The sequence below is a fragment of the Drosophila ficusphila genome, unplaced genomic scaffold (assembly GCF_018152265.1).
Source record: "Drosophila ficusphila isolate 14025-0441.05 unplaced genomic scaffold, ASM1815226v1 contig_198, whole genome shotgun sequence".
In the NCBI taxonomy this organism is placed as follows: Eukaryota; Metazoa; Arthropoda; class Insecta; order Diptera; family Drosophilidae; genus Drosophila; species Drosophila ficusphila.
In genome coordinates, this window is record NW_025064092.1 from 2,428,685 (window position 1) to 2,875,440 (window position 446,756).

The window sequence follows — 446,756 nt, forward strand, 5'->3', positions numbered from 1 at the left end:
ACTGAAAACCAATAAATTTTCTAATCCAGTTTTATTGGAGCTTGAACCAAATTAAAATATGGTTTTATTACCTTTTTGAGCTTTTATATATATAAATCAAGCAGGGGAATGAAATTTACATAAATTCTAAATACCAAAATTAAAAATAATATATGAAATCATTCTAATTATTTGTATACCGATCTACCCATTCAGGAAAACTAGATTTCCAGGGCACGCGTAAATAACCATTCTCTTTCGTCGGCTTGAAAAAGGAAGAATGTGGCAATTGACTCAGCGACTGCAGCAATGTTGCTACACAGTAACAAATAAGTCATAACTTTGGTTATGTATTTTAACAACTCTTTTAAAATGTGAAAAAAAAATGTCACAAATTAATACAAATTAAGTTACTGAACAAATATATTTAATATGTCATTGCAAACTAACAAGAGTTGTAAGTTTACTTTACAAAGTGTTATCAAACCTATAACTGTAAAATATAAAATAAATTTTTTCATAAATTTTTCACTTTAAACAACTTTTTTAAAATGTGAAAAAAATGTCACAATAATAAATATATTTAATAAGTCTTGACAAACTAACAAGAGTTGTATGTTTACTTTACAAAGTGTTATTAAACCTATAACTATAAAATATAAAATAAATTTTTTCATAACTTTGCTAACTAAGCTATGTTTTAGACACTTATTAGATTTAAGTAGCAATATTAGTTAGTTAAATTGCCAATCGAATGGCTAATACTTTTCTATTAGTGTGCCTGTGGCTATAACCATATGGCTTTAGTTTTGGCCATGTCTGTTTGGGGGCCTGTGGCAATCTGAGCGAGTTTGGTTCCGCGGAACCAACAACCAACGTCGACGGCGTCTCATTAACAGGCCAAGTTGCACGTTGCCCGTTGTCAGTTGCCTGTTGCGATTTTTCAAGAGGCAACAACCAACGTCCAAACGGCAACGTGCAACACTTGACTTGCGGCTCTAAAAAGTGACTGACTGGCTGACTGACTGACTGTCTTTCTGGCCAACTGACTGATTGGCTTACTAACGGACTAACAAACTGTCTGACTGACTGGAGTTTGGCAATTCGGCAAGTTTCTGAAGTTTGCGTGGCCGCTTTGCCAATTGAAATGTTGCCGTCTTGGCTTTTTGGCATTTCGTGCGAATTTTTGTCCCGGCTGGCTCCATTAGCCATCTAGAATTCTTGTTTGCCTGGGCAAATAGCTGCTCATCTCTTCCCTTGAAATGCATTACAGAGCTGCACACGAACCGGTTTTCTTCGTTTTTTTTTTTTCCAAGCCAAGAGCTATTTCCAAATAATTTCCAAACAGTTTCCAACATCCCAGCGACAGCGAAAGATCAGCGATCAATGGCGAAAGATCAAATCCATCAACGCGGCGATGGCAACACTCGTGGATCGGCTAAAACCAACTAGGCGTATTGATAACACGATGTCTCTGTTTGTTTGTTGGCATGTACAAATGTTTGCGGGGCAAACACGAACTCACACGAAACAATAAAACGTGGAAGTGCACACGAAACACAGAGTTGCAAATCAAACATCAAACCGTGTGAGGAAAATGCCAAGTCAGCGAAAATCCAGTGGCAACAATTTCTTGAAAATAAAGTGACTCGCATATTTAGAACGCGTAAAAAAAAGTGGTCAGGTAAACAGTTTATTAACAAAAAATTACCATACTTAAAGAGGCAACAAAGTGAGTTAATGGCTTAAAAGAAGCAAGAAACGAAAATAAAATATGCTGTTTGAATCAAATAATTGCACAACCCAGAAAATGAGTAACGAAAAATTAATTACAAAAGAAGAAGAACTAAAAACATTAAATTGCTTGGGCAACAATGTCAAAAACCATTTCGAAAGTCAATCCATAATTTGTAAATGCCAAGTTGGGCCATTACAATAAACTAAAAAAATATTAATCAGTGATAAATGTGTACGCATTTTGGCCGAAGCCATTACGATTTAGACACACGCATCTTTTTCCACTTTCGGGTTTTCCAGTCCAATCAAAAAGCCACTTCTGGCCAGGTCAACGTGGGAAGTCAATGGGTTAAATGTGCCCCTGCATTCGGCTGTGCAGTTCGATGAATAATCTGAAGATGGTGGTCATAAATGAAAATGATAATGACGACGCCGATGCCGATCAAGTTTGTGCCTTGTACAAGTCTTTTGTTTTGCTACAGTTGGGAGAGGGTATTGCGTTAGATGTTTTACACTGGAAGAATAAGAACTACGGGGTTTTTTTCATATATTTCAGTTTATTAAGTATTTAACTATGTTTCTGTTACATATATCCCCAAGAATATTAAATTTATTCTGATAAATATTAAAGAAAATCATAAAGTTATTATAATATACCTCTTAACAAATTAAAAGTAAATAACTTAATAATTATTTTAAAAGATTCTAGATCTAAATAATTCTTATCTTCTGATCCATGATTGTTTTTAGAATGTTTCGAATAATTTACATCTGAAACTTATTATTTCCTGTGTATCTGCATTTGAGGCCTCTTCAACCTGCCCCGCCCCCTTTTCGGTTGGCTTTCGCTTCGGCTTTCAACTTCTGCAGCGACCTTGGCAGCTGTAACCCATTTTCATTTTCAATTTCGATTTGGGCTTCAATTTCGCTTTCAACGGCTGCCACTGCAACGATTTGTATGTGGAATTTTAAACAGTTTCTTTGTCGCATTTCGTATTTTGTTTGTTGGCCACGACGATATGCATATGATGATGTCGATGGCTCTTGCCCGATAGCCCAGCTCCAAGTGTCTTGTTTGCTCGAAGGGCAATTGAGCTTGGCTAATTCCAATTCGGGCTCGGATTCAGATTCGGATTCGGTGTGAGCCAGGCCCAAAAAGCCACCACGTCACCGGACATCCATCCAACCAACCAACCATCCACTTGCATGTTTAATTCATGTTTACTTTTGGGTATTTTATTATTTTTATTTTGAAGTTTTCAACTTAATGGCTCTTTGTCCAATTAACGAGTTGAACTAATGCTAAAGTTCAAATTCAAATCGCGCTGCGTAATTAAATATAATTAAATTTTAGAATCTGGCCGGCGTTCTCCAGTTCAACATTATTTTAGTCACCATCAGAGTGACGGTTGTGAATTTTGATTTAAATTTGTTTTGTTTAATGCATGATTTTAATGAGCAATTAACTCGCATAATGCCCGCAATCATCAAGTTTGCAGCACCTGAGGGCAAACATACGGGTTTATGCTCCGATAATAAAAACAACTTTCAAGAGATCAGCGAACTTTGTTCTCCAGGTGGTCAGAAGATCGTATAATCAATGATTAATAGGCTTTAAATCATTCTTCCTTTTTTCATAAAATTGACACGCGACGTCGAAGTTATTAAGTAAGTTATTTCCAAACAGAAATGTGGTATTAAGAATTGAGTAAATTTTTAAGACAAAATTCCAAAACCAGCATACATTTTAGTATGTAAAAAATAGTAATAGTTTCTTAAATAGCTATAAATACCCGCAGGGGAGTAAAAAATTATTTAATGTTTACAGAAAAGATTGTGACAAAAATTTGTATTCCTTCGAAACTCTTCGTATCCACCACAAACATAAATTAATTCTCCCTTCGAGCCGCAAACATGAGGAAAATAAATAAGCAAATTGTAAATAAAGACGTAATTCAACGAGGAAAAGACCTCAAATTCAACCCTGAAGTAAAGCCATTGGAAACTCCCCTTTACGTAACGCCAGTTCGCCAATTCTGAGTCTTAATAGTTACTCTAATTGAAGTGGTGGCTCTACGATTTTAAGGAAATTAAAACAGTGTTCCACTATAATAGCTCCATTTACACTTCAAACCTGTCGGATGCATCATAAAAGTGGCCAAAGAACAAGGAAGTCCAAGCTACCAGAAATACTCGCACTCGTACTTGTATGTCCATAACTAAATAACTAAATCCACGTTGGACATTCAACAGCAAACAGCTAAAAACGAACAACTAACAGCAGCTAAACGAAAGATGAAGAGCGGGCAGCAATTTAAATGCCGTAAAAACAATTTATGTTCGCGTATTTTACGCCTCAAACAAATCCAAGCGAACCGCAGATTGTGCGTACAGTGCGTTTTAAAATGATACAACATTAAACTATTACAAAATTAAGATAAAAAATAAAAAGAGTATTTTTTATTTTCACATTAAGTAAAAGTTAACGTAAGTGTTTCTGGTAGAATGTTTTGTAACTTTTTGATTTAACATTTGAACATTTAAAATTACTTTTAAAACACAGAAGACTTTTATAATTTTAATTACTTTAAAAAGGTAATAAAGTTTAATAATTTTTCTGCTTAAAAAATCCTACACAAAAAGGTAAGAACATTTTTTTTTTGTGACTCCAAAATCATTGGGTAGCTTATATTTTCGTCGCGTGCTGTCTTCCCGTCGTCGTGCGTACATAGCCACGCTCATGTGGACACGATTGCCTGTTTGCTTTTGGCCAATTCATAAAGACTACTTGAGATCAGCCTCCCCCTTTCGGAAGTTCAAGGTCCGTTCATAAAATCTGTGAGACAACGCAGTGTATTTACATTGGCAGAATGGACCAAAGAATTTCTGAACAAGAATTGATATTCAATGTTTGAATCTGGCGTTTGACATTCCAAGCAAATCCCGTCGAAGCTCCGAAAGTTGTTTGCCAAATCGAAGTTTTTTTCGGTTTCGGACGCAGATTGATGGGGGGAACTGAATGGCAAACTAGTCTCTGAATTTGCATAAACTTAATTGTACACTTATGGCTAAGGCTGCGCCCACATCTTAAGATCCCATCTCCATGGGAAAGTAAAGCAAAACTGGGATTATCTGCGATTCGGAACCCGGAAATGGACGAAGCACCGAGGCGTGGTAAAAAAAAAACAAAATAGACGAGTCATCGATCAATAAATCAGTTCCTCGAATATAGTTCAAATAGCGATCGGTGGAGTGAAACGCCAGACTCGCCCATTAGTTCTTCCTATTCACCTGACATTATACTATATAGTGCCGAGTCATTCTAAGTGGGTAATAAGGGGGTCTGTGTGTCTACGAGGCTGGCCAACATTTACCCAAGTCATTGACACGTCTATTTTGGGGCCAATGAATTCAGACTGAATTGATTTCGAAGCGTTTTCAGTTTTCAGTTTGATCCAATCTGCATAAAGAGAGTAGTTTTAATGCGGCTGTTTTGATTCTTTTGAATATTACCATATACTATATAGAAATTTGTTCTTATACAGACTAGAATTTTAAATTAGGATTAGAATAGATAACAATCCTCATTCATGAATGCATTCTTCTTAACTACCGAAAATTACTGCTTTTAGTTAGTTTTTCAAACGCAACAATATAGAACTTGGTTCTTAAAAGGTCTCGAAATTGTAATTACATAGAATTTGCTTAATTACTTATAGAAATTTATGAATGAACTACACAAATTTAAGCATAAGGTAGTAAAAATTTCCTAAAATGTAACTTTTTTATTTCAAACAATTTTCATTCATGTATTCATTTTTTACTGCCGGAAATTACTGGTTTTAGTTACAAATTAACTTTATTTAAACAAGCCTTAGCAATTGTTAGTTCGCGGAAAGCAATAAATAATTAGTTAAACAATCACTTAATCAATTAAAATCGTTGACAGGGAAGTACCGATTCCCATTGAGAGAACTATGTTCCTCTATCCACTTTCTGTTTCTACTTGTTCAATTATCATCGCGCGTTAGCGGATTCTTATTTAAATAAGACATTGAACAGTCCTAAAATTCAAGTATGGGTAGTCAAATCGACAAATATGTGAAATTTATGCATAAATAATGATTCAGCAGATAGCTTATAGATATGCTAATCACACCGGTACGTATTTCTATTTCTGGACTCCATCGCCGATTAAGGGTCGGTCGGTCCAGAATATTCTTAACTCAAAACCGGCTAAGATTTATTCTCAACGATCTATTTTTCTGCTGACCCATCTGAGGTATGGGATGATGGTTTCAATTTTTGTAATTGTTGTTTTTTCTGTTTTGATTATCTTGGATTGTGCAGTCTTCAGCAAGTTCGGTGGCATGCCAAGGCTATATATACACACTTGGCTATATATCGTATCGGGGCTTGGCTCTTGCTGACAATCGGTTTATTTGGCAATCGGTTTTTGCTGAATTCTGTTAACTGCTTTTAATTGTGGCGAAGACAGCTATAACAACAACAATACCGAATTGGCAACCGGTTCAGGGTGATCTAATCTAAGGGTTTTGCTGCTGGGTTTTTGGATGTCTGCCCGTGTTTTTTTTCTATTTCATTTTCGATTCCCATTTGGCCAACACCTGTCGGCACGTGCGAGTGCGAAATCCACATCGATGGCTCACCTGGATTTTCGCCTTGGCTACTTTGCTTACTTACTTGCTTACTTACTTGCTTACTTATTGGCCAACTGGGCGCCCGACTCGTAGTCCAGTGCGACCTTGACCCACCCGATAAGACCATGTTGTGGCTGGGTTTTCGCTTGTTTCTGCCAAGTAAACACATTCGACAGGGGCATTGGGAATGTGCCCATGCCACAAAAACATACACTTGTTGGGCCTGCCTACAGATTCGCATTTTAAATTAGGCTTAAACGTTCGTAGTTCTTTATTTTCAAAAGCTTATTTTTGTAAAATTTGGCCAAATATAGATTTTTAGTTCATTTAAAGATTTATAAAAAGTTTTTTTTATCATAAATAAATAATATATAATAATTTTCTTGTTAATCAACTATCAGTATTTTATTATTTATTGAATAAGTAAACAATTATTGTTTTGCATTAACTTAAACTTAAGATATCTTACTAATCTCACAGCCTAAAAGTATTCTTATGAATTCAAAAAATATGAGCTTTTTTTAATGCGTCAATATAGAAAAAAGCTTGTGTTGTGTAGAAATTGATTGTACTATAACAAACATAAATAATATTAAGTTTTGGTCATTAATTTTAGGTCAAGATGCCATATAAAAAATACACTTGGAATAAACCTAGAAAATAATAGAGTTGTAAACAAAGTAACGTAATCAGTAGATTAAACTATCTCCCTGTAATCAGTCAACCTCAAATGTGAACTTTAAAATTGATTTTATTGCAATTATCAATGGTGATTAGCCAGGTGTGGTCTTTGATAACTTCAGTAACTGAGGCGGAATGTAATTTGCTGAACTTTGAGTTATATACAGGCAGGCTCCGGTTTTCACTTTTTTTTTTCGTTTTCGTTTTTGGGCGAAAACGTACGTTTTCGTTTTAGGTGCTCCGGTTTTCACAAACTTTTTGTCATCGTTTCGTTATCGGAATGGTTCAAACAGCTGACTTTTTTTTGGTCAAAAGTAAACAAAGCGAAAAAATGACTTTTATATTTTCAATTGCCTGTTTTGAAGCCAAAAGAAGGCAGAAATTGATTGATTTAAGAAAATCGAGACATCTTAGATGCAACACATGTGTTTTTAATATGTCTGACGATCGGTAAATTAAGTTGTCTTACTTACATTTTTAAAAGTTCAAATAAGCCCCCATCAGAAATCAGCTGTTTCCCACAATAAGGGGCTGCCACCTTTTTTGCAGCTTTCATTCCACTATTCTCAACCACTTTTTTACTGCACTTTTGCCATTTAAGAAACTAAATTAATCATATTTATTTATAAAAAGCTTATTTAACTTTTCTTTACAAATATTTTTTTCTTCGTTTTCATTTTAAAAGTATTTTTAAGTGGTTGTTTTGTTCCATTACAAGTACGGCAGCATTGACGATAACTTTTGGCAATAGATTTATCGGCCCCTTAGCAAAACGAAATTTGTTGTTGCCGACGGCAAATATTTTATGTATGAAATCAAGGTGGGGTCAGAAAATAATTATTTAAAAAATAAATACGAATTAGATTGATCTACTGATGATGTGAAATGAACACCAATAGACCAAGGAGTCAACTATTTTTTTCCTTTTGCAATTAAGAACCGATTTAATGTAGAAAAAGGCATTTACTTTTCATTTCGACAAAAAAAACTTGCCCGTTTTTGAAAACGAAAAAGTCTTGTGAAAGTGAAAACGGGAGCACCAATTTTCGTTTTTGAAAACGAAAACGAGAGAATCTTGTGAAAGTGAAAACCGGAGCCTGCCTGATAGACTTAAAAAACCCATTTTTTATTTCCCTGCAAGATAAGATAGATTTCAAACAACGATTAAATGGAGAAATTAAATAACATGCAAAATAAAGATAGTTGTTGTTTACCTAGGCGATAAGAATAAATCACCACCCCTTTTTTATATGCTGTCATCTATTCCATAAAACGATATAATATGAAAAGAACCAGTTCTAGCAGTAGTTATATTTTAATGTAGGTACTTATACTTCTAAGTGGGTCAACGTCAAGCTCGCCGTTGATGTTCGTACATGATGTCGTTGTAATAGAACCCGTTTTTGGGCCTGCCACTGCAATGACTTAATGACAGCCCCCAACACGTTTCGTCGGCCACCTCCATGGGATCCTCAATTTGGCGAGCGTTTCGCTACACCTGTTCGACCGTATCAGTTATCAATAAATAGCAACATGTAGTTCAAATACTTTATGGGAATTTAAAAGGTATAAACTCACACGAACTGAAATTTTAATATTGTCATAATTAAGGACTTAACTTGTTTACTTACTTTTTATATATTTTTTTTATACAACCACTTTCTTTAATTTGTAGATAGCACATAATTAAGGGCTGTCAGCTTATGTTTCTAGTTTCTTTTCGACCTAATCTACTTTCCAAGACTTGTTTTTTTTTGTTTATGACCCAAGTGGCTTTTTTTCGGTCCGCCTATGGACTTTCAACAATTAATCAGATTTCCTACGCAATAACTTTTCTGTTTGTAGGTCAAAAAGTGGTGTGATCCAAAATAAAAAGTTGCGAAATTTTATTTGAAAAATTGTGTTTAATGTAATAAACATAATATTTCAATTTATATTCTTAAAATAATTTTTTTGTGAATAAATGTATGTTTCAGATGGTTATTCTATCTTTATAATATCTATCAATTTAATTTTGTTTGGAAAAATAAAAAATTGTAATAATTAAATGGCAAAGGACCCCATTTTGCTGCCGTTAACTTGCTTATCAAACGGTGGAGGGCATCCAGAGTGTCCCATCTTGGCGATCAGCTATCTGGCGAGACCCAGAGCTCTCGGACCATATTGCATAGAGCAGAGACCCCAGAACAAAACCCAATTCAGACCGCAGCGATCCGAGTGCGAATTAGTTGCAAACGAGCAGCGACGTCGAGCGGTTCGCCAACTTAAAGTTCGCCAACTAGACTTTTAGTATCGCAAGATCACTCGACGCCGATCGGTGTCAGTTCAGCTGCCTTTGCTCTTGATTTATATAGCCACCGTTTTGGGGGTCGTTCAGTCAGTAGAACTCTGGAATCGGTGGTGAAATGAGCACCCTAGCCCTGATCGCATTCGTCCTTTGGGCATTTTTCCTGCGCCACATTCCGCAGATCCTGAGTTTCCTGCGACTTCAGAGATTCGCTAAAACGCTGCCGGGTCCAACAATTGGCGAGCTGATTGCCAATGTCAAGAAAGGGGGTGAGTTAAAGTGGAAATCTTGTACAAGACGACCTTGGAAATGTGCATAGAATACTCATGAAATAGGTTCCACATTTTATCACGCATACGCAGCGTTGCCCTTGTGGTTTGTGTGTTCGATTTGCAAGCTGCTGGCCTAATTTATCGTGCAGCTGTTTATGCTAAAAGAAAACTATTGCAATGCCTAAGAATAAAATAAATAGTATATAAAAAATAATGTTACATAAAAAACAAAACTTCCTTAAGAAATTTCTTGCTTATATTAATATTTTATTTTACATTATAATGCAGAAATCCTCAACTGGCTAAAGGAACTTCGGGAAAAGCATGGTTCGGTCTTCCGAATTTGGTTCGGTAAGGATCTGATGGTGATGTTCACGGATCCCGAGGACATAAAGCAAGTCCTGGGAAATAACCAACTGCTCACCAAATCGCGGAACTACGAATTACTGGAACCCTGGCTGGGAAAAGGTCTTCTTACAAATGGAGGCGAATCCTGGCACAGCAGGCGAAAGCTCTTGACTCCGGGTTTTCACTTCCGCATCCTTGGAGAGTTCAAGGAGCCCATGGAGGAGAACTGCCGCATCCTGGTGCGCAGACTGCAGACCAGGGCCAATGGCGAATCCTTCGATATCTATCCGTATATTACTTTATTCGCATTGGATGCGATTTGCGAAACGGCAATGGGAATTAAAAAGCACGCCCAACTGCAAAGCGATTCGGATTATGTGCAGGCTGTTCAATCGTAAGTAAAGCACAGTAAAAAAAAATTTAACATTTTAAATTAGGAAAACATTTTAGCCATCTAACAAGATCAAAAAACAGGTTTCTTAACCAAAAATAAACAACAAATTACAAGTATTATATTAGGGCTTTTAAAAACTCATCAAAAGCAATTTTGGTACACATTTTATATGACATTAAAAATTTGTGTTTTTGTTTGCTTAAATATTGATTATTAATGATTATTTCAAAATATTTATTTCCTTGTTTTTATTTAAATCTCAAATGTATTTCTTTAATATTTGTTCGTATAAGTTGCTTGAAAATGTTTTAATCTTTAATCTAAGCACATAAATCTATTTAATCTTATGTACTAATCCATATATGCTTTATTTTTGACTTAAGTATCTGCCGGGTGATGCACAAGCAGAGCTTCTCCTTTTGGCAGCGCCTCAATGTGTTCTTCAAGCACACGAAACTGGGAAAGGAGCGCGATGCTGCTCTGAAGGTGCTGCACGACGAGACCAACCGGGTGATCCGACTGCGGCGGGAACAGCTGATCCAGGAGCGAAGTGAATCCCGTCCGGAGGCGGAACAGGATGACATTGGCAGCAAGAGGCGACTGGCCTTTCTGGACATGCTGCTCCTCACCCAAATGGAGGGGGGAGCGGAGCTCAGTGACACGGACATTCGCGAGGAGGTGGACACCTTCATGTTCGAGGGACACGACACCACCAGCTCGGCAATCGCCTTCGCTCTCAGCCTGATTTCCAAGCATCCGGAGGTGCAACAGCGTGCCTTTGAGGAGGTCAGCGAACTGGAGGGCAGGGAGAAGGAATCGATGCCCTATTTGGAGGCCGTGATCAAGGAGACACTGCGCATTTATCCCTCGGTGCCGTTCTTTTCGAGAAAGGTCTTGGAGGATCTGCAGGTGGGCAAGTTGACGGTGCCCAAAGGCGCCTCCGTCAGCTGCCTCATCTACATGCTGCACCGCGATCCAAAGAACTTTCCCGATCCCGAGCGATTCGATCCCGATCGCTTCCTGCTCAACGAGAAGCAAATGCATCCGTTTGCCTTCGCCGCATTTAGCGCCGGTCCCAGGAATTGCATAGGTAAGTTCTATCCTAAAAACTTTAGAAATCCTTTAAAAACTGTCCCAGAAAGTTTGAAATTAAAAAAAAGGTCTTTATACAAAAAAGATAATTTATAGGCTAAAAGTTATAACAGAAATCAAAGAGAGGTTTTGATTTGTTTTGAATTTTGTCTAAATAAGTACCATTCAAATTTAGCCATATTATTATATAATAATCTACTACAGATTAGGGAAATGAAAGTTTTTTGCGTACATTTCTAATTGTCATAATTATGCAGATAAGGCATTTTTATAGTCAAAAACAAGACTGTAGATAATCTTTTTATGCTATTTATACATAATTTCGCATCAAAACATTTCTAAATTTAAACTTTTGATAAGAACGGGAAGCTGGATGTCTGGAATCTCAATGAGCAGATGATCAGCTTGAACTGCAATTAATATTTGAATACTGATAAGTGTCTGGTGATAAGCCTTAAAACCCTGTTATTTGAATTTCATCAATGGTCATTAAACGCATTCATTCAAAAGTACATTTTCCCCGAAAAAGGAATGATTATATTGACTTGAAAAGGTTAAGCTATTTTTGATTTATACTGTATAAACAATTCAACTGACCATTGAATCGTTACAAAGTAAAGTTCAATTAAACGGAATTTCAGTTTTAAAATAACACTTTTCAGTTTAAGATCCTTAAGAACCTTACCTAATAATTGTTTTTGTATTGTTCTTACGACTTAGGCCAAAAGTTTGCCATGCTGGAGTTGAAGACCTCCTTATCGATGTTGCTGAGGAGCTATCGCTTTTTACCCGATGAAGATCATCGGCCAAAGCCATTGGCAGAATTGGTGACTAAGAGTGGCAACGGAATTAGACTTCGGATCCTGCCGCGTGACCAGAACGGAACCTCAACATAACACCATTATACCCACATTGTTTCATAGCTTCAAGACCCCATTATAAGTTAATTAGGTTAGGCTAACAAAAACATACATATTTTGTGTAAAATGAGAATCATTGTGACGCACTTGAGAGGCGCAGCTGGTGGTCTTTTTTTTTCGTTATCATCGCTGACAACCTTGCCATATAGATTAGAAAAAAACTTGGATTATCATTTGTTTTTTTTTTTTTTTTTTACGCTTTGTTTATTTTTCGCTTTGAACTTTGAAAAATACAATCGATCATATACATATATACACGGTTAGAGAGGTATATATATAATATATGTGCATGTATATGGGGGCTGGGCTTTATTTTGTGGTTTACATCCAGAACCAGCGAACAAAAAAATAGTTTTATGTATATGTATGTATATATATTTTTTTTTTTGTGTACGCCAATAACTCTGCCTATAAACTACATACACAGACAAACTTATTGCTCTCCAGAGTCCTCGAAAAAAACCCAAAACTCTCTATATTCCATGCTCCGTGTTCCCTGACAATTCCTTAATCTTAATCGATCCCATCCGATTTTGGATTACGACCTCCTTCCTCGTCCCTTTCTTGATTTCGTGTACAACTAGTTAAATTCCTTTACCATAAATATATATTTATTTACTTTTGTTAGATGTATGATCGTAGTTTTCTGATAGATATTCACATATATGTTTGTTTTTTCTTGTTATTTAATTTATTCTTGTTTTTTTGTTGTTTTGGTTTAGTTGGTATAGTATACTATATCCCTAACTAGATTGCCTTCAATTTCTGTTTGTGTTTCGTTTGTTGTGCCCTTTCAGTGGGCCCACATGAAGTCAAGTCCCGATCTGTGTATATATATATAGTATATATAATATTTGTTTTTAACTATAGGTTTGTGTAAGCGAGTTTTTTGTTTTTGTTTGGCGCTGTCTGCCTTAAAGCTTAGCAGGAAACAATTTGTCTATGGGCTTAGTTAGAGGCGGCTAATGATATGATTTGGCTAGAATAAGGTTAAGTACATACAGCTCATACATATGTATATATCAACAATATATATATATATAGCATAACTGGTTGGATACGGGGCTTTCGGGGTCCTTGCAGATGATTAGGAAGAATGGGAAATACTGCATATTTGGCTATAATGGCTTATTAACAACGTTTATACGCAGGCTTAACTATTTGGTCTGCTTATTTAACTGATTATTATTTACAAACAGGCAGCAAAACTTCAATATTCTTTGCTCACAATTTTTGAACCTAACAGGCTATATATATATTTCGATATTTATTTGTTACTAGATACAGACGAATTTCTTTTTGTGATTTTTTTAAATATTTATGTTTTGATATCTGATAATGAAGTTTAATTTTTATTGTCTATAACAAAGAAGTGTAGATAGTAACACAATTTATAAAAGCTTTAAATTTCCAAAGTCTAAATGAGTTATAGGCTTATACTTTCCTTTCAAGACTTTTTAAGGTGATTTTATTTAAAGATTTCCATTGTTTGTTTAATAAATTTAATAAAAAATTTAAAAATGAATTAACCGCTTTATTTAAAAGATACCCTTTTTGAGGTTTATATTGTATTAAAAACAAGGTTTCAAATGTTTGTGCGCATAAACGAAATAACATAATCTATATTTTATCTAGTTCTTAAATTTTCTTTTTTCGTAACCACAAGGATCCAGAAAACCCCGATCTAAAGGTAAACCGCTTTATTTGGGCGATCGACGGGATCACAGCCACGGGATGCAGATGGTGCGGCAGACGTCCCGTCGATGTGGATGTGGGTGTGGCTCCTCGCCCATTTGTCCACCGCCGCCGCCGCCGCCGCCGACTCCTGGATTTGCCCCGCCCCCAGATCCACCGCCTCCGCCGCCGCCACCACCGCCTCCTCCTCCTCCTCCGAACTTGAAGAAGGAACTCCTTCGTCAGTGTTTGCGATGGGCCTGCGGCGAAGCGCTGGCAATGGAGCCCGATGCCGAACCGGAACCGGAACTGGAACCGGATATCGAACCGGAACCGGAACCGGAACCGTATCCGGGCTCCGACTCCGGCATTGATTGCAGCACAGCGGCGGCAACACAGCTGCCATGGCTGGCCCGCTGCTGCGACTGCGAATGCCCGGGATGATTCGATACCGATGACGATCCCATCGATAATCCGGCCGATGATCCCGATGACGATGACGATGATGACATGGTGGACGCCCTGGCCAGCCCGCTGTGCCGCTTGGGTATCACAAACGGCGGCGGCGGTTGCGGTGTATACTGCGGCGGTGTCGAGTTCGCCGATGCCTGGCGCACAAACGATCGGGCGGCGGGCACCGAACCGCTCCGGGCAATCGCCCCCGTACGCGGCGGTATCGCCGGCGGCGGTCCCGGCGGAGCGGTCATCGGCGTCCGGATTTTCGGCGGCGGCGATGAGATCGAGGCCAGACTTTCCGTTGATGGTTGCGAGGGAACGCGCGGCGGCAACTGCGGCAGCTTGCCGGGATTGGGAAGGGAAGTGGTGGAAGCAGGTGCAGCGGATGCGGATGCGGATGCGGGTGCCGGAGTAACGGTTGTGGTGGTGGTGGTTGCAACCTGAGCGGGCAAACGCGCCTGCGGTTGCACCGTGGACATGGTGATAGTGGGTTTCTGCATGGGCACCGTGTGTCGAATGGTTATGCTTCCCGGCTGGGATTTGCCACCTGACGACAACCGATTGGGATTCACCTGGGCTGGTGGAGCTTCCTTGGATGACGAAGAAGGGGCTGTTGCGGCTGCCACAGAAGAATGTTGCTGCTGGTTTGCTTGGTGTTGCTGCTGCTGCTGCTGCGGCGGATGTTGCTGCTGCTGCTGGTGCTTCTGCTTTTGCTGGGCATGAATGTCCTGGATTTGCGGTGTAATAACCACTGGGTTCTTCTTCTGATCCTGACCGGCGGCCACGTAGGAGAAAACGCACAGCACCGAGTAGCAAATCTGATCGGACTACGGAGCGTATACGTAATTTTAAAGAGCTGCTACTTTCGGGCACTTTCTTGTTGTTTGTTTGTTTGTTTCGTTATTTTTTTTGTTTTGTTTTTTTTTTTTCAAAATGGACAAGTGTTCTTTTTGGAGTGAAGTGGGTGGACTGTTGGGTGTTTGGTGCTCGCACAACACAACAAGGCAAAAGGGCAGTAAAAGAAAAGCATGCAACTTGCAACATTAGAACCGGAAGACAACAACCAAAACTCAAGTTAAAATCGAAGAAAAAAGAGAAAAGGAAAAAATTGTGTTTAAAAAATATCACAAAAAGCCAGAACGAAAAACTATTTTTGTTGTTTATGTTCTGATTGTGGTTGTGGTGTTTCTTCTTTTTTTCTGTTTTAAAATGTTGCAGGAAGTACATACAGACATAGGATTTACATAAAAAGGATTCTTGGATTTTATTTACATAGACTTCATTTTAGGCACATTATTTATTCGCTCGCCAGCGGTGGTTCCATCGTTTCCAACGTTTCCTTTGGATTGGGCACCACTGCCGATTCCATCGTTCCAGCTGCTCTTTTGTCGGTGACTGTACCTCGGACGCTATTCAGATGGCAGATGTAGGCAAACTGCACGGATGTCACGCGATGAAAGCTCAGGACAATTTCCGACGCCTTAGGTTTCAATTACACATTTTGGTGTTTCAATTTCGTTTTCAAGTTCAATTTTTATGGTAATTATTTGGTGTATGATTGTTTATTATTTTTATTATTTGTTTTTTTTTTTTAATGATGTATGAGTGGTGTTTGGTTGTGTTTTGTGTGTTGTTGTTGGCAGGCATTGTTTGTTGTTGAGTAGTTGAGTTGTCGTTGACATAGAAATATATTCACAAAGAAACGAATGCAAAGAACCAAATGGAAAACAAAAACGGAAAGAAAAGAACAAAATTCGAAAATCAAAGATTATCTCAATATAGTATATACAAACTGTCGGTGCAATTGAATGTGCCATATCATACAGTGGTAAAAACGTTCTGTAATCTCCATGTATAAATATAGAGATGGTTTTTTGGGGGTCACAATTGATTTGTACAAAAATTTGCGTAAATCGGCAGGCTTAAGCAAGTTTATGTACAGGTAATCGATAAACGATAGCTCCGTCAACGGAACGGGATGCAACTCGGAACAAGTAGTGAAAAGTGCTTGATGTCTGTGGTGGCGAAGAGTAGTGTACATCTTGTGTAACCGCAGTACTCACCATGCTCGACTGATACTTCCGCTGGATGAGATTGCGTGTCTTGGGATCTGTGAAAAGTACGAAAGCGTTAATTAAGTTTAAGAATTATTCGGTTGTTGCTAGTTATACAGTACTTACTGTACTCCTCCAGGACAAATATGCCGCCCTTCTGGGTGAAGCACTTCCGAATGTGATCCAATCGCACGAAGAACTGAAATTACGGGCGGAGAAAAGAGTCAGTTAAGCTTCAATGCCAGTCGACTCGCATTTCTTCTTTGGCTTCAAGGTTCCGTCACGGAACGGAACCCAAGAATGAAACATAACGGAAAGGGGGAAACGGAACGAAACGAAATCAAGCGAAACCGAACACAACTAAAAGGAACGATAACGGAATGCAACTCATAAAGCGGTCCAAACCAAAAAGCTTTCACACAAAACGTTGTTCAACAGAGAAAAAGACTGGTTGATAGGCAGAGCAGGAGTTAGAGAGAGATAGTTGAAGAGCGTTGGAAAGAGATAGCGTACACGCGTGGGCAGCAAAATGTAAAAAATTATATCAGTGGGGGTTTTTTTCGGACTCTTTAAATAGTTTGGTTTGTTTTTTTTTAGGTGTGTGGTCAAAAGTACAGTTACCAACCCAACAGAAACAAAACGAAAAGTTACGGAACTGGAACAGAAGCAGGCAGGCGGCAGGCAAACAAAAGCTAAATGCTACGCAGGCGCTTGGTTAAAATTTGTTCATCTATTTTTGGTCGGGCAGCAAGACAAGGACACCAAGTACAGTTAACGACATTCATTTATGTACAGGACACGCATATAGTGCTTTCGGCAGTAAACAGTGCTCAGGACTAGTAACGGAACCAAACCCAAATAGGAACACAATATGAAATGAAACGAAATGGCAAGTAAAACTTAATTTAAACGAAGTGAACAGATCGATATAGTTAGGGAGAAAAGAATGCAGCAAAATCAAATGAAAGTTTGGTAATTGGTTTAGTTTACTTGATCTTATTTTTGGAAAATTCATTTCTTTTCCACAATTCATTTTGAATATAGGAAATTATTTAGTTTTTTTGGGGGAAAGAAGGATTCTAATTAGCACTTGTGAGATGGTCGTATACTATGTAGCTTGGATTTTAGATACGAATGTGTTTGGTAAATATTTAGGAGAGTTGTTCACCTGAGCAACCCAAATTCGCACTAAACAAACGCAAAATAGTTTAATCAAGCTACAGTGTTCGGTGTCTGAGTGTGTTAACTTCTCTAAAGAAGTTGTAAGTATACAAAAAAAATTAAAACACTTAAGAAAATTATATAAACTAAATAATTTGTTCGTTTCTAATGGGACTCTAGAAAAGGATGCCTTGATAGGGAACAAGTTGAAAACACTTGGCAATGGAACTGCATTAAGGTCACCCCCTCGTTCCTTAAAAAGCAGTTCGTTAGGTCACAAGTCATTGTTTTTAAAGATATTTTATGTTTTCAAAGAGATAAATTGGGCGGTTGGGGAAATGGGTTTTACGGGAACAATGGATTAACACATGTAACAGCATGCAACATGTGGCACTATCACTAAAAACCAGTGGGAACGATCGGAATTCGATCGATATTTGAGGATCCCAATCGATAATTGGTCTTTTACTAAGTCGCTTTTTTCTAAACGAAACAATAGGCGAAAAGAAGTAAAGGCTAAAATTACCTAAATAGAAACAGAAAGAGAGTGACAGGTTGGAAAAGAAAGGCAGGAAAGCCAGACTGATAGCGATAGCTTATAGATATTGAAAAGAAAACGCCAGCATTTATGGTTTTTAGCTTACGACTAAATTTATCGGTCTTCTAAGTAGTTATTTTTTTCTCTAAGAGTTCAGATTTATTTACTATGTTTTGTTTGTCAATTTATTTAATACTTGCTTTTATTGTCCTTATTAGTAAACTACAACTACGATTGGGACTTAAGTCATTTGCTAAACAAGTAACGCTACACAAGCAAACTCAAAATGAACACTAAGGAAATTTAAATAGTCTATTGTTGGTAACTCGGTGAATAGTCTGACACACTCTAAAAGAGGGAAATAACAAAACAAAAAACCAGAGCTTGGAAACAGGGTTCGTCAGTTTATTATATTTAAGTTACAGTATATAAATTACGGTTTATTAAAAGATACGGCAAAAACGAACCCTGCACCATACTGCGGTTATCTAAGTGATTAGGGGGCTGCTTTCCCTCCAAGTGAAAGGTCATCTAAGTTTGGCCGGAACCAACGAAACATAACGTTACGGAACTTAGCGGAATAGAACGTAAAGTGATAAAAACCAAAAAGAAATGAAACAGTACAGCCATGTGTATATGCAAATTTCTGAGCTGGTGGTATATCTATTCTGCGTGTTGGAAATCAGTGGTATTAATATTTTTATTTTAAGCTTGCTTATCAACTGAAAACATAAAAGTGTCTTAATGTTTCAATAATTTTTCGAGAGGGTGTCGGACAGACTAGGACAAATGCAAGTGTGGTGAATCATGTAAGCTGTATTGAATTGTGGTGCAGTCCGGGCAAGGACTTAAAAGTGGATGCACTTGAGTTGTGGAGAGTGCTTGGCATGCTAAGGTTCGAAGATTGGAGTTCTTCAAAGCACAGTGTGACCATCTATGGGCAAACAGTGTGCTCTTCTATGACTTGGACGAGCAGTGTGACCATGTGTGCGTGCTGGCTAACACCAAAAAAAATAATGAAGAGTCGCTGGTGTCTTGAAATGAGAATGAAACGATAAAGTGTTAACTATTTGAGGCGCAAATGATAAACTGGTTAATCTAACGTTAATCAATAACAGTAATCAACAATCGGTAATCGGCATTAAGGTATACAAAGTGTACGGCTCAGTTTTAATTCATTTCAGTTCAAGTTCAATTCAACAAACAAACCAACTAACCAACCAACCAATCAATCAATCAACCAACAGTTCAAAAACGAAAATCTCAGTTGGGTTAGAGAGACAGATATAGAAAGAGAGATCATAACACAAAAGATATGGGTAAATAATATACATTATGGTATATATATTATTTGCGATTTAAGGTTTAAATTCAATATCAACTACAAATTTTTGGTTTTTGTTTTGTTTTTTTTTTTTAACTGTTAAATGCCATATCAAATTATTTTGTATACTTTTTTGGTTTTTACCATTTTTTTTGGGTGGGTGAAAGTGAAGGATTAAATCAAGTGTTATGAACGCAAAAGAGTCCAAGTTAAAACTCAAGAGCAACGCAAACTAAAACATATTTTCTATTTTTCTTTTATTATTTGTGAGGGGAAGTGGGTGGTTGAGGTACAGGAAGAAAGGATGGGGCTTGTGGTTGGGTGATGGGAAGCATTGGGCATTTAAAGAACAATAGTTGCTTATAAATTTAAGTTCAAATATAACAAGAAATTTGTTCATTGCAATACCTCGAAATCCTTTATCGTTTTTTCAGACATTTTCAGATCGTTTTATCATAGATTTTTGGTTATATTTCGATTTTGATTTTGGTTTTTTTTTTTTTTTTTTTTTTTTTTTTTTTTTTTTGTTATCGTTTGAGAAGTAGACCAATCATTGGAATAATACAATTCAATTCGGTTCGGTTCGGTTTCGGATCGTATCGGTTCGGTTCGTTCCGGATACGGAACGTGATTTTTGGTTGGTCCACAAAGGAGGGAGAGCGAGCAACGGTGCAGCGTTCCGCGTTCGACAGAGAACATCAAACAAACAACAAAGAAAATTATAAAAAGGAAAGTTGAGAAAACTGTTTTTTAAACTGTTCATTCAAATATTTTAGTTGCATTTTATTTTCTGTTCAATTTCTAATTTGCTGGCGAATTTATGTTTTTTTTTTTTTGTATATTTTTTTTTTTTTTTTTTTTTTTTTGGGTAAATACTAATTAGAAACGATATGAAATGTGGTTGTTGTTGCTGTTGTTGTTATGTTAGAGTCGGTTGCTTATAGACGGTGGGACGTTTTTGGGGTTTTCAATTTTGGTTTTGGTATCGGTTTCGGTATTTTCTTTAGGCTTTACAACGGTAACTGTGGAGATATCATGGGTAGGACATGGCTACTATAGCTTAAATTACTTTTGTTGTTTGTAATTGTTGTTGTTTGGTTATAATACTTAAGGAACAATTTGGCATGAAATCACTATCGAAAAGAAAAACGAAAATTAAGAACGCAATCGAATCGAAATGGAACGGAATGGAATAATGAAACTGAAAATGACGTAAGGCAGAAGATTCTGAGCTCACGAAAAAACTTCTTATATATCGCATATATAACACGAAAAAGAGATAGAGAGTTAGATTTTGAAAATAGACAGACAGAGACAGATACTTATAAAGAGAGGAAAGTTTTTATATATGTATTTACGCATATATGTTTGTAGAGATAGCAAATAGATAAAAAAAATAGGAAATAAATCGAAAGAAATACAACAAATCAAACTTAACACGAAACAAACAAAGCGCTTTAGAGGATTTTGCACAAGGACCATCTCAAAAGTTACCAGCTTAGAATACTTCTTTGTCTTTTTTTTATAATTTTTCTAAACATACGTTTTTTTTAGGCACGGCTTTTTTTTGGTAAATTTTTAACAGCTATATAGATTCTCAAATTTTGTTTTCAAGTATGAGCTTAGAAGGCAAATGAGCAAACCAAAAAATAAAAAATAAATAATAATATCTCAACCCACAGCCCATTTGATCCCTGAGTCGCAATTAAGATTTGCCATATATTTACAGGAAAACAAATAACTTTATTTAATGGACACCAACAATTATCGAGGGGCCTATAGAAGACGGACGAGAGACTGGATTAGGTGTTATTTGTTACCTATTTAATTATCACCTAAAAGTGACTTGTAGTTATTGTTGTTCTTGATTTTTATGTGGTGTTTCTGGGGTACATACAAAAGTACGATTTTATTTTCTAAGGAGTACTCTTACGAACGATTCTAATCGGTAATCGATAATCGTAAATCAGTTATTGGTAGTCAGAATAATCATTAATCAAGACAATAAAATGAGATTAAAATGACAATATCAACATATCAAACGGTGAGTATAAGTAACCAAAACGGAAGAATCGTAAGAATGTCAATCGTTATCGAAAAGAATGAAGAGGAGAATTGGGGATTTCTTATTTTTCTTTTGCTATTGGTTTTGATGGCGTTATCATTGAATCGGTTAGGTAATAAATAAAATAGAGAGTATAATGAATACAGCATTCAGTACATTCACTAGCACAATATATGGGTATGATATAGATGGATTTTTCTGCATATATATATTTATTGTTCATATATACTTTCAGTTGATCGATTAGAAATTGAATAAGATAAAAGATTCGATTGATTTTTCAATTTTTTTTTGTGGATTATATAATGACTTAGGAATAATATAAGTAGATATATAAGGCGAGTCAAAATAAAATGCCAAAACCAAATCCAAAGAACAAAATATAAGTAGTTAGAGCGAGACAGACAGATAAATAGAGAGAGAGAGAGAGAGATCGATAAAGTATAATACGTAGTTGGGTTTAGCTTGGGTAGTTGGATAGGTGGAGTCGGGTTCCGGTTGGGGCTAACAAATGATAAGACCCGAAAGGATGAAACACGATATCCAGACTTCTTCGTCCTGGAATACACATATTTATATATTCTGATACTCAAGGTTATAGACACTGTCGCATGTTTTTTTTTGGGGCGGACCTACGTCTCCTGAAAATCTGTATTTGTGGTTCATTCACATTACGATTACATAGGTTAGACATATCGGAAAAGCACGAACTGAAAACTAAACATAATGTTTATATATATATATATATATATTTATACATATAGATGTATATTGAGAGGGCCCTTGATCTTGATGCAGTCGATACACACACACAACAAGGAAATCATCGGAAATCGATTAAACTGAAATATCGTAAGGAAAGGAAACCAAAGAAAGCCAGACTGAAAACAGGAACTGAAACAAACGGAAACGAAACGTAAGGACTGAAAACGAAACACTGAAACAAAAGGCAGTGGGAGTATGTATCGATATCTGGACAGATAGACGCGCATATGTATGTACGAGTATAGTCCTCATGGATTAAATTCTTTCTTAAATGGGTCACCCCGATTAACCTCTTTCCTTCTAGTTGCTCTATATTTTACATCCTATAATTTTTGGGGTCTTGTGATTCATTAATTGGGTGACCCAGATTATTCATTTATCTACTCGCTGATTGGTGACCCACGCAACGAGATAGGAACATCGCGGGATTAGGAAGATTATAAAGAGCTTACAGTGTACTCTGTACTCTATTATGGATCTGGTAAGGGAATCGTTTCGGGAAATTGATGCTTTGCTTGATGAGGAGTGGTGTATCGAAAAAAAACGACGAATACTAGTAGTTTGAGGCATTCGAAGATGAAGCTGGTTGTGTTTGAGTCTTGGGTGTAACCATGTTGAGTGTCTTGTTGTGTGTTTTATATCCAAGTGTTGGTGGGGGATTGACTAAAAGTGGCGGCACTCACCTTGCTGTTGGAGAACAACAAACCGACACCTTCGAGGCACACCTGCAGCAGGCCGCCCTCGCCCGTGTTCATGTCCTGAACAGGGAACTCGCCACCCAGTTCGGGTACATTGGTGGGTGTACCGCCGCGTTCCATGGCCTCCTTGATGCAATTGTACAGCTCCTTGCACTGCACATAAAACACAGACTGGTTTACAGCAAAAAGACCTCATTCCCCTCCTCTGGTAAACCTACCTTCCGTGTGTAGTATTTGTGCAATTGCGTCTGACCTCCATTGCGGCGCCACAGACAAAGGAGCTTGGTCTTTGGGGAGTAAGTCATGTTGACCAACCGTTCGTACCACCAGCGCTCCACAATGGTGCCATCCACGGATCGAAGTACTAGCCCATCATCCCGGACTTCCATAAACCTCAGAGGTCCATTTACATCCGTACCCTGATGGACAGTAAAGCTCTGACGGTGTAGCAGTCGCGATCCCAGGGGTTTTAAATCAATGTCATTGCCGTTCTGCAGGAAAGAAGTATTACATTATTTACTTAATTCATTAACCCTTTTTAACCAGATAACCTACCAAATTGTTAATCTGATCAACTACATTGTGCACCTCCTGTGAGTAAACCAAGCCAATGTGACTCTTGCCCAGAAGTCGACGAATCTTGCGCCGGATCTCGTCCTTCGGGACATTTAACATCACCAGAATGGCCGTCAGGTTGTAGAGCATTGTGGATAGCAGGCGATCCTCGTCGTGTTCAAGGCGCTTGCGCTCCGATTCGCTCAGCGATTTGTAGCGCTCCATCATCTCAATGGGACCCTGTTAAAAAAAAAAAAAATAATTAAAATATTATTAAAACCCCTATGATTTCTCGTATCAGCCAATCTCACCTGATCCATGCCGATCATATCCCTTTCCTGGCTAACAGCATCTAGGAAGGCATCTTCCCAGAATTGCATTTGGTTCCAAAGGTTCAGGCGATCCTTGCCCAAAAGTCCCTCGAAGAGGTAAACCCTTGGACTGTCCGGCGAAGGTGAGGATGAGGTGTTGATCAGGTGACCGCCAGTATAACGAAATCCGGCACTTAGCGTTGATTTTCCGGACCACAGATTGCCAGTGCTCTTCTTCGAATCCTTTGAAGTGGTTGTCTGGAAAGTTTTTATTGGTATTAGATGGTTTTTGCTTGTTAGCTTTAAGCCTGACATAAGAAAAATTATTACAACTGAGGTTAGGCAGTATCAAAAAGGTCGAATTTCAAAAAACTAATTGGAGGATATAGGATAACATTACAAAGCTTTTACTTGGAAAGAATATTCCTAGTTAAGATTGAAGGAGTTTGAGGTTAAAGAATTCTTATTTAAGTGAAGGGAGGGATAGTCCTAGTTAGGGCTACGTCTGTTTAAGATAATTCCCTGGAGGTTTAAAAATCCGAATTAGGGTTAATTTCATTTTTTAGAAGTTTCTTCAGAAATTTTTGAGTTGCTTATTCAAAAAGCTCGCTTGGTTTTTGAAGTGATACCTATTTGTGCCAATTTATCTGAACCCCTGGGGTACTTACATTTTCGTACTCGGTGTCTGAGACCGTGGACCGGCAGCTGGAGGGCAACCGGACACCCAAACTGACCACGGAGAGCGCCCCCGTGGAGCCGGCAGCCTACGGATTACACACACGAACACACACACAGTGTTAGAGAGCTCTAAAATCGGGTATTTCAGTTGGACAGGATGTTTTGGCGGGACGGATTACGAATACGAGTATATACGATACGATTGGATATAACGGTGGGTGGATCGGCAGACTACATCGATTGACACTCGCAATGCGACAATAATAAATATGCAACATACTGATAGATACTGATATACGTATATATGCTAATTATTACTGGTTGGGCTATTTACTGAGATGCTGATATAAGCGATTCTACATACGATATACGATATATACACAAAGGATTGGTTTTTGTTTTTGGTTTTTTTGTTTTCGGCAAGCTAAGCACAACTGGCGTGATGGAATGGACGGATCTAAGTGGTTGGATGCTCCATCTAAGCTACTTACATCCGAGTCGAAGGAGGTGAGCATGTTCTTCAAGGCACTTCTCTTCTGCGACAGCATGTCCTTGAACATCTCCGTCGTGGACTGGCCATCCTGGCTGTCAGCAGAGGACAACCTCCGATTGACCGGAGCTCCAGGACTCGGACCACTGTGCGGCAATTGGGTGGAGCTCTTGCGGGACTCCTGCGGCGATGCCCACTCGCTGCCCAACGCCGAATGGGAACCGTTTGGGGAGCTCGGCGATCGCAGATTCTCCCGACTGCCCATCGGACTGGCCGCGTGGCTGGAGAGCAGGCTGGAGGACATGTCGCTGCCCTCGTTGATCTCCTTGCTCCAGTAGTGCGTGTGGGCCACCTCCATCAGCTGGAACACGGAGGCCATTCCGCCCAGGCCAAAGTTCGCGAAGGTAACGTCCAGTCCGCCGGCGATCGCCTGCACGCACTTCAGCATACCCTTCCACACGGGTTTCGTCACGCACTGAAATTGGAAATGAAAAGGTTAACTAGGTTCCAAATATTTTACATATATATAGTACATTATAAACATAACAGATATTGAGGGGATAATCTTGGAGTTGTGACTTCTTTAAACTTTGAAGGGTTCAGCCTTTCTTGAACTGTAACCACATTTTAAGATCTACCATAAATCCATATCCTTAAATCTTTCCAAAACCTAATAAACCTTTCAATTATTTACTTCATAAATTATGAAATGTAAACGTAACCTTTAGACAGATGTAATGAACTGCCAATAAATCCACATTATAATTATAAAATAGAACCTACCACATCATCAATATGATCGTCCGGGGCGATCTTCTTGTCCAGCGTCTTGTTCAGCTTGCTGAGGACCAGTGTGCGATAGGACTCGTCCTCCATGAGCTTCTTGAACCGATTGAGCTTCAGCCAGCCGACTCCTTCGCCGGCAAGAACTTGATTGGTGACGTCCTTCAGGAAGGTTTGGTTCTCCGCATTGCTGTGCGAACGCTCCTGATTTTGCTGACGAGTCAGTTCCTCCTGAGTTTGCCGCGGACCCGAATGTTTGATCAATGGTGTTCTCTCCACGAGTCCTTTTCGTCCGGGAAAGGGATCGAAATTAATGCCGGTTTTGCCCTTTGCAGAAGAGACACTCGCTGGTTTGTGTTGCACAGGAACCTGCTTTTGTTGATTTTCTGCAATACAAGTTTCGAGTAAATAATAATCTATTCACTTTAGAGGCAATGTTGAACTTACTTTTACCGAACATGCCCGAAAACATGGTGGATGTGGAGGAGGCTAGGCCATTGAAATCCGTTCCAATGGAGGAGAAGAAGTTGTTGCCACCGCCGGAGCCTCCGGTTTGTTGCACCTGTTTGTGGGTCGCCAGTTGGGAACCGGGTGACTTTGGTGGCGGAACAGCCACCGCTGTTGAATGCTCCTCGATCTTGATGATGCCCTTCTTGGTGGCCGCCTCCTTGGCCGTTTTGGTGAGATCCCCCAGCGTTGATTTGCCGACGTAGGTGAGATCCTCGAGGGTATTTTTGCTAACACCAGCTGCCTGTTTCGAAACCTCCAGCGCCTGTTTCGAAGCCTCTCCAGCCGCCTTCTTTGCGTGCAGTGTAAACTATGGAGCCAAAATCCATTTATTATTAGTAATCAGGTAATCAGGTATAGGACATCCAAAGTCTATTCAATTGAGTGACGAATTGCCTAGGTGGTGCTAACAATCAAAGTTGGAGGTCTGCAATCCATCTGGTGCCGGATTGAATTCTAATTTTAGGAATCTATTATGACACTACCAATCCCGTGACAAGATCAGCGGAAAATGCGACAAGGATGTGGATGGCAGGATGCTTTGAGGGAAAGGATTTGTAATGGAAAGTCCGTGAATGATATAAACTTTAAGTGGGAAATGTGAAAGATATCTTATGTGTAAAAAAGTTTTCAATTAAAAAACTTAAAGAAATGTGTGATTAAATTAACTTTTTTGAAGAATATCTAATAATTGGAAAAAAATGTATATTGTTTTCAAAACTAGATTCTCTTAATTTAGGTAACAATTTCCGTTACAAAACAAAATACTTTGTGTTTTTATAAATAAATAAATAAAGGGTTCTATTTTAAGGACAGTGGTTTCAAGAGTCTCCAAAGGTTTTTAAAGTTGAGATGAGGTGTGTGCTAAATATACTTAAGCTTTAATAGACTCACGATGTTCGGTGAATGAAGTGTGGTGAAACGTGTACGTATAATGCAGTGTAATGAGCAGAGAAATGTTAAATGATTTAGGCGACATAAGACAGCGAGGGTGTTTTGGTTTTGGATGGGATGGGAAAGTGCGGCGGGAGTACCAACCTTTTCGAAGGTATGACGCATTTTGTCGTCAAGATCTTCGTCCAGCGCATGCTACAGTACGGTACATTCATGTCAGGTTCAATTAACCAACGCAACACCGCCAACGCAAAAAAAGAAACGGAAAATATAAAAATAAAGAAGGAAATAAATAAGTAAATAAATAAATCACGTAGTCGACGGAAAGAAAGAAAAGGAAAGAAACACAGATCAACGATCAGAGCACAACAGCACATCGAGTTAGAGAACCTTGCCCCGCGGGAAACCTCAGATGGCACTCACCTTGTCCACGTGGGCCAACAGACCCTCCTGGCTGCTCTGCCTCGTGGTTTCCCTCACCAGCTCCTTGGCGTGCGAGGCGAAGTTCTCGAAGAGCGAACTCTGCGAACTCTGGCGACCAGGACTACTCGAACTGGAGCCAGAACTGCCGGTTCGGGCCAAGATGTTACTAACTCCGGGTTGTTTAACGGGTGGCGTTAATGGAGGCTGGAAATAAAGATATTTCTTAAATTAATAAATGCTTAATGAGTGATCAAATAATAACAAATGCCTTCAATCTATTTGTGATTACTCAAACATAATAAACTTTATCAACGTCTGTTCTCTATTAAAACTAACAACATTTTTGAGAATAATACAGGAATGATAATGAAACTTACTGTGAACTGATTTTAAAAACTATGGTGAAATTATTAATAATATATTATCGCGATAACAATAATCATGTGTAGAAAAAATCTTTTTATATATGTACATATACACAAATCCAAATAGCAATCCAAATGCTTACCGGAATCTTTCTCTCGGGCCTCTCGGAATCGCTGGGATGTCTTTGTAGTTTGGAGAGCGGTGCTATGCTCTTGGCCGCGACTGTGGGGCCCGCATCCGATTCCTGTTCAATGCTGGCCATCTTGATGGTGGCCTCCAACCGCATGGCCAGCGGTGTGGCCAACTCGAAGCTGGGTGCAGTCGCTCCACCGCCAGCAGTCGCGGATCCACCCTTCGGTTGGAAATCGAACTCCGAGTCGCGATTGAAGCTCGGTGAACTGAGATCCGAGCGACTGGAGGAGGAGGACACCGGACTATCGGCTCGCTCCTCGTCCTCCTCCTCCTTGTTTGCCGCGGCATCGGCAATCCCCTCGGGATACTGCAGCTTGCTGGGTGGATGGTAAACCAGGGCGGGATCCAAATTCGAGGAGAGCGTCTGCGGCACAACATGCGGTCGATTGTAGGAACCAAAGACATCGTGCAGACTGGGCGATAGATCCGATGAGGCCATTTCCGAGACGAAGTCACTGAGGGAACTGTACGAGGAGCTGCTGCTGTCCGCTCCCTCCGAATCCGAGCCACTCTCATCGGTCGGCTGGCACTCCAGTTGCTTCAGCGATCGCAGGGCTCCGTTCAGTGAACTTCCATCGTCCCAGACCGAAAATCGAATCGGTGTGAGGGCGTGGGCGAACCACTTGGGCTTATCGCCCACCTGCATGGGATCCATCACACCCGTTTGCACCCGCAGGAATGCCACATTCGTGGGCGTCAATGACCACTCGGCCAGGAACTCCACCGCCTGCGTCCTGGCGAATTGATTCAGGAACTGCGAAGCTCGCGGTCGCGATCTCAAAAAACTATTTATCTGGAATGCGACCACGGGACGTGGATATAATCGCAAGGTGCGCGTGTGCTCCGCGAAATTGGCCAACGTATTTTGGGCATTGAAGAACCGCACCATTGCCACTCGGGTGGCCACATCCACGGAATCCACATCCGTGCCGTAGACAAATGGATTCAGCGCCGGCGAGTTCATCGGACTGGGCTGCCGGGAACTAATCGTTCCCTGGGCGGACATCGAGTTCCTCTGACTGGCCTGCGCCGAGTGTGGCGGTGTCTGCAGTGGCAGTCGCACCTGGGACACCCTGGGGTATAAAAAAAAAACATTATTTAAAACATTACCTTAACTTTGGCAGAAAAGATACCAAATCCGTACAGCCCATAACTTTGCTTATTCTTATCTGATTTATGAGTGTTAAACCTTTCTGAATTTGTCAATAAAATATTTAAGAAGCTGCATCATTAGTTTATTTTTTATTTGTTGGTCGATGTTTTGTCAATTTTTATTTCAAAATTTGCAAAAAATGGATTTGCTAAGAAGTGATTAGATTCCACCATTTCCAAACCCATCACTTTTCTAATTTTGATCTGATTTATGAGTGGTATACCTTGCTGAATTTGTCAATAAAATATCTAACAAGCTGCATCATTAGTTTATTTTTCATTTTTTGGTCAATGTTTTGTCACTTTTTGTGATGTGAAAAATACGATAAAAATATATTTGAGTGAGCCTGCCCTTCAAACATCATAACTTTTTCTAAAGAAAGCGTTTAATTCGTTAAAACACTACTATAAAAAACTAGCCCCGAATCATTTTCTCAACAGAAAGAAATCAGACAGATAGATGACTCACCCAAGCAATGGAGGCTCCTGAAGACTGTCCCGCACCGAAGGCAAAAGCTGTTGCGAGGAGACCGCCGTGTTGGTGGCCGTCATCGAGGTAAGTGCCTGTGGAAGTCCATTTAACATTATTAGTGGGGTTAACCTCAAGATAAACCATCTAACTGAGGACTTCAACTGGGCTAACTATAAGATGGGGAGGGAATCAGAAAGCTTTTTGGGGGGAGGCTTAAGGCCACTTTACTTAGATTGTTAGTTAGTTAGTTAGTTACTCAGATAGTTAGTTATAGAAGTTGGAAAACGGGGGAAGAAGGAGAGAGAAGACTGACAGGACATGCACACAAAACACGTAATTCTAAGGACAGCGACACTTAGGTAGAGAAAGTGATTGAAATATCGGATGGAAACTGTGATATTTCCTACCGTTTGGAAAAAGTTAACCTATCTAATTGGAAAACCCTTCTCAGACTAAAATTCAACATCAAGAGTGGGTTGATACGTCTATGTAGAATGACTGTGCATGCGGTTAGTTCTTCGTTTACGGATATTCACATATAGTTAGTTTAGTATATTATTTATGGGTTATGTTTAGTATGTACAAACGCTTTTAAATCAAATATAACGATAAACGATAAACCAAACGTAGTTAACAGTTTTGCGAACGATATTTACACCAAGTCCAGCTTCATCCATCAATAGCATTGCCTGCCGATGTTGTTGTTGTTGTTATTCGATTTGTTGTTGTTGTTGTAGTAGTAGTAGTTGTTGTTGTTGTAGTTAAAGTTGTGATCGAGTTTAACAAATTTCATATAACAGACAATGCATGAGTGTTAAAAGTATAGCATTAGAGTAGAGAGACAGAGATGGACACACATCGATAGGCAGAAAGAGAGGCAGTGAGTACACATTGAATAAAAAACACAAAGAAAGAAAGAGAGAGACAGAGAGTTGTACAAGTGTTCGAGGAGTATTTCCATGGGGTTCAAAAATTAAAAATTAAACTAAACTTAAAATATCGCCGTAGTGCTCGCTGATATTTGCTCTGTGATAGATTTCCATAAGTTGGATATATTATTCGAATTAAAACAATCACACCAAAGTTGAATGGAGCAATGATAACGATTATATGACAGCGATAACGATAGCTACGATGAGTAACCGCCGTTTTTTCAGATGCATTGGCTCTGGGTCATTCCCTTGGGATGGAATTCTCCCTGAGAGCCAACACATTTTCAAGAGACATCGGTTAAATAGACATGGATAAGCGATTTTGGTCTTAAGCCAGTTGTGTGCCGCGATTATTTATAGCGTTCGAACAGAAAATTTGGGAAACCGTTTAACAGTGCCTGGGTATAAAGACTTAATCAGATGAAAACACGTTTCAAAAACTTTGGAAATTCACCAAGATGTTATATGTTATATTTTATCTAATGATATGCTATATTTTAAATGTTTTTCTTCACACGATTAATTTGATCCCCTGATCCCGTTCTTCTAAATAAATTGTAGTTTTATGCCTATTTTTTTGAATTTATCAGAGGGCGTTGTGCCTTCACTCAAATCACAACATGGTTTCATGTTTCACATAAATCATTATCGCTCCTTAGCTAAGGTCGTCGTGTGTATACTTTCTCAAGTTGTGTTCGGTGAGCAGGAGCCATGTACAGTCCCCACATCGCTCTTTTATCGGCCGTGCAGGCAAACGACACACGTCATCGAGCCAAACTTCGCTTCCAACGCTTACCCACGGATAACACCTATACGGATCCGCGTCTGGAGCAATTGATTGTGTATAGGGCTCTGCTGGAGCACCTGTTGCAGCAGAAGGACCACTACGACCACGAGAGGGAGTTGGAACTGCAACGCTTAGAGCGATTCCGCTGCGAAGGAGCCAACGAGCGGCGTCTGCAGGTTCAGGAGCAGGTGGTCAAGAAGGCGCAGGCCATGCTGCCCGGCATCGTGTTCAAAATGCGCAACGAGGTGGACAAGCTGAAGCACTTCTTCGAAGTGGACAAGGAACAGGAGCTCCGTCAACTGGACACCGACCTTTACGACCAATGTAGCGATCTCCTCAAGAATTGCCAGCTCACCCTAGAGAATGTACAATAAGCGGGCACTTCAACTATTATCATCCTCATTAACATTTGCCATCAGTCAAATTTAGTTGTGTAAATAAAAAAAAGTTATAACCTTTATAATAAGGTTCCTAAGTAATCAGGTGAATTTCCAAAATCCATAAATCGTATTTTCAGGACATCCATTAGATTTTAGGCATCAGGATATATACAAAGTTTTAGGGATGAACATCTATGGCTTACCTGCTTGAGGTGGTTCTTCAGAATGGTGCCCTCGGGCTCAGGTAGCGGTGGTATTTCCTCGTAGCCACCAGTGGGTGGCGTCAGTTTGGTGGAGTCCAAGTCAACCACCCAAATGTCATCCGGTAAGCTGTAAATAAAAAGCGAAAGACGTTAGACTTAAACCTTTCTGATCTTCCTTGTTATATACATTTTCAAAAATAATTTTTTTGGTACAAGTTGATCTTACCGGAAGTTCTTTTTGTAGACCAGAAACGAGGCGGGCACTCCGATGACGAAGGGCGTGGGAGCCAGAAGCAACTGCTCCGCACAGCTGAGGCAGGTGGGCAGAAGTGGAATCACGGGGAACATGTACTCCAGTGGATACAGCATGGTAACGAAGGCCATCACCGACATGGAGAGCGCGTTGTAGTCACGCGACTGGAACAGCACCTTGTTCTCCTGCATGATCAGGGTCCACACCTTGAGGCACGTCTCCACGCCGAGCAGCTCCAGCGGAAGATGGAGCGGGAAGTCCACCAGCGAGAAGCGAGTGTGGTCGGGCAACGCGAACAGCAGTGGCTCGTGCACCGTGGGCGAAAGCACCTCCACCTAAAGGAAAAATATATTTTCATTAAAATGCGTATAAGTAACAGGGTAACAATTTAAGTTGAGTTCATAAAGTAACAGAATACGAAAATTTCATTGAAATTCAATAGTAAAGGTAATTTTTTACCATGTACAACATTGCGTATGCTTAATTTTCTATTTGTGAATAACACTCATGCGCCCAGTATGACCATTTCCTGTGCAACGTTGCGTATGATTTATTTATTTGATAAATCACTCATACGACATGTTGTATTTTGTTAGTAAGTAACAGGGTAACAATTTAAATTGAGTTTATAAAGTAACAGAATACGAACATTTTATTAAAATTCAATAGTAAAGGTAATTTTTTACCATGTACAACATTGCGTATGATTAATTTTATTTTCGTGAATAACACTCATACGCCTAGTATGACCATTTCCTGTGCAACATTGCGTATGATTAATTTTATTTTCGTGAATAACACTCATACGCCCAGTATGACCATTTCCTGAGCAACGTTGCGTATGATTTATTGATTTGAAAAAATCACTCATACGCCATGTTGTATGTTGTTTTTTTTGGAAGTACAGGTATACGTTAATTGGTAAAATAAAGGTAAAGTATTTTTAATAAATTAAAGGTTACAAAAATTACTGTTTGTAATAAAGAATTCTTTAAAACTACCAGCCTTTCTACCCCAACTCTACTACATATTTATCTATACATATATCTTACCTCGACTCGCGTGGATCCCGGCACAGGAACTGGCGTGGAGAGCAGTCGCAGAATCCAGGTCTCGATCTCGCGCACATCATGCAGGACGATCGAGGGCGTGGCCTCGCTGACATGACCCGTCAGCACGGTCCACACATTGTCCCGGTTGATCTTCTGCGAGGCACCGACCCTCTTCGGCGACGACGACTCGTTGCAGGCGTCGATGAGCTTCTTCAGGATGAAGAGGCACTCCCGGAACGTGGTGAAGAACGGATGATGCGAGATGATGCACAGCGAGGTGAGCGACTGGTTGCGCAGCTTCGTCCTCTTTCGCGATGCCCGCGGCGATGGCGAATGACTGCCGCCGGATTCGGAGTCCGCCGAGGGAGCCATCAGACCCAATTTGGGCACCGCTGGACCCGCTGACGGGTGGTGCGACGACTGCTGCTGTGGCTGCTGGTGGTGCGGTTGCGGTTGGTGGTGGTGCGAGTGCGAATGCGAGTGCAACCGCTGCTGGTCGGAATCGCGACGCGATGTCAGTTCACGGTCCGAATCGCTAGGCGCTACGTTACTTCTGTAGTCGCTAGAAGAAGTTAAGAGGCCGTAACTATTATGGAAATGGTTTGAGATGCGTTAGACAGGCTTTTTGGCATAAACAAAATTCAAATCTCTATAATTTATCATTTATCACCAAAACATCCTTCTGGCAAACAACACTTGCCTGCTAAATGCCGAATCCGAGCTGCGTTCCATGCTCTTTCGCCACGACTCCCTCCGAAAGGCCGACGATCTTCTTCCGCCCCGCCCACCGCCTCCGGATCCTCCTGCCCCGCCGCCGCCGCCATGGCCGCCGGGTCCTCCGTTTCCCGGACGATCGCTGCCCGCTCCCGCCGCACCCGCCACCGAACTGGGACGCTCGATGGGCCGGTAGAAGTTCACGCATATCCCGTAGCGCGTCTTGCCCGAGTCCTTGTCGGTCAGGGCGAACACGAAGGAGGTCATGTCCCGGATGGCGGAGCCAGTGCGTCGCGGTCCCACGCTGGTGCAGCCCTCCGGCTGGCAGAAGTACACCATGTCCAAAGGCAGGGGGAAGTCCGCGTGATCCGACGGCGGATAGCGACGCAGCAGATCGGGAACCTGTCGAGGGAACAATCAAAAAATATTCTAACATTTCACTTACTGAAGGAAAGTAAAAACAGAAAATAATCCAAAATGTATCTATCGTTCTTAATATCAATTTTTATGTTAACTTTTTGAAGAATTCAATAAGAAACTCTTAAGACTTTTCTATTTTAAAGAATTTTTCAAATGATAAAGTTAAATGTTTTAAACCAACAGGTTCTAGATTTTAAATATCACTACATTTTAGAAAATATTTAATGTAAAACAACTTTAAAACTACCATATATTTCTTGCATTTACTTTGAAGCTTTCTCAAATCCGCCATCACTATCAACACAATTTTTTCATTTCCCCTGCGCAAGTAATGAATCAAATAACCAATAAATTCAATCCATTGACCGACTTACCTGCACCGGCGGGGCCTTGAGTCCTTGCAGTCCTTTTGGCATCGGAGGCGTCGTGTGTGCACCCACAATGGCCATGTAGTCCACCAAACGGGGACAGAGGGAGGCCTTCTGCTGGTCCGACATCCTGGATTGTGTTTGCTGCCGACGAGCAAGTCGGGGGAGAAATGCGGGAAAAAAAAGCAGCATGAGTTCCCATGGCAAACGGATGACGAGAGAAGGATTATAAATCCAAGGACTGTTGCATGCAAGAGTTTCAGGGCTGAACACATTAAAACTAAGCCAAAGGCTTATTACAAAAGTGAAATCCCCTCTCAGGGACACCTAAGTAAATGGTTGAGCTTAACTTGATTATAACGAGGATTTAATTGCTGGATTGCTTTGTTTACGAGGGTATTGTCTGCAAGTTTACTTTACTGCTTAGTAATTGTTACATTGTTCTTCACAGATTCGTTTTGAATACATTTAAGGCTTAGGTTCCCCACTAAATGCATCGTAAGCAGTTTATTCCCCAGCTCACACATCCCTCATCAAATCAGTTTAATCGAGACATGGCGACTCCCATCGGACCGACCGTCCACGGATTTCGGGTGAAAGTCAGTCAGTCAACCCGGTGGCCTTCTCTTTGTTGGCTGATGACCTTGCCGCTGGCTAAGAAATCGGGATTGGGATTGAGATTGAGAATGGGATTGGGATTGGGAAGGCGGGATGCCAAATGGCAAACAAAGCCAGGTCGGGTAAATTGAATGTCAAAGCACAAATACTTTAAAGTGCCCAATCACAAATTGCAAATCCCCATTGACGTCAGCGGGAGTGGGCCATCGTCGGGTTCTGGGGGTAACGAAATATACTGTGCTGGGGTGGCACAAAATATACTGTGGGTGGTCCAAAGAATGCCAATTTAGCGCACTTGGCATGCGAATCCCTGGGTAAGGCGCCACGTGGAAGTTGCCCCAAGGCCAACGGCAAGCTGGGTAGGTGGAAAAACGCGAGGCAAAGTCAATATCAACATCCAATTTAACCATCATTAGCGCATCCTTCACAAATGAAGCTCCCCTTATTGACGGTCTTCATTAAATCGGAATAATTCAAGTACTATTTCTTAATCAAATGCGAACAAGGTTGAGCTATCATCTCTTAACCTTCTGCTTAATTATGGAATAAATGAGAAGTCTGTGCAAAAAAATTACTTTAAAAAATCATTAAACTATTAATACATTTTCACATTCCTCAAAACATAATTACTTGAGAATTTCAGCGCAAATATTTTACATTCATTTAACATGCAATGTGTGGCAATCATCTTACAAACTTTCAACGTACAATGTGGGGCACTAAGTACAAGTGGACCCCTTTTTTCATGTGTAAGGGCAAGAAAAAGTTTTCCAGCACAGCACTCACGCATCCTCGTGGTCAACTAAATAGTCCTGCAGCTAACCTCCCACTACATGTCAGGACGAATCATGTCAAGGCTGCGGATGCAATCCCCCAACTTGCCACGCGAAAAACTTATTGAAGGGATGCCACTTTGAGGATACCCCATACCATTCTGCAACCGCAGACTCCGCGAAATGACATCAGCCTGGACGTGACAGGCGTTCCAATACCAATATTAGTCCCCATTCCCATTCCTATTTCCGTTCCGACTGAGGTTAAAAATAGTCCAGAGAATTGGGGATAAGAGCGAAACTGTCATTAACCGAAAAATTGTCAACGTCGTTGGCCGCGTGCGTATTATGAAATCATCCACCATCGGAATCGGAGATGTGACGCGTGGGTTCAAGTGCCCCAAGAACTTGGAGCAGTCACTTGAGACTCGGGGCTCTAATGGCAGTAGACCATTTCCTAAACAGCCCGTTAATTGGCGCCCAACTAACTTGCCGACCAGTCACTTGAGACTATCTAACCACTCTATGTTCTGATGGCCTTATCACAGAAACAAAGAGTTTGTAAATGATTTCAAAAATGGTATATAAGATATATATAATGTTTATAATTCGAACACAAACCTATAATAGTTCTATACAATCGCAATTTATAAGGCCTTAAAATCCAATAAAATGCTTTCATTATCTTAGGCTTGCGAACTACCAGGAATTTCCTTCGCGGCAATAAAAGACGCAAATTCATAAAAAGAGAATGCAAAACTTAGACAGGAAATGTACATATTGTATATCTGTTTTGCGATACTCACAATAAGAGCTCATAACAATCGGACTTGTCTCCAAGCCAGTGTAAAGCAAATAAAGCGTTTCTTGACGTGCGGTTGGGGCCCAATTCCGTCTTATCGTCGTGCAAAGCGCCTTAGGATGCGACACCACGGAATGCAATGGAATTTCTCCGCTGAATTAAGCGTGACGAAGAAAAGGGAAAGGCATAAGGGAAGCCGAGGGGCGCTCCAAAGAAGAAGGATTCTGGTGCGTTCCCTTATTTTGTTGTTGTTGTAAAAAGCTCTCCTGTCACCACTCAAGCCACTTAGAGTGGGCGTTCTGTCTGTCAGTCAGTCGAGTTCCCCTTTGCAATTTCCATTCAACACCCACAATCTCCTGCTCCTTCATTTATTTTTTATTTCTCTTCTTTTTTTTTTTTTTTTTGTTGCGTTGCCTTGTTTCCATCTGCATCTCCCACTCCGTTGGTGTGAATGACTTGTTGTTGGCGCGCTTGATTTGTTGTTCTGCACGTGCCACTGCAGGGGGCGGGTGGTGGGTCCTTCTTCTGGCCGTGGTATCATAAAATCAATAAAGGGCTCGGCAATTGCATTCCCTGACAACAAGCTGAACAAGCCACATCATCATCACACACCGCATACACACATAGATACAGTCGTACATCAAGGCCAGGCCGCAAATGCTGATGCCCAATGGTCTTATCATTCGGGTATTAGCATTCCCCTGGCACAAAAAATACTACAGCGCTCAAACAGATAAGACGCTAACTGGAATTCTAAGCTTAGGATAATGCTTTTAAATTGCATTTCTTTAGGATTTTTTGTTCTACACAAAACAACTACACAAAGAACTACTTTTTGCATTTAAGATTTTAATAAGAAGAAGGAAACATTAGTCAGAAACTGTCTTTATAAATTATATTTTCCATGTACAAGTGGCAGCAAAACTAAGTTCAAATTATTCTGGTTGTAAGCAATCAGGAAAGCGTTAAGATAAAACTCCCGAAGAGTATAATACCATACCTATTTAATAATATTTATCAATTATCAATGAATTAATATAAGATCATATCTAAGTATAGAACAATAGTCAATTAGTCACCTCTATAATAGGTTTTAATTGGAAGTGTCGTGGAACAACCCCTGCTAAATGTTCGACCCTTGTAGATAAACTAAAGTCAATTATGGGTACATGCTTTTGGGGCTATTACACTGACCGCAGTTGTGGCCTGTATATACAATCCGTGGAATGCAAAAACCCGGGAACAGGCAATATGCTAAGTGAAATGCCTTGGATGTCGGTTTTTCGGCCCCGAAAACTCCCGCATAAATTCCAAGTGTTCTGTGCTCAAAAGTATGCTGCCGAAATGTTGTCCCAAAAATATGTGCGCAGAACACACACACGCACACGCACACAACACACACAAAAGTGCGAGTGTGTATATGTGCGGAATGTGGATAAAAGGGGGAGGACAAGGCTAAGCAGCAATGACAAACACACAAGCACACATACATAATTTGTACGTTCTGGCGTACGCAACAAGGTCACTGGAAAAATCGTTAAGAACGGAAAAAAATACACACTCGACAGCGAAATGGAAACAACAATGATACAGTATATTATGCCGTTATACATACTCATGCTCATTTTTACTTAGTGTTTATCTGTAATTTTCGGTCAAACACTTACCTTAGTTCACTAGTTATTGTGAGTTGTTTTAGTTAATTAAATGTGGTTTCCCATCAGAGAGTTGCATTCTGTTGTCATCGCTGTGGCGCTCGCAAATATTCACTGGACAATCACTAAATTTAAGTCTTTTCAATTGTACAAACAGCAAAAAAAAATATAGATAGAGGCTCTTCTTGCTCAGCTCTCGTGGTCAGTTGCAGACGAAGGACCTCTCTGTATCGCAGCTCGCTTGCTCCTGGCTTTTCTGTACTTGATTGCGCGCTGGCCGTGGTGTGACTGAATTTCCTAGCCACGAAGTCGAGCAGCTAAACCAAAGGACGCCAACCATCCAACCATCCAACCCCGTTCCGCGTTCCCCGTTTCCCATTCCCCACAGTCCCTGTTCAGGCGCCGCTGCAATGTGGTGGTGTTGAAATTCCTCCGCTGCTTTCGGGGGCTGGAAATGTGCCGTTGCGAGTGAAACGAAGCGACACGAGGCGAAACGACGGCACACGAACGACATTTCCATGCCGCACTTGTTGGATTCTCGTGAAAAAACCAACACTGCGCATGTTTCCAAGTCGCTGCTACTTTGGAGATGGCATATGGGCTTTTTCGACGATATATCTAGGGTTTTACAAAAGGGTATACCCAAACAAAGGCAGCAAATATAAACCTCTAAAAATCTGAAAATTAGTTGGTTTTACCATTGGTAGTACCATTTGTTTCAATTAGTTTTACTTACAGATCTAGATTTTTTTGTATACTGAAGCCTATACAACTGTAAAGTCTCGATTATCAGGTAGGCCAGTAAAACTGTTGAACTTATTTGGTTTTAAAACGGAGTTGGTTTTAAAATTTTTAAAACAGTATCTCATGAATTCTCGATATATTATTTTAAGTGCTATGCTCTGAATCCACTTAAATCCAAATATATATTATAACATATAATTTAAGAGTTATAAACGCCTAAAATTGCAAATGTTTTTAGCTATAATTTAGCCTTTATAAAAACCTGGCTACTCTGACATTCCGTTGCCACGCGGAAAGTAATGGGCTCGGTGCGTGTGGACGAGTGTTTCTGGTGGCCCTGAAGTGGCTGGGCAGAGGCATCGGACCAAATGGATGCTTAAATTGAATTAAGCTTGCTGCAAAACAAAGTTGAAAAGCGTGTATATGTACACACCCGCATAGCGAGTAATGCGAGTTTAACGGAAAATGGTTCTTAAAAAACACGCATGAGTTATGGCTTCATTTTTTTTAGCATACAAAAAAGGGCATTAAGGGTAGACAGGAACATTTGAGAGGGCTTTAAATCAAAAGCTAATCTTGGCAAGTTTTAATGGACGTTAAACTAAATTAATCTGTTCTGTGATCAATAATTTTTATATAAGAACTGACAAATTCGGGATATGCTTTAAGTGAGTATAGTATTTTGTTTAAGATTTAAGGAGCACCATGTTTCAATTAAAACAACAAAGTGCTCCCTTAATCCCAGAAGCCAAAATTCAAAATGTAAGCTCAAAGGACATCAAAAAAACGAGCAACATTAAATTAAACTCACCTGATTCCAGCTTTTAAGCATGCCAAAGGAAGGCTGTTAAAATAGGGGCCACAAAGACAAACTTGTAAACCAATTACAAATGTTTTACAACTCACTTAAGTGCCGCAAAAAATATGCAAAACGAAGGAGGCTTCACAAAAACCGTTTTGGATATTTATTGGACAGCCATTAAAACAATGCTTTAAAATAAATGCACTCACTACAGTTGAACTGTACGCTAAAGCTGCTGCTTAACAAACTACAAGAAACTGATATATAAATGCAGGTAAACAAAAAAAATATGGTTAAGCGGGAAGCCAGCCATGTGCGCCAGGAGCTTAAAGTAATCGAGGAGCCGCTCAGAGCAGCCTGCCTCCTATAAATGCACATTTCGGGGTTTGGAAGGCGGCACATGGCATTGGCTCCAGGACAAAACGGATTGTCGAACAATTAGAAAAGAACTAGATAAGTCTAGATAAATGCATGGGATACAGCCTTATCCGTGGGAGTTAGCGTTTTTGAGTTCCAGGTGGTCTAGTGCAGCAGGAAAAGAGCCGGCTGCTCCAGATACTGCTTCCAAACGTTCGAGAAGCTGGCCATGGTCACCCCGTCGATGACGCGGTGGTCCGCGGACCAGCTAACACACATAATATACGCCTTGACCACCTCATCCTTGTCGTTGAAGCGAGGCACCTTCTTAGTCCTTCCCATCGCACCAATCGCCACCTGTGGCGCCATGATGCAAGGATGTGTGTAGGTGCCACCAATCTGAAAGGTTAACAAGGTCACGATTGCGTTGCGAACAAATAAATAAACTATACTCACAACTCCGATGTTGGAGAGCGAGAAAGTGCCGTCAGCAAAGTCCGTTGGGGTCAGGGAACCCGTGCGTCCTCGTTCCACCAGTGCATTCAGGTCCTTTGCTATCTCAATGATGTTCTTGGCCTGGCAATTCTTAATATTTGGCACTACAAGACCCTGTGGTGTATCAATGGCCACGCTGATGTTGTGGGCTCCCTTGTAAATCAGCGACTCGTTGGTCAAGTCCAGTGAACTATTCAGAACGGGATACTTGGAAAGCGCAATGCTAGCCGCCTTGATACAAAATGGCATGAATGTGAGCTTGGGTACGCCATTTTTGTTGGCCTCCGCCTGCAGCTGGTTGCGGAATTCAACCAATTGGGTCATGTCGATCTCGTCGCTGTAGGCAAAGTGCGGGATTTTCTGGCAAAGAATACAACTGGTTATTTTATATGAACTTTTGATTTTGAGGAGCACTTACCAGGGATTCGGTCATTGATTTCAGCATAGCCTTTCGCACTCCCTTCAGCACTTCCACGCGATCAGCGGGAACAGAAACAGAAGCAGCTGCAGCGGGACTGGCAGCAGGAGCAGAAGCTGTCGGCTTTTTAGCCGCCAGAGTGGGATGTGGTACATTTGTACCCGGGGGCACCTGTCCCAGGTACTCCAGAATATCACCCTTGAGTACACGACCATTCTTCCCCGTTGCCGGCACCTTGGAAAGATCCAACTGGTTCTCCTTGGCCAAACGACGGACAGAGGGCGTGGCAGGAATGATCACACGACCGCCAGTGGGCGTTAGTTCTGGTTCATCTGATTTTGCCTTCTCCGTTTCGCTGGAAGAACTGTCCGAGGATGTGGACGAGGAAGAGGAGTCATCCGCATCGTCTTCTTCATCAACAACATCGAAATCCACGAGAGGCTTGCCAACCAGCGCAATCTCATCAATTTTGTGATGGATCTTAGTGATCTTGCCATCGTAGCGACTGGTTATGGTCACCGATGCCTTGTCTGATTGCACCTCGCAGAGATTGTCGAACTGCTCCACAGTGTCGCCCACTTTCACGAACCACTCCTTGACGGTCACCTCGCGGATTCCCTCGCCGATGTCGCTCAGATGGAAGGAGACATTCTTATCCAGAGTGGAGGTCACATGCAGGCAGCGATTTATCTATAAATTAAAAACGGATTCAAATAAAGGCTGGAATGCAGTTTAATTTTCGGAATTCAAAGTTAGTTTAATGGGTTAATACCCAGAAAACTTATGTGGCAATGTAAGAACCCTGAAGATAAAAATAATAATAATTATATGAAAAGGAAAACAAAAAGTAAGAAACTTATTTTCGAAATATTACCAATGATCTTCTAGCCTGTTGATCTTTGATCATATTTTTTTCTGTGTAATGAAAACAATTCTCTCCGATTAGAAAGAGAGAGATAAAATATGTATCTCTTTCTTGCTCACACTCGCGCGGGGTGTTTGTGCGATTACATAACGGTGTTGTTTTTATTTTTGCAATAGCATAGCGGGTGTTGTTCTGAGATATTTACCGTTGCCTGGCGTGAAATACAATTTCTGAGCAGCCAAAAGGTAGCGCCATTTCGAAGCAGGTGTGTTGCCATTTAGCGGGACTTTGGGGCCTAGGAATACACGGGATATAGACGAGGATCGCTTCGGATCGTGGGATTTAGCCTCATACGATCGGGTAGGCGTATGTGTGTATGTGTTTGTGCTTGCAAAAACATATGGTTCTAGCTGATGATGGAAGTGTACCCTACCTATCGATATCACCCAAATGATCATTTAGCAGTATTTTGAAATATTTTTAAATAATGATTAACTATTAATGCATAACCTGGTCCGTATTTTGATAATAAAATAAAAATAAAACTTTATAAATTGGAAGGAATATAGCTAAAAAAAAATTTTTGGAATATCAATTAAATCAGTTTATAAACAAAAAAAATCGCCAAAACTATCGTCTAAAGTCCCCCCACCTTGGGTCCGGCTGATCATGCAGCATGTGCCCGCTAGCGTTCACCAACACTAAAATCAAAACAACGTGAAATCAGCCCAAAAATGGTGAGCAGTAAATAATGCGCAATATAGGTAATAAATTAATGTTAAAATTTTTACAAACACTAGACAAATTTACGCAAGGAACTGGAAAAATGCAAACACCCCAATAGCAGAAAAACAAAGGCACTGGGCAAAAAAGCACGCCGACAGAACAACAAACACAAAGTGCGTTTGGGACATGCTATTAAAAGCAATATAACCGGCGAGAAACTGAGTTGGTTTCTTGCGCAAATTGATGAAAACCGTACCGAAGCGCTGAGCCCACAGGAACTAGAGGATCTGATCGAGCTATATTTCACCCGTTTCGACGAGGAACTGGAGCAGATAAACCTGAAGCAATCAATTGGCAAACATCGGGCAAATCAGCATGCTGCTCGCAAGGATGTGATCACAATTACTCTGGAAAAGGAACGCAATGAGTTTCGCAGTGGCGGTCTGGAGCTGGTTAACCTTTGCGATCCTGTGAAGCTAAAAATGCTACGTGATTGGGACGGCAGTGCGCTGAGCGTGCAGCACCTTAAACTCGACCTAGTGTCCTACAATATGCTGCAAAGGCTCAAAAAAGAAGCGGAAAAGAAGGAACCAGCCAGCGAGCAAATGGAAACGTAAAATAAATATTTAGCAAAATTAAATTATTTGTTGACAATTGCATTGGGAAGTTTTCTAACACTCCAAGCTATCGATTGTTCACAGACATGCTGTGTTGTAAAATTACGATTATTAGGGTTGTCGAGTAGTCTTGGAGTGCTGGAAACATTTTATCAACTTTTTTTAAGTTAATGCAAAATCAAAATTAAGAATATTTTATAATTTGTCGGATCTGTCTTCTATGCCATTATAGAACACGATCCAAGATTTTTTTGGTTCTTGTAATTACTTAAAGCATAATCGCAAACGATATAAATTTAAATTACAAATATGGTTGATTTCTTATCACTGCACTGAATTCCAGTTTTGTGTTGTCAATTATTTCAGTCTTAAATCACAAGCTTTTACACAGGCACGTTTGGCAATAATTTCTTCAGAATTTTTGTTGTAAGCCTGATGAAACACAAATACGCAAAAACAAATTAACGTCATTTCAAATATCTTCCCATAGAAATCAATGCTTCTTTTATTATTTTTAAAATAGAAATTGGCATAAATAGAAACAATCGAAAACTTTTAGCAGTATCTATACCCTAGCAACCATATGGATATATGTCAGCCACTTGGCAACCCTGTTCAGTGAACTTGAATTTAGTTATTTTCGTGTGCGCCGATAAACTCAATTGTGGTGAAATATCCGTCTCGAAACGTGAGTTTAATTATATAAACAAACGTGATTCGATCTGAAAGGATCCATTTATTAACCCCACAGCTAATCCGCGAGGAAATTCTATTGAATAATGGGCAACAGCGTGTCTCAGGGAGCTGCTCCCAGTGTTTCGGCCGCCCAACCGGTGGCCATTGCATCCTCCACTGCATCCGGCGAGAAGCCCAAGTGCAAGGCCTGTTGCGCCTGTCCGGAGACCAAGAGGGCACGTGATGCTTGGTGAGTGTGCCGCCACAAAACAAATGACGGAACCACATGGCTAAACAATTGTCTATTTTGTCTCTAACTGAAATCTCCTTCAGCATTGTGGAAAATGGCGAGGAAAACTGCTCGGCGTTGATTGAGGCGCACAAGAAGTGCATGCGCGATGCCGGCTTCAACATCTAAATATCCCGCACAACTTGGATGAGGGAGTTGGGACACAGATACTAGTCCTGCAGACCCCCAGTTCCAAATCCCAGCATCCAAAGACCTTTCCACTGTTTGTTTTTGTTGCATCTCAAGCTAATTATAGAACTAAATTAATTGAAAGCCAATTTTACTTTTTTTTTAACTCGAGGGTGTTGCTAATTTGTTCAAAGGGTTCTCAATAATCTATGAAAAAGTTCCAAAAAATTATAAGCTTGTCAGTTTCAGTTAAATAGTTGCTTATTTTTTGCATCTAGATCTAATTATAGAAGAAATTTGTTAATTAATAACAGTAGAAACTCTCACATTATATTAGAATGACAATGCGAAATACTTTAAGGTCGTCCATAGTTAGGAAGAGATTGTTTATTTAAACAAGAGAGAACTTGGCAGTAAATGTCTATATTCTATGTAATATTATTCTATGCAATATTACTTGCAGATTAGAAAATATTAGCATATAAGCACTTGTTGAGAAAGCCCATATATAATCTTTCACATTTATATAACTACCTGAATCACTTTCTTATCCAAAATAACGAAAGCACCCTTATCTTGTTGTGTTTATCCAAACTAGAATAAAAAAGAAAGGGAAATAAATACCTTGCAGTGCAAGGGTATAAAAAGTCAGCAATATTTAAGGGTTAAGCCAATAGGGATAGTGATTTATTCAGATAAAGCTAAGCGTACGCAGGGCAACTATCGCGGCCATGTAAAAAGTGATCAGCAACATGGTTGCGAATGCCAGGATTCTCGACGGCTGCGGTACAGGATAAACAGCGTAGACCAGAGTGTGAATGATCCTGGCCACGGAGGCCACTCGGAATAGATTGCAGGCTATGACGGCACTCGGATTGGTACTGATGTAGATCAAGGACATTATAAAGTACGGCAGAATGTTCTCCATGTCATTGCGATGGGCTCTGGAGGGTGGAGAAAATGTTATAGGAGGTGATTGCGATGGGAAATACTTTATTTGTATACAGTCGAACTTCTCTAATGAGCCTTAAGTGGGAAATTAAAATAACGATGCTATTGAAATGCTAACACGAAAGTTATTTCCGGAAGCGTATATACAGATAATAGAGTATTATTTTTATTATTATGAGTTGTAAACTTTAGTTAAATGCCTATAAAGGGTTGAAAGGCATGTAATTTCCAAAGTCTTTATCCCAATACTTTTGTATAGAACTTGTTTTAAACTTGTACAAAAAGGCACATTTAATTTACAGAATTTCGACTGTATTTATACAACAACTCACCTTCTAACACGCTCCACATGCGGATCATCGAATTGCACTTCGAGATTCTTAAAGAACAGATCCTCCTCATTGGGAAAGATCTATAAAAGCAAGAAACAACTATTTTAGAACCCGGCCAAACAGGTTAAGCGAATTAATCTAATGGTATTGCGATGATTTGTGGTTTTTTACCTTGCGTCGCAATGCCAGCGGTACGAATGCCAGCAACTGTGAATGGAATGATGGTGACCTTTGAGCAAATGCAACTACATACTGACTGATAAATCTCACCTTATACCGGAAACGCTGAATCGCCGTAAGCAGTGACATGAGGAGCATCTTCACCACCAGGACCGTGGCCCAGAAAAGGTAGCAGCAAAAGACGGGATTCTCCAGGGTGAACATATCGCCGGGCGATGTCACATTCTGACTGGCATTTTTGATTGGGGCCGACATGGCGGATGAGGTATGTGCGTTCGCTTTGAGCCAACTTCGGTAAATGATAAAGCCGCACTCTCAGCTCATTGTGGAGATCAGAAGCTGGCGGCCAAACTGGTTACGAATTGCGTCGAACCGAATCTATGGTGCTGTGCAGCCGTGGGACGGTAATGTTTCTTTTTAATCTAATCTTATAAGTAATCGTACTCCTAGGCGAGGTACTCTAATATTTAAAGATAATATTCGTTATTTTTTGGGCTTAAAGCTATATTTCTTAGAACATAATTTAAATATTATTCTAATAGGTCTTTAGAAAAAAGATCAACTTAATCTAAACCTTATAAAGCTAGTATCAAACTTAGTTTTTGTTGAGACAAACTTTCTTTATGATAATTAAAAAAATTGTTTCTTAAAATTTATGTTTCACTTACATAGGTACAAATACTTCTTTGGTGTTTATATAATGATCGTTTGAGATTAAAAAAGTTCTACAATGATTTTCTACTTGTTTGCGTGCAATACTTAAAAGTTATTTGAGCTCAAAAGAAAATGCAACTTAAAAGAATTTGTTTTAATCTTATAAGAAAAACATTTTTAAATTCTGATTAACTTATTAAATTTAAGAGGTTTTATGAAAAGGTAGCTAATCAAAATCTTATAGTACCTATATTGAATTTCTTAGGTTCAAAATCCGTACCTTAAACTAAAAATAAGTACCTAATTAAATATGTACCTAGACACACGACATCACTGGTGCTGTTAAAGCTTGCTGAGATTGCCAAGTGGGGGTCACTAGTGATCTAAAATTAGGGCTCTAAATGTACTTAATACAGCAGATGAGCACGTAGCCCGCCTCGAAGCAGGTGATGGCGAAGGTGGTGAAGAAGGCCAGGGCTCTGGCCGGCTGCGGCACCGGGATCACTGCGTAGACCAGCGTGTGGAGCAGCCGGGCGCTGGCTCCGATCCGGATGAGCAGACGGGCGGTCAGCGGATTCGGTCCGCTGGCCACATAAGCCAGCGACATGAAAAGGAAGGGCAGAATGTTCTCCAAATCATTGCGATGGGCTCTGCAAAGATTAAATAAAAAATAAGCCTTGAAAACCATTTTTCAAATTAATAAATTTGTTAAATGAAAAGTGTTGTTTTATAAATATAATGATGAGAATAGAACAACATAAGTACAAAATAATAATATTATATTTATCAACATCTGTAACTTCAAATTCAGGTAGTATTTTTGCGTTAAAAAAAAATTTATATAATATATAAAGTGTCTTATTTTGTAGCTCAGTACGGATACATATGGTGCTTCAAAAAACCTTAATACATAATTCCCTGAGCCGAATAAAATTGATGTGTGGATTGCATTTATCATATATTCACTTACCGTCGCACCCTCTCCACGTTTTGATCCCCGAACCGAACCTCCGTGCTCCGACTGAGTCGCAAATCCTCCGGATTGGCAAAGGTCTTGGTCTTCATCCGCTGGCGAGCCGTGAGCAGCGACATTACCAGCATCTTGAGCACCAACAGACTGGTCCAGAACATGTAGCAGCCCATCACCGGATTCGATTTGCTCAGCAGCACCAGCCGGAAGGCGGCGGCGGTGGGCGTGGCATCGGTTAGTCCGTTGTCCATGGCGAAAGCTCCGTTCCCGTCGACCGTTCGCAGGTGATTGCGTGGCCCAGGTGGCCGACTGCCGGAGGAGGGACAGCAGGTGACGCGGTTCCCTCAACTGACCTAATTACTACATTATAATTACTCAATAATTTACAGGAAGCCACTCCGCTTCGGCCGCTTTCTGATGGTTATTTCTAGCGGGGGCTTAAGTGCATTTCGCTTATAATTATTTATGAGTACGTAAACTAAGTAGGCCTGCCAAAAATCGATTCATAAAACGGATGTATGCAGTTTAAAAACTGATAAAGTGTAGCAGTTTTTGCTTAAAAATAGCTTGGGCATAAATTAAGTGTCGTTCTTAAACTGTTTATTTTGTTAACAAATAATAATAATCATCTCTTAACTTACTCAGTAAAAAAAATCTAAAAAAAATCTTTTATCTTTTTAGATAAAAGTAAAAAAAAACTAATCTGAAATATAAATACATATACACAAATTAAGTTTTTTTAGCAATTAAATTTATACAACTTATTAAGCAATCTACATCCTTTCAGTTCCTCTCACTTTATTTTTAATTTTATTAAATTCGTCAAATTTGTAAACTTAATTTTTAAAAACTTCAATTTTTTCTTGTCTTTTATCTACACAGAAATTGCATACGAAGACAAGCGACATCTATCTGTGGATTTTGTTGTACATTATGCATGAAAACGCCATCTAGATTTCAGTATGGTTTTTAAAGTTACTAATCTAATTGGAGAAGCACATTTTTGCTGTGTTGCATATTTTAAGAGCATTCAAAAGCTACCATATAATATAATTTGTTTTTAATTCAGGTAAATATTTGTTTAGCTCATTTGGAATTAAATACCAATTCAATATTTTAAAGGAAATTACCACAAATGCGAAGACAAAGTTGAAGGAAGGGAGGTAGACAGTAGATAGGAAAAAAAGAGAGCGAACATTTCACGCCTTCAATGCGTGGGGGCAACTATATTATCACTATCAGCTTGTGTACAAAAACCACGGAAATCATTAAAATATATATACAGAAACTCGTGTGCGTGTGTGTTTGTACAGTCTTTAGTTTGTCAGCGTCTTTCAGCCAGACGAAAATGAATTGAAACGAGGCAATTCTTCGTCTGATTAGATGTCTGCTCCTCAATGAAGTCCCACTCAAAGTCGGAACATGCTGATGTGATCTCCGATCTAGAGCATAGAAGAATTAACAGGGGGCTTGAAATAATATTAAACAAAATTCCATGGGTATAGGTACATACATACATGTATATAAAATAACTTAAGATTGACCTAAAGTAACTTGGGTTTTCAGCCAGGTAACATTCCCAAAAAGTGTTCTTTAAACATAGCATCTTATATCCCTGTTGCATACTTAATTTCATGAGAGTATCTTATCCATTAAACAGATTGCATCAGATTTACCATGCATTTTTACCCTTAACTTGAAACGTATGTACATATCATAAAAAACTTCTATAGTTGCACTTGTTGAATAGCCATAAAACGCTTTTTATCTCGTTTGGGGCCGTCCAAACAAGTTTAAACTTATTTTGCACCCCACTGTACATAAACACACGTACGAACGTATTTATCTACAAGCGATGACGTATTCGCAAGATTTGGTCTTTGGTACCGTCTAAATTTAGCCAAGAAGTTCTTTTTGATTCTGGTTTGTCTTCTTTATTTATTTATTTTTGTTTTTTTTTTTTTTTTGTCTTTTTCGATTTTAATGGAACACACGCTTCCAACACCGGCATCGAATTTTCTCAGTCTCATTCGAAGTCGGCGTCATCGGACGACGACGACACCACGTAAATCGACCAAAGTCCAAACCGCCAGACGACTTTTTGTGGTGCGCCATCGTTCTTGTTCCTTCTAGTCTTCTGTGGGTTTTGCTCCATGACGAATTGGGTTTAAGACACGTACTCGAACATAGCCGATATATGCCCCACTACCCCCGATTTGTTCCTCTTCCATAACGCTTGAATATATTTTCATCAGCCATGGGAACCAAACGCAATGAAATGCATAATGTTGCAATACAAGCTATTTTTACGTGGATTTTTAAATCTTATTAAATTTATTACCTTAGGCTGTTATAGAAATTAATTGGAATGCACCACCAACTAGTAAATTAGTTTTAAAACCAATCCGTTAATATCTTAAAATCCTTGTAAGATTAAATGATCTTTCACCAATAGATTGGATCGTTCCTCAGCTATTCCCATGGTTTCTAAAAAATTTAATCGCCTCTGCAATTGGACTCTCGGGTAATTTGAACCCGTGTGTCACTAGATTGCGATAAGCATGGCGAACTTTGTTTAATAAGTGGCTTAAAGGCTTGTACCTCATAACGATAACCGGCGACAATTATAAAACAAAGGCATTAAATGAATGAAGCAGGGTATAAAAAAAGTATTCAAAACCCCCTTATCAGTAAAGTACAATCCATCTAGAAAGCAGCGAAAAAAAGAGAGAATAAAAAACTTAATAAAATCAGCCAGCGACTCATTCGCCTTTCACATGTATAATATGGAAGCAACTCACTCGCGCCGCTGATTCAAAGTCCGTCTATATGTCATCGTTACCTGAATGTTTCCTCCATCTATATATAGATTGTGCCTAGGCCTCCCAAATTGGTCGCTGGATGCCCGAGCGTATAATCTGTCCAAAAATCCAATGGAATTCTAGGCTCAACCGTTCGGGAAAATACCCGCAGACGGACACTCTTTGGATTCCGATAACGGGGAGCTATATGCCTATATATACTTACACTATATGTATTTACTGATTCCACAATCGGGGTCTCTGCCGAGCCTTAGTATACGGTCTGAGTCGGCTTAATATGGAGATCTCGAGTGGATTATTCCATTTCTATTTGATGTACGTCGGCGCAAAATGTATAAAAAGATGTTGAAAAGCTAAATACAACTCAAAAACCCGCAATGATCTTACAATTCCTGAAATTTTAGTCATTCCATTCAAAGTAGTTAAATTATACTCCACTTACAATCTTGATTTTTTAAAATACCTTAGCTTAAGCTAGAATATAAGTATAAAGTGTTTCTGGTTTTTACGCTCATCGAGTCATATATTTACGTCGAATGATTAATAACAAATTGCTTTATAATAATTTCGTAATGAACCTGACAATATCTGTTGGCGAAATCAGTTTACCAAACTTGGTTGGTTTACTGCAATGTAACCACGATTACAAAGTCCACAATATAAGTTTATGGGTGGAATCGGTTACATTGGTTTATTTACAACCGATATCGGCGATTGGGACCCCGACCAGACCCAGTGGCGATAAGCCCCGGCACCTGATCTTGGTTACAACATAAACACAAACTTGTGACGACAGTGGTAACAGCAGACTTTGGACTCTGGCCTGAACACAAGTAGCCTTTCAATCTCGAGGGCCTGGTTAATATGCGCATTTATGGTCGGTGCGATCGTCTAGCTGGTTAAGCCTTATCAGACAGACATAATTACCTCATAAAGCGCATAATTCGACGGGGGCATTAACCCATTTTGGTAGAACTTTCCGGACAATTTTAGAATGGGGTAAAAATTGCTTTGAAAATCGAATTCTATTGGATAAAGATCAGTTTTAAAACTAATTATAGGTAAAAATCTGTCCAGAATCTATGGGTTTAGTGGGTTATTTTGTAAAAATATAGTTCTTAAAAAATTAGTTTTAGTATTAGCACATAGTTTTACACATTATATCAAATGCAATATAATAAAATATTTATAATATAATAACATTATATTTTATTCAAATCAACAGAGCATTTTTTAACCGAAAACTAAAATTTAATCCCAAAGGGATTTGAAATTCCTAAACAGACAGGTTAAGACAGGTAGTGGAGCTTAGGGGTCAAAAAGGGGGACGAGCACGTTTCGCTTGTAGTAGTTCTAGTAATTTGTTTTCGTTTTGTCACACTGCGGACTTTGGAATGCCAATCGAATTACACAGCATTCGGGGAATATTACGTCGAATATCGGATGTGTGGATGTGCAGTGGCGTATTATCGATGCGGTGGCAATGGGTTCAAAGGTCGCACGAAGCATTTGCGTGATGGTGCCCATTGCCGATTGATAATGAAAGTGCCCCCACACACAAAAACACAAACCTATATTGGAATGTACTTCAATCTAAACTTTGTTTGCGCCCGACACTGCGTATTAATTAATCTAGTTGTCAAGCATGGCGAGCAAACATAGGCGCTGTCTCTCTTTTTCCCCAAATTTCTTTCTTCACGTCATCTTTCTTTCAGTTTCTTGGCAGAAGAATTGCACCCCACGAAGGATAATAAAGAATGGAATGTGTCTTTCGTTTTTCACTGAAAACTTATAAATACTATATACATGCATATAGTTTTATGAATTTTATTTTTTATTTGTATTTATTTTAATACACTATTGTGCTATTAAAGCCAAAACTAAAAATGGAGAATTGATTTAATTAACACTTTTAAATTTACATTGGTAGAATTTTTAGGAAAATTCCGTAAAATTATGTTAGTAAGGAGTTCTCGACTTTTCACTAAGATACATACATATGTACCTATTGATACATATGTATGTACATAAGTATAATAAGTATATATATATGTATATTCAAATATATGTATGTTTCTAACATTTCGGGTTTTGTGTACTGGTCAAATTGGCTAAATTCTAACAGTTATTCATATCTTCTATTTTATGGGGTCTCCAAAGAGAGCTGTAATCTTAAAACTCTCGCTGCTCTCTGCAGCAACGACTATCTGCGCGGTGTTGGCAATCTAGCTATTTTCATGTTTGAGGGATTTATTTTAAGAGGTGACGATTATTATATGGATCGTTCAATCACTAACAGATAAGTTTGAAAAAAAATTCGCGAGCTATACTTTTGTATTTATTTATTTATGCTCGGGTTATGGAGAAATTACAAATTACCTTTAACCCATACTTAAGCTATAGCAACTAGGCCTTAAGCTATACATGTTAAGTATTTACATTTTATCAATCTATCTTGAATTAGCATTAAATTACATTGTGCAGTTTTATCCTTTTAAAAAATTCCAGGGTGGCGAGGATATTTTTTGTCTTGGGTACTGGGGATCTGCTAGATTTGGGGATGGAGTTTTGGTCGTGTAGGATGTGACATTTTGTTTTAATTGAGTTACAGCAAGCAATATATGTATTTCTCATTATTGTATTTATTATTAAAATATCTCTCTTAATTTTAAGAAATTTAAAGCGAAAAAGTTTTCTTATTATCCTCAGTCTTTTTCTAGCCATTTTCAGCGCATCTGTCGCTCTTCGCTTTTTCGCTGCATGGCGCTGGCAACACTGGCGGCGGCACTCGCTCATATAATAAACCAGCTGCGCAGCCCCCAAATCAGTCAGAGCGCCCTAACTAACAGACGTGTGCAGACGTGCTAAGAAAGCTAAAGCTTAAGAAAAGTGTTCCAAAGTTATCCAGACATAACCCCAGTCTCATACTCAACCAAACACGCAGACACTCACGTTAAGCTGTTTTTTTATTCGTGAAAGAAAAGAAAGAAGAAGGAGAAAAGTGCGGTGTCAAGCGTAAGAGCTTGTATAGCGAGAGATCGAGAAATCAGAAAGAAAAAGTGAAAAAGTCCGAACAAAAAGGAAAAAAAGATAATGGCTAGTGCAGAGCAGAAACACGCCACCGCCACCGGGAATGGAACAACAGGCAATGGATCGATTAGCGATGTGGAGCAGCCCAAGGATGCCAAGGACCTGTTGCCGCACCTCGAGTCCCTCGAGCGGATCATCAAATTGCCGGTAGTCAACGCGGCGTGGGACAAATCGCAAGATGTCTATGGCAAAGTAAAAGGTAAGTGCATAAAAAAAAATAGAAAAGTGCATTGAACTCGGAGTTCCGTTACTCTCCGCCCGCTTTACTGCACTCACAAAGTAGAGAAGCACATAAAGATTGAACAAAAAGAGAGGGCAGCAAAACACCAACAACAAATGCAGCGCATGCAATCGAAACCGAAACCGTTGCTTCGACTTTAACTCGCCATTTTTTTTTTTTTTTTATTAAATTTGGGTTGCAATTCGAGTCGCACAGAGAGGGCAACTCTTTTTAATTGGCTAGGAATTAAGCTCAATTGATATTAATTGATCGCCGGGGCGTTCAATAATCAAAATCACAGCGACAGAGAACAACAACAACCATGACCTAGCAACAAAATGCGGCACTTTGCCCTCGTGACGAGTAGCGTTCAAAGTTCGTTTGAAATTTACATAATAAAAAAACTCTTGGCCAGAAAAAAAAAAGAGCGAAAGAGAGGGGGGCCAGAAAAGGCCACCGCACGTAGGCTGCGGCCGCAGAGCCGCCGACTGCGACTGGGGGCTCGTTTCTTAGAAAAGAAACCAAAGTAGACCCACTGGCCACGCCACTGGCGTTCTCGCACGTCAGTGTTGCCAGCTGGTGCGAAACATAGCTCCAAAGTTGAAATAAAATGTAGCTAAAAAAAACTACATATGTATATAAATATAGCGGTGTGGCTTGATAAACATGTTATTCTGTTCTTAAAGTTTTTATAAGTTGCCAAGAACACTGGGAGCCACAGCGCGATCGATTTCTATTGACATAACATTTTAAGGTTTTACTGGTATAAATGGTTAAATGTAAAGTATAGTTGACTTGAATTACAATCTAGATCTGGCTAGAAACTAATTTAAGCGGGCAGCACTGGCGCTCTGGGGCACCAGCAACAACACTAGTTGGACTTTCGACTTGTTTGTAATATTTCGCAGTTGTTGTTGCAGTTGTTCGGCCAGGGATTGGAATTGGAATTGGATGATGTGTTTGCCGAGTGACGAACTATCAAAGTCTAAACTCGCGGGCCCAGACAGATAGAAAAGAGGGGTCCAAGGGGCGTTGCGGATCGTGAACTGCGCAGTTGCTTATCAGTCATTATATTAATATTATTATTATTACGGTTGCAATTGATAAGGTGTGGGGCTTCCCGTGCTTTTATCACATGTGTGTGGGGGAGAACTCTACACAGTTCCAGAAATTCCAGAACAAACTGATTAGCAGATCGCAAAGACAAACCAAAAACATGGATTATGATATTAAATCGAAAAGGGTAGATAATTTATAGTTATCACACCGTTTTTACTTTCAAAAGAATTAATATTGTTGTACATTTTAATAGAAAATTATTTTATTTAATGTTCTTACAGGGAAGAATCGTGTTTTTGAATGGGCTTTAACGGCAGCCGAGGATTGCGTGACCCGAGCGGTGACAACGGCAGCTCCTTTCGTCACCAAACTGGACCGACCCATCGCCTATGTGGACCAAACCCTGGTGAAGGGCATTGATAAGCTGGAGGTGTCGGCCCCGATCATCAAGGACACGCCCCAGGAGATCTACAACCAGGCCAAGAGCAAGGTGATCGATGTGGTGCAGCCACATCTGGAGCGTGTGGTCAAGTTCAAGGCCGCCGGCCAGCAGAAGGCCGCCTCACTGAAGGACCTCGCCTGGCAGAAGGCCAACGAGGTTCTGGCCACCCAGTACGGCAGTCTGGCGGTCAATGGAGTCGACACCACTACAGCTCTTGCCGAGCGCCTCCTGGAATACTACTTCCCCAAGTGCGAGTCCGATGTGGAGGAGGATAATGGTGAGTGTTGCGAATAGTAGACCGAAATGGTCCTATCCACTTGTATATTCCTTCATATAGATGAAAGTCTTTGAGGTCACTATTTTGGATTTTAATTGTTATAATGTGTTTTGTGTACAACTTTTGATTTTAAAGAAAATTTAATTCAAAATTCATAAATCCATACGTTCACCACAACTAATCTCGAAATCTAACCGAAATCAACTCTTAAACCAAATTTATTTTTTCCCTTATAAATTCTCTTAAAAATATTTTTTCCCCTTATAAATTCTTGCTTTAAAGTTGTACCCAAAGAATATTTTCGACTTTTTTTTTTATATAACTAAAGACTTTAGTTTTGTGAGATTTCCCAAGTTTCTCCCATAAACCATTAGTATATGCTACCTCTGTTTTATTTAAAAAACCTTGGATGGGGAAGATCATTATTTATTGGCTTCCTTCCATTTCCATCTGTTGGACCAAAAGTTTGAATTTTTGCTTATTTGCCTTCTTCTGCCCCCACTTTTTTTGCACGGTGTGTAAACAAGATGCTAAATATAAATCGTAAATATTTTTAATTCTCAGATGATAAACAAAATGCCGTCGTGCAGAATGGCAAGAGTTCTGAAAATGACAGTAAGTTCCCGATCCCCGATCCGATCTTTTGTTCGTTCGATCGTTTGTTTGTTTGTCCACCACTAACACACCGTCTAATAAGCATAAAAATAGCAAGTAAATAAAAAAGCATGAACACTAATCACAAGCATGACGATAATTTCACACACAAAAAAACAGAACAAAACAACGGGTGCTATAATTCACAGAAATATTTACGATTTCTAGTTGATATAGGGATATATGTGTTGATTAGCCTGCGAACCCAAGAAAATAAGATCCTGATCCTGGTCCCCTCCCCTTCCAATAACATTAATTAATTAACCACTCCACCCTAGCCACCCAAAAGTACCACTAATTTTCTAAATTAATTTCTCTCTCTCTCTTTCTCTCTATGCCTTTTCTACTTGTTAGTAATTGTTGTTGGGGAGAGCTACGACCAGGATCACGATCAAGAGATTGATGATAGATTCTTAGTGGCCGCCTCGACGGTATTTCTGTCCATGTCCCTGAAAATCATAACCGAAATTGTTGAGTACGTTAGAAGAAATCCAGAGATCATAGGCATTATCGATAGGGAACTCAACAAGTTTATGGTAAGCACACACAAACACCAAAGCCGCAACACAACACAGTCACTCGTACTAACTAACGCAAAGAACTTGTTTTTAACCCCCTAACTACAAACTACAAAAAAAAAAAAAAATAATAGATGACCAGTCTAATAATAAATGGCGTTTGTTTTTGTTGCTTGCAGTGCCAGTTCCCGCCAGCGAGGATCCAGTCCTACACACAGTCCAGACCGTTGGACGGCTATCCAACAAGATCTCGCGTCGCGTCTATCGAAATGTCTCCCGACAGATCAAACAGGTCCAGAAGGGCAACATCAACGACTATCTGAGCTCCCTGATAGCGGCCCTCAAGTTGCATCAGTACATCAACTTTATAAACTCGTCGATGGGCACGAATGTGGAGCAGTCGAGCAGTGATACCTGTTCGCCGTTTGGAACCACCACCACTAGTAACACCACCACAACCAGCAACAGCACCACCAGCTCCAACAGCAACAATGCGTCGGTTGTGGCCAAGCCTCAAGTGGCTAAAAGCAAATCGGCAGCGGCGGCGGTTTCAACTCAGTAGTTGTGGAACATAAAACACCAGCCCATCTATAACTATATCTTTAGCTAGATATTATCCTTTTTCACACAAAACCACGCCTCCCGCCCCTCCCCGAACACCCACGCCGCCCATTTTATAATGTATTTTATAATTTCTTTTTTTTTCCGTACTTTTTTTTCATTTCGAATACTACTGGCATATTAAAGAGTAGTACTTCGATAGAGGATCATCATCAAAAGTGGAGAAGGTTTTTCAAATGCCCACGCCCTCTTTGAACCCCGGCCCCCTGCGCACCCTGCTTTGTAAATATTTATTTGAAGTATAACCCCCTCGCCCCCTCACCAATCTAGTTGTAAGATATAGTAGTCGCAGAGATCGGGAGTTTAGAAGAGCGCGTTTTTTTTTTCGTAAATTTTAGCTGTGCTAAAGTGCCACGCATGCATTGAATAATACATAATATATACGCCTATATATGCCTAATATATACACAGATATATAATATATATATATATAAAGAAACGTACGCACACGTTGGCATAGTGTGGTTTAGCTATACGTATACGTAATCTAATACCTAATGCTATTTCTATCGCTATTTAATTTCCATTGTACGCTCGCTGGGAGCCCAACCAGATGATGTCTAATTGCTAATGAAAATGAATTATGCCTTATATATATATATTTATATATATACACACACACAACACACTACACACACACACACCCTCACACACACTTGTATGGAGAACCTAGCCATAATTTTTGCTCTAAACAACTAGATTGATAATATTAAATATTAATAAAAAGAACCATCGCAAAACTGGAACGAAGAACAAGAAGATTTGCCAACGATATTTTTTTATAATTATTTGGTGCCATTATTCGAAGCACATGAACGATAAGCGAAGGAAAGCTATAGGTTCTACCGCCTATCTGATTAGTCGCCTTATCGAGACGACGGCACTCAACGGTCCGCTGATTTATATAGAGTTCAGCGTAGGGTTCAGTCATCGTAATTGCCGGAGCGCTGCAGCGGTTGAATTTATAGAGCACTCGCTGTCAAGATAAGACTTCTATATACGAGTATATATACTATATGTTTGCGAACATGTGATATTAAAGTGCGTTCTGTGGCTATCAAAACTGCTCCAGAATTTGCGGGCTTACGAGCTGAATATTATATGTAGGTATTTATGTATCATTTCTTTGATTGAAAGCTAACTACATGTGTTGTAACTAGGTTAATAGGTATTTTTTACGAACAGAAGGTCGGCAGTAATATGAGTATTGCCTTCCTATTCATTTTAGACTTGTAATTTAGGTTTAGGATTTTATGATTCTTTAAATTTTTATATAATATTATAAAATAAAATTTTACGAATCAGAACCTTTAGTTCACAGTCATCAGTAAATCTGTAGTAGAATCAGATATTAGAGCCTACTAGAATTATTCTTATTATTTTTAATTATATTATTTGAAGGGTCAGGCTCCCAATATCTTGAACCGGACTGTTCTGGCAATTCCGCAGTGGACTTTTAACTCTGTCTCTGTCGATAATGACGGCGTTAATGGCCCTGCAATTATCCGTTTTCAGATTGGGCAAATCGCCGACGTCGGTCTCTCTGAGTTTCCTTTTCATTTCAGCTGTCTGCTGAGGCTCCCCACTTCCTCCTCTCGGAATCTCCGCCGAATCTCCAGCTCATTTGTATGCTCCTCGTCTGGAAGATCGCTTTAATTGGCGCTCCCGACAAGAGGAACATGCCAAAGTTCCAGTTTGTCCCCCTGGGGAATCAATCTCGAACAGACTGCGCTCAGCCAAAGGTCCAGCATACTTGGCATAATTTTGAGTTTTGCGAAATGCATTTGGGTCCAAAATATTCATGAGTTTGGCTTTGCCAGAAAAGGGCTACGCTGAGGTCTTGGTATTTCTTGTGGAACCCATGGAACACATGACTTGTTGGGCGGGTTTCGAAAACCGCAGACGGTGAATATATTAGGCACAGGAAAAAACAATTGCAATCAGCATTAAAAGTTAAAATCTTGCTGAGCTAAAAAGCGCTATAGTTGCAACTCATAAGAAAATAATTGGATTATGTTAAACTTGTATATTATGAACACATTAAAAAAATGCTAACCTTTAACTTGAACTCCCAGTATTTATTCGGAACCACTATCTGAACAAATTTAGTTCCGTGGAAATAATTTAAACTCGTATCACACTATATTTATAAAGTTCAGGTGCTTAATTAATGACAAATTCTGCCCATAACTAAGTTCCCCAAAAAGTTCCACTTGGAGATAAGAATGATTAGAAGAATTGATTATTTGTGGGCTTTCTATTGTTCATAAAGTTTGTCCGACTTATGAAGGCTTTCCGATTGAAGAGCAGGTTTCCTGATAGTTTCATGATAGGTAAATCTACCCTCTATCATCTATAAAACTAGTCCAACTCATTGGGGTTTTCCAATCGAAGAATAGCATTGGTGTAGTGACAAAGGAATTTTTGGAGTGCTCTCCCGATAAGTAAATCCGATTCTTCCTCTTTTTTTATCCGCTGTGTAAGTGCATTGCACTGATCGTTTCGACGATCATGAAGTTAATGATCGTCATTGGGTAGCTTAATGTAATGGGGAATGCCAACCGCAAGGTGTTCCGGGGGGCTTGAGTGTAAAGATGTTGATGGACCCGGACTTTGGACCTTGCCTCCCGATTCTGCCCCTCGAATTCGGATTCTTCCCGAAGCGACGACGACGAGCTCTTCGCTTGGCAACGACAATTCTTATCGCGACGAAAGAGAACGAGAGTCGGGAACCCATAAAGGCGTTCCAACTATATACGTAATCAAGAGTATTATAAAAAAAATTGAATGACTTTATAAAACACAAAAAAAAAAAGAAAAAAAGTGGGGGCTACGAAGAGAGAGTCCGGAGAATGAGAGGGCGATAAAGAATCAGGATGAGCCTCCGGGCGGAAGAGGCGTGGCATCCTTCAAGTGACTCGAGTGCGAGCGAGACGGACTGAAGTGCAAAGTGCAGAAAGTGGCGTGATTCTTATTATTTATTCTCTCGCTTTTGATTATTGAGTATGATATTGTTCGTTATATGGGCATTATGTGTGCAAATTCTACCGCCTTGTGCATCATTCTCTCTTGCGTTGCACTTTGGCGATTGGAGAACCTGCGTCAGAGCATCGGATCCGGAGGTTATATCAGTTTATTCGGATAGAAGAATCGGGTGCAACACGGCGGACTGTTAGGAGTTGCCTGGATAATACTAATAATAAAAATCCTGTTAATCTACAGGCCAGTAATTAGAATTGTAATAAAGATTTTTTTGTTTGTTCATCAGATTAGGGATTTTTGTGAGTTTTTTTTTAAGTTCGCAGTTCGTAAATCAAAATAACCTTTAACAATGGATTATAGAGGTCACATAGTACTTGAATGTAAAATAACACAAACTTAATTTTTTTTTTTAATATTAACTTCCAAATCAAATAAAAAACTAAGTTCGCTATTGATAAAATCTTTATTCTTTAGCGTTGTATTTAATTTCTTAAACAAGTTTTTTAAAATACGACATCCCTAGGAGTAATATATATTTTTAGAAAATATTTAAAAAGGCATTCTCCTTTAATCGTGGCCAACATACAAATGTTCTATTTAAAATAACATTTCTTTGGTTAACATATTTTTGTACAAAATCTTAGGATAGTTGATCATTATTTATGTCACAATTAACACAAGGTTAAAGCACTTAAAACATTATATTTAAAAACGAAATGCGTATTAGATGCATCATGAAATTGAATTAATTGCGAGAACAGACATAAAAATCAATTGGGAACTGATCGATTGACGATCGCTGATAAAGCTAATGGCGCCAAATGAACGCCGGTCTGATATTCCTGCTCCTCTCCGCCGGCCACCTGATCTCCCGTTTCCACTTGAATGGCCCCGCCGAATCGTTTGGCCTTGACTTTGCCGTTATCGCTATCGCCCAGTGGCGTCGATGGGGGGCAGTAGGTAATCAACGTGAAGAGGAGTACGGTGATGAGGAGGAGGAGGAGGTGGAGGAGGAGGAGCTGGGTGCCTGCATCAGAGCGAGATCAAAGTGCGGCTGTTCGCAGAGCGTAAGACTGCGACTCAAACGACGCGCTATCATTTGGATCATGTGCCTGGCCAGCGGCGGAGCGATCATCACGCGGCGGAGGAGGGACCAAGTGGAGCTCATTAATGAGCTGGCAGAGTGATCCTGGCAAGGCTGAGACTCCTGCTTTGTCACCAAACTTTTTGTTTTCACCAAGCTATTCTTCTGCGACGAGTTGAGATTCTTTTCTTTCGGATTAGGATCCTTCTCTTTAGGATCTTCCTGCTTTAGTTTATTCTTCTCCTCACTTTTCTTAGACTTGTGCGGCTTTTGCTTTCGATTCCTTTGATGCTTATCCACCTGTTCGATCTTTTCTATCTTATCTTCTTTATCCTTGTCCCGTACCACTTTAAGTCTCTTGTTTTCCAGCTCTAGCTTTTCCTTTAGATTCCTTAAAGTCTCTGCCCGTTCCATTTCCCTTTCCTCCTGCTGGTGAATCCAGGTGATCATGCCCCTTTCCTGCAGCTTGATCCCGTTCTTGAGCAGACTATTCCTGCGCAGGAAGTGCATAGCGTCATCGTAACCCTGCTGGCAAAAATCGGCCATAAAATCCGCTCTGCCCGGCAGCAAAATCCGCACCATGCGACGCAAGTTCCTCCTGGACAACCGGATGCAGGTGTTCGCCCAATTGATGTTCAGTTGGAGAAGATGGGGATTCTGATCCCGCGGGCAAATATCACTCTCCCCGCAAAAGGGACTCACGGTCACCGTGTGCTCGTCCAGCAAGGGGAGATTGTTCGAAAAGGCACCATCCATGTAGCGAACTCCTCTGATCTGTTCAAATATAAACAATTTTAAAGTTTTGATTAAAAATAAAAGAAGTAGGTTAAAATAATAAATACATATATAAAAATTTGTATATTTATTGGTATAAAAAAAGTTATTTGAAATCAAATAAATCAGGTCCACTAAGAAAATTACCAAAAATCCTCAGTTTAATAGCAAATAACATGAAAAGAGTTTTGAAACTAGAAATACGCTTCAGGCAAATTTTAAATAAACAAAAAATAACCTATACTTTCTAATAGTTAAGCACATTCTCAAATAAATAATTCTTATCAATTGGAAACTATAAATCTTTGAAAAACGTTAAATTTTAAAGTGAATTACATTCCTTCGTGTAGTTTAAATGGATCTTTTGGAAAAGTAAAACCCACCTGTGGAGGTAATAATCCCGAGAGTCCGGGGATGAAGCAGGAGCACATGAGAGCGTCGAGGAGTTCCTGGCGGGAACTGAATTCCGACATGACCACATTCCGTCGATCGCTGAGGCGGGTGAGCGAGATGTGGAGTCGCCCGCTGACCCTTTGATGGGCGTCCGCCGGTAGGCGTCGGTGCATCCCCTCTAGAAGGCATTCCGGCAGATTGAACCACGGACTGAAGGCCCCGAGCGAATGACGCCGTATCTCCTGGACCACCCGCAAGAAATCTCCGGCCATGTATTCCAGCGGAAGATCGCAGATCAGGCAACAGGCGGCCAAGGCTCCCGCGGATGCGCCGGCAATCCTTTCCAGCAAAAGTTGGGGCGCATGTTGGCGCAGGCAGACGGCCACGCCCACGTGGTAGATTCCCAGGAATCCGCAGCCCGCAAACGAAAGACTCCTTCTCGTTCGGATCTTCATCTTTTTTGGGGATAACCTCTTCGTGGCAAGCGATTCTTCACGTGATCGGCTTAAAAAATATGCATGCAATCCCGGCTAGCTGTCTCTTTTACTCTGATTTTTTCCTTATTTTTTGTTGACGTTTTTGAATTTTTTTTCAAGTTTTCTTTTGAGCTTTTTCTTGGCCTTGACAGTGTGACCTTGCAGCGGTACGGAAATAGAGTTCAATCCAATAAAATACTAATTAAAAAGGGTCATCTTTTGGTTAGTCTGGTTTTTCAAAAATGTTTTTTAATTTCATGCTATTGTTTTTTTATTATCTCAAGTATTTTGACATCCTGAATCATTTTTTTGGGCTGCTGGTTTAGGAATTTTTTTATATGTTAATTAGTTTTAGTTACATTAAAATAGTGATGTTTTATATATTCTGGGACAAACGATGGTGAATGGATTTTATACTTGATTAATTTCAATAAAGTCTTCACAAAACATTAAACTTGAAATAATTAACTGCCAAATTTAAAAGTCCGTTAGATTCAACTTCCCAGTGAGACCAGGCTCACTGTAAGAAAGAAGCTCAACCAGCTAACTAGCTGTACTTTTTATATTTAAAAATAGTCAAATAAATTATAGGCTTGAATTGTGTTTATTTCTACTATAATATTCTTAATATTCTGGAATCGAGACCACCAATTTTATGACTTTTTCAATTCAAAAACCTTAAGAAGGCTTTTGAAAACATCTAAATTTGACTAAAAACAGCTAAACCGGCATCACAGAAAACCTGCAAGCCCGCCAAAAGCAGTGAGACCGGATCATCATCACCTCGCTATCAGTATTGCTTTTCCGTTGAACGGGCACACTGCCTTGAGTTAGCATTTTGTATTTTTTAATTTAAGTCCAAACAGCTCACAATGCAAGCGGTAAGATAAACGCCGGCTAAATTTAGCCCAAAATTACTCATTACCTTTTGCGTCACCCAACGCAGAACTGGCGGGGAATGCCGGGACTGCTCCTCCTGGCGGCAGGACTGCTCCTGGGAATCCAGGACTCTTTGGCCTACGACAAGGAGATGACCGTCTATGTGGACGCGTTAAAATCGGAATGCTTGTACCACACGGTTCGCCAAGGTGAAACCATTGACTTCGAGTACCAGGTAATCGATGGCGGACACGGCGACCTGGACATCAGCTTCACCCTGATGGATCCCATTGGCTTGGTGATCGTGAGCGACTTCAAGAAGCCGGAGAACGTGCATCGCCACGATGTCACCAAGGAGGGCGACTATCGCTTCTGTTTTGACAACACCTTTAGCATGTTCAATCGGAAGACGGTGTTCTTTGAACTAATTGTGGAGCGCGAGGGCGAGGAGCTACAGAGCGACACGCAGTGGAACGAGGTGGATGAGCTGACGGGTCTGTCGCGCGACGAGTACTACGACATGAAGGTGCAGGACATCATGGACTTCATCGGACGCATCCGTCTGCAGCTGAATAAGGCGCGCCAGCTGCAGGATGTCCTGCGATCGCACGAAGCAAGGGATCGCAACCTGGCCGAGTCGAATTTCCAGAAGGTCAACCACTGGTCCATGCTACAAATCAGCGCCATGATTGGCGTGGGTCTCATCCAGGTGTTCGTGCTGCGCAGTATCTTCGCCACCGGCGGCCGGATGCACGATCTGTGGCGCAAGCTGGGCATTTGATGGGTTAGACGGGAGAAGCCTCTACCAAAGATGTGTGTGCCGGAACCACAAGGATGCATTTATTGAGCGGTTAGATGTACCCCAAAGCAAAGCCATCCGGCAGCTGGATCCCCCTAGTTAGAATGTAATTTAAAAAAAAAACTTGCCATCATCTGTAGTTCGTTAGATTCTATATATACCGTCGTGTATTATTATTTAGGCGAGAGTTAGTCTTTCGTATATTTATATATATATGCGGGTGTGTGCTTGTGATATACCGGGTGTGTGTTGTGTGTGCGTGTGTAGGCATTGTTAAATGAAAGCAATTGTACAATTAAGTCAGGAGATCAGTTTGATATTAAATTAAAAGTTGCAGGAACCAGTGTAAAAAATGTGTTTTACTTTATAGCTTTGGTCTATTTAAAGTTCTACAATATTACTCAAAACATTTAGCCAAAACAGAACATCTAGTCAACTTTCTCCCATTTAAACCATCTGCAAGATTTTTAAGGTTTGTAGCTTCAGCGCATTTTAATTAGAGAAACTGGATATTACTTTCTTTCCAAACTTAATATTGCCTTTGAGAAACAGAACTTTTCTTATTGGATATGTTTAAAATATTAATGGAAATAAAACCTCAATAAGTAGGGAAATTATCTTGTTGGCATTTTTCGTGGAAATGTCATGAGCTACAAAAATGTTTTATTTAAAACATGAATCTAATTTACTTCACGACAACAAAAGATGTAACCTTTTCGCTAGGATTGTTAAGTGGTTAGATAAAGAGTACTTACGGTAAGTTGCTATCGTTTTCCAATTATCTTTTCAGGTAAACACAAGAACTGCATTAAGAAAATACACTGAACATTATTTATGTGTTCTAATTAGTAGATTCCTCTTTTGTAAACTAACTCTAGTAAAGAGCGTTTCAATCATTTAATGGCCTAATACCAAATACTATCCAATTTGTTTATGAACAACGTTGCGCATGCCCTTTTAATCAGTTTAGACGGCATAAATAGCCATTCCTCGGACACATGGTTGTAAAATACACCACTATTTTTGACTCCTCCTTCACCTTAATCCGTTTATAATCGAACTCTTTTTCCAAGATCCACTTGACACTTGCTGGTTTTTCGAACAGTTTTTCAATTGTTTAATTGCTAATAAAAAAAAATGTTAATCAGATCCGCATTATTACTAGCATAGAGTTGTTTATTGACATTTCCGCAGGAAACTAGCTTGCAACAGGGGGCGTGGCAGTGGATCCGCGGCCAGAATCGTCTACTGCACGTCGCGCACAGCAGGCGGTGTTTGTGTTTCTTTAGGGGATTGTAGTGTGTGGGAGGATCGGAAGAAGATCTAGCTAAGCCTCTAGGCGGCCTTGTTCAGGCGCTTCTGACGCTCCAGCAGCCGACGCTCCCGCTCGAACTCCTTCATGCGCAGAACGTAGTCCTCGTACTCGCAGGTGAGGTACTCGTGCTTCTGGTGGGCGCACTTGTACACAAACGGGAAGGTGTCCGTGCGGCAGGCCTGGTAGGCGATGGCCAAGTGGGCACAGTAGTCGCGGGCATCCAGCGGCAGCTTGGCGGACTCCATCTCCTCCTGGGTGGCGATCATCACACGCTCCTTGCGCGACTCGAAGCCCAACATTGGGTCAAAGGTAGTCACCACATCCGGTCCGGGCATAACGTCCGGTTTCATGTAGTGCGTCAGCGCGTTGCCCATCCTGCTGGCATAGAAAATACACTTTAGTCGCCTCGCAAATCATCAAAATCCTCACTCTTAAATTACGTAAAATGGTTTTCTTCGATTTCGGTTGCGGCGCAGCTGTCAAAGTTCTTCTTCTTCCTGTCCCTGTTGTTTTTGTTGCAAGTGACAGCTGCTGACCAGAGCTGCCAGCTAGCGGCAGGCCACGGACGTTTTACAGCACTTAAAAAACAGCTGATAGGTGTAAGCTGGCTTTTGGCAGGTGTTGATTTGAAAATAAACTTTATAAACGGGAATTTTAAACAACTGAAGTGATGTTATTTGCATGAAGCATGTTTTTAATCCTTTTTAAAGTTTTTTTTATTTTAATAAATTGCATAATGGTTGTTGGCAAGAATAAGAGAAAAAGATTAACAAACTTATTTCTTAAATCTTACTCATTTTAATAAAGTATTAAATTATTGAAAAATCCTAATGTTTAAGTGGATCTATCCAAAGATTGTGGTATTAATAGTGATCAACTTAAACGAATGCCCAGTAAACATTTACAATTTGAATCTAATAACAGGACCTTTACTACCACTTGTTTTGCAACACTGCATTTTGTCGCCAGCTGAGTGTCCTCTCTCGCAGGAAGCGGCAAGAAGCAGAGTGCCGAGCAAGAACAACAAACGGGGGAGGTGGAGAGAGCGGAGAGTGAGGATGGCCGAAAGTTTCATTTCTCTCGTTTCCATTGTACCGTTGCGTTGTCGTTCGGTGTGTTTTTTTGCGTGAAAGTGACAAAAGGCAAAAAATGGCAAATGGCAAAAACAAAACGCGCTGAAAACGCCAGACGATGCTGGTGAAAATAGTTAATTCCTAGTTGTTAGTTCATATATTTTGTTCTGTTCGCAATAACCGCTGTGCAATATACATAAATCATTAGCCAAAAGGAAGGAGAAAGAGAGAGGGAGAGAGCGCGGACAAAACGTTGTAACGGTAGACGGAAACGGAATATTAGAATATATAGAAAATATCGATTGGAGCACTGGATCTAACGGAAAATCGGGCCAAAATGGTGGGCCTACTTAATCCGCTGAAGTACGGCGACCATTTCTACGAGCTGTACACAAACAGCACGCGCAGGTAATCCCCGCCAGCATCTGGATAACTATATGTCCCCGGTCCTGTCTAACCCCCTCTGCCCCGCCGTCCACCCCGTTTGCCCAGGCATCACGGGGTGGAAAAATCGATCGCTGTACTCGGCTTCCAATCTGGGTCTTCAACCCCTAGACATTCGCTCTCTGGCGTTCGGTGTTCGCAGCACCCCCCGATTGTTGGGGGTTGAAACGGGCGGAAGTGGACAGTCCTGCGCCGAACAGCTGAGCGGTGCTCGCAATCAGCTGTTTTCAGAGAGCACCGCGACCTGCATTAACCCACTAAAGACCCACGAGGGTTGCGGTGAGGGGTTAAAAGAATGTCGCCCCCTGTTGTACCACGTACCGCCAAAAAGGACCTTCCAGGGGAAACCTTATTAAATGGGTCTTTTCGTTTACAAATTAATACAAGTATCACAAATCACTCTAAGTTTCCTCTTATATACATTTGTTCAAAAATGTTATGATATCATAGTCAATTTCATAAGTGTAATTGTAATTAAAATGTTTGCCGATTAAAAGGCATTTATTAGCATTGAATGTTAAAATATCTACTTCACGTATTGGATAATATAATTTTGATTTACTTTAAAAGCTACAAGTTCCTGTAAATACCGTATCAATATTCATAAAAGCTAAAAGTATTTATAACCGATATCTTACTTCAATGTAGTTTGATGATTACCATATTTATACAAATTATACAAAAATAAATAAATCAATTTACTAAAATCAAAAGCAAAACAATCTTAACATTTAATAATGTAAATTGTTGTTAATTGTCACAAATTTTGTCATACAGAAAACAAGCTACATATAACGCGACAAAACTTTGCAAGTTTAATACTATTTTAAAAACGTTAATCGGCTTAGCTTATCCTCGTATAAAATGTCCTTAAAAAGACGTTTTTATAAAATCAATATCAAAAAATTCCCAGTAGGCGAAACCCTTTTACCCACCTGAAACCTTGGGCGAAAAACTTTTAATCAAACACTACTTAGTTGGCAAAATACCAAACGAGCTCAAAATATCGATTTTGTAAAAGCGTGTTAAAAGTTCTTAATTGTCTTGAACCTTGTAGTAAATATTTTATTGTTTCCGCCTACCGCGAAATGGCTATAAACATTTACACTTTTACACAAAAAGCAGTAGGAATTATTAGAACTTAAAAACTTGCCAACTATTGCATATATATTTGTGCTAAAAATGTTATAATATTGTATGTGATATAAGTTTTGTAGTATCATGATGTTAAACCGACTACAAATAATTTTTATAAAGCAAAAAGACCTAATACCTTCGATCAAGATCAACCAAAATAACAGTATTTTAAAGATTTAAAGTTTAATGTATAATATAATATATATAACATAATTCTTTTTTTATATTCTTTTTGAACGTTACCACTTTTCCACAAACGATCCTTTTTATTGCATGGCAAGCGATTTCTGAATAATTAATTTTTCCACTTGCACCCTTAACAAGTTTTACTAACTTCAGCGCCACTAATTTCCGCTTTGCGGCAAACGCACAAGTTGGAAAGCCGCTTATGAAAAGTGGCCAACAGTGTACAAAACCACCTGTCAGCTGCAGGAGGCAAAGTTCCGGATGCACTGGGTTATAAACATATATATCAAAGCTTGCACCTTTCTGACCGGTACACATTCATATTTATACTTACATATACATATATTGTGCAGCTGGTGTCCAAAATAGCATAATAGCATACTACATAAAAGCTTCCAATTTGATAACAGCCACTAAAGAGCAAAAAGCTTCAGTGGCAACCAAAAGGACACGCAAAGTCTTCAGCAGGTCCTCGACAAATTAAGCTTGTTTGGTTTTTCAGTTAGTTGAATTGCGTTTTTGATTTCTGACCTATTGTTCAGATTGTGATAATTTAAATTGTTTTGTTTCAAAAGTTGTTATTCTTGTAAAATAAGCAGTGATCAGTGATCGGTCCTGAATAGCTCAATTTATATAGTTCTGAAATATATAAAACATTCAACAAAAAGTTTAAAATGTTATTTAGTTTTGGGTAAAATATTTATAAATAACCTAGATAATGATAACGTAGTTGCTCAAAAAGTCAAATAAACAATCAAATATATGTTTCACACAAAGTTAAAACACCTGTTGCAAAGTTGGCTTAAAAATAAATATGGAGATATACCCTACAAAGGCCAAAAGTTTTTTTTAAGTGTTAGGAGATACACATTTGTTTTTAATGATATCAAAAAAACCTGTTTCAACGTTGGTAAAAATAAAATTTAATAACACATTGTGATCAACTGTATTCTTTTTAAAATTTCTGAATGTTCTTTCTTTTGAAAGCGCTTTATCTTTTTAGAAATCAAGTGTGGCAAATAAGTTTTTTTAATACTTACTAAAAAATACACTTAAACAAAAACCAGTTAACAATTTAAATTACATCTATATTGGTTCTCAAATCTTTGTGCCTAAAGTTTTAGTAACCATATAAAATTTGCAGCTTAAAAAACTTTATTCAAAAGTTTAGAATGAGTTAAAAATATAAAATTTTTAATCATAAACCTTTAATTTTTTTCGAGTATAAAGGTTTAATCTCAATTTTTTTTCCTGTTTCCAAATAAAATTTAAATTAACCCAAAACTTTTCCGCATCCGTTTCAGAAAAATGCAAAACGATCGCAAGGTTTTAACGAAGCGCAAAAGTCGGAAGGACAAATCGGCAGCTGCGATGGCCGCAGCAGCTGCGGCGGCAGTTCTGGAGGGGAACGGGGGAGCAGGAGGACTGGTGAACCCACTGGATCCGCCGCTGGTCAAGGAACAACTGATGATCCTGCCCTCGTTTCCGGTGGCGCACATCGAACTCGATCCGAATGCGTCCAAGTTTGCGGTCTTCTCGGCAATCAGATCCACGGTCCTCGAGGCGGAGACGCGGTACGCCCTGTTCCAGGAGAACGGAGCAGCCGGTGGCCAGTCGGGTTCGGTGCAGAAGAAGTACGCCGGCAACGTGAACCCATCCTGCTGCATGATGTGCGCCCACAGCTGCATGGTTAGCAACATCCTCGATTGCCCCTGCCACGCCCAGTTGGCCATGCACGGTGCCGTCGGTCCGGGCCATGGAGCTCCAGGTGGCCCGGTCGGGGTGATGATCGATGCCAGGATACCGGCACCAGTGCCCGTTGTAGTCGGTGGTCCCGGCCTGCCGGCGGAGAAGCGACCGCGAAGGGATAGCGCCAACAGCGATGCGGATTCGGACACGGAGGAGCCCACCGAACGGGAGCCCGTCTATGCGACGGTTCCACTGATTGTGGGAGCGGGACTGAGGAGCCTCTTCGAGCTGATTGCCGATGCCAGGCATGTCCATCCGCTGCTGTGCACCAAGGCACTGAAGGCCCTGCTCGACGTCATCCAGGGCCAGCAGCCGGAGAGCTTCAAGTTGGAGCCCGAGGAGCTGATCAATCCGCTGTACGATCTCCTGCTCGACTTGGCCACCATGCCGGCGGCTCTCAGTTCGGCCACCGGTGCGGAGGCCAACTGGTCGGCCATGGCCTGTGCCGCTCTCCTGGGACTCTGCATCGCTCGTGGCGACACTGGGAAGATGCTCAAGGCCATCGCCGCCATGCTGATGACGCCGCGCCAGCTCTCCGCCCAGATTGTCCAGCTGCCGGTCGTCCTGGCCACGCTCCAGCACACGGTGGTCAGTGCGGCGCTGAACAAGCCCACCCGCCCGGACTTTCACAGCCACGGCGTGCCGCTGAACTCCCTCATCGATGAGGTAAGTGGTTCCTTAAAAGAAGGATACAAAAAATATAATATATATTAGGACAAAAAAAGGTTTAACAGATATCTTACGAATTTAAAACCCATTAAAAACGTGATCATTATAATTATATTTTTGTTCAAAGTCATTAAAAGTAATTTCTTTCGTATTAAACCACAGATTTTGTAGCTTTCAAGAGTCAGTCGAGATTTACGAAATCCTATTTCCTGTTCTTTAAGGGAAATTTAAAGGTGATACAGAAACCTAAGGTCTTTTAATTTTGGCGCGTTTTTTCTTAATAATAAAGAACTATTCTAAATAATTTCGAAAGCTTTTGGATCAAAGAATAACTAAATATTATTTGTTTCAATCTTACATGTGTTTGTGGAATAATTTTCAAACTTTAAATGTTATGAATATATGGATAACTTAAAAAGTGTGTGAACTTAATAAATATTTTCATGACAAGACACACACTTCTTTTATAATTTTAGATGAAAGAGAAATACAAAAGTTTTAAATTAAACCTTACTACAATCTATTCCATTTCAGTTCCCCCTGAAGTTGCCGCCTTTGAGCACGGGTGCGCCCATCACCTCGCCGGCGATGGCTTGCGATGGAGTGTTCGTGTACCTCCTGTACGGGGGAACGCTGCTGAAGATCGGCACTGGCTTCGGGGGATCCTACAAGGGACACATCTACGCCCAGAACGAGGACTTCAGCCACGAGCGGAGTGCCTGGCTGGGTTACTCCGGCGGGCAGCTCTACTTCCGGCGCACCTGTCGGCGGAGTGCCGGCGATCAGCTGCAGATGGTGGGACTCGACACGCTGGCCATCAAGGCGATGAGTCCTTTGAGCATGCTGCACATGCGCGAAGGACTCAACTATGTGCTCTTCACGGACGATGACTCACTGCATGCCATCTGCAGCAATCGTGATGTGAGTATTTTATTGTTAAATATATTATATGAAAATTAAGTAAGGAACTCAGTACGCTAAATGGTTCTTGGGATAGTTAAACATTTGCTAAGGAATTCAAATGATTAAAAAGCCGAAAAGAAAACTGCTGCATAAATCGTAGCATACTTTTCAGCGCTTTTAAAAGAGAAATGAAACCTTCAATAAACAACCAATGTTTCAATTAACACGTAATTATAACTATTGATCTATTTCCCCCTTTTGCAATAGGACACTCTGGTGGTGAAGAAGCTGAATCTGTACCACAACAGCTACAACATTGACCCGCCACCGTTCGAGCTGCCGCTTCAATTGGCCCGCAAGAAGTTCCGAACACTGGGATACGCGGCTTTCGAGGACGAGCTGCTCAACCAGTACCAAATCCAGCGCATCCAGTCGGCGCACAACAGCTTCGAACCGAAGTTACCGGCTCCGTGTCGCGACGCGGACGTGGATGTGCTGGGGATGGCGTGTGGCAAGGAGTTTGGCCTGGTGCGTGCCAGCAACGGAAGGGTCTACTACTACGGAAAGTCAGCGGCCTTGGGTCTCAAGTGCGTGGGTCGAACGCCCACCTTGAAGCTCACCGAATTGGTCATCTCCAAGGCGGCGAACATCGTCCACGTGGCGGTGGGCCACGATGGCATTCATGCGCTGCTCGTTAACGACGATGGCACCGTCTTCTTTGCGGGAACAGCTCGTCGTGGCGAGGACGGGGATAGCAGCAAGAATCGCCGGCAACCGAAGGCCGTTAAGCCGAAGAAGATGACCAAGATCGATGGCCATGTGGTGGTGCATGCCGCCTGCAACAATGGCACCTCGGCATTCGTGACCAAAACCGGCAAGCTAATCATGTACGGCAAGGATACGGCTCACTGCGATGCCATGGGCTTTGTCAGCGAGCTGCTGGATCAGCATGTGACCAAGGTGGCGCTGGGCAAGGCCCACTGTGTGGCCCTCAATGCCAAGGGACAGCTCTTCTCGTTTGGGTTGAACAACAAGGGCCAGTGCGGCAGGATATTCAACAAGCTGCAGCCGGTGAAGGATGTGCCGCCGTTCGCCTCATCCTCCACGGCGGCCGCCTGTTTTGCATCGCTGCTGCCACTGGACAAGCGTCTCAAGCTGGACTTCTCCACGCTGTGCGACTACGACGACCACAATCTGGTGCAGGGTCAGTGCCGGGTGTGTGTGATCTGCAGGGAGTGCACTGGCTACAACGTGAGCTGTGTGTCCGCCCTGAATGTTCCGCTGGAGCAACGTTTGGCGGGGAGCATATGCCCGTGTGGCCATGGAGATGCCGGGTGCGCCAAGTGCGGACTGTGCTCCGCTTGCATTGCCCTGCAGGATAGCGATGGTGAGTTATTCTAGTGACCTAACTTACCTTCTGTACAAGTAATAGACCATTTTATCTTTTAGAAGCCAAGACGGAGCTGAAACCTCCACCGACGGACGTGCAGCAGCGACAGCAGCGCTCGAAAACTCTGATAATGCGTCGCAAGGAGCGCAAGGGTGAACTGGAAACGGGAGCAGCGGGTGGCGGAGCTGCCACGCCCACGGATCTGGACAAGGATCCGCCGCGTGTGGCGCCACTGGCACCGCAACTGCTCCAGCTGACCAGCTCGTCGCCGGTGGTGCAAGTGGCCTGCGGTCTGCACCACACGGTGGTCTTGACGCTGGCCGGCGAAGTCTACACCTTTGGCAGCAATCAGTACGGCCAGTTGGGCAGTGGCGACCTGCAGCCAGTTAGCGGACCAGTTCGCGTCCAGGTCTCGGGAGCCATAAGCCAGGTGGCTGCGGGCAGTAACCACACCGTGCTGCTGACCTCCAAGGGCATGGTCTACACATTCGGCAACTATCAGAAGGGACAACTCGGGCGATTGCCCAGTGATTATGGACAGAAGCCGCCGCCGCAGGAGGATGATTCTCCGGGTGGCTTGGGTTCGGATGGCGGACAAGGTGGATCGCCCACAGTGGCGCCCGTGGGAATGCCTGGACCGGAGCGATCCCAATCGCCAGCCAATGTGCAACCGAGTGGATCCAAGGAAATGCCTCCCTTGATGCCGGTGCTCACGCAGCGTCAGAAATTCCTGTGGAACTGCTCGCCAGGAGCTGTTTTGTAAGCGGAAATTGCACTTGCATACTTGGATAATATCTACTAATTACTATCTGTTTTTTTTTTTTTTAGTGGACTGGGTCCGTGCTATGGCAAAAAGGTGACCTGGATTGGAGCCAATGGCGATCAGACCTTTATCAAGATCGACGAATCCCTGATCACAGCGCAAATGCTGCCCAAAATGCATGTGGTGGCCAACAAGAAGACGATATGTAGGTCACCCCATTCAAATACCTTATAAAGCAATAGTAATCCTTTGTTAATCCTTTCCCAAAACAGTGTTGATTCCCAGCATTCCGCTGTCCTTCCACACGCTCTCCATAAATCGACGCGACGGAAGTTGCACCGCGCATTATCGCGGCCAAACGAACTTTGTGCAGCTGATGCAGGCCCAGCCGGAGCAACAGCAGCCGGAGATCAACTCGAATGTGGACGTGGCAGTGACTCCGGTGGCGGATTCACCGGCGCACGCCTCCACCTCCTCGCTTCTGACTGCGCTGACGGGAACGGCGACGGCGGGAGTGCCCATCAATGAGCAGATGTCGCGCAGCATGCACGAGGCACGCAACCAGATCTTCGAGGAGCAGCCACCGGATCTGGCATCCTCGGCGGCGACGGGATCGGCAGCCGTGACAGCGGGATTGGTGGCTCCTCCTCCCGGAACTCCAGGCTCGGCTGCAGGAGGATCTGTGCCAAGGACACGTCGTGGGGGAAAACAGGCAGCCAGTTCCCCGGACGGCATTCCATCGCCACCGCAGCTCGCCTTCACCATGGATCCCACCTACAATGTCCTCTGGGTGTTCGATGGAGCAGCCAGGAAGCTGCGGTGCCACAATGTGGTGGCCAGCGATATCAACGAAGCGGATGCGGTAAGTTTTTGCGAATTAAATATACAAAGAAATTCGAAAATAAATGAAGGAAATATGTTTAATCAAAGATAGATTTCAGATAAACAAAGAATCTTGCATATTATTTGTATCTTAATTATGAGATGACTTAGTTAAAGGAATAAATATATATAGAAATGATAAATGATAAAGAAAATATGTATAATCAAAGAAGAATACATATATCAGGAAAACAAAGTCTACATATTTTCTATTTATGCATATTCTTGCATATTACTTTGTATCTATTGCCTTAGTTATAGATTAAATAATTAATATAAAGCAAACAAATTAGGGAAATATGTTTGATCAGTTGAATGGAGTATCTTTCTATTTTAGTATTATTAACTCATTTCAAAATTAATAAAAAACTCAACCCATTTAATCCTGTTTTACAGAATGCTGCCACCTACCGATCGCTGCTCTCGCCGGAACTATCGCTGCCGGATCGCGTGGACTCGCGTGTGGCGCGATCGCAGGCCTCGCTGAACCTGCTGGCCTGCCTGGACATCCTGACCTCCGCCCAGGACAACATTCCCGGCTGCTTCGAGCAGCCGCTGCTGAAGCAAACGGCACAGACGGCGGAGACGCAGGCCGGGGAATTCCAGGTGGTCAATCGGTTCGATAACTTCGGCGGCGGATGGGGCTACTCCGGTCACAGCGTGGAGGCGATACGCTTCTCGGCGGACACGGACATCGTGATCTGCGGCTTCGGGATGTTCGGAGGTCGCGGCGAGTACAGCTGCAAGCTGAAGCTGTTCGATTTGGGTGGCGATGGCGGCGGCTACGAGAAGGAGGGCATCCTGATCAGCGAAACCAAGGAGGTGCCCTTCGAGTGCGGAGCGAGGAGCAAGCATCACATCCTGCTGCCCAAGCCAGTTAGTGCGGTGGCCGGAAGATGGTATTTGGTGTGGGCACGCATTGCTGGACCCTCCTCCGATTGCGGATCATGTGGTCAAGCCTCTGTAACCACCGAGGATCAGGTGGTGTTCTCCTTCAAGTCCAGCAAGAAGGCCAACAATGGCACGGATGTGAACTCTGGACAAATTCCAGCCATCCTCTATCGATTGGTTACCCAGGATTGCAAGCAAACGCCGGCGCAAATGGACGCCGATCCTGTCCAGCGGATCTCGAGGGCATTCGCCAATAGTGTGAGTCGCGAGTGCTTCGAGAGTCTGGTGGTGCTGCTCAGTTGGTCCTGGGATTGCTTCAAGCTGCAGTTGCGCGAGGAACGGGATCGATCGAGGCCACTGCAACTGCAGCAATCGCTGCAGTACCTCGGCTATGTGATCAAGTCCTGTCTGCGACTCCTGCGCAAGTACACCAATGAGATCTACCCGCAGCGCAGCTCCTCCTCATCGCAGACGTCCCACGGTGGTGGCAGTTCAAGCCAGAGCAATGGACTGGCCGCCTCTTCCCTCAACAAAATCCAATCCAAGGCAAACAAAGGTAATCTGTTATTTATTTCTATAAGTACATTTAAATAACCAATTTGAATTACCAATTTGTAGACAAGAATACCCCGCGGGTAATGGGCAATGCAGCGGTGATGGCCAAGTATTTTGGCGACCAATCGCCATCGGTGGCACCTTCCATGATCGGCAGCGGAGGCGCTCCATCCACTTCGGCCTCGGCAGCTGTGGCTGCGGGCAGTGGAACTCCGATGACCCGAAAAACGAACATGGAGAACATCCAGTTGGCGGAGTGCATCGGCAATGTTAGAGCCCTGCTCATTGGAATCTTCTGCGATGATATATTCAAGGACATAGCCACGGATGAAGGTGAGTCTTGGACTTGAGAGGATTTTAAAAAAAAAGGTTTCATTCTGATAGCTTGAATTGTTAATTAATTATCTTATCTTGAATAATTAATTATCCATTATCTTTCAAATTAACAGATCATTGGTTAATTTGAAAGATAGATGGTGAAACTTTTGTGTGCATCACTCATTGGTTTACTGTTCTCCATCGAATAGATTTTGGAACTTGAGCTTACGATTCCTTCTTCTGTTTTAGGCTACGAACTCTCGCTGGAGATCCTGGACGAGTGCCACCTGAGCTTCGTGGCCTGCTTCGATGCCTTCTACCCGACCTCCTCGCTGAAGTGGAACTGCCTGTGCGATCTGCTGGCCCAGATGGACCGAGGAGCCCTGCACTCCCGTTTGCTCAGTGCGATTCTCGCGGGACTCTGTTCACCTTCGGTGAAATTGAGGGCCACCTTTTCGCTGCTCAGTGCGGCGGGCAACGAACGCCAGTCGATCATCAGTCCCAGCGACAATTCCGGACTGCCCATGCTCTCCTCGACGGACGCGCATCCGTATCCCGTGCTGGTGGAGCAGATGATCTACCGAACGCAGCAGGAGAAGAGCGACTTCCTCAGCAACTCCTGGACATTCAAGGATGTACTTGTACGTCTGCTGGACATAATTGCCAGTCCAATACGTTCGCGCATCGAGGCGATTTATAGCAGGAGCTTGGGAAGTCTCGGTGGCAGCTATCCGGGTGCCAAGGAGTGCGTCAATCAGGGATTAATAGACAACTGTTGCCATCTGTTGGCCCGCGTTCTGGCGGAGATTGTCTACCAAACGGCGATGGGCGAGTACGACAAGTTGTTCATGCCACCGAGAACGCTCCATTCCACGGGAGCTCGTTTCGCCCGCTGCGATGTGAGTCGCACTTGGAACACTGGCAACTTTGGACCCGATGCCATCGCCTTCGCTGTGGATCGACCGGGAGTGGCCATCGCTGGCGCCATGGTTTACTCCGGATCCGGGAGCTATGACTATCAGTTGGAGTTGCTGTACGATAATACCGCCGATCTGCAGCCGCAGCACAAGTGGGAGACCCTTGAATCGGTTTCGGGAACCTACGATCAGGATGCGGTGCACAACGATCTGGCGGAGATCAAGTTCGATCATCCAGTGCACATCAAGGAGAATGCTCGCTATGCTTTAAGATTGTGTTCCCAGGGAGCGCGCACTTGCTCGGGGGATGCGGGAATGCCGGCGGTTCGAGGACCTTGTGGCGCCCAGTTTCACTTCTACGCCTGCGATCTGAGCTTCAATGGAACCACTCCGGCGCGAGGACAACTGCCCTGCATCCTCTACTACAGCACACCGATGAAGCAGGATGGAAATTCCGCGAGCGGAAGAGATGGAACTGGTGGTGCGACGCACCTGGAGGATCGAATGATGCTCCTCGGACCGCATGAGGTGTCCACCAGGGATACAGCTCTCCAAATCGCCGCTGATATCACCAAGAAGTGTACAGAGCTCTTGATTCTGGCACGAAATGCCATGGCCGCCTCGTGTTCGCCATCGGATAACAGTTCCAATCACACGCAGACCATCGATTCGGAGCACAATATCACGCCCATCGAGGAGCACATGGACATCAATTGGGCGAACAATTCCCGGACAGCTGCTCTGCCAACCGCAGTGGATCCGCAGTTGTCCACCGCTCGCGATTTGGGGAAGCGCATCGAGTCCTTCTCGAAGGGTCTGATGGAAACCCTCAAGTTCGACAAGCGATCCACGAATCCCTTCGAGATGGAAATCGAGATTGGAGCCACCGAAGTGGAGGAGTCGGCGGATCTGCGCAATGGCCAAAGTCAAAGCCAGAGTCAGAGTCAGAGTCAGAGTCAAAGTCAGAGTGTTCCGATCAATGGGAATGAGAGAACCACGGACTTCGAGGTGGCGGAACAGCCGGCACAGCAATCGCAGTTAACCCAACAGCAGGTGCACTCCGATTCGGAGGAGGCTCCTCTCGAGGTGGCCGGAATGGCTGCCGGTGGAGAGAGCGTGGCTGGTGGATCCGCCGCCGGAGGAGTTGGCAGTCAAGTGGCTGCAGTGCAGCTGCTGGAGGTCTTCAATCTGGCCGCCTCGAATATGTTCCACACTCTGTTGCCACTGGTCTACGCACACATTGCGAATCTCGCCTGCAGCGATCCCAAGAGCTCCGTCCAGATACTTGGCCTGATCAAGGAGATCCTGCCGCACATCGCTGCCCTCAACCAGTTGCACGTCGCCAAGGATCAACGGCAACCGGAACCGGCGGTCTTTGCCACCCAGAGCTCCAATTCGGGTGGTTCCGGTTCGAGCAGCACCACCAGCAACCACTACTGCGTGGTGGAGAGCGATCATCCGTACAAGAGCGCCAGCATCAGTAGCTATCGCGTGGAGTTCCCGCCGTGCGTCCAGTGGCTCACCATCGAGTTCGATGCGCAGTGTGGCACCGCTCAGCTGGAGGATTACCTGCTCCTCTCCATCCCAATGCGTCCGGCATCGCAGGCTGCTCCCGTTCCACATGCAGATGATTATCTCGAGCAGGCGGACAACCATGTCGGTGGATTGGCGGACAGGAGACGAGCGGCGGGAGGTGGAATCGGTGGCATCGGAGGGGGAGCGTGTGGCGGTGGAGCAGCGGCGGGGAACTCGCACCAGCGATCCGCCAGCGTCCAGTTGACCATGGCCAGTTGCTGCCGCAGTCCGGGCGGCGGGAATGCTCCGGGATCCGCGCAAACGGCCAGCAGCACTCCCTTCCGCAGCCATGATCCCAACGACAGGGAGTGGATTGTGGTCAAGAAGTTCAACACGTAAGTGGGAGTATAAGCGAGTGGATATAAGAAAAATAGTTTCTATTAATATGATATAATGATATGATAAATGTAGTTCCTTTATCATGTTTTTAAAATCATTTCAAACCCTTTTAATTGCTTCCTATTTTGCTTTCCTGTAATAATATTATGTTATAAATAGGATAATCTCTGTACTTATCTTATATATCTCTTCTATCTTTTAGAGCCTCCACTTGGTTGCACAATGTCCTAATCCTGCCCGGCAATTGCGTGGAGTTCTCCTTGGAAACGGCCTCACTTTATGCCCAGGATCCGCACAACAATCGATATGGCTTCAGGTGTTTGGTGGTGGGCTATGACAATCCCACATCGGTGAGTTATAGTCATTTGTAGCGCCATCTCTTTCCTAACCACGTGTGATGTTCTCCCTCTCGCTCAGATCAATGCCAGCAACTCGTGTCTGATTCGATTGGAACAGGAGTTGGCTTACTTGGGAGGCATGTGCAGTGCCAATCTGATGAAAAAGGAACTCAACTTGCCAGGTAACTAATAGTTTTATATAATATTTATATTATTCAATTATGTATTATATTTATTTTTTTATCTATTATATGTATTATTTTTAATTTATTTATCAGATGACAAGGACGTGGAGGACATGAGTGGCATCGAGGAGACCATCAACGCCCATCACACCCTGCTCTCTAAAGGATTTGCGCTATCGGAACCCCAGTTGACCGTGCACCAGGCCTTGGAGTCCTATTTACCCATCGGGTGAGTCTCTATAAAGAACTATTTATTGAAATATATATTAAACTGATCTGGAAATAAATAATCAAAGATATGCATGAACTTCCAAGTTCAATAAGACGCCATTGAATCCAGTGTTGACTGTAAATTATATTGTAAACATATGTCAAGCATAAAACTTTTCTAAAAATATTTCCGGAAACCATTTGAACGATAAAATTTGGCGTTTATGTGCCATCTACTATTTGTAAACAACAATTTACCAGCTAAATTTGCCCTTTGAAATCTGGAATGTGGGAATTTTGTTTGGAAGGAAAACAAAATTATACCAAAGCTTTTCAATGAGTGAAAATCATAGCAAGTTTATGAACTATTTTCCTTACCAGACATCATAAACAGAACACTATGATTTGGCTTAAGATTGATTTATTTATTATACGTATTTGATGGGCTTTGGCGAACCCTGGATAGTTGTGGGCAAGATCCCAGCCTAATTGCGACTATTTACATTGGTCCACTTACGACTGACGAATATTACGGGTTATGCGTAACTAGAATAAGATATTTAACGACTAACTATGTTGGCTATGGTTTTGGTACAGCGAAAGGTCACGCATTGGTGGTTTCGTACGATGGGTGGTGGGTGGTGACCCCACCGCCCGCTCCTCTAGCTTCATTCAGCTCTGTGTCTCTGTGGGTGTGTTCTGTTTTCCAGAGGTTCTGTTAGGGGAACTACATTTCTTAGTGGTAATAAACCCCCTCGAAATGGAAACCCCAACAAACTCCCCAAGTGTCTTTCCTTGGCGTCTACAAATCAGTCTTTAGCAGGCCAGCGTTCTCGATTTGGTATACGATCTGGGTCTCCTTGTACGTTCGCGGTTCCGGCTGCACAACGTCCAGTTTGCGGCGTCGTCGTCTTTGCACCACTCGCCACCAGAGCAACAGGATCAGCAGGAGCAGCAGTAGTCCCAGCAGAACACTTCCCGAGATGATGTAGGCCATATAGCTGTGCTCCCGACACTGATCCGTGATCAGGGATCGCAGTGGCACATATGGCTGGATTGCTCCGCCGGAATTGCCCACGAAATCCGGTGGATGGAACATCAACTGATCGCTGTGCAGTCGAAAGAATTCCGAACGTGGCAACGGAGGCTCCACATTTCTGTCCAACTGATCGCAGTTCCAGGAGTTATCGTACCGCAGATCACGGATGCTCAAAGCGAAACTATCGTCGAATCGCAGCGGTTGAGGTGCCACGGGTGTCACTCCGGGGCCTTCTGTTCGCGGATCCGATCCTGGACGAGAACTCCGCAGACTGTTGTTGTGGAATCGCAGCTCCAGGTGATCGCTCAACTGGTACGACCGGTGAACAGTGAGGCTGCGGAAGGCGATCTCGCTGGTGGACCCGAAATCGTTCCCCCGAATGGACACTGCATCCCGGATTTGGGCCTCCAACCACTCGCCATCCACTGATAAAAAGTGGTTGTCGCTTAAACTCAGCTTGGATACAACTGGAAAAAAAAGATAGGGGGAATCTTATTAAAGGGTGTTCGTTCAACGAAAGGTGACCCCAAACTGCTATCCATTTTTAAACTGTCATATCTCAAAACATTTTTAGTTGAATTCCCAAAGACCTAGACTTAATGGTAAATTAATCTGTACTTACGCTTGAAGGAGAAGGCATGGGAGTGAACCTCCTGGAAGTGATTGCTCCTCAGACTCAGCTCGTTGGTGACCTCCACTTCGTAGAAGGCTCGCGTGGGCACATTGCCCAGGAATTGGCAGTTGGCTATAATCATTTGCTCTACGGCAAACTTCTTAAAGGCCTGCAGATGTTAAAAGAAAATAAATATAGCTAACGTATGATAAGGATTCCGTTTTGAACTCACCTGACTTTCAATGCGCTGGATGGTGACCCCGTCCAACTTGAACAATATGGCACTGTCCTTGGTGGTGGTGAACCCGAATGGCTTCATTAGATCGATGCGCCCGCCCACGAATGAGATCTCCTCGATGTTGGCGTTGATGGCATGTGACTCGATCAGCTGGAGGTTCGTCTGCTCGAACTCCACGATCAGCGCCTTGTTGCTGGCATATCGCGGCACACTCAGGGCGTGCTCCTTGAGCACCAGCTGGCCCACCTGGTGGAAGGTCACCTTGCGCAGGCCCATCGTGTCCGCCAGTCGATTGGCCTCCACCACAAGGTCGCGGCAGTTGCGGATCTCCACCAGGTAGACGCTTCCCTGCAGCAATGGCAACACCATGGGCTGCAAATTAGAAGGGGTTTAATAAGTGGAAATATTGTTAGGCCAATGAAATGAGGAGGCAAGTTTAATAATTCATAAATGGTTTAAATGTCTTTATATTTTTTTAAAAAGAAATGAGTTTATGAATTATGAGCAATAAGCGTTTGGTTACTTATCGTACAAATATTTCTACTGATAAAAAATAAAACTCTGATTCCTAAAATTGTTACTCATACATAAACAATTAAGAAAATCATACCAAAAGCAGTCTTTGTCATATGGTTCATTCATAATTTAAATAATAGCTTTAATGCTGACAATTTCTATAATTTTTAGTGAGTCACGAAGTATGTAATTCAAAATATGATTATGATTTCATGTCGTTTAGTTTCAACTAGAAAAACCGTATGTAAACACTAACGACTGACTGACTCACCTGGTCGGAGTTATTGCAGTCGCAGGTGATGGTGGTTCCGTACTCCCGACAAACCACCTTCGCCGGATCCGCCTGGACGGAAATGGAGAGCAGGATGGGCAGCAGGAGGAGGAGGAGGAAGCATGTCGGCGGTGCCGTGGGATCCTTGAGATTTCTGATATTCCGCATGGTTTCTCAACTGAACCGCCGTTGGCCAATTATTCACTCATATTAACTTCTGCCGTTCGCTCTTCTTCTGTATTTCGCCTATTTTGTGGCCCACTCTTTGTTCATTTTCCAGTTGTGTTTACCATCCGTTCTCCGTTTTGCACTGCTCTCCGCCGTAAGCGTTCCGTGAAAATGCCGATGGAGCCCCCGATTCGTTCCAGTCTTATCTACGAAGGTGTTTCTTATCTGTAGAATACCAATACATACATACATATGTAAGTGTGTGAGTTACGATCGTGTCTGTCAAGTTGCTGTTTTGTGTGTGAGTGTTTTGGAGCCATCACACCGTCGTAATTGAGTTCTATTTTTCTCTTTTTAAAGCAGATAATACGGATAGTGGTGCCCCAAACCTTTCTAATACAAAATGCACTGAACTATTTTCTTGGAACTTCAGAAGTTAATGAAAAATGATTTACCTTCTACCAACAACAACTTTTCAATTTGATAAGATAAAAAACGTATATTAAAGAGAAAATGCAGTAAGACACCAGGTCAGTTTAAAAAGTGGTTTTGCAACCCCACAATGTTCCCATATTCAGGATCAGTTAAAAAAACTCCCTTTTCTGTTTCTCATGTAAGTTGTTTAGCTAAGGTGATTTTAAAATTGAAATGTTATATAAAGATTTTTGATAAACACTGTCGGTTAATTTAGGGTCATCATTAGCTTAAACCTAAAAGTTTAAGATTCCTTTTTTTGTTAATACAGTGTTGTAAAGCTAAAAGAACTGCGTTTAAATGTGTTAAGAAGGTACAAAAAATAAGTTACGCAGTGTAGCTAAAGTGTAGTTAAAGCTTCGCTCATAGTTTCAGTTCTGTGAGAAAGAATGTTGCAAGACTTTGACTGACTGTCCCCAAAAACTGAGTGATCGATTACCGATCTCGAGGCGAATTTTCGACCAACTGCCTCGGACACTTGAAAGTGTCGATCATAATCAGCTAACGTTGCTTATTGCCCAACGATCGCAAACACACTCGTTTTTCGAGACTTTCGAGCCGGAGACGAGGCTCTAATTGAATCACAACACCCTCTGCAATTGCTGATCACTTGGCCAGTTTGCCAGTTTTCTCCTGCCCTCCAATCACCGCTGCAGTCGTCCGCTAATTGAATTCGGAGGTCGTAAAGCAAACAGAGGGCCTCCCTTTTTGGCCCTGGAAATGGAGACTGCGTCTGGGTCTGCGTTTGCGTCTGGATCTGGTAGCCCGAACATGAGCAATTATGCTTTGTTATTTGTTTACGGCCATTTCCATTTTCAATTCCATTTGTTTGTAGAACTCAATTTGCGCGAGAGGAAATTTAGTCAGCGCCAGAGTCGAGTCTCCATCGCCATCGCCTTCTCAAGTGGCGACTGTTAAAATATTTGCGCACGAGTCGAGGAATTCGAGATTCGAATAAGCGGCACGAATGCGCGTTTCACAGAATTCAAGTTTGCCATCATTTAAAGAAGCTGTATTCATCTACTAACATGCATCTTCTTTGGTGGATTTTACAATAATATTTCAAATAACATAAATTCAACAACGAACTTATCTTGTTTAGTCTTTTAAATACCACTTTAAAAAAAAATAACCTTTATTGGGAATTCTTTGTTCTTTTTACTGATAATTAAAAAATGTCAACAATTTTATAGAAGATTACTTTGTTTGCTCTATAGACTGTATATTTACACTTTAAACTTAAACTAAAGACATAATTTTGAACAGCTGATTAGAACCTTGTATTACAGCGGAAATGATAACTATCTAATCTTTTTACTAAGTTGTACCAATAAAAAAAATTAATTTATGAAGATTGCGTACCCTGTTCCTCCAGCGAAAAGTATTTTCCACGCCTTAGAACTCCGGATGTTTCGCAGACGTGGTCAACCCTTTGTAATTCCCATTAAATCAAGTGGTGTTTATTGAGTGGACTTGCGCTTAGGAAATTGAATTAAAGCGCAATTGCATTTCCTGTCCAGTAAAAATGCACACACACACGCACTTTTAAATTCGTGGAATCAAAACTCAAGCCACAATCCCCTTGAAAACCCCTTGGACTCCGTCCCTGAATTGTACCAATTACGGACTGCACAATTAGGAGGCAATTATGATATAAATACTTGCACAGAATAAAATTGTTATCAAAATTTTTTCCCAGAACTTTAAAGAATATTTTAAAAATATAAAGTTCGAAAACTTTAAAAAACTTAAGCTAAAACTTTATCTTAGCTTTATGTTTTTGTTTTTACCTCAAAGTATTTTTAACATTTAAGTCACTTGAGATTTCTGCAATAATTTTCCAGCTTAACTTTGAAAATGCTTATAAATATGTATGTTTTTTTTTGGATTTTTCGTTAAACCCACTGCTGTTATTTCGGCCACATTTGTGTGTGCCAAGAATAATTAGCACAATTCATGGACTTTTTACCATTGACTCGAATTAAATCATAGCACAACTGAGCGAATCGAAAGTCTGCATTGCAATGCACCAGTTTCACAAAAAGAAACTGATATAGACACTCGATTCGAATCGGTTTAGATCGACTATCTTATCCACATTTTCACCGACTGCGATAAGATTACAAATGAGTCAGGAAACGAGCGGTTGCCACATTTTTTGACTCAATTTTCAAAGGATGACACATTTGTTTGGTTAAAAAAAAGGGGTGGCGTATTACTCCATGCAGTTTACACGGCAGAATGACATTAACGGGAAATATAATGAATAACTTGAGGTTTTCTTACTTATGAACAGCTGAAAAAGTGTTATGTTGGAGTTTTCAGGGTTAAAGCTGTTATCAAATATGTTTACATATCCTTGAAAAAAGTAGATGGTAATCGTAACTTTGAAATCAAGTTCTCAAATGTAATCATAACAAAGATCGATTAATTAAAAACAAATCAGTTTGCCATCTGGAAAAAAGAACAGCAAACAAAGTATTTTGGTATTTGTCTCTTTTGTCATTAAATGTGGATTTTCTGTTGAAAGGCGGCAATTAAAATTTAACTGCAAGCTTTCCAGCAATTTAGCAAATCTTATCTGTTGCAATATTGTCACCGACTTTCTTCCGAAGCTCGTTCATTGTTAAAAGCGAATATACCGCAAAAGCCCATTTGGCCAAAGGTCCAAACCACCTTTCTTGAATGGGAAAAGTTGTAGTAGAATGCTGAGGGCACTTGACGGGGTTAATGTTTTTAGCCTGTTGTGCTGCTGCTCTTTGCTTTCTACTACTTGAAATTCGTGCGGTTGTTTTGTTTTCTGTTGTTTTCCGCTTGTTTCCCTACACTTGGCACAAAATTCGTTGACCCTTTTATAACATTGACTTTGGCCCTGTTTAAATAGGACTTCTTCATATAATAGAATTCTGCAATGTATAGTTTAAAAAGAAAAAAAAAAATAAGAAGGGTTAACAGAGAATCAAAAGAATCTTAGGAAACAAACTGGAAATTAAGAAACCTAAAAAATGTGGGTTATTGAACTTAAAGTTCTGTAAAAATATTAACATTTTAAATAATTATTAGACAATGTTGTCAAATGTTTTAAAATTAATTTTCGGCAGACCTAACTGTACTTTGGAACACCTTTCGTTTACCTCTTTGTAACATTGACTTTTGGGTTGAACTTTTTGCCGTACCGAAATTGTTTTTATGGCAAAAGCAAACTAAAAACAGATTTTTATTTCACGTTTGCTTTTTTCCGTCGTCATTTAACCTTGAAATATCGAAATACGATGATGACGAGCAGTGGACATAATGGATATGGATATATGGCAAGGTGTCTGCCAATTTGTATAATATATATTTTTTTTATTTAACAAGGGGGCGTTTGTTCACAAACATATACTGCTAATTTATATTCTCCTGGGAGAATTGCAAAAAAAAAAAAAACAAGAATAGAGAAATTTTAAATTCTTGTTTTGAGATTTGATTTGTTTTCGTTTTGTTTGTTTTGTTTTGATGCGTGGGCTGATGATCATGAACACCAAGTAAAAAAGTAGAAAAGAATCAAGAGGGGAAAGAATTCTTCTTCTTTGTTTGTTTGAGATCTTTTTCAGCTTTTCGCAGCATTTTTGCAACGCAAACGCAAACAATTTTTCCTCCTCTCCCCAAATAGGTTTTTTTTTATTACTTTGAACTTTATGGCGGTTCCAGACACACACACACACACTTAGATTTTGACACATAGGGAAATATGGCAGCACACTAAAAAACAAAATAAGCAGCGTGTATTTAAGCGAACCTTAGTCGTAAATTGCGCCAAGTAAATATTCGCATTTATTTATATTAGCAGTGAAATCAGCGCACTAAATCGAGACACGCGAGCGGTCAGTTGGTTTCTGTAGCCTTGTTTTTGTTGGTCGGCCAACCGGCGTAAGCGCGTGCAAATGACAAACTGAGCGCCAAACCGCCGAACGCTAAACGCAAACCGCCAACCGCCGGACGCCAATCTCCAATCTCCACAAATGTGCTGCGGTGGTCAATGATGAGCATTAGGCTTTATTTTGCCCCAGAATTCTTAATATTATTCGACAGCAGGAAATTTAAATAAAGAACTGTTATAAATTAAATTTAAAATTAATTAATATTAATTAAAACAAAACACAAAATATCGCACAAGAGTAAATTCCGTTATATAAATACTAGTCGTATGCGCAATTTGGGTACAAATAGTCGTATACGCAACGTACAAAATTCCTTATAACCTAGCTATTTTTGATCTAGCTTTTTTTGGTCGCGACTGACATTACTGCCGCGTTCTCTCACTTGATTTGGTGTTCTCTGCTCTCTTCTTGAGCACATTTTGAGTTAAACGAGCGCCAGTTTGGCTGCGGCGATTTAGCGGCAGCTTCTCTCAAACGATCCTCAGCTCACAAGCACAAAACCAAAAAAAGCATATTACAAAGAGGGTGAAGAATTTTTCGCGTTTATTACCTGCACGCGGAAAAAATTATCATTGAGGTGACATTTATCATTGATGATCAAAATTAAAATTTAAAGAAATGTAACAGCTATTTGTTTATAGGTTCAAAGAACCAAGTTGAATTTGATATTTTAATAAATTAAAGAAATTAACATATTTAATAAATATTTTTAAATTACATTTTGTTATATGTATTATACGTTTTTTTTTGTTTTGTATGCTTAAGGGTATACAAAGATTTGCCCTTTGATTATGCTCAGTGTATGTCAAGTTGAAGTTGAGTGTGGTTAGTGGTGTGAATCTGAATCAGAATTCTTGCGCTGCGCTTAATTGAATGATGCCAAGCATCGCTTGACACTTGCCGCCTTAAGAAAGCCCCCGCAAAAATGGTGAAAGAGAAGGGCCACAAAAGGGAGGATAAAGGCGAGAAGAAAGAGGAGAGGAAAGTGAGGAGGAGGTGTAACAGTAAGTCAACAGAAATCAAATCAAATTTACCGCGCTCCAAACACAAACATGGAGCACTTAGCGGTGGGCCTCTTAAGAGCCAAGTTATGTAAATATTATAAGTATAAACCGCAGAGGCTCTTCAGATCATTCGGCTTTATCACGCCCCGCTCAAAACCTCTGGGAACCTCTTCAGTTTCCAAAAACAGTACAGTTTAAAGAAGAATTATTTCCTAATAAGATAATATAATATTCTACTTATATTTTTTAAACTGTTACTTTTTCGTGAACCTTCTAAATGGTGAACTCATTCTTATCGCTGGCATAATTGAGTGGCAAATTGAGCTTTTTGTATTTATGGCTTTTTGAGTGATTCTATTTAAAAGTGGCGATAAGCACGCCATTTACCTTGGAGACTCGAGTCGTACTTAGGTAATAAATATCCCCATTACATTTTACTGATTTGTGCTGCTCGTTGGAAACGTAAATCTTCTTGGGTGCACTGAAAAATACAAATTTTAAGCTGCCTGAAAATAAATTTTAAAAATTCAGTAAAATTATTCAAAATCTTAAGGCTTGCATTTTAGCTTGTGCATAGTATTTATGATTTTTTAAACTATTAGTTTTAGTAAAGCAATTCTGAAGTTTTTTGTCAGTGCTCCAATTGTTTTACCCCTGCAGAGAGATGTGAGCCAACTGATCAAACTGACTGAGCGCCTGCCTGACTTACTGACCATATATGCACATTAATAACTCGAAAAGGCTTTTAGAACGCATTTGCATGGCAGCCGCGGCAGCAAGAGCAACATTTAATTTGCAACAAAAACAGCTCGCTGATCGCGCTTGCAAATCAAGTTATACAACATTTCAAAATGCAATTTCAGCACACCCGCCTGGCATTTTGCTTTGGCTTTTATTTTTTGTTTTTTATTCGTTATTTTGTTTATGCCAGCTAAACAAAACAGCTGTGCAAGCCAATAGCGATTAATATTTATGTGTCATGCGCCAGCAGTAACTGAGAAATTGGCCATTTGATATGCCACCCTCTCGATAAAAATCGGAGAAATGGGATCTGTGCCTTGTTTATTTTATTAATCAAGCTTCGGTTACTACGCGGTATTCCTGGGGCGACTTTAAAAAATATATTTTCAGTGCATAAAATTATGTTATATAATAAATATGATCTACATTTTAACGAAGGTTTATACTCCGTTAAAAAAACTATTTATTGTTTGGAAAGGAAACATTGGGAAAACAAATATTCCAATTGATCCTAAATTAATAATTATTTTTATTACCTCGGTGGAAAAGATTTGTATTCATTTTGACAAACAGCTTATAAGGATTCTGATTCTGAATCCATTACCATAGAACCCAAAATAAATAAGATCTTTACACAATGGTTCAGTCGCGCGTTTTCTGCAATAAGTTTTATTTAGTTTAAATTCACTTAACCTAGCTTATTTTATGTTGGCCATTGAGCCCGTTCTTCTCGATCGGTTCTCTCTAGATATATCTCTTCTCCATTCTTCGCAGATCCAGGGAAACTGTATGAATATCACAAAGTGTTTTCTTTTTTTTATATTAGTTTTTTTGGCGCTGCTGCTGGCCGGTGTTTTCCTCTTTTTTTTCTTCTCCTTCTTCATTTGTTGTGGGTGGCAGGTGTGACAATTGTGGCAGATATATATATATGCGGATATATACATATATAGGACTATATAATGGGAGTTCTGCATACTTTTAGGCGTCCGCATAGTCGATCACATCGGCAATTTGGACGGTCACATCGCTGCCGCCGGAGTGATCCGATCCGGAGTCCATGTGCTCCATGGCCGCCAAACTGGCGGCCCCGTCGAGGCACTCGAAGCTCCGCCTCCGCTGACCTTTGACCTGTGCGCTCCTATTGTGACCCTGGGTGGCATACGGCGGCGGCTGAACCTGCAGCACCTGTCTTTGGTTGCGCGCCGAGGTCAGCTGATCGGGATGGAATTGCGGCGAGTTCTGCAGCGCCTGTCGCAGATCCTTCACCGCTCGCGGCGCCGTCGTTGACCCCTGTGACCCCGACGGCGGTCGGCTGGTGGGCGTGGCACTCGGTGTCGATCGCCAAACGGGCGTGGCATAATTCGCCACACTCGCCTGTTGCGTCTGTTGCCTTTGCTGTTGTTGTTGTTGCTGCGTGGGCGAGAGGATCCGCATGGGCGTGGCATATTGATAAGCTGGCGGCATATCGTTCGCATCTGTAAGATAAAATCACAAATGGGGTATAAAAAAATGGGTTAAAGAAATGGTTTTTAGGGGTTTACTGGGACTGTTCATATATTAAGCGTATATATTAAGTTCACAGGCAAAAATAAGTGCACTTCGTTTCTTTGATATTTAATCCCTATAACAGGGTTTATCAAGTTAAATTTTAAAGTTAATCCTTTGAATATCTAATTGATCTTTTGGTCTGTTTAACTCGAAGAAGTCAAACAAAGATAAAGTTCAGTGTTAAGGGTTAAAAACATATATTTTTCAAAGATTTTTTGAAGGGCATTTCTTTTGTAATTTGTAAGTTTATAAAATAGCTACAAGTACCAACACCCCTTAAAATCGTAATACATAAACAGCCCCAATATTCTCCAGTTAAATGGTTAGTTAATACAACAAATACACAGACAACATATATAAGACATACAACTAATATAATCCAAGTTACATACACACAGTTACAAATTAAACATACATCACCAAATACTTTTATAGAGAAAGAGAGAGTAGATTCCATCACCAAGTTATTCGAAATTGTGGGAAGTATTTAACTACGTTTTGTTTTTAGTACCTTTGTGTTTTAATGCGTTCCGCATTTGTGGTTTGCCTTTTTGCCATTGTGTTTGTGGATCGACTCCTGCCAGCGAACTCGTGTTTGTGTTTGTGCTTAATAATATTATTTTTTTTTTGGGTGTATAATAACATTTGGGTGCTACACAAGTCTACGTGCAAATGTAACGCCTTCTTATGTAAATTACAAAAAAAATGGTGAATGTAAGGTGTTTTGGAATTGGTTAATTAAAAGATTATTTTTTCTTCGTTAAGGAGTGTGTATACGTTGATTATTTCAATAAATTTTCGCCACAAAACCATTTAATCTTATTTTTGGGGCAGATCTTATAGGTATTTTTTTAAAGCATTCGACATAGGAATATCTCTTTAGGTTTCAATTTCGATTTGAAGTAGATGTCATGTGCGGTGTGTTTTATACACAATTTCGTTCATTGCAATTAAGTCCCGTAGTTGTCTCGATTAAATTCGAATATATGAAGAATTGTTTCGATATTTCGATTACATTTCGATTACATTTCGATTTTTGGTGTGGCTCCAAAAACTTTTCAGACTTCAACGTTGATCTGGTCCAATAAAACGGATCGTGGGATTCCAGTTGCTTAATAAATACGTTGATAAATACGATAACTAATATCCGCTCTACACACACACATAGGTCTACATCTTTGGAGGTTATATATATGCGAGTATATAGGTTATGTACAAGTTAGATACAAAACGGGTGAGTGATCAACCCACTTAGCACCTTCGACTGGGATGCGGTGGCAGGAGGGGTCGATTCTGGCCAGGATCCCCGTTGCGAGGATACTTACTCATGGCATTTATCGGCTCCGAGTACGTGTACTCCTCCGTGTGCGCCGGCGACGAGTACTCGCCGCAGATGAGCAGCTGCTGATCGGGCTCCTGGTAGATGGGCTCCTCCTCGTTTCCGCCATGCGAACTGGGACTCGGACTTGGGGCACTGGGCAGCGGTACGGGATTCGGACCACCGCCGTACATCTCGCCAACGGGACGGGTGCTCCCGTTGCACTGGGAAATGTGCTGGAGCAGCAGAGCCTCGATCCTCGATGACTTGTGCTGCATGTTGCCCAGAACGCATAAGGTCTTATTGTAGCACTCCCGCTGACTCGGTGATCCATTGATCAGCTTGAGGACACCCTTTCGGGTGGCATCTCCTTCGGCGAGTTCCATGGCCAGCGAACGCAACTGATCGCGCATCTCATCCGACATTTGGCATTTGTCGGTTTGGCTTTTGGCGCCGGCGGTGCCGCCACTTCGCAGGCACTTGACCAACAAGCCAAAGATGATGACCAGCCCGACGGTGCCCACCGCAATCATCAAAGCTATCTCGGTGATGGGATATTTGCCCGTACCGCTCAGCTGATCGCTGGCCAGCCGGGTTACCCACTGACCGGCGATGCAATGGCGTGTGGCATTCGTGCCACATGCCTCGTTCACAAACCGTCGCACATCCGTGCTGGTGGCATTTAAGCAGCCTCGGTGATCCTCCGCCACCCGGCACATCACCTCCGATTCGAGATCGTGATCGGTGAGTGAAGTTAGCCAGGATTTCTGGCACGAACATTCGCGACCAACGCGCACTTGGTGAACGCGACACGTGAAGTTTAGGCTACCCGCCAGCGGATTGTGCAGGTAATTGTTACGGAAACTGCAATTGGCGGAACCAATATTCAGTTCACACTGGCCGTAGTCCTCGAAGCTGTTGTTCTCGATCTCGACATGGTCCGCCTGGCTAACACTCAGCCAATTTGGTTCCACGCGGCCAATTGAGTTGTTGCGAATGCACAAATCCACGGCGGCGATCTGAATGCCATTCGAACGGATGGTGGCGATTCTAAGGGAGATAGAGTGTCAGATTAGATGAACAGGATTTAAAAGAGAGTACAAAATATAAACCCACTTGTTGCCATCCAGAGTCATGGTGGTTATGCCGCTCTGGCTGATCGCCTGACCCTCAATCGTTCCAATCACTGTGTCTCGAATGGCAACCGAATCGCTGTGGAGTTTGTTGGTCAGCGCCTGGGACTCGATCACCAGGATCTTGCAGTCCTCGATCACCAGCTCTCGGATGCTGGTCACGTCGAAGGTGTGGCTCGTTATGTACTGGATGCTGCAGCGCAGGAACATCACCTTGCCCATGGAAACCCCAAAGCTGTTTAGTTCCTTGAACGTCGAGTCCTCCACGCGGAGCTGCAAAGTCGAATAAAAAATAATTAATATCACAATATCATTTGTAAACACAATAGTATTCACTAGTGGAACAAAATTCAAAGTTAAAATTTCATGAGGGGTTAATCAACACGTTTGAAATTAACTAGACAAAGTTTTTTACATTTGTGTCAAAAATAAATAGTAGTTAACATATGTAAAAAAGATGTTCAATGTAAAAAACAGAAAGTTTCTTTTGTAACCAACATTTTTTACATATGCGCCTTACTGTTTCTAACACACATGACCAATTTCTTGATTTACTTACAATTAAAACATTAAATATTAATAAATATTTCGAAATCACTTACGTTTATGCGATATGTGGCACCCTCGGGATTAAAGGCGTTCTTCATCAGATCCAAGTTCTTTATCCTCTTGAGAGAGCAAACCAGTTTGTTCATTTGAAAGGCGTTGGGGAACACCGTCAGTTGATCCACGTCCTCCACCAGCAATTTGTAATCCGCACCTGTTAGTGGAATAAAATTGTTTGAACTTCCTCTCGAAATTTGGTTGAATATTTGAACTTACCTGTCAGGAATTTCTCGCGAAGGAAAACCGTGGACATGTTTCTAATGTCGATGCTGGGGAGGCCACCTTTGTTGTGTAGAAATGCATTGCTTGTGATCTCCACCTGATCGTTGCTATTCACTCCGATAACGCCAAAGTTGTTCACTTGATTTCCCTTGGAAAAGAAGTTCTCCTGCATCACAAATTTGGTGCCAGCCATCAATCGCACCTCAATATTCTTGATGTTCAGCGGCACCGTGTATTTATCGTTGAATACTGTCGACAGCTGCTTGGGAAAACAAAAAAATAGGGAAGTCAGATAAGAAATCGTTCGTAAAAACCTTTTTAAAAGAATTACCGGATTTCTTAAGATAGGAAAATCACTCTGGTAAATAATCGTACATTGAAAAAAAAAACCTTTTTGATATAACTACTGGATTTGCGAGATAAGAAAAACATTCTGGTAACTAATCGTAATTGCAGTAGACAATACTGTATAACAAAATAAAGGAGATGGTATATAAAGTAGGAAAAATTTAATAAATCCTGACAAATTGTATACCCATATTTGTGGTTTTTTCCACAAAAAAATGTAGTTTTTAGTTATAGAAAATAGATTGATAGATGATTTTGCTGCTTATTAAATACAAGTGTTCTGGATTTTTTTTTGAATTTCCATGCGACGTACAAGCTAATTTCAAATAAGAAAATAAGAGCAATTTGCATTGATGTGTGGATTTGAAGAAATGTACATAAATCAAGTATTTAGCACTTCTTTGGGCACAAATGACTCAGAAATTCATAGGCTGTTAAGCATTTGTTATTTTTTTTTCCGTTTGTGAGAGGGAAACTGGGAGTTGCAAGTGTCTGGCCCGCAGTTGCAATCCCTTTTTATTTTATTATTATTTTCTTTGCTTCGATGTTGCTGCTGCTGAAGTGAAGTTGCTGTTGCCGGGGGGCTGTGACGCTTGACTTACATTTCTTGCGGTCTGTATCCCTCACTCTTGTGTTATTTTTAAACGCAGTGTCTGCGACAACAACAATGGGACCTGCAACAGCAGCAGCAGCAACAGCAACAACAACAACAACAGCAGCAACAACAGCAACAGCAGCAATACAAACAGCAGAAGCAGCAGCAACATCAGGCGACAACAACGGCAACTTGACCGCAACGTTCATTGCTCCATTGAAGAACCCCAACTGGAACTCGAACTCAAACTCGAACCATCACCCGAGGGTGCAATTTTCTCATTAAATTAAGTGAAAATAGTTGCGAGCCCAAAGTGCTGGCGGTGACGAGATGTCGCTAATGACGCTGATGATCTTGTTGTTGATCACGTTCAAGTGCCCAAGATCTTCCTCATTGCGTTAATGAATCCCGATTACCGTGGCCCTTACTGAATCAAAACTAAAGCTCATTTAGGGATACCAACATTAACCAGGGATTTCTGATAAAAAAGGAACACAGAAATATATATAGAAAAATAAACTACAACGCATTTGGGAATACCAACAAACAGCATGGATTTCTGATAAAAAGCCCGATTTTTTAGGGTTCAAGAAACCCAGAAATATTTTATATAAGCAACAATTCTACTGATATTACATGTGAGTTTTCTTTAAGAAAGTTGCGAAAGTATTGTCGACTTAACCTTGCCACAATTTATTTACCATACTATCATCCGCAATATTGATGAATCGGCTTTTTGTTAGTCGCTTTAAAGCAGATTGTTTGCTTTTCGACGGCGTGTTATGTCTGGCTGTTAGATTTCAATTCTGTTTGATTTGTAACTGAATCACACTCCTGATTCACGCTGCCCAGTTTCGATATTCCAATAATTATCTCCAAGAAATTGCAATAATATTACTGATAACTGCTGCAGAAAATTCCGTTTATGCTGCAATTGCAAAAACTGGTGAAATACTTGAAACAAAGAAAGCGACCAAAAGGTCACTTAAAAAAATACATATAAAATTAAAAACTGTAAAGCACAGCAAAAAAAAAAAATAATAATAATAAAAATAAAAATCTATAACGAAGTTTTATCAATGAAATCTAGTCAATGAATTGATTTTGTTGTGTGTATTTATGAATAGAAAAATTAAACTGACATTCTCTGGAGTTTTGTTTAATTGCTTATCAATACGTTCCATCTTCAAGGGCATTTAAGTATATTTTTCAGTGCCAAGTGTGTCTTTTCTTTAGTTTAAGTTTGCTTTATTATAATATATACCTCCATTTTTTCTTTTGGTTAATCGCCAGTGTCGCCCTTTGTGGGTGCGAGTACCATCATAATTTGTACGTGCCGTTCGGTCATATTTTTTACAAAATTAGAGTTAATTTTTTAATCCAACATTTGGGAACAATTTACATACTTCTTCATAAAATTTTTTTTAGACAAAGATATATGTGCTGTAACTGACATTTCTATAGTTTCCAAAAAACGTATTATTCAACAAAATTGTTAGCTATTTTGTTTAATAGTTCCATTAAACCTCTATAAATTGTTTCTTTATTGTTCTTATTAAAAAGAGCTATAAACACACAAATAAAACTTGAAAACTGTCTTGTTTATAATGTTTCAAAGATTTTTATCCGAGCTTTTATAACAAAAGAGGTCTCAAATTGATTAACCACTGTCAAAAAGAGTGTTGGACCTTCGGCTTTTCCGTTTTGCAGTCGGCTTTAATGAAATTTGTCATTTGTGTCGTCTTCGCAGTTGCCATAATGGTGGTAAGAAGAAGAAGAGGAGGAGTAAAGTGGCAAACTGGGGAGGGTGGCATTGTAATTGTAATTATAATGCACGGCCCGATCCGAAAGTCTGGCCACCTGCTCTTTCGTCTGGCCTCGTTGGCGGGTTCAATGTCTCTGGATCCGAACCTGAATCATGAATCTGGATCTTGGAGCCACAGCTGCATTAGCCTTATCCCTCTTTCCCGTTGGCTTCTTGATTTTGTTTTGCTTGCCGAGATTTCTGGTCTTCCAAGATTTTGCTCTCTTGATTTGTTTTTCTTTTTTTCGTTATTATTTTTTGCCCTCTTCCGGCCTCCCTTTTTATTTTCTCGGTTTTCTCGGTCTTCTCGGTCTGTTTGTTACACGCCTTTGGGCGCAATTTCTTTCAATTGCTCCAGTTTCTCGCTCTTTTCTCCTCCTAAAGAGGAAGTCTCAATTACGTGTGAGTTTTAATTTGCTTGTTTGTCTGACAGACAGTTTTTCCGCCCCCTTTCCACCCACATTTCCCCTCCTGTTTTCCCCACCCATTTCCCCGGGCTTTCCCTCCCATTCCTCCTTCATTTGGTTTCAAGTTTATGGGAACCATCAGTCGACAAGAAAAAACAAACAAAGTTGTGGCCTAAACGTCTGAAAAGTTTATGAAGTTCCATCTCGTCAGCCGGCGTCAATATATCTTCACAGATATATATATATATATATATATATATATATATATTTATATTATATATGCATACATAAGTGGCTTTTATAAAATGAAAAATATTATCAAACATGAGTCATGCATTTCATATAAATATACAAAAAACTGCTAACAAAATTGTGTTTATTGCATTTTTTTTTAATTTGGGTACGGTTAGATTAAGTGATAAATATTAAATAAATATAATGAAACAGAAATGATGAAGATTAACATAACTGAGATCATTTTAACTTATGACTTATAAATTAAGTCTTTTGAGTTTTGCATTTCTGGAATCAGAATTGGGAACTCAAATTGGTTACAACTATTTTTTCCATGTGTAGATATGGGTTATATATTGAGATCCAGGCTCTATATATAGAAAGTCTCACTCACTTCGGATCACCAAAGTGATCTCTGTGCGCTTTTCTCCAAAAGATTCCGCTCACGGTTTTCACATTTTCCGGGCATTTCTTCAACGGCGACAACTTTAAGCGATATATTTTTGGAACGAAATCATATAGTATGGAGTATGGCGGAAGGATGGATGGTCGGGGGGCGGGAAGGCGTAGGGGGGCGTGGCAGACAAGCGGAAATAGCTGCAGTCGCCTGGCTGGAAGTGCCAAAACCAACAACAGAACATAAATAACCAAACAAAGCCAATTAAAAATAAATTATGATCCACCTCTCGCTTTCTTCGGTTTTTGGTATCTATAACTTTATTTTTTGTTGTTGTTCTTTTTTTGCTCTTGGGAAAATCTGGGAAGTGAAAGCCGAAATTTAAACGGCATGGTGATCACATGGCCGGAAAATGGGAAAAGGACTTTCCCAATCTATTTCTCACACACACATACAAAAAACGCACTGCGGCGAATGCATCTGGAATCGGCGCATAATCTGTATCTGCGAGATACAGATACAGAACCTCGACACGTTCGACTGGAAAATGAGTACGTGACTTGCTGGCTGAAAATTCCTCGTGGGTTCTGTTCAATCGTGATTATTAATACCCCGCAGATAAGCCATTCTGGATATATAATATATTCGAAGGCGTTTCAATGAGTCCAAATCACATTTCATTAACTTGCAGCACAAAACAGTTGTCGATAGATAAGAGCTATCTTTACGCTTGAGCAACAATCAACCGCCAAACCACTTTTCCTTTCTTTCTTGTAAGTTGGCCAATATTATCTCATTGTTTACAATGTGAATATTGTTATGACAAGGAGGGCTAGGAAAACCAGAAGTTTGCAATAAACCAACAGACTTCTGCACTGCGAAAATGTTTATGTGATCGATATTCGCACTAAAATATCAATTTGTATATAAACTGCATGGTTTTATGGAGATGAAAAGGGAAATTATACCACCAAACCGACAGCAAAATATTATGCCTTTAAGCAGAAATATGTTTTCATCTGTAAATAAAAATACAACAAAATCCGTTTCCTTTCGATTTGCAGAGTAAACTAACTTTGTTTATGGATGAATTCTTAGTTATTGCGGAAAGTACATGGAAGTTCATGTTGAAGATGTTCTATATATGTATGTTTATCGAATTGAATTTAGTGTGATATTAGTTCAATAAGTGAACCGATGTCTTGTGTTTATATGGTTTGCCTTTTATGGTTTACAAAATCCATATTTATGTACACACATCGCATGCAGATGTCTTGTAAATCTTTCCATTTCCATATCAGAGTGGAAAGCGGCGGATTACTTGGCTGACTGTGTGTTATATATACAATCGAAAGTTGTTTACCGATTAGCGGAATTATTGGCAAAATTAAAACGGAATGCGCATTTTCCAATCCCCTTGGAAACTCGATTTTTTTTTCAGACACCTCCTGGGGCGCTGTCTTCAGATATTTTCTACATTTTGTGGCATGCACACACTCACTCCTCTTCACTTTCCACCTCTTAGTCGCACTTTGTTGTTTTTACTGCTGCTTTTGTGGAACGAGCATTCAATTTGTGGCAATTGATGGATTTTTAGCAGCTCGCAGCCATAACATTTGGTCCCAAGTAGTTTAAGTAGCCATTTGAAATGGGAATTTAAGTAGGCGCATTCCACTAAAACAGAAACACTCGAAACACGCAAGTCCCCGCCTCCAGTTCCTTTTTTCCTTGCAGTGGGAAAAATGTTTACAATTTAACAAAAATAGTGATATATAATATATGTATATATTATATTTGAAGAATATTTAACTAAGTCAAATAACTTGAAATTGATTTGGAGTAAATTTACAAGAACACAAAGATAGTTATTATGATAATCATTAAAGCTTTACATAGCTTAGGTAGAAAATTTAATTCAAGGAAAACATATTTACAATACAACAAAAGTTAAATAACTTTAAATTAAGAATGTCCCATTAAAAAGTTAATACTATTTGCTTTAAATAATTCAGATTTTTTTCCAGTGAATCTCTTTTTCATTTGAGTGCTATATGATTGAATTGCTTTTGTTTTAAGCCCTCTCGTATTTTTTTCCGGTGTTCTCCAGCTGCCGACACTATATAAGAGGTCTTTTTGGCTTATTACTGTCAATCTATAGATTGCTGGGGGAACGGGTCGGAAAAGTGGGTGGAATGCATTTCCACTCGATTTTGTTCTCCATCCGTTTTCGGTTTTCATTTCGCTTTCTGTTTCGGTTTTCAGTTTTCAGTTTTCGGCATTTGGTTTTCTGTTTTCGATAGTCAAAAGTCTGTCCACTTTGCACATAGAAGAAAAACGAGCTGCTGGCCCACGCAGCAAATAAATAAAATTCTGTATCTACAAGATGACGACACATGCGTCGCACACACACACACACGCACACACACTCTCAATCACAAAGAAAAGATAAGCGGAGGGTGAAAGGGAAAGGAGGAGAAAGGCGGAGAAAGGAGGGGGAGGGGTTTGGGGGAAAAATTGTCACCCGCTTGGTCGACATCCGCTGGAAAAAGCATCTAAGTTCACTCAATTACTGAGGAAGTGCAGAATTCACAAGATACGAGTATGTGGTGCGTCTAATATCAAGGCGGAAAGATATTTTCGGTCAAAGCCAACAAACAGAGGTCTTATATCTTATAGATACTATATATACACATAAAAATATATATTCACGTATCTTCAAGAACACACAAGTTGAGTGTTCGGATTATTGATTGCTGATTTATGAAAATCTGTTCTCGGAACTGCAGTCTGATTTGTTTTATTTACATGTCATGTGATGATAAAAAGATGGAAGACCTTTTTAGATTCCATTTAAAGTAGATGTTTTAGTTTTACAGAAGCATTCATTTATTCCCAGTAATATAAATGACCTTGAATTTTTTCTTATCTGAACGGCTTTAAAGATTCTTTTTTCAATTTAAAATGTCAATTATAAAACTATGTGCATGCGACGGTATAGGCTATGTTTTCAAAAAACATAAAGTTATTGTCCAGAAATTTAATTCTTATCTTTGCAGCTGCTTTTTTTTTTTAGGCATAGTCACAAAATATTTTATAGAAGGAAATGTTCAATTTTATAATATTTTTGACAATGTTAATTCTGATTATAAAAATAATTAATATAAAATGGGACTAGATTTGCTGGAAGATCATAAAAATAATTTTATAATCTTAATCCGGATTAGTCATTTTCTATATGGGACGTTTACCATTTTAGGGATTCAAATCTGTTGCGTTGCCTGATTATATCAAAATATATGCATATTCGATTCAGGAGAAATCAGATTCTCTGATCATAAATTCAGTTTGTAAGTCACTTGCACTTGCCGCTCTTTTTGTTTCAGAGAGAAAAGGCTGAGAGCAGCAACAAACACACACACACACATACGCACACACGCACACCTGACTCATTAGCATAACCTGTCGAACGGGTTGGTGGCCAAAAGAGAGGGAAGGGGGGTTACTACCTTATAGAGGGGGTGGGACGTGGAAAGAGGAAGAGGGAGCGGCGACGGCGCCGCCTTCTTTCGTTTTATTCTTTCATTCATTTTATTTTGCACGCAGCTCTGGGTTTTGTTTACATTCCGATTCGGCGTGCTATTAATCAAAAGTGCCCAGAACGCATTTCAAAACACCGAATTTTCCCCAATCCGGGGAAACGAAGGAAAACTATAATTTTCCAACAAACTCCAGGGTCAAAAAGTGAAGAACATTGAAACCATTAAAAGATTTAAATTCTTTTTGGTCAAGAACATTTATAGACTAATTTTTATTTTTTATATGCTTAATAACGTTCGATTGATAATTTTAAAACACCTTTAAAACACCTTAACACCTTTTTACGATATCAAACAATTTTCTGTTATTCTAAACTAGTTTGTCAATATATTAATAAAATCTATGCCTTGACTCACACAAATTCGGCGAATTAGATCAACTTTGGTTTATACGGATATGACTTATGACTGTCGAAACCTGATTCACGGATCTATTTATCATTCATTTTGGTAAATTGCGTTACATAAATTTAAAGTACTTGCAGCTAATTTCACAACCCATATGTATTTTTCATTTTCCATCGCTGGTCTGCACTAAATAAACAACTAAGCCAACAATTATCAGGGAAAAACAAAGTGACTCTTGATTTGTGTGCGTTTACTTATCGCCGCGACTGTCCGTCTGTCTCTTCTTCTTTATCAGCTCCTCCTCCTTCTCATCCAGCTTCTGTTTCTGCGCTTTTCTTTGTTCTATCCGCCTCTTTTGGTGCGTTTTATTTTGGTTTACTTTGGCAGTTAGCTGCCAAAAGCCTCCACACATGCGGAAAATGTGTGTGTGTACCCTGTACAGTAGTCACTCTAAGTCGCGATTTAGTCGGGATTTCAGAAACAATAACTCCCCTATAACTACAATAACTTTTATTGGATGTATAAACTATTAAACAAAACGTGACTGTGACTGCAAGTAGGTTCTCAATCCCTAACAAACACAAACTTTTGACTTTATCAATGATTACTCACTTTACTTACTCAATAAAAAACGTCATTTTGATTGTTAAAATGGAACCTTGGAAGAATAATTTACTATCACTAATTGATAAGTGAAAGGTTTTCTATAAAGTATTTGTTTAGAACTTATATTGGTGGAACACGAGTTAATCATGTTCTTATCATACATTTACAAATAAGAATCATATTGCTAGATTTTAACTAACCTGTTAGTTGCAAGTTATATCTTTGTTATATTATAAATAGTTCGTTATTATTAACCAATGCCCCTAAATGCAAAAAATAAAAGCCATTAAAGACTGCAATTATCGCTTGCAATGGTGTAAGTGTTCCAAATGCGAACATTTGCCCAACATTTGTTTTCCCAATCGCCATGTAATAAGGCCATTACGAAGCAATACTTTTCATATATGTATACTCGTACTAACTGCTGTGTATTGATGCTAATTCCATTAAATAATGTCACACACAAGGCAAATAAAAAGCCGTCAAACATTCGAAGTTTTCGCTAATTAGAAAAGCAAGGTTGAAGAATTTAGGAGTGCCCACACGACAAATTGTACATGTTTCAATGGGATCTTTGTTATTTTTCGTTCAATGCAAGTGTTTTCATTTTTAAGTTTTCAGTTTTCAGTTGCAAAAGCAACTGTCTTCGTTTGGAAAGATAAGACCGACCGACTACTTTTTATATGTATGTTTGATTGCTTAAAACATCGAAAGATGGACTTTGCACTAAGCTCCTTCCCTAGAAAATTCGGAACGCATTACAGACATTTAGAGCTTTTTTTTTGGATGTCTTAGCCGTGAGTTCGAAAATTCTAGTAACCTAGTACAAGCTTTCTTCTTGGCCAGTTTAGTTGCAGGTGCAGTTTAGTTGTTGTGGATCTCATGTTTAAATAATACGTGCTATCATAATGATAATGTATCTATATATATAAACATATTTTAGTCAAATGTAAATATTATATATTACTAGTTTGGTTAACATAATATACAAATTATTATTAGAAAGAAGAAGAAAATGTTGAACCCCAACAGGCTTTTACTACCATTTTGTATTACTATGATCTGGAATTGTTACTATTGAATTTAAAACATTCTTAATCCCAAGTTAAAATTCCTCTAATGATTTCTAATGTGAGCGAATAAATAAAAAAGTTATATCACATCATAGCAATCCTTTCCTAAATTGTCACGTATAAAACATAGAGTGTTGAAACGTCGTGCTGCCATGATAATACATATAGCGGCGAATCGATGACCAATTAAGTAATATTAAAAACCGCTTTTGTCTGGCTGCGGTTATATGAGTGGATACCCCCAAATCGAAACTCACCGTTTTGTTTTGCTTGAAGTCGCAGGTGGCCTTCGATTGCGAGCAGAAGCAGTGGCTGCATAGGTCCTCCCGATCTTCGCGGGGGGCGTGGTCCTGGCCCCCACTAATTTGCGAATGACCCCGGATAGGCAGGCGATCGTAGCGCTGCGGTGATGCGACTACAGCTTGATCCGATATCAAACTGCCGACAATGAGAAGGGTCAAAGTTATCCATTCCGAATTCATTGTGCTTGTGCGCTTGGATCTCGGATCTCGTTCACTTTTCTTCACTCTCTTTTGTTTTTTTGCTTTTTTTTTTTTTTTGGTTTTGCTTGTTTTATTGTATTACAATTTCGTTTTCGTTTTGGCAATGTATGGTGCTCAATTATAAGTGCAATTAAAATACGGTTTAGGGCACTCCGCACTATATATCCATTTACTGCCCCGTTTTTTTCTCGGCTGCGATCTTAGGGGCCGCACTTAAACACATATTAATGCGGCTCTTCGTCATCCGCAGAAATATTTTAGAATAAAACAATAAGAAAAAAAAGAACAACAAAAAAATACAACAAAAAAAAAAATCCGCTGCGAGTCTCGACTGAAGAGAAAATTAATTATAAACAATTTCGGCACGCCCAACTTGTTGCTCACTCGCTGACGGTTTGTTCGCAACTGAAACTTGGTCCGATCGCAGCGCTCCGGGTTCTCTCGGGTCTATATACCACATAGAGTGGGTTCGTCAGCGCATGCACACTACACCGCGACGATCGTTCATGTGATTGTGGGACTCTCTTAATAAAATACACCCGGCAGTACTATTCATTATTATTTTACTGAACATGGGTTTAAAAAATTTGTATTATGATTACAAAAATAATAAACACTCGTGATTAAACTAACTCATAACTGTTAGCAATCGTATTAAAATAAGAATTGATAGGTTTTTTTCCTATTTACAAAGAGCTAAATTAAATATTTTTATGCTTTCCGAAATTAAAATAGATTTTAAAAATTTTAAATATCTAAATCTTTAAAGATAACAATTTTTCGATGATAAATCTAAGGGCATAAGTATCTTTGAATGGAGTTTACCAAACATATAACGTTATATCGGAATGATGAAAGTGGAATAGTTTCGCTCAGTGTATTCCGCTCCCTCGTTCTCTTTTTTTCTTTGTATCTCGTAGACCTCCTCACAGCTGATCTCCGTTGCTCTTCGGCGGGGCTTTTCGATAAATTAAATCAGCTGAACCGCTTTTTATTTCCTTTCGTGATGGGTCTATACATATGAAAGAAGAAGAGAACCGGAGAAAATAAACCAGACAAGGAGGAAGAACAAGAGCATATGATGAGATCCACTTTAAGTCCCCCTTTATTGGGATCTTTTGTCATATTAGTGTAACCTCTCTGCGAGGGAATTCAACTTTTAAGAATGTAACTAGTTTCACTTCGTGTAGAAGATAATAACCCCAAGTTTATGATAATTACCAACTCAGGCGAAAACCCTATTTGTTGTTAGTTAATTCTAAGCCGAAGAATTGTTTTTGCTACTGCCAATTATATGTATTTCAAAGAACTAGTTGACAAACTTTATAGTCAGACTTTATTCGGATTAATGTTGTCTAAAAAATGTATTTTATTTTATTTATTTTCAAGAAAATATATTATATAAATTGCAAATTGTTTTTGGGCTTAACATTAGGATTTATAACATAATTACATACGATTAAATGTTAAAACTAAAAGTCTTTCAAAACATTGCTTTAGAAATATTGAAACAATTTGTAAAGATATGCCTAAAGATCTATTTTAGCCAGAAATATTGTGCCTAAGATCGTGAGAAGGTAATTGGAGGATAGCTCGATATATTTAATTGTAGCCATTAGAAAGAGAAGGAGTATACGTCTCTCTTACTCGCACGTTGCCACAAATCAATTTGCGTTCAATTTGGGAGGCAAACGGAAAGCGGAAGTTGCACCGCTCCAACCAGCAGGCGAAAAAGAGATGGAAACCTGCTGCGGGAAAGAGACAGAGGATCATTCCGGGTGGGACGCCGAGATATACGGGTTCCCCACCCCAAACTACTCAATTATTACGTCGTTGGATCGGTGATTTCTGTCGGCGTTTCGGATCACGTCATGATATTTTCGTTTACTAAACCTCCCCGATTTCCCGAATGATACGAAAATGGGTGTCAATGGAATACGGCCTTACAACGGGGGTGTGCCACAAGCATCCCTAAAGATTTTTAAGTGAAACCACTTACCAATTCACTTTGAGCCCAACATTTCGCTTCAATTATTTTGGATCAATAAAATACCCATATCGTTTGACCATAAATCGTCATTAGGCTTATAAAATATTAATAATGCTTGAAATTCAAACAAATAGTGTAATATATTATTAGTTATGATGCCTTTTACTTGATGGCATCCTGAAACTGATTTAAATTTCTATTAAACGAAGCCTCTGTTACTTATTATTATTACTAGTACAAAAAATATTATTACATAGTATTATTCATTTTTTTGGGGTTTCTGCCTTTTCCTAGAGTTGAGTGAGCGATAAAGAAATTGACGAATGTCATCCACATGGGCTGTCATTGTTTTTCTCTTGCTCTATCTATATATCTGTCTGTCTCTTTCGCCGTCTGCTTCTATCCCCTTTTCTTTGTTGCTGTTGCTTTGCCCCTTTGGCCAAGTCAACTCTTCCGCATTTTGTGGCACGATAAAAACTGAATTGAATGAATGAATGAACGATTACATTGCCGCAATAGGGAGCACACACGTCTTCCCGTTGTCCCCCTCTCACTCACTCCCCCGCCTTCCCCCGTATAGGTCTGTCCCCCTCTAACAGTGCAACTCCAGTTGGGAGCCCGCAACATGTTTCTCTGCGCTCCATTTCCATTTGCTCGAGGGAGTACACTCAACCAAATTTATTTACAGTACTTATTTGTAAAATATTACGAGGAAAAGTCCTTTACATATGGCACTCACAAAAAAGCAATTGGGAATTATAAGCTCGGCTTAAAAGTTTAACAGTATTTCAATATATATTCAATTATTATTCTTAGTGTATTATGAAGTTGGAAAGGGGGAATAGAGCGTTTTTTGGGGGGTAACGGGGTTTAATTGCAGTGGAAACGTGTTTCCCACAGGTAGCTCACGCACACACACGCACGCTAACTGACACACACACACGCACACACATGTGGCCACAGTTGGTTGCTGCCCTTTGTTGTTATTGTGAATGCCCCCTCTCCCCAATCGCCGGTTTTGTTTTGTTTTTGCTTTCGCCGTGAAGTGCAGGGTCGCCTCTATAAGGTGGAGTACTGGGGGCCCCCGCGACTGACATTATCATTTTCGTCGGAAAACTCCCCATAATTCCCATTCCCATTCCCCTTTTCCATTTCCATTTTCCATTTCGTTTGCATTTATTTGTTTGGTATTGTTTTATTTGCTTTTTATGTAAATAAAGTATGTGTGTGCACAGCTTTGTGTTTGTTTCGGTTTAATCCCCTCCTCCCATTAAATTTTCCCCCTAATGCGACCGTTACACATCCATTTCCCAAATCGAGTGGTTTGTCACGAGACAAGTCACCTGTTGATTATATTTATATATTTATGTACATCATATACATACATCGCTAATATTAAATATAGTACATAGCTAATATATAATCAAATTAAAATTAGTCAAATACGTATAAATACCATAACCAAAACCCTTTCTTATCTTTTAGCACGTTTGCATTTCTTTATCAACCAATGGAAACCATACGTCATTTTACAAAAACACTATCTCGAGAGTCTCGCGATGATAATGGTCATGGTTTTCATTCAGTACCCGGGCTCTATAAGACCTTTTATTTTCTCACACGTCACTGCATGTGCGTGCCTGTCCGTTTGTCCGTTGTCCTTATGTCCGTGAGTCCGTGGGTATGTGGGCTCAACCATTCACTCACACACGTGCACCGCCCGCTGCGCCAATACGTGCCCTTCGACCTCTTCGACGGTCTACCTCCACTTCCAGTCCTTCTCCCTACGTGCCACTCACCTCCTTCCGCCTTCCACGCAGGTCAATCCGGCGGTCCATCTTTGATGCTGTGCCTCTGATTGGATTGGATTGGAGTGCTTTGTATTGGGTGGGATCGGATCGGATCGGATTGGACTGGAATGGAAGGGAATGGATTTAAGTGCTCTGCGATTCTACCTGATCGCCCCGTGACCTTAACCATTAACCTTTTACCCGTGGAGAATATTTCAAAGTGAAGTTCTGACTGGGTTCTAATGTACAACGTACCTAAAAACCAATACAACATTATTAGCTCGAAAATATGTAGTTGTTCCATACAAATCATCACTATCCCAATCTTACCTGATCTGCAATTAAATATTTACAGCAGAATTAGCCATTCAGGGTGTAGGTCAATAATATAGTTATTAAAGGCCATGCTTCAAAATGATTTTATAAAGTCAAGAAAATTAAACAGAATTTAGTTGTATGGGACAAATTGAAATGAAAAAGTTTTTTATACCATTAACATATGAAAAGGCAATGCAATTTCGTGAAATTAAATATAAAACATAACTTTACAATATGTTATACTGCTGTTTAATTGGTTTTACTAATTCCAAACCTTTTTCATTGGCTTCTTCTATTGCAGATCCCAGTCGAATGAGCGTCAATTCCTGAAGGACTTCATCAGCGGGGCGCCAGGATCATCGGGCGCCCGTTTGGCTGCCTGGCTGCAACCAGAATCGCGTCTGGATCCCAATAAGTGAGTATATACTTAAACGAACAAATAATATTCAAACCAATTGAAGTTACTCGAATTTTTCATTCAAAATTTTAACGATTAAATAACTTAAAATTTGTATTGTTGGTTATCCGTTATATTGTTGTAATTTCATCTCAATTGGTACTGATTTTAATTTCAATTTAAATAATTTCTTATTAAATTCGTTATGTGTAACAGTTTAATTATAATATTGACATAATTCAGAATTTAACTTATTATTCAATTCTATTCCGCATAGATGTGAGCTGAACACGATCACGGAGCCGCTGCGGTACGGTTGGCCCTCCCAGGTGACGGTCACCATTCGGGACCAGTACGGCGATGCGGTTCTGGTGCCGGAGCTCAAGGTGGAGATCAAGGCGATACCCACGGGATCGGGTCCGAATGGCGGACCAGGAACGGGAACGGGAGTGGGAACGGGAACTGGAGCATCTGGAGCTGCGACAACTGCCGGAGTATCGGCACCCGGCCCGAATTTATGGATGCGCCGTGCCTCTGGAGATACCTGGGGATGGGGTGGAATGGCGCCACCACCGCGCCTCAATTACGAGCCCACCTCCAAGGAGAAGATGGTCTTCAAGGCCATCACGTTCATGAAGCCCTTCACCAACTACTCGTTCGAGGAGCTGCGCTACGCGAGTCCCGTGCAAACGCGCGTCACCGAACTCCTGAACGCCAAGGACATGGAGGATGGCACCTTCAGTGTCCAGTGGACGCCCAGTTCGGTGGGCGCCTACTGCCTGGCGGTGACCATCGATGGGATCCCGCTGGAGGAGGTCTACCGCGTCGACGTCAAGGAGGGCATCCTGCCGCCTCCAACCCAAAGGAGCAACGCCCAGCGGAGGCCGCAGGCGCCCAGCAAACTGCGACGCTTTCAGGTAGGCATCCAAATAATACACTGAAAACAATTAGCAGGCACTTAACTTTAACGTTCAAAAACATTTCAAGTATAGTAATGATTAAGTTATTATAGTACAATTTTTTTTTTTTCTAAACAAAATCGCAGGATATTTGCATTACTAGTTTTATTAGACTCTTAATTATTATGAAATAATAAATTATAAAAAAATTCCGTTTATCAAAATGACCTTTGCACCCTGGGCCATTCATCACTTTAGTACGATCATTGTGTTTTGCATTGGTTGGAAAATTGATAAAGAACATGAGGCAGCTAGAGAAAATCCTTATTACCTAATGACATTCATACATAAAAATATTAACTTTACACTGATATATTGCCCTATTATCTCCGCTTTTGATGGCGCTGCGAACCTTAACGTTTAAATGTATAACACATTATATCTAAGAGTACATACATAATATATTGAAGATAAGCTGTACTTCTCAGCTTCAAAAGTTCTTCGTTAATTAATGGTAAAATAAAACGCACTCTTTAAGTGAGTCAGGCGATATATAGTCGTTGTGGAAGATAATGTTGCACAAGTTGCTAAAAAAAACACCCAATGCCAGTCACGTAGGCAACACTAAACAAAAAACAGCACCAATAGGAGTTCACAGAGATAGGAGTTCTTGTTTTGAAAGCTGCTCAAAAAAATAAAGATATGAATCAAAATAAATTGGATCATCGGGAGGAGTCATTTCCGCGATTATCAATAACCAATAACCAACTTTACAGAACAGAGAATAAATTACAAAAGAAAGAGCACTTCCCTAATCAGTATTCCGTATTTCATTTTCCAGGCTCGTCACAGTGCAGGTCTGAGGATTCGATCGCATCCAACGCTGCAGTCGGAACAGGTGGGCGTGGTCCGAGTGGGCGGCGTTATCTCATTTATCGACGAAATCGAAAATGACGACGGCGTCTGGCTGAGATTATCGACGGAATCGATAAGGCAGCACTGCACGATGGGTTGGTATCCCACGGAGGCGTGGTGTCTGCAGTTCAACCAGCACCTGGCCAGGATGCTCCTCCAACCGGTGACCGACAAGGAGGTGAATCCCTCCTCCCGAAAAGGGGAAGTTCCCACGGAAGAGGAGGAGGAACCGCCGCCAATTAGTCCGCTGGCCAGTGGCGAAGCCAGTCCCGATCCGGAACCGGAACCCAGCCCGGTTCTCAGTCCGGCGAAGAGCAAGCATGGTCGCTTCCTGGCCGGCCATCAGTCCACCAATCCGTTTCTCTATCCCACCAAACATGTGGATCTCGCAGAGCGCGAAGCTCACGCGCAAGAGGAGCGGGAGAAGGCGGCGGCGCAGGAGGAGGAGGAGGAGGAGGAGGATGGGGAGGAGGAGCCAGCTGGCGGGGATGCCGATCAGCGGGAGCAGCCGGAACAGGAGGCTCTGCCCGCCGTGGAGCTCCTGCCCGCCCACATAGGTTCCGCCATTGCGGGCGTTGTGGGTGGTGGAGCCATCAAGTTGCAGGCGCTGCAAAAGTGGTTCAAAGGGGATGCCGTCGAGGGATCCCAACCACTTACTCCCTCCCATTCGCCTCCACTGGCTGGAGTTTCGGTTAGGGAACTAGTGAGAGCCATGGGCTGCCAGGATTCGCCACGCGGCAATGGCAATCGCAGCCAGGATCGAGCGGAGGAACCCGAGTTCAGTTTGGCCAGCATGAGGAGACCCAATTACTCCGCCAGTCAAACGGCGGCTCTTCTCTCGACCCCCAAGCACACGCCCAAAAGAAGTGCTGTCCTGCCAGCGGAAACGAGTGGCTTGGAGGATGACCTGAGTCTGCTGCAGATCACCACCACGACGACGAACCAGGGAGAGCAGCAGAGCGAGCTCCAGCTGGCCACCACTTCATCATCTTCCGCTTCGAAACGCAACACCATGGGTCCGATCAAGCGGGCAATGCCACCTTCCTTCGCGGAAAGCATTCGAGCTGTATTTGCGGCACTCCTCTGGCACGAAGGAGTCGTCCATGATGCGATGGCCTGTGCCAGTTTCCTCAAGTTCCATCCCGGATTGCCGAAGGAGGGGGCCACTGTGGTGACGAGGAGAGGGGAATCTGGAGATCCAAGGGTTCAACTGTCGCGGGAGCAGAAGGCACAGCAACGACATTCCGTGGAGGTGGCCAATGCTGGGAATTACCTGAACATCCGGCCATCCACGCTGGAAACGCTCACCAAGAGCGGCAATTGCTCGCTCCACAATCGCAGCAAGTATCGCAAGAATCTGCTGAGTGGCGGAGGAGGAGTGCTCAATTCTGGCGAGGATCCGAATCAAAAGCTGCAGGCTCTGCCGGAAATGGTGAGCGTGCTGCCGCCGGCTCTGCGGTGTCTCGTCTACTTGTGGGAGCAAATCTGCTCCGGTTGCGTGCAGATTGTCCAATCGAATGCGCTGGAGCAGAGGGAACCGCGATTGCTGTCCCCAGGGAGTCGGGATCTCAACGGAGATGCCGATGCCGAGGGCAAGGATGCCAAGTGCTCCGATCAGGGATCGGGATCCGGGGAGAAGGACCTTGGGAGGAAGTGCAAGCGCAAGAAGAAGGACGACGGCAGCTGGTGTGAGATCTGTGAGCTGTTCCTCCCGATGCCCGTCACCTACCACATGAGGATCGCCCATCCGGGATGCGGGAAATCCGCCAAGGGCAAGGGCTACAACTCGGTGGGCATCTTCTGCGAGGGATGGGCGGGCAACTGCGGTGAGGGAGGGAAGGGCGCCTCCTCCTGGTTCCTCATGTGCGATCCCTGCCGTGATCGGTATCTCGCCTCCTGCCGCAGCGCCAACAACATCAACAGCACCGCCCGCCAACTGGAATCCAGTGCCGCCGAAGGTGAGTTCTCAGTACTACTTATCATTACTCTATGCATTGGAAACAATTAAACCTTGATCTGAGCAACAGATTTTGAAAGTGCATAGCGTAAATTAACTAAAACCTTTATTAGTTTTTAAGCATTGGTTTCCTTTTAGGTGGTATGATATTTTCATGACCCCCTTTTCAAATTTCCATAAAAAATGGTTTTGCGGAAACTGATCAAATCCCAGTGCTTCTGAAACCACAACTTTCCAATTTCAATCCGATTTCAAAGTGCAATGCCTCTAAAAGTTTTTTATCACGCAAATTAAATGTTTTTTAGTTAAACAGATGTTATGAGATGTGTTTATTGTGTTTTAACTGGTGAAATGCATTAAATTAACAAACAAACAATCCTCCTGAATTGCAGGCAACGAACTGAACCTTTTTGGGGTGAAGTCCACCACGCTGATAGCCAATGCGGAGGTGTACACCACGATGCGCGAGAACGCCACCTTCCTGCTGGAGCTCTGTTCCAGTTCGAGCTCCGCATCCGGAGCAGCGGGCGGACTATCGGCGGCGGTCGGCAGCTCGAATCCGAAGAGGTCGCCGCAGCAGATGTCCGTGGTGGCCATGCCCGTGGTGATCGAGCACCAGCTGGGCAACTCCGATCTCAAGCCGAGCACCAGTCGCTGCAGCCGAATGGCCCGCCTGAGTGGCTCCAAGTTCTGTCCGGGAGTGGGAAGTGGAGCGTTCCGCAAGAGCTTCGTGGGCGGACCCCCAACGGCGCCGGAGAACGTTTGGCTGGCGCCGGAGAGCTTCGCTTGCTTGGAGTGCTTGGGAACCGCCGGTCACGAGGATCTGCCCTACGAAATGCTGGGACTGGGTCCCAATTCGAATGACAATGGATACGACAGGGTAAGTTCAAGATTGTATCAGGATTAGATCAAGATTAGATCAAGATTAGATCAAGATTAGATCAAGATCTGGGAGTATGCAAATGAAGAAATGCAGCTACAATGTTTTTTTTTGGTTTTGTTATTTCGGATTTGTTGTTTGTTCTTTTTAAAGGTTGATGATATTGCAAACTTAATGCTTACGACTTTTTTTTAGTTAGAAAAACTAAATGCTGATAATATTATTTGTTCATAAAAAAATAACAAACACTTTAAACGTATATTCAACTGCTATCATTTGTTTTTCGTTGCTATAGTTAAACCAATCTACAGGATGTTACCTTTATTTCATGTTATTCCTCTTTTTAATTGTATTTTGTATCGCCTTCGTTAACAGCCCCTTTCGGAGATCTCCTACGAGTCCTGCGAGCCGAACAACTACGAGCTGCTCTCCGGTTCGATGGCCCCAGGATCCACAGCCGCTGGCGGAGGACCGGGATCGGTGGGCGGCGGCAACCTCTCGAAGTTCCATCGCAGCTACTCGATGGGCCAGGGCTGGGCATCGCTGGCGCAGCACAACCACCCGCTGCAGCAGCAGCACCACCCGCTGCAGCAGCAGCAGCAGCAGCACAACCACCCGCAGCAGCAGCAGATGCACCTGCAACTGCAGCACCACCAGCAGCAGCCGCTGGATGCGGGTCAACCGAAGGTGGTCTACCGACGAAGGAACAACTCGACGAGCGAGGGCGACGGCTCCCTGCTCATCTGCTATCCATCGGAGCACCTGCGTCGCCTGGTGCCGCACAAGCTGTTGGCCAGCGTCTCTGTGATGCAATCGGGCGGCGGTGAGGGAACCAGCAAGGATCACTCATCGGGAGCGTTGCGAATGGATCAGTCGGCGGGTCAGAGTGGAGGAGGTAGTCTCCTGCTCGCTCGTCCTGCCATGGCCTTCATCACCCAGAAACACGAACTGGATCGATTGAGAGCGGCGATGAGGAGGAGCTTGAGGATCGCCGCCTGCAGGATTTATGCCTTGCAGGCGCTCAATTGGCTGCTGAGGAGCGTCACCCAGGGCGTTTGTCTGCACGACCTGATGTGGTGGTTCGTCAGCTCACTGACCGCCAGTGGAGCAGGGCATCCGCATGAGGGACGGACCACCGAGGAGGTAATGGAACCGGCACTGGAGCACCCGGTGGCCTACACCCAAATCAGTGGCCGGTTCGCCCACCTCATCACGCAATCCCTGCACGTTCTCCTGCAATCGGTGGCCGATCTCACGCTCCATCTGCCACTGGGATCCCCGTTGCAGCGGGTGGCGATCCAGTGCTTCGGTATAAGGTTCCGCCAGGCGGACCACCAGTTCCTCCACAGTTCGCACGTCTTTGGGAACATCTCGAAGATCCTGTCCAAGTCGGACGAGCAGAACGATGCGATGGCCGTGTCGACGATGCTGAAGCCGGACTGCGATGCCGAGCACAACCAGGTGCAGCCAGTTGCCACGGGAGGATCGGGAGCGGGAGCGGGAGCGGGAGCTCGGCTCCTCTGCTACGCCGATCTGGCCGGGATGTTCGAGGTCACCGTTTCATCGCGTCCAGCGATGGCCGAATCCCTCACGGACAACTCAACGGAAACGTTTTGGGAGAGCGACGAGGAGGATCGCAACAAGTGCAAGATCATCGAGTTGTCGCTCACCAAGTTGAACTACGCCTGCCGCTATCTTCTGGTTCACATCGACAACAGTCGAGACATTCAGGTGAGTAACTAACTCACAAATGGTTTGGAATACATCATCAATTAAGAGTGATTAAGATTTAGAAGTGTGTTCAATGTGGGTACAAAACTGCATTCCAAGTTAGTCTTAAAAGACAGTTACTAACTTCTAAATTTAATCATTTTTATTTGATTCCATTGTGGCATACCTCATTTTAAATGGAAGGTGGATTTCTTGAAGTGAGATTTTTCCAAGTTTCCGATGATAACAGAAAGGTGACCCAAAACTGCAGCTTTTCCGAGTTTCCCATGACATTACTTAACCAATTTGAATTCCAAGTTCAGAACAACATCTTACAATATTTTATTATTTATTTAACCATATTTACTTTCGATATACTTTCAGAACAAGGTGCTCAACGTGGTGTTCTATGCCGGTCAGTCGCTGGGCGACACGAACGTGATCAAGTCGGCGGACGTGGACCCGAAGGCCTGCTCCTGGATCTCGGCGAAGATCGGCGACGACAGCTGCACGCACTTCCGCCTGGAGCTGCATGGTCCGGAGAATACGCTCCGCGTGCGCCAGATCAAGTTATTGGGACTGCCAATCGGAGGAGGGTCGGTGGGTCAGGAGGATCCCTTGGACCACAGGCATCCGCCGCACTTGCGATTGAGTCACGCGTCGCGGATCCAACAGCAGATTTGCGAAGCGGAAACACTGAGGGTTTTCCGCCTGATCACGGGTCAGGTGTTTGGCAAGCTGATCAGCAATGTGAACGGGGATTTGGTGCCACCGGATTCGGCGGGCATTGGACCGCCGAGCGGTGGAGCGGCGAGTACCTCCCTCCTTGCCGATTCCCTCGATCTCAGGGAGCACATGGTGGGCATTCTGTTCTCGAGGAGCAAACTATCGCATCTGCAGAAACAGGTGATTGTGCACATTGTCCATGCGATTCGCAAGGAGGCGCAGCGAGCGAAGGAGGATTGGGAGTTGGCCAATCTGGCGCATGTGCTCAAACAGCCGCTGGAGCAGCAGCAATCTCAGCCAACTCCGGCCTCCGCCAGCAGTGAAGGTTCCCCGGAAAGGAGTCGAGCTCCGGATACCTACTGCTTCGAAATGCTCAGCATGGTTTTGGCTTTATCCGGAAGTGTCGTCGGTCGTTCGTATCTGTCGCAGCAACATGGCTTGCTACGCGATCTCCTGGGACTCCTGCACACCGGAAGCGATCGAGTGCAGCGACAGGTGACCGCCCTGCTGCGCAGGATTCTACCGGAAATATCACCCGAAAGCTTTGCCGAACTGTTGGGAGTACAGAGATTACCACCGGCGGATTATAGCATTGCTCATCAATCGGCCAGTGACTTCGATATGAGTCGCTTGGGTCTGCTGGATATTTTCCTGGCCGTGATTGCCAAGTCCCTGCAGTTGCAGATCAAGGTGAAGACCACGGCTGCCGCGGCGGGAGGATCATCTGGTTCGGGGGCTTCATCGGCGGCGGGAAGTGGAGCTGCCTTGAAGGCGGGCCAGCTGGAGAAGACGCCCGCCTTCGTGAGACTCTGCAGCTCGTTGGATCTGTCGGTGCAGCTGCTGAAGTCACGACCACCCACTGGGGAATCGGGATCCGCCGATCCCTTCCAGTTCGAGGCGGTGCCGCCGAGGAAGGAGTCGAAGAGGAATCTCAACCAGCGGTGGTTCCTCAACGGGGTGATCTCCACCAAGCAGGCGGAGAGCATTATTGGCTTAATCAGGGATCTAGCAAGTGTAAGTTGGAAATAAACAGAAAAATAAACCAAAGTTTATGGTTGAAAAACGGTTTTGAAATTTAACAAGTTAGGAGAAAATATTCGAATTACAAAAACTGGTTTATGATACTTTCTAAAACATTCTTAAGCCGTTTTGAATCTAAAACATTGAATTTGCTATTTATTTATTAGACTTTTAATTTACTTATTATTATATTATATTATATTATACAATTAATTATTCTGCAGGGCAAACTTAGTGAGAAGTGGTCGCAGATCACCAAGGCAGCGATTGCCGAGTCCGTTTTGAATCTAACTCGGTTGGAGGAGATCTACCGCTCGCCGGAGCACTGCACCAAAACCTCCACTTTGTGGCTGGCCTTGGCCAGCTTGTGTGTCCTGGACCGCGACCATGTGGAGAAGCTCTCCTCCGGCCAGTGGTCCAAGTTGTGCGACACGCGTCCACTGTGCAGCAATCACGATGACGGCGAAACGGCGGCCATCATTCAGTGCGAAACCTGCGGTTCCCTTTGCGGCGATTGCGATAGGTTCTTGCATCTGAATCGGAAAACCAGATCCCACAAGCGAACGGTGGGTTAACCTATAGATAAATAAATTAATACAATAAATAAATAATATAATAATCTGTTTTGTTCATCAGGTTTGCAAGGAGGAGGAGGAGGCCATTCGCGTGGAGCTTCACGAATCCTGTGGCCGCACGAAACTCTTTTGGTTGCTTGCCCTCGCGGATTCCAAGACCCTGAAGGCGATGGTGGAGTTCCGCGATGGCAGCCACACGATCATCTCGGGTCCGCAGGAGGCGGTGGGCAGATGCCGCTTCTGCGGCCTCACCGGCAACTCTGGACTGCTGGAGATTGGGAATGTGTGTGCAGATGCCCAGTGCCAGGAGTATGCGGCCAATTCGTGTCTAAAGACCAAGCCATGTGGCCATGCCTGTGGCGGCGTCACTGGCGAGAGGAAGTGCCTGCCCTGCCTGCAACACGTGTGCCACACAAGGGAGAACGAACTGGCAGAGGAGCTGAGGGATCCCAAGCTCACCCAGGATGCGGACGACATGTGCATGATCTGCTTCGTGGAGGCACTGTCCTGTGCTCCCTCCATACATGTAGGAATAATATTTACTCCCTTAGGAACTCTTTATAATGTTGGTGATCTTTTTAGCTGGAGTGCGGGCATGTGTTCCACTACCACTGCTGCAAGGCGGTGCTGGAGAAGCGCTGGAGCGGACCGCGCATCACCTTCGGCTTCTCCCTGTGTCCCATCTGCAAGGCGGACATCCAGCATCCCCTGCTGGCGGACATCCTAGAGCCGATCAACGGACTCAAGCAGGACGTCAAGCGCAAGGCGCTCATGCGGTGAGTTGGGAACTTCAAAATGAGCTAACGATAATAATAGGAAATAAGAGAAACCTATAAGGTCTATGAAATTTGATAAATTAACTAAATCGAAAAAGGGATGTACCCTATTATTTAATTGGTAATTCATTTATGAACTATTAAAAATATATTTTTAATTGAGAACTATTTACCTAAAAATGTAATATATAATATAATATTATATATAATATGCTTAACTTGCCCAAAATTCAAACATATTTAAAAAAGGTTTTAAAAACGATTAACTATAAAGTTTGTGTTAGGTTTTTATGACATTATTTATATCCATTATATTATGTTCGTAATAGTTTTCTATATATAATTAATGCTAATCCAATGTTCTTAAATCATTTCTAAAATTTGTTCTACGTTTATTTAATATAATAATATAATATTTCCAACCTATCTCTCAAACATTTAGTAATCCAACCAATCCCTTTTTGTTTTCCAGAATCAAGTACGAGGGCGTGGTGAAGGACACCGATAGCAAGGACGTGAACATGACCCAGCTGGCGATGGATCGGTACGCGTACTACGTGTGCTTCAAGTGCCAGAAGGCCTACTACGGCGGCGAGGCGCGCTGCGATGCGGAGATCGGCGAGAAGTTCGATCCGGAGGAGCTGGTCTGCGGCGGATGTTCGGATGTGGCGCGGGCACAGATGTGTCCGAAGCACGGCACCGATTTCCTGGAGTACAAGTGCCGCTACTGCTGCTCGGTGGCGGTGTTCTTCTGCTTCGGAACGACGCACTTCTGCGATACCTGCCACGATGACTTCCAGCGGTTGACCAACATACCCAAGGTCAAGTTGCCACAGTGTCCAGCGGGACCGAAGGCCAAACAGCTGTTGGGCGACGAGTGTCCGCTGCACGTGATGCATCCGCCCACCGGCGAGGAATTCGCCTTGGGATGCGGAGTCTGCCGCAATGCCCAGACATTTTAGCCACGCAAGGATCACGGATCAAGGTCCAATTACAAAAGGGACGCCCCTTCCGAATCAGAATCGGATGAAGATGACAATGATGATGATGATGATGATGAGGATCCGAAAGAGTGGTTGGGAACGTGGTCCCAATCGAGTGACTGGCGGACATATTTGTAGAGATTAAAAACAACCGAAAAAAAAAAACTAGACCCAGTACCCAAAACCAAAACCAAAAACCAAAAAACCCATGGAAGGATCAAACTTTCATTCCTCTAGACACTAATTCACACATCGGAATGGTTAAATGGAAAACGGATAGATATTTTCTAGGATAGCTGATATTTGAACGATGGATATTGGATTACAGATTAGCAAATAGCAAATAGCGTAAAGCATATATTTCACACACCCAGGCAATATTATTTTGTAACACTCGAAAATGAATCTCCCATTTCAAAGATCAAGAAAAAAAAAACACTCACTATTTATTTAATGTACAATTCGGAGTCGAGCGAGCGAGTGCGAGCGAGAGAGAAAAAGAGGGAGAGGGAGGGAGAGAGAGAAGATTCGAGTGCGGGAGAGAGAGCGCGAGAAGTGTGTACATAATCCTCCTGCTCCCTGACCTCTAGCCTCCGACCACCATGACCTCCTCCTGCCATTCTCCTGCACCTCCTCCTCTTCCTCCTTCTCCTCCACCTCCTCCTCCACCTCCTCACCCTCACTCCAACAAAGGCACATTATGCTACATTTATATATACTGCAAATAACTAAATTATATATATTTATTATGAATGCGACGAGCGGAAGGATGCAATAAAAATCAACTCTGAATGTACATTTTCTGTTTCGAATTTTGTATAAAGTAAGTAAGTACAATTATCCGAATTAAAAGATACTGCAAGCTGTTATCATCGTTTCAGAAAAGTCTAGGGTAACCCCCACAAAATTTTCGAAAAAATTCATTTTGCAAATTCATTTCCCATTGAGATAAAATGATTTTTGGCCATTTCATGCAGGTTTCCCTCAAAAATAAATGTGCAAAACAACAGCATACTTAAAAGGGCATCAAGTCTTTCAAGTATTATTTACATCATACTCACCATCTGTTCATATTTTTCCGAACAAAAAACAAAAGATTGGATGGAATTTTTTAAAAACATTTATGTATGTATTTCTCTTTTCTTTGTTTCTTTCATTTATTGTGTCTTAGCTTCTGTTCTGCGCTTTTTTAGCGGTTCTGAAAATTGCTTTCTTTGCTTCGCCGCTTTCTTAGTTTTTGGGTTCCCCATTTTCGATCGGTCCGGTTTTTAAGCCCAAAGATATGGGTGTATTTCCGGTCGGATGTTTCATTTTGGTTTTGTGTGTGTGTGTGTGTGTGAGTGAGTGTGGGTCGAATGCGGCAATAATCAAGTAACTATACACATTAACTGTAGGCATTAATCCAGCGATTCTCAAATAAATGTTACAACTATTTCTGTTATCGATTTCGCGGCTTGTCTCCTGGCATTTAATCAGTGGCCCAAGGACGAGTCCTAGCAAGCTTCAAATGGTATAAACTACCTATATATACATATATCGGTATATATGCACGTGTATATATATATATATATATTATGTGGGTGTATGTATATAACTGTAAATCTGCTCAGCAAAGCCGTGGCTTGATGTCTCTAAGTTTTTTTTTTTTTGGCGCCGTGGAACCAAAACTCAATTGATTTCAAACTGTTTTATACATGCTCGTATTAATTATGGTATTTTTTACTTGGAATGTTGCAATTGCAATATGTAGTATTTTTGCGTTTTTCTTTTTTAAATTTGTAGTTAATTGGTAATTTTGTTTCCTTTCTTTTTGCTTTGTTTCTTTTTGTTTGTTTGTTTGTTTGTAAATATATAAATAGGCAGCTTTTCGACTTTTAAAAACAAAGGGCGCGTGTACGAAAGAAGTTTCAGTTTTTGTTATTTTTTTTAAGGTATTTCATGTTTTCGGTATTTAAGCAACTATGCTTCTCAAATTGGTGGAAAATGTTTAACATTGCTTTATCGCGTTTGTTCTTGTTTCATCTTGTTGTTTGTAAAATTTTGGTTCTTTTTCGTCTAGAGTCTAGAGCATAATGCTAAATATTTTGGTTTAGTATTTTCAGTATCTTTAGTATGTTTGGTTTAGCCGTAATATTTTTTGGTTTTATTCTTTTATTTTATTTTTTAGCATTGCTGTGGGACTTACGTAATAAATGGAAAAACGAAAATGAGGCGCGTGTTTTTCTTGATTAAGGCTTTTTCTATCATTGTATAATGTATAGTTAAATTAATTTTGTTTTCACTTTGGGGCTGTGTAAACGGTATTCGTTAATTGAGTGTTGTGAGTTAATTTTGCTCTCATCTCTGGCTTGCATTAATTGTGTATATTCTTGAGTGTTTGTTTTAGTTTACTTTCATTTTGTTTTAAGTTGTTTAGAAAAAAATTCTGGCGTATAAAAGCTTAATTTTGATAGGTTGTTCTTGTTATCGTTCTAGGTGTAACTAGAGGTACACATATATATGTACATGTACATATCTATAATAATAATATGGTTTAATCAGTTTCTTTGGCGCCTCTCAGCGAATCTCCCATCAGACGGACCCAAATCGAATCGAACCGACCTTCAGTTGCCTACCTTCTGGCGATCTATATAAATATCAGACTGATCTGGCCCTTTTCTAGGCGAAATCGAAGGCCAGAACAGCATGAGTTCTGAGTTTCTCTATCTGGGATTCGAGACAAGGGTTTTTATTCGATTTATTATGTTTTGTTTTGTTTTGCCCGGTTGTATATACATGAGATATCCACATATATCCACACCCTCCCGTAAATTGTTCAATATAAATTTCGACTAAATTGCTCGCCCAGCTTGATCTAAAAATTGTAATTGCACCACTTTAGTTTCACGTTTTCGTTCGCTTTTAATGCTAACGCTAGATTTAGTTTTAGGTCTGAGTTGCTAGTTTTGCTGAATGCTGCTTGAGTTGGTTTAGTTACTTTAGGTTATATTTATAAGGCTCTGTGTAGTTGGGTCTAAAACACCCGAAAATAACACTAACGATGGGGGCTAAAGCGAGAGAGTGAGAGAGAGAGACAGAGAGAGAGAGAGATAGTGGGGATAGTGGGAGAGAGGGGTCAAACAATACGAGTACTAAGCTGCTATCGTATCAGTGCTATCGTATCTTTACCATATACATATGAGGACTATCGGTATCCCTTCCTTTTTTTCTCCAGCCTAGTGCGTCTTAGCTTTCCTTACTCAGTTGGTTTGCTGCCTAATCGCTATTAATTATATTATTTAGTTTATATATATGTTTAGGTATATTTGATTTATTGTTATAAAAAAAATTCCTATGTACAGTGAGCCCACTACATTCGTTAAACTTTCTACTAGAACTTAAGACCTAAACGTATGCAACAAATTGGTTTCTTCGCTATTCATTAACTTTTTGATTCTTGGTTGAGTATTGTGGAAATACGTATATGTATTAGGGTGAGTGTGACTGACTGACTGACTGACTGAGTGAGTGAGTGTTGGGTTTACTCAATTTTAATACCACTTGAATTGCTTTTGGTTTGACGGGGAGGAGCTGTCGCTCGATTTTGGGAATGGGAATCGAAAAAATCTACAACTAGAACTAAGTAACTTTCGCGGCGAGACCCGATTCCCCGATTAGTCCCACCCATCAATATCATTATCGATACCCCAAACTAAATAGGGAAGACAGTTCGTATGTACTTGTAGTCGTAGTCGTATTTACGGGGAACGGGTAACTCTGCCGACACTCTACTCTAGATATCCATAAGTATCAAATATCAAATAGCAATTATCAAATACCAACTAGGGAATCGAAAAAACGGTAACCGAACGAGATTCAAGTGGACTCCAACTGATGCGATGTCTCTGTCTTAAACGTAATGAAACCTTGCCTCAAAACTGTCCATCCATTATACTCGTACTCCCCAAATGTCCTTCTACCTAAACGTACTATATAACGCGATCCCGGTTTCCTAACTTTATCCTTCATTACTCCTTCGCTATAAACTATATGCCAAGTGCAAGCCTATCAAATGCCAGCATAAACAAATATCTAGTTTAATTCTTTTTTTTTTGTCGAAACTTTCAAATTGATTTAGCTAAATTTTATCACAAAATATGTGTATGTATGTGTGTGTGGGTGTGTGTGAGTGTGTTGGTGAGCGTGTAGTAACATATTTTGCTAAATTTTAATTCAAATATTTACAATGCCCAAAGAAATCATTTTGGATCCTTGCTTTTAACTACAGATTTGCTATTTGTTTTCTTTTTTTGGTTTTCAGTGTTTTTTTTTGGTTTTGAATCTAGTTTTTCGTTTTTGGTTTCTTAGGTCTGTCGATTGTCGTTTCGTTTAGCGGCCACATTTCTGCTGTTTCCATATCTTTTTGGTTTTCCTTACTTAAGCTTTACTGTTGCTGAGTTAACTATTTGGTTGAGTTGAGTTTTTTCGAGACTATAAGCCTACAATTAGGGAGCCAAGCGAGTGCGAGTGCCAGAGTGCTCAAGCCGAGTTTTCGTTAAGTTATTTAGATAGGACGGGTTATATCCATATATCTCTGAATCTGTATGTGTGTGTGTGTGACTCTATGTATTTACATTCTCCCAAAAGCTAGATTTTGTCGTTATCTGTGTGTGTGTGTGAGTGTATGTGGCATCCCTGTGGATCCTTTTCTAAAGTTAGGTTTTAGGCTATGTACAATTCACGGGCATTGTTTTTTTGTTTTTTGGTTTGTAAGCTTGTTTCTTCTGGGTTTTTGCCTCCTTTAGCAGTTATCACAAAATTATCCATATATACATACAGCTATATCTGTGTCTGTCAGTGTGTGTGTGAGTGTGTCCTGTGACCTTTACAACGTTTCTTTATGTATATACGTATGTATAGTTTATATAAAGGTAAATAATTGCAGTAAATGTAGCAAATTCGTAAGCAATATGCTTGCCTTAATCGTTATCATTTATCGGTATGGCTAAACGCTATCGTAATCATAATCATAATCATGTAACGGTTAAAGAGTATCGAATATCGAGTATCGAGCACTTCCATTCAGTGTGTGTGTTTGTGTGTGTGTATGTGTGTGTGTGAGAGAGAGAGGGATAGCATTAGGTTGAGATTTGTGTAGCGAAAAAGAAAGGTTTTCATCCAAAACTCCACTACAACGTATTTTCCCATACATTCTGAAAGAACTATAATTCTGAAAGATTTAAAAATTCGTATGGAATTCTACATTACATATTAAATAACAAATTGATTAATTCATTTTAAATTAGGAGTATACAGAATACCCATTTCCAGGAGCTTTAGAACATATCACTTTAGAAATAATTTTCGAGATCATATTTTAAATAATAATAAATTATAATATGGTGGCGATGCAGAAGAAAGTTAATTTTATATTCTACATTTTAAACAATTGGATCGCTTCAGCTACCATATATTTGCTAATTTTTTGCGGGAAAGCCTTTTATAATTTTGAGGATAAATACGTTGTAGAGGTTTTTCGAGAATCATGTGTTTTGAGTTGAGGTTACAGCTGTATCTTAAGTATATAGACTAACTAAGCGTAGGCGTAGGCTTGCGAGTGGGCGTGGCTGGGCCCCTACTCCCCCGTTATGTTTCTTTGTATCCTTTATGTTGCTCCTGTTACTCCTCCTTCTCCTGGCTGGAGTCCTTCTCCTCCTCGTCTCGCTCCCGAATCGTGGGCTACAGGAACTCTTGCAGTTTGCCTCGTCCGCTGCCCGTTGGCGTTGTTGTTGTTGTTGCTGTTGTGGCGGTGGTGCTGGTTGGCGTGCCACTACCACTGCCCGGAGGCGGTGTGGTGGGCGTGGCACCTGCTCCCGAACCCGATCCCGAACCGGAACCACCTCCTCCGCCGCCGCCCGTTGAAGTTGAAGGGAGTTGCGCCGCTTGGAAATCCTCCTCGAGCAATCGCAAATGGAGCAGCTCCGCCGCCGGCGTTGTGGGCGATTGATCAACGGCAGTTGGCGACTGCTGTTGCTGTTGCTGATCCGCTGACGCTGGCGCCGATGACGTCATGCCAGATCCGGTTACGCCCGCGGGAGCTGCGGTCGCGGTGCCGGCCGTCGAGGCGAGTGTCTGCTTAGGAGGCGCCGGTGCTTTCCTGCTCTTCGAGCGTCGCTTCTTGAGCATCAGCGGCCCCAGGCCGTTGCCTCCCGCGCTCGACACAACTGGTGCGCCCGGATTTAGCAGGCCAGCGCCACCAGCGACAGCTGTAGATCCCGCTACCATTCCAGATCCCATTCCCGATCCCCCTGGCGATGAAATGGTTATCACAGTGTCCACCGGACTCGTTGCCACCGATGTGCCAGCGGCAGCCTGTGTTGCTGTGGTTGCACCACCACCACCACCACTCGCACCGCATCCCGCACAGATCTCATCGCCGGGTGTCGTCTGGCCACTGCTGTTGTCCGGAGCGGTGCCACCTGCTCCCGCTGCCGCTCCACCCAGCCGCTTGACCAGTTCGCCCAGCAGATCCTCAATGCGTCCGATCCGCTGCTGCATTCGCTGCAGCTCCAGCCGCACATCCACCTTCATGTCCAGCACGGTGGCGATGAGATCACGCTGCGCCAACGTGGGCGGCGTCTCCCGGAGTCCCGTGTCGTAGGTATCCGAGGTGGTGGCCCTCGAGCTGGCCATCTCGATCTGGCGTTCCCGCTCCAAGGCGAGATTGCGATCCCCCTTGGCAACGACGGCCACAACAGCTCCACCGCCAGCCGTCGCCGATGATGATGAAGTGGTGGCCACTGGCTGTGGTCCGGTGGATCCACCACCTCCTCCTCCTCCAGCTCCTCCTGCCGCTGCTGATCCAGCTGCTCCTCCGCCGGCGGCACCTTCGATGACCACGCGACTATCCCGACTCGGTGGCGAGGAGTCCACCTCGCCGCCCTCGTCGATTGTGTCCTGGCGGGCCAGAGTCGCCTGACTCGCCTGCAGCTTGGGCGCCTTGGGAAAAACCTGGAGGTGACGTTTAATGGAACAATGGACGATGCGGATGCAAATGCGGGATTTTCAGGCGGGTTGTTGCATGGTTTTTTTTTTTTTTGGTTTTCGGTTTTTGGTTTTTGTTTTTAGTTGGCAGGGGAGAAAAGTGAGAAAAAGTGTTTGTTTGAGTTGGTTGTTTTTTGGTTCGGATTATCAGTTTGGTGGATTGATCGGTTGTTTGTTTGATTGATTGATTGGCGAGGCATTCATTTCGTTTGTTGTTGCAGTTGCAGGTTGGTAGTTTTTTTTTTGGTTTTTTGTTGCAGTTTGGCAGAGTGCATAGTGCATTGAATTTATTCCAATATTTTTTTCAAGTTGCATTTGTTGTGGTTTTTGTTTTTCCAATGAGGAACCAATTTTAAGTTGTTGTAGCAAGGCAGGCAATATTATTATTTCAATTTTTTGATTTTTGTGGCGAGATAAAGAGAGAAGTCAAAGGTAAACGGAAAAAGTAAAAGAAGAAGATCATATCAATTTGGTTGGGGATCATTGCAATATAAACAATCTAAAGGCGGTTTTGCGAGGTGTTTTTTCTTCTTTTTTTTTTGCTTTTTTTTTTAAGGACAGTGGACGTCGTGCGGGGCTCAAAGTTTCGGCATTGGGCGGGCACGATTACGGCTTATCGATAGGCATTACTCAATGATCGTAAGGATTTTCAAGCGCTTATTTACTAAAACTGCACACAGTAAAGCACAAATTTATAGTTAACATCTTTGATGAGTGATCGATTAGTAGCTTGGTGTGTTATAATTTGTAACGATTACCAATATACCTGCCCGCCCATTTGCCTATCGATCGTAAAACCGATAACAGTGAATCGTGTGCCAGAGTGGGACAGCCAACTAAAATAGCGGTTAAACAAACTAATTGTTCGTACACTTACTTTGCTTAATTGTAAATGCTATTCAATTCGATTGCACAATTGACAAAATGGTAAATACGAAATGATAATTGAGATAATAAACGCAAATTGATTGAGTAACCGCATTCGAAATCGATAGCAATATCGAGATCACGTAATCGGAAGTGAGAAGAGCAAACGAAAGGCAAAAAAAGGAGAGACAGTTATCATTAGATGGGAACCCAACAAACATGCATTTTAGCATTTTCTTTCGGGACATGTCTGTTTCGGTTTACTTTTGTAGTGAATGTTACCATGGTTATATGGCTGCTTGTTTTTTTTATCTAATAAGGTTACCTGATTTCTATTACTAAATTAACGAAATTTAAAAAAAAAATTTAGATGTTTTTTTTAACAAGCAGGCGTACAAACATGGTATCTGTAGCTAAGCTTGGTTTCTCTGACATACACCTATCTTTTTCAAAATTATTAAACAGATTCTTTAGCCTTCACATAATTTTGTGTGTTTTAAATGTTTTTTTGCGACTCATTTATTTTTAAGAGATATTGAAAGCAAGCTTTTTATGTCACATTTTTGGGACATTTTTAGCAGATCAGAACTGCATGTCAGAGGAAACAAGCTCTGAAGGAGATAAATATCAAATCAAAACGAATCAAATTGAGTTGAAATTTAGTAGCACAGATTCGGATGATCCTCATCCTTTCCTCCAAAATGTTTTTGGTGTGACCTCGTGTGTTTCTTTGATTGTGTGTGTTTTTGGCCCAGATCGCAGATCTTGGATCCCAGATGGTGGGTGGATCACCGATCACAGATCTCAGATCCGTTGGGGCTATTTGCGTATAATTACTTTGTTGCCTTGTCCACCATTGCTACTCGAAGTACTACTCTGCCGCGCTTGGGCGGTGCTCTCACGGAGGCTTTCGCGGGCGCTCAAACTTCTCGAGACGGCTACCTTGGCGCTGGTGTCGCTAGCTGAATCGACGCTTGAACTGCCCAGGAGGCGTCCCCACTTGCTTGCCCGTGTACTGCGCGCAGATGGTGGACCCGATGAGGGCGATGGGGATGGCGATGGCGAGGGCGCCGCGGCGGTGCTGAGGATGCGAGCGTCCTCGGTCAGTGTCAGTTTGGCTGGTAGCTTCTTGTATATGTTGTTGCATTTTTGGATTGTCGATTATATGGTTGGTTTTTTTTTTTTTTTTTCATTTTTAGCATGGGGCATTAATCGAGCATTTATCGAGCAAGCATTATATATATATATATATATATTATATATCAGGCGTTTTGCGATCAAAAATGGGGGAGAGAGAGAGAGAGAGAGAGAGAAGAAGAGAGAGAAAGTGTGGGGGGTTTTGGGGAAAAGCAAGGGGAAATTTTGATTCGGGTGTGGGGGGAAATAATACAGAATTTTCCGTTAGTAATTTTGTTTAAACGATTTCAATTGTAGTTTAGCCAAATTCACAACATAAACGAAAGGAATCAAAGATCAAGACAAAGCATTTACAAAGCGAAAGGTACAGTTGTGTCGTGGTGGATTTTGTGATATTGTTTTTTGGTGAGAATGGTTTGTTAGTCGTGAACAGTTATATGCATTATGCGTAAGCATGTTAAAGAAAGACAAAGACAAAGAAAGACATACAACGAGCATAAGTCACTTTTGTTTACAAGTTCATCGGTTCGATAAAAAAGAACATTAGTTAAGCAATACAACGGTTATTAACTACTGTAAACGGTTAACGGTAAGTTGGTGGGGGTGGCAATCGGTTGCCCCACCGGTCGTGTTTCAGTGCCCGGGTGTTTCGGTTCGCCTGGGGGCTTGGACTCTGGCTGGAGCTGTGATTGGTGGTTTGTGAGGCTGAGGCTTCGAAAGAAACGTTAGTTCGGTTAACGGTGAACAATGCGGCGGAAACGAATGGCAACGGAACGGGTTCGAACCGTGGTGATTTTGAGCCAACGGAAAAGGAACACAGATTTTTAACAGCAACGAAAAAGGATATAAAATACCTTCTGCGATTGTGCGATAAGATAGGTGGATACTTGGACATTTTTTCTATAATACAAACTGTTTTATTTTGCATTCTTGTACACTTTATTTATGATAACATTTTAGAATTTTGCATTTAAGCGTTTTTTATATTTTAGTTGGTTGATAAATCTTACAAGTAGTCTTAAATTCGAATGTTTTTTTTTTTTAATTTAAATGTTATTTTATCCAGATGGTTAGTTAAAGCTTATCGCACAATGACATAGAACAAACGCACATCGAACTACCCAATAAACACATTAAAGAAACGTGAAAATGGAACGATAAATAACAACAACGAAACACTGGAAACGGAACACGGAAAGCGGAATGCACAGCAACAGAGAGACAGAGACAGAGACACAGAGAGAGAGAGAGAGACCATACAGGGACATCCCAATCCCAAGGACTCACCTTAGTTCGCTCGACTTCGCCGTCGCCCTTCTCAACATCACTTTGCCCGGATCCGCCGACGAGCTCCTTACTGCCCGCCTGAACCTGCGGAGTCCGACGGAACTTGGAGAAGATCTTACGGACGAGATGATCCTGATTCTGGGGCAATTGCGGCTCGTTCTTACGCCGTTCGGCCAATTCTTTTTCGCGCTTCACATCGGCCACCTTGCGAAAAATCAGTCGATGTCTGAGATTGTAGGTGAGCACCAGATTGCGTGCAAAGCTATTCGCAAATGCCGAATAGAAATCGAGGACTTCGAGCAATTTATCACGTTTGATGGCATGCAAATCACAATAGGTCAGAGCACGCACATTAGCAGCGCTCTGGCCAACGGCCGAGTCCTTCCAGAATTGATCGCCGAAGACGTCTCCCTTGCCTGGAATAGCCAATTGTTCTCAGTGTGGAGTGTGGCTCGATAAGGAGCCGCAAAACTATATTCTTCACTTATTTGAATAACAAGTTTTGGTCAAAAATTGACTGCTATCGAAAAAATCGATGTCATACTATAAAAATATTTTGTTTACCTTAAAGAAAAGTTAAGGTAACGATGCAATTAAAAAAATATTATTTAACGGTTAATCAAATCACAATCATTATTATATACCACCGATTCTGCATGCATACAGAATCGAAATAATCGAAACGAATAGTTCTGCGGCTTTCGCTGGAGCAAATAGTGAAATAAGTTGGTAATCCGGTTAACTCACCCAATATTGCCACAACCTCGTCGTCTTGTATAACCTCCAGACTGCCGGTGACGATGAAACAGAGACTATCGATGCTCTCGCCGGTGTGATAGAGCAGATCCCCCGGCGCCGAGTGCGACATCATGAAGTGCATCGCCAGTGCCCGGAGACAACCATCCGAGGCCAGACGAAATGCCGGATGCTCGTTAAATACTTTGCGATTTAGATGAACACATATGTCAGCCTTCATATCTTTCGGACAATAGTTTAGTACCTGCGAATTGTGAACGAGTTGCGAGTGGCGGTTCGATAGGCTTCGATTCGATTCGCATCGAATCGAAGCGATTGCGATCGAGATTTTTGTTGATCGTTGATTTATCGGTATATCGGTAAATCTCATTTTAATGGCTTAATTGAAAATTGCGGACCACCACGGAGGTTTTCCACCCAGATTATCGAATCCTCTGAGCGGAATTCTTCAGCTCTAGTGGCTAACGGGACACGCACACACACGCACACATACACTAATACACATACAACATTGATCGAGTGTCAGTGTGTGTGTGTTGTCTGTTTTCCATTGTGTGTGTGGCTGTGACTATCTGTGTGTGTGAGTGTTGGTGGGGTTTTAGAGTGTTGAGTGCTATTTCCGATTTTACAGGGAAGTAACACCCCATTGGTTTTTGAGTTTCAAGGACAGGGATTTGGGGACTCTAATTGCGGCACAAACTACAGTCAACGAAATAGTTATAAAGGTCAGTTTCCTCGGCTTGGAACCGGTTGTAAACTCTGTTTCTGTCTTTGAACCAAACGAGGGTTTATACATGTATCATTTAAATTTTTGGCGCAAACGACCCCTGACTTTTGGGTTAATTAGGGTGGTGGTTATTTTTTTTTTGAATGCGGTTTCAAGGGGACGATGCGCCGTTTGGTTCAGGTTCATCTAAAGGCATGAATTTGACGGACGCTTTTCGTTTTGGCACGGATCTCGCTCGCGGGCAGACACATGGAGAGAATGGAGAGATAGATCATCGATTAGCTGGGTTCTGTCAAAGATGATTTCGTTAGATGTATAGAGCTTTTAAGGTGATTCCGCATTTTTTCATTTTTTCACTTTTTCGGTTTTCATTTCTTCTCGGCCACCCACAGCTTACCTCGGACCCTTTGCTTCTGATCCTTGATCTGTGGGTGGGTACTTGGACTCTATTTCTAGGGTTTTGATCTTAGGCCTAGGAATGCGAGTAGTTGCTTCAAAATAAAAGGAAAACAAAGCGCGAGAGCAGCGACCAAAGTATTTTGTCGGAGAGTTGAGGATAGAGAGATAGTACAGGTGTTGTGTGAGGTGTTTGTAGCTCGAAGCATGTACGAGTAGGTATGTGAGTGTGGCAAATGTGTTATATCTGTGTGTATCAAGCTGTACAATCAGCGAGCGTGAGTTGAGAAATATTCTATATTATGAAAAAGGACTGATAAATGAAGAACAAAATTTGAAATTGAATTTAATATAATTAAAAGTTTATTTTGCTTATTTATTAAATCAAAATATGTGGCTTGTTACAATGAATAAAATTTATAAAATATCATTAAAATAGTATCAAAGATTGTAAAGCGAGGGAAGCCTAATTAAAATATTTATTTGTAAAAACAATAACCAGTGATTAATAAACAGTTGAAGGTTAAGTAGCGAGTAACGAGTAGATGTAAAGAGTGGTGAGTAGCAATTGGCTGTTGATTGTATGTCATGTACGTGTGCGTATGCCGAGTGCATTAGAGATAGTGATAGGCTGAAGTGCGCCAAGCTCTATAGAAAAGCCAGCAATGTATGTACAAATGGAACACAGTTCCAGCGCATTGACGTAATACACAAAAGCATTGATAGATGAGACACATAAATGGGTAAATGTATCCTTATGCCGGCTGAATGAATGTACATATCTTTCACCTTAATTGATTCTGGAAGCTGATTGGCAAAGAAAACAGACTCAAAGGCGATAACGCCTCCCAGGAATTTCGTGGTCATGGCAGTCAGGAACTTACCTTCTCGGTGTCCAGACCCTTGGTCATGGCCCAAGTGGAGACGACATAGTCCATCACTCGCTCGCTGAGAGCCTTCGGTACCTCGTGCAGTTTCATGAACTCTCGCACGTTGTTCAGCATGTCGTGGTACTTGGCCGTGGCCGAGGTCATCTGCTGGATAATGGTGGTCACGTGGCCAAAGATCGTGGCATACAGCAGAGCTATATCATTCGAGGTTTGTATAGGATAGATAGAGAGAGAGAAAGAGAGAGACAGGTGATGAAACGAACATATTTAAGCGACGGTGGTGCACACAAAGTTGGAGTTCGTAGTTTTGGGGGTTCCACTCAAAGCAAACTTTACACGATCAGCTAGATAACACCTGAGATGTGTGAGAGTGCACAGAGAAAAAGTAGCCATATCTAAGAATTTTACTTGAAGCTCCTTTTTAATTAAATCAAATAAAAAATTATTTTACAACAAAATGAGAACTCCAAAGTATACAGATCCACAAATAAAATTACTTAGAACTTATGGTGATATTTTTTCTCTGCAAGTTTGTGAAGTGTGCTTGTGATGTGATGTGTGTGTGTGTGAAAGAGACAGTTATTGGGTGTGTGTTATCGGTATTCGCTGATACTACGCGCTGTGGAAGAAAAGACGCACAGGTGCGCGGCTAGAACAGTAATAAATGCCACAGAATGGACGAGCACACAGTAAGACAGAGACAAAGATGGATTTCTGTGGAAGCGAGATGGCGAGTGACATGAGCGAGATCCTGCACAGGACCAGCTAATCCGTAATATTATTATTATTTATTTTTTTGTGGAATGCTGATCGTGTGCAGTATGCTAAAGGCACTCTTGTTTGATATTGTATAGTACAGCAGAAAAAGTTACGCGTTACAAATGACGAGATACAGAAAAAGAGTCACCAAAATAGAATTGGCTGTCAACGAGTTATGAACAACGAGTTACTTTTGATGAGTAACGAGTTTCGTACAAAGAGTTACGATTACGGATCATGCGTTACGTTTACCGGTTTACGAATAACGAGTTACAAGTTACGAGTAACGAGTTACGGACAACGAGTAGAGAGAGGAATACGCAATGCAACTCACACATGGCGACGAATTGTGCAACTAGATGACGACGGAGCAGTAGAAGGGTGGAGAAAAAGACTTGAGACTTGGCTCTTGGCTGCGATCAATCAATGATTGACGATGTGTGGATGCGAGTGAGTTGCTTGGCTACTTGGACATGGACAAATGGACATGGGCTACGTATCGTAATGAGGCTCTACACCCAAGAAAAACTGGAGCGATTTATTAGTTCTAGCGGCGCAAGCGGATGGCCTAGCTTTCAAATGGAATCGGAATCGGTATCGGTATCGAAATCGAGATCGATCGGAACCGGAATTCAAAAGCGTGACGCGTGTGCGGGAATATCAAGAAACTTGGACGCGGCAACGGAACGTGTTAAGGACACAGCACCTGCAATGATCATCATGCAGATGGTGAACACCTTCTCGTTGTCTGTCTCCGCGGCGACATTGCCGAAGCCCACCTGTACCAAAGGAAAGCAATCAAACGGGGGGCGAAAACAAAGAGAGAACAATTCGGTAATTATTTATTTTCGCTGGAAAAGAAGACACACAAATCCATACCGAGGTCATGCAGGTCATGGTGAAGTACAGGGCCGTCACGTACATGCTTTTCCGTGACGGCCCATTAACCAATTCCGGCCCGGTGTCATTACTCCATATATACGAGTACGGCGACTGGGTGACATTCGCCAGCTTCCACAGCCAGCTGTATTGGATCTGGAAAAGGGATCGAAAAGAATTAACATCGCATAAAACTGTTGAGGATTTCAAAAGATTGGAATTGGTAAGTAAGGTTAAATAGGAGGTGTATTTCAACAAAAGTAATACTAAAACAATTAGATTACAATTACTAGATTTTGCCAACACCCAAAAGGGAAAAGCTTTTAAATAAATAAATAAATTATTTCATTAACAAATAATTAAAATTGATTTTTGTAACACCTTGAACTTGGCAATAAATATTATGAGTTAAATTCCTTATTGGTATGGAATTGGCTATTAAAGAATTACAGATTTTTATCGCTTTTTGCTTGTAGTTTGTGTTGGGTATTCCTTTTTGGATTTGATACTTTTTTTGATGATAGAATGCTGCCTCACCCCATTGTCCGCATCGCTGCGACCGATCGAATACCAGATGCAGGCCAGCCAGTGGGCCACCAGCATGTAGAAGCAGAGCAGCAGGATGAGCATGGCGGCTCCGTACTCGAGGTAGCGGTCCAGCTTTCGCACCACTCGCCCCAACCGCAGCAGGCGGACGACCTTGAGGGCACTGAACAGGGAACCGATGCCGTCCTCGTCCCGGTCGAACGCATTGAAGACGTCGTAGGGCAGGCAGCTGAGCAGGTCGATGATGAACCACGATTTCAGGTAGTTCATCCGGATGACCTTCGGATCGCTGACCACCTCGCCGCCAGGACCCACGAACGTTGTATGGAAGTTTAAAACTAGCCAAAAGATTTATTAATATACTATATTAAATTAATATATGGATTTTGGTTTAGCTTACCAATATCTATAAAGAATATAACATCGACTATTGAATCGACCACGAGCAGGGAAACATCCTCTGAGGTTTTATTTTTAAACGCTACATTGTATGGCACCTGTGCAAAAGAAAGTAATCGATAAATATTTTATTTTAATTAATTTAATTTCACATTTTAAGTGCAATAATTAAATATTTTTTTATAATATATTAATAAATCCTAATTATATTTTTTATCTTTAAATGAAATGGAAAGTAATGACAACGGTGCGTATGTTTAATAAACTGCCTTTTAAATTACTCATACGACCAGTAGTCCAGTAATGACAACGGTGCGTATGATTAATAAACTGTCTTTTAAATTACTCATACGACCAGTAGTCCAGACTTGTTTTGAAACCTAGTTTATTTTATGAGTCAAAACCACACAAGCCTGCATAAATATGCCAAATTTTATGTTCTTCTCTATGGCAACAGTTGGTTTTCAAGAAAATGCGAGTATCCATGTTTTTTTGTTTATTTTTAACTAAGAGAAGGAGAACCTCGGGGAAAGTAAAATGTGCCCGCCGTGACTTGTGCGAAACGAATGATCTGTCAGTCTATGAGCTCCAGGTGGAGCTCCTCCGGCTCTCCATTGCCGCGGCAACAGTTGGGGATTGCCGCCCCATTTGCTGCTGTCTTAACTGTTGCCCCAAGTGGCAGTTACAAGCCTCTTAACGTGGCTCGTCTTGTCCTGGTCGGAGGTTGGATTACAAGCCACGAATGCCGCTGCTTATGTCCTGTCAAGCCCTGTCTCCTCCCCAACCTCCCGCCCCCCGCCGACTGAGCATATTAATTTAAGCACATAAAACATAAGCCGCCCTTTTTCGAAGGGGAAGGAGGAGAGAAGGGGGGAATAAATGAAAGGAGGAAGGAAGGAGGGAAGGAGGAGGAGAAGAACTCGCCGTCTGAGGAGCCACTTGGTCATGTAAATGTGTGCACTTGTCTGTCTGCCAGCATCCCATGCTTTGTCTCGCTGGAGACCGACATTAATGTCTGGCGAAGGGTCGTTATCTGAACTCTTCACTTGAGCTCGAGCCCCTTCCGATCCGATTTGAGGGCTTTGCCTAATTAGGGGCCCTAGCGAGTGCCCACTGTACACAAACACAAACACCTTTGATTGAGTGAAAGTGATAAGTCAGGGGGAAGAGTACCTATAAATAAATAATGGAGGTGTCTAAAGTACAACTTTAGGTAGCTTAAATTTGTAATTTGAAAGTATACAAAGTTAAATTACATCCCTAAATTTTCCAATTTAATAAATTTTTATAAATTAGTTACTATTAATTAACCTTTATATATAATATGTAGAAAGGTAAATTGGATACTGTATTTCTAATTATAAAAGAACTTCACTTATTTCAAGTTATCAATTTTTCGTTAAAGTTCTTGTCAACTTGCAGTAACAAAAAAAATACTTTACTTTGTCCTTAACTTCAACTTGCACAGCTCAAAAATCCCTTGTTACCTGGCTAAAATATCACTTAACTTTTGTGCCATTTTATTTGCAATTTGTAGCGTAGAAAAGTCAAAGACAAAGTTTTGATTTGTCGCTAGCTATACATTTATCTCAAAGTTGCGACAGCCACAATCTCCTTGAAGAACAACAAAACAGGGAAACAAAATAGAGAAACACACGGCGACAAACAACTAATGCCACAAAATGTCATTAAACAATAAGAAAACGAGTAGTGTGTGTGTATATATATATATATATGTGTGTGTGTGTGTGTGTGCAACATGGCAGCCGAAACAAGGACCTAACAAGGAATTGCAACTTTTTATTTTCAAATACACAGAACTTTGGATGGGCGAGAATCCAAAGCTCCCTCGATTCGGAACCCCAAAATCCAAACGTGTGCGGATGCCAAACTTTAAACTACTGCCGAACGCAATTTAAGCGAAAATGTTAACATCTTGTTGGAGGAAATAGACACATTTGCAGCAGACAGACGGCATCGGCTTATGAATGGGCATGGCAAGCGGCTTTGTGGCAATTTTATTGTGGATGTGAATGTGGATTTGGATGCGGCAGGTGGTATAATCGCTCATTCCTGGAAAAATCCACATCACCTGTCCCCCTGAAAGCCCGGTTTAAGTCATAAAATATTTGACAATCGTTGTCAGACATCATGTTTGGTGGTAAAGTACAAAATGAAAGCAGTTTGAATAGTTTAGGAACTTTAAATGAAAATTTGAGAGTATGTAACAGGAATATTTGAATTAAAATTGGCATTTGAATACCATTGGGTACTAAAAAGAAAGAGCAGAATTGTGAATGTGAATGAGAGCACTGGAGCAACAGGATTCAATTAAAACATGGCAACATGACAAAAAAATAAGAAACAGATTCAAATAAAATAAATTTCCCATTGAATTCAAACAAGATTTTCTGACTTAAATGTATTTAAGACTGGAGATTTATACCTGCATACTTAGATAAACATGTAATATTTTATTTTATTTTTATTTACAATAAATAACAGCTAAAAATACATTTTTTTGCATAGTTAGTTCTATGGACTTAAGTGAGACAGTTTTATAAAGATCTTAAATTTTCACTTAACCAGTTGACGAGTATTATACAAATCTTCAGTGGTAATTAATAGCACTCACCATGATGGCTGTATAAAATGTTAAACACAATATCACCCAGTCCCAAATTGCTTTAAATGCACAATAATGCAGGAGTATGTGTGGCGGCGTTTTGGGGGCTTCCTGTCGGTACTGTGGCATGATATCCGCGCTCAGCGACATCATCTAGTATACGAATATCGTGGGGATATATATTGGGAATACAGTATGGATATAACTGATGGCTAGGGACTCACATGCGCCAGGTTGGACTGCTTCGTGGGATCCTTTAGCGTGGGCAGATGGGCGCTGAATTGGCGACTTCGCGTCACCGATCTGGCCAACTTGGCGAACTTCGAGAGACCTAAAACTGGCAAAAATAGATTAACCGCTACGAGGTGGGCACACGCACACAAACACCGAGAAAACAGTGCATTCGAAGGATACATTTATAAACACAATGGAGTCACAGGATATGAGTAGTATTTTTTAAAAGTGTAGGCACATCGAATTGCGTTTCGTTTTGTTTTATTTTGTTTGGTTTCGGGTTTCGTTTTGTTGGTTTTTAATTTGTTCAAGCATATTTACAGGTGTGCGTGTGTGTGTGTTTGTGTGATTGTGGGTGCATGCGGGTGTGTGTGTTTAGACATGGAAAGAGAGAGTAGATAAGTAGAGTAGTAAGGTGGAAAGAGACAAAGAAGTGGGTGCAAAAACGATATGGAACACGGTTGCTTGCACTGATTTTAAAGTTAAACAAATCTGTTTTGTTCCCCCGGAGAGATTCTCTACTAATTAAATTAGTTTCACTATAGTTCAAAACGATGAGTTGAATGGTTGCATTGTTTACTTATAAAAGCACCATAGTACGAAAGTACAGTAACTAAAAGTGTTTACTTTTAAATGGTTAATATATATTTTTATTTTCAAAATAATTAAATATAGTTACGTGCCCTTAGGAAATATGCATTTATGTTAAAAACCTATGTTTCAGTTTACATTATGATTATATATTTATTTCTTTTAATCTAGTATTCATAACTTGAAACCTTTGATACAATTTTTTGAATCAAAGTAAGCCATAAGAAAACTGTCAATTAAAAAACTAATGACTGAGCTAGAGCACTGGGATTTTTTCAGTTCGGATCACTCCGCCGGTGAGAGCAGTTCGTAAAATCCGTGTGCTAAATTTTTTCAAAATTTTTTCTTCCAATTTTTTTTTTTTTCAAATTTTTGTTAACTATATTTTTTCACATCAAAGTGTTTTTTTTTTCGTAAAATTCGTGTGCTACATTTTTCCATATTTTTTTTTCCTTTTTTTTTAACATTTTTGTTAACTATATTTTTTTACATCAAAGTGTTTTTTTTCCTTAAATAACGTTGTGATTCTATTTTCATTATCAGTTAGAGAAGTGCTACCATTATTTCGTTCAGTGAAGTGTAAAAATTCTTCAGTTCACAAAATATAAAATGTTCGGCAAATTGTAAATTTGTGAAATCGTGTTCGCAATAACCGTGTTCCGATCGCGAGTGTGGTGTTAAAATATCGGAGCGCATTCTTACCTCCTTTGGTGTCCTCGCTGTCGATGGGCTGCTTGAGGGCGGTGATGTCCCGGAAGGTCAGCAGGAAGAGCACCACCAGGTCCCGTTCGTTGCGGATGGGGGCCACCTGGAGCAGCAGCCATAGCGGCGTTTCTGCGGAATTAATAACAATTATGGGTAAGTGCTGTCAGATATATCTATTCTACCAGTAAAAAAGGGTAAAAGGGGTTACACAGGGGCCACACTGAGAGTGCGCTGCACAAACCCGGGGATATAGTATAGATAATTCGCAGTCGCATTCGCATTCGGGTCACGACCATCCGACAGACTGAAGGGGAGAAGAGCAGACATTCCATTGGATTGCAATTATTGATATGGAACGCTGGATAATGGAGGCTGGGCTCTGAATGCTCGATGGATGTTGCAGCCAGACAATGGTCGGCATGGAAATCACCAGAATGCTGTGTACAGTGCACTCCATATGTGTGCAACAGCCGAAACTGTTTGCTCTTTGTCCGTCCGGATGAATAATTCAGCAATTGTCGCAGCAATCGATGGGTTTTGCAACCGAAAACGAAGCATTTAATTCGCACATTGAATTTGGAATGGTGAGAGTTTTTTATGTTTTTTACATACTCCATTTGCGCTTTTTTTTATTACAGTTTTCCTAAAAACTTATTTGGTTTTATTACCAGAATATTGATTATATTAGTTCTGAATCAAAGTAATTAATTTTAAATAGCTTAAATAGGCAATTCTCCTCGATTTATCTTTGCTGTCATCAACCGTGCTTTCCCGTAATAACCATTAAATTTTCGAGGGACAAGGACTCACTTCATTTTCCGATTATGTGCTTGTGTTTCGATGGCATAATTATTCACTAATTGCAGGCAAAATTTGCTACTTCCGTTTCCGGTGAATACTTATGCAATCGTATTTCTCCACCGGAATCGAAGCAAATCGATTGTATTAATTGGCTTTATCCATATGTGAGGTGACTGGTACCTGATGCCTTATTGTACAATCTTCTCGATTGCCAGGGGACACCTGTCAGTTGCTCGATTTGCCGCAAATTTAAGCTATTGTTCGGCAAGCCGCCCTTTCTCCTTGGCCCGAATCTAGTGGAAAGCCAAATATTTTGCCGACCAGTCGTAATTTCAATCTCGATTGGTCAGCCCAGATGTTGCACCTAGCCAATATTGCAATTGATTTATGTCCATTTAATGCCCCCAACCTCCGCCGCCGCCAACGAATCTCTGCAGGAATCCCTCTGACCGCACACACATGCAACAGGAAGTGGCAGCATGCCAAGACATCATTCGAGATTCGAACCGCGGGATTTGAGATGCGAGATTCGAGATGGAATCGGTATTGCCACTCGGAAAATTGCCTTGGCTTTCCCGCGCGCGATAATCCCCATTCATTCCACCCACCCGCTTTTGCTAACAAAGCACCCCGTACTTGAATTTTCCCCGCCACCACCACCACCTTCACCAAAAAATACCTTGGGTTTGTGCCTTGCCAAAGGCGAGGCCTTGCGAGAGGGCGCAGCCACATTGCAAATCTGAAAATTGATACTCGGAGGCGTTAATTCATGAGCTCGACACCCGGCGATCTGGCAATACTCGCTGGGGAGCTGTGGAACGACTCCATTCCACTTGATTTGTCCAGGATGAGCAGGGGTTTGGGGTTGTTGGGTAGTTGGTTGGTTGGTTGGGTTGGATGGTTGGAATTACAGGTGTCTGGTCGTTCTGGCAGCTTGATTGATGGGCCTCACTCAAAATTGCCGGCGAGCTGCCATCGCAGCCCCAATTTGTTGGCATTACGGGGTGGCAGGTGGTTAACGGAAAGGGGTTGCACACACACACACATACACACACACTAGCGAATATTTGGGGGCCTGGAGGGTTCTGTTTGGGAATGAATTATGAAAGGTTCGGAGTCAGGAATCCACGAAATGAACAGCTTACAATGGGCACAGCTCGAGCAGAAAGCCAAATACGATGGCGGTTGAAATATTCATTTGGGTACGTAAACAATTTTTAACATTCAAAGAAATTTTCAGCTAAAATCGATTATTAATATTTAATCACTAAACATTTGAATGCTTTTAATTTAGTTATTAGCTAGCAAACCTGAAAATATCTTCTAGCATAGCTATTTTTTCCACCCAAGCTGTAGCTTTATAAAAGGCAAATCGTAGGGTTGGGATTAAAGAACATTAAGCTTGGGGCTTTGATTTGGGTCCATCATCAGGCTGCGACTACTTGGCCATTAGGACGAGCTCTGTACAGGCAATTTAGCACACGCAGAAGTCAAACTTGGGACTACATGGGCTTTTCTTTTATCGGGATGCTGGGGGCGGGGATAAGGGGATAAGGGGTAGAAAAAAGGCATACTCACTGTTCTTCTTGTAGAGCAAAATCTCGAACTGATCCTGCTGCTGGTTCTCCAGCGTGTACTCCAGTCGTCCCACCGTCTCCTTGTCTGTCAGCTCGCCATACATGAAGCCGCATCTGCAGGATTCCCAAGGATTTCGATGGGGGATGGGGATGCGGATCCAGAAATAGAAAGAGATGCGGAGAGCACACGAGGTATTATTCTTGGTTAGCTTCAGGTTGGTTGCATGCCATACACACACATCCACATACACATACAAACAACAAACACACACACACACACAGACAAAAAGGGCACAACGGCAAACACATGCAGCGGAAAATGGGAAAACAGAAAGCGTTCCAATTCGAGGAAAACATGCCGAACAAAACAAGATTGATGCACCTGGGGCCCACCGGGTACAAAAAAAAAGAAAGTACGGCGGGGCTTCACTGCACCCAGCAAAAAGTATTAAACAAATATCAATTTAATGCACCGCTGCTCAACCGAACGGGTTACAAATTTCCCTTGGAAACGCCAGGTCAATACGTTTTACTTTCTAAAAGGTCAAGGAGTTTCGCGACTAGCTCAATACAAACCAAAAGTACTACATAAATTCGAGAAATATAAGCCAAATAAATATTTTGGAGCAGTGTTCTTTCTAAATTCCTAAAGTAAAGTGCCCTATTCAGCTATTTGAAATTCCCAACAAACTGGTAAAAGTTATGTGTGAAAACCCGTATCCGTTCCTTAGCATTTTCCTGGGGAAAAGTTAAATTTATGTTTCGTTCGTTTACCATTACAATTTTAATAATTAATAATTGAATTTGTGGGCCGAAACTTTTGGTGTTGGTTTAAATTGCGGTGGCGAGAGTCTGTGAAATCGGGACAGAGGAGCACTTGCAGTCCGAAACAAAAGTGTTGCATACTTTCAGGCCAGGCTCGATGACGTCAGCAGCGAGCGAAAAGAAACGAGAACGCAAACGAAGGAAAAGTGGGGGAAGGAGGTGGAAAAGGATGAGAGGGTGAGGGGAGGGGGGGAGGGTGGAAAACGGGAAAGGGGCAGTAGTTAATTTCTGTTGTTTTGCTTTATTCGTGCCCCGAACAAAAGTTCAACAAACTATGCTCGAGAGAATCGGCGACGTCACGGGTTCGGCTTTCCAAGTGTGAGTGAGTGTTTGTGTGTGTGTGAATGTGTGTTTTGTATACACTAAACGCACACATGGACAAAAACGAAATTGGGTTACAAAGCAAACAAAAAACAGGTCCTGGGTATGCTTACGCTCCCGGTTTGGGGGATATGGCCATAGATATATAGTAGATACGGATGCACAAAGTGTTTCTGCTCAAGGGTGGAGCACAGGAAAAGCACTCGAAATTCCTTTATTTTCTTGGGGGGAACCCAGAAACAGCAGCTAAGTCCCCAATTCAATCTACCATGTGCTGAAAAGCTGAAAGGAAATGCCTTTTCTAGTGATTTCAAAACACTTCGTGGAAGTGCAAAAAAGTATGCTACAGAATTTGTTCATTCGATTTTTTGTAAGGATATCTAAAGTAAAAGCACTCTAATGCAGAAAATCAACCAGCTTTTAAGTAATAACAATCATTCTTACTATTCTCTATTACAATCATTATTTGGCTGTACCCCTAGTCGTATACGTTATTTTATTTACTACAATTGTAATTCAATCGCAAACGTTTATTTCAAAGTTGTTCCTGGTGTTAAAAAAGATGCGTAAAGCAATTTGCATTGCACTAAACAAAATTGAATCGAAGCGAATGCCGAGTGAAAATCAAGCGATTCCACGACTGTTGTTGCAGCTTTCTTCCTCTGCCTTTACCTTTTTTTCTCTTGTTGCCTTTGGCCGTCATTCCTTATGTTTCTTTCTTTTTCTAGGTTCACACGCGACCAGAAAAAATGGAAACAAACAAAAACGACGACGGCGACAACAACAAAGTGGGTCACACCAACACGGATGATTGAGCGCCCGAAAGAGAGCGATAGATGCCCCCAGAGAGAGAGAGAGAGAGAGAGAGAGAGACAGAGAGAGACGGCATTCATGGAGGAGGAAGGAGTGAAGCGTATCGCTAGCTAAACGGTAGATTGGTATTAAAAACTGGTATTTTTTTCCCACTCGGGAATTCAACCGGTGATGCTGCAGGTGAGCTGAAAAGGGTTCCGTACCCCTATTCTTTTTTAGACCGCTTTTTTTTTTTTGGCCTGCAAATTACGAGCAATTCTCGGGAGAATCATTGGATACGCTGGCCTCTGGGTCCTCGCTTGTTGATTTATGAGCTTGGTTCGGTGGAGGAAGAGAGAAGGGGAAGGGAGGGGAAGGGGCTGATACAGAGGGGGATAGAAAGTTCATGACCATCGAAAGTCCTGGCCGAATTAAGGCAAACAAATGCAGTTAACACCCATCACTTTCCTCCTCCGCCAGCCATCTCCCTTCCTCTCTTTTTCTCTTTCTCTCCCTTTCTCTTTCTCGTTCTCCCCCCACATCAATTCACCAATGGTTTGCATAGAAAATTTGTTTGGTCAGGACCAGCGGCAGGCAATTTGCAACAGTGTTACGGGAAATGAAAACGAAAATGGTGGGCACAAAAGAAAAAAACTCGGAAAAGGGGGGCGAAAATAGGCCAATTTCCCGCGTAAAAATTAAACCAACTTTCCCGGGGGCATTCATTTTTGGGCAATTATCCTTGCAGGATATGAATATTCATTATGTATACATCAGTGATCAGTGAGCTGTTGCTTAATTTATTGATGGGCATGCTAATTGGAAACACTCTTTGATGTTAGTTTAATTTGATTTCTAAAAAATTAGCCCTGTTCGCTTTAGAATTTTATCTTTCTCCCGATTTGTTTGCATCTCTTTCATATTTTTCTCTTATGTCCCGTTTACTTTGCGGCAGTTCCCTTTCATTACACAAGATGAATAAACGGGAAAAAACCCTTTTCTTCATTTGCATTAAATTCGCTGAGCAGCAAAGTGCATTAAGTTCGACAATGGTTTTTTAATGGCCGGCGAAAAAAATACGCAAATTAATTGAAAAAGTACAAGCGGAAGGTTGTTGGGTTGAGGGAAGAAAAAGCTGGAACAATAAATGAACTTCACATTCAATGGCCGGTGTAAGCAGCTGCGGATAAGCCGTTAAGCAGATAAACACGGCAAAATGGTGGGTGGTGCCGGGAAAACCTGTGGAAAAGCAGGGGAAAACCTGGGGAAAGTTGAGGTAGGCCAGGTGCGTGAACAAGCTGTTAATGGTCGGAGCTTCGGGACGAGACAGGCAAGAAATCTCTTGCAATCTCGGGCAATCCTCTTAGCTGTCAAGGCTCCCAAAGGGAAGTGTCCAGAGTCTCCGGCCAGTCTGCCACGTCCCTCTGGCTGCCATTCCACCTTATTACCAGCAGTCTCACCTGTGCGATTATGCAGCTTACAGTTTGAGCAGCACTGCTCTAAAGCTAATATTTGCCTAAGAAATGAGCATGCAACTTTAACGTGTTCCAAAGTCTAACTCAAGGAAGTGTATGTGATGAAGAAAACACAAAGTGCATAGCTTAATATGGTGGGTAGTTAATAAGGGTTTAATTACAAAATAAATACAATCAAAGTAAAATATTGACAACCACATTGATAATAGAAAATTCCTTGTGTTCGTCGACATGAACATATTTATTTATAATCCACAAGGATTAGCGATTGAAGCACCAAATGTATAACGCAGAAAACACCAACACAGCGAGAAGAGAGCGAAGTAGTTGAAGTGAGAATAAATCGGCAATACGTACACATACCTGCACGACTTCTGCATGACCTCGGCCCGATTGTAGCCGCTGATCTTGCAGAAGGACTCATTGCAGTAGACGATCGGGAAATCGACGATTTGTGCGTTGGCCAGAAGGAACGAGCTGTCCGCTAAAAATAGAAATAAAAAAATTTTATTAATAATCAATCAAATACCTTCACACTATAAAAAAAGCCGAAATTGTCGCATTATAATCCTCAATATATAATAGAATAGAATGGTTACTGAATGGTTATGAGGTAACTCATCCATTTTCAATTTTTATACCCTTGCAGAGCAAAAGGGGTATTATAATTTCAGTCAGAAGTTTGCAACGCAGTGAAGGATACACCTCAGACCCCATAAAGTATATATATTCTTGATCAGCATCACGATCAGAATCCAAATACGTATGTACGTCTGTCCGTTTCTACGCAAACTAGTCTCTCAGTTTTAAAGCTATCTTGCTGAAACTTCACCAAAAGTTGTGTAGTTATCGTTGTTTTTCATCAGGCAAGCATGATGATGATGACTGCAAGGGTATATAAGCTTCAACTTGCCCAGGCTAACTTCCTTTCTTGTTTTTTAAAACTTTTGCTGTCAGTTAGTCCGTCAGTTTATCACAATATTTGAGCGTAATTGGAACATTTCAAATGTTGTCATTCATAATCAAAATCATTTTATTGACTGCAAACAACCCACTCAATTTGAGCAAATTTTTCTAATCGTCTGTCAGAGTTGTGACTGGTACAATTTATTCAGTGAACTCCCAATGCTCTTGGTACATAATTATTTGACTAAAAGTATTCCTTTATTTTTTATTTCCAAAATTGGAAAAGCTGGTATGCATCTTTATTATAGAGGTAGAAACATAACATATAATATAATATATAATATAATATATAATATAATATAATATATAATATAATATATAATATAATATATAATATAATATAACATATAATTTAATATAGCCATACATGTAAATCAATTTTCACAGTTTTATTACATACATTTTCGGTAAAACTTTTATCGAAATTTTTATTGATTTTGATTTTTTTGCAAGCTCGACTTTTCCAAGTTTTCGCATGGTCAAAAATCATCGATGTCGGGTATTTTCATTTGTTTCTAGATCTATAAAAAAGTTGCATACCGGCTTTTTCAAACAGGATCGCCTAGCAAATGCATAACAATTTTAGCTAACATGAAATGCTAAGTTTGAAACTCGGATATGATTATTTGGATTTTGTAGCCACCTTCTGACATTTCTGTGCACCTGGTATTTCGTTTCCGGAAAATGCCAATTTGGCTTTCCAAATGGACGAAATTACTCTTCTGTCCACCCAATTTTTGGTGACTACTCCTACGAACTTGCTTGTTTTCGGCCGAACCCTAAGAATTTGCGACGTTTCTGTTGGTCTTATGTCTAAAAAATTCCCCACACGCCTCTCACATTAAAACAATCAATAATTTTATTACTTAGTTTTTATTATCTTCAATATAGTTATATATTATGTATTATTATTTTATATAAATATATATTATTTTATATTATATTATTAATTATGAAAATGAAATGTTGCATTTTTTAAGAGGCTGCCGATTTTGGATTTCGGATTTTGTAGCCACTTTCTTGGCATTTCTGTTCGTCTGTTGCCTGAAGGGGTAAAACTTCCCTATTAAATTCTCGGGATTTGGTTGTATATGATCGAACTTTATGATTTGGGACATCAGGCAAACATATTCCATAGCAGGTTTGCAACTGGTAAATCAAAGTAAGCTGAAATTAATATGCATCTGCTAGGCGGTCCTGTTTGAAAAAGCCGATATGCAACTTTTTTATAGACCTAGATGGAATGAAAATACCCAACATCGATGATTTTTGACCATGCGAAAACTTGGAAAAGTCGAGCTTGCAAAAAAATCAAAATCCATAAAAATTTTGGAAAAAGTTTTTCCAAAAATGTATGTAATAAAACTGCGAAAATCGATATATACATGTATGGCTGTTTGAGAAAGTACCTAGTTATGTGCCCGGATAAACGGCATCACTTCTGGACGACTAATGGCGGTTGCTATTGCTGAGTTTGCAGCAGGCCGTGCGAATTCGAGTCCTCGGGAAGGCAGTTACATGTGTAAACCACGCGCTGGCATCGCATGGCAGGGACACGGACACGGATACGGACACGGACACGGATACGGACACGGACACGGACACGGACACGCAGACTTACGGACAAAAGGACGAAGGTACGGACATGGCATCGTACGGGTAACTGGCATCGACCTGCAGTGGCATTCCCGTCCCATCCACATTGTTGTTTTACTATTTATTTGCTGTTTGCCATTTGGCTTGTTTCGTGTTGTTTTTGGCCATACATTCGAATTACTTTCAGGTGATTTTATTAGTGGCAACGGAAATGCGCCCGACTGGCAGTTTAAATGAATGTATTGTTTGGCCAGTAACCTTTTTGTTATTCATAAGCTGTAAAAGATATTTGAACAATTCATTTTTGATTTTCCCGCTTGGATCAATATTTTCACTTCGATCAACAGGTTTGTTTCGTCTCCGATTTTTAAGAAGTTTTCGTTCATAACTAAAATACTTTAAAGCTCAGTAGATTCGCTGATTTACCCATCTGCCGAGTGGAAATCAGTTACCGTTACGTTTTATTGACATTATGTCGAGGGTTGTTGGCAGGGAAGCTCCTCGTAGCAGTATTTCTTGTATTTCTCTATGCAAATGTGGCATGCACGCCAGTCCCGTCCAGAGTTGCATGTCGCAGGTGCCAGACAGGATCGGGAAAATGGGGGGTGAATCAGCGGGAAAAGCAGGGGAGAAAATCAGGCGGGGAAAAGCGGGAGAAGAGCACACTAACCCACATTGACATGAACATGGCCAAGCCAATGAATATGTATAAAAATATTCGCATGCAATGCCTCAATGCTTGTCTTTGCTGTTGTTGGAAAATGGCAAATGCATATTTATGTGATACATTCTTACACACTCACACACATACTGGCACGCAAGTCCACACACACGCACACAAGCGAAGCACTTTTTTACGACTGCAGCAAGGACATCATCAACAAGAACAACAGCTAAAACAAAAACAACAACAGCGCTTGCTACTTTGTAGTGTCAACAGTTGCCGTGACTGAAACTGCAAGAAAAAAACTATAGAATGTGGGTGGCAACTATATGGGAGGGGGCGTGGCCCAAGCGGCTATCTCGTTACGCTCTGCATTTGACTATTGGTAGGTAGGAAAATAGTAGCACAGGACCAACCTCAACGTTTGTACGTTGCTTTTTGGATGGACCGCTTTGCAAACTGGGATTAACTAGAGAGAAAAAAACACAGAAATTTGCTAATGTTATAAAATAATATATTACAATTTTTAAGCGAAAGAAAAATATTATTGTCCATACGACACGTTATCCCCGTCTGTAAATTACATATATAGTGCTGTCTATTTTGGGAATTTTCAACAGTTAAAAATACATACATTATAATTATGTATATGTTATATATTTATATTAAATTTTGAATCATGTAATGCAATACGTATTAATTTGAATCTTAATTGGAATTTTAAAAGAACTAAAAAGAACAAAAGGCAGGTCCACTTATTGTTATATGGCTGAATCTCTGCAGTGGCATAAACCACGCGTGATTTTTTCATTATGTCAGCGTCGAAACATTTTTCTCCTGGCGTTGGTGGGTTGCGGGTGGCTTAGGGTGCTACAGGGTGGTGCTTTAGGGTGGCTTAGTGTGTCTTTTGGTGTGGCAAGGTATGGGTGCATGTGTGGGTGCGTGGCTGCATGGCTGCATGGCTGTTGCTCTGCGGCTGCGACACTTAATGGCATTCAAAGCTGGCGGACAAAGTTTTGCAATTTGCCTTGGCCATTTCTGTCCGGCAGCGATTTCCTTTTAAGCCGCGGATGGCTGCCATCTCGTCCCGGTTTTCACGGCTCTTGGCCAAGCGCATCCCCTCCCCCAGTAACCCGATTGCGGTGTTAAGAGAAAGAGAAGGAGGAGGAGTGGAAGAGGAAGAGAGAGCGGGATAGCGGGCAGAAAAGCCGATTGGGAGCAAGGTTTTCCCGGAACAATTTTCCCACAATGAGATCACAATGATTCTGTAAGCTATGTTCTTCTACGATGATGCGATGTCAGCGCAACAGATGTCCCTGAACATTTACCTATCTTTGATTTTCAATCAGGTATTCAGAAGATATTTGTGTGCTTTAAGAATGCAATTGATTCTGCTATGGGAAATTGTTGTATTTGGTAAAAATCGAATCTCTCTAAAAGTCTAATCAAAATAGAAAATCACTGGCTAGCGCAAACTAATAATGCACTCAACGTCACATTAAATAATAATATCGTAGGAAATGAATATTTCATTGCTGATTGACAGCAACATCTCATGGCCCAGCGTTATTCCTGATTGCCCAATTATTTATGAGCTCGATCAAGGATGATGTATTATAAATGTCAACATCAACCGCCGACGGTTGTCCCCCCAAAAAAAAAAGACAAGACAAGGAGAGAAGCAGGATGAACAGAGGGTAGAGGGTGACTTACGATTTAATTAATGATTTTTTGATTTTTATTTGAAAGCCAAACAATGAGAGGGAAAGGCAAAGAGGCACAAACAAAGGCCGGCAAAAAGTATCGAAAATTGGGCGAGGGAGATATCCGTGTATTGAGAATTCCCGGGTGTTTCGGGTGTTTTTGGGTGTTTTTGGGTGTTTGAAATTGGGATTAGCTTTCCGGGGCTGACAACTCAACCTGAAATGTCAACAAGCCGGGGTCCAGAAACAAAGGAATTTGGATTGGGATTCCGGCTACGGATTTTTGGGCCTCACTTTTCCCGCCAGGCGGTCCATGTTACCCGATGATTGATGAGGCGGCCACCCACTTCAGCCCCCTCCCCCTTCTCTTGGCCAATTAGCCGTGCAGCATTTACAGTTGTAAGCTGCAAACAAAAAAAAAAAGATCGAGGGGAGCCTTGTCGTTGATTGATTTGGATTTGTGCGGTCGACCGCAGTCCGAAAAAGAGTCCTCCTAAGTGGATTTGCTAGAGTCCTTGGCAGCGGAGGGGAGGAAAAGGGGGTGGGAAAGGAGGTGGAAGGGGGAAGAGGACCACTGAGGGATATAACAAAACTAGTCCATTAACTAAATACACCCGAACAAACACACTTACCCGCACACACATGCAGATGTGGTTGCAATTTTGCAAAACTTTCATTTCCGCTTGGCCACCGCACAGTGGGATCGAATGATTTACTCAAATGCTATATGATATATCCTATATATATGGTATATATGCCATATATGCTATTTATGCTATATATGCTATATACTATTTATGCTATATACGCTATATATAAAAATGCTTTATATTAAAATGCTATAAATGCTATAAAATGCGATATATGTATATTATATGCTACCTATATAATACGCTTTGATATTTAGTGATATAAATTTAAGATTTAAGATAATATAAGTTAAGATAAGATTTAAGATAAGATAAGATAAGATAAGATAAGATTTAAGATGTATAATTTTAATTAAGATTTTTTTGTGCTGCTTTATTAATACTTATACTTATACTTATTTTTCAATATCGATCGATCTCCAAGTTTATCTTTAATATAAACACGGCTGCGCCCCTCGGTCGGTTGGGCGGGTGGTGGGCCGTGGGATTCGCGCGCGCAAAAAATAGATTTCCTCACACATAATGTCAAGTGTAAAGAAATATATTTTCTGAATCAAATGATGCAACTTCTTATTTTTCTGTACAAAAAACATTCTTTGTTTTGAGCACAGTTTTCCCACTGTACGGGGGCCACTTTCTCCTCGCTTGCTGTTGCTTTCCCCACCACTGTCACTCCCCCTCTATCTAAATTACCCCAAAAGTTACCCCTTAATTTCCATACCCCCTCCCCCATTTCCATCTCCATTTCTCTGGCCAGTTTTGTCATTATTTTTTGTGGTTTTTGCATTTGCCATCTTCCTTGTGGTTGTCGGTGTTTGTTGTTATTGTTGTTTTTTCTGTTTCTATTGTTTGGAACTTGTCACCGTCATACACACACACACACATACCAATACGGAGACACTTTCACACACACTTTCGCACACTAACGAAAGCGTTTGTTCGGTTGGTTTTTATGACATTAGTGTGAATGGTGAACGTTATACGGTTCAGGCGGCACAACAGTCCTTGCAATTATCCTTTATGCACACCTCGTCTGCTTCCCAGGCATTTCCATCCCCCCCCCCCCACCCCGCTCCTTCCCTTCTACTCACCCCACTTGTTTTTCACCCCTTTTGGGGTTTGCTTTTGGAGTCCTCTTTTGGTTCTTGCGCCACCCACCTTGCCACCCCCTTTAGAGCTGCGATTAGGCCGCAGATTGCCAGCTGGCCATGCCATTTTGTCCTCCATTTCTCAGATCCTTTAACTCCAACCATCTCCTGTTCTTCTCTCCCCCTTTCTCCACCACTTCCCCCACCTTCTCCCCACCAGTCGAGTGCATAAATTTTATTGTCCGAAAAGTAAAAAAGGCTCGGCCTCCGTCGGCATTGCGATTTAATTACATTAGCGACAGCTGGAGAATGCACAAAAGTGGGTTGGTGGGTTAAAGTTAAAGGCCGTGCCAGCCAGGGGGTTAAGCGAGAGTGGTTTCAGGGGGGTGGTGAAAGTGGAGGCGGTGGTGAAAGTGGAGGCGGTGGGGGAAAACACGACAAAACCACGTTGATTAGGCCAGCCTGTTACCGCTACGACTCCTTGGGGCATGCTTGAAAAGAATTGCAACCAAGCTCCCCGTCTCTCCATCCTTTATTTTATTTTTTTTTTTTTTTGTCGCATAATGGCATTTATAATAAACCTCACGCCCGCTCTCTCTCTTTCCCTCTGTCTCTTTTGCACTTTCTCCCCCTTTCTCTCTCTGTCTTTATGCACGCCATTTGGCGTTTGTTATTAAATTTGCATAATTAAGTGAGAAGCTGCGATCCAGCAAGAAGGCAAAACGGCGGGCAACCGACGGGAATAGAGATAGTCGCAGCGAAAAACAAGAAGGCAAAAGTGAGCTTCTGGTGAGTCCAAAATTAATTGAATTTGTTAAGAAACTAACAAAAAATTGCCAGAAATAAAAATTAAACAAGAAAGGAAGCTAGCTTCGGCAAGCCGAAGCCTATATACCCTTGCAGTCATCAAATATTTCGAACAAAATACATAAAGGCTAAACAACATCCAAGCTATGACGATTTTTCTATTATTTTCCATATTTTCGACTATTGTTCATATGGCAGCTATATGATATAGTCGTCTGATTTTCCTTCCCTTACAATTTTTGCAAAATCGATTTTTCCATTTTTCGCATCTTTTTTTCGGTAAAACCTGCATAAAATCGCCAAAAATGATTTTATCTTGACGGGGAAGGTGTTTTCTTTCATGTTTTTAGGGGGTCAAATATTCAATGGGAAAGTAAATTCATTTCCTAACTTAAACTTTGCATAAGTTTTCAGTTAAGCTTTATATATAAAATTGGGTATAAAAATTACGGGAAATAAAGAAAAAATATGCTTATAATAAATTGACAGAAAAGGGAAAAGGAATATCAATAAAATGAAAACATTTGTTAGATGACCAGAAAATCTTTTAAAACAAATAGAAATTAATTGTTAATAGGACAATTTTTTTCTCTCTAGATCTTTACCATATGTTCGACTCGAATTTCATTTTCCATTTTTTCGTTTCCATTTTTCAATCTTCACACTTCCCCCATCCCGCAACTTTGTTTGATTACTTTTCATGTTCTGTGACTGCTTGGTGGACATTTGACTTCAAGGTCAACGGAGTGTTCGTGCATACCACCCAACCACCCAAGTACACCCTTCCTCCTCCCCCCCCTTCCCCTTCCCCTCCCCTTCGGAATGTCAGCAAAGTGACTGTTCATTTAATTTTGCCCGCGGGGCCTGTGGTTCTGCGATTCTCCGCAGTCCTTCCAATATTTTCTAGTTTAAATGCTCCCCAGCATTTCGGAGACTTCCCACCAACAAACAAAATGTACGTGCCAGCACTGAAAACAAAAGTTCTAGGCACTCTTCGGTGTTTAAATGTTGACATTTAAATGCATTTACAAAAGTCTTAATATTTAATATTACTTCAAATTTGATAAAAGGCCTATTGTAGCGCATTAAAAGATAATAAAAGTGAGTTGATAAATGGATAGAAATAAGTGCTTTAATCTGAAAACTAAAACCTTTTTGTTAAATTGATTGCTGATTTTTTATATGGGCACTAGGATTATTATAATCTTGTACTTCACTGAGCTAACAAATTTGAACGCTTGCCAGCTTTGCTGGAAATGTAGTTTATTTTAATATTGAATTAACTACCGATTGCTTGCCAATTCTCGAGACTTTCTTTTTGTGTGGAAGTGTGAGAGTAAGTGTTAGTGGGTTGACCAACTCTCGCACATACACACTCTTACGCACACACATACACTGTGAAAGCCGCACACAGACAGCCGCAGAGCTGTTGGCGCCATCGGTTTGCCACGCTTCGCTTCGCCTCGCGTTTGCTGATGCCACATTAAAGTTTTGGCCCCGTCAACGTCGTCGCCATCGTCATTTCCTCCACTCACTCACACTCTCGCAATCTGTGTGTGTGTGTGTGGGGATGCCTTGGCTGATAAAAAAAAAAAAAAAACACACACAGTATGGCGAAAAAGTTGATTGCGTAAACTTTCAACTCGGTCCAAAACCAGCAACAAAGTGGCCGGGAAAAGCAGCCAACTTTTCCCCAGTTGCGAAGTGCAAGAGCGAGTTTTAGTTTTACACACACACACATCTGTATCCCCAGGACATGTGTGTGTGTGTGTGAGTGTTTGTCGGCCAATCTCTCGCTCCTTCTCTTTCACTCTTCTGAGTTGCCTCCATTTTGCATTTTGGCCGCAACTTTTGCGCTGCGTTGCGTGTTGCGAGTGGCCCCAAAAAGCATGCTACACTTTTTGTGCCAAGCAAATTAGCCACGCACTCACACACCCTCAAACTCTCGCTTACACAAACGCACACACACACACAAACACAGTGATATGATGGCCAGAGGGAGAGGGCGATATGTTTGCGGAAAGGAAGAGAAAACGCCACTTGGCACGCGATTTTCGGTGAATTTTTGGTTGCCACCTCAAGTACTTAATGCTGAAGCATCGCTTTATCTACATTTAGATTAATGTCCACAGATCTAAGTTAGCAACTAACCGTTATTCATGGCTAATTCGAGCTTAAATGGTCATGAAAAGCCACTGCGATTTAAAGGAATTTAAAAATTTTTATAACTAAAGAAACTTGCATCATTGTAATTTAAAACTCACTTTTTCCAAAAAAAGAATCGCATGAAAGTGTCAATATGAATGTCTTTCACAAAATGCATAATCATTGCAATTTAAAACTCTCTTGTTAAAAAGAAATCGCAAGTTCCAGCAATAAAGCATGAGAGAAAAAACGAAATCTTTCCCTTTGCAATTTTAAACTCACATGAATTTACGTTTAATTTCATGATGGGTAATTTTTTTTAGTAGAAGGTAAAACGACATCAAATATGTTTGCTTTAAACGCCATCGCTAAACAAAGAAAGACTCGTAAATGTTTGGATATCAAATTAAAACACAAAATAAATAGTTTACCCAGGGAAATAGATTTTCCATGTTAAAAAATGTTTCAAATATGTTTGGGTTGCTTATTGGTATACAAATTTATACCACTTTCCTTCCACCTTTTTTTTGGTAAGTGGTTTCTGTTGTGGATTAGGCTGCGTCTTAATTTTGATGCAGTCTGCTCTGCCACTTCTGGTAGCCTCCCTTTTTTGGTTGCACACCTGCTGGACAGTTCACACTGAAAATGGAGGAGTGTGGGGGGAAATAGGAATGGGAATGGGAATGGGGATAGAGGGGGCATGGGGCAACAACTTAATCCAATTTGACTGGGCAAAAGGCGAAACTTGGACTTGGGCCACTGGCCACCAACCACTTCTCCGCTTTCCGAGCACAGTGGTCATTCTTAAATGGCCTTTTACTTAATGCTAAGTGTCGTTTGACTGCTGTGCCTCTGCCCCACCTTTTCACCCACCGAACCACTGAACCACCCCACCACCCAACCACCCAACCACCCAGCCACCGATTGTTCAATTTCGAAAGCAGTTCCCACTCACGCGCTCTTGTCTAATTAAAGCGATTTGACTGTGACTTTGCCTTTGGTCACATGTCGATAATAACGGGGCATTGCTGTGTGGCAGAGAGTGTGTGGCAGTGTGGCAGTGTGGCACGTCCCGCTGAGTAATGACGGCCTAAAATGGGGGTGGGCCAATCTGCCACCGATTGTGGCAAGCGGGCCTTCGCCCTCCCCTTTCGTTTTTCGTCTGGCCAATGGATTATAAACGCAGTGCTCATAAATTACGCAAAAGTCGTAGTTGCCGCAATCGAAAAGCGTGGGAGCAAAACGAGAAAATGGAGAATGGAGGGGAGGTGGGGGGTTCAGGTAGGCTAAAAACGTCTGGGGCGGTGCTCAATCAATTGTCGCCACCTGGCTACCTGGCTAACTTGGCTAACTTGGCCAAGAGAAGGCACACGATGGTCAGGTTTTTGGCCATGGCTTTGAGGGGCCCCCCAAAGCATTGATTTCCATGGAATTTGTGGCAAAGGTCAAAGCGGCACGAAACCGAAAGAAAGTTTCGGGGGCAAAAACTCCAAAAGATTGTGAATAATTGATTCCCATTAAATGACACAAATTTTCGTTTACGGTCGCATGTCACGTCCTCTCACTTAATTGATTTTATTTCTTAATGCAATAATTTTAAACGATTGCTCTCTGGCAAAGTGTTTGGGAACAAGACCTTTTTTCTCCTCACCTAACATAATATTATTCCCTCTGAATAAATCATTAGCAGCTGTACGAGTATATCCTACATATTTCCTCGACATTCCTTGACACATTGTTGGCGGGCGTTGATTGGTGGCTCAATTGCTATGATTACACCTTTGCCGCGACAACGGAGCGTATGATTAATGTGCTGCAAATAATTTACCCCATACATTGTGGTTTTTTCGGGCAAAGAACAGCCCGCACAATGGCCAAATGACACGAAGTCTTGGCACTCGAGCCCACCTCAAGCCAAAGAAAGAGTGTTTATTCAAATTCACTCCCTTTGTTTGCTTTGATTTACTGTTGCGTGCAAAAGTCCGAGTTCGAATTTGAGTTCGGTATCCCAGGCGAATGGAATGTCCATGTCAACCGGGCAACCTTTTGGCCAGGTCAGTGCGGCTTATTATTATTGCTGTAGCTCATCCACTTCCTCTGCTTGCGCTCTGTTGCCGGGCACACTCTCCACGCTTTGACCTTCTGGGCTTTAAAGCTAAAGCTAAAGGTAATGGGGTGCAGGCGCACATTTCCGGCCGCCGAAAAAAACAGGTCAAAGACGCGCAGCCCCACTAACAAAAACACACAACAGTAAAAGCAATGAAAAAAGAAAAAAAAACGCTAACAACAACAAACGGCAAACAACGCGAAAAGTTAAGTGTCGCAAACTGAAAACGCAAGCAAAGCAAGGCAAACGAAGGCAAAGCAAAGAAAAGGTAACAAATGAGTCTCTTGCCCAAGTGAAACTCTCCGCCGTTCGTTCTGCCTGCACTTTGTATGCCAGCCTGAACAAAAAATCAATAAATGTAATGACCGCCTCCCCGGGCGGCAAAAAAAAAAAAAAAAAAAAAAAAACACAACGAAAAAAAAAACAACGTTAATTTACACGAAGCAGCGCGACAATAACAAAAAGCCGAGGCGAAAACCCAGCAACAACACACAGACGGCAAAAACAAACAAACAAACGGCGAAAACGGAATGAAAAATGAAAATCAATAATAAACACACTGACATCGGAGAAAAGAGGAAGTGGCGGCCGCGGAGGGACAACGAATGCCGAATGGCGAATGGCGAGCGGAATGGGATAAATGGCGCCCACGGTGGGACGTGTGTACGACAGCAGACAATGATTGTACATAATTGCAATTGTTCGGCGATTGGCCTGCGTGAGGGCGTTTCCCAATGCGGCTTGTTGCATGCCACACTGCTCCGCCTGCACACAAATTAGTGAACGTGTTTGTCCACCCCTCCCACCTCCCCTTTCTCCTCGCCCCTTTCTCCCTCTTTTCCTGCATCACTCGTTATGTCATTGTGTGCGTAGGTGCGATTATGCTGATTTGGTATGACAGTTGCCCCGGGCATCCTTTTGCGTCACTGCTCTGGAGCCTTCACACAAAACGAGCTTATCACAATTTCCAACCGGACTTTATTAAGCTGTTACTCTTTCAGTTTTTTTTCACTCCTGTCAGGGAATTTTTTGTCGATATTTTTGTCGCGGTCACATTGCTAATTAAACGCGATAGAAATTTGAAAAAAGTGAAGCTGTTTCTGGTCAATAAATTTAATTGAAAGTGATAAAAACTCGCACAGCTTTATTTAAAACCCTTTAAGGTTTCAATTTTCTATCCAATTCAAGCAATTTATGTTCCATTAGCTTCGCTTCGTATTTTTCTCTTATTTTTTTCCCCAGTCTGCTGATTCATCGCTTATTGGGTTATCATTTATCCATTGGAGACCCAAAGGCTCTGACCTGGGCAAACACAACCATTGCTGGATTGCCAGATTGCCGGATTGCCAGGCTGTGATGGATATCGCCTGGCACGTGTTTTCTTTTGTGGTACACGAGGCGTATGCGTAATCAATTGTCAACAGGCAGGCAAAACACTCACGAGAGTGGATGCACAGTGAACAAAAGTAGGGCGGTTAATTTTGGGGTTAAATTAAATGAAAATAAAATGAAATAGGTAATGGGTAATGGGTTAAAAAGGAATAAAGGAATCACTTGAAATGCAGTTGATGATTAATAAATACATTACATATTTTAAAAAGAATTCATCACTGAATTCTCAATTTAATTCTCAGATATTTCCTGAGGTGCAGTTGAAGTAAATGGAGAAGTGGGCCAACTTCAAAGAGCGTGGTTCGTTGGCCACCTCCACCTCCTGTTTGTTGGCCACTTTTTGCCTTGCTTCCACTTCTTCCACTTTTTCCACTGCTTCTGCTTCCACTGCTTCTACTGCTGCTGCTGCTGTTGTTGTTGTTGTTGCTAATGTTGTTTGGCTTGCTGACGAAGATCAAACAGCCGCGCCAAGTGTCGAGCTGCGACCTCCTGAGGGGCAAAGGCCTTGGCAAGTGGAAGGGGCAGTATTCAGAGGGGGGATATTCAGTGGGGGGACATTCAAGGGGGGAAAAGAGGGGGGAAGAACAAGAGCAATGTGCACTCGAGATAAACGTGCGAGGCAAACCGCAAAAGTGACAAACCCAAAAAAGGCAAACATAGGCCGTAGCAAAAAAAAAAGCACCAAAAAAAGTGAGAAAAGGAGGGGTATAAAAAAAAAGAAAAACAAGGGCAAAGTTGTTTGTCTCTGTGTTTTTTTTGTACACACCTCCTCGGGTTCGCTTTTCCGCCCCGCAGATAAACCACTGAAAAATGCTTGCCATCGGACTAGTCGGGATTTCTGTGGATTTTGGGTTTTCCCCTCTCACCAAAACCTATGTACGTGTGAGTTTGTGTGTGTGTGTGTGTGTGAGTAGGCTTTTCTTTTTGCTGGCGGACTTTGCGTTCAATTTTAATGAGTTTGTTGCCAAACGAGAACAAACACACGAATTTTTGCCTATTTGCAACTTGTGGACAAATCGAAGTTGGCCGCCGAGGGGGAATGCCGGATGGAAGGGAATTTTCCGGAAGCGTGAGGCATAAAGTCAACTAATTAAAAAATCTGCCTAAGCCAGTTGCTCTTTTTTGGCAGTGACTCTTGGCCTCTTGGCCAGTTTATCGCTAACGTGGCCGAAAATTCGCAGCCCAAAACAAACACCACGGAATGTTGGACCCTCGTTCCCTTTTCCACCATTTATCCTCCTTAAATTTTCCAACCCATTTCCTTGGGTTGATGGATAACTTTTTGGGGCAGGGGAAATCCGGGGTTTTTGCTTGTTGTGAGATATTCTAACGAGGCTTATATTAATTCGGTTTTTCCATACTTAAGCTTTTTTAGACTGAATGAATTTTAAAGAATTTTATATAATATTTTTATTCCTATTAAAAGAAATTATAAAAAGAAATTCAATTTATGTTTCTTATTTTGTTTGCTTTAATTGAAATCAAAAAGGATTTACTTTTCCTATCAAAGATTCAACCTAAAAGTGAAAAGGTTGGCTGCCTTTTCTAGAAAAGCTCATAATTTATAACCCATTGGCAATATATTCAATTCCAAATCGATGGGGGAAATGGAATTGGGACAGAGTCAAGGGCCAAAAAAGGAGGCTAAGTGTTGTAGACAGACGTATCGTGCAGACATTCAAATAAAGCCACGCATTTTCTCGGCCCAAACTCGATTTTCTTGGTCTAAATCTGCACCTTCCAATCGCTTCCCCCCCCACTTCTTCCTCCCCCAACTTCCACTTGAATCTGCGCCCGTTTTTATTTCTGTTTGGCATGAAAATCACATTAGAATCTATTGCTTCACCTGACGACCCATTTCCCTCAGCCATTTGCATTCCCGCCTTAATATGGCGCCCCCACCCCCCTTTTCTACCCCCCTTTTAACCCCCTTAACTGTGTGCATTTCCTTTATGGCATTTTCAGTTAACGTCCTGAATGTATCTGTATCTGTATCTGTATCTGTGTATCTGTACCTCTACCTGTATATCTGTCCGTTTCAGGTCAGAATTGTGCTCTCCTTGAGCGACCTAAAAGCTGTTTTACTTTTCTCCTCACTTGTGATGCCAACGAAATCCTTTTGGAAAAGGCTTTGCGTCTTCTTCGGGTAATCCGCTTTCGACAGTTGCCTCAGTCGCCGTTCGGGAAAATGTCTATGGAAAACTATGCTGGGGGAAAAAGTGAATCGAATCGAATCGAATGGAAACGAAGCGAACTGTCAAGTCTCCCTTAGGCCTAACTAAATCTATTGATGGCTCCTTTGCGGGGATTGCAATTGGAGATGAAGTGGGAAGTGGGATCCCTCGCTCCCTGTCAAATTGAAATCGAACGAAGCCCCAATAATATTTAAGCTCATTTTTCCTAATTGGGTCGATAGTGGAGCTTAAAAATGTGGCTATTTTGTTACTAACTAGTTGCTTGCAAAGTTAGTCTGTACGGCATTTTGCCCGTTTTCCGGAAAGATATTTTCCTCTTTCAACTGCATTTACCAGAAATAAACCATTCAAATATGTGAAATTTTCACAGGAGCTTGAGCTCCAATTACAAATTTGGGTATTCACAAAATTATATTACCCTTTTCCTAATTTTGTACTTTTACATCTAATGAAACAAATACATTTTGTTTCTGGTTGGCAAAAAGAGTTAATGCAATTTAAGCACCAATTAAAAGTTTTGTTCACCTGTTTATATAAAATTTTAGCTGAAAATACTTGATGGTTGCATCAAAATTGCTTAAATTGGCCATAATAGGCAAGTCAAATGATTTTTTTGTTTAAAATTTAATTAAACATATTGGTGGCAAATTTTTACCCTAAAGTCATATTGAACTGCGTGTACAAATCGATGGCTGATTTCTTATTTATTCGATCTTTATGAGAGATTGTCTCATATTGCCATTTCCCTGCCAGAGGACTTCCATCCGCCGCTTCTCCTTTTCAGTCCATCAGAGTAGCCACTTTGCCGACTTCCTCTGGCGATGATTAACCGCAGCTGTCCGGAATACTTTTCGGCCATTTGCATTGCCGGACAGACGGACAAACAGACAGACAAACGGACGGACAGATGGGAGAGAATGCAGTTGGCTGGCAGCGAAGTGCATCAATTGTGCGTCTGTTTATGTCGCTCCTGCTGTCCGATTTCCCCCGGATCCATTCCCTAATGAGCTTTCCCGGAGAATGGGGGAATTTTGTTAATTATCCCACAGTTGCTGTGTTGTTTGGCTTGTGTTGGTTGTTTATGGCCGCATGTGTTGTCGTTGATGGCTGTGTGCTACATGCCAAATGGCAAATGGCAAACGGCAAATGGCAACTCAAGTTGCTGCGACAACTGTTTCGGTCAAAGGCCATTTGGATTTGGGTTTGGGCTTGGGTTTCGGGATGCTAAAAGCTGAAGCTAAAGCTGCGGCCAGGACAGGAGGAGCCATTTCCCCATTTCGACTGCAGCTGAGAGCGTGTGTGGTTCACCAGTCGGGAATCCGATTTAAGTTTACCAGTAGTTCTGCAATTGAAGTCCCCGCACACTTTACCATTTTCCACCACTCTCCGCTCAGCCCCTCGATTGGCCCGCCCTAATTGAAAGTGTTGCCATTGACCGCAGGCCAAAAAGGGATTTCAATGCCGGCCCTCAAATTGCCAAGCACCTTCCGGACTTTCCCCCACCCACACCCCTTTCTCTTTCCATTTCCCCGCACTTTCCACTTTCCACTTGCCAGTTGCCACAGTGAAACAATTCAATTTCACTGAATCGGACATTTCTCGGTCACACGTGCGTGTGAGCCATTGCTCTCCGATTTATGTGTGTGTGTGGGTGGTAAATAAAAGTGTGTGAGTGCGAGTACGAGTGCTCTATTTATAGCTCATTTCCCTTAGTCCTTTTCCCTCACGCACACACACACACACAGCACACATACAGCTGCATCCTGTTCACGTTGACAACTTAACGGAAAATTCATTTCACACTCTCGCATTTTTCGCAGACGCCAAATGGAGGCTGCCCCTTCGTCAACCAATAATTGTGCGGCATGCGCGAAATGCCGAATGCAACCGGATAATCGAGTATGCATCGAAATGTGGCGACTTCTGTCGAGGGGCCGCGCCAATGTGCGATGCTTCAGTTAATCCTTTTTTCGCATATACACCTGTTTTTAACACAACGCCATGTGGGGTAAACAAGCAGATGCCTTATGGCTACAGCAAACAGTTGGTATCTGCATTTTTAAATTGGTTCTTTGGTGAAGGGTAACCATATTGAGATAATATTTCAAATGTAACCAAAATGTGTATGCATTAATTACCAATGTAAATCCTCATCTACTAAAAAGAACCATAATTTCTTCCGTAACTTTCGACAATACATCCTGGAAATCTTTTCCTTAACTTCTCTTTCTCCCCAAAGAGTTCGGTTTCCCCATATTGTTTTTATGGTAGAAATATTTGAGGTACTCACGCTGCGAGTTGGAGCGCCGGATGATGTTCTCGAGGAATGTGTTCTGCGGCGCAACCAGTCCACGTCGTCCGCCAGGCATTTTGCCGCCTACACGCTACGCGCCGCGCTGCCCAATCCTCTCCTGCTCCTCCTTCTTCTGCTCCTCCGTCTGCTCCGTCTCCTTCTCCGTCTGCTCCTGGTACTGCTCCTGGTGCTCTCCCGTTTTGCTGGCTTCCACTTCCGCTGACCGCTGACAGTTGGCCTCCAATGGTCGCCTGGTCGAATGAGGGCCGAGTTCCACTGACAACTGACAGTTTCTGACGGCCGACAGTTGTCAGCTGATGGATAGATGACCGCCGAAGGAGGAGGTCCTTCCGCTTCCTGGCTCCCGATTTCCGTCTCCTGATGCCGCAGGATATATAGTATGTTCAATTTATAAGGGGGATCGATCCGGTTCGATCCGTTCGGTCCAAAACCGATCTTTTGTGGTCTTGGATCTCGCTCATTCGAATTCCGCAGCGGAAGTTCCGCTGCCCCGAGCGTCCGTCATTTTGATCCTGTCTCTTTCTCTCTCTCGCTCTCGCTCTCGCTCGCTCTCTCTTCCGCTTCCACTACCTTTCTTCCACACTCACTCACTCACACATACACACAGACACACACACACACACGCACACACACATTCAAGGAGAGAGAAAGGTTTCGATGCTGATGACCACTTGACCATTCACACAGTCTTATCGGTTGCATATGGCACTGAAAAGATACAAAAGATAAAGAATCGATTGGTAAGGAATACAAACTTTATATAATTAATTTACCAAAAAATAAACTTCCCATTTCATTCAAATAAATAGATTAGAAATTAAATCCCATTAGGCTACCAAAAATCGTATTAAATTAAGTAAACTTAATCTAACTTCCCAACTTGTAAACACAAATAACTTGCCTTTCACCAAACTCATTGGCTGGAAATTAAATTACAGAGCAAGTGAAAAACCAATGTTTTCTCGCTCCAAGCTAAACATTGAAATTCAAGTGGGGTTTCAGTCATTTCAATCGTCAGCTATTTGACATGGCATTTCGTAACTGAGAATGTGCCACAATAAATTGGATTTATTTATCTGGCAATTTCGCATATCGAAGCTAAGACCACAAATTAAAACGCAGTATTTCACAAAATGCAAACCAATCAAAACGGTGTAAAAACATTAAGACCCAATTACACAGAAATGTAGATAAAAGAAGAACCAATCTGGAATAATTCGCTTTTGGTAATTAGCCCCGAAAAATTGCTCGATGACAAATTAATTGAGGGAATTAATTGAGGCATGCAGGCCTTTTAGTGAAATCAATTAAATTGAACAATGTGCTTTCAAGGCCTTTTTCTTGTTTGTGGCGGCTCACATGTAAATTTGCTGTTAAGTCGCATCAATAATGCAGTTTATGCAATTTAAATTTGGTAACATTAAGTATACGCAACGTGCAACTACCTAGAAAATGGATCCCTTTCCCCCCCTTCGATTGCATTGATTTGTGCACTTGTGCAGAAGTTGTGCAAAATTTGCGCAAGCTTCGCAATTAATTATGATTTTCGAAGCAGACAACCGGGCGTATGCGTAATGTGTGTGTGAGGTTTGTAACCCGCAGACGACGAGGCTTAATTCGAAACACTACTGAGCTTATCTCTCGGTGATATATAGGGACAATGGCAGTGCAAATATCGTTGCAGCGATAAGTGGCATGACTCGCACATAACTCTTTTGAGGCACAAGACAAAATGTGAAACCGAAATCCCCATTAAGTGCACCCTAATGAGCAGTCGACCTGCCATCAATTAGCCGCCTCAATTGCACAACTCGATTAGCCAATTATCAGGGCTCTGGCAAACAGGGACGCAATAAAATCCAACGAATTAACCGAGGAGTGTCGGCGAAGTGCAGCAACAAATTGGCTAATTAAAGAAGACAGACAGCCGAACGAAAGTTGCCGGCAAAGTTGATTCACTTGTCCAACACGCACTAATTACAAAGTGAAGGTTCTGCCAGCTTTCCAAGCTCCCAAGTTCCCAAGGAGCTCGGAGTTCTGAGGAACCCAAGAAGGAGCTGCCTCATTAGCACCGGATTGGAGAGCCGAGTTAAATTGGCAGCGGAAACCGAAACATGAGGATTATGAATAGCTGGAGTCGAGATACGAGGCTGAAATCACTAGAACCAGCAGTAAGCCGGTGCAGTTAGATGTACTGTGTGCTCTCAAAGGTCGAGTTTACAGGGTAAATGAGCAGCACAATTAATGCAGCCATTCAGCTGAATTTAAGATGGCAGGCAGGCATATTGCATTGCAACTAAGTTATGACGGCTTTCATGGTTTAAATGCTAAACTAGAAGGGGAAAGGTCACTAACAAATGAAATATAGTTTTACTATCAATTTAATATGAGTAAAATACATACATTATAATTACTATAAAATAGTTTTAAATGCAACAACTTGAAAGGGAAATGCCACTTTTTAAATTCAAGGAATTAAAATGATTTAATTTACTAATTACACTAGCATTAATTACCATTTTTTTTTATTAATTCACTGATTAACCATTTCACCATTTTCACAACTAGTGAAAACTTCCTAAAGTCCTGAAACCAACCCAATTCCATTTGGAATGCAGGTTTTTGCAATTGACGGTAATTCCCCTTCTGAAATTACCTTTAAACTGCGTGAAACTGCCCTAACCAATTGGACGGCAGTGCAATTATTATGTTTCCTTTTCCTTTTTTTCTGTGCTGTGAAGGCATTTCATATTTAATTTCTCCCCCAGTTGAGTTTTCATTTAGCAATGAGGGAGTGGAGCCCCCGCACAAATGTTATTTACTGAAAAACACCAACTGTTGCGCAGAGGAAATGGACTTTCGTTTGGATTTTCTAAGTGAGAGAGACGAGACCCCCCTTCAACACTAAGCCTCTGTTTTCTGAGCTGTGAGCTGTGTTTTCTGTGTGTGTTTTCTGTGTGTGTGTGTTTTCTGCCCTGTTGGCTGAGCTCAGTAATCTTTAATTTCATTAAAATTCAAGCAACGCCAAACGACAGCTTCTTTGTCTTCCTGTTGTTGCTATAGTCGTTGTTCTTACTTTAGTTGTTGTTGATAGTTGTTTTTGTTGGTGTTGGTGTAAGGACTAAGGACTAGGGACTACGGATGTTGGCGATGTTGCTGCTGCTGCCGTAAGTGCTTATTAGAGGGCCAACGAACACTTCAGCGTAAGCGAGTAGCGCTCTCAGGCATTTATGAATTTTCTGGCTTTAATGCGTGTGGCCCAGGGAAAATCAGGAGGGAAAATCGGGAGAAGGAGCAGGAGAAGAAGTTAGTGGCCCAGTGGCCCAGTTGAAGCGAGGAGGGTCAGCAAAATGGGTCCGATGGATATATACCATAGGAGATGGGGGTAAAATGAGTGGATAAAGTTTATCAACAATACCACCCCCCTTTTTGCACCCTTCATTGGCTGGCTTATCCTGTCTCCTTTATCCTTTGTCCTTTCCCCGTTCTCCTCTTCTTCACATTGTTCCTATCTGCTCGCTCAAAATGCATATAATTAACTGCAACTTGATGCTGCGTGTTTGCCACAGGGATAATGGACGCAAACTCATGGCTGATCCAAAGTTAAGACATCTTCTTTCGGAAAGCTAATGAAGCGAGCTTGATGGTTGCACAATGCAAAAAAAAAAAGGAGCGATTGTGATGCAAGTCTTGCGTAAACAAGTAAATCTTGGATAAAGTTGTAGTTTCTTTAATGATTTATCTGGGGAACTTAACTTCTTTTTTGTAGAAAAAAAGAAACCCTTTCTGATTATTTATTTTCTAGGTTCTTAAATTATCATAACCCCTTGCATTCATTCCAAAATCGATTTATTTCACAGAGCAGCAAAAGAAACCCTTTATGATTTCATATTTTCTATGTTTTTAAATTATCATAACCCCTTGCATTCATTCCAAAATCGATTTATTTCACAGAGCAGATAAAGAGGCGTCATCGCAGAAAATCTAATCATGGCACTTCACGGCACTTCAACGGCAGACGCACACTTATGAAACGCACTGTACTGAATGCTGTCAATTTGGGGACCAATCGCAAATCGCCCGCTGACGTCACAAGCCAAAAAATGGAGGTAAAATAGGAACGGAAAGTCAAGCCTCTCAGCACTCGCCTATTTATAATAAATGGAATGTCGCCACGCCCCCTTAATATGCCCCTACACTCCTCTCCCCTACCCCTCCCCCTCCTCTTCGCCCCTTCGCCTCCACTTCACTCCCCGTTGCTGACACACTTGCCACATGCCATGGCCCCTATTTTCCACCATTTTCCACAATTTTCCCCCACTCCATTCCCCTCGTGCACCTTGCTTGCAGCACATGAAAAACGAGAGGAGTTTTCCTGGCCGAGTGTGTGTGTGTGTGTGTGTGAGAGTGGCAAAAACCAACTACAACTATTTTGGACGTATATGTGGCAGCCACTGTGGCTGATGCACTGAAAGAAATGCCTTCTAGAATTGTAAAAGGGAAGTTTGTACAACAATACAACCATGAATAAATGTAATAAACTTATATACTTTTCGAAATCAAATTGAGAGATTCAGCTCATTATAAAATGTAACAATTTATAAATATGTTTGTTAAAATTTATTAAATAAACTGTAGCTCATTGTTTGTAACGTTTCGATGAATATATTGACTTTTCATTTTAAGTTTACTGTTTTTTAATAAATAAAAAAGGTATTCTTATACGAAATAACATTATTTTTTTGTCAGTCTGCTGACGTTTTCGTTGACGCTGGCGACCGAGTGACCGGCCACAGAAAGGAGCAGGACAAACGATGCCACAGGATGACGCTCACCTTGCCCCACAAAGCGCAACAAGCAGGAGCGTCGTAAAAGGGGGATTTTCATGGGGAAAAGGGAGGGGAAGGAGGGGGGGGAGAGGGGTTTCGGGTTTAAACGGAAAAGCGGAAAAGCAGGAGGACCGTATGGAGGCGACTATACATTTTAATTTGTTGCAGCTCTAAGAGTTCGTCCTTTCCGCTATTCCCTTTCCCCTTTTCCCCTTTTCCATTTTTCCGCCCCTCGGGGCAGATTTCCCCTTTAGCCGTCCTCTCATTTTATGGCTCACTTCAAGTACGTCATAAAAATTAACACGAGAGGGGGTCAAGGGGTCGAGGGGGCTGGTTAAAGGCTAAGAAGCAGCCGAGATCTGCTGCGATATCAAATGGCACGGGATATGTTCGCTTCTAATCGGTAAGTGCATTTACAAACATTAAAGAGATAAATATACAGCGGAAGGTAAGTAAGTCAGGGAATCTAAAGTAAAGTTCTTTGATTTTTTTAAAATAACATTACAATATTGCATTTATATTTTTGTAGTTTTGGTAACCCTGTAAAAACCAATAATAAAACTAAAATGCTGGTTTCCATTTAACTTATAATTTGTTTCTTCTTTCACAGGAATAATTTGTTTTTTCTTCACATTCTTTGCCAACTATTTGTTGTTGAGAGAAATGCATATGACTGGCGAGGGATTCACTGGAACTTAAAGGGGGAGGATCAAGTTGGTTTATATCCCCACCAGCTCCCGCACTCCTTTGCATACGAAAGCACTTACATGCACACCCAGAAAACCACCCAGAAAACCCCCCACCCCCTCGAAAACCATCCCTCCGCCCATTCATTCGGATTTAATTTCCGGTGTGCTGCGTTCGGCTTTCAAATATTAATAGAGCTCCGGCATTATTAATGAGATGGTGTCATCAAGAAAATGAAGCTGCCCCACCACCAGCAGCTTCATCCCCCCTTTGTATGCCCCATGATGCCGCACACACACACACTTTGGCTCACCTTTTGGATACTTTGCCATTGTGGACTATTCAAAAATTTATAAACTTTTTGCTGCCATTCGCTTCCACTCGTTCTTGGGATCAACTTTCAGCTGAAGCGTCTAAGCCAAAAGCGGCGAGAGGGAATTTCCAAGCAGTTGAATTGCCCAACAGAATACCCCGAACATTGGCTAATTACCTTGCACGTGTGTGTGTGTGTGTGTGTGTGTGAGAGAGTGTAGGAGTGTATGTGTGTGTGGAGTGTTTCTGACGTTTCGTTTAAATGCAATTGCAGTTGCACATGCACATGCATTTCCCTCCCGAGTTTTCATTCCCAAGGCATTTTCACATTTTTCCAATACTCGCTTTGACAACAAATTTTACGCTCTGTGGACAAATCATTGTTATCCTCCGCAAACAGAAACAGAGAAAAAAAACAAATAACAGCAAAAAAAAATAACAGAAATCCCCCATCATATAATACGTTTTGTGTGGCACAAACCTCCATTTCCCCCCACAAAACCCCCGTGCGGTATGTACATGTACATCCCATTCGGAAAGCACAATTGTTGCAACAATTACACAAACACAAATGCAGGGGGGAAACCAAAACAAAGCCGCAAACCCAAAGGGGGTGGGGAAAAAATGGGGATGAAGGGGGGTGGGGAAAAACAGCAAACCGAAAACAAAGCTCATGGGGACAATAGGCTCGACGGGTTGGCCAAGGAATGGTGGAAAAGGGGGAGGGGGAAGGGGAAAGGAGGGTTTTGGAGGCTAAAGGAGCCCCCAGCAGACAAAAAGAAAGCAGACGAAGAACAGACCAAGGATGCGATGCTCGCAGGACAATGGTAAACCTCCTCCTTTTCCAAAAAGACGGGCTACTTGGACCCTATTGAATGGCTTGGCAAATGGAAATCTTCGAATGGTCCGATATATCAACCGATATATATATTTTCAACTGAATTAAAATAATAATAAAAAACGGTTCAGAAATAATGTTTTCTTAGGATCTTGAAATAAAGTAAATTATTCCTGTTTTTTTTTCTTGAAGAATTTATTTCGTTTTATTAAATAACTTTGACGTCATAAATTGCAGAAGTGACCTCATTGAATTTTGATTTGTTCTTTTACAATACAAACTAATTTATTAATGCAATAGCAAATAACTCAGTACAGTAGTCATATTTGGCAGGCCGTAAATAAAATAAATGTTAAACATTGCGAATTGATTGTAAATTGAAAGTTTATTTCTGCAAGCAATTTATGGTTTCCCCTTAAATAATATCTCTGTAAATAACTGAAAAAAAATGTACTGAATTTTAGCAATGAAAGGTTTAAATCAAACAGTAAAGTAGGTCAATTTTTATTAAAGAAAAACCTTGAAGGCTTACAAGTTTTTAAATTGGTTAAAGAATCACTTCAATTAAAGCGAAACCTGACTGACAGTAGAACTTAATTCCAGCTTACCAATTCAATTCAGTTAATGGAAATGGTGCTCAAATTAAGCAGACGAAGATTAAGTGTGTTAATTAAACTGTCAATATTTCGAATAAATTAATTAAGTTTATCCAGCTACACAAACATCCTTATCTTCACTTCGCAACGATTTGCGAAGAGGATTTAGAATTGAAGAGTTAAGTATGCGAAGTCAAAGGATTTAATCGATTCAACTCCGCAGAGTATTAGATTCTTGAATACACAATGGCTTAGGTACTTGCTCAGAAAAATAATTAAATTAAACCAAATTATTTGGTTGAAGAATGTGAAACTAAATAAAACTGAAAAAGGTATCCTCAAGAGGTTTTTTCCTAATTGAACTGTCAATTCTTTTTTTTAGGGCATTGGGAGGTAAACTGCATTGAATTTTCAGCAATTACTTGGCTCTGTTTGGAGCATACATATTGGTACAAAAAGTAACAGGACGACAGCGACTTTTCCTGCAGAAGGTAAATCAAGCCGCGCAATCAGAAGGCAGCCTTATAAATTAAAGTCAAACAGGCGGACGTCGCAACTCCGCGTCCTTCTGACCACCGCCTTCGAAGGCGGCGGAAAAGGTCACGAGTTCCGAGAAGGCGACTGCAATCAGCGATGGTCAAAGACCCAAGGAGAGTACCAGTCCCTCCTCAACCCAGAAAAAGGATACCCCGAAACCCAAAAATGGGAAAAAGGGGACGCAACCGCCGACGCATTTGGCGCCTTGGGCCGGGCTAATTGATTGACATTTCCTGTCGCAGTTTCCCCTTTCCCCCAGAAACTCCGCCTCCCTTTCGTCCTTTCTTCCTCCAGCTCCTTGGGAAATATATATACAGATATGTGTGTGTGCCCAAGTCGGTGCTACTTGGGTATGCGCATAAATACATATACTTAACCTTGATTTTGCCAAGTCGTCAGCCCGTTGCCGTTGGCCTCCGACTGGAAATGCTAACTGAAACTGCGACTACGGCTGAGATTGCACGGCGAAAAAACACAATAATCACAGATAAAAATATGTATGCCTGTGAATCTATTTCAAAATATATGCACTAATATTAAACACAAATAATACATAAATTGTAAATCACTTGTTAATTGTTACTGAAATAAAATAAAATTCTATTATTTTATTTACGGACTTTATCTTTTTATTCTTTACTTTCCCGTTTTCCTATTTTGGAATTTTTAGAATTTCCTATATTTATATCCCCAATATTTTAGGATTGTTGACTTCTTAAATGTGTATGTTTATATACCCAATAAAGAGCCATATTTCTTGCCCTGTATAAATGAAACTGGGCCTGACTTTTGCGTGCCAAGTTGGGGCGCCTTGGCCGGGCTGGCAAAGTAGGCCAGCCATTTCATTAACCCAAGACAACGAAAAAACAAGCGCAAAAGGAAAGTCTATTTTGGGATACCCCATTCCCAAGATAAATATTTCAGTCGAAGGAGATTGCATTGAGGACTTGGGCCTGGCGATTTTCCCTTTGAACCCGAACCTGATTCTGAATCGGAATCCAAATCCGGATCCAAAATGCAGCGAGCGGAATCGACCTGCGAGTCTGCTGACTAATTCTTTGAAAGCAACCATTTCTCCGGGAAATTTGGAGGGCATTATCTCCAACTAATGTCTTTAATAAAGCGCCCAATTTGTCTCCGGCCATTTGAGTGAGTCATTTTTATTCATATTTTGTAGTTAATTAGGCGGGGCGCCACTGCCAAAAGCATTTCGGCATATGAAAAATAAATGGAGATGAGTATTCATTAAATTAATGGAGTAGGAGGAGCCCGAATTTCCGCCACGTTTTTTTTGCTTTGAAATCTCTTTTATGTCTTATCTTCACTATTTTAAAATTTCAAGCAAATTACAAGGCAATTTGGTAAAGAAATCAACATTTGTTTGTGCTGTAAATGTTATTTGATAAAATCTAGAAATATTAGGGAGGGAATTTCAGAAGGTAGTCTTAAATAATTTTTAGTTGAATTTTTTAGTTAAATATTACTTTGTTTGTTGAATTTAATTATTTAGTTTTAAATGCAAACTAATCTTAAACGATTTAAATCGCTGAAGTTTGCTGAGTTTGGCTGAGCACTTGCCCTTTTTGCGGATTAGTTCCCAGTCCGATAACCGTTACCCGATACCCCGAAACCCGTTACCCGTTACCCGCTACCCTTTACCCGCTACCCGCTACCCGTTAACACGTTACCCGTTTGCTGACCATTTGAGCCCGTTAACGTGGCGCTGGCCAGATGTGATTTGATTTTATTGTTGCGGCGGCTTATCAGCTTTTGGCCTTAGCTCACGGCTCACTTGGCTGCCTTTCGGCCCTCCTTTTGCCTCTTCTTGGCGCTCTTCCTTTCCCTTCCTTCCCCACCCTTTCCTTCCTTCCCTTCCTTTGTCGTTTCTTTCCCTATTTCACATTTTTTCTTTCTTTTTCCCCCGTTTCCTCAGTGGCAAATTCAATTTGATCTTTTTATCGATTAATTTGGCCTAGGCAAAAACTGTGGGTCTCCTTGCTCCCTCGTTGGCCATCTCCCCTCCCTTTCTTTCCCCCGTCTTCCCTTCTCTTTCGCCTGCTTTTTGTCTCTGTCTCCCTATCCAATTAGACTTTGGTGCCCGAAACGAGCGGTGCAATAAAACCCACTGACAGACACATTTAAAGATAGTGTTGCACCTGGCCAAGTCGTTGCCTCCTTTTTTTCACTACCTCCTCTTTGGACTTTTCCTCCCCTTCTTCTTCTTCTTCTTTCCCCGTGTTCTCTTGCCCCGCCCCACCCACTTTTTCCGCCGCACGCAAGGTCAGTGCGGCGCACGTAAGTATGCAACACATAATTTGTTGGCCCGCTTTGCATGGCTTTTCTTGCATGCAACTTCGTTTTGCATTCAACTTTCGGGCTTTTCGGGGGGAGTGGCAAGCGTATCCTAGTGCCGATTGCTCCGAAATTCCCCCCCCCCATCCCCCCTTTTTTCCACCCCAGGAAAACTCAGTTAGCACGCCCACCGAATATTCTAAATATAGCTGCAGCAGTCCCAGACCTCTAAGCCAGCTTTTTTATCCATTTACCCGCCTTGAAGTTGCCCCATGTAACTTCTTCGCTCTGCTACTTCACACTGGAAATTCAGTTAAGTGGATTCTTTAAGGTATAAACATTCTATTTGAATACAATTGTAATAATAATTATAATTATCAGGCGATCGGTAATTTTTCACTTCTGGTGGAATACTTCTTACCAAATTTCTCTTTTTGTACATTGTGCCTTTAAAACTGTTTATGCTTCATTCACTATTTACATACGTAATTGGTTTTGCAATATTTGGAGTGCTTCGGTTAACTATTAACAATTGCAACTTCTGGATGTATAAATTACTTATAGTTTTTGAAGCTAAGAAGTTTTGGTTCTTTCGCCTCAGCCACGTTTTTTATTTCGGTGCACCAGAAATGATTCAGTGGTCGCTTTCCCGCTGCTCCCCATTTTTTTTCCGATGGCGAAATCGAAAATCGAAAGTGTGCCAAGAAAGACGAGAGGCGAAAGGCAAATGGCAACAAAGGGAAATTGTGTCATAAAAACTTTTTCGATTGCGCCACGCGCAACCAAAGCAACACTAACACCAATACTACCAACAACAAAAACTACAACTTGAGAACTTCAGGCCAGGGGCTTTTGTCTGCTTTCCTTTTTTTTTTTTTTTTTTTTGCGCCAGGAAAAGCGGCCGAGTGGAGGGAGGGGGAAAAGTGGGAGGCTGGGAAAAAAACTCGAGACTGGCCAATTTATTCAGCTTCTTCTGCTTCTGCTGCTGCTGCTTCTGTGATGGCATATTTACTTGTCATGGCTAAAAGCAAAGCTTACGCCAAAAAATATTGACACAGTAAGAAAATGCTCACACACACAAACACACACACACACACAAGCAGACCCATGCACATGATAAGCAAACAATAGGCCAAAGCAAAGCAAACAAAAAAAAGATGAGAAAAGAACAAAAACTGTGGGAAAAAAGAGCAGAAAATCGAAGAAGAGACAACAATCACTTTTCGGGGGATCCCCCACAAACACACTTGCACTCACACTACACACACACACACACGCACGCACAACGACAATAAGTGTAATAGTTTTACAGCGCCCGCCGAAAAGTATGCTGCGACTTTTGGGCGGTCGACAAACTGGCGTCTACAGTTTGGCAGCCACTGACTCGCCCCCTTAAATCAGAATGAAAATGACTTTAGAAGCCATTGGCCTGCAAAAGTTTTCCATTTCCGGTCAGTTACTTTCGACTTCAATAAACAAATTATTATTATTGGGGGCTTCGGCAATGAATACGTAATGGATTTTATTCGCAAAATTTTTGGTAAATATTTGTGGTATGCAAAATTGAAATCCCGACAGTTACTTTCAATTGAAATAATTAAGTTATGCGGTTTTTGAAATTCAAACAGCCAGTGGTGCCATTTTAAATTGTTAAACACATTTGCGGTTTTGAAAAAAATATCTATTGCAATATAATTAATTCTGCACATGTCGGGTTTTAAAATAAATAGTAAGTCTGTCAGTTGTCAAGCTTGTCAAATTTGGAACTTTTCTATTTTGACTAGATAATATTAATAATAGCTAAAAGTTCGTTTTCTGAGTTATAATCAATAAAAATTGCGTGGATATTTGTGGTGTGGAAAAAATGTTCATTTTCCTGGGTGTTCAACTATTGTGAAATTTATTTTATTACAGAAAATATTAATGATAAATTTAATTCTTATGCGTGCCATCAACTGCAATAATTATTAAAGTGAAAGGGGTTATTTGCAGTCAATTAAATAAAGTATTATAAACATTCTTATTAAATGGTTTTTTGATAGCGGAATATAAAATATACGACTAAACTTGTGTAACTTCTTGCATAATAAACTTAATAAAAATAAATGTTAACAGGGCAATAAAGAAGTGTATTAAACTAAAGTTCATTTAATGAATCGAATTCTATTTGATTGAACCCCAATCAGTATAAATTGATTTGTAATACTCCTGTGAACTTACTGATATTGGTAGTGAGATAGCCTTACGAAATATTGACATACGAATAAAATAAATAAAATGAAATATTTAAGATAAAACGGGAAATAAAGAATGGCAGCCACAAGCAATAATTTATTCAGTCTTCTGGTTGAGAGAATCGGTAAGTGTCTTCGGTTTTTCCGTAGACTGCCTTTATATTCTTTTTTAATTATTTGTGCGGCTTGCTGGCTCTGGTTCTCCGGCTAAAAGCTTTCCGGGTGGGCGGAAAGGCCGCGCCCGCTTCTCTTTTAGCCGGGTTCAACACGAAATTCATAAATTAATGCATGGCGTGTTGTTGGCTATTAAAAGCAATGAGCAAGCACATGAGAGGGAAGATCTTGAAGGAGCGGGACGGGGCACACAGACACACACACTTACACACACTCGAACAGCTTAGGGACTAACCCGCACACACACATACACACACACTCACATTCGACCGGGCACATTAACATAAAAACAACATCAAGCCAAGGGCCAAGAAGAGCCAAAGCCCAAAAAGCCAAAAACTCGGGCAAAACAGCCGAAAAGGCAGAAAAAAAAGTTGAAAAGCAGCAACAACAGTGAAATAAATAAATTTACATTTTGCGCACGTGCTTTGTCGTTTTCCTTTCGCTTTTCCAGCTTCTTCAGTTTCTCAGCTAGGGTTGTTGGAAATATATATCAAATAATCCAAATGTACTTCCCAAAACCTCGAGAATGTGTCAATATCTGCTGTGAATAATGGTGGGTATTTTGTAATAAAATACAGTATGGTTTTTTAAACAAACAACAAATGATTATCTGCTTTTGAACCCTTTTATCTGAATAATATTCATTTGTATCTGTTGCATTCCTTATTTGTTTAGGTTTGTATTCCATTATCTATGAAAAAAAATACTAATATATGGAAAGCATCTTCTGGAAAATGTGAAAAGGTTGACAACCCTGGCTTTCGGCTTCTCCAGCTCTAGATTCTCGATGGGAAGCTGGCTAGGGACTTTTGCTCCAATTTTATGGCGACAGGACGGCGTGCCCATTCGCCCCAGTGGCTGCCAAACTGTGGCCACATTTTACATATGTAATTGTCCTTCCCCCCTGGGCACCTGCCAACTGGATGAGGTGGAGGGGGAGGGGGAGGATGAAACGGAGGAGAGGTCAGGGGGCAGCACCGCTTTGATAGCCAGTGGAATGTTAATAAACTTGTTTTGATACGACATTCGGATCTCGGGCACAAGGTCAACGAGGACAAGGACGCGAGGAGCGAATTTCGAGTCCTCGTAGCTGCCAGCAAAGAAGCCACAGCTGAAAGCCAAGCCAAAAAATCTGACAGCCTGACAGGAAGTCAGCAGGTGGTCCAGCTACTGGTTTCCACTGTATGGCGATAAGTGCCGTTGCCTGCACACAGAAAAATATTAATGAAATGTGAAATATCTTCCTAGAAAACCCTACCTATATCTATTTCACATTTAACCATTTAAAGTACCATACCATTACTATTTGAAATAAAGAAAAATAAATGTAAATATGTATTATACATACATAAGTATGTGAAAAACCTCAAAATAATTCCATTTTGTTTGTGAAAACTTCCCTAAAAGCAGTGATAAATGCCCGTTTTCCGCTTAGTGTAGATTGCGGGCAAAACGATAATGCAGTTAGGAAGGGAGAACAGGAGCTGGGGAAATGCAGCACCATGCGGAAACGGAAGTTACGGCAAGGCAACACGGATGCCAGCGGATGTCAAACATAAAACATTTGTGGACGATCTGAGTGGAAAAAAAGAGGGAAGCGCCGGTCGGCAGTTAAACATTTCACATTTTTTATGGAAATCCGACTGCAAATATTTGCAATCCCCTTCGGTTATGTGCAGTTTGATTTTTTCCTAGGCATCTAAATTGCTTCCCAAAATCTGTTTAATGCGTTTATTGATGCCGCTTGATTGATTAGCCAGGATATTGCCTCGCCTACGCATTCGCCACGACTTACACTTCATTAACTTCGTGTAATAAAAGTAGAACATGGGGAAAAAGACAAGGGAAATCGCATAAAAAGGCAATAATTTAGTTCGATATTGCCTTGCGAGGAGATAAATAATTTATTCAAGTACCTATTTGCGTTCAGTGTAAAAGCGAGCGATGTTTGTGTGGCGAATCTTATTTACGATTTGTCATATTAAATATGCGCAAAGTAAAATTGAAAATTGCAAAGTGGGAACGTGAAAATGCGAATGGGAACAGTCAGCGCCAAAAGTCAACTGCCAAAAACCGTAGCGAATATATCTAGATATATGCTGTGCATGTATGTTTATGTGTATTGCTTTCTTTTTATTTATTTTATGTTAACAGCAAATTGCGGCGCCCGTCAGCTTGGACTTTCTTTGTGTTATTCACGTTATTCTTGTTATTTTTGTTATTTGTGTTGCTGTGTTCTTGTTCTTCTTGTTGTTGCTGTGGTTGCTGGTACATTTTTAATGTTTTGGCTCTTTTCATTTGGCCCACACACACACACACACACACACACACACACAAACACACGCACACACACTTCGGGCCACACATGCGTGACAAAATTGTTGGGTTCCTCTTGTAAATGCGGTTGTTCTTTTCGTGAGTATTTTCTTTTTTTTTTTTTTTTGGTATTCTCGCGTTTTCTTGGGGTACGGAAAACTTGCTAAAGATTTAGCCGACATTTGTGTTGGTGCCATTTGGCATTGTTTGCATACTTTCGGGCGCAAAAAGTGGGCGGAACCGTACAATTTCATGTCCTCCGTCTCGCTCTCTTTATCGCCCTCCCCTTTGGTATCAAATGCTTTAAATATTTAAGTAGTTTTTCCCCTTTCCTGTTGCTGTGACTCACTGTACGTGTGCCTGCCTGTGTGTGTGTGTGTGTTGGTGTGTTGGCATGTGCCTGTGTGGGTGTAAAGGGCATCAATATCAATCTTGTGTGGATGTCAACTAACGCAAGCCGCCCACTTTGCCACCCGCCAGCAGGTGCTTTGCTATCACCCTTTTTGGCCTGTACAGTGAAACTTTTGATACCCAAACTTTAACAGGTTAAACCTTTTCGAACTCAAGGTAAGTTTAAGGGCTAAAACTGTCAGCTATTTGGCTTCCATTACTAAAAGTTTTAGCTTTTAGCAGTGAAAAATGAATTTTACGGAAAACTTCCTTTAAGAAAAAAATCGTATAATTAAAAAAGTCCTCCTGTAGTATAAAACATTATTTGAAGCTTTTAAATGCTATCAAGAATATTCTGAATTCATTTTACTTTACCCAAAAACATCTCTGTAATTCTAAAACAATTACTTATTTGGCGTTCGCCTGAAGGACCTTTTGCCGTTTTAACCGTTAGCGTTAGCAATTGCTCAGAGAAGTGACTCTGAAACTGTACGCGTGTGTTGCGGTTGACACTTATGCAACCGCAAAGTGCGGCAGTGTGTGTGTGTGTGTTTGTTGCACTTGAAAAGCAACCAATTGTTTTAGTTGCTAGGATTCATTTCTTTTTATTCGGTTGCTGACATAATTGTGCACTTCAGTTTTTGTTGGCTGACACACATTCATCCTTAAGGAGCAAAAAACAGTAAGGATATGAGAAGAAAAATAAACAAAAAATTAAAATAAATAAAAAGAAAGTAATAAAAACGAGAACCAACAGCACGCAAATTTAACTTATTATGTTCATTTTTTCCACTACTCCTACTCCTTGCTCATTTTCCTTTCCTTAGCTTTTCTTTACTTTTTCTTTGGGGAAAAACTTCGCCGCGCCTTCTGTCTCCTTCGCTCCTGCTGAAAAAAACTTTTAGCGGCGGCAGCGACGCCGGCAGAGCGACAGTAGACAACAATTACAATTAGAAGTGTGTTTATGCCGCTCTCGCCATCTCCCTCATTCCCCCACTCCCTCTCTCGCACTTCCCTTGCGTATCCCTCTTATTCCACTTTCTTTTTGGGGCAAAAAGAAATTCAACTTCATTACACAATATTTCGTCCTTTTTGTGATTACCTTTTGTTGCTTTTTGTTGTTTGTTTGTTTGGTTGCTTTTTTGATTGCTTTTAAATGGTGGTTATATATTTGTATTTAGTGTTATTCCGCTGATTCTTCCTTGGATTCTTCACTGCGTTTCGCTGGATTCTTCAATTCTTTTCATTTATCTGCCTTCGCTGTATTTGTGATGTGATTATTTCGCATTTCACTTTGCACTGCAGTTGTGTGTGTGGCAAAACGGGTGGCGGAGGCGGTGGTGGTGGAGGTGGAGGAGAAGAAGAAACCATTAACGGGACACGAAGCACACAACAAACAAGAAACAACAAGAGACAGGAAGCGCGGAGGAGCAGCGTGCAACAATTGCCGACTGCGACGTCGACTGCGAAGTCGACACGTGCGCGTCCTCCTCCTTTTTCCACCACCCCCCTTTCAACCTCCCCAGCCCCACTGCAATTTTACAAATTCGCCAGAAAAAAAAAAACAAAAAAAATATATAATGGCGCACAGAAATGTCGGATTTATTTTCTGATTTTTTGAACTTGAGAACGACTCCCGGATTCTGAGGACCGTTCGACGCGAGAGCTGCGTCTTCATAGTTTTTCGCGACTACGCACCTAAAAGTCGACTACGAATGAGTTGCGCGCAACTAGAGCAGGGAACACTCCGATAACACCACCGATTGCTCAAGGATTTTTCGTTTCCACACATCGATAGGTTTCAAAAGCTCTGGTAAAGGTTTTCCACAACTCAGGTGGCGCCACTTTCCTAAAACACTGGGCCCATAACTTTAATTCCTAAACGAACTGATTTTTTCAAATTCGGGATAAGTTGCGGAGAGGCAACGGTTCTTCGATTAAAAAGTGCCATTACTTTAAGCATTTGTAGTTTAATTCTCCACTAAACTGCATCATTAGTAAAGTTTTTAATTTATGTTAGATTTTGTTCTATTTGTACGATACAACCCCTTTCTAAATTTCCAAAAAATGAGTTTGCTGAAGATTGATCAAAATTCACTACTCCTTCGCACATAACTTTTCTAACTTTAATCAAATTTTAACGTGTCGTTTCTAAATTAATCCTTTCTGTAATCCTTTCTGCTGTACTTCTAAGCGCATAACTTTTTTAGTTAATATCCGATATTGAAGAGCCATGCCTCTATAAGTTTGTAGTCGGATTCCCCAACAAACTGCATCATATCGGAGAGGTTTAGACCTGCTATGTCAAATTTGAAGAAAAATTTTGTAATTGGTTTATTTTCAAGTTTTCAGACAAATGATATCGATATTATTAAATATAACTTAGAAGACCATGAAAAGTTCAATATTTTCCCAGAGCCATCTGGATGTGGGCTGCCGTAAAATAAAAATTATAAACCATTTAGCGGCGCATGTAAAATAACGAAATATACTTGCTACAGATTGAGCAATTTGACTGTTTAGAGCTTTTCACATACCTGAGCTTTTTTGATCACTTTTCGCGTAAAACACAACCAATTTAGTGCAGTCAAAATTCAAAGATTGACCGCTAAATATTATTTACCCTGGATTTTTTTTAAAGTTATTTAAATGCAGAATGATTTTTGATTTTAAGCACTTATGAAAAAATCAATCAAGGCTCAATATTTCCAGAAGCCTTTTGCATTTAATTTGAAATTAAAATCGTGTCAGATAGTGGACGTTCATGCAGATATTTGTTGACATTCTTTGAATAATAGTTATTGAAGTGGATGTTAAAATTGCGCACCATAGGCCTATAAAATGGCTATGCTGCCACAACTAAGAGCCAGAGCCACCCTCACGGTCCGCTCTCCCGTTGAAAAAGAGAGCGTTGCAAAACAACCACTGTGGGGCAGGCCCCGCTTCACCCCCTTTGCCTCATTCAGAGCCCCCACTTTTTGGGGAGAGCATCAAGTTGGTGGCAGTTCTCCAACAATCGCTGAGCACAGCAGATTACCAAATTAGAGTGCAGGTGTGTGCGTGAGTGACAGTGACAAAAACTGAAACCTGTGGCAAATCCCCCCCACTAAAAACTGATAAAGCATCCGAAAAAGTTGAACCATGCCCCCGAGAAATCTAAATCCCCCCATAACGCAGCTCTAAAATAACAGCAGTAAACAAGTTGGAGCTGCAGCTAAATAAAAAATAACAACCAAAAAAAATATCATAATAAAACACCAAATATACTCGAATGCAACAACGTTAATGATGTCGGAAAAAACTGGTTTGCTTGGATAAACATTTTAAGTTTGTTTTGGTCCCGCTTTCAAAAGGTTGGAGGCAGAGGGGATATAAACGATTCGAACGACTTTGAGCCAGGGTACAAAGTTCAACACGAATGAGCGCCAAGAAAGTACGACGACTTGTTTTCGCGAAACGCACAAATTTAGCATGCTTTGCACAGTTGGGTTCGCACTTTTAGCAGTTAGCATAAATTTTGAATTAGGTACTTTAACCTGTGTTTAAAAAGCATTAACTTAAAGTGAACTGTATATATATGCATAACTTTGATATTAACAAATATGAAACTCCTTTTCACCCATTATTCCAAATAACTGTTATCAACATATTACAAATTGTGGGTGTATTTAATTAGCGCTCCGTTACAAAGTAAACCTATTATTGTGCATTTGCCTGTGTGTGGGAGAAGCAAAGAATAGGTAAAACGTGTGTACTGCATTGTAAATGCAGTTTGATTAGTTATGCGAATAAAACAACCGCATTACATGTGAATGTACAAAATATAAGTTTCAAATGCAAACAATTGTTGAATAACAAGTATACGGCATCAATAATGCCCACTAACTATGCTATACTATAACAAACTGGATATCAGGCCAACTGAAACTCTCTCGCGCTCTTTTCTTACAAAACAGTTACAAGATCGATGCAACGGAGAGCGGGAGAAAGAGCTAAAGAGAGCAGTATGCAAATTAAGACGGCGAGTGAAAGAGCTAGAACTATCAATTTGTGTGGCTGAAAGCGGGAGGCGAAGAGTACTGAGGCCCCTTCTGTTGGCCTTGAGCTCTGCTTACGTTGCTCCCTAATTGTTGATTTTGCTGCTTTTGCTTTGCGGGGTTTTGATTTTGTTGCTTTTGTTACATTTCTTGTGTTGATTTTTTTGCTGTCTTACACGGTGATATCCATTTCAAACGCAGAAATTCCCCCAGCTGGCGAAACTTGTCGCCAAGAGTTTTGGGTTTCCCATTTAAACACTTGGCAAAGGTGAATGCACTCGCTAATTGAATAGGAAGTCCAGTTTTTCCGGAAATTGATTTACCCTTGTGGATCAAATGTTCCTAAGCCAACAACCAAATTTTGCAAGATGTTCTATAGCGTTATAAATCAACAAGGCAATGCATTTTAGATACTCAATGAAGCTCATTGGTCATACCTTTTTCTAATCAAAGTGTGTTTACGATTTTATTGAAGCGATATGACGAATACTTTTGAACCAAATCCCTATCTGCTATTTTTTAAGGTTGCCTCAATGTTGAAATCATAGAACTTAGTAATGGTATTAAAAACCCTCCTTTAACACAGTATTGAATGAGTAATATTTAACTTTTACGGTATATTATATCTATAGATTTGTTCCGCGTTATTAACTTTAAACTCATGTTAAATGAGTTGAAACAGTATTCGTTTCGATACTGTACAGTTCTACTCGCGACAGGTGTTCTAACGGGATCAGCAGATCTTGAGTCAGTGATCAAGGTCCACAAAAATCGGAGAGGTATAGTATACCAAAATTTAGGTGATAAGCGCGGGAAAGGCCTGCAAGTCATGCGCAGACATCAAGAAGCCACTGCACCGCGATAACGATAAGCTAAGGGTGTGAAGGGTGGTCTAAATGGGGTAAGGGGGAGAAGGTTCGTGGGAAGTCTGGTCTAGTACTTCGTAGCCACTGTGCACGGGGATTACTAAGAGTGCTGCACTGAAAACAACTTCAAGAGGCAACCTCTTTAACTCAAATTATTTGAAGTGTCAACAATTCCCGGTATCTTTACCAATAATTACACGGTGGTATCTCTCATTTCTCCAAGGGACAACGTGACAACTTTAAGGGCTTCTAGCAGATATCAAGAATATCGAGTGACTAAGAAGGCGGCTAAATCAACATTCGAGTATAATAGTTTACGTAAAGAAAATCTATTATATTACCTTTTAAATTTGTAGAACAGTTTTCAATAGGTGCAACTGCAAATGCAATCTATAGAGCCTTGTTTCAAATTTTCTTTGTCCACAAACACTTTTCTTAGCTCTTTTTTTTTTCGAAATGTATTTAAAACACCTTTAGGTTTTATTGTGTACTCTTTTTCATCATTTAAGATCACTTTTAAGTAGCATTGCATTATTGACGGATCGTTTCAGTTTACAATTAACAGTTGCAGCCACTGTCTTTGAGAGGAAGAGCGAAAAAGTGAGAGAGTGCATTCCGTAGAAGAAAAAAATTCAACCACAGCAGCTGAAAAAGATATACACTGAAAGAATTTTAGGTTTGAATTACAATTGGGCTAACAACTTTGCTTGGAAATTACTTTAAGCTAGTCAAAGTCAACTGCTTTTAAATTTAAATGTATATTCGAGTTTGATTAAAAAAATTTCTAGAATATTTACTTGTGTGAATAACAAAACATTTCTTTTTAATATTTTCATTAATGTTTTTTTAACAATTTAATGACTTACGATCTTTTTCTCTGGTCATTTCTATAATTTAATATCAAAAAAGATCACGTTACAAATAATTATACAACCTTTATGATCACCGATCATATTATTATTTTTCTTTCAGTGTTTCGGAAATAGAGACAGCAATATCGCGCACCACCAACGCGATCGTGCGTCGGTGTTTTGTTGTTGGTGTTGGTGAGAAGCAGCGGCATTACTTTTCTCTGCGCCGCAAGGCGACGCCAGTCGTGTTTCAGCACTCGACAGCAGCAGACGTGTGGCATCTAAAGCGGCAGCAACAGCAAACTCCGGACCACCAAAAAAAAGAAAACAAAACACTCCACTCTCTTTTTCACCAAACCAAAAGGCAGCCAGCAAACAATCAACATGAATCCAGTCGCTCAGTTGCTGCGCCTGCGCAGCGCCACCGCTTTGGGCAGCGCGACCACGCGCTCCATCAAGACGAACCGGCGCGAGCAGACCACCAGTACCGCCAGCGCGCAGCGGGAGCGGACGCAGGGCGTCAGCGAGACGGACAAGTTCCTGCACTACAGCAACGAGGACGGCTACTACAAGACCTCGCCCTTTGACCCCATCGTCGTGCCGAACGTACCGCTCCACGAGTACGTGTGGCGCGACTTCAAGAAGTGGGAGCGAAACACCGCGACGGTAAGTGCCACAAAAGTGATCTGTGAAGTGAAAAAAACGAATTTTTTAAACCCACAATCCTTGAAGAATTCCTAAGCAGTTTAATTTGTAAATCAAAAGCATTTCTACAACACATTTCATTATCTTCTAAATGTCAAGGAAGGGAATTCTTTACTCTCTTTAGATTTTAAGGGTTCTTAAGGATGCTTTTGTGTAAGGTTTAAAAAATCAGGTCAAGGTCCTTTCTTCGAATTCTTTGTTTTCATACGGTTCTTGGAAAAGAAAAGGTGGTGTTGAGTGTCAACATAAACAGTGAAAAACAATCTGTCTTAGAATACAATCAGTGATTTTAAATTGAATAAATTCTTGGAGAAGTTATATCGCCAAGGAAATTACTTTAGCTACATAGCTTAATATTTGGAAAACTTTAAAATAATTAAAAACTTTTCCCCCTAAAACTCTTCCCTTAAGAAAAATTATCAACTCATTATCTAAAAACTAATGAATATTTTCGATGGCAATAATTTACTACAGCCCATTAAAATTCGCTTTGGGGTATCTCATCTCCAACCGGTCATTAAAATCGAATTTACTATTTCAATGAGCCCAACATAAACGTAAACGTAAGCCGGAGCTCAATTAAAGCCCCGTAAACCCAATCACATCATAAATTCACGCAATCGCAATCGTTGCAATCGTTGTCGTAGGCGCCGCTCAAGAATGCTCTGTTTGTTTATGGCGGTTTATTGAACCTGAACCTACGTCTATATATAAAGTGATATTTATACGGGCGCTGGCATTCAGCAGTCTGATTTGCGTCTGCCACACAAATTTCGCAATGTCGGGTGTTCTGTACACCATGTACACTCCATATATCCTACATCATCGCAATTCCCCCACACGATTCCAAATATGTAGTTGCCTTCTTATCACTTTAAACACTATCGCTCCGATGGAGGGGGTCTAGGTATAGTCTATGCCGGTATTTGGGTCATTAAAGCCCCTGGTCCTCCGTCCCCTTATCGGACATCGCTAATGACGGGTTGTGTTGATAGGAACACCGGGTCCCTGATAACAACGAAAGTGAAATGTGGTAAAAAGCCAGTGAAAAGTATAAAAAAAACAAAAAGGGGGCCAAAGGGGCCTTCAATTCCGTTCCGGTCTGGAGTGTTATTTGCAATCGGATTTCGATTGCGATTCCCGATTCCCGTTTCTGTTCCGGCTTTTCATCCATGGCTCACTGGGAGCCAGTCAAGTGGTCGTGGCAAATTGCCCGGGAGTCCAGATAAGGAAAATCCCACGATTAAATGAATCGCGTCGAGTTACTGTCAGCGGGAACAAAGAATCTCCGTTGTAATACAACCCACTAATACCCACTTGCATAACTTGCATATCGCTAGCCCCTATATAGGAAAATTATCCCCAGGCGGCGACCTTCGTCGATTGTTTACACTTTTCACTTTTCGCCGTCTAGCTAGAAGCTATATGCACACATGTATAGTATATAATATAGTAATGTGTATCATGTTTGGGTCTTGTGCCCGTTGCAAATCAAAGTGCAAACAGTTTTCATTGAAATTTATTGCCATCATTTGTGCAATGTAGGAGAGGTTGGGGTCTGATATAACCGAGTAGTAATCGCCCACATGGTCGATTGGAGGCGTAACCAGAGCCCCGCCAATTGTTGAATTAAATGCAATTAAAACCCGCTTGCTTCGCATGCCGGTGCAAAGTTCGTCTTTTGTTTTCCTACTCGCTGGACACGCCCACTAGTTTTATAGCTCCGCCGCCTTTGGTGGCTCTTATTGAAATAGTGGTGATATATTTTATTTTCTTAGGGTTTTCTGGGAGATAAGATAGCGGTTTAGTCGTGTCATCATTATATTTCGCTTTTTCTGTAAATCTGAACTAATTCGGTTTCAGTTATCACCGCAATTTAACGCCGAGCCAACAGTCATGCAATTATTTGGAAAGCAAAATGCATTTGTTTATTTACTTATAAAGACAATGTTACATATCTTATTGCAGTTGTTTATACAAATTTTCAGAGTCAAAACTTGAACGTGCATTTATTTATATAAATTCTATTTTTATCAATGCAAACCAAAGGCGTTTTTTGCAAAATATTTCAATTTTTTCGCGAATCTATTCTAGCGTTCAGTATAACTGGCAATTTGACTTATATTTATATATAATTTATTGTCATGCAATTGATTATAGAATTTGTGAGTGCATTTATTTTTATAGATTTTTATTAAAGTGAACCGCACTCATGTTTATCGAACTTATTAGTAATTGTTAACCTTTTGAAGGCATCAGGATTTCTGGGAATTGTTTAGGTTCATAGACTAAGGAACTTTAGTGACTTGTAAACAGTTCGTTTTTGCACTTTCCATTCCTTGAACTTTAATTGAAATGTTTGTGCCTTTGAAGAGTGCATTTATATAGATGACTCAAATGTGCAATCAGTCAATTTTAATCAATTGCCTTTAATATATGCGAATTACTCAAGTGTTTGTCGCACCCAAATGAACCCCAATTTCTTGATATGACCATATAATGCGGTTTTAATTGCCTCGAACTTATTTTCGCTTACTTTTCGTTGTGTTTTCAATTCTTTTTTTTTTTTTTTGGGTTGATAATTTTGATGGTTTTGTTTTGATTTTTGTTGGTTTTTTTCTCGGGCAGACGTCAGCGGTTGATCGAGGTCCAGCCCCCAGATTTATGCTCGCACAGATCTTCAGCCTGTGCTGATAATTTGGCTGCTTCATAGCCAAAATTTTAGATATTTTCATAGATTAATTTTTTTTAATATCACAGCAAATATAAAATGCGGGTATTTGTACTGTCATATTTATTAAACATAATCTAAATGGTTTTCTGTATTTAAAGATACATTTTTATGCAAACAATTTACGGCTCAGGCACGTTAAAATGTAGCGAATCAATAGAGCATTTATAAGAATATGTTTTTACATACAATTTTTAACAAAAATCTTCCCATTTTCTATAGATAATTTAAGCTATTTATTAGCTACTTTTTTAAGTCAACACGACTTGCTGCCCGTTCTTCTCTGCTGAAAAGTCAACAAACGCTGCAGAGTGTGCGACAAGAGAGAGATAGAGCGGCACAGACAGGCAAATAAAGGGGGGCGATGGGGGGTCTTTTGGGGCCCGACTCGTTTAGACTTTGCAGACTTTGTACTTTGCCCCACTGAACTTTGGACCGTCCAACCGACTGAAGCCGAGCGAAGCGGTTTTTGATGGGCCAACCGGGGGGCGGATCGCGTTGGAGGAGGGGATATATAGTATATATATAGTATGGCAAATGCACGAAATGATTCTCGTATTTTTTACTCGCTTATTTATTCATTATGATGTGTGTATGCCGCTCGTTTGTGTGTTGTTTTCTTCAATTTGAGCAACTTGTTGGCGCTGCTGCTACTTATAATGCTTATTTTTAACCCAATGCGATATCCGACTACGCAAATTAAGGCGGACAATCCCCCATTCAGCGAGTCACCTCCCCCCTTTTTTTATGCCCACCCATTAAGGTGATGTTTGCGAATTCGTTTTCAACGACCTTCACCTTAGCCCTGAAACCCGTTTTAGGGTCAACCCTTTGAGAAGTCAATGCCAGCGAAAGTACTGCACATAAAAAATAAATTAAGATCATTTCGGAATGCTCGTAATTGTCTATTGATATTAATAATTAACTCCAAAGGTCTCTACTTCAGTACTTAAACAACCAAAAAAAAACTGTACTGACCTTAGATAATTTCAAAGGCAATACTTTAATCTAAACATTTTCCATATTATTTGAAACTAATATTGATAATATGTAACATTACCCCAGATAAATAAAGCTGATAATTAAGCTGCCATTGTTAATTTATAGGATTAGGTAAGAATTATCTTTTTAGAATTTGGATTATCTAATCGCATTAGGAATTTTTATTGCGCTTGTGACAAAGTTTGCATTGTTTGGCTAATTGGGTTGTAAACGAGTTGAGCACGGTGGGCGGTAATTTGTATTATCATAACTTTAATTTCACCATAGCACCTGTTGAACATTATTTTCTCGATTTTTCTGACAATAAATATTCTACTCAGTGAAAAGATTGCACTTGAAACCATTTTTTTGATAAGATTCTTGTGACTCTTTGTGTTCTCCCCAATTATGGTCGATTTTGATTCACCGTTATCTAAGGATTTGACTGATTACCATTCGATTTTATAAGGGATAGGCCTAATCTTATTAGTGGGGAAAACCAAAACAAAAATGAATTTTGTTGTGCACTAATTTGTTTTTATCAAAGCCTTTGTATGTAAACCAAATCCAAATGTATATATATCTGTATATGTATTGTATACTTGATTTATATTACCAAAATAATCAATTTCAATTATATTTATTTATTAGGTTTGCGTGATCACTGATCGGCAGTACACTTTCGCTGAAATGCGAGATGCCAGCGCCGCTTTTGCCGTTCGTCTGCAGACCAAGTTTAAGCTCCACAAGCCCGATGTTTTGGCCATCTGCCTGCCGAATCTCCCCGAGTATCCCATCGCCACACTGGGTGCCATTGAGGCGGGTCTTACGGTGACCACCGTGAATCCTGTCTACACGCCTGGTAAGTCATGTTTCCCAACTCAGGACCTAGCTCCTGATTGTGCTCCAAGAAGCGTTGTACAGCGGTGTTCGTGGCATTAGAAACAAGGGATTAAGGGAAACTATTGAACCTTTTAAACCTTTGAAAAAGTAGAGATATGCAAAAGCAAACATATTGTATAAAATTTGAAAAGAATAGCAAAAAAAAAAGATTGAAGATAACAGAACACAATGAACTTGAAGTCTTAAAAGGAAAATAACACACTGTGGAATTAAAATAATTCAAATAACGAATGACATATTGAAACACCCAAAACTGAAATTTTAATTAAATACCCCTAATGAAATCTTTCTCTCAAAAAGTGTATATGTATTTTCTTTGAGTCACCTTTGCCCACCGTAAAGTCTTTATAAAGGTTTAAGGCAAATAAAAGTGTAATTGTATGCCCAAATATTATGCAGGTAATTAGGCAAATGATTAGCTATTTTCGCGACCACCGCTGTACGTGTGGGGCTTGTTTTTTATTGGCGACCCTCAAGTGCGTCAAAGGCCCGTTATCTGGGGAGTCTTTATGTGGCGACATCTGTGTTCGGGTGTTCCAAAGTCGAAAGATCGTCACTGATGGTCGTTGTGTTTCGATTGCAGACGAGATCGCCAGGCAGCTGACATTCAGCGGGGCCAAGTTCCTGGTGGGCACGGTCGCCGGATTCGCCACCTTGCAGCAGGCCAGCCAGTTGGCGGGCCGTCAGATTCCCATCGCGGTGATCCGGACCCGCAAGGATGAGTCCCTGCCCGCGGGAGCCATCGATTTTAGCGAGCTGACCAGCACGCAGAACATTCGCTATGAGGACCTGCAATCGCCCAAGGGGGCAACCGGCGATGACATGGTCTTCCTGCCCTTCTCCTCGGGAACCACTGGTCTGCCCAAGGGTGTAATGCTCTCGCACAACAACATCACCAGCAACTGCGAGCAGGTCCAGGCATCCCTGGTGCTGGACCTCTTGGGTCCCCAGGAGACCCTGCCCGCCGTCCTGCCCTTCTTCCACATCTACGGCCTCACCGTGGTGATGCTCTCCAAGCTGGGACAGGGCTGCCGGCTGGCCACGATGCCCTGCTTCAAGCCCGACGACTTCATGAGGTCGCTGGACCAGTACAAGGGCAGCATCCTCAACCTGGTGCCACCCATCGGTGAGTAGAACTCAAAACAAATTTAGAACTTTATTTTTAGTTGCATTTTCAATAAACTAAGTTTCTTGTTAAGTTTTATATTGGCTCGATCATACGAGTTTTACATAGTTTGATATTTTTTATTTAATTTATTTTTGATACCACTATCGGCTAAAGAAAGAGGCAAGAGCGATTGCTGCTCAAGTTCATGATACTTATTAGAAGTAGGTACAATATAAAATTTTGCATCCAGCTAAATTTATTGCCACTTGCTAACAGTCTACTTCTTGTTTTGCATTAATGCCTATAATAAATTTAGCTAAAGCTATTTTAAACTGTCTGTATTATAAAACTGTATGTTATCGGATCGCCAATTTGCAGGTGATGGTGAGCTAAAATTAAACCTGTTTTATTTAATATGACGAAGTAGTTAAAAATACACCTGTTTAAGCTGGAATGCAGGAATGTTATTGGTTTTTTGTTGTTTATATTTAGGGAGAGGAAAAATATCTGGCAAGCTTTATTTTTTTAAAAATACCCTAAAAGAATTACGATCTTTAGACCTTAGATGATAGATCTCCTTTTTTACTGAAAGAAGTTTAAGTCTGTTAAGGAATTGAATTGAATTGAATATTGAATTTGCAATAGAAGTTGAAACTAGAAGCGCTGTAATATATTAAGAGTTTAAATGAAAACAAGAATTTATAATTTATTCATTTATATGTTTATTTTCCAGCCCTGTTCATGATCAACCACCCGAAGTTGACGCAGGAGACGGCTCCTTACTTGAAAACCGTGATGAGTGGAGCAGCTCCAATTGGCCAGCACGACGTGGAGCGCTTCCTGCAAAAGTGAGTGCTGCCAAACAATCGTTTTCGGTTAACCAAATTAATGATTGCTTTCTTTTAGGTTCCCAAAGGCATCCTTCAAGCAGGGCTACGGTATGACCGAAGCCTCTCCGGTGGCTCTCCTCACTCCGGATGGCAACAAGGTCTACGCCTCCACCGGAGTGCTGCCGGCCAACACGGAGGCCAAGATCGTGCCACTAGATGCTGTGGATGCCAAGGGTGTGGGTCCACGCACCACCGGCGAACTGTGCATCCGGGGACCCCAGGTGATGGCTGGCTATCTGAACAACGAGGAGGCCAACCAGGTCACCTTCTATCCGGGCAACTGGTTGCGCAGTGGCGACGTGGCCTTCTACGATGAGGATGGTCTCTTCTACATCACGGATCGCATGAAGGAGCTGATCAAGGTGAAGGGCTTCCAGGTGCCACCCGCCGAATTGGAGGCGGTGCTCCGGGATCATCCCAAAATCCTCGAAGCCGCCGTTTTCGGTATTCCCCACGAACTCAACGGCGAGGCTCCGCGAGCCATTGTCGTCCTGCGTGAGGGCCAAAAGGCCAGCGCCGAGGAAATCTCCGCATACGTGGCCGAACGGGTTGCCCACTACAAGAAACTCGAGGGTGGAGTCATCTTCGTGGACGAGGTGCCCAAGAATCCAACTGGCAAAATCCTGCGCCGCGAGCTCAAGGAAAAGTTCTCCGATTAAGCGGGCAGAAGAGGGATCTTCATACGTTAAGATATATATATATACATTATGTGATTTTTTTTTGTTCGTCTCAATCGGAGGTGGCACACAGATTCCTGAATTTAATCAAAATTAATATTTGATTATAGTTAGAAATTTGTGGCAACACCCCGCGGAACACGATGAAACATCAATGTTGGCCCTGGATTTGCTGATCCAAAGGCACTGGTTTAGACATTGCATTTACCACTTCGAAAATACTTAGTTCGTAGGCTTAGAATAGGGCTCGATTAGTCGCTCGATTGGTCCATAGTTAGTAAGTGTAGATTAGCCAGACGTTAGAACCCTATTCATTAACATTTACCTGTCGACAATGTGTAATCCTTATGCTTGCAATGTAACCTTTGATTATACTTAATGACGGACCCGATATTTTACTATGATATTCCCCCCCCCATATACATGTATCTATTTTTTTTTTTGCCTAGTACTATAAGATAATTGTTTGTTAATCCTATTGAAAAACGGTGGCATAATATGTCTACTAAATTGTATACCAAGTTTGCCACGATGCTTGAAAATAAAGACGAAATGAACTTGTGGAAACTATGGAGTTTTTATAGGGCAAACACCTACTAGGCGTCCAAATGGAAAAAATACAGGATCGCCTAGCAGGTGCATATTAATTTTAGCTAACTTAGATTTATTAGTTGCAACCCACTATGGATTTTGATCGCCTGATGACTGAAGTCGTATCATTCGTTCAAAAACAAATTATCCGGAGGAGTTTTGTCAATTTGGACAGCCAAACCGGCAAATTCTGGAAACCAAGTACCAGGCGAACAGAAGTGACTAGAAAGTGGCTACAAAATCCGAAATTAAAAATCGGCTGCCCCCTAAGATATGCAACGTTTCTCATTTGTGGATGGTATTTAAGATAACTGCCAATAGCAATGATTCGAAACTTGACTATATGCGAATCATCTGAAATGCTGGGTTTGAAACTCGGATATGCTTTTTTGGATTTTGTAGCCACCTTCTAGGCAATTCTGTTCGCCTGGTATTTCGCTTTCAGAAACTGCCAATTTGGACTCCTCGGGACTTGGTGGTTTCGGATCCAATGATTTGATTTCAGGCATCAGACGAATAAAAGCGCCTACCAGGTAGATATCCATTTTACTTAACTCTTTTTTAGTCTTTTCTTTTCAGACTCTAACATCACATTAATAATTTCATAAGTGTTTTTCAATTTATTTATTTACGACAAAATACACAAAATTTTACATTTGATTTATTTAGGTTTAGCTTTTAGTTTAGTTCTTCGGTTGGTTGTTGTTTTTGTTCACACTGCATTACAATTAGAATTACTTGCACTTAATATACAATAGAAAAAAATATATATGTGATGTAAGTGTGTGTGTCTAATGGGTGTGTGTATGATTCGGAGAAGTGCTTAAAAAATTAAGGTTAATTACTCTATCAAAACGAAAGGGCTGGATTAATTGCTTAACTATATAAATTCCAGTTAAGTGTTAATAACAAAATTGATTGCATTTTTTTATATATTTTCTGTTCTTTTGCTATAAACTAAACATTGTAAGAATAAAATACAAAAATCTTGTAAATGCATATTCATAGAGAAAAAAATTTGTTATATGTAATATAAAATATAAACATGAAAAAAATATTAAGCGGCAAAAACATACCCATATGAAAGTTTTATATAGGAGTCACTGAATAATAACAAAAATAAATATTAATTTCGCTTCGTTCATTGAATTGAATACAAAAATTCAAACGCATATGTGTGTGCCTAGTTAGTGTGTGTGTGGGTTTTGGAAGAGAGACATCTGCAGAGGAAACAGTGTTGTAAAGCTATATATGAGTAAACCAACAGATGATGTAGAAATCGATCGAGTAAAATGTAATAAATTTGGCTTTGGTATTTCTAGCAAACAGATATGGAACAAAAAACAAAACGAATTTATACTGAAAGTGACAATAACAACAAATAATCGTATTAAACAGAATGCTAAGTATCTAATGCAACCTTAAATGGCACGTTTCGACAAATATTAAACAAATTTTGAGAAACAAACATTACATCTAAATTATTTTTATCTAATACCAAAACGAAATAAACATACATATTTGCACTAGAAATGGTGGAGTTGTTATGCACTGACAAAGATTTTTGTTTGTGAGTTTGGCCCTTAAATTTGATATTTAGGAACTCGATCGGTCGACTCACTCCCTCTCTTTCCATTTGGCTAGCTAGCTTACAGATTTGGCTTTAGCCGATAGGCAGTAGTTGTAGTTTGGACAGTTGAAAATTCCTTTAGCAGATCGAAGTTGTTTAAGAAAGAGAGGGAGGAAGAGAGAGAGAGAGATGGTACTTATATATATAATTCTTTACAACACTGTGAATTGATGTTTAGCTTAACAACACTGTCATAAAGTTGAATGTGATTACTTAGAAGAACTCTTTGTGTATAGCATGTCTGCATGTATATAGTATATATAGTATAGTATAAATAAATATAGCTAACACACACTCTGCTTAAATGGTTTTCGCTTTAAAGTTATACAAATTTCACGTAGATTTCTTGTTATCGTTATCGGTTTTTCGTTTTTTGAGAGAAAAGGCCACAAAATGTTGCGTACGAAATGCATAACTTTAGCTGAGATTAACGTTGGTATCTTTTTTTGTAGCTTTTTTGATTGTTACGCGGGCAAACATCACACACACACACACACACTGCCACACCACACAGACGAGTCGAGTGTATGTGTGTATTGCATGTGTGCATATACATATACAAATATATATATATAAATATAATATCGGAGTACATTTTGCTACGTTCGATTGCAATTCGAAACTCAAGTTTTGAGCTTCAAGTTCGGTTCGCTGCTGTCTCGCTCTAACAAATGCCCGTTCCCTCTCTAACACACTATTTCCGTCCTTTTCTGCCACTCTGTTGCCGTTTCTTTCACTTCGTATCTTCCCATCCCTTTCCATATTCAATCGTTTACAATTCCTTTGCGCTGCGTTACGTTGTCATCGCCATTTCCTGGATATCCCATTCCATTAGGTTTCACGCCTTGGCCCCGGGAATCTTGGACAGAACCTTGGATAGATCCACTCCGGTTAATGCGTTGATAGAGGGTGGCAGTTGGGCCACCAAGCGGGTCACATCGTTGGTGATATTATCGTTGCCGCCGATCAAAACGATCTCATCCGTCTTGGCAAGCGGTGCAGCCACCTCGGCGGCAATCTGTTGAGGATTTGAAAGGGGTTTTAGTACAGTTTCAAGAGAAAACTATCCATGAATAGAAACACCAACCTTCGGCAGCGATTCGAGAACGATGTTCATGATGGCAGCATCGCCGTACTGCTTGTACACGTGGGCCTTCATGCGCATGCGCTCCGCCTCCGCCTTTCCGACCAACTCGATGGCATGGGCCTCCGCCGATCCGATCTTACGGATCCGCTCCGCCTCGGCACGGGCACTCTCAATGGTCTGGCATCTGAAGTGTACAGAACATTTATTTTTAGTACGGGTTTTCATATTTGCAATCAAATTATTTATATATTAACAAAGAAATACAATCTTTAAATACAAAAACTTATTTTTGTCAGTTTTTCTGATAAGCAATGGATCATATTCCATAATTACTTATTATAATACTCGTATATTGATGATGTATGCTCCTTTAGTCATTCCTTATATTTAAGTCAAATTTTCATAAATAAAATTTAAGATTGAGCAGCATTGGATTTTTTCCAACTTCTTGAATGATTAATAGTTTAAAATAATTTATTTTATTATCATGTTACTATTGGAGTTTCTATGGCTTAAACGTTTCAGACATGCCACAAAACATTTGTTTACATTGAAATTACTAGAGCTACGGCTACGCTTATAAATATCTATTTATTACAATTATCTATTATTGTAAACATTCGTGCTGAAATGGGGTTTATCTACAGATAGATAATGGTTACCTTTACGGCACTTAATAAAACTGTAACGCTGATATTAAAGTGGCCATAATAACGAGTATAATTTATTGCAACAAGTGAAACGATAAAATGTAGACAACATTTTAATTCAAAATCGTTATAAGTGTGAGCACGAACCTTGAGTTATAGAAAATTATAAATTACTTATCAGAAAACCTGGCATGAAGATATAAGTTGATGTATTTGAGGTTTACTAATAATTAGTATATGGTTAAGTACTACTTATTTTACTAAAATGTATATTATTGGTATTTTATAATAAAAACACAGTCACAATTACTTGATTCACTTGATTGGGTGTAGTTGGTTTTTGAGATAACCTTGCCATACTTAGAGGTGGATAATCCCCCTCTAGACTTATACTTATGTCACTTACTGTTTGGCCTGGGCGAGGGTCTGCAGGCGGAAGGCCTCCGCCTCGGCGGGCAGCTTGACGGTGCCGGTGAGCTCGCGATCCTTGCGCTGCACCTCCTGCGACTCGATCTCGATCTGCTTGCGCCGCTCGACGACCTCGATCTGGATCTCCTCGTTACGGATGCGCTGGCGGATCTTGGCCGCCTGCAGTTCGTAGGCCAACTGCGACTCGGCCTTGGCCGTGTTGATCTCCTGATCGAAGTTGGCCTTCTGCAGCTTGTACATGCGTGTGTTGTCCTCGATCTTCGTGTCCGTTGAGTACTTCACATCCATGGCGCTCTTCTCGCACTCGGCCTCCCGAATTCCGGCATCTCGATTGGCCTCCGCCACGCCGGCATCGGCATCCCTCTTGACCACGGCCGTTTGGGCCTTGCCCAAGGAGGCCAGGTACTGCACATCGTCGTAGACATCCTTGATGGTGAACGAGAGGATCTCGATGCCCATGCGACCCACATCAGGTGCGGCGACCTCGCGCACCAAGGCAGCGAATTGGTCGCGGTCCTTGTACACCTCTTCGACTGTAAGCGTTCCTGCAAGGACACACAGCCAAACAATCGAATATTAAATTGGGCTTCTAAGTGGGGGAAACTAAGTAAACATATAGAAAGTACACAAGAAAAACAAATGACAGCTGAACACTTGGTTTGGTTTTTCAAACACAATTCACAATATAGCTTTTAAATCATTCAGGTCTTATTTCGTTTATTTTGGTTATTGCAAACTTGTAAACAGCACATCAAAATTCAGTGAAATATGCAGCAGTCAGAGCACTATGCTATTTCATATGCAATAAACAAATCACGTTCCCAAATTGGAATTAAGTTGCAGGAGCCTTGGAATGGCGAATATCAAAGCACGTACTTCAATAGAAGGACAAATTGCTAATTTTGTGCAAACTATATTTGATGGAATAAATCGTTGCAAGTGCTGCTATGCTTTATCTCTTCGATAAACAAATAAATTATTTAAGCATGTGTTAGCACACTGTTGGCATGTCACTGATAAAAGTCCGTTGATATGATAATAAACCCACTAAGTAATGACCACTGCTTTGGGGTGATATTTATATTTTCCGGTTGTGCAAGTGGGGTTATTTTGTTATTTTTTTTTTCTGTTTTTTTTTTTTTTTTTTTTTGTGTGGCTCTTGCCACCTTTCCACCATTAATCGATGCGACCTTACCGCCTGACCACCAGCGAGGTTACGCCCACAATCAGGGCCACCTTGAAGACGCCCATCCACACGGTGAACATGTCGTCGACCAACTGCTCCGATGGCCACTAAATCGGGTTCTACTTATTGGATTGCTATCTCCGCACTGCTTCCACTATCTAACCATCTATCTTGCGGGCTTTTAATTAAATCATGCCGTGTTCTCTGCTATTTTTGACGTCACTTGACGCAGTCTTATCAGCTTCAAAAATGATAAGAGCACTTCTGACGTCACTTCACCAACAAAAAAAGGGGTTCGAGCGGGAATAATTCGTATCGAAGATCACAGCTTAGAAGGCGGAAAGGTCGCCAGGGCACCCACAATTATTAATAATAATAAAAACTATTCACACGCGATTCGAAAAAAAAAAAAAAAAGAAACAGACAACCAGAGCGTCTCGCGAAGCGCTCACAACTGACAGCTCGAATTGTCCGGCGACTCGGACTTGGATTCGGAATGGGTATAGGGTATATAGGTATGGGTATGGGTATGGGTATAAATCGGGGGGCATGGGAATCGTTCGTTGCCGGCTCGCAAAATGAAATTGTAATCGCGCCGCCAAATGGAAACCGCCTTGAGTTCCCCAAGCGTCTCGTAAACATTCTATAGTGTAAACTATAGTAAACTATACTATAGTTACGACTCGGGTTCGATGGGCCCATAAAAACCCTCGACTCGAGTTATGTTTAATTAAAAGCTGTAGATTGGCCATGAAGGTCGTGGACTTCTCTAAGCAAATAGAACTGCGAATGGAAATAATAAAATGCGAACTCGACGAATAAAAAGGTAATTTAGAATAATATTAATAGAATATTTTTTTACCTCAAGTAAAATATAATTAATAAATAAAGAAACTCTTTTTATAAAAATATAATTCGGACCTAACTTAAAATTACAGATAATGAACAGGAAACCCATTCAAATAGGCCCATTCAAGAATCGATTAAGGTTAGCGATTTTGCTGTTAATTATTAATTAGAATGTACAAGTTTAGCTGCCAGTTTACTTCACCAAAAACTGGTTTTTTCAGGAAACAGGTATTGCCAGTGTACACCAATCCATTAAATAGAAACCCCAGGAAAATCTTTTTGATTACGATTCATAACACATACCATATTTCACACATAATATATAAAATTATAGTCATAAACAGAATACAAATTGTGAACAAAGTTGTATGCAGTTGCGAAATTGTCATTTATAATTTATGAAAGATGTTGTGGTCAAGGAAATTCAGCATTGTATTTCTGCTCCTATTTCTTTCTTCAAATTCTTTGGAATGGTTGAAAATTGGAAACCTAATGTCGAGTAGGCGTTGTCCTTAACCTCTCTACCATTGTCAAGATTCCCTCATTTTGGGCTCCAGTATTATTCTCCACTCCGACCGGAACGCACACCAAATAGTAAATCGCTCCACTCTCGCTTCCGTATCAAGTTTTCGTATTCATTTTCTTTTTATGTGAAAAACAAAATACAAAACAATTTCTATTTTTGGCACCGAGAATCAGGTTTAATCGCTCGGAAGTTTTTATACTGATATCCACACAACAAAAAAGAGAAACAATATGTCCTTGCTTCGGCGTTCTCATGGCGGCGGTCGCGACTTTCTGCAGGAGAACAAAATGAATGTCTCCCGAATGGAGACCAATAACCGGTGCTTAGCGGCTGCCAATGCTCGTCGGGTTCCCCTGTGGCGTCCAGTGGTGCTCCACTATTCGGAGAAGCGCCGTCCCCATTTTCACAACAACAACCAGCGTCGTCCGCGTCCGGTTAACTTGCACAGCGAATCGAATGATATGCGAAGTGGTCTGGCCCAACCATACGGTTTCCAGACAAATCAACGCCGCCGAATGCCACCAAGTGCTTGCGGTTGTGACTTGACCAAAGGTCAGGAGGTGCGAAAGGAGCAGGAGCGCTTGCAGGGCGGTTGGCAGGATCAGCCGAAGGAGAAGCCAGCGAAGAAGTGCTGCCACGGCTGCCACTGTCATCAGAATCAACAGAGCTATCCAATTTCCCCTCATCAGGGTCACCAAAACGCAGCAGTATCTCCCCATCAGGGTTACCAAAACGGAGCAGTTTCCCCCCATCAGGGTTACCAATCGGAAGCGAAGGATAAACCAATTTCCCCTCATCAGGACTATCACAACGGAACAGTTTCCCCTCATCAGGATCACCAAATGGAAGGAATGAATAACAAAAACGTAGCCGAGGCAATTCCTTCCAAACGGTACACAAGTTCCAATCACCAAAACGGATTGGTTTCATCTCATCAGGGTCGCCAAAGCGGTGGAGTTTCCCCTCATCAGGGTCACCAAAACGGTGCAGTTTCTCCCCATCAGGGTCACCAATCAGAAGCGAAGGTTAACCCAAACGAACCCGATGCAATCGCGTCCAAACGCAGCAGAGCTGATCAGCTGGATAGCATCTCCATATGTTCCCGGATGTCGCGAGCTTCACTGCGCTCCCAGAGGAACCCAACTGAAAGCCAGGAGAACAAGGATCCCGAGGCTCCCTTGAGTGCACGCAGTCGTGCCTCCGCAGCGACCCTTAAATCGAAGAGGTCCATTTCCCAGGAGAGTGTTCGCTCGAATGCCACCATCAAATCGAACGTAACAGTGGCCTCCAGAAGCACCGCGGCCTCGAAGAGATCAGCAGTTAGTCGCAAGTCACAGATGATGGAAGTGATGCCGCCACCAACTCACTTGCAGGATCAAAGGGAGAAGCAACAGGTGCCACAGCAAACTGCCTATGAAGGTTACACCCCACTGACCGAGAACGAGAGAAGTGCTGCCCTCCAGGATGCCCACTTCAAGTACGGCAAACTCGTCGAGGAGTACAATCATCTCCCCGTTTCGGAGCCAACTTTGCGTGTGCGCAATCGAAAGATCGCCATCGAACGTCAGCTGGATGAACTGGACTACGCCATCAACATGTTCGATCAGCCCCATCTCGAGATGTACTACAAAAAATGATGATCACACCCCCTTATTGTTAATCGTTTCAAATAATGTTGACCAGTTGCCACAAAAACCATTGAAAACAAAGGAATGCAACTCCAAACAAAAGGGTAACAATTACAAAAATCTAAGCAAATTATAACAAATGATAAAAATATTGATGAAACAAGAAAAGAATGGAACCCAAAGTAACAGAGTAAGCCCAACCCAAAATGGATCGAAAAACCAGCACAAAAGCTATGGCTGAAGTTTTAAATTTTTACAAAATGGAACAAAAGTTTCGAAAATATTTACGCTCTATGAAAAAAAAAAAAATAAAAAATTAAATATGCAAAGGAAGCGTGAAAATTTCGAAACCGGTTGATAAAAAAAATGGATACAAATACAACTGGAAGTTTCGCGTTTCGACCTCGACGGCGTTCAGAAAAAAATTCAACCAGTAACTGTCACAAAACCAAATACAAATTAAATTTCAAAGTGGCATAAGATTTCAATAGATTAATACAATTGTTTTATTTATTTTGCAGCAAATATTATACATATTATGTTTAATATGTGCACCCAAAAGTATGCTTTATATTACTAATTCAAAAAAAAAGAAATGAAAAGCCAAAATATTTACTCATTAAATAAAACAAAAAATTTCTGATAATTTTTTGATGCATTTCAGATACGGTTTTGACCACCAATTCAATTCGAATAGAAATTGTTCTTAGTTCTATGCAAACTTAGGTTATTTAAGCTCTATCCTAAGTTAGGTTATTAAATGATAGTATAACTATTTCCGCTACTTACCCAGTATAGCACGCAGGTGTCCTTCGAGGGTCTGCAGGATCGTCTGCTTGATCTCCTTGACGCTCTTGCCCAGGAATTGCTCGCTGGCAGTGCCTAGAAGCTCGTCAGCCTGATGGTGGAAATAATAGACATTCATCATCTGTTCGTGTGTGTGTGTGTGTGTGTGTATGTGTGGATTGGGTGTGTGTATGTGGGTGTGTCATTGTCGGTGTGCATGTGTGTGAAAATATTTCGATTGATTGATTTTTTTTATATATTTTTTTGTTGTCCAATTTTCTCCACGGATATTTTGATTGTTTATGAGAAGAATATTTTTTTTTTTGGTTTTGATGGTTTCGTTTTGATTATAGTTCACCCACACACACGCACATGCACACATAGACAGGGCGACAGAGATTTATATTTATGTATATAACGTATATATAGAGATATATAGAGCGATACATGGAGTATAACGGTAACAGCAGCAACCAGAGCAGTAACGGTAGCAGTAACGGTAGAGGAGCAGTATTTTAGTGTTTGGTATTTTTTTTGTTTTTGTTTGGAGTAGAACAATTTCGATTTTAATGATTTTTTGTTGGTTTTAATGCGTGTGTGTGTATTGTTTTTTGTTTGGTTAATTATAGTTGATTTCGTTTACAGTTACAGTTAGTTGCGGATTAGTTTTTTTTTGATGAGTTGAACGTTGAACGATCGGTCGCAGGGTTTTTGGTCGATTTTTGTTTTGGTGGTGGTGAAAAGAAAGTAGAGAAAAAAGAGAGTAGAACACAGAGATCAACAAGGTTTCGATTTTTCAAATTTTCTTTTGTATTATTTTGCAGACTGTACTTTTCTTTCTCCTTCTTCTTCCTCCTCAGCTTCTGATGATGATGATTGAATGACTCTCGATAAACGTAAAATGCATACAAAAATAAATTTAATCAGGCACAAAGCCCCAAAAAAAGCACATGCATTTAATAGTTAAGAATGGATCATGATCCCTTTTCGCTAGGTGTACGAGTGTAGATGCGTGTGTGTGTGAAGGGTTAGAGTGCGTGAGAAAAAAAAAGGAAATACATATGTACATTGAAAAAACATAGATGGAAGGTAAACAAAACCCAACTAAAATAAAATAAATGCAATTATAAACATACCTCATCGTTATGATAATCGCTATTCTTATACGATGATGACTGCAAAATTGAATGAAAATAATTAAGTAATGGAACATAGTTTCGGAGCAGGCACATCTTTAGTACACAAATCGATCATAATTGCGACTAACTGGAAAGTGAAGTGCAATTTTTGTTTTTTTGATTTTTTGTGCTGCATTCGCTGATTTTTGTGATCAGTGCTTTAATATAATATAAGTACTGTGTGTTTCGACACTTGATAAATTATCGATGTTATCGACAACTTTTAAGAATTTAATGCGAAGTTTGAAATATGTTAATGTAATCGAGAAAAGAAAAATCAATGATAAAGTGACTGACCTATCGAAAGGTCAATCTCTGAATGATTTACTGATAGGTAAGTCAAAATTATATCAGTAAAATGAAATGTTGAAATCAATAATAAATATCATAGACAAAACAAAATCAATTGATGTGGATGATTATACTATAAATCGAATTATAAATAATATATGATACTGTCCGGCCGAATATAATTTAACAGTCCGGTAATTGTTTCAGTCCCACAACTGTCCAAACAGCATAAACCCTAAAGTAAAAATTCAACCTAATGCAAAACGATAAAAATTAAAGAAAAAATTATTTGATAATCCACAATTTGTGCCATTTCTTAAACAAATCAAATATAAAACTAAAGGGGCGAACAAGAATTGGGAAATAAGCTTAAGTATCCAAATAAGTTTCCAAAAAAAAAAAGGGACGAACGGCGGGGTGTTCAATGAGCTCTAAAGTGTGATACTAAGTCTACGGCTAAATCTAGTTCTACGTGAAGATAGATCGCCGGGATGGATGATCGCAACTTACTTGGCGGTGGTCAGATTGAGAGCACTTGCTAGGCTAAATATGCATTCGATGGGGATGGAGGTTGGATTACTTGGGAATTTGGGCGGGAATCGTACAAAACAAAGAGCCAAACATTCGATTAAAATAAGTTCAATACTGATCGGTTATAGAGAGATATCAACAGTCTGAATAAACTTGGGTGCAGGCAGGATACCAACTCGCTACATTCGGCACTCTAATTGGCTAAATAATATCGGGTATTTCTATATCTATATATCATCAAACAAACTTGCATACGAAACTGAAAATCAAACTCGGGCAAGCTTCAATCACTTTCGCTCAGATTTGGGGGTGCAGAAGAGAAAAGGGTGGCCAGAATTGCCCACGAAAGAGCGGAGATCGGTTGGAAATATAGATAGCTCTGGTCTATGGATCGTACCTTCATGATCTTGCACTGGGCCACTCCGGTCACCGTCAGCGGAACGCCCTGCGAGGTCTCCACATTCTCGCACATCGGATTCAAGGTCATCACGTTGAGGGACAGCCGCTGCACGTCGGTCACCAGCCACCACGCCCACGCCCAGCCGCCCACAATCGTACGCTTCTTGGTCGATCCACAGCAGCCACCTAGAATTTATATAAAAAAGAGTCATTAATGAGGTTTCGGATATAATATAAAATGTACTACGATTCTTCTTATTTAGTCATAATTAAAAAATTTGACATAAGAAATAATAAGATACTATTGGGTAGTCTTTTATTTCATTTCATCTCAACAGGGAAAGGTTATTTTTTTTTCAAGCTTCTAGCCCTATAATAAAGTTGCATACCAGCCTTTTCAAATTTTGCGAAATACATTTTTTCGAAAATTTTGTGGGGGCCCCCTTGATTTTTTTGCAAAATCGATTTTTTCATTTTTTGCACATTTTCTTTCGGTAAATTGAAAATTAAAAAAATGGAGATAATACAAAAGAAATAATAAGTTACTTTGGGTGTTCTTTAATGGCTTATTATCTTAATTAAAGGGTTTTGAGATTACATAAAATATTTAATAAGATAATAATAGAAATTTATTTATTAAGTTTTATGATCTCGCATATATTCATAAACAACTTTCATGTTGACACGGGTAACTAAATTCAAAAAAATATGCATATAAAAACATTTAACTGTAATAATTTTTGTTTGCTTCTAGAAGTCTAGTAATATTTTTTCTAAGCCAATCAGTTCCAGTTCCAATTAGTTCCTTGTAACCGTGTTTTCCTGGTCAACCTTTCCTTTTTGCTCTCTTCAAAGGTGAACAAGTGACGTCACACGCACAGTGACCCACAAAAAGGTGCTGTCAGTGAATATGGCACCTGAGAAGCTCGTGGAGCTTTTAACTCTGGTCAGTTGACCAAATAGTAAGAGTGAAAGCATTTCGCCGAAGTGCGTGTTTAGTAGTGTGAGTGTTGGCTACGTGCCGGCAAACACGTCACAAAGTCCAAAAGTCAAAAAGTCCATAATGGGTAACACTTACATATAGTATATCCAGCCAAACAGGAAGCAAATGTCACAGTCACTGTCCCATTGTCCAATTGCAGAGTTCGAAAACTAACGGAAAAACTGCCCAAAAGGGACCAACTCTACGCTCCGCGAAGAGCCAAAAAGAGAGTGGTGGAGAGAGAATAGGAGTTTGGGGAGAGAGCTCTGGCATCTTTAGCGGTTTCTTCGGCATTTCTTTCTTCAGTCACCTAGCGAACCTCGAAGCGTGAGGTCGTTTTTTTAAGCTCCGCCAAAAGAATTAAACAAAGTAAATAAGGCTTGAAAAGCACGCACGCATGCGCAAAGCAAAGGAAGGAGAGGAAAAGAAAAAAAGTAAAAGAAAGTGCGCACAAAAATAAAAACAAACAAATCGCGCTTAAGGAATACGAGAATTGTTATTTTGTTACCCAAGTGAGTAAAGTGAGAAGAGAGCGAAAAATATATAAAAGTGTGCCAAGCGCGAAAATCGTAAAAAAGAAATCAAAGTCAAACAGAAGAATCGGGTCTCCAAAAAAGAATACGCACTGAAATTCTCCGACGCCTACGCAGAAGCTTTCTCAACGAAAGTGATTCATGCCGCTAGTTCTAGTTTGATGTTATGCATTTCTCTTTGGCAATTGTTTACTAAAATGTTTAGCAGAACCATCTACATGTTGCATTATAACTTTTTTTTCGGTGTAGATCGCTTTTTTTTTTTGGTTCATACCTTGAACTTGATCTGTGGGCACATTCAACTCTTACAACCTGTTTGCAACAACAACATCTATCGGCAGGAACAACAACAAGTTTTGTAATTGCCATTGACTAAAACAAAAGCAAAAATCCAAAAACAACATCAGTAATGGTCACTAGACTTCTATTATGCAAAAGATTGGCAAGAGGAAATGTTTTTCTCTCTCTTGGCTTCTTCTTATCTGAAGATCAATAGTCAAAAATACAGTCAAACGTTTGTAAAAGAAACAAAGTAAAATTCGGAGTGAAAATTTAATAAAACTATAAATAAAGTTAGCATACTACTGGTTAAAAGAATGGTATAGTATTTTCTAAAATATCTTTTCATTGAATTTAATTTTTGTTTAAGGGAGTTGTTTCAATTTTTGTTGTTCCCCATATTTTTTTCCTGAACGTACTTTAAATTCTCTCTCTAAACAAATGTTCAAAATAGTATTGGAAATATGTTCAATTGTCTGTATAGGATTTTTTTCTTAATTCAAGGAAGTTCGCGCTGCAGAAGTTGCACTGTATCCGCGCAAACTGGTTGCAAGTGAGAGGAGTACGTGTGAGTGAATGTGTTAGGGAATTTGTGAGTGTGCATCACAATTGTTGCATGTCGTTCGACCGGGAGTGAAAAGTTGTTAGCTGCGCCTTTTTTCCAGCTTAAGTTATGTTTTTGTTGTTTTTTTTTTGTTTGGCTGCCCAGTAAAGTTTTATAATAGACTGGGAGATTTCACTTTTGTGCGGGAGGCCCCTCAAACAAAGATGCCGCATCACGCTTCTCCGCTCGAAAATAAATCCACACTCATATTACACCTATTTTACATTCCAAAACAATGGGCTTCGCACGTGACGCGAAAGATTTGTGAAAAGCAGATGAAAAACCATTGGGAAAACTATTTTAAAATGGGTTTGATAATTCAGGAGCTAATACAAATTAAGCAAAGCATCTTGAGCCTCATAATTGAATGGATTTTTATAATCAAATGCTACTAATAAAAACAAGTTAATGCCAATGGTAGCTGCAAAAAACTGGAAAAATGTAAATTTCATGGGTAATATCTAAAACACACAGAGCAAAAGAACTTTTATTGCCATGAGAAATTGGTGCGACGGTTTGTATTAGTTATTAGCTTCCAGATTTATCGATCACGATCATCTCGGGTCGTAATACTTCGCAGAGTTGGATGGATTCGATGTGGAGACGAAGCGAAACGAATGCATAACAAATGCAGGTTACGAAATCGCGGCGATCAAAGCGATACGCGATCGTGATCGAAATATATTGAGTATGAAAATCGCACCCTATAACCCGATTACATACGAAATGTCTATGCCACTTTTCATGTCATGTCTTTCTTTCGTTTTATTCCCTTAAAACCCACTTCTTTTCTCCCGTCAAATTGTAACCTCCAAAAATCGAATGCCTAATTATCATTGCAGCCACGTTCCATCTAAAATTGGTCGGGCCAGCGACCTATTTGTCTATATATTTCGTACATAAGACCCATATAGATATTACCATCCGATTCCGATACAGAAAATGAGCTCGGCGATCGTTGGAGCCGCCTCGGCAATCGGAGGAGCGGTCACCGCGGCCACCAGCAACAGTTGGTTCATCCCGATGCTGATGGCAGCGGTTGCCTACTTCCAGTACGAGGAGATCATCGATCCGGAATCGAAGCCGAGTGATATCGGGGGAGACGATATCCTCGATCACTACGACTTCATAGTCATAGGAGCTGGATCGGCGGGGGGCGGTGGTGGCGAATCGCCTCACGGAGGTGGAGAACTGGAACGTGCTCCTCTTGGAGGCCGGCGGCGATGAAACGGAACTCACGGACGTGCCTCTTATGGCTGGGTATCTCCAGCTCTCGAAGATCGATTGGCAGTACAAGACGGAGCCCTCGGGAACCTCGTGTTTGGGTGAGTTGCGGTGATCAAAAAATGCACCATTCATTTGCAATGTGTTAGGTTGTATTGAAGGACTGTGCTAATTATCTTAGATACCATCTTTGGGAATTGTCAAAGTAAATTTTAAATGAATATCAGAAAAAATATAATTTTATATTTTTTTAGTCAAAATCAAAAAAATCTTTAAATGATTAAATATTTGCAACAGGAAATAAATAACATAGGCTGCCCACGTATATACATCTTCATATTTAAAGGTTCCTTAACATCAAAAAGCTTGTATGCTTGATATTTTTATTATTACCTATGATTTTGGCAGAACCCTACACATGAACCTCTTAAGTAATATCAAAATTCATGACTATATAACTTATTTTATTATTTTTTCAGCCATGCAAGGAGGTCGTTGCAACTGGCCGCGTGGCAAGGTGCTCGGTGGAAGTTCCGTCCTGAACTACATGCTCTACCTGCGGGGATCCAAGCACGACTACGACAACTGGGAGGCGATGGGGAATCCCAGCTGGTCGTACCGCGATGCCCTGTACTACTTCAAGAAGTCGGAGGATAACACGAACCAGTATCTGGCCAACACACCGTATCATGCGACCGGAGGTTACTTAACAGTGGGAGAGGCACCCTACCACACTCCATTGGCGGCCAGCTTTGTGGAGGCTGGCGTGGAAATGGGTTACGAGAATCGGGATCTGAATGGCGAGAAGATGACGGGCTTCATGATCGCCCAGGGAACCACGAGACGGGGATCGCGTTGCTCCACCTCGAAGGCTTTCCTCAGACCCGCCAGATTGCGCCCCAATCTGCACATTTCCATGAACTCGCATGTCACTCGCATTATGATCGATCCGGTGACCAAACTGGCTTTCGGTGTGGAGTTCGTCAAGGATCAGAAGCTCTACCATGTGAGGGCCACCAAGGAGGTGGTTCTGTCCGGTGGATCCGTGAACAGTCCACAATTACTGATGCTGAGTGGCGTTGGTCCGCGAAAGGAGTTGGCCAAGCATCGAATTCCCCTCATCAAGGAGCTGAGTGTTGGGGAGAACCTGCAGGATCACATTGGCTTGGGTGGCCTCACCTTCCTGGTGAACCAACCCGTTTCGATTGTGGAGAATCGCTTCCACACCATGTCAACTGTTCTGCAATATGCCGTTTTTGGCCAGGGACCTTTGACCATTTTGGGTGGCGTGGAGGGTTTGGCCTATGTGAATACCAAGTATGCGAATAGTTCACTGGATTGGCCAGACATTGAGTTCCACTTTGTCTCGGGATCAACGAACTCCGATGGTGGATCGCAGCTGCGAAAGGCCCATGGATTGACGGAGGCGTTCTACAGAGCGGTTTTCGAACCGATCAATAATCGGGATGCCTGGAGCATCATACCCATGTTACTAAGACCCCGCAGTGTGGGTAATATTCGCCTGCGGAGTGGTAATCCCTTCGATTATCCCTATATCTTTCCGAACTACCTAACCGATGACTTCGATATGAAGACCCTCATCGAGGGTGTGAAGATCGCGGTGGCCCTGTCCCGAACGAAGGCGATGCAGAGATTTGGATCGCGGATTTCCAGCATCCGCTGGCCGGGATGCGAGCAAGTGCCCCTCTTCACGGACGCCTTTTGGGAGTGTATGGTTAGGAGGTATACCTCCACCATATATCACCCGGTGGGCACCTGCAAAATGGGTCCCTACTGGGACAAAGACGCCGTGGTGGACGCCAAATTGAGGGTTTATGGCATCCGCGGATTGCGCGTCATCGATGCCAGTATTATGCCCAAGTTGGTGTCGGCCAACACAAATGCCCCGGTGATCATGATCGCCGAGAAGGGCAGCGACATGATCAAGGAGTTCTGGATCAAGAACACCATCGTCTGAACGAATCTTTCATCGTTGAGTAGTTGAACCTGGTTTTTACGAACTGATTTCTTAACTGGTTGAAGAACCTGTTCTTTTTCACAAAAAGACTTCTCGGAAAACAAAAAGGTTCTGTAAAACCATTGCGTTTGAATCAGTTAAGAGTTCTCAATGCTTTGCAGCTACTTCATTTGTATCTGTGAAATCAGTCCATAAAAACAAGGCTTTGAAAATTGTATGAATGAAAATGTGTCTGACTTTCGTGAGTGTCTTTTATATGTCTGAACTGAGTGTAAATGATTGTATGCATGTTTAAATTAAGTGTCCCCAAGTTGTGTAAATGTTTTAGAAATAGCTGATGACACATCCAAAATTAATAATATTAAATTCCGCTCCTCTTTTTTTTTTTTTTTTAAATTATTATATAAGAGTCCCCTTTTATTTATTTTAATTTTACGTGAATGCAATAAAACAATTAAAAATAACATTTTATGGGTGATTTCTTAATTTGTCAGGGAAGTTATTCTTATCGTTTCAATTACTTTCATTATATTTGTATAGCTCTAATAATAAAGAGAATGTTCTGTTCACTAGAAAACCAAAATTGTTTCCATAACTGCCGCACAGATGATTGGCATTATATTTTTAGAATATTTATACAGCTGAATTGTCATATATTATTCATCATTGCAAAAATTACAACTCTTATACTGGTTACATTTATTAATGGCGCCACCTGTTGGCCGTCGCCCCAAGCGCAGCGCAATAAATATAAAACGACGTGAATTTTTATATGTTTGCCTTTGCATTTTTATGACTGGCAAACAGAAAGCAGCGCAAAATATAAAATAAAAGCGAGCAGAGTAAATTCATAATTCCGTTGATAGGGTTATCGTGCGCGACATTCTTTTAATTGTGGCTAAAAAGCCGAACCGTTTGCATCGGCGAATTCATTAGTGTTAAATCGGTGGAAGATGGGCGATCGGCAGCGCGTACACGAACCCAGCAAAGCGGAGACGAGAACCTTATACGGGGGACTTATCCTACTTCTGATATTTGGCTCAAGTCCCTCAGTTTCGCAATTATTTTCGGTGGACAGCAGTGGTTTGGGCTTATCCCTGATGGAATCGGTGGCTATAGCTTTGAATGAATCCAGTTTGGCTTTGGCCAACAATTCCGCTTGGCCAGTGCAACACAAACCACCGGAAGATCCCCTGCAGATCGAGAATTATGATTATGTAATTGTGGGAGCAGGAAGTGCTGGTTCCATAGTCGCCAGTCGATTGAGCGATTTGTGCCATGTGAAGGTTCTCTTATTGGAGGAGGGAGAACTGCCTCCTCTGGAATCGGAAATCTTTTCGCTAAGTGGTGCACTTCATCACGATAAGAGGTACATATTCCTCGAGGAAGCGGAATTCAATCCGAAATGCTGCCGGGCGATGGAGAGGAATCACGGTTGTGTTTGGTGGCATGGACGCATGATGGGCGGCGGTGGAGCTATCAATGGAAATATCTATATACCCGGCAGTCCAGAGAGCTTCAGGAAATGGAATACAACCGGTTGGGATTGGACCCAAGTGCAGATGGCCTACAATCGCCTCCAAAGAAGGCTAAATCTATCCTACCTTCAAGCGAACAATCTAAACATGAACTTGGCCAACCTCATATATTCTGGATCCTCGGAACTGGGTGTTCCTCGGATGAAACAACCTCTGATAGCTGGTGCCACCTTCGGTTACACCCATCATGTTCCTGTAACCATAAACCAAGGTCGGAGAGCCAGCAGTGCTCGTTTGTATTTGGCCAATGATCAAGTGAATAGAAGAAAGAACTTGAAAGTTATAAGAGGAGCTCAAGTTCAAAAGGTCCTATTAAATCCAGAAGGAAATGAAGCAGTTGGAGTGACTTATAACCTAAATAATGTAGAACACACAGTGAAAACCTCAGGAGAAGTGATCCTAAGTGCAGGAACCCTGAACTCCGCCAAGTTGCTTTTGCTTTCAGGAATTGGTCCCCAAGAAGAGCTTCAAAAGTGGAGCATACCCATTAAACAGGATCTGCCAGTCGGTCATAATCTACAGGATCACGGAATGCTGCCTTTGTTCCTGATTTTCACTTCCAATTGCGCAGTAAATAGCACTCGAGATCCCACAGATAATCCCTATGCTCCTGTTTCTGTTGCAAGATATCTTCTGGAAAGCCAAAAGGGTCCTTTGGCTCGTGGTTTCTACATGATGGGTTATATCAACTCCAGTTCACCGACTTCCGGCCAAGGTGAACCCGATCTCCACGTGGTGGCCCACACACTTTTGCCAAAAGGAAGTACTGGTAGCTTCGATTATTTGGGTTTTCGAAAAGAATTAATTCAGGCTCAAAATGATGTTCTACAAAAATGGGATATGCTGCAAATCATGGGTTCTCTAATGCAACCCTTATCGCGGGGAAGAGTCTCGCTTTCGAGCAAAAAATCATCTGATCAAGTCAAAATCGAAAATCATTATGGCGAAGCTCTGGAGGATCAGCAAACGCTACTTCGCTACGTGAGATATATCCAAAGGCTAACTAAAACCCGATCTTTTCGGCGATGTGGAATACGTTTTTGGTTGCCACCTCTCGATGAATGCGATATACTAACTCCCGATTCCGATGCTTATTGGCTTTGTTATATCCGATACTTTTATGTGGGTGCCTGGCATTCGGTGGGCACTTGTCGCATGGCTCCAAAAAAGGGAGGAAATTCCCAGAACAAAGGAGGAGTTGTGGATGAAAGGTTAAGAGTTCATGGAGTGAGGAATCTTCGAGTGGTGGATGCCAGTATTATGCCGGAACTACCAGCGGGTAATACAAATGGACCTGCCATGATGATCGGGGAAAAAGGCGCCCAAATGATCATTGAAGATCGAAAGGATGACAATGAGGTGGTCAAGGAATGCTGAACTATTAAAAGATATTTTCAAAGATATGTACTTAATACCTGATAAACAACAGTGATATTTTATATGCAAATACGAAAATTTGATTGTTTTACTGTTTGGTTATCTTCAACAAAGTCTAGTTATTGCATTAAGAATTCATCTTTGGAAAAATTCCCATAAATACTTTCAATAACCGAAAGTAAAGTTCAAGGTCTATGCAGCTTTTAAGCCAATTGCAAATTCGCAATTAAACCAACAATTGCCCATGTAAACAAGCATTTTTTAATTGCTTCAATAAGAACTCTCTTACTTTTTGATATACATATGTATGCATAGCATATATATATATGTATAAATATGTTTTTTTTTTTTTTTTGATGTGACGCGCTTATCGCGTTTCTCAGCTTTTTTGTTCACGTTTTTCGAATTTTTGTTTTGTTTTGCTCATGCTATTTGTTTATGGTTCTGTTTGGGCTCCAGCTTTAAGCATACTAAAAATATATGAGCAGATACAAAACAATTTATATATTACTCCGGCGATCTTAAGGCATTATCTAATCGGAATTTGAGCAAACAAGGCAATTTAGCCGCAAGGCTAATTTAATTAACAACTTTTACTTATTTGAACAATAAAGTAAATATGATACAAGCAATAAATTTATAATCTTTGCTTTACTCTGGGCAATAAAAGTATTACCCTTGTTAATTAAATAAAAATGTAATATAAAACTGATGATTATAAATTCATAAAAATATACATTATTCTTGCTTCTTTAGCTCTTCAACATAAGAAAGAATACGTTATTGGCCAACCTCAATGGTGTAACAATTTCTTTTGCAGTCCAGTGTTCGGTTTTGAGTAGCTGGGATTGCAGAAGCCACTTGGTCAATGCACCCACCAAAACACTTGCCAGAAGTCAGCGAATTTCGGCTTCGGCTGGGTCAGCAAATTGACCGGGCAAAGATAGTTCCCAGCCCATCCAGTTGTGGAACCCAACGAAAGTCAGTCAGTTGTGTTTTCACGATGACGGCGTTGAACACGTTTGTGGCAATGTGGCGGTTTCTGCTGACCATCGGTCCCTCGGCCATGGTCATCCTGCTCCTAAACAAGGGAATCCTCGAGGAACGACCGGATATTGTGGATGAACCGCATCGCGTTCGTTCGATTCACATCGGGGATCTCCGCAAATCGTACGATTTCATTGTGATTGGCGGTGGTTCAGCGGGTTGTGTTCTCGCCGCTCGTCTCTCGGAGAATCCCGAGTGGAATGTCCTCCTCCTGGAGGCTGGCGGGGATGAGCCCCTGCTCTTCGATCTGCCGCAGTTGTATCCCGTGTTCCAGCGGAGTCCCTGGGACTGGAAGTACCTCACCGAACCCTCGGATCGCTACTGTTTGGCGATGGAGGATCAGCGCTGCTTTTGGCCAAGGGGAAAAGTCCTTGGGGGTTGCAGTTCCATCAATGCCATGATGTACATTCGTGGCAATCGAAGGGACTACGATCACTGGTCGGAGTTGGGCAATCCGGGTTGGAATTACGCAAACATATTGCACTACTTTCGCAAGGCGGAGGACATGAGGGTTCCCGGATTCGAACGGAGTCCTTTTCATGGACACGGTGGTCCCATCTCAGTGGAGAGATATAGGTATTGTTAAATAAATATATAAACTAAAAAAAAAGGTAAATTTTGTGTTTCTTTCACAGATTTCCCTCACCGCTTTTAAACATTTTCATGAGGGCTGCTCAAGAACTGGGAATGATCAACGCCGAAGGAGACTTTAATGGTCGATCGCAGACAGGATTTGCTCCTCCACATGGAACCCTGCGAGATGGACTCCGTTGCAGTGCCAATAAGGGATACCTTCGAAGGAGTTGGCAACGACCCAATTTGGATATCATCCTCAAGGCTTTCGTGGAGCGAATCATCATCGAACCGCAATCCCATCGAGCCATTGGCGTGGTTTTTGAGTTTGGTCTTGTCAAGCATTCGGTTTATGCCAGCAAGGAGGTGATCCTTTCAGCCGGATCCCTGGCAAGTCCGCAGCTCCTGATGGTCAGTGGAGTGGGTCCGCGGGAGCAGTTGGAACCACTAGGCATTCCGGTGGTGCAACACCTACCCGGAGTGGGTGGCAATCTGCAGGATCACATCTCCACCTCGGGTGCGATTTACACCTTCGACAGTCATCAGAATCGACATCTATCGTTTATTGTGCCCGAAATGATGAACGAACAGGCGGTGGATGATTTTGTCCAGGGACTGGATAGCTTCTTCTATGCGATGCCCGTGAGCGAAGTGATGGGTTTCTTCAGCACTAAGTACCAGGATCCCCGACTGGATTGGCCGGATGTGCAGCTCTTCTTGGGCAGCTATGGTTACGGAGCGGATGGTGGGATGATCGGACGAAGGGGAGCCGCCATCACATTGGACAATTATGCCGAGTCCTTTGAGCCGGTGATCTACCAGGATTCCTTCGTGATTGCTCCTCTGCTGATGCGTCCTCGTTCCAGGGGATTCCTCAAACTCCGTTCCGCTGATCCCAAGGTTCATCCTCTGATTCACGCCAACTACTACGACGATCCACATGACATGGCCGTGATGGTCGAGGGCTTGAAGATGGCCCATCGATTGAGCCAAACCCCTGTTATGCAATCTCTGAATGCCACCATGAACATCTACGAGTGGCGAAATTGCCCGGAGGTGGAGTACCTGAGTGATGCCTTTTGGGAGTGCTTGGCCAGGTTCTATTCGCAGACGATCTACCATCCGGTGGGCACCTGCAAGATGGCTCCCGCTTCCGATCCCGCTGGGGTTGTGGATCCCCGGCTGAGGGTGAGGGGCATGCGGGGTCTAAGGGTCATCGATGCCAGCATTATGCCCACCATTCCCACGGGAAACACGAATGCTCCCACTTTTATGGTGGCCGAAAGGGGCGCGGATATGATCAAGGAGGATTGGCGGCACTACAGAGATGGTGGGTGGGGTTAGGTGATGATATAGTACTCCCCTCGTACTAAAATAATACACCCTTTGTACCATAACTTAACAGCAATAAAGAAATTTTTGCAAACAGAACAAATGGTGTTTAAAATGTTACCCAAACTAAATGTTACTAAAATTCTATAATTAGAAGAAATAAATTGCACTCTGAAATGCAGTGTTTAAGATTTATTAAAAATAACAAATATTTAATTTACTCAGCGAACTGCATAGCTTCTTAACCTTAGAAGCTATTACATTACATTACATTACCTCCCTAAGATATTTATGGTAATCGAAAGAAAAACACAATCTTGCAACCTAGTTAAGCCCTTCGTTAGATGGTGAATTAAACGCATGCCTGACTAATCGGCCACATGTGGCATTGGATAATGCCTGGGAGTCAGCGAATTCAGCGACTGCGATTAGCAATCCATATATCAATTGGAACCAGCAAGTATCTAACCATGTACGAGTATAATGGAGAACTATCCATTGTTGTCATTCCGCAGGTCAGCTAATTTGCTTTGGTAATGATCTTGGCATTCGTTTGACTCTGCAGTTGGTTTCCCATTTTCAATTCACTGCATTTCGTTTTTCATTTATGCTTTTTTATTCTCTTTACCTACAGCAGCGAAAACTTGATATAACATTTCCCAACGTTTTGAACTTTTGCAATTGTTTGTGGCTATTTATGACTTTTAGTTGATTTTGTATAGGAGTATATAAGTATTTTGGGTTGTTTGTAAAAACATATAAGTACTAGCTATAAATAAAAGCAGTTTAAGAGTAAACAAAGAATAATAGATTATATAATAAATAAAGCTTGGATAATTGGACAATATTACTTGTTTCTTTAATTCAAGAATATTTCTAATTTAAGCATTATTTATAATATATTCCTAATTTAAGCGTTATTTGTAATATATTTCGTAGAGTATTAAATTGTTTGCAAATTTTGTTCTTAAGCCTGTGCTTTTCTCGCCTAGATCAAGTTGATTTATTATTATCTCTGATCGGTATTGAGTACTCTAAATATTAAAGAGTATCTCGAACTTTTATCAATGCAGTGGCAGCATCGTTCTCAATCGTTTTCAGCCAGTAATTTATGAGCGGCCAGTGAACTGAAATGGCAAATGGCAGCGCGAAGCTTACGAGTTTGACCAGTTTTGGGTGCCTGTGTGCCTCAGTGGGCCATGGCTTAGCTTTTGCTTTGGGCCGCGAATCGGAAAAGGTTTTCGAGACTTTTCATGCGAGTGCGCGGCGAGCGAGCGGCTTCAGTCCACGTCCGCCACTGATCGCAAAATGACGCTCCCGGAGCTGAAACCCAAGTGGATCCCCATCCTGATCGTTGCAATGATCCTGGGCCGCAGTCTGGCCAATCCGCAGCGGTTCCTGGTGGCGGAGGATCTGATAACCGGCACGGGTGCGGCCACTGCCACGGGAACAGGAACCGGAAATGGGGCAGATACTCTGCAGATCAGCGATCCTTCGGGTAGGTTGGAAAACCAAATTCGAAAAAGTGTCACTTAAATTGCCTAATCAATTATGAACCATTATGAGTCGGTTGCAGCTCAATTTTATAATAATTAACTTTTTTTTTTAAGTGACTAGTGCTTTAATTTAAAAGACTTGTCCTGTGACACTAGGATAAGAATATCAATCAGATAACAATCTTAAAATAAATAAGTGCCTAAAGAAGACAGTTACAAAATTTAAAAACAAAAGAAAATTAATTTCAAGATAAAACAAAATGTTTATAAGCTGTTGTATATTAATATATAATATATTTTAATTTCTATTTAATAAATATAGTGCTATTATATTGAACATTTATGAAGTGTATGTGTTCCTTAATATTTCAAAATTGTTTTTCGTTTTTGAAGGCAGCTTAAGCAACCATTGCCTTTCAAATATTTTCATAAAAAGGGAAACAAATGATAAAGTGTCAAAACTATTACCATTAAAATTTTAAAGAAAACCCGAAGAAAAATTTTAGTTATTAAGTATCAACTTTAATCATTTCTTCAGGAGAGATTGCTAAGTTGTTTATGTAATCAATCAAGTAATGTTTTTTTTTGTACACATTTATTTTTTTTGCAGATCTCAGTGCTGGTTTAAATTTGGCGCCCGTCGGCAGTCTGATTGCCGCGGCGGCGAACGCCGTGCCCCCCGCCCCCATTCAATTTATTCGCACGGCCATGAACAGCGGGCTTTGACCGCCAGGTGGCGCTTACCTGGATTCTTGCCCACCCCAAAAATAATTATCTCTAATTTTTAAACGCCTTTTTAAGCAACACTTTTAATTACTTTGTTAAGCGGTCGGCTTTTGTTTTTTTGTTTTTTGTTTTGTCGTTTCTTTACTTTTTAAGTTGTTTTGTTTTTGTTTGCTGTTTTCGAGTGTGTTTGTGCTGAGCCAAGTGCTATAAATGACTTTATAATACTTGTTTTATCTGGTTATGACTTTTTTGGGGCGATAAAAAACGTGCAATCGGGGGACCTCAGCCTCAAAAGCTAATTGTTATCTGGATCTGTTATCGGGGAGCTCTCCATTCTATATTTTTTTGTCTTCTGTTTTTAATCTATTTTGTTTTGAGCTTTTCAATAACTAAAAACAAAGGGTGAAGTACAGTGAGTCTGACAAAAACCTTCACAAAATTACAGCCATAAAAATCAAAGTTAAATATTAAAAGCCTTGGAAAAATTTTATTTTAATGTTGGTACAGCATTTTTTGACTAATTTGAACTAAAAGAAAAACTTTTTTTGAATACAAAAAAAAATCAAGGAAAATCATTATAGGTTTATAAACAATTTTTGTGTGTAGTGATTTGTTTGATGAAGTTTTGTTCGTAATCAATTCAATAGAACCGAAACCATTGTTAAAAGGTTAGCGTTTTTGTTCACGTAGGCTGTTTAAAACTTAACTACCTATTGCATTATTTGGAATAAATACTTGGGCTTGTCCAGTGTATGTGCGTCTTCTAAAATATGTGATTTGGGCTTATGCATATAATTTGGAATATGCTATTATCTCGCTACACAACCTACAATTTGTAGTTTATGTAAGGCTTTATGTTTACCCCTTGGGTTATTTATTAGGAAATTAATGAGTGATTGAGTTGCAAACTACGCCCAAGTAACAATGAACGATGGCATATATATTTTATTGGACACAAAATATGGTTAGTTCATCTGGAAAGTGATGGTAATCGGAAAAAATATATTGATTGGAATAAGAATGTAGAACAATTGACTCTGCAAGTGAGATGAAGTAGGGAGATGTGCCTCTTTCAGAACTGGATTCTGATACTCGAATGAGTGCTGATTCCGATGGCGATTTTGCTGCTCATCGCGATGATCGACAATGCACATAGCAAAAAAGTATGACTTGCAATGAGGCCATTATATGATTTACTTCATTTAAAGTACTACATTTTTAACCCAATTATTAAATTGAATGCAAACATCTCCATAATTTTTGAATAAAATAATTACAATATCTTAAAGTTCCCATGTGTTGATATTTAATATATAGCATATTATATTTATATATTTCATTAAGCTTTTAAGGCAGTAATAATGTTATATTACATTATTGAATTATACAAGTTTTATCTTCGTTTTTGTAGCAGATCATATTGACTTTAAATTCACTTTATAAGTTAGTAACAGTTTTTTTTTTCAGTACCTATAACTTGTATTATTTCCCCTTGCAACTCAAACTTAATCAAATCGATCACATTTAGAGTACTTTCGCACTTGTGACATATTCGCACGCGCGTTGCCGTTCGCCTGAGTCAACGTCCTCGTCGAGCGGGTGCATCAGGGGGGAGGATGTACTGTAGCCGCTTATCAGCCGACCGACTATAAAAGCGAATCTCCAGCGGCGACTGCGCCGCAGATCCAGATAGAATCGTCTCCAATCGAGTGGCAAAAACGAGGCAACAAAATGTCGCAGACCGGCAGCCAGAATCTCAACTTGGATGCGGCGGCCATTGGCCTGGATCAATGTGGAACAGCTGGTGGTTCCCCCACTTCACCTGGCCTTGGACTGTGGAGCGGAATGGTGACCATGCTCCTGCAATCCCTTCTAGCCGCCCAATGTCTCGTCTCCCCCGCCAGTTTGTGGCCAGTGGACTACGGAGGAGATTTCAGTCAACCCTACGACTTCGTGGTCATCGGAGCAGGATCTGCGGGTTCCGTGGTGGCCAGTCGGCTCAGTGAGAATCCCCAGTGGAGGGTACTGGTCCTGGAGGCTGGCGGAGATCCCCCCGTCGAGTCGGAGGTAAGTCACGTGCTTCTCTACAATGTTAACAAACACCGCACTTATCACAAGTGTTTTTCATCGAAAGCGAAATGAGCTCATAAACTGCTTTGTGATCTTGTTGGGGAAGCTTTTTACTAGCTATTAAATTTGGTGTTGGTTTTTCAAAGTAACTTCAGGCCAGCTTTTTATTACAATTTTCCAAAGTCAAAGCCTCTAGATTAACACCCAATAATATATCATTAATTTGTTCTAACTGAAGTTTCTTTGGTTAAGGAAAACATTGAGCAAAATATTTACCTATCCAAAAATAATATTTAAATAACAATTATTCCATTTAAAAATTTTTTATCACGCTAAAATTCACCTTGTAATTTTTAAAACAATTAAACATATATTTTATATTATTTTTTTACAAGAAATTAACCATACTGTACTGGTAACTATATATATGTTCTACCTAAAGTTCCAACCAGTTTCTGCATAAAATCATACTTCCGCCTCAAACTTCTTAACCGATCTATAAAATTCTTGATCCCGCACAGTTGCCGGCATTATTCTTCAGCCTTCAGCACTCGGAGTTCACCTGGAACTACTTCACGGAGCCGAGTGACGAGTCCTGCAAGGCAATGAAGGATGGTCGCTGCTACTGGCCACGTGGAAGAATGTTGGGCGGATCGGGCGGAGCTAATGCCATGCTATATATTCGGGGGAATCGCCAGGACTTCGATGGCTGGGCGGCGATGGGAAACGAAGGTTGGAGCTACGACGAGGTGATGCCCTTCTTCGAGAAGTCAGTGACCCCCCAGGGAAATGCCACTCATCCCAAGGGCTACGTAAGCCTGGCACCCTTCGAGCGGCAGGATGAACCCATTCACCAGATGCTAATCGATGGAGCTCGGGAGCTGGGATTGCCGTATGTGGAGCGATTCGAGGAGGGCAGTGAAACGGGCTATGGCCATGTGCCGGGAACAGTGAGAGAAGGTCGAAGGATGAGCACTGGGAAAGGCTACCTGGGTGCAGTGTCCCGCACTCGACCCAATCTCCACGTGGTCAAGAATGCCAGGGTGACGCACTTAGCCTTCGAAAACAATGCCGTGACCTCGGTGACTTTCGAAAGGAATGGGGTCACCCAGCAGGCTGGGGTCACCAAGGAAGTGGTGATCTCGGCGGGAGCCATCGATTCGCCAGCTCTCCTCTTGCGTTCCGGAATCGGACCCATCGAAGATTTGAAGGAGTTGGGCATTCCCGTTCAATCGGAACTTCCCGGAGTTGGCAGCAATCTGCAGGATCACGTCCTGGTTCCACTTTTCCTAAGACTAGACGAAGGTGAAGCGGAGGCCATGACCGAAAAGGGAATGTTGGATGGCATCTATGAATACCTAATCCATCAGAAGGGACCTCTTGCAACGCACAGCACAGTCTCCCTGGTTTCCTTCATCAACACAAATACGAGCAGCAAGAGTGTTTATCCGGATACGGAGAATCATCACCTCTTCTTCCAACGGGGTAATCACCCCTCGCTAGAAATCTTCACCAAGGGCTTATCCTTCCAGGATCAGTATGTAGAATCCCTGCAGGGTTATCTCAGGGATTCCCATCTCCTCTGCGTTTTTGTTCTGCTTTCCCATCCAGTGGCAAGAGGTAAAGTGCGATTGAGGAGCAAGGATCCCAAGGAACCGCCCATTTTAACCAGTAATTACCTAACGGAACCGCAGGACGTGGCCACTTTGATGAGGGGAATCCGATACATTGAGTCCCTGGAGCAAACCAAATCCCTAAGGGAACACCAAGCGGAATTGGCTTACATTCCCATTGAGGAATGTGATAAGCTCAAAAACTACCGATCTGAGGAATATTGGAGGTGTTATGCCAAGTACTTTACAATAACTTGTTACCATCAATCGGGAACCGTGAAAATGGGTCCTGATTACGATCGCGAGTCCTGCGTGAGTCCTCGTCTTCGGGTCCATGGACTGGATAACCTCAGAGTAGCTGATGCCAGCATAATGCCAGCTGTGGTTAGTGCCAATACAAACGCAGCCACCGTGATGATTGGGGAAAGAGCCGCTGATTTCATCAAGGAGGATCACAATGGTTGCGTCGCTGGCGGAGATGAGGGTCTTTGGATTCCGCACATGCACTCGGACGACTTCTAGTTTCTAGTTTGATGATTCCACACACGCATCCCACGTCACAACTGGCAACTTGTCAATATCAAAAGTGGATGCGGTAGATATCGATGCACAATCAACACGAATAGGTAAATTCAAGTATGCGAGGTGATACGATCACCTTTCTTTGGTTTTTGTAAAGGTAGTTTAAGCATAAATGATTACAATAGAATAACGTTCTTTTTTTATAGGATTTTAAAGAGATTTTTCTATGGAAAAAAAGCATCAACTATTTTCTTTTATTATATATTAGGTAATATTAAGTATTTAGTGATAGTTTTTTATATTTATAGTTTTTTTTTTAATTTAAAATGAGTTTGATAATAATATAAAATAACTTGTTGTTGTTATTCCTTAATGGTTTTTAAAATAAACAAAGCAGCAAAAATCAATTTTCTGAATATTTATTGGCTTTCGTAAAATTAAACTCAAGTGTGTTATAATAAACTGGATTATCGAAGAATGTGGCTGAGAGTTTTTCAATAAACGCACGATTATAAGTAGACCATAAATGACAAAGACATTTCAGATAACGAATTTCTCAATGATGAAGATAATCAATGGCCTTCCATAGATTAAAACACCAACAAATTTAGAGCGCAGAACATCGATGGAGAATCAGTTCTAATTCGCAGATCTAAAATGAGATCGCAAAATTGCCACAATTGAGATGTTTGGCATATCTTTGCCTAAACTTGACCCACAAACCCACACAACGGGTTTTTGGTTAACCAAAACTTATACCTCATGCCTCAACAAAAAAAAAATAAATAGAGAACTAAGAGCTTATCAGCTGGGAGGCGAAACACCTGAATAGAAATGCCACCTCAATCGATTCTCCACGCGAGCATAAAGATAACCAAGTGCAAACCGCCGATTCTTCCATTTGCCGATTCTCAATTCTCCAATCTCCGTTCTCGATTTTCGGCTGCACGAATCTAGAATGTAGAATCTCGTTTTGTAGATTTTTGGGGGGGCCTCTATGGGTCGCTCGGGTTTATCACACCTCGTTTGGCTAATCTTCGAGTGATAAGGGGAGTGCCTCGCAGCTGCTGAAGGCGGAAGGTGCGTCTAATTTATGTGTGTTTATACGCTCTATACACCATATACATATAGCTCGTATAGGTACGGCTGTAGGTACGGCTATATACTCGACTCGAGGCGAAATGCAAATGTCTCCGAAAGCTTTTGATTTACGGACGCCGATGGCATACGAAAAGCGTTCGCCGTCCGGCCGTACAAATTCCGGTTGAACGCCGGCCCGACAGAACAGTTCCCATCGAGCGGAGAGAGCGAGCGGTCGTGTGCCGCACCTGGATTACGGATATTCAGAGCTAAACACTAACCAAGGATATCCCTTAGGATTCATTAAGGTATTAGCCAAGGACTTCTACAGGTTTCCTGTTCATAACTTGTAGATAGTTAGAGCATTTCATTAAGTTTTCGACTAATTCCATAAGAAACTTCGGTGAAAACTTCAGTGAAACATAAAGTTACAAAAAAGTTGGTAAAGTTCTTTGTAAACCCAGGATAACCTTTAAACTTCCCTAAACTTGCTTGGAAATTAGTTGGAATTTTTTTAAGTTCATTTTTATAAGGATGTGGAAAAATGTACTCACTTCAAGGACTCTTAAAGTGTATCTAATGAAAATGCAAGTATTTCTTCAAGGACTCCTTAAAAGATGAAATTTTGGTCACTAAACTAAAAAGAATATTTAAAATATTGAAAATTTAGAATAGTTTTTCTAAATATTTAATCCCGAAAACGTTGGGTGGCTAATTAATTTTTATTTGGCAAAACGACGAAAACGAAAAAGAATGCGTGCGCTCGACTCAACTCAATTTTACGAATGCTCTATTCTCCACAATCATACTTAAGCCTAGCTTACCGAAGGTTGGCGAAGACGGAGCGAACTCGCAGAGAGCGAACGAAAGCTTTATTGCGCTCCCGCCTTCGCCCTAAACTAACTTACAGTAAACTTCAAATTCAATTCAATAAGACTTATTTTAACAATTCAAAAAATAAAAAGAAAACGAAAAACTGGCTTCAGCCAACACCGGCCCCGTTGAAGGCCCGTCCGGCTTCAACATATTGGAAGCGGCGCCAATTTATGGATGGCCCGCTTAAAAATTCCTCCTCCGCTGGTCCTCACTTCGACGACCCTGACCATGCCGTCCTCTCCTGCGTGAGTGGCGATGATCCTCCCTATCAGCCATTGTTGAGGCGGCAGGTTGTCCTCGGCGACGACGACCAGTTGTCCTTCCTGGATGTTGGGCTGCTCCTGGTGCCACTTGCCCCGAATTTGCAGGCCCAGCACATAATCCAGGGACCATCGCCGCCAGAACATTTGCCTGGCTGACGAGACAAGTTGCCATCGCCGCAAGCAACTGAGACCCGCCTGGTCCGGGGTCCGGAGTGCTGGGATGGGGAATAGCGGCCCGCCTGTCAGCAGGTGCCCTGGTGTTAGCGCTTCTCCGTCGCTGGGATCGTTGGATAGCGCGCCTAGCGGCCGGGAGTTCATCGCCGCCTCGATCCCGACGAGCACCGTCTCCAGCTCTTCTGCGGTTAGGAGCGCGCTGCCCACCGCTCGTAGGAGTAGGTGCTTTGCAGTTTTCACACCTGCCTCCCAAAGCCCGCCCATGTGCGGAGCCCGAGGCGGTGTGAATGCAAACTCGCATCCGCTTCTTGACGCGAATTCTCGAATGGCGTCTGCCTCCTTCTCTATGCGCTCCCGAAGGCCCTGGAAGTGGCGACTCGCTCCGACGAAGTTCGTCGCGTTGTCGCAGTGGACTGTGCGAGGGCATCCTCGGCGCCCAACGAACCTTTGGAAAGCCAATAAGAAGGAGTTAGTGGTTAAGTCTGACACAATTTCTAAATGAACCGCTTTGGACGCAAAACACACAAAAAGCGCTATGTAGGACTTATACGGAGGCCTTCCACGAATTTTCAATGTCGTATAGACGGGGCCACAAAAATCAACGCCACAGATACTAAATGGGCGGAGAGCACGGAGACGATCTGCGGGTAAATTTCCCATAATTTGCGTCATTAGTCGAGGCTTGCATTTAAAGCAGCGAATACATGATCGAACTATTTGACTGCAGACCTCCTGAGCGTTTACGATCCAAATACGCTGTCGAAGGAGACTCACAAGTGCTCGTGGCCCGACATGAAAATTGGTTAGATGCAAATGCCGGACATAGCTCTGCACAAATTGGGAGCATTTTGTCAACAGCAGGGGAAACTTGGCATCGTACGTTATAGGAGCATTTGCTAATCGCCCCCAACTCGCAACAACGAAAAATTACACCAAGTGCCTGAGTCTTCATGAATGAATGGGTTCAATCGTTGAAGACTTGGGCCAACTCTGGAGTTCTTCCGAACTTTTTCAAGAACTTCGTGATACTCGTGTTTCTGGATGGTCTCGACAATTTTTAAGAAGGCTTCGTTGTACTCATTCGGAGACAGAGTTTTTTCAAAAACTATACTCTTGTCTCTGCATTTCCTTATAAAGCGGAACATGTAACCGAACACTCTAAGCAGCTTGAGGTGTGACGAAAATCCCTCGATGACATCTACCAGTTCCGACTTCCGTACCGTGGCGGCCATCGTTACCACAGTCTTCCTTGATTCTTCAATTAGGACCTTTTCATCGAGAACGAAATGTGAATTTCTGGGCCAGGTCTCTTCTCCATTCTTCAAAAAGGATGGTCCAGTAAACCAGATTGAATCGCTAATTTCCTCTATGTCACAACCTCTTGATACAATATCTGCTGGGTTCTGGTTAGTTGGGACATGCCGCCACGTAGCTTCTCCTGACCACTCCTGAATCTCCGCTACCCTATTCGAGACGAATATCGACAAAGAAGACGGATGGGATCGAATCCAATGCAACGTAACTTCCGAGTCTGACCAATATACTATCCGTTCGATAGGGACCTTTAATAGGGGTTTGATTCTGTGACAGAGATCTGCGAGAAGGTGAGCGGCACATAACTCAAGCCTTGGGAGCGTTTTAGTCTTGAGCGGCGCTACTTTAGATTTTGACGTCAGTAATGACAGTTTAATACCTTCTGCAGTTTTGCTACGAATATAGACGCAAGCTCCATAAGCTCTCATGGATGCGTCGGCAAAGGCATGCAATTGAACCGGTGACATCGGATCGGTGTGCACATACCGCGGAATTGTTATCTCTTCCAAACGAGACAATGTATTTTTCAACTTATTCCACGCAGTTTCCAAATGCACAGGAATCGACTCATCCCAATCCAACTTGTTCAGCCAGAGTTCCTGCAATAGGATTTTTCCTCTGATTACGATAGGACTAAGCAAGCCGAGGGGGTCGAACAGCTTCGATGTCACCGATAGTATGTTCCGCTTTGTCGCTCTGAGACCCATGACGGAATTGTCAATTTCAAACTTGAAAGAATCTTCGTTAGGCAACCACGATATGCCTAACGCCTTCGTCGACTCTGAATCCGAGATCGGTATGGATTTAACTGTGCTCTCAGATGCGGTGACCTCAGGTGAGTTCGAAAACCACTTTGTCAATTCAAACCCGGCGGTTTGAAGAACCTGAGACACTTCAGACCTAATAGATCTGAGCTCCTCGACGCATGCAGCACCAGTTAGCATATCATCGACGTAAAAGTCGGATCCAATCACTTCAGCAGCTCTAGGGAATGAAAGTTTGGCAGATTCACTCAACCTTTTTAAACACCGAATCGCTAGATATGGAGCTGGACCAGTTCCATATGTTACGGTGTTGAGCTGGTATAATCTCAAGGATTCTGAGGGGTCTCTTCTCCACACTATGAGTTGAAATGGCCTATCCGCTTCATTTACCATTACTTGACGATACATTTTTTTAACATCGGCTGTCAGAGCAAACCTGTGCAGCCGGAAGCGGAGCAGTGTGGAGTATAACTCATCTTGGATAGTTGGGCCTACCATCAAGATATCATTTAGGGACACCTGAGATGACGTTTTGCAAGAGGCGTCAAACACGACACGCAACTTAGTAGACGTACTCTGGGGCCTAAGGACACACTGATGCGGAATAACATAATGTGGAGTCAAAGGAACTCTATTGTCTGTAGGAGACATATGACCTAACGCGAGGTATTCTTCCATGAACTCGAGATACATTTTCTTTAATTCAGGATCTCGCGACAACCTTCTTTCGAGCGACAGAAATCTCCTTTTTGCAACCTCGAATGAGTTGCCCAATCCAGTGGGATCAGATTTAAACGGCAATCTAACTTCAAACCGACCTGATGGCAAAACCTGAGTGGTCTTTCTATAGTGTTCTTCACACAACTTATGCTCAGGTGATAGAATTTTCTTTATAGATGGCATTTCTTCCAGTGACCAAAACTTTTGTAGTGTGCTATCAATCGATACTAATAGCTCTTCACTACAACTGAAACTATTCACAACATCTCTTGGGGCAGACGCCTTGTATCTGCCTGAAACAACCCATCCAAGTAGGGTCTTTTGAAGAGTTGGATAGTCAGGACCTTGCTTAATTTGACCAACAGCTAAAAGCTCGAAAAATGATTCTGCTCCTATCAACATATCTATTCTTTGTGGCTTGTAGAAATAGGGGTCTGCTAATGGTACGTTCTTTGGAATTTTCCAGTCACTGATATTCACAGACTGGTCCGGATGATATCCGGATATCGATTTCAAAATCCAAAAATCGAACGAAAATTCACTACCATTTATTCGCGACTTCACCACTGTGTGTACCTTTTTCTTAACTTGAGAATTGGATTCGCCAATACCAAGTAAGTTGATACACGATTCCTCTTTACGGATCTGTAAGCGGCGAGCAAGGTCTTCTGTAACGAAATTGGCTTGAGACCCAGAGTCAAGAAGGGCTCGAGCCAAAATGTATTCACCGCTTTTCGTGCGGACACTTACGATCGACGTGGCCAAAATCACCCTGTCCAACGATGTCGCATGCATAACATGTGACGTGGAAGGCTGATCCTGACTTTTAGAGGGAGACAGACTCTCTTGGGGTGGTGGCAACGCTAAGCTATTCTCGGATACGGTATATCTGTGTAGTAAAACGTGATGCGAGCGACCACAAACTCGACATTTACTTCCCTTGCATTTGGAAACCGTATGACCCTTTCGCAGACAATTGATGCACAAAGACGCAGATTTAACAAAATCGAACCTTTGCATTACTGACAGCCGACCAAACGGACTGCAGTTCGCTAGGACATGGTCTCCAGCATTGCAATAGCTACAACTTTGCACGGACTTAGTGTTGGTCGAAGAACACGAAAACGAGCTTCGATTATGTTTGCTCGGAATTAATTTATCTTGCTTTGGTTTTGATGTTTCCTCAGCAGATAAATGCTGATATCGGCGATTCAACATCTTCTCACAATCGGACCAAAGCGGCAAAGTTTCATAATCGAGCTGTTCTTCCCATTTTTGTTTAGTCACTGGGTCTACTCTGTTCAAGACGAGATAAATCAACATTGCATTGGATATTTTTGTATCATCTCCTATCGATAACAACGATCCATAAATTGATGAAACGGTATCGATAAGGCTTCTTAAGGAAGACGCTGATTGGTGCGTAATTTTTGGAAGAGTGAACAATGTTGAGATATTATTCATAAAAATCAAGCATTCGTTATCGTAGACTTTTTTAAGGCTGGCCATAGCCTTCTCATAATTGCTCGCGGTGACTTGATAAGCCTTAATAGTCCCTAAGGCTTCACCGGAGAGACACGAAATTAGGTGGTTAAATTTCTCGATAACTGGAATGCTGTCGTCTTGATGAACGAGAGTTTCAAAAAGGCTGATGAAATTTTTAAACTCCGAATATTTGCCGCTGAACTTTGGCAAGGCCAAATTCGGAAGTCGAGCTCGAGTTGGGGCTACAGAAGCTGATCCGGAAATTTTTGGATCGCTTGCTGTCTTCAAGGCCGACAAAAGCGACATTAATTTTGCCTTGGTAACAATTGATAGCTCCTCCAACTCATCTCTAAATTCATCGCCATCATCTATATCTTCTATCTCTTCTTGCAATAGATTTGCCTTATTAATTGCAGCGTTTAACGTATCTAATCTACATTTTAATTCTTCTTCTTTAATCGCGATCGCGCCAGAATCGAGTCGATCACTTAATCGGCGAATGCTTTTTACTCGATTTTGTAACTTGGCTTTCAAGTCTTCAAGCAGGTTACTTTTTGGCTTTTCTTGGCTCATTTTTGAATTAAATTATCAAAAACCAAATTTATTAAAGTAAATTATTAAAGGACCAAGTGTGAAAAATTTAAATGAGATTAATTTTCGAACTAAACCACAAAAAAATAATAATTTATTAATTATTAAATTTGTTCGAAAAAAAATTATTAAATAATTATTATTATTAAATAATTATTTAAAAGCGAGAAACAACGAAAATAATTTTTAAATTGAATATCGAGGCACGAAGTATCAAAATTAATAGTGGGTGCAAACGACGGCGAAAAACAATATACCCAACCGAATGCGGGGTAGCGCGTCACTTGACGGTCCGTTAACCTGTAGCGCGCCCAAATGACAAGAACCCAACAACAACAACAACGCTGCTAGCGGCGACCAAGCGAAAGCGAAAACGAAAAAAGTTTACCGCTGCAGCTGCTTGTATATAAGGGCTTATTTATTTGTGTATAACGGCTCAGATTAACTTCCCAACTATTAACTTGCGAGGTTTTAACGATAATTAAAAACAAGGGGGGCGACAGTGATTGCAATAATTTAACACAATTTAACAAAAGTTGCATCCAAATTGGTTCAAATAGTATATATCAATTTAGCACTTGTAAATATATTAGGTATTTATATATATATAATGGCTGTAATATTTGCTACTCTTTGAAATTATTAAAATTGTTTAAATTTTATTTTGCATGCAATCTAGCTCTACTATTTTTGTACATATGTGCCAAGAATTGAAAGCGAGGTGCAATTTTTCAGCACTAGACAATTAACAAATATTTCTAGTTTTTTGTCAAAACTCAGCTTTCAATTTTTTGCACAAATACCTTTGGTTCTTCGTTTGGATCTTTCAATCCTGCTGCCACTTTCCTTTTGCAACTTGAACAATCGCAGGGCATCCCTCGTCGGTGGCAGAAACGTCGAATTAGGGTATTTAATTTCGCGACCGGCACGATTAATTAATAGCTGGAGCTTAAATGTTTTTCTTTTGAACACACGTCGCGGGCAACTGTGTATATCACAAGCAAAATTGGATTTTGTGCAATTTGATATATATGTACATGTATGTATCACCAAAAAAACACAAGAAAAATCACTTGCACTTTGAATATGTGTCACTGTCACTTTAAATAAAATTTGTTGCCTTTTAATTTAATTAATTAGTCCACCCGGGGGCGCCATGAAAATTTAGAATAGTTTTTCTAAATATTTAATCCCGAAAACGTTGGGTGGCTAATTAATTTTTATTTGGCAAAACGACGAAAACGAAAAAGAATGCGTGCGCTCGACTCAACTCAATTTTACGAATGCTCTATTCTCCACAATCATACTTCAGCCTAGCTTACCGAAGGTTGGCGAAGACGGAGCGAACTCGCAGAGAGCGAACGAAAGCTTTATTGCGCTCCCGCCTTCGCCCTAAACTAACTTACAGTAAACTTCAAATTCAATTCAATAAGACTTATTTTAACAATTCAAAAAATAAAAAGAAAACGAAAAACTGGCTTCAGCCAACAAATATATTTAAAAAAAAAATCGCCAAACCCTTTTTAGAAAGCTTAGCAAAAAATATAGGATAAACAGAAAAGTAAACATTCTATCTAAGAAAGAATTATTTTAAGGACTTTCTTGAATACTTAATTGAATTTCTCCTTTTTTAAAAAAATGTTCTAATCAAGTGCTTCCTTTTTCAGCTTAACTTTAGGACCCAATCGCTCCCCAAGATGGAGTTCCTGAGCGCCCAGTGCGCTGCTCGCTCGGCGGGTCCAGCAAATACGCTGATGTCCCTGCTCCTCTCCACGCTGATCACCAAGTACTGCGATCTGAGCGGCCAGCAGCAGTGGCCGGAGGACAAGGGCGACTGGCTGGAGCAGAATGGTGGCTTCAAGCACGACTACGACTTCATAGTAATTGGATCGGGCAGTTCGGGAGCTGTGGTCGCCGGTCGTTTGGCGGAGGTGAAGAAGTGGAATGTTTTGCTGCTCGAGGCTGGCGGAGATCCCCCGATCGAAACGGAGTTCGTTGCCTGGCACATGGCCACTCAGTTCTCGGAATGGGATTGGCAATACCACTCGCAGCCGAATGGACGTGCCTGCATGGCGATGCAGGGAGAAAGTTGCCACTGGCCGAGGGGCAAGATGCTGGGTGGCACGAACGGAATGAATGCGATGATCTATGCTCGAGGCACACGAAAGGATTTCGATGACTGGGAGGCCAGGGGCAATCCGGGATGGGGATACGATGATGTGCTGGAGCACTTCCGCAAGGCGGAGGACCTGCGATCCACGCGACCGGATTACAAGCCAGGTGACCATGGCGTTGGTGGACCCATGGGCATCAACAATTACGTTTCGGACAACGAATTCCGCTCCACGATTCGCGCTGGCATGCAGGAGATGGGCTACGGAAGTGCTCCGGATTTCACCGAGGGATCCTTCGTGGGTCAGATGGACATTTTGGGCACCCAGGACGGCGGTCGTCGCATCACAACCGCTCGATCCCATCTGCACAAGAACACGCCCAATCTGCACATTATTCGACACGCTCACGTCAAGAAGATCAACTTGGATCGGAACAATCGGGCTGAAAGTGTGACTTTTGTGCACCGTGGTAAGAAGGAGTACACCGTGAAGGCCAGCAAGGAGGTCATCGTGTCCGCCGGAGCCATTGGCTCGCCACAGATCCTGATGCTCTCAGGTGAGTAGTGAAGTCATTAAAAGAACAGCAAAGTTCACAAACAAAGTTAGTGAACAAAGCAAAAGAAACCATAAAAGTATCATAATAAATTTTAGTTTTTTTAGAAAATAACTAATAAAACTATACATCTGCTATTAACATATGAATTCTAAATATTGAACTAGTAAAATTAATATTATAAAATACCAGCATCAGAAATTCTAAATTTGAAGGACCAATTTGGCAACTTAAAAGCTAAGTTTACATATCATAAACTTTATTATTTCCTAACTCCCCTAATGAGTTTTTTTTTTAAGCTGCAAAACCCCAATGCAAAGTGCATTTGATAAGAACTATTTCGAAATAAGGAAATGCCAACAAAAAAAATGAAATACCACTCCAGTTTTTTTCCGTGCACAACTGTAGAAATATACTTTACGATCCTTCAATCCCTCTTCAAAGCCCCCAAATCTTCCGCTTGATTTAGTTGTTAGTTTAGCTTCTGTTTTTTATGTGGTTGCATCTGAAAGCCCCTCTGAAAGACGATTAGATAGTCGGGATACGATATCAGACCCAGGCAACGGACCCTCGTTTCGATCAGATGTCAATGTCAAAGCGTGCCCAAGGTCGGGCAAGGTCAAGCGATTATGCCCGCCCGATCGGTGGGGATTGTAAGCATATGTAGCAGCGAGATATACACAAATCTTTTACGATAGGAAACTTTTTCTGTTCCCAAGGGGACTTCCCCTTTAAGTAAGGGGTACAATAATTTACCAGGTGATAACTCATTGACTTCACTTATATTTTAGATTCGAGTGGGTTGACTTTGCATTTTTCGCATTCAATTGGGTTTACAAACCTGCAAAGATAAAAAATGAACAAACGTTAGTATAATTGTTTGAAAATTGTTTAGTAAATATTCTTCAATGATTAGAAACAAGTTTCATAGAATTTCCATAAAATTTCACATGAATTTTAAACTAAATTGGGACAGGTTCTTAAGTTTATCTTTGAACAGGTTTCTATGTATATCCAACATTCTAATAAATACGCAGTAGAATGGCCAGCGGGTTCTTATAATGTTAAGATTTTAATTAGGCATTCGGGAGTTTAAAAAAAAATGTCAAACCTAAACTTTTGTTATCATAATATAATTAAAACAAATATATTTCCTTGATAAAATATAAATTCACAATACCCGCTGGGAAATCTTACTTTCTTGTTGAATAGTTTTCAAAAAATATGTATTTGTGAAAATCCCTTATTAATTGTTTATATTTTCATATTTTTTAAGGCGTCGGTTCCGCCGATCACCTGAAGAGTCTGGGAATCCCCGTGAAACTGGACCTGCCCGTGGGCAAGAACCTGAAGGATCACGCCAGTCTGCCGGTGATCTTCCAGATCGACAAGTCCACGGCACGCAAGCCCACCGAGGAGGAGCTGGTGGACGCCATGTACAACCTGCTGATGGGTCGCTACAGCAAACTGCTCCACCACGAAGCCACCGCCCTGACTGGGTTCATAAACACCACCTCGATCGAGGGGCCCAATCCGGATATCCAGACCACCAACTTCTTCAGCCTGATGCAGAGCCCCGAACTGAAGGGCTATGTGGCTGCCACCGGGTTCAATGATCGCGTGGCCAAGAGCATTTTGTCGGCCAACCAGGAGACCAACACCTACATCACCTATCTGCTGCATTTGAAACCCTTCTCGGCGGGAAGTTTAACCCTCCAGTCGGCGGACTACTTGGAGGCACCCCTTTTGGATCCCGGTTACATGACCGATGAACGCGATGTGGACACCTACATTCGCGCCTTAAATATCTACAAGAATTTGCCGAAAACCAAGGCGTTCGCTGAACGCGAAGCCACACTCCACAAACTCGATTTGGAGGCCTGCAATGGATTGAAGTACCAGTCGGATGACTACTGGCGTTGCTACATCCGCCACATGACCACCACTGTTTACCACCCGGTGGGCACCACTCGAATGGGTCCAGCCACCGATAAAACTGCCGTTGTGGATCCCCAATTGAGGGTCCATGGCGCCAAGGGACTGCGGGTGATCGATGCCAGCATTATGCCCGATATCGTGGGAGCCAACACTAATGCCGCCTGCATTATGATCGGCGAGAAGGGCGCTGATATGATCAAGGAGGAGTATCTGGGCGGAAAGCACACCGAGCTCTAGGCTCAGCGATATTTTACGATATAAGTGTAACGTTTTTTGTGAATTTTTTTTTGTTATAATAAATATATGCATTATAATTAATACATAAAACTGTAAGTCATTTTTTGGAGGCAAGCCTAAAGTCAACAATTTTTAATTTTAATTTTTAAAACAAATAAAATTAAATCTACATTTCTCTACATTTATATTTATTAGCTTTTCTACACAAAACTTTGAAGATCTTTTGCCCTTAGGTTGCTGTCTTAGCTAAAATGCTTAACAGTGGCTGTAAAACTGTTTTGATTTTATAGAAAACGTTTTCGTCAATTCAATTCAATTTTCTTTTGCAATTTTTAAAAATGTATTAAAGGTAATGTTAATAATTTATAATTCAATCTCTAACAGGATATTAAATAATTCCTGTCAAATTAATTTTCTGGTGTGAATTTCAACAGGTTGAAAAAATAAAAACAAAAACTGCACCATCAGCATTAAGTGGCGATTGTATTCAATCTGGGCGATACTTGATGCTCGGCCTGGTTAGCTACGTTTTGGTTTTGATTGACAGCTTTCACTTTTCATTTTGCTGTTTTTTTCATGTATATATTAGTGGGTAGGTATATATTTTTTCAATTTTTCGGCCAGCAAATTGCCGCTCATTGCGGACACTCATTATCCATGCCCGCGACCAACGCAATATGTATAATATTTTCAGGCGCCGCGAAGCGTGCCAGTTTTCGGTTTTGTTTGAGCATTTCGATTTTCATCTAATGGTTCGCATTGCATACCAAACTAAACGCAATTAATTGTTGGCAACAACTGAGCCACCGAGTGGGTGGACGCCTCTTAATTGTATAATCGAGGTGTTAGGGAAACGGAGATTTGCGAAAAGGAAACTAGATAAAGACGTGTCTTCTTTAATGATTTATATCAGATCAGGCTTAAAACTAGTCTCAAAATAGTATTTTTGTATGGTTTTTTTTTAATAACATATCCAGTTTGCAACTTCATTCATTTTATGGTGTCTTACAAATTGAATTAAATACCTTTGCGTCCTGTCATAACCTCGCCATTGAATTGAATTAAAATACAATCTAATCCTTTTCCAACTACTTTTTACTATTTTCCTATTACAAACCGTACTTTGTCCAATTGCTTATGTAGTGTGGGAAGTTGCACTATCTAAGCCCCCACCCACTTTGCCACTCCTTTTATGCAATTAACAAAGGTCACGTAACAACCCTTTTTTCGTGCCATGCACTTGACCAAACCGCAAAATGGAAACCAATTAAACGAAATCGCTCAAGATACAAGCTCAGATAAAAGCCGGGGGATATGGCATGTTTAACACATTAAGTCGATGGAAAATGAAAAATGGGGAAAAGGTACGCGGGAGTACGCACGGAAATTCCAAAATTCCGAAAGCCACTAACCAAAAAGAAATATGTATATACGGTTTAGGTAAGGGATTGGGATGAGAGATGTTCGCTGGGGCTTTTGGCTGCTGCACAAGATGTCAGTCACCGGCTACCAGTTAGCCACCGTCGGCCCCGCCCCCTTTTGGCAACCGCCCATGGTAACCTACATACACGAGGCACTAACATATCGCCGGAGTCTCGGGCACGTCGGCCAAATCGGCCATGCTCGACTGCTGTTCAGATACACAGGTCGAGATACAAATCGGAGATGGACGTGAGTGAAGCGGTGATCGTGTGGGGAAACTCACGGCTGGATATTGGAAATTATAGGGGAGCAATGCTAATTAGTTTGTCATAAGTAATAAAAAAATAGCTATGAAAACAGATATTTACCATATTACAAATTTAAAAATATTTGTAATTTTTCACAAAAAAGTATAAAGGGTTTTTCGCTTGAAAACCTACAAAAATATTTTGAATACTGAATAATATTTTATACTATTATGAAAATGTTTAGGGAGCATATTTTTTAAGTTGGCCAAAATGATTTGATAAATTATTAATTTGGAATCTAATATTTAGCACCGTTTTCTTTCTGTTTATTTTAAATTTCTAATTTGTTTTTCCTCTTGTTAGATAAAACAAAATTTAGTAGTAAAATCAAATAAAATCCCAGGTAATTCCCCACTTCCAGAGTCACGAAATCATCTCTATGGAAGTTAAGAGTACGCGAGGCACTTGCTGCCATTACTTCGTTTCTTGCATTTGTCGTTTAATGAAGTTCATTTTCAGTGCCCAAAAACTGGAGATACCGATGCGGATGACTCAGCGAAAAGATAAAACCATGGCTGGGGCCTAATTGTTATGTCACCTCACCGAGAGCTTTCTTCTGGAGGAGGTTAACCAAGAGAAAGGGGAGGCGTTGGCGGCGCCTCTTCGTTTTGCCCAACTTTAGTTGATTTTTTTATTTATTTTTTTTTATTTTGAGGCCTCTTCTATTTTCACTTTTAATTGCCCTCGAGCAAAATTTGTTTGTTGATTGGGCAATTGGCCCAAAAGAAATATTGCGTCTAACCATGGGCGCATATAGTAGTACTTGAAAAGAGCGACCGGTAAGTGCCGGAAATTGTACGGCGTGACGCTAGTTTTGCCGTGTGTGAACCCCTATGGTAACACCAGTTGTAATTGTAATTGTAATTGTTATTGTAGCGGAAATAGTTGATTAAATATGCACAGAAGCCTGGGAACCGAAAGTGTTTTGGACCATTATGATGCATTAGCGAGTTATTAGAGAGTTTTTTGTTTCAGTAAAAGTTTAACTGGATAAAAATTAAAAAAAAATATTATCTCTAAACGTTATACAACATCGAAGCCTTCAGGTTTTAATATCCTTGGACTGTCAACCCGCAAACAAAGTTGCCAACAAATTAGAGATACATGTTCACAAGATTCATCTAAGGGCCTTCCTTCCAGTTAAGGTCACTCTACTTACCCACTGAAGTATAGCCCTTGACCAATGAAGGCCCTAACACTCGCAGTTAGACAAAAAACTGAAAAAATAACTGAAGAAGAAACCAAAACAAAAGCAGTCAAGAAGACGCACAACTCATCGCAAAAAGTTTGACAAGTTTATTTGTGCTTTTATTGTCAAGTTTTATTTGTTTAGTGGGGGGCAGCGAAGTTTCCTCGACATTCGCATGGAAAACTCGGCTTAAATCGCTTGGGCTGACCTTGCCCCATTAGATGGTGATATATCAAACGATCGTCACATCGTGGCCCCATTAATTTGCAGACATTATACTGTGTGCGACTTTCGTCATTCCTTTGCAGGTGGAAGTGCTTAAACTTTTTAGTCTCATGGACTGAACGATTGGGAAATGTTTCAGCAAACACTAAAGTTTTGTCAACCCAAGATAACTGACCAAAGATATCAGTGAATATAAGATGACCTTCCAAAAGAATGTCTGTGAAAATTTTTACCTACTAAAAAAAAAAATGTGTAGAAATTATTACTCATACGCACTGTGGTCTATTTATTACTCATACGCACTGTGGTACATTTATTACTCATACGCACTGTGGTACATTTATTACGCAGCTTATTCTTGATATCCATCTTCACTATTTATTATGTTTCGACTTTGGTTTCCATTTATTCATAAATTGTTTATCATTGAACAGAAATTAAGTCTCCTAATCTCCTATTTCCCATTTCCTACCGTATTTAAGATATTGTAAGTAATTGAAACTTCATTACAATTTATTAAATTGGAGTTTTCTTTGAAATGAATTTCCATTTCGTCATAATCCTTTCCGGTTATCAGATTGTGTAGCAATGCAACCAGGAAATTGTCAGAAATGCAAACAACTTCGGTGTTTCGGGGACCTCCATCAATATATCACCCCATAGGCAGAAATGGGAGCAATTTCGGTAGTTCCATCGATACAACAAACTAGTTGCGTTGGATATCCGTTCGGCATCAGGTGTGTAATGTAATATAATGACAATTACTTGGCAAATTCGTGTTGTGGTTTGTCAATTGGCGAACACACACACTCCCCTCGAAAAAAAACCGGTTGAACAATAAAAACAATCAACCGACAAGTAAACGCCACGAATTTCACTTTGATCTCCACATCTTTATTGAACTCTTCGGCTTCTTCAATGCCAAAAACTGGTCAATTAATTGCGGTTCTTCTGCCAGCTGTTATTCCATGTCGAAGTTTAAGTCGATGATGGTGTACAGTAATGACTTTTTAAGTGGTATAAATAAATGTCACCGTATTTTAAAATTCGATTTTACCAAGTTTCAATAACTTTCACAATTTTCATCCGATCTGTAAATGGATCACAATTTTAAATTGAATATCAAAACAAAGCTTTTTTTATGTTTTGAAATATGTACCATTTTTTATGCTCATAAGACTTTTTTTAAGTTTCTGATGGTTTTCATACCTCCAAACATTTGAAATTGAATTTCATTGATAGGACACACATCGAAGCTCTACTGTTCATCTTATGAACGTCTTCGCTTGTATGGCTTACGTGCGCAATTCCACAATTCCACTACACAACTGCAAAGCAACTCGCTCTGGAACCGAAATTCCAACTCAAAATGAAGCCCATCGTCCGCGGAGAGAAGTGCACATAACCGTAAAGTGAGCATGAAGGTCGTCTGCTGTCTGCAAGGAAATTCGAAAAAGAAGAAGGCAAAGAAGAAGAGGAAAAGGAGGTGCCGAGGGAAAAGCCGCAAATGTCACATATGGTAAAGGTGAGAGCGAGAGGCAGGAGTTGCAATCGGTTATATGTAACCGTTTTGCAATGTACAGCATCAGCCATCAACCGCAACCGCATTGCTTCTTTGTTGTTGTTCATGTGTGGGAGAGTGCGAAGGAGAGGATCGCGAAACGGTAACCGTTTCACATTGCAAAATGAGCACAGGCGCAACCGCAAAACGGAGCAGAAAGAGCACGAGTGGAAAAAGGAGCGCCAAATGGTAAATAATTTTGAAAAGTTCGATCTTATTTTGAGGTTCAATGTTTTAATTGGTTTTGATTAATAATTTAAAAACATTCACTTAAAATGAAAGAAAGTCAAATATTTTAAATTATGAGTAACCGTTTAAAAAATTTGAGAGTAATATACATATTTTGTATCCGTATTGAATAATATTTGTTGTGCCACTAGGATATACAAAGTGGCGAATATTATCAATTTGAATTCAATTAAATTGATGTGCCAATGTTTTTTCTATTGAACAACTGAGAGTGCAGTTGGATTTGCTGAGAAAAAACGTGCGCATGCGCAACTGTTTTGAAGCCACGACGCCGGCGTCCTCTGCCGTGGCTACCGCCTCTGCCGACGTTGCAGCGGCGGAGACAAAACGTCGCAGGCCAACGGATTTTGTGGCTCAGAAACGCAGCGACTGCCAAGCGAGGCGGATGGCCTAAAACGAAACGGGCTGGCGAGGCGTATTACCAGTGAACCGGTTAACTGATTACCGATTATCCATTACCCATTTTACACGAGATACCCGATTCCAAAACGCGCGCGTCCAACTACTTCTATTCAAATTTATTTATTTTTGTTTCTGTTTACTCAATGTGTTTTCGAGGCCTAAATGAAAGTGCAGAAAGGCAAGTGACTGTGAATGCGAACGTGTCGTCGGCACAGAGAGAAAATATCACCATAATCGGTCAACAATTCATCTGTTCCTCATATCAATGTGTTTTCTTTCACTGGGAAATCTGCTTATTTTGAATATATTAAAAAATCCAGTTCAACTTCCTTAAAACAATTTGGAAACCTTAAAACATTTAGTACACATTTTTTAAAAGTTTGCAAGATTACATATCTCTTCAAAATTCTTTTTAATTTTATCCAGAATACCACGAACTGACCATATTTTTATGTTTTTTTCCCAGTGTGCGTAAATAGTGAATGCCAAAATCGAATAAAAGTGCCCGAATAACTCAATGAAATGCAGTGACAGCGGCAAATTGGAAACAAAAACGCTAAGGACCGCCCAAAGATATTAAAAGAAAGGGAATCCTTTCCCAAATCCAAAAGTAAACCTATCCCAAAATCATGGTTGTAGTTCCCGCTCTTGGCGCCGCCGCGGTTTCCGTGGGCGGACTGCTCTTCAAGGCGAGTGCCGCCTCCAAGGCGGCAGCGGCAGCGGGCGTGGCAGCGGCAGGTGCCTCCAAACTGGGTTTGGCCATCGCCGGTGCTATCAAGCTGGCCACCGCTGTGATCGGCGTCGGCAAGCTGACCATCCTGCCCTTCCTGATAGCGGCCATAGCCTACTATAATTACGATCTCTTCGATCCGGAGAATCGACCCTTTAATGTCCAGCAAGTGGACCTTGCCTACGACTTCATCATCATCGGTGGAGGTTCGGCTGGCACTGTTCTGGCCTCCAGACTCTCGGAGATTCCACACTGGAAGATCCTGCTCCTGGAAGCGGGAGGTCATGAGACGGAAATCTCGGATGTTCCACTGCTGTCGCTCTATTTGCATAAAAGCAAAATGGACTGGAAATATCGGTGAGTCAACTTCGCTTTGAACTCTTTGGAACTCTGGTGAAATTCCACGCCAATAATTTTGGGTATATGGAGAGATTTCTTGGAAGTTTTGATAAAATTCTGAACTCAACGATATTCAAATTAACATCGTACCAGTAAAGAAATTTAAATGTAAGGTTATTGAACGGCAAATAAGACATTTTAGTTCAAACTCCGAAAGTAAAAAAATTTGAGGCTTTAAATGTTTAAGTTTAAATAGAGTTTTTAATGCTTATCATCAAGCATTTATCTGAGACGATAAACAAAACAATCAAAAACAGTCAAAAACAGTACCATTAAAAAAAGTTTTATTGACTTTAGTTAATGTCAAAGGACTTGATTTCAAAGGTGGTTGCATTGCAAATAATTTTTAATTATTTGTACTTTTCAAAACTATTTAAACATTAATTTTAACAGCTTGCCACTTAACAATATTTCGGCCTTTATCCCCACTCACTTGATTTACAAAGTACCTAACATTTGGTGGGTCATAATGATTTTGGGAGGGGTCAAAGAGTTGGCCTTAGCAGTGGCCCGGTTTGCTTTTCTGTTTGCGCCCTTTTTCGACCAACGTGCACCGGCTAAAGTATAATGACTTGCTTTTTTACAAAAAAGCTGGTACCAGACAATAAACACCGAATTCTGGCATATGCAAATCCCGCCGGGTGAGCCATCGATGAGTTGGGGCCATCATTAGCATTCGGAATAGACCAAGACAACTCAACTTGGCCGGGGTTCGGGTTTGGCGAAGTAGAGACAGTGATGATGATCATGATTATAATGATGATGGTGCCAAAGGCCAGATTCGTTTAGTTAGCAACCGCCTGCCAATTTTTGGACTATTTGCCAGCTCTCTTCACACGCAAACAGCAAAACGATTTCAGCACTCGCCAAATGAAAGGGAAAACGAACTGACTTCTACGACAATTCAAATCGCTTTTAAACATTTTATTTATTTGAATCCCCAAAAAAAAGAATATATTTGTAATGATATATACTCCTTTTTTATATGACTCTGTTAACACCAATTACTTTACGACAGTTTTCATTTCGTTTATCTTGATTTGTGGCCACTCTGCTCTTGAGTGTTCCCATTTCTCGCATCTTTCACTTTTCCCCGGCCGACTTTCCTCCATTCACCTGCAGCCAGAATGTTCCGATTGGATTGAGACAAACGTAAACCATTACCATTTACCAGTTCAACTCGATGGATGATCATCTTCCCCTTTTGTGTGTGTGTCGCTTTCAAAAAACAATTAAGAGCGTCTTTTTGTGGAGGCTTGAGCCTCCATTAAATGAACAAATATTCGGGTTACAACCACTGAATGGATAATGATCACTGCTTCTGGGACTAATTGGAATTAGAACGGGCTACCGTTAGAAAGACCTGCCCCGAAGCTCTACATATATATATTTTTTTTTCGGGAAGGGTTACTCGTTTCATTCAGATCGTTTTCTATCTCTCGGCATTTCATTAATAACAGCTGATGATCAACATCCACATGTGGACGTAGTTTCAAATTAACAACTCGAACCACTGCTTAATTATTCATGAGCATTGGCGTTTTTTTCCGAATTTTGTTAGAGCGTGTTACCAATACCGTAATCCATTTAACTGTTTAATGTGACAAGGGGCTGGGTTTGGGTTGGGTCTATGGATCCATAGGCCTAGCGGCGATTTTTGGTTTTCTCTATGGGTCTTCTTCGTTTCAACTCGGAGTTTCACTTTCAGAATTCCACACTCATTAGTATTCCCATTCCAATTCCCTTGCTACTTCCACTTCCATTGGAATTATTTCCTTTCCTTTTGCTTTTTTTATTTCCATTTCTATTCCGATTCCCATTCAATTCCATTCAATCTTATTTTGCGTAATTGAATGCAATCCATGGCTAAAGTGCATGCGAAATAAAGCATAAGGTGGAAAGGTGTACAATAGGCACACAGAAAAAAAAATCTTTCTATATTTTATAATGAATGAATTTTGTAGTACTTTATTTTAAAAAATTTAGAAACAGTTTTGATTTTATTACATCACAATTTTCTGATAATTCATTAGACTTTTACCTAAATTAATGATTCTTTAAATTTTCCGATCGTTCAGTGCATAAAAAAAACAAAAACCAAAATTAAGTGCAGCTTGTGTGGCAATATAATCGAGTGTGTTTCTGAATCATTGCATCATTGGCAAACTCGGGAGAGTCGGTAGCAGTATCTGCATTTTTGTATCTTAGTATTTGTATCTCGTGCCTCCAGTCAGCTGGATCCCAAGTGTGTGAGAGAGAGAGATACACAAAGTGAATGAAAAAGAGTGAGTCTTGAGTGTTTGTTTTGGGTGCAATGTGTACAACAAATCGACACTCGAAAACCGCTTTACAAGCAACGGGAAATTCAGTCAACAGACTGCAACGAAATTGAAACTGACTTGGAAAAAAAGAATAGGAGACTCGGCGGCAATCACTCACACGTCAATCATCGCCAACCATCTTGATTGACTCACTCATGGGCGAAAAAGTTTCACCCGCCTGAGAAAGTCGGAAGATTGGTGGCATCGGATTTGTATCTTTTGGGGTTCAGTGTCAATTTCGTGAGGTTCAAGGTCGTGGGGAATATATGGTTAGAAATGGGTAATTTTTAAAAGACCGGCTATGAAAATCATTTAAAAATTTAATACAATCACATCAGGAGGTTAATGCTATTTAAATCTTAGGGGTATCAGCAAATTTAAAATGATTAATGATATTATTTTTATAATGATGCATAATGTGTTTTGGAAAATGTATGCAAAATTTTTTATTATAAAACGGACTCCGTGTAGTTTATAAAACACCATAACATTTTGTAAGAAATATATTGAAGGCATGCTAGCAATAAAACTCATTCAGCACTGATAATAAACCATACCGCTTGCAATCACCTTCGTGTGCGATTACAGGATAAATGCCTTTAAGTTAACGACGTGCCGCCAAATATTTCATAATTCATAAACTCGTGTGCAACGATCGTTGCAAGCCATTTGAAAGTATTCAAATTCGCAGTAGACAACAGTAGATGCCGGCTAAAACCAACAGCGGTTCTGTAGGGTAAAAAAAAACACCAGCTGGTGGAATAAATGTGGGACCTAGGCAAATAAATAACCTGACTGGTTAACCCCAGAGAAATAGAGAAAAATCAACTTGTCTGTTGTGCATTCCACTTGGGGATTATGCAAGATGAGTTGGCGGATGACCCCCAGCCTTATCCGCATCATTAAATTCCCCTCCTCGCGTTCGTTGATGCCAGAAATATTTTGGCATCCACAGTGGAGACACGCCCATGACGGATTCGGGTTCGCATTGTGAATGCAAGCTGCAAGCGGATATCAATTTGGGCAGCGATCATGAAGCAACTACACTGGGAGAAAGTGGGTTTCGTAAATGGGATTATACAATGAGATAGTAAAGTACTTTCAATGCCTTTAAATAAAATATATTTCAATGAAAAATTATAAAAGGATTTCCAGTTTGCATAGGTCTTGTAAACTTTTTAGTTTATAACATATATAATACCATACTATTTAAATTGTTTTTAATGCTTTTTAGTTACAATATATATATTTATAGATATTTAAAATGTTGGAAAGGATTGTTTGACCATAAATTCTGATATTTTAGAAGTGTGGATTCTGAGATGGGGATATCCTACGCCGGTCCAGTTGGGTTTCCCAACCCAAACCGGATCGCATCTGAGTGACTCCGAGCGGTGTGATAAAGTGGGTTAGGCGGTCTGCGGGTTTGCAGGTCTACAAGTTTGGCGCCGCCATGGAAATGGCACAAAACGAGGCGAAATGAAAAGAAACGGCGCTGATACTTGCCAATTGCACCCGAGTAGCTGAGTGTTGTTGGCCTGGCTCTCAGTCGGTTGCCAATCGGCGATCGCGAATGGCCAAAAGCCGAGAGCCAAAAACCAACTGGCGGCCACAATTGACCGGCGAAGAGGAGAGTGGCTACGTGAGCCGGTTAAATGGACAGGCTTCGATGGCTCGTCATACCGCGATTTGTGTCAATCGGGCCATAAAAAAGACAACTGAACACCATATGCAAGCCCAAAAAGCAGAACCCCCCGATAACACTTAATGTTGATATGGTTATTGGATGTTTATTTGTTTTTGCCCAATCGAAAGTATGAAATTTGTTACGACACCAGACGGATCACAAATATATGCTGTTAATCTAATTAACACCCATGGATTAATGAGTCCAAAGATTATGTAAAGTGGAAAATAAATGGGAACTATTGTGATATAAAGAAAGTGTTGCAAGATTATTCAATGAAAATTTAAGATGTAATCCTCTAGGATTTGTTCTTTAGATATTGTGATTTAAATTTTGGTACTCAGGTTTCTCCTCTTCAATTTTTCCCACATTTTATTTAGCAATTAATCCATCCATAAATCTTTCCATTAATAAATCGCTCTGAATTGTTGCCATTTTACAGCTTAATGCGTCCGCTAAGTGATTTTATATGGCAATCGACAGCTGTTCCATCCGAATGCTTTTTCCCTTTTTTTGGGGGGTTTCGTGGGTTGGGGAACTTCGACGAGGCCTTAACCAACTTTCGGTTAACGAGCATTAAACAATTACGAAAATAATGCAATCAACTCGAATTTTCGGCATGCATATTCATTTCATAAGCGGCAATTATGATTGTTGTTGTTGTCCCTAATGCATGTTTGAAATCCCTCTGTTTTAGATTTGCTAAAAACAATAACAGATTAAATAGTTATAAGATCTCTAAACTTTATCTGTTTCACCGAATGAATTTTCAGAATTATGCCATTAATCTATTTTTAGTCCTCTTTTATATAAGAAAATTATAATTAAAAGCATTTCAAGATAAAGACTTGATTTGTTTTTACCCAAATTAAACTTGTTTAATAAAGTGTAATATCTAATTATATTTATAATAGACTAGAACTATTTGTTTCCCACAATTTCAATAATTGTCACTAAAGAGAGATTTACGGGCACACAAGAAGTCAAGTGAAGCAAGCGAAATGAGTTAATATTAATTTGCCGCGTTTATGTTAGTTAACTCCTAAATGGCTAATAAAAAGCAAACAAATTGCGTCAGTTGGGCGTCTCTCTCTTCCAGCCAGATGGAAGTCGAGGCGAAAGTTTTCTTCTCCATTTTCTCGCCCATAAGCGGTGTGCGGTGTGTGTTTGCACCTGTATATCTGTGAGAAATGGCCGGAGCACGTAGCCAATAAGTCAGTATGCCAAACAATGTGCCGCACATATGCGGTTACAGTGGCGCGAATCGATATTGATGGCTCGTCAAGGGTTAGAGCGATGGAAAATATCCATCACCGATATCTGGGCAGCATAAATCACAAATTTGATTTGAGTGCATGTCGTATGCTAATTACCCCAAAACCCATCTTTACCCCAAAACCCACGCCTGAGGGCGGGAAAATAAAGGGAGGGACAGGTGTGACAACCTAATCGCAAAAGATGCAAATGCAGTCGAGACAAGCGGATGATGGACCGTGGAGCGCCTCAAGTTGAGCACTAAACCATCAGCTGAAATTGACTGACATCTTCACTATACTCTTGCAGGGGGTATAGCAATTACGGTTAGAGATTAAGATTTCGAGTTATTAAAGATATTTTGTAACCCAGGGTTGCCTAATTCATAATTAAAGCAGCATATGTTTAGGAAAAATGTGATGTTTTGGGTAATGGCTCCTTTAAAAATATATATTATGTAATATATTTACTGCCATAAAATATTGTATACGGCTATTCTACTTTTTATTATTCTTTTGTTAAGCCATTGATTATTTTTCCATAATATATAATAATCTTAACCATTGCTACAACCCTACAATATCTTAATTTTTTTCTTTTTATGTCTCAAAGGGCATTATTAATTTCGTTATTATTTTTCCTTAAGCTTTACACTTGTTTCTTTGGCTTTGGCACGCTTTTTCTCTCCACCGCTCGCCATGTTAGCCAAAGTAAAATCATTGCTGACCAAGTTTTCCGCAACTGACATTTGATTTCCGTTTGTTTTCGTCGTGCCTTTCTCAGCCGAATGTGGTTGGTTAAGTTGTCGCTTGATTGTTGCCTGTCACTGGTAATTTATATTTTCATTAACGATTAAAAAGTCTTCCTATGTGTTTAGCAGCAAACTTAATGGGCACCCAGAAGATGTGGAATTTCGTTTTCAGTTTCGCGGTTTCGGAACGGGAGCAAAGTGAAAACACCAGAGTTGTCAAATCGTTTTGTTGGCCAATTTGCCCGTTGGCTTATTGGTTGCTCTCACGGCAAGGAAATATTTTGCTAATGCTGGGAACGTTGGGAGCAGATTATTATCTTAACAAATGCGTAACTAAGACTGGGATATCCGCTAATTGGTGGAGCTTGAAATTGCTGGGCGCAAATTATCGTGTTTTTCTCTGTGCGAATTTTGTTTGCCTTTTCATTTTTCTTTTTCTCTTACTTTTTTGTATGCAGTTATCAATTGTTAGAAAAACTTGCAATACTTAACTTCCTCTTTGGTTTATTGACCCTTACCTTATTTATTTACAATAAATATAAAGAGGTGTAAATATAATAATAAATAATATTGATAACGGTATTAATACCTTTATTAATCTTTTATTATTATATCAGGCAATTTATTTATACATTTTTTTCTTTTATTTTTTAATATATTTTCATATTTTTGCTTGAGCAACGTGTCTGCAATTTTTCAAAGCCACCACAAAATAAGCCAAACTTTAAATGCCACTCGGGGATACATATACTCGTACTCACAGATACTTGCACTCACAGATACTCGTGCTCACGGATACCATAAAACTATTTAAAGGGCAAAAGTACGAAGGGGAGGCCGTCTGGTTCATTGCCTCATGGATTTTTGGTTTTTTTTTTTCCTTGGCTTGGCGTAATGGGCGTTTAACACCGACTTTTTTTGTGTTGTAATTAAGTTGGCCACTGGGCAATTTGGCTTTTTCGGGGGAGTGGGCGTGGCATCTTGACTAATGCGCTTTCATTGTCGCTTTGTTTACTTGGCCACAAAAATTATCGGTTATCTCTTTCACTGCTTGTTTGGGCTTAGATTCGCTAATTGTTTTCTCCCAGTCGTAATCTTTGTGGCTACTACACCTTTATTTTTGTATCTACAAACGAGTTGGGAGCTTAGTTTTTATGATTTCTCCCCAGTTGCACTCACTATAAATTTGTTTGATTTGTTTTACATTATATATTGTATTTATATGTCTGTTTTATAGCACTCAACCACAACCAACTGCCTGTCAGGCGATGAAGGACAAGCGATGCTGTTGGACCAGAGGAAAGGTTTTGGGCGGCAGTTCCGTGCTGAACACCATGCTCTATATCCGGGGAAATAAAAGGGATTTCGATCAATGGGCTGACTTTGGAAATCCAGGATGGTCCTACGAGGAGATCCTTCCCTATTTCAGGAAGTCTGAGGATCAGAGGAATCCCTACTTGGCCAGGAACAAGCGCTACCATGGAACAGGTTAGTCTTTGGATATCAAAAAAGATCATTAAATGTTTTATTAGCAACAAAAAATCTTTAATGTTTATAACACAAATTCTTGAAAACCTCAAAATTCTTTTAATTTAGTATAAACTTTTAGCAAGTTGTTGCCACAAATCTTTTCTCTTTGAACAACTTTAAATGTCTTCTGAATAGTCTTTGCAACACCATAAATAAATCACAGTGGCCATAAATCTTTCTTTTTTTTCGAAAGCAGTAGCACCAACTTTTTAATTTCTAAAGTGAATTTCAAGTGAGATAGAAATTTGTGGGAAAGCGAGAACATTAAAAAAGCTTGTTAAGCAAATGATTTGTGGTTTTTAAATTTTACTGATAAATAAATTTAGAAATTTAGTTCGGATAAATGTTTTCCTAAATTTTTTACAAAGGCTAATAAGACATTTTGATCTGCACATCGAATAAATCTTTTAATTTTTTGTAATGCATAATAATGTAATATAAATCTGATTTCCAGGTGGCCTTTGGACGGTGCAGGATTCCCCCTACAACACACCAATTGGACCGGCTTTCCTTCAAGCTGGCGAGGAAATGGGCTACGACATTGTGGACGTGAATGGAGAACAGCAGACGGGCTTCGGTTTCTACCAGTTCAACATGCGACGCGGTTCCCGCAGCTCGACGGCCAAGTCATTTCTGCGACCAGCTCGCCTGAGATCCAATCTCCACGTGGCTTTATTTTCGCATGTGACCAAGGTCCTAACCGATCCCCACACAAAACGAGCGACGGGGGTTCAGTTTATCCGCGACGGAAGGTTGCAAAATGTCTACGCCACCAGGGAGGTGATCCTATCGGCGGGTGCCATCGGATCACCCCATCTAATGATGCTCTCGGGCATCGGACATGGTGAGGAGTTGGCCAGAGTGGGCATCCCGTTGGTGCAACATCTTCCCGGAGTTGGACAGAATCTACAGGATCACATTGCCGTGGGCGGAATAGCCTTTCTCATCGACTATCCCATTTCGATTGTGATGAAGAGGATGGTGAATATAAATACAGCTCTGCGATATGCCATCACCGAGGATGGACCCTTGACCTCCAGCATTGGTTTGGAGGCGGTGGCTTTCATTAATACAAAGTATGCGAATGCCAGTGATGATTGGCCCGATATGAACTTCATGATGACCTCGGCATCGGTGATGTCCGATGGCGGCAGTCAGGTGAAGACCGCCCATGGACTAACCGATGAATTTTATCAGGAGGTTTTCGGCGAGGTGAACAATCGCGATGTCTTCGGGGTGTTTCCCATGATGCTGAGACCCAAAAGCAGGGGTTACATTAAGTTGGCTTCGAAGAATCCCCTGAGATATCCACTGCTATATCACAACTACCTCACGCATCCGGATGATGTGAATGTTTTGAGGGAGGGCGTCAAGGCGGCGGTGGCCATGGGAGAAACTGAGGCGATGAAGAGATTTGGCGCGAGATTCTGGAGCAAACCTTTGCCGAATTGCAAGCACCTGACTCTGTTTACCGATGAGTATTGGAACTGCTTCATTAGGCAGTATACGATGACGATTTACCACATGAGTGGCACGGCCAAGATGGGTCCACCTTCGGATCCCTGGGCTGTGGTGGATCCCCAGCTGAGGGTTTATGGCATTCCCGGTTTGAGGGTCATCGATGCCAGCATTATGCCGGCGATTACGAATGGCAATATCCACGCACCCGTCGTGATGATTGGGGAAAAGGGTGCCGACATGATCAAGCAACTCTGGTTGACCCCAACGACGGGACCTTCGGCGGGCGGAGGTCAAGGTCAGGGTGCAAACCCCCCGCCACCTCGAACCCAGTGGCGTAGTAGAAGATCGTTAAACGCCACGGAAACATTCAGTGAAAATGCGGATGTTGGAATATCACCAGTGCTTCAATGGCCTCTGCCAAGGTCATAGTGATTTATACGAGGGGGGTTATTTGTTCTAGGGGGTCAGCGAGGGGTCAAATGGGGGTCTGTGTTTCACTGGGGGGTTAGCACAAGTTTCCGCCTTCGAAATAAATTTAATTTATTAAGCTTTACTTGCTTCTTATTCCTAATGTCTTGCACTCTTCAGACAAAAAACAAACAAAAAATATATTTTACGAGTAGATATTATCTCCTAAACAAAACCCCTGACCCCTCCACCCATGACCTTAGTCACTTAAGCGCTTCATGTAAATATCGAGTCATTTATGCTAATTCTTACATTTTTTTTAAATATCGCTCGTCTGTTTGTGTGTGTCTAATCCAAATGTGTATTTTTTTGACTTTACTTTAATTGTTTGTTTGACGCCGCGTACACTTGGAGTACCTCAATTAGTCCATAAGTCGAAGATTACGATTACGATGCAAATGTTTGATTAGTTCTTAAATGTAAACGAACTCAATAAATCGAATAACGACAAATATTAGCTCGTGTGTATGTTTATTGAACCTCTGTTGATTTTGATTTGCACATCGTAATTCAAAGAAACTCTGATAAAAAATTGAATACAATTACAACTTTTTTAAACATCAAGAGGATTATGATTCCATTATCTGGTTGACTTAAAGGATTAATTTTATTTTGCGCTTGGGAAAGTTACACACTTAAATACTTTTCGCTTATAGTTGTAAAATAATTAATTTATTAAAATTATTAACCGATCAAAAGCTTTAGATATAAACACTGATAAGTAAGTGCTTAAAATGTATAGTTTATCCCGATTTACTCACAGTTTGACATCGGCTAACGATTTTTTATAATCCTACAGTTTGAAATTCACCATTAAAAGCTTACGCAAAGCTTACCTGTAATGAAAGATATAAAACGAGATTATTAGTAGGCAAACATTTTTCAAATGAGAGCTTAAGATATCTCAAAAGTTGGGCTAAAACGGACTTAAAGTTGTTGAAGCTTTTGGAAAGCTGCCACCTTTACAAGCCAAGTTTAGAGAAGCTTTTAATTGGGCCAAGATAATGTAGAGCAGTTCCTAATAATATTATATTTGAAATTAAAAAGTAAGGCTTATCAAATATTATTGAGGTATATGAATGAGATATACATTATTAAAAATATTAAAAGTGCAACAAGTGATTTGAATTCTTTAAAGATCGATAAAATATATACAAAACAACTATTTTATTCGAAATTCCAAATTTTTCAAAAACTAATTTATGTAAAATGCACAGTTAGTTAATAAATATTGAAGATGATGTTTTTGTGGTATTACATAACCCATGTACTGGATATATCAGTCCTCAAAAACGCGCAAGGAAGCATTATGCAACCCTATAACCAATGCAGTTCCTCATTTTTAACGTCGGATATTTTCCAGCGGATCTTAGCAATTCGATGCGGTTAAGCGCGCTAATGCCAATGCCATAATCCAATAATCTCCCTTCGGCAAATTAATTGCAGTGGCTTACAATTTCATTTACGACTTCGGTTACAGCCGATGATGATTGCAATTAAGTGCACATTAAAAATCGCAGCAGTTAACGGTGCGTAGAGGGATAATAAATAATTCCCAATTGAATAATGCATTTTGGCGGGCTCCAATAATTTGTTAACAAAATGCACAACAAATCAAGGCGGTGTGCTTGGTTAATTGCCGCAGGCCTCGGGTTTTTTGCCACAGATCCCAACTATTGTTTTTGGTTTTTGTTTTTGTTTTAATGTTACCACTACCATTTTCTTACACTTGGGTCGCGGAAGACGGCCATAAATCTGAGCCACATGGCCGGCTAGATTCCATCTCCATGTGCAACGCAAAGAGCCCATTTTAAAGGCCGATCCCAATTCCAATTGCAGCGCTCTCAAGTGCAACGCATAAATATTTATGCTGCAAAGCAATGACCGTCCAAAATTTTGCAGACATCTGAACAAAAATGAAAGTTGCCAGCAACCGGGGGGCTTCTCGGCCCCCTCAGATCCCCCTCCATCAGCTCCTGGCCCAGCTGCTCCATTTCAAGACTCTCCACTTTTGCCCCCACCCCGTGGAACACTTGCAGAAAATTATGCAAGGTTACATTTGTCACTTAAGATCAGGTAAAGATTTCCGGGACAGTTAAGGTTAAGACTTCCAACCAAAAATGATTAATTAATATTAATAAAATTATAGTAGTTATTTATTCTTATAAATTCGGTTGGTTTCGGAGTAAATTTAAATACAATAAGATTTTTAAAAATATGTTTAGGTACTTGATAATAAGTTAAAGAACTTAATTTTTTTAATGAAGTAAAAAAATACCTTTTAGTTTTAATTAAATTTCTTCCAGTGCAATGTCAAGCTCAAAGTTGGGTTTTTACCTTAACTTTTGGCCTGGTTGTCGGAAGCCGGCAACTTGCAGAAATATATTTGCGATCACAGCGGAACAACAAGCTGCGCCGCTCTGCTGGCGAAAATCATTCCCCCTCTCCCCTCACAAATTTATTTTGGTCGCTGATTTGCATAGAGTTCAATGGGGGGCAATTGCACCTGATTGTGCCCCCACAGATCGTAGGGTTCACAGAGTTGTTCAACTCTTTGACTCGCCTAATGAACGAAGCGAATGTGATGGATTTATTTCGAGTAGGTTGTGGTGGGCGATTTGGGGGAAAAGTTAAGCATAAAGCGAATGAGTTACATTACAAAACGTTTATCAAACTAGCTAATTTAATAAAGGTACAGAACCAAAGAAAAAAACCATTTATGTTTATTCCTTTGATTTTAATATTTCCTTTAAAAAGTATTGTAAGTATCATTGAATATCTACAATATTAAAATGCAAATTATTAAAAAATTATATTTATAACAAGGCAATATAAAAAACAAGGAAGACAAGCAATATCAGCTTGGTAAAAACTATTAAAGCCAAAAAAAAAATGATCTTTAAAATATTGTGTTGTGAAAGATAAGAGAAAATATCAAATATTATTAGTACTTTTGTGGATTGTTGACAGTACTGCAATACCGGATTTATTTCCCAGCCTCAAGTACTCTAAACGATTTCGGTACCGCGCACTTTTACCCTTCGATCAAAAGCGACTGGAGTACGAGTAAACAAACCGGAAATCTCCATCTTTGGACCCGATCTTTATGGCCTTGTTGGTATTGGACCCCAGTTAAACGCCTAACTTTTGGATTGGGAATCATGAATAATAAAACGGTAAGTCGATTGCCAGACTTGTAAATCGCTGGCGATGATCGCTTCGAGCAGTTTTGGCTCAGCCAAAGAAAGCCTCCAAACCGGCCTCACAGTACTTCTCTTTTCCTCTTTTCTTTCTCCCCCCTCAAGTGTGTCGCTCTCTTTCTGATTGCCATCCCCGTCTCTTTCTACGAAATCCCGAAAAGCTCTGGCGTTCGCGACGTGGTAACAAACGTTGAATGGAGCACGTAGCTGAATGACAAAAGCCGAAGACAGCCGAAGCCCCAAAGAAATGGAAACGAAATCGAAAGTGCAGCCATCTCATGGTCATGCACTGGAAAAAATCAGTTTCAAATAAAGTTTTCTTCTTGTATGTAAATGTACGAATCTGTAGATTCTGTAGGTTAAGATACCAGAAATATCTTTGAACTTGGATTAAAAAAAGTTACCATAAAGATTAAACATAAAAGCTTGTTTCTTCTCTTAAATCTTAAATCTTAATATCTTAAATATCCTAAGCTTAAAATGCTTAGCAACATTTCCTTTTTTCCTGGTAAAAAACTCATTTTTATTACCCTACATTTTCTTTAGAGTGTAACAATTTTGTAAGCAGCTTTACTGATGTTTCTCAAATCTTTTTCACTCTCTCCGTGGGCTTGAAGCTCGCACCGTTTGCCTGCGTTTCGCTTGGACTCCACAGACATTGTTGTTATCATTGGCACTGCGAGGGAAAAGCTTTCGAAGGCCGTCCGAAAAGCTGCTGCTCCAATGCTGCCATCGTCTTGACCGTCTTCGTCCAATGTGGCCAAAAGCAAAAGGCGAATTGCTCATTGAACAAGACGAGCTCGTGGCGTGCGTTTCGCAGGGAGCGGCGAAATTAAACCCAAATCATATCGAAAATATCGAGAGTGAAACGAGAAGCGCCGTGAACAATTATCACTTGAAGAAATTACAGTGCAATCAATCGTACTTTGTACCTTATTTTTTTTTTTTTTTTTTTTTCTATTATTATTACTGTTGCATTTTCTGTTGCTGCTTTGAGATGAAAGATGGCAGCAGCAGTCATGGTAATCGTGAGTGAGACAAAGGAAAGTGGCAGGCAGTCGCGTTCAGTTTAAAGCCGCCACACCATAAGAAAAATATAAATAAATAATCTGCTACAGCAGCGGCAGCAACAACAACTTTATAACAGCAGCACTGGAAGCAGAGCAGCGGCCACAAAAATAAAACAAAAACCGAGAGGCAAGTGTAAAAAACCACAAGTGCAGACCAATAAATCTTTACGGAAATGTGCATTAAAATAAGTGCATGTCTGTTTTGCATAAACTTTACCTATCAACATAGATATATGGAGTCTATAGGTATTTGAAATACCATACAAATTGATTACAAGTCGGCATAACAACAATCATTTCCTAATTACTTATATTGTTCAAAAGGTTCCTAAAATTTAAGGAACTCATTTATTCTGGGTGTAATTTAATTAAGTAAATTTACAATGTTTTTAAAACAGCTTTCTTATTTTACATGTTTATAAACTTATATTTATAAACTTATCATAACACGTACAATTTTGTTTTCTATTTTTAACTCCTCATGTGGATAACAGTTTTATACATCATAATAAATACAAAATATGGACAAAGTCAAACTTTTACAACTTGAACAGCAACAGCAGTTAATAAACCCACAAATAATTATTATCTCGTACATTAACACCTATTTGCATGCAAACACAACAAAATGCTGCGATCATTTTCACTTTTATTTTATGTAACAACTACAATTTCTGGCCCTTCAACGAAGAAGTAGCCAGAAAAATAAAAAGAGGGCGCCAAAAAGTAAAAAAAAAAAAAAAAAAAGTAAGATAGTAAATATTTACGAAAAGGAGGCGAGTACTGTGGGCCAGATTCTTATGTAAGAGAAGACTCCTCCCATCCACGCCTTGCATTTTGCTTTATTTGTTTGTGGTCTATTCACACTTTCTACCGCCGCCGAATCGGTGGCATTACTCCACCGATCCACCGATCCAGCGATCTGGCGATCCAGCAGTCCAGCGATCCACCGCCTCACACCTCTGTGCGAATTATTATCAATTTGTGCACGTCGCAGCCATAAAGAGGCAATCATGGAGCGCGTGTATCGCCACTGGCACTGCATATGCATACGAGTCGGGCAATTAAAAGTGCCAAGCAGGCCAGCAAGAAAGTGCTGCTATATAACCATATGGTCGCTTCATGGAGGCAGAGAGAAAAGTGGAATCGAATGGGGAATACCCTAGGAAGTCTGATAAAAATATAGAGGAATTTCTTGTTGGGAGGAAAAATGCGTGTATTTCTTGTTGATCAGCAAAGCGAAGATTGTTTTTACCAGAGGTAGAATTTTAATTTATATGTACAGAATTATTATGTTAGTATAAGACTTTAGTTACTTTTTGTGACCCCTTGAAAAATATAAAAGGAATAAAAGAAACTAAAGGTTTATCAGAGTTTTGATGTAAGCAAGAATTGAAAAAAAGTTAGTGAAATAAATCTAATTAAATCTAGGACACATATTTGATTAAAATCGTACTTTCTATAAACCTTATAAATAAAAATTAATGACTTTAATCAGCAATTGAAATATAATAGGACAACAATTTACATATCTTTAATAACTTAAAGACTAAACTTTTTACCTCCACCTTTATTCCCATTTTTCAATAACCATTAAAGACGCTTTTTCTACCTTGAAACCCCCAACAATTGATTAATTCCAAGGAGGTAAACGATGTAATTAGTCAATTTTCAGGTGTCGCCCGGCAACTGCAGCACACGTAGTAGTACGGAAATGCGCCATGATCGTTTCCTTCAAACTTTTATGTTTTCGCGTATGAGTTTGTTAGCCAAGTTGAGCTTCTTTAATGTGTCACGGTACCGTGACTCGACCGATTGTCGAGAAAGCGTTCAGGCGCGGTAAAGTGGCTGAAATTACTTACCACTTTCGGGCTGAATTTATGTGCGATGCGACCCACAAAGGGCAGGGCAGACCGAAGAAACAAACAAACAAGCACACATAAATCCGTGAAAATGTCATCAATTATGGGGCATAAAGTCTGGCCATAATTAAAAGCTGTCAGATCATAATTGGCAGCCAGTTGAGGCCCGAAAGATGAAAAAAAAAAGCAAACTAAGCCAGAAACTTCGGCCAGTTGCTAACAATGTGTGAATTGCATAATGACGACTCGGCCAACGAAATAAAATGGATGAATCGACATCAACGTGATGTAAAAATGCCCGAGAAAACTTAGCCCAGTATTGCGTCAAATAAAAAAAAACATATATATAGACGAGTATATACATCTTGGAGGGTTTTCCTTTGTCACTCCGCCCAAGGGCGTTGCATAAATTAGCGGGCAGTGTTGCGTCTGCCTTTAACGGGGATTTGAGTGAATGAATTTCTCGCATTTTGGATTTAATTTCTGCCGCTGCCGCTGATGATGTTTGTTTTTTGTATTTTCTGTATTTTTTTTTATGTTAGTTACATGGCAACCGTCGAGCCGTTCAAATCGCTCAAGCGAAATTTCCAGGCAAAAAATAGTTATATGCACATATATCTATCTCAATTTAGTTAACAGCATTTTGCGCATTGCTAAAAATAGACAACTATTTTCGGTGCGGTTAATTAATCGAGAGCAGTTCCAGTTACTTTTGTTTTTTAGTGTTGTGACAGAGGTACCCTCAAAAAATATAAGAAAAAAAAAACTGAACACGAGTAAAAAAAAAAAAGGGAAAAATAAAATAAATATTACATACAAAAGTGATTACATGAAATACGAGTACCGTATGTAGGAAGCTCGATGTCGCTTGGCTTTCACTGGGATCGCTTTAAATCGAGAGCGCGGGGGGAAAACTGGAAAAACCACACAAAGCAACAACAACAACAACAACAAAATAAATAAATAAAAAATAAAAAACAACAACAGGAGCTGGACGGCAATTAATGCCCGATGCCGCCAATGGACAAACAAAATAACGAAATTGCATTTTACTGGTCGAGACATTGAGACATTCAAGACTCCCGAGAGACAAGAGACAAAATAAATGTCGAGGATTTATTATTTTTTTGTTTTTGGTTTGCCATTTTCTTTTTCCGCCTGCCAAACGGCATTGAACTTGAAAAACAAGCCAGCGAGAGAAAGAAAAATAGAGAAATATCAAGGCGGGGAAAAAACAAAAACAGTGTAGAAATGAGAAGAAAAAAGAGAGAAAAGAAATGAATGGCTGGCTAATGAGATGCAGCTGACATCATTTGAATATTTATATTTTTTTAATTCAATTTCTGTGCGATTTGATAACGTTTTATAGCCGTAGTTTTTCGTTTTTCGTTGCTTGCGAAAAGTGTAAACAAGTTCGTTGCCTAAGTCTTTTGTTTTGGCTGCGCGTGTGACAGCGCCATCTGTTGGCCAATGATTGCCAAACTGCAGGCTTTAAGTAAGATATACATACGCATATATAGCGGCTTCCGCTAGACAATAATGCTTGCATGTTGCTGATTTTCGAGCCAGTTTATTTTTGTTTTTTTCATTTTTTTTTCGTTGTGTTGTGGATTTTGTTACTTTTTATTCGTTTTCGTTTTCGTTTGGCAAGTCATGCAACAATGGCAAACATGTTAACAAGAGACCAAAAAGAGGCAGCTACAATGCTCATCAGTTACCCATCATCCATAAATGGATGAATGATAGCGCCGCTCCCACGCTCGATTGTCGTTATCTGGAAATGGATGGAGAGCTGGTTGCTCCATCAATGGATTTGGCTGGGAAATACTGAAGTACTGCGAACCGAGCCGAAAAATGATTGCTATAAAAACCTATTGAGATAGTGTCGTAAATGTGGCCGTTTGAATTAATGAGGCTTAAATTTTTACATGACTATCGATCAGTTTGTATTCCGAATTCAATTTGTTAAGCAATTAAATTTGATTTGATGATTTACACTTAATGAACAAAATGATATGGGTATTAAACTAATTGTCAACGAACTGTGTTCAATAAAAACAATTAATACTAAACAGTAAAATTTAAATTAGTAATTATTTTTATATAAAACATATGTTTTATGCAAAGATCCGCCCTAATGAGTTTTCCATAACTTTTTAAAATCTAAACATTATTTATTTTTCTGGGATATAAAGGTGATAAAGTAGAATTTAAGTAATTGAAATTTTCTTTACTCCATTAAAAAGATATTATAGATTAGATATTTATATTTTGTAGATTTTTTAATAACTTGTATTTTTTTCTGCCTTGCAGTTCTGTTCATATTTCTGTCAAAATATGGGCCAAGAGATATCGCAGCAGCAAAATCAGCCACACCAACAACAACACCAGCAGCACCAACAACAATCGCCCCACCACAAACGACAGCCGCAGCGAAAGAGCTTCAGCGGCATTAACAACATCAACAACACAAGCAACAACAACAACCAACCGATCTATACACCCGCTAGCCACCTCTCCAGCAGCTCCTCCTCCACCACCACCAACGAATATAATCCGAGTAATCCGAACAGTAACAACAATCAGAACTATCGACTGCGACACAAGTACAATTTGAGCAAGCAGACCTACGAGAGGAGTAAAGTTCCGGTGAGTGGAGCGAGTACAAGTCAATCGGATACGGATTCGCACTACGCCAAGCTAAATCTGCAAAGGAGCAGTTCGCAGAGTTCGGATAGCGGGATATATAACTCGTCGTGCCACTGCAGTTCCATATCCTCGATATCGGCGGTCAGCAGCAGTGCCAGCAGCAGTCGCAGTAGCAGCAGCTCAAGTCGCGGCTGTCCGAGTTCTTTGGTCTCGAGCAAATCGAATCGATCGCTGGACAAGCAGAAGCACTACTTGAGCCACCACCTGTACATCAAGTCGTATCTGGACATCTTGGAGGAGGACGAGCGGGCACGGGCGCACTTCAAATCCGCTCGTCCCGGCGGCATTCGCAACTACACTCCAAAGATCTTGGCCAGCGGCGGGGAATCGATTGCCTCCGGGAACTCTAATACGAACACAGCCTCATCGGCTGCCCTTTCATCGAGTGCTCCGGCTCATTGTTACCGGGAAAGTGCCGGAAAGCAAAGGAATTCGGTGGGCAACGCTGCTGGTTCGGGATCGGGAAAACACTGCCAGGAGGATCCGTGGATTTGACAATTACTGAAACATGGCGTTTGGCACAATGACGTCTTTGCTTGGCATGATCCCGCTGCTGGCGATCGGAATGAATTTCTATCGCTATCAAAGCGTCGATCCCGAGAACAAGGTTCAGGAGCCAACCGTCGTAAGTTGGGTCTCCCTTTCGCACTATATCTTCTATAAGATTTTAGAACGGAATATCTAAAGCGAAAAACACTTTTGAGCTAAAACTTTGATCCCATTTAATTTACAAAGCATAAATAAATATCTCCCAGTTTAAATATAAATCCATTGTAACAATAATTCTACACCCAAAATCCCATAAAATTGTTTCCATTAAATATTGTTTCATTTTGCCAATTTAAAATGGTTTTATCTACCTCCCAACTTCTCTGTAGCTTTCCTTTTCTAAATTTAAATACCAACTTACTTATATAATTCAATACACTTTGATTTATAGTTTTCTATTTTAAGCTTGTAATTATTATTACCTCAAAGGCATATTACCAAAACCCTTTAACCATATTACAATAATTATTCATGTTCATGTTCACTTCGTTTACATTTCAGTAGCACTAATGCCACGTTAATCATTTAAAACGCTATCGTTTTTTGTTTTAAATAGATCATTATCATTTTGTTTGGCTACCATTTCTTTGTAAATATATTTATTGTTTGCCCATTTTTGTTTTGTCTGCGGGTATTCAATAAAAAAGCATTTCTATTTGCTGTGTCTGCATATCAATAAAATATATTATAGTAAAATATTACTATTTTATTCACTTTGTTGTTCAATTTGCAACTATAACTCTTTATGCTTTTCAATGTTTTACTTCTGTGTCTACAAATTCTAATACAAAATCATTTATATTTTGTAACCTGATTCGATGAAGAGTTATAGTATTTATTACTTTATCATTGGTCACTATTGTTATTGGATTCTAATCCCTTTTGAAATCCCTATTTTTCAGATACGTCGTCAGTATGATTTCGTGGTGATCGGCGGCGGATCCGCTGGCGCTGTGGTGGCCAATCGCCTGAGCGAAGTGCGCAATTGGACAGTTCTCCTCTTGGAAGCCGGTGGCGATGAAACTGAGATCTCGGATGTTCCTGCTCTGGCGGGATACCTTCAGCTGACCGAATTGGACTGGAAGTACCAAACCACACCCTCGTCCACTCGCCAATATTGTCAGGCGATGAAGGGCGATCGCTGCTTTTGGCCAAGGGGAAAAGTTCTCGGCGGCAGTTCGGTTCTCAATGCGATGGTCTATGTTCGCGGCTCCAAGAACGACTACAACCACTGGGCCTCGCTGGGCAATCCTGGCTGGGATTACGACAGCATGCTGAAGTACTTCCTCAAATCGGAGGATGTGCGAAATCCCTACTTGGCCAAAACGCCTTACCATGAAACTGGTGGCTATCTCACCGTTCAGGAGGCTCCCTGGCGAACTCCCCTCTCAATTGCCTTCCTGCAGGCTGGAATGGAAATGGGTTACGAGAATCGGGACATAAATGGCGCCCAGCAAACGGGATTCATGCTCACACAAAGCACAATTCGTCGTGGAGCGAGATGTTCCACTGGGAAAGCATTCATACGCCCCGTTCGCCAGCGTCAAAACTTAGATGTTCTCCTTCATGCCGAAGCCACCAGGATTATATTCGACAAGCAAAAGAGGGCCATCGGAGTGGAGTACATGAGAGGTGGTCGCAAGAACCTGGTTTTTGTGAGGAGAGAAGTTATCGCAAGTGCTGGAGCTCTGAATACCCCGAAGTTACTAATGCTTTCTGGAGTTGGACCAGCGGAACATCTGCAGGAGCACAATATCCCGGTGATATCCGATCTGCCCGTCGGGAATAACATGCAGGATCACGTGGGTCTCGGTGGTTTAACCTTCGTGGTGGATGCTCCACTTACCGTCACCCGGAATCGCTTTCAAACTATCCCAGTTTCCATGGAGTACATTTTAAGAGAACGTGGTCCCATGACATTTTCTGGAGTAGAAGGCGTGGCCTTCTTGAACACCAAGTATCAGGATCCATCGGTCGATTGGCCAGATGTCCAGTTCCACTTCTGTCCCAGTTCCATAAACTCAGATGGCGGCGAGCAGATTCGCAAGATATTGAATCTGCGAGATGGTTTCTACAACACGGTTTACAAGCCGCTGCAGCACAGTGAAACCTGGTCGATACTGCCTTTGCTTCTGCGCCCCAAAAGCACTGGATGGGTGCGCTTGAACTCGCGGAATCCACAGCAGCAGCCGAAGATCATACCGAACTACTTTGCCCACCAGGAGGACATCGATGTGCTGGTCGAGGGCATTAAGTTGGCTATAAACGTATCCAATACGCAGGCCTTCCAGCGTTTTGGCTCCCGATTGCACAATATTCCGCTGCCGGGTTGCAGGCATCTGCCTTTCCAATCGGATGAATACTGGGCGTGCTGCATTAAGGAGTTCACTTTTACGATTTATCATCCGGCGGGAACTTGTCGAATGGGTCCAAGCTGGGATGTCACAGCGGTTGTGGATCCCAGACTCCGAGTTTATGGCGTATCCGGTGTTCGGGTTGTGGATGCCAGCATTATGCCAACGATCGTTAATGGGAATCCCAATGCCCCGGTCATCGCCATTGGGGAAAAGGCCTCCGATTTGATTAAAGAGGACTGGGGCGCCAGGAGGGCGAGCAATTCGGCATCTTAGCTTCAAATGTTTATCGCTAATTTATGTTTCTACTAGTCAAATGTGGATTAACTGATGTAATATTATCGCTATATATTTTCGTTTTATCGACTTCCTCGTTTCGCCTTCGCCGCTTAATTTATGCTTAGTTATTCGGTTAAGTTGAGTTTAAGAGTTCCCACATACATTTTTTTTAATATTTTATCAAGCATTTTAATAAATATTTATGTATTTATGAAAAAAATGATAGTGTTTTTTATTTTGGTCATTTAGTTGTACATGTCGGCTACTTGATTTCCTTAATGTTGGACGGACATTTATTAAAGTGTTCAGATAACAAATTGTGTGGTAATTTATTTAAAAAAATCGTTTGAAATCGTTTTATTGGTTTTAATCATCATTAAATGTATTTAAATCATTTAAGAATAATTTTACTTCGTAATACGGGTCGGCTACTTGATTTGTATCTACCTGATTTGTCAAATTCGTTGTATCTACATAATCAACACATTATACACAAAGGATTCCTAAATTTACATGTATTATTACATGAAAATTTGTGTGTGTTTCACACTTTGGTAGATCAATTTTTCTTTCCACTTAATTTTTCTGTTTTTAATAGCCAAAGAGGTGTCGTAAAAAATATAATTTTTTTTATAGGGTACACAAAAGTGTATTTTATGCAAGCCCTGCCAATATACTTTTTTATAATAATAAAAAACGTTCGTTTTTTCCAAAAATATGTGAACGGTAAGTAAGCAAATGCACAAACCACTCTTAACACTTAGCCAAGACTGAAACCCCAGAGAAAGTCAAGTCACGAAATTCCCAATTTCAATTTGGCTTTTCGATTTGCCTTAAGTGCTGGGCGGTATTTTGAACCCGCCCCTTTTGGCCAGCTTTTTCTGGGCTGCCCGCTCTTCCGCTTTTCTAAAGCCAAATGTCAAAAAAAAAGTCAGTATAATCAACCATTCCCCCGCAAAGACCCCTGAAAAAGTATAAACTCTGCATTTATGATATGCTGATAGTTTCCGTGTTCCCCCGCCCTCTTTTTCTCAATATTTTTTTTTTCATATTTTCTTAGCCGTGGGCGTAGCTTGATAGCCAGGCTTCCGTGTTGTGCCATTAAAAACAGTTTCATTTTCGCTTTCGTTGAAGCGTTCAAGTGTGCCAAGGTTACCAGAAATTTGTTGACCACATAGAGCTCTCGGCACTCGGCACGTTTTATTTCGTAGGTGTCAGTTGAAAGTTTTTGGGCAATGGCCTGTCGACAATTATCGACTGCCAGCGAAAAAGCCGGACAATTGCGAATTTCGCATGCTACCTCGAGCACCAAAAGAAGCCCAAAAGCAAGTTGCACACCCCCTTTCCGGTAATAACATTGCAGAAATCATAATAACAAAGAAACCGAGTCTATAAACCACCCAAGGCGATGTCCAGACTTCTTACATAAGGCCCCTTTTCGATGGTACACAGTGGGAAATAACTAATAAATAAATGAATGCAAACAATGCCGGGCCAAATATTTGATTTGATTTTAACGAAACGACAAGTCATAGGCGATCGCTTGCGAATGGAAAGTGTTGTGCCAAAGATGATGAAGAAGTGCGGGGAGCCAAGATGATGATGACACACTATATATATACGTATAAGTATATCGGAGCGGCATTAAAGATCGGGGGACGTGAGGTGAATTCATCGGTGTCTGCGGTCAGTGAAACGATGGCTCGGTCACACGAAATTGGGTCATTAAACCGCCAAGAGTTCGCTTCGATCGATGAGACCCCTTGAAAAAAAGAGCCGGCAGATGAGGTAAGATAGGAAATGCACAAAACGCGGGGGCGGGGTTAAGATATGGGTGAACGTGGAGTTACAGTAGGCTATTGTGATTGATATCTGCAGATAGGGAAATTTATTTTAATTTTTATGTATAGTTAATAGGGCTGAATAATGGATGTGTGCTTCAATATCGAAATAAAGTGATAGATGGGCTATTTAAAATCAATTAAATAAATAGTAAATCAATCAAGTGACTATTTAAGTAAATAAAATTAACCCATTGAAATAAGTTAAAATTTTGGTAAGTTTAATAACAAATCCTTTTGGTAAACTGCTATAAAAGATGATAGTGGAATGGGTGAATAAATTATTTAATAGAAGAATTATACACATTATAAAACAAGTACTTTACGCACTCTTAATCAAAGCAAATGGATGATCGAGTACAGCCCCCACTTAGAGTATTGAATAAATCAACTGAGATAATTCGAATAGAGTGAATCATTTCAGGCAATGGCTTTCAACGGTATTCATTTCGTGTATCTCATCAGTTCATGTGTGCATCGAATCGGAATTAATCATAATACTTGTCAAGAGGAATTTGCATTAGCTCCACTATCTTCCCCTTTCCCCCTTCTTCTCCTATATCTTATACTTTATACTCTCTTCTCCCACGAAGCCATCGCCATCCTCGTTAGCTCTTCAGTGCAAACAGAGATACGTGATGTCGAACACACGCGACAAATCGCACAAAAAAAAACAGATACGAATGAAGAAAACAAATCCAAGACTGGTTGGGTTTTTTCTCTTTTTTTTGGGGAAGAGGCTTGGGGAGTTACAGGAGGGATTGAATAATCTCTGTTTAATTTCGGTCAATTATGCCGTGCCTCAGTCCGCCGACGAAGTTGCAATTGCAACGAAGAAAAACCAAAAGCAAAGCCAACACAAACCAAACCGTAAAAAAAACCGAATACACCGAATAAACCGAATAAACCGAACCGATCCGAACCCGAAATCGTTCAAGGCATATAATTTCAATTGCAAACTGGTAAGAAAAGGAGGGGGTGAGTATATGGAGGAGCATTGTCAAAAAAAATATCAGACAGCAGCCGCTTATGTCATAGATGGGGCAAGGTGTTAGGTGCCGCGCCTCACGTAGGCAATCAAAATCCGAAATCCGAAATCCGAAAACCGAACTACGAAATCCAAATCAAAAGCCAAACATCCGCGCGGTTAACTAACGAGGCTTAATCCAAAGTTAAAGCCACTTGCTGCCCTTTTTAATTCGAGCTCTTGTTTGGTGGAGCCTTTCGCCAGATGGTGCACTTAAATAAAGTGAATAGCCACCCCCTCTTGAAGTCCGAAAAACAGATCCAATTGAGTTTAAGGAGCTCTTTGCCAGAGCGAAGGTTTCGATACCCTTGAAAAGGGTATGGGTTTTTATTTATTCCATAAAGCGAACTACCTAAAGAAAGTTTTTTAAAAATGTTTATATATAATAATATACTTAAGGGGGTCTTCCTATGTGACGGCCTGTTTTTTAGGGTTATTTTAGGATTTTTTTTCTACGATCAGTAAATATTTAGAGCTTCAAGTTTTTTATCATTTATTAACACATATTTGGACAGTATAAATAAAAAATTTCAGCAAAAAATATTCGGTCAAACTAGAGTTACAGCGCTCTGAACACCCCCGCCTCGAAAAAAAGAGCTCCCACTTCCTCCACGATTCCGGCTGATCGGCTTATCAGAAAAAAAAAAAATAAACGGCGTTTTAATTTGTAGGCTTAAATGCACGGAATGAACTACAATCAAATGAATATAAAAAAAATTGGATTTTTGATAGACATTTGAAAAAAAAGTTGCAAATTTGGCGTTTTTTTTTTGTTTTTTGCTATAAAAAAATCGAAGTTTTGAAAATTTTCGATTGATAATAGTTCATTCCATGCGTTTACATATATTGAGTGTGCCCTGTAAATTTCAAGTAATTCGGTCCAGCCGTTTCTGAGATACAATGGAGGAAAGTTTGAAAAACACAGTTTTGAGAAAAACGCGTTTAAAGTTTCTAACTGCCAACTCAGCGCTTCGAACCGCTCTTTCTTTTACCTGCTGTATCTTTAAAACGACTTCGAATTTTCTAAAATCGCTTTACTACCGTATTCTAGACATGTTAAGGGAGCAATTTATGAAAAAAAAAAAAAATCGATTTTTTCAACCCATCACATAGGAAGACCCCCTTAAAGTTTAATTAAATACAATATCTAGTTTTTTCGTCCTTTTCCTCATAACATTTTTATTATGATTATCATCAAAGGATTTTACTTTCAAGGGCATTCAAAGGCTGGTCAACAAATCAGTTTTTGTTTTTCTATGAGTTGCATTTTTTTTTGAGGGCGTTGCTATTTCAAATCGCCACATTCCCTTTTCAGCAAGCTTATCTCAATGGGTCCCACCTCCTTGCCCATGGCCCCTCTTTAAATTTATATATATTTGGGTGTACATATATATATATATAGGTGGTATATCCCTCTTCCCTGAGCACTAATTGCACTTTAACACCCAACACACAAAAACGGCGAGCCAAGAAACGAAGCGAAATGGGAAACGGACAGCAGTGAAATATTTCAACAGCTTACCTAAATCATGTTGTTGCTCTTTGCCGTCGCTGTGCTGTTTATTTTTTTTAGCTTTTTTGGCTCATGATTACATAAATTATACCCGTTGACAAAACACAGCCAGCCAGGTTGTGCCAGCCAATTGCCAAAGAGATCTCTCGCGAGCGGAGAAAAAATGAAGCAGAAGTAGAAAAACACACAGATTTTTCACAGCCATGTTTATGGGTTAATAACTTCATTTGGACATATTTTCTGGTCAGTTTGGCATCCCAGGAATGCAGCCAGCCAAGCGAAGACAGTTCTCCAGTTGAAACATATACTCCAAGGAATAAATAAACCCTTCGGACTGGATACTAATTAGCGGAAGTCTTTAGCCAAATTTTTTTGCGGTATTGTGGAAATTTTGTTTAGCTACCTTTCTTGTAAAACTCTTTTGTAATCTTTTTTCTTTATAAATTTATGGAAATGTGAGGATAGGTTTTCTGCTAGATTGTTTTAAATATAATATTTCAGAACAAGTTAGCAAATACTCCAAATAAATACTCCAAACGCATAATGTTGGGCTCTTTAAATTCTGAAAGAATTTTACGTATTTTATTAATTAATTATCAACTACTAATCGATAACTAATTACTAAATTACTTTTTGAGAATCATGATGTTCCAGTATATATATATTTTTAATGAGGTCACCTCTTTAACGTAATCTTTTATCAATCACTTTTCGAAACGTAACCTATTTTTGTCGACCATTTAGACTCAATTACCACCCGTCTGCTCTTCCTCTTTCCCCTTAGCGATTTGACCTTCTGCTTTTGTTGGCATAATGACCGCATCTTCTTCTTCTTCCTCCTCAAGCAGTTGGTAGCTCCAACTGTTGTACCGTTATCAGAGCTTCAAACTTGTTCGCCAGCGAACTTGTTCGATGTGCCAATAATATGCAACAGCTGTCGTTGTTGTCGTTGTCGTTGTTGTTGTTTCTGTTGTTGTTGCTTTCAGCTGTAGCTTTTCGGAATTTCGCGGCAAACGGATCGTTCAGTTGACTTCGTGCAACGCAGCCGCGCAGACGCAGTTAGCGGTTCCAGTTATCCGATATATATATATAAATATATATCCAGCATATATATTTTTTTTTGAGCATCACTATTTTTTTGCCAAAGGATCCCGTGACGTCGTTTTTGTGATCGATGTGCCACAAGTGCCAGGCTACGTGGGCTAAGAATTGCAAGTAAGCCAACAAAAATAAAAAAAATGAAGTGATGTGAATTGAAAGGCTAAAGTTTCGAATGCCTGTCGCCGGTTGCAAAAATAAAAAATAATAATAATAACAATAACGGGTGAAAAGAGTTCGACATGAAATGCACTCAAGTGCATAGTTTTTTTTCTCAATTTCATTTGCACAATCCACCCACAAAACGTTAAAATGAAAAAAAAACCACATTAAAGTATAAAAAACACGTTCAAGAAGACAAACAAACAAAAAAAGTAACATTACATTAACAATAAAGAAAGAGGGGCTTTGATAAGTAGGCTATATGTTGCAGCTACGGCAGCAACACTAACGGTTCGCTTGCCATTGTCATTGTTGCTGTGATGTTGCTGCTGCTGCTGTAACTCTTTCTTCTTCTTCTTCTTCTTCGTCATCTTTTCCCTTTTTTTTACTTTTTGCAACGCCAAAAGACAATAGAAAGATTTGTCTTTGCAGCAATAACTGGCAGCAACATCAGCTGCCGCAGCAACAACACCAACTATTGTTTGCTTTTTGAACATTATGCTCTTGTGTAGACAACGACAAAAAAATAAACAGAAAACAGAAAAAAAAGAAAGAAATTTGCATTTACATTAAAAAAGAAATGAGGTGTAGGGAGACGATGGCCACGCCCACTTCGCATAACTTCAGCGAACAGCAGCAACAACAATGCGCAGCAGCAACATCTTCGATAACAGCAGCAACATTTAAGTTAAGGCCTCAAGTCTGACACTAATGGCTTTTCCAACGGGCATTAAGTTAAAGGAGGCTTTTAAATTGCGGCTGCCTGATTTAAAACAGTCGTTAAAAATCATTGAATTTTGCAAGGCAGCAGTATTAAAACGCTTCAAATGATTACTTTCCTTTTAGCGTAAAATTAACTTTGTATATTTACGTTACTTAACTGCAATGTACACTTTTTAAGCAATCTCCTAAAAGTCGTTAATATCCTAATTTTATTCGATTTGATCGCCAGTGCATGCTTTTAATTAACATTTGGCACGCATCAGCAAAGCACAAATACACTGAAACAAATAAAGAGCTCAAAGGATTCAAACAACAATAATAAAAAAGCAATAAATGCTCTTCAAATCTTTCGAATTTCCATTGAATCAAAATAGAAAATTTTAACAAGAATTTTATAAAAAAAAAGTAAACATTCAAAATCAATTAAATTCTTTCTTTCCGTGCAGCAACAGTTGTTGCAAGCATTTCCCTGGGTGTTGTTGCAGCTAAATGAAATTTTCCGCTAGGTAAATAAGGCATTTTACTTAGCCGTGAGTACTATAATTAATTAATTACACCATTTCAATACAGTTAAACAGGCACTGTTTGCCGGGAATCTCTCGCTTCTGCTTTGGGCCAAACAAAGTCATTGACACAATGACATGTCTGCTGAAGAGCCAGAGCTGAAGAATTCAAATCCAGCCGGCAAATGGCAAATGGGTAAAATGGCAAAATGACTTTGCCACCTGCTGGCCAAGGTGACTGACACGAAATGACACAGACCGACATTGTAATCATGAACCCAACGACTTTATAACGATGTCGAGTGGCTAAATAACCAACTGAGTGACTGACTGTCTGAATGAATGAGAGAGTGAGTGAGTGAGTGAATGAGTGAATGACTGATGTCTGCGTTTGTTTACACTAAATTAGCGCACAAAATCGGCGGGCAAATCACTTTAATTGTCTCAATCATCGTGATAAAGTGGTCGGATGCGTGGGTGCTAAAAGTAGCAAAGTAGCAAATGGCAAAGCAAAGCAAACAAAGGTCTGAAGAAGGCTGATCAGTGATCAGTGATCATGGCCTTCAGCTGGACAGGAAGTCTAATTGGCTTACAGCCAAAGCTTGCAAATATAATAATCTCTATACAGCTGCGTTCAACATTATAGTTGTTGGCTTTACAATTTCAAGAAGGTTGTTATAGTTTATAATTTGTGTAACGGAGTATATTCCTGACGCAAAATATATATTTTTTGATATGAATATTTTATTTTTAAATTAAATTTAAATCAGTTTTCCTTCAATAATGGATTAAAATATATAAACCATGTAAACTCCAATCTTGCAAGACAATTAAATAGGAGTATTCATTTATAATTCTAATTCAAAATATATTTTTGCATTTCTACATTTATTAAATAATTTTAAAATTACAAAATAAATAAATGAATAAATTCCTGGACGATATTTCACAATCAGTGCAATTATTTTTATCTCTTTTCTTTTTGTAGAATTTTTTTAAAAATACTCCTCATACAATCTATATTTCTTCCCAAGTGCCTGCAAATATTTCTATTGTTTTGTAAACAGTTGTCTCTGTACTTTTTTGGCTCGAGCCTGAAAACACCGCTGTTTTTCTACCGCTGTAATGACGCATGTCAATAGCGGCTGAAAGGGGCGTGGCGAGGGGGGCAAAGGGGGGGCGAGGGGGGTGGCGAGGTGGGATGGATGATAACTCCGGGCCGGGCCAACAGGTTTACCTGGTCCCGGAGCCGCAAAGTAAACTTGTTTGCTGTCGCCGCTGACCCAATTTCGTGCAACTTTTTTCGACATTTTTACAACAATTTTGTTGTTGCTGCTGCCGCGCTGCCACTGCCCCGCGGAGGTTTTTCGCACAAAACAAATCACACACACACACACACGAAACAAAAAAAAACGAACCCTAAGAAAAGCAGAAAACATCGCCGATGAAATGGACCCGCAGCTTCCACTCTCGAGATAGCGAATCCAAGTCGGAATCCGAATCCGAAACCGAAATCGAATCCGTATCTGCATCTGCGGCAGGAAAGGTTTGATAGCCACCTGTTTTGTTTTTTTTTTGTTTTTTAAGTTTTTGTTGTTGTTATTGTTGTTGTTGTTTTGCGGTTGGCCCAGTCTTACTGGCCTTTCACTTGGCCACCGAAAGAGCTTGTTTTTGCGGTTGGCAATTGAAGTGATAAGAAATCGACATTGAAATTGATTATGTCAGAGTGACCGGGTTTCATGGGGAAATTAAGAGAGAAAGAGAGCGGAAAATGTATCTTATTTTTTACTAAAAAAAATACAACAAATGGGCTTTAATTTGGTTTATAAATCCATAAACTTGTCAACCCAAGAACAAAAAGTTTGTGGTTATAATAGCTTAAATGTAACTGAACTAATAAAAACTGTTCCAAGAAATTAATGTCAACACAAATGCCTTTTGTAATAAAAAGTTTTTACTAGCTTTTTCTACGCACATTTAACAAGCCAATAAAAATAATGTTAATGACATTGTAACTCTCCCAAGTTCACGTTTTTTATATATAATGCCATAACAATAACAAATAAAAGGGAAACAACTTGTTTAACTCCTTAATAAATGATTAATATTAGGAGCTCTTTATGGGCCAATTTTATATTAATTTGTGGTTCAACCAATTTGATGAACTTATAAAGCGAACCAAATTGATTCGTTTTATTAATACGGAGGTATCGTTAATCACTGAAATGAAATGGCCAACACTTCCCTGTCTTTCGCCAAACACCTGTCACTTTTTGTTTTCCCTCGGAACCCGCGGGCATCCCTTCACCTGTCTTTATGTTTCACACTCATTAGGCCTGGTATGTAAATTGTAATTTTCTCACCCACCACTCCCACTCAAAAAAAAAAAAAGAAAAAAAAAGACAACCCCTCTTTACAAAAAGTAAACCCCTCTCCCATTTTGTAAACTGGATAGACAGGCGCTAAATACCGTTGAATATTTCAACACCCGCTCGATAACACAACTCAAAAACAACAACAACAACTACAGACACCAGAAACACCACAAAAACAACAACAACCATGTGTCAACAAGTCCCTCGGCCAAATATAGCCAAAAGCTATTGAGTCTCGATCTGGGCTTGAACCCCGGCTCAGATACAAAAAAAAAAAAAAAAAAAACTGCTCGCAATACAATCGAAATGAAACGAAACCCATTTCGTATGTCTTTTGCCCAATCGAGCACGCCAATTACGAATACCCCGAAAAAATCCAAAAACTACAGCAATAACAACAACAACAACAGCAACAAAGTAAAAAAAAAAGATAAAAAAGCCTGGGTCCAACCGATTACGTCAGTGGATCGTACAACCAAAATATTGTTGTAATCCAAAACCGAAAAAACGGCCGACGAATTTGAAAGACAAACAAATGAAAGATGGTTGCATTTACGTGGCCAACATTATAAGCCGAAATGAAAAGCCGCTAACAATCCCCCTTTGTCGCTATTGGCCATAATAACGTCAAGGTCGTCGCGGTGTTAACATACAAAATTGGTCAGGAAATGTGGGGGAATCGTGATGGAATCGTGGAATCGTTGCTCTTTGGATTAATGCAACAATGCAAACAACAACTGTTGCAACCGAGTGCATTCGATGGGGCAATTAGGCAAATCAGATCCAAATTGGTTAACTGCTCGATTTTCGACAGGCAGAACATGCAAACAATTGGCAAAACAATTAGAGCACTTTTCGGTTGGTTGAACACCAGAAAATTTGTACAGCTTAAGTTGAGCAGTTGGCGAAGTTTCGAAAGAAAGCAAACTTGTAACTTTAGATCGAAGAAAAAATCAAAGTTGGAAGCTTATGAGAACACATATTCCTTTTAATCTTAATAAAATGTTATTTGTTTGTAAGCTTTGTGCTAAGAATGTTGTTTGGTTGTTATGAAACTTTTTATATAAAGTATTTTATAATTTTACTTTCATTAAACACAATTTAGTACTTGGATTATCAGTGGAAATTAAACTAAGTTGCATACACTTTTTCTCACACGCTTTTCTTTATTTTTCAGCTGGCTTACGAAGAGCACAAGGAAAGCACATGGTAACAACAGCAAGGATAAAATATAACAAGGATTCGAGGACCGAAAATAACAAAACCACTTAAGAGTTTGTACACAAATGGCAATTAAGCAATGGATCATCTAAACCTTTAAATGGAGTTGTAATACAATCATACTGGCAAGCTAAAAGAAAATAGAAAAAATACCTAAGTAATTAGAGAACTCTCAAGTTCTATTACGTCTGGAGAACCAGAAAAGTTCTATAAACTATATAATAAATGGTAGACATTCTTAATGCAACATTTCTACATCTTACTAGAAAGACAAGCGCAATTTCACAAAATCAGTTGAGCAAGAAAGCTTACTAAAATCCGGGCAACATCAGAGCCCCGCCATGCACAAAAGAAAGAAACGCTAGACTTTAGAGAGCGAGAAGAAGAAACAATCCCCGAAAAACCCAAGAAATAACAAGGAAAAGCATAATCGAAGGAAACTCAACTCCCTGAAGTGGAAATCCCCCATCCAAAATGGTGCTAAACCTCCTCTTCATAACCACTGTGATCAAATCCACATTCGGAGTGGTGACCACTGGCCTCTGGCTGATTCCCCTGATGCTGGCGGCCATCACTTACTATCGCTACGATGCCGTGGATCCCGAATCGAGACCCTTGGATCAACTGAATCTGCTTCCCGAATACGACTTCATTGTGGTGGGCAGTGGATCCGCTGGAGCGGTGGTTGCCAATCGATTGAGTGAAGTGAGAAAATGGAAGGTTCTGCTAATTGAAGCGGGTCCCGATGAGAACGAGATCTCGGATGTTCCCTCACTGGCGGCCTATTTGCAACTAAGCAAACTGGATTGGGCCTACAAGACCGAACCCTCAACAAAAGCTTGTCTGGGAATGCAAAACAATCGCTGCAATTGGCCAAGAGGTCGCGTTCTTGGCGGCAGTTCTGTTCTAAACTATATGCTTTATGTGCGTGGCAATCGCAATGATTACGATCACTGGGCTTCGCTGGGCAATCCTGGCTGGGATTACGATCACGTGCTGCGGTACTTCAAGAAATCCGAGGACAATCGCAATCCCTACTTGGCCAACAATAAGTATCACAGTCGAGGGGGATTGCTTACGGTTCAGGAATCTCCATGGCATTCTCCTTTGGTGGCGGCTTTTGTGGAGGCGGGAACTCAAATGGGATACGAAAATCGTGATATTAACGGAGCCAAGCAAGCTGGTTTCATGATTGCCCAGGGAACAATTAGGAGGGGATCAAGGTGCTCCACAGCCAAAGCTTTCCTGCGACCCATTCGTTCGCGAAAGAATTTCCATCTGTCGATGAATTCGCATGTAACTCGCGTGATTATCCAACCAGGAACAATGAGAGCTCAAGCAGTGGAGTTTGTCAAGCACGGAAAGGTTTACAGAATAGCAGCCAGAAGGGAAGTGATCCTCTCGGCAGGAGCCATCAATACGCCCCAATTGATGATGCTATCTGGATTGGGACCCCGGAAGCACCTGGAAAAACATGGCATTCGAGTGCTGCAGGATCTGCCAGTTGGTGAAAATATGCAGGATCATGTGGGAATGGGTGGACTCACCTTCCTGGTCGATAAGCCTGTGGCAATTGTCCAGGATCGTTTCAATCCGACGGCTGTGACTTTTCAATATGTTCTGCGGGAAAGAGGACCCATGACCACTTTGGGAGGAGTCGAGGGATTGGCTTTTGTACACACTCCCTACTCGAATCGAAGTCTCGATTGGCCGGATATTCAGTTCCACATGGCACCCGCATCCATTAACTCGGATAATGGAGCCAGGGTTAAGAAGGTTTTGGGCCTGAAGGAATCGGTTTACCAAGAGGTATATCATCCCATTGCGAACAAGGATAGTTGGACGATAATGCCACTGCTTTTGCGGCCAAGATCGCGGGGTTCAGTGAAGTTGCGCTCAGCGAATCCCTTCCACTATCCCTTAATCAATGCCAACTACTTTGACGATCCACTGGATGCCAAAACTTTGGTGGAGGGAGCCAAAATAGCATTGCGAGTGGCGGAGGCTCAGGTCTTCAAGCAATTCGGTTCGAGATTGTGGCGCAAGCCACTGCCAAACTGTAAGCAGCACAAGTTCTTGTCGGATGCGTACTTGGAGTGCCATGTAAGGACAATTTCGATGACCATTTACCATCCGTGTGGCACGGCTAAAATGGGTCCTGCCTGGGATCCCGAGGCGGTGGTGGATCCTCGACTGAGAGTCTACGGAGTTCGGGGACTGCGAGTGATTGATGCCAGCATTATGCCAACGATTAGTAGTGGTAATACCAATGCACCGGTCATAATGATTGGCGAAAAGGGCGCCGATTTGATCAAGGAGGATTGGCTAACGAATCCCGAGTACAAAATCAAGCGGCAAACTCAACTTCGAGATGCCGAAACAGCTGCAAGTAGTGTTCACATCAGCTTGACCTCCGGCAACTCGAGTTCAGTTGACAGCAGCAACATCGAGAGCAACTTCAGCAACAGCAGTCACATAAACATCAGCAACATCACTGATTTAAGTAACAGCAACAGCAGCAACTTTAGCAGTGACAACAGCAGCAACATCGACAGCAGCAACTTCACTCTGAACTATAGCATATCAACGGATAGTTAGTGAAATGTGTTATTGAATGGGGAAAGCTCCAGATTTTGTGCTCAGGACTCCATTAGCTTTAAACGCTCCTCGATGAGAAGACAACGCAAAATGTTTGCCATTGCTAAAGTAAAACCAATTGCTGGAATGGAAACTCTTGGGAATGGAATAGAAAACTCAACAAAAGCCAGAATGTGATCTAAAAAGCACTTAAGAGCTAGAAATTCACTGAGAACCCTAGAACCAGAAGCTATATATTATACTATTCAGTTATGAGCTATTACAGCCACCAAAAATGTCCATCTACTCAACTTTGTACATCATTCAAGTTTATTTCAATGAGGAAGTCTTCTTGGGATAACCATAAAACCATTCTACAAAGAATAGGAGAACCCTTTTATGAAATCGAATGATGTAAGCACATAAAACTGTGGAACTCATCATAAAAGGTTTATGCCTTGTAAGCCGAACAAACTTTAAAGTTTGTATTGTATCAAGACAATCATTAAAAGTCAACACATTTACCGCGGAAGCTGCTAGAAATTGAACTAAATGTTATAAGCCCTACTGAAAAACTTAGATGGAATCTATAGAGATGTTTCGAAACTCGTACTTCTCATCGAATCTCAACAGATGACGTCCTCAAAAACCCTTAAAGATGATCCATTGCAAGACGGAAACCAGAAATCGAGTCATAGATTAAATGTTTACCTTCAATTATGCTGTAATCCTAGCTATATTTAGTAATTGTTGTCAACATTTTTTTTTGTTTATGTAATGCCTACCCTAAGCTATGATAAGCTAAATTAATATTGTTTGACTATTTATAGGAAACTCCCCATACACGCATTATTTAAACGACATTCTATTTAATAAATTAAATTTGCATAAGCATTAAAGGCGAAATGTTTGTTATTTACCGACAGCCGAAAAGCAGGCAATGCAAATGAGGTAAGCGAATTGCTTTTGGCCAAAATAAAGGTAAAGACAGCGAAGAGAATTGAGTCATCGCGTGGTTAAGTGTATTTTGCTCACGGAATTAATGCAAGTACTTTTTATTCTGGCATGGCAAAGTGTCTGTTCATTAATTAGGAGGGTTATTTCATTAATGAACAGTATTAAGTGAACAAGTATTCAATTCAGAATTAAAGGTTACTCTAGGCCCATATTCCATACATATGTACCATACACACCCCATCTTCTAAACGCCCGGTTATGTTCAGATGGTCCTGAACGATTCCGGCGACAATAATAAATATCTAATTAAGTTTTGAAAGATAAAAAAAAAAAAAAAGAATTAAAGGCGAATTCATTTTGGGCTTTAATACATTTAAATTCATTTTTTATAATAAAACTGTAATATATGAGCTTTTATTTTATAATATCAGTATTAGGTTACATCACATATATGGCATTTGATTGATTACATCACTCACTGCGAGTGACAGCTTAATGAACCCACCCTGAATTAAAAAGTATTCACGAAAATACCCAATAAAAGGCCCCACCCATTCAACTTAATGTCGGAATCTTGGAATTTATATACCATAGCCTAACATTTGGGCGCGGTAGTAAAAATACACAACATCACGCAATATTCTTGTGTCGAAAATATGTATATTTAATTACCAAACCAGCAGACAAGCAGCTCGGTTTTTAACTTGTCGCAGCAACGCCCATTGAAATGTGTATATTGAAAATATAAAGCTATTAACTAGCCGCCAATCGAAGTGTTATAAATCATCTTTCTGACAGACTCGAGGCCACGGCCCCGGTCCACAATTTTCATGCAACAATCGGAAGCCGGAAACGGCCAACGGAATTTGGTCTAATCAACACGAATTATGACCACTTTGGATGTCTTTTTCCGGATATGGATCTCAAAATCGAAGACCGAAGATCGAAGATGTGCTAAGTGATCGGGCCCTGTATCACTTTGCCCGCGAAACGTTCTAATTGAGCAAGAAACCAAAACAAAAGAGGCGGCTTATAATCATTTTAATTGAAGCTGAAGCTGAACACAAAAACCAGATTTTACGGCTTATTAATGGAAATGTCCAAGACATTTACAGCAAACACGAGCGCAAATCACGCATTATACTCAACGAGCGGTTTGGACAAGTTCAAGGTTTATTCGGCTTTTTAATACAGATACCCTCTCTTTTTTTCGGATTTATGAGAAGCGATGAAGTGGGTTTTATCAATTCTTTCTTAGGTGTATTTTTAGGGATTTATAAAGGTAATATTAAAAAAAAATCTATTGTTTATAAGAAACATTCTAACAACATTTAAATAAATAATTTATTTCGAATTTAAAGTCACAGCACTCGTATATTTTTTTAAATTTAAACAAACCTAAGTATTTTATTCGTATATTACGTATACGCCCTGTTACTTTTAAATTATAAAAGATTAAAAAACAAACTTTGTTTCCATACAAGAATAAATCTTTATAAGTGTTTTATTAAACAAAAACATTTTTATATTTTAATGAGAAAAACTTCAAGCTGTTTCTTTTAATGTTTGCACATAACGTATACGCCCTGTTGCTTTAAAAACATAAAAGCTGTCCCTCATTAAAAGAACATATGTTCATCCTCTTCGAACGTAAATCTGAAAACATTTCATTTAATTTATCGGTTTTGTAATTTATTGAAAAGACTTAAAGCCTCATAGTGTTTTATGTAACTACATAACGTATTCGCCATGTTGCCCAGAAAAAAACTTAACTACAGCCAATCTAGTAACCCACTCAAAATCGGAATTTTAAAATAGTAACAGTATCCCTTAGTCGAATCCAAAGCGATCGCCCAGTTCCGACTCGTTTTGCTAAGTAATTCAAGCCACGCCCCCAAAAACAAAGATATAGAGAACAAAGTTAACGAACTGCAGACACGAGGTGTACGTGACCGATTGCAATTTCGCCACGAGAGCAGATCCCCGGCATTGCCCTAGACATATGTGCACACGCAAAGGCAAATATCGCCGGCAAATCCAAATGTCTCGGCCAAAAACGCAATAAAACCAAGCGTATGCAAAATTTGGCAAAAAGAGTCTGCAAAAATCAAAGAGGGAAAACTGGGTCAATGGCCAGCGGAAGTATCTGCGGATCATCTGCGGAATACTCGTTGCAGATAACTTCCGGACATATCGATGTGTTACCGTTCCAGTTAGAGGTCAATCAACTTGTTGTGATCTCCGTTAGACAAGCGATCGTGTCCGCAGCAGTTGACCCAGACCCAATGAACTTGACTTGATCTCTGCGACTCGGCATCCAACTATTTGCATACAGCGCACAACCGGACAACTCACCTGTAAATAAAAATAGAGAAGAAAAAAATAGAAACGCATTAATTGGGCACGATAAATCATGAGAAAACTAAGAATCAGACATTGTAAGAGAATACAGCATAAATATTCATGGCAACCAAGCAGCATTCTTCCATTTAGCGGAAGTATATTTACTTTTTTTGAGTTCTTTTTTTGGTTTCATTAACGACCCTGGTTGGTGATTAGTGACCCATATACGAGTATACCACTTGGAGTGCCACTCTGAACCTGTAAGGCGAGTTCTTTTAGTGGTTACAAAGGTGCCAATCAAGTTTCAATTCGATTCAAAGGCAAACCGAAAATTCTTAGTCACTTGGCCAGCCTTGAGGTACAGAAATGTTGGTCAGGAAATTGGGCTAGTCGTTGGGTCTTATGATTTAGTGGTTAGCTTGAATTTTTATTGAGAATCGTTATGTTGAGGTTCCTCGTTGATTGAGTCATTAGTTTGAAAAGTTTTGAGTGGAAGATTTCAGTTTTACTTTACAGTATTATTTATTTTTTTATTATTAGGTATATTTATTACAATTTACAAAAGTCTAGTTAAAAGCTTAACTTTTCTAATTTTTAACAGATTTTGAAGTGGCATGAACTTAAATTTTCTTACAAGCTGCATTAGTTAATTTTATAATTTTTTATTACAAATTTACAGAATCAAAAGTGGTTTAAGCTTTTGCCAAATTTTATTAGTAATCCCCTTGTTATTTTTTCAAATATATTTATTGATTTTTATTTATAGCATTTCCGTTTGGTAATCTTGATCCATGAACCCCTGCGCCATCATCGTCGAATCACAGATCTCTTCTGCGAACTTCCTGACTTCATCAACTGTTTTATTTGTACAAAGTGTTGGCGTCACGTACTCGATTGGCCATTGATCACAGCAGTCGCACCGAGTAGTGGACTTCAGCTCAAATAATTGCACACTTTAATGTGCTTTAGTGCTTGGCAAACAATAATGCTATCTGGCCAAACTCGGGCTGTGTATCTATTTGGATTGTATCTGTATCAATATGTGCGCTGGCGTATAGCAATTATGCGCATTATGATCCTATCAAAATGTTATTCAACTTCTGTTCTGCTTTGTCATGTCAATCATCATCTGCAAATCAATCGATTTGTTTCGGCTTGAAAGTCCACTTTGTTGTGGGGGAAGTCTCAATAATTGATTAATTTGCACGGCTTGACTTCCTACAACAAAGTGAGTCGGCTTTATTTGTATTTGAATCAGAGAAATCACAATAAATTGCAATCATATTTAAATGAAATAATTGAATTGAATTCTTAAGACATCAATTAAGTTCTTGGTAGTCCATTGATAGATTGATTTCTTTTAGAATTTAAAAAAAACTTCCTTAACCACTTTTTATAGAGTTGTAGAACTTTCGATTGCTCTCGGTTTTTCTGGGGAATTCGCCCTGGAATTCGGTATGGAATGGTTTATAAGCCTTTGGGGACCCAACAGATGGATTCCTTTGGGTCTTGAGCCCGGACTTTGCCAGCAATTCTTGTACCAGGCGGCCTGCTGGTGACTCAAACCAAATCCTGCGGCAATCCTCAACGAACAGTGGTGCAAACTGCGACCGAGGGCACGGAAAAATCTCCCAAATCGATGGGAGGGAATCGGTTCCGGCTGGACAAAGGAGTTCAACGAACTGAGACGACTTCGACTTCTCAAGTAGGCAGCCGCAATTGAATCCCTGTCCTCATCGATGGCATCATCGGTATCCAAACCCGCCTCGTAACCATTTTCCGAGCGGGTTGAATTCATGCAATTCCGATACTGATCATTGGATGAACTCGACCTCCGTTCGAAGGTATCTGCGGAATCCCTGTACAGATAGGATTTGTTCAAGTACCTTTTCGAACCACTCGGCAGGCTATCGAAACTCTTTGATCGCGGAATTCTTCGGTTTCCGGGTTTGCGTTCCTTTACAGCCGGCTTGGACATGTTCTACGGAACTGGATTTGGCACACCCAGAGTTTCAAATTTAAATTACACTACTTCCGAATTTTGATAACAATACAATGCCTACTCCATTTCAGAACTTCAAAATAAAATGTTTGGATACTCTAGGGAATTTCAATATCTCAATAAATACATACAGAATTGTCTAGATTTTTGAAGATTGCAACTTGTTAGTAAATTTACTAACTACTGTTGGCAATTTATTTGTGGGTGTTGCCCTTTTAAAAACTGCAGAGTTAAAAAGGTTAAAGTAAATGTATAGAAAACACATGTTTATGCATATTTACAGAAGCTTGTCGAAAGAGGGAAACCGCCCTCAAAAAAAAAAACCAACCATTAAAGTGTTTGCTTCATGGAAACAAAAAGTAAAATACATTAGACAAAAAAATTTATACATTTTGTCTGCTTTTTTAATTTTTAACTTAAAGCTTGTCTTTGTTCTAAAATTATTTTTTATCAGTAAATAAATATATGTATACTGTTTCAAAGCTTTCAAAAACAATTCGCTATTAGATTTTTGCTCATTCATTCATTCAACATCGTTTCGCAGTTTTTGCAAATATACTCTAGTCTTTTTAAGTTGTTTAAAATGTAGCAAGAAACGATAAACTGGTTTTTTGTTTTAATCAGAAATGAAATCTCTTAACTGTTTCAAACTAACAAATATTACCACATCTTAAAAAGTGTCTATGCTAAATTGTGGAAGTGAGCGATTTGCTTTGTCATGATGATCGAAGAGCAACGCAATCTATTGCCAAGAAAAAACCCATGAGACGCGTTTTATGGCTAAGTTAAGAACCTTTTATGGCCATCACAATTTCATGTGTTTTGCCAGTCATTCTGTGGATTGTCAAGCGACCAGCTGTATCAACATGGAATCAAATCAAATAGTACATAATCAGTGGGATATCCTTCGTTTTAATTGATGTAGCATCCTGTTGCCAAAAACGAATGCCATGGGCCAACCAACCAATGATTGTCAAAAACCCAATAAAGACATGGTCGAGGCCCCAATTCGAAAAAATTGTCAGTCAGTGCAAAAGAGCAACTTGGCCAAATTCAGCAGTTGCCAACTATGAAAACTCGGTCAAAGACAACGAGTTTGCTTAAATTCTTGACTTTATGCGAACAGAAACATTCGCTGCTGCTGTTTCTCCTCCGACAGCACAATACCTATCGATACTAACAGTCAAAGCTTTAATTGCCGTTAGCAGATTACACTGCTCGAAATGGGAGGTTAGGTCTTAAAAAAATTACATTTTATTCCAAAGAATATCTTGGAAATACTGAATTCAAATAGTAAACGGATTAAGCAATCGAACAAAGTGGAATATACATTTTTTTAAGCCAAGTTTCTAAAGAATTGAAATACACATTGCCATTTTGGAGTCCAATAAATTCGGTTGAGTGCCGAAAAAAATATTTTTTTTTTTTGGGTCACCTCTTTGGAAGTTAGAAATAATCTTATTTTTAATAGTCAAAAGTTGACTAATGTTACATAATGCAATATGTTACATAAAGGATACAACTTTCTTGAAAATACAAATATAAACAATTAAAACGAATTTTTGTTTCGTTAATAGGTAGTTTCATAAGTTTCTCTCAGTGCATTTAATCGAATAGCAGCTCAACGAACCTAGAGCCCGCGCGAATCGCAGACGAATTGCGAAATTGGAAGCCGCAGTGCTTTTTCGGCCTTGACTCCAAAGTGTCCGGCGTGTCGGTTGGGCTTGAATGTCAGTGGTTTTCGGTTCTAGGTTCTTGGTTATTGGTTCTTGATTCTTGGCTCTTGGTTCTTGATTCTTGGCTCTTGGTTATTGGTTATGGGTTCTTGCTCGCCTGCGGCCTTCGGAAAAGGTTCTTATCGCGATGGCCCTCATTGGTATTCCAGCCAAGTGCAGCTCCATCGATGAAACTCCGAGATGCTGTGCGATGACACTCCCATTGGAATCCCTTGAATCCCTGGCAATGTCCTTCGACTAACCATACTTCGCCCAAGACGACGTCATTTGGGGCGGAGAACACATCAAAAAAGCATTAAGCGCCTTCTTAATTCATTTCTGTTTTGTCTTATTTTGTTTTGTTTTATAGTTTTTTGTCTCGTTTAGTTGTGTTTTTTTTCTTTTAGTATGTCATACGGTTGCGGTCGGCTGGCCAAGTTTACGTTGCCAAGTTTTTCAGCGCACGAGTTGGTCGGTTGGGGGGATCTTGGAATTTTTTACAACGTCTGCCGCCAATCGCTGCTCTTGGGCTCTCCCATTCTAAGCTCCCGAGTTCACATGCAAGCGGAAATAATTATTGAAATTATCCACCAAACAATGAGGCAGAAAAAAAAAAACAGAAAAAAAATCAGCTAAATAAAAACAAACATTACATGCCGCCAAGTCCACCGTTCACCATTAGCCAGCTGAGTATAATTAGAATCGGGCTTAGATTATTTGGAAACAAATCAATAAATTAGCTAATAAATAGTTAACATGAGTACGTTAGCAGCAGAGATTTATTACCAACATTCTTTTGATTTTGTAATCACTCGCAAAGTATTTAGTTCTCGATGTAAATGCGAAGTTAATGGCTGTTTGGGTTTCCTCATGTTGCCATGTTTTGTTTTGTCTGTTAATGTTTCCTAGTTGGCTACTTTATTGGTTTTAATAGTTTTACTCGGCTGTTAAAAACGCTTTATTATTAATTACAGAAGAAAATGGCTGCAAGTTCTACGCCCACAGAGCAGTATATTTATTTTAAAGTAGCATCGGGTCAAGTAATTCCGTTTATCCCCTCCCCAAACCATTTGTATTATAATTTTATACAAGTAAGAGTTTCAAAGTCGTGTGTATATTGTTTTTCAGAGCCATTGAAATTCTATAAGTTCAGTAGTTCCCCCATCCCAAACTGCAGATAGTAGTCTCGCTCTTCCATTGACACCTCGCAATTAGTTTCGAAGTTATTTTCCTATATTGGATCAGACCCATTATTACGTGATCTCTGTATTCAGTGCACAAATTAAGATCCAAGTGGCGATTTAGTTGCGCATTCCCGGTGCATTTTGGATGGAATGCTTACGATCTTTGATCGATCGACCGATTAATTTCCACACAAATGATATTCCATTCTATTCAGTTTTCACCGACTAAAGGCCCGAACTAGAATGATTGTTTGGACCAAAGACTCGTAATTGTCAACTGCAAAAGCGGCAAATTCTAACTGCCGGTTTCCCCCTTAGACTGAAAGCGATTTCAGTTTAGTTCATTTAGCCAGTCGATCGCTGTAGTTGAGTGCGTCCGGCTGCAAAAGTGATGAGGCTCCTCCAATGACTCTCTCACCGAATCGAATGAGAACCCTTCCCGGGTTGCTCTGGCTTTTGGGACTCGGATTATCCCTGGTGGTGGGTCAAACCTACGATGGCAACTCGGTGTTCGATATGCTGGAGCTGAATCGCCGCGGCCAGGAGCAATTAGATCTGGAGAACCTGGACGAACGCACCACGTTGAGATCCAAGTACGACTTCATAGTGATTGGAGCTGGAACAGCGGGTTGTGCCATGGCAGCTCGTCTCTCGGAGAATCCCAAGTGGCGGGTTCTGCTCCTGGAGGCCGGCGGTCCCGAGAACTATGCCATGGATATACCCATCTTGGCCCACCTCCTGCAGCTGGGCGAGGTTAACTGGAAGTACCAGACGGAACCCTCGAAGAGCTACTGCCTGGCCATGAACAACAATCGCTGCAACTGGCCGAGGGGCAAGGTGATGGGCGGCAGTTCCGTTCTCAATTACATGATGTACACGCGCGGCAATCGCAGGGACTACGATCGCTGGTCTCAGCTGGGAAATCCCGGCTGGAGTTTCGATGAACTGCTGCCCTATTTCCAGAAGTTCGAGGGCAGTGCCATTCCGGATGCCGAGGAGAATCTGGTGGGTCGCAGGGGTCCCCTGAAGATCAGTTACTCGGAGACGAGAACTCCGATTGCGGATGCCTTCGTTCGAGCTTCCCAAGATGCGGGTTTGCCGCAAGGCGATTACAATGGTGGCCGGCAAATAAGAGTCTCCTATCTGCAGGCCAATATCTACAATGAAACCAGATGGAGTTCCAATCGGGCGTACCTATATCCCATTAAGGGAAAACGCACTAATCTGCACGTGAAAAAGAACGCACTGGTCACCAAAATTCTAATCGATCCGCAGACCAAAACAGCCTATGGAGTGATGGTGCAGATAAATGGAAAGCTTCAGAAGATTATGGCCAGCCAAGAGGTGATTGTTTCAGCGGGTGCCATTAATACCCCGCAATTGCTGATGCTCTCCGGCGTGGGACCCTCGAAACATCTTCGGGAAATGGGAATTAAACCCCTGGCAGATCTGGCCGTGGGATACAACCTGCAGGATCACATTGCGCCGGCTGTGAGTTTCCTTTGCAATGTGAGTTCCCTGGAGACCAGACAGATGTTCAGCGTGGAGGCGATGGCGCAGTTCCTGAAGGGACGCGGAGTCCTCCGCATTCCCGGTGGCGTGGAGGCCATTTCGTTTTATGCCCTCGACGATCCACAAAATCCCGATGGCTGGGCGGATATGGAACTCTTTGCGGTGGGCGGCGGACTGCAGGCCAATTTGGCTCTTCGCCTGGCTTTGGGCATCCAAACGGATGTCTATGAGAAGATGTTCGGGGAATTGGAACGCAGGAATGCCAATGGCTTCATGATCTTTCCCATGATTCTGCGGGCAAAAAGTCGCGGTCGCATCAAGTTGAAGAGCAGAAATCCCGCCGAACATCCGCAGATATTTGCCAACTACTTTTCGGATCCCTACGATCTGAATATCACAGTTCGTGGCATTGAGCAGGCAGTCAGTTTGATAGACAGGCCAGCATTTAGAGCGATTGGAGCCAGGTTGTTGGAGAAACGGATACCGAATTGTGCGAAATACGAGTGGAGGAGCAGTGAGTACTGGGCGTGTTATGCCCGCCACTTCACCTTCACCATTTACCACTATTCGGGAACGGCCAAAATGGGTCCTCGATCGGATCCCTCGGCGGTGGTCGATGCCCGTCTGCGGGTCCATGGAATCGAGAAACTCCGGGTGGTGGATGCCAGCATTATGCCGTACTTGATCTCGGGTCATCCCAATGGACCGGTGTACCTGATCGCAGAGAAAGCAGCCGATATGATCAAGGAGGATCACGGCTTCCTATAAAGCAAACTATATTTATGATGTACAATACTATGGGCAATGATCTTTAGATGTTTAAAAGTGTATAATACCTTTCTGAGTGATTTCTAGTGAATTAAAGAGGAAAACGCAATTCAATTGGGAGTTTATTTCATGGGAAGTGGAAAAAGTTATTAATATAGAAATTTATCGTAATAAAAATATTAAAACGGTTCCTATCTTGATTTTAAAATTATAACCAGTGAATTGCAATTAAAACAGGGAAATTAACTACGAATTAAGGTTGTAAACCTGTCGATAGTTGGAAAATTTTTAATTAACATTTGCATATGTCAATAATCTTGAACTATAATTACGAGTGGAGCTATTAAATTCTTCACTGCGAGTGAACACTGATTAAATCTGTACAGCATGATAGTTCATATTTGTTTAGTATGATTATTTGAATGACATGTGTTTTGGTTTTCTTCAAAGAAAACAATTTGGCAACCCGTTTTGCACTTTTTAAATGTATGCCTAAAATATTTAATTTGCACAAAAAAGAGTTTCGAATAATTATCATAGCATTAAGAATAATAAACACTTGTGTCTGGAATATAACTTTTATTTCGGGAAGAAGCATCTTTTAAAGCAACCACAATGTTGTCATAAATAATGTTTATTTTGAATAAACTTGATGACTGAGGAGCTGGCTATGCGATAGGCATCTAGAACCATTAAGTTATACAATATATGCAGACGAAGCGGGCGATTAAATGCGATCTGGTTTGGGAATTACCCTGAGACGACAGGTTCTTCTTCGCATTGAAAGAACCCCGCCCGAATTCTTCTGGCAAAACCGCAGAATCACGATGGCTCTATGTTAATTGCAATCCATAACCAAAAACCCAAAGCCCCAAATGGAAATGGAAATCAAAGAGGATCTTTAGCCATGGGAGGCCCTTTAATGTTTTGTCGCGGCTTCCGCATCTGAATCGCAGCTGCTAACGATCGTCGATCTGCGATCGGATCGGTTCAAGTCAATGTCAGATCTTAGAGCTTTCGATTTCGAGCAACTATGTATTTTTAAACCAGCTAGTTTGTCCGTCGTCTTTGTCTGCGCGATTTGTGGGCCTGCGTGAACGTGCCCACAGTCAAGTCTTCGTGTTCAATTTGAAGATTCTTGGCCTGAACCGAAGTTGAAAAACCAAAAAAAGAAAACCGAACAACCGAAAAACCGAAAAACCGAGAGCCGAGAGATTCGCACTGCGATCGCTTCGTTCGCCGATCGCCGCCGAATTTAATATTAAATTGAACTTGGCCACGGCGTTTGTCAGCATTTCTAGTTACGAATCCGATTGGGCAACACGTTCGCGATCGCGTCGAAGAACCAAGAACCCAATCGCGTTCGTTCCTTCTTTTTTTTGGATACCATATATCGATCGTTGTATCTGGTCGTTGTTTTTTTTTGGCTGTGCAATTGGTGAAACAACAAGTGAAGAAACGTTTTTGGAGAACTAAAAGCCCCCCAGAATGGCAAATAAATCGATTCTATTCGTGGGCCTGTGCCTCGTTTTTACGGCCACTTGGGATCTGAGGATCATCTCTGCACAGGAAAGCAACAATGTCCTCTTCGAAACGATCAACTTCTTGAGACGCGGCCAGGCGGACGTGGAGCTGGAGAACTACGACAACAATCTCGTTCTGGATAGCGAATATGATTTCATAGTCGTGGGTGCTGGCACAGCGGGTTGTGCCCTGGCAGCTCGTCTCTCGGAGAATCCCAACTGGCGAGTACTCCTTCTGGAAGCCGGAGGTCCCGAGCGTCTGGTCATGGATGTGCCCATCGTGGCGCACTTCCTGCAGCTGGGCGAGATGAACTGGAAGTACCGGACTCAGCCATCGGACCACGCCTGCCTGGCCATGAACAACAATCGGTGCAATTGGCCGAGGGGCAAGGTGATGGGCGGCAGCTCCACACTGAACTACATGATGTACACCCGTGGCAATCGCAGGGACTACGATCGCTGGGAGGCTCTGGGCAATCCCGGCTGGAGCTTCAAGGATGTCCTGCCGTACTTCAAGAAGTACGAGGGCAGCAGTGTTCCGGATGCCGAGGAGGACTACGTGGGTCGCAATGGACCCGTGAAGGTGAGCTACGTCAACTGGCACTCGAAGATCGCCGAGTCCTTCGTGGAGGCCGCCCAGCAGGATGGTCTGAAGTACAGGGACTACAATGGACGCATCCAGAATGGAGTGGCCTTCCTGCACACCACCACCAGGAACTCCACCCGCTGGAGCTCCAATCGTGCCTATCTCTATCCCCTGAAGGGAAAACGCAGCAATCTGCATGTGAAGAAGAACGCTCTGGTCACCAAAGTGCTGATCGATCCGCAAACGAAGACGGCTTATGGAATCATGGTTCAGACGGAGGGCCGCATGCAGAAGATCCTGGCCAGAAAGGAGGTCATAGTCTCCGCAGGAGCCATCAACACTCCGCAATTGCTGATGTTGTCTGGAGTTGGACCTGCCAAACATCTAAGGGAAGTGGGAATTAAGCCTCTGGCTGATTTGGCTGTCGGTTACAACCTGCAGGATCACACGGCTCCAGCGGTTACCTTCACCACCAATGCCACCTCCCTGAAGTTCGAGGACTTTGCCGATCCCACGCTGATCAACCGCTTCAATCGCATGGAGGGACCTTATGGTTCGCCAGGTGGCTGTGAAGCCATCGCCTTTTGGGATTTGGATCACGAGAGGGATGAGGACGGCTGGCCCGACATTGAGTTGTTCCTGGTGGGCGGTTCCATGTCCTCCAATCCGGCCATTTCACGTGCCTTCGGCTTGAAGAAGTCCATCTACGATGCACTGTTTGCGGAGATCGAGGATAAGTCACTGAATGCGTTCATGATCTTCCCCATGATCCTGCGACCCAAGAGTCGTGGTCGCATCATGTTGAAGAGCAGCGATCCCTTCAAGTATCCCATTATTCATGCCAACTACTTTGCCCATCCGTACGATGTGGACATCTCGGTGAGGGGTTTGCTCAAAGCCATCAGTTTGATGAACCAGCGGGGAATGCAGACGATAAACGCCAAATTGTGGGAGAAGAAAATCCCAACGTGCAAACAGCACGCCTACAAAAGTTGGGCCTATTGGGCTTGCTATGTGCGCCACTTCACATTCACCATCTATCACTACTCGGGAACCGCCAAGATGGGTCCCAAGTCCGATCGAGCTGCTGTGGTCGATGCCCGTCTCCGGGTGCACGGCATCAAGAATCTCCGAGTGGCCGATGCCAGCATAATGCCGGAGATCATGTCCGGTCATCCGAATGGCCCTGTTTTTATGATCGCCGAAAAGGCAGCTGATATGATCAAGCAGGATCACGGTTTTATCCAGTGAACTCGGGGGGATTCCCGTCACTCCAAAGTTGATTTCCACAATCAGGTGTAAGCCCCATTTGCACTGGCCACTCCAGCATCTTGTTGTTTTTCACACCTCATCAGTTCATCGCCTCGCATCGCGAATCCCAAAACTCTGGCCGGTGTAATATGGGGCTTAAGTTTTTATTAAGGCCTCACTTTGTTTGTTTTTATCTGTAACTCCTTCTTCCTGAACTGATTCTAGTTTAAGTTTAAAGTGTAAGCAACATATGTATAAATAAATCAATATAAGTTTTGTATGTACTTTAAAACCAACTTGTTTTTATGTTTTTATATTTAAATGGAATAATTGCAAGGGGAAATTAGTAATTATAAGATAAAGAAACAAAAACAATATTGATCCAAAGAACATGAAAGTTTTGACAATCCTTAACATTGAACACAAATATTTAATTGTTAATCCATTGAAACCATTTCATTTTATTATGAATACCGAAACAATTTGTATTTAATTTATAAAGCAAGTGCCAAAAAAAAATCAAGTTAGGCCTAAAGATTCGTACATCTATCAAACCTGACATTGACATTGAGTTTTATTGGATCTCTGCATTCGCCTTTGTCTCATTTATTTCAGTAGGAGTTTTCTGCTAATCAATTGGTGGCTTCATTATTAAAAATCTGTGAAATCCATGAAGTTTTCTGCTCGTTTGACGATTTTCGGTTTTGATTTATTAGACGCCTTTGTTTTGAGTCTCTCTCTGTTGGTTTTTTTTTTTATTTTATTGTTGCGGAAATGATTTTTTGCCTCACTCTCGTTTTTTTTTCTTAGGTTTTTGTCTTTTTATGATCGAGCCGGTGTGAATTTTCGGTTGCGTGTTAAGTCTGATGGCTTTTGCAGCCAAGTCTTTGATTTTAACTTGCTTTGATTTGCATCGATTTGACCTTAGAATTATTTATGTATATGGAGTGGGTATAAATCAGTCGAAAATTGAGAATAATTGCTGAGCCAAAAGCGAAATTTTAAGCCTCCCAAGGGTAGACTATATTTAAAGAGGATTTTAATCGAATAAAAAAGCTTTAAGCTTGACTTCAAGCTCTTTTACATTTTACAGCGACTGGTTTTAAAATCCGACTTACATTCTTAAAGAATTCTTACGTTCTTGGGTATTTTTTTAGAACATTTTTAATTAAAAAAATTAACATGCTGAATAAAAGTAACAACCCACTCCCATTTCCCCAGAAAAACTCATCAAAAAATTCCTTTCCCAGCGTCAACAAGTCACTAAGGTTACGCCAGACTTTTCATTAACACAAATTGAAATATTCATGAATCCAAAAGGGGCGTTTCGGTTGCTTAAAAAACAAAAAATGGGAATGCGAACACAAAAAAGACAAATTTTGAATGCAATTGCCATGACCAAAACATGGCCCATTCTCCAGTTTTTTTTTTTTTTTTTTTTTTTTTTTGGAATGTCCTCACTCTAATCCCTGCTCGTCCCATTTATTTGGTTTTCCCTGTCCGCCGGTTGCTGGGATTTGTAAGGGAATCCATTGACTTGGCTTCGGGGTTGGAGGAACTGCATCCATATGCTGGGGTTGCTATCGCTGCAATGACCACCCCTTTATCCCTATTATTATTATTTTTTTTTGGGCTAGACCCAAAGTCGTTTAATCCGCTTTGGTTTTGTTTTCATTCCTCCTTGATTATTATACTTCATGGGGTGGCTGGGAATATATATATTGTATGTATATTAACCCTCGAGTGCCCGTTGCTGGTGCTTCAATCTTCAAAGATTCAACTGACAGACCAGCAGCATAAAAAGTACGGGTCCCACCAGAACAAGTTGCCCATTTAAGTGCCATTGAACCGAGCTCAGATGCAAAAGTTGAGTCAGTTGTACAGAGAACAAAACTTTATACTAGAGAATTCTTTTAATAAATAAATATTCCAAATTAAACACTTTCATTGACGAAATCCTTTTATATAACATTGAAATATTACTTCTAACATATACGTTTGTGAGAAAAAATGTTTGGTAACTCCATTTTTTCCACTGCATTAGAAAAAAGAAAGAAAAGCCAGAGATGAGCAAGCAGAAAGCGCAAATTAGCAAGTGGCAATAAAAATTCTGAGACAATCTCAGCCTGTTTTTTTGGCCCTACAAACACGGCCACCAAGTCAACCAACTCATCAGCGGAGAAAAGATAGAGAGATGTGGAGAAAGACGGCGAGAGCGAGAGGGGAATAGAGATCATTCAGGGAGAACCAAACCGGCAAGACTTTCCACAGTGGAGCGAGTTGAAAAATAAATGCAATTATTACTAGTTTACATGGAATATGGTTAGAGTATGAAAATTGCAAAATTCAATTCAATTTGAATAAAAATGTTCTAATTTTTTGAAATAAATTTTAAAGATTATTGGGATAATTTTCAAGTACTTCAATACCATACCATTTTCTTTTTTTATAGCTAAATATTCAATTACATGTAAGAATTTTACAACCAACATTCAAGCAGAAAATTAAAACCAAACTGCTTTTGTGATTGTAATCTCTTTTTGATCATGTAATATTGATTCCCGTCAGAATCCCATTAAATTATGAAAGTCATCAAATGCAATTTAATGTCATAAATACTGTAATTATAAATATTACCTAAGTTTCCACGCCCACTGGCTGTAAAATGAAAAGCTATCAATTCCCCAGATTTGCCTCACAATATTACAATCCGCTCCACAGTGCCTTGGCTGCTTTGATGCCAAACGGAGGCAAAGATCTAATTTCACCCGAAGCACTCGAGCTGCAGAGTTCAGTTACCGGCCATCGCAACCATGGAGAAGCTGCTGCTGTCCCGGCTTCTTTTGCTGCTCCTGCTGGCCCACCAACTCGTCCAGGTGGTCCACTCCCAAAGGAATCCCCAGCTGGACGAGCTCAGGCGATTGGGGCTGGGAAACGTCGTCAATGTGCCATTCTTCAGCGATGGTAAGTCTTTAAAGAGTGGAGATTGTGACTTCTCTTGATTAAAGATAATGGTGATAATTTAATTTGAATTTCGAGAATTTAGTGAAATGAAACCGTTAAGAATTTCCTAAGAAAAGTGTCTACTGAAATTAAGTCACTTCCTTTGATTTTTAATTTTCAATCTCACTACCTTTAATTATATAGTTTTACACTAAGATACCAATAGCAAATATTCAATATTAAATTCTGTGCAATAATTTGGAATGATTCATCTCTTGAAGGAAATTAAATAATTGTTACGAACTATTATTTTTTGAATACTTTTAAATTTAAATGTTATTTAGTTGTATTTCAGACAAATGAACATTGAATATTCCCATTAAACTTATATTCATTTATTTTTTCGCACTTTCAGTGCCCCAAAAAAACTATGACTTCATAGTGGTTGGATCCGGAGCAGCTGGCTCCACGTTGGCCGCCCGCCTCTCGGAGAATCCCAACTGGAGTGTGTTCCTCATCGAAGCGGGCGGAGTGGAGAACATAATCCACCAGGTGCCCCTGCTGGCGGCTCATCTGCAGTCCACCGCCTCCAACTGGGGCTACCATTCGCAGCCACAGAAACACGCCTGTCGCGGAATGCCGGACAAGAGGTGTGCTCTGCCACGGGGAAAGGTTCTGGGAGGCACCAGCTCCATCAACTACATGATCTACAATCGGGGCAACCGAAGGGACTTCGATGGCTGGGCGGCAGCCGGAAATCCCGGCTGGAGTTACGAGGAGGTGCTCCCCTATTTTCTGCGCAGTGAGCATGCGCAGCTTCAGGGATTGGAGCACTCGCCGTATCACAATCACAGTGGTCCCCTGAGCGTGGAGGATGTGCGTCACCGCACTCGACTGGCCCATGCCTACATAAGAGCTGCCCAGGAGGCGGGTCATCCGAGAACCGACTACAATGGCGAGTCCCAGATGGGAGTCTCCTACGTGCAGGCGACCACGCTCAAGGGAAGAAGGCACAGCGCCTTTCGAGCCTACATAGAACCCATTCGGCAGAGGCGTCGCAACCTGCACATTCTAACCCTGGCCAGGGTCACGCGCATCCTCATCGATCCAACCACGAAATCCGCCTACGGAGTGGAGCTGACCCACCAGGGAAGAAGCTTCAAGGTGAAGGCTCGCAAGGAGGTAATCCTTTCAGCGGGAGCCTTCAACTCGCCACAACTACTGATGCTATCGGGCATTGGACCAGAGGATAATCTCAAAGCCATTGGAGTGCCCATTGTAAAGGTTCTTCCAGTTGGCAAGAGGATGTACGATCACATGTGCCACTTTGGACCCACTTTCGTGACCAACACCACGGGTCAAACGCTATTTGCCGCTCGTTTGGGACCGCCGGTGGTCAAGGAGTTCCTGTTGGGTCGCGCGGACACATTCCTCTCGAGCATCGGTGGCGTGGAGACGCTCACCTTCATCAAGGTGCCGTCAGCCAAGAGTCCCGCCAGCCAACCCGATGTGGAGCTGATCCAGGTGGCCGGCAGTTTGGCCAGCGATGATGGCACCGCCCTCGCCAAAGGAGCGAACTTCAAGCCGGAAATCTACGAGAAGATGTACAAGGATCTCAATCTGCGGCAGCAGGATCACTTCAGCTTCCTCATCATGCACTTCAATCCCGCCTCCGTTGGTCGCCTTTGGCTCCACAATCGCAATCCCCTCGAGTGGCCCAGGATCGATCCCAAGTACTTCTCGGCTCCCGCGGACGTGGAGAGCCTGCTGGAGGGCATCAAGGAGGCCATACGGATATCCAAAATGCCGGCAATGCAGGCCATTGGAACGAGGCTGTTGGACAAACCCGTGCCGGGATGTGAGGCCTTCCAGTTCGCATCGGATGATTACTGGAGGTGCTCGATTAGAACCCTTTCCTACACCCTCCACCACCAGGTGGCCACCTGTCGGATGGGACCCGAAAGCGATCCCACTAGTGTGGTCAACCACCAGCTGAAGGTGCACGGAATTAGGAGTCTCCGGGTGGTGGACACCAGCATCATCCCGGTGCCACCCACCGCCCACACGAATGCGGCGGCGTTTATGATCGGTGAGAAGGCGGCGGACATGATACGGTCCGAGTGGAGTTGATTTACTCCCGGCAAAGATCGCATTAAGATACAGAAACGAATTATGTAAAGGGGTTAATAAAATGCGAGGGGAAAGTTGAAAGAAAGCAGCGGGTTCACGTCATAAAAATGTTACGGTTCTAAAGGCATTCGAGAAATTGTTTACTATTTGTCAATTAACAAGAATTCATCGAAATTTAAAATCTTTTATTTATATATTTATAGCACTCAAAAGGAATTCAAAGGTAAACGATAATTTATAAAATTCATTTTACTCATTAAAAATCATTCTTTTTTCAACTTTTTTTAAGATTATTCAAACATGATTCTTATTTTGCGATAAATAAAAGCCATGATCATTGAGATTAAATGCAGATCTTAAACTTTTATGTATTGAACACCCAAATTCTTTTAGTGTATTGCCAAACTGGGTCTGGAGAACAGCCGGGGTCAACCCAATTTGGTCGACGTCATGACCTAGCTTAATAACTTCTCACCGATCCGATCCGTTCCGAAGCCGAACCGATCCAATCCGAATATAAAGCAGGGCAATCGAGACATCGCAAACGGGTTTACGCACTCCAAGTTCAATGCCTCGACTTCGACTTTTCAGGCCGACAAAAAAAAAATTAATAGAGCGTACGCCGGGGAGTGTATGCCTCATCGATGATGTATATACAATATTATATTATTATGCATACATATAGAGTTGAAGTGCATTTTGGAGCCCAACGCAGGGAGAGCACGCGCCAAAGTTAAACGAACTCGCGCAAATGGCAGCCGGCACTTAAAATGTGAGAATCTTGTCATTCTCCCTTCACATTTGGCCAACAGCAGGAAAACAGGGCTTAAATCCACTGGATACCCTGTATTTAAGAAGATTCTATACTAGGATAGGACAAAGGAAATAGGAAATCCCAATATTTGTATACCATTTAATCTACTTTAAATGATTTAAATGATAACAATATTAAAAGAATAATTATAGTTTCCCCTTTACAAATTTTTTTGGACTTTTTTCAGTGTACCTTTCAACCATTTAAGAATAGCGAACTCATTCGAATCTGGATCAACTGGAGTTATCTTAATGATTTCTGCACCTCTTCTTTGTTTTTGATGTTTCTAGCTAAACTCTGCATTTTTTATTTTGTTTGTCTTTACTGCTAATTGGTGCTAATTTTGTTTAAATTTGTTTTAAGTTCTTCAACCGGTTTAAGCCAACTATGCTCTGCTTTTATTAGTTTACTATTTCTGCTCGCCTTGCTCTTTGGTTTATGTTTTAGTTAGTGTTGTTCTTTTCTTATCTTGGGTTTGTTTGCCTTTGGGTTCGCTTTGTATAATGCTTAATTTCGTTCCTTTTTTTGGACTCTATTCCACAGTTCATTTAGTGTTCGGGCTTCATTGGCATTAGGTGTTACTTTTTAATGATTTTCCGTGTCGGTTAATTTTTTAAGCTACTCTTAATTTCGTCTATTAGTTTATTTCTTCCTGGGGCTGATTTCATTCATAAAAGTGTATTTATTGGGTATGCTAGAGTTTGCCACTTCAATGCAAGAAGGAATTCAATTTTGAACATTTTCAATTGATTTTGAATACAATTGAATACATAACATAAAAAAAACTACAATATTATTTCAAAAAATCAAAAAATGTTTTTTGATGATATAGAAAAAACGTTAAGAGCCATGTCACTTTAACATCTGATAAAAATTAGAAAAGTTATGGAAATTGGAAAAGCGGTTGTATCATAAAAATTGAAAAAAAAAATGGGGGAAAAAGATTAACTAATGATTAATGGTTTCTACTGATCGTTAAAGAATTAAACTATAAACTTAAAGAAGTTTGCCAACTGAAAATCTGAATAAAATTAGAAAAGTTATGTATTTCCTTTGGATTTTTCATCAACATTTAATAGAGTCAAAATATAGAGTATATATATTTATTTTTGGTTTTAAGAGTTCCAAGTTTATTTACAAAACGTTTCCCCTAATCCTGATAATAACTTTCCCTTCAACTCGTTTTAATCACAGTACGCTCATCACCGAATACCCTACTCCCTTTGGTGGATTGCAGGGTATGTGGTTTATATGGCGAACGGGGTGGGTGGGGCATCATTTGGCGGCGGTGGCGCTGTATTAACAGCAACAAAGGCAACCCACTGACGTCTGTGGGTGTGTGCGTATATGTGTGTGTGTTGTGTGGGTTTGTGAGGTATTATGGCACCTGAGTCACTGTCATTGCCAGTCCAGTCCAGTCCAGTCGAGTCCAGAGCAGGAGCCATGGCTTAAAAGCAACTCCCCCGAGCGATGGCAGCTCATTTGCCCACCATTAGCCCAATGCAGTCCACACAGATCTCACACCTGCTCCACCAGCTCCTGTCGCTCCTGCCGCTCCTGCTCGTCCTCTTCCCGGCTGGAGCCCAAGGGGATGCCAACCGACGCCTGTTGGACCAGATCAGCCAGGTGGGGTTCGTCAATGTCATAGACCAGGCCACGCGACCCAATGGTAAGTCAAGTGCAAGTGGAAGGCTCTGTGTGTGTCGATGTGTCTTACTAATTAAACGTCTCATGGGTACATAAACTAATAATTATTCGGTATCCACTTGAACAGAATTATTATTTAATGCAGACATAATAAGGATTGTTTGTTTTGCTATTGATGAAGCACTCCAATAAAGGTTTTATAACTTTCTGGTTTATCCGAAAAGAAATGTCAAAGAGTTCAGTGTTCAAATTAAAGAAAACATGAATTCCGAAAACTAAGTTTATATTTATTATTCGTTCATCTAATTTAGTTATTAAAAAAATTGTTCACCTTGAATTGATATCAAATTTAATTTATTTTATTAACCCAAACCTTTCTATGAAAAGATATATTGAGTTGTTTTTTTTAAGCTTTTCTTTTTATTATATTAAAATAGTTCCTATATTTCCTTGCAGTACCCAAGGATCAAACCAACTACGACTTCATTGTGGTTGGAGCCGGAGCAGCTGGCAGCTCACTGGCGGCCCGTCTTTCGGAGAATCCCCAGTGGAAAGTGGCCTTAATTGAAGCAGGTGGTGTGGAGAACATAGCCCACTTCGTGCCAACTCTGGCCGGGTATCTGCAGCAGACAGCCTCGAATTGGGGCTACAAGTCGGTGCCCCAAAAGCTCTCCTGCCATGGAATGCACAACAACGAGTGTGCTCTGCCCCGAGGAAAGGTCCTGGGAGGAACCAGCGCCATCAACTACATGATCTACAATCGGGGGAACCGAAGGGACTTCGATGGCTGGGCGGCAGCTGGGAATCCGGGCTGGAGTTACGAGGAGGTGCTTCCCTATTTTCTGAGGAGTGAGAATGCGCAGCTTCAGGGATTGGAGCACTCGCCGTATCACAATCACAGTGGTCCCCTGAATGTGGAATATGTGCGTTTTCGCTCCCAAATGGTGGATGCTTTCGTGGCGGCTTCCGTGGAATCGGGATTGCCTCGAACGGACTACAATGGAGAATCGCAGTACGGAGTATCCTATGTCCAGGCAACCACTTTGAATGGCCGCAGACACTCGGCCTACTCGGCTTACCTAAAACCAGTGAGGGACTTCCGCTCCAACCTGCACATTTTCACCTTTTCCCGAGTGACTCGTGTTCTCATCGACGAGGCAACGAATTCCGCCTACGGAGTGGAGTTCCACTATGGAAAGAAGGCATTCACCTTTAAGGCTCGCAAGGAGGTTATCCTTTCAGCGGGGGCCTTCAACTCCCCACAACTACTGATGCTATCGGGCATTGGACCAGAGGATAATCTCAAAGCCATTGGGATTCCCATTGTAAAGGTTCTTCCAGTTGGCAAGAAGTTGTACGATCACATGTGCCACTTTGGACCCACTTTCGTGACCAACACCACGGGTCAAACCACCTTCACTTCAACGATCACAGTTGCCGAGGTGGTATCCTTCCTTCTGGCCGGGAATCCATCCACGCGATTGAGTTCCATTGGCGGAGTCGAGGCCCTGGCCTTCCTGAAAACCCAGCGATCGAATCTACCCAAGGATTGGCCAGATATCGAGTTGATAATGGTCGGAGGCAGTTTGGCGAGTGACGAGGGCACCGGCCTCAAGTTGGGTGCCAATTTCAAGCAGGAAATATACGACAGGATGTACAGGGACTTAGCGCAGGCGCAACAGGATCACTTCACACTGCTGGTGATGCAGTTCCATCCGCAGTCGGTGGGTCGTCTTTGGTTGCGGGATCGCAATCCACTGAGCTGGCCAAAGCTCGATCCCAAGTACTTTGTGGCCGAGGAGGATGTGGAGTTCCTGTTGGACGGGATTAAGGCCAGTCTAAGGATCATCGAGATGCCGGCGATGCAGAGGATCGGTGCGAGATTGCTCAGGAGAACGGTGCCAGGATGCGAGGGTCACGAGTTCGCCTCGGATGACTATTGGAGGTGTTCGATTAGAACCCTTTCCTACACGCTCCACCACCAGGTGGCCACCTGTCGGATGGGACCCGAAAGCGATCCCACTAGTGTGGTCAACCACCAGCTGAAGGTGCACGGAATGAGGAGACTCCGGGTGGTGGACACCAGCATCATCCCGGTGCCACCCACCGCCCACACGAATGCGGCGGCATTTATGATCGGTGAGAAGGCGGCGGACATGATACGATCCGAGTGGAACTGATTCAACCGAGAATCATTAATAAACTGCGATTCGAGAGACTCGAGAGCAGAACGCCATAAAGACTCCATTATCGAATTCGTAATTTCGGATTAAATAATGTCTCAAGTGAAAGTAGGTAGTCAAAGTATATTATTTCACGCTTCTCCTGAATGCAAACATTAAATTTGCATGGCCAATAAATTATATTTATTAACTTCGATTATAACTCATGCGTTAATTTCGTATTATTAAGTGTGTAAGGTTCATAAAAAAAATAATAAAAGTGATTTTTAAAAGAAATAAAACACCGAATTTAAAATAGTACTGTTTATTTGATTTATAAGCAATGTTTAAACGATAAGATAGATCAAGTGATTGAATAACATAGGCTAAAAATGAATATTGATATTTTCCAAATATTAATTAATCCCATGTGCCATTAGGCATTATGTTCAATGTGCGTGCTTTACGTGATAATGTCTCCCCTTTTCAGCCTCCAATGAGCAAACGAATTCTCATTAAAGGATTATCGATACCCGTGTAATTGTATTATTTTATTGAATCGCTTGCCAAAAGCCAGAAGAAGTGAAGAGTAAACTCTGCTTTGGTTGTTTGACTTGGCAAGTTAATTAAATAGAATTACCTTAACGAGTCGAGCCAGTTGAGTTGAGTTGAGTTGTGTTGCATTTTAGGCTTTTTGGGGTTGGCGACTCAGGCGAAGAAAGGGGGGGATTTCGAGGGGTTTTGGGCACCCCTAGGGGTTGGCCAGAGTGCATTAACCCATGCCCGCACAACCGCACGGGGGTTGAAAAGTTTTGGCCCGGCCAAGGAAAAGCGAAACGGGCGGAGACGTAGGCAAAATGGCAACATAAAACATGAAACACACAAAAACACAAAACATCACAGGGGGTTGCTTTGCCTGTTGGATTTTCTCGGATGCCCGGGATGATGGGTCGATGGGATGTTGGGATGTTGGGATGTTGGGATGCTGGGATGCTGGGTGGGTGGTTGCATACAAGTGGTTATCACTGTCCTAGGCTTCCGCGTCCTTGTTGTTGTGTGTGAAAAATTCAATATGCATCAGGGAGTTTTCCGTGCCGCCGGAGGAAGTCCTTCGGCCGCAGGGCTACACAATGGATACCAAAGGTTGCACGCAAAAAAAAACAACCAAATGATTGTGATCTCTATCTTTGTTTAAACGGAAAATCGTTACTTATTTCATCCTATTAAATTAAAATGATTTCGTCACAATTCCTTTTGAGGAAAGTAAAAACAACAATCAATTTGCCTAGTTTCCTATGTTTTCAAAGCAAAGCACATAAGATGGAATCATATAAAATTCATGAATAAAGAGTGATTAATAATACATACAATTGCCACAAAAACAATTTCTTGCCACCCTTATAATAAAAGCTAATGGCATTAAAGTAAATACATTAGTGATCAAAGAGGTTATCAGCATGATAAGAAAACTTCCGAAATAGAAATTCAAACACCATTTGACTGATAGGAATCATGTTCTTTATATAATACAAAATATTATATGGTTCTCAAGGGGTTTTCCCGCCCAATCAAAAGTCAAATGCCCAGTAATTTACAAAAAGTTTAAATAACACTTTTAAATTAAGTTCAAATATGTAATAAATATATATTTAAGTAATATTAACATGCCAGAGCTTTATTGAACGGGTAATTCAACTTTTTGGTAATAAAAAGGGCAAAGCGTATTGTCCGAATTTTCTCCGTATTTATTTTTATCAAATAAATTAAGCTTATTTATGAGGTTTAGTTAAAAGTTTCAATTTTCCAAATATAAAACGAAATATTATATATTGTGTAATTAGAGATGACAAACCTCTGGCATATTTTCAACACCTCCAGACGTAATTTTTTTCAATTATTTTTCAGTGTTGTCATTATCGTGAATGCTCTACAATCACAGATCAAAGAGAAGTCGAATGTCAGTCGCAACTGAGTAAATATGCAACCCTGGCTGAATTCGCAATGTCCTGTCAACATGCGGTTTCCTAATTGCAGCATTTCAAAATCAGTCAACAGGCGTTTGACGCAACAGTAATGCCGAAAAGGGTTAAGCAGTGGGTGGTTGGGTGGTTGGGTGGCTATGGGTAAGTTGGTGGGCGGCAAAGGCCGCTTTGAAGGGTTCGCCGACTCACCTGAAACAATTAACGCCTCATTGGGACCCGTTGTGTGTATGTTGCCCATCGTTGCGGTTCCTCGCTGTTCTTTATTTATATATTTATTTGTTTAGTATAACTCCTTTGCCAAAAGCTCCGCTGAAAAGTTCTGCCGCAAAAAATAACAAAAAAAGTGCACACACGATATATAATTAGCACACGGTAAAAAAATATAACAACTTGTTTATCTTTGCAAACATTTATACATTTACTTCTCCATTTAAAATTAAATTAATTTTTATATTTTTACTGTGTTTCATTATTTTATACTGTATTCTTGTAAGGAATAGATCTAATTTATTTGTTGGATTTAATAATAAGTTCATTTATTATTTATTATATTATGATCCCCCTCATTTTAAAATTTGTGAGTGGTTTAATGTGCAATTATTTTTCCTATGACTTGTATTTTTGTTTATTTTCTCTCTGTGTGTAAATGAAATAAATAGACAGAAGCTTTCAATGGGCTGTGGCCTCGATATTTCCAGCGTCGCCCGAGAGTATGTTAAATTAAAATTTTTGATTAGCGTCAAACACGCGCACCTTATTGTTTTTATTTATTTTCGTTCTCAACGTTCTTGTTGTTATTGTTTTATATCGTTTTATTAAAAGCTTTTTTTTGTGTTTCTGCCTCTAGGGAACAGCAACAACAATTAGCATCGGCAACTTGTTCTGCATTTAATTTGATGTGTGTATATAAAAGTATATAGAGTATTTGAACGATTGAATCGGAATGTGGGGGCTCATAGTATGAACACTTGAGGAGTTCAGAAGTAAAGAAGAAAACCACTCGACAATTGTAAACTTGTGCTGGTGATTTTTATTATTTTTATGGCACTACTTGGGGGACTTTTGTTCGCATTTTTTTTATCAAAGTTCAAATAAAACAGAAATAAATTGCAAAAAAATAGAGCATGACGGGGGGAGCGGGGAATGACGTAAGCAGGAGTGTGTGAATGAGAGCGACAGAGAGAGAGAACGAGAAGGGGAGATGGGGCGCGTCTTATCAATGAGCTCATCATTTTCCACTGAGAAAAATAGGGGCGTTTAGAACAATATCTCCATCTCGATAAAAGGCAACAACAAAAACAAAAGGGGAATAAAATAAGCGGAACAACAAAAATAACTCGCGCACACATACATGCATACACACTGCAAAATTAACCCTTAGTGTGCCTCAATTCTGATTGGGGTTGCTGATTGGAGTTTCTAGGTAAACAAAGTTTGTTATTGCCGCTTTGTTGTTGCTGTACCCAGGCTTATTAGCCATATTTCACCAGAATCTGAGACTAGAATTCGTTTAACGACAACCGGCTTTGCATATCACTTATATTACGCATAAATACAACCACGCCGGGAGAATTATTATCAGCATCCCACAGTTTGTTTCTCGTTTTGTTTTTTTCCGTTATTTTCGATGTTTAATTTACACATACTCTTCACTCACAACACAGCAACAAAAATACGCAAAAAAAAATTGATTGATTAATCAGGTTTTAAGAATTAATTGATACCGTTTTAAATTAAAACCCAATTCTTGACGAAATTTACCGCACAAGAAACTCGAGCAGCCTACAAGCTAGAGCTGGAAAAACACCGATTGTGTTGGGGGAGGAAAACAATCGAGGTTTAAATGGCAGTTGGCGTTAGTGTATTGTATTGTTGGTATTTTTTAGCAATCGATACATTTTCCAATTGGACCCTTGATGTAAACAAAACAAAAGAAAAAAGTACATAAAATTATGTCTCGCGGCGGAGAACTGGTCTTTAAAACGAAGAAAACCTCCGAGAAGATATCGGAAAACATTCACATTTTCGCCAACGATCCATCACTGGCGTTTTTCCGGGTCCAAGAGCATGTTCGCAAGGTTTCCCCAGCAATTTTTGAGAAACGAGATGAGGTCTTTCAGCTGCAAAACAATTTGCAAGGACATTGCTACGATATGGAATACGGAATCCAGTAGGTGCTTTCTCTATGTATACCCTTAAATAACACTAATTGAATATATCAATTAACAGAGCCCTGCGCACCATTGAAAAATCGGAGAGCATATTCGACAATATACAGGAAATGATCAAGGCTTCGATTTTTCTTAAGCAACAACTAAAGTACGAGGAAAACAGAAAGAAAATCAAGAAGGAAAGCACCAAGTCCTCCGTTTACAAAAGGTTCTCCGCCCACCTAGCCTTGGATCTGCCAGACTTACCCGATTTTGGTGGTGTTATGCGGGAAACCAGCCAGCGAATGGAGAACATGATAGGTCCTGGAACAGGAGCAGGACGCACGGAGGCCCAGACCACACAGTCAAGTAATCCTGGCGAGCTCCAGAGATCCTACACGACGCTTCACTAATTAGGTTTAAATTTCTTAGGTATAATATGTATTCGTAGCTTTGTTTATTAAAAAATATAATATATATATATATAAACTTGGGGCCATTTTTAATTTAAAAATACGCTACTTTAAATAGGCTCCCGCAAGAAATTTCTTAAAACTTTTTAAACTCATATGATATTCGATAGACACAACTATCGCTTGTTAAGCTATCGATACATTTCAGCTGACACCTGAACAGCCCTTTATTTTTATTATCTAATATTATTAGTTTCGAGAAAAGCGCCGCTGTGAAAATGAACCGAATTTGCCAGAGTCTTTTGCGCCAGAGCACCTGGAGTCCCCGAGTGCTGGTTGCCGGAGGAACTGCATCCAATCCTGGCATGCTCACACGCTTCTTTGCAGCGGATGCGGCAACCGGCACGGCGGTGGACAAGGCGACGCTGGACAAGCTGGTGCGCACCAACAAGGTTGTCATCTTCATGAAGGGCAATCCGCAGGCACCTCGCTGCGGGTTCAGCAATGCCGTGGTACAGATCCTGCGGATGCACGGCGTTCAGTACGACGCTCACGATGTCCTGGCAAACGAGGCCCTGCGACAAGGTAAGTTGCAGTCGGAGAATCCTTTGCTACTTCCTCTTATACCCTGATTTAACTCGATTCCCCATTAGGTGTCAAGGAGTACACCGACTGGCCCACCATTCCGCAGGTCTTTATCGATGGCGAGTTCGTTGGCGGCTGCGATATCCTGCTGCAGATGCACCAAAGTGGTGATCTGATCGAGGAGCTCAAGAAAGTGGGCATCGTCTCCGAGTTGCTGAAGGCGGAACAGGCCAAAAAGGAGGGTTCCACGGACGACAAGGCGAAGTGATGAGCCGCCAGAGCACCCAAAGATCAAATAGACTCCCCCACACAAACTAACTGTTAGCCACGCAACGTTTTTATTATTAAATGTTTAACTCATAACGATAACAATATGCCCGCGTTCTAATTTAGTTGCTTGTGTACAAGCCAATCCTTCGGTTAACAAAGCTTTGTTATGATTAAGATTTACTTAGATTATGAAAGAGCAAGCTTGATGTTTTTTTAGTTTCTGAATCGTAAGATATAGCTTCGTAAAAGTAACGTATAATGAAAATAATTGTATAAGATGCTTGATTTCGATTCAGGTATGCATGTATATTCAATTATTTTCGAACCTTTTGCTTGTCATCGATTTGCTGCAGGATATCCAGAATTCGGCTGCGTGCCTGTAGAGCATCGCTCACCTGCAAGAGTTCAAAGCTCTGTTGTCGATACTGCGGATTAGTCATATTTACCAAAATCTCCATTAGGTTGTCGGCTATAGAGTGACGCATGGTTTCCTCCGCGGGCATTGGTGGAATTTTACGCTTCGAACGATTTTTGCTTATCTGAGATGCGGGATTTTCAAGGTTATCACTTAGAGGATGCTTTTGCAATTCAAGCTTCTCATCCAGAGAGTCAGTTAGCAACTGATCCTGAGATTCCATTAAAGGCTCATTCTTAAGCTCCGTTTTTAGAGTCTGAACTTCAACTGGAGGACATCCATCTGTATTTGAAATCTTATGATCTTGAAATTCCATTGACTGCTTCTTGTTATCCATTTTACTTAAAAGGTTTCCGACATTACTTGCTATCATGATAATAATTATTACCCTTAATGCTACTTATGTAACGATATTACATTTGTTATTATTTGCGCAAACAATATTTTATAGGCACCCTAAAACCGTTAATTTTATACAATAATTTAGACTGATAACGACAAAACATTTTTTTTAGAAATTCGGCAATTAAACAGTTATTTATTGCAGCTGTTAAGCTTATTTAACCCTTGTGCGATCACCCTGCCAATATTATCACAATTTTTAATAATTTGACTTACCAACGTTTAACAACTTTATTTATGTTTAGAAATATGTTTTACAGTTTTAATAATCTTTCTTCTACAAAAAAATTAACTTCAAGAATTTAATTGTTTTATAAATGTTTCTTTTGGGCTATGACTCAGTGCAGTTACTAAAAATTGTATTCAAAATATAAAAAATGTTTTATATTCTTTCGTTTTTCCCAATATAATTTAAGAAAGGAATACACTCATGCCAAAATTATGTTTCTTCTTCCGCTGAGTCAGCTATATTTACATTTTGTCAAACATTTATCTAGCCCCATTTTTGGTTCCGTTCTTATCAATGTTTTAAAAGAGAAAGGTAGTATCTAGTGACAAATTTAATTCCATTTCTTATCACATTTGTTGCTAGTGAGACCCCTAACACAGAATAAGAAAAATAAACACGGCCAGCTAATCGGTAGTAAATTAATTATATTTCCAAGGCAGAATATCAGGGGTTCTAATAATAATTTACTTATCGCCCTTACAACAATAAAAACCACCGGTTGATTTGACAATTTTGATTTATTTAAATATACATATCGATATATTTTCATATATTAAGTTACATACAATATAATACATATTGATTTAGTTGGATGTTTGCCTACATTTCGTTTTTGTGGATTTTTGTGGTTTCAATTCGTTTCACATCAATTGCTTGTCGTTACGTTTCTTTTTATATTTAGTCCATGTTAGCGCTGCAGTTTAGTGGTGGTAAAACGAAATAAAAAAAACTTATACCATAACTTGCTTATTAGTTAACAATAATCAAAAGTGTTAAAAGCGATATGCCATGTATGCGAAAGGGTTGCTCCTCTGAGAGGGTTTTTTGTAAATGTTTTCTTTTTGTAATACTTCGAAAGTTCAGCGTTGAAAGTAAACAAGTGGAACGAGTGTGTGTGGATCAGACAATGGAGGACTTGTCAAGGAAGGAGGACGTCTCCATCAGAAGCTCACTGCTGCTGTTTAGTATATCGTATAGTTGATGCGGTGCATCGCCGGCGATTGGATTCCCGAAGGGAAAGAATGACGATAGCGTCGACAGCTGTAGATTCCCGCTCACCGAGTTGAGTCCGTTCGTGGGTGTGCCCGCCTTCGTCGTCGTCGTCTTCTTGCGACGCTCGACTCCGTCCACGAACTCAGCCTCATCCTCTTTCTCCGGTCTCTCGTCCTTCGACTGGTTGGGTCGCGATTCCCCGGTGGCCTCGTAATAGGCGTCCGGCAGATCGTCAAAGTTCTGGAACTCCAAACAGCGCTGTACCTTCGCTATGTTGCTCAGCAGCAGGCGATGGAAGAGATCCACCTGCGGCTGGCTACCGCCGCGAATGTCCAAAACGGGCAGCCAACGATAGTAGCACTGGTCCCACACCTGCAGGTCGAAGATCCGGAAGGCCGGCTGCAGGAAACGATCCTGCGGCACTGAGGAAGCCGTGGAGAACAGCTGCGGATTGATGGTGTTCCTGGAGGGCGTGGATCCACTGGCAGTACCATGCACCACCTTATTTCCCACCGCCAGAGATCTACGATGAGCCGCCGCCGCCGCTTGGGCCCCCAGATCCCCCCGTTGGCGCTGGTACAGCGGGTTGCTAAAGAACATCTTGTCCTTGTCCGAGAACTGCTCGCCCCAATCCCAAACGGGCCGGAGGACGAGATGCAGGTCGCGTACCGCCTTCACGCGCTGCGCCTGCGTGTCAAACTGGAAGGTATCGAAGATGGGCATAAAGCAGGCGTCCCACAGGGTGGTCAGGTACGTCTGCGTGAACTCAAACTCGTCGGTGAACTGCTGCAGCAGCTGCCACACGCAGTCGAGGAAGAGCAGGAACACGGGGCTCTGTTCGCTCTCCTGCAGCTCGGCGTTGCCGCCGGCCGGTAGCGCAGGATAAACATGACCCAGCCGACGCTGGAACGGATGCTCCAGGGCCACCCATTCCTTTTGCACCAGCGACTGGAAGCCATCGATCGTACGGAAGTGCGGATCGAGCAGTATTTGCGTCAGACTGCTGATCACACAGCACAGGTCACGGCCATTCGACTCCTGGAGGACGCAGGTCACGCCGCCGCGCAGAGTGGCGGCCGCTTCACTAGCATAGCGTAGGCACAAAGACACATAGAACAGCCAGTTGGTCTTTTCGAGTAAACCCAGGTACTTGTCATCCTGCAGCATGAACTTCTCCGGCGTTTCCGGCGTGCAGAGTCGTCGCAGTTTCTGGTAGGACCGCAGCACGTCCTGGATGCTCGGCAGGCGATCAGTCAGCTGCAATAGCCTGAGCTGTCGCTCCGCATCGCACTTGCGCACCAGCTCCAGCATAACGTTCTCTGATTTGGTGTCCTGCTGCGCGGCCGGCTGCAGTTCGGCTAATCGCACGAGGGCAGCACTGTTGCCATAGCTGTACACCCAAAAGGCAGCGCGTGAGTCGCAAAAGGCGCGCGACAAGTCCAGGAAACGATCCACGCTGCAGCTCTTCGGTATGACGAAGTGCGGCGGCACTGTATACTTGCCCGCCTGGAGGGGATTCTGCAGCAACTGGACGCTGGCGCTGCTCACCACCTGCCACTCGGTGGCCCCGCAACGGATCAGCTCCCTGGCCCAGTCGTTCTTTGTCGCGTACATGCTAGTTCCGGAGGCGCCGAGTGTGGAATAGTACGGCTCCTTGTGCGCGTACGCAAAGCTCAGATCATGCCGCATCGGATAGGCAAAGCGAACCAAGGCAGAGGCAATCAGTTTGCCCTGATCACTGGCACCGAACACCTTCGAGTCCTGCTGCTGGAAGGAGAACTTCAACAGCCGAAAGTTCTTGCACACAATGTGCAGGGCGGCAATCCGTCCGCTGATGTTGTGCTGCTTGAATGGCTCCAGTTTCTTGCGCCGACTGCTATTGTTACTGGCCATGCCACGCGCCGCCTGCAGCGCACTGGCCGCCCGTCCCAGTTCGGCAATGGTGTAAATATGATCGATGTTGTTTAGCGTGATCTCGTTGCGTCCCAGATAGGCGTTCTCCTGGTAGAGATCCACAAGCGGTGCGGCAGGATTGCGCTTGGCGTGGAGCGGTACGAAGGCCAGCTTGAAATTGGTGACGCTCAACAGCCCGAAGGTGGCCTCCTTATGGTTGCCCCCGTCCGCTGATGCTGACGAGGAGGAGCCCGAGGTGGTGGGGTTTCCACTGCTGTCCATGGGATCGATGGGGGAGTACATGTAGGCCGGTGCCGAGGCCGCGATTTGCTCCCCCTGCAGCAAGCGCGGCTTGGCCAGATGGACGTCCCTCATGTCGCTGGGCAAACACCATTCGTTTGTGTCCGCGGTGGCGCGCAAATCTCCGGGTAGCGGTGCCACATAGCTGGTGAACGTGTTGCGCTTGTGGTGGTCAGCATTTCCGGCGGAGCCTGCAGCTCCACCCCCACCACCTCCACCTCCGCCGCCCGTGGCCATTAGTTTGGATCCACCACTGAACGTCGCTGGAATATTCAATTATTCGCCACTTCCTGTCTGGCCGCTACCGTTATATATGCGCTGTGCGTGCGGGCTGTATGCAAACAAATAGCACACAAATTAAAGAACGGCAAGTTAATATATGAAATATGGTTATATGGAAATGCCATATGAGGAATGAGGAATGGGAATTATAGAAAACGAAATTAGAATTATCGTTTTTTGTGATGATAAGTTTATCAGTGGAACTTACCGCTCGGATTACCTGTGTGTGCGTGTGTGTGTGCCAGCGATCGCCGTTGGTTGCTGCTTGCGGGTTGGTTGGTTTCTGTTGTTGTTGTTGCTATTCTTGTTGTGTTGTGGTTGTTGTTGTGCGCGAGGTCAATCTGCTCTTGGGGTCATCCGCTGGGGTCATCCAACTGCACCATCTGGCTGCACACACACGCAATGTCGGACGCAATGTGCATTTATTTATTTATTATTTTTTGCTGTTCGCCAACAATTTGTACGACACACTAACACGCACGCACACACACACACGCACGCATGACATTCGGTGGAACCGTTGGCAGTGTGACCAGTGGTATTCGTGTTGGTATTTCGCGGCATTAATTGGCGGTAAGCCAGTATTTTGTTGGTATTTTCGTAGGACGAACTTGCAGTGAATTAAAGAATAACTATAATTATACTCTAAATGTTTTAAAAAGAAAGTGTCCTTTGCCGTGCATAATTCTCCATAAGTTAAATAAACTTGGATCCATCTAATTTTTCAAACTTCTAACAAGTCACAAATTTTTCTGGAAGAAGTAGGTTTTGCTAAATGTGTCTAAGTTCAGTAACCGCTAAAATGACTAATAGACATTAACATATTGATAAGATATTTTAATTTTTAATACTTTCAAATTATTTGAAAAACAGAAGGGACAGCCACTCAACCGCCAGTTTTAGCCGCATCCCATCGCTATCGTAACCGATAACGGCGACACCCATGCGACCGTTCCATCCCTAGCCCCACGTCTCTCGGTGTTTGGAATTCCGTATTGGCAAATTTGCAAAACCAGCCCGTCGCCCTCGGATTATAATTTCCCAACGAGGCGAGAACGATCCCAGTCTTTTTGGAGATCGCAGTTCGCATTCCCCTCCGAGAGTCGCATGTGCTGGCAGCGACACAGCGCACATTTGCTGAGACGATTCCGAATCCGGACGAAACGCCGGAGCCCCATTACTCAATTAGCCGGCGGACTACGGACAATAGCACACCAGCCGTGGAAGATGGCGGATCAGGTCAAGTATCTGGACACACCGGACAAGTCGGAGACGGACAAAAAGCTGTACAAGTGAGTGTTATTCGAGCGGGGGGCCAGCTAAACCAGACTTAATGAATGATTTCCTCTTCGCCATGTTAGGACTCTGCTGTTGGGTAATGGCTTGCACGCCCTGATTGTCTCCGATCCCAGTCCCATGCCACACGATGGCTTCACCACCTCGGAATCCTCATCGGACAAGTCCTGCGAACGCGAGTCGACCAGCAGTTCGGTGAGCAGCAGCAGTGATTCCAGCTCGTCCAGCTCCTCGGACAGTGGGAGTAGCGTTGAATCCGGTAGCGAAGAGGGCGACGAGAAGCTCGCCGCTTGTGCCCTGTTGATCGACTATGGCTCCTTTGCGGAGCCAAAGAAATACCAAGGATTGGCCCACTTCCTCGAGCACATGATCTTCATGGGTTCTGAGAAGTATCCAGAGGAGAACATCTTCGATGCGCACATTAAGAAGTGCGGTGGGTTCAGTAATGCCAACACGGACTGCGAGGAGACGCTCTTCTATTTTGAGGTGGCAGAGAAGCATCTGGACTCGAGCTTGGACTATTTTACGGCTTTGATGAAGGCACCGCTGATGAAACAGGAGGCCATGCAACGCGAACGCAGCGCCGTTGACTCGGAGTTCCAGCAAATCCTGCAGGATGATGAGACAAGACGGGATCAACTGCTGGCCAGTTTGGCCACCGAAGGATTCCCACACGGCACTTTCGCCTGGGGCAACATGAAGTCGCTGAAGGAGAACGTGGACGATGCGGAGCTGCACAAGGTGCTACACGAGATTCGGAAGGAGCACTATGGCGCCAACCGGATGTATGTTTGCCTGCAGGCCCGCTTGCCCATCGATGAGCTGGAATCGCTGGTCGTGCACCACTTTTCGGAGATCCCCCACAACGATGTGAAGGCGCCGGATTTAACCAAGTTCAACTACAGAAATGCCTTCAAACCGGAGTTCCATGAGCAAGTGTTCTTTGTGAAGCCCGTGGAGAACGAATGCAAGCTGGAGCTGACTTGGGTGCTGCCCAATGTGCAGCAGTATTACCGCAGCAAGCCCGATCAGTTTCTGTCGTATCTGCTCGGTTACGAGGGGCGTGGCAGCCTGTGCGCCTACTTGAGACGCCGCCTGTGGGCTCTCCATTTAATTGCCGGCATCGAGGAGAACGGCTTCGACATGAACTCCATGTACGCTCTGTTCAACGTGTGCATTTATCTCACGGATGAGGGTTTCAAGAATCTGGATGAAGTCCTGGCCGCCACTTTCGCCTACGTGAAGCTCTTCTCGAACTGTGGCTCCATGAAGGAAGTTTACGAGGAACAGCAGCGCATCGAAGAGACGGGTTTCCGCTTCCAGGCTCAGCGACCAGCATTCGATAACGTTCAGGAGTTGGTGCTAAACTCGAAGTACTTCCCACCGAAGGACATTCTCACGGGCAAGGAGCTCTACTACGAGTACAACGAGGAGCATCTCAAGGAACTGATTAGTCACCTGAACGAGATGAAGTTCAACCTGATGGTCACCTCGCGCAACAAGTACGAGGGTGTGAGTGCCTACGATCAGACGGAGGAGTGGTTCGGCACGGAGTACGCCACCATTCCGATGCCTGAAAAGTGGCGCAAGCTTTGGGAGGATTCGAAGCCCCTACCCGAATTGTTTTTGCCCGAGCCAAATAAGTTCGTCACAGAGGATTTCACGCTGTTCTGGCAATCGTTATGCAAACCAGAAATTCCCGCCGTACCGAAGAGGCTGCTCAAGACGGACACCTGCGAACTGTGGTTCCGTCAGGACGACAAGTTCGATTTGCCCGAGGCTCACATGGCTTTCTATTTCATCTCGCCGCTGCAGCGACAAAGTGCCAAAAAGTTAGTGAATTAACAATACTTTTATATTCAGTTCCTGCATTTATTATCTCCTTTTCTTTTTCAGCGATGCCATGTGCACACTTTACGAGGAGCTGGTGAAGTTCCATGTGTGCGAGGAACTGTATCCAGCCATCAGTGCCGGTCTTTCGTACACCTTCAGCACCATTGAGAAGGGATTGCTGCTGAAAGTGAGCGGCTACAATGAGAAACTACACCTTATAGTAGAAGCCATCGCCGAGGGAATGCTTCATGTGGCAGATACCCTGGACGAAAATATGCTGGCTGCCTTCAGGAAGAACCAACGCAAGAACTTCTTCAACACCCTGATAAAGCCAAAGGCACTTAACAGGCAAGAAATGGATAGATCAACCTGCTTTCTGGTGACCAACTTATGTGTCTTGCTCTTTCTTTTCCAGGGACGTTCGCCTCTGTGTGCTGGAGCAAATCCGCTGGCTAATGATCGACAAGTACAAGTGCCTCAACGATATTACCTTGGAGGATCTGCGGGAGTTTGCCCGTCAATTTCCCAAGGAACTATACATCCAATCGCTAATCCAGGGCAACTACACGGAGGAATCCGCTCACAATGTACTGAACTCGGTGCTGAGTCGCCTCAATTGCCAGGCGATCAAGGAGAAGCGCTACGTAGAGGATAGAACCATGCAACTGCCGCTGGGAACCAATGTAATCCGATGCCACGCCCTCAACGAACAGGATACAAATACGGTGATAACGAACTTCTATCAAATTGGACCGAATACAGTTCGCGTGGAGAGCATCCTTGATTTGATGATGATGTTCGTGGACGAACCGCTGTTTGATCAACTTAGAACTAAGGAGCAACTGGGCTACCATGTGGGCGCCACTGTGAGGATTAACTACGGCATTGCCGGGTATTCGATTATGGTCAACTCGCAGGAGACCAAAACGACGGCCAACTATGTGGAGGGTCGCATCGAGGTGTTCCGCGCCAAAATGCTGCAAATTCTGCGCCAGATGCCGCAGGACGACTACGATCACACTCGCGACTCGCTAATCAAGCTGAAGTTGGTGGCCGACATGGCACTGGGCACCGAAATGGCGCGCAACTGGGACGAGATCCTCAACGAGGACTACCTTTTCGATCGCCGACGTCGCCAAATTGAAGTGCTGCGCACGCTTCAAAAGTCGGAGATCATTGATTTCCTCCTGGATATCGATACCAACAACCTGAGAAAGCTGTCCGTTCAGGTGATTGGCCATCGTCCAGCGGATATGCCGGAACCTTTGCCCGGTTCCCACATCGCTGGCGATGACGAAGACAAGGCCGCAGACGCTAACGAAACTGGAGATGAGAGTGGAACTGAGAAGGATGAACACGAGGATGATGAGGATTCAGAGGAAGAGGTCGACGACGAGGATCTATTTGTGGCCCTGGAGAACAAGCTGAATGTGGTTTTCCTGCCCGCAGTTGGCAATGAAAAGACCATTCTGGATATTAACGAGTTTAAGAAGGGTCTGGACGTTTATCCCAAGCGAAAGAGTCAACAGGCGGAGGAGGAGGATCTGTCGCTCGCCGCCCGCATTGAAGACGCCATTGGCCAGGCGTGAGACCCTTGAGCAGACAACAAACCCACCCACCCAAACCAGCTGTCGTCTTCATATACCTCACCTATTTCCCTTTTTTTTTGTTGATTAGCCAAAGGTAGAAGAGTAGTTGCAATCCCTTTTACACCAACCTCCTGACCAAGTCAGCAATTCGCTCTCATATTTTAATACACTCCTCCATTATTAGTTTGAACTTCAACCCACACTTCGGCGCAGCTAATGACGAATGCATTTTGGAGTATTGACACACCGCATATGATTGATCGCATTGTCTGTCTTTCGTACTGATTTAATACACAAATAAAAATCAAAATTAAAAGCAATCCAGTTGCGTTTTAACAGGGATTTCAAGCTACAGAAGCACCACAAATTTCGGGTGTTATATTATTTTAAAGCATATCTATTATTTTTAGTAAAGAAACAAGAAAGGAAGCTAACTTAAAATCTGATTGAAATTAGAAAAGTTATGGACTTAGAAGTAGTAAATTTTTGTTAATTTGCAGCAAAATAATTTGTTTGAAATTTAGAGAGACGGACAGACGTACACGTCTAGTTGGAATCAGATCTGATCAAGAATATATATACTTTGTGGGTTCTGAGCTGTCTCCTTTAGTGCGTTGCGAACTTCTAACAGAAATTATAATACCCTCTGCAATATATAATATATTATAGTATAATAAACACTTGCTATGCAATTTGCCAGTATGGGGATTCTCCTCTCTCCGTTTCTCTCGTTTTATTTATATGTACATTAACAATGCGATTTGTATATAGACATTAAAGTTACATATAAAGAATGTTTTTCGTTTTCATTGATTTTCACTTTGTTCTCGACTTGTGCCCAATTGTCTTACAAGTGTACGTTATCCTTCAATTGTACAAATAAGGATTAAAGCCGATATGGGGTCAAGGACTCAAAGGAAGTTCAGATTGTTCGATTTTCGTCTCTTGGGTTCGATTTATTTTACTTTTGCGTATGGTGAATATATGTGATAATGCGTATTAACAATAAGTAACAATAGTTCAATGATGATTGATGTCTTGCTTTGTCTCCTCGTCTGCATCTTCTTTGCCTTTGTTCAGTTGAACTTAATAATAGTATTTAACTTACGATCATAACACAAAAAAAGTTGGTATACAATAATAATAATATTAAAGATAATAGGCGCAATAATGAAGGAAAATAATGCTGGAAAAAAAAACTGTTGTATAAAACAAAAAAGGCTTATGCTTTAAGTTTCTTATAAAAAAAAATGGGAAAATAACAAAATTGTGGTGTAGAAAGAGGGGACGGTGCGTTTGCGGGTGTAGAAAAATACAAAACCTGCCGTACGTTAAAGAAAATCTCAGTTAATTCATGTGTTTACAACAATAGAACCTCAGATCCAACTTTAAATGAGTTTTTCTCAAATATTGAAAAGCTATATATAAAAAGACAACTCAGTAGTTTAAAAAAGTGCACTTAAATTACAAATTAAATGTCTCCTTTTTGAGCTATATTTACATACTGAGAACACCTTTTCTATAGAACCTCGTTAGCCTTTTGCGCATGTGAGGCATACAAAATCAAAGATAATCCTTTGGATTCTACCACTTGTTCATTGTCAAAACAATCAATTTGCAAATATGTACATTGGTTTTATAATTATTGAAAGCCCGCTAACAATTTCACTGAAAATTTGTCGTTTTGAGGTCCTCGGTTGGTTTGTGGTTGCCTTTCCTCACAGCTTCTGCAGTTCGGTGCTATCGTTCGCATGGTAGCGACTCCTCACGATCTTGGTGCGGCCATCGTACTGCTCCTCGGGATCCAGCAGACCCTCCTCGTGTTTGGCATCCGGCGAGGTGACGCCCCCGTTGCCGTGCATGAAAATGCGCGAGATGAGCGAATTGGTCGATCGCTTGAAGGCCAACCTACTGCCCTTTTCGGGCAGATCGTCCAGGCCGCGATGCAGCGACAGGTTGTCCAGATCGTACTCGGAGCCACCAGCTCGTTCCGCCGCCAGTTGCGCCTCATATTCCGCCGTGCGCAGCGTCTTTGCCGTCGGCTTGCGATACATCTTAAGCAGCAGCGAGGAGCACACCACGCTCACCGAACTGGCGGCCATCGCCACGGATGCCATCCACGGGAGCAGGGTGAATCCGTAGGCAGCAAACAGGCCGCTGGCCAGCGGAATGCCCAACAGATTGTACATGCTCGCGAAGAAGAAGTTGTAGCGGATGCGACGCACCGTGCAGCGGGACAAGTCCAGACAGGCCACCACGTCCAGCAGATCGTTGCGCATGAGCACAATGTCCGATGCCTCGGCGGCCACATCCGTGCCAGCGGCAATCGTTATGCCCACATCCGCCTGCGCCAGCGCCGGGCTATCATTCACTCCATCGCCCACCATGGCCACACGGATGCCGTTCGCCTGGATCCGCTGGATCTTGGCCACCTTGTGCGACGGCAGCACCTCAGCGTAAACGGTTCGAATGCCAACCTAAAAGATGGGATATTACATTAATAATGCAATTGAGTGTTATTAAAATCTTAATTTACAGAAATGCAAGGTAATGCGTCCATCAATTTAGATTCAATTGTTAAACATGTATTTTAAATCACATAAAAGCAATCTATAATTTTAGATACAATTATTAAATCTGCAAATATGCAATCTATAATTTTAGATACAATTATTAACCACGAATCTTAAATCACAGATATGCAATATCTGATCTTATAAGCAATCAATTAAACCCACCTCTCTTGCAATGCTGGCAGCCGTGTTCTTGTTGTCTCCCGTGAGCAGCACCACATCGATGCCCATCTTCTTCAGCGTGTAGACGGCGAGGTGCGCCTCCGGCTTGACCATATCGGAGACGGCGAACATGCACACCAGCTGCCCGTTGAGAGCGCACAGCACCGCCGTGTGTCCCTTGCGCTCCTCGTGCGTCATGCAATCGCTGATCTCGAGCGGCACTTCAATCCCGTTGCGCTGCATCCACTCCCGGTTGCCGATGAGCACTCGGATCTCGGGGCCATCGATGATCTTGTGATCGGTCAGCAGCTGCTGCTGCTGCTGCTCCTCCTGTTCCGATACCAAGTCGGATAGCAATTGCTGATGGTTCAGCTCCATGGACTTGCGCACGCTCTGCTGCGGCAGCAGATGCTCAACGCTGGCTCCATTGACCACTGGAACAGATCCCAGGGGATGGTTGCTGTGCAGGTTCTCGTAGTTGATGATCCGCTCCGCATTGCACGCCTGTCGCAGCGTCTGCTCGTAGTTGGAGACCGTGACACGGATACCACAGCCCGGCACCGCCTGGAAGTTGCTGCTCTTGCCGAAGCTGCCGCTCTGCGGAGTGGCGCCCACGTCCAGCATGTCCTTGGCGAAGTGCACGATGGCGGAGGCGATCGGATGCTCGCTGTTCTGCTCCGCAGCACCCACAATTGTCAGCGCTCGAGCCAGGCTGCAGACTTGGGCGGTGACGAACAGGGTCACCTTGCTGGTCATCGGGGTGCCGTGGGTAATGGTGCCCGTCTTGTCGAAGACCACGGTCTTCACCTGGAATGATGGAGTTAAGCGGAAATGCGTGATTAGAAAGCTATAAGCAGGAATCATTTTTCATTAAATGTGTTTGTAAATAAGGGAAAAGTATAGAAGTGAATTAAAAATGTATAATAAGAAAAGGTAAGAAGTTGCAAAAGCAAAACAATGAATGGGAAACAAGTTACTTTTTCTTGAAGAAAAATTGTAACATATTTAATTGAGATCCTGAAATTTAATGAGAACAAAGTACAATATTCAGATCCAATGGTTCAATAAAAGCAAAGCAAAATATTTCAAAATTTAACGCAATAGTTTTTAGCAATCATAACTTTAGGGAAGTCTTTTAAAATATTGAAAATTTTGTACATATATTATTTACTTTTGTGACGTTATTTATTTTTATTCAAATGATTATTCAAATAACATCACCTTCGATTTGAAATGCTTGTTGCCAACTTTATTTTGAATGAAGCTTGATTTACCCATTACAGAAGTATGCACTTAAAGCCCTCAATAACCCAAATCAATCTCACCTTGTGGGCGTTCTCCAGGGCGGTGGCACCCTTGACCAGCATGCCGTTGATCGCTCCCGTTCCGGTGGCCACCATGACGGCGGTGGGCGTGGCCAGGCCGAGGGCGCAGGGACAGGCGATGGCCAGCACACTCAGGGCGCACTTGAAGGCATAGCTAACGATGATGGTGTTCTGGTCCATGTGCATCTTGTGCTCCATGGCCACCGGCACCAGTTCGGGATTGGCGAAGCCAACGATGATCCAAGCGATCAGCGTGATGCTCGAGACGACGACCACGAAGGGCACAAAGTAGCCGGCAATGCGATCGGCTAACTGTTGAATGGGCGCCTTGCTCGTTTGTGCCTCCTCCACCAGACGAACGATCTGGGCCAGCGTGGTGTTCTCCCCCGTGTGCGTCGCCTCCACCAGGAGCACGCCATTCTGGTTGATCGAACCGCCAATAACCACGGAACCCTTGCGCTTGGCCACCGGCATGGACTCCCCGGTGATCAGCGATTCGTCGCAGGTCGAATGACCGTAGAGAACCTTTCCGTCCACGGGCACCTTGGCGCCCGGGATCACCTTCAGGATATCGCCACGCTGCACATAGTCCACGGATATCACCTTCTCGCTGATGATGTCAAAGTCGGGGGAGATCTCCACCAGCAGCGCGTCGGCCGCCTTGAGGGAGAGCAGCTTGGACAGCGCCTCCGAGGTCTTGCCCTTGGCGATGTGCTCCAGCCAGCGGCCCAGCGAAATGAAGATCAGCAGCATGGGCGGCGTGTCGAAGAAGGTTAAAGGGGAGCTGTTCAGCTCCAGGAGAACGGCGGCAATTACCACGGCCACGGAGTAAACGTACGATATGGTCGTCACCATCGAGATGAGCACGTCCATGTTGGTGGTGCCATGTTTGATGGCTCGATAGGACTGCACGTAGAAGTGGAAGCCGCCGAAGAACTGCACCGGTGTGGAGAGCAGGAACATCACCAGGTTCTCCATCGACAGCCCAGGCACCAGGCAGCACATGTTCGCGTGTCCCTTGTCGTTCATCTCCAGCATGAAGTAGATCATGGCCACCATGCAGGGTCCGCCGAAGATCAGGGAGACCAGGAAGGCGTTGCGCCACTTGCGGATCTCCTCCTTGTGCTCCAGGTAGCTGTGGGCCATCTTGTCCCGGCCCGTCATCAGCTTGGCCTCGAATCCCAGGCCCTCGATCGCCTCGCAGATGCTCCGCGGCCCCGTGTCCTCCGTGTTGTACCGGAATTTACCTAAAATTAAATAAAATAAATACATATTTTGTATCAGTAAATATGCTTTAAATATGAAATATTTAATTAATAAATATGTGAACATATATCAGTCATATGCAGTGCAGCAAATAAAATAGAATGCCACATCAATTAAATAAAACAAAATCCATGAATTAACTTTATATTCTTAACTTAAATCAAATTGCAGTAGTCTTTTTGTAATTATTTATTATTATTATACAATCAAAAGAAGTTAATTTTCATAGGTTAACTACGAAAAACCGGACTTGTTCCAGTCGGAAAAATAGAGAAAGCTGGCATCGCAGAGGATCCAGTCCACAATGTTGATCGTGAAATTGGCCAAAGAGAAAGCCAATTGCAATTGACCACCAAATGCTGATTTATTCAAGCAACTTTTATCCCAAGCCTAGCTTAAAGAGACCACAAATATTTGTGATACAACAACAAAAGTCATTAAAAAAGACTCCTTAAATTCGTTTCAATTCAAAGTGTAATGCATTATTCTGAATTATAATTCAAGAATTAAAACAAAAGCTTATAAGTTAGTGTTTTAGGTTTATGTAAATTGATTTTCTTTTATAAAAAAGAGTTAGAATGACTTGCAGAAGGGTAAACATTTATATAATGACAAGCACTTTGCTTAAAACAATATGTAGAGTATATCTTAACGAGATATCAATTTCATCAGAGTTTCTGTGGGCTGTTATCACTTCTATGGACTCTTCTGTTTGCTTGGGCTTCAGTAAAATTGTAAAGGAGAAAGCCAGACAAACAGAAGGGGTTCTGAGGGGGAGGGAAGCTTCGGAGGTTGCGTTTTAGCCGGCCTCAAATAAAACTGTTGGTGCACCTCAACGACTGGAAAATAATGCCGGTTCTGCTAATGAAATTGGAGCATGCAACCGGTTTTATGGCGAAATCGATGTTCAATAGTTAAATGGCTTTAACTAGTTTATGTAAAGTAACTACAGCGGTTCGAATATTTGCTCATATTGAAACAATTTAATTATAAAGGGTTCTTTTAATAATAATAATTAAATAATAAACATTTCAAATCTATCTGTTCAATTTGTTTTATATCCCAATTTTATTTTAACAAACTTTGATCTGGTGAACTTGCATAAATTTCATATGAAACTATAAGTAGTCACGATTTTAAGTGGGATCATTATCTTATAGCAGTCTGCTGTCATAATCAATATGTCAAACATGTGGCTGAATTGAACGCATTAAATAGAATTCGGTGGGACTTAGGAGCTCCCGGATTCTTGGGGTTGGAATATCGCTGCTGCTGCTGTAGGTTCATCGCACCCGATAAGATAACTTTTCAACTTTGCAAACTGTGTAAACTGAATCGCTGCTGTTCTCGATTATTAGCATGTCGCCGGTTGGGCAACAACTAGAAATTCCTGATACTATTGCCATCTGCTCTGTATGTTTTTTCCCCCCTTTATCGTGTTATTACTTCTCCACGTTTGCGATCCGAGAAAATTACGAAATCAGAACCCCTCTCGATCATTCGGTTTTCATTCCGGGAAAATGGGAAGACGTCACACATTTCATTTTGGTTCATTGATAAACAGATGACATTGGGCGAATGACTCATTATATTATATTATTTAGATTTCACAATTTGTGTAACAAAAACTAAGGAATCTTTAGAGGAATAACATTTGTTTATAGATTACTTGAAGTGTTAAATTTATTTTATTCGCAACCCGTCAAATCAAAATATTTCACCTCTATCAATTCCAACATTGCCCACATTTTTCCCTACTCATTGTAATCAACTTGAAACCATCTTATCAGATGGGGAAATATAACAAAAGATGATGCTGTTCCCTTTCAAAATCCCGTAATTGGTAACCAGGCAAATTTACTTTTAGATTAGAATAGCAGTCTGTTAACTAAATAGTTTATTTGCCGTCAGTATTTTGCCCCCAGATCAACAAGATTTACTCATCATTAAAAAAATAGAAAACAAAAATTTGTAACCCAGTAAAATCCCTTAATTTGTGAGCTTATATTCGTGAGTTTAGAACAAATTATTAGCATTCCAAACTGCTGCAGTGCGATTTAACATTGCTACAAATATTTATGAAATACAATTTAATTACTACAAACAGTTCTATAAACCCATGTAAATCAACATTTATTCAAAGCTCTGTGGGTCAATAAATATACAGAAAGGCAAGTAGATGACAAGCCACATGATATCATTCGGAGTTATTGTTTATCATTCAATTAGAGGGTCATCATCAAGTGGATATCAAACGGGTCGTGTGCAAAATTGAGGAAGGATTATAGTGACATAATGCCCCGATCACACGAAGGGTGACAATTGCCGCTAATTATTGATGGTACCGATCGATCTTCCCCCAGTTTTCAATTGATAAATTATCTGCGGGTCGTGTGCGTTTGTAAACTCCAAAATGTATTGAACAAACATTTTCAAAATTGTTTGCTTGCCAATCTAATTTTGTTTTTGTTGTAAAAGAAAGATATATTATTTAATCAACGCACAACTTATTTAATAGATATTTCTAAGCAATTTCTTGGATTTTTAATTTTTAAATACAAGTTTTTACTGTAGGAAATTCAATTTAAAATTGAATTTTTTTCTATTCTATTTTTTTTCTGATTTTTTGACTTGCTCACTTGCTGCTTCTTATCGCCCGCGTTTCGTTGTTACAATTTTAGAACATTTTCAATTTGAATTGAGATTGCCTGTTGTTATTGTTATTGTTGTCGTTGTTGTTGCTGTCGTGCACTTATCGCCGGACGATAAGAATCGGAAGAAAACATATGTTTTGCTCAACAGTTTACACGCCCAATTCCGACTACCGATCGGGCAAACAAACTTAAAACAAGCTAACAAGCAGAAGTTCCAGCAACAAATGAGAAACAACACGTTTTACTATTTTAATGGGAACTAATTGAATTCCGAAGTTGAAGTCTTAGAGTCAATTAATCGAAAGATAAGGATCCAGATGATATAATCGTGAAATCTCTATAGGTTAAAACCCCACCTAAAATATGTTTTAATTTTATTGTCTGGCATTGCAACCTCTTTGAAAAAATAATTATATATGCAAGTCGCAGCATTTTCCTTTTTCAGCTGAAACCCATTGACATTCTCATTGGGTAACCAGTTTATTATTACTTTTGAATATCTAAAATAGTTTTCAGTGTCATATGTACAATCGAAATAGTTTCATTTGCTTTTCTCCATCGAGTTTTTTATCCATGTCAAACGCGAAAAAAGCGCAAAAGGCAAGTCAACTGAAACCGAAACCAGTTTTATTGCAATTATAATTACGAAGCTCTCATTTATGCATTTTCCCTTGCTGTGATACTTGACTTTTTCAAATAACGCACGTAGGCAAATTGAAATCCAGGTATGCGAACGGATTTCCGCGAATCAACCAGAATTTAATGCCAGTCGTGTGATAAAACATAAGTCGGGCATTCTATTGCATAATCCGCAACTAATTTCAAAACAAGATCTGCGAGACAAGAGCAGAAATAAATAAGCAACCGAAAATATAAGAGCACAACTCTAAATCAAAGTGAAGGTGAATGAAGCTGGAGACTGCAGATAGAAAAAATTCACAAGGCTACCTGAACATAATACTATTTTTTAATGTATTAAAATGCGCTTGAAATCCAGATACTTTTTAATAAATATAAATATTTTAAAAGATATACATAGAAAGAATTGTATACACATTTAAATCAGTCAAATATATTTATATTTATTAAAAAAGAAATTCAAACCAAATTGTTTATAACCATATTTCTTCAAAGATGAGGCCTTTAATAGAACCAAGACTTCCTGACTTTCTGTTACTACAGCTACTATATTTTCTCGCTGTGTAAAAAGTGGCTTAGAGTTCGTGGTCACGCATGCGAAGCAGGGAGAGTCGAACCCCAAAAAAAAAAAGAAAAAAAGAGAGAGGTCTCCCTCTTTCCAGACAAAAGCGAGATTAATTCCCCAGTTGCTGTCTGCGATCGTGGGTATATATTTTCATACATACATATGTACATATATATATTTAGAGGCGTATGCCTGAAGCTCTTTCACTTTTGTTTTGGTTTTGATTTTTCCACCTTTTTGGCCAGGCGGACTTTCAATTTCAAGGCTTAATTGCCAGTTGGCAAATGCCTGTCCATAACTCGATTGGCAATCAAAGTTTATGGAAAACAAAGAGCGAACAATCGCACGCTGTCTTTTGTTCTTTGGCCGGCAATCGCTTTTTGATCCCTCTCTTTTTTTCTGAGTTAAATTACAAAGGTTCTTCCGGAATAAATATTAAAACAAGACAACAAAATGATCTAAAGAATTAAATAAAGTCTGAGGGAAGGTACTCAATGGAATGTAGAATAATATAAAACTCATAGCAATGTACATACATATTTAGTTTGATTAAATAGTATAACATTTTTGAGCGTATCTTTAGGGTGCGTGTGTATTTGTTTTGGAATGAGTGCATTTATGCATAATCACTTTCTGCCCCCTATTAAATTCCGTGGCTGTTCCAGATAACTCAACTCTACGGCCCACGCACACGAACGCACCAAGTCTAAGCACTTTAATCTAGTTGCCATTGCCATTGTTTGCCCGCCGCATAGTGTACAGTGTACACTGTACAGTATACAGTGTGTATAGGGTCCCTCATCGCACTATTCCCGAGCACTTTCTTATCATTGGAGCGCACTCACCACCCCGGCCCTCCCGAAAAATATAAGCCCCATTGCCCCAGCAAGGCATAAAGTATAGCGACTATATCAGTTACAATAAACAATTGCCGGGCAAGTTCTCAATTGTGAAATGCGAACAAAACATTTGCACCGATTTCAGCAAGTCAATGTTGGCAAGTTAACAAGGGAACAGATGTTGCTGCGCCAAAATAAATAAATAACATACCCCTGAAGGGGATATACATACATATACGTATGGTTAAATAATAATCATATATATTAACTGCTTAACATCCCTTGCATTAATCAGTAAACAGAGTTTTCATTCTACAATGTATTCCTTGAATATTAAATCAAACAAATAAGTATGTGAGATTTACAATATGGTATTATCGTTGAAACTATTTATAAAAAAAAAAGGGAAAAACGAATCCTATATCCCTTGGGTTCAAGGGTATACAAGATATCAGATTGAAATTAACGATAATGTAAACCCAGCTGTGGGCGGTGGGTGAAAATGAACAGCAACAGGTGCATATCGGTTGATGGCCTGGTTCCAGGTGCTCATTCCGAATGTTGCGTAACACTTGTCACTTGCACTTGTGGAGCGCTCGATTTCGAGTCGAGTATTGTGACCCCGCCCGCGATTCTAAACAGTCAGCCACCTTTTGTATTATGGATAACAACTGGGCTTCCCACAAAAGATCCCATGAGTCTTTGCCAACATGTTTGAATTCGCTCATTATTTACAAAACAAAGCATTTGTTTTCGTTGCTAATTAACAATTAAGTTTAGAGTTTACTTTAAACTAATGGATTTGGGATAACAAAGATAGTAAAACTCCCTATTATTTATAGAACTACTTTCAACTTACCCCTCTTTGTTAGCAGTGTAACGGAGGCGCTCGTCACGCCCTTTATTTTGAGCACATGACTCTCGATCTTGTTGACGCAGGAGGCGCAAGTCATGCCCATGATCTCCAGCTCCACCTCGGCCTCGCCGTTGTCCGGTTCGTCGATGAGCTCGGTGGGGAATCCCAGCTCCGTGATGCTCTTGGCAATATTCTCCGCCGTCACCACGTTCGCATTGAACTTGACCTCCGCCTTGGCGGCCAGCAGGGCAACCAGGATGCTATCCAGTCCGTAGATCTTCTTGCAGTGCTTCTCGATGGCGGCCACACAGCTGGCGCAGGTCATGCCGCGAATGTGCAGGAAGCACTTGGTCAGGAGCTCTTGTTCGATGGGAATGGCCACAGCGGCACCATTTTGTACGGGAGCAGCCACGGGAGATGCACTCTTTCTGGGCGATGAGGCGGGCGTTGGACTGCTCTGCCGGGAATCGTGCACCGAGGCCTCGAAGCCCATGTCATCGATGAGCTCGGCTATCTGGGCGGGATCATACTGGGCGGGATCGTATTGAACGCGGGCTAATTTGGCGGCCAGCTGCACCTCGATGGAGTGGATGCCCGGCTTGGTGCCGATGTTGCCCTCGATGTTGCTCACGCACGACTGACAGGTCATGCCCACCACCCGGATGGTGGTCGAGGCGCTCGAGGGGATTGGCTTGGATTCGGCCGCTGGCTCCGGATAGCTGCACTCGAAGCCCATGTCGTCGATATCGCTGGCTATCCGGGCGGGCTCCGTCTGCAGGGGATCGTAGTCGAAGTAGCCCGCCTGCTCCTCCAGGATGACGCGCACCCCGAGGACTCCGGGCTTTTGGCCAATATGCTCCTGGATATTTCGCACACACGACTGACAGGTCATGCCCACAATGGGCAGCCGAATCGTGGACATCGTCATCGTCTTCGTCGCTCCTTCTTCGTCACTTAGCATGCCGTATTTGCATTATTTTCCGCGGGCGGGTTGGGGATTTTCTAGTGTTACTTGAAATTTTGAACTCTTGAGTTGCCCCTCGCTATCGCTAGAAATCTCTGTTGCACTCGGTGTTGTGTCACTAACAAAAACTTTCGGAGTCAAGTGTGTTGTGCCGCGGTTCGGAATTTGTTGTGGCTATTCGTTGGCCGCCTGCCGCCGCTTTTCACTTGGCCAAACTCCACACGAAACTCAAAATTTGTGTGTTTTGTGTTGAATTTTCCAATTAGCAGGCAACAGCTGCTCCGCTCCCGTTATGTTTCTTTCCCCCGTTCGCACGGCACGCAACTAGCGATGGGCGGCAGCCGATAGGCGGGCGACTATCGGTCGCCCGATTAGCGAGACTGCCAACTTGGACTTGGAAAATATCGATTAGTGAGTGTGCTCATTTATTGTTTAGAAAAAAAGCTCTACTAAGGCATGGCAACATTTCATCGATTGAAGAATACATTGTTTTGCTTTTGGAATTATAATTGTTTTTATCAGCCCAATATATACTAAAAAAATCTTTTTTGGTACTATAGAAAATAGAAAATATTTTAAAATATTTTCCGAATCTAAATAAAAGAAATAAATTTACCAGAACTTCAACTATAAATAAAACTTTAATCTACAAAAGATTCAATTTCCCACTCTTTAAACAAAGATCAATGTAATGATAATAAAAACAAATATTTTTATATCCACGCAGAGAATAAAGTTAAGTAACATTTTATAAAAATAAAGGAAAGGCGGCAAAAATAGCGATCACTGGAAGTGGGGGGATTCCCCTCTACCAGCGCACCCCACAGTGTAATTATGTTGTTGGTTTCTTTTTTGGCGATTTTAACTGACTTCGTTTTTTTTGTTGGTTTGTTCCGGGCCGCTTTTGTGTAATTATTTATATTTAACAATTGGCTTTTGTATACAACGTAAATTTACAATTTATACGCCGACACCCACAATGTACTTGCGTTTCGTATTTACAATTCTAGACAACCACAATTAGTCAGGAACTGTGGCCAACCCTTGACACTGTGAGGCGCTCGACCGCCGAGTGACATAGCTTCGGAAGTGCAATTTATACCGTCTGCTCTCGGAATAAGCACTTGGGAATCATTGTGACCCCTCGGATTGTTAAAAAGCTGTTTCGTCAGCAGATGGCGCTGCGCTCGCGCTCTGTTTCCAATTGGAAATTATTTTTTAAAAGCTGCATATCATAAATAAATTTTTTAACGTCAATTCTAATATTGTTTTTTAATATAAAACATTCAAAAACTGTGGTTTGCAATTGTATCGTTTAGTAATGTTTTAGTTATTTAATGATACAAAAAATAAAAAAAATGATGATAATGAACTAGTAGTTAAAACTTCATTTTACGTAGTATACAAATTCCAATCAAGCTACGAAATCAAATTCGATTACCGATAACAAGTCGATTGGACTGTCATCACTTCACAGCTGATCAATTAGAACACTTTTGGTTTGTTTTCGGAAGCGGCTTTAAACTTTTGCTATTTCCACATTCCCCAACTTTGTACGTACACTTTATAAACAAATCCCAGGCGAGGATCAGGATCGGGACGAAGTCGGAATCAGGATGCCGGTGGTCGAGTTGAGCGTGGACCGCAGCCTGGTGTGTGCGAACTTCGATGGCTACAAGTTGTCTTTTGATTCGGTGCCGGTGCTCAAGCAATCTCTTGAAATCGATCCCCTCCGTTTGGAGCCCCATGCGAATCAGTTTTCGCTGCTCCATGTGGAGCTCTTTGCCCGACACAATCACCTCTTCGCGGATCCCTGGCTGCGGCACTGCAATTACTATGTGAACGTTCGCCACCAGTTGGTGCAGTGCAGCTACGATCCGCAAAGTGGACGAGCTCGTGGCCAGCGTGTCGTCTACAGCTTGGACTGTCGCGACCAGGGCGACGGATACCAGCATAGTGTCGGGGACTACAACTATACGATTTGCTTCATCTCGGAGCGTTTTTGTGTTATCTGCGATGGCGTTTCCACGTACCATCTCGTTGACACTGGAGATCGATCGCGTTCTGAGCCGGTAACATGGCAACGAATCGCCCAAACGCCAGTGGATGTTGCCAACGATTATCGCGGCTTTGTGCTCTATGATGCCCGACTGGATGTTGTGCAGGAACGGAAGCAAATCTCCCTGATTTCGGGACACGTGGCACGCCGGGATTTGGCCGCAGTTCAGGAGCAGACGCATGTCTACTACATGGATCTCGTCTGGGGTAGATGGACCCAATCGCCGACAGACGGCGAGTGGGAATACAGCATTTGCCAGCGGCTGGAGACCACTGGTTCGGTTCACTATTGCGCTTTTGAGCCACGAGCCGAATCCCTGATCATTGCCAGCAACCGCGAAGTGCAGACACCCGAGCAGCGAAAAGCAGCTGATGAAGCAGCCGCTGTTGCTGCAGCTTCCGCTGCTCCATCTGGCCAGATGCAAAATGGTCACGACCACAAGTTCAGCTGGAATCAGACAGGTGACGATTTGCTCATTCGGTTTCCATTGCCTCAGGGTTCTAACCGGAATGAACTGAACATACGCTGTACCAACACCAGTGTCCTGGTAAAGCATCTGGAAGAAGAACTGCTGTCCGGGGAGTTATACGCCCGCGTTGACAACGATTTGACCACCTGGACCGTAGAGGCAGATAGCCTTCAACTGACGCTGGTTAAAGCGGAGCCACAAAACTGGCCACAATTGCTGAAGCAGAAGGATTTGGCTCCCGAAGAGGCTGGAACTGAGGAGGACTCGGATGCCGTGGCGGATCCACCGCTGCCCATTCCCAACCTCGAGGATCCCATCGAAGATTGCGACCTCGGTCTGACCGACGAAGACATTAAAATGGGTGAGTGTACTATTCTTTTGCATAAAAAATTAATTTTTGAGAAAAAGAAAAAAATGTTTTGGATTGAACGTAATTCGAACCCGGTCTGCTGGTGCCAGAGGTGGATGTCTAAAGCTCTGGGCTAGGCAATATTATGATTTTTTAATTGGAATTGAAATCAGCGATAAGCACACATATTCAATTACTTATTGGAATTATATTTGTGTGAGTTTTGGGTGTGACGCTGCAGCGCCTAATTCAGCAAAACAATTAAGATACATAAATAATATATTATAGAATAAGAAAATGTTAATAATATCTTTTTAATTACCTTTTCTAGTGCGCTTTAATCTCATCAGCGGAGGGATCACCCACACCATTTTCCTTGGCTCCACGCCGCTCCTTTTCTCGACCACCTTGCGTCCTGGATTTCCGGCCGCCTTTGCCACGCGCCAGGGCGTCGATGCCTCCGTGTGGCTGCAGATGTACCAGCCAAGTCGACCGGACGAATGGAGCGTGCGCCACGAGGGACAGTTGCATGCCTTTGGTTACGTGCAGGCCTCCAAGGAGCAGCGCAAGTTCACCGCCTGCTGTCCGGATCTGGACTTCGTGGTCATCTGCGAGAGCTTTCGCCACGTGCTGGTTTACCGACCGCGTCACGATTCCGCCGGCGGTCTGCGCAAACGCAACGGACCGCCTGTCACGGTCGGCAAACAGAACCTCGTTACTCTGGAATACGACGTCGGTGAAATCCTAGGCATGTCCACGGCCAACAATCTGATCACCATCCTCACCTGCCACAACCTGCTGCATCTGCAGGTGTGACTTTCTGACTTTTGTAATAAATACGTATGAAAATACACTGTTGAGTGGACAATACATGCATTTGATTTAATCGCATTAAAAATATTTACATAAATATCCTTCTGAGGATAATTCCATTCAAGAATATTTCTGAAATATATTTTATTTCTCTAAAATTAACCACATATCTTGTATAATTTCCATAAACCATCAATGCATATTTAATAGAGACGTAAATCTGCTAATTAGAATTTAAAAGAGGATAAGATTACATTTTCAAAAAACTTGACAGCTCTTCAGTGAACCGCCCATTTCCGATAGGCATCGATTCAAATGCCGATAACACATACGTGTTCCTGCAGTGCTGCAAAGCGGCCGGCAAAAAGAGTGTTGACACGTGTCAGAACATTTCGGCCAGAGTTTAGTGTTTTTATGGTTCTCTATTTTTTTTTAGCAATTGGCAAACAAAACGTAATTCGGACGAGCTGTTGGGTGAGTGGATGACAGGTGGCAATTCACCCAGAATCTTGGCATTGACCCAAAGTTTTGGCATTAACCCCGTTGCAGCTGGAAAACCGTTCATCAGACGAAAAGCGAAAAAGGCAGGGCGGTGGATTTTGAGCTCGTCAAAATAGCAAATACCAAATAAGCATAGCCATGAATACGCAAGTTCTGGTAGTTTTGGCCCTGGCCATGCTGCAGTGCATCACCGCCGTGGAGTTCACCTTCGACTTGGCCGACAATGCGGAGGATTGCTTCTACGAGGAGATCAAAAAGAACTCGAGTGCCTACTTCGAGTTCCAGGTTTCGGCCGGTGGCCAACTGGACGTGGATGTGACGCTGAAGGATCCGCAGGGCAAGGTCATCTACAAGCTGGAGAAGGCCACCTTCGATAGCCATCAGTTCGTGGCGGAGACAACGGGCGTGTATACCGCCTGCTTTGGCAATCAGTTCTCGGCGTTCTCGCACAAGATCGTCTACGTGGACTTCCAGGTGGGCGAGGAGCCCGCTCTGCCCGGCGTCGATGAGCACGCCACGGTGCTCACCCAAATGGAGACCTCATCGCAGGCGATCCACAAGGGCCTGAATGATATCCTCGACGCCCAGACGCATCATCGTTTGCGCGAGGCGCAGGGTCGCAAGCGAGCCGAGGATCTCAACCAGCGGGTGATGGTCTGGTCTTCCCTGGAGACCGCCGCCGTCATCCTGATCGGTCTCGTTCAGATCATGGTGCTGCGCAACTTCTTTACGGACCGAAAGCCCAGCCAGGCGCACTACGGGCGGCTTTAAAGGACTGGCGGTATTGGGATCTAGCTTTGTTTAAGCCCTTGCATTGATGCGGATGAAGAAGACACCTCCTCCTCGACCTCCTTCTCCCGCCCCCCGAAAAACGAAACCCTTTCAATCTCGTCTTAGCCACAACGTATTCATTCCCCCAAGGGCGTTTCTTTTTGGGCCACCACCCGCTTACCTTCTCCCAAAAAAAAACGACATGTAAAACCTTTTTGTTGTGACCCACCCGGAAACAGAATGTTTTTTTTTTTAAATACATGCAAAAGCAACCATAACTCGATAGCTAAAGATAAATCAATGAGCGTTTCAATAGGGGGTCCTTAGGCGTAATATCCGGTTTCCTTATTTATGGATGTCGTGGCCTTTTTTTTTAGAAACAATAACTGAAACGCTAAAGAGAGTGAAAGAAGTAACGCAAATAAGACCCCATTAAGTAGAGTTATGCGTTAAATTTAATGACCATAAAATGCTGTGCAGAAGATCGAGTACTTTTTAATAAATGTCATTGTAAGCAACTTAAAATAAACTTTAAGGGGGGGGGTAAGGTTTTAAAGGCCAAAAAAAGGGCCATGTTTGATTTTTTTTTGCGGCGAAATGAGTAAGTTTATTTTATTGAACTTAATTACATGTTATTGTTTAACTTTTGAAGAGTATTAGAAAAAAAAATTATTTAAAAATATTTAGAAATAAGCCTGTGGCGGTTAATCTTCCAAAGCGCCTAAAGAAAAAGTTGTTTTGCGGTGAACATCATAGGGCGTTAACGGATCATCTTAAAAATAAGATGTGATATTCGTTGTAAAGATAATGAATTTCCCGAGGTAATCAGGAAGAGTTTTTTTTTAAATTTATTTTTTTTCTATTTTTGGGAGCACTTGAAAGTGAAAAGTGCGATTTTAGCTTAAAAAATTGCTGTTAATTTATTTTTTAAAAATAGAAAAAAATTAAAAATTAAAAAAAACTCTTCCTGATTACCTGCGTATTTATGTTGAGAATTTGTGTTAAAAATTTGAAAAGGATCGGTTCAGTAGATTTTGAGTTCTGATGTTCACCGACTTTCAAAGTAGCGTCTTCGGCAAAATCGATTCAAAGTATTTTTATACGTGAAAATACGTCCAAATACGGTTGTTTAAAACGCTGTAACTCCGTTAGTTTGGCTTTAATTGACTCAAAATTTGTACACAATATTCTCGACGTATTGGTCATTCAGAAAAAAAAAAAAAAAAAAATGTAAAAAAAAATTTTTTAAAACCTTACCCCCCCCTTAATATTAAATAATCAGGTCTCTTGCGATGGCAAGCTCTAATTTTCTATACTTCCCATTTTTTAGCTGGCGTGGCCTTCTATTCAGAATATACATAACTCAGATGTGTTTCATATCAGCTGAGTCAATAAAAAAGAAATACGCTTCTATGGAAGAGTATATAAAAAGATATGCTGAGGAAAAATGCCATCAAATTGAGTGTTAATTATATTGATAACGAGCGAGGAATAGGCATAATTAAATGGTTGAGATAAGTTATTGCTCTCCAATTCAGCTTATTTAAATCAAATAAATGATAGAACATAAGTCTTTGCCAATAGTAGAAGAATCTTTAACTAAGATAGGATCAGCATCTGATTAACTAAAAACAAACAAACACTTCGTGAATTACACAATGGATGTTAAAAATGATTCATAAATAAATAGAAACCACAACTTATTCAGATAAGAAAGTATCGATATATTCTATATACACCTATTTTATGAATGATAACTAATAGCACGTACTTATCAAATGGAATGAAAGTGTATCCTTATCTTCAGTGGCCATTATTATTGATTCCCAATAATGTATTAATCTTGTTAGTAATCATCTATCTTATCAGTTGTAGTTTTCGGAGAACTATGTCAACTTTGGCCTGTGAGTTTTTTCATAACTGATAAGATATAATATATGGGATGGATTCAGCATTCACACCCCGATTTATCACAGATGATGCGATTTTGAAATCGTCATGGACTCGGGTTACTAAACGACAATTATGCAAACAAAATTATTGCCACTGACATGATAATGCCCTATTCAAATGCAATAAATCTTTTTAACTGTTTTATGTACGGCTTGTCATCTTTTATTTGTTGATCTTCTTTGACTGACTTTGGGAATTTCGTGGATCTTTTGTCAATCGCGGTGGCATTGCCAAATATGTCCAGATATAAATACGATAAATGGTATGCAAATTTAGTCGTTTGTCTCTATGCCAATTAATAGTATTTAAATCAGTCCAAGACAATGATACATCGTCGACACTGTGTTTATTGCCCCATTCATAACAATGGATGCAAAAAACAAAACAAAAACGATTTGCCAAAAATTCAAATTTCATTTTTATCATCTTGTAACAATAAATAAAGACAAGAAATTGCCTAAACTTACAACATTTTGAAAAATATGCAGCAAATGTGTTTTTATCATGAGAAATTTGAAATAAATTAAAGGACATACATATTTCAAAATGCATAGTATAGAATTTGCAGATCTTTAAAATGTGATTTAGTTTCCTACGTTTTAAAATATAAATTAAAATTTATTGTGTTAGCGTTTCATTATTATTGTGTACAAGTTATTCAACTTTTTCAATACTCAAGCAATCATTTTTCTTTTATATTATAAGTTACCATTCTATTAATTCTTTTGAGAGTTAACCTCTTGGCCAATGGAATTTATTGTTAGTTTGTTTTACCCACCTCTTTAATTATTTACCTGGCTGGCCCGAAAAGGTGTTTGCCCCGAACTGAACTCTTGACTTGGCAACAGCAGATGGCCAGCAACTTGAAACCAAAGTGAAAGGGAAGTTAAAGTGGCGTCTGAAGGACATTTGTAAATGAATTGTCAGCGGATCGATTGATCGGTGTCAAAATGGGGTTAATCAAACGTCAACAGAGTCTGCATGCTAATTACCCATATTCATAATGATAATAATAAAGCGAGTAATCGTGGCACACGTGTCAAAGATTATAACCCAGGCTCAGAAGATCAAACTATCAAATTATAAAAACCTATTAGTTAATGATGTGATATAATGAAAATGTGCAAAGTTCAAAAGTTCCAAAGACATTTATGCAACCTTTGGTGTATTTAATAGGTCTTTTAATTCATCATACTGCACACAAATATTTTAAATATTATTTCTTCCAGTGCAACAATTATTTATGGACTGAATATTTATGGGTATGAATAATATTGGCCAGCAGGGGAAATTAAAAAATCAAATTTCAAAACCCATTCAGTTTTGCATGGCGTGGCTCAATAGATAATGGTCCAATCAATGAATCGTCACTGTTTGGGGCTTCCAAAAAACAAATAAGCCGAACACGCCCCAAACTTCCGAAAGCCTCCACGCCCATTTTTACCCTCTTCGTCCCTTGGTTACCATCTTAACCATTTTTGGCCAAGAGGTCGCCACTTTGGCTGCTGCGGAGTCTTCGGGTTTTATGTATCAATTAGTAGTCCGACGACACCGGTTCCATCCGTCAATGGGCGATCTTCAGCGGGATGCCGCGAGGGTCACTTAAAGAGTTCATCAGATAAAAAAGAAGAATAAAGAAATATTTTTAAAAATAAATAGAATTATAAATATAAAAGAATTAACAAGGTGATTTAAGAAACATTCGGCACTTGGATGAAAATATAACCAAGCTTAATAGACCTCAATTTTTAATTATATAAGGTAGGTTTTTGAGATTTTTGAGATGGTATCCAGTCAATTATAAATTGCTTAACTTGTATAAATATACCGAACAAATTTTAAGGCCAATGAAAAAATAGTTTGTTATATATGTACGAACTCATTGATCAACCCACTTGGCATACGCATTTATAAAAGCGATTCGGTTTCCCTTTTTTTTCGTTTTCGTTGTTATATCTTTTTTTGTAGTAGTAAGTTTGTTTATCATTATCGACTTTGCCAAATATTTCCATTGCACGAAAACATATTTTTGCTACTTTTTCAGATCATTAAGATGATTTCTTTACACAAAAAATGAAGTTAAATTAAATCTAAAATTATTGTTTCTATTTCTAGTTAATAGAGGGATTTAATACTTTTATTATAAAAACATTTATTTCAGTGTGGTTTTAGTTTTACTGTTGCTGCAACCTGCCTCGTGTATGATATGGCACAAATTTATTGTCGATGAATATTCCAGCCATATGCATAGCCAATAAGTATGTAAATCGACCTCCAATGGCCCACTAATGGGTGGCGATGTTTGTTAATGTAACTATATATTATATATTCCCATTTTCACAGAGAACCAGAAAGGGAGGGCGATCGATTTAGAGGGAGAGGGAATGTAAGCGAGAAATTAAATAATTAACAAGCTAGGCAATATGCATATCAAATTTTTTTAGTTATGCCAACAAACTGCAGGAAACTCTCATAAATAATTAATAATGTATCTCTGATGCTAATTCAACTTGAAGATAAATTTATGGCACGAAAGAATTGGGGTTTGGGCCTACAAATTCCGGATAGAGTTACAATAAAATGCATTTCATAACTAACAAAACTAATTTTGTAATAATCCCAATAATAGTCTGATTTATGTGGTATAATTGCCTTAATCAAATTATTTGATTTTTAAATTGACTTTGCAACGGTTGCATTTTCATTATAAATTCCGATTGATTGGTATCAAAAACACGACATTGATTTGACTCTAATCATGGTTAAATATATATATTGTTATGTAAGTTGCTTTTTATATTTAATTAAGGCATTTATCTAGCATATTGGTGAATTTAATTTTAAAGCCCAAAATTTTAAAGTTTATTAAATAGTATTTAAAAAGTGATGTGCTCTTAGCTTGATATATAAATTTACTTTATACATATCCATATACCTATGCAATCTACAAAAATGCCAACAAAAGCGCTCCAAAATGAACGTTCACACATTGTTTTATTTAATCAGTTAATAAGTATCTTTGGCCCAGACCCTTGCCTTCTTTTTTCGATTGAATTCAATTCAATTCAATTATTTGCATGTCCCGCCTTTGTTGACCATCTCGTCTGCCTTTTATTTCCCCTGCCGGTCTGTTTATACCCTTGCAGAGGGTATTATAATTTCAGCCAGAAGTAGTGAACGTAGTAAAAGAAAGCCATAGTAGGATGCTATTTTTTTGACGCTTTTCTTTAAATTTTTATGATCTAACCCCATTCCAAATTCCCAAAAAGTTGGTTATTTTAATAACATTTTGAAGTGGCCCCTCAAAGTAATTTCGTTTCATTGATTTTATATAAATAAATTATTTAATTACATTTTAAATTGTTGTTAGCCTGCAAGGGTATATAAGTTTCGGCTCCCCGAAGTTAGCTTCCTACTTTGTTGTATTTTTCTGTTGTTAGCCAAGTTGTTAGCGATCGTTCAGATATTTTGTATGCCTTGCCTAGTCGGAGGGCCAAATACGCATAAAATATTTAAGTTAAGATGGGTCAAGGTTTCTCGAAAATCAGCGAGAAGGGGGAAGTCCCCCCAAGCCGAGCGCCATGGGAAAATTACACGCGTTTCTGCGGAAAACCAAATGAAAGATGTCGCTATAATGGTTATACAACGCCAGATGTTTTGTTGTGATTTGTGTCGATCGATTTTGAATAGAGCCGTGTTTTACGAGTTTTATAGATAAGCTAACGATATGTGAATGGATTTAACTGTTGGTGGGCCTCGATTTCGGCCTTTTGGACCATTTGAGTTCTTTTTAATATATAATTAATATTTGAAGAGCAGAGCGAATGTTACATCAACTTGAAAATAAAAAGCTTGATGCTTTAATTCATTTTATTTGTACTTAGTAGTTTTCTAAATACCCGGAAATTGCCTCATAAAATTTGTTAAAAATTTGAACAGCCTATTTGGAGCCATCATAAAACTGCGATGGGATATTGCACAAGAATCCACAAAATTATAGTTAGTTAGCAGGTGGCATTATGCTTTTTTTTTTGGACTCTAAGCAAAAGGCGGAGATGAGGCGACATGCTTATCAATGTTTAATGTTTAATTCATGGCCCAAAAGCAAGGTGAGCCGACACGCATTGCTAATGACAGATGTAATAATTTTTTTTGGCAATGCCAGCCAGATATTTAGCGAGCATTTTGCGAAAGCCCCCAATGAAACAGAGACAACTAACTGAAACTGAAACTGAAACTGAAACCGAATCCGAAGAGCCGATGAAGATGCATATGCAAAGCTAATAACAGGAAATCCAAGCCACCCGATAACGAGGTGGATTGCGCAATCCGGACGGAGAACACACGGCATTCGGTGACTGATGTCCCATGTCCAAGTCCATTGGCCGATCTCCATTGGCCGATGGTCGATGGTTGAGGTATTTTGGGAGCAGGCGTATTAATTACATCCGCCCAAAGCACACGGGATCGGGGATTAGCTGGCCTACACTGCCAGAAACATTATATCAGTTTGATGACGATGAAGAAAAATATTTTGTACTATTAAACAATTTTATAATTATAAATCCTAAGGAAATTAATTATGTGATACAAATTACCTGATTTAATAAACTGACAAAATAATCTACATTTTGATTTTTTAGTTTTCAGATTCTCACAGTTGTTTATATTTATATTTATTGGAAAAAGAATTATAACATTTTTTAATATATTTTTTATAAAAACTTAATAAAAAGAGGCACACAGACAAGGAATGAATTGTTAACAAAAGATATAGACATAAGCTATAGATTCTGCCAACTTTTTGTGTCATTATTCGTTTATTTTTGGTTTTTTTTTTTACAAGAGGTTCTATCATATTTGTAAGCTGTCAAGTTTTAATGCGAATTGATGGGAAATACAATGACGAATTTAATGCCAAGTCAAAATATTTTAGTTTTTTCGATGTATTAGCTGCGTTACTTTACTTTTAGTTTCATTGCCATTTATATTGGCAGCTACTATTTGGTCAAGCCCTCATTGTTGTCCCATAAATATTGCGGCCTATTTTTTTTTTTTTTCTGGGTGTAGCAGACCGGCGATAACTCAATAAGCCGAATCTGCATTTTCGGGCGAAATGCGAACGAGTGGCTGAAGCGCAACTAGCCGACAGAAAAATAGGAGAAGAAAAAAGGTTGCGCAGCATCTTAGCCATTCGAACTAACCCAAAACTAATGAAAGGCCCCCTTTCGGCCCACCTTTTGCATTTGGCGAGCGAGATGATGATTGGGGTCTCTGGAGATCGAAGATTGGGGGGAAATGGAAATGGAAATGGAGATCGCTTTTGGGGGAAGCTGGCGAAGATGAAGATGCGCCGACTAGTTTTCGGTTTTCGTTTTTGATTTTATTTTTTTTCGGTTTTTGGAGCCCTTGTATAAAACGCGTGGCCGGGTCATTGGGGGCATCATTGATCGGTTGGACATCGAGGGCTCAAGCACGACCACTGTGAAGATGAATGTAAGCAGATCATTGATTAAACCACGGCTAAGGATTACCAATAAAGCCAAGGACATCCATTCGTTTTATCAGTGACTTAAGATAAAACCTTACCTTTTTTTTTACTGTGATTTAAAAACTGTTCTGTTTTTTTTTTTTTGTTGTTTCGTTTTTGGTGAAGTTCTTTGGCGCCCTTATTGCGCTGGCCATTTGTGCGCTATGTGGATTAACCCAAGCGGATATATCACTCAAGTTGCAACAGCAACAGCAGCAGCAGCAGCAGCAGCAACAGGTGCAAGAACCACTGATTGCCAAGGAGCAATATTACAAGACGGGCAGCAGTTTCCAGGAGAGCAACTACGGCAATTCGGGCTACCAGATCTTCGAGGTGCACAATCACTTTGCCGGCGGCAAGGGACCCGCCTACCTGCCCCCCACCCAAGGTCAGAGTTCACAGGGTCACGATGACAGCCTGGATCTGTCCTTCCTGAACTTTGCCGATGCTCCAGCTGCGAATGTTGCTGCTCCATCGGCTGCTCCGATTTCCGTGCCCTTCCCATCGAACTACCAGCACGATTTCCAGCGAAAGGCTCCGGCTGCATCTTCTGGTGGTTTCAGTGGCCCAGCCTACTTGCCACCCACCACTGCCACGCAGCAGCAGCAAGTGCAGCAGCAGCAACAAGTGCAACAGATTCAAGAAGTTCAACAGCAGCAACAAGTGCAGCAAATTCAGCAAGTTCAACAGCAGCAAGTTCAAGAGGTGCAGCAGCAAGTGCAAGTGCAACAAGTGCAGCAAATTCAGCAGCAAGTTCAGCAGATTCAGGAAGTGCAGCAACAGCAAGTGCAGCAACAACAGGTTGCTGTTCAGAATCAGGAATACCAAGCTCCCGGATATTTGCCACCTGGCTATGACTTCGCCAATCCCGACCAGTTGCCTTTGTCGCTGACACAGAATGTTGCCAACTCGCAGAGTGTTGCATCGGTGCAGAATGTTGCCACTACATCGAGTGTTGCTGCCGTGCAGCAGCAGCAAGTTGCTGGCGAGTACCGTGCTCCTGGTTACCTGCCACCTGGTTACGATGAGCCACGTCCTCAAATCCAAAGCCAAGTCACCTATCAGCAACCTCAGCAGCAGCAACAACAGCAATTGCAGCAGCAACCACAGCAGTTGCAGCAGCAACAACCCCTGCAGCAACAGCAACAACAAGTGTATGTTGCACCCACCCAAGCAACTGTTGTTAATTCCGGCGAACTTTCCCAGAATGTTGCATCGGTGCAAAGTGTTGCTACTGCACAGAGTGTTGCCACGGTGCAGCAAACTGCTGGCGAGTACCGTGCTCCTGGTTACTTGCCTCCTGGTTACGATGAGCCACGTCATCAAGTCGAAAGTCAGGTCGCCTACCAGCAACCTCAGCAGCAGCAACAGCAAGTGCTGCAGCAGCAACAACCACAGCAGCAACAGGTGTATGTTGCACCCACGCAAGCAACTGTTGTCAATCCCGGCGAACTTCCCGATGGCTACGACTTCATCAAACCTGAAAATTCCGAGGCAGCAATTGCCGAGTTGCACAGCCTGCAGACGCAAACCAAATTGCTCAAGCAGCAACAGGAGCAGCAATTGCTATTGCAACAACAGCAGCAGCAGCAACAGCTGCACCAACAGCAGCAGCAACAGCAGCAGCATCATCACCAGCATCATCACCAGCATCATCAACAACAGCAACATCAGCAACAACAGCAGCAACAGGTGGTTGTCCAGTCACAGTTGCAAGTTGCCCAACAACAGCAATCTACCGACATTGTGTATGGTCGTCCCAAGTCGCAGCAGCAGCAACCTTTGGCTCCACAAACCTACCAGCAACACTTCACGGCTCCTGCTTATCTGCCACCAGCAACTGCTGCTGCTCCCGTTCATGTTGCGGCTCCTGCTCCCGCTCCGGTTCATGTTGCAGCTCCCGCTCCAGTTCATGTTGCTGCTCCCGTTCGCGTGGCAGCTCCTGCCCGTGCTCCCATTCATGTGGCACAACCCGCTGTTCAGCCTCAGTTGCAAGTTGCCCAACAGCAGCAATCGGTTGCTACTCAATCAACTGTGGCAACTTCCTCGGCTGTGAGCTACCAGCAACACTTTACTGCTCCTGCTTACTTGCCACCTGCAACTGCTCCTGCTCCCGCCCACGTTCATGTTGCAGCTCCTGCTCCTGCTCCTGTGCGTGTTGCAGCTCCCCTTCCAGCACCTGTACGTGTTGCAGCTCCTGCCCCGGCGCCCGTTCGTGTTGCAGCTCCCGTTGCAGCTCCCCTTCCCGCCCCCGTTCGTGTTGCAGCTCCCCTTCCCGCCCCCGTTCGCGTGGCAGCTCCTGCCCGCACCCCAATCCACGTGGCAGGACCCGCTCCCCTTGCCATTTCCCTGCCGGCTCCCGCGCCCACTAAAGTGACCCACCTGCACTCGCTGCGCAGCTACATGAACACCGTGCAGCCCTTCGCTCGCTACGCGCAACCCGTGCGGCAGCAGCAGCACCACCACATCCACCACCAGGTGCAGCAGCAAGTGCAACAGGTGCAGCAGCAACAAGTTGTCGAGGTGGCGCCCATGTACCGCGAGCAATCGAAGAGGCCGCGTTTCTATGCCCCAGCCTATGCCACCAATGCGGTGGTGCGTCAGCAGCAGCAGCAGCAGCAGCACCACCTGCACCACCACTACCACCACCGTGTGGTGCAGACGCCCCAGAAGCTGCAACCCGTTGTGGCAGCTCCCACTCTCAACCTGAAGGCGCAGCAATCGCTGCAGAAATTCATGCCGAAGGACGTTCAGGTGGCGGTGAATGTGGCGATGGCTGCCACCGCACCAGTGGTTGCACCACCCGCACTGCGTGGCAGCTCGCGCGTGCGCACCGTTCAGATTGTCAAGCCACATGCCCCACCCAGAACGTTCAAGGTGTTGGAGCAACTCGATCAGGCTGGCGTGAAAACCATCAAGATTCTGGGTGCCACAAATGAGCAGCCGCAAGGACGCCACCAGGTGGTGCGTGTGGTGACCCAAAACGCGCACAGCGGTGCCGAGAGTCATGTGCAGACGGTCAAGATCTACGATGAGGTGCAGCAACCGCTGCGCCTGCTGCCACAGAATGTTGCCAGCAGCAATGGCTACTTGCCACCAGCTCGTCCAAGAGCGCGAATCGTGCGGCAGGCATCGAAGCCACTGCGACTCCATCGCGTTGCAAGTCTTTGAATGGTGGAGTCACAATTGGGGTCACCAAGGTCAATTCCCAGCACTGATTAGTTGTTAATTTCATCAAACTGTTTTCTATTTTTTTTCTGCCCCTGTTTTTTCTGCCTCATTTTGCATGCATTTCGCCGTCTCCACTGAAAAAAAAATCCGAATAGCAATCGCATTCGAAGTGAAATCATTTGCATGCAGCAACACACACAACCGATTCGAATTTCTTACCTAATAAATGTATACTTATGTAAAATATGTGAATAATGCGGCTCTTTAATTTGCTGATTGGACGACGATTGGGGATCGCTGTGGGGATTGGGAATCGTTGCACTAACCGCAGACCTTGAATTTTTTTGTGGCCAACACAAATATAATACTTGTGAAACGGAAATAGTCGCGCTTTGTTTATACATTCCGACTTTAATTGGCTTTTAATTGGTTTCGATTACCAAAGTCAACAGATTTATTGGGCCTCAGGGTTTCGCTTTTCATTTGCGCTTGTTTATGGGGGGTTTTGGGAGAAACAGATGGGTATTGCTTTTTATTTGAGATTTATTACAACAACGTGTTTAATTTATGGGTGGATCTCTCAAATTTAAATATGTTATCCTTCCAACTTAGTTTACCTATTAAAATAATAAATTTATAAGATATAACTGATCAAGTTTTTTATCTTATTGATTTTACCAGTTAATATATATTATGATAGAGCAAATAGATAGTAATCATTGAATGAATTTATTCAGCATCTTGTTTGTATGTTTTCAACATCTTAATGAAGATGATGATTTTGGAGATGTCTCTGCTTGGGGTTTACTATCCGAAAGGCGTGTCTTCACACTCTCACCCAAATCGCTTGACCTTCGCTGTGGTTTCATTGGGGTTTTTGGCTGTGGGTCTTCGGTTTTCGGTTTTCGACGGGTTTTCTATTTGTTTTGCTTCCGCTCTGAGTAAGAGGCGTTTGGTGAAAGGCCAGACCGGATTTAGGGCCTACACGTTCCATTTTCTGGTTATGTATCACTCGATGACAATTCATCTCACCTTACTCAATAATAAATATCTTAGGCATGCGCTGCATAAACCCAACTAGATTGGTAAATACAAAAGTATTAGTTAATGTTTTATTTTTCTATCTTTCCCAACCTTATGTTGGTTTAAATATAAATAAAAATTCTTGGCGTCTAATAAAAAACTAAACATTTTTAAAATATAACATTTTTTTATTTATATTCGTTTCCATTTTTGAGCAACCAAAACTTTATAACAATCAGCATCTCTTAAATACATAATTGATTTTTTCAAGTGTAGATATGTGAATGCATTTAATGCGGATGACTTATTGATGTTAAGCCTGTGTTTGGACACCACCTGATGACATAATTCCCAGCTGAATTCAGCTAAACCCCGAGCCTAACAAAGGCGATGACCCACTCTAATTTTTATTGAACCACTGACTTTGTTAAGAAAAATAACAATGAAAACCTGTCGGAAAAGCCATGCACAGTTAAACAAATACATCATCAAAACGATGTAATTTGGTTATCATTTTTGCATAAATAAAAAAGTACAAATATATAAAACCCTGTAAAACAATTAAAATAAATAAAAAGAAATAAAAAAAAATTGACTATTCCTCTTTGGATTACAGTATCATCAAATTTGTTGGCCTTTTAAATTATGAATAGGTAACCATTTCCAGTACTTTCTTATATATCCCATATATCCTAGATTGTTCGCGGATTAAACTCCAACCAAATGCCACCTCTGTGGACACCCACAAAGATCTTTGGATCTATTTCGGTTCCCTTTTGGGTTCGGGGACTTACCAGGACCTCGAATCGCTGGAGAATCGCCGCCAGAGCTGCCTTCGCCAAGGCCAGGCCCAATCGCATTCCCACACACTGACGAGGTCCATTTCCGAATCCCAGAAATATTCCCCGCTGCTTGAAGTTCTTCAGTCCGCCGTCCATAAATCTCTCGGGTCGAAATACATCCGGTTCCGGATAAAAGTCAGGATCATTGTGCAGGGCATAAATGGGCACCATTATATTATCGCCGGGTCGCAGTTTTAGGGGCTCCGAATGGTGACTACCCTTTAGTTCGTACGCCTTCGTGCAGGTTTTTGAGGCCCAACCGCCAGCGGGATAAATTCGCAAGCTCTCTGAAAGAAAAGGTTTAAGTACTAATATTCATTTATTTATTGCAATATAGCAAAACCCACCATTGAAACAGGCACTTAGGTAAGGCAGATCTATGAGAGCATCCAGATCTGGCAGATCTCCACCAGAACTTATCTCCTGCAGTTCCTCAAATAAACGCTGCTGACAGTCGGGATTACGAGCAAGCTAAAAAGATAATAGAAAATAAAAGATAAAAAGTTTGATTAAGTTTTATTTTATAGTTTCTATGGGGAAGATCCACAATAACAGATATAAATATTATCGACCACGAAATAGTTTTTATATGTTTGAACATTTTAAAGTTTAAGTTCCACAGCTTAAATGTTCCCAAATCATAATTATTGGTAACAGAACGTTTAAAATAGTTTTAAAATAATTCTACAACTCAAATTTTCATCTTGAAAAATGATTTAAAGGTTTTTTTTAAACATGTATAATTTCCATAAAAAATACAATAATTCTAGATTGCAAATATTTGAGCAAAACCATTTCTTATCCGAGCATCAACTTACCAGCAAAAGGCAATGGGCAACGCTATTGGAGGTGGTGTCCAGTCCATCGAACATGAAGGTCATGGCATGCGAGGCCATGTCCTCTTCGCTGAGGTCGTGCTCCTTTTGCAACGCCAACAAATGGTTGATGAAATCATTCCTCTCCTGGTGTTTGGATCGTCGCAGACGAAGCGCTTCACTGATCATGGCGCCAAAAAATCGATCATGGGAGTGGGGAAAAATCTTGGGGCGCAGACGTCGCGGTAAATTGGGAAATAGTCCACAAGCGGCACCAGCTATGGCCAATCCCCGATTCTCGGCGGACATTTCCTGATTCTGGCGGACAACTGGCAAAGGATTATCGCTGAAGGTTCGCGCTTGGATTCCCAGGACACAATCGAACAGGGATTCACCGGTGAAACGCAAGCCGAGCTAGGAATATAAAAATAAAACAGTGTTTTAATTTATGTGATTTTAGATTATTGCAAAAAAAAAAAAAAGGGGTATAAAGTTTGCCATTAAAAAAATTATATAGTCTGTAAAGTCCGTAGTCCTTGTAAATTCCTGCATTTAAAACTACGTTGCATATTTTAAGACACTTTTAAAATTGATTTGAAACGTCCGAAGGTTTTTGTTGAAACACTGTTTGCAATTTTTAAGGGTAAAGTTGTGTTATTGAAGATATTTAAAATATATTTAATATATATTAAAAAATATATCATTCTTACACGGAAATATTTTTTAAAAATATCCTTGAAAGAATTTCTGAATTCTCAAAAGATTTTTGTAGCAACAAATATCACTCTATATATGATGTTATAGAACAACTCACATCGATGACATCCAGTTCCGTTCCACCCTCTGACTTCCTCGATATGAACTCGCAGAGATCCCTGCAGACGCGCTGCATGATGGCGTGGGTGGTCCGAATCCTTCCGTTGGTCAGCAGAGTTGAGAAGACCGCCCGCTGGCGGCGCCACTCGTCGCCTTCAAGGACAAACGGATTGCGGGCCACCAGACGATCCTTGGCGATGTCCACCATTTTGGAGACATCGTTGTCCTCGAAGTGACTGAAGGCGCTCACGTAGATTTCGTAGACCAAACGGGGCTCCAAAACGAGCAATTTGGGGGCTCGTAGTAAAAAGCAGCCGACATAGCTGTGTGAATTCCGATATCGCCTGAAAAAATAAAAATTGAGAACAATTATTGAACAGTTTTCTATAGGGTGCATGTCATAACGCCCAGTGTCATAGCGCCCACGGGCGTTATGACACAAACAATTGTGTCATAGCGCCCGCGGGCGTTCTGACACTTTTAAAAGTGTCATATCGCCCGCACCGAAAATGTCACAGCGCCCGTGGGCCTTATGACATTTGCAACCTGTGTCATAACGCCCTCAATTTCTTAAAAATTGCAAAACGAGTTTTTTGGTAGCCTAATTAGTCAAAAAAAATGATTTGATTAGGTGGGACACCACATTTGAAGAGCAGTCATGCTCAGATAATACTGAAGATGAAGATGAGGACAATACTTTACACTTCAGTCAAATGGTTAAGTTCTTAAACGAATAATTTGCCTTGACACTCCGCGTGATGTGGTACTATTACCTTGTAGCCACTTCAAAATACGTTTTGAGTGCTACAAAGTGATGAAAATGAAATCGGCGAAGTCTCTATTGCTCTGCCCATATTGCAGGCAAATAGTAGATAGCCAAATCAAAGTTTATCAATAATGTTTAAATGAAATAAATGACATGTTAGCACAATTTTGTGTTTAAATTTACTTTATTAAAAGCGCAAGCAAAAATTGTTTTACATAAAAATCGCGCGATTTTTATGTAAAAAAATTTTGCCTGCGGCGCTTCTTACTCTTACAGCCAAATCAAAGTTTATCAATAATGTTTAAATGAAATAAATGGCATGTTAACACAATTTTGTATTTAAATTTACTTTATTAAAAGCGCAAGCAAAAATTATTTTACATAAAAATCGCGCGATTTTTATGTAAAAAAATTTTTGCCTGCGGCGCTTCTTACGCTATTGAGCACTCGATTCTCACGATAAATTATGCTGGGCGGCTATTTATACCAGGTATTTCATTACTATTAGGTTCGGGATGCTCCCTCCTGAGTCGATTGACTCTGTACCCGGCTCTTGGATCTCTTCTGATCCGCACTTACATGCACCCATTTATACCAGGTATTTCATTATTATTAGGTTCGGGCGTTAATGCACTTCTCACAGTGTCATAAGGCCCACCAGAAAAATGACAAAGCGCCCGCGGGCGATATGACACTTTCAGAAAGTGACGGAACGCCCGCGGGCGCTATGACACAATTGTTTGTGTCATAGCGCCCGTGGGCGCTATGACACTGGGCGTTATGCCATGCACCCTTTTCTATATCTACTTAACACGAAATTCTCGCAAGATTGGAATAGGCTATTGAGTGGTTTAATAGTAGTTATTTCACTGCTGTAAACAATTTTTACCTATAATATTATTTAGATTCTTTTGTTGTAACCAATTTTAATAACATTTTTAAGTCTTAATATGTGAAATAGACCCACATGTAAATGTCGCGCATGTCCATGGTGAAGTGCTGGCGTGGCCACACAATATTGGGAAAGGACCCGAGGAGCGGAAGGACGCGGGGCTCCAGCACGCCACGCCTTCGCCAGTGGCCAAAGTTGGAGACCAGAAAGGCGTATATCAGCCCCAGAAGCGTTGCAATTCCCAGCAGAAGTGATCCAAACATGACGACGATGCAAGCGAAACTGAGTGGGTGCAATTCAATCAAATATGGGAATCTCGGGGAGACGATATAGTGGCATTTGGGGAAGGAGGAGGTGATCTCCAACTAGCGTGCGTCAATTTTATATTTTATTTTTAGGTTCGCGTGTCTCCGGGATGATGGGGGTGCCATTATCGAATTAACCAACGACCTGTTCTCAAATCAGAACGACTAAGGAGCTGTAATATAATATATGTTACGACCGTTGAACTTTTATAATCTGAAATAGTTTAAGCATGATCACTTTGATTTGTACTTTGATTTCACAACAAATAGGTTTCTGGAAACTGAAATTATGAAAATGTGCTGAAAAATATACAGTACGGATAATGATATCCATAATTCAACCATACTTCTATAATCTAAAATAATTAAGCAGAAATTGTTAAGTTCATTGGTTTTGTAGAAAAGCTAACTTATTTAATTACAAAAATGTAAATCAGCTTCTATAAAAGGTCAAGGGTCAAAAGATTAAAATATTGAAGAAAGCACTGGCAACAACCTGGCAACCCTGAATGGCGCAAAGCCACCAGACAATGGGAACACTTAATTCAACAAAAAGGGGCCATTGTCACAAGAGGTGCGTGTTGCTTGGCGGTATTTAATTTATTTTGGCCACAAATATTGGTTTACCCTCGGCTTGCCAAAGAAGAAAGCACCACGCAAATCTTTTCTCTTTCTTTCAATTCGCAACACACACCAAACCTTTCATTGGGCTCGAAAGAAGTTTCACTTTTTTGTGTCATTTAAACTGTAGCAAATGCATTCGATATGGTTTGTTGTTTAAGCTTCCACTGGCCTAATCCATCAACCAAAATATCGAGACTCTATTAAGGGATTTGTGCAGTAGTCGTCTTCTCCATCAATCATGAAAGATTGTACAATGATTGATGATATTATGTAAACGAAATGATCTAACCACAGAGCAGAGAGAAGAAAATGAACAATGGTTTTGCAAAAGGATTATATTTTAAATTTGACAAGTAAAACTTAAAGATTCTTTCAAATTTGTTAATAATATTATTATTATTTTATATTTCATATACATTAATATTGTTTTTGATAATTTCTAATGATATTTTTTAATTTGTATTTGTCTTAACATACAAAGTTTATATTGTTTTTCATGTTCTTTGGGGAAACATTTTAAGGTTGAATAATGTATTTAATGGCATTCCATTAGTAATAACTTAAGTACTCACCTCAAGTATATTTTCCCTGAGTGTAATTTCGGTTCCCACTGGTCACTGACATTGACTTTGTTTTGCCAGACGAGTCTCGTTTAGGGAGCAAAGCGAATCCAATTGATTTAACCTCATCATAGCTGCTAACTAATCTGGAAACTTAAACTAATCCCAAACCTGGACACAAATATATTAAAACGAAAGCGAAAACAAAGAAAATGCCCATGAACCTTTATTTTTTATAATATATATACATTTTTATGGTTAGATAATTTATATGTTTTTGATTTTCAAATGTAACGAAATAATACATTCGTTTTTCCCAACTCCTAGCCATTGTTTAATATTATTTGTTAAATAAGAAACCCTAAGAGTTGCGAATCTAAAATAAAAACAGAGCTATCAAACAGAGACACATTCGCGAAAAGATACAATGGCATTGTCTTTGAATTTCGTCAGTTCTTTAATTACGCCTAAAACACTTACCCTCGATTGGGGTTTTGGCAAATAGTGCCAATTATATGCCTTTTTGGGTGTAAACAAATTCGGATTCGGATTCCAAGCGTGTTTAGAACAAATATAGCCAAAGCCAAAAAAGAAAAAAATAATAACAAAAAGCCATAGATCTCGAGATCCCGAAACAGATGTTTGCTTTGGCCAAATAACTTTTAATCTTTGGGCGATTGGATGCTGAATTGGATGGAGGCTTTTGCTATGGATTCGAGAACTATAAAACTCAGATGGAAGTTCTTGGGTAGGCACAGTTATCCAAAGATACGCAACTGAAAGATGCGATTTATCTGCGTTGTGATACTGGGCTGCCTGGTGGCAGGCACCTATGCCGCAACCACAGCCAGCGATCCCACATCCTCCTCATCCTCGACATCCCCGTCGACATCCTCAACCTCCACTTCCTCCACATCCCCGTCCACGTCCTCATCGACCTCGACTTCTCCTTCGACATCTTCCACTTCATCGACAACCTCCACATCCAGTTCGTCCACCTCGGACACCGCAACCACCACCACCACCACGACAACCACAACCACTGTGGCACCCACGACGACCACAACCACCGAGGCTACAAAATCCAAGAAAGTGGAGCGAAGGGTTCACTACAGGAATCGCCGATCCAGGAAGGATAAGAAGAAGAAGAAGAAGGTCAAGAAGGTCAGGAGGAGGAAGAACAAGCGCAGCCGTCGCAGCGGTTAAATCAAACCAAAGATTTCAAACTAACCCACTGATTCCACAGCAAAAATAATTATAAATTAATTTGACCAAATAAAGAAATATAACCTACATATGGAAGTTCATTTTCGCAATTTTAGAAATTTTAGTTGGGTTCAAATTACCAAATTAGAAACCCTTGAATAAAATACGCTTTGTATTGAGTTTTTTAGTTAATGCTTTTATTTATTATATTATATGGTGGGATCGACTCTAAAATCGATCTCTCAAAATGAGTTCTATGACACTTTCGGTTATACAAATGAATTAAAAAAGTTGTTTTTTTTTGTGGTTTTTTTTGTAGGCTTTTGTTTTGTGTAATTTTCGATTAACTAAGGGGAAAGACATGCGACGACATCAAATGAACATCGGATAGAATGTCCACACAAATGTAGATATATATACTCGTATATGTAGATATAGGTTTTAAGTAAATTGTCTGCCAATTTGCGTATCTATATGTTGTGTATATATATATATATATAGGTATATATGCGAAGTCATATCCGTAGACTTAGGTGGCTAAAAACGTTTTGAAAATCGAATATCGAATCGAAACACAAAGTGAAGAAGATAGTTGCAAGTATAAAAAATAGGTTTATGTTTGTTTATCCTTCTACAAATCTTCCATCCTCGTTTTACATTATCTTTTTTATATAAAATCTTCTTCTTCAATCTTCTATATCCACAACCTCAACCTGGCCAGCAGTATGCGTGTGTGTGTATGTTTTTTTCTTTTTGTATCTATGTTTATAATCAGCGACCTCAGTTTTGTTTTTTGTTTTTTCGTTTTTTTAGGTGGAAACAGGAAGCGGCAACAAGAGCAAATTCTCATTGCTTAACTGCGATTGATTTGAGTTTTGATTATTTTTTGGGATGGTTTTCTTTATCAGTATGCTCATCTATAATATATAAATGTGTAGATCATCGTTCAACGTTTATAAAAAAATATATATGTATATATATGTTTCGCCATGAAGTTTGAACTGTTCTCTCAAGACTTTTCTTTCTGGGATGTCGATAATGCACCAATGTGGGAATATTTATACAATAAGTATAAGTATATCTGTAAATGGATATGTTTTACTTTTCTCATTTTATTTCGGCAACATTGTTATTGAATTTACGTTAAGGTTTGCTTGTGAACTCTTTTGGGTTTTAGTTTTTCTTTTTTGGAATGAATTCTTGCTTTAGTATTTCGAAGAATTAACAAAAGTGTGAATGCTGAAGGCAGAATCAAGAGTTGGAATCGGTTAACTTTACAGATAACTATAAGTTAAGGGCTTTGCCAAGTGCACTTCGCAATTATTCAAGAGGGAAGCCTGTATAATAAGAGTTCTTCAACATATAATTGTTCTTATGCTTCCCCATCGAATAGTTACAAAATGCACAATGGATTGTTGAACTGGACTTCATTGGTTTACATAGAAAAGTATACAAAACTAAATTGCTACTTAATTAAGGTACAAAAAAATGGAAAAAAAATAAGCGAATCGAAAGTTGATGGAAATCTCTTTTTCGAATTTGGGCTTTAGGAGCTGTTTTTTGTTTTGTTTTTTTTTTTTTTAGTTAGTTAGTTAGTCTAGGGTAAGTAAATGGGGTTATTATGCTATTACATATTTCATATTTTGTGGTTCATTGTGGTTGCTTATGCGCCTTTCGATCTCTAGATATATATTTAATATTGTATTGTATTTCGCCTCTCATTTCGTTCTACGCTTTTCACTTCTTTAACATTCATTTTGTTTTTGTTAAATTTTATTTTAAATATCACGGCATTCAGCTGAGGTCTGATCTGATCTATTTCTTATGCTTATATATCTTTCCATACGATTTTGTTTATCATTTTTTATTGCATTGGCATTTCACATTTTAGTTTTGGGTGTTTACTTCTTCTTTTATTTTTTTTTTTTATGTTTTTGTTTTTGTGTTGCATAAAAGTCAAACAAACAGCGAAGAAAAAAATAATAATGGCTTTCGGATATCGTCTATGGACTAATCTTTTGGACTAAACAAAACGGGCAAAAATTAAACTAAAATAGCTCGTGACAGAGACACAGATACAGATACGAATACCGAGGATGCGGATAGAGATGGAGTTATAGATACAGATACGGATACAGATGGAGGGGATATAGAATAGAGCAAGCACCAAGAGCTAAGTCTAGGGATCCTCGCCAGCTCGCGGATTGAAGAGCTGGCTGCAGATGCGTCGCAAGTGGAGCTGGCCGCCCAGGAGGCCCGCTCTCTGCATTAATTCTCACAAATGCCGCCGCCCCAACTGGCGATCCTTCCGCTCCTCCTCCTGCTCCTCCTGCTCATCCTGCTCATCCCGCTCCTCCTCGTCCTCCTCCTCGTCCTTATCCTCCCGCTCGTTATCCTCATCATCGTCCGGCTGGAATCGCGATCCACCCCGTTGAGCTCCAACCGCAGTGGTGGTCGCACTCTCGCTGAAGTGCATCAAATTGGTGTCCATCAGGCCGTTGGTCAAACTCAGTGGCGGTGAGGACTGGGATGGCGGTCCTTCCAGCGAGAGGCGACTGTTGGTGCTGATGCTGCTCATGCTCAGCTGGTCGTCGAACACCTCGATGTTCACCACCGTCGAGAGTTCACCGTGGTCGCCGAACGAATGGCGAATGGGATAGGAGGAGTCACCGGTGGCATCGCCAACATTGTTCACCTCCAGTTTCTGGATCTTGTTGTTCAGCATCGCGTTCGGATTCAGATTGCCTTTGGTTGGGATTATGTTGTTGTTGATGTTATTGTTGTTGTTGTGGGCCAAGCCATCCAGTTGATCCGTGGTGAAGTAGTTGCCTAAAATCAAAAATGGAATAGAGATTAGTTAGCTATTTAAAAAAAAATCTAAAAGAGGAAATTTTTGCAAAGGATTAACCATTTAAAATGGGTTTTTCATTTGAATTTCAAATATTTTTCATAATAATCGAACCAAAATTGCTAATTGCTAGACAAAAGAGCTATTTTTAAGATCTTTTTTAAAGTTTATTGATAATGCGTGGAATTTTAAAACATTTATGAACTTTTTTTTTTTTGGGTTAAATGGGAATTATGTATTTTTGAAAATCATAAAAAATGTTCCATTTTCCAGATTTAAAAAAATTCTATTATATTTGATAAGATTTAACCTGGAAAACAAGAATCCAAAGCCCAAATAACAACACTTTATAGTCGCATTTGTTGTTTTAACTAAAATTGCATTTATTTAATCATACATCGTTTAATTAAATTAAATTTAGAGTTTAGCGATTTCCTTGCCTCCTTTTTTTCATCCATCTATCCATCTCTCAAACGTAAATCATAAATACTGCGAGTTAGATATCATTTTTTATATAATATATATACAGAAAAAAATTGATTTCCTCACTTTATACAATCTTTCAAAGAAAAACTAAAAAAAAAACGAAATAAAAACATACACAAGAGACCATTTGTAATAAGTTTAATAAATTAACAAACAAGTATGCATGGTTAAGAGAGAAAAATAATAGAAATTCAAAAAAAGAAAACTTGAGTGAATCTAGATGAAAACTTGAACGAGTATGGAGAAAACTTAACGAAAGCAAAGCCTAAAAACAAGTTAAAACAATTGTGACATTGGACAATCAGTATTATAATCAATATTATGTAGTTCAGTTATTAGTTGCTTGCACTCGAATAACACGCAGTTGGATTTTCCGGGCAGGATAGTGTTTGATGTCTCGGGGAAAATCGGTCTACAGATTACGTAAATTGAATACCCATATGGGGTTGCATATTTATTTAAACCATTAACTTCCAACTGTGTGTCCTGCAAACTTTAGCTGCAGTGTGTTAGTGTTTGTGTGTGTGTGTGTGTGTGTATAAGCTAAGGGGGCAGGATATCAATTTTACAAATTTCGATCGCCACACTGAGCGGATTTTCGGGCGCCTTTTTATATACAATTTGAGAGCATTAATTATGGTTGTGTGTTTAGTGTGTGTTTACGTTAACATTTAGGCCTTTTTCATTCATATATAGCATATATGTAGTATATATATATATAATCCTTTTTTATATTAATAATTTCTAGAGATGTATAGCTAACAATATAACTTTGCACTTAAAAATCGGTTAGTAATTAAATATTTTTTGTCGCTTTTCCTCGTTTTTCTTTTGTTTGTGTTTTTTGTCTAAACGAATAGCTACAGTCGTTTTTTATTTTTTTTTTTTTTTTCTTTGTTTTGCTTTAAATTATGCATTATAACTAAGTTTTTGTTTTTTCTTTTCGATAAATCACAATTTTTTTGCAGAGTTTTGTGTTTTTTGTTTTGTTGTTTTTTTTTTTTGTTTGTTTGTTTGTTTGTTTTTGTTTAGTGTTTAGTGAAATGATATACGTTTTTACTTTGCACACAGCTAAAAAGTAAAGAATCTAGAGTCATCATCGTTTGTCGTGGTTGCTGTATCCTGTTTGTATATATTATATATAATATATAACTTTTGAAATTTGTTTTTGGTGGAGGAGTGTCCCTCCCTTCGTTTGCTGCTGTCCTGGATTTTTGGGGGAATGATGTCCTTGGTTTCCCTACTTGGCTCTGGTTCTGTCCACCGCCGGCTGATCACCTTCCTCCTGTTTCAGAATGGCATTGGGCTCTTCTGGCCGCTCCAAAGACCCCTGCTGATCCTCTGAAGACTCTGGATCCTGCTGGAGGGCATGGGCAGTGGGTGCTCCGCCATCCTGTCGATTGGCGGTGTACAGATGCCATAGAACCACCAGGCTAAAGACGCACAGCAAACATATCGCTAATTCTTATCTCTTGCGTCGCTTCGTCTTCTTCTTTGTGGCACTCGGCGGGCTGGCCACGCCCACACCAACGCCCACGCCCACCGAGGTGATACCCGCAGTAGCTGCACCTCCAGAGGTGGCTCCACCTATTCCTCCCACTCCTGAATGACCAGCCGAACCGGATACTCCGCCGCCGGACAATCCAATGCCCAGGGACAAACCCAAGCCCGTGGGATCCGAGTGAACCGTCGTCTCCACACTGCTCTCCTCCGCCGACGACGTGGAGGACGAGGTGGCCGCCTCGATGGCCGCTATCAGGTTGATCTTATGCTCCAGCTTCTTGGTCTTTAGCTTGTGCGGCGCAGCGGCGGAGGAGGAGCACGAGGTATACACCAGATTGTCATCGGATGTGGTCGCCGGAATGGGACCTTCGCTATCAGTTGTGCTTGTGGCATTTGTGGTGGTGGTGGCCACGCCACTGCTGCCAAAGTGCAACAGATCCTCGGGCAGTGATTGCTCTGGTTCCACCTCCACTTCTATATCCTCCCCATCCTCCTCCGCCTGCTGGTTTTTATAGGGAACCTCCTTGCCGGGGTGTCCCTCTTGCAGTTCCAACTGGGAGTCACACATGCTGATGCTGATCAGGGGACGCAGCTCCTCGTCATCCGGTTCCCGATCCCTTTGCTGTTGATGTTGCTGCTGCTGCTGCTGCAATTGGAGTTGCTTCAGTCGCTTGTGCTTCTTGCTCAGCTTCTTTACCGGCTCCTCCATCACGACAATCTCCTCGGAACCCGATGAGTTGTTCGAAGTGGATGTGGACTTCTGCAGGGAGAGCGCTTCGAGGGTTATGTAAACCGGTTCCGGTGGGGTAACCACCTCGGATTGGGCTTCCGGGTCGGAGTCCCTTAACCTTTCCTGTTCGTTCTCATAGTGCAGCGAACCGCAAAGAGCTAGTATCAAATTTTGTTCCGTGAATCCTCGTGGCGGTGGAGAAATCTTCCTTGGAACGGCGGCCGCATTCTCCTGGAGAGGACTCTCGAAGTTGATCAGGCTAACCGCTTCCTTCTTGGAGTCCTCCTTGACCTCCAGTGGTTCGAGGGCGGGAAGTGGTGGCAGATCTTCCAGTGGCTTCAGCCCGCTCAGAAAGTCCTCGAAGTTGTCCTTCACCACCTCTTTGGGTGGTGTAATCAATCCCGGCAGAAGTTTCTCATCCCGCTTATTTTCCGGACTCGATTTGGTTGGTTTCTTGCCCAAACTGGGATAATCCTGAGCGGCGGGCAGCTTGGGTGGTGTCTCCTCGACGACCCGTCTCCATGGACTGGTCACAGTGGTCGCCGGGATGATGAGGGGCTTTTCGGCTTCCAGAGCTTTCTCCTTGGCCCTCTCTTTCTCCTTTTTCTCCTTGAGCTTGGCCTCTCTTTCCTTTTCTCTCAGCTGCTCCTCTTTCTCCTTCAACTTGACTTCTCTTTCAAGCTCCTTCAGCTTTTCGGCTCTCTCCTTCTCCTTAAGCCTCTCTTCCTTTTCTTTTTCTTTGAGCTTTTCCTCCAGTTCTTTCTCTTTGAGCTTTTCTTGCCTTTCCTTCTCCTTGAGCTTCTCTTCTCGCTCCTTTTCTTTTAGCTTCTCCTCCTTTTCCTTTTTCTTGAGCAGCTCCTCCTTGATTCTTTCCTCCTGAAGCTTTTCTTCTCGTTCCTTTTCCTTGAGCTTTTCTTCCCTTTCCTTTTCCTTGATTTTCTCAGCTCTTTCCTTCTCCTTGAGTTTCTCTTCACGTTCCTTTTCCTTGAGTTTCTCCTCTCTTTCCTTTTCTTCGCGCTCCTTTCTTAACCTTTCTTCCCTTTCCTTCTCCTTAATCTTTTCTTGTCTTAGCTTTTCTTCCCTTTGCTTCTCTTTTAGCTTTTCTTCTTTCTCTTTTTCCTTTAACTTTTCTTCCTTGAGCTTTTCCTGCCTTTCTTTCTCCTTCAGCTTTTCTTCTCGTTCCTTCTCCTTGAGCCTTTCTTCTCGCTCTTTTTCCTTTATCTTTTCTTCCTTAAGCTTTTCTTCTCTCAACTTTTCTTTAAGTTTTTCTTCTTTTTCCTTCTTAATTCTTTCCTCCTTAAGCCTTTCTTCTCGTTCCTTTTCCTTTAGCTTTTCTTCTCGTTCCTTCTCTTTTAACTTTTCTTCTGCTTCCTTAAGCTTCATTCGTTCTTCCCTTTCCTTCTCGTCCTGTCTTGCTTTTCTTTCCTTTTCCTTCAGCTTCAGCTCCTTTTCTCTGTCGATTGTCATGGTTGCCACTGATCCTCCGAGTTGTTGTTTCTTTTTAGCCATCTTGGGGACCTCCTCCTCCGGATTCTGCTGATCCGACTGATCCTCTTCCTCCGCATCCTCGTCCTCAGCACCCGGCGCACTCATCTCCACATGCAAACTCAAACCTTGGGCACTGGCACTGCTCACCATGACGGCGGCAATGCTATTTTTGTTGGCCAACAAACTATCAGCATGATCCGATTCCGCATCGGAGATCTCCTGCTGCTGCTCCTTTTCATCCTGGGGTTTCTTCACCACCACTGGCTCCTCCTCCTCCACCGTGATGATCTCCAGCTCTTGGACCTTCTGGATCTCCGGCTTCCTTTCACTGACTTTTCCGCTGGTCTTTTGCTTGTTACTCTTGTTGTTGGCCTTCTTCGCTGATTTCGCGATGGTGGCAGTGGCCTCATCCTCGGACGTTCCACTTCCACTTTTTTGGCTGGCAGTTTTATTGTTGTTATTGTTGTTGTTGTTATTGTTGTTACCCTTTGGCTTATTTAGGTTCGAAAGCTCGGCGAATTTCTGCGCCTGCGCGGCATCCTCGGCTGCTGCCAAAGATCTCAGGGTTTTCTGCTGATGTTGCTGTTGCTGCTGATGTTGCTGCTTCTGCGATTGCTTTTGGGACTTTTGCTTCTCCTTCTGGACGAGCACCTCGTCCACTTCCTTGGCAATCACCGGCACAATCAGCTTATTCACCAGCACCACAGGCGGCTGACAACTGGCCTGTTCGATGAGTTCCGATTGCGCAGCTTCCTCAGTGGTTTGCTCGCTCTTCTGCAGAAGCTTTTGCCTTTCAACCGGATCGCTGCAAAAGATGGCCACCACTGGTCGAAATAGAGCCTCATCGCAATTCTCATGGATCACCGTCTCCTCGGCGGCCAGTTGGCCAACCACCTCGTCGAGCATATCCGTTTGCAGTTCCCCCGAGATGCCGGCATTCAAATCGGTGACAGTGCCCAATGGATTGACCATTTTCTCCACCCGGGAATAGCTGCAAATGTTGGGCAGAACGGAGGCCAATGCCGAAATGGAATCCATCTCCGCATCCGATTGCTGCTGCTGATGATGATGATGATGCTGGTGCTGGTGCTGGTGCTCCACCTCCACCTCGTCCAGATCGTTGAGACTCTCGTGCTCGGCGAGGGCATCGTAATAGCAGGCATTATCACAATTCGAGGAACTGCCACCTCCAACGGCGGTCAGGTGTTCCCCAGAAGCTGGAGAGGATGCGGTGGCCAGGTGGTGATCGCCACTGGTGATCGATGGTGCAACCTGATCTCCGGCTGCTCAGGGTCGCGGGGCAACAACGGTGGGGCACAGGACACAGAACACAGAGCGGAGAAAAAGAGAAATAGAAGAGAAAACAAATTATGAGAAAAGCGCATTTTGGTTTCGTACAGGAAACAAAAAACAAAAAGCCAAAGGCGAATTTTGATTTGGATCTTTGATTTGACGTTTTTGAAAATGTTTAATTACTTGCTATTAGATTTTAGCTTCTCTTGGTTGGTTTTTTTATTTATCGTAATTGTTTATATTTGAACTAAGCTTTTTTTTGTGGCATTAGGCGCGTTTGAAATTATGTATTTTTCGAGCAGTTGGATCGATCGAAAAGGAAGCGGAAAACACTCAAAACAAAAATTGGGAATATCGAACGTTGAACAGAAAAGTAAAACTTTGTAAATATATAGATAGTTGTTTTGGGCAACTTAAGAAAAATGACAAACGAAAATATAAAGTATATATAATTAACTTTTTGTTTTTTGTTTAGTGTGAAAACGAAAACGAAAAGAATTAAAAAATTAAAGTTAAGAAAATAGCGTGACATTGATTTTGGGTAAATAATAAGAAAACTGGATATTGTTTTTATCGTGAATTTTGAATTGCGTTTTCGAAATTTTTATGGCTTTGGCTTTTTATTAAAAGATTCATGTAGATTAATGTGCTCTTTCCTCTCAACCGTTCTCTCTCTCTCTCTCTCCTCTCTCTCTCTCTCCCCTGCTTTCTCCCTCACTCCATCTCACTCGACCCCAATCACTCTATTGCTTTCTCACTCGCACGTGCAAAGAAACTTTCGGTTTAGAATTTTTCCATTCGTCATTTTTAGCAAAAGAATAAAAATTAAAAGTGTATCACAAGAGACAAAGGTACAGAAAAGGAGAAAAGGGGAACCCCAATAAAAGTTGTAGCAAAGCGGAAGCGGAAGGGACAAAGCACAGAGGTGAAAATTGCAACGTGGTTAAAAGTGCAACCAGATGGTGAAAAGTGTCAGAAATGTGGTGAAAAGGATACAAATCAAGGTGAACAAAGCAAAATGGATGGTGAAAACTGAAAAAGGATGCTGAATGTTGAAATTTTGAAATGTTTAAATCGCTGGTGTGGAGACTCAAGTTTTAGTGAAATGTGTCATGTTAATGGTAAAGACATAAAACAATTTCAAAACTGTAAAATGGCAATGGCGAAAATAATATTAAATAAGAATATTTCAGCAAAAGGGAGACAAAAAGTTTAAAAAGTGAATAGAAGCTGAGAGTGTAAAAAATTAAGAAAAGAAAAAGTTTAAAAGCTAAAGAACTGAAAACTAAAGTAATTATTAGTCAGGAGTATGAAGAAAGGATACAGGAAAGTTTATAAAAATTAAAATTTTTCGCTTTAACAGTGCTGCGTTGTGGTGAGACAAGCTTTTAAATTGGGCTGAAATGTTTTTTTTTTTTTTAAGGAAATCAGACAAGATCAAGGATAACAATATTTCAATACATTTTATCCGATCAGTCCGACCAAGTCCCAGGTTAAGTGCACGACAGGATTAACAGCGACCAATGGGGCAAACTAGTGTTAAAAGTTGATGAATATACACGAGTTGCAGAAGAATTCTTTTTGGGGGAAGGGTTTTTGTGTCGTTTATTTTTTTCTTATTGGGGGATCTGCTGTGACAAAAATGTTGTTAGCTTAAATTTAGTTGTAATTAAAATAGAAATAGATTAATTTTAGTTGTATCTCGTTTTAAGGGCTAGACAAAAACACCAAAAGAAAAATTCATTGTTAATTTGCATAAGTGATTTTAGTTCCGGCTAGAAAAGAAAATTTCAAAAACTAAAGTTTAAAAAGAACACCAACACACTTACACCACAAAAAACACTCCAATACATACGCTCAGACACACACACACACACAGAGAAGTGGGAAATGTAAATGGAATGAGGAGGAGAAAGCTTAGTGAAATGAGAAAGTAGAGCTGAAGGATCATGCAAGGGTGAGAGAGGTGAGAGGTGGGAGGGATGGCTGCAACATCATCGTCATCATCTTCATCATAATCATCATCATAGTTCATCATCATTATTATCAACAACCAACAACCAATGCCAATTTCGTGGTGTTTCATAATCAAGATTAAAATACAGATTTTTTTAATTGGTTCTTTTGACCACCAAAAATATTTTGAATTAAACATTTTCATTTAGAAAGCGTTCGAAATAAAAAACAAAAAAATATATGTAAATATTTATAAAGATAAATATGTGTTTCCAAAACAAAAAACGTAAGTGAGAATGTAAATAAAATCCAAAAACGTATAAGAGAGAACACAAAACGTTTGTATAGATCGTAGACAATTAATAAACAAATTTGTGAAGACATCGATAACCAGCTAACGATCAACGGGGATGCCTTTGATTCCGGGGATTAGATCGCTTCAATGGTCGCAAAATGGAACCGAGTTCTCTTTCAGAACCACACAAGCAATAAACCACAAGCCAAAATCATCGGCCAGCATTCGAATAGTCTTTCACAACATGCGATATTTATGTGTACATCTATCCAGGACGAAAAAAACTAAGGATTCGTTTGCCACTCACCCGAATTCTCACGACGCGCCGCTGCCGTTGATGGGGATTCGCGCATGGCATCCGCCAAGTCCTCCTTCAAACGGGTATCACCATGTCCATAATCCGAATCCAGGTGACCATGTCGGAAGCGATCCATCAGCTTGGGACTCTGCTCAATGCTGCCTGATGGGGGTGTACAAAAAGCGGAGTCAGATCGAGAAATGCATGATCCAAGGAAATCTGATCTACTTACTGTACGAACCCGATTCGATGAGAACCGGTACTCCGGCACCACTGCGTCCCGTCACCGCCGAGCTACCGATGCCAGCTCCTCCAACGGATGTGGCTGCATTGAGGGGCATGTTCAGCGGACTGGAGCGATCCTTGCCGCCCAGCGAACCCACTCCCAGGCTCGAGGCACCAGCTGCCGTCGATGGCAACGTGGTGGTCGACGTCTTGGTAACACCAATCTCCACCGCCTCTGCATCAACGTGGTTTAGATTTGAGCTGGGGGAAACAGAAGTCCAATTTACAAATTAATTTAACATAATTTTTGAATAGATACTCAAATGAGTAACTTCATTAAATAAAAGCCAAGCTATTGTTTAACATGGTGATGTAAATTAATAATCAAGAATTAAAGCATTTATGTACATGGTTGCCAAAAAGATGTTTAAATTAAACTATTAATTTAATGAAACACTAAATAAGTAAGCTATAGATAATCGCTCACCCGCTGGGCGTATTGTAGTTCTTGAAGACGAACTGCGGTCCCATCCACAGCCGGCGATGGGGACCCGCATGCGTGATGATCTCCACCTGGGCCAACCAACTCTCGGACCGCTCATCCGGCTCGTCGAAATTGTGGGCGCTGTCCAGCAGCAGGCTGGCATGGCGATCCTTGATCAGCCAATTGTCCAGCGTCAGCGGTGGTGCGATTTCTTGAGATCCATCCTTGCGCCGGCCCAAGTTCCATTGGGCGCGTGCCTCCACCTCCAGTTCGATGGGCGTATCATCACAAATCTTCTCTTTGGCAACATCTACAAAGTGTTATTAAGTCTTTGTAATGAAATATCTTTTTTAGATGATAGAGAGGCTACATACGTGAGGCTTGCTTCGTGTCCAGATCGTATTGAATAAGTGCCCCGTGGCCGGCCATCACGAAGAGCGAGTCGACCGCCTTGCGCTGGACGCGATGCGGTTGCTCGCGCGTTGCCATCGGTGGCTCCAGGAGCCAGGAACGCGACTTGGCGAAGATGGAGCAGACGCTCAGCGGTTTCCCGCTGTCATCCGATAGCGAGCTCAGTCGCTGTCGCTGCCGCTGGCTGCTGCTGCCGCCCACGCCAACGCCATGACCGCCATGACCGCCATGACCACCGGAACTAACGCCCGGACCACCGACGCCACCAACTCCGCTCCCAACACCCAGGCCCGCCGATCCAGGCGGCGATCCCAGCGTGAAGGGCTGACGCAACTGGGCCAATGGCTGCACCACCGACGGACGCGGATACGGCGGCAATGTGGGATTGTGGTACGGCTGCAGAGATTGCACAAACGTTGTGCTCTCCGAGTGCGAGATCGGCGAACTGGAACGGCCATCGGCACCCAGGCCGGCGCTCCGGTGGAAGCGCGACAGCTTGTTGACCACGTGCAGCGAGGTGTGCGTGCGAACGCCCATGGCGCCGCCGTAGGGCGTGATGGGGAAGACGTGGGTGGTGCCGCGCAGCGTGGACACCGCCGCCCAGCGCGAGTCCAGCGAGAAGGCGATGTGCTGCACCTTGGCGCTAGTATCGCCGCGATGCAGCACATACAGATGATGAACGGCGGCCAAGCTGGGACCCACGGGATGCGGCTGCACGCGAAACACGTGGAAATCATGGCCACGTCGGTCGGCGGTTAGCAGCAACATGCCGGAGCTGTCGAACTCCATGGCGACCAAGGCCTCGCTGTGGGCCACAAAATGAGCCACAATCGGATCGCCACCGCCTTGTGAGCCGCCCGTGGAGCTCAAAGGAGTGCCCGACGTGGGACTGTAGTCCTTCACCGGATGCTGGAATAAACACATAAAATCAGTTGTAAATTAAGGACGCTTCGAATGGAAACACAACTTAGGTACCTTCACATCGATGATGGTGACCACGCCGGACTGCTTGGCATCCGGACCGCCGCTGGCCGAGTCGAAGCTGCTGCTCTTCGAACTGGCGCCGCTGCCACCGGTTGTGCCCGTCAAGCCGGCGGCCACCTGCTCGCCCAGCTCTCGCAGTCCCTTGCCAAACGACTTGGCCGCATTGAGCACGGTGGCCGTGTAGCTGGGAACGCCCTCGCCATCGCACCCGCCGCCACTGCGCTTTGAGTGCAGCAGCTTGTGCTCCGCATACGCCAGCCAACGCGGTCCCAGCGCAATGGGATTGGGATTGATCCTGCAAGGGAAAGTGCAAAACAATGCATAAGTTTATGTTCGAAAGTTTGTGCATTCGTGCAAGCTTAATACCCAAATTATCCCTGATCAATTTAATTATTATACCTACATTTTTACCTGATTTAAATTTGACTGCAAAGAAATCTATGAAGCAACCTTTAACTATTTTTTATCACCTAACCCTTGAACACTAAAAACTACAATCAGAGTCAATTGATCAGCTTAAATTACCTAGTAACACGGTGTAAAAAAATTGCTTCTATTAGCTGGTTATTATCAATGTTTTTAGTTACCTAATTCGCAATGATTAGGTGGAATATAATACATAATTAAATATTCCCATAAAAGTGAGTGAAACTATTAACAATAGCATACATTAAATATTAACCGAGTTTAATTTGATCAGGTATTATTTTCTAAACCAAAAGACAAGGACACATTAAATCAATAGATGCAACTCACCCCGGACTGGGATAGCAGGTGGTGATGGTGAGGCGATCCTCCAGCGTCCTGGCATCGAAGACGGCGATTCGTTCGTGGAACGTGATGACCACCGCCGAACGATTCGCCTGGATGTCGAGCACGGCGTTCTTGAACTTAATCGTCTTCACCTGGACGCCCGTTTTGAGGGACATGAAATTGACGGCGCTGAATTGAACAGCGGCCGAAACGCCAATTCCGCCAACTCCTCCACCGGCGCCGCCAACTGATGTGATTCCTCCGACGCCGCCGCCGCCACCCAAACCCGAGCCGCCGGCCAAAAGGCCACTGGCCGCTGCACTGCCTCCATCGACGAACGCCACCAGCGGCCGTTTCTCGGCAAAAGCATCGATTGGCTCATCTGCGCGTCCGTTCTCGTCCAGACCGGCAGCCGTCGCCGGTGTGGGCAGCACCCGGAGGGCGGTGACGACGCCGTGGCGCCAGGATAGCACCTCGACCGCCTCGCCATTGGCCGGAATTGCCCACACCTGGACACCCAGACCATAACCGAGGATCAGCAACAGTGGCGGCGCTGCATTGCCCTCCAGTTCCCAATCGTCGCCAAAGCGGGGATCACTCACATCCGCAGCCGTTTCGAAGCGCGCCCAGGTGATGGTGTCCTTGGGATCCTGCACCGGTTGATTGGCCAGAGTTACATCGTTGATGAACCCAATCGCCGAGTCGAGAATCGACCGATCCGATACGGTTTGCGGTGGCACAATGGCGGGCACCGATGTGCCCGATTTGCTGCTGCTGCTGCCGCCGCCGCCGACGGAATTGGAGCCCAGACCGGAACCCAAGCCCGAACCGGATCCGGAGACCGATCCAAGGCCGGAACCGACCACGCCGGAGGGATGGCGGCGTGGCGAGTCCGCGGACATGTTGCGGCGGCTGCTGGGATACGCCGGTGGTGGTGGTGGTGACTGCTGGGCGCCGGAATCGCTCCGCGTCTAGCTGCTACCACAGCTGCTGCCAATGATGCTGTGCCTCCACACTGGTGGTCAGTGGTTGGCTGTTTGTTTTTGTGGGTGGCTGTTGGCAGTTGACTCTGGGGTGGCAGTGGGTGGCGGTTGGCGGTTGGCAGTCCTCGCTTGTTGCTCTCGCTTATGCGATTCTCTTTTGTCGCCTCTTTTGGAGACACTGCGTCTGATCGGCGGTTGCTTTTTGCTTGCTTTCCCTCTCACTCTCTCGCTGGCTCTCTTGTTGTCAACTGCAAGTAGAAAGCAAAAACAGTAAATAAACAAATTGAACAATATCACACATATATTTCCCGTGCTCTCCAAAGTTTTTGCTCTCTTTGGGGTGAACGCAAGTAAGCCCCAAAAAACCTTCGCCCCAAATTGTGAAACGTAAACTATGAACTAAAAGTTTAAAGATCTTATGATAATATCATGCACGTCCTTGTGTTGGCTGCTGTTAAACGTATAATTATTCATACATATGTACATATGTATATAATATGCTGTGCGACATTTCAAAATGTTCTTATGGAACAATTTAAAATATCTTATGATAACCAAAATCTTAGAAAAACCTTTCAACAGGTTTTCATAACTTTAAAAAATTAATCATACGACATGTGATCTGGATTATTTTTTGTAAAGAGTGTTAAGGGCCACCCTAATGCGCACATTTCATAGTTTCATAGTTTCTTTTGGTCATTCAATTTTGTTCCGTTTTTCCTTTGTCTCAGTCAAAATACTTTAATCTTTGGACAGAGTTACCCCCACCAACTGCCACCCGCACCACCACCCTCTTCGCTACCCACTTTTCACTCTCTTGTTACCAATTTATTAGCGAATTACGTCTATATTCTGCTCTGCGCTTTGTTTTTATTTGAATTTTTCTTTTTCGTTTCCCTTTTTTTGTCTCCCACCGCTTTTGTCAATTTCAGCAATTCCATGGGGCGCAAATTAAGTGCAATAAAAAACAACCCAATATGCTTACAAATTGAACGTATCAAACAACGCAAAAAATAAAACAATATTTGCCGTTGTTTTTTTTTTCACACTGCAAACACGAAACTAAAACAAGCTCCAAACCACAACAACAAACCTCAAAGTCACGCAGAAATCATCAGGCCATTTGCTTTAGCTGTTAGCTTCTAGTTTCAATTTTCGGTCCGCTTTTTTGCCTTTGATTTGCCAGCAAAACGCAATATGCAAACACAAAGAAGATAGCAATGAATTGTTGTTCTTTGTGTTTCCTCTTTTTATTGGAAACAAAAGTTTAAGCCCTGCCAAAGATTTTTTCTCCACCTTCTTTTCGTCGAACCCAAAGGAAGATCAGCAAGAAAACGACAACTGTCCAAAAAGGTAAGCTTTTAAAGCCACATGACCCAAAATAAATATTTTTTATTTCAGAATATCGTAGAGTTAATGACTCAATGATATGATCTGGTTACTTCCAAATTAAAAAAAAAATTTCTCAAACTTCGTTAATTTTTACTAATGCCGTTTTAACAAATATAGAACATACTCCATTCTGTTTGTTGTATATTTCACAATCGCCATTCATTAATGTTCCATCTTTTAAAAGGACAGAGGGTGAACGATCCCCTTAAATGATTACTCAAAAACCGATTGGCAGTATATGTACATATGTGCATGCGTATATACATATTTATATATAAATATGCAGTTTGCTAATTTTTCCACGTGTGGTGGCAATTGATTAAACGAGTATTTCGCCACTTATATGTACATATGTAGATAGAAATGAGGTAATTACCAAGCTATGTAAGTACAAATATATATACATATATGTAAGTGCACAATATTCCGTATTTAATTGGCTAATGATAAGACACGAAGTCGTGTAGTAAAGGCGTAATGATTCAATTAAACGCTTATAAACATTTGCGAAATACGAAGGTGGAATTTCGAAAGAGGGGTAAGTACTTTGTAAAACTCCAAATTCCCGAAACAACATTCCTTGATGCATACATTCTCATATGTTTTTATGTATGTAAATACGCGTCCATATGTGTGTTGGGGGCTGCTTAATGGTTAAGCCCCCAAAAACTGTATCACAAAGCGGGTAGTGGGAGAAGCGCAGCTGCATCGCTACATTCTTCAATTGGCTTGGCACACGCGCAACAAAACCAAAAACAATAACCGTAATAGCAACAAGCAATGTCACACACACTTACACACCCAAAGCAACTTGTGAGAGTAAGAGAGGGTGGTCCACCGCCCCCTTGGGGCTTTTCTTTCCCTCTCACCCACGGCGACCATCAGTAACGCATTTGTCTTTGTTTAGCAATAGGCATCCAAACGGCATTAATTCGACGTTCCGAGATGAGAGTGCAACAAGGACGGAGAGAGTGGGGGAGAAAGATAAAGACCCCTCAATGTTAATACAGTAAAACTTGGAAAACAAACTACAAGGCACCATTCAAAATTTGGGTCATCTTTATCATTCTCCGATATTGAAATGTATGATTCTTGTTGTATTTCAAGATGAGTGTACTCTATAGCTCGCTGTACTAACAAACGTAATAGATACTGAATACAAGATACAATTAACCTTATACGGACTCAAAAACGGTACTTATTAAATTAATTTGTTTTCCAAATTTGCCAGTTCTTAAGTTCAATTTGTGATTCTCTGTTAAATTTAATACGATTCTTCTTATAGACGTCCAACTGTACCTCCCCTTGTATTAGTTTACACGTATCCTTGACACTCGATCAATTCCAGAGCAAGTTCAAACGGTAACTTGGCCACCACATAAACGAATATTTTTGCTCAATGCAATTTCTTTTTCTTTGGGCTTCAGAAATACTAAAAGAGAAAATGCAAACGAAAAGAGAGACCCCAAAAGAGAGTGTTTATGTGCTGAGCATGTTTTTGTTGGCTCCCCATTGTTTATGCTGCCAAAAGCCACTTGACAAAAATCTCAGCAAGAATTTTTTTCTTTTTTTGTTTTGTTTCCTTTTACGATAGGCAAAAATATATACGACAATAGCTTATTCACAAGCGATTGCAGCTTGCGAACAGGTGTTACTAAAAATATAAATACCAACACACACCGTTTAAATATAAGATATGCAATTTCATCAGATCTAGAAATAAAAACTAGGTTTTTAGCTCTGAGTAACCGCAACTTTAATATAGTAAAATATACGATAAAATACTAACATTTATTTTTACCTTTTCACCTTACTCTAGCCATTTCATCTGTCCTTCTACACTTTTATGGAAGCATACACATTCAAATTTAGCTGCTTAACGTATCCGTAAAACGTATTTTATATAGCACAAGTTCATCAACCCACACACAGCTGATAATTTTTACTAGATTACAGGCGAAAAATTTCTATTCGAGAAGATTAATAGGAAGTACGTATATCAGTCACACACGCCCCCGTACACCTTACCAACTGATAAGGTGCTTAAGGTCCCCGTTCTCTTTCCTCAACCTTTGGCAGTCCTTGGACGGGAACAAAGGAACCCCTTGATCTACACAGTAGATAAAACTAACCTAAAGGCGATATTATAAGTAAAGGTATAACTATTAAAGACGAACTGTTTGTAGAACGCTGGACTTTCAAAAGTCTGAAAGTTCCTATACAAGAATATAAATAAAATATCAAAACCTTGGGGAATGATAAAGTGTTGCAGATAACAAAATTTAGTTGTAACATAAAAAGTACTGCTTTTTATTAAAAATCTCATTTTTGAAAGTATCTTTAAAGACTCAGCTAACTGAAGTCCCACTGTAGTGTTGACAGGCGGAATGCAATTTTCGCTTTTCTTATGTTTTTCTTCTTTTTTGTATTTCTGCTTATTTTCAATGACACCCACCCACTCGCCCAAACATTGGCAGATTTTTTGGCAAACATTTCTATTAGGTAAAAGCATAAATAGACATAGAGGAAAGTGAGGTGTTAACCCACAACAAGCGCAGGCAGAAAAGGGGGAGGTAATTGAAAAATGTCACTTTTAATGTGCGTTTTAAATTTTGTAAATTAAGCGAAAACAGTTTGTGCCAACCAAATATTTTTGTTATTTTTTGATTACACGACCGAGTTTATTTGTTGTTGCCTTTGAATACGGTTGGAAAACAAAGAGCCAAAAGCAAAGCAATTATCAAAATATATACAGAAGTCGAAAAGTGCGAGCGAGGTAGGGATAAATGAAAAGAGAGCCGAAAACGAAAACAAAACTTTGACACACAGATGCACTTGAATGCACACAAACGCAATGACAGAAACTCAGCTGCAACTGAATTTTGTTGTTGCCCTCTCTCGCAGCAAAGTTCCACCATCCTCTCTTTCTCTCTCTCTTTTGTGCAGCACCGCACAGTGAAACAAATTTAAAACATTTATATACAAAATAATTCGAATTTAAAATGTAGTTCCTAATACAATGCCGAATTTTAAAAAAGATAAAAACCATATTTGACAGTTTTGTAAACCAAAGAAATTTTCTTTGTTAGAAGGAGACACTTAAAATATTAACATTTTTATAAGTCCCCTTTTTCTAGTAAATTAAAGTTTTTTTGATCTTTTAACCCAATGTGCTCAAATGTGTTCCACTATCAGTTTGTTTCGATTCCTCTGCTTTGTTGTTTCTCGTCTAATGCGCACATACACACACACATACACATAGGCAAATGTATCTGTGTGATTTTTTCTTCATTGTTTGTGTTTTGAAATATTGTTTTTATTCGCGTCACAGCCAAAACAAAATTTCCACTACTTTTGACATTTAAATAGCAAATACTTGGTTGTACAATCTCAGCTCTTTCTACGTTTTTTGCATTCCTGATTCTTCGCTCTCTCCTTGGCTCTTTGTTTGCACAATTTACAGGTCTGTGATTTCGTCAGAGCAACAATAAACAAATAGTTGCATAAATTGAGGTTTGATTTTTCATATATACACGATTTTTTTTCGATTTCGTTTCGTTTCTTTCTTTTTTTTTGCGCGTCAAACAAAAACAACAACTGAAGGAAGAGGAAGAACTTACCACTTGCGTTGTTGTTGCTGTTCGTTGGTTGAATCAGCAGCAGCTGAAACACAACAACAATGCCACTCGTTTCGCTCGTTCCACTTTTCTCACACGTTCCGCAAAGCGCGCACAAAAACAACAACACAAACAAAAATCATATGTTTTCAGCTGCTCGCTCTTTTTTGCTCTCTCTTTAGCTTTTGTTGTTGTTGACTTCCTTTTTGGTGTGTGCTTTCTAGTTTGTTGTTCTTTTTGGAGCTCCTCTTTTTTATTATCTTCGTTTGTTGCAGGCGGCAGCAGCAGCAACAAAATCCCCAACTGCGTCTTGCTTTTTCACTCTCTGTGTTTTCTCGCCCCTTAATTTGATTTTGCCACGCCCTCCAAGTGTTGCTTAATTGTTGGACTGCTACTAATTTACAGATTTTAGCTTTTTCGAGACGCGCAGCAAACTCTCAACTGCGAAGCTTGAGTTTTGTTTGAAAAAACTGAACTTTTCTATTTTTTTGTTTCTTCTTCTGCCGCTGCCGCCGTCGACGCAGAGCCCTATTGCTGGCTCACTCGCACACAAACACACACACACTCACGCACACCACCAATACAGACTGCGTCGTACGTTTTATTTTAATTTCTTTTTCGTCGTTATTCGTTTATGATTCTGTTGTTTTTGTTGTTGTCTACTGCCAATGTTGTTGTTGCTGCACAAAAAGTAACTGCGACATTAACTCTGCAAATCTTTCGCCTTGTTTTTGTACTCTTCCGTTAACTTATATATCGATTAAGAGACGATTTATGCGTCGCAACAAAAAAAAAAAAAACAAGTAAATAACCAAGAGAGACTGCTGCCAAAACGAAAAGGAAAAAAAACTAGTACTAGCTGGGCTAACTGCTAGCGAGCGTTTGCCTTTATTTCGTATAATATCTTCAGCGGACACTTAGTATTATTAATTGTTATTATTTTGGTTGCTGAGCTGTTTCTGTCTCAGTTTTTTGTCTCTCTCTTCTGGGTGCTGCGCCAATGTGACCGTCGCGGCTAGAAACAAAAATGCCAAGTTAGTGGAGGGATTACGGTATAGAACTTGAAGCTAGCCAGTGATGAAACATCTCTGGTTTAAAGTGACCATGCATGGTCACATCTTTAAAAACGACGCCAAAACTTTTTAAAAATGTGTGCACTTTATTTGGGATTTGGGTAATTGCGGTCCTCTGTAAAAACAGCGTAAAAAAAAGTACAGTACGCAACTTTAATATCAGTCAATCGATTACGAAGTTTTATAAAAAATCAAATCATTTGCGTATTTACGCTGTTTTTACCTTGGACCGCACTAGTAAGCAATTACCCATGTTTCATATGTACATAAAATTTAATGTAAGCGATAGAGAAAACACCCAAATAAGAATAAAATGAATGTGTTTTATGAACCGAAACTTTTGAGCTTTTTATAGTACAGTATTTTTTAGTATGTTGTCCTAGACCGCAACTGTTTGGCATGTTTGGATTCACGCCATTTGGCAACACTGGCGCTGCAATAGCGGCAAAAAAATTAATTTTTTGCCATTTACGTTGGCGTAAAGTTCTGTCGCACAACAATTACAAAGCTCGCCCAGTTGGGTTGGTAAGCCTCCATTTCGGTTTCTTCGATTGACTTCAATATACAATCCTGCATTCGATTTTGCAACAATTGTCAAACTGAATTGTGTTTGTTGTTTTTCGAAATTCGCAAAGTGTGTGTTTATTTGCGGTTGCGCCTGTGTGGGTGCGTGTGTGTGTGAGTTGGGTTGTGTTTTGGTATCCAGAGTGAGTTCATCCAAAAAGAAAAAGGAAAAGAAAATGTTATATGTTGAAAATATTATATTTGGGTCAAATCTGTGTGAGTGTGTATGGGTGTATTTGTGTATATAACACTCTCTTTTCCTTAATTTCCTTTCGCCTTACTTTCGTTTTCTTTTTGCGCTTTGTTGTTTTTCTGTTCGGCATGTTTGTTTTTGTTGTTGTTACACGCGCTTCTTCTACCGGCGCAACTAATTTCGATTTATTTATAAAACGTTGATTTATACACGTTTAAATATTTCGCTCAAAACAAATGCAAGCAAAATAAACGTATGTGCTTCGATAAGTCCGCGTGTGTGTGTGTCTGACCTTCATGCAATTTTCCAATTAGAAAAAGGGGGAAGAGTGGAGAGAGCGAGGTCCTGTGATAATGCAATCAGATCGCTTGTGCGTGCGTGTTTGTGTGTGTGTGCGGAGATTTTTCCTAGCATTAATTCAATTTTCCGAGCAACAAGCACTTACGGTTTTAAAACAATTACACGGCCACTTATACAGTTTGAAAGCTTTTAACCAGTCAATTTACCTCTTCCTGATTTTTGTTTTGCCTTCTATTTTATTTTCTTTGGCAGCACAAGAGCAGAAAAGGCGACGGAGAAGAGAAAAACAAACCAAAAGACACGGCAAATCAGTCTAGTCAACAAAGCAGACCAAATGAGCACGCACTTCGAGACTAACGAGCAGCACAAACTAAGCCAAAAATAAAGCTAAAGATAAAGGAGAGGCCAGAAGCATCACACACACACACACGCTCCCCAAACACACACACACTCGCACACATCCCATCCCATCCCATCTAATTACACTGAGCGAAATCGGCGGCAAGATGCGGGTGGTGGCCATGGTAAGTGGCGGCAAGGACAGCTGCTACAACATGATGCAGTGCGTCGCCGAGGGACACGAAATCGTCGCTCTAGCCAATCTGCATCCCAAGGACAGAGGTGAGTCTTCAAAAACCATCAACTAAGAATCAACAACAGCGATAAACAATATAAACCTTTAATTTAGTAAGGATTTTGCAAGGCCCTTTTGATACTCCTAACCAATTTATAATTTGCCAATTCCAAAAACCCTTCTTCAGGGGACTTAAAGTTCTACCAATTTTTTAGGCAAGTCTTTCGATTTTCAACAAGTTTAAACATATTGTATACCCTTTATAAATCAATGCCTTTGGTCAGATCATTATTTTGTTACAATATAGAGTTGTCCAATTCTTTATTTTACAATTTTCAAAATTAATGTGCTTCACAATATGTTTACAGTTGCCCAATTTGATATTTTTAAAGTCAGATATGTGTATATTCAATTCCATAAATCTTGCAGTTCATTAGTGAATGTGGTTTTTATTTAAACCTTGTCTTAAATTTTGAGGTAGGCAAGTTCCACAGTGTTAGATTGATGCCATGGATCAGATTAGATGGTCAATATTATTTGCGAAATCACTTACCACCGATTCGCCTTGTACCCGCTGCCATTTGATCTGAGGCCGCAATGCCGCCCAATTGTTGTTACCTTCCAGACGAACTGGACAGCTTTATGTACCAGACGGTCGGCCACATGGGCATCGAGATTCTGGCCAGCGCGATGGGATTGCCGCTGTACCGGCGAGAGACCAAGGGCAAGAGCACCCAAACTGGCAAGCAGTACGTGCCCACCGATGACGACGAGGTCGAGGATCTATATAGTCTGCTGGAGACATGCAAGGTGATTGATTGCTTAATGATTGTTCGTTCTCTGCCTACCGCCCCCTCCCACCCCTCGAAAACCCCCGATTCCGATTAAAGCTGGTGATAAGGAAACTTGGGTGGGAAATCGATTGCATGGCACGGTACTCCTTGTTACATTTGTTTTATTGCTGTTGCAAGTTCCAATAATCGAGTTGTATATATTATATTTGACCACTGATATGTCTAGCTAGAGATTAAGTTTCAGAGTTAGATCAAAGCAGGCTCTACCCTAATACCGAAAATTACTTGAAACTGATTCGAATAACTTGTTTGTGTTCCCACAAAATTCTGTTGATATTTGTAGAAATTAAGGGAATCGGAAAGGTTATCAGATATGGTTTACTGGATTTTTCCTGCACAGGAAAAATATTTGTATTAAATTTCGAAAAGAAATAATTGCGAAAGAAAGTTAAAATGTTATTAGAAAGGAATTTCATTTTTCTTTAAATAATAAAACAAATTGCACACCTTATAAAATTTGGATACATACATGTATAATTTTTTTTAGCTATCCAGGTTTTTTTTATATCATTTGCGTGATTATTTGGGGAAACCCATGCGTTATCAGCTGTGGTATAAATAACTAAAACTATTTTCAATACTTTCCGCTGAGTGGAGCGTTTGTGGGGCTATCAAGATCAGGGACTTGTTTCATGTATCCGTGATTGTTGTGCCGTGTCCTTGGCTCCTTGGCTCCTTGCTCGCCTGTTCACCCACTCATCCTCGTTCCTCATCAATCAAGTGCAGCGAGGAGATTGCAACTGCAACCGCAAACCGCACCGTAATTGGGTGGCACCTCCTCCTCCTTAATTCGCGGTGGGAAATCGCCGGGCGGTAATCTTATCGCGATGCCCGGCCAATCGAGACGGTACGAAAATGTTTTTGTTGCCGTGCACGTGAACTGCCCGGGTTAAATACAAACAAACAAATAAATAAATAGAAACACAGCGGAATATATCACACAGAAACCGCATCGAACCAAACAATAACAATAACGAGTAAGAGTAATCGCACAAATTGTTTATTTACTATTTACCCTTCGATACTGCAAGAAATTGAACGAACCAAGGAGACTTTAAATGGTGATTACAGTTTGACAGGCGCATTAATAACCCGCTATCAGTATCTCAACTGCACTCAAACTGTAATTACACTTTTGCATTCGCTTAGCTGATAACACTCCATGTCCGACTTTGTTATAATTTCTGAGCTGTTTTTCACTCGTCATTAATATTACATTTTGATCCGCGTTGAGCTGATAGGAAATTAAACTGTTTTCTTAATCCCATTTATGGGAAGTAATACAGTGTTTGTTTTTTTAAAGGTAATGGGTTCTTAAAAAAGAAATACTCTGCATAACATATTGTTTTTTATTGGTTGTAACTTTTATATTATAGAAAGTTGTAACGTTTTTAAGATATTATGATATTATATTATTTTTTTTAATAATCATTGATCGTAGATATACCTTCTTATTTTTACTATGTGTAATATGATATCTTATAACACCATATTGGGAAATCTAGAGGTTCTATAGCATTGTTAACCGAGTTTCTTACATTTTAGAGGCGCACTCTTTCGCAGACCTTCTCTTATGCCTTCTCTATCTTTGCACATGTTCTTTCTAGGTGAATAACTAATATCTGCCTTTCATTTGACTCCATTGACAGCACGAACTCCAAGTGGACGCGGTGGCCGTGGGCGCCATCCTCTCGGATTACCAGCGCGTTCGGGTGGAGAACGTCTGCAGCCGCCTGAACCTGATATCCCTGGCCTACTTGTGGAGGAGAGATCAGACTGAATTGCTGCAGGAGATGATCGACTGCCAGGTGCACGCCATCATCATCAAGGTAACCAAAAACGATTCAGAAATCCCATTCAGATTCCCAAAGAAACAACATCTTCGATGGTTGGCAAATTCGTTTGATTGTTTAAGCAAAAACCTGTAATAATTTCGATCAGCTTGGTATTGTATCGAAAGCAATCATTTCACTTTAATCGGTCAATTTGGATCGTTATAAAAATAGATTACAATGAGATAAACGTTTTGCGGGTTTCGTAATCGCATGGAATCCCATTTTCACGGCCTGGTTCCTCAGCTGAATTGTCGTTTCTGCTAAATTTAGCCCATGTAAACACTAGCGCTCCGATTGTTCAGCTGAAAACGATCTACTTCACCTGAATTCCACATCACTCGCCCATTTGCAACGTTTGTAAAATACAATTATTTACTGTTTGCTCATCAATTTGAGTCCTCAACTTTTATTGTGCTTCGATTGATGGATGGCGTTGTGAAGTTCATTACCACGATTTCTTTTCAAAGCAGAAGAGATGATTTGGCAGATTTTTTATTTGCGGATACAACACTAAAAAAAAAATGAAAATGAAATAAGTAATATCAAAACAAAGATCAAATCCGACTTTAAGAATTATTTGTTGAATGCTAAAAGCACATATTTATTTAGAAACAAATTTCATATTTTATTAAAATATTAAATGAGGTAGAGTATTTAAATTATTGCTTTTCAATTTAAAGAGTACAAAATATGCAGAATTAAAAGATATAATATATATCAACTAGAACTAAAAATGATATCAACGATAGCAAATAAATGATATCAAGAGTTTAGTTGGTACTTTTGATTAGAGCGAATTAACTTTTAAAGTATAGGAACATTGGGGATTATAACCAGGATGTAGACAACGAATTCTGCCCTCCATCGAAGGTGTTCCTTCTGTCGCAATATTCCCCTATCCTAACCACCCGTGGCGCCTCCCTCTCTCCCCCGTTGAACGTGCCGGTCACAGGTGGCTGCCCTGGGCCTCGTGCCGGACCGCCATCTGGGCAAATCGCTGCGCGAGATGCAGCCGCACCTGCTGAAGATGCGCGACAAGTACGGACTGAATGTCTGCGGCGAGGGCGGCGAGTACGAGACCTTCACCCTGGACTGCCCGCTCTTTCGGCAGCGGATCGTGGTCGAGGACATCCAGACGATCATCAGCAGTGCGGATCCCATCTGTCCGGTGGGCTACATCAACTTCACCAAGCTAACGCTGCAGCCGAAGGATTCGAGCGGCGGCGGCGGCGGCGGCGGAGGAGGAGCTTCGAACAGCAGCGGCGGCGGCGGCGGCGGAGGAGGAGGAGTCGTTGGAGTCGTCGGTGGCGTTGGCGGCGGTGGTGGCGGATGCGGTGATGTCGTCTTCGTTAAGCGTTCACTCGACTACATTAGCGACCTGAACGAATCGACGTACAGCGACCTTAGCGATCCGGACTTCAGTGAAACGGAACTGGAGCTGATCGAAAAGGAGACCCGACTCCGCGAATCACTGAGCCAAAGCGAGCTGATATCGCGGAGTAACTCCTTTGGCCGACATCTGGCCGCCACCGCCTCCTCGCCGATACCCATTGTCACGAAGAGCGCCAGCGTCGACGAGCCCACAGCGGCGGCGGCGATAGCGCCGATGCTCGGCGGTGGCCAGCCGTACCTCTGTTCCACCTCGGCGTGTGCCTCCATGCTGCTGACCACCGGCCATGGCAATGCGAATGCAGGCTTGAATGCCCACAGCCATAACACCACCAGTCACAGCCATAGCCATCACCATCACAATGCCGATGGCGGGATGAGCAGCTTGGCCAGCTCACAGAGCCAGGCCGGTGGCCATGGACTCGGCAGCAGCACGGCCGCCGTTTGCGGCTCGCTGTCGCTGGCCATCTCCTCGCTTGGGCTAACCGCAAATACCTGCTGTCATCCGGGAGGAGCTGGAGCTGGAGGAGGAGCACCTGCATCTGCTGCCACACAACCGCCCAGTCCGCTGAAGTACGAGCGGGAATTCCGTCCACTGGCCAACGAGGCCAGAGCGGCCATCAATGCCAAGGGCTGGATGTGGCTGGCGGGCATACAGGGTATCCAAAAAGAGTCTCTATTGCATCTCAATACTATCTCTGTTCCGAAACAACACGGTGGTCGTTCAAGCTAATCAAGTTCAATAACCATAAAGTACTATTTCAACTCATTACACTGAACTAATTAAGCATAAACTTGTAAGCCAGGAAGTTTATGTACTCATATAAACTTAAACCTAGAAAACAATTTCTGTATCTTGAGCTCTTTGCTAACATTTGTCTGATTTTTAAAGAATTTATTTATCATTTCACCTCATTAATTTAAACTAGAAAACAAATACCACATTTGCTTTACTTTCTAACCATTTCATTCTACTCAAACCAATGACCACCGTGTTTTCTTTGTATATTTCCACTGAGAATTAAATGCTAATACCTTTATTAATCCTTCGACAGGCTCCGGAACGGAGGGCATTGAGCAGGGAATGCAGCAGGCGCTGGACAAGCTGAGCGATCTCTGCCACTCCAGGGGCTACGATCTGCAGGACCTGTGCTACGTCACGCTGTATGTGCGCTCCATTGGCGAGTACCCGGCACTGAATCGGATCTACCATCGCGCCTTCGACTTCCACAATCCGCCGACGCGTGTGTGCGTCGAGTGTCCGCTACCGGATGGCTGTCATGTGGTGATGGAGGCGATTGCCTATCGCCAGCCAGTGGCCGGTGCGATATCCAGTGCCGAGGAGCGGGATCGCGAGGGCGAGGAAACGGCGGCGGCGCTGCTCAACGGTCGCCGGAATACGATGCATGTCCAGGGCATCTCGCACTGGGCGCCGGCCAACATTGGTCCATATAGCCAGTCCACACGGGTGAGAAGTGTTCCTTAAAGAGGAGAAAATATAAGTTAACTGAAACCATAGCTTGGCTACAATCATTCCTTAATCGTATTTTCATATTAAGAGCTATCCTGAATGTTGGTTTTTATCTGTTTACTTTTGTTTCCTAAACAAACTATAGCCATTAAATGAAGTTACCATTTAGTATAACTTCTCAGTTTATGTGATACCCAAACTAATTGAACATCTCCTCTAGATTGGCGACATTACGTACATCTCCGGCCAAATCGCCCTGGTTCCGGGCAGCATGACAATCATCGAGGGCGGCATCCGTCCGCAGTGCAAGCTAACGTTGCGCCACATCAGCCGGATCGCCAAGGCGATGAATGCCCACGGCCAGCTGCGGGATGTGGTGCACGGCATCTGCTTCGTTACCCATCCGGCCTTCATTGGCGAGGCGCGTCGCCAGTGGGAGCGTCGCACCACCAATGCCATCATGGACTACATTGTCCTGCCAGCGCTGCCGCGTGAGGCACTCGTCGAATGGCAGGTGTGGGCTCACACCCACAACGATCGGTTCGACTGTAAGGCAACATTAAAGTGGAAAAAAATAGAGGATTCCTTAAACTTAACACTATTTTTTAGATGAGGAGACTGGCTGTTCGGTGGGTGACTACACCATTTCGATACGACGCCGCTGGAACTACGAGAACAATTGTGCGGCCATCGTTTGCTATGTGTCCACTGGTCTGGCCTCGTCCACCACCCAACTGACCCAGCTGAGCGACGATATACTGGGCAACCACTGCCGTTTGGCGCAATCGGTTAGTGCCGAGCATCTGGACGAGATCCTGACGTATGTGGTGAATCGCCTGCTGAAGGACTATCCGCTGGCCAAGAAGCCGGCGCCACAGACGACGAACTCCTCGGGAACGCCACCGGCCACGCCCACGCAGCAACCGGGCGGCGCTGGCGGGGATCAGCACCAGCAGGTGCCGGCGATTCATCTGAAGCTATTCTATCAGGTGAATGCCGCACCGGCGACGGATCTGCTCTTCCAGGCGCTGCACGATTTCCGGATCAAGTGCCAGGAGACGGCGGCCGTTGTCTACACAGTGCTGCCCGCCTGCAGTCTGCACAACTTCAGTACGTTCCTGTCCATTTGCGGAGTGAGGCACGAGTAGAGGCGCCACACGCAGCGAGTCCAAGGATGACGACGATTAGGAGGAGGAGTAGAATGTTGAGGATGAGGATGAGGATGTGGATGTGGATGATAATGATGAAACAATTTGCTGCCACCGCACCAAGCAGAACACAGAATATATATATATATGTACACCACTATATATACACCCACAAGATATATGTATAATGGAGGGTTCTCCCATTCGTTGGACAAAGAATTGCATTGAAGGAGAAAATCATCTTTGAATAGTTCACAGGCAGTTGACCTCTTCAGTTTTAATGAGACTTCAAAAGTTATTACCACAAAAGTGTCATAATTTGTGCATTGTAAATGGAACAAGTCAAACTTAACACAAATTTAACATTTTAGCCAAGATATTCAAAATATTTCCAGCACCCTTTGTGAGTTCTAAAATTACAAATCAATAGAAGGTCAACTGCCAAGAATTATGCCTAGATAACTAGAAAGGTCCCACAATTTGTTTTTCAGTTTGAAAGATCATCTAAAACCGACCCAATTAAATGTAAAAGCAGCTTGCCCTTTGTTGATATTGTTAACTAGCAAACGATCTATAGATCGGCCAGATATCTTGAGGCCTGCATGCTGTATCCATTAATAAGTTCCCTTCGTGTCGCAGTTTTGGACCAAACTCTCTTAAAAAAAAAAGATAAAGAAAAACCAAAAACGGATCTATGCAACTCAAGCGTTTCAGCAACTAGCGAAGGAAAGCCAAGCATACAAATTCAACTTAAAGCAACTTTATATATTATATACGAAGAAAGTAAACCATTTTTGTGCACTCTATTGCCCAGAAAAAACCAAAAAACAAAAAGAAAACAAAACAAAGCAACTGTAACTATACTCTTATACAACTATTAACTACTATTACTATTTTCGATGTGCTTTTCTTTACGCTCCGATTTTTTATATATATATATATGTACATCTCAGCGATTTTTGTTCATTTTTAAAATAGCCAGAAACTTTTGACCAAACAAAAAGAACACTCACAAAAACACGACAGCATTGTGAAGCAAATGATTTTTATATGACGATAAGCTTTAAATATTGTGGAAACCGAATGATGTGGCCCATTCTTTTGACCACGTCGCATCATTTTCTTTATCCAAAAAATCCGAATGTAGCAAATATGCCATAGAGAACCTAGATTTTATCAACTTGTATTTTTTTTTTTTATAGATATCGAAATTACCGAATAGAGATTATTGAATGTGTTGCTTAAAGTACAACTTGTCCATCCTTTTTCCTGCACAATCTGCGACAAAATGCAAAAAAAAAAAAAAAAACATCCGTGAAACGATTTTGGTCGAATTCCACACCAAAATTTTGTCAACATATACTTTTTAATGTAAAGTACGATACAATATCGATGGGGACGCTGAGCGGGGGAATAATATAAAAAAAAAAAACGATTATTACATGCTATTATGTATTGTTATGAAAATATATTGATATTGATTGAGTGTCATCACAAAAGTCGACATAAAAAACCAAAGAAACTCTGGGCGTTCTTTTTATTCTCGGGCGGATGCGAGCTGATAACGGTTCTTTGCTGGACGGTTCAAGAACTCGCTATATATTATATGCTCTGGTATCAGTCTTATCGCAGTTCACTGATTTATGGAAAATATCAATCCAAATGGAGATTTGCGAAATGCCTGGAAATTGCCAGAGCTACGTATTTGTATTTTAAATTAACCAAAATATTACTAACGACCTTATACATTTAAAAATAATTCTTTTAAATTACACTTTTGTGTGGTTTTAAAAGAAATTTTAATAAACATCTTTATACCTATGCGTTTTTAAAAAGTGTTTTGTTTTATCCAAATCATATGTATTTGTCAACATATAAATATTTTACAGGTCACTAATATATTTAAATCTTCCCTGGAATGCAGGACAAACTAAACTAATTAGCAATCAACAATGCTGTTTTAATTTTCGAGAGTCATTGTTCAATTGTTAAATTATTACATATCAATGTTTTATTAAGGTTAAGGTTTGGGCTTACATTTTAAATATAACATTAATAACATATTTGAAAATAAGCAATTTATTTTTAAATAGACAATAATTGGAATTATGTACATGCTTATGTACATATAACACCAAATTTAATATTTTTTTCCTTTATTTTTTTTGTAATTTGTCAAGTTTTTTAAAAATCCAGATTAGTAGAAACCATTTTTGAATAACTAAATTATAAAGATATAATAATTGGTCATATATGTACATACATATATCGCTTATTAAGTGTTTATTTTTGTAATGCCGTAGGAAATAGATTTATAAATTTGTTGCTTGGATCTTTGAATTGAAATGTTAAAAAAATTTTGTTTTGTTTATAAAAAATGTACAGATAAAGGGGAATTTTGTTTATTTTCTTAATATTTGCTATGCAAAATCTTGAAATACCGAAAAAGTATGTAAATAATTTCGCCCCACTTAAGTAACGGTAATCATCCAGATCCAGCTGGAAGTTTAACGGTAAACCTGGGGCAACGTACACGTCAGTGGTCTCGTTACTCAAAGCAAACGCATATTTGCATCAGACAAACAACAAAAAAGAAGGCCAAACATCTCACTCTCTCCGCTCCGAAAATGTTTGGGTAAACAAAAAGGAAAAAGCTCGGAGAGAGTTAACCCTCTAGTGGGCGGAACCACAATATTGTTTAAGACACGTCAGTATTAGAGGCGAAACATTTTTGGAAATAATCGATAAAATTACAATTTAAAATTTAAAAAAATGTAATCCTTTTTAATAGGGTATTAATACAAAAATTAAATTAGAAACACAAATTAAAGCTCCCGCTGCCTTAAGATATTATTATTCAAATCCCTCTTTTTGAATTTTGTGGTACGTACCTACCGTTTTGACTTATTCGATTACCTGCGAAACATCGATAAGTTTCTAGAAAGATAAAAACATCGACACGTCAGTGGTAAGTTGGAGCGCAGAGCAATAAATAGCCGAGGTGCAGAGAGCGATAATCAATTTCAAAACAAAAGTACAAGGAATAACATCACAGCAAAAGAGAAACGCGATTTATTCAATTTAAATATTCCAATAAGAACAACACAACGCGCTGTGAAATACATAAACAAATATCGTTACATTTCCATTATATCAATTAAAAACCAAGCCAAAAAACAACAAAGACTATACTACTGTGACAAAAAGTGACAACTAACTATATAAGTGAATATTTTTTTTAATAGTTTTAGTTAGCAAATGTAAGTATAAGCAAAAGTGGTTTCTAATTTTAAGCTTTCCGTTGTTGTATTGTTTGCGGCATCAAAATATAAAATTCAAAAGACTATATGGTTATTGGAAATCCAACAAATGAATAAGTTAAGATACATAATTTTTTTTTTTTTTTTTATGTGCTCCTAAAACCTAAAAATTTTTGAACAATTAATGTGTGTTTAACTCAATATATATCTGTTCAAAAAGAAATATAACTTTTAATTACTTCTAATGACCATTCTGAAGCAAAAGATTTATCTATGTATTATATATATTCAGCTTGAATGAAAATTTGAATATTTTTGAATGAAATATGGACTAGACTATTAGTACGAGTGCTTGTAGTTTTCCAGGCAACATTTTTAAGTACCTAGCATATGTGAACAGATAAATTCATTGAAGAGTAATTAAGATTTTCCCCAAATGAAGTTAGCTTTTTGAACCTCAACTAAGGCGGTAATTTGCTGGTCCGACTCCCGTTTTCCAACACTAAATGACCACTGACGTGTCTTTTTGGCCCCAGAGTTGCACGCTCGTGTGTGTGTCACCGCGTGTGATTGTGTGAGTGCGTAGAAAGCGCCGGCAAAAAGTCAGAAAGCAGCAGCCAGATATTCTACTCAGTCATTTCCATTTGAAGCGTCGAGAAAATTAAATCGAAACACAGTGAAACTTGTGAGCCGTTCAGCGATAAGTGTAAGTGCCAATGAAAACAATCAGCGACTAGCAACAATACCTGAAAAGTGCAGTTGCACTGCCAGAATATTAAGTGAATATAGGACAGGATAACCGAGAGCGGAAAGGGCCACTAATACAACTACACTGCAACTCAGTCGCCATGTTGGCAATAGAAAAAGAACTATAAAAAATGCCTGCCCCTTAAAAAAGTTTGCCAGCACGTGCCCAAAAATAAAGTAAAAACGTGTGAATTGAGTTTTGAGTTGCATCAATAAAGACCAAGCTATGACGTGGTGGTCGAGACGCCTAAATTATGCTAATATCCAAAAAACCAGTTTGGTGAATAAACTTGGGGTTATTCTCCTCCAGTTGGTTTTGAATAGTTTAACTTAAATTCAAATTAGTTGCAACTGCATGTTTTTGTTACATTAAATTAACAGTTTATTTCGCACGAGTTAAATTTTTAAAGAGTGAATAGCGCCTGCGCGTGCCGCTGTCTGTGTGAGTGGGTGTAGGGATGTGTGCGTCTGTTTGTGCTCAATCCGCTTGGTACACGTCATTTATTTGGCAGATTTAAGCTCATTTGCTCTCCTCTCCGATTGGCCAAAAGTACACGTCAGTGGCATAGAAACAAAAGAAAAAAAACTTGTATAAACTTAGAACCCGAAACAGCTGTGCAAATTTAGTTATTTGGTGTGACTTTCTCCAAAGTGCGTGAAAGAACAAAAAGGAAAACCAGTTCTTTGGCCGCTCTTTCACCGGCAGCACTCTCAGAAAGAACCAGAAAAATGTTACACGTATACAAATTTCGCTGCTCTCGCCCACCACTCTCTCTATTTCTCTTGCGGCGACGTCGGCGTCGGTCAATGTCAGCAGCGATGAGCACAGCGCTTAACAATTGCCGGGCAGTTAGCCATCGAGGTAGACGTGTTCTTTAGCCGATCTTGATTTCTTAGCAGTAACTCCCCTAAAAGGTACGTCGGTGTCAAACAATTGTAATACAACAATCTGGCTGCCAAAGTGGCACAACTAACGGTACCTGTTGACAGTTGACCGACGTCAGCACTTATAGTTCTCTCGAAGAGAGTGCGTGCATGTGTGTCTGTGTGTGATTGTGTTGACGTGTACAAAAGCCGAGCTTGAATTAATTGCCAAAATTAACTAAGTTTGTACCCATTCTTTTACTTGCAGTTTTCTGAGAGATCTTCAATATGAGGTTATGCATATTACTGGCTGTCGTGGCCTTTGTGGGCCTCTCGCTGGGCGAGGAAAAGAAGGAGAAGGACAAGGAGCTGGGAACAGTGATCGGTATTGACTTGGGAACCACATACTCCTGGTAAGTAATCCTGTTAATGTCCTGGAAACACAAACCCTGAGATCCCATATCCCACGTGACTACTGGCTCGTAAAATTTAAAACAATCATTAAATTATTCATTGTGCAGTGATTTTTGTACTTTCATTAGCTATTTAAATATGTAGCTATATTATTTATATTTATTTTTCGTGTACTTATAAGTTTATAACAATTCAGAAAATGTCTAATGACCAAGCTTACGGTTTCGAATTGAAACGACTTGATTAATTAATAGAATATAAATCCCACGTATTTCTAAACATTTAATTGTTTAACCCTTTTACAAATTTGCTGAAATCGAGAAAATTTTGAATATATTAGCTCACTTCCACGTGCGCAAATGATTAGTCATTTTCCCTCGTAGTATAGATTCAAGTTCAAGTGTTACAATATCTGCTCGTGTAGATTCGTATCTCAACCTCATGATCTAGCAACTTCCTACCTTTATCTTAAGATATAGTACTAATTTTACAATTTCATCTTACAGCGTTGGTGTTTACAAGAACGGACGCGTTGAAATTATTGCCAACGACCAGGGTAACCGCATCACTCCTTCCTACGTGGCCTTCACTGCCGACGGTGAGCGTCTGATTGGAGATGCTGCCAAGAATCAGTTGACCACCAACCCGGAGAACACGGTCTTCGATGCCAAGCGTCTGATTGGACGCGAATGGTCCGATACCAATGTGCAGCACGACATCAAGTTCTTCCCTTTCAAGGTTGTCGAGAAGAACTCGAAGCCACACATTAGCGTTGACACGTCGCAGGGCGCCAAGGTCTTTGCTCCCGAGGAGATCTCCGCCATGGTTCTGGGCAAGATGAAGGAAACCGCCGAGGCCTATCTGGGCAAGAAGGTCACCCATGCCGTCGTCACTGTGCCAGCCTACTTCAACGATGCCCAGCGTCAGGCCACCAAGGATGCTGGTGTGATCGCCGGTCTGCAGGTTATGCGCATCATCAACGAACCCACTGCCGCGGCTATTGCCTACGGTCTGGACAAGAAGGAGGGCGAGAAGAACGTGCTGGTGTTCGATTTGGGCGGCGGTACCTTCGATGTCTCCCTGCTGACCATCGATAACGGTGTTTTCGAGGTGGTGGCCACCAACGGTGACACCCATTTGGGTGGTGAGGACTTCGATCAGCGTGTGATGGATCACTTCATCAAGCTGTACAAGAAGAAGAAGGGCAAGGATATCCGCAAGGACAACCGTGCTGTCCAGAAGCTGCGTCGTGAGGTCGAGAAGGCCAAGCGTGCTCTGTCCGGTTCCCACCAGGTGCGCATCGAAATCGAGTCCTTCTTCGAGGGCGATGACTTCTCCGAGACCCTGACCCGCGCCAAGTTCGAGGAGCTGAACCTGGACCTCTTCCGTTCCACTCTGAAGCCCGTGCAGAAGGTGCTCGAGGATGCCGACATGAACAAGAAGGACGTGCACGAGATTGTGCTGGTCGGTGGCTCCACGCGTATCCCCAAGGTTCAGCAGCTGGTCAAGGACTTCTTTGGCGGCAAGGAACCGTCCCGAGGCATCAATCCCGATGAGGCTGTCGCCTATGGTGCTGCTGTGCAGGCTGGTGTGCTCTCTGGCGAACAGGATACCGATGCTATTGTGCTGCTCGATGTGAACCCACTGACCATGGGTATTGAGACCGTCGGCGGTGTGATGACCAAGCTGATTCCCCGCAACACTGTCATCCCCACCAAGAAGTCGCAGGTGTTCTCGACTGCTTCCGACAACCAGCACACCGTCACCATTCAGGTGTACGAGGGCGAGCGTCCCATGACCAAGGACAACCATCTGCTGGGCAAGTTCGATTTGACCGGCATTCCGCCAGCACCTCGTGGCATTCCCCAGATCGAGGTATCGTTCGAGATCGACGCCAACGGCATCCTGCAGGTCAGCGCCGAGGACAAGGGCACCGGCAACAAGGAGAAGATCGTGATCACCAACGACCAGAACCGTCTGACGCCCGAGGACATCGATCGCATGATCCGCGATGCCGAGAAGTTCGCCGATGAGGACAAGAAGCTGAAGGAGCGCGTCGAGTCGCGCAACGAACTGGAATCGTATGCCTACAGCCTGAAGAACCAGATCGGTGACAAGGACAAGCTGGGCGCCAAGCTGAGCGACGAGGAGAAGACCAAGCTGGAGTCGGCCATCGATGAGTCGATCAAGTGGCTGGAGCAGAATCCCGATGCCGATCCCGAGGAGTACAAGAAGCAGAAGAAGGATCTGGAGGCCATCGTTCAGCCGGTGATCGCCAAGCTGTACCAGGGTGCTGGCGGTGCTCCGCCACCGGAGGGCGGCGACGATGCCGATCTCAAGGACGAGCTGTAAGATGTTGGCCCCTAACGCACACGCATACAGCCCAGATCATAGTGTTGGAATTCAGACTGATTAAACACAATTAACTTAATTGCAAACGCAGTAGCCACAACAACAACAATAATAAGAAAATATAGCAGAGACCACAAACAACAAGAGATAAAATACTATACTTCACACCCCTCAGCACACTCCCCCGCCCAAAACGCCCATCCATTTTCGACCTTTAAGGCAAACTTTCCAAAAGAGAAACCCCTTCAGGAAAACAACAACAAAAAACACAATCCTTTTTTTATAATTTTATTTTTTTTTTTTTGCTAAAATTTAATTGAAAGTATTTTTTTGTCAAAAAGAATGAGAAATGTAATCACGATTTATTCGAGTGTTCCTCGCATTGCTCGCGTCCTTCCGCCCACTCCCCCTAAAGAGTTAGCTGCATAATTATGTAAAACTGTAAATTTTTTTTATATATATACACATAACTGTGACGACTGTAAGCCCCCGAGATCCCCGAGAAGTCGCAAATCAATAGGTTAGCCTACGGATATGTAAAGCGGTAGCAACAAAAACACAAAACACAGACAAATGTTATATGTATAAGCGATTAATAGCCTGATTTCACGGGCACATTTTCCATGCACATTGCGCAAAATCAAAGTGAAATCCGTGTGGCATTAATCGTTTGTTGAGTTGAAGCACACGCGGATTGCAAATTGAATTTGGGCAAGGCGAATGTGGGAATGTGTCTGGGGAATCGGGATATATGGAAGAGATATAGATGATATAGCGTCAATGCGAAAGCAAAGGGAGCTGCGGGGCGTGCGGAGAATAGGTCGATGAGAATGCAAACGGCAAAAGAGCAAATGATAAACCATAAAACACACAAGAAAACACTGAAAAGCGGTGGCACCACCATCAGCCACCAAGCTTTAAAGGATTCTTCGATTTTACGAAGGATTTTCTAATTTATTTAAAGATAAAATAAAAAAAATTGAAAAAAAGAAAAATAATCCATTTGATGTTTTTGGATAGCAAAGGGCGGTTTCACTATTTCAGCTAAAAAGTTTGGGTTTGTTTTTTTTTTTTTGACCCTGGCAACCGATATGTAAATAAAACTCTTTTATTCGGTTTTCATCATCTTTATTGTTTTCACTTCATTCGCTGGCATCGAAATTCATCATCATTTCCTTGCGCATTATATCAACCTTATCTCTTTTGCTATATAATTCCTGCGATAACGGTATTATCTTCTTACGCCAACTGATTTCTCTTCATTTTCATTGTTTTAATCTTAATTATTCTTAAATACATTAAAAAAATACATAAAATATTTTGTTGGTTTCCGTTTTTGTTTTTTTGTTGTTTCAATATCAGTACTGTTCTCGTTTCGCATTCGATCTTGAATTTAACAAACTCGGAACAGCGGATATTTTCACACCGCCGCAGAACTTTTAAATTTCTGGGCCCTTTTGGTGGAGTGGGAATATCTGAGATTCCGGTTTTGTTCAATTTAAACCCAATTCGAATTTGGGAACAGGTCTGGATGTGTATGTGTGTACATATATAAATAAGCTAACGGTATATTGTTTATATGTTATATGTATATGTATTTCTATATAAGTATATGCACTCTCAGATTTCGAAAAAAGGGAACACCGAAACTTTAAATTCGGCTCACGTTCAGTTTTGGTTTTTGCTTTTGTTGTTGTTGTTGCTGCTGTTGTTGTTCTTGCTGTTGTAGGTTTCCTGCTTTCGTCATTCGATTTTTTCAAAAGTTCTTGAAATAGTACGCTTTGAAGAAGAAGCAAATAGGCTAGGAATCGGAATCTTAATAGGGTTGGGTTTTTTTCCTTTTTCGGGAGAGAAATGGGGGAACAGAGGTGGGTATCCGGCCACTTGACTAAATATTTTAAAGACTATTTCTATATCGGTTTAGCCCCTTTCATTTCACTTAGTAAATAAAATGCAAAGAATAAAGTTGAATACACCTGATCAGTGTGTCCAGTGTTTTAGAGAAATAGTAGATCTACCTATGTAACTAAAATAATCCAATAACACTCAATATAAGTTAAATTCAAAACAGCTATTCCAATATCAACATTTTAAAGACAAATGTTTTAAATAAATATGAGTGTTCTTTCCTCAATGGTCTTGAAATATTTGATTAAAATCTAATTTAATGAAAAAAAGGAACACTTTTTCTAGTTTCTTGTTATTAGATTATTTTTTTACCTTTTCTTCTAAATCGCTGGCCACACTGCACCTATTTTTTGTTCTTTTTTTCAAACAGAAGCTGACTGTATGTGTTTCAGTATGTGTGTAATGGCTCTTCAGCTTTTGGATCCAGCGTTGAAGATTTTGATGTTGGTCCTTCCTGTCTACCTGGGTTGTATTTTCTTCGTAAACATGTTCCCGCTCGCTTCTCCACAATTTTTCCTCAGTGTGGCCCGGCCTGTTGTGTGTGTGTGTGTGTGTTTTGAATTAAAGTGTCTATGTGTGGGTGTGTATCGGCTGCTGGACTGCTTGGCTGCACTGCTTTTGTTGCACTGCTTGCGCTTAGAGGCGCTTGGGAACCGTATCGGCATTATTCTCAGGCTCTTCGTCCTTGGGCGGCTGACCACGTTGCTGCACGGATCACCGAGTTACCATTATCAAATCGGATCAGATCGTATCGGATTGTAAAAAAAAAATCAAAAAAATATACACACAAGACACAAAGTGGAAGAGAGGAGAAAGTAGAATAAGAAAGCGGAAGAGAAAGAGAAAGAAGAAACACACACATCAATATCAATTCAATCAATTGTAGGAGTAAATGGGTGTACATACATGTATACAACCGTTTTTCCAATTAAACATTGCAAATTAATAACAATATACTTTTCTTAAAAAACACAAAAATTCAACCTTTTTTTAAATTAATTTTTTATAAATATTTTAAACTACTTATATATTTTTTTCTTTTAAAGTCTTTCGAAACAAATACAAAAATAATAAAACTAATAAAGTTTTTTTTTTGTAATTTATGAAAAAAAGTTTAATTGGATTTATACCAACTCCGTTTAAATGATCATAAATTGGAAAACGGTGAAGAAGGATTGAAATGGTATGGAATGGCTGCAGGATGCTGATCTGAACCGTGAATGTCTATACCGAATGTGTCGGCAGTTCCAACAGAAAGATGTAAAACAAATTATCGGGATATACCCCATGGGAAATCCAGGAAAACGGAGCAGTGAAATGAGTGTCCTTCTAAATCTCCGTATCTCTCCGAGGTTTCTTTATTATGTGTGTGTCTCTGCGTCTCTGTGTGTTTAAATTTGTAGATATTTTCTTTTAGATTCTCAGGAGTTCTTTTTAAATCTATAGAGATTAAAATCCGCCATTTATTACATTTGAAATCATTAATCTTTTCCATCTGGCCCGGTTAAAAATCTATGGCAATATGATTTAATAATCTCTAGAGTTTTCTCAAAGAGCCCCAAGCTTAAATTGTCGAAAGTGCTAATTGAGGGTTATTAAGTTGTCCATGGAAATGGAGAAGCAAGCAGTGCCAAACATGGTGTAAATTGGTAGGTGTGTATTTATGGCATGTGAAGTGCAATGTTTAGGCCCATTTGTTTAATAATAAAAATAAACCAATAATATATAAGTTTAGCATGTTTATTTGTTGATTGTTCCACATTCGCATTAGCGGGGTTTTATGTGGGGGAACATAAAATAAACTAAGCCAGGTGGATGCTGCAGCAGCCAGCTTCTGTCACCACCGGTTTTGTGTTACTGTGCATCGGCGTTGTGGGTTAATGCAGGATAATGAATCAAAAGCAATTTTTTATTAAACTTCTTTAACTTAAACCTTTTTGGTCAAATACTTTCCAAGTTAAACCAAACCATTTCAAACTCTTTATCTTAATATTTGTTAGAAGTGGAAGATAAAGGTGAAAGAAATTCTACTTTAAGTACTAAAAGCAATATATTTTGATTTAAGGACTTGAAAACAAATTAGATCATTTCACAATTTTCATAAAAACCAAAAAAATATTCATCATTTAGTTATCATTAAAGATAGACTACATAAAATTTGAACAATATTTCAGCTTTAATAGATTTGTGCGAGTTAAAGAAGTTCGTCTGTGGAAAAATAAGAGATAACGACGATCACTCGGCCTCAGCCTCAGGATCTGGGCGACTTAGGATCTCCTGACAGAGTGCAATGTAGTCCTTGAGGAGGTGTAAAGCATAGCATAGAGAAAAGTGAAATTAAATTAAAAAGATTTGCGGAAAGACCAGGAAACGGGGCACATGAGACATGAAACACAGCGGTGACATATATGTAATCCTTGTGCGTGTTATCAAAAACGAAACACGCAGGCCACTGACATAATTTATTTACAATTACGGTCAAAATAACAGCCGTCGTCGGACACATTTCGAGTTACTTTAAATATTTATATGAGAAGGGATAGAAAAACATTTATCACAAAAGATTATAAAAAGTTCATTTTAATTTTTTTTTTACAATGAGATAAATTCAATAAAAATTAATTAAGCAAACCGTCAAACAGATTATTCAATTACATTTTTCTTTAAATAGTACTTCTTGAGGATGTTTAGAAATTATTATAAGGGAACACCCAGTAAATTAATAGCTTTTTTGCTTTTTTTTTTTTGACTGTATCTGTAACTGAGTGAAATTTAATGTAAAGGGACACTCTGATTGAAGGTGGCGAAATGATAGACTGCGTTTTGTATTAAATATCAGTTTCGTTTTTATTTTAGTTATTGTTATTATTACTTTTGTTCTCCATTATTTTCATTTGTCATTTCGTTTTATTTTCTCATTTATTAATTGTAAACAGTTTTCTGCACACTCTCAGATTAACTTATCAACGGTCCTCGTCCTTGCTATCGATCTCTATATAGATTTCCATATATATATATTTATACTTTATTTCTAATTTTCTTAAAAAACGTTCTTCACTTCTTGTTTTATTGTTTATGTTTTTTTGTTTTGTTTTTCATTCTCTTAATTACGAAAATATTCATATGATCTTAACGAAACAAAAAAAACATATTGGATTAATTCGGTTTGGCAGAAGAAATGCAATTCTAGATTATTACAGTTGGGAAATGCTCCCGCAACTACATACAATACGTTTAGAATAAAGAAATATAAAAAAAACAACAATGGGGCGGGAAGAATTCAGCAGAATTTAAATTGAACCGATTCTGAATTATACCCCTAAAAAACTAAACTATACCGATTAATGCCGCTACAACTTGAACAAAGCCAAAGCTATGTATTTACTTTCTTTTGACTATACTGAACACACACAATCTGCAATGAATTTGAAATGCTGGCTTTTCGTTTCGATTTATTCATTCATCGTTCGTTTTTTTGTGGTTTTGATTGATTGTTGAGCACTGTCACACGAATATTATTGCTTCTGTGGACGATAGGGCAACACTTGCCGTTGCACTTCGTTTCGTTGCAGTGTGTGCACATGGGGAAAAGGTGTAGCCCTTGGTCCTTTTCCCATTTTTATAATTTGCAGTTCTCTTGCTGGCACGTGCATGCTCATGAGTGTGTGAGTGCTGTGAGTTTTTGTGTGCGTATGTTGTGTGTGCTTCGCTTTTAAGGGGCTTCTTTTTTAATTCGTTCGCTTCGTTGCGTGGGCGCTGCCGTCGTTTCTTCTCCTTATCCTCATCCATTTCTTCCAAGCGGTTGCATTTCTTCTTCATCTTATCTTCTTTTATTTATCATTCTGTTTGGGGGTTCTGTATGTGAGTGTCTGTGTGTGTATGTGTGAATGTTTGTGTGGGTGAGTGGATGTGGATACTCAGTCGAAAATAAAAATCTTCTAGAACGTATTCTTTTAAGCTTGCTTGGCGAAGAAGCGTAAAATAATATGTTCTGGAATGTATAAAATTCCGACTGGGTAACTGTATTGAATGGTGTCTCTCTTCTTTTCTTGAATCTTCTTTGAGGGAGCTGGGGTTTTCCTTAATTCTTGCCCGCCGCCGATGGCTTGGGAATCATCTTCGGCTTATTCGTAAGCTTTACTGGCTGCTATGGGATTTATACAGGGTATCATTAGCGTTGTCGTTTACATAAATGCTGATCGTTATTTTTGTTTCTTTATTATTTTGGAAGTACTACGTTGCTTATATCGTTGTTTTCTCTACGTTAAATAACTTTCTTCTCTTCCTATATCTTATCTCTCTTTCTCTTACACACTCTCTCTTCTCTGTCTAATTCGAGTCTTTTTTGTTTGTTTGTTTCTTGTTTTCTTTTTTATTTTTTGGTCAAGTGTTACACTGCCAGTGTTTTAAAATGCCACACAAAAAACATACAGACATCAAAGGTGACGAACCGAACAGTTATTAAGACACAAAAAAAAAATCGGTTAATTGACTAAAGCAAATAATATATATATATGCATGTGTGTGTGTTTCTTTGTGTGTATGAGAGTTATGCATGTATAGTAATCTGAAGGATTTCCTGCTCTCGGTAATACTAAAAGCTAACATAATACATATGTTTTCGAATGTTTTAATATAGTTTGGTCGAAAGAATTGAAGTAAGTTAAATTAAAATTCAAATAGCATGAGGTTTTCACATGAGCTGTTTTTTTGAGTGTGCTAAATGAATAGGTGCGTAATGGTTCTTCCTTCTATTTCGTTTTCAATTACAATTTCTTCTGTTAAATTTCTTTTTCTTTTTAAATATAAACGCATTTTGGTTTTGTTTTGTTTTTTTTTTAGTTTTTATATTTGTATAAATGATTCTTTGCTCCTGGCGCTCAAAAACCTCAATACAGTTGTCTCTCTCTCCGTCTCGATTCTCTGTCTCTCAGTGTGGTTGTTGTTGTTGTGGTTGTTGTTGTGTATTGCTGTCTATCGGTCTGCCCGTTGTAAACTATCGTTTCGATTTTTTTTCCGATTTTAGTTTAGTTTACATGCATGCAATTAATGGAGTTTTTGTTGTTGTTGTGTTCGTGCGTATGTATTTGTGTTGGAGTTTTTTTTATTGGTGGTTTTATATAATTAGTTTTTCTACACACAATGTTAAGAATCGATCGATTGGAACGATCGATTTTAGATCGATAGGTATTTTTTTTTCAGACAGGCAGAGACACGTTCAGATTCAGTATCATATTCAGGTTCAGGTTGTCGATCGGATTTTGTGGATGTTTGATTTGATTTGATTGGTTTTTGTGGTGGTTGGTTTGGTGGTTTTGTATGTGTGGGGAGAGAAAACAAATAAAAAAAGATATAATATATATATATATATGCTTAGTTGAATGATTTTTAGGTGGCGTTTTTAGTCAATACATAGATTTTTAGATTTAAAAATAAAAACAACAAAAAAAGATGAGAGAGTGGGGTTTTAAAGGGTCAAGGTAATAGCTAGTTATTAAGTTTTAAATTTACCGCTCGTAGTGGCATTTTGAAATTGGCTGCTGCCTGCAGCTGAATTTGATAAGCTAAGCTGTGTATTTTAAAGCCATACAGCCTGTTGTTGTTGAAGACGCCGTCGAATTTGTTTTTGTGCCGGATGTACGCAAACATAGAAAAGATATAGAACGTGTATTTGAGTATTAGTAAATCGGGTAAATTGATTTCAAAACTGACCTTGGAACAAACTGATTAGTAGGACGCTTGGGACGATACTCGGGATGCACCATGAAAAGCATGTGTGGAAATCCAGTGCCAAAATAGGCGCCATCGGTGTGGTGATGGCGCGACGATTTCGGTGTGTACACGTCAATGCACTTGGGGCAATAGGTCTTCACCATTGCCTCGCCGGGGATGTCCGACAGACCTGAGGATAACCAGAAAATCGAATTAATGTATAATACTTGTAAGTTTATACATACAAAACTCACTAGAGTGAGTCTTTAATAAATCAAACTTAGTTTGTTCACACATAAAAGATGTAGGTTTTATTGCTAGGACTAACAACTAATATCCTGTTTCACTTACCAAAAGTTAATAATAGCAGTCAATATTAGGAACATATTTAGCTAATAGATTTCTTTTTTTTCCCCATAATCCTGCTTTTCATTTTGCTTACTATTTATGTATTTATGGAGTCAATATCAACAAGTTATAAACTACTCCTAATTCGTATTTCCGGTTTAATAACTCGATTTCTTGCATACATGTTGGAATTTCACTGATCGCTTAGTAACAAATACAAGTGTTTGTTATTCAGGTCTTGTTTAACGGAATGCGAGAAGATCAGGCTAAGTATAATCAAATAATTTCTTTGAACCCTTCGATAAATAAACATATTTGCAATATAATAGAGTTGACAAGGCACATTTTGCAGAAACATGAGGAACAGACTTTGGGCAACGATGTGTCATCCAATTCTCGTACCACCCTCGATTTATATAAATATTTAAGTAATGAAGAGCTGTTTACAAGTCGTCTTCGTATTTGGTTTCAGTTTCTGCTTGAATTCGCATTTTTCAGTAATTTCTAACTGAGCTTTGGATTGAAACCGAATATAAATTTGTAGAAAACTGATTATTTTTCAGATCAGACAGACAGATTTTTAATTAGGGGACTTGTTTTTTGGAAATAAATAACAAACTTTAACAATTTGTAAGGAAGTAACAAGATCAAGTTCTATAGTCTTTATAAGAATAAATTTGTTGTTGTGTTGTATTTTAGACTAAAGATTGAGATAAATTTTTTTGAATTAAATAAAGCGATTCGTTTTAATTTTAGAACATTAAGAATCTAGGTTCTCGTTATTTAGATTAGTTTCCGGATAAAAAGGAAAAAATTAATGAAGATAACATCTTAGGATATTTAAGGATCTTCAATGATCTGGTATTCAGGGAATAGTTTAGTTTTGATAAGCCTTTGAAAACTGTAAATTTCTTAGTGAAAGTTCTACAAAGGATAGCTCAATTTAGACGTTTTCTCCCAGGATCGGTTTACGCACCTAAGGGCAGCATGGGCTGACTTTCACAGTAGACACGTGGGCAGTGTCCGAAATCGCCAGTTTGATATTTCTCGATCATTTGAGCGATGCCGCGATTTGTTAGTATATATCTAGCGTGTATGAGGCCGTAGAGCATCTCGGCGGCCTGCTCGGTCATATCGGACTGCAGGGGATTGTCCTCGAGTTCGTCCTCTGTGGGATAGGATAGTAAATTAGCAGGGTATTTCGATTTATAGAGGGGGGCTTCAGCCCTACACATACCCGGTTCCAGATCCAAGATCATGTCCAAGGCTTGCCGATAGTTGGGCACCTGCTCATTTAAACCAGTTAAATTGAATTTATCCTGTATATAGTCCTCGTCCACCTGAAACCGATAAGAGAATTAAGATCTGTTCCTATATATATTATTTATTGAATGGTGTACAGTTGGACAAAATATTGCCCCACCTTGCGGCACACAAATACACACTGACAAACGCAACTCAGGGCTGCACTTTGCAATTGTTGCACTTATAGCGCGCGCTTAGATAACGCGAATATAGTAATTCGGGGGAAATTTTGAAGGGGTTGATGGGGGGATTTTATATCTCACCTCGCAGAAGAACTCATTGCCACGAAGTCCACAGAACCAGGTGACCCAGGAGACTTCCTCGGAGCTGCTCATTTTGCTGCGAAATAATCGAATGGAATTGTAATATATATTTCCTGTCAAATTATCCTGCACACGCATACAAAGGATGCACATGTCAAACATACACGCATTCGTACACACACACACACACACTGGGACAAACGCTCACGCACTATTACATACATTAAGGGGATTATTTTGCGTAATTTGGCCTGGCGAGCGGAATTTATTGTTGAAATACCATGGAACGCAAACTTGACGAAAGTTTTTCTTCGGTTTTTTTTTCTTTTCGTTTGCCTCCGCTTCTTGTTGCTTGCACACACACTCTTTCTTTTTCCGCTTCTTTTCTTTTTTGGTTGATAGGTTTGCCTGGTTTTCTTATGTGCGATATTTTTGTTTTGTTTGAAGCGTTATTGGTTTTGGGGTGATCACACCGTTTGATTGGGGCAAAATGAAATTTTTATACTCGTATTTTGACAAGCGCTCATACAAAATGTGCCGAGCAGTAAGAAGAAGCACGGTGGAAATTGAGAAAAAAAGAGACACATATACAGGGCCCACACACACACGCACACAGAGGCATGCACACACGCACGCCTTAACACCGAGGAGCGCAATCAACGCACACGGGTCCGCTTTTTAGCATTATTCGCGCTGCTGTTGTTATCCAGTGGCTAGCACTCACCTAAATTGTTAATAATTACGCGATTTGATTGACGTTTGCAATACAGCAGAACCGGTAAAGGCAAATATTGTAGCGAAGACGGGACACCAGGTATGCAATCGCGCCTATCGATGAGAGCTGCCTGGGCTCAGCACTGCCGTGCGCTTATCGATTGTCGTACCATCTCTTTACGATATATCGCCCGCTCAGGCTTGTGTGTTTTATAACACTGCATCGACGAGAGCGCCCACTTTTGTCTGACAGGTAACATCGTCAGGGGCTGGTATTGTCGTGAGTATTCCACTTATTCGTTGCACTTACCTTAATTGTTTCTTTCTATGTTTTAATAGCTTTAAGGTTAGCAAGTGCAATTTCAAAGAACAAGCAATACTAACAAGTTTATACGAGCTCATCTTGTAATTTTTCTAACACTGAAAGCTTTAAGCTTGGAAGTTTTACAACACAATCAGCTGTTCCCCTCTAAATCACCATTCTTTTTTAATACGACTTCAAAATATTGAATTTGGAAATACTAACCAAACGAAATGGAGCTAATTTTTTTTATAAAGAAAGACAATCCACTACGGACAATAATATCGGTCAGAAAGTGATATGGCTGGCAACCCTGTTAAGCAGCTGATATGGGGCTGCCACATTTGCTTAAAATGCCTATTATTATTAATTTGTGTCTATCGACAAATCGTTTTTTAAACAGAATTTTAAAGGTTGCGAAACTTTAAAAAAATCCTACATTAAACAAATATCATTTTATCTCAACGGGAAAGGTATTTTCTTTTAAGTTTCTAGCCCTATAATAAAGTTGCATACCAGTTTTTTCAAATTTTGCGAAATAGATTTTTTCGAAAATTTTCTGGGAGTCCCCCTTGATAATTTTGCAAAAAATTTTTTCATTGGCCAAATTAAAAATCGGCTGTCCCTTAAGATATGCAACATTTCTCTTTTGTGGGTGGTATTTACGATCACTATTAAGTACGATCCATACGCGATCCCCATACGATCCACATATGCTTAATATATGATCCACATACGATACAAACACGATCCATTTACGATCCACGTATAGATGGGTTTGAAACTCGGATATGATTATTTGGATTCTGTTGCCACCTTCTAGGCATTGCTGTGCGCCTGGTATTTGGCTTTCGAAATTTGCCAATTTTGTTGTCCAAATGGACAAAAATTGTCTTCGATCTTATTGTTTTTCATCATTTCAGAAACCAGGCGAAAATAATCAGAAGAAGGTCGCGTTTGATAAATTTTAGAATTAATACGATATACACCAGCTACACGTTTCTGTTCGCCCGGTGTCTAAAATAAAAAAATTTTCAATTTGCCTGCGAAAACTCTCCGGATTTCGTTTAATTTGATCAAACTTTGAGACTTCAGACACCAGGCGATCATAATCCATAGTAGGTTGCAACTGGTTAAGCAAAGTTAGCTAAAATGAATATGCACCTGCGGGTCGTTTCTGTTCGCCTTTTATTTTCACGGACTATTTAATTAAATTTATGTACATATATTATATGTTAAATATTATAATGTTAATGTTTTCATTTTTTAAACAGCGTACATATTTAATACGATATTTAATTTTCAAAGCTTATTGACAATCTTAAATATTTCTTTGGCATTCTGCCGTCCATTAATGACATAGGCCAGTGGATCGTCCCGGCTCGATTCCATTAGGTTGTCGCACGATTCCTGTCCGATGTCGAACATAAAGGATGCATCGATGTCCTGCGGCAACTTGCCCCGCAGAAAACTTATTTCGTTGTCGGCCAGCGAAGTTTTTCTGGCCAAAAGCAGGGCAGACAGATACCTTGGTTGCTTTTTCTTTTCGGCACAGTGCATCACCAGGGCCCAGGTGTCGTAGTCCGTGTCCAGGACGTACGTGTTGTAAATGCCCTCATCTAAAAATTAGATTGCATAAGTTGTGAAATAACATTTTAAATATAGCATGAAATACAAAACACTATACTAAAATCTCTTATTTTTTCACTTACATATATCTTCCGTGTGTTGCCAATGTCCTGGTTCATCGAATTTGGGTATCATCCAGGTGATGTTGCCCACAAGCTTCTCTCGCAATGGATCCTCCGCGAATATGTAGCTAAAGTTCATTGTTATCTATTTGAAAAATAAATATAAATATTTGAGATAATGAAGGGGTAAAGCTGATGGCAAAGGCGCTTACGTGTTGATCATCCTTGGAGAAGGAAAAGTGACTGCGCATACAAGCGTATTCCGGTAGTTCCTCCGTGGAAGCATAATATTGCACCACGTGCCAGCAACCCATCATCCTTTCCAGATCAAAGTTTTTAATGGCACCCACCTGTAAAAAGGATAAGAAAAGAAGATGTATCAGAAAATTAAATTTATATCTTGTAAAGCTGTTCTTATATTTCCTATATATTCAATTTTAGCTACGAATTAATCGAATACAAATTTATTTGATCTTTTTATAGGTTTCAAAACAAAATTGTTCAGATATCAGTAAAAAAATTAAATAAACCTAACTTTCGAAAGGTCAAGGCTGCAAGTGCGTAAATAAGTAAGACAAATAAAGATTTAGGCCGCAAACGGTCTTGGCCATTTTCCCTCTGCAACTTGGCTGGCTGCAGTTTATTTACATTGTTTGGCGACCACAAAACAAACTTCAGTTTACAGGAGAAAGAGAGTTGGTGAAGCGAATGGAGCGACAGACGACGAAAGCCGTTAGCGCTGTCACCGTGATTGACTACTGACAGTTCATTGAGGAGTCGGTGTCGGTGTCGCTGTCTCCGTCACCCTCTCACTCCCTATTGCCGTCTCCCTCTGCGACGCTATTGCCATCCCGTTTGCTGTCTTGCAAGACGCGACTTACAGACGCGAAATGCAGACGGAGTCAGCCTCTGATTGATGCGCCTCAAAAGCGCATTGCCCCGCATGTGCCGCCCCCTTTTCACTCCCCTTTCACTGCTCCTCCTCCTTATCCTCCTTCTTCACACCCCTCTCTCCTACCCCCTTTCTCCAAATCTCTACGTGCGTGTCTTTTGTCTATTCTTTTTGATTGTCTTCTGGCTCTGGCTTTTGGCTCGCTTTCGGGTATCTGTATTTGTGTGCTTTTTTTTGTGACTGCACCTGCATCAAAGTGCAATTGTCGCCGCCAACGGAGATGCAGACAGTGGTGGGCAAGGGGGCGGAGAAAGGGGCAAAGAAAGGGGAGAAGAAAGGAGACAAGACAGCGAGGCGCAGACGACGTCTGAGCCACTTAGAAAGTGTGATTGATTTTGGCATCGGTGTGAGCCCATTTCTTCTGCCTTGCTCTTTCTGCGCCTCGCTTTTATGTCCCATTCATTCTGGTCGCTAGAGATGGAACGTGTGCGAAAATCGATGGAGGGTTAAGACCAGAGTCAGTCCTAGTCCAGGGTATTATGAACAGGGGAAATCCATTCATCATCAGTTCACTTTCAGTGAACTATTCCGCACACAAGCCATTGTTTTGTTTGTAATCCTTGCAGTTGGCTTTAACTTATTGGGAATTATAGGACCCTTCCAGCTTACCTTAAAGTGTAGCTAGTTTTGAATGTACTTTCTATGAAAATTGATTAACGCTTAGCTCTTTTGTAACCTCAGTTGTCTTCAACAACCCACTATTTTATCAGATGCAAAAGTTTAGCTAATTTCAAATTCACTTCCTGGAAATATATACTCCTGTAATTTATTTAAGATTTATATATAATCATTACTAAGCCACGAATGTAGACTCGACTAGTTTCCCCCATGTATATAGATGGTGTCATCGCTATTCGCTTGATATATGTCACAGTGTGCCCGGCATATTGATGAGCCTTTGAGTTTTAGTTTGGTTTCGGGTTCGAGATGCTTTTCTCCGGCGGCTGTGCCCAGAATGAAATCGAATCGAAGCGAGGTGAAGAGTGGCGAAGCGGAGCGAAGCGTTGCCAAAGAAAGTGATCCAGATAGAAGAGGCCAGGGACGTGACCAGGGATGGGAGTCGGTACGTTCGAGACTGCACCTGCTTCCAAGTATCTAATGTGGCACCAACTGTCTGCGTTCTTTTTGATTTGTTCTTTACTCAGGCCATTTTCTGTGCCCAAAAGTGACCTCAATTTTATTCAGATTTTAAAACAGTTTGAAAAGAAATAAATTTGCAATTTTATGGCATATAAAAGAAGTTTTTAATTTCTTTACCACTTTTTTACTTCTCTGCTACTACTACTCTTCTCTTCAAAAATCTTTTTAGAATTTTCCCTTAATGCATTTTTTGGTATAACAATTTTGACTGACTTATAAGCTAAGCCAATAACTTATTGCTAAGCTTCTCTAATTGACCTTGATGGGATGGGTTAGTGGGTGTTGGGTGGTTGGCATTGGGAAGTAGGTACCCACCTTGGGACACTGATTACTTGGGCCGGATCGCCTCCTGGTCTGATAGGCATTGCTATTGTGCCTCGTCCACAGATCGGCATTTGCTGAAGGGAGAATATCCAGGAGAACTAGGAGCCCGGCGAACAACAGAAACGATCCACTCCTGCCCATGATCGGGGGCATTATTCCGGATTACGGGGAGGCGCTATATAATTCCTTATTGTCGTTAATCTTCCGGCGGTTTCAGACGAGCGATTGCCGTTGTGTTGTGGCTGGCACTGTTTTCGATGGCACTGCGCCATCTCCGCGAGCAGCATGCGACATTAGCATCCAGCTAAACTACACTTCAAATAAATATTCAAAATAAAAATAAAAGAAAAGATAATGTTCTGTATCTTACAAAAAAATTAATTAATAAGGGTGGTAAAATAGATTACCCTTACCTTTGCTTAAGAAAGTTAAAACAAAAATAAATTGTTCTTATTAATATAAAAATATATAATGTTTTCATTTTTTGTTGTGTAGACGAGCAACAGCAGCGGATCAGAACGCAACGGATTCGGATGTTTTTGCGGATAAGGCGCCTTCTTATTGCCACACAGTTCTATGGGAATAACTGGCTGGGTGATTATCGGAAAGCTGGAAATAAATGCGACATTACTGAGCACTTGGCTGATTTTTAGCTAAATTTTGAATTTAATATTTAGTCATTCAGAAAAAAATCTTTACAAAATCAAATAACGGAAACAACTAAAAGTGGTCAAAAATCTTTTCCCATTACTGCTTCATTTTAAAATCAATAGTTGGCTTTCTATATAAGAAGGGTATAATTCTGTTCCCAATCCCTCTTTGGACTCAAAAGTTCTTAAAGATTCCTATTTAGTTCTTTTCGAAAGGACTCAGGACATGAATGTCTAATTTTTCAATTCCTTCAGGCTACACTAAAAAATTTAGCTAATTCCTAGGCGATCGCATCACCCTCTCCCGCGTGGTGAATTTGCCCGCTCAATTTAATATTGGAATTTAATCAGCCGTCGCGCATCTCCCTCGCACTTGCTCTCCTTCCAAGAGTGCGGGTGAGTAAGTCGCTCTTATCAATTATAACGTCCGTTCGTCCAGTCAATGCCTTCCATGGACATCTACATAAATACATACATATAAAAATGTAGACTTTGTAGATTGAGAAGGAGGGGCCGGGAAAGGGGAATTTGTATTTTTGGCTGCATCTGGTTTCCACTTGTCGCGTGGACGCAGATTTCCAGATTTCCAGGCAACTTTCTCGCCGCGGAGAGCGAAATTTTCGGGGAGGTGTCGCCGTGTGGTGGAGGTGTAATGGAGGCCGGCGGGAGGCTGAGAAGGTGCGTATGTGTGCTTCGGGGGGGAGGGTGGAGTGGAAACAGGAAACATTTTAATAGCCTGCAAATTTATTCTTTACGATCGCCAGAACGAACGAACAGCGCTCCGCTGGACACTTTCTCTTTATTGCGAAACGAGTTGCGCGGCATTTTCACGACCGGACTGGAATGAAACTGGACATCCTCAGAGGTTGCTACTTTTGCCGCTTCTGCTTCTTCTTCCGCCTGCGTCTGCTTTTTGAGTTGCTTTTTTTCTTCACATTTTTTTTTCATAGTTTTTTTTAAGTTGTCTGGTTTTTTGTTGGCCAGCCCAAAAAAGCGGCGCAACTTTCGTCGCCGCATTGCGTTGCAATGCGTTAGTGGCCAGTTCCGGCTTCTACGGCAGCTCCTTCTTCGTTCCACCTACTTCTCCCTCTCTCTCTCCTTCGTTCGCCTTTCTCCATCCTCCCCCTCACCTTTTCTCTTTCCCCTTTAGCAGACGCACCAAGGCGGCTTTTAATGCACCAGCGAAACGAAACGAAATAAAGCAACAAGTGCAATCGGAGAAATGTCGCTTGTTCCTTCGGCTCTCCTGCTCTCTCTTATTTTTTGGCCATTTCCTGCTCTCTCGCTGGATGAATGAAATTGCAGATCGGAGGGCGAATAAAGGGCAGGATCATTGAAAGGGGGATTGAAACGGAGCAAAGAAAACTGGAAAAGGAGATTCGACCAGGACAACATAAAAAGAAAGGAAAATCAGTAAAATTATTAATATTTTTGATTAATTAACAACAAATTAGCATATGTAGATCGCGCAGTGTGGAAAGTGCTAATTGTTATGTTGCATTGCCAATTTGTTGAAAAAAAAAACTTGTTTAAAGGCACACCTGATCTAAAAACAAATATTGCCTTTTCTAAAATATATCATTATTAATTCTGCTTTGTGTACTTTTGGCGTGCTCATCCGGCTGGCGATTTCTCAATGAATTGCTTAGAGCTTTTGGACACGCCAGCCGATCGTCCAACCGAATTGGACATGTAACAACCAGGAGCGGATTCGAGGGGTGCGGGGGCTGCTGGCGCTTGAAGTGGCTCAAGTGCGAGTGCCCCGCCCAAATAATGGCAACAGGTGGGGCAGCAAAAAGCAAAGCCACAGGTGAGCCACAGGTGACAGTCAGTCAGACGGAATGTCTGGCGCAGCGTGGAGTGGAATGTCAAACGTTTATTTGCCGGTAATTAAATTTGAAAATGATTTAAATTTCACCAGCGAATATTTCAAATTGGTCTTAACACTTTCTTCTCGCACACTGTGTGCTGCGTCGTCTCTCTTTCGCAGCATCCGCTGTCTCTTTGTGTCCGCAGGCCCACCCGCAAGCTTCGATGACCCACCTAAATCCTCCCCCCCTCGTCGCAACCCCCCGCATTCGATCCACCGCCCAGGGGCAGTCCATGGGAGCGATCCGGCTGATTGGAGATTTGTTTTCTATTTGCAATTGATCGATGCTCGCCTGCCAACCAACAACAACAGCCACATAAAATTGCGAAAAACAAAAAAAAAAAAAACAAAAAACCAAAACCAAAAAAAAAAAAAAGAGTTAACGCAAAATTGAGCTGGACGTTGTTGGATGGTGTCCACGTCCGGTGGGTTCGTTAATGGCATTCCGAACTTGGGATCAGGATTATGGTACCGGCCAACTTGGACCGGGCCAACTTTCGGCTCAAAGCCATGCACCTTCTTTATTCATCTCCGCCAAATTGTTGAAGAATTTCAGTAAGTTTTTACAAAAAATTATTTATATGTATTTCGATTCTGAAAATGTATATTTAAAATGTAGTTAATTGTCATTCAAAAACCGCACTTGCGAACCACTTGAACCTTTTTCCAGCAACTAAACCGAACCATTAAGATGTTGGCCTTTGCAAGTATATTGTGGATATCAACTTTTACCCAGGCAACTCTTGGAGCATTATGCTCCTAATTCTCCAGCTGGAAACGCTGAGTGCGTGGAGTGCCGAAAGCGTGTGGGATTACTTCAAGTGCACTTGCCACATGATACACCGTGGCTTGTGGCTTGTGGTTCGTGGTTCGTGGCTGGTTTTGCTGGTCGCTCAATTATGCAGCGACACACAGCGACATAAAGTGGAAAATCTGGCGGGATTTGTTGAGGAGAGGAGGGGGATGGGGGAGAATCAGCCAGCGGCTGTGCGTGCCCTTCCCATGGCCAAAAAAAGAAGACCAATAACGAACAACCAACAAACAACGAACAACCGACAACCGACAAGCAACATCCAACATCCATCATTGGCCATAACCCATCAAGTGGGTTCCGTTTTGTTTGCGCATGCGCGGCGCATTCAGCATCGATATTTCACGATCGCCGTCATCCGTCTGCGGCTCAGACTCAGTTTTTATGGCCATCGCATCGAGTAGTAGAAATACCAAAACCAAACAACAAAAACAACAAAAATATGGATGGAAATGGTGGGGAAGAGATGGAGGTGACTTCGTGCTGCTATTTGGTGGGTCCGCGATTTTGTTTTCATTTGGAAAGTGGGTGTGTTTGTCTAGCTGTCCGAACTCCCAGACTTTGTCCCCCGGCTCCAATGTCAACTCGTTGGTCATTGGTCATCCGGAGACCAGAAAATGCAGAGAATAGAGGAACCACAACGTTCAATGGGCCTGGGAAATCAAATTTGGCTCCTTCCCCTCGACAAGGTTGGGGTCAAAATCAAAGCCCGTGGAAAGGAAATGCGAGGAATGTTGGGGAAAAACGAGGAAAGTGATCTACGAGGCTCTTCAAATATGATCTTCCTAATATGAGTTTCGGCGGGGGAAGTTCATCCAAGTCAAGTGGTTGAGTGATCAATGGTAGTTTATGCTGGCATCTTGGATGATATACAAATATTTACCCCATGAGCTATAACTTTATTCGGTTAATCACTATTTCGGTTTGAATTTTTCGAGCGTACAATAAATTAACTTAGACATGCACTTTAAAAGTTATAAATAATATTGTTTATCTTATAAGTTGGAAAAAATATTAATGCACATTTTTGAGATTGTATCAATCACTTTAATCACTTTAATTTCCACAAAATAGAATACCATTTATTTTCGCTTTCATTCGGCCCCTTATAAAGATTATGCTAGCCTGCGAAATTATTTGTAAGTATCCCCACATCTTTTATTGAATTAAATTGGCTTATCATGATTATTTTTGTTCGATTAAATATACAAAGAATATTCGACAATTTAAGAATCAATTTTAAGTGCTTTACTTCAAAAAATGTTTTGATTTATTTTTAGCTTTCTCAATTATTGGCTTTCATGAGTGTTACCGAACCCATCGATATGAAAGTTCTTCGTTTCGTTTCGTTTCTCAGAAAATCGACCAAACCCAGTCCGAAAACCAAAACTTTCATGTCGAGAATGTAGCCCAAAAGTATTCGAAAAGTGTTTTCGTTTCGTTTTTTTTTTTTTTTTGCGGAACTTTCATAATCGACTACTTGCATCGATCGTTCGATCCCAGCCATCCAGCCATCCATCCATCCGTCGATCCATTGGGGTCCGCACCTGAAATTCCATTCGATTTCCAGGCTGAAGATATAGCCGCGGGCCAAGATACTCGGATGCTTGCAGATACTCCCAGATACAGTCAGTTGCTTTCAGATACTCAGATACAGATACAGTCACTTATACAGATACAGATACTGAGATACATACATGCGTGAGCCGGCTTAGATTGCCGAATTGCGAGGCGGATCGAATCGCATCGGATCGAATTGTATCGCATCGTATTGGATCGTATCTTATTGAATGAATTTCGTGGGGAGCGGTGAAAAAGGGGGGAAAGGGGAGAGGGGAAAGGGGAGAGGGGGCAAGTGGACTGGTTCGTCTGAAGAATCTTTTTCGACAGCGGCTAATTGACTTTCAATGTTGTTTTATTTTTCTTTCGTTTCGTTTAATTTTATTTGAGCGTTGTCGAGGCGAGAAAGTGAAATTGATAGGCAGACAAGTGGCTCTCCCGGCGACTCCGAGCTGTCTGTCTGTCAGCCGAAGGATGAGGATGCGGATGAGGATGCGGATGAGGAGGTGAGGAGGATGCGGATGCAGATGCAGATGCAGATGCAGATGCAGATGTAGATGCAGATGAAGATGCATATGCAAATGCAGATGCGGGGCTTCAGCCGACCGAGTGCGATTCTAAGGAGGCGCTTTCTAAGACCCCGAAAGCGTACACCGTGAGAAATTTCCCCCTTTAATTGGATATTGTATGTGATAAATAATTTCAAAAACTTACGTTAGGAATATTAAGATCGAGATTAATTGTAATAGTTTCAAAATGGATTAAAATAGCTTGCATATTAACAATAGCTTAATTTTTTGTTAGTTGAAATGTAATTTTGTTCAAAAAGTATTTTACAATACAAATAAAATATTTTAGGTTCAAGTTAAATTTCTAAGATGTAGCTGATATGCTGAAAATAATAGCACCTTGAATAAAAATTCTTCAAAAGTATTTGCACCAATCGTTTTTGGTGCATTCCTGATAATATATAGTCAACAAGATATATTAATTTTTATGTATATTGCGATTTAGGGGCTTCAGGTTAAAAGTAATAATGCAAAACTTTTCTCCCAGTGCACTTGCGGCTGTGGCTGTAACCCAATTCTCCTCCCTTGGGTGGCGGCTTCTTCGCCTAATACTTCCACACCCACAGCGGACAAAAAGTGTCTTCTCATGGCCTAATGGCAGCCATTGCTACTGTTTGCGGCACATGTTGCCGATGTTGTTGCTGTTGCTGTTGCTGTGGCAGTTGCAGCAGTGCAGCAGATGCCGTGGCACTTGCTTTTTATTTCGTTGTTGTCGGCGTTTTCACTTTGGTCGAGATCTGCCATTGCCACCTTGTAACCCCTCTGGGCGCTGGCCAAACAGCCTAAAGGTTATACTGCAGCAGAGGCAGAAGCAGCAGCAGCAACAGCAGCAGCAGCAGCATGTTGCAGCAGCAACAACAACAGCAACAACAAGCGAGAGAAAAACAAGCGCGACAGATGACAAACGCAGGCAGTTTGCCGGCGATGATGAAGTGTCAATGCAATGAAAACTAAACCAATAAATTGTGAGAGCGACCCAAATAGTTGGCTAGAAACTGGCGTGGCGAAGAGGATTTTGGCCCGGCCAACAACAACATATGCAGTATATGTAGCATGTATATAGTACACACACACACACACTAGCAACTCTTCAGATGCAACAAGAACCGTAGAATCATCCCGATGGACACCGCAACGTACTTTGAACCGGCGCATCGCCGTGTTTTCACCCAGACCTTTTGCAATACACTCGCCGCCACATTTGGTCAGCCAACCCCCCACCAGCCCCACCCCCCATTCCCCATTCCCCATTCCCCATCCCTCTTCCGTAAAGAAAAAAAAAAAAAAAAAAGAAAAAAAAACTTGTGAGAAATTGAAGCGCAATTCAAGTCGGCGATGGATGGTGAAAGTAACAAGATACTTTTAATAAGACATCTTGCGACGCCGCTTAAGATGCGTGAGGCGTGCGACCAGAAGAAAACAAATCACAGAGGCTGCTGCCCTTCTTCTTCCAGCAGATGAAGGCATACTCCACATGGCATACTATACTATAATATAGTATACTATATACTATATATAAACTACATATATGCATAAAGCTGGCTGTTCTTCGGCGGCGAAATCATGCAAAGGCCGCCAGTAATTGACCAAGTTAGCAGCAGACGTTAGCGGTAGACTGGCTGGCGCGTGTTACTTAATGTGCAACGCGGCGGACCAATAGACATCGCCGATTGGCGGCCACTTTCTGGCGGAACCGGAGCACCACCAAGAGCACCACTAGCAGCACCTCCGGATCAGCAGCAGCAGCAGCAGCACCACCACCACCAACAAAACCACCATAAAAACTGCAAACTGCAAACTGCAACTCCAATCGAAATTACTCCAATTTGGAAACGGGTCTTTTTGGTCATATTTAGCAAACAGGAATCCTCGAGGAGACGCGGCGCCCCTAAAAAAAATAAAAAAAGTAAATAAAAAGGCTAACTCAAAACTGCAAAGTGGAATTGAAATGTCGATGAAATGTGGCTTCGCAGTGGGTCATCCACCAAATAGTTTAAAGAATGTTGCATTCAAATTCGAAGCAACAAATTAAGAATTATATGGTAAACGCATTCTATGTTTTGAAAGGTCATCATAAACATCAAATATGTTTAATATTTCGTCATAGATAGTTATAATTATCAACAATAAGAAAAGTAATCACTTCATTTCCTTTTTTGATTAGAAAGATTATCACCCTTTTTATGAATTATAAAAAAAAGTATATCCACTGATAATAAATAGTTATTCGGTTATATGATATTGTTTTTAAAAGAAACCTTTAATAAATTAATAATGGTTAAAAAAGATTATAAATTAGTTCGGTTTATGTATTTTTGTAAATTTAGCAAGTTCAGTAACTAAATCTTAATCCGAATCAAATTTTGTGAATCTTTGAAACCTAATTCTTTTCTTTTGTGTAATTTCCTCGAAAATTTCACAAGCTATTTTCCTTTTGGCCCATTGTACTGTTGCAGCGGCTTCAGGTTATCAATTGCCTTCGATGTCGCTGATGTTGCAGTTGCAGTTGCTCATCCTATTATTTCAACGAGAGCAAGTGCAGCACTTTTCTCGTTGTTGTTGCCACAGTTGTCACAGTTGTTGCAGTTGTTGCTGTTACAGTTTTTTGTTGTTGCCCCCCGACAACACCAAATGCGGCAGTTGGCAAAAATACTTTATGGAAAAGTGGAACAGTCGATGAAACATTACAGGCGACTGTATAAATAAAAACACGATATCTCTTTCCCTTTTGTGCCTTGCGGCCCCTGTGTTGTTTTTTTTTCTTTTTCACTCTCTTTTAGGCACACTCTTTTTGTTGTTGCAACACCCACCTGAGTTCCCCGGAACCACCTGCAATATTTTTTATTTCTTATTTTCTTACTTGCTTTTGCAACACACAGTGTGTGTGTGTGTGTGTGTGTGTGGCAATAAAAGGGCGCCTACACCCGCCGCTTCTTGGTTTGATTGCCTGCCACAATTGGAGCATGGACAGTGGACAATAAAAGTGGCCGGTGGGTTGGTGGGTTGGTGGGCGGTGGGCGGTGCCATCTTTTTGGTCAGTGGCGGCGACCGAAGGGGAATAGAAAGTGCAAACAGTTAGAGGACTTGTCCCCGTGTGCAATTGTCACCATCGTCTGCTTCTGTAACCCATTGCAACTGAAAGTTGAAGCTGCGGCTGCCCAGTATAAACAAACAGAAGACTGGGGAAACCGAACTGGCAACTAGCAACTAGCAACTAGCAACCGACGACGCATGCCACGAGCAACAGCAACAGCAACAGCAACAGCAACAACAACAACAGGCAGCAACAACAACATGCAACAACAACAACAAGCAACCGGCAAGCTGTACTTGAACAAGTCGTACTTGGCATCGTATTTTGGATTTGGACTTGGCCGACTGCCTTAGTGGAGGCCTCAATGGAAAGAAGAAATTTGCGCTGCCGACGCTGGCAGCGACGTCGACGTCGGCTGGCTGCTGCTGCTGCGCATGCGAAGTGTTCCGCTGCGAGAAAGCAGGTGTCTGCAGCATTCGGCGCTAAACCACGGCGCGAAGCGGACGCGTTTCTCTCTCTTTTTCTCCTCCTTCAGGCGTTCGGCCATCGATCGATCCTCCCGTTCGACAAAACTAACTAACAAACAAGCAAAAAAGCCCAAGAAACAAATGCAAAAAACAAACAAACCGAATTCGAGCAAAACAAACAGCAAACACTGCTTGCAAATCGAACAAAGTTTAATTTAGAAGAAGGCTACAACAAAAAAAAAAAAGGAAAGGAAAAAGAAACGAAAAAAAAAAAACGCAAGCAACACGGAAAGAACCGCTTGCAAAACGGTTAGCGTAGTGATCAACACGCTTTTTGTGTCCTTTTTCTTTGTTTTTTTTTGTTTTTGATATTTTCTTTTGTGTGTGCTCCACTTGCGATCGTTAATTGTTGACCGCGTGCAACGCCCCCTCGTCCCCCGCTGGCTGTCATTAACGTCAACCCATCAGCAACATTGGCAACTTCGGTTGCAAAAGCAACGGCAACGGCAACAACAACTGCAACAGCAACAGCAGCAAGAGCAGCAGCAACAACTGCAACAGCAACGTGCACCAGCAGCAGCAGCAACAACAAAATCAGCGGGCAGAAGTAACGGCCACCGTTCGTTCGAGTGCAACTGTTTTCGAAAGTTGCCGCTAACGCATCCTGTTTGTCAACCTTCGGAATTCGAAATTGGAATCGGAACTTTAACTGGAACAGCCAGCGAAAACGGTGGAATTGGGCCAAGGACCTAGACGGTGAGTTCCGCCAGTTCCCGCAGTGGGATCGAAAGACCCGGAAGTTAATCTGCGGTTCTGTAAGAAGAAGCAGAAAGCGGATTTTAGTGGAGCTTAGGGAAGCAGATAGGTCCTGAACCATTATGTCTGAAAGGATTAGCCCAGATGCTTAGGGATTTCTTCAACTCTTATCTTACTTGTTTTGACTTTACATCATCTGTAATAAATTTTATATCTTAACTTTGATCCTGAAAAATATGAATAATAATTATTTCAATAGCAATTCAATTTATAAAACCAAAAAAATGATTTTTTTATTACTTTACCAATGTTATATCGTCTCCATATCTTCTTTTTTTTTAAAGGATATTCATATAAAAATCCTAATCCTAATATCCTAAGTCTCTGCAAAATCTTAACCTTTTTTCTTGTCTACGACATTAAATAGTGATAAGTGATTTCAACATTTTGATGAAAGGACAATAACAATCTTTTAATATACAAAACGGTCAATCCTTTTAAGTTTTGGGAGCTACAAGTAAAGTTTTGGTAAATGCGTATATTGGAACTTCGATTCATTTTTTAATAATAGACAGATAGAAGAATGCTAATTTTGACTTATTGCTTCTTTATTTTCTTTAACATGAGAAAAGTAAAGTAAAGTAAACCTTTAGTCTGAAAGAATAGCAAATACAATTAATTTTTAATTGAGAAACAATTAAGATACTCATTGTAGACAATGATCAAGGTCACTGAGCAGAGATTGAAAATATCAATGAATTTTTTCCGAAGTTCTACTCAGTCTTTCTTGCATTCACTGATTTCTCACTCTCTCTTTCCTTGGAATTTCCTCACCCCTTAGTCACTATCTTTGGCCTTCTAATTGGCCAACTAAGAGCATTCATATTTGTCTGGGCCAAGATGACCCACTTCACTTATGGGGAAACCTATTAACACTTTTCACCTCCTCAGTTACCCTTTTCTTTTACGTCTGAAAAGTTAAGTGAGTTGTCATTAAACAGATTCTTTTCTTTCTTGACTTGTCGCAGCTTCCCTTTCTTTCTTTCTTTCTTTTTTTTCTAAATTTGGTTTTTCAGTTTTTTCATTTATGGTCAGTGGGTGGGGAAGGTTAGAAAGAGAAAAGGGGGAGAGGGGACACTTAGCGAGTCAATCAATCATCATTGAGTTGACTGAGAAATTGCTAATAAATTGCAATTAGCGGGAAACACTTTCATACACCAGGTAACGTTAACGTTAACAATGAGAAAGAAATAAAAGCGAAAAGCACTTTCTACACAGCGTTCTCTCCTCTTCCTCTTTCCGCTTTTCGCTTCTTCCACCGCCCACAGCAAAAGTAAATATCGAATAATGATAAACAAATTAATTATACACCTAACAAACAGAAACATCAAATCAGCAGCAGCAGCAACAAGCACAGTAACGGCAGCAACATGCAACATCAACATCAGCAGCAGCAGCAGCAGCAACACAAACAAGTGCGATGCAGAAATCTACGAAGAAACGTAGAAATCGGTGCTAAGAAGATTTGGCTGCCGCTTATCATTTTCCTTTCACTGCAGGTGAGTTGAGCCGATGCAAATAATTGAAATCAATTTAAGCCAAAAGCCGCAGACACAACAGCAACATAAGCTGTGGCAGCGACTGCAACTGCAACATCAACAGCAGCAACAAAGTCTAATAAATAGATAATTCCCATTAGCAGCAGCCGGCTTAAGCTTCTCTTTCTTCAGAGGCGTACGCATATATTATTATTGGGGGGATTTTTGGTTACTTGGTTAGGTTTTTAATTCAAATTCAAAGATATGTGATTGAGATTTACTTTGTTTAAGATCAAAATGATTGTCTGCCAGGATTCACTTTTATTATGAGGGTTCTAGATACTATTGTTTAAATTACTCAATCTATTAGTCAGAGAGATAATTAATTTGTTTAGATTGTAGCTATTTTTGAATCATCTTGAATAGTGACCCCTGTTTTCAGAGCCACTGCTCTCGCTTGAACATCCCCCCTCCCTTTCTGTCTGCCTGTCGTCTGCCTTGTGCGTGTGAATCTAAGTGCACAAGTGTGCAAGTGAAAGAGCTCCCCACTCGCCCCACTTGCCCCTCCCTTTCCCCCTTTTACGGGAATGAAATGGAATGAAGAGGAATGGAATGGGACGGGATGGGACGTGTAATTGGCATGGCCTCGTTTCTCGTGTGAGTGTTACATGTGCTGGTTTTTAGTTCCTGGAACCAATCAGGAATATATATGTATGTACATACATATGCGATATCGAAGAGGCCAGCGAGGAAAGTAACGGCGTATCGGGTAATTAGTGCGCGTAATGGAAAGGATACTCGTTGGAGATGCCATCTGGGGAATTTAGAAACTTAATGTTAAAACGGCAACGTTTTAATTAAGATTGCGAATTTATTTAGCTCGTGGCTCCATTTAAACTTAAAAAAGAGTGGTGCAATTTAGCTACAAGTGTTTAGGTAGCCAGATATAGATATATATTCATTAATTATATTAACTTGAGTTCCTTGCATTTTCTGTTTAACTTTTAATAACATAAGTATTGAGGTATAATCATGTAATATTGTTCACCCACAAAAATCTGCATAAAGGATGTAATATTGTTCTTGTTACATTGCCACAAAAGGGATTTCTTTTGCACAAATAAAATTAAGCAATAACCGAGTGCGCCGGGAATAACTGTGAATTCAGGAGGCCCTTTTGGCTTGAAGTGCAGGCCCATCTCGTTGGCCGTCCGCAGCATTCCTTTCTCTTTTTCGCCTTTTGGCACATATTAAAATTCCATGTGCATCCCATTTGCCTAGGTAATACCCATTCCATCCCAGACCGAAACTCTTTTTTGGCCCAGCGCTCGTGACGTTAGAAAGTTTTTTTTCTGCTGCTTTATTTTTTTTTTTTTTTTTTTTTTTTTTGCCAGCCAGTTTTTCGGCCATTCTGGGGCGATGACACAATTTAGCCTGGCCAGGGAAAAAAATTGAAATACAAAAAAAAAAAACGAAAAACTAAGTTCCCATTCCTTTAACGAGCGGCAGCATGTGGTGGCAGCATCTCCACTTTTCGCTTCCTTTTCGCTTTCATCTTGGGTCGAGAAATACTGGCGTTCACCTTTGACCCTCCACCAGCCAACAACAAGACCCCACCCCTCCCCCTTCCTTTGCTCTTAACCCCCCATTCATGCAACCCCTTTGGGGCCAAGTGGCTGCCAAATTCCGATTCTCTGCTAATGTTTCACTTTCTCCCGATTCGGTGTGCTGCCAGGCAGACAGACAAACAGTCAGAAAGACAGAAGGCCAGAAAGACAGACAGCCTCTTGCCAAAAAAAGTGCCTAGCACATTGGCCGAGGTCAAGATTGGCTAGAAAACAGCCGGTATTTCGCCTCCTTCGTCTCGGTTTTCATCTTCTTCGCCTCGGTTTGCGTCTTCGGTCTTTGGTCTCCAGTCTTCGGGCTTCCGAAGACTTCTTTTGATCTTGAGTTTCTAGTCTTTAGTCACATCATTAGTCGTCGTCTCCTTTGGGGATTACGGAAACCGTAAAGGAATCAGATTTCGGGGGAGTGGAGCTCGGAAATTAATGATGATTGTTTGCCAAAACATTTGGCACACATTTCAATTAACGCACTTTTCCCGGGATGACGATGATTAGTTTCCACCGGTGAGTTGGCAACCGAATCTTAATTACCTTTTGGTAAACCTCAGATTGAATTTTGAGAAAAACAAAGTAATAAAATGTACAATTGTTTTTAAAGGCCTTTTCTATAATGAGAAACGGAGAAAAGCGTTGTAAATCATAAAATAAGGAACACAAGTTATTTTATTTATTTAAATATACAAAGTCAAATTAACGTATTAATATTTAATGATGATGAATATTAAAGTCTTGTAGTCATAATGAAGATTAGACTTAAATTATTTTAAAAATCAAAGTTGTTGAATGAGATTAAATATTATTTAGTAAACTTGATAAATTAAACTGTTGCAGGAAAAAATAATTTTGAACGTTGGAATAGTTATACATTTTTTTTTAAATTTATTTTATTATTTGTAAGACGGAATCCCACATGGTCTTGCATATTTTCCCGCCCTGCTTGAATTTTGCTCGAATTCAGCGATGGATTTTTTAGTATTCATGGGATTGCTTCTGCAGTTGCTCCAAATCACGTTGCCGCATGCAAATTTGATTATAGAATTTTGTTGGCAGTGGGTTTTCGGATTCGTGGGCAACTTGTTTTGGCATCCACTATCCACAAGCCTCCCCTTTTCCCCCTCCCCCTCCCCCATTTCCCCTCTGGCCACTATCCACTTTGCAACCGCCGTTTGCCATTTACCTTTTTGTCGTCAATCGTCTGCCGCGCTTGCCACATCACTTTCTACCAAACAGGATTGCTTCAGGATGCCGTCGTCGTCGTCGTCGTCGTCGCCGCCGCCGTTGCGACATCCCAAGCCCAAAAGACTACAAAACTGCGATGCCCCGATACCCCCGATACCTTATTCGATACCCCCGTCGATACCCCCTCGATACCCCCTTGGATACCTCCACTCGATACGGAGACTTTGAGACACTCGGATGCTCAGTTTTCTCAGCTCGGCTCAGCTCAACGCGACTCAACTCAACTCAACTGAACTCAGTTCAGCTTCCCAGTTGGCGGAGAAAGTTGTTTTCGGCGGTGCGGCACAGATTTGGCCAAATGGGATGCAGCAGGCTCGCCATCTTCGCTGGGCATCTTCATCATGGGTATCTTGGCCAAGATCGCCATTGCCATTGCCATTGCCATTGCCATCTTGCCATTGCCATGGCCATCATCGTCCACCTGTCCGCAATTGCTCCACTGCTCCCCCCTTTTACTCCTCCTTCTTCTCCTCTTCCTCCTTTTCCTTCTCCTCCTCCTTCTCCTCTCCTTTTGCCGCCCATTGGTTAACTCGTCTAATTGCCAAGATTGCAAGATGGCTCGGTTACCTCGGTAACTGAATCAGTCCGGCGACAAGTACATGGCATCGCCATCGAAATCTCCATCTCCATCGCCATCGCCATCGCCATCGCCAGCGGATCAAGATCTTCCCGAATGGCGGGGCTAAACTAAATTGAGACCTGCTCACCCGGAACATGGAACACATGGCCAAGTGAAGGACGCGAAAAGAAAGTAATGGAAAATTAATTAAGTTTATTAGCAGATCGCCAAGTTGGCCAGAAGATTAGAAAGTATGGCCATGCATTAATCACATTTAATTGAATTTATAAATTAAAAAAAAAGATTTTAAGGGGGCTTATAGAAAGGAAGATGTACGTTTTGTAACTTAATTTCCATTATTTAAGGAACAAAGTTGAAAAAACATAAAAGTATGTATGTGTTATGTCATGGAATTAAGGAAATTTCATTCATGCATTTTGATGGTTTCCTTTGTACCATTTTATGATTTTCAAGATTGCTAATATTTATAATAGTAATCTAAGAAAGTATTTACATATTTAAAATCCTTTTAATAGATATTAATTTTTAATTATAGTTTTTTGCATACAATATTTAATTTTATTTACTAGTCATGTTTTTTGTATTGTAAAATGTAAGGAAATAGGAGCTTTGTTCCTTGTTTTCTAACCAAATCTTTGGAATGCGCTGTCTAATTTGTTTGCTAGCCAATTGGCATTGAAATTGCCAGAGACATAAGTGTAGAGTGGTTGCTTCCCACCCATCTGGCCCCTAATTTATCTAGATTGTATTTAATCTGTTAGCCGGCTATTATCGAGTACACGTCAAATGCCAAACCCGGCAATTCCGTCTCGATGTCGATCGCGATCTCAATCTGGGTCTTGGCTTTAGTTTTAGCCTTGTTCGATGCCTGCAATCTCCTCTCTTCACTCTTCACTCCTTCCTCTTCAGTCTCTAGTCTTCAGTCTTCCCTCTCCAGTCTTCAGTCTCCAGTCTTCCGTCTCCAGTCTTCAGTTTGTAAGTCTCAAGTATCTAGTATTTGGTGTTTGGTGTTTTGTTTGCGTTGTCGTCTGGTCTCCGGTCTGGTCTAGTCTGGTTCTAGCCTTGACATCGCCTTTTAAGGCAGGCGGATCTGGCTGGCAATTGGGTCGCCAGCAGCCGCACGTTGCACGTTGCACGTTGCTAGCTGCATGCAACATGCATGTGGCACAAGCGCGGAGAAATGGCAAATGGCAAAGAGTTGCTGGTTGGGTAGGGAAAAAAGCGAAATTGTTGCACTGCCTGCGGTTTTTTCTCTCTCTCTCTCTCTCTCTCTCTGCACATTATTTTGTTTTCTTTTCGCTGCCAGTGGGTTTCTTCTGCTGCCTTATGCAATTGAGTTGCATGCCACATGCCGCATATCCGCCTTGCAACCTGCAACCTGCCACACTGCCACTGCGCCCATTCCATTCGACATTCCCAACTGAAATCATTCCGCCTCCGTTCATCTTAACGTTTTTTCTATATTCTATTTTCTATTTTCCATTTTCTATTTCTCTCTTTTTCTTCCTCTGTGGCAAATGGGAACGTACAGGTGGCACTCGTCTGCGCGGACGACGTGGAGGTGGTGAAGGCCATTGCCGGCGGACCCGACGACGATCTGACCATCGCCCTGGGCGACCACGAGAACGAACTGGACCAGATGGCCCAGGAGTCCGAGCAGGAGCAGCAGGCACAGGCGCAACAGCAGCAGCAGCAACAGCAGCAACAGCAGCAACACCAGCAGCAGCAGCTGCCGCAGATCCAAATGCAGTTGCCGCAGTCGGTGCCCAAGGTGTCGGTGCACTACCAGCACAACATGCCACAACCGCCGCCCAGCGTCTCCGTCGGCCTCACCATGCGCAGTAAGTACAGGGAAGCCTCCCAACTAGTGATCAAAAAGTACTCATAACAAATAGAGGGGTGATAGCTTGGTAAAATTTGTTGGTGAAGCTAAACCACTTTGGTTGCAACTCAGTGGAATCCAATTTGTAATTTTGTATTGTAGTTTTCTAGTCACGAAACATTTATTTTGCAAATTGAAACTCAATTAAAATGATATGTAAAAAAATTATGAAATGCTCATCATAATAATTGAGGAATTATTAAAATATTTGATTTGAAGAGTGTGTTGCATTTATTGGGACTTTCTTTTTGTATCGTATTATATTTATTTCATAAAACCTTTAAATTAGTGCGTTGTTTTTTTTGTTAGTAAACAAATTCAGAGATATTATTTTGCGAAAAAATATGTTTCATTGAAGTATGTTTTTTATGATTTTCTGTTTAAAAACAAACACCAACAAAATTGTATACGTTTTGCAAAACCTATTGGATATGTTTATTTTTAACTTTTGGTTGAACCAAGTTTCAAAAATGTAAATTAGCATAAATAACATTACATTCAAAATGTTATATACTGATATATTTATATATATATATTAACTATATTTGAATTATATTATATTACCTACATGTTTTTTTTGTTTTTTTATTGAATCTTCTCTTGAAGAGACTTACAATAAGAATTCAAATCTTTACCTATACTATGTGTTATTATTTTATAATATTTATTATTATTTATTTGTTATATTATGTTTACATATTACATATTTATTAATCATATATTTATTAATCATATATCGTTTTTTATTTGACAGACAACCACCAGAACATTCCGCTGAGCTTCGGCCAGCCGTTCGGACCTCCGCCGCCGCCGGGCGCGCAGTTCTACAAGGGACCCCCGCCGCCGCCGCAACTGCAGCAGCGACCGCAACAGCAGCAGCAGCAGCAGCAGCAGCAGCAGCAGTCGCAGCAGCAGCAGCAGCAGGGGCAGCAGGTGCAGGTGCAAGTGCCCGATTTAAGTGTCGGCGGATCGAGCAACAACGAGATCTGGGCGGCACCCGTGCAGGACATGCCGAAGATCGTCTCCCTGGACGTGAAGTGCGAGAAGAATGGGATGAAGGTGTTCGTCCAGTTCGACAAGCCCTTCAACGGGATCGTCTTCTCGAAGGGGCACTACAGCAACATGAACTGCGTCCACCTGCCATCGGGATTGGGTCGCAGCTCGGCCAGCTTCGACATTGGACTCCACGAATGCGGCACCGCCGGCAATACGGATAACTACAATCAGGGCTATGGCCACGAGTCGGGGAGTACGGGCGCGGGCACCTACTTCGAGAACATCATCGTCATCCAGTACGATCCGCAGGTGCAGGAGGTGTGGGATCAGGCGCGCAAGTTGCGTTGCACGTGGCACGATCAGTACGAGAAGAGCGTGACCTTCCGCCCCTTCCCCGTGGATATGTTGGATGTGGTGAGGGCGGACTTCGCCGGCGATAACGTGGGATGCTGGATGCAAATCCAAGTGGGCAAGGGACCCTGGGCTTCGGAGGTTTCCGGCCTGGTGAAGATCGGCCAAACGATGACCATGGTGCTGGCCATCAAGGATGACGATTCCAAGTTCGATATGCTGGTGCGGAACTGTGTGGCCCACGACGGCAAGCGGGCGCCCATCCAGCTGGTGGACCAAAGGGGCTGTGTCACTCGGCCCAAGTTGATGTCCCGCTTCACGAAGATCAAGAACTTTGGGGCCTCCGCCTCGGTGCTGTCGTATGCCCACTTCCAGGCCTTCAAGTTCCCCGATTCGATGGAGGTGCACTTCCAGTGCACCATCCAGATCTGCCGCTACCACTGTCCGGAGCAGTGTTCCGCGGAGACGAACCTCCAGGATGTCCACCACCTGCAAGTGGGTCCCGAATCGCAGTACGGACCACCGCCCCAGCTGCACGTGGATGCCTACCATGTGGCCAGTGCGATTGGCAAGCGGAGGGACGAGAGGCGGGTTCAGAGGAGAGCAAGAGCCGTGCCGGAGCCACAAGTGGGTCTCAACAGGATCATCAAGGTGGTCTCCTCGGGCGATCTGACCTTTGCCATCGACGAACAGGCCGGCAATTCGAGTTCCTTGAACGGATCGAGTGTGGATCGCACGGGACCGCAGACGATGGTGTTTCCACTCAGGGAGGAGGGTTTGATTTGCATGACCACGCCGGGATTCGCCATCACGCTGATCGTGCTCCTCGGCATCCTGGTCACCTCCTGCCTCACGTCCGCCGTCCTCTACGTCCGACTGCGTCCGTTCGCCTCGTTTGCAGCCAGCGCCAAGGAGCGGGCCGTCGCCTTCACGAATCCCCAGCTGGCACCGCTGCCAGTCATCCAGCTGCCCTCGCCGGCGGACCTTCCCCCCGGCACGCTCTCCAAGAAGCGGGCGATGTCCTCGTGAACACGATGACCCCGACTGTGCGACTGTCAGGGGATCGGAATTCCAGTGGCCACTTGCTGGTTCGGTGATTGGTTTTGGGCGGCACTCGGCGTCCCTTCTTGAATGGCAGCAGGGTTTCTATTTGAAGCAGGATAAAAATTATATAAGTATAAAATTAAAATATTTATAAAAAATTCAAACACTCCGATTTGAATTGACTAAAAAAGGTTAGAGTTTCAAACAGAGCAAGAAAAAAAACAAAATTAAAAGTATATTTCAGGTATTTTTTTTTGGTAATAATTTTTAAATCTATTCGAAAGAGAATTCAATTGACTTCCACACAATTCACGAAATTTAGAACGATAAACTATTTTGATATAAAAAAAAGTTTCAAACTTAAAAAAATAATTGGAAGTTTTTTGGCATTTCAATGATCTGTAAAGATTTTATTTATTTGCTATAGTCACAACAGTAAAAATTTTACAAGTGGTTTATTTATTATTCTTATAATTCGAGTCCGAAAATCTAAATCACCGTTAACTTGAGACCCTCACTTCAAAAATGAACTGCCATTAGTGCCTTCACCAGTTATCGAATTTCGTGTGCGCTTCCGTTTCCGGTTTCCAGGTACAGTTGTGTCTGCGTCTGCGGCTCTTAAATTTGTAGCGTACACTTCTTTAGAATAATTTTTGATGCAAATCACTTAACATTAACTGAAGCCGTTTACTGGGTTCTCCTCTTCCATCCCTTTTCCCCATTCAAAAGCCCATTTAAGTCACCACTTTTATTAATCCACTTTCCATTTTCCATTTCCCTTCTCTCCAAATGGTGGCAGTCGATAATCGATTATTTTTGTTTTAGTTTAAGCCTAGGTTCTATTTCATGTAAAACGGTGCTAAGCCATGATCAGCCCATCATATATCCATCTGACCATCTGACCATCACTTGTAGCTTTCTTCAGCATTTGAGCCGATACAATCCATTACTTAGAGTATTTCTTGTAAGACTCTCTTAAGACTTTGTAGACACGAATACACACAAACACAATCATGTTTTGCACACACAACCACACAACCACACAAGGAACACACACACACATGCATAACAAATATACACTTGAATTAGTCACTAAATATTTTAAGCGCTTTAAGCCGTAGACTAAGCCGAAAACTTATGCTTCCCACTGTTAGCCATTCCCGAAGTCCCTGGATCTACTTATATCAGTTAGTACGCCTAGTAGTCCACTTATTTATTTGCATAATGATTTATGAATATCGCATACATACCCACATATATACCGCCTTATATATATCTTCGATTTTTTTTGTCTACTTTTATAAGCCGAGCAAAGCGAGAAAAGAAAGTGTTCAATAAATTGTTTAGAATCCCTCAAAAAAGATCTTTCCTTTTCACTTCCCAAAGTTGTGGTCTAAATATTTGTGGAAGATTTGTGGAGGAACAAAAATTGGCTTTTTGGCCAAAAAAAACACACTAATGATGCCGCAGCCACCGTATTCCCCAGGTCTGGCCCCCTGTGACTTTTTCTTGTTTCCTAAACCGAAGAGGCCCATGAAAGGATGACGTTACGCTACGCTCGACGAGATAAGGACGTCATCGAAGGAGGAGCTGAACAAGATAAAAAAAACTGATTTTTTTAAGTGCTTTGAAGATTGGAAAAACCGTTGGTCACGATTACGACCCACACGAAAAAAGCCGGCTGTTGAGAGTCGAGTGACGAAATATTCTCATTCTCATACTCAATTCGAAATACATTCTCATTCGAATCCAATCGCATGACTTCGGAGCAGGTCGGCTGATTATATAGAAGGGGGCCCCGTATAAAAGCCAGACGCTCGCCATTCGAAAGAACATTTCGTATAAGCATTCAACCCGGATATATATCACAGATATTTTATTTAATAAAATAAAGAAATCAAGAAGTAAACAAGAATGGATCGCTGGTTAAATCGCGTTGCTGTTGTCACGGGTGCAAGTTCGGGAATCGGAGCTGCCTGTTGCAAGGATCTGGTGGCCAAGGGACTCGTCGTCGTCGGCTTGGCTCGTCGCGAGGAGCGTTTGAAGGAGCTGAAGGAGTCCCTGCCGGCGGATCAGGCCAGTCGCTTCCACGGACGCAAGTGCGATGTCAGCAAGGAGCAGGAAGTAATCGATACCTTTGCCTGGATTGATGCCACCCTCGGTGGCGCCGATGTTTTGGTTAACAACGCCGGCATCGTCCGACCGGGTGTGGGCATCACCAAGGAGGCTAATTCCGTCGATCTTCGCGCCGTTCTGGACACCAATGTCTTGGGTGTTGCGTGGTGCACTCGGGAGGCATTCAAATCACTGCAGAGGCGCAACATCAACGACGGACATGTCCTCATTGTGAACAGTGTGGCAGGACATCGAGTGCCGAATATTCCCGGCTTCACCATGGGCATGTACTCGCCATCGAAACACGCCGTCACTGCACTCACGGAGGTCCTGCGACAGGAGTTCCTCAACAGCAAGACTCAAACCAAAGTCACTGTAAGTTGGATGCAAGTAACTACTGATTTGGAACCATTTGAATCAATATTTTAATGCTTTTTCAGAGCATTAGTCCCGGTGGCGTGGATACAGAGATGGTGGGCGACGAACTCACGACCAACTTCCCCGACTTGCCACTTCTGCGATCCGAGGATGTGGCAGATGCAGTCAGCTACTGCATCCAGACCCCTCCACATGTCCAGATCCACGAGCTGCTCATCAAGCCCATAGGCGAAACCATTTAAGTGCACAATTCTTACAACAACATTGCAATAAAACGTATTTGATGGAGCATTAAAAACAAGAAAGTGTTTTGACTGGGGCCTAGAATCATTTTAAAAACAAATCAAAACTATCGGAATTACTATCTATACTAATATTATAAAGAGGTAAAATTTGTTTGTTTGTTTGTTTGTTTGTTTGTTTGTTTGTTTGTTTGTTTGTTTGTTTGTTTGTTTGTTTGTTTGTTTGTTTGTTTGTTTGTTTGTTTGTTTGTTTGTTTGTTTGCAGGGAATAGGCTCCTGAACTACTGGTCCGATTTAAAAAATTCTTTCACCGATAGAAAGCTATATTATCGCGGAGTTAAATAGGCTATAATTTATTTTGAAAAAAATTAGGGATCCGTAAGAAAATTGCAATATTGTCGCATATAAAGTGAGTTGCTACCTCATCACACTGACAAACACGCTCCCTTAGCATTTTAACTCGATTTTTGTGTTCACTGTGAAATTGTTAAAAAAAAAAGATTTTTATTCAATTTAAGTTGAACTGTGAAAATTATGTGGATCGTGCATTTGAGGATAAATTCACCACTCTGTCCATAGTCCAAAATGCTTAGAGGACGACGTGCAAACATTGGCCGCAGACATCCAAGCCAGCAACAAGTATATTCACAAAACTTAAGCGAAGAAAGACAAATGAGCTTATGGAGATCACTGACATCATTCAATCGCTTGGCATTCCAATATGACCCCACTGCGAAATACAGTGATAATGAAAATTTAGATATTGGACCAATGGCGACTATATACCGATATTGCAGTGCCTTAAAGTTTAAAAGAGAAACGGCTGGATTGTGCTTCGCAAGTGGAGAAGTCAAACTGGAAAAGTGTTAATTAACCATCTTTCTATACTTCCCCATATATTTGAAAAATGTTGCAACATTGACTTTTATGTTGTTAAATTGTGTTGACCAGCGAAGCGGACACAGGCCCTCTAGTCAATAATAAAAAAGAAAGATTTTATGGTATAAAGCAAAATATTTTTCGTTGAAAGCAAAATCAATCTGATAAATATTTATAATATTTTAGTTATTATTATCATGTGTACTTTATGGGGTCTGAGGTGTCTCCTTCACTGCGTTGCAAACTTCTAACTGAAATTATAATATCCTCTGCAAGGATATAAAAAATGGGGAAAAAAAACTAATGATGCAGCTTTATAGAAATTTGAATAACAAATTCATAGAGGTATGCCACTTTTAAATTGGATAAACTTAAAAAAAAATTATTGTTTTATAAATGCAACAAATTTATCACATTTCTGCAAATCCATTTTTTTGCAAATTTTAAAGAGGATCATCATAAAAAACCTTTTTCATTTAAAAAAATTGATTGTTGGCTTTATTATTTTCAACTTAAATAGACTTTATTCATTTATTTATGTCAATTTTTCAGTTACAAAGTGTCCACTTAAATTTAAATATGCACGCAAGAAATTGCATTTTCTGTTGTTTATTTGTTCAATGAAAAATGGTAGTCGGCTTGTATGTGTGCGTGAGTAAGTGCGTTTTCGCATGGGTGTATGTGTGAGTATGAGAATTTTCTAAACGAATTTGTAAGCTATAGAATTTAACTAATTTTCCCCTAAATATTTTTTGTTTCGATGCCAAAGAGAACACACACAAAAAAAAAAAGAACGAAAGTGATTACATTTACGATTTCCATACCATTAATCGGCTTACAGCTAAATCTCGTATGTATAGCTAATAGATATATGTATAAATAAATAAGTTCCCTTATGCCTAAGTGGATGCGATATAGCATCCAACTCCTTAAACCTGGAGCACCTGTCCGGAGTCTTCATTGTATTTGTGTATCTCTCTCTTTGTGTACCTTTTATATACTCTTTATATACTCTTTATATACTTTTTATATACCTTTTATATACCTTTTATATTCATTTATGTATTTCCATTTTCCATTGTTCCTTCATCTAATATTTTCATCTATGCAATTTAACGACTAAATGCACCCAAAAAACAAGTTGCAAAAAAAAAAAATTATGTAGAACGTTCAGCACCGAAACGAGCAGTTCGAGTATTGCATTGTTGCCCGATCTCTGATATCTGATAAAAATCCGATATCTGCACCATTGTCTCTTTGTCTGGATCCTGAACGAAAACAACCCAATATATATTCCAAAAAAAAAAAACAATAATCAATAATAAATAAATAATAATGGAAGGCATTAGATGTGGGCAACGTGATTTGATTTTGATTTCCATCTACGATTACGTTTTCGATTTCGATTTTCCGTTTCCATTTTCGATTTCGATTTTCACTTCGATATTCAATTCCGATTTTGTTTTTCATCTCTGATCCTGGTTAAATTGATCACTGAACTGTTTCGTGTCCTGAACTCGGCTGCCTCACTTGTTGCTGCTGTTGCTGTTGTTGCTGTTGTTGCTGTTGTTGCTGTTGTTGCTGTTGCTGCTGTTGCTGTTGTTGCAAGTGCCGCAGTCGGAAGAGCCTCAAGGTCATCCAGGAGGCCAGGGTGCCGGTGACCGGCATGGGTGTCTGCTTGTCCAACGCCTCCTTTTGCAGCTGATAGCGATACAGCAGAGAACCGGCCACCAAAGCGGACACAATCGTGGCCGAGATGACAACGATGAAGAGGATGCTGAAGCCGGGAACTGGCATGCAGATACCGTAGACGACCTCCTCGCTAATCTTGCCCTGGAACACGGTGACCGCCTCCTGCTTGGAGTCCGGCGAGAAGGCCAAGTCCGCTTCGGATATAACATCGTATAAGCCGCTAACTCCCACATCGGCACTGCGAACTTTCCGATCGGAGATGACCAACGAACGACGGCGACGACTCCTGGACGCTCCATCTTCGCCTTCACCTGGCTTCTCATCATCCTTCTTCTCCACTTCCCCCTCCTCCTCCTTCTTCTTCCTCTTTTCCTGCTCTTCCGCCACTTCCTCCTTGTCCAAATCAATGTGATCTTCGCGTGGTTTCTTGAGGGCCTCCGCTTGGGGTCTGTAAACTGGTCGCGGCACATCGTCCTCATCCTGGTTGTGGGGTTCCAGGGAGCGCGGACCCGCCATCGGCACACCCATGCGCTTTTGGGCCTCCAGCTGCCGCGGACCATGCGGGAACTTGCCACTCTTCTTCAGTCCCAAATAGCGTTCCCCCTCGCCTCCGTCCATGTCCAAGTCGGCGAGGTCTTCATCGCCAAACAAATCGGAGAGATCCGCCTCCTCCTGCTCCTCGTGAACGGGACGTGGCTGCAGATTGACGCTCTTCTCGTGACCATAATCCCCGCCCATCGGTGACCCACCGCCGCCGCCCAGCGTTTGCTTGTGATCGTGGATGATGTCCTCGTAGAATATATCGTGATCCATTCCCATGCCATGTTGGCCACCAGGTGGCAGTGCCAGATCCCTCAGCAGATCGTTGCTACTGCTGCCCATGGCATCCGACATGTGGACGTCCTTCCGTTCGTTGGCATTGCTCAATCCAATGCCCAAGCCCAGTCCATGGCCCAGTGACTCCCCGGAACCGCCTCCCGAATTCTGGCAGTGATCGAGGCAGCCATGGCGACAGATCTCCACCTTGCACTTGATGTGGACACTCAGCGCATCGGGGAACTTGAAGGCGTGGAAGAAGGCGTAGGTGATCACGGTGGCCCTCTCGTCGGGAGCACGGGCCTTCAGGAAGCGGGAGATCATCTTGGGTCGCAGCACGCATCCAAATTCATCCGAGAGATTGATCACATGACCCGAACCATCGGAGGCCACGCAGGACTTTACGCGCATGTCGAATTCGCCTGTGGAAAAATAAGGGAATTTATTTGGATATCCTATTTCATTTGGAAATGATTCTCATTTATGGGAATCCCAACTCACCGCGATAGTCATTGATGGCCACCACGAGGGTCAGAGTGGAGCCCAGTGGCACGATCCCACTAACTGGTGGCGCCCAAGGACCCTTGCCATGCTGGATCTCCATCCAACAGTCCACATTGTCGCCTGCCACAAAAAAGATTTCATTATTTATAATTCATACTAGGGAAATTAATTAAAATAAATTAAATAAATTTATATTTATTAGCCAGTTTATATGCTTGCACACAAAAGAACATTTTGTAAGAAAACTAAATCAATTTGACCCTTGCGAGTTATAAACATTTTTGTATTACTATAAACGCAATATCATTGTTTTCTTTTATTATATTACATGTTAAACAATAATAATGATTAAGCATTATATAGGTATTATTATATAGGTATTATTTTGATAGTGAAACATTTAATTGGTATAGAAATTGGTATTTTGGTGCGCTTGCCTCGTATTTATAATTATCAATTATCAATTATTAATTTCATATCAACATTTTTCAAGTATTTAAGCCAAGCAAATCTCTATACTGTATATTGTGTCAGCATTTCATTTGAAAATATTGTTTTGGGAACTATTCCTTTAGCTTAAATGAAATACTCACCTCTGAAATCAAGTTGGATGACATCGAGATCGGCAATAACCATTGGCGGCTTGGAGGCGGTCTTCTCGTAATCGTTGAACCACTCGCAGCGCAATCGCTTCGCCTCGTCCCAGACTTCCAGCAGATCCTTGTCGTATTGCACCACCACCTGGTAAACAGAAAGAACAGGATATTAAAAAGCGCTTCTTATAGATTAGGTAACCACCAACCGTATTCTCGTAGAACTGTCCATTCAAATCCGGTTTGGTGCCGCAACGAGAGTAAGAAATTCGGAAGGAGAAGAAAGTCTTTCCCGTCGAAGGCGGCACATAAACGCATCGCGGATCGCTGTGTTGTCCTTTAAAATCACATAAAAATGTTATTTAGTAATTGAATTAACTAAAAGAATTAAAGATGGCTTACCTTTGGAGCTGACAATGCCCTCGAAGGGATGCGAAAAGGTGAGGTGGACATCCATGTGATCCTTGCCGCACATCACCTCCAGCGAAACGATATTGGGCATGCCATCTGGCCTCTCCATTGGCCACAGTTCATTACCAGCTATGACTAAACTAAACTGCAATTGGAAAGAATAGAAAATTTAGAAATGTAGAAAAAATTAACAACACACTTAAAATAAAATGTAAATTAAAATAAGTGTACATTAAACCATAAAGAGAACCGACTTGTTTGCTCCATAAATCCAATTCTAAATTCAATGTTTGAGGATAACTATTAGCGACTGAAGATTTATCTCTAGCTTTTTACATCCCAGAGCCATCTGGAGATCCATTGGTGAGCCTTGTGGGTGGGCTCCTAACGGTTCAACTGGCACCTGCCACCTGACAAACGTGTTGCCAATAAAAACGAAACGGCAATCCAGTCTCCCCAAAACCTCCGATACTCAGTCTTCGTATCCTCAGTCTTCGGTCTTCGTTTGCCCAGTCTTCAGTGTTCGGTTACTTGGTCTTCACTCTTCTTCTTCGGTTGGCCAGTCTTCAGTCTTCGGCTACCCTGTTTTTCAGTCTTCGGTCTTCGGTTCCCCAATCTTCTGTCTTCAGCCAATGAAGGCCAATCGAAATGGGAAAGCGAATTCCACTTGGCCTGCATCCGTTTGCCAGCGTTTTTTGTTTGCCAGGAACAGGTCTACGTTTTTTATATATATTTTTTTTTTGTATTTTTTGTAGAAAGGGGAGTGGGAGGCAGTTGCACCTGACATTTGCATACCGATGAAGCGATACCTGCCCCAAACTGCCTTGCCACATGCCGCATAGATCAGCATCGATCGAAAATCGAATTGCGATGCAAAGGAATTTGCATTTTGCACCTCTTCCCCTTTTTTCCCTCAAAGTAAAAGTTGTCCTACTGGATGAGCCACCTGAACGAGTGGCTATATAGATACGTATATATATATATATATATAGTATCTGATCGTTGGTGGTGGCTGGTGCCACATTGTCTGGCATCATCGCCTCAGCGAACGAGAATGGAAATGTCGTCGAAGCCAATGGATCGAATGTATCGAATGGATCGAAGAAAAATCTAACTGAATAAATTAGTTTATGCAGATATCATGTAATTGTTTTACATCTTGATCAATCGAATAATACCTTTGCATTATTGCATTTTCATGTAACACATTTGGCTGGTAATTATTCACACAATCTAATAGTGTTTGCAAATTATAAGTTATCTCGCCATTTTACATCATCATTTGCTTCGATAATTGTACAAAAAAAGCTTGCTGGCTCATTAGGGTAAAACTTCTTGTTTTTTAAATCACGTATAATAATCTACTTTGGGCATAAAATCAGCAAGAACAGATAACACTGCGTATGCGTGATAATATAAATTGCGGATACGTAATAAAATAAATTGCGTATACGTCATGATGAAACATACGATCAAATAATTCTTTCAAACAACAAAATTATCATCGGTTTAAAATGTTTCCATGTAAATATTCAAATATTTGCTTATATAATGTATATAACGATTTTATATATTTTTTGCAATGTAATAAAAAGAAAAAGGAACATAATTTATATAATATAATTACGATGAAATTCCAGCTCATTAAAGAAACATTTAAATGCGTAAAACATGTTTAAATCAAAGCCTTTCCCTTTTTTTCTGTTTTATTGTTAACTTGTGCTCAAAAGTAAAAACCACCTTAATCTTATAACTAAATATAATGTTGAATTACCCAGAAGAAAACACTCTTAAGGGCAATTTAAACATTATAAGTATTTTACCATCTGCTGGAAGGTATCATTATTATTATTTTTATGATTTAGTGATTGTTTAAGAGCTCGCTAAAAATTATAAACATTTGCCGAGCCACAATGAATTCTGCTCACGCTTTTTTCTGTTTGGTTTTTCTGGGAGAGAGGTTTGCTATCGCAGCTGCGAAGTCTATATATATATCAGTGTAGTTCTGGTATGAACTGCTATAGAAGCTTTGTGCAGAGTCACGATTACGATACACACGAAAAAAGCCGGCTGTTGAGAGTCGAGTGATGAAATATTCTCATTCGCATACTCAATTCGAAATACACTGGTCGGCATATATATTTTGACAATAATCAAAGTGAAATATACTCGAAACTTGAACTTGCTTCTTTTAACTTTTGGTATCAATGGAAAGGTAATTTAAATGCCGTTTGAATGATACCATACTTTTCTTAACTCATTCGATATTTTTTGAAAAGGGCAATTTTGAAAAAAAAATTAAAAAAACAACTTTTTCCCTCGTCTTGAAAACGAACATTTTTGGATGCAAAAAGTTTCTTTAAACAAAAAAAATAGTAACTGCAAAAAGAATTTTGCAAAAATAATTTTTCTTTTATTTTTTATGATTTTTCGAAAGTGACAATGTCGGAAAAAATTTGCGTATTTCTAAGCATTTTCAAAAAATTATAAAAAATAAAAGAAAAATTATTTTTGAAAAATTCTTATTGCAGTTACTATTATTTTTGTTTAAAGAAACTTTTTTCATCCAAAAATTTTAGTTTTGAAGCCGAGGGAAAAAGTTAAAAAAAAATTATTTTTTAATTTTTTTTTTTAAACTGACTTTTTCAATAAATATCGAATGAGTTAAGAAAAGTATGGTATCATTCAAACGGCATTTAAATTACCTTTCCATTGATACCAAAAGTTAAAAGAAGCAAGTTCAAGTTTCGAGTATATTTCACTTTGATTATTGTCAAAATATATATGCCGACCAGTGTACATTCTCATTCGAATCCAATCGCATGACTTCGGAGCAGGTCGGCTGATTATATAGAAGGGGGCGCCGTATAAAAGCCAGACGCTCGCCATTCGAAAGAACAGTTCGTATGAGCATTCAACCCGGATAAATATCACAGATATTTTATTTAATAAAATAAAGAAATCAAGAAATCAAGAAGTAAACAAGAATGGATCGCTGGTTGAATCGCGTTGCCGTTGTCACGGGTGCAAGTTCGGGAATCGGAGCTGCCTGTTGCAAGGATCTGGTGGCCAAGGGACTCATCGTCGTCGGCCTGGCTCGTCGCGAGGAGCGCTTGAAGGAGCTGAAGGAGTCCCTGCCGGCGGATCAGGCCAGTCGCTTCCACGGACGCAAGTGCGATGTCAGCAAGGAGCAGGAAGTAATCGATACTTTTGCCTGGATCGATGCCACCCTCGGTGGCGCCGATGTTTTGGTCAACAACGCCGGCATCGTCCGACCGGGTGTGGGCATCACCAAGGAGGCTAATTCCGCCGATCTTCGCGCCGTTCTGGACACCAATGTCCTGGGTGTTGCGTGGTGCACTCGGGAGACATTCAAATCGCTGCAGCGGCGCAACATCAACGACGGACATGTCCTGATTGTGAACAGTGTGGCGGGACATCGGGTGCCGAATATTCCCGGCTTCACCATGGGCATGTACGCGCCATCGAAACACGCCGTCACTGCACTCACGGAGGTCCTGCGACAGGAGTTCCTCAGTAACAAGACTCAAACCAAAGTCACTGTGAGTTGGATAGAACTAGCTACTGATTTGGAACCATTTGAATCATTATTTTATTCCTATTTCAGAGCATTAGTCCCGGTGCCGTGGATACTGAGATTGTGGCCGAGGAACACAAGGCCAACTTCCCCGACTTGCCACTTCTGCGATCCGAGGATGTGGCAGATGCAGTCAGCTACTGCATCCAGACCCCGCCACATGTCCAGATCCACGAGCTGCTCATCAAGCCCATCGGCGAAACCATTTGAGTGCCCCGTTTACGACTGTTTTAGTAGAAGTATGCACAATTCTTGCAACAACATTGCAATAAAACGTATTTGATGGAGTATTAAAAGCAAGAAAGTGTTTTAACTGGGGCCTAAAATCATTTTAAAAACAAAACCAAACTATCTGAATTACTGCCAATAATGAAAAAAAGAAAGATTTTATGGTATAAAGCAAAATATTTTTAGTTAAAAGTAAAGTCAATCTGATAAATATTTATAATATTTTGGTTATTATTATTAAGGATTGGTCAAATAGATTTCTACTAAATTTACCAAGATTTTGTGCTATTAAATTGTGTTATTTTTATAAAGGTTCCATAAATATTTATCACACTATTCCCTAAAGTTGAATAACAACTTATCTTTACTTTTATAAAAAATCTCCCCCTGTTATGATTATTGCAACCCAAATCAACCCAAATTCATTACATTATTTTTGTTTGTCTAATCGAACGCTTTGTTTATCAAACAAACCCAAAGTCGGAAGATAAGATAGGGCTTGAATTGGTTTTGCTTATTACGAGGTGACTCACCATTAAGTGTAAGATAAATATACAGCTACTAAACCTAAGGTCCCACAGTCGTGTAGGGCCTTTCTGTGGGCTCCACATAATGGCGCTGTGGGCGTGGCGATCGGATCTGCAAGAAACAGAGGGGAAAAAGAAAAGAGATTAAATGAAATTAGTTCAGGGTTTAAGTAGTGGCTGGGACTACCCCAACGATTTGTGTATTAGAACTCTCCGCAGGCGGTTGAAATGGAGAGTGCCGGAGGGGTTTTCTTATCTGGTTTGCTTCTACTTTATTTTACCACCACTTTTTTTTGTTAATGGGGAGACTGCTGCGTCATCGTCATCAACACAGTGGGACAAAACAGCCAAAAAACGAGTTAACAATCTAACTGTGTTTTGTTTGTTTACCGTACTCTCGCATTCGCCTATTTCCATACAACTTGCAACTTACTATAAATCGCAGTTAATTAATGTAGCACCGAGTTGTGGTAGTGGAAAGTAGAAATTAGCTGTTCCCCAATCAACATAACTCATTTAAACGCTTTCACTGCATTCAGTTGGCTTCTGTTATTCTATCGCCCCATTCAAGCCAATCAACATTATACTAGATTCAATCAATTGCAAACCGATAATTGAAAAATCTCACAACTTAAATGTTTAATTCAAAGGCAAACCTTTTGCCATACAATAGTACGTATAGTATTTCCCTTCGCTTAAATGGAAAGCAATTATTATGAGAAAGGGGCTCGGGGTGTGGCATTCACAAATGGCCAGAATGAGGAAGTGAGATCTCGATTTGGTGGCCACGAAGTCGCTTTTGGCCACTCGTTTTGGCCACAGGTTGAAGGAGCAAAAGTCGTGATCTCCGCTAAACGGAGCACTCAAATTGCAGCAATTGGATCGAAAGATCAACCGATTCCCCGATCCCATTGCAATCGATTGCCTTGAGATCGATTGCCAACCTTAATCGATGGTTAAAGGCTAAAAAAGATAAATAAAGGTAGTTTAAAGTCGAGGTGATGGGTTATACCATTAACATATTTTTTTTTAAAGGATTTAAATTGGAAAGCAAACTTGTGGTAATTATCATTTGATGTATTTCATAAAAACATAAATAAAATATTTCATTTGTACCTAACATATAATCATTTGTTGTTCAGAAATTAACTCAATTTAGAAGGTCAAACCAGTCAATATTTTAATAATTTAATAGCCCTCATATTTAAAACAGTAATCATCTAGAAAATAATGTCTATTTTAGTGGCTGCCTCAGCAGAAATCAAGTTATCAATGGAATGCTTTGGTTAATTGCTGCAATTAATTTGACGATCCGATTAAATTGTATACACAAATTAAAGCCAAGCTTGTGTTGGCCATTAAGTAATTCCAACCGATTTAATTGTACAGCCTACTAGCCAACATTCTTCCCACCGAATTCTTAACCCGAATTCCTTTCCTTTCTCTCCTCCTTTTTTTTTCTTCTTTTTTTTTCTTTTTTTCTTTTTTTGTTGTTGTTTTTTTTTTTTGGTTGGACTTTTTAGCCGCCCAAAAATTGGCTAATTGTTCGGCTTTTACGGGGCGGCACAAGAACACAGAGTGGGCGCGGTCGCATCGTCATCATCATCATCGTTGTCGTCCTCCGATCAATTCGTATGTTAAATATCAATTGTTGAAGCCTTTTTTTTCCTCGCTTGTTTTCCCCTTTTTTTTTTTTTTTTTTGAAGAAATTTTTTTTTTTTTTGGGTTTTTGGGTTCTTTGGGTTCCCTGAGTTTGCTGGGTTCCTTGGGTTCCTGGATCTGGCCCGTTGGGGTAATAAAGATGTCGATGCTCGTCATTAGCGCGCTGCTCGTATCCGGGGCCAGAATCGCACTTAACCTGACGCCCCCCGGCCAAAAATGGCCAAAATGGACCAGCCGAAAATTGCTACGAAGCCACGTGAAATGGCCGCAAATGTGCGGCCACGAAAAAGAAGCCATAAACAAATTGAAATTTAATAAACGACCGGGCGGCCAATTTCCCTGGGACCCTTTTACCCGAACAGAATCTCGCTTTAGAGATCCTCGAAACCCCCAAACCCCAAACCCAAAAACCGAACTTGGACCCGGGCAACCTGCCAATAAAGTCGCGATCCCGACTCTCTGATCCATTCGATCACTCGTTTTCCCCCGAAGGCGCCATTTGCCATTTCAACGTTGCAAATTGAGGTGCCTGCCATCGATCGATGGTTTGTAGTTGTAGTTGCAGCGGTGGTTACTTGGATGCACTTGGATCTCGGGGTTAGCTCCACAGATCGTGAGTCATTTAAGGGGGGGGAGATCGAGCATGGACCGTTTGGTGACCCACTGCGTGAGTAAGTGCCCCACTGTCAACCTAAATCTCCACTCCCCCAACTAATTGAGACATCAAAATGCAAGGGAAGCCTGCGATTGCGAATCTAACAATTAAGTAGATTTATGATGGGGTTAAAACAAAAGATGGAAAAAACCCTGCAGTTAAAAGGAGAATCTATCATGTTTGGATACATTTTGAGTAGCTTTAAATTACTAAAATGAATTCTTATAATAAAACGTACTTTTTTAAAGTATATTATTTATTTAACACCTTGTTTATTTAAGAACCCCCATTAAGCGCAAAGTGGGATATTTCTCAGGCTTATTTGCCCGACAATTTCACCGCAAACTTTCCAATTTGTTCGATTCTTTCGCACACGAACCCGAATAAATCCGATAAATATTTAGCCGGTCGATCAATTGTGCGTTGGCTGCTGCGGCACTTTCCCTGTTTACTGTTCACTGTTCGCTGTTTACTGTGTTCACTGTTGACCAAGATCGGTGGGCAATTAAAGAGACGCCGGCAATCAATCAATCAATCAAACAGCCAGCCAAGCAGTCAAGCCCACAGCACTGCCGTAGAGCACTAATAAAAATAATAATAAAACCCCGCATTTCTTGCCTCCTTTTTCATTGTCCGATTTTTCGGGCCCACTTTTACCAATTTTTTACTTTATTTTGTGAACAGGTGAAAATGAAATCGGAAACAAAGCGAATTCGTTTACCAATTCGAATTCGGAATCGAATTTCGGCATCGAAAAAGATGATGGACAAGCCTCCGCGATTCAAGCCAAAAAAAAAAATGCGGTCAGCGGAGAATCTCTCGCAGAACTGTAAATACCAACAAAAAAAAAAAACACAAAAAAAAACTAAACAGATAAAACAAAAAAGAGAGCCGACTTTATATAGACGAACGGTAAACGGTAAACGGCCGATATGCTTATTTGTCTTTAATTCGGAGCCAATTAATTTCTCTCTTGTTTATTTGCTATTTTTTTTACTTTTTGGTCGTCCAACGAGTGAAGAGTGAAAACTGGTCGGTTTTGAGCCCGAAATTGGTAAGTAGCGTCTAAGACCAAAAAAAAATGGGAAAAACTAAGCCAGACTTTGGCTAGACTAACTGTAACTCAGGTGCTGATTTGCATGGGCGCCGGCAGAGGGCGTCCAATTAAGAAATTTATCCGCGGGCAGTGAAGGGTGGTATACTATGTATATATGGTACATATCTGGGTGAACACATCCAAGGGCCCATTTTACAGTACTTTTTGATTAAATTAATAAGCTCGTTAACTGGGTAGGGATCAGGAAGTCAGAAAGCAGGTGGTTATATTACAAGACAATCTGATTAAATATATCTAGGGACTCAAATTGATCGACTTCCAAACTAGATTGCAATTAGGAAGACTGAAAAGCTGTTATGGCTTCAGAATAGGTTTAGTTGTAAATATCTTATGTAGATCTCAAGAAGGTATTGTTGTGATTTCAATCATTAATTAATTTAAGGGTGATCAATTTAAATTGAAAATAATCATTTTAATTTATTTATTGGATTTTTAAACAACGTTTTCATTAACAGCTTTATTGTCACCCCAGAAATATATATATATATATATATTTTAATTATTACCAAACAGACCATTAACTAACGTCTGTGTTATATTTTTTGTGTAGATAAATGTAATATTTGAAGTAAGTTCTTCACATCTTTCTAGTTGTTTCTGGAAATAAGTTTTCATAGATGATTTTGGTATGGAAAAGTAGCACCTTTCCCATCGCTGAGATCTGCTTGGAGACAGCTACATATATATGTATATATAGATCCCCGACTAACTAACTAACCGACTGACTCTCCAGCCAAACTAACTAAGCCAAAGAAAGTGCCACGGAGCTGTGGAGCCGCGTGTTGCACGCTCTAGTGGCGCTTAATTAATGACGCCGCCGCTTCTACTTCTGCTTCTTTTTCAACTTCTTCTTCTTCTTCTTCATCATCATATGCTTCTTCTTCTTGTGGCGCTGCAATTAACAGTACCGCACTTGCAGCGGCGGGAAAACGCGAGCGGAAGAGCGGAAAAGTAGAAGTTAACTCGACACGCTCCGCAAGTTGGGCACTCTATCAAAAAACCAAAAATAGAGATAGAAAAACTCCAACTAGTATATCTATGAAAAGCCCCTTCGAAAAGTGATCCATTCATTGACTCATTATTTATGCATCAACATCAAAAGCGAATAATTCAAATCAAAACGAAACGAAACAAAAAACGAAACAAAAACGAATCAAAACGAAATCGAAAAGAAATTGTCGCATCAAAAGGCGATCAATGCCGAACTTTGCTTACGGTTTCGGTTTTCACTTTTCTTCTTGTGGAAATGAAAATGGAAATGTGGTGGATGTGGAAATGTGGAAATGGATGTGGATGTGGAGCTGTGGAGTTGTGGATCCGAGTTGTGGAAATGCCGATGGCGCCGCCGACCACTTTCGAATCGAAATAACGGTGTGTGCAAAAAGCAAACGGTAAATCACCTGACCATGCTTCATTTCAGTCTATATATATATACATATATATTTTCTTTAGCCTTTATTTTGCTCATTTTTGTTTTTTGTTATTTTCGTAGTTGTTGAGTTTGATGAGTGATTTGGTATATATTATTTTTAGCTTCTGTTCGACTTAGTTTAGCCGCAGTGAAAAGCGCAATAATCACGATAATGATAATGACGGCCATGGCTATGGGAAAAGCAAAGCCGAAATCAAAATACATTTTTAAATGGTTCACTTTCTTTTAATTAAACTGGTTCCAAGCAACCAACTAACCGACCAACAAACCAGCCAACACAAAAAAAAAACGAAAAATAAAAAAAGCCGGTGCGCCACCTCCTCCAAAGTTAGCCACCTCTTGTATTTTTACTTTATTTTTATATATATTTTTTCTCATTTTTTTGCGAGCAAGTTTGTCCACTTTTTATTTCGGGTCGCATTCAGCGGACAATCGCCAAATGCAATTTTTATTCGGTGTAATTAGCCTGGTACAAACTGGCGCAAGCAATTAAAGCTTTAAGCCACCAAAGATGCAAACGGATCCATTACGAACGTAAGTCTCGAACAAGCTGCGAACAGAGTTTTTTTTTTTTTTCTTCTCCTCTCGACTTAATAGCTGCAGAATATTAAATTTCAGCCAGGCAACGAGGCAGACAGCCAGCACTTGCAACAATTTGCCACTAAATCTCATGGCAACAGGATAAAAGGGGGAGGAATTGAGGGGATGGCGAGTTGGGGGGCTTGAAGATGACATCGTTTTAGCCAGTTGTTGCTGCAACAGCAACAGCAACAGCAACAGCAAAAGCAACAGCAACAGCAAAAGCAACAGCAGCAGTTGTCAACAGCTATTCTTCTTTTCGGCTGGAAACGTTCAAATGGCTCTGGAAAAGACCGAGAACGTGTCAAATGGCCCCTGACTCCATTTTCCAACCATCCAACCATCTATCCATCCATCCATCTAGCAATCCATCTATCCTATGCTCCTCCATTTAAATTTGGGCCAAGCCCAAGAGAATCACGAGCGAATCATGGGAATCATGGAGCTCCAGCTCAGAGACCCATTTGCTGCAGCGAAACTTTTGTTTGGCCGTCTGTTGTCAACATGACAACTGCCAACTGAGAGCCAACTCAGAAGCCATCAGCCATGAGGCATCAGCCCAGCCATCCGAGCATCCACGACGACGACGACTCCCACCAGAGAGTCAAGTGCAAACAATGGCTTTCCTAGCTGCTGATGCTGATGAGGATGGGGATGGGACTGAAAATGGGAGATGGGTGATGGGATGATGGAGTTCTCTGTCTCGAATGCACGCCTTAAAAATCCAGAGTCAAAGCCAAAATGGCAAAATGCAATGGCAGATTCAAGTCCAGCCATCTACTTATCAACGGATGTGCAGTGCCAGTCGAGTCTGGGAAAGGCTAACAACTTTATTGGCCATGTTTGTGCCACCGGAAGAGTGTTTCGAGAGACGCTCGCCGTGCCATGCCCTTGGGTCATTTGCCACTCGGGGTGTCAAGAAGACTTACGGCCTTTAAACAACTATTCACAGACTCGCAGACTGTTGAGGTGGTTGCTGTGGGATTGGCTTTAAGGCTAATTCAAGAGAGCTTCAGTCTGCAAGTGCTGCTCTACTTAATTTAGGACTTCAACATGACCAAAGGGGACATTTGGGAAACTTAAATGGATCTAAGAAAGCTCTACTTTTGCTTTAATAAAACTCCAATATCTTCGTAAAGAACTTTTGCAATAAATAACAGCCTACTGGGAACCTTCTCATTCGAATAGATTTTACAATAAAAAACTATTTTACTACTGAAGTCAGTTAACAAATTTCTATAAAAGTAAACAACTTTTCTTATAAACTTAAGCTGTGTGTTAATTACTAGTTTAAACTAACCGTATAAGCAACTGTTATTTTAATAGCAAATAATGAATACTAAATAATTAATGGAGTTCTAAGTGTAGTAAGTGGACTACTTTAAAAATCAATAAGATTGAGTTGAGGAATTTTAGGTAAACTTAAATAAGTGAAATATTTTTGTATTTAAAAAGAGAATTTATTTACAAAACTAATATTTTCAAATTGAAGAACAGCCTTAAAAAATCTCTACTGAAGTGCCAGCTCAATCTGAGCAACAACTCCATCGTTAATCTTCAAATACTTAAGAGATCTCAAGCTGAAGAGCCTCATTGGATCAATCGGTACTCTCACTTTTGAAACCCCGACTCCAAGTGGTTGGGGGGCATACGTAAATGCACTAAAGGCCGAAATGTGCCACGAAAAGTTTCCATTTCATTATGGAATGTTTGTAGAAAGGCGAAGAACAGTTAGACGACGAGACGCCGGCATCCCGCTTCCCCTTTCCCTTCCCCATTCCCCCAAAATTCTGTTCATAAGAAATCTTTGGTGATGTCTGAATACAAATTAACATTCTGCGAAAGAAAAGGCTTGTCGACGGCGCTTTATCTGTATCCGCATCTGCATATTGTACAGGTCTTTGTATCTTTGTATCTTTGTATCTACTGTATTTGCCGTATCTGCGGCATCTGCTGTATCTGCTGTACGAGTATCTACGATGTATCCGCGAATGGGATGTGAAAAGAGAGGCACTTCGGCGGCACTGGGAATAGAATTTACTGGGTCGATCGCCACACAGCATCAGCAGCTCATAAATTATGCGTCATCGATGAGCCCGAATGGGATCGAAGCGATGAATGGAAAAAAAGGTGGTGGATCCAAGAGATGCAGACCTTGGCTGAGAGCAAAGTTGGGTAAAAAGGTAAAGCCGTTCAGAGGGTTCCAGCAATAATGGCTAAAGCGAATCATTTAAGGCCAAACAAAGAGATAGTCCAGGGCAAACAGCACCGATACCGATACCAATCCCGATGCCGAAACCGATTGCCGATTGCAATGGCAATGCGACAACGAGACTTGCAACTTGCTACTTGCAACTTGCAACTTGCTACTTGCTACTTGCAACTTGGCATTGCATTTATGGCCAAGTCGCGTGTTTGTTCGCCGCTGCCAATCTGGCCTCGTGGAATTGAGTTTATTGTGCCACAGCGGCGTTCTTTGGATTGTCGCATCAGCTTAATTAGAATTCGAAGTAGCTAACGGTGCATTTAATGCGCTCCAAAACGGATCAAATGCATTAGCACCGCTCACTTCTTGCGGCCAGTATCTTGTGGCAAGATCTGTTCTATTTATCTGTTCTCACTGCCACAGACACATTTGCCAACTAATGAACCAAATGCGGTGACGAAAGTTGTCATAACATATAGTATAATCTGCCATCTGCAAGGTGCAAGATGTTGCTTCTTCGCTGGCTGGATCGGCGGCTCGACTTTGCCTGTGTCGCATGTGTTTGCCACACGACTTAATGATGGGAATGTGGCCGGGAAAGGTGTCAAAAACTGTATGTTAATAAACTTGTTTTCGGCCCTGTTATCCCCGTGTTATCTGTCTGCCTTGTAACGACCATCATCTTGCTTGTTTAATTAATAAGTCGATAAGTCAGGTGGGATGCGGACTTGAAACAGTTTTTTTTTTTTTTTTTTTAAGCAACAATGGTACTGAAAAACTGAAGCAGTTAACAAAAGAATTTAGGAAGTTTTGGGAAAATCTTACTTGCAATACTCAAGATGAAATCTTTCCAACGTCTGAACTAGATTTTGGTAATTAGAACACATGTAGCAAAAGGCTTACATAATAAAACGGGAATTTACCATAAAAGTGGTCTGATGATTCTCTAAGAATTTATCTGAACTTTTTTAACTAAGACTGAAATATTCCTACATTTTTTATTGAAGCTGCTATTATAATTACTAGTATTTGAGAGAGTTTTTTGATATGCAGTATAATTTTCAACTTACCGATAAAGAGTAATCTTTCCGAAGGTCAAGACACAGCTGTGTGTGTAATACGTGATCTATCTCGGCTGTTGGGGACTCCTTATGTTTCCGTGCTTTTGAGAAATCCCGGCTCTGCGTTTTGAATGAGGCACAGAAAAAAATGTGGCATGAATACTATATGTACAGAGCAGAGGAGGACAGAAGTGAAATCGGAACAGAATCGAGCAGAGTGGACCGAACCGTACCGAACCGGACCGGACCGCCTAACACGTAACGCAAACAAAGAAGAATCATCGCCGAGCTTCGAGATGGAGAGAAGTCCGTGCTCATGGCGACTGATTGGTGATTAGTTGCCATTTGACAGGTGTATGTGAGTTTGGGGGTCGGTTTGGGTCGGATTGGGTCGGCTGGGGTCGGGGGCAGTTGGTCAATAAAAATAGTGCACCTGCTGGGCGTGTGGGAATCTAAAAGCCGTCAGATGACGTTGCCACTTTTTTTTTTTTTTTGTGGGCCCCTATCTTTCTTGTCTCGCCCGCTGTTGTACGTGTACGTGTGTTTGTTATGATTATTATTATGTATGATTGTTATTTTTTTCACACACACACACAAATGGTGGAAAAACTTTGGAAAGTGGCAGCCGTTAAGACAGTGCAATGCATGCAACAACACCTCTGATTTTGATTTCGATTCTGGCCAGGCTGAGAAGAGGACCGAGAAGACACTCTGCAGGCGAGAGAGATAAAGAAGAAGAATCGGTGGAAGAGGTGCGCGCACAAGAAGCGGTGGCAACAAGCCAGCCGCATTTGTGCTAATTGGGAAAATTAGAAAGCATGAAATGCTCGGCTGCATTTGCTGTCTAGCTGGTTAATCGGCTCCACTGGAAGCGCAAGAAGACGGGGCTCAAGATGCTGGAAAAACAAAGACTGGATGTTTCACAGAAGTCTAAATGCAACGGCTCTACTGGGAGAAAAAAATAAAAGAATAGGATGCTGGAAAATCGAAGGCTTCTCTGGAAGCACAGAAAAATAAAAAAGAAGGCTAGATAGCGTCTACTGAAAACCGAACAATTATTAGAATAGATAGGTCTAGGTTGGTTGTTTAACCATTGGCTCTCCTGAAAGCACAAAAAAAAAGGATTCTGAAAAGAACTACAGAAAAAAGGACTAAATATTACATTGGGATTTTATAAGAAATAATCACATTCTGCTATCTTACAAAAAATAAGACTGCAAAATTCTTTGGACTTTACTGGCAGAAGAAAAAGAAAAGGACACTGAAAAATCAAACTTAATGTGTCAAGAAAGGAAAACAATAAGATGCTGAAATGTTAAATCCTGGATATTTCACACAATTCAAAATTCCATTGGCAATAAGAAAAAAAAAACAAAAAAATAAGCTTGTTTTTTGGCAGAAGAAACACTCACTTCACTGGAATGGTTCTTCTCTACTCTCTTCCCGTTCTATCTCTTTCTTGGTGTCTTGCTCTTAAGCAAGTAACGGTAACAGGCAGCGGCAACAACAACAACAAAAAAATATGCACTGACACTCGTGGGCACTTTGGGTGTTTATCTTATTTATTTTATTTTATTTTTTTATTTTATTCTTTTCCTTTTTTTTTGGTTGGTTTTTGGCGAGTGTGTGTGTGTATGGTGCACACTGGATGGGGGATCACGGATCACGATCACGGATCACGACCGGGAGCAGCAGCACGTGTGGACTCGGCGAGCGACGAACGCGAAATACGCGAGCCAACCGGGCGATACTTTCTTTGGCCTCGTAATGTAACTGTCTTGAACAGCAGCCGCAGCAACAGAAAAAGCAGCAGCAGCAGCAGCAAAGGCAGCAGCAGCATAAGAAGCAGCAGCTCAAGAAGAGAGACAGAGAGGCAAAGAGGCAGAGAGGTGGTGGAGCTGGCTAAGAAAGAAGAAAGACAAGCTCTGCCGGCGTCGACGGCGACTGCGCGACGAGCTTTTTACACCTGCGTTGGCAGCTGCGCAAATGAGCACAGCTTGGCCAGAACTTGTTGTTGTTGCTGCCGCTAATCAAGCGGCCTAATGACATAGAATCGCCTGCCAATTAGACGGATCAATAAAAAGAGTGTACTGCAATCCAATAAAATCCAATTGGACGCCCCCTCAATTGGAAGGAGATCTCCTGCAGGAGCTGCTTTGCAGCAAAGTCGGCAGCTCTGCCGACGTCGGCGTCGTGAATTTGACGCACTTGAACTTGAACTTTCAGCGGGATCGTTTCGTAGGGATCTGAAGTCTTGCAACCTTAAGATACCCTATAGTAAACCCTTAATAATAATGATTTGTCATTTATATTTTTAACTGACACTAACAATAATACATTTTATTGATCCACATTAATTTTGAAATCTTTTTTTGGAAACAATAATAGTTTCCCATGAAAATATAAGCTGGAATTTATGAAAGAAGTGCATAAGTGAAACAAATATATTCTAGCCCCTCCCCATCGTAATTTGTGGTAAGCAAAGTTTTAACAAAGGTATAAGAACATTTAATTGTCAAATTGTTCGCTATGAGTGTTTTACGAAAAAGAAAGTATTTAATAAAACAAGACAATATTTTAAAAACTCAAACCTTCAACATCAGTGTTTAAGCTTTAGCTAAAATATGTACTTTTTAATAACAGTAACTCTAAGCCTAACGCAACCCATCAATCAATATACCTTACTATATCTTAGATCATTCAAAAAGCACTTGCAAAAGCTGTGGTACACGCAGGGCGAAATATTGTAGCCAGCTTTTCAGGTGAGCAAGGTGGTGCATAATTTACCTGGTTAACTTAATTTTTTTCGGCTGGGAACCGATCTGCCGGCTCATAACGGTTAAACAGTTTTCGCCCGTCGTTGACATCTAATCAAGATGGGAACAGAAGTTGATCAAAGCTGATTTGAGCAATAAACAAAAAATTCCGTTTCCTCTCGCAGTGGCTCGTTGCATCTCTTTCACACACGTATCGGAATTGGCAAGCTCGCCATCTCACACGCACACACACATATATAAACAATGTGCAACGGTTTTCAAGCTGGCTCTTCGTTTCCTTCTTTTTCTTCTTCTTAGCCGCTGCTTTTCTCCCCATTTGTTGTTAGTGTTAGAGAGGCTGCTGCTCCTCCTCGTTCTTTCTCTCTCTCACTCTCTTTGTAGACTGGGCACATTTAAACGGTAAACATCATGAATGCATTTGGAAAGTGGTTTTGTTGTGGTTCGTGGTGTTTGCATTTTGCATTTCTTCGCATTCTTTTCTGTTTATGTGGCTATGTGGCTGTGTGTTGCATCGCACAATTGTGCCAACAACTACAATACAAGGCGAAGAATTGAGAAGAGCCAGCAGAAGAATCAGAAGAGGCAGAAGCAGAACAACAGCAACGGTAATACCCACCGAAGACGGCGTTTTCATTTCTGAGAATTGATTGGCCGTCGCGCCTGCATACTCCACACGCCACTGCCACAGCGTCTTCCTCTTCCTCGGCCGTTGTTGCTGTTTCTGCCACATCGGGTTTTTTATTTAATACCGTCTAGTTAAAAGTGCCACAGGTATGATGCATTTCGCGCAAGAAAGCGAAGGAATTCTCAAGCTAGAGGCTCTGTTGTAACGGTTCAAAATATTTATTTAAGGCTTTTTAAAACCCTTAATGATGTTGAACACAATAAGTTAACAAATAAGCGTATACTTTATATTTAAAGACTCGATGGATTAATTAAAATCTAAAGTAAATATTTTAGTTTTGTAAAAAATTTATTTATTTTATTTCTATTTTGAAATTGAACTCTATTTCGTATATGGGGTACTAGTACTCAAATTGAGATATAGTATTAATTATTCATGTTTAATGTACGGATTTGTATTACTTAAACAAGCGCTCTCAAATTATCGTACTGTTATAATTTATATGGTACATTATAAATTAGGAAATGTTGCTAGTTGAAATTCATTTAAGGAAAAATCTCGAGTAGTGGGTACCTTATAGTGCGAAATCCTTGCCCTTAGCTTGTAGACTGGCGTTTTTTGTTGTTGTGTTCTTCTGCATTCCTTCGGATTCTGTACCGCTGCTGCAGCAGCACCTGTCGCTTCTTGCAGACCAGACTGGTGGAGTTGTTGTTATTTGCAGCGAGGCCATTGCGATTGTGATTAAATAACGTTTGACTTGGCGGGCGTCCTCCTCCTGGTCGCCCCGTCGTGCCACTTGGTCCGCTTCATTAGCTCAACATGGATATGGATGCAACAAAGCAACTAAGCAACAAGGCAACAAAGTTGTTTCTGTTCCAAGTTCTCCAACTGCGATTCTCCGATTCTCTGATTCTTCGTTTGGCGTTTGGCGTTTGGCGTTCGCGTTCTCATTCCCATTCCACGCATGCGCGCAGTCCACTTTTGAATTTGGCGTCTGTCTCCGTCTCAGTCGCTCGCTCTTTCTTCCCACTTGGCGTGCTAACTATCGCCATCGCCTGTTTCTATGACAGGCATCGGCACACTTTGTCCACCGCCCCAACGCCCCCTCTCCCACCACCCCGCAAACCCCCTTCTTCTTGATGCTCCTTTTTCTGTCATCATTGTAATTCCTCAACGCACTTCTAGCGCTGTCTCTAAATCCATCTCCTGTTCTTTTGTTTTGTTCTTATTGCTGCAGCTTACGGCGACACTGAGAAAAATGGGTATACTGTATGGAAAATAATAACTTCAGTTTCATATCGAAAACTTAATAAATCAAACAGTTTGAAATTTTTTAGAAATCTATCTATAAACGTCCCTCGAGAAATAATATTGTACGTTACTTGTTTATATGATATCATAAAAACAAAATATAATATGTTTTCAGAAAATTACACAAATTACAAAAAATTGTAACAGTTTACTTATCAAGAATAATAATTTGAAAATAAATTATAATTAAGTTTAGAGTTTATTATATTAGTTTGACACAATAACTTTTATATGGCACCGCATTTTTTTTTGAGTGCACTCGTCTTTCTATAACCTGCCTCCTTGGTCGCCTAGTGCCAATTTGGCTAAGTCGGCTATTTAACTATTTTTGTCATTCGCCGGCAGATGCTGCTCCATTTGGGAGTGCGTCGCTCACTTATTTCTTATTTTCATGGCACGTTGTCGCCCAGTTTCCGCCCCCTTTCCTGCCCCTCCAAGTGATCCATCCATTCAGCGATCGCACCTGTGGTGACTGAAATGATGGCCCTAAGTCACCCGATCCCCAAAACCCGACACTCGAGACACGGCAACCATCGTGACCCAGAAGCAAATGAAGCTGTCTCCGCGGATAGACTCTTCCATTGTCATTGCCATTACAGCCATCATCGCAAGTGCTGTTGTTGTTGTTGTTGTTGTTGTTTGTGTTGTTGTTGCTGTGGTTGTTGTTTGTGTTGTTGTTTTTATTACCACCAGCGAGCTAATGTCGATGCTAATTTGCCAGCATTATGGGTTAGTGGGCCGGTCGATGGGCCCCATCGGAATGATGGTTGGTCGCCAGTCAACGCGTGCTCTGTTCTGTGGTTCATTCATCACCTGACATTTGGGTGCTGGTGACCCCGAATCGAAAGGAATGCATTAGTGTTCAATTTGACCCAAGTGATCTTGTACTGAATAACGATTGCTGTAATGATGGCGGCTCTACTAACTGTGTTTCTAAATAAATTGGCTGCCATATCAACTTAAACAAAGTGCTGGTGACCCCAATTTGTTGTATTTTTCGATTACAATAAATGGAAGTTAATGAAAACATTTTTAATAACTTCAATGAGATATAACAAAGTTATCAAACTGAGACCATTTCTTTATTTTTACTTTTAAACAATTCTTTTTTATTCTTTATCAAAAACAGAACTGCATTCGACGGGGTATTATTTGTTGGCATGCAAATCGGAATGTGGTAACCCCGAACAGCCTTCGAATCTGTGCGGTAGCCAAGTTGATGTGGGCTGGCTGGACTGCGGACTGGATTCCCGGCCAGCCCCCACAGATGGCTCATCGGTGATGGCTCAAATGGCTCAAATGGCTCAAATGGCTTGATGGCTAGATGGCAATGGCAATGGCAATGCCGTTGGCTAATGGAACTGGCATTGCAACCAGATCGAAGACGAGACTGACACTCAGACGGAGGACCGAACTTGCAACAGAAACAGAAACAGAAACTAAACACTGAAGACTGACTAAAGACTTGGAAACTGGAGGCTGGGGACTGAAGACTGAAGACTGAAGACTGGCAGTTGTTAGGTGGTTATCTGGCCAATGCCATAAAAGTCGAGAAATGCGCAGTTAGGCAATCAATGGACGTTCCTTGGGCCAAAGAGATTGCGGCGGAGGTAATCGCAATTGGACTCCAACTTGGACTTGGACTTGGACTTGCGACTTGGACTGGCGACTCCGAGTTGGACTTGCAATGGACTTGGAATCGGCGTTAGGAATCCGCAATGACACTGCCCCAGTGTTTTGGCCTCGCTTGCTTTTTATTTTCATTCCTATTGCTATTTCTTCTTTTTTCAGCTTTTTGTTTTTCATGTGGCAACTTGTGTGTTATGATTGGCAACGGTTTGTTGCTCGGCCAGCTAGCCTGGCTTCTCGGCTTCTCGGCTTCTTGGCTGCTTACCTGGTTACCTGTTCACTTGCTCGGCTGCCCATTTCCTACCTGATCGCCGGGTTGGAGGTGCCGCCACAGACGTAGATGCAGACGCAGGCGCAGACTGTGACCAGCCGGCGGAGCAAATACCGTTTTGCTGAATAAATAAAAGCAACAACAACGAAGAGACGCACAAAAACACTGGCCAACAAGTGGGAAAAAACTAAAGTTGGGAAAACTCGAACACTGGATTGCCCTAATATTAAATATACATGTCTTCTATAAGTCATCATAAATATGTATGGTAATTTAAGATTAAGAACTACCATAAAAATAAACTTGGAAATATATTTTAAAATTTAAATTTCTTGATAAAGGATTAATTAACTCATATTATATGAAATTTTAATGTTAATAAACCTATATAAAAGCAATATCCCAAAACATATTCTCTTGAGCGGACAGAGGTTAACGGACAAATTAAAAATCCATTCACTAAGAGTTTTAAATGCTATAAGCTAAGTAAAAAAAACTGAATAATTTAAAAAATAAAACTCTTTAAATCATTGTTGTATAACTTATATACCCCAATGGCTCTGGACATACCCTCTCCCTTGAGTAGCAGTTGAAGTTGAAGTTGGTGATGCGACGGCACTTGGAATGCGTTTAGTACCCCCCATTCCCCCAAATCCCCCTTGACCAATCCCCTCATCCAGAAACGAATGGCTGGAATGTTAATGCAGCTACTTCTAGTGGTGCCTGCTGCCTCCTCGGTGACAACATCCATCGCCATCGCCATCGCCATCGCCACTGGCGGAGGAATGGGCACAAACATTTACCTAATCCATTTCCCATTTCCAAGGCGGCTGCTCTCGTTCTCGTTCTCGTTCCCGTTCCTCGATTCCACATCCATTTCGGTGCAACTTAATGGA

General features: G+C 41.2%; 53 protein-coding genes and 1 long non-coding RNA gene across 100 annotated transcripts; 35 read left to right on the forward strand and 19 right to left on the reverse strand.

Annotated features, from left to right (window-relative positions):
* The first annotated feature begins 9,305 nt into the window (after nt 1–9,305).
* LOC108094612 (probable cytochrome P450 4s3) lies at nt 9,306–14,000 on the forward strand. Its single transcript, XM_017195287.2, has 4 exons — nt 9,306–9,614; nt 9,906–10,359; nt 10,743–11,449; nt 12,172–14,000. Exons 1-4 carry the CDS (start codon nt 9,464–9,466, stop codon nt 12,345–12,347), a joined length of 1,488 nt encoding a protein of 495 aa, XP_017050776.1. The 5' UTR covers nt 9,306–9,463; the 3' UTR covers nt 12,348–14,000.
* Nucleotides 14,001–14,185: 185 nt separating this feature from the next.
* LOC108094611 (MAP kinase-activating death domain protein) lies at nt 14,186–39,182 on the reverse strand. 12 transcript variants are annotated; one of them, XM_017195275.2, is made up of 23 exons: nt 38,899–39,182; nt 35,045–35,182; nt 34,237–34,652; nt 33,537–34,089; nt 32,458–32,819; nt 32,232–32,358; nt 30,586–30,618; nt 29,927–30,021; nt 28,256–29,378; nt 27,748–27,951; nt 27,469–27,519; nt 26,371–26,740; nt 25,924–26,309; nt 25,142–25,615; nt 24,641–24,736; nt 23,973–24,230; nt 23,662–23,901; nt 23,325–23,597; nt 23,092–23,259; nt 19,987–19,995; nt 16,682–16,754; nt 16,565–16,611; nt 14,186–15,328 (listed from the first exon to the last, which is right to left on the reverse strand). In XM_017195275.2, the coding sequence occupies exons 2-23, from the start codon at nt 35,165–35,167 to the stop codon at nt 14,288–14,290; spliced, it is 6,522 nt and encodes a 2,173-aa protein (XP_017050764.1). In that variant the 5' UTR covers nt 35,168–35,182; nt 38,899–39,182; the 3' UTR covers nt 14,186–14,287. The 12 variants fall into 12 exon arrangements, with proteins under 12 accessions (XP_017050764.1, XP_017050763.1, XP_017050767.1 ...); XM_017195274.2 differs by having other exon boundaries at nt 33,537–34,098; XM_017195284.2 differs by lacking the exon at nt 14,186–15,328 and adding an exon at nt 15,741–15,981 and having other exon boundaries at nt 33,537–34,098; nt 38,899–39,181.
* LOC108094614 lies at nt 31,404–32,127 on the forward strand. Its single transcript, XM_017195288.2, has one exon. It carries the CDS (start codon nt 31,573–31,575, stop codon nt 32,020–32,022), a length of 450 nt encoding a protein of 149 aa, XP_017050777.1. The 5' UTR covers nt 31,404–31,572; the 3' UTR covers nt 32,023–32,127.
* Nucleotides 39,183–40,572: 1,390 nt separating the features above from the next.
* On the reverse strand, nt 40,573–42,965 carry LOC108094599 (lipoamide acyltransferase component of branched-chain alpha-keto acid dehydrogenase complex, mitochondrial). The gene is made up of 4 exons (XM_017195246.2): nt 42,773–42,965; nt 41,703–42,392; nt 41,246–41,644; nt 40,573–41,188 (listed from the first exon to the last, which is right to left on the reverse strand). The coding sequence occupies exons 1-4, from the start codon at nt 42,842–42,844 to the stop codon at nt 40,955–40,957; spliced, it is 1,395 nt and encodes a 464-aa protein (XP_017050735.1). The 5' UTR covers nt 42,845–42,965; the 3' UTR covers nt 40,573–40,954.
* A 218-nt stretch (nt 42,966–43,183) lies between these two features.
* LOC108094601 (translation machinery-associated protein 16 homolog) lies at nt 43,184–43,933 on the forward strand. The gene is made up of 2 exons (XM_017195252.1): nt 43,184–43,304; nt 43,368–43,933. Exons 1-2 carry the CDS (start codon nt 43,302–43,304, stop codon nt 43,908–43,910), a joined length of 546 nt encoding a protein of 181 aa, XP_017050741.1. The 5' UTR covers nt 43,184–43,301; the 3' UTR covers nt 43,911–43,933.
* Nucleotides 43,934–44,468: 535 nt separating this feature from the next.
* Nucleotides 44,469–45,152, forward strand: LOC108094604 (cytochrome c oxidase copper chaperone). The gene is made up of 3 exons (XM_017195256.1): nt 44,469–44,598; nt 44,662–44,835; nt 44,919–45,152. The coding sequence occupies exons 2-3, from the start codon at nt 44,690–44,692 to the stop codon at nt 45,001–45,003; spliced, it is 231 nt and encodes a 76-aa protein (XP_017050745.1). The 5' UTR covers nt 44,469–44,598; nt 44,662–44,689; the 3' UTR covers nt 45,004–45,152.
* A 508-nt stretch (nt 45,153–45,660) lies between these two features.
* On the reverse strand, nt 45,661–46,804 carry LOC108094602 (microsomal glutathione S-transferase 1). Of its 2 annotated transcripts, XM_017195253.2 has the most exons (4): nt 46,557–46,804; nt 46,458–46,493; nt 46,287–46,366; nt 45,661–45,947 (listed from the first exon to the last, which is right to left on the reverse strand). In XM_017195253.2, the coding sequence occupies exons 1-4, from the start codon at nt 46,719–46,721 to the stop codon at nt 45,695–45,697; spliced, it is 534 nt and encodes a 177-aa protein (XP_017050742.1). In that variant the 5' UTR covers nt 46,722–46,804; the 3' UTR covers nt 45,661–45,694. The 2 variants fall into 2 exon arrangements, with proteins under 2 accessions (XP_017050742.1, XP_017050743.1); XM_017195254.2 differs by lacking the exon at nt 46,458–46,493.
* A 708-nt stretch (nt 46,805–47,512) lies between these two features.
* On the reverse strand, nt 47,513–48,735 carry LOC108094603 (microsomal glutathione S-transferase 1). Its single transcript, XM_017195255.2, has 2 exons — nt 48,091–48,735; nt 47,513–47,770 (listed from the first exon to the last, which is right to left on the reverse strand). The coding sequence occupies exons 1-2, from the start codon at nt 48,339–48,341 to the stop codon at nt 47,518–47,520; spliced, it is 504 nt and encodes a 167-aa protein (XP_017050744.1). The 5' UTR covers nt 48,342–48,735; the 3' UTR covers nt 47,513–47,517.
* Nucleotides 48,736–53,727: 4,992 nt separating this feature from the next.
* Nucleotides 53,728–58,552, forward strand: LOC108094600 (lipid storage droplets surface-binding protein 2). 4 transcript variants are annotated; one of them, XM_017195250.2, is made up of 5 exons: nt 53,728–54,201; nt 55,563–56,000; nt 56,565–56,615; nt 57,009–57,190; nt 57,352–57,609. In XM_017195250.2, the coding sequence occupies exons 1-5, from the start codon at nt 54,006–54,008 to the stop codon at nt 57,493–57,495; spliced, it is 1,011 nt and encodes a 336-aa protein (XP_017050739.1). In that variant the 5' UTR covers nt 53,728–54,005; the 3' UTR covers nt 57,496–57,609. The 4 variants fall into 4 exon arrangements, with proteins under 4 accessions (XP_017050739.1, XP_017050740.1, XP_017050736.1 ...); XM_017195251.2 differs by lacking the exon at nt 56,565–56,615; XM_017195247.2 differs by lacking the exon at nt 57,009–57,190 and having other exon boundaries at nt 53,729–54,201; nt 57,352–58,552.
* A 2,667-nt stretch (nt 58,553–61,219) lies between these two features.
* On the reverse strand, nt 61,220–63,689 carry LOC108094605 (1-acylglycerol-3-phosphate O-acyltransferase PNPLA3). The gene is made up of 3 exons (XM_017195257.2): nt 63,017–63,689; nt 61,771–62,633; nt 61,220–61,732 (listed from the first exon to the last, which is right to left on the reverse strand). Exons 1-3 carry the CDS (start codon nt 63,479–63,481, stop codon nt 61,546–61,548), a joined length of 1,515 nt encoding a protein of 504 aa, XP_017050746.1. The 5' UTR covers nt 63,482–63,689; the 3' UTR covers nt 61,220–61,545.
* A 590-nt stretch (nt 63,690–64,279) lies between these two features.
* Nucleotides 64,280–65,533, forward strand: LOC108094704 (transmembrane emp24 domain-containing protein 5). Its single transcript, XM_017195440.2, has 2 exons — nt 64,280–64,383; nt 64,449–65,533. Exons 1-2 carry the CDS (start codon nt 64,375–64,377, stop codon nt 65,160–65,162), a joined length of 723 nt encoding a protein of 240 aa, XP_017050929.1. The 5' UTR covers nt 64,280–64,374; the 3' UTR covers nt 65,163–65,533.
* A 737-nt stretch (nt 65,534–66,270) lies between these two features.
* Nucleotides 66,271–67,064, reverse strand: LOC108094706 (NADH dehydrogenase [ubiquinone] 1 beta subcomplex subunit 7). Of its 2 annotated transcripts, none has more exons than XM_017195441.1 (2): nt 66,936–67,064; nt 66,271–66,870 (listed from the first exon to the last, which is right to left on the reverse strand). In XM_017195441.1, exon 2 carries the CDS (start codon nt 66,867–66,869, stop codon nt 66,516–66,518), a length of 354 nt encoding a protein of 117 aa, XP_017050930.1. In that variant the 5' UTR covers nt 66,870; nt 66,936–67,064; the 3' UTR covers nt 66,271–66,515. The 2 variants fall into 2 exon arrangements, with proteins under 2 accessions (XP_017050930.1, XP_017050931.1); XM_017195442.2 differs by having other exon boundaries at nt 66,271–66,873; nt 66,936–67,018.
* Nucleotides 67,065–67,540: 476 nt separating this feature from the next.
* On the forward strand, nt 67,541–120,476 carry LOC108094585 (E3 ubiquitin-protein ligase highwire). Its single transcript, XM_017195203.2, has 23 exons — nt 67,541–67,976; nt 70,640–71,750; nt 72,288–72,674; nt 72,924–74,043; nt 74,106–74,805; nt 74,875–75,014; nt 75,082–75,671; nt 76,088–77,138; nt 77,201–77,470; nt 77,705–80,282; nt 80,489–80,636; nt 80,704–80,806; nt 80,903–81,038; nt 109,144–109,257; nt 109,517–110,156; nt 110,980–113,011; nt 113,403–113,890; nt 114,266–115,621; nt 115,985–117,340; nt 117,571–117,912; nt 117,983–118,447; nt 118,504–118,697; nt 119,170–120,476. Exons 1-23 carry the CDS (start codon nt 67,906–67,908, stop codon nt 119,657–119,659), a joined length of 15,882 nt encoding a protein of 5,293 aa, XP_017050692.1. The 5' UTR covers nt 67,541–67,905; the 3' UTR covers nt 119,660–120,476.
* On the reverse strand, nt 81,424–88,280 carry LOC108094587. Its single transcript, XM_017195205.2, has 5 exons — nt 88,120–88,280; nt 83,697–84,089; nt 82,904–83,281; nt 82,681–82,840; nt 81,424–82,525 (listed from the first exon to the last, which is right to left on the reverse strand). Exons 2-5 carry the CDS (start codon nt 83,862–83,864, stop codon nt 81,822–81,824), a joined length of 1,410 nt encoding a protein of 469 aa, XP_017050694.1. The 5' UTR covers nt 83,865–84,089; nt 88,120–88,280; the 3' UTR covers nt 81,424–81,821.
* Nucleotides 90,648–105,166, reverse strand: LOC108094586. The gene is made up of 6 exons (XM_017195204.2): nt 104,499–105,166; nt 94,828–95,092; nt 94,608–94,765; nt 93,989–94,278; nt 92,880–93,922; nt 90,648–91,481 (listed from the first exon to the last, which is right to left on the reverse strand). The coding sequence occupies exons 1-6, from the start codon at nt 104,721–104,723 to the stop codon at nt 90,985–90,987; spliced, it is 2,478 nt and encodes an 825-aa protein (XP_017050693.1). The 5' UTR covers nt 104,724–105,166; the 3' UTR covers nt 90,648–90,984.
* Nucleotides 120,477–120,782: 306 nt separating the features above from the next.
* LOC108094607 (potassium voltage-gated channel protein eag) lies at nt 120,783–183,632 on the reverse strand. Of its 14 annotated transcripts, none has more exons than XM_017195260.2 (17): nt 179,718–179,813; nt 179,231–179,388; nt 162,897–163,628; nt 145,651–145,777; nt 141,882–141,994; nt 139,500–139,631; nt 138,197–138,330; nt 137,982–138,125; nt 135,348–135,444; nt 134,939–135,285; nt 134,402–134,557; nt 134,229–134,301; nt 132,758–132,957; nt 130,742–130,994; nt 129,995–130,410; nt 128,408–128,698; nt 120,783–126,670 (listed from the first exon to the last, which is right to left on the reverse strand). In XM_017195260.2, exons 3-17 carry the CDS (start codon nt 162,973–162,975, stop codon nt 125,399–125,401), a joined length of 3,834 nt encoding a protein of 1,277 aa, XP_017050749.1. In that variant the 5' UTR covers nt 162,976–163,628; nt 179,231–179,388; nt 179,718–179,813; the 3' UTR covers nt 120,783–125,398. The 14 variants fall into 14 exon arrangements, with proteins under 14 accessions (XP_017050749.1, XP_043063483.1, XP_017050753.1 ...); XM_043207548.1 differs by having other exon boundaries at nt 138,197–138,303; nt 145,657–145,777; nt 179,231–179,427; XM_017195264.2 differs by having other exon boundaries at nt 145,657–145,777; nt 179,231–179,427.
* Nucleotides 139,540–167,531, forward strand: LOC108094610. Its single transcript, XR_001771564.2, has 4 exons — nt 139,540–139,655; nt 139,715–140,086; nt 143,755–144,019; nt 166,875–167,531. It is a non-coding gene; the product is annotated as an uncharacterized LOC108094610 (long non-coding RNA).
* Nucleotides 183,633–184,029: 397 nt separating the features above from the next.
* On the forward strand, nt 184,030–192,444 carry LOC108094608 (4-coumarate--CoA ligase 3). The gene is made up of 5 exons (XM_017195273.2): nt 184,030–184,548; nt 188,951–189,161; nt 189,786–190,328; nt 191,044–191,158; nt 191,217–192,444. Exons 1-5 carry the CDS (start codon nt 184,267–184,269, stop codon nt 191,857–191,859), a joined length of 1,794 nt encoding a protein of 597 aa, XP_017050762.1. The 5' UTR covers nt 184,030–184,266; the 3' UTR covers nt 191,860–192,444.
* Nucleotides 192,445–193,077: 633 nt separating this feature from the next.
* On the reverse strand, nt 193,078–302,005 carry LOC108094654 (flotillin-2). Of its 6 annotated transcripts, none has more exons than XM_043207539.1 (8): nt 301,942–302,005; nt 300,370–300,499; nt 203,637–203,824; nt 202,376–202,414; nt 201,243–201,351; nt 196,242–196,809; nt 195,186–195,369; nt 193,078–195,116 (listed from the first exon to the last, which is right to left on the reverse strand). In XM_043207539.1, exons 2-8 carry the CDS (start codon nt 300,416–300,418, stop codon nt 194,937–194,939), a joined length of 1,317 nt encoding a protein of 438 aa, XP_043063474.1. In that variant the 5' UTR covers nt 300,419–300,499; nt 301,942–302,005; the 3' UTR covers nt 193,078–194,936. The 6 variants fall into 6 exon arrangements, with proteins under 6 accessions (XP_043063474.1, XP_043063473.1, XP_043063475.1 ...); XM_043207538.1 differs by having other exon boundaries at nt 301,905–301,990; XM_043207540.1 differs by having other exon boundaries at nt 300,370–300,489; nt 301,942–301,957.
* LOC108094653 lies at nt 197,939–200,949 on the forward strand. Its single transcript, XM_017195362.2, has one exon. It carries the CDS (start codon nt 199,056–199,058, stop codon nt 200,460–200,462), a length of 1,407 nt encoding a protein of 468 aa, XP_017050851.1. The 5' UTR covers nt 197,939–199,055; the 3' UTR covers nt 200,463–200,949.
* On the forward strand, nt 204,912–209,676 carry LOC108094689 (glucose dehydrogenase [FAD, quinone]). Its single transcript, XM_017195412.2, is given in 4 exon segments — nt 204,912–205,132; nt 206,879–207,188; nt 207,190–207,361; nt 207,740–209,676. Coding segments are annotated over 3 exon segments (1,881 nt in total). The 5' UTR covers nt 204,912–205,132; nt 206,879–206,978; the 3' UTR covers nt 209,239–209,676.
* LOC108094578 (4-pyridoxate dehydrogenase) lies at nt 210,192–212,467 on the forward strand. The gene has a single exon (XM_017195195.1). It carries the CDS (start codon nt 210,192–210,194, stop codon nt 212,151–212,153), a length of 1,962 nt encoding a protein of 653 aa, XP_017050684.1. The 3' UTR covers nt 212,154–212,467.
* Nucleotides 212,713–215,217, forward strand: LOC108094721 (glucose dehydrogenase [FAD, quinone]). The gene is made up of 2 exons (XM_017195462.2): nt 212,713–213,776; nt 213,836–215,217. The coding sequence occupies exons 1-2, from the start codon at nt 213,022–213,024 to the stop codon at nt 215,115–215,117; spliced, it is 2,037 nt and encodes a 678-aa protein (XP_017050951.1). The 5' UTR covers nt 212,713–213,021; the 3' UTR covers nt 215,118–215,217.
* Nucleotides 215,306–218,548, forward strand: LOC108094718. Its single transcript, XM_017195458.2, has 2 exons — nt 215,306–216,603; nt 217,212–218,548. The coding sequence occupies exons 1-2, from the start codon at nt 216,414–216,416 to the stop codon at nt 217,325–217,327; spliced, it is 306 nt and encodes a 101-aa protein (XP_017050947.1). The 5' UTR covers nt 215,306–216,413; the 3' UTR covers nt 217,328–218,548.
* Nucleotides 218,559–221,823, forward strand: LOC108094717 (glucose dehydrogenase [FAD, quinone]). The gene is made up of 2 exons (XM_017195457.2): nt 218,559–219,394; nt 219,919–221,823. Exons 1-2 carry the CDS (start codon nt 219,059–219,061, stop codon nt 221,530–221,532), a joined length of 1,950 nt encoding a protein of 649 aa, XP_017050946.1. The 5' UTR covers nt 218,559–219,058; the 3' UTR covers nt 221,533–221,823.
* On the forward strand, nt 222,790–233,726 carry LOC108101674 (glucose dehydrogenase [FAD, quinone]). Its single transcript, XM_043207537.1, has 3 exons — nt 222,790–222,920; nt 230,467–231,469; nt 232,743–233,726. Exons 2-3 carry the CDS (start codon nt 230,497–230,499, stop codon nt 233,639–233,641), a joined length of 1,872 nt encoding a protein of 623 aa, XP_043063472.1. The 5' UTR covers nt 222,790–222,920; nt 230,467–230,496; the 3' UTR covers nt 233,642–233,726.
* LOC108101670 (glucose dehydrogenase [FAD, quinone]) lies at nt 238,958–250,055 on the forward strand. Its single transcript, XM_017206094.2, has 4 exons — nt 238,958–239,234; nt 239,464–240,084; nt 247,377–247,627; nt 248,124–250,055. The coding sequence occupies exons 2-4, from the start codon at nt 239,627–239,629 to the stop codon at nt 249,557–249,559; spliced, it is 2,145 nt and encodes a 714-aa protein (XP_017061583.1). The 5' UTR covers nt 238,958–239,234; nt 239,464–239,626; the 3' UTR covers nt 249,560–250,055.
* LOC108101678 (glucose dehydrogenase [FAD, quinone]) lies at nt 253,561–261,823 on the forward strand. The gene is made up of 4 exons (XM_017206102.2): nt 253,561–253,995; nt 258,044–258,924; nt 259,028–259,064; nt 259,891–261,823. Exons 2-4 carry the CDS (start codon nt 258,068–258,070, stop codon nt 261,616–261,618), a joined length of 2,622 nt encoding a protein of 873 aa, XP_017061591.1. The 5' UTR covers nt 253,561–253,995; nt 258,044–258,067; the 3' UTR covers nt 261,619–261,823.
* Nucleotides 267,018–275,560, forward strand: LOC108101671 (glucose dehydrogenase [FAD, quinone]). Its single transcript, XM_017206095.2, has 2 exons — nt 267,018–267,217; nt 272,041–275,560. Exon 2 carries the CDS (start codon nt 272,559–272,561, stop codon nt 274,680–274,682), a length of 2,124 nt encoding a protein of 707 aa, XP_017061584.1. The 5' UTR covers nt 267,018–267,217; nt 272,041–272,558; the 3' UTR covers nt 274,683–275,560.
* LOC122319782 lies at nt 278,655–279,999 on the reverse strand. The gene has a single exon (XM_043207545.1). The coding sequence runs from the start codon at nt 279,937–279,939 to the stop codon at nt 279,355–279,357; it is 585 nt and encodes a 194-aa protein (XP_043063480.1). The 5' UTR covers nt 279,940–279,999; the 3' UTR covers nt 278,655–279,354.
* LOC108101672 (glucose dehydrogenase [FAD, quinone]) lies at nt 282,732–285,256 on the forward strand. The gene has a single exon (XM_017206097.2). The coding sequence runs from the start codon at nt 283,268–283,270 to the stop codon at nt 285,140–285,142; it is 1,875 nt and encodes a 624-aa protein (XP_017061586.1). The 5' UTR covers nt 282,732–283,267; the 3' UTR covers nt 285,143–285,256.
* Nucleotides 286,239–288,794, forward strand: LOC108101675 (glucose dehydrogenase [FAD, quinone]). The gene has a single exon (XM_017206099.2). It carries the CDS (start codon nt 286,631–286,633, stop codon nt 288,500–288,502), a length of 1,872 nt encoding a protein of 623 aa, XP_017061588.1. The 5' UTR covers nt 286,239–286,630; the 3' UTR covers nt 288,503–288,794.
* LOC108101676 (glucose dehydrogenase [FAD, quinone]) lies at nt 291,262–293,798 on the forward strand. Its single transcript, XM_017206100.2, has 2 exons — nt 291,262–291,466; nt 291,861–293,798. Exons 1-2 carry the CDS (start codon nt 291,316–291,318, stop codon nt 293,573–293,575), a joined length of 1,866 nt encoding a protein of 621 aa, XP_017061589.1. The 5' UTR covers nt 291,262–291,315; the 3' UTR covers nt 293,576–293,798.
* Nucleotides 293,928–298,518, forward strand: LOC108101679 (glucose dehydrogenase [FAD, quinone]). Its single transcript, XM_017206103.2, has 2 exons — nt 293,928–296,058; nt 296,493–298,518. The coding sequence occupies exons 1-2, from the start codon at nt 295,860–295,862 to the stop codon at nt 298,214–298,216; spliced, it is 1,923 nt and encodes a 640-aa protein (XP_017061592.1). The 5' UTR covers nt 293,928–295,859; the 3' UTR covers nt 298,217–298,518.
* Nucleotides 302,006–302,074: 69 nt separating the features above from the next.
* LOC108101677 (BLOC-1-related complex subunit 8 homolog) lies at nt 302,075–302,819 on the forward strand. Its single transcript, XM_017206101.2, has 2 exons — nt 302,075–302,350; nt 302,410–302,819. The coding sequence occupies exons 1-2, from the start codon at nt 302,133–302,135 to the stop codon at nt 302,741–302,743; spliced, it is 552 nt and encodes a 183-aa protein (XP_017061590.1). The 5' UTR covers nt 302,075–302,132; the 3' UTR covers nt 302,744–302,819.
* A 119-nt stretch (nt 302,820–302,938) lies between these two features.
* LOC108101697 (uncharacterized monothiol glutaredoxin ycf64-like) lies at nt 302,939–303,700 on the forward strand. The gene is made up of 2 exons (XM_017206134.2): nt 302,939–303,328; nt 303,397–303,700. Exons 1-2 carry the CDS (start codon nt 303,022–303,024, stop codon nt 303,594–303,596), a joined length of 507 nt encoding a protein of 168 aa, XP_017061623.1. The 5' UTR covers nt 302,939–303,021; the 3' UTR covers nt 303,597–303,700.
* On the reverse strand, nt 303,648–305,050 carry LOC108101698. The gene is made up of 2 exons (XM_017206135.1): nt 304,045–305,050; nt 303,648–303,993 (listed from the first exon to the last, which is right to left on the reverse strand). The coding sequence occupies exons 1-2, from the start codon at nt 304,384–304,386 to the stop codon at nt 303,913–303,915; spliced, it is 423 nt and encodes a 140-aa protein (XP_017061624.1). The 5' UTR covers nt 304,387–305,050; the 3' UTR covers nt 303,648–303,912.
* A 93-nt stretch (nt 305,051–305,143) lies between these two features.
* LOC108101696 (myotubularin-related protein 10-B) lies at nt 305,144–308,634 on the reverse strand. Of its 2 annotated transcripts, none has more exons than XM_017206132.1 (2): nt 308,333–308,634; nt 305,144–308,161 (listed from the first exon to the last, which is right to left on the reverse strand). In XM_017206132.1, exon 2 carries the CDS (start codon nt 308,065–308,067, stop codon nt 305,545–305,547), a length of 2,523 nt encoding a protein of 840 aa, XP_017061621.1. In that variant the 5' UTR covers nt 308,068–308,161; nt 308,333–308,634; the 3' UTR covers nt 305,144–305,544. The 2 variants fall into 2 exon arrangements, with proteins under 2 accessions (XP_017061621.1, XP_017061620.1); XM_017206131.1 differs by having other exon boundaries at nt 308,321–308,634.
* A 397-nt stretch (nt 308,635–309,031) lies between these two features.
* LOC108101689 (nardilysin) lies at nt 309,032–313,150 on the forward strand. Its single transcript, XM_017206118.2, has 4 exons — nt 309,032–309,404; nt 309,474–311,240; nt 311,305–311,589; nt 311,657–313,150. Exons 1-4 carry the CDS (start codon nt 309,220–309,222, stop codon nt 312,828–312,830), a joined length of 3,411 nt encoding a protein of 1,136 aa, XP_017061607.1. The 5' UTR covers nt 309,032–309,219; the 3' UTR covers nt 312,831–313,150.
* Nucleotides 313,151–313,522: 372 nt separating this feature from the next.
* Nucleotides 313,523–324,998, reverse strand: LOC108101688 (copper-transporting ATPase 1). Its single transcript, XM_017206117.2, has 4 exons — nt 323,713–324,998; nt 316,891–318,137; nt 315,569–316,372; nt 313,523–315,307 (listed from the first exon to the last, which is right to left on the reverse strand). Exons 1-4 carry the CDS (start codon nt 324,668–324,670, stop codon nt 314,549–314,551), a joined length of 3,768 nt encoding a protein of 1,255 aa, XP_017061606.1. The 5' UTR covers nt 324,671–324,998; the 3' UTR covers nt 313,523–314,548.
* Nucleotides 324,999–326,151: 1,153 nt separating this feature from the next.
* Nucleotides 326,152–328,525, forward strand: LOC108101708 (nudC domain-containing protein 1). Its single transcript, XM_017206146.2, has 2 exons — nt 326,152–327,562; nt 327,882–328,525. Exons 1-2 carry the CDS (start codon nt 326,290–326,292, stop codon nt 328,364–328,366), a joined length of 1,758 nt encoding a protein of 585 aa, XP_017061635.1. The 5' UTR covers nt 326,152–326,289; the 3' UTR covers nt 328,367–328,525.
* A 189-nt stretch (nt 328,526–328,714) lies between these two features.
* Nucleotides 328,715–329,932, forward strand: LOC108101709 (transmembrane emp24 domain-containing protein 3). Of its 2 annotated transcripts, none has more exons than XM_017206147.2 (2): nt 328,715–328,837; nt 328,913–329,932. In XM_017206147.2, exon 2 carries the CDS (start codon nt 329,003–329,005, stop codon nt 329,633–329,635), a length of 633 nt encoding a protein of 210 aa, XP_017061636.1. In that variant the 5' UTR covers nt 328,715–328,837; nt 328,913–329,002; the 3' UTR covers nt 329,636–329,932. The 2 variants fall into 2 exon arrangements, with proteins under 2 accessions (XP_017061636.1, XP_017061637.1); XM_017206148.2 differs by having other exon boundaries at nt 328,726–328,837; nt 328,890–329,932.
* Nucleotides 329,933–337,032: 7,100 nt separating this feature from the next.
* Nucleotides 337,033–340,541, forward strand: LOC108101710 (histone-lysine N-methyltransferase 2D). Its single transcript, XM_017206149.2, has 2 exons — nt 337,033–337,084; nt 337,245–340,541. Exons 1-2 carry the CDS (start codon nt 337,079–337,081, stop codon nt 340,287–340,289), a joined length of 3,051 nt encoding a protein of 1,016 aa, XP_017061638.1. The 5' UTR covers nt 337,033–337,078; the 3' UTR covers nt 340,290–340,541.
* Nucleotides 340,542–341,489: 948 nt separating this feature from the next.
* Nucleotides 341,490–345,706, reverse strand: LOC108101663 (probable cytochrome P450 28c1). Its single transcript, XM_017206083.1, has 5 exons — nt 345,519–345,706; nt 343,784–344,129; nt 342,973–343,383; nt 342,502–342,625; nt 341,490–342,441 (listed from the first exon to the last, which is right to left on the reverse strand). Exons 1-5 carry the CDS (start codon nt 345,704–345,706, stop codon nt 342,005–342,007), a joined length of 1,506 nt encoding a protein of 501 aa, XP_017061572.1. The 3' UTR covers nt 341,490–342,004.
* A 1,621-nt stretch (nt 345,707–347,327) lies between these two features.
* On the forward strand, nt 347,328–350,261 carry LOC108101669 (A-agglutinin anchorage subunit). The gene has a single exon (XM_017206093.2). It carries the CDS (start codon nt 347,716–347,718, stop codon nt 348,136–348,138), a length of 423 nt encoding a protein of 140 aa, XP_017061582.1. The 5' UTR covers nt 347,328–347,715; the 3' UTR covers nt 348,139–350,261.
* Nucleotides 348,314–368,917, reverse strand: LOC108101667 (breast carcinoma-amplified sequence 3 homolog). Of its 2 annotated transcripts, none has more exons than XM_017206087.2 (8): nt 367,888–368,915; nt 361,896–363,123; nt 361,131–361,434; nt 360,119–361,064; nt 359,748–360,054; nt 359,268–359,521; nt 359,045–359,197; nt 348,314–350,967 (listed from the first exon to the last, which is right to left on the reverse strand). In XM_017206087.2, exons 2-8 carry the CDS (start codon nt 362,792–362,794, stop codon nt 350,414–350,416), a joined length of 3,417 nt encoding a protein of 1,138 aa, XP_017061576.1. In that variant the 5' UTR covers nt 362,795–363,123; nt 367,888–368,915; the 3' UTR covers nt 348,314–350,413. The 2 variants fall into 2 exon arrangements, with proteins under 2 accessions (XP_017061576.1, XP_017061575.1); XM_017206086.2 differs by lacking the exon at nt 348,314–350,967 and adding an exon at nt 352,410–356,476 and having other exon boundaries at nt 367,888–368,917.
* A 433-nt stretch (nt 368,918–369,350) lies between these two features.
* Nucleotides 369,351–378,803, forward strand: LOC108101668. Of its 4 annotated transcripts, none has more exons than XM_017206089.2 (8): nt 369,351–369,482; nt 370,267–370,635; nt 371,214–371,398; nt 373,092–373,271; nt 374,230–375,325; nt 375,722–376,134; nt 376,358–376,685; nt 376,747–378,803. In XM_017206089.2, the coding sequence occupies exons 2-8, from the start codon at nt 370,521–370,523 to the stop codon at nt 377,283–377,285; spliced, it is 2,856 nt and encodes a 951-aa protein (XP_017061578.1). In that variant the 5' UTR covers nt 369,351–369,482; nt 370,267–370,520; the 3' UTR covers nt 377,286–378,803. The 4 variants fall into 4 exon arrangements, with proteins under 4 accessions (XP_017061578.1, XP_017061579.1, XP_017061580.1 ...); XM_017206090.2 differs by having other exon boundaries at nt 369,354–369,478; XM_017206091.2 differs by lacking the exon at nt 369,351–369,482 and adding an exon at nt 369,517–369,664.
* Nucleotides 378,804–380,300: 1,497 nt separating this feature from the next.
* LOC108101682 (endoplasmic reticulum chaperone BiP) lies at nt 380,301–385,920 on the forward strand. 3 transcript variants are annotated; one of them, XM_017206104.2, is made up of 3 exons: nt 380,301–380,545; nt 382,425–382,569; nt 383,077–385,920. In XM_017206104.2, exons 2-3 carry the CDS (start codon nt 382,445–382,447, stop codon nt 384,920–384,922), a joined length of 1,971 nt encoding a protein of 656 aa, XP_017061593.1. In that variant the 5' UTR covers nt 380,301–380,545; nt 382,425–382,444; the 3' UTR covers nt 384,923–385,920. The 3 variants fall into 3 exon arrangements, with proteins under 3 accessions (XP_017061593.1, XP_017061594.1, XP_017061595.1); XM_017206105.2 differs by lacking the exon at nt 380,301–380,545 and adding an exon at nt 381,113–381,251; XM_017206106.2 differs by lacking the exon at nt 380,301–380,545 and adding an exon at nt 382,100–382,207.
* A 113-nt stretch (nt 385,921–386,033) lies between these two features.
* LOC108101683 (casein kinase II subunit beta) lies at nt 386,034–395,314 on the reverse strand. 5 transcript variants are annotated; one of them, XM_017206110.2, is made up of 7 exons: nt 395,183–395,314; nt 394,459–394,534; nt 394,128–394,230; nt 393,867–394,058; nt 392,543–392,732; nt 392,342–392,423; nt 386,034–387,535 (listed from the first exon to the last, which is right to left on the reverse strand). In XM_017206110.2, the coding sequence occupies exons 2-7, from the start codon at nt 394,528–394,530 to the stop codon at nt 387,467–387,469; spliced, it is 708 nt and encodes a 235-aa protein (XP_017061599.1). In that variant the 5' UTR covers nt 394,531–394,534; nt 395,183–395,314; the 3' UTR covers nt 386,034–387,466. The 5 variants fall into 5 exon arrangements, with proteins under 5 accessions (XP_017061599.1, XP_017061600.1, XP_017061598.1 ...); XM_017206111.2 differs by lacking the exon at nt 395,183–395,314 and adding an exon at nt 394,681–395,036; XM_017206109.1 differs by lacking the exons at nt 386,034–387,535; nt 395,183–395,314 and adding an exon at nt 390,266–390,977.
* Nucleotides 395,315–396,644: 1,330 nt separating this feature from the next.
* On the reverse strand, nt 396,645–399,831 carry LOC108101665. Its single transcript, XM_017206084.1, has 4 exons — nt 399,572–399,831; nt 397,377–397,514; nt 397,186–397,309; nt 396,645–397,092 (listed from the first exon to the last, which is right to left on the reverse strand). The coding sequence occupies exons 1-4, from the start codon at nt 399,731–399,733 to the stop codon at nt 396,776–396,778; spliced, it is 741 nt and encodes a 246-aa protein (XP_017061573.1). The 5' UTR covers nt 399,734–399,831; the 3' UTR covers nt 396,645–396,775.
* An 8,735-nt stretch (nt 399,832–408,566) lies between these two features.
* On the forward strand, nt 408,567–419,899 carry LOC108101711. Its single transcript, XM_017206150.2, has 4 exons — nt 408,567–409,297; nt 410,680–410,856; nt 415,811–416,120; nt 416,916–419,899. Exons 2-4 carry the CDS (start codon nt 410,728–410,730, stop codon nt 418,535–418,537), a joined length of 2,061 nt encoding a protein of 686 aa, XP_017061639.1. The 5' UTR covers nt 408,567–409,297; nt 410,680–410,727; the 3' UTR covers nt 418,538–419,899.
* A 497-nt stretch (nt 419,900–420,396) lies between these two features.
* On the forward strand, nt 420,397–421,336 carry LOC108101666 (farnesol dehydrogenase-like). The gene is made up of 2 exons (XM_017206085.2): nt 420,397–421,042; nt 421,108–421,336. Exons 1-2 carry the CDS (start codon nt 420,467–420,469, stop codon nt 421,285–421,287), a joined length of 756 nt encoding a protein of 251 aa, XP_017061574.1. The 5' UTR covers nt 420,397–420,466; the 3' UTR covers nt 421,288–421,336.
* A 1,316-nt stretch (nt 421,337–422,652) lies between these two features.
* On the reverse strand, nt 422,653–440,988 carry LOC108101706. Its single transcript, XM_017206143.2, has 8 exons — nt 440,660–440,988; nt 439,257–439,367; nt 430,542–430,647; nt 426,174–426,327; nt 425,981–426,108; nt 425,772–425,919; nt 425,176–425,298; nt 422,653–425,096 (listed from the first exon to the last, which is right to left on the reverse strand). Exons 3-8 carry the CDS (start codon nt 430,617–430,619, stop codon nt 423,658–423,660), a joined length of 2,070 nt encoding a protein of 689 aa, XP_017061632.1. The 5' UTR covers nt 430,620–430,647; nt 439,257–439,367; nt 440,660–440,988; the 3' UTR covers nt 422,653–423,657.
* Nucleotides 429,009–430,080, forward strand: LOC108101707 (farnesol dehydrogenase). The gene is made up of 2 exons (XM_017206144.2): nt 429,009–429,745; nt 429,811–430,080. Exons 1-2 carry the CDS (start codon nt 429,170–429,172, stop codon nt 429,988–429,990), a joined length of 756 nt encoding a protein of 251 aa, XP_017061633.1. The 5' UTR covers nt 429,009–429,169; the 3' UTR covers nt 429,991–430,080.
* Nucleotides 440,989–446,756: the final 5,768 nt, after the last annotated feature.

Coding starts and splice junctions, on each gene's coding strand:
- LOC108101669 (XM_017206093.2), top strand. CDS start 347,716: ATGCGATTTATCTGCGTTGTGATACTGGGCTGCCTGGTGGCAGGCACC.
- LOC108101707 (XM_017206144.2), top strand. CDS start 429,170: ATGGATCGCTGGTTGAATCGCGTTGCCGTTGTCACGGGTGCAAGTTCG. Junction 429,746..429,810: donor AGACTCAAACCAAAGTCACT/GTGAGTTGGATA, acceptor TTCCTATTTCAG/AGCATTAGTCCCGGTGCCGT.
- LOC108101689 (XM_017206118.2), top strand. CDS start 309,220: ATGTGCTGGCAGCGACACAGCGCACATTTGCTGAGACGATTCCGAATC. Junction 311,241..311,304: donor CAGCGACAAAGTGCCAAAAA/GTTAGTGAATTA, acceptor TTTCTTTTTCAG/CGATGCCATGTGCACACTTT. Junction 311,590..311,656: donor AAGCCAAAGGCACTTAACAG/GCAAGAAATGGA, acceptor TTTCTTTTCCAG/GGACGTTCGCCTCTGTGTGC.
- LOC108101674 (XM_043207537.1), top strand. CDS start 230,497: ATGGAGTTCCTGAGCGCCCAGTGCGCTGCTCGCTCGGCGGGTCCAGCA. Junction 231,470..232,742: donor ACAGATCCTGATGCTCTCAG/GTGAGTAGTGAA, acceptor ATATTTTTTAAG/GCGTCGGTTCCGCCGATCAC.
- LOC108101688 (XM_017206117.2), bottom strand. CDS start 324,670: ATGCTAAGTGACGAAGAAGGAGCGACGAAGACGATGACGATGTCCACG. Junction 316,373..316,890: donor CCCTGGAGAACGCCCACAAG/GTGAGATTGATT, acceptor CCATCATTCCAG/GTGAAGACCGTGGTCTTCGA. Junction 315,308..315,568: donor CTGCCAGCATTGCAAGAGAG/GTGGGTTTAATT, acceptor CCCATCTTTTAG/GTTGGCATTCGAACCGTTTA.
- LOC108094653 (XM_017195362.2), top strand. CDS start 199,056: ATGTCCTTGCTTCGGCGTTCTCATGGCGGCGGTCGCGACTTTCTGCAG.
- LOC108094585 (XM_017195203.2), top strand. CDS start 67,906: ATGGTGGGCCTACTTAATCCGCTGAAGTACGGCGACCATTTCTACGAG. Junction 110,157..110,979: donor GCAAACTGCGACGCTTTCAG/GTAGGCATCCAA, acceptor TTCATTTTCCAG/GCTCGTCACAGTGCAGGTCT. Junction 117,913..117,982: donor CCAGATCCCACAAGCGAACG/GTGGGTTAACCT, acceptor TTTGTTCATCAG/GTTTGCAAGGAGGAGGAGGA.
- LOC108094654 (XM_043207539.1), bottom strand. CDS start 300,418: ATGGGCAACATACACACAACGGGTCCCAATGAGGCGTTAATTGTTTCA. Junction 203,825..300,369: donor TGAGGCGTTAATTGTTTCAG/GTGAGTCGGCGA, acceptor TATAAATTCTAG/GTGGCTGCTGTGGATCGACC. Junction 201,352..202,375: donor GCGATTATCATAACGATGAG/GTATGTTTATAA, acceptor TTCCACCATCAG/GCTGACGAGCTTCTAGGCAC.
- LOC108094612 (XM_017195287.2), top strand. CDS start 9,464: ATGAGCACCCTAGCCCTGATCGCATTCGTCCTTTGGGCATTTTTCCTG. Junction 9,615..9,905: donor TGCCAATGTCAAGAAAGGGG/GTGAGTTAAAGT, acceptor ATTATAATGCAG/AAATCCTCAACTGGCTAAAG. Junction 11,450..12,171: donor CGGTCCCAGGAATTGCATAG/GTAAGTTCTATC, acceptor CTTACGACTTAG/GCCAAAAGTTTGCCATGCTG.
- LOC122319782 (XM_043207545.1), bottom strand. CDS start 279,939: ATGTCCAAGCCGGCTGTAAAGGAACGCAAACCCGGAAACCGAAGAATT.
- LOC108094605 (XM_017195257.2), bottom strand. CDS start 63,481: ATGAAGATCCGAACGAGAAGGAGTCTTTCGTTTGCGGGCTGCGGATTC. Junction 62,634..63,016: donor CGGGATTATTACCTCCACAG/GTGGGTTTTACT, acceptor ATATTTGAACAG/ATCAGAGGAGTTCGCTACAT. Junction 61,733..61,770: donor TCCTCCTCCACCTCCTCCTC/CTCCTCATCACC, acceptor GTTGATTACCTA/CTGCCCCCCATCGACGCCAC.
- LOC108094718 (XM_017195458.2), top strand. CDS start 216,414: ATGACGCTCCCGGAGCTGAAACCCAAGTGGATCCCCATCCTGATCGTT. Junction 216,604..217,211: donor GCAGATCAGCGATCCTTCGG/GTAGGTTGGAAA, acceptor TTTTTTTTGCAG/ATCTCAGTGCTGGTTTAAAT.
- LOC108101706 (XM_017206143.2), bottom strand. CDS start 430,619: ATGTGGAGCCCACAGAAAGGCCCTACACGACTGTGGGACCTTAGGTTT. Junction 426,328..430,541: donor TATTTATCTTACACTTAATG/GTGAGTCACCTC, acceptor TTCCAATTGCAG/TTTAGTTTAGTCATAGCTGG. Junction 425,299..425,771: donor CATCCAACTTGATTTCAGAG/GTGAGTATTTCA, acceptor TTTTTGTGGCAG/GCGACAATGTGGACTGTTGG.
- LOC108101698 (XM_017206135.1), bottom strand. CDS start 304,386: ATGATAGCAAGTAATGTCGGAAACCTTTTAAGTAAAATGGATAACAAG. Junction 303,994..304,044: donor ACAACCTAATGGAGATTTTG/GTAAATATGACT, acceptor GAACTCTTGCAG/GTGAGCGATGCTCTACAGGC.
- LOC108094578 (XM_017195195.1), top strand. CDS start 210,192: ATGGGCGATCGGCAGCGCGTACACGAACCCAGCAAAGCGGAGACGAGA.
- LOC108101697 (XM_017206134.2), top strand. CDS start 303,022: ATGAACCGAATTTGCCAGAGTCTTTTGCGCCAGAGCACCTGGAGTCCC. Junction 303,329..303,396: donor AAACGAGGCCCTGCGACAAG/GTAAGTTGCAGT, acceptor ATTCCCCATTAG/GTGTCAAGGAGTACACCGAC.
- LOC108101670 (XM_017206094.2), top strand. CDS start 239,627: ATGGTTGTAGTTCCCGCTCTTGGCGCCGCCGCGGTTTCCGTGGGCGGA. Junction 240,085..247,376: donor AAAATGGACTGGAAATATCG/GTGAGTCAACTT, acceptor TCTGTTTTATAG/CACTCAACCACAACCAACTG. Junction 247,628..248,123: donor CAAGCGCTACCATGGAACAG/GTTAGTCTTTGG, acceptor TCTGATTTCCAG/GTGGCCTTTGGACGGTGCAG.
- LOC108101708 (XM_017206146.2), top strand. CDS start 326,290: ATGCCGGTGGTCGAGTTGAGCGTGGACCGCAGCCTGGTGTGTGCGAAC. Junction 327,563..327,881: donor CGACGAAGACATTAAAATGG/GTGAGTGTACTA, acceptor TACCTTTTCTAG/TGCGCTTTAATCTCATCAGC.
- LOC108094706 (XM_017195441.1), bottom strand. CDS start 66,869: ATGGGCAACGCGCTGACGCACTACATGAAACCGGACGTTATGCCCGGA.
- LOC108101678 (XM_017206102.2), top strand. CDS start 258,068: ATGGGCCAAGAGATATCGCAGCAGCAAAATCAGCCACACCAACAACAA. Junction 258,925..259,027: donor AAACACTGCCAGGAGGATCC/GTGGATTTGACA, acceptor TCGCTATCAAAG/CGTCGATCCCGAGAACAAGG. Junction 259,065..259,890: donor AGGTTCAGGAGCCAACCGTC/GTAAGTTGGGTC, acceptor CCTATTTTTCAG/ATACGTCGTCAGTATGATTT.
- LOC108101672 (XM_017206097.2), top strand. CDS start 283,268: ATGACTCTCTCACCGAATCGAATGAGAACCCTTCCCGGGTTGCTCTGG.
- LOC108101666 (XM_017206085.2), top strand. CDS start 420,467: ATGGATCGCTGGTTAAATCGCGTTGCTGTTGTCACGGGTGCAAGTTCG. Junction 421,043..421,107: donor AGACTCAAACCAAAGTCACT/GTAAGTTGGATG, acceptor ATGCTTTTTCAG/AGCATTAGTCCCGGTGGCGT.
- LOC108094608 (XM_017195273.2), top strand. CDS start 184,267: ATGAATCCAGTCGCTCAGTTGCTGCGCCTGCGCAGCGCCACCGCTTTG. Junction 189,162..189,785: donor GAATCCTGTCTACACGCCTG/GTAAGTCATGTT, acceptor TTTCGATTGCAG/ACGAGATCGCCAGGCAGCTG. Junction 190,329..191,043: donor CAACCTGGTGCCACCCATCG/GTGAGTAGAACT, acceptor TTTATTTTCCAG/CCCTGTTCATGATCAACCAC.
- LOC108094603 (XM_017195255.2), bottom strand. CDS start 48,341: ATGGACAACGGACTAACCGATGCCACGCCCACCGCCGCCGCCTTCCGG. Junction 47,771..48,090: donor AACGTGGAGAGGGTGCGACG/GTAAGTGAATAT, acceptor TAATCTTTGCAG/AGCCCATCGCAATGATTTGG.
- LOC108094607 (XM_017195261.2), bottom strand. CDS start 162,975: ATGCCTGGCGGACGACGTGGACTGGTTGCGCCGCAGAACACATTCCTC. Junction 139,632..141,881: donor TTTGCTCTACAAGAAGAACA/GTGAGTATGCCT, acceptor TTAATTCCGCAG/AAACGCCGCTATGGCTGCTG. Junction 134,558..134,938: donor GCAGCGATGCGGACAATGGG/GTGAGGCAGCAT, acceptor TCCCTTTTCCAG/ATCCAATACAGCTGGCTGTG.
- LOC108094604 (XM_017195256.1), top strand. CDS start 44,690: ATGGGCAACAGCGTGTCTCAGGGAGCTGCTCCCAGTGTTTCGGCCGCC. Junction 44,836..44,918: donor AAGAGGGCACGTGATGCTTG/GTGAGTGTGCCG, acceptor AATCTCCTTCAG/CATTGTGGAAAATGGCGAGG.
- LOC108094587 (XM_017195205.2), bottom strand. CDS start 83,864: ATGCGGAATATCAGAAATCTCAAGGATCCCACGGCACCGCCGACATGC. Junction 83,282..83,696: donor ACTGCAATAACTCCGACCAG/GTGAGTCAGTCA, acceptor TCTAATTTGCAG/CCCATGGTGTTGCCATTGCT. Junction 82,526..82,680: donor CCATGCCTTCTCCTTCAAGC/GTAAGTACAGAT, acceptor TTTTTTTTCCAG/TTGTATCCAAGCTGAGTTTA.
- LOC108094599 (XM_017195246.2), bottom strand. CDS start 42,844: ATGGCAACACACCTGCTTCGAAATGGCGCTACCTTTTGGCTGCTCAGA. Junction 41,645..41,702: donor AATCAATGACCGAATCCCTG/GTAAGTGCTCCT, acceptor ATTCTTTGCCAG/AAAATCCCGCACTTTGCCTA. Junction 41,189..41,245: donor CGCTCTCCAACATCGGAGTT/GTGAGTATAGTT, acceptor TTAACCTTTCAG/ATTGGTGGCACCTACACACA.
- LOC108101682 (XM_017206104.2), top strand. CDS start 382,445: ATGAGGTTATGCATATTACTGGCTGTCGTGGCCTTTGTGGGCCTCTCG. Junction 382,570..383,076: donor TTGGGAACCACATACTCCTG/GTAAGTAATCCT, acceptor TTCATCTTACAG/CGTTGGTGTTTACAAGAACG.
- LOC108101677 (XM_017206101.2), top strand. CDS start 302,133: ATGTCTCGCGGCGGAGAACTGGTCTTTAAAACGAAGAAAACCTCCGAG. Junction 302,351..302,409: donor GATATGGAATACGGAATCCA/GTAGGTGCTTTC, acceptor ATCAATTAACAG/AGCCCTGCGCACCATTGAAA.
- LOC108094614 (XM_017195288.2), top strand. CDS start 31,573: ATGTACAGTCCCCACATCGCTCTTTTATCGGCCGTGCAGGCAAACGAC.
- LOC108101665 (XM_017206084.1), bottom strand. CDS start 399,733: ATGCCCCCGATCATGGGCAGGAGTGGATCGTTTCTGTTGTTCGCCGGG. Junction 397,515..399,571: donor CAAGTAATCAGTGTCCCAAG/GTGGGTACCTAC, acceptor TCCTTTTTACAG/GTGGGTGCCATTAAAAACTT. Junction 397,093..397,185: donor GCAACACACGGAAGATATAT/GTAAGTGAAAAA, acceptor TCTAATTTTTAG/ATGAGGGCATTTACAACACG.
- LOC108094602 (XM_017195253.2), bottom strand. CDS start 46,721: ATGTCGGCCCCAATCAAAAATGCCAGTCAGAATGTGACATCGCCCGGC. Junction 46,367..46,457: donor CGCTGGCATTGCGACGCAAG/GTAAAAAACCAC, acceptor TTGCTTTTATAG/ATCTTTCCCAATGAGGAGGA. Junction 45,948..46,286: donor CATGTGGAGCGTGTTAGAAG/GTGAGTTGTTGT, acceptor TCCACCCTCCAG/AGCCCATCGCAATGACATGG.
- LOC108094586 (XM_017195204.2), bottom strand. CDS start 104,723: ATGAATTCGGAATGGATAACTTTGACCCTTCTCATTGTCGGCAGTTTG. Junction 94,279..94,607: donor GTGCCACATATCGCATAAAC/GTAAGTGATTTC, acceptor TCGACTTTGCAG/CTCCGCGTGGAGGACTCGAC. Junction 93,923..93,988: donor ATGACTCTGGATGGCAACAA/GTGGGTTTATAT, acceptor TATCTCCCTTAG/AATCGCCACCATCCGTTCGA.
- LOC108101683 (XM_017206110.2), bottom strand. CDS start 394,530: ATGAGCAGCTCCGAGGAAGTCTCCTGGGTCACCTGGTTCTGTGGACTT. Junction 392,733..393,866: donor TCAGCCCATGCTGCCCTTAG/GTGCGTAAACCG, acceptor GGTTATCCTCAG/GTCTGTCGGACATCCCCGGC. Junction 387,536..392,341: donor TCAAAATGCCACTACGAGCG/GTAAATTTAAAA, acceptor TGATCCGTGCAG/CAACGTGGTCAGCCGCCCAA.
- LOC108101668 (XM_017206089.2), top strand. CDS start 370,521: ATGCGGGTGGTGGCCATGGTAAGTGGCGGCAAGGACAGCTGCTACAAC. Junction 376,135..376,357: donor CATATAGCCAGTCCACACGG/GTGAGAAGTGTT, acceptor CATCTCCTCTAG/ATTGGCGACATTACGTACAT. Junction 376,686..376,746: donor CCACAACGATCGGTTCGACT/GTAAGGCAACAT, acceptor ACTATTTTTTAG/ATGAGGAGACTGGCTGTTCG.
- LOC108094611 (XM_017195274.2), bottom strand. CDS start 35,167: ATGTCGGACCAGCAGAAGGCCTCCCTCTGTCCCCGTTTGGTGGACTAC. Junction 30,619..32,231: donor TGAAGAACCACCTCAAGCAG/GTAAGCCATAGA, acceptor CAACATCGGCAG/GCAATGCTATTGATGGATGA. Junction 27,952..28,255: donor GGCCCGAGAGAAAGATTCCG/GTAAGCATTTGG, acceptor CTTTATTTCCAG/CCTCCATTAACGCCACCCGT.
- LOC108101676 (XM_017206100.2), top strand. CDS start 291,316: ATGGAGAAGCTGCTGCTGTCCCGGCTTCTTTTGCTGCTCCTGCTGGCC. Junction 291,467..291,860: donor TGTGCCATTCTTCAGCGATG/GTAAGTCTTTAA, acceptor TCGCACTTTCAG/TGCCCCAAAAAAACTATGAC.
- LOC108101675 (XM_017206099.2), top strand. CDS start 286,631: ATGGCAAATAAATCGATTCTATTCGTGGGCCTGTGCCTCGTTTTTACG.
- LOC108101696 (XM_017206132.1), bottom strand. CDS start 308,067: ATGGCCACGGGCGGCGGAGGTGGAGGTGGTGGGGGTGGAGCTGCAGGC.
- LOC108101663 (XM_017206083.1), bottom strand. CDS start 345,706: ATGTTTGGATCACTTCTGCTGGGAATTGCAACGCTTCTGGGGCTGATA. Junction 344,130..345,518: donor GACATGCGCGACATTTACAT/GTGGGTCTATTT, acceptor TTATTTTTTCAG/GCGATATCGGAATTCACACA. Junction 343,384..343,783: donor CGGAACTGGATGTCATCGAT/GTGAGTTGTTCT, acceptor TTATATTCCTAG/CTCGGCTTGCGTTTCACCGG.
- LOC108094600 (XM_017195247.2), top strand. CDS start 54,006: ATGGCTAGTGCAGAGCAGAAACACGCCACCGCCACCGGGAATGGAACA. Junction 54,202..55,562: donor TGTCTATGGCAAAGTAAAAG/GTAAGTGCATAA, acceptor ATGTTCTTACAG/GGAAGAATCGTGTTTTTGAA. Junction 56,001..56,564: donor CGATGTGGAGGAGGATAATG/GTGAGTGTTGCG, acceptor TTTAATTCTCAG/ATGATAAACAAAATGCCGTC.
- LOC108094721 (XM_017195462.2), top strand. CDS start 213,022: ATGCACCCACCAAAACACTTGCCAGAAGTCAGCGAATTTCGGCTTCGG. Junction 213,777..213,835: donor ATCTCAGTGGAGAGATATAG/GTATTGTTAAAT, acceptor TTTCTTTCACAG/ATTTCCCTCACCGCTTTTAA.
- LOC108101671 (XM_017206095.2), top strand. CDS start 272,559: ATGGTGCTAAACCTCCTCTTCATAACCACTGTGATCAAATCCACATTC.
- LOC108101679 (XM_017206103.2), top strand. CDS start 295,860: ATGGCAGCTCATTTGCCCACCATTAGCCCAATGCAGTCCACACAGATC. Junction 296,059..296,492: donor CCAGGCCACGCGACCCAATG/GTAAGTCAAGTG, acceptor ATTTCCTTGCAG/TACCCAAGGATCAAACCAAC.
- LOC108094717 (XM_017195457.2), top strand. CDS start 219,059: ATGTCGCAGACCGGCAGCCAGAATCTCAACTTGGATGCGGCGGCCATT. Junction 219,395..219,918: donor ATCCCCCCGTCGAGTCGGAG/GTAAGTCACGTG, acceptor GATCCCGCACAG/TTGCCGGCATTATTCTTCAG.
- LOC108101711 (XM_017206150.2), top strand. CDS start 410,728: ATGCAACATCAACATCAGCAGCAGCAGCAGCAGCAACACAAACAAGTG. Junction 410,857..415,810: donor TCATTTTCCTTTCACTGCAG/GTGAGTTGAGCC, acceptor GGGAACGTACAG/GTGGCACTCGTCTGCGCGGA. Junction 416,121..416,915: donor CGTCGGCCTCACCATGCGCA/GTAAGTACAGGG, acceptor TTTATTTGACAG/ACAACCACCAGAACATTCCG.
- LOC108101667 (XM_017206086.2), bottom strand. CDS start 362,794: ATGTCCGCGGACTCGCCACGCCGCCATCCCTCCGGCGTGGTCGGTTCC. Junction 360,055..360,118: donor GGACACGAAGCAAGCCTCAC/GTATGTAGCCTC, acceptor AACACTTTGTAG/ATGTTGCCAAAGAGAAGATT. Junction 359,198..359,267: donor CATCGAATCGGGTTCGTACA/GTAAGTAGATCA, acceptor CACCCCCATCAG/GCAGCATTGAGCAGAGTCCC.
- LOC108101709 (XM_017206147.2), top strand. CDS start 329,003: ATGAATACGCAAGTTCTGGTAGTTTTGGCCCTGGCCATGCTGCAGTGC.